This window comes from Cryptomeria japonica, chromosome 3 (assembly GCF_030272615.1).
Source record: "Cryptomeria japonica chromosome 3, Sugi_1.0, whole genome shotgun sequence".
NCBI classification, from domain to species: Eukaryota; Viridiplantae; Streptophyta; class Pinopsida; order Cupressales; family Cupressaceae; genus Cryptomeria; species Cryptomeria japonica.
The window spans coordinates 172,623,938-173,200,653 of NC_081407.1; the positions used below are offsets into that span (position 1 = coordinate 172,623,938).

At 38.5% G+C, this 576,716-nt stretch overlaps 3 protein-coding genes across 8 annotated transcripts; 1 reads left to right on the plus strand and 2 right to left on the minus strand.

The window, feature by feature from the left end:
- Nucleotides 1-1,927: 1,927 nt before the first annotated feature.
- LOC131029170 (uncharacterized) lies at nt 1,928-264,188 on the minus strand. 3 transcript variants are annotated; one of them, XM_059218132.1, is made up of 12 exons: nt 263,972-264,188; nt 213,048-215,255; nt 212,082-212,884; nt 211,728-211,961; nt 192,267-192,451; nt 191,599-191,944; nt 104,933-105,010; nt 103,985-104,794; nt 102,901-103,143; nt 102,661-102,764; nt 2,755-3,097; nt 1,928-2,453 (listed from the first exon to the last, which is right to left on the minus strand). In XM_059218132.1, exons 2-12 carry the CDS (start codon nt 215,095-215,097, stop codon nt 2,055-2,057), a joined length of 5,595 nt encoding a protein of 1,864 aa, XP_059074115.1. In that variant the 5' UTR covers nt 215,098-215,255; nt 263,972-264,188; the 3' UTR covers nt 1,928-2,054. The 3 variants fall into 3 exon arrangements, with proteins under 3 accessions (XP_059074115.1, XP_059074116.1, XP_059074114.1); XM_059218133.1 differs by having other exon boundaries at nt 213,048-215,266; XM_059218131.1 differs by having other exon boundaries at nt 213,048-215,281.
- LOC131029216 (uncharacterized) lies at nt 56,600-57,365 on the minus strand. The gene is made up of 2 exons (XM_057959629.2): nt 57,260-57,365; nt 56,600-57,144 (listed from the first exon to the last, which is right to left on the minus strand). Exons 1-2 carry the CDS (start codon nt 57,338-57,340, stop codon nt 56,761-56,763), a joined length of 465 nt encoding a protein of 154 aa, XP_057815612.1. The 5' UTR covers nt 57,341-57,365; the 3' UTR covers nt 56,600-56,760.
- A 55,800-nt stretch (nt 264,189-319,988) lies between the features above and the next one.
- LOC131029217 (uncharacterized) lies at nt 319,989-521,139 on the plus strand. 4 transcript variants are annotated; one of them, XM_057959630.2, is made up of 8 exons: nt 319,989-320,327; nt 349,701-349,781; nt 349,935-349,964; nt 353,981-354,021; nt 443,627-443,706; nt 444,667-444,753; nt 520,555-520,663; nt 520,823-521,139. In XM_057959630.2, exons 1-8 carry the CDS (start codon nt 320,082-320,084, stop codon nt 520,962-520,964), a joined length of 816 nt encoding a protein of 271 aa, XP_057815613.1. In that variant the 5' UTR covers nt 319,989-320,081; the 3' UTR covers nt 520,965-521,139. The 4 variants fall into 4 exon arrangements, with proteins under 4 accessions (XP_057815613.1, XP_057815615.1, XP_057815616.1 ...); XM_057959632.2 differs by having other exon boundaries at nt 319,990-320,327; nt 444,670-444,753; XM_057959633.2 differs by lacking the exon at nt 349,935-349,964 and having other exon boundaries at nt 319,992-320,327.
- The last annotated feature ends 55,577 nt before the right edge of the window (nt 521,140-576,716 follow it).

The following is a 576,716-nucleotide window of genomic DNA, read 5'->3' on the forward strand; positions in this document are numbered from 1 at the left end:
TACAATAGGGCCTAAACACTCTGGAAGATCTATAAGCTTTTTATTAATTATTTTCACCTATCCCTCATTCTACTTTTCTTTGAAACCAATTTTAGACTCTTCCTCCAAAGGGCTTTGTTGTCCTATTTCCCTCTACACTTTCTCAAACTCTCTTGAGCTCATTTCCTCTTTCAAAAGACCTTGAATATTTCCTCCTAAAATTTTAAACTTCTTTGAAACAATTTAGTAGTGTCACTTTGCTTTGTACCCTAATTTTGACCACCATTCTTTTGTTGGACATGTCTGTCTCTTTGATTTGCCTAGGATAATACATGTGGAAATTTTCAGGCGTGTGAAGCACATTATATTTTATTTTTGCAATCCTCAACAAAGTGGACATACTTGTGACATTTATTACATTCACAATGAAACTAGTCATAGTCAAGCTTTTGCATATATGACAATCCATCCAAATTTAGCTCAACAACATTAGCGAGACTCCAAATATATTTTCCCATAAATTTGAGTACATACAAAGTTGTCTTTTAGCTTACTCTTATTAATGAAATGGTCCAAAGTATTGTTAGTGGTAACCAAGATTTGTCATCCCAAAAAATAAAAGGAAGGTAGAGAACTTTCATGCAAAGGGATTGCATTGTGTATTATTTCAACTGGTTTAAAATCCATGGACCAGTGATTCAAATACAACCCACTTACCCCCATAAAACATGGGCCACTTCTAAAATTCCTATCCTTGCCATGTATGGTTTTATGTCTATGGCCATACACCCATAAAAATTTCTAATTAAAACATTCACAAAAAAAGCTCCTAGAGCTCTTTTGTTTTGGAGAATCATGGCTGAATGAAATTTTGGATGCCATATTCAAATTCTTTTACAAAAAAGGAATAAGATCGTTTGACTGTGGCCCTGTCGGCAGTTGTTGCTACGAAGACTTCAAATAGTGAAGGTCAGAATAGAAAATAGAAGAAATGCCTTTTGAAAAAACTAAGGGTGGATCAAGACCACCAGCCTCTACACCTGCATTATCAATGTCTGCTGCCATGGCCAAAGTTCAGAAAAAAAAATGGTAAACATACCTTTTGAAAAAACAAGGGTGGATCAAGACCACCAGCCTCTATACCTGCAAAATCAATGGCTGCTGCTGGCAGCAGCCAGCCACAGCGAGCCCTTACCTTTACTGTAGCCTAACACATTTTTTCCTTGCCGTCCTCAATATACCATGAGAATTTTAAAATATAAATAAATTTAAATTTGCACCCATGTTTGTTTTAAAAGCAGTAGAGAGAAAGTACTGTATGGTTAAAGCAAAGGTGATAATTTTTAAAGTGTGTAATGCTGAAATATGATGAAAAATGAACAATTGACTACATAATTGTAACTTCTATAACAAATAAAATTTTGAGCTTTTGAACTGTTAAGAAAACCCTACAGTCAGCATCCTTTTCACTGCTAACCCAACAGGGAGAACATTCTCATTTAACTTGTACAAATATGAAGCTGGCCGAACTTGGAGAATTTAGTGATAACTTTTCTAAACTGGGATAAAGGAAAATAAACAACGCAACTTTGAGTGTCATTGGCAAGTAAATTTTCACCTATTCAATACAAAATAGAACCTACACATAACATAAATCTGAGATATGCTTGGTAACAGCTTTGTTGCAATTTAGGGAACAAGGTTAAAGTTGTGCGTGTAACAGGACTACATCTGATTCGTTTGATAATTTTTTACTTCAAAATAGAAGCGGCAACATTTCCTTCTCATCTCCTAGCAAATGTACATGATATAGAATGGTATTATGATTGGTTACATTGACTAATACGTGCAGGATTGCCATTGGCTTTAGAATCAACATCCTACATCCTTATTGTTTGATTTTGATCCCGTCAAGTATATACTATATTGTTATGAAAATCAATCCTCATTCAAAACGGAGATTTTCATGTATTTTTTCTCATTTGTTCAACATCATATAGCATTACGAAAATTTCATAATTAATGTATACAACCTAACTGGGATTATAAGCAGCCCCAGCTCTTTAGAGAAATTGCTATTTCGTTTCAAAATGAACAATATATTTAGGAAGGAGATACTCAGTCTTATCAAGAACAAAAATATTCTGACTGCCACCTGTTTTGTAGTCAGACCCTTCCTTCCCAATAAGTGCAAGAGAAAGAAGCAGCATGTTGAGTCCCTTGGCATATGGTATTGAGATGGAAGCATCTGATGCGGTGTATACACCTGAGCCATATGCACGGCCATTTCTCACAGGTATCCCATCTCCTCCTATCTTGAATCCTTCCTCCACAATTTTCTCAATTGCATTCCTATCAGTGCCATGGAATACAAGCATCTCCTCCAGTGGCTTTTTAGCTTCTATGAATTTTTGCTTGGCCTTCTCATAGCTTTTAGTTAATGCTATGTTCAGGATAAGCTCCACCTTTACTACCTGCACCCATCAAAATTAGATGGTACACTGTAATTTTCTCTTAATTATTTTCATTTAAGCCTCAGTTTTTTGAATAATGATAAATGCTATATCCTGGATATATGCTAATTTCTATGTATCTGGGGAGAAAAGATAATAAATTTAGAGATTATGGAAGAAAAGCAATGACCAGAACACCTTTTGTCAGACAAGTGCGACATATTATGATTAATATAATGATGACTAGATCATTAATAAAAGACATCAAAAGTTAAAACACTAAAACTTGAATTTGAAAAGCATCCCATTGGGACATTTTTACCTTGTATTCACTCCTTTTAGACATTCTGAAAAATTGGGACTCTGCCAACCGGAAATGACATTCTGAATCATTATATCCTGTGAAGCTTGTTGACAGCTCATAGGGAATGCGGACAAGGTTCTGTTGCTGAGACTGCAGTGTCTGAGGATTCAGTGACCCTGAATCAAGGCCTATTGTTCTGTAATGGACTATATATCTAACTATTGCTTGACTCACATCATAGATAACGAACTCATCATACAAAGTCCCTCCAGTGGCATTGCCTTTTCTTTTTGAAAATAGAGAATCATATCTTTTTTCCTTGATTTTATCCAGATCCATGTCCTTACATGGTTCTTGCACCCTGCAAAAATGCATATTCACAAGTGCAGTCATCAGAATTATACTCTTGTTTCATTTGTGGCAACCCTTTAATTTTAGAAACTACAAAGTAGAGAGGAACATCTTTTTGATAGGATCCCCTTTAATAAAAAATTAGAAAAACAGAGATAGCACATGGAATCGGGAGCTTTTCAATGGTATTTGTTTTAGAATTTTGAAATTTTCTGTTTTTAAATCAGTCTCGATGGTCATGTTTGAACTCAACACAACCACTTTTTGTCCTATTTATATATTACAGTTGTCAAGAAAAAAATTATTGTAATTACCACAATCAGTAAAAGAGGCAGGATCTGCGTCTTCAGATTACTGTTGAGCAAAGCAAGCCATATATGTATCTGCTTGCATTTATTAGTCATCACATAGGGCAGATTTTTGCCTGTTCTGAGAGAATTCATCCAGCTTAAGAAATGGCGTGCCCATGGTTGGCTATATTTCTAATGATTTTTAAACCTATAAGATAAATTTCTCCGCATCTTCAAAGATGCACTTTGTACATGTATTCTGGTAAAAGCAAGTCTTGTAATACACATTACAAAGAATTGAGCAAAGATCTTCATCAAAGTGATTTTGCAGTCTTGGATGAGATCTTATTCATTTTCCTTTTTCAAATGTCAAGATTGTCCTTACTTAGGCCAAACTACAGATGGAGCTACATTCATGTCTCACGCTTGTTCCCAAGCAGCAATAACAAATTTTGAATTATCAAGATCCATTACCAAAACACTCAATCACTCTCAAAGAGTAACTTTGTCATTCATTTTTTTTAAAAACCGAGTAAACTTATTTGAGACATAATGCATGATAAAAGACTGAAGAAAACACACACACTATACAAAGAGGAGGGTTGAATCAGTATAAGACAACTTTTCACTTATTAAACTTTAGCAATCACAAAGCATTAATCAACGACATCCACACAAGTAAGATCTCACAATAGTGAACACGAGATGCAAACACAATTTACATGGAAACCCTCACAGGAGAAAACCATGACAAAATAGTGCTTTTATATATATCTTCTACAAGCTTCATAGGCATCAACCCACAAGAGACACCATCCCCTTATCACCGGACTCCAATCTAGTAAGAGACTGTAATGTCCCCTTCTCAGGTGTAATGTTTCAGTTGACCGATGGCCTATTTCGGAGACCCGTAGGCTACTCAATGGGTGAAATTAGGGTTTCCAATTTTGGAGTTTGTTGTTGCTCGTGAATTAGAGTTTGGATCGTAGATTCTTTCTAGGTTTTCAAAGGGCTTCGTAGTGGTATGTCCGGCTTTGTGTTCCGAGCACTTTTTGGAATTTACTATTTTTAGTAAATTCTATTTTTGGCAGTGGTCCTGATTATTTCGACACAGTTGGTTCTCTTCTTCAGTTGGTTCAGTTGGCTTTGTCACTTTTGGCCTTGGGATGTTTTTGGAGAGATAAGTTCATTTCATTTAAATAATGTTATGTTTTAATGTTATATTTTAAAGTTGACCCCTTGGCCTAGCTTCATCAAAGGTGGTCTTCAAGGGTGGACGCATCATGGAAGGGATTTAATATTTCCTAAGGTCTAAAATCTTGCTTATGAAAAGGGGTGCCAACTTTATGAAGAGAAGTGAATTAAAATAAAGGTTAATTAAGCTTTTAAAAGCGGCGCCATCTCTTGGAGGAAAATTCAAATGTGAAATTAGGGCGCACTTTCTAGAAGCCTCTAGAGATCCCTTGTTAAGCTTATAAATGGAGGCCTCTTCCCTTCATTTGGCATCTGATGTCTATTGTAATGTTACTCTGCTGGAATGGTATTGGGGTTGCTTCGAGGAATGAATGCCTCCTAGCCTTGGCATTGCTTCTTGCTTGAAAGATAGCAACTAGTGGTGATTTAGTGTAGTTGTGAGAGTTTGTAGTGGGGATTGCATTGTAGCTTGAGTTGTGCTTGAAGTTCAGTTATTTGCATTTCATTTCATTTTCGGGAGTCGCGGTTAGCAGGGCAGATTTGTAGTTTCACTCATATATTTCAAAATAAAAACATATTCATTCTGGGTATTGCATATTTCCTCTTGTTTTGGCTAGGCGCTCCTTTGTGCAAATTTGCAGATTCTAATATGAAGTGTTTTATTTTATAGAGAAGAATCGCCATTCTTGCCTGGCGTCACTGCTGGGAATTGCCTTGGGGTTCGTGATAAATAATCTGTTGGGTTAATGTCTGATTTTTTGGTATTGGTTGGGTCGCTTCCTTCATAGGAAGCCATTGCTTTTGGTTTTGGGTCATTCGGACTAGTATTGAGCGAGTAATGAGCATTTTAGTGATTCCATGTGTTGCTGATTAAGCATTTCACGTGCAGGTCTGTCATAAATCAGAATATTAAGATTGATCCTTGAGTAGGATTTCTTGGACTTATCATTTTTGTTAAGCCTGGGAGAACCTTCTATATTGTTACAGCATTGTATGGTCTTAATCCTATGATCTTGGCAAGCATTTACTATCATATTGTAAGCTGAACAGTAGTACTGGCAGCATTTCTTCTCATTTTCATTTCATGCTTGTTATTTACATTTAATTTCATTTCTAAGTTCTTAGCATCTCTGCCATATGGTAGCTCCATTCCCACCCTGGGTTTGAAAGCACATGCTTGGTGTCGAGTTTTCCTTTCAGCAGTTGTAATTGTAAAGATCCTCTGACCATATGTTAGTCCATCTTGGACACATTCTTGGTTAGAGTTGCTTTCAGCATGCACCAAGATCCTCTGACCATATGTTAGTCCATCTTGGGCACATTCTTGGTTAGAGTTATTTTCAGAATGCTTTAAGACCCTCTGACCATATGCTCACGCCTTGCCCAACCCGGGATCCTGGTGTACATTCTTGGTTAGAGTTGTTTTCCGCATCGTTTTGGTTTAAGTGCTAACCCTAACGGATGTGTGTTGCATTACTCTTTGTAATTGAAAAGTTGAAAAAAATTGGTCTGGTATATTTCAGTGGTATCAGAGCTTCACATCTTGCCATCCTGTGAAACAAACCTTCTATGAGTGACAGAGAAAGAAGATAGTTAGCAAGGGAAGATAAAAAGGCCACAAGTCAGTTTCAGTTTCAGTGGTATCAAGTTCTTGAAGGTCAGATAGCATCAGAGGTTTTGAGGGCTCATTGGGAGTCTTCTCCGGAAACAGAAATGGGGGCAGTGAAAGGCCAGTGGGTGGTACTGAGAGGTTTACAAGCAGTCGGGATGAAAGTGGAAAAGGAAGGGAAAGAACACCAAGTCCGGGAAGGAGGTTCGAGAGGAAGATGGATGCCTTATTGGATATGGTATCTCTCATGAAGGGGAAAATGGGTCAGAGTTCTAATTCATAGAACAATTAAGGGCACACCGGAGAACACAGCGGCTCCAACCAGCATAGTGAACATGCTGCTCCGCATACCTCAAATAGAACAAACATTTCTTCCAGGCCTTTTAAACCCACCTTCTTGGCACCAGTAAACCCTCAACCCGATCCGGGAGAGAATGCATCATTTGTGGAACAGTTGAGACTTGATCGTGCTGAGTATGAGTCTCTTCCTGATGAAATCAAGTACATGTCTTACAATGATTTCGTGGACCATAAAAGGAAGAATAAAGGACATGGGAGACATCGTGAAGATAGGGAAGCAACAGTACAGAGGGATTTGCATCAAGCAATCAACAAGGTTATGCTTCCACATTTTGATGGGAGTGACAGTAGTTCAGCTAGAGCTTGGATACAGAAGTTAGACAACTATCTAGCTCTTAGACCCATGACAGAAGAGGAGGCAATCAAGTTTGCTACACTTCATTTAGATGGGGTAGCACACGAATGGTGGTACCATGGTCTAGTCACCTTGGGGCATCGGTCGATCACTACCTATGATGGGTTCACCAATAGGCTCACAGAGAGATTCGAGAAAAAGGATCCAGAAGTGCATTTCAGAGAATTGGCACAACTTAGACAACATGGCATAGTCGATGCTTACATAGCTGAATTTCAAAGGCTTTCAGTAATGGTCACAGGAATCACCGAGAGGCGGTGGGTGATCCTATTCAGTGAAGGGCTTATGGAACCACTCAAGGGTTGGATTAAAGCTTTCGATCCACCCTCCTTACAAGAGGCAATGGAAAAAGCAAGAAATATGGAGTGGGCTGCTCCTAAGGCAAAAATTCAATCCAAGCCATTATTTCACAAAAAGGATAAAGGAAAGGGACCTCACCATAAGGAGTTCAAACATCATAACACTCATGTCACAAGGCTGGATCCAGAGACACTTAACGAACTCCGAAGAAAGGGGTTATGTTTCCGGTGTAGAGAAAAATGGTCCCAAGATCATATTTACCCAAAGGGAGTCAAAATTCATCAAATTGAATACTATTCAGCTGGAGAAAGCGATTATGATTCTTCAGACCAGCAATCAGATTGTGATGACAACGAAGTGGAAAGAGTTCCCGAAGAATCTGAAGGTGAAAAAGGAAGTGGGGGTACCTTGGCTCAACTTTCGAGCTTTCAAAAAAATGAATCCTTCAAGGTTCGAGGGATGATTAAGGGGCAGAGAATAGTTGCTTTGATTGATACTGGAGAAACGCATAACTTCATTGATGAAGTGGTGGTGGCAAAGAAAGGGCTGCAAACAGAAGATTTTGAAGGCTTCAAGGTTATGGTTGCTGATGGGTTTCACATTTCTTGCACCAAGAAGATCCCAAATATGTCTATGCAATTGGGCAACTATGAAGTCAAGGATGACTTCTACGTAGTCAACATTGGAGATACGGATGCCGTCCTAGGCATTCAATGGCTGCGTTCACTTGGAGAGATCTCCCTAAATCTGCAAACCATGGAGCTCAAGTTTCAATCCGATGGGAAGAAGGTGGTGTTAAGAGGAATGTCTAACGGTGGACCTCGGATCGTGTCATTCAAGTGAATGGCAAAGTTGATTCGGCATGATCAAGTTGAGTGGTCTGCGGAATGTATGATTCTCCCAGCTAGTCCGGTTGAAACAAAGAGGGACTACCCTCCTCATATCCAGTCCTTACTCACTAGGAAGAGTAAAGTGTTTGGTGATTTACCTCCTGGGCCACCTCTCGAACGAGGCCCAGAGCATGTCATAGAGCTCAAGGAAGGGGCTAAACCAGTTATCACAACTCCATATCGGTACCCTAAGAAGCAAAAGGATGAGATTGAGAAAAACATTAAGGAACTCTTGGAGATGGGCTTCATTCGTCCAAGTAAGAGTCCTTTCGCTTCAGCAGTTGTTCTTGTGAAGAAGGATGGTACCATTCGCATGTGTGTGGATTATCGTGCTTTGAATCAAAGCACCATCAAAAATCGATACCCCATTCCAAGGATAGATGACCTCATAGATGAGCTACATGGAGCCAAGTTCTTCTCAAAGATTGATCTGAGGTCGGGCTACTACCAAATTCGGATGAGAGGGTCTGATGTTGAGAAGACAGCATTTAGATGTCACTATGGTCACTTCGAGTTTTTAGTCATGCCATTTGGGTTGACTAATGCTCCTGCTACCTTCCAGTCTTGTATGAACAGAGTCTTTCAGAAGCAGTCGAGGAACTTCCTGTTAATCTTTTTTGATGACATTCTGATCTACAGCAGGACATGGGAAGAACACCTCAAGCACATAGAGGAAGTGCTTAGCATCCTTGAATCAAAAAGTCTGTTTGCCAAAGAATCCAAATGTGAATTTGGAATGAAGGAGCTACTTTACCTTGGTCACATAATCAATGCTGATGGAGTGAAGGTTGATCCCGAAAAGATCAAGGCAATAGTTGTTTGGCCACCCCCAGAGAACTTGACTCATTTGAAAGGATCCTTGGATATTTGTGGTTTTTACAAAAGATTTGTGAAGGGCTATTCATAGAACGCTGCTCCTCTTACTGACCTCACGAAAAAGGGAGCTTTTTGTTGGACAGAAAAGGCTCAAACTACTTTTGATAAGTTTAAGATCATGAGCTCTTGTTCGGTTTTGGCAATTCCAGATTTCTCCAAGCCCTTCGAGCTACAGTGTGATGCATCTGGAGAAGGTGTTGGGGCTGTTTTGATGCAAGACAAGCATCCCATTGTGTTTGAGAGCAGAAAATTAAGAGGTGTTGAAAGGACCTACTCCATCTATGACAAGGAAATGCTTGCAATCATGCATGCATTAGCTAAGTTCAGACAATATTTGGTGGGGAGCAAATTTGTGGTCAAGACTGATCACAATAGTCTCAAGCACTTCATGCATCAGAAGGATTTGAACGAGAGACTAACAAAAGTGGGTGAGTAAGCTTCAAGCTTACGATTTTGACATCGAGTATGTCAAAGGGAAAAACACAAGCTTACGATTTTGACATCGAGTATGTCAAAGGGAAAAACAATATTGTGGCTGATGCTCTATCTAGGAGACCTCATCTGAGTTCATTGTGTGAGCTCACTGCTGATTGGAAGGAAATGTTGCTCGCTGATTATGCCAAAAATCAGTTGGCAATCAGCATCATTGAAGGTACTTTTCATGATGAAAGGTACAAGGTGGTTGACGGGCTGATAAACTACAAGGGTAGAATCTTTGTGGTGGCTGATTCTAAGCTCAGAAAGAAGATTTTGATGACATTCCATGACATTCCACTTGCTGGTCATCAGGGTTTCTTCAAGACATATAGGCAGATTCGGGAAAGATTTGCTTGGAAAGGGCTGAAAGGGGAAGTTCAACGCTACATCCAGGAATGTCCTACTTGTCAGATGAACAAGAATGAGCACACTCTACCTGCTGGTCTGCTGCAACCTCTTCCCATTCCCAACCAAAAATGGGAAAGCATATCAATGGACTTCATCACTGGGTTGCCAAAGGCTCAACGCAAAGATTGTATCTATGTTGTAGTGGACAGACTGACAAAGTTTGCTCACTTCTTTGCCATCACGAGCTCTTTTTCAGCAGCTCAAGTTGCAGATTTGTTTTCTCATGAGGTGTTTAGATTGCATGGGTTGCCGAAAAACATTGTGAGTGATAGGGACAGCAAGTTCCTAAGCACCTTTTGGCAAGAAGTCTTTAGGATGAGTGGTACGGTGCTTACTCCAAGCACTAGTTATCACCCCCAAACCGATGGACAAACAGAGATACTGAACAAGTGGTTGGAAGGCTATCTGAGAAACTATGTTTCGGAGCAGCAAAGAGCATGGGTGAAATGGCTCCACATAGGCGAGTTGTAATGTCCCCTTCTCAGTGATGTGCATTCAGTGGTCCATTGGCCTATTCTAGAGACCCGTAGGCTATTTGGAAAGGAAATTAGGGTTTCCAATTTTGGAGGTGGTTGTTGCTCATGAATTAGAGTTTGGATTGCGGATTCTTTCTGGGTTTTCAGAGGGCTTCGCAGTGGTTTGTCCAGCTTTGCGTTCCGAGCACTTTTTTGGAATTTACTATTTTTCTATTTCTGGCAATGGTCCTGATTATTTTGGCACAGTTGGTTCTCTTCTTCAGTTGGTTCAGTTGGCTTCGTCACTTTTGGCCTTGGAATATTTTTGGAGAGATAAGTTCATTTCATTTAAATAATGTTATGTTTTAATGTTATATTTTAAAGTTGATCCCTTGTCCTAGCGTCATCACTTCAAGTTGTTTTAAAAGGTGGTCTTCAAGGGTGGACGCATCATGGAAGGGATTTAATATTTCCTAAGGTCTAAAATCTTGCTTATGAAAAGGGGGTGCCAACTTTATGAAGAGAAGTGAATTAAAATAAAGGTTAATTAAGCTTTTAAAAGTGGCGCCATCTCTTGGAGGAAAATTCAAATGTAAAATTAGGGCGCACTTTCTAGAAGCCTCTAGAGATTTCTTGTTAAGCTTATAAATGGAGGCCTCTTCTCTTCATTTGTTATCTTATGTCTATTATAATGTTACTCTACTGGAATGGTATTGGGGTTGTGTTGTGACGTTTTCACACATCGCCCCATTGCAAATGGGGACCCTTGCTTTTTTGCTTTTTAGGGTTTGTTTTTTAGGTCTTTTAGGGTTTTGTTAGTTGGCCTTTGCATTTTGAGTGCTATCGGGGAGATCAATAGGATAGCAAGTCCGGCTTGAGTGATGTCCTGATCCTGAAAATTTGGCTAAGTTTGGAATGTCCTGATCCTGAAAATTTGGCTAAGTCTGAAAGTCCTGATCCTGAAATTTGGCTAAGTCTGGAATGTCCTGATCCTGAAATTTGACTAAGTCTGGAAACTAAAAAACCTCAAAAAACTAGATTTTGCAATATAACTCCTGAAGGTCTGAAACCACTCTCAAACATCCTGAAAGTATATATGGAATATAACTTAAAGTATAAGTGACTTATACTTAAATGTTATATTCCATAAAAATTATCCTGATAGAGAGTTCGAAAAGTCAATTTTCGCTCCTGTCCTTCACTGAGGATCCAGAGCGAATTTCGCTCCTGTCCCTCACCAAGGGACCAGGGCGAAAGGGGCTTATTTGAGTCATTCCTGGCCTTGTTTGGTCAAATTGGAACATCAAAGGCATGGTGAAGGACGAAATGAGCATGATAGAGCATCCAGACTTGATCAAAGACAATGAAATGATGGAGTTTTTGTCTACAAAGGTAAAAGCGCTCCTGTCCCTCACCAAGGGACCAGAGCGATTTTCTTTATATACACATTTTTAGACCTTTCTTAGACTTGAACTCTTATTCATGGCGTGTAACAAGATGATATCTTCCTTAGCCAAGACATTTCATGGTGAAAAGTGAAGCATTTTGGCCTAGAAGACAAAATTCGCTCCTGTCCCTCACTGAAGGACCGGAGCTTGAATTTCAAATTTGCACTGTTCTTGCAGGATCAAGACAATTTTATGATTTGAAGAGACCAAGGAAAACATGATTTATCCATTGAATATAATTTGGAAGGCTAACAAAGGACGGATAAGCTTGGATTTGCAAAATCGCTCCTGTCCCTCTCCAAGGGACCAGGGTGAAAAACCTAATATCCAGTCCTTCTCGCCAAGTTTGGACAAATCTAAGCCAGGACGGGAATTTGAAATGATGTTTAAAATGCCTTGAGGTTGATATGATCAAGAATTTGCGCAATGGATGCAAAAGGCGCTCCTGTCCCTTGCTGAAGGTCCAAAGCGATTTTCTAAAAAGTGCAATTTTCTTGCAAGGACGAAGCAAGTTTTGTGATTGAAACGAATGAAAGAAGGCATTTTTAGCCCGTTGAAGATAGTTTGGAAGCCTAACAAAGGACAGATAAGCTTGGATTTGCAAAATCGCTCCTGTCCCTCTCCAAGGGACCAAGGCAAAGCGCTCCTGTCCCTCACTGAAGGACCAGGGCGAAAATCTCTAGAACATCAATTTTGCCTTGCAAAAAACGAGTTGAACATGCACTGAAGGGACGAAAGGGATCATTGTTAGCCCCATAACGTGAATTGACAATTAAAAAATGAAGGATTGAGGACAAAAGTGAAAAGGCGCTCCTGTCCCTCTCCAAGGGACCAGAGCGAAGTTATCAAAATTCATTATTTTTTGCCTTATTTTAGCAAATCGCACTAGATGCCAAGTTCGCCAAAAAACTTCGAAATATTTTTAAAAATTCTAATTAAATTGGCATTTAATGAAAAGCGCATAGCATTTAATAATTAATTTTGAGCCTTAAAAAAAAAAAATCGAAATTTTTAATTATAAAGGCATTTAAAATTAATTATTATTAATTTAAAATTTAAAAGAAGGGCGCTTGAGGTATCATTTTTTTGCTTAATTAAGTCAGCCTTCTCCTTTTATTAATCTTTGTTTATTTTTTCCACCAAGTCGGCCTATGGGAAAATGAAGTGGTGAGCGCCTATATAATGGGGGTATTTTGAGCAATTTTAATCATCATTCATTCATATTTCAAGTGCAATTTGAGGAGCAAGGAAGGAGGTACGAAATCTGGTCTAGTTGGAGCGAATTATCCCAAGTGTGGAGACTAAGGAGGGCGACATTCATCTTGAAGGCTATTGGAGAGGCGTATTTTTTTTGCTAGATTGAAGGCGAATTTCCAAATTTTTGAAGAGGAAGGTGGAGTTCTTTTCCAAGCTAAAGGAGGCGCAATTTGTTCAAGAGAAGGCTTTGATCTACACTTTGCCTAGCAAAATTCATCTATTTTTACATCATTTCTTAGAGTTAATTCTCAAGAGGAGGTATGGCAAAATCATCTTGACACCCTTATTCAAGGTTTGATTTTTTTAGACATTTTTTAGAAAAGTCTAAGTATTGCATGGTTAATTAGGAAATGATAACTAAAGATTTATCATGAAGTTTCTTAATTAAAATCTTGAATCTTCCTTTTAAAGTTTAATTTTTAGATTTCAAGATATATTACTAATTTTGAAATGTTGTGTAGGTATCAAGATGGCGACTCCAAAGCCCGGAGGATCTACAAGTCGACAGGTTCTCATCAAGGACGATCAAGCAAGGACAAGGGCGACCTCCTCCAGCCTAGCATCGACAAGGACGGCCTTCTTTGGACTAACGTCATCAAGGGCGACTTCTCCAATCTAGTATTCCAAGGCGAGGTACAACAATCATCCTGCAAATCAAGGACACAAGAAGTAAGAGCAAAGGGTTCGTTGAAGAAGCAGGTAGTTCCAGATGAATTAATTAAAGCTAGCTTCTCAACAACATCAAGTTGAATATCTACCAAGTTACAAGTGTCAGATGAGGTGGCATCCCAGTCATCACTCCTCCAGTTAGTGTGGTCCACCTCAGCATGTCCAGATTCAATGTACCTAACTCATGGAAGGTGGCACAAACTCCGATGTACCTACCCCAGCTATCCATTGGTGGAATTTTCTAGAGAGGACATGTGTCCAAGCAATACAATTTTATCATTGGTCAAGCATTAAATGTTATGTAATGGTTGTAACAAACCCTAATTAGGGTTTTCATTGTAAAATCTTGGCCATTGATCTCGAATTGATCTAAGCCATCGAATTGTATTGAGGGCACTATATAAGCCCTGGCATTTCATTTTGTAAAGGATATAGATAAGAGTTAGAATATAGTTGGAAGCAGTTAGAAGGCAGATAGAGAGTAGTTAGAAGGTGATTAGCTAGTTGATAGAATAGCAATTAGAGTAGAGTAGAGAGAGAAGGCAAAGATTGTTGCCAAGATGTTGTTGTAAAAGACTTGTAACTTCATTGAAGAAATGGTGAAATTTATGGGCCGATTCGACAATTTGCATGGTCTCTATACTTCTCGTATTTAATTTCATGTTATTAGATGAGTGGAAGAAATGTGCTTGATTGATGGTGGAATTCGTATATCCATACTACTAGCAGTTTGTTGATTACAGACTTGCCTTGTGTAGTCAACTGGAATCATTCAGCTTAAGCTTAACTTCAATTGTCGCTTCTTCATTGATATGCATCAACCTGATGGTGTCTATGCCTGCAGTGATGATTTGAACATCATAAAGCTTTCCTTCGAAGATCGCACTAACCTTGTGGAGATGGTCCTGGGATGTCAAAACAAGACTTAGTTAGAATTTCATCAAAGATCATTCATTGCTCCTACATTCTTAGTATTAGAATTAGATCCTTTCCTCGCCCTCATCTTTTTTCTTTTTTTCAAATCAAAGCTAGTAAGAGCCTGTGTTCCAGCAATATTCAAAGCAGATCAGACGTTTAATCATCAAATGTAAGTCCCCTTGTGATTCCAGCAAATCACATCATACCACAGAGAGCTTATCCACACGTAGAGACCCTACATACAAGAACCTTGAAGTCATCCCGATTGATCCTTTTCGCGACATCTTCAGCATTCGGAGGCTTTACTCAAGAGAGGATAAGGTACCTTTAGGTATTTTATTCTGTGTTTGATAGTGTACAAAATACACGTCAACAGGTTGCTTCGAGGAATGAATGCCTCCTAGCCTTGGCATTGCTTCTTGCTTGAAAGATAGCAACTAGTGGTGATTTAGTGTAGTTGTGAGAGTTTGTAGTGAGGATTGCATTGTAGCTTGAGTTGTGCTGGAAGTTTAGTTATTTGCATTTCATTTCATTTCGGGAGTCGTGGTTAGTAGGGCAGATTTGTAGTTTCACTCATATATTTCAAAAAAAAAACATATTCATTCTGGGTATTGCATATTTCCTCTTGTTTTGGCTGGGCGCTCCTTTGTGCAAATTTGCAGATTCTATTATGAAGTGTTTTATTTTATAGAGAAGAATCGCCATTCTTGCCTGGCGTCACTGCTGGGAATTGCCTTGGGGTTCGTGTTAAATAATATGTTGGGTTAATGTCTGATTTCTTGGTATTGGTTTGGTCGCCTCCTTCATAGGAAGCCATTGCTTTTGGTTTTGGGTCATTCAGACTAGTATCGAGAGAGTAATGAGCATTTTAGTGATTCCATGTGTTGCTGATTAAGCATTTCAAGTACAGGTCTGTCGTAAATCAGAATATTAAGATTGATCCTTGAGTAGAATTTCTTGGACTTATCATTCTTGTTAAGCCCGGGAGAGTCTTCTATATTGTTGCAGCCATAGATGAAAAACTCGGATTTTGCAATAACTCGGCAAGGCCAAAAAATTTTAAAAACTCGGGACTCGCCAAAACTCGGCAAAACTCGACAACTTTATCGAACATTTGAAAATACATTTTTTTTTTATATATAATTCAAAAACACACATTTACACCAAATTTGTATAACATATATGATTTCCATGATATATAAATCAAATTTTTTTGGTAATACATAGCAACAAATGCAAGTATCATAGCATAAACCAAAAACCAAGTGCAACATATGTATAAGAGTTCAATACATATCAACGTATCATAGTGACAGTCTCATAGAGTTATAGAGTCATAGACCACAAAACAAGAACCTCTGAAATTCTGATTACATATCAAGTTCAAAGTTTGGTATCAATGAAATTATGAAAATAAGAAATCATAAATTGCGTCTACGACTAAAGCTCAAAATAGATTGTGGCCGCTGGGTGGGTGGTGCTGAAGTAGTGGCAACATCCTCAACACTAACAGGTGCCTCTTCTGCATGATCAACCTCCTGCTCCTCCTCACGTGCTGCCACTTCCGCATCCCATTCCTCTCCTGCCCTCTCCAACTCACTCAGCTGCTCATTAGTAAGGAATGGATCCAAATCATTATCAACATCATCAGGAGAAGCAACCCATTCTGCTGCATATGGATCAATGTCATCCAAGTCAAGTGCTTCATGTGAATCTTGCCCTAGCACCTTCTTCTCATGTAATCGAATGTTGTACCGCACATAGACAAGATCATTCAAGCGTTGTTGAGTCAACCTATTGCGCTTTTTTGTGTGGATGTTCTCAAAAACACTCCAGTTGCGCTCACAACCAGAAGCACTACAAGGCTGTGATAATATGCGGATGGCAAGCTTTTGAAGATTAGGCGTTGTGGCACCATAATCTTCCCACCACAAATCTGCAAGGATACAAAATGTGATTTATAACTTGTAAAGATTTCAATAATCTTAAAGAGAGAAATAAATGGTAAAAATTAAACATATGTTTTTTTTTACCTGGTCGTAAGGTGGCTCTCCTACGTTTGCAATCAGGTGAAGAAAACAATTCCCCTATGGCCTTCTTATAACTCTGCAACTCATCAAGTATCAGGTCTCGAAGGATCTCATCATCAACTAATCTCCGAATGCATGTGTCAAGGCCAATTCTAACCTCTGCATCTGCTTTGAAACTCGGAGAGTAAAAAAACTTGGGATTCAAGAAGTAGGCAGCAGCATGAATATGTTGGTGGAGTTGATGGTTCCACCTCCGATCAATTATGCGCCATATGGGTTCATACTTGGTCTTGTTTGACCCATACAAGTGTTGAATCGCCTCTTTGGCCTTATCCATGGCCTCATATAGATACCCCATGGAGTTATGATCCCCATCCACCATTCGTAGCACCCTCACCAACGGTTCCGACACCTAGATATAAAAAATCTAACAAAATCAGCAGATTGAAATATTAGAAAATTAAATAATAAATCATCAATTAAAGTTTCAAAACTTACATTGATGATCTCCTCCACCATCTTGGCACAATTAGTATCAAAAATGGCAATCACAACCTTCTCTGCTTCAGGCTTTGTAGCATAAGGACTCCCCAACCATCTTTCACTCACGAACATCCGCTTCAGGTTGGGCAATGTAGCAAGTATGCTCTGCAAGGTGAGGAAATTGGTAGCAAAGCGTGTGACCCCCGACCGCACAAGATCCTTACCTTCAGTGTGTTCTCTCATAAGATTCAGGACCCATGTGTGATTGTAGATGTATTTGGTGATATTCCTTCCATCTTCAACCACTTTCTTTACCCAACTTAGTTTCCCTATGTCCTCAAGGAGCAAGTCAAGACAATGGGCAGCACAAGGGCTCCAAAATAATGTCGGATGTCTAGCCATTAGAAGTTTGCCGGCTGCCACATATGCAGCTGCATTATCAGTCACAACTTGGATGACATTCTGCACTCCCACATCCATCACCACTTCATCCAACATGTTGCACAAGGTCTCCGCATTCTTCACTTCATTGGAGGCATCAATTGATTTTAAAAATACTAACTGTCCTCCTGAAGCAACTAGAAAGTTGATGAGTGTCCTGTTCCTACCATCTGTCCATCCATCAGAAAGAATGGTGCAGCCATTCTTTTCCCAAATAGTCCTTTGCTCTTCCACTAATGCATGAGTGTTTTGGACCTCATCCTGCAATAACGGTCCACTTACCTCGTAACGGCTTGGGGATTTGAACCCCTTACCTGCCACAGTCAACGCGGTGACCAATTGGTCCCAAGATGGACTAGAAATAGCATTGAACGGAACATCGTTGTAGATAAAAAATCTAGCACACGCCACCTTGGCTTGTTGGTGAGCCTCTTTATTCCATGCAGTGCCAAGCAATCCAGGTTGTGCACCAGGAGTGTTACGTGGAATAAAGAAGTTTTCCATGTTGCTGTCCAAAGTTCCCTTTGCTCGTATCCGTGGCCCAAGGGAAGAACCAGATGTCCCCACATCTGTATGTGACCCCATGGAACTCAAATCTGCCCTTGGGGCTGCCATTGCCTCTGCTGTTCTCTTTTTTGTTGCCTTCCTTTGATCATATGCTTCAAGCGTTGCTATTGCATCTCTCGTAGCCTCTTCAGTACATTCCGTACAGCTTGTGGTATCTCGGCATTGAATTTTTGCAAGGTGATATTTGAACCTATTAATGCCACCTTTTACAATTTTTTTGCAATGGTTGCAAAAAACATCTCCTCGTTTTGGACCTGGTCTCGCATGTTTCCAACAAGGGTCTCTCTTTTTGCCACCAACTTTAACTGTAGAAGCTGAATCCATTTTCTTTCAAAAAGATGTGGAAAAGAACCTAGCAAAAGAGAGGCAACATTTAGAGATAAATAACATTGTTACCAAAAAAAATCACAAACATCCAAAAATTACAATGACTGTATAACTGTATTTTATTTACAGTCAAAATAGATGACTCTCTAAAATTAAAATTTTTAATTGGTTGTGTATTTTTTTAAGTTTTTAACTTCAAATTTAAATTTAAATGAAATACTTTAATACACATTGACATTACACAGTTGACAGTCATTTCAAATGACTATGAGTATTTCACAATTGACTGTGTAATACACAGTCATTAATTACAATGTACATTAATGATTAATGTATTACACAGTCATCAGTCATTTGAAAATGACTATGTATTACACAGTCATTTCAAAATTTCAAATGACCGTGTATTACACAGTCATCAGTCATTTGAAAATGACTGTGTAATACACAGTCATTTCTCATTTGAAATGACTGTAATGACTGTGTATTACACAGTCATTTGAAAATGACTGTGTAATACACAGTCATTTGGAAATGACTGTGTATTACACAGTCATTTGGAAATGACTGTGTATTACACAGTCATTTGGAAATGACTGTGTATTACACAGTCATTTCAAATGACTGATGACTGTGTAATACACAGTCATTTGAAAATGAATGTGTATTACACAGTCATTTGAAATGACTGTGACTGTGTAATGATGACTGTGTAATACACAGTCATTTGAAAATTTGAAATGACTGTGTATTACACAGTCATTTGAAAATTGAAATGACTGTGACTGTGTAATGATGACTGTGTAATACACAGTCATTTGAAAATTTGAAATGACTGTGTATTACACAGTCATTTGAAAATTGAAATGACTGTGATTGTGTAATGATGACTGTGTAATACACAGTCATTTGAAAATTTGAAATGACTGTGTATTACACAGTCATTTGAAATGACTGTGACTGTGTAATACACAGTCATTTTCAAATGACTGTGTATTACACAGTCATTTCAAATGACTCATGACTGTGTAATACACAGTCATTTGAAATGACTGTAAATTGTAATTACTAATTACTAATGATTGTGTATTACACAATCATTTGAAATGACTGTGATTGTGTAATACACAGTCATTTGAAATGACTAAGACTGTGTAATACACAGTCATTTTCAAATGACTGTGTATTACACAGTCTTAGTCATTCGAAATAAAACAATACAAAAAGATACCTGGTTGTGCGTGCAAATGCACACAATACAGTCATTTTGACTGTGTAATACACAGTCATTTCAAATGACTGTGTATTACACAGTCAAAATGACTGTGTATTCGAAATAAAACAATACAAAAAGATACCTGGTCGTGCGTGCAAATGCAAACAATACAGTCATTTTGACTGTGTAATACACAGTCATTTCAAATGACTGTGTATTACACAGTCAAAATGACTGTGTATTCGAAATAAAACAATACAAAAAGATACCTGGTCGTGCGTGCAAATGCAAACAATACAGTCATTTTGACTGTGTAATACACAGTCATTTCAAATGACTGTGTATTACACAGTCAAAATGACTGTGTATTCGAAATGAAACAATACAAAAAGATACCTGGTCGTGCGTGCAAATGCAAACCCTATGCAAATCGCGTGGCGTTTTTTGCCTTCCGGAGTCGCGCGAGCCGCGAAATGGAATAAAGACTTCGGTTTTTTTTTTGCCTGCGACTTAAGTCGCGTTTTTCTCGCATTTTGTGCCGCGTTTCGGGCGGGTTTTGGCCATTAAAGGCGATTATTTGCCAAAAAAATCGCGGCGAGTATATAAAAAAATCGCCCCGAGTATTTCCGCGATTAACTCGCGCGGGATTATGGATCGCGATTACTCGCGAGTTTTTGAATTGCTCGCCGAGTTTTTCATCTATGCTTGCAGCATTGTACAGTCTTAATCTTATGATCTTGGCAAGCATTCACTATCATATTGTAAGCTGAACAGTAGTACTGGCAGCATTTCTTCACATTTTCATTTCACGCTTGTCATGTACATTTAATTCCATTTCTAAGTTCTTAGCATCTCCGCCATATGGTAGCTCCATTCCCACCCTGGGTTTGAAAGCACATGCTTGGTGTCGAGTTTTCCTTTCAGCAGTTGTAATTGTAAAGACCCTCTGACCATATGTTAGTCCATCTTGGGCACATTCTTGGTTAGAGTTGCTTTCAGCATGCACTAAGATCCTCTGACCATATGCTAGTCCATTTTGGGCACATTCTTGGTTAGAGTTACTTTCAGAATGCTTTAAGACCCTCTGACCATATGCTCACGCTTTGCCAAACCCGGGATCCTGGTGTACATTCTTGGTTAGAGTTGTATTCCGCATCGTTTTGGTTTAAGTGCTAACCCTAACGGATGTGTGTTGCATTACTTTTTGTAATTGGCAAATTGAAAAAATTGGTCTGGGATATTTCAATGGTATCAGAGCCGGTTTTCCTGCCAACCTGTGTGTTCCGATTAATTAGAGTTCCCCTTGAGTGACAGAGAAACAGTGGTTGATTCAATGGCAGAGAGAACATCAGATTAGAAGGTTGCCATTGGGACTGTGGAGAGAGTTTAGAAAAAGTTCGACACTATGATGAACATGATGTCCTAGTTGATCAAATTCTCCATGAGTGATAGAGAAGTCGGTTATTCCTGCCATCCTGTGCTTTCAGCAGAAATTCAGAGTTTAGTGATGGGTTCATATGAGGAGAAGATTAGAGAAGAAATTCTTGGCATGTTTGAGGAATATGATACACTTCCTCAAGTCATTAAGGAATAATTACCTTTCAATTGTTTCATGAACCACCATCCAAAATTATGCTACAAGACTGAGTTTGGAAATAAAAAATACCATATAATAGCTCTTACTTTGTTTGCTCAAGAGGAGGAAAAAAAAACTTCAAGTGAGGAGCTTGAGAAGGTTGATGATGATTCCCATGTCATGCATGCACCTACCATTGATGAGGTTGTGATTCAAGAAGAGGAAAAAACAACATTTGAGGTTGTGCATGATGAATCTCTTAATGTTTCTTATGGAGCTAGTGACAGTGTCGAATGCACTCATGTGCTTCTAGAGGAAGAGAAGATGAAAATTGAAGATGTTAAACAAGAGGAAAAGGTTAACATATTGTTGGGTAGAGATCCATGTTATGAAGCTGAAAATATTGCAGCTAATGATGAAGTTCCTAATGACCAAGAGGCTGTCCTATTTTGTGAGTTTAAAATATGCCAAAATGATGACATTCAAGGGGCAGCTTTAGAGGACAAATCAGAAATTGCATTTCAGAACAATGGTGTTGAGACTCGTAGTTTGAAGAATGAGCTTGATCAAATTCTGAAAGTCTGTGAGCAATGTCCTAAATTGGAATTTTCAGATTTAGGACAGCGGGATTGTTGGTCTAAGTTGGAAAAAGGAAATACTTTTCAGATTGTTGATAACCCATTGTTTGAGATGGGTATAGTGAAAACATATGACAATCCACCTTTTGAGTGGGAAGATGGAACATCACTTGGTTCTAGCCTTGCACTTGGTGAAAATAACAATGTGTGGAAACCAAGAGAAGAATCAAGATCTAAGTTGGATGATACATGGAGCTATGGTGAGCACTTTTTAACTAAACAAAGTAATCAACCCTTTAACACTTGGGATCCAGGTGTGATGGCAACTAGCGATGACAAGGAACCTGTGTGGGATGAATTTCCCTTTGACCCTGATGAGGCTCAAAAAACAGATTGTGTTGTAGAGTTAGAGGACCATATAGTTCTTGATGAAGGAAAACTTAAAGAAGTTTTGAAATACAAATCTGATTTACCTATTCATGAAGTTGGTGGTAAGCAAAAACTTGAAGATCTAGTAGAATCTAATCCTCGTCATGATATTGAGCAATTGCTGCTAGTGGGTGGTGAAGAAAAGGAGTCTTGGAGAAGCTTTGCGGGCGGCGAAGACAAGAAACAAAGTTCTGATTTTCAGTTATAGCCAATGACCTGTACAACACCTTTAAATGTTCACGAGTGGAAGGATAAATTCATGAGGTCCTTTGAGAATGAGGTGCGAGTTCTATCTGGGTTTGACCATACACATAATTTGATAGAAGAACTCTATTGGAAAGCTCAAATTGAAGAGAGACGAAAGGGAGTTAAGGATGAAGTTGCTCTCCCCAATCCGCAACTCATCAAAGACTCTTTGGAGACATTGAAATCAGAGTGCATACAATTCATCACAGATCGTGGTTATGCCATCGAATCTGCAAAGAAGATCCTTAGTGCTTTCCAAGGAAAAGAGAGGAAACTTGAAGAGCTTACTCTTGAGCTTAAGTCAACAAAGGACATGTTAAAAAATACTCAGTTGGTTGTAATGGAGGTAGAAGATCAGTTTGTTGATTTCAAATATTTAAGAGATCAATCAGGTAATGGAGGAGCTTGATTGCATTTAGGAGGGGTATGATCTTGCTCTTTGTCCCCAAAGATCAAAAAAAGTGATTTTGGAGCAAAAGAATCTTTGGGTGGAACATGACTCTGATAGTAATCAGAAGGTTGATAGTCCGTTGTTTGATACAGATGCTGATTGGACATTTGTTAATCGACTTTTCAAGTTTGATGTGGGAATTCCTTTTGACTTCAGTGATGAGGGTGGATCACGTTGTAGAGTCTGGGATCTAGGTGCAATTTGCAACCTTGAGACATCGTTTCAAAATTGGAGCATTGATCAAATGCATACTCTTGGGCATCTTCTTTTGAAAGGAATGGATCAGATTTTCAGATTTGGGCTCGCTGATCGGTTGCAGATTAGCCACTTCACTTTATGGTTTGCTCTCATTCTAGGGAGTTGGTGCAATTTCTTTGGTCATGCAAGTAATGGTTTTCAATTGGAGATTGCTTGGAGGTGTTTTCCAGCCTTGGACATGAGTAGATGTGTTGTTTTGGACAACTATTTCCTGTGTTGCAGCGGCTGTTCATCTTCTTGGATGCTGATTTTCCTAAAATCAGACCTCAAGACAATCATTTCAGACTTGGTGGGCTACTGGTATACTCTTTTTCAGACTTTACAGTCTCCTAGCAGGACGGTTTTGTGGTCTCAAGTGAGAGGTATGGCGAGTTGGGGCAATCAATATCCGTGTATGGGAAATGTTCAAACTCTAACTACAGGTTATCCTTATGCATTTTCTTCTTCTTATGGTTGGGACAGCGAACCTTTTCTTTCTTTGGTTCACCTTTTTGAGGTGCTTGGAGGGAATTGTAAGAGTTTTCAAAAATCTCCATGGTTGTATCGGGATAATTCAATTGAGGCATAGTAGATTCATGTGTAGATATGAGTATGAGTTTGTTGAGCTCTTGCAAATGAATGCTTTCCTCTTTGCAAGAAGATTTGGAGATGTCACATTGACAGTCGTGGCTCTGTTAGATACCATATGGAGATGTGTTGTGGAGTTTGACCTTGAGTTGAGTAGACCTTATTTTCTATTGCCCAAGCTTGTGATAGACAGTGGCACTATGGATGTTGATTACTTAGAGCCTTATGGGCACAAGATGCTGCATGATATTGATTTCAGTCCTTCAGGGATTTTCAGTTTGAGTATCATGGATGGTAACATTTTGGAGTTACAAGGGAGGTTAGTGCAGTTTTGGCATGATGTTTTCACTGATGTGATCAGAGTGGCGCAGTGTCGATGTGGTGGGTTCTACTTGAGACGGATATGGGACCCTGAGCTCATACTTGCTTGGGTGTGGATTAGTTTAAAATTTTCTGGAGTTGTGGTGGCATTGCTTGAGGACAAACAATTTTGGGAAGGGCGGATTGTAATGTCCCCTTCTCAGTGATGTGCATTCAATGGTCCATTGGCCTATTCCAGAGACCCGTAGGCTATTTGGAAAGGAAATTAGGGTTTCCAGTTTTGGAGGTGGTTGTTGCTCGTGAATTAGAGTTTGGATCGCAGATTCTTTTTGGGCTTTCAGAGGGCTTTGCAGTGGTTTGTCCAGCTTTGCGTTCCGAGCACTTTTTGGAATTTACTATTTTTAGTAAATTCTATTTCTGGCAGCGGTCCTGATTATTTTGGCACAGTTGGTTCTCTTCTTCAGTTGGTTCAGTTGGCTTCGTCACTTTTGGCCTTGGGATATTTTTGGAGAGATAAGTTCATTTCATTTAAATAATGTTATGTTTTAATGTTATATTTTAAAGTTGATCCCTTGTCCTAGCGTCATCACTTTGAGTTGTTTTAAAAGGTGGTCTTCAAGGGTGGACGCATCATGGAAGGGATTTAATATTTCCTAAGGTCTAAAATCTTGCTTATAAAAAGGGGGTGCCAACTTTCTGAAGAGAAGTGAATTAAAATAAAGGTTAATTAAGCTTTTAAAAGTGGCGCCATCTCTTGGAGGAAAATTCAAATGTGAAATTAGGGCGCACTTTCTAGAAGCCTCTAGAGATTTCTTGTTAAGCTTATAAATGGAGGCCTCTTCCCTTCATTTGTTATCTTATGTCTATTATAATGTTACTCTGCTGGAATGGTATTGGGGTTGCTTCGAGGAATGAATGCCTCCTAGCCTTGGCATTGCTTCTTGCTTGAAAAATAGCAACTAGTAGTGATTTAGTGTAGTTGTGAGAGTTTGTAGTGAGGATTGCATTGTAGCTTGAGTTGTGCTGGAAGTTTAGTTATTTGCATTTCATTTCATTTCGGGAGTCGCGGTTAACAGGGCAGATTTGTAGTTTCACTCATATATTTCAAAAAAAAAACATATTCATTTTGGGTATTGCATATTTCCTCTTGTTTTGGCTGGGTGCTCCTTTGTGCAAATTTGCAGATTCTATTATGAAGTGTTTTATTTTATAGAGAAGAATCGCCATTCTTGCCTGGCGTCACTGCTGGGAATTGCCTTGGGGTTCGTGTTAAATAATATGTTGGGTTAATGTCTGATTTCTTGGTATTGGTTTGGTCGCCTCCTTCATAGGAAGCCATTGCTTTTGGTTTTGGGTCATTCAGACTAGTATCGAGAGAGTAATGAGCATTTTAGTGATTCCATGTGTTGCTGATTAAGCATTTCAAGTGCAGGTCTGTCGTAAATCAGAATATTAAGATTGATCCTTGAGTAGAATTTCTTGGACTTATCATTCTTGTTAAGCTCGGGAGAGTCTTCTATATTGTTGTAGCATTGTACAGTCTTAATCTTATGATCTTGGCAAGCATTCACTATCATATTGTAAGCTGAACAATAGTACTAGCAGCATTTCTTCACATTTTCATTTCACGCTTGTCATGTACATTTAATTCCATTTCTAAGTTCTTAGCATCTCCGCCATATGGTAGCTCCATTCCCACCCTGGGTTTGAAAGCACATGCTTGGTGTCGAGTTTTCCTTCCAGCAGTTGTAATTGTAAAGACCCTCTGACCATATGTTAGTCCATCTTGGGCACATTGTTGGTTAGAGTTGCTTTCAGCATGCACTAAGATCCTTTGACCATATGCTAGTCTATTTTGGGCACATTCTTGGTTAGAGTTACTTTCAGAATGCTTTAAGACCCTCTGACCATATGCTCACGCTTTGCCCAACCCGGAATCCTAGTGTACATTCTTGGTTAGAGTTGTATTCCGCATCGTTTTGGTTTAAGTGCTAACCCTAACGAATGTGTGTTGCATTACTTTTTGTAATTGGCAAATTGAAAAAATTGGTCTGGGATATTTCATGAGTATTGTTACAATTCTTCCTTTCACATGTCAATAAGTATGTCTCCCTTCATGGCTCTCTATGGTTATGAGGCTCCTAGCTTTGTTGATTTGGTGTTTGGTGATAGCAAAGCCCCTCAAGCCAAGGATTTGTTGCAGCAAAGTCAAGACATCTTGAAATCTTTGAAGAACAACTTGCAGATTGCTCAGAATCAGCAGAAGATGTACGCTGATCAACGACGCGTTGAGCGTTCTTTTGAGGTTGGAGATATGGTTTATCTTCGACTACAGCCATACAGACATTCTACTGTCAAGAAGAGTGGAGCTGAGAAGCTCAAGCCTCGTTTCTATGGGCCATTCGAAGTCATTAGAAAGGTTGGAGCAGTAGCTTATGAGTTGGAGCTACCTTCGAGTAGTAAAGTTCACAATGTCTTCCACATGTCTCGCCTCAAGAAGGCACTTGGACATAATGTTATTGCTTCTTCACAATTACCACCTTTGGACGAAGAAGGGCAGTTGATTTTGATTCTGGAGGAGATTATTGATTCGAGAGAGCATTCTTTGAGAAGAAGGACAATCAAGGAATACTTGGTGAGGTTGAAGAATTTGCCCTTGGAGGATGCAACTTGGGAGAATGAGGAGATTTTGCAGCATCCAAACTTGCAATTGCTTGAGGACAAGCAATCTTGGGGAGGGCAGACTATAATGTCCCCTTCTCAGGCGTAATGTTTCAGTTGACCGATGGCCTATTTTGGAGACCCGTAGGCTACTCAACGGGTGAAATTAGGGTTTCCAATATTGGAGTTTGTTGTTGCTCGTAAATTAGAGTTTGGATCGCAGATTCTTTCTGGGTTTTCAAAGGGCTTCGCAGTGGTATGTCCGGCTTTGCATTCCGAGCACTTTTTGGAATTTACTATTTTTAGTAAATTCTATTTCTGGCAGTGGTCCTAATTATTTCGACACAGTTGGTTCTCTTCTTCAGTTGGTTCTCTTGGCTTCGTCACTTTTGGCCTTGGGATGTTTTTGGAGAGATAAGTTCATTTCATTTAAATAATGTTATGTTTTAATGTTATATTTTAAAGTTGACCCCTTGGCCTACCTTCATCACTTCAAGTTGTTTTAAAAGGTGGTCTTCAAAGGTGGACGCATCATGGAAGGGATTTAATATTTCCTAAGGCCTAAAATCTTGCTTATGAAAAGGGGTGCCAACTTTATGAAGAGACGTGAATTAAAATAAAGGTTAATTAAGCTTTTAAAAGTGGCACCATCTCTTGGAGGAAAATTCAAATGTGAAATTAGGGTGCACTTTCTAGAAGCCTCTAGAGATCCCTTGTTAAGCTTATAAATGGAGGCCTCTTCCCTTCATTTGGCATCTGATGTCTATTGTAATGTTACTCTGCTGGAATGGTATTGGGGTTGCTTCGAGGAATGAATGCCTCCTAGCCTTGGCATTGCTTCTTGCTTGAAAGATAGCAACTAGTGGTGATTGTGTAGTTGTGAGAGTTTGTAGTGGGGATTGCATTGTAGCTTGAGTTGTGCTTGAAGTTCAGTTATTTGCATTCATTTCATTTTCGGGAGTCGCGGTTAGTAGGGCAGATTTGTAGTTTCACTCATATATTTCAAAATAAAAACATATTCATTCTGGGTATTGCATATTTCCTCTTGTTTTGGCTGGGCGCTCCTTTGTGCAAATTTGTAGATTCTAATATGAAGTGTTTTATTTTATAGAGAAGAATTGCCATTCTTGCCTGGCGTCACTGCTGGGAATTGCCTTGGGGTTCGTGATAAATAATCTGTTGGGTTAATGTCTGATTTCTTGGTGTTGGTTGGGTCACTTCCTTCATAGGAAGCCATTGCTTTTGGTTTTGGGTCATTCGGACTAGTATTGAGAGAGTAATGAGCATTTTAGTGATTCCATGTGTTGCTGATTAAGCATTTCACGTGCAGGTCTGTCATAAATCAGAATATTAAGATTGATCCTTGAGTAGGATTTCTTGGACTTATCATTTATGTTAAGCCCGGGAGAACTTTCTATATTGTTACAGCATTGTATGGTCTTAATCCTATGATCTTGGCAAGCATTTACTATCATATTGTAAGCTGAACAGTAGTACTGGCAGCATTTCTTCTCATTTTCATTTCACGCTTGTTATTTACATTTAATTTCATTTCTAAGTTCTTAGCATCTCCGCCATATGGTAGCTCCATTCCTACCCTGGGTTTGAAAGCACATGCTTGGTGTCGAGTTTCCCTTTCAGCAGTTGTAATTGTAAAGATCCTCTGACCATATGTTGGTCCATCTTGGGCACATTCTTGGTTAGAGTTGCTTTCAGCATGCACCAAGATCCTCTGACCATATGTTAGTCCATCTTGGGCACATTCTTGGTTAGAGTTATTTTTAGAATGCTTTAAGACCCTCTGACCATGTGCTCACGCCTTGCCCAACCCGGGATCCTGGTGTACATTCTTGGTTAGAGTTGTTTTCCGCATCGTTTTGGTTTAAGTGCTAACCCTAACGGATGTGTATTGCATTACTCTTTGTAATTGAAAAATTGAAAAAAATTGGTCTGGGATATTTCAGAGACATTGACCTCTTTCGCAATAAGGGTCCAATTTTTGTTCACTTTACAATAGAAGGCTCCAACCTTCAAATAGAATATGAATGAGGGCAAGCTTCTTGATCAAATAATGCGTCACAAATCTACTCAAAATCTTCACAAACAACTCTCACATAACTTGCATAAATTCACCTCAAGATGAGTATAAATTTGTAATGTCCCCATTTTAGCAGACATGGTTTTTTGGTGATTAGCCTATCATTCTGACCCTCTTAGGCTAATGAGTATGGATAGAGGGTCTCCCGAGGCTTGTATCAGCTCCAGAGTTCAGTGTGTTTCGATCTGGCTTTCATTTGGTATCATTTGGACTTCATTTGCTATACTTACTATTTATAGTAAGTTTGAGATGTTAGAGATGGACCCCTTCTATATTTAGTAAAGGGGTATGGTCATATGCAGCTTCATCATGTCAGCTCCCAGCTCAGACGGCGTTTAAAAATGTTGAGTATTAATGGACATATTAATGTTTATTTAGTTTAAATAAACATTAATGTTTTGAGCTTATATTATTAAGTTATAATATAATTTTATATTATAACTTAAGTAAGGGTCCAAGTATCATTAAGGGGGACCATTTAATTAATTAATTGTGGCTCTTTTACCAGGGTGAAATATTAAATGACAAAGTGAAAATATTATATCATTAAATGTCATTTAATATCATTAATTGATTTAATGCCTTATTGGAGAAAATCGAACCTTCATGGGAAATATATATAAGGCTTTTGAAAAGAAGAGAAGGGGGATTGATTATGTGATTGGAGTTTTTGATTGAAGTTTCTCTGGAGCATTGAAGTGTAGAATACCAAGGGTTTCTGCAGGATTCAAGGCTTGTTGGCATTGGAGAGCATGGCTTCTTCATTGTAACAGCATATAGAGGGTGTGCAATATCATCTGATTATGCTTGTGAGAGTTGGCTTCATTCAGAAGTCAATATTGAGCTGATTGGAGGGTTTACTTCAGAGTTTGTTTGCAGATTGAAAGAGACTACAGTGTGCTACAGTGCCATGAACAGTGCGCATGAACAGTGTGCTACAGTGCCGTGAACAGTGCGCATGAACAGTGCCGTGAACAGTGCGCTACAGTGTCGTGAACAGTGCGCTACAGTAGTTTGAGTTCTATAGAAGGGGATTTAGAAAGGTTGAACAGCTATATATATTTGACAAGGGATTTGCATATAAGGAGAATCAAACCAATATATCAAGGCAGCCATTGAAATACCAGGTTTTCTATCTATGGTCATTGTATTAGAAAATCATTACTTCATTGCATCATTTTCTATTATGATTATATCATGAAATACTTGGAGGTTGCATATGTTTAATGGAGATATAATTTGCATATTCCACATTCATGGTAACATTCAACATTGATCAGCCACTTAGCTTTCATGCCAATTGTTTGCTTAAATGCCTAATGGCTGTAGGTATACATTGGGATGCATGACAAGTGTTTGTCTTAATGTCAACTAGCTGTACTAGTTAATTTCAGTCATTACATATGTGTGGAAAGGTCTAAAACAGCTAGTATATCATTTCTATAACAACTTTGCATTGTTAGAAGCTTTCCATAACTTCATTTGCAGCCTACAAACTCAGAGAAGATAATAAAAATTCATAATAGCGGCTTCAAACATTGTATGCCAAGTGTTTGACAATATTCCTTGGGGTTCAAATAAGCGAAACAGGGTCAGATTAGCCAAGGGATATTACAAAATTTAACCTCATTAATCTGCTCCAATATATGATATATATCTGCTGTAAATTCTTCTTTATTCAGTCCATCATACAACTGAAAATCTGCTTCACAATCTTGATCAAACCTTGATAATACCTCTCACAATAAAGCATAAGTTTGCCTTGAATATCTTCACAAAAATGAGATCAAAAGGATCTCATAAATCTTCTCAAATACTTAACATATATCTTCTGTAATAAACCTTTATTTCTGCCCTTCATATACTTAAGATCTCCTTCAAAATTCTTACATACATTTCTGCTTTATATTGCTGTAGATCTGTTCTTCTTAGAATTGATATATCATTTAGGACACACAATTTTATCCTCCACTCTATGTACCTTTTATATACTGTTAGATTCCCAAGAGAGGGGTCTCTATGAGGAGAGATGACTTCATGGAGAGAGGCATCTATTCCTGGGGTTGGCCTCTCAGATTATTTCTGATTTTATTTTAATTTATCCTAACTCATCTTAATCCCCTCTACGACGTCGGCCTTACGAAGAAGTCAGCCATCTTGAATACTACTGCTTTCAGACCTCTTTTATTTAATTCCGCGTAGCCTAAGAGGTTGGCCATCATCTATAAAATAAATGTTCTTCAAAGAACCCAGCGCTGCCTTCTTAACAAAGTTTATTCATTTCAAACGCTGCTCTTCTACAATTAATTTGTCTTTCATAAATAGTGCCCTTTGAATAATTGTTGCTTGGACTCGCTGCTAACTAAACTTATTTATTGCTGCCTTAAATCTAACTAAACTTATTTATTGCTGCCTTAAATCACTTAACTTGGGTGATAATTGATGCACTAACTTGAGTGCCACCTTTCAGCATAAATATGAAATCATTGCACAATTGAGAACAGGATTGTATCATCTTAGGTGTGAGACCAGTAGGTGGAAGATACCTGAGGAAACATGGGAGGAAAGAGCTTGCATATTCTGCAATAAGTGGGGGCAGTGGAAACAGAATGGTACTTCATCATGGAGTGCATGGCTTATGAGGATATCCACACTCAGTACAAGAATGGATTGAAGGTTGACAACATGCACCAGTTATTTGAGGAAGATAGGATTAATCAGACAGCCAGCCTCCAAGTCAAAATTAATAGGAGATCTGACATCGAAAAGAATTTGAAGATAAATTAAGGATTGATCTCGGTCCCATAGACTGTTTAGTCTCGTGGACATCATTAAAATCTTTCTTTCATGCATTAATTCAATCATTGCCATATTATTGTATGGTCGGCTAGCATATGATTGTTATCTATTTTCCATATAGAGGCACACCAATAATAAGGAATGTCGGCCATCATAAGTGTAGAGTAGATACTATTTGGTTGGTTTGTTGCTTCAATCACAACGAGATTCAAGCTCTTCCATAAGTGTAAGAAGTTGAGAGTTTCACTGTGGGTTTATGCACAAGCCATTTTCTTTGCTGTCATATCATACATCTCTATCCAGCTCTTATTAGCATATCCAACCAAAACCAATGACCTAAGAACTATGCACACGTTGTACATCTTAAGCCAATCTTTGCCTTGTATTTATAACACTCTCTCTGCATTGTCAATATTTTCCACAAGAACACTTCTTGTTAATTATGAGTTCACTTCACAATCTTATATACATAATCTTGATGACATTGTGGCACCCTGTACTCGAATCTCTACTTTGACATCGATGACAAACTGACACTAACAATTTCGTACATAAATCTATGATAATATGCTTAGACAACAAAACCCTTCTTGACATGACTATGACATCAATGAAAACTGATCCTACAAAGCAAGTTTCCTTCTGATCAGACAAAATTTTAGAAGACAAACTATTTGAATGTCATTATGGAAATCATCAATTCAAGAAGCCAGGTAACTGTATATTCCATGTTTAATATCAAACAAGAAAATATATCCTTTTGATGCAATACAGACCTTGGTAGCATGAATGCTTTTAGGAGAGCGGTGAAGGACTATTTTTGTGTCTAGTTATATCCATAGTTGAACTACTCACCAAAACCAAAAACTTGCCAAGCCCCCAAAAAAAAACTCAGCCAATACTTGGCAAATAACTTGGGAACTTACAAAATTTCTTAAATTTAATTAGAAATGCATTTTTTTTACAAAATTCAATGAGAAGATGCATCCCATGAGTCAATAAATGAGAACACAAAAGAAACAAATTGAGTCTAGAATCTAGATATATTTAAACGCAAAGTGGGTACAAAATCGCATCCTCGTGAGAAATGTTGATGGCTGGAAGCAAAATAGTAAATAGTTTTTCTAGAACTAAAAGTAAATAAATCAATACAATTACATCTTCCTCTTCCCAACTCTAGTAAAAACTAGGGGGGAGGTAGAACTAGACGGTCTAGTCCTAGAAGTCTGCTATGGGCGTGATTGTGCCTCCTTGCTCGGTATGACTAGCTCAGGCTATGGCTCATCCTCCATCCTAGATGTAGTTCTGCCTCTAGCGGCACCTAACACTAGCAATGACTCCTCATCCTCCTCAATGTCATCCAGTGTGAAACCAAATCCACCCCCCTCCTCCTTTGTAGCTTGCCTCTCCAAACCATTGATGTCAAATCTATATCATCCAAATCAATTGGACTAGCTGGTGCTTCCTCTACCTTCCTTATGCGCAACCGAAGATTATATTGCACAAAGACAAGGTCCTTGAGGCGTTTTTAGCTAACTTGCTCCTCTTCTTCATGTGGATGGCCTCAAACAAGCTCCAATTGCACTCACAACTGGATAAACTACAAGGTTAACATAAGATTCCGAGGGCAATTTTTTTGAGATTTGGAGTATTTCCACACCAACTTTGTCACCAAGCATCTGCAAAATAAAATTAGGTTGAGGGTAGCACCCCTCGTGGGGGTTTGAGGGTGAGAAAGAGTGGAGTAGAGAGATAGGTCTAGATCTTGGGGGAGAGAGGAGAGAGTGAGATGGAGAGAAGTAGAGAGGGGGATAGAGGAAGAGTGATTGGGAGATAAATAGGTCTAATCTTCGGGGTAGATAAAGTGAGTGAGATCGAGAGAGCGAGAGAATGTTGATAGGAGCATACTGATTATTGAAATTTGACTGTTTGAAAATTTAAAAGATCTTCTAAAACCTAGAATTTGCATTATAATTCCTAGAGATCTGAAACCACTCTCAAACATCCTGCCAATATATACATGAAATATAGACTTACACTTAAATGTTATATTTCATGTATATATTCTAATGAAGAGAATAAGACTAACTTGAAAAAAAAATGATAAATTTTTGACATGTTTGGGCCTCTTTTTTTAATGCAGCCAAGTTTTTTATAGAAACTCGCTGAGTTTTTGTGAAAAACTCGCCAAAAACTCGGTGAGTTTTTATGGCGAGTAAAAGTCGTAAAAACTCACCCTGAAGAAAAACTCACGAGCTTTTTTGGCGAGTAGTCCAACTATGGTTATATCAATTAGCTCCATGATCATTGACACCTCTTTGAAGAACAAGTTTGCAACTTGAGGTGCCTTGTACTCAGATGATATAACAAAGAAATATGCATATTTGGTCAACCTGTCAATAACTACATGTAAAATTCCTTACTAGGAATTGACTACAAATAATGCGTATGTCCAGATTATGCAGAGAAGTATTATTTAATTTAACCAGTTGATCATTGACATGCCTATGAAATTCCTTAGTATAATCCTTGCAGTCCCAATTTAACCTTTGTACTTGTTATTCAACATAGTAATGATTGAACAGTCATTATACAAATTCAATATCATTTGATTAAGTATTTCAGGGTGCACCTGTTAGTTTGCAATGTTGTCAGTGCCAAACTTGCTGTCGTGATCCTCCGGTGACTCATCGTTTGTTCACTGGTTGGTAGTGTGAAAGACCTCTGCCACGCCCACGTTCCACTGTTTCCACCCGACTTTGATTCCGCTTATCCTTATGGAATAATCCACCAAAGGCCGGTCTGTACCTCTATCACGGTCACTACGAGTTATTTGTAATCCTCACGCGATGGTCATTGTGTATTGTTTGCAACCCTCACGCGATGTCACTGTGTATTGTTTGCATTCCTCACGCGATGTCACTGTGTATTGTTTGCAACCCTAACGCGATGTCACTATGTATTGTTTGCATTCCTCACGCGATGTCACTGTGTATTGTTTGCATTCCTCACGTGATCGATATTATCCCGATCACGTGATCGATATTATCCCGATATCGGGCCTCCTTGCCACTAGATACGAGTTGATCGTATTGTCTTGTCCCTGCGTTCGGAGTTGACACCTTGATACAAGCATAAGGAATATGAAATCGTCTGGTCTCTGCATTTGGAAATCACACCCGATACGAGCATAAGGAATATGAAGAATACACTCTGGTCTCACGGCATTCCACGGAAATATACCAGCACGACTTCCCTCACGTTGCCACCCCACTGTTTATGTTATCATGGTTCCACCATTAGGCTAGTCTTCACTGACGAAAGGAGGTTGAATTCTGTTTGCATTCCACCACACAGAAAAAGAAATTCTCTTCTCCATGCATTGTCTTTATAAAATCTCATACTCCTCCTTATTTGCCAATCCTTATTTAAAGGACCAAAGCAGGTAAAATTCCCGTAGGAAACCAACTCCCGCAGATTAGATAATTAAATATTAGTTAAGCAAAGTATTTAGGCAAACTAATGTTTAACTTTAATCTGTATTGAAAAAAATCAAAGAACTCTTATTATAATATACTAGTCAACATTAGCACTAATATAAAATAAGGAAAGTTCACTTTATTCATAATTAATACCAAATAGTATTAATTTGACGGGGACATCACACCACATAGATGCAATCTATGACCTGCACTTTAGGAAGACTGGTAATAAAATCCATGGGTATGTTTTCCAGCTTCTACCTAGGGATAGGCAATGGCTGCAACACACCTACTAGGAAACAATGCTTTGGCTTATTCTAGAGACAAGTCATACACTCATGAATAGTTTGCAAGACATCATCTTTAAGACCCTTCCAAGAGAATCTCTCACACCTACCAGTAGGGTTTGAAATAACATGGATGTCTTGCAAGGGGCATATCATGAATGGTCTTTAAAAATTTGTCCTTCAATTTTGACTCAACCACCAAGTAAAACATGTCCTTGTGGTAGATGACATCATCTATCACCCTGTACCCGTCATCCTGAATCTTGCCATCCATTAACTCGCATGTGAAAGTATTTTTGGAATACTCAACTAAAAGATGAGCCTTCCAATTGGCTAATAGTGGGTTTCCTAGAAAGGGCATTTGCTACAATATTCCTTTTTCCCTTCACATACTCTGTCAAAATCATAACCCTGAATTTACTAACCCACTTTTGTTGACAATCATTTAAATCTTTTTGATCCAAGAAGTATTTTGAACTATTGTGAACTGTTCTAACAACAAATTTTCTACCAAATACTGCCCAAATCTTTCCAATGCATACATGATGGCAAGCATCTCCTTATCATATATGGAATACAATCTCTCCACATCACAAATCTCCTTGCTCTCATAGGAAATGGGGTGTCTGTTTTGCATAAGTACTACTATTCCTCACCCGAAGCATTACACTCCAAAACAAAAGGCTAAGAGAAATCAAGAAATGCCAAAATAGGACAAGTTCTATTACCTCCTTGAAATTATCAAATGTTCGCAGAGCCTCCTCTATCCATTTGAAAGCTCCCTTAGTGATATTTGTAAGAGGTGCATTGAGCTGAGAAAACCCGTTTACAAGCCTCCTATAATAACTACATATGATGAAGAATCCCCTCAATTTTGTCGACGTCTTTGGCGATGGCCAATCCAAAATAGCCTATATCTTCTCCTGATGAACGTTGACACCATCTACACTAAACACATGCCTTGAATAAATTATCTATGTCAACCTAAACTCACACTTGGTAGCTCTGGCAAATAAGGATTGTGCCTCCATGACACCCAACAACTTGTCAAGGTGTCTAAGATGATCGTCCCAAGTCTTGCCATAAATGAGATTATCATCAAATAATACCAAAAAAATTCCACAATTGTTTGTTGAAGAGATGGTTCATGCAGGATTGAAAGGTAGTGAGAGCATTGGTCAAACCAAAGGGCATGACCAAAAACTCATAGTGCCCATCATGACACCTGAATGTTGTTTTGTATATGTCCTACTCCCTAACTCTAATCTAATGGTATCCTAAACAAAGGTTAATCTTCAAAAAATATATTGCACCATGTAGCTCATCCAAAAGTTCATCAATCTTGGGAATTGAATACTTGTTTTTGATAGTCTTTTTAATAAGTGAACAGTAGTCAATGCACACTGCATGGTCCCATCCTTCTTCACTGGGGAAATAGAAGAAGCAAAGGGACTCGAGCTAGGCCTAATGTGACCCATATCAAGTAACTCCTTAATTGTAATCCCGATTTCAATGACATTCTCAAAACACCTATTAGGTGGTCTCCCTGGAGGAATGTTGCTGAAAACCACACTATGCTTGTTTAGAATAGATTGGATATACACATGATATTACCCATCACTGTCCGAAGGGGTTTTAGAAGTAATCAAACATTGGGCTGCCCAAGCAACCTCACCATGTTTGAAAATACTCTCCATCCACTTAGCCATCACGATCCTGGGTGCGCCTCTTGGCATACCTCTTAAGACCGCCTTTTTTCTATCAACTTTGATTTTAATTCCATGCTCTAGAAATTATGAGAATACTTTCTTAATGAGTGCAACACTGAACGCCCAAAATAACATTAGTATCCCCAATGTCAACTATGTATAAATCATCTATGAGAGTGTAACTGCCTAATGCAATGCTCAATTGAGGAACTTGCATGGTACAAGTTATGGTGAAGCCATCTGCTACCACCACATTGAAGCCCTCAGAGTCCTCTACCTATAATCTACTCTTTGCCACCAAAGCTACATATATAAAATTGTGGGTTTTTCCATTGTCCTCCAAGATAGTAATTCACTATTCACTGCCCCTGCAAGACTCCTCATACCTTGAATGAATTGAACCCAAGAGTACCTAAAAGAGTAGGTATAGTTCCTCTCTTAACATCCTTTGACGGATGCTCATCCATATATGTTGCTTCCCCATTTGAATCCTCCACTTCACTCCCAATAGCTCTTTTTGCCTTCTCTTCTTCATCATTTGAAACCACCTCTATGTAATGAACCTTCCCATTTGCCATACACCTGTGACCAAGCTTCCAAGGTTCCTTGCAAGAGAAGCACAACTTTTTCCTAAAAAATTCATTTCTAACCTAATCATCCATGTTGTTGCTCTTCAACCTCTCCTTTTGGAAAGTTTTCTTATCATTCTTTGATGGAAATGGTTTGGACTAAATCTTTTTCAAGAGCCAAAGACTCCATATTATGAGCCCTCTTGACACCAACTTGGATCAAATGCCTTGATCCAACCACAAAGTGGTTTGGTCAATCCCTCCATGAAAAAAAGAATCCACTTGTGCTCAAAGACATTTTGTGACCATGATTCAGAGTTTTTGGAACTAATATGTAGGATTCGTTAAATTGACCCCACCTGTCTCAACTAAGCCAACTCTCTAAAATGCAGTGCAAGGTCCATTTTGTCAAACCTATAAATCAACCTCTAAGTAAAATCACCATATGATATGATACTAGCATGTCCCAAAGTGACCAACCCATGGTACCACCACTCATGAACTCCATCCAAATGAAGAGTGGCATACTTGATGGCCTCTAAATCTAGCATGGGATTAAGATGAAAATAAGTATCTAACTTTACACCCATGAACATGCAGTGCAACTATTGAAACCATCATAGCTTGGAATGGCCAACTTTCCTACCTTTCACGTAAATCTTGATTAGACCTATGTCTCCTTTCTCCTCTTGGTTTGTTTCTATACTTGACCTAACAAACATCAGCTAAGGAGATAGTTGCATGAAATCTGTCCCCCAAGGCTTGATACTCCCTTAATAATCTACCCAACCTTTGCCATCTTCTTGTTGTTCTACTCGTTCTCTTGGTGGTGCTTCCAAGAATTCAGGCATTAAAGGCCCAGGAGTAGTTTTGTTGGTTGTCTTGGAGTTGTTTACAAAAATATTAGTGTTACTCCCTTCCCCATAATTGCCATCTTTTCATTTTTGCCATTCTTCCCATGATCACCTTGAGTTTTGTTATTCGTTGTTTGCATCATTTGAGTCATTAGCTGAAACAATTGTTGTTGTCATCTAGCCAAAATATTCAAAATCTCCATGGTAATAGGGTTATGTTGTTCACATCTATCACCCATTCTTCCTTCTTTGAATCTGAAGATATAACACCTCTTCTCCTGTAAGTGATAAACTATGTAACCTCTAGATTCATTAATTAATTTCAGCCATCCACTTTGTCACATAACCATCCAGGCTGGAAAGATCACTTTCTTAGATACCACTATAAAGACCTGAACCAATTTTCCCACCAACAATTTGCACTTTTTACCACAATCTAATAGAAAGGCATTTTGTCAAACACTTTATGTTCACCACCCCATGTAATTTTTCTGATTTGTCGAATTAAATGGTCCATGTTTTATGGGTATATAGTGCAATGTCATCAAATTAACATTTGAGACCAAATCTGATATTAACCAAACAAGAGATAGTTGCACAACAATAATTTCATTCAAGACACTGCTCAAGTATAACATATTACAAAGGTTATCATATGTAAATTCCTAACCTCAAATATTAGCAACGTCCATTCCCTTGAGAAGTTGGTAACAGCCATTACATCAGCAAATTAGCATTGAATGAATAGCACCATGCATTTGGTTTGCACCTGAGATATTAAGGCCTCCAATCCTCATGCCAAGGTCAATACTGGTTGGTGACCTCTTCACAATAGTCCACCACAAGATTATGCTCTCTTCATGGTTCAAACGCCCAACTCATGCATCAATGGCCCTTGAATTTCCAATGCCTAGCTACTAGTGTTTGGCAGCTAGCAATAAACCCTCTAAACGCCATTATGGAGCTTGCCAAAACTCTTCGACTTGCTCCATTGGTCTCACGCCTACGTATTCATTAATGGCAGCCAGTTGGAACCTTCAATTACCCCAAAAATCAGTCCTCAACTTCAATGTCTAGAATATTGGAAGCTCAGCGACTAGACACGGAGAATATAATTATTTAAATAAACTTATACCTCGTGTCCACCCAACTATCTTTGCCTTTCATACAAACTCTTGCAATTAATTTAACAATTTGTCTTGCTTGCATGACCTCATGAATTGTGCAATCATTTATTCAAGCATGAAATCTGTATTAATCCACTTGAAAATCAGCTAGGGAAGATATTTCACCACTGAATCTAAGGGTTTTTGTAATATCCCAGTTATTTTTTTTTTTGATTTTTAGGCCAACAATAGTCATCAACAAGAAGATAACCCGTTAAGGTTAGAAATCATAAACTAAAACATGTTGGAAAAACAACCCTTCCACTTTCTGATCACCAAGTGCCCAACGTGGGAAGGTGAGAGCATATGGCGTTGAGGGGATCGTTAGCTCAATTAACTGGAAACAATACAATGCTTGGGCGGCAAGCTAGCCCTTCCGCTTATCCAGCAGGAATGCAAGAAACTCGGTGGTGAGCCAGCCAAGTGAGACACACAAAGGTACGAATCACTCAACCGCAATATTTCAGCGGGAGGACTGAAAATTACATAACAATCTCAACTCAACCGCTTATGCAGCGGGAGGACCATTACACTCAGACATCACTCGACCACTTATGCAGTGGGAGGACTGAAATTACAAATTACTTAATAATAGGCGGCAAGCCAGCCTCTTCCACTTTTCAGCGGGATGAGAATTACAAATCAGAATTGGTTAGTAGTACTGCTACTTAACCTTACAAAAATAAGATGATATGAGAGGAGAGAAATGCTGAATATCCAAATAAAAACATTAGATTTTGCTAACATCAAATCTGCAGGCTAGAATTGCAAAACCAACAGCCTAAGGAATCACTAAAAAGCGCTCAACTCTCTCAATACATATCCAAATCACCCAAAATCAGTCCCAAACCCACACTAGACTAGCTACGATGACAACCATTCAAAGACAAGCTACCATAACTCCCTTAATAATTTTGCACGCATCCCAATGCACTTCGGAAAACCATGCCTAGCTTAGGAATTTCGATTTTGTCTAATAAATTCAAATCTTGATCAAAGATGCCACAAACTTACAATGTATATCGCTAGTACTAGGAAGGATGAAAGAGCCAATAACCATAACGGTCAGTCACTCCAGCAGAGAGGTATGATCGAAAATGCACTTCAGCCACAGGCAAACCAGCAAGTTCCAAAATCACTCCAAACACCAAAAAGGACTAAGATACTCTCAGAGAATATAGTAGATTACAGCACACAGCTATGTACTATGTTTCAAGTACGAAAGCGGGAAGCACTAGGGAGACGCACTCCGAAGCCCCAAAAGTTCTGTCACCAATCCGATAGCATAACATTGCAAATTTTCAAGATATTAAGAATGGCAGCCCAAGGCTCTTATTTATAACCTCACAACACCAAATTCAAATGCAAATTGCTTCAAATTCACTTTTCCCCATTTGCATTTCATTACATCTCACGTGGACCCCAAGAGTGGCGCCATTCCACAAGTCAAACCTTAGGCCAAAAAGCAAGGACCACGATTTTCACTTAGCAAACACTTGGGATGAAAATAAAATAATCTCCCTAATAATTTGACATCCCCTTCTTAGACATAATTTCGCCTAGCACTTAGGAGATATTAGGCATTATTCCCAAAGTCAATAAATCAGTAGTAATTAATCAGATCAATTAAATATTAAACCTTAGTATAAGGAAATAATATTTAATTATGTCACATATGACTCTCGTACTGATTATTGTCAAAACCCTGATGAAGCTGAGCTAGGAAGACCACTGAACTACTGCAGGATCAGGACCCTGTCCACTGCCAAAAATAGAATTATGCCATATTGTCACTTACTAAAAATAGTAAGTCATGAACAACTGCTCCGAAAAGCATGATCTTCGCGCCCAGTGACAAAGCATGGAGAGCTCAGTAGGACAGTATCACCAAAATAGCCATTCCCTGACTTACTAAAAATAGTAAGTTCTCGCCTCATCAATGCTGGACCCTCATTCTTCATTCCACCTAGCCTACGGGTCTCAAGTATAGGCTAATGGACCACTGGGAGATCATCAACGAGAATGGGACATTACAGTTTTCGTCCTAGGGTTTGCTCCAACAAGAAGCTTCAAATCCACAAGAAGAGAAAATAAACAAGCATGTCCAAATGAGCTTCCAATTCTTCTTTTTGTAGTTTCCTTAGAACATTCCCAAGGAGCTTTTCAACTTCTCGCTTAAAATAATTCATTAAAGCACGTTAATAAAGTGACTTCTTAATATTTCCTTTTAATTTCACTAAATTAATTAAAATAAAGCTATAAAATTTACTTTATTTGACAACTTTAATTAATAATTTAATTTATTCCTCAATATCTTGAAATTAGCCTATGGGAATTAAATAGGCTAAATGGTCATCTTCGACTACTCAGAAGGAGACATTATTGTCTGGCTCACTTTCAAGGTTTATTGGGACAACTAAGGTTTCTATAACTACAGACAACTAGGGCTTTACAGTAATGTCCCCTCTTTCCTAGACAATCATGTAATGTCCCCACTTTAGCAGTTGACCAAGTGTATGTGCGTTAGCCTATCTCTACATGGTCTTGAGGGCTAACAAAGGGTTTAAGGGGATCCTGGAGTGTTTCGGCCTAGTCATTTCCAGTTTGGGCCAAAACGGAGTTGATTTACTTAGTTTCAGGCATACTTACTATTTTTAGTAAGTTAGCAAGACACAACGGAGGTTAGTTTTGGTGATTGGATTCGATACTCCTCAGCGAGAGCTTTCCGACGAGCTATCACTCGCGCTATTTGGAGTCTGATTGCTAATATATTATAATGCCTGAAGTGTTATTAAAGTAACATTTAATTTAATTGTAAAATATTAAAGTGTTACTTTAATATTTATTTTATGGGGATGTGTGCAAATCAAAGGGGCACCCAAGGGAGACATAAGTGAATATTTTAACATGTTTTATATTGCACATCTTTTATCCCACATTGCTCAAGTGAGTTGGGTCGTCCCTTGGAGAAAGAATAAAATGAAGCTTTCGTGGCTTCATTCAGCATGTTGAATATGAGAAGAATTGGTATGTGTGAGTTGCAGATCTGTTCTTGGCATTAGAGGACGTCCATCCTCTCTTGTGACATTCTAGACGTCATTCCCCTAGGGTTTGGCCTTTGGAATCCATTGCTATCAGCTTCATTATCAAGCAGATTGGGTGCATTTCCAGCTACAGGTAGATTTAATGTTTGCTCATATCTTCTTCCCTATTTGTCCGTTGCTTATGCCATTTTGAGGAGATGATTGTATGAAGATATTGGACCTATTGAAGACAAATTAATATTGCCGCAACACTATTCACGCGGGTACTATTCATGTCACTGTAGCAGCAAGATTGAAAATGATTGCTGGAGTAATATGTCAATAATGCTGGAATAATTAGTGAGTTGATGATCTGCCATGTATTTGATTTTATTGATTCTGAAAATAACATCTTATCAGCAGTAGTTCAATCTTCAGTTTGCATATTATTGTAGTTTCCTTCTTGTTCATGTTATGTGATTTCAAATCTATGCAAAGACATAAAAACAAACAAGCATTTCATTTCCGAAGCCATAGGGGGTTTAAACATTAAACGGTGAAATAAGGAGTTGGCTGCAAACCGTTTGACCAAATTCCTATTAGCGGCTGGTTTAGTTTTTGGGCATCTTAAGGTGCCCATTACAAATCACTCGAATGTTAAGATCTGTCTATTATCCATCTCCGTAGGAATATCGAATGGATAGGAGATGTTATTCCTGGCATGGAGGGCTTTACAGCTACAGATTAGATTTTCAATGCTTATTTAATGAGAAAATAATGTTATTTTATTATAAAGTTACTTTTTCTAAAAATAGAAAAATTTCATTATAGTAACTTTATAAAGTTAAATCTAAAAGTTAAATTATAAAGTTACTTTATAAAGTCAAATTATAACATCATAAAGTAACTTTATAATTTAGTGGAAAATTATTTTATAAAGTGAAATCACTTAATTTTACTAACCTGGGCGCACCCCTTACTTGGATGCACTTGTGGACTTGAAAGCAAAATTAAAAGTGGGAAAGGGAAGCGTTGGAATCCAAAAGAAGAATGGTTTTATAAAAGAGAATTCATTTCTCTATCTACTCATTATGATGATTAATTTTCAAAATTTTCTCTTCCTGCAGGTAATGCCTAGTATTTTTTGAGGATGAAATCACTTGGAGAATTGTGAATTGGACAAAAACCCAATTCAGCATTGAGGAGAATCTACATACGGTTTGCATTTGTGCTACATTGGATGAATTTTCATGACATCTTTTACAATTATCTTTCAGCAATAAAGCATCAAGGGTTCAGTGCAATTAGATCAGATTAATTTAATGAAAGGAATGCTTCTTGGAAGTCAAATGGACAACGTTTGATGCAAATTTCTGCAAGGAATTCATTGGAAATTGATTGCAGCAGTTACTGGTTGAATTGTGGGCAGATTTGGAAGGTTAGAAACTTCTTCTTGCCAGCCGTACATTTTCCAGGCGAGCTGTACCATTCGGAAATGGCATCGAGGTTTTGGAGCAGATTTCTTAGTTAGAAATTAGCAGCAACAAATTCATGATTCATTTAGACATCAGGAACAATTTATGGATCAATTTGTTTGCACATTGAGGTTTCTAGTTTGATTCAAAAAATTTTGCCTGCAGGCTAGGCGTAGGGTTTAGTACTTCCATTGTTTCTTTCAATATTTGTTTTCAGTAATTATTGTCATTGAGAATTAAAGCCATTGGCACCACTTTAGCTAGTTGGATGCCCCTATACAAGTGATTCCTTCAGTTTCTTCAATAAAACTCCTCTAGTGAATGAGCGTTGGACTCCGAGTATGCAAACTCTTGTTTCTAGTATCTCAGTTCTCTAATTCTGAATAATCGCATTGCTGTTCTAAATAAATCAGAACTCAGAATTTTCTATCAGTCCTTTAAAAATTTGTACTCTGGTTCAAAAAGCATCATTTCCTTGCATATGTTTCACGGTTGAACTCCAAACTATCAATTGGCACTGAAACTCAAACCAAGCCTTGGCAAATAAACTTAAAACCACTTCAATCAGCACCTAAACAAAACAGAAATAAATGGATCAAAATTGGTGGGGATCTTTTAGTGGTATCAGAGCCATGACCCTGCCAGCCTAAGGGTACTGTGATTACTTCTATGTACCCTGGAAGGATTGGGCCACACAAACATTATACTTGCAAGAGTGCACAATTGCAATTAAATTTTGATACGGGTACTTCAGCAGGTGTAGCTATGGGTGATATGCATGATGGTAATAGGAGTCCCCATCAGAGGGAGAGACAGAATCAGCAAGATGATCCTGATTGAGACTTATTTAGAACTCTCGTTAATACATAGCCATTGATTGCATAGGCATTAGAGTGGATAAGTGGAATCCTCGATAGATTGAAAATGGATCGGCCTAGGGATAGGCATGATGGGCATGACTGTGAAGTTTTAAGATCAGATTAGATAGAAGATAATTCAAACACAATTGCACAAAATATACCCTAGGAAAACCTTCCAACTTGAAGGTGAAAAACCCAACAACAAATGTCTTGTAATATATTAGACAAGATAGTAAGATGTCTTTACAAAATGCTTCACACTTTGAAGCTATATGACAGAATAGATTTGACCTAGATCTCAGTGAATGCAGCCCAAACTTCCAAAGAATGGTATATAAGTTTGATCTACCTTATATGTGAACATGACCTGCTGAAGAAGGAATCAATATGCTGAAGATGGTATACGATCTACTGAAGGAAGGTATCGAACTGCTGAAGATGATACTCAATCTGCTTATGTATATTCATTTTCAAATGAAGTGGAAAGAGAGAGAGAGTCGATCTATATATACCCATACGTGGGTGACTCCGAGCAGCATGTCTTTTCCAATAGTCGGCTTGTCATTAACAAACACGTCTCTTAACTAACATGACTTATCACCAAGGTGGCGGATTATATAATTCGTTATATTTTATTAACAAACCGCTTCATGAAATCGCCAATATAAAGTATGGAAGTTGGCAAGAAGTATATTATTTAAATCGATGCACATAAATATCTAAGGCTGATAGGCCACTTAGACATTTACGTTGGCCTGAAGGAATCCGATTGAAGCTATATAACTTTGACACTCCCTCTTAGCTAGGGAGGAGTCCTCGATTTTTGTAAAGATATCCACCATGGCTACTCCCAAAGGGTGGGTCCATCATGGCTACCCCCATGAATGGAAATGCAAATGAACACATGTGCTCATCACAAAATCACTCAACGTGATGTCGTCATCTCATCATGACGTTCGCCATGGCTACTCCCCGAGGGTGAATAAACACAAGTGCTAAGTCATGGAGTCTCTCACATGACATCCACCATGGCTACTTCCAGAGGGTGGAACAAGGGCTTTCACCTCAAACTCCTCTTTGACATAGAAGAATGCATTAACAAGGGCTTGCATCTCAAACTTCTCTCTCACAGAGAAGAATGCATTAACAAGGGTTTGCACCTCAAATTTCTCCCTCATAGAGAAGAATGAATTATAGTAAATCTCAATAAATTACTGATGCTGAGACTCCCTCTCAACTAGTGCTTTATTCTCCACAACTCCAAGCTTGTCTCGAAAATGCACAAACTTCACTTTGGCAAGGGGCTTGGTGAGAATGTTAGCCGTCCGTTCATCAGTACAAATATATCTCAACTGAACAACATTCCTCTGTACCATATCTCTGATGTAGTGGCATTGAATCTCAACATGCTTTGTTTTGTCATGGAACACTGGATTGACTGATAGCTTCACACAACTTTGGTTATCACAATGAATAATTGTAGGCTCCAACGATTGTCCAAACAATCCTGCAAGGAGCTTTCGAAGTCACACTGCTTCGCGAGTTGCCACACATGCTGCAATGTATTCTGCCTCTGTGGTGCTCAGAGCCACTAAAGACTGCTTCCTACTACACCAGATCATAGCAGATCCCAAATTGAAGCAACAACCAGAGGTTCTCTTCCGATCAGTAACACTCCCTGCCCAATCAAAATCAGAATAGCCTTGCAGATTTAGGTCTACACTAGAAGAATATTTCAAGCCATGTCCAACTGTGCCACGCAAGTATCTCAAGATATGCTTGGCTGCAACTAGATGTATCTGCCTTGGTTCACACATGAACTGACCAAGTTTACTCACTGCATAGCGAATATCCTGTCTAGTGTTAACTAGATACATCAAGGATCCAATCAACTGCCTGCACATGGTAGGATCCACAAGATCTGAACTAGCTATAGATTCCCTCAATTTCTTCAAGTTAGTTTCCATTGGTGTAGACATAGACTTGCAATCTAACATTTCAAATCTCTTCAAGATGTCAATGGTGTATTTTCCTTGACTCAGGATAATCTCATTAGGCCTTTGCCACACTTCCAAACCTAGAAAGAAATGCATGAGCCCTAGGTCCTTCATCTCAAATTCTAAAGTCAACTCCTCCTTGCATCCAAGGATGAGATGATCTTCCTCGGTAAGAAATAAGTCATCAACATATAGTGCCAAGATTAAAACTTCACCATTGATTACCTTTAAGTAAAGATTTCGATCAGCATCATTCTTGCAGAAACCCAAACTCACCAAGCATTTGTCAATTCTTTCATACCAATGCACGAGGAGCCTGGTTAAGACCATATAATGCCTTTTTCAATTTGCATACATGAGACTCTTTCCCATGAATCACGAAACCTTCAGGTTGCTCAATGCAGACCTCTTCTTCAATCACACCATTGAGAAAAGTTGTCTTCAAATCCATCTGATGTAGCTCTCATCCTTTAGCTGCTGCAATGGCAATGATGGTCCTGATGGAAGTATAGCGAGCAACAGGAGCAAATGTTTCTTCATAGTCTATTCCTTCTTTCTAAGAGAAACCATGAGCCACAAATCTAGCCTTGTACTTCTCAATGCTTCCATCAACTACATGCTTAATCTTGTATAGCCACTTGGAAGATACAACTGACTTTCCTTTAAGTCTAGGTACAATATCCAAAACATCATTTTTGATAATGGATTGATATTCTTCATCCATAGCATCTTTCCATACTTGTTGTTTTGAGGCTTCCTCAACACTGGAAGGTTCAGTCTCAATAAGATTACACATCAATGCAACATAGCTATAGAATCTCTATGGTCTTGTTGTCCTCATTTTTGTTTTCAAAAATGAAGGACCATTACATGAAATTTTTGTGAAAAAATGAAAAATTTTACTCTATGGCATGCTTTCCGAGGCAGAATTTCGACTAATCCTTGGACTGGCTTAATCCCCAGTCCATCCTCAAACTACGTTTCGAATTTCGTCAAATTCTGGGTTCGTTTGCTATGTCTTTCCTTCAATCGGGTTTTAAAACCCCGACTACAGGTGGAGAATTTTCTTTAAACTGCAAGTTTTAATGATATTCATTGTTTTGGTTGTTGCAGGGGAATTTTTAGCTTATTACATGTGCATCTTTATTAAAAGATGTTACTTGCAATTTGTTTTAAATTTCCCTTTCTTGTTTTTGTCTTTTTTATTGTTTTTTGGTCTTGTTTAGTTAAAATAGGGATTTTTTGACTCAATTACAAGTAAACTTGTAGTTTGGTCAAAAAACCCCTACTTTAATGGTTTTTGCATGTAATAGGGATTTTAAATCCCCATTACATATGTGCAAGTATTTCTAACTTGTTGTAGGGATTTTATTTCCCTTTTACAAGTAATTAAAACTTGCAATTTGCTCCAAAAAACCTGATTTTGCCTTGCAAGTGCATTTTTGACAATTTTAAACTTGTCATTTGTCCAAAAAAACCCGATTTTGGCTTGTTAGTGAAAAAGTGACAATTTAAAACTTGCACTTTGGTCTAAAAAACCCGATTTTGCTCATAAAGTGCATTTTTGACAGTTTTAAACTTGTCATTTGTCCAAAAAAACCTGATTTTGGCTTGTTAGTGAAAAAGTGACAATTTCAAACTTGCACTTTGGCCAAAAAATCCCGATTTTGCCTAACATTTTGAAAAAGTGAAATTTTAAACTTGTTATATCCTCCAAAAAACCCGATTTTCATTGTTTCATGCATTTTAAACTTGCTATTTGTTCCAAAAAACCCGAATTGCAAGGAAAACCGTTTTTTATGAGGATTTTAAGCAAATTTTTGTGGAGATTTTTTGGGAGATAGAAGGCGTTTAGGATTCCTTCCTATTTCCATGCATTTTTAAACACCTTTCACGCCACATGGAGGTTAAGTTTGCTGGTTTTTAGGTTTATAACAGCAAACATGTTTTTGCCAAAAAACCACATTTTTCTTCATTAAAAATACCACGAATCAGCAATCTTATGAATCGTTTTGGCTTGGTATGCTAAGGCATTGAGGTTAGAAAGAGTCTTGGCCATTTTCCATGCCATTTCTCATGCATTTGCTGCCACGTTTTTCATTTTTGGGCATTTTTTCAAAAACATGGCTAGGGTTTTGGAATACGGTTAATTTATTTTTAAGAGATATTCTTCTGTATTTCAAAGATTGATCATCTTTTGGAGAGGCATTTTCAGATTGGAGCAAGGTAAGATTTATTTTCTTTTTGTTTCTTTTTTCTTGTTTTCTTGTTTTCTTGTTTTTCCTTTCTAGTTGTAAATTTATAAATGGTTGGTTCTTCCCCAAAAATCGGTTTTTGTGAGAGATTTTCCCCTTTGTAAAGCAATTTTAGAATTGCATTGATCTTCCCCATTTTACCTCTTTACTTGTATTCGGGATTTTAAATCCCGATTACAAGTTGGATGAAAATAATTGTTCTTCCATTACGGATAAAAGATTTAACCATCTTTTCTTGAAAGTTCTTCCCATTTTTTTGAAGATGAACTTCCCAAAATCTTTTCATATTCATTTCCATCATCCGTACATACCATTTCATCCATTCATTTCACACCTTCATTCATTTTCCCCATTTAAAGTCTACCTGCGGTCAGCCATCCAAAACCCGAAATTGGTCCAAAATGCACTCAAAAACACTTGAAAATGAGTTCTAAAGGTCCAATTACAAGTGCAAACTTGTAGTTACCCATTACACATATGAAGTTGCATGTTTGTTCCACGCAATTGCAAGTTAATGCTCTTGTTTTTCCCACACATGTAATACAACTTCCAAAACCCGAAATTCACTTGTGAGCCCATTTTTGCATCAATTTCTCTCTTCCCTTGTCAGTTCGGTTTGCACACACGATCTACCAAATCAATGGAATAAGGAATGGGCCTTATTTTGCAAGCAAATTTCAAGAATGAAGGATGATACAAAGAAGAAATACAACAACAATTCATGGTTGAGAGCATAAAATTCTTTCAAGACAAAGATGGTCATGACATGAAAAGAGGAAGGCTACCCTTTCCCTCTTGAAAAGCTAGTATTACCCCCAAGCAAGAAGACAAGGATGCAAGTTCCCGTTCCGGTTCAAGATGTCTTTACCAATCCAGAATACTTCAAGTTCGAGCATCCTAAAGTGACATGAAGATCATCACAGACAAAGGATGATGCAGTTAGAGTCATGTCTTTAGACACATGGAATAGTTTTAGTTATGCATTTGTAATTTTGTTTTGACAAGTTACATGTAAAAGTATTTTTTGTAAAATGCAAGTTACACATTACTTGCACTTTTGTAATTACATGTAAGGCAACTACAAGTTGTGTCCGATTAGAACTGTAGTTGGAATAAGTCTTACTTAGTTAATGAAGTCTTAGTTAGTTATATAAGTCTTAATTAGCTTTTGAATAAGTCTAGGTGGTTGAGAGATTTTCTCAAGTTAGTTGGAATCCTCCAACCTTTTTCTCAAGGCTCCTCTTCTATAAATACTTGAGGGGTCTATTGTAATTTTTATCTTTTGGAAAAGCAAGCAAAAACTCTGCCAAATTTACAGTAAAAAGTCTTTGAGCTTATGTATGTGAATTGAAGGTTTTGAAGAATAATAAAGAGGGATTACTCAAGTTTTGAGTCTTTGAGCTACATGTTTGAGTTTGAATTTTTTTATTTCTTATATGCAAGTGTTTCCAAAGGAGCTTAGTCCAATTTGATTTGAAGTCTTTGAGCTGCAAGTAGAGAAGATTAATTAAAATAGGAAACTCTCTTGAAGGAGCAGCAAGTCTTTGAGCTTGCGTCTATTCTTGAGGAAAAATTACTGTTTGATAAGAAATAGCAGCAAGTCTTTGAGCTTGCATTAGTTCTTGTCTTTGTGTTAAAAGAATAAATTATTCCAATCTTTGAGCTGCTGTCTTTTATTCGTTGTAAAATTTAGTATAGCAAAAGGTAGATAGGACTTCCAATAGTCAAGTCTTTGAGCTTGATATTGCTGTCCCGTTCCGAAGGAAGCGACGGAAGTCTTTGCGCTTTCAGGAAACTTCATTTCCTTTCTCTCATTTTACTTGAAAGTGGTTACTCCTATTTACATTCAATCGCTATCCTTTTCTATGAAGAGAAAAGGATATTGTCTTTCTTGAAAAAAGAAAGAAGACTACTGTACCATCTTGTTTTTATTTCAGTTTTAGTTAGATAGGGGGAGCCTTCCCTTAATTAGGAGAGTTTTTACTCGTGTGTTGTGGTTGAAACCACAATTTTGTATATTTCCCCATGTGTACAAAATTTTCAACCAATAGGTCTTTTACTTTCTCTGAATGTGCCTCTAGGAGCTGCAAACTTTTCTGCCTCTTGCATAGTGATTCTTGCTCAAAGAGGTTTCTTTTGATTCACAATAATATCTCTAGGCTCATCAGTAGGATCCAAAGGTTCAATTTGATCATCATCTGCTACAGGTTTAGTGGACTCCCTCTGAATCTCAGGAGTATGATCAATGTCCATGTCTTGAGAAGTCTCATGATTTTCATCATCTATCTCCATGCATGAACTTTTAGATTTTTTGAATGCAACATCTTCCTCAAATGTAACATCTTTGCTCACTTCTATTTGCTTCTGACCAGGAATGTAAATTCGGTAGGCTTTAGAGGTTTCACTGTAGCCCACAAATATTCCTCTCTTGCCAGAGGGTTCTAACTTGGTTCTTTTGTCTTTGGATATATGAACATACACTAGACAACCAAAGATCCTCAAGTGACTGAAATTAGGCTTAATTCCTGAAAAGGCTTCTTCTAGAGTCATATTCTGTAATATCCGATGAGGACATCTATTCTGAACATACAATGTTGTTCTAGAAGCTTCTATCCAAAGAAAGGTTTGAAGGTCTTGATCATGGATCGTGGCTTTTGCAACTTCAACAATGGATCTGTTATTTCTTTCTGCAACCCCATTTTGTTGTGGGTTGTAAGGAACACAAAACTCCTTCTTGATCCCTGCCTCAATACAGAAATCACCAAAGCTACCAGAGGTGTATTCACCTCCATTATTAGACCTTAAAACTTTAATTCTCTTTCCAAATAAGCTTTCTACTTGAGCCTTAAACTCTTTAAATCTACCTAGGACTTCATCAGACTCTTTAGACCTTAAGAAATAAATCCAAGTCTTCCTAGAGTAGTCATCTATGAAAGTTACATAATACAAAAATCCACTTAGGGATGCCATTGACATTGGACCATATAAATCAGAATGTACAAGATCTAAAATTTCTTTTGACCTGCTTTCACTGCTATGAAATGGACTCTTAATATTTTTACCCATAGTACAACCTTTACAAGTATCATCATGTACATGACCAAGTTTAGGAATACCTTTAACCATTTTCTCCAATGATGGAAGAGCCCTGAAATGTAGATGCCCAAGTCTTCTATGCCATAGTTTGCTGGAACTGAAAGAGTAATGTAGAAGATCTTGAACTGGATGAGTGGAAAATTTATACAAACTCTCATGTCGATTCCCGATCACAAGATCAGTCTTGATGCTGGAGTTCTTTGGCCATGCAAGAACTCTCCCTTTTGAAAATGCTATTTGATAACCTTTATCCTCCAAGGCTGAAATGGACACAAGATTTCTCTTGATTCCTGACACAAATAAGACATCACTTAGATGAAGAGAAATTCCAGATTCTAGGTTGAGTGATGTTGCACCAAATCCTTTCACTGAATAGCGTGCATCATCTCCAATGATCACTTGGAGATTAAACTCCCTTTCCACCAAATCTGAAAGATGTTCTCGATAGCCTGTGATGTGTCGAGAAGCTCCACTATCAATTAGCCAAGTGTCGCTATCCATGGGAAAATTAATTGATAAGGTAGATATGAAGAGGAATCCATTGGAGTTGTCTTCAGCTTCTTTTTGAGTTGAGACTTCATTAATGTTCGCCATTTGTTGCTTAGGCCTTGTCAAACAATCTCTTGAATAGTGACCAAACTTGTCACATCTAAAGCACTGAATGTGAGAGAGATCTTTCTTCTTCTTCTTTGAATCAGGTGCAGAACCTGATCTTTGATCTCTTTTCCTCTTGAAGTTGCCCTTCTTCCAATTTCTTCCTTTCTTGGTAGATTGAGTGGCAAGAATATGAGTGTCTTCATTTTGAGAACCTTTGACAATTCCTCTAGCAGCCAATCTGGATTCTTCTTGGATGCAATTTGCATGAAGACGATCAAACTTAGGCAATTTGGATCTCCCACTTATACTTTGAATAAATGGCTCCCAAGAATGAGGAAGGCCATTCAATGCCAACATGACAAGGTCTTTGTCAACCACTAGATCTCCAATAGCGCTTAGTTGATCCCTCAGTTTTGAGATCTTCATGAAGAATGACATGACAAATTCTCCTTTCGCCATCTTGACTTAATGAAGTTGTTGCCTCAATGCAAGAGCCCTACTTGTGTTGTTAATCTCATATAGGCCTTCCAAGCTCTTGAACATGTCTCTCGCAGTTGTCATCTTGGAAATGAGAGGCACTAAGTGATCTCTCACAGAGTCAATCAATATCTTTTTCGCTTTTATGGCATTGTTCTTGAATTGAAGTTTCTCCTCTTGATCTTCTGGCTCAGTTAAGTCCTTTTCCTCCACAAACTGAAGAAGATCATTTTCTTCAAGTGCAATAAGTACTCTAAACTTCCACGAAGTGAAGTTTGATGCACCTTCAAGCCTATCCTCGATTTTAAGTCCATTCACCATTTTCGCTTGCTAGGAACTACTCCTTAGAATGAGAATAAGTTGTCGCTTATAGAAAAATTTGATCACGATCTACTTCACCATGGCTCTGATACCATGTTAAGTTTTAAGATTAGATTAGATAGAAGATAATTCAAACACAATTGCATAGAATATATCCTGGGAAAACCTTCCAGCATGAAGGTGAAAAACCCAACAACAAATGTCTTGTAATATGTAATGTCCCAAAATCCACAATCTGCGTCCCTTGCTACCCTTTCACCCTGTCGCTATTCCTTCGCACTCTCCGTGTCCCTTTCCTCCTCACGGCTTGTACTTTAATACCGGCGGGGGAGTGTTGGAGCGGATCCATCCAGAGGACATGGCCGCTGAGGGAGAAGGTGAGCGGTGGTGACTGTTGGAGTCACCGCTCCGTGATCGACCCGCACTACGTCTTGGGCGCCTTAGTTTAACAGTCACCGCATATCATACAATGTGCTCACTAGGTGTAATACGCCCTTTCCTAGTGTAGTTAAGGTATGCGTTAATTATAATATATTGATATTATAAATAATTTATATTGTATATGATATATTTTATATTGGTTCTATTAATAATATCGTATGGTAATATGATATTATTCCATAATAATAATTATAATGTATTTTGATAATTTATATTGTATACCAATATTATATTTTATATTTATTGAATAACACATTATATGGTAAATATAATATTATATTATGTATCAATATATCTATTTTATGTTTATTCAATTAACAATATTTTATGGTAAAGTTCAATTAACAGTTAATATTAATAATTAAAATATGATCATTATATTAAAATAAAACAAGGAGTCATCTCTGATTAGGTTACAATAATAATGGAGGGTAGGAATGTTTTTATTAATCAATTACAAAAACGTGGGGTTATGACAGTCCTCCCCACTCAAAATTGCTTGTCCTCAAGCAATCTGGGATTAAGATGATTAATGGTCTCATCTCCCTCCCATGTGGCATCTTCCCTAGGAAGGTTCTTCCACTTCACTAAGTACTCCGTTATGGTCCTCCTTAATTCTCTTTCTCGCTTGTCAAGGATGAGCTCAGGTTCCAAAATCAACTTCCCTTCATTATCAATTGGAGGTAGTGTTATCACTTGAACCTGCACCCCTATTTGCTAAGCTATCAACTCAGCAGGCTTGTGACACATGGGAACCCTCCTAGGCCTACGGGTTGCCTAAAAATTGGAGTGAACCTCCAGAGTAAGCTGGTTCTTTTCAAATTCTGCACCTAAACTAACAATTTCTTTAGGGAAAAGAGTAAGGAGGAGAACATGTAAAACTGAAATCTAAATCTAAGGTGATTGCACCAAATGATATGTTGAAATCCAACTAAGCAAAAGATACACAGTATAACAGTGATAATAAAGCTCTTTTACACTAACCAACAACCCATAATCTTTGCATCAATACTTCATAAGAAGGCTGGATAATCACGGTCTTAAGAGAAAAAAAACTCCTTTCACAACCTAAGATTGATAATTACTAAAAAACACAGCTTATGACCTGCAAGAACATATGTATTTCTGTATAAGGCATCAACAGAAAGTGCAATTTTAAGGGGCCAAAGGCCAACCACAGAGAACTGACTAACACTAAAGACACAATAACAGAAAAAATGAGAAGTAGAGAGGTGAGCCAAGCTATTGTCCCTACCAAATAGGTATCACCAAGCTTTATATTTCCTGAAAATGTGTTACAAAAACATTCCTTCCTGCAGAGAGAACTCAAAAATTACAGTCTGCTAAAAGATGAATGAAGAAGAACCCCAACAAAAATGAATCTCCTAGTATATATGTTTTTGCCAAGGTAGTCAAAAAGACTCCACCTCCTCCTCTTAGGTTGAGTAGACTCAAAAAACCCACTTTTAGGGCCCCAAATATGTCTGAAAGGGAATGTATTTGAGCCAAAAAGTCAAGCCACCCATTCTACAACCATAAAAGCCCTTAAATGCATCATAAATGACTCTGAAATATCCCTGACAGGCCTGCAAGCCTTCATAAATGCAAAAAATATCTCTCTTTGACCTCCTAATAAATGAAAATAAATATCAATTAAAGTGATTTAAAAAATATCATTTACCTAATTGAACATTTGTTTGATTTTATTTTTGTATTTAAAGTAAAGATTTTAATAACATAAAAACAATATAATTATTTTATTAAAGTGATAAATAAAATAAATCACTTTAATAAGATAATTTTATTATCTTTATTTATTAAATAATAAATGTAATTTAAAAAATATATTTAATAAAGTGTTTTATTTTACACTTTAGTAAATAATTTTCCTTATTATATTTATTACATTTTTACTTTAAATATTAAAATAAAAAAGGGAAAAAAACAAATGTTTAATTTAGTAATGATATATTCTTTAACCACTTTAAAAAATGCATTCATTTACATTTATTAAAAGACATACTTCTTAAGTGATTTATAATATCACTTAATAAGATATTAGATGAAATAAAGCTAAGTTACCGGTTCCGGTTCGGATTCAGGTTTGGATTTGGGTACGGATTCGCGGATTCGGCAAAAAAATAATAATTTGGGTACGGGTACGGGTACGTCCGTACATATATATATATATATATATATATATATATGTTCAAACTTCAAACATCAAAATTATATATGTTCACAGTTCAAACATACAAATATGAAACATACAATGTAACTTTCCCATACAATGATACATAAATGATAACAGATAAATCATAAATCATAAATCCATAATTGCCAATGCCAATAAATATTCTGATATTGATATATCATAAATCATAAATGTAATATCATATTCATAATTTGCAAAAAAGATAATATTCAAGTTTCAAGTTTCAAAATGTGAAAATGTCATGACACAATAAAGTATAAAGTTAAACATTCAAATTACAAGCCATCTATGGGATTTAAATTCCATATTCATCTTCATCTGAAGCATCCAACCCAAGCCCACGGTCATCAAGTGGTTCAAATTCAGCATCAATTGAACCAATATCAAATGGAATGCCACTCCCACTAGCTATGTCTCTCTCAAATTCCATAACCGCGTCGTCTATAGAGACTTGGCAAAGTTGTGCAACTGTAGCATCTAAATCAGCACACTCAGGGGCTAGATCCCAATTCCTTGTTACACCCTCACTATATTCAGGGTCCTTATGTGACAACAAACGAAGGTTGGAGTGTACGTAGACCAAATCCTCAGCTTTCTTTGCACCCAAACGATTACGTTTGACTGAGTGGATGAAGGAGTATGTACTCCAATTCCGCTCAGCTGAAGAAGAACTTGCAACCTGTTAAAAGTTAAAACATAATTAGAAATTTATAAATTAAAATTATAAAATAAAAATATGATAGCATCAAATGGAATTGGAAAACTATAAAAATAAAAAATAAAAAGATACATACTTGGGAGTTAAGTTTAATTGCAAGAGGCTGCAAGTAAACGGAGCCTTGACCATGTACATACCACCACTCATCAGCATCCATCCCATATCTAGCATTAAGAGCTACAACATCATGATTTTTTGCCGATACAAATTGGCCAAACTACCTCATGACAATATTTCTTGTCTCCTCATCTTGATATATCTTTTTAAAGGCAGCCCTATAGCCAACAACCTCTGCATCTCTATATGGTGGCACCCTCCTTGGTGTTGCAAGCATCTCTGGACTATAAAATTTTGGCTTCAAAGCAAATGCTAAGAGATGTAAGGGGGTGGTCATCTTGTTCCAATGGTCAACAACAATTTTCTGCACAACTTTGAAAAATGTTTCCGTTGGGTCATTTTCCTTTCTATTTATTACTTCTTTTATTTTTTCCACCATGCAATCCATGCCATCATAAATCTCGCCCAAACATGGGCGATCAGTATCAACATACCTGATCATGCTCATGATGGGCTCAGTGAAATTCAAAACATATTCCACATCATCCCACCATTTCTCACTAAGGATCAATGCTCTTACTTTTAGAGCTCTTTCTGTGTGGGACTGCTTCCATACACTCCACAAGCTGTTGATGACCATAGAACTCAAGGCATCTCGCACCTTCAGAAGTCGTCTTAAGACGAGCGTGTGAGATGCAAATCGTGTTTCAGCAACCTAACATGACATAACAAAATACACAACATATATCAAATGCAAGTCTATAAAAAATACAAATTTAAAACTAAAAAATTAAAAAATAAAATTTAAAATTAGTAATTATAAATTACCTTCAACAACTCCAACTTGGAGAAGGTCCTGAAAATGGCTTGTGACATATGATGATTAGTCACAAACATTTGAATCTCCTTGCCCTCCGCATACAGTTTTTTCACCCAATCAATTTGTGTGCCAAGCTTTTGCATGATTAAATTGAGTGAGTGTACTGCGCATGGTGTCCAAAAGATGTGACCATATGTAGCCTCCACTATAGTCCCTGCTGCCCTACAATTTTTAGCATTGTCAGTTACAACTTGGACAACATTTTGAGGCCCCACTATGTCAATGCATTCTATCAAGATATTGGCAATGAAACTTGCATCTTTCACTTGCCCCTCACAATCCACTGCTTTCAAAAACATTGCCCCTTTAGGACACACTGCTATAACATTGATCAATGGCCTATTTTTACAATCTTTCCATCCATCAGAAACAATGGTCACACTTGTTTCCTGCCATGTATCTTTGATGACCTTCAACTATGACTCTACGGATGCTTTCTCCTTTGCCAATAAGGTGGTTCTCACCTTTTCATACCCTGGACAAACATAATCAGAAGGTGTATTGCAAAGAGTATGCACCATGTCCCGAAAGTAAGGTGATCTAACAAGGTTGAAAGGAAGCCCATTGCCATAAAGGCAACGTCCAATTTTGGAATCTGCAATCTCTCTCAGTTCATTTTTGAAGGCAAAATCCAATGGGCCTCTTTTCCGTGAAGCCACAACATTCTGATTCTCTACTGCATCAACTGGTGGGTTTTGCATGAAAGGATGTGAACCAGCTGGTCTTGTGGAGCCAATGCTACTAGAAGGCCTCTTAGACATTGAGCTTGGATGGACAAGAGGATGATCAGTCTTTGCTTTGCTACTTCTCCTATCAGCTTCCTCTTGTTCTCTAATATATCCCAAAACTAGAGCTTTTGACAGCCCCTTGCCATCTGATCCCTTACAAAATTTTATTCCACGCCCAGGATGAAACAAAGGTGGCCTTTCACTCGAAAGTATGAGCTGGTATACTCAGTGCCACAATGTTTGCATTGCCAAACAAAACCCCACCACCAGACACTGGCTTGATCATTGTTGTATAATGCCAAAGTGGTGAATCTTGATCAATTTTAAAGGGGGTATTTTCAGTTCGGACATTTGCAACTGAACTAGAGCTTGCACTTGCACTTCCAGTTCTAGCCATTATGTATGATTATATGAATAGTGCACCTAAAATGAAAAGAGAACGCACAACATTATTGAAAAAAATTATTAAAATTTCGGTATTATAACCCCATACTATGCATACAAAGTGTAAAAAAATATACAAAACTTCTTTAAAAAAAATTAAAAAAACTTCAAAAAACTTTTAAAAAAAATTTAAAAATTTGAAAAAAACTTGGAAAAATTCTTGAAAACTTGAAAAAAATTCAGATTCACTTACCTTTAATGGCTAAATCTTTCTTCTCCAGTGATTCCTATGCCTTTGATGCGTGTCTCACACCTTCATAGTCGTCACCTTCGAAGAAAAATACAAAAACTAAGAAGCCTGACTGTAGAGAAAAAATCTTCAAAAATGCAAGTAGAATAGGTTGAATGCATGTTTTGATGCATGAAATGCATCATAGAGGGGCGGATTAGGGTTTAGATGTAAAAATAAGATTAAAAAAATTGTTTTTTTATTGTTTTTAATTGCTTTCTAACCCGTGGGCCCCGTTTTTGGGAACCCACGAGCTTGGGTTCACCCGGGTCCTCTTGGGTTCACCTGGGCTAGCCTGGTTCGCCCTGGGTCCCACCTGGGCAGGGCCCGGGTGGGACCCAGGGCGAACCAGGCTGGGACCAGGACCGGGCACAGACCAAGACCAGGACCCAGCCAATTTAGGCAAGAACCGGAATCACAGAAATAAAGTATTAAGCGATATTATAAATCACTTAATAAGCATGCTAATAACTTATTACATGGTCTCTTACATTTCACGTGGCATAGAAAGGAGAAAAATAAAAAGGCAAAGGCAAACATGCCTTAAGGCAATTCGATGTTATTTTTAGGGGAAATATAACCCTAAAACTCTCATTTCACTCCTCATTTTGCATTCGATTTTTTGTTGGAAACTTCACTTGGAAGCTCTGTTGGGCGCCGCTAAGGTTTGGACTGGGCTTGAAAGGAGGAAAATTGGTCATTTGCTGTGTGCTGGGCGCAATTCTGAGTGTTGGGCCTATGGGGCTTTTGCAGCCTAATCTCCTTTCTTTGCATTTGCCGATTCTGGGCACATTTTGTTGACGCTGATAGTTTAAAACTGTGAATTTCTTCGCACCTCCTTGGCATTCGACACTTATCTCTGCTGCTGGGCGCGATTTTCTGAGAAATGTTGGGGTGCCGCCTGTTCGTTGAAAATTTTGTACACTTGGGGAAATATACAAAATTGTGGTTTCAACCACAGCACATGAGTAAAAACCAAAGAAACGAAACTCGGACTCGGCTCGGACTCGGCAAGGCCAAATCGGACTCGGCAAGGCCAAATCGGACTCGGCTCCAGACTCGGCTGGACTCGGGAAAGTGAAAAACTCAAAAAATTTAGAGATTTTTTAAGATTTAAAACTTGTTTCATGCACCCTTTATTGAATACACCTTAAAGACACAATAACATCATCAAACTCGGCTCATTTGATTACATACACAAGTATACATCAATCACATAAGCATAAATGCAAATTGTAGCTGAAGAAAATAACAAACATAGATATATAAATATTGTCAAATGTATACAATATTACAATACTCATGGAATAAAAAATCCATGTCATCATATGATCATCATCAAATGCTTCATACAAATACCAAAGGTAAATACAACTACAAGTCTATGGCTCAGAGGAGCCTGCACCATCCGGCCCCAGCCCCCTGCGAAGGCGTCTAAGGTAGTTCCTGGATGATTCGACTGCCATAGCCGCTCCCCATGACACCATGCCATGCTCACCAACATTAGGAACATCCGTGTCACTATCTGCCTTTGAATCTCCTGTCTGTGCTCGTGCTCTCCGCTCCTCCTCTGCCATGGCTACAGTCTCAACCTCTATATCTACCTGGTCGATCCAATCAATGTCAGACTCGGAGGTTAAATTTTCTCTACTTCTATCGACACAGTTTCCCCCATATTTTTCGACGGGGGTTTGGGGGCAGCGCCCCCAAGGTGGGGTCAAGGGGCAGCGCCCCTTGCGCGCTTCCTGTCGCGATACAGGGCGAGGTCGAGGGGCAGCGCCCCGCGAGGCCAAAAAAACTTATTACAAGTCTGAATTAGGGTTTCTTTGAGAGTCTTCCTTAGGGCCTGGTTTTGCACTTGTTGCTAATTGGGTCTTGCTTGGTGAGTATCATTCTTGAAGGTCCAAGCTAGGTCAAGTTGGTGAGTGATAAAGTCTGGAATGTCATCCTGATCTTCAAATGCCCTGAAATTTGGCTAAGTCTGGAATGTCCTGATCTTGAAATTTGACTAAGTCTGGAAAACTGAAGAATCCTCCAAAAACTAGATTTTGCAATATAACTCCTGGAGGCCCAAAACCACTCTCAAACATCCTGACAGTATATATGGAATATAACTTAAAGTATAAGTTCTTTCTTCTTTCTTATACTTAAATGTTATATTCCATAAAATAATCCTGACGGAGAGACCAAAATGTCAAATTTCGCCCTTCCAAAAAAACTTATTACTTTTTAAAAAAACTTTTTAAAATGTTTTTTTTTTGTCATTTTATTAACCCAGCCAGTAGCCGAGTTTGGGGCTCAGGACTCGGCGAGTCTGGCGATTTTGAGCCAAAATCGCCAACTCGGCGAGTCTGGTGAGTTTACTCTCCAGACTCGGCCGAGTCCGAGTCCGAGCCCCTGGGACTCGTTTGGCCTAACTCGGACTCGGACTCGCCGAGTTTGGGCGATTTCGGGCGATTTTCGTTTCTCTGGTAAAAACTCTCCTAATTAAGGGAAGGCTCCCCCTATCTAACCAAAACTGAAATAAAAACAGGATGGTACAGCAGTCTTCCTTTTTTCTTTAAGAAAGACAATATCCTTTTCTCTTCACAGAAAAGGATAGCGATTGAATATGAACAGTAATAACCACTTTTAAGTAAAATGAGAGAAAGGAAATGAAGTTTCCTGAAAGCGCAAAGACTTCCGTCACTTCCTTCGGGACGGGACAACAATATCAAGCTCAAAGACTTGACTATTGAAAGTCCTGTCTACCCTTTGCTATACTAAATTTTACAATGAATAAAAGACGACAACACAAAGACTGGAATAATTTATTCTTTTAACACAAAGACAAGAACTAATGCAAGCTCAAAGACTTGATGCTATTTCTTATCAAACAATAATTTTTTCTCAAGAACAGACGCAAGCTCAAAGACTTGCTGCTCCTTCTAGAGATTTCCTATTTTTAATTAATCTTCTCTACTTGCAGCTCAAAGACTTCAAATCAGATTGGACTAAGCTCCTTTTGTCATGTCCCCTCTTTAGTATGACATGACACTTTACGTGGATTTGCCTATTCCAGACTCTCGTAGGCAGATGGTTGTGGTGAGAGAGTCATTTTGGCGTTTATTTGGTGAATGGATGGCTCATTATGCTCTTGGAGACATTATATTTTATTTGGGGCCAAGATGTTATATTGAGGTGCACCTTTTATTTTATGAAGTAACTTTTTATCTAAAAAAGTGCAATGAGGCTTCTAGAAGATTCTATTATGGATACTTCTAGAAAGTCATGGATACTTCTAGAAAGACTAAGAGGCTTCTAGAAGATTCTATTATGGATACTTCTAGAAAGACTAAGAGGCTTCTAGAAGATTCTATTATGTGTATAAATAGACCCCATGGGTCTCTCATTTGGCATCCAAGTTTATTTTTCTCTAGTGCATCTACTTGAGCATTTGTGGAGCTTGAAGGTCTACAAGTATTCAGCTGAATCATTGGGAACGATACCTCCCAAGTGATTGCATAACTGAGGGGGTGAAAGATCCTCTGAAGGGTTGCTCTTCGGAATTGGTACTCAATCAATTCAGGTGTGCTTAATTGGAATACTATCTTGTCAGGGTTCGATTTAGAGATCAGTTGCAAACTTACATCTTTGTTCATGTATCAATGAATGTCATTGTCTATCTTAGAAAGTCTGAAATAGTGATCAGAAATTAATTGCAACAACTGTATACTTCAAACTCCCATATTTCTGAAGCATGTATGACATCTATTTGACATAATGTCAATTCTAGTATTGATGAAAAATTGAGTTGTTCCCTTGGTAGTTAAATTGATATATGTTTCCTATATACTTTGCAAATCAGTAAAGTGCTTAGTTGTAGATTGTATGTAACTTGTTGGACAATATTCCTTGAATCAAAATCATCAATTCTTCCATACATAAGCAAGGGATCCTACAGTGGTATCAGAGCGGTTTCCTGCCAGCCTGATAGGGTTTATGCGGTCACCGTACAATCAAGTTTACAACAGAGGTAGCAGGGCTCTATTTACACCAGGTAAGGACATGGGTGATAGGCAATCACAAAGCCCACCTAGAAACAGGAGGGATGATGAGATTATGCAACGTTTGGAACAAATGGCCACAACCCAGGATAGAACCCTACAGAACATTGAAGCTTTGATGCGCCATTTGGTTAGGGGGAATAGGAGAAATGACCATAATGATGACCATGATGACAGGAGCATAGCAGGATCACAACACGAACAGGGAACACGGTCTACCACAGCAAATAGACCTACACGTCCTACATTCCGTCCGGAAACACCACCACCCACACCTAATGATTTGAAAAGAGATATTAGAGATGAGCTCAGACTGGCAAGGCAAGAGTGGGAAGATTTACCAGGATATGTACAGAATGGGTGGACTTTTGACAGGTATCTGAATTATAGGGCTAACAGACAGAAACAGGTGGAAAAACAGAGTGAATCGCAACAGGTCACTAACAAGTTGACATTACCCACATTTGATGGAAGTGGGAAAATGACTGCTCGGGCATGGATTCATAAAGTGGATACCTTTTTATCTTTGAAGACTATGACAGAATTCGAAGCACTCAAGTATGCCACTTTACACCTGGACGGGGCAGCTCATGATTGGTGGATGCACGGCATGATCACATTGCAGCACAATCAGGTAACCACTTACCAGGAGTTCGTGGATAAGCTGATAGAAAGGTTTGATAAGAAGGATCCTGAGGTATATTTCCGGGAATTAGCGCAGCTCAGACAGACAGGAGGTTTAGAGCAGTTTATTAATGACTTCCAAAAGCTTGCAGTAATGGTACCTGATATTTCAGAGCGGAGGCTAGTCATTTTATTTACAGAAGGGTTGACTGAACCACTCAAGGGGTGGGTTAAGGCCTTTGATCCTCTCACATTACAGGAAGCCATGAAGAAAGCTCGTAGCATGGAACTTGCAGTGCCAGCAAATAGGTTTGGTTCGAAGGGCTCTTCATCATTCAAAGATAATAGAGGGGGATTCAACAAAGGTAAGGAAAAGGTTGATGACACAAAGGGCAAGTCAACTGCACCCCTGGATAGGGAGACACTTAATGACTTGCGTAAGAAGAAGTTATGCTTCTTTTGCAAGGGTCCCTATGAGTTTGGACATGACTGTCCTATGAGGCCTAAGGGAAAGGCCAACAGGGTGATGTGGGCTTATTATGAGGGCTCAGACTCAGATAGCTCAGAATACCATGATCCTGATGATGCAGAGCAGGAACAGGAGGTAGATAATGCTGAACAGAAGGAGGAACCAGAGGCACGTCTATCTAGTATTCAGAGAGAGGGATCTTTCAGACTTAGAGGTGTCTTGGCTGGACAGAAGGTTATTACACTATTAGATACAGGTGCCACGCATAATTTTATTGATGCACGCTTTGTGGAGAGACGTGGACTCATCACTGAGGAGTTTGAGAGATTGAGAGTTAAGGTGGCTGATGGATATACACTTCGATGTGACAGGATGGTGTGTGATCTACCCCTACACCTGAACAACTATGAGTTCAAGGCGGATTACCATGTGGTCAACATGGGTGACATGGACATAGTACTTGGGATGCAGTGGTTACATTCTTTGGAGGAGGTTACCCTGAGATTGAAGGATATGGAGATACGATTCGAGGTGTATGGCAGGACTCACGTGCTGAAGGCTATCCGTAATGGTGATATCAGGACTATCTCATTTAGGCGGATGGAGAGATTAGCCAGGCATGATGATATAGAGTGGTCGGCAATATGCACCTTGATGCCTCCCCAGGAGGGGCAACATAAGACTGAATATCATCCGGATATTCAGAAATTGAGAATCAAGTATGAGAAGGTATTCAGCGAGATTCCACCAGGCAGGCCACCAGACAGAGGCATTGAGCACATTATCGAGCTGGAGGAAGGCGCTAAGCCTGTCATGATCACACCATACCGGCACCCAAAGCGACTCAAGGATGAGATCGAGAGGACCATCAAGGAGTTGCTAGCAATGGGACACATCCGACCCAGTAAGTCACCTTTTGCATCTTCTGTTGTTTTGGTTAAAAAGAAGGATGGTACTCTTCGGATGTGTATTGATTACAGGGTGTTAAACAAGAGAACCATTAAGAACAGATATCCTATCCCACGCATTGATGAGTTGATAGATGAATTGCATGGGGCTTGTTATTTCTCAAAGATTGATTTGAGATCAGGATATCATCAGATCAGAGTGAGAGAGCAGGACATTGAGAAAACTGCTTTCAGATGTCACTGTGGGCATTTTGAGTTTGTAGTCATGCCTTTTGGTTTGACTAATGCACCTGCCACTTTCCAGTCCACGATGAACAAGGTTTTTCACCATCAACTAAGGAAATTTGTACTGGTGTTCTTTGATGACATTTTGGTATACAGCAGATCATGGCAGGAACATCTTGAGCATCTGGAGATAGTATTGAGCATATTGCAGAAGGAGTCCTTGTATGCTAAGGAGTCCAAGTGCGATTTAGGCATGACTGAGCTTCTATACTTAGGACACATCATTAGTGCGGATGGAGTGCGGATGGATCCTGAAAAGATCCGCGCTATTGTTGATTGGCCTCCACCAGAGAACCTTACACAGTTGAGGGGGTTCCTTGGTCTATGTGGTTTTTATCGCAGATTCGTCAATGGCTACTCACGGCACGCAGCACCCATGACGACTTTGTTGAAGAAAGGGGCATTTGTGTGGACTCCGGAGGCACAAGATTGTTTCTTGAGATTCAAGGAGATAATGACTACATGCCCAGTTCTAGAACTGCCTGATTTTACGAAGCCATTTGAGCTTCAATGTGATGCATCGGGAGAGGGAGTTGGTGCTGTACTCATGCAGGACAAGCACCCTATTGCTTATGAGAGCAGGAAACTTAGGGGGCCTGAGCGATCATTTAGCATTTATGATAAGGAGATGTTGGCAATCATGCATGCCTTGGCCAAATTCAGACAGTATCTTGTGGGCAGCAAATTTTGTATTAAAACTGATCATAACAGTTTGAGGCACTTTTTGGGACAGCGGGACCTGAATGATCGTCAGCAGAAGTGGGTGAGTAAGTTACAGGCCTATGATTTTGATATCACATATGTTAAGGGGACACAGAATGTTGTTGCAGATGCTTTATCTCGTAGGCCACACCTCACTTCTATGATTCAGATATCAGAGGATTGGCGACACTTGATTGTAGCAGAATATGCCAAAGACACATGGGCCTCTGATATAGTGGAGGGGACAGCGATTGACACCAGGTACACTCTTGTAGATGATTTGATCATTTACAAGAACATAATTTACTTAGTCCCAGAATCGAAAGTGAAGCGGTTGATTTTGAGAGCACTCCATGATTCACCTACAGCAGGCCATCCCGGGTATTTCAAGACTTACAGGTTAGTTCGGGAGCGGTTCACTTGGAAGGGGCTTAAGGCTGATGTTTTGTAGTATGTGCATGAGTGTCTTGTTTGCCAGCAGAACAAACAAGAGCACACTTATCCAGCAGGGCTCCTACAGCCACTTCCTATTCCTGACAGGAAGTGGGAGTGCATCTCCATGGATTTTATCACGGGCTTGCCCAAGGTCCAGGGGCGTGATTGTATCTATGTGGTGGTGGATAGGCTGACAAAATATGCTCACTTCTTCCCTATCACTACTACGTACTCAACAGCTCAGGTGGCAGAGGTCTTCTTCAGGGAGGTTTTCAGATTACACGGTTTGCCTCAGAACATTGTGAGTGACAGGGACAGCCGCTTCATGAGTCACTTCTGGCGGGAGGTATTCCGGTTGTGTGGCACTGAGCTTGCACCTAGCACCAGTTATCACCCACAGACCGATGGTCAAACGGAGATTATGAACAAATGGGTGGAAGGGTATTTGAGGAATTATGTGGCAGCTCAGCAGCGAGCTTGGATCAGATTGATATATCTCTGTGAGTATTGCTACAACACTACATACCACATGACCATACAGATGACACCCTTCAGGGCACTTTACGGTTATGAGGCACCCAGTTTTTTGGATTTAGTGTTGGGTGACAGTCGAGTACCTAGTGCAGGTGAGTTACTACAGGAGAGTAAGGACATAGTTGCGACTCTCAGAGACAATATTGCTAGAGCTCAGAACCAGCAGAAACAATATGCAGACCAGAAGAGGACTGAGCGCAGTTTTGAGGTGAATGATATGGTTTACCTCATGTTGCAGCCATACAGGCAGTCCACTCTCAAGAAGAGTGGTGCAGAGAAACTCAAGCCACGTTACTATGGACCATTTAGGATTATCAGGATGGTTGGTGAGGTGGCTTATGAGTTGGAGCTTCCCGCAAATAGCAGAGTGCATAATGTATTCCATGTGTCATGCCTCAAGAAGGCGTTGGGTCAGAGTGTGGTGCCTTCTGCAGTATTACCTCCCTTGGATGATGAGGGGAAGTTGATCTTGGTTCCAGAATCCATCTTGGATAACAGAGAGAAGCAGCTTCGCAGGCGAGTGATCAGAGAGTACCTGATTAAGTGGAAGGATCTACCTGTTGAGGATGCTACTTGGGAGGGTGAAGCCATTCTGCAGCATCCTACATTGAGATTGCTTGAGGCCAAGCAATTTCAGGAGGGGCGGACTGTCATGTCCCCTCTTTAGTATGACATGACACTTTATGTGGATTTGCCTATTCCAGACTCTCGTAGGCAGATGGTTGTGGTGAGAGAGTCATTTTGGCGTTTATTTGGTGAATGGATGGCTCATTATGCTCTTGGAGACATTATATTTTATTTGGGGCCAAGATGTTATATTGAGGTGCACCTTTTATTTTATGAAGTAACTTTTTATCTAAAAAAGTGCAATGAGGCTTCTAGAAGATTCTATTATGGATACTTCTAGAAAGACTAAGAGGCTTCTAGAAGATTCTATTATGGATACTTCTAGAAAGACTAAGAGGCTTCTAGAAGATTCTATTATGTGTATAAATAGACCCCATGGGTCTCTCATTTGGCATCCAAGTTTATTTTTCTCTAGTGCATCTACTTGAGCATTTGTGGAGCTTGAAGGTCTACAAGTATTCAGCTGAATCATTGGGAACGATACCTCCCAAGTGATTGCATAACTGAGGGGGTGAAAGATCCTCTGAAGGGTTGCTCTTCGGAATTGGTACTCAGTCAATTCAGGTGTGCTTAATTGGAATACTATCTTGTCAGGGTTCGATTTAGAGATCAGTTGCAAACTTACATCTTTGTTCATGTATCAATGAATGTCATTGTCTATCTTAGAAAGTCTGAAATAGTGATCAGAAATTAATTGCAACAGTTGTATACTTCAAACTCCCATATTTCTGAAGCATGTATGACATCTATTTGACATAATGTCAATTCTAGTATTGATGAAAAATTGAGTTGTTCCCTTGGTAGTTAAATTGATATATGTTTCCTATATACTTTGCAAATCAGTAAAGTGCTTAGTTGTAGATTGTATGTAACTTGTTGGACAATATTCCTTGAATCAAAATCATCAATTCTTCCATACATAAGCAAGGGATACTACACCTTTAGAAATACTTTGCATAGAATAAATAAAAAGAATGAAACTCAAACTTGTAGCTCAAAGACTCAAAACTTGAGTAATCTTTCTTTATTATTCTTCAAAACCTTCAATTCACATACATAAGCTCAAAGACTTCTTGCTGTAAATTTGGTAGAGTTTTTGCTTGCTTTCCCAAAAGATATCGATTACAAAAGACCCTCTCTTCTATTTATAGGAGAGGAGCCTTGAGAAAAAGGTGGGAGGATCCTAACCAACTTGAGAAATTCCCTCAACCACCAAGACCTATTCAACAACTAATTATGACTTCATTAACTAACTAAGACTTATTCCAACTACAGTCCTAATCGGACACAACTTGTAGTTGCCTTACCAGTAATTAAAAAAATGCAAGTGATGACAACTTGCAATTACAAAAATGCAAGTGATGACAACTTGCCGAAAGGGAAACTACAATTCTGAAATTACAATTTTAAAATTTTACAACAAGTGTTAAAAACACTTAAGTTGCAATTCTTGAAGATACGAACAATTCGAACTTCTGAATAACTTTCTGCAATTCATCAGGATCTGGTTCATGAGCGTTCATAGCCACCACCCTAGTTTTTACGATGACATCATGGCATTGGCATAGCGTGGAATTGCCTTTTTCCAATGCTGACCGGATTTCTTGCAACTCAGTTTGATACTTAATCAATATATGAATGGAAGTGACTGAGAATTGCTCACTTCTCCATTCATCATGAATCTTGAGTTGCAAGTCTGCAAGAACTTCTTCCTCGGGCAGCAGCTCATCATTCTGATTTAAAATGTTGCAGGATGCCTTTTTGCAATGGGAGGTTACATCTTGAAAGACTGCTTCACGCAACTTTAAGGTTTCATCAATTTCTTCAATGAGTGATTTGAGAACAAGAGATTTGTTCTCCAAAAGTTCCTCATATTCAATGTACGTGACTCTGGAAGGACTTACGTCATGCACCTGAAGAACGCCCAACTGATGTTGAGGCATCTTTTGCCAAGAAACTAAATTTCCCTCAACCTTCTCTAAATTTAGTTTGAAAGCACCCAAGATTTGATTCAACTTATCTTCAATGATCTCCAATTTAACCATCATTTCAAATACCTGTCTTATGACTTGTGAACATAAGTCATGCAGTTGATCAACCCAGGTGTCTAAGGCTTGAACCTTTTGGGCGGCTCTCTCGATACCTTGGATTGGTTCGCTGACACTGGAAGAAATAGGTACTTGGCCTTCTCCACTTGAAGGTTGAGTAATACTTTGGATAGCTGCCATGAGTCTTTGATTCTCTACTTCTAGTTGATCTTTCTTGGTCAACACCTCATCATACCGTTGTACCAATGTAGCCACTGTTTGTTGAGCATCATGCTTGACAACCTCATGAGTCTGCTTACCCAGTTGAACTTTGGTGATCCGACAATCAGCTGCTTGCATTTCTTCAACTGGTTTATCTGATATTGGTTCAACAATCTCTGCCACTCTCATCCGGTTTTCATCAACGATCACCCTTGAAACTGTCTTTGCCCTCTTAACAGCTTTAGGTTTTGATTGTTTCAACTGTTGGTAGTCGAAGGGATCAGGTGAGATCACCTGCTTCTTCCTCTTTGCAGTGAAGGAACTGAGCCATGGAGGTAAAGCCATTAACTCTGATTCTGGGATAGAGGGAGAAGCAGTTTCTGTTTGAATAACACTGGTGACCTTGGGAGAAGTGTCCGTCTGGATAGCCACCATAGTCTGCTAAGTGACGATAGGATGTGATGAAGATGTCATGAACTCATCAAAACAGGTCATAGAAGTATCAATATCAGACACAGGTACATATGAAGGATCTTCCGAAAAGATATTCAACAAATTTTCCTGAGGATGGCCTTGAGATGGTTCTGTTGCTGAAAGTGGAGGACGTTCTCCGGAGATTCTGAAACTGAAGGGGCAGATTGAGAGCTCACATCTATCACAGGAGGAAACATGGGTACCTGAATAGGAAGTGAAGAAAGAGAATTATGTGGAGACTCTGTAGAAAGTGACTGAGGAGCATTATCAGATTGAGTTTCTTCCTCTGAAGCTTCAGGATCAATCACATGAATTTCCATCTGTGGCTTCTCCTTGCCTTGAACTGTTACTTCCTGAGGAGGAAGCGCCATTGCACGGCTGACTCGCAATTTAATCCTCGTACTAGAAGAGGATGCACCTTCTTTGTTGTCTAGTTGAATTTCAGACTTCCGCCCAAGAGGACCTGTAGAATCATCTTCTTTCCCCACCTTAATCTTAATGAGCTTGACACCATTATTCTTTAGCCAGATATTGGTATTGGCAAGAACTGACTGGAATCTATCCAAGATAGAAGTGTCTTCCTTGTGGGACCAGTGGCTAGAAGGAAGCGGAGCCTCATCAACATTTTGATTGACAAACTCAGGATCAAGAACGTTACCATCATCAATCATACCTTGTGGCATGTTCACGAGGTTTAGATCCACAATCTGTTCTGCAGTGAGTCGGCAGTAATCCATCTTGCGAATCTCCTTTTCGGTACGAAGATCAGCCCAGATATCTTCTATCCGGTTGACACCATTATTCTTTAGCCAGATATTGGTATTGGCAAGAACTGACTGGAATCTATCCAAGATAGAAGTGTCTTCCTTGTGGGACCAGTGGATAGAAGGAAGCGGAGCCTCATCAACATTTTGATTGACAAACTCAGGATCAAGAACGTTACCATCATCAATCATACCTTGTGGCATGTTCACGAGGTTTAGATCCACAATTTGTTCTGTAGTGAGTCGGTAGTAATCCATCTTGCGAATCTCCTTTTCGGTACGAAGATCAGCCCAGATATCTTCTATCCGGTGTACATGGATGAAGGTCTTCTTGATCTTCTCCTTCATGCCTCAGTAATCGAAATCAGCTTTAGGTTTGAATCTTTTCAGTCTGATTTCCTGCAACTCAGTCTCCATAGCCCTGGCCTTGATTGAAGTCATTAGAGAATATTGACCAATCTTCAATGCGTTGTTGGAAGAAATACCCATGCCAACCTTGTGCTTAACTGACTGGTATGTATGCACAGCCATGATCTGCCTTCCCAACTCCATGAGAATAATCTTATCTGTTGGGTACCGTGGGAGCATGTAAGGCTGCCCGCCACAGCATCCAACTCTCATGTAGGTAAAAGTTGGAAATTGGAGAAACAAACAACCATATTCTTTCACCTTTTCCCATGCTTCATCTGAGACTCTTTTGTTTTTCAGGCTCTTGTCAAATTGACACAAATAATGACCAAAGAAAGCGTCCTGAACCCTTCTGAAATGAGACCTACTTGATCTTAGAGGCAACTGATCATAGTATTCCCAAACCGGTACAAGCATACGGTCACCCTTGGTGGAAAGACCTGGGAAATGTCTAAGTGACGCAGCAATATACACGAGATATGAATTCATGTAGAAGGTGAAGGTAGTAGGGACGACGGCAAGTTGCTCACACAAAGCATCACTGATGATTTCACCCCAACAGATATGCTGAGACTGCCTTACTAACATAATAAATTGGTACATCCAAGGTTTAAAAACATTGGAATGCTCCAATCCCATCATACGGCTAAGAAGAGTAATAGTATCACCGATCTCATTCTTGAAATCAGACCGATATAACTTTGTCCCTCTGGTAAGCGCAGTGCGAGGTTCATGAATCCATTTGTTGATATGACGCTTACAGTCTTTCTCCCTTTTGGCAAAGTATTCAACTGCACTTTGCTTGGAGATCTCTATATAAATGGTTTTGGAAGGTATTTTGAAAACCCTCTCTATAGCTTCTGCATCCAGGCGAATGATCGCTTCCCCATCATCATTTCTAATGACTCGTGATTCTTTGTCAAAATGATGAGCACATGCTAGAATGAATTCTGGTTCTAGGGCAGCAACTGGAAAGGATGCGGCATGATGGATATGGCTGTCCAGCAACCGTTGCATATCACCCTCCTTCGGATCTTCAATCCTTTGTATGAATTCGGACATGTCAAAATGCCCTATCTCAGTATCCTTGATATGATCAAGGGAGGAGGAGATCTGTGACTGCGGAACTTCATTCTGGTATTTATCATACCTGTATTTCATCTTTTTTGGAGTGGGAGATGATGATACTGTAAAGCGGAAAATCGCGATCGAACCCTAGTTGTTCTCCCCTCTTCCAACTCCGAGGAGAGAGGAGGGAGGTTCGCTAGGATTCGATGGTTTTCACTTAGGGGAGAGACTTTACATTCAAAAGAGGGGTTGAAACCCACAAGATCCAATCCCACGCAATGCAAGATTGGATGCTAAATGTGTTTCAAGGGTTAAGACAGCAAGACTACCCTCTTTCGTAAAGAATGTTGATAGGAGAATTAAGCTAAGCATGCATAGAAAGTGATAAAGATTTGCTTATAAACTGAGATAGGAATACAGTATGAAGCTGCGGACCTGGAATTAGCAGTAAAATGTCGATACGGCGCTGTCCTGCAAATTTGAGCAAAAGTTGTCGGGACGATGGCGCCCGGCGCCACGGTCCTCCGAAAAATCCGCGAAACGAAGGGGGATCTGTTCCTCTCTGCACAAGGATTCCAGATCTTCAATTTCAGCCGCGTACCTGCAACCTACACACAGAAAAGCGAAGACGATTGGGGGGTTAGGGATTAGGGGTTTGCCTTTAGGTCAAACCCCGGTTTTGGAATTAACCAAGAAATGAGCAAGTGCTGTAAATGTAAATGTATGTAAAACAAGTACTAATACCTTGTTCTAAGGATGTTTGTATCCTTATGTGCGAAAGTTTAGATGTTGTATGTTGTATGTTGTAGCATGTAGTATGTGATCTCCTCTTCAATGGTTGAATCCTTGTCTTGAATGCAACACTTAGCCTTGAATGGAGACTTGAAATGATCAATTGCTTGAAAGAATGCTTGAATGCTTGAATGCTTGAATGCTTGAGTATAATTTCCACGCCTTTTCCATCATGTCGAATGAAAGAGGAAAATGTAGTTTATATACTTGTCATTTAGGGCTAATAGACTGATTTTCCCGACCTTAGGCCGACCAGGAAAGTTTAATTTCCAATTTGCAAACAAAAAGACCCGAGATCCCTTAGGAGACTGGGCCCAAAATAGGACCCAGGGACCAGGGCGCGCCCTGGTCCTGAAGGACCAGGGCGCTGGGCGCTCTGGTCCCACCTCCCGGGACAGCAGGGTGCAAGGAGGTTCAGGCCAAGGTGCTTGAAAAATGCAGTTTTCAGTGTCGTGAGCAAGTTTCAGGGTCTCCATTCAGGTTGCGTGTTGCGTCGCCATCGTGAAGACCGAAATGCAGTCGAAATTGCAAGTGTCGCAATTTTAGGACGCTACAGATACATCTGTCATCTGGAAACAACTGGGAATGCTGCAATGTAAATCCAAGAGTATCAAGGCAATATCAAAGTCAGTATCTTTATACATTTTCACTCCTCCAAATGAGAAAGTTCAACTTTCGTATTTTGGTTTTACGAGATATAAGAGGTGGAAAAAAAAGCTTTGGACTTATTTCGGGTTTTGAAACATGTTTTGCAAGTACACAAGAGGGAAGTACAAACGTGCAATCGGGTTTTAAATTCCGAATGCAATTATACTTGCAAAACACGAAGCATGAATAAATGGAAGGAGAATGAATTTTCAGTTTGGAAGTTGGGAAGAACACATTTGCAATTGGTTTTCTAAATCCAAATGCAAACTTATTTACAAACTGAAAATCGAAGGAATGGACGGAAAAAAGGTATTTAGGCATGCCGGAAATGACGAAGATGATAAGTACGGATGAGGGAATTGGAAGCGGATAGGTAAAAATGAATTTCGGGAAGATCACTTGGAACTTTGTCATGCCAAAATGGGAAGGACTTTCAACTTGCAATCAGGATTTCAAAACCCGAAATTGGGAAGAACTTGATTTTTTTGTCATTGAAACTTGATTTTTGGACTAAAGAAGGTTAAGTCTTTGTCCAACAAAGGGAAGAACACATTTTGAGGTAGAACTTTTCACACTTGCAAATTTTTTTGCAAATTGGGAAGATTGCAAATTGGGAAGAACATATTTTTCTTGTTTTGAAACTTGATCTTTTGGATCAAAGAAGGTTAAGTCTTTGTCCAAAAAAGGGAAGAACACATATTTTCTTCTTACTTGCAATCGGGTTTCTAAAACCCGAATGCAAGTAAAGAAAGAGAATTTTCAAAGGGGAAGAACAACTTTTACTCTACAAATTTCTTTGTAAAATGGGGAATTTCCTCTCATAAACCCAATATGAACATGAACAAAACCAAAACTTAAACAAGAAAATGCAAGGAAAGAAACAAGAAAGAAATACAAAAATAAGAATTACCTTGAAAAGATGAGGAAAGATCCAAGCTTGTAGAGTCAACCAAACATGGAAGATGAAACCCTTTAAATAGAATTTAAACAAAGGAAGAAACTTAGCCACGCATGGTGACCAAAGAAAAACCGATTTGCTATAAAAATGCCATGAAAAATGCCAAGGAAGTAGTTCGAAAATGATTTGATTCATCATTAAATACAAGAGAAAGCAAAAATGATTTAGAATTGAAAGCATACCTTGAATGAGAAAGGTGCGAAACTTGCAAAAAACGTGACTGGTGTTTAGGGCGTTTTTGCAAATCGATTCCCCAAAATGCGCACAAAACGGTTTGAATGAAGCTTGACATCCAACGCATTTATGATTAAATCAAAAACGCCTTAGGAAAGGGTAGATTCGAACCTCCAAACCATGGCAAATGGCACAAATGCATGATTCAGAAAAAAAAACGTTGAAGACAAATTGCGAAAATCAGTTTGATAGATGCGTAGAACAAGGGTTTGAATCCTTCAAAGTTGCAGCAAATCTACATTTGGAAGGAATCCCTATCTTTCCTCCAAAAAATTCGAACCCAAATCAATTTGCAAAGGCATGGGAGAAATTTCGGGTTTTAGAAATGAAACAAGTAGTTTTCAAAATGTTCATATTTTCGCCTCTAAGGCAAATTTCGGGTTTTAGAAAAAGAAATACAAGTTAAATTACTTGTAATAGGGAAATAGAATTCCCTTTACAAGTGATTTTACTTAAAACATGTAAAGGGATTTTAAAATCCCATTTACAAGTTCTATTTAAAAATAAAAATAACTTTAAGTCATAAAAACATGTAAAGGGGTTTTAAAAACCCATTTACAAGTTTTACAAAACACTTAAAAGTCATTTTACTAGTAAAGGGGGTTTTAAAACCCTTTTTACCAGTTTCCAAAAACTTGTAATTGGAGAAAAAATTCCCCTACAAGACCAAAAGCTTCAAGGGGGTTTTGAAAAACAAATTACCAGTTATTGGTAATTATCGAAAAATTCCCCTACATTGAAGCAAAAACATAGCAAACGGACTCGAAACGCGACGAAATTCGAAACGTAGCTTGGGGATGGATCAACAATCGATCCAGTCCAAGGATGGGGCGAATTTCTGCCTCGGGAAGCATGCCATTGAGTAAATTTTTTCATTTTTTAGTAAAAATTTCCATGTGATAATCCAATTTTTGAAATCAAAAATTGAGGACAACAAGGGGTATTATAACAATAACAATCAGAACAGCAACAGTGTCCCATATACCACTTCCACACCTCCAAAGGATATTCAAGTTCCCGAGACCAGAACAGGAATAATAACCTAGGTTATCCCCAGGCGCCACAACAGTATGCAAGCCAAGGTCAACCGCAAAAGGCGCACGCTTCCCCAAAGGCACCTCTTTTCCCAAACCAACTGACTGCTGCCCCAAACCAGAGTCCAAATGCCCAACCCTCTCAAGTAGAGCAGCCTTCCAATAATGCAGAAGTTATTAGGTTAGGCCAGTTAGTGGCAGATTAATTCAAGAAGGTCAAAATCAATTTGTCCCTCTCTGAACTAATGAAGGTTTTTGAGATCAAAGATACAGTCTTGGGCAGCCTTAGGGAGGGATCACCGGCTCAAACGAAAGGAGGCAAAGAGAACCCGGGGCAAAGAGCTCCACCAGAGCAACCTACAAAAATCAACAATGAAGTAAGAGAGAGGGGACCAGCAAATCCTAGAGGTGCAACAGTGAATTATCTGGCACAAGCGGAATCCTCAGTCGATCAGTCCATGGGAACTAGTTTTGAAGTTCGTGCACGGGGAAGAGCTCAAGATAATTCAGTAGTGAACAATGATACAGTCCCAATAGAACCCACTATCAATCTGTTCACGGAAAAGTTGGAACCCCCACCTTTGTAATGTCCCTTTTTGGTGATTTTCCCTAATTCAGTCCTGAAACAAGATTTTTACTTAAGATGAGAGTTTATAATGTATAAATGATATTTTTTATTTTAAACTGAATACATTTCATTAAAATATTTAACTTAAAACTCTAGAAATAGCTCGAAGGATAGAACTTATCTCGATAGTCTCCTCTGATTTGAGCTGATCATAAATATAGTAATATCTCTCCCCAAAAATCTGATCATAAATGTGGCTATGTCTTCCTCCAATTTCTGCTCTACACCAATGTATTGTATATTCTCCCCTCCACAATATTAACACTTTTATGTATTTTGATATAAACCTGAATTGCATTTCATATTTTTCTTTGATGTTTATTCTTCACATATTTCCCTACTACGCCTTTGAAACTGATATAATTCTGGTCACTAGTGGGATACCAAGATATCACCATCTTGTCCTTATAATCTTTCGTATTCACTTCGGAATTAATCTTCTTTATATTGTATTCACTCCCCGTCTCTATCCCCAGAAGTTATTCTGAGTGCCTTCTTATATATTGTAATTGGAATGATAAGTTGTGGCAAAAGACATGACTCATACCTATTCGTTATTACCACCTAATCGCATCATTTGATGATAAGTATTGATTTAGACTTTCATAATCGATGTCTCTCTTAATAATAATTGGTTGTAAACAGTAGAAAAAGAACACTTTTATTTATACATGAAAATATCTTAATTATTTTCCAGATCGATATCTTCCCTTCATGAAACGAAGTAACACAAGTTTAATTCACACGATATAGGAAACACAGACAACAGATTTATACATTTCTTATTAGCATATAGAAATCGTAACTTTTCCGTTGTGGATTGAATGCAACGTATGGATATGATTTTGGTCTTATTAAATATTATTATTAATAAATATTTATTAATGTCAGTCAAATATTATTATGTCTCCATATCTTAATCGTACCTTTCCTTGTTTCTTTTATACATGTTTGCAAAGGCAGACAAATCTGACATGTGTCAGATTTGGTCTGCCACTAGGTGTTTATTTAATAGTTATTTAATAGTAATTAATATTGACTGGAAATCAATATTTTATTTAATAGTTTATTACTATGGTATTTATTAATTTATTATTATAGAGATAAATGGTTATTCATTATTCAATAATAGATTGCTGATAGAAATAAATGAATGGTTAATCAGTATTAAATAAGTGTATTGATATTTAATGTAATTTAATGGTAAAACTTCTTTAATAGTTAAATTAATAATTGAAATATGAACGTTACATTAAAATAAAACAATAATAATAAATAATAATCATAGCAAATAATAAATATTAATAATCATATATTAGAGGAAAATCGTGAAGTCTCATAAATGAGACGATTTTCCAATATTATTAAATGTTAATTAATAAATGTTTTAATTATCATATTTATTTAATCACAATAATCTAATGTCCAAAAGGGGTTATGACAACCTTTCTTACCGACACTTCGATCTTTGGCAAAAATCTACACAATTGTCTCATAGATTCAAGAGCTTCAGCTAATGTTATACCCCTATCTGTATGCACCTCTTTAGGCCTAACCCCCACCAAGACTAACAAGAAAGTGATACAATTGGACAAATCTGAGGTAAATATGGTGGGCGAGTTAAATGGTATCTATATGCAGCTAACAGCAGATCCACGCATCCAGATCTACATCGACATCTAGGTAGTGGACATTCCAGGAGCATATGGTATGTTGCTCGACCGAGATTGGACCCGTGTCCTCGACGGTTGGCTACATTCAAGCTTTACCCACATGTGGCTGCCATGGAGAGCGGTAGCAAACCAAATCCAAATTGAGTCTGAACCCATGCTTAAGCTGATGATTATTGACTATGATCAAACCAATGAGACTCTGTTTTTGGAGTCTGATATGGGAACCTACAGAACTGATGTAAGTTCAACAAATGAAGTTTTGTTGGTTCAATGTTCGAATCCAATTCTAAATCTGGAAAGAATTACAAAGCATCATCATGATGAGACATCATCACCAGAGGAGAATGAGTTGTTTAGCAGCTTCAGAGACTTTCTGCAAATGTGAAGAACAAACACAACACTTGAACTACAAAATTTTTATTGAAGACCTGCTTCTACCCAACTGGTGCTGGGTTCACAATGTTGCTCATTCTGAAATACCATGTTCATTGTGTAGGGCAGCGTTGAACCAAGTATGCAAGAAACACCCAGATGTATTAAAAACCCATATATTTAGCCAAGAAGGTACTGCTCCACCCGCAGTTCCCGGAAAGGAAGTCCCTAAACATGAAAGGGATAGAATGCAGAACCTGGAGACTCAAACCTGCAGAGTAACGCACCCAAATCAGACTTGGACATTGAGCTTTGATGGTTCAAAATCCAAGCAAGGAGCCGGGGCGGGAATAGAATTAATAAGCCCTATTAGCGAAACTTATTTGACTGCCTACAGACTGCAATTCCATTGCACTAACAACATAGCAGAGAATGAATCTTTGGTTCATGGACTGATGTTGGCCATTAAAAAGGGAGCCTGGATATTGCATTGTTTTGGGGATTCAGAATAAGTGGTCATACAAGTTAGGATGCAGTACACATGCCACGACAAAAGACTCAATGGCTATCACAACCGCGTGTGGGATATAATGGAGAGTTTTGATGCTTTCAAAATCAAAGCCATTCTCCAGTCACAAAATCAGGTTGCTGATTCATTAGCACAAGCTGAGAGCTCATTGGAACCCCTCTCAATGCAGAGTTTAAAGAAGTTCACGGTTGAGTTGACATCAGTCCTGTCCATTCCGGACAATGTCACTAATTTCCAAGTGTTCGATGACGATAGGCACATCATAAACTTCATCACGAACTCAGATGTGTTTGCAGCACAAATTATTGATGAAGAAGAACTTCTGGAAGCTGAGATCGACATCGAAGGGGTCTTGAATCTCAAGACAAACACTATTCCTAGAGGTATGGTACAACTGGAAAGGATCTTTGACTGGGATCAACTCAAGTCTCGTAAGGAAGGTGATTCCGAAGGAGGCATCTGTGATAAGATCAACGTTGGTACGAAAGAGAATCAGAAGAACGTGCTAATTGGGAAGGTATGCACATCTCAAGAAAGGGATGGAATCCTCAAAAATATAAAGGAATTCCCAGATATTATTGCTTCGGCGTATGAGGACATTAAAACTTATGACACTTCTGTCATAAAGCATACTATACCGCTAAAGGCCAAATTCAAAACCATTTAGGCAAAGGCAATGACTAGTAAACACCCTCTTAGAGCCTCTGATCTATCAAGAAGTAAAAAAGTTGTTGGCTGCTCGCATTATTTTTCCAGTAAGACATTCTACCTGGGTAGCCAACCTAGTTCCAATAAGGAAAAAGGGCGGTGAAATCCGATTGTCCATGGACTTCCGCAATTTGAATAGAGCATCAGAAAAGGATAACCACCCACTACCTTCGTTGGATGAGGTCTTACAGATGGTCAATGGGTCCCAAATGATGTCATTTTTGGACGGATATTCCGGGTACAACCAGGTAATGGTTGAGTACGAAGACCAGCTGAAGACTGCATTCACCACCAAGTGGGGAGTGTTTGCTTACAGGAGAATGCCTTTCGGTCCGATCAATGCAAGGGCAACATTTCAACGTGCCATGGACATCGCCTTCAAGGACCTGGCAGGCAAGTGCATAATCATTTATATGGATGATCTAACAATATTCTCCAGAAAAAGAGAAGATCACCTGATTGATTTGCGAAAAGTTTTTCAACACTGCCGCCAGATTGGGATATCTCTAAATCCCAAAAAGTGTATGTTTGGAGTGACCGAAGGTAAGCTTCTCGGTCACATTATTTCAAAAAAGGGGATCTCAATTGATCCTCATAGAATCAAAACCATACTACAGATCAACCTTCCTACAAGCAAGAAGGAGCTAAAGTCATATTTCGGGAAGATAAATTTTGTTAGAAAATTCATAACCGGACTTGCAGAGATAGTCTGCCCCCTCAACGACATGCTTAAGAAGGATGCCAAGATAGAATGGACCCCGGTAACCATAAGAGCTTTTGAAGAGATCAAACAAGCTATTGTTCAGGCACCAGTTTTGGTAAGCTCGGATTATCTCAGGCCATTCTACATCTACTCCTTTGCTTCTTAACATACTTGTGCAGCAATTCTAACTCAGCGAAAGGAAGGAGGAGAACACCCAATAGCATTCATGAGTACTCCGTTGAAAGATGCTGAACTAAGGTACCCCAATATCGAGAAACAAGCTTACGCTTTAGTTAAGGCCATCAAGAAGTTCCGACATTATATATTAAGGAGTAACATACACGCCATTGTGCCCAATGTTCCGGCGAAGACCTTGTTGATGCAGAATGAGCTAGGCGGAAGGAGGGGTAAGTGGGTGACCATCATCCAAGAATATGACATTGAGATCCAGCCCATGAAGCTAGTAAGAGGTCAGGCTCTAACGCAGACCCTCGCGTCGGAGTGCTCAAGAATTGTAAACTAGCAATACCTATTGGAACAAGCCTCGCTAGACGAATGGTATGATGACATGACATTCTATCTGCTCAATCAAAAATGTCCATCACACCTCAATCCAGTGTAGAAAAGGGCTCTAAGGATGAAGAGCAGTCGTTTTGTGCTGCAAGGAGTTGTCCTGTACCAGAGAAACCATGGAGGGATTTACCTGAGATGTGTAAATAAAGGGGAGGCAAGTCACATCATAGAGCAATTCCACGCTAAGTATGGAACAAATCATGGGTCAAGCTTGGCAATAGCCCATCAGATCTTGAGAGCAGGCTATTATTGGCCTACCCTATTCAGAGACACCCATGAACACGTGAAGACCTGTCATGTTTGCCAAGTAGCTGCAACCAAGGAGCGAACCCCAGCAATGCCATTGCAGCGAGTCGTAGAGGTGAAACCATTTGCTCAATGGGCACTCGATTTTATCGATATGATCAATCCACCCTCCCCTGAGCAACACAGGTACATTCTAACCGCTTTTGATTACTATATGAGGTGGTCCGAGGATCAATCTTCAAAGCAATGCAATGCTGACGTTGTTATTAAATTTTTAGAAGAGAATATTATTACACGCTTTGGCTGTCCTCATGCTTTAGTTTGTGATAACGGTCCTACATTTGCATCATTAAAATTTTCTAACTGGGCTTTTGATTATGGGATAACTTTAAAATTTTCGTCTAACTAATATCCCCAAGGGAACGGTCTAGTTGAGTCTACCAACAAGAACCTGCTGCAAGTAATCAAAAAACTGCTTGACAAAAACCCGAAAGATTGGCACACCCAACTTAGGTTCGCCCCTTGGGCAGACCGTACAAGATGTAAGTCGGCCATTGGAACATCACCATACCATTTGGTATATGGACTTGATCCTATTTTTCCCATACAACTAAGAATTCCAACCTTGCAATTCATGCAAGAGTATTTGGGGATTGATAACACTGTAGAGGCCAAGTTGTCTCAACTGCTATATATGGAAGAGAAAAGAGACAATGCCATCGCTAACTTTGCCAAGCACCAGGAGGTGGTCAAGCGCTGGTTTGACAGGAGAGCAAAGGTGAAAGCCTTCTATATTTCTGACCTCATTCTCTGCTGGGATAAAGCGCATGAGCGGAAAGGAGAGCACGACAAATTTGACAATCTGTGGCTCGGTCCTATCCAGATTTCTGAAATTTTGGGAGAGAATGTGTTCCGATTGAAGACCCTAACAGGTGAGAATGTTCCCTTGCCTATAAACGGTCAATTCCTCAAGCATAACTTCCAGCCTTAGGTTTCCTTTCTTGTGTAGATATTAGAGTAGTCTTTCCGCTTCCCCGTTTTAGTTTAGTTTGTTTCCTATTTTGGTTTGAGTTCGCTTTTAGAAGGTTCGGCCTTCTATCAAATTTTGAAAGGGAGTTTGTGTTCATTGTACGACATTGGTGTACAAAGTCAGAGTTTGCCTTCCTATTGCTTTTGAGATGTTAGCTTTGGTAGGACACTTAATTGCCAAAGTGCCCCATAGAGAGGTCGGATCGATTTAGATAGCTTTTCATCACAAAATCTTGTTTCTTGTCAAAACTCATCCTCGGCATCGTGATTACTGCACAATACACTTAACAATCGCATATAATTAGTTGTTTGTCAAAGGGACACTACGTCAATGATAAAATCCAAAGCTCTACTTCAGCGACCATTGTTATGCTCAATCCCGCGTAGGCTTCATTGCCTACAATTCCAAAAAAAAAGAGAAGAAAAGAAAAGAAAAGGAAGATCAAGAGTAAAGAGACTCGGAACATAATTAAATATCAAGAAGAAATTTGGCAAAGGGACTGCAGACATCTCTGCCGGTATCAAACAAATAAAAAAAATTCTACCAGAAACAGAGCAATCTCTGTGAGCTTATAAGCAATAACTCCGTCGGGGCTATGAACGCTTGCTGGCAATGGGGCTCTATCAAGGTTGGTTTTGAAGTATGAGCCCGCAAGATGACTTGACATAGTGAAACATTGATGCTTCAAATCTTTCTAAGCTGGAATGAACCTCGCACACACTGGCTAATCCGATAACACATGATTCGATTTGACCCGCAACATCATTTAGTCTTGAAAGACCTTTCTCTATACTCTCATCCAACTTGTGGTGGTTAACCGAAGATTCTGGTTTCGGTCCCGACTAGCGTCCCTGAAATGACTGGAAGCATTTCTCCAGCAGAATTGCCATTTGTTGTGCTTTGCAAACACTCCCCGTCATCAAAAGGGTTCCCCTTTTTTGGTTTTCGTCTCGCCCTCGATGTCGGAAATTTTGATTTTATTCGCAAAGGAGATGTAGCAGTTAGAAATGTGAGGAGATGATCCTGCAATAGAGTAAGCCCGCCCATTTGCTTAGTACTGAGGAGTTCGTGTCAAATGTCAAGCATGATCCCGTTCATGACGAGAAAGATGAATCATGAACCGTATGAAGAGATCGCAATTGTTGTCGAATTGACGACCCTCATTAGAAAGTTGGGGGTCTGAATCACGATTTGCCTTTTGGCAAATTGCAAGGCGAAGGGTGAATGCAAAGGAGAAAGTGTCAAAAAGTCTTGTAATTTAATGTTCAAAATTCTCACAAAGGAGACTATTTTGGCTAAGTTGGCTGAATTGCAAAAGGAGATGTAAATTTGAAAATCGCCTAAGTCCCCCAATTTGCAAAAATCGGCTAAGGAGGCAAAAGTGTCAATTATTCACAAGTTTTGCAAAAAGGCCCTTCTGGCTGAAATGTCATAAATCTCGTTCTAAGCGTTTTTTTTAAAACATTGCATAATACACTTTTGTGCCTAAAATCGCATGAAAGGTGTTTTTTAAAACATCGCATAATATTCCCTTGTGCCCAAAACCCAAGTGAAAGGCGTTTTTTTTTAATTTGCAAAACCCTCTTTAGGCTAAAATCGCACAACAAAGAGAGAAGGCAATTAACTTTGAAACCTTGCAAAAAGGCTTTTCAGGCCGAAATCGAGAATGCAACAAAAAGGCAAATCACTTAAAATTTTAAAAAAACCCTCTACAGGCTGAAATTGTGAATGCAAGAGAGAGGCGTTTTAACGTAAAGTTTGCATAGTGGCCTCTTGTGTCGAAAACGCAAAATCGCGTGAAAGGCGTTTTCATAAACAAAAAATGGCCTTTCAGGCCGAAAACATTAAATCGCAAAGGTAAGGGAGAACGCGGCCGAAGCTTGAAACTTAGAGTTTTCTAAATCGCAAAAGTCTTCAAGGTCATGTGAGTTCTCCAAAAGTCCCCTTAGAGCCCGAGATTTGTAGTGGGGGCATTTATGCCAAAAACAAAGAAAGAAGGCATTCACGTAAACAAAGAGAAGGACCCTGATTTGAAAAAAGTCATTCCTAGCCAAAATCGTTACATAATCCCCCAAGTCCTCCCGAAACCCTCTTTAAGCCCGAGTTTTGCAATATGGAGGGGCGTTCAGATTGCAGAACGAAGGGGGTTAAATTCGCAAATGCTTCCTCGAGGCCGAAGTTCAAAGAAATCACGAGGTTTGCTAAAAACGTTTGGAATCCTCAAGGGACAGTGAATCGTCATTTCCCAGGAATCTCCAAGTCTTTGCAAAATCACGAGGTTATCCTTTCATTCACCAAAGCGTCCAGAGTTTCCAAAATCGCCAGTATCAGAATTTGGCCGAAAATCATTCTACATTGGGCAAAGCTATTTTCACCAAGTTCGGATTTCTCCTTTAAGTCATTAAAATTGTGCAAAATGGTCATGATAGTTAGACTAGGGTTAGAATGTAGGTGAAAGAGTGAAAACTTTGCAGGTTATGATTTAAGAAAATATCAACATAACATGCAACAACAACCAACTAGGTAAATCAGCCTTCAAATTGGAATTTCAGAATTAGAGAAATTTTGGAAAATTCAAGTCTAAACTAAACACACAACACCTTTTTCCCAGTGCATTCTCAAAAAGATCAGCAATTATCAAAACATTCAAACACTGAGTCGCAAGCCAGAACGTTTGCAACTTTTTGCTATTATCGATCAGAAGTAACATTTTGAAACCCATTCCAAGTAGCACTGGTTAAACAAAACCAACCTGACTTTCAGCGTCAAATTACATCTAGTTTCCAGATGATCAAGCTTTATTTATCAAAATGCCATGCTTTTAGCAATATGTTCAAATTCTGATTTCCCCGTTGATCGTTTATTTTAAACACTAACGCCATCCTTTGTTTTAGCTAACACGTTTTTGTTGCTTTATCTCATTTCGTAATCCGTGTCCGATTGCGCAGGATAGATGCCTAAATCAGCAGCTGAGTCCTCAAAGGCACTTGACGTAACTAGAACGTCCCGGATTTCCAACGCTGACATTCCCCGCAAGGTCGAAAAGATGAAGTACCAGTACCAAGGGGGAGGAGTTAAGGAGTCAAAGGTCCAGAGTGTATGCGAGAACATAGGAGACACGGACCTAGGTCATATTGATATCCAGGATTTCAGGAACAGAGTGTACTCTCCAAATGCCTATGGCAGGCCCAGACGGATGATGGAGAGTGGTATTGCTCAAGCTGCTCGTTTCCCTCCGCCCGTGCAAAATGATGAATTAGTGGTTGAGGCTGCTAAACATTATCAACCGGAAACCAGATTAGTGGTGCTAAAGGGCATGGTACTAGCTGACTTCATGCCTGAAGCCCTTGGGGAAGCATTTGATATCCCATTTCTAGGTAATCCCATTCCTACAACTATTGATGAGGCGTGGGTCATTCATGACATGAATCTTGCTAAGTGCAAAACTTTGATAAACGAAGAATGGTACAAGGAGAGAAGACCCCCAAGCATTAGAATCAGTAAAAAGCCCCCAGAAGCGATTTTCACAATGAGTGTGGTGATATGGTTACCTAACTCAGTCGGGTCATGGGACTTCCTCAATCTAATCTTTTTGAGGAATGGATGTTCTACTTCATTCAGCAGGTCATCTTTGGGAAGTCTAAGTTCGACTAGGCTCAGATCATCAGCGACAATATCCATACACAGCTGGTTGAGCTTGAAGAAAAAAAGTACTTTGCCATGACTTCCTACGTGGTCTACATGTTTGCCCGACAGCAGCCGCTGACGAGGTTAATTATGAAAGGTGAGATTGGAAATGGGCCGAATCAGGTGAAGGTGTACAAATGCTACCCTCAACTGCATTATTATGACATTACCCAAAGAGAAATGAATAACATCGTATACGCAATTGTCCAGTATGAGCTTGTTAATGATGCCTTTACAATGCGCCTGGTTAGATTAATGCAAGGAGGATTGCATATAAAGCTCTCAGAGCCGGCTATCACTCCGGTGCATTCAATTTCCCAAATTCACTTACATTAGGACAGCAGGCTTTGGGGGAACACCATTCCGGCTTCCGCGTTAGCCATCAGATAAAATAGTCCTCATGGAGGTAGCAAGACAGGCACACCTAGCAAACAGTCTACTCAGAGATAATTAGCAATCCAGGTTCACCTTCCCCATGATTTTGGGTACTCTTGATGCGCACTTCAAAAATTCGGTGCGAGCTGAAGAGTCATTTGCTGAATTGGCATCCTATGGCTTACAGGAACATTTCCCTAGGAAATGCTTTGATCATAATAATTTGGCAAAAAGAGCCTACGACAAGCACTACAGGGCCAAGGCATCGATAGAGGACTATTGAAGCAACTGTTCTGATGACTTTGAGGTCCGTCGGGGTGAATATTCTACGTTGAGTGTTCAGCAAATGCAGCTTTATGAGTACCGCCAAGTCCCAGATCAGGTGACGGACTATGGAAATTGCTTTCAAGTCCGAGAATTTGAAGCAGTCAAGAACCTCTCGCGAGGCATTGATTGTACTCAAGACCCAATCACAGATTTTGAGGCAGTTATGGAAGCTCCAAGGAGGTACACCGATAACTGGTTATCCCAACAAATTCAGAGACTGACCCATCAAGGGTCCCAATTCAAATACAATCTAATGGGTAGTGTCGATTTCCAGTCTTCAAAGGATGAAGGAACCTCAAGCATGCCAAAGGAAGAGGTTGAGAAACCTGAAAAGAAGAGAAAGAAAGAAAGGGCCAATAGAGGGACTCGAACATCAAAAAGAACAAGGAGAGAAAAGATCCCCATTAGGAGGCCAGAGGTTACTTCATCATCCAGGGACCTCAGTTCAGAGGATGATGTGGTTGAACTTGATTACATACCCACTCCACCTTCACAAAGTGATCTTGCTACATTCGAGGCAAAAAATCCTCAAACACAAAGTGAGCAAAAAGCAAAGGTGAGAATCCTTGGCTTGGATGAACCTAGAAATCAAGTTGAGGGGGAGATTGCACCTGATCAGGGGACTGGTAAGCATGAGCTCACGCAGGGAAGTAGGCATGAGTTGCAACTAAATAGCGGCAACGAATATGACACCACTGTTGAGCGAGAGCAGAAAGGGGATGAAACTCAAGAACCCAACAGAAATGAAGAGCAGCCATTACAAGAGGATACCTAGCAGTTGTTCAGCGTGGTAGGAGAGAACTCAGCCATGAGTAAGGGATTGGATACAGCATCCATTCCTCCTATGCCCAATCAGTTATAGATAGACAGTGAGTCAGTTCATGCCTCCAAAGAACAGAGTGGGAATCTGGCAATTACATCTGGACAGACCATCCCTTAAGATTGGCTAATTGCTCGTGCGCAGCGGAAAGCCGGTGTCGAGCCACCAATTAACCTAGAGGATATTTTCTCTCGAATAGGAGAGATAAAATTCAAAGGCAGGAAAAAGCTAAAGACTTACTCCAGGATAACTCAAGATGAGCAAAGGAACCGCACGATTCATATTGCTACCCCACCTGCAGATAAACCAGCAGATCAGATTGCAATGGCTGATTACAATGTCACGAACATCCCAATAGGGCAAGCCACAAAAGAGCGGGAGAGGGAAGAGTTCAAAGATTCCGGGCAAGTTATGCTCAGACAACTCGACAAAATGACCGCTGAGAGAGATACGTACCGGGCTCGTGCTGAGCAAGCTAAGGGGTACATTGATCACCTGTTGAACCGCCGCAACATGCTGCTAAATCCCATGTTCACCCATTGGCACTGGCACAAAGGACTACAAGTGAATTTGAAGTAATGTGTGGTACCGCCAAGGCCGTTTGAGAATGGATTCGAAACATTAAAGAAAAAGGAGAGCAGATCATTGAAGATGTGCAAGAAATGGCCCACTACCGAGAGACCATTCGTGTCAAGACGTTTAAAGTAAAGAGGGAATGTTTCAAGGTCCATGAGGTGGTTGGTGTGGTTCTCCACCTCATGAGTGCTCTTTTCTGCACCCACACGCAGATTCCCACATTGCCTACCATCTTGGATCCCTATGACATCAACACTTTCAAGGAGTGGTACTGGACTGCCAACATGAAAAATGATACGAAAGATACCATAAATAAAGAGTAGGAAGAGTGCGAGGAAATTTTGTCAAGCATGAAGGATCTTGGCAGAAGAATCCTCAGATCAATGGTCCCTGGCTGGAAGAGAAGTATGGTGGATAATGAAGTACAACCAAGGTGGGAGGATAGGCTGAGAAATGATAAGGTAGCATACTCCATAGAGGACTTGGAATTTGCCAGTGGGTTGCATACGGACATATTGGGTTTTGAGGCTCATCGGTCGATCTGGAGTGATGGATTGAAACATGTAGATAGCCACCTAGAGGGTATGCAATATAAACTACACAATCCTCCTATGCCCCCAAACATGGAACTGTTCCAACTGTGCATGAGATTTCAGGATTATTTTCAGGTAGAGCGTACAGCAGATTGGGACATCTGGAAGAAGTAATTGCACGAAGAAGCTGAATTTTGGGAAAAAGTGTCTTTTTCAAACATAAAGTTTCTTTTCCAACTGCCAAAGTTATTGTAAATTTCGAGCTCCGTGCAAGTGCACTTTTTGAAACAGCTTTATGTTTCGTAGTTATTAGTTACTTTATGGTTGGTGTTGATTTTGATTCCCATTTATGGGTATGGGCAGCTTTATTTAGGGGATGAATCTAGCCCACTTGTCTAAGTTTAATCTTGGCCATCCATCCATTTTGAGAACTCTATATAAAGGAGTTAGTTTCTCCTTTATTTTAGGCAGAAAATAAAAGATTGTTGCAAAAACTATGGCAAAATATATAAAGATTTTAATGGATGTTAAAGTTGTGTCATTTTTTGGTCCTCTTCTCCACCTCTTTTAAATTTCTGCAACTGTATTTACTTTTCAGACAGTTTGTTTATACATGTAATTGATGGAAATCTTGGTTCATACCATTAAGAAATAATTGATTATTATTCCCTCTGCATGGTTAGTTTGAGCCCAATATTATGCTAAGTTGGGTTGTTAAATTTGAATGGATGGGTGTAGAAGTCCAACATTTGCATTCAGCATATTAAAAATTAAAAATTCCTAGATGATTGCACTAGTTTTTACATAGTTGTGCTAGTTTGCTAGCAAAGTAATTTCTGGCCTTTTCTCATTACTTTCTATCCTCATCCCCCTTTTTTCTTTTTAAAAAAAAAAAAAAACCCGCAAGTCAAGCTCGTAATGTCCCCCTCTCTGCAATGATTAGTTATGTTGTTCGTTACCCTAGTTCGGAGGCCTGTAGGCTAGTCGGGGGCAGAAATTAGGGTTTCCTATTTTCTAAGAGGATTCTTTGGTGTTTTCAGGAGGTATATGTGGGAGTTTGACAGTTTGGATTCCGGATTCCTTCTGGGTTTTCAGAGAGCTTCAGGATGGTTTGACATGCATCTACATCGAGTGACATTTTCTAGAGTTACTATTTTTAGTAAGTGCGACGGCTGCTCAGAATGTGCTTAAAATCACTTTGAAAACACTTACTATTTTTAGAAGTGTGCTATTTTTAGTAAGTACTATTTTTAGCAGTTCTAATTTTAGCAAGATGTCAACAGGCCTATTCAGATGGCTATTTCCGACAGGTCAGTTTGAGCAGTTGATCTTCCAGCATTTTTTGGTGCTATTCTAGCAAGGATTCTGCAACACAGCTCAGTGACTATTTCTGGCAGTATTATTTTGGCAGGATCCTGTATTCACTCAGATGACTACTTTTAGCAGTTCAGTTCAGAGCCCCAACTCAGTTCAGTTTTGGTGATTTCGAGCACATCAGTCTCCGACTCAATTTGGTAATAATCAATATTTGAGGAGAAGGTATGTTTAATATATTAGTACCTTAGGCATGAGGTATTAATATTTGATTACTTTATGGGTGGACGACTTAGGAAGGGAGAAAATATTAATTTTATCCTAAGTCTATTTGGGCGAAATTTGCATATGACATCAAGGGGGTCGTCATGGTGTTAATAATTAAATTATAACTCAAGGCAAATGGGGCGATTTTCTAAGTATATTGCCTTAGTAATATTTTTTATTTGGAAGTCATAGTTGGGTGCCCACTTTACACTTTATTATATGACACTTATATTTATTAAAAAAGGCGATTTTGGGTGAATGTGAATCGGGCGAACTTGTGCAAGGAAATGAAATGAAATGCAATGCCAAATGTGGATGAAATGGAATGGCATTTGGTTTGGGCGTATTTGGAGTGCATTTGAATTTGAATTTGGTTGGCAAAAAGTTATAAATAAGTGACTTGGGCTCTCATTTTGGTACCCCAGACAATTTACACTGTTATTCTATCGGATTGACTCTAGACAATCTTTGAGGGTGAATACCTCCTAGGGCTCTTGACAGACTTCGAGTGTGAGATATCACTCCTTGCTGTGATTGGATCTTTTGAATGTGTGGTTCCATTTTAGTGTGCATTTTCAGATTTTCAGTGTGGTGTGGATTTCATTGTTGCTGGTTTTTGGTGTGGCTGTAGCACGTTTTAGTTCATAACTCTCAGTTCGTGTGTCAGATCATTCTGGGTAGTGGCCCGTTCTCTTCCTATGCCAGAGGCAATCAAGTTTGTAAGTTTGTAGAGCTTAATGTTGAGTATTTTATTTTTAAATGCAAATCATACTTCTTTCCTACCTATACTATGCTAGGCTACCTAAGAATGCGTGCATAAATTCATTTGGGGGTTTTGGGTGCAGTTTGTTGGTTCTAATCTCATCGCTTGTCTTGTATCTCTCATTTGCATCCGTTTGGGGATCATTTCGTTGAGTGTGAATAGAGTTACAAGCATTTTTGTGAGTTTCTAGGTTGCTGGTCTGTGTGTTTCCAGCACATGGGTTGCATATCAAAATCTGAAAAATTGATAGTTTGCAGTGTTTCCTTGTTTGGAGTTGGTTTTAGAGTGTGTGGGTTCTTTCGAGTATGTTTAGAGATTATTTGAGTATGTGGGGAGTGATTTAAAAGTGTTCGTGAGGATTTTAATGTTGTTGGTCTGTATTTCCAGCCTGCTGTTCATTCATTTCAGGTATAGTTTTTTGGGGTTGAAGCTGGTTTTCAGGTGTGTGAGTCTATGGGTGTGGTGTGAAGAGTCTTGGTAATAAGTTGCAGCTGTTAGTTTGGGTTTTGGCATTTGAGTATCCATGATGAATTATATTGTAATGCTCGTTAGTAGTACTAACAGCAATTTATTTGAACTCTCTTAGTCCCACTGCATAATTGGAAGAGGCTAGCCTTCCTGCCTAGTTTGGACAATGATTGTAGTAATTTTGTAATCCATGTTTGCATTGTAAAGCTGATTAGTAGTACTAACAGCTATATACTTGGATTGTTGTTCTTTGGCCCATTGCATAAGTGGAAGAGGTTGGCTTGCTGCCTTCTTATCTATTGTAATTCTGTCCTCCCACTGAATAAGTGGTTGAGTTGATTGTAATCTCATTTTCAGTTCTCCCGCGGAATAAGCGGTGGAGTTGATTGCTATTTCATTTCTAGTCCTCCCGCTGCATAAGCAGTAGAGCGATTGTTCTTCAGTTTCTTGCCTCATCCTTGGCTGGTTTAACACCAAGTGATTTTTAATATTCTCCATATCCTGCTGAAAAGTGGAAGGGGCTGGCTTGCCGCCCAAGCATTGTATTACTTCCAGTTATTTGAAGCTAACGATCCCCTCAACATCGTATGCTCTCACCTTCCCATATTGGGCACTTGGTGATCAGAAAGTGGAAGGGTTACAATTTCAGCATTATTGTATCTTCATTTCCTAACCTTAACAGGTTCTTGTTGTGATTGTAACTAGAAATAAATTGAAAAAATTGTGGGGATATTACAAAGCTGAAGTAGCATCACAATAAAAGTAAATCAGATGAAATAAGACTGTAAGATTTTAGGGAACCTGTTCGAAACCAATTTAGTCTAACCGTAAGTCCCCTTTGTGTTTCCAGCAAAACACATCAACTACTGAGCTATCTTGCAGTCAAGACCTGACCATCGAAACCTTGAGGTCATCCCCCATTGATCAATTTAAAACAGCATTACGGATTTCCTTATCTCAAGAGAGGATAGGATACGTAGCATTCTATTCTGTATTGGCTGAATGAAGTCATAGTTCCATGATTTTAGCCACGTCAATAGTATCGAGGAAGCATGTATGGTTGTGCATTGTAGCATCCAACTCTCATATTAGTAAAAATCGAGAATTGAAGGAACAAGCAACCATACTCATTCACTCTTTCCCATGCTTCATCTGACACCCTTCTGTTCTTTAGATTCTTGTCAAACTAGCACATGAAATAACCAAAGAAAGCATGTTGAACCCTCCTGAAATGTAATTTGTTGAGTCTCAAGGGCAGCTGATCATAGTATTCCAACACTGGTATAAGCGAGCAATCACCCTTGGTAGAAAGACAAGGGAAATGTTTAAGTGATGCTGCCAAATACACTATGTATGAGTTCATATAAAATGTCATAGTGGTAGGGACTGCTGCAAGTTGTTCACACAAAGCGTCACTGATGACCTGTCCCCATGAAATATGATGGGATTGCCTTATGAACATGATAAACTGATACATCCAAGGCTCAAAAACATTGGAAAACTCAAGACCCAACATTCTGCTGAGGAGAGTAATGATGTCTCCAATTTCCCACTTGAAGTCACAATGGTATAACTTAGCCCACATTGTGAAAGTGCCCCGTGGCTCATGAATCCACCCTAAGTCACAGAAATCGGCGATTTTCAAAGATGAGGGCCGATTTTTATCAAATTTCAAGCTAAGATGAAAAATTCGTTCAAATTCGTTCAAATTCGACCAAAAAATCGGATGGCCATGACGTCATTTTTTTTTTATTAAAGTTAAAATTTTAAAAACATTTTTCTAGGGTTTCCGAAAAGCGTAGAGTTTTTTTTAAAGATTTTCAGCGGATTCTCTATAAAGCGTTGTCGCGGGTATGCTTTGTATCTACAACTGCTGGGTCGCGATTCGCTGGTATTCTCTGCAATTGCTAGGTCGCACTCGAGTATTCACTTTCGTGGCTTCAAAGGTCGTCGTGGCCGTCGGATTTTCTCTAGCTGTTGTCGCAGTTTCTCCTGGCCGAGCTGCTGCCGTCGCATTTTCTCCTACCCGAGCCGCTGTCGTGCCGTGTTCAGGTTGAGGTAGGCACCCAAGCTCATTTCGGTTTTTTTTTGTGTGCTTTCATTATTTCGTATATTTTAAAGAAATGTTTTTTTTTGTGTGCTTTCATATGTTTTGTTATTACCCATATTATAATACTGTATAGAGATTTTATTCTTTTCGTTTTTTTGTGCACTCATATATTTTATGTTTTTAAAGAAAATGGTATTATTTTTTTTGTGCTTTTTCATACATTTTATTATTATCTATATTATAATACTACTGTGATTTTTTATTTTACTACCGTTCATGATCATTTGTAGCTTATTTTGCTACAGTGATTTTATAATAGTAATTTTATTACCATTCGTAGCCTACTGGACTCCAATATATTAAAGTTTGAGGCTGATTTTACTCCAATGATTTTAATTTTTAGCTACGAATGGTCATGAACTGTAGTGCAATATTTTACTACAGTGATTTTATTCTAAATATTAAACATATTATAATATATAGTTCAAGACACCATTATATTGTAAAACATATAAGTTATTTTATTACAGTGATTTTATTATATATTTTGCTTTTTAGAGTTAAATATATATTTAAATAAAGTTTTAAACTTATTGAATTATTTTGCTTTTTAGAGTTAAAAATTAACATATTATATATTTTTTGTTTTAATGTTTTTTAATAAAATTTAATCCATGTTTTAAATATTAAAAATCATTTTTCTTCTAAATTGTACAGATTGTAATGGCTCCCAACAAATCAACTTCAGAGGGATGGAAACATGTGACACGCAATGGTACTTATCTTCATTGTAACTTGTGCTCGAAAGTTTATACCGGAACTTTAACAAGGATAAAGAACCACTTGCTTGGTATTTCAGGGGGTAAAGGTGGAGGTGTTACTACATGTCCAAATGTGTCCAAAGAAATTAGAGAGATTTTAGAGAAAGAGCAAGCCTCTTCGATTGCAGGAAAGATGCAGCTGGCACAAAAGAAACAGAGAATTGAAGAGGATGTGTCTAAATCCACATCTATTATGTCTTCCTCTTCGAGTCTACCCAAGGGCACAGGGACATCCAAAGAGAGTGGAACTTTGAAGAGTCTTTGCAAACCAGTAGAGAAACAACAGGTGGATGATGCACTAGTAGATTTGTTTTACACAAGTGCTATTCCATTCAATGTAGCTAGAAATCCGCATTTTCAAAATGCAATTCAAAAAGTTGCAGAGTTTGGCAAAGGGTACACACCTCCCACTTATGAGGCTTTCAGGACAAGTCTTTTGGAGAGGTCAAAGGAAAGAGTGACTGAGAAACTAGTTGAGGTCAAAGCCTCTTGGAAGGCAACAGGTTGCACCATATTGAGTGATGGATGGTCAGATATATGTCAAAGGCCATTGATCAATGTTTTGGTGGCTTGTCCTGAAGGTGTTGCATTCTTGAAAGTGGTTGACACCATGAACCACAAGAAAACTTTTGAATACATATTTCAAATATTAGAGGAAGCCATTCTTGAAGTAGGGGTGGAAAATGTGGTTCAAGTGGTAACTGACAGTGCCGCGAATTGTGTGGGAGTTGGAAAACTGATTGTTGAGAAATACCCACGAATATATTGGAGTCCATGTGCAGCACATTGTTTGGATTTGTTGCTTCATGATTTGGCTAAGTTTCCATGGATACATGAAGCAATTCATAGAGGGAGAGCAATTGCAAACTTCATAAGAAATCATCGTCTCACATTGAGTCTTTACAGGCAACATGCATCTAGGGAGTTGTTGAGGCCTTGTGACACAAGATTTGCTTCATTTTATATCACTTTGAAAAGAGTTGTTGAAGAGAAAGCAACTTTGAGATCAGTTGTTTGTTCTAATGAGTGGGAAAATTCAGTGATTTCTAAAAGTGCAACGGCAAGAACATAGAGCAAATTGTTTTAAATAGCATCTTTTGGGAAAGTGGAACAAAGGTTTTGAGTATATGTGAGCCAATTGTTGATGTGCTTCATATGGTTGATGGTGACAAACCTTGCCTTGGCATGCTTTATGAAAGCATGGATCGTTGTAAGGAAGCTATTCAGAGAGCACTAAATAATGTAGATGCAAAGTACATGGAGATATGGGCAGCAGTTGATTCCAGATGGAAAATGATGCATACACCTTTACATGCAGCAGCTTGCTATTTGGAGCCTAACCTATTTCATATTGATCGACAAGCTGATTTTGAATCAATGGCAGGGTTTCATGAAGCCATTAGCAAATTTGAACTAGATCCAGCAATTGCATGTCTAATCAGAGACCAAAGTTGGCTATACAAGAGAGCAGAAGGGTTGTTTGGAGTAACAGGAGCCAAATATGATATGAAACGAGATGCAGTACCTAGTTATAGATGGTGGATGAGCTATGGAGCACAAACTCCTGAACTTCAGCTCTTTGCCATTAGAATACTGAGTCAGGGAGCAAGTTCATCAGCTTGTGAGAGGAATTGGAGTTGCTTTGACCACATCCATTCCAAGAAGAGGAACAAATTGTTGTCTGGAAAGTTGGGAGATCTTGTCTACGTTCGCAGCAATTTGAAATTGTTCATGAACAAATCAGCAAGCGACTCCACATCTTCACAACAACGCATTCCACAAGACATAGAAGTCCCAATTGCAGATGAGCCTGACTTTCTTGATGAGGAATTGGATAGTGATATAGATGATGATGCTACACCATCTGAGCCAAGTGCTCTTGATGACTTAGAGCTTTTCTGAAGTTCTAAAGTCTTAACTTTTTATTGTAACTTTTTGAAAAGAAAACATCTTCGCAATCATGATTTCACATGTTTCTTATGGTTTATATTTTATAAATGTGCCATCTTTTTATAATGACTTCAAATCTATTTAGCAATGTTAAGTTATTTTGATAATTTATTAGAAGTATACATATATTTAAAAAATAAACAAAATTATATAAGGTGATTTTTATACGAATTTTTTTTTCGAATTTTTCCCTTGTCGAATTTCATCCGAATTTCATGGCCGTCGATTTCGAAGTCGAATTCGAACCTTGTGACTTAGAATCCACCTATTGATGTGGCGTTTGCAGTCCTTTTCTCTCTTGACATAGTACTCAGCAACACTATCCTTGGAAATCTCCATATACACAGGTGTTGATGGTATTCTGAAGACTTTCTCAATGGTATCCGCATCAAGGCGAATTATTGCCTCCCCATCATCATTTCTGATGGTTCTTGTCTCTATCAAAATGATGAGCACAAGCAAGGACAAATTCAAATTCTAGGGCAGCCACCGGAAAAGAGGAAGCGTGGTGAATGTGGCTGTCCAACAAACGCTGCATATTACTATCTTGTGGATCCTCCACCCTTTTGACGAATTCTGACATGTCAACATGCCCAATTTCTATATCCTTGATATGATCCATATGAGAGGAAACCTGTGTAGGAGAAACCTCATTCTGGTATTTGTCATATTTGTATTTCATCTTCTTGGGAAAGGAGGATGATGACAAATCTGTCATTGAAGAACAATCCGATATGCTTGCTCCAATCCAAATGCTTTTCCAAGGAAATGCAACAATCCTTGTGATGAAGATGCAAAACCTTTAAATAAGCAATAAAACGAACTTCCAAAACCCTAGCCACGTTTTCCAAACTCGGATTTGGAGACTAAACAGCAAAAACGTGGCACAAAATGCAAGTAGAATGAGTCAAATCATCATCAAACCCAATGCCTAGGCAAGAGAAGGAAAAACGACTAGGAGATGAAAGATTTGTGGCATTTTAAAGGAGAAAATCGTGGTATTTACCAAACACGTGTTTGCTATTAAACACCAAAAAACCAGCAATCATGACCTCCAAATGGCATGAAATGTGTTTGAAAATGCATGAAAATAGGGAAGAATTCAAAATGCCTTATACCTCCTAAGATTTCTCCACAAAAAATTGCTTGAAATCCTCAACAAATTCGCCTTCCTTGGCTGGTCGGGTTCTCGGAAGTGAACAACAAGTTCAATTTTGCATGTAATAGTGAAAATCGGGTTTCTATTTTCATATTACAAGTTTAAAATGTTACTTCTCATTGCACAAGGCAAAATCGGATTTTTGAGAGAGAAATACAAGTTATAACAACTCGTAAGAGGAAAATAAAATCCCCTCAACAAGTTTTAATAACTTAACTGAAAAAAGAACTTGTAATGGGGAAAATAAATTCCCTTTACAAGTGACTTGAAAAAGAAAACATGTAATAGGGAAATAAAATCCCTATTACAATTAAAAAGCAATTTTAAAAACTTGTAATGGGGAAATAAAATCCCTATTACAAGTAAAAAAACTTAAAGAGGAACTTTATAAAAGAATTACAAGTGACTTTTAAATTTAAAATTAACTTGTAACTTATCCAAAAAGTTCCTACATGACTTAAAAAGCCAAAAAGCAACAAGGGGAAAATTAAAAGTAAGTTACAAGTTCTTTTTACATAAAATGAACTTGTAATTAACTAAAAATTTCCCTACAAAGACTAAAACAAAGGAAAACATTAAAACTTGCAACTTAAGGAAAATTTCCCACCTGCAGTCAGGGAGAAAAAACCTGAAATTGAAGGAAAGACATAGCAAACGAAACCAGAATGCGATGAATTTTGAAACTTGGTTTGAGGATGGACTGAGGATTAAGCCAGTCCAAGGGTAAGGCAAAATTCTGCCTCGGGAAGCATGCAATAGAGTAAAATTTTCATTTTTTGACAAAAATTTTATGTAATGGTCTCTCATTTTTTAAAACAAAAATGAGGACAACGCCCTCCTATAATAAAGTGAAGAACTAAACTCTTCTCTTCAAGCAATATTAAAGAAGGAATTATAAAGCTTGTGGTAGGTAAAGCTCCAAACATATATGGCCTATAAGCAGAATACTTAAGATGAGGCTTGGAAATCCTGATGCCTCACATCAAAAGAATATTCAATGGAGTCATTCAAAATGATTTTCCAACAAATTGAACTAGTGTTGTCATCCCTTTTCTCAAAAGTGGCAACATCAACAACCCCTCAAATTACCACACCATAATGATCAATCCTCTTTTTGGTAAACTTTTTGGGAGCGTGATAGAAAGACAAATCAGTATTTGTGCTGAAAAGGAGGGAAAGAGGGCGAAAGGGCGAGTGGGATTTAGGCCAAAGCATTCTACCATCAAACATTGCATTACACTCAAGTCTTGATTGAAAAGGTTTGAGACAAACAAGGAGGGGAGGTCTTTTGTTGCTTCGTTGATTTCAAGAAAGCTTTTGACACGGTACCTAGAAGGAAATTGTGGAGTAGAATGGAAGAATTTGAAAATTCCAGAACAATATAGGGTTGTTGTTTATAGGTTGTATGACCAAGTTTAGGCTAAAATCCAAACCAAGCAAGGATTACCAAAATTCTTTGGAAGTGACATTGGGGTCAAGCAAGGCTACCCATTATCTCCTACTTTGTTTGGGATATACATTGACAAATTAGAAGAATGGATAGACAAATTTGGTGGTGGGGGAGTTTATTTGACCATTTATGTAATAAAGTTGCTTCTATATGTTGATGATCTTATTTTAATGGCAAAAACAACACTAGATTTGAAGGAGCACTTTGAGGTTGTAGAATATTTTTTCTATGAGGTGGGGATGCAAGTGAACACTAGCAAAACTAAGGTCATGATCTTTACCTTGAAGAAAAATAAAGTTCATAAGGAATTTGTTTTTGAGGTAAACCCATTACAAATGGTCAATGAATATAAGTACCTTGGCCTTGACTTCCACAATAAACTCAGCTAGGAAACATGTAGGGCAAAAATAATTCAAGGGGGATGGAAAGCTTTATACTCATTGAAAAAGAGATGTAGAAGAGCTGAACTATGGAACTAGAAAACTAAGAAAACTCTTTTGGGCTTCTTGTGGTTCCAATGGTACTATACAGATGTGAGGTGTGAGGTAGAGCAACACTTCAACAAGAAAATGGAGACAAATAGAGATATTACAAAAACACTTAATCACAAACAGCCTCAAGATTAAAACATCTATCTCGTACTAGATTGTCCAAGCAGAAGCGGGGACTTTTCCTATTGAGGCGTCAGCTATGTTCGGGTTGCTAAGTTACATAAGAAGATTAGAAAACATGGAGATACATCATTGGCCAAAAATGGCAGCGTAAGAGAAACTAGACAGAAGGAAGAGCACATAGATGAAGAAAACATTAAATGGATGAATAAGTAGGATATTAGCATAAGAGATTGACCAAATAACAATAGGGAAATAAAAAATTATGTTCAAAAAAAATCAAAGAAAGCATGTGTTTGCCACATACGGGTAAACGATTAAAGATTAAACGCAGAAAGTAAATGCACGGAACATAATGGAAATATATTAAATAACCAGTTTTTGTAATTCAACAGTCCATGTACATCAAGTGCTATAACATCACACCAAATACGACTATCGTGATCATACTAAGAAGGAACGGTATGCAATATATAATACCCGAAGGGGTGTGACCAACCGTCGCATCCAACTGCCCTTCGGGACGACTAACTAACTGACTGTCGTAACTCATTATTACCGACGATAACATAAACATAATATGACAACATAACAAAAGAATTATTCCCGGCAACAGCATGCGGATAGGACAACTCAGGAGGAAAAGGGAATACTATATCAAACATTTCAATCACACACATGACTATACGCAAAAGAACTACTTAGGAATGGAAATAAAATGGAAAGCAAAAATGTTAATTGCTCAGATAAGAACCAGCTCACATCAATTTAGCTGCAAAACCGAAAGATGGATGATACCTAAAGAGGAGTGGGCAGATAGAAGATGTATATATTGCACTCAAGGAGTGGTGGAGACAAAATTGCATTACATCGTAGAGTGTTTAACCTACAGGGATATTCAGATCAACTATATTGAGACACTAAATGTAAACACCTTGAGTAATTTGTTTGGAGAAAAAAAGATAACAAGAGTTGTAGATTTCTTGATCAAGTTACATAGTAGAATATCCAAGAGGCAGAAGGATAAGCAGGTTTAGTAGGCACAATGTTTTGGGGTTTGCATGCTTTTCTTTGCTGGCTACCCATGGGCCCCATACCTCATGGACATTATTAAAAAAATTAATTCATTCATTCATATTGTAGCGTAGCACATGAGAGTGATTTTGAAAGGCTCATGGAATGAGAAACTCCACTCTGAAGAATAGATGCACTCGAAAAAAAATTCCACATGGACACCAAGTAGACAACAGTGGGGACCACCAGCCAAGCACACACAAAGATAGACTCAAGCTTTATCATAAAAACTTGTTGAAACTTATAATGTGAATGGGAACCGTCAGAGGTTCGTGGGGTTCCTAGAACATATGGAACCTCCGATAAGTTCCTAGTCAAAGCCAAACCTCCAACTTTAAATAACAATTTTTTCATTTTTCTCTTTAGTAAACTTGTTGGGGAGTTAAGTATCGGGGAGGTAACATACCTCATGCTTGGAATGGTATGTGAATAGAACGAATTCCGATATGTCCAAAAAACTACCAAAGTACGTGGGTACGAGGAACTCCAAAAGCTCGATAGGGTGAATAGAAAAATTTAATACTTCAGCCTAGATTTCTTACCAAGACATGGACAAAAGGGCATGAAAAGTTTTCAAGGCCCAATCTGTTTGTTTATGTTATCATATTAGGCATCTAACAATAATATATTCATAAGAATCGTAGTACCAGTTGGGTTTAGCGGGTGTCGGGCATTGATTTATTTACACAAAACAGATTAGCAAACTATAGGTTTTGTGGATACTAATGTTGTGAATAGAGTTCTCTTAGTATGTATTTTCATGATAATATCAATTTTGGGAAACAAATGCAAATTGATGAGTATTTTAGGACTTTCCACATAAATTCTTTAGAAAGTATGGACAACTATAGATTACAATTTTGACACATGCATGAGTATTAATAATGAAATTATGACTCGTTCTTTGGGTTATACAAATCAGTTACCTTGTCATGAGAAGATAAGGAACCACAATGTAAAGAGCAGCAAAATCTTTTTACATTGGCTTTCGTTAAAATAGGATTCAATCTATAAGAAATGCATTTGAGAAAAGCTTTCAGAAAGATAGAGAAGATTACATCTCTTGTATGCATGTTTCCTATTTACAACCAGTACAACTTTGCACTATGTAGAAAGGAAAAAGAACTTAAATTGGAATTTAAAACTTGTCCAATAGTGTTAAGAGTGTATTACGTCCATGTATTCCCAAGATTTACTTCACAGAGCAGAAGCTTATTGCTGCCCTTAGTGTACATCTTCTGTGCACTTTTTGTTGAGTCAGTTGCAAAATAGCAGCCCTGCATGGAGCATTCCAGGACAAACATGTTATGTAAGAAACCATCCTGGAAAAATTATTAGATGCATTAATGTTTTTGTTCAAAATTTATTATTTTTCCATTAATTCGGTTTTGGAAGGTCCATATGAAAACTTACTCGCCCAAACATATTATCATTTCCTTTTGGTGGTAATTTGAATCCTTTGCTTATGATACTCTTTATAGCAGCATCATCGGTTCCATGAAACAAAAGCTGCCTGGGCCCATTTGGATTGAAAAGATCTTTTTGGGATTCAAGAAATTTAATTTCCATTTCTAAGTTTGATATCTTTTCAATCTTTGTTACTATTGGACAAATTCCATGGCTCGGTTGAATAAATCTTTCTGTCCGGTCCATGACCTGCAATACAATCAGAGTTTTAATGATAACAGCACAATGCATTGTTATACCAAGAATTGATTGCCCTATGTTAATAGGAATGAAATTTTTTTCAAATGAGAATTTTCACAAGCCTACTTGTGTCCTTTAGGATTACATAATGGCTGTCTTGCACCACCAAAAGTTTATGGGAGTTAATTATTTCTTATAGCATCATTACTGCAATTCATGTTATAAACTTACAAGCTATTTTGCAGGTTCGGATTCGGGTTTGGTTGGAGGTTGAGGTTTGGCTGTTCACTGGTATATTTTACCCTAGGTTCAGTAGATAGATAGATCAGACAAAATAAATGGTTTATGTTAGTGCATCTGAACTAGTTTGGGAAAATTGAAGCTCTTCAAAGAGGACTTGCTATACTCGTCAAAGCTAGGCTTGAATTTCTTTTTGTAAAGATGCTGACTTCTCTGTTCTTACCCATTAAAGCACAGGCTCAGCTCATAGTTTTCCTTGCTCTTATAGGGAGACATCTTTGTCGTATTCCTGTTCTACCCAGTGTAATTTTCTGGTTCTTGATGTATACAAGATGCATTCCTTTAAAAAAATATATATAAAGCCAAAATGAAATTTGATCTAATTTGATGTTAATTTAAAACATATAATATTTCAAATAGCATTTCTTAAAATATTTCTCTTTGCATATTTGACTTTGGAGGATCATGGTTTATTATTATTTACCATGTCTTGGTCTTGTGTTTACATATAAGTTAATTAGCTGTCTTTAAAGAGACTGAAAAAGTGTTACTGTTCGATCACAATTTTAAAACATGTCACAAGGGTTTTAACTTTTAACAAAATATCAACCTGTAAGTATTCTGCTGCAGTATCTCCTTCCTCACTCAGTTCTTTGCAAATCAATGTTTGATTCTTTTGCATTTTCAATCTCCTGATTTCTGCTTCTAGTTCTTCCTTTTTCAGTTTAATTTGCAATATTGCCTGGTTTTTTTCTATATCTGCTTGAACTTTGGCGATTTCTCGGCAATCACCACACTCATGCTGTTCACACTTTTGAGAACACATTAAGGTGCACTGATGCCCACACTTCCGCAACCTACCACATATTTCCTCACACTTCAGCCTTGTTTTCTTCTCCCAGCACTTACACAACTTGATGTGCGGACACTCAGGAAACTTGAAGGTTATCTCTTGCTGACATTGAAGAGTTTCCTCATCTTCAGAGCACTTCTTTGTGATCTGATGACCACAACTTTTGAGTACAAGTTCTACTTTTTCACTGCAGCTGGGATGGATTCCATGATGACAAGAGCTTTGACACTTATGTCCACAGGCAAGTGGAACACTGCATGGTACTTTACACAAAGAAATATTGAATGAGTCAACTTCTTGACTGTCTACTGTTAATGGCGGATTGTGAGGATGCCGTGGACAACATAAATATATCAAGTTACCAATGCATTCTTGCTCCTTGAAATGATTAAGCAGAATCTTCCAATCATCTGATTTGGCTAGTGTAACGTCATTTCCACATAAATACAGTCCACTGCGTGCTCTAGAAACAGAAACACACAACCTGTTACGCTCTGCTAAGTGCCCAATCCTTCCTTCCATGTTGGAGCGAACGAGAGACACTATAATTATTTGATTTTCAGACCCCTACAAAGCAAACAAGCTCAGTTAGTGTGGAAAGAACATCAATGTCCATACCTTGAAATTCATGGGTTGGCATTAAAGATGTTAACAAGAAGCTACAACTATTAGGCCCCAATGCATTACCAAAAACCATTGTTGTACCTGGAATCTATCAATTGTATGAATCTGTATTGTCTGAATGCTTGGAACTCCTGCTATTTTTTCCCGCAGTAACGAGACCTGCTAAATCAAAAATGATTAGGCATCCCAATTATAGTGAAAAAGAAAAAGTCCAATGTTGTTAACCCAGTGAGATTCAGCATTGCCATTAAGCTATCAGGGTACTGGTACAGGAAAGAGTATGGTAGAACTATGCCTACACGAATTCACTTATTTTTTTAGGACCCAGATATGGTACAAGATTGTGTAAGTCTGTATGAAGATACAAAATATAAATAAATTATTATCATAACATTGACATCATGCATAAAATAAACAGAAGAAAAAAACAAAAATGAAATATGACATGATATATCACAAGTTCATATATCTAATTCAAACTGGGAAACTAGACAGTGGTTCATTATTGAACTAAATAAGTACATCGACAAATCCTCATATTTCTCTTGATTGAGAGCATCCAAATTCAGCAATTAATTCACAAGAACCTATTGATATATTTTTTAGGACAACCCCCCAAAAAATAGAATACAGAGTAACCTACCCTAACTCTTGAACAAATAAACCTCGTATGCTAATGAATATGATCAAATGAGATGACCCCAAGGTTTACAATGTGGTCAATCGACTTTATGCTCGGGATAAACTTAGTGATGTATGATGTGATATTGCTGGAATCACAAGGGGACTTACGTTTATGAACACTGCTGGAATATAGAATCTTACTAACTCACTTGGAAAATAAAAGATAAAAGATATGAAAGGGTTAAGAGAGCTAATCTAATCCTAGAAATGTAAGAAATGATTATTGAATCGGTGCAACCAAACCAAGTTTTGCTTTGCCATGAGGAAACAACTACACAAAGCTGATGCAATCTCCTAGGGATGATCAAATGATTTTCATATCACCTATGCACATCAACGTTATGAACAATGAACACTAAGTAATTGAAGTTAAGCTTTTAATCAGGTTCAATTGTAATATCCCCAACATTCTTTTTTGATTTTTCAACAAGATTAGAAGCACAACAACACCCGTGAGTTAGAGAAATGAAATCCAAACCAACTGGTAAAAACCCTACACCTTTTGATCATCGAGAGCCCAAACTGGGAGGGTGAGAGCATACGGTAGCAAGGGATCGTTAGTCGCAAACTGCTGAAAGTACTGATTACAATAATGGGTGTCGGCACAAAGGGAAGCATTCCAGGAACTCAAGACGAGACTGGTGGCAGCACCCATTGTGGCCTACCCAAACTAGGACCGAGAATTCCACGTACACGTGGATGCCTCGAACTATGTCATTGGTGCTACGCTAGCACAGGAAGGGGCACACAGGTTGGATCACCCCATCTATTTTGCGAGTAGGTTGATGTCGAAAGCCGAGAGGAACTACAGTACCACCGAGAGGGAGGCCCTCGGGATGGTCTATGCCATACAGAAATTTTTACACTACCTACTGGCGACACCCTTCACCTTCTATGTGGACCATCAGGCCTTGATGTACCTAGTAAACAAACCCATCATCCAAGGCAGGATAAGCAGATGGCTACTGCTACTTCAGGAGTTTACGTTCACAATAATTGTACGGCCAGGCAAAAGCCATGTCATTGCTGACCAGTTGTCCCGAATCAGGTCCGGAGAACCGCCAAAAGGGGTAAATGACGACTTCCCAGACGCCCACCTATTCAAGATCGCAGTACTACCACCATGGTATACTGCCATCGGGGAATATCTCTCCACCTCCATATTCCCCCAAGGCATGCCATCGGGAGAACGAAGAAAGCCCAAGGGTCTTGAGGGAAGCACATGAGGCGCCCGCAAGAGGGCATATGGGACTGGACACTATGGCAAGGAAGGTGTTGCTAGCAGGCCTCTCGTGGCCCACATTGTATAATGATGCGAGAGAATGGGTAGTAGGTTGTGATACTTGCCAAAGAGCGGGGAGGCTGTTGAAAAGGGATTTCATGCCCCTCAACCCTTCGCATGCTCAAGAACTATTCGAGCGCTGGGGGCTCAATTTTATCGGGCCACTCAAGGTGAGCCGCGCTAGGAGGTGTCGCTACATTGTAGTAGCCACGGAATATTTAACCAAGTGGGTTGAAGCCCAGGCCCTACCTGACAACTCGGTCGTAAGTACAGCAAGATTCATATACGAGAAAATTATTACACGGTATGGGATCCCTATGCAGTTGACAAGCGACAGGGGTGGACATTTTGTGAATCACGTTATTAAACTCCTTACTACGGAATTCAAGATTTTCCATTCATTGTCCAGCCCCTATTACCCGCGAGCCAATGGGCAGGCCGAGGCTACCAACAAGATTATCGTGAGCGTGATTTACAAGTCGTGCGGTGTCGAGGGAGAGGACTGGGAAGAAAAATTGCCTTCGGTCTTGTGGGCCTACCGCACAACCTACAAGGTGACCACCGGCCAGACTCCGTTATAATAGCAAACTCCATCACTTTGAAGCTCAATCTACTCCTCTAAATGATAAATAGGCTCTCTCATAGCTAGGTGCTATCTCTCAAGAACGAAACTGGTACAAGCTAGGAAGCACGCAACTTCAAAGCAAAGGCCTGGCACAATTTTGGCAACACTTCGTTATGAAAATGTTCAAAGATGATCAAATGAGAGACCAAGTTCTAATATTTATAGATTCAGAGACCCCAAATTCACCTCCAAATGGCGTCCAAATTACAACTTCCTCATTTGCATTTCATTTCCCACGCCCTCATGTGTTTGGCATCCAACTCCTAGGCGAAAATTCCGAACTTTTTCCTTGGTGTATGACTTACAACTTAAAACATAATAAACTCATGAAATATGCCTCCTTTTGTCACGCCACTGACTTAGGAAAAATATAATATTTTTAGGTGCAAAGTATTTTTCCATAAATCATCCAAATACACATTAAATATTAACTTTAGCATAAAGTAATAATATTTAATAAATCACTGAAAATCTAATACTGATTGTGCCAAATTGAACTAATGGGTTGAATTGCCAAAAACCAACAACTGGACTAGGTCAGGGCTTTGAATTGCACTGCTAAAAATAGAACTGTGTGAAATGGCACTTACTAAAAATAGTAAGTACCGAAAACAACTCCAAACGGCCTGCTTTTCGAACAATGAGAAGAAGCTCAGAAAACTCAGAATAATCTCAAAACCCTAACAACTGCCACCAACTTACTAAAAATAGTAAGTTCAGAATTCCTCACAAAACTGAATGCATGTTATATCACTGTGAAGCTCTCGAAAAACCCAAAAGGAATCCACGAATGAAGTTACAGAAGCCCTACCGAATAAGCACCAATTAGATCACACAAAGCTCCACAAAAATAGGAAACCCTAATTCTTCATTCCGATCAGCCTACGGGTCTCCGAGATAGACCAATGGACCACTAATTACTCCTCATTGAGAAGGGGACATTACATCAATCTAACCACACTGCAATTTGCAATCAACAAACTCTAAGTGGTATGAACGTTAGGTTTCACCATTCATCAACAATAAGAGCTTCCATTCATCTAATTAAGATCTACACTACGAGAAGTAGAGACCATGAAAGAAGTTGAAATAGCACACCAAAATCCACCATGCCTTCAATGAAAATAGTATGTTTATTACAACAAGCCTTGGCAACAATCTCCTTTCCTCCTACTCTACTCTAGCTATTAACTACTACTAACTATCTGACTTTTAACTATTAACCATTACAAATGAGAGAACTAAGCCTTATATAGAGGTCTCTTCAAAGGCTCGAATTGATTTGAGATCAATGGCCGAGATTACATGATAAAACTCTAATTAGGGTTAGTTACAACTATCCATTCGACCAATGAGAAAATTGCATTGTATTGGACACGTCCTTTAATGCAAACCAATAAGAAATCAGATTAGGTACATAGAACAATCTCCAATGTAGTGCCATGTGTCACTCTCTCCCTCCTTGGATGAATCAAGTTCAACAAACTTGGACAAGTTGATGTGGAATATCTTGATTGGTTGAATGTTAATAGGATGCCACCTCAACTAGCCATGTAAATCATCACAAAGTCTTTGTGATTGAGCATTATCTCTTGATAATCAACATTATCTAGTTGCTCAATGTGACGAAGATGGGTCATATTCCAAAATTGTATCATCTTGGTGATCAAGCCTTCTAAATTTGATTAACTCTTCTGGAACCATCAATTTCCTTGACCACATTTCACTTTTCCTTCTTCATGTTTGGGAATTTTCTTTCTTCTTTGTGATGCATTTCCATCCTCAACTCCAAAATCTCGAAAACTTTCTTTGTCTTGGACATTCTTGATGATGTTTGGAATTCCTTGTAATGCAAAGCATTACACCTTCATGTTAGGTAATTCTTATTCACATGACGAAATTCAATTCCTTTGGACATCCTTGATTTTGAATTACCCGATGGGGAGCATGTCCCTGATGTCCTCATATTCACCTTGGTCTTGAAAATTCTTGATTTAGTTCCTAACTTCATGATGTGGAATCCTTTGTGTTGGTGTACAATCCTTTGTTGCATCCTCATCCTCTCGAATTTGGACCTTGATTCTTTGATATCCTTAATGTGAGTCCTCATGTTGAACTAACCTTGATTCTTGGATTTCCAAACGAAATTCAAGATTGTGGCAACTTCCACCTGCAACATTCCTCTTCATTCACATAGTTGAGATGTCCCACTTTGAAATTATCTTACATCCTCCTTTTTAAACTTGAAATTCCTTCCTTGAACTTGGATTCCTTGGTGGAGTTCTTGACTTCATGATGTCAATGCATGATGCTCTTGTGCATCCTTGTGCTCGCCTTAGAATGTAGACTTTGTTGAGTACTTGATCTTCATGTCACTTTCAATGTTCATCTTTCCTTGCTTAGACCTTGATCTTGCATTGTTGAGGTGTTCTTCCTTTTCCCTTGATGTCATCTGTAATGTCCCCTTCTCAATGATGAGAAGTTCAGTTGGCTATTTGCTTATTCCAGAGACCCGTAGGTTAACTGGAAGCAGAAATTAGGGTTTCCAACTTTTGTGGAGGTTTGCAGGAGCTGTTTGATGATGGACGAGTTGGAATTCTACAATTTAGATTGTGGATTCCTTATAGGTTTTCTGAGAGCTTCGTAAGGTGTGACATGCATTCAGTTCAGAGAAGTTTTCCGAACTTACTATTTTTAGTAAGTTGGAGGTAGCCGTCAGGGTTTCTGGGTTTTTCTAGGTTTTCTGACCTCATCCACGAGGTTCGAAGAGCAAACTTTATGGAGTTGTTTTCAAGACTTACTATTTTTAGTAAGTGCTATTTCAAGCAATACTATTTTTAGTAGTTAGGTGCACAGCTCCAACCCAGATCAGTCTTGATGGTTTTCAGCACTTCAACTTCCAGCTCAATTTGGCACTAATCAATTTTTGAATTGAAGGTGATTTATTATATATCAATACCACATCCTAAGGTTCTAATATTGATTTTTGTGGTGGAGGATGTTGGTTGAAAATTTTGTACACTTGGGGAAATATACAAAATTGTGGCTTCAACCACAGTGTGTGAGTAAAACTCTCCTAATTAAGGGAAGGATCCCCCTATCTATATCTAATCTAAAACTAAACAGGATGAGACAACAGTCTTTCTTCTTTCTTCAAGAAAGCCAATATCCTTTTATCTTCACAGAAAAGTGATAGCAAGTTAACTTAGAACAACAATGACAACTTTTTGAAATAAGATGAGAAAAAGAAAATGAAGTTTCCTGAAAGCTCAAAGACTTTCGTCACTTCTTTCGGGATGGGACATCAATATCAAGCTCAAAGACTTGAATATACAAAGTCCTATCTACCCTTTTCTATGCTAATAATATCAAGAACAAACTATAGCAGCACAAAGTCTGAAATATCTTATTCTCTTTTACATAAAACATTAAGAACTAGTATGAGCTCAAAGACTCACAACTATTTCTTATCACAAAATCTATTTCTAATCTCTCTCAAGAACAAGTATAAGCACAAAGTCTTACAGCTCTTCTCCGCAGAATATTTACTCTAATTGATATTAACCTCCAATACTTGCAGCACAAAAACTGCAAATCAAATTCGATTAAGCTCTCTAAGAAACACTTTGCAAGAAAGATAATATGGAACACAAACTCAAGAATGTAGCACGAAGACTCAACACTTGAGCAATCTTCTTCTATTCCTTTCAATTCTTCAATTTACACATAAAAGCTCAAAGACTTCTTTGCTGCAAATTTAGCAGAGTTTTTGCTTGCTTTCTAAAAGATAAAAATTACAATAGACCTCCTCAAGTATTTATAGGAGAGGAGTCTTGAGAAAAAGGTGGGAGGATCCTAACTAACTTGAGAAACTCTCTCAACCACCAAGACTTATTCAATAACTAACTATGACTTATTCAAAGTTACAAGTCCTATTCTAAATTGACCTGTAACTCGTCTACTTGTAATTACAAAAGTGCAAGTAATAACATAACTTGCAATTTACAAAATATTTTTACAAGTAAACATGTCAAAACAAAATTACAAATGCATAATTAAAACTATTCTATGTGTCCAAAGACACGACTCTAACTGCTTCATCCTTTGTTTGTGATGATCTTCATGCTGCTTCAAGATGCTAGAACTTGAAATATTCTGGATCAGTGAAGACATCTTGAACCGGAACGGAAACTTGCATCCTTAATGATCTTTGTGTCCTTGGCCAACGAACTTCAACCTTATCTTCTTGCTTGGGGTAGTACTGGATTTTCAGGAGGGAAAGGGCTGCCTTCCTCTTTTCATGTCATGACCATCTCTGTCTTGAAAGCATTCTATGCTCTCAACCATGAATTGCTGTTGTATCATTTCTTTGTATCATCCTCCAATCTTGAAATCTGCTTGCAAAATTAGGCCCATGCCTTAATCCATTGATTTGGTAGATCGTGTGTGCAAACCGAACTAACAAGGGAAGGGATAAACTGATGCAAAAATGGGCTCGCAAGTGAATTTCGGGTTCTGGAAGCTGCATTACATGTGTGGGAAAAACAAGAGCATTAACTCGCAATTGTGGAGAACAAACATGCAACTTCATATGTGTAATGGGTAACTACCAGTTTGCACTTGTAATTGGACCTTTAAGACTCATTTTCAAATGTTTTTTGAGTGCATTTTGGACCAATTTCGGATCTTGGGGAACGTTTTACACGTATACAAGTGGGGAAGAACAAATGTGCAATCAGGCTTTTGAAACCCGAATGCAAGTATACTTGTAAAAAGGAAAATGAAGTAGTGAGTGAAAAATGAGAATTTGACATGTAGGAAATGGTGGGAATGGTATGTACGGATGATGGCAATGAATATGAATGAAAACAAAAAGATTTTGGGAAGATCATCTTTATGAAAATGGGAAGAACTTTCAACTTGTAATCAAGTTTTAAAAACCCGATTTTGAAAGGATGAGCATTTTTCCAACTTTGAAACTAGGAATTTCAACAAAGTAGTGAGTGAAAAATGAGATTTTGACATGTAGGAAATGGTGGGAATCGTATGTACGGATGATGGCAATGAATATGAATGAAAATGAAAAGATTTTAGGAAGATCATCTTTATGAAAATGGGAAGAACTTTCAACTTGTAATCAAGTTTTAAAAACCCGATTTTGAAAGGATGAGCATTTTTCCAGCTTTGAAACTTGGAATTTCAACAAAAGATGGTTAAGGTTTTTCAACCGAAGGGGTAGATCAACTAATTTCATCTCACTTGCAATCGGGTTTTTGAATCCCGAATGCAAGCAAAGAGGGAAATGGGGAAAGACAATGCAACTTGCAAATTGCTTTGCAAACTTGGAACAAAGGGGAAAATCTCTCACAAAACCGATTTAAGGCAAGAACAAAACAAAACTAACATATATACAACTTGATCAAGGAAACAAAAACAAACTAAACAAGAAAAGAAAACAAGAATAAGAGAACAAAAAGCATACCTTGATGAACAAAACGACCTCCCAAGAAAAAGAAACAATCCTTGAAAGAAGAGATTGAATCTCTTAAATAGACAAAAGAAAATGATTCAAACCCTAGCCAGGTTTTTGGAAAAAACGCCATATGGAGCAAAACACCTATCAAATCCATGAAGAATTGGTCAAATGATGCTTCCGACCTCCACGCCTAGGTACGAGAAGCCAAAACGATTTCGGAGAAGGAGGATTCGTGGCATTTAAATGAGGTAAATCGTGGTATTTCAAAAACACATGTTTGCTGTTGGAAAACCTTTGAACTAGCAAAAACGTCTTCCAAATGGCACAAAAAGAGTTTGAAGATGCATGAAAATAGCTATGAAACCAAAACGCCTTCCTCCTAAGATTTCTCCACAAAAATCATTTGAAATCTTCAACAAATTCAACTTCTATAGCTGGTCGGCTTCTTGGGGAAGGGCAACAAGTTTAAAATTTGCAAAGAACATGAAATCGGGTTTCTAAAACCCATTTGCAAGTTTAAAAATGTTCACTTTTCATGCATTAAGGCAAAATTGGGTTTGTGAGAGAAAACTACAAGTTTAAAATACATGTAAAAGGGAAATAAAACTCCCTTTACAGGTTTTAAACAACTCAACAAAAGACTAGGAAAGGAAAAATAAAGTTCCTTTACCAAGTCACAAAAATAACTTAAAAATAAAACTTGTAATAGAGAAATAAAATCCCTATTACAACTTAAAGTGACTTTATAAAACTTGTAATGGAGGAGAAAAAACCCTACCATAACTTCAAATCACTTAAGCGAAACTTTTTAAAATAAATTACAACTTTTATTTTAATTTTACAATTTAAAGATCACTTGTAATATGTTCAAAAAGCTCCTACAATGACTAAAAAGACAAAAAGCAACAAGGGGAAAATTAAAAGTAAGTTACAAGTTTAAAAATTACATAAAGTGCACTTGTAATTGACTTAAAATTTCCCTACAACACTAAAACAAAAGAAAAATAAAACTTGCAATCCAAGAAAAATTTCCAACCTGCAGTCAGGAAGGAAAAATCCGAAATTGAAGGAAAAACATAGCAAACGATCTCAAAATGCGATGAAATTTGAAACACGGATCAAGCATGAACTACGGATTAAGACAGTCCAGCAAGAAACAAACTTTTGCCTTGGGAAGCGTGCCATAGAGTAAAATCTTCAACCTGCAGTGACTGCTCTGAAACCCGAAATTGCACAAAAAGCTAGGAAAAGGAAGACCAAAACCCACCAAAACTTGGACAATGATGGTAAAGACAACCCCCAATGATTTGACACTATCAAATGTGAGTTTTGTACCTCGTTAAACATGCCTTGAAGACAAAAAATGACACATTTTAGCCAAAAATTTGTGGGGGTTTTCACATTTTTGAAAATCCAAAAAAGAGGACAACATACGACTTGGGAAGGTGAAAACATAAATTTGTTCAAAAAGTCTTATTATTCCTCATAAGTCAGCTGGTGCCAAGGATGAAAAGTATTTCATGTTTATAATGTTTTTATCTTGTAACATGTTGCCCAGGGAAAAGTTCGACCAGAGGACTTAAGGGGGGACGCCAAGTCTTGGAATGCCATGAAATGAAATTCAAATGAAAAAAAAAGAGGATTTGGGCGCCATGTAAATTTGAATTTGAGCCTCTAGTCTATAAATATGAGTGTTGGGATTCTCATTTGTCATCCATGAAGAAATTATAATGAAGTGCTGCCGAAATTTGGAATGAAGCTTCGGGGAATGCATACCTCCTAGCTACCGCTTGATTTCTTGCTTGCAATACAGCAACTAGTCGAGCTTGTGACCTCTCTTCATCCAGAAGGGTGGATTGAAGAACAATGTTGCAGATTTATGTATCAATTTCAGATGTTTGGAGTGTTCTGAATGTTTTCTTAATTTGCACCCTTGAATTTAATAATGCAAACCAAACTTTCTTGCTAGGTCGTACAACTTCATGGCTGCCTCAAGATGTGTGCTGAAAGATTTTGGCATCTATGTTGATGGTTTGGGGTTCTAGTCTTGTCGCCTTTTTCATATCTTTCATTTGTTTTTCTTCTTGTGTCATTCGGTGGTGTTTTGGGCGAGTTATGAGCATTTCAATGATTTAGTGTCATGTCCCCTCTTTAGCTCTGTCTAGCAGAGACATGTGAGTCAGCTTATTATGGGGTCTTGTAGGCTGACAATGATGGATAGAGACTCAGTGTGGTTATACAGTGTTTGGGACTCGGTGTTCTGGCAGTAGTTGATCAGTTTGGAGCAGTTCCTTATTTTTAGGAGTCAATTCCTACGTTTATGGAGGATATCCCTACTATTTAGGAGGTTATGACCATACCCAGGGTTGGATCTCCTTGAGATTATTCCTTGGGTTCAGTTTCAGAGGATTTGGATTTGTTTCCTAGTTTCTAGGAGCATCCCTAGATTTTAGGGATGAGATTGCCAGTGGATCTTTGATTTCCGACTTCAGTCACAAACAGGTGGCAGGTTGACTTTCTGGTTTGTGGTGTCATTTGAGCATTTTGCAGCTATTTGGGTTATAATTTTAATATTTCCTAAGTTAGCATTTATTATTTAAATAAGGCTGTGTTTATAGCCATTTTGGAGTAATAAGGGGTTTTTGGCCTCATCTGGATGTGTATCCCTTGGTGTAATAGCTCGTTGGAAAGGTCTTGGACTTTTCTAAATATTTCTCTCTTGACTCAGATGCTTTTGGTGAACGGATTTCTTTATATTTGAAAAAAGGTCGTTTTCTATGTACTTGGCAACTTAAAATGAGAAATATAACATTTTAACCCTAAACGCCACATTGAGTCACTTTTAGGGTTCGAGCTAAGTGGGAAGTTGTTATAAGGAAGTTAAGACCTAATTCTTGGTATCTTCTACACATTTTACATCTTGGATTTGAGATTTTGGCTCTGGAAGAGTTTTTCAGCATCTGGGACGCCAACCCCAATGTCTTGTCTGTTTGGGACGTAGCCCCCAATACAGTGGTTTGGATTTGCTTGCAGTTATTAGCATCTTGAAGATTGTACGGCACACTTTCTGGAGGTTTTAGTGATTCTGACAGAGTTCAGCGTGGGGTTTGGGGGTTTCTATCCAGTTGGGTGTACTTGGCAACCGTACGGCTGTACCTGGTGGCCACTTTCCTTCCCACATGCAGCACTTGGAGGGCTGGAATCTTGCCGCAGCTTCATTCCTGGTTATATTACTCTTTCAGCATCCAAGTTGGGTTCATTCCTGATTGTAATCTTCCTGAAGTTATTGGAAATCTTCATCTGGTCAAATATTTGATTTTATATTCATAAATCTGCCTTGAATCAAATTTGTTTTGGCTGTATATGAACTTCATTTTCAGTACTTTGTTCATGTACTTGTACTTCATTTATTACTTGTTGAAAAATCATCAAAACACAAAAAGAATCCAACCCTTCTGCAACTTCTGTCTATTTCGGAAAGAAAATATTAATAAATGGGAAAAATCAATTTAAAATAATAAAAATTACAGCAGATCAGCAAAAGAGATCCATCAGGGATCTTTCATTTAGGTGGTGGTTGTTTTCTACATGTTATGCTTACTGGAAATTACTTTTTCTGAATAGTAGTCAATGGTGTGGTATTTTTCTATGGGTGTGTTTGAGTTTGTTAAGTGTGTTAAGCTTGGAAGTATTCATCTGCAATGGACAGTATCATCTCTCTATTTTAAGATTCATATCTCATCATTGTAAGCCTCGATAGTAGTACTATCAACCATTTCTGGATTGTGAAGCAAATCCCGCTGAAAAGTGGAAGAGGTTGGTTTGCAGCCTACATTTGGATTTTGTAATATTGTCCTCCAGCTACACAAGCGGTAGAGTGATTGTTAATTTCATTCTTGTCCTCCCACTGCACAAACAGCAGAGTGATTGTTAATTTCATTCCTGTCCTCTCACTGGATAGGTGGTCGAGTGATTGTTATTTTCAGTTTCTTGGCTTGTCCTTGATTGGGTTACCGCCAAGTGATTTTCAGTGTTCCAAATATCCTACTGTATAAGTGGAAGGGGCTGGCTTGCCGCCCAAGCATTATAATAATTTTCAGCATTTTGCAACTAATGATCCCATCAACACTGTATGCTCTCACCTTCCCAGATTGGGCACTTGGTGATTAAAAAGTGGAAGGGTTGCAGTTTTCAGAATTATTATATTTTCATTGCTAACCCTAACGGGTCCTTGTTGTGTTGTGAGTTGCAAAATTTCAAATAAAAAATTGTATGAATATTACAGTGGTATCAAAGCTGGTCATTCTGTCAGCCTATGTGGTCAAAGCTCTCCATGAGTGACAGAGACATCAGATACTACAACAGAGAGCAAAAACGACAACAATATCAGATTTCGATTGTTCCAGTAGAAGAGACTTTTTTGAGGTTCTGAGAAACAAAGAGATAGTAGTTGATTCAACTAATTTAGTTTTTACCATGGCAGAAAGAACATCAGATTCTAATGGAGCCACAGAGAAAGCTGAAAAGAAGTTTGATACCATGTTAGACATGATGTCCCAGTTGTTGGCGAAACTAAATCGGAATGCTGGTGGAATTCCTAATCAACCCACTAATGGAAATAATGCTAGCACCTCTAATAACTCTGGAGCAAATGGGAATGGAAGCAACCAGAGTAACAACAATGGTGGAAATCCCGTTGGGTCTGTTTCAAGACCTTTGCAACCCATCTTCCTTCCAAAGGAAGCACCGCCACCTAAAGTGGAGATTACAATGGCTGATGAGATAAGGGCTAGCTACATGGACTATGCCTCTCTTCTAGCAGAGATTTGAAACATTCTTACCCTTGACCAATACATGAACCAAAAGAAGAGAAGGGATGGGAGATATGACAACCGTTATTCCGCTCCGAGAGACTATCAACAAGCTGTTGGAAAGGTGACTCTAGCTCATTTTGATGGGAGCAATAACTGTCAACTAGAGCATGGGTTCAGAAGTTCGACAACTATTTCTCCTTGAGGCCAATGCTAGAGGAAGATGCTATCAAGTTTGTTACCTTGCACTTGGATCGAGCTGCTCACGAGTGGTGGTATCATGGGTTGGTCACCCTTGGCCATAGCTCGATTAATACCTATAATGAGTTCACCAACAAGCTCATTGAAAGATTTGATACTAAGGATCCTGAGGTGAAATTTCGAGAGCTTGCATAACTCAAACAGCAGGACTCTTTCGACACTTAAATAATTGAGTTTCAAAGCCTTTCAATTATGGTTAGTAGTATTTATGATAAGAGGTTAGTGGTCCTATTCGCTGAAGGACTTGAAGAACCCTTGAAAGGATGGGTTAAAGCCTTTGATCCGCCCACATTGACTGAAGCAATCAGGATATCTAGGAGCATGGAGTTGGCTACCCCTAAGTCTAAATTGCAGTCCAAGCCTTTCCCCTATCGAAAGGACAAGAAGGAATTTTCCAATCAGTCCAAGAAGTTTCCTTTTCGGATGGATGATGAGCTTCGCCAAGAGCTCCGAAGGAAGAATTTATGTTACTCATGCAAAGAACCATGGGCCCCGGGTCATAGGTGTCATGGAAAGGGCAGTGCACGTCAGCTGGAAGCCTATTCTGCTGATGGATCAAATTCCGAAATTTCAGAACAGCAGACTGACATGGAGGATAGTGAGTATGAAGAAGTTCCAGAAGGGCCTGAAAGTGATCAAGATAATGGGGGTATAGTTGCCAAACTCTCAAGCTTTCACAAGAATGAATCATTCAAAGTTCAAGGAGCATTGGGAGAGCATCGACTTGTTGCTCTAATAAACATCAGAGTAACTCACAACTTCATTGATGCTAGAATTGTTGCAAAGAGAGGCCTCCTCACTGATGAAGTTAAAGACTTCAAGGTCATGGTGGCTGATGGGTGAACCATTTGTTGCAAACAGATGGTTTTGTGATGTCCCCTTCTTGTTGACATCAATTCTTCAGTGAGGATTAGCCTATCATCCTGACCCTCGTAGACTAATGAGGTTGGTTAGAGGGTCTCCTGAGGATTTTGTATAATCTCCAGTGTTCAAAGTGCTTCAGTTTGGTCTTCGCTTGGCATCATTCGGACATCGTTTACTTACTTACTATTTTTAGTAAGTCTTGAGATGTTAGAGTTGGACCCCTGCTATTTTTAGTAAAGGGGGTATGGTCATATGCAGTTTCCTCATGTCAGCTCCCTGCCCAGACGGCATGTAAAAATGTTGAGTAATTAAGGAGATATTAATGTTTAATTTGGTTATGAGCTTATATTATAAAGTTATAATATAATTTTATATTATAGCTTAAGTGACTTAAGTTGAGGGTCTAGGCATCATAAAAGAGGGTCACATTATTAATTAAATTATGTGCACATTTTCCAAAGTTTTATTTTTATTAATGATGCCAACGTAAAATAATAACATTAAATGTTATTTAAGTGCTTTATGGGGAAATTCGAACTTCTCAAGGAGAATATAAGTGCTTTCAATGAGAAGTTCGACATTATTGTTTTCACATTCTTCTTTCATGACTTTGGAGAGCAGAGACCAAGCATTTCCATTTTTTCACCATTGGAGAACGTGAAAATCTTCAGTGTTCATGCCATTTGAATTGGTGCAATATCTAGTGAATTTGGCTACCGGTGGGGGCTTCAATCAGAGGTTCCATTTGTGTTAAATCAGTGAAATTTGAGGCTTTGAATCTGACCAGTTGAAGGGTTAATAATTGCAGATTGAATTACTTGGGTAGGCAATATTTCTCCAGCAGTTTCCCATCATTTCCAAGCTGCAAATCATTCCAAATACCTCTGCCATAAAGCTGCAAGTAGGGTGAATCCAAAGGAGGGTGATTTTGACCAAGCAGTGCTTGATAAATTTCAATGAAATTAAGGAAGATGCGCCTTACAATGAGGAAACCATTAGTGATCATCTCAGGGGCAAATTCATTCAGTTTGGACAGGAATCAAACCATTAAGCGAGCTTCTTTTTCGCAGAATATTCACAGCAGCAGTTGTATTTCTTATTTCCGGGTATGCATGTGTTATAAAAGGCTTTATATTTCAAAAAATGTTGGAGATGTATGATTGTAATTATCATTTCCTTGAATAATCTCAGTATTTTCAGTTGCAATAGATTCATTAGCAATTTGGCATTTGCTTTTTCAATCAAACCCTTGCAAAAAACAAAAAATTATAAAACATCAAAAAAACAAAACAAATTCAATAGCATTGTTAGAAGTTCAAACTGGTAGAGTTCTTACATTGGTATTAGAGAGGTCTCCTGCCATCCTGTAGGGTTGAATTTGCTTGTTAATGCAACCGAGTGACAAAGAAAGAAGGTACTATCAAAGGGAGTTCACAAAAAATTGGCATCCACCACTGATACCTGAAGGGGAAACAACTTTTGGTTTGATTGGTGTTCATCAGGGGTCATCTTCAGGACCACTAGAACAGGTTATCGGAATGGGTGATAGGAGAGATAATAGTCCCCATGTGATGATGCTGCAGAAGTGAGGGCAACCATGAGAGGATTACAGGGTGGACAACAGCGGATAGCTGATGCACTTTAGCAACTTACAACAGCCATTCAACAGTTGCCAAATCCCCAAAGGTAGAACTTGGAACAGGTAAATAACAGGAGGAGGCAGAATCAAGACTCTGAAGATAAGAGGAGTGTAGTTGGGACTCCCAGAGCACATCGAGCAGCTATCCGCACTGTTGATTGGCCTACAAGGCCCACCTTCTTGAGAAATGAACCGGAAGAAGAAGAAGGAAGAGGGGATGGGGAGGCTGAGTTTGTAGATAATGTTATGACGGTGCATGATGAGTGGAGTTTGCTATCCCCTGCTGTCAGAGAACATATGAACTTCGATCAATATATAAGGCAAAAGAGAGAAGCTGACAAAGCTAGGCAAGACAGAAGGCCTAGAAATCGGCACAGGGACTTGGAGTTTGCTACTAGCAAGCTCACTTTACCTTTATTTGATGGGAGTGGGACAGTTACAGCATGATCCTAGATACATAAGCTGGATATCTACTTCACTTTGAGGCCTATGACAAAGAGGGATGCGATAAAATTTGCTACATTGCATCTTGATGGAGTTGCTCACTAGTGGTGGCACAATGGGTTGATTACACTGCAGCATGATGAGATCACCACTTACCAAGAGTTTGCTGATTTGTTGGTGGAGAGATTTGATAAAAAGGATCCAGAATCCTATTTCAAGGGCCTTGCATAGCTTAAGATAGGTGGGGAGTTTGGAGGCATACATTTGAGAGTTTCAGAGGTTGTCTTGTTTGGTTACCAACATTTCGAATCAGCGGTTGGTAGTGTTGTTTGTTGAGGGACTCATGGAACCTTTGAAGGGTTGGGTTAAGGCTTTTGATCCACCCACACTCCAAACAACCATGAAGAAAGCAAAGAGCATGGAACTTGCAACTTCACAAAGCAAGTTTTCATCTAAAGGATCCTCTTCTTTCAAAGATAATAAATCTTTCTCTAACAACAAAGAAAATCAGATTATAAGAAAGACCAAAAAGGAAAATCAGCAGCACCTATGGATAGAGAAACATTGAATGATTTGACTAAAAAGAAGTTATGTTTTTATTGCAAAGGACCCTATGACGCAAACCATGATTGTCCCCTAAGGCCTAAGGGGAAAGCAAACAATGTTATGTGGGCATACTATGAAGATTCTGAATCTGAAAATTCGGACCAGCAATCTGATCCAAAGGAATCCAATATAGAAGAAAAGGTGGAATTTGAGCCTGGGAAGTTGGAAAAGCTTGATGCACATGACGAGGATGTCAAACTTAAGGAGGCACGTCTTACCAATATTCAGCAGGAGGGATCTTTCAGGATGCGTGGAGTGTTGGCAGGACAGAAGATTATCACCTTATTGGATACAGAAGCCACGCACAATTTCATAGATGCCTGATTGGTTGAGAGATGTGGAATACAAACTAAAGGATTTGAAGGCATAAGGGTGAGGGTAGCAGATCGTTACACCCTCAAGTGTGATAAGAATGATTACAGGATTTCCTCTATGCATCAACAATTGAGTTCAAAGCAGATTTCTATGTTGTGACTGTGGGAGATACAGATGTGGTTTTGGGAATAAAATGGCTTCACAACATAGGGATCTTCACTCTCAACCTTCGAGAGATGGAGATGAGGTTTCCAGTAGATGTTAAAACCCATGTGTTGAAGGCCATCTATGACAGCAATTTTAGAATGATATCCTTTAGAAGGATGGAGAGACTCATGCGACATGAAATGGTTGAGTGGGCAGCAGAATGTAGATTGATGCCATCACCCGAGGGATAGCAGAAATCAGAGTATCATCTAGACATTCAGGAGTTAGAATTAAGCATGGGAAACTATTTAGTGATATTCCACTAGGCAGACCTCCAGATAGGGGTATTGAGCACATCACAGAGTTAGAGGAGGGTGCAAAACCCGTGATGATTACTCCTTACTGACACCCAAAGCGATTAAAAAATGAGATAGAGAAAACAATTAAGGAACTGCTCGCTACGGGACATATTAGGCCGAGTAAGTCTCCATTTGCATCATCAGTTGTGCTAGTGAAGAAAAAAGATGGTACCTTGCGTATGTGTATTGATTACAGGGCTCTAAACAAAAGGACCATCAAAAACAGATATCCTATCCCACGAATCGACGAGCTAATAGATGAGCTCCATGGCGCCTGTTACTTTTCAAAGATTGATCTGAGATTAGGTTACCATCAGATCCAAGTCAGACAACAAGATATAGAGAAGACTGCATTCAGATGTCACTATGGACATTTTGAGTTCGTGGTTATGCCATTTGGGCTAACCAATGCGCCTGCCACCTTTCAATCCACAATGAACAGGGTGTTTCAGGCACAAATCAGGCGGGATGTATTAGTCTTCTTTGATGATATCTTAGTATACAGTAAGTCGTGGGATGAGCATTTGGCACACTGGGACACAGTGTTGGGTATCTTGGATAAGGAGTCATTGTATGCTAACGAATCGAAATGTGAGTTGGGAATGAAAGAATTATTTTACTTGGGTCACATTATCAGCGCAGATGTTGTGCGTATGGATCCTGAAAAGATTCGTGCCATCATTGAGTGGCCCACTCCTGAGAACCTGACACAGTTAAAAGGGTTTCTTGGCTTATGTGGCTTTTACCGCAGATTTGTTAATGGGTATTCACGCCATGCAGCACCTTTGATGGATTTGATGAAGAAGGGTGCATTTATTTGGATTCCTAAGGTGCAGCAATCTTCGACAATTTCAAACAAATAATGACAACATGTCCAGTCTTAGCATTGCCAGATTTTAGTAAACCGTTTGAGCTCCAGTGTTGTTGGTTGAAAATTTTGTACACTTGGGGAAATGTACAAAATTGTGGTTTCAACCACAGCACACGAGTAAAAACTCTCCTAATTAAGGGAAGGCTCCCCCTATCTAACTAAAACTGAAATAAAAATAGGATGGTACAGCAGTCTTCCTTCTTTCTTCAAGAAAGACAATATCCTTTTCTCTTCACAGAAAAGGATAGCGATTGAAAATGAACAGCAGTAACTACTTTCAAGTGAAATGAGAGAAAGGAAATTAAGTTTCCTAAAAGCGCAAAGACTTCCGTCACTTCCTTCGAGACGGGACAGCAATATCAAGCTCAAAGACTTGACTATTGGAAGCCCTATCTACCCTTTGCTATACTAAATTTTTACAACGAATAAAAGATAACAGCTCAAAGACTGGAATAATCTATTCTTTCAACACAAAGACAAGAACTAATGCAAGCTCGAAGACTTGCTGCTATTTCTTATCAAACAATAATTTTTCTCAAGAATGGACGCAAGCTCAAAGACTTGTTGCTCCTTCAAGAGAGTTTCCTATTTTAATTAATCTTCTCTCCTTGCAGCTCAAAGACTTCAAATCAGATTGGACTAAGCTCCTTTAGAAACACTTCACATAGAAGAAATAAAAGATTCAAACTCAAACATGTAGAAACTTGAGTAATCCTTCTTTATTATTCTTCAAAAACTTTCAATCCACATACATAAGCTCAAAGACTTCTTGCTGTAAATTTGGCAGAGTTTTTGCTTGCTGTCCAAAAGATGATAATTACAAAAGACTCCTCAAGTATTTATAGAAGAGGAGCCTTGAGAAAAAGGTGGGAGGATCCTAACTAACTTGAGAGATTCTCTAAACCACCAAGACTCATTCAATAACTAACTGAGTGTCATGACCCCACATTTTGTAATTATTTATACATTCCATGTATATGAAATAATTCATTATTTATAATTACGCTCTAATTAACAAATTATTATTATTAAAAATATAATTGTTAATACATAATTTTTATTATATAATGGGTGCTATAAAATAATAAATGTAAAATACACAAGACTAATAATTATTATTAAAAATATAATTATTAATAATTTCTTATTATATAATAATAATAAAACACAAAGACTAATACTTACTACCTTATGTATATACTCGTTTTTATTTCTTACCTTGCGCTAAAATACAATATTAACATATTTAAGGATGCTTATTAAAAGCCAAAGGCACATTATCCCTTACACTATCGGGTATGTGCAATACACGTGACACACAACGAAGGGACTGCGAACAAGACGCGTCGTTTTAAGACGCCTAAATGAGTTGCGGGAGAACCAGAGTGACTCCCCGAAGACGCCACCTCACCCTCGGGTCGCAACTCTTGGGGGATCCACGATAACCCTCACGCAGGGTATTAAAAGACCAATGTGCGGCGGAAGGAAGGGAGGTGAAGGAACAGGAAAGGGAATATAGAGCGAGAGAAAGAAAAAACGCAGGAAGGAAGGAAAGGGGAACGCAGGCAAACACAGGGACGAGGATATTCCGAGCAAAAGGGACTGCACGCAGGCAACAGGTAAGTTCGATAACCTTTAAATATATTTCATAGTAAAAATGATGTTAAATATAGTAATTTCATAGATAGTGTATAAATTGTTAATGTGAAATAATAGTATAAGGATCTTTATTTAAATGCAATATATGTTACATTAAAGGTAGATAAAGAATGTGGTAATATAAAATAATATATATATATATATATATATATATATATACGTATATATGTGGGACAATATGAATAAATCATCAGGAATGAACAAGTAGTAAATAGTTTAATAAATTGAACTAATTAATAAACCACACATCTTAACTAAGGAAATAACATCTTGATGTAGTTAAGGGTTAACGGGTATAATATGCATTATTATTAAATTATGAATAAAATGAATAAAGCAATTTCATATTTAAAACCTGGTGGGGTAGATGAGGAATTGGGCAACAGGGATAGCAGGAACTAGGCCTCTATCAGGTAGCCCACCCACTGCAGTTGACAAAGGGCTTCTAGCAGGAGGGCCAAGGGGGTATGTACCGTCCTTGGGCCTGATAAGCCAGGAACTAGGCCTCTGTCAGGTAGCCCACCCACTGCAGTTGACAAAGAGCTTCTAGCAGGAGGGCCAAGGGGGTATGTACCGTCCTTGGGCCTGATAAGCGCTACGGGCATTCCTAAGGTAGCTTATCCCTTCTATTCCACTAGGCATTAAACATGTAGTTGACTTATTGATATATAATAAACTCAAGTGAATTTTAGACAAATTATACCTTAGATGAGTTAAGCAATCATTAAAAAATCATTGTTTACGTGTTTTCTTAGATTTGCGAAGTTGGGACATTACACTGAGACTTCAATAACTAACTAAGAGTTACTTCAACTAACTAAGACTTATTCGTACTATAGTCCTAATCGGACACAGCTTGTAGTTGCCTTAATTAAAAAAGTGCAAATAATGTGTAACTTGCATTTTACAAAAAATACTTTTACATACAACTTGTCAAAACTAAATTACAACTAAAAATTACAAAAAAGGGAAAATACAACTAAGTGTTGAAAAACACTTAAGTTGCATTTGGTGAAGACACAAATCCTTGAAATTTCCGGATGTCGGCTTGTAGTTCCTCAGGATTCGGTTCATGGGTGTTCTTGGCAACAACAATAGTCCTCACAATAGTGTGGTGACAACAGAGGAGCGCAGAATTGTTTTTATTCAGGATAGACTGGATTTCATGCAGAAAGGCTTGGTGTTTCATCAATGCTTGAATCGAAGCTGTCGAGAATTGTTCGCTCCTCCATTCATTATGAATCCTCATCTGTAAATCAGCAAGAACTTCTTCTTCTGGAATCAGCTCTCCATCCTGACTTACTATGTTGCAAGAGGCCCTTTCACAATGTGAGACAATACCTCAGTAAACTTCACCACGGAATCTCCTTGCATCACCGATCTCCTCAATGAGGGATTTAAGAACCAGGGTATTGTTTTCGAGGAGTTCTTCAAATTCCAAGTACATGACCCTGGAAGAGATGATGGCATGCTCCTACAAAATACTCAGCTGTTGTTGGGGCATGGTACGCCAGATTGTTAGATTTTTCTCAACACTTTCCAGATTCTTTCTGAAAGTATTAGAAGTCTGATCCAGTTTCTCCTCACTGGTTCCCAACTTAGACATTATTTGAAAAACGTCTTTCATTACTTGTACACATTGATCATGAAGCTGATCAACCCAGGAATCCAGTGCTTGTACTTTCTGAGAAGCCCTTTCCACTCCACAAATCGATTCTTGGGAAACAGAAGAACCTATGGAGTTACTCCCTTCAGCAGCAGGTTTTGTGATTTTATGAATGGCTGCCATAAGCTGTCGGTTTTCCTCTTCTAGCTTGTCTTTCTTAGAAAGAAGATCATCACACCTTTGCACCAATGAAGCAACAGAAAACTGAGCATCATGTTTAATGACCTCATGCGTTTGCTTGCCCAACTCTATCCTCGTAACCTTATAATCAACAGCTGACATCTCATCAAGTGGCTTATCTGCAATAGGTTCCACAATTTCAGCTACTTTCATCTTATTGCTATCAACAGTTACCCTAGAGATAGTCTTGGCCTTCCTAGCAACTTTGGATCTGGACAGCTTGAGTTGCTGGTAGTCAAAGGCATCAGGTGAGATCTCTTGCTTCTTCCTTTTCGAGGTGAAAGAACTAAGCCATGGAGACAAAATCATCAACTCACTTCCAATAGTAGCCGTAGGCAAAGGAGAAGCAGTTTTTGTTTGAATTACCGTGGTCACCCTGGGAGGAATATCAGTTGGGATAGCGACCACGGTTTGCTCAGTTACCAATGGGCATGAGGATTGCCTCATGAATTCTTCAAAACCAGAAGTGGAAGTATCAATTTCTGATAACTGAATGCAAGTGGGAATATCTTCAGTAATTTTCAACACACTTTCTTGTTGATGATCAGGAGATGGCTCGTATGCTGAACTGGGAACTGCATTCTGAGGAGACTCATCTGCAAGCAAATCAGGAGGAGAAAGAGGCGTCTCGATGGAAACTGGAGGAATGGCCTCATCAGGCGAGTCTGAAACTGGAGACTTAGGAGCGTCATCAGATTGTTGCCCCTCTTCTGGATTATCCAGATCGATCACCTGAACATGGAATCGTGATTTTTCCTTCCCACGAATAGTCGTCTCCTCAGGAGGGAGCACTACTGCACGACTGACTCGTAACTTGATCCTTGTGCCCGAAGATGAAGCACCCTCATTGTTGTCAATCTGAATCTCAGATTTCCATCCAAGAGGCCCCATAGAATCATCTTCTTTACCAACCTTGATTTTGATAAGTCTAACAGCATTACTCTTCAGCCATGCGTTAGTGTTGGCCAAGATAAGTTGAAATCTGTCAAGGAGGAGATGCACTCTTTGTGCGACCATTGGATCAAAGGAAGTGGAGCTTCCTCAACCCTCCGTGAAGTGTATTCAGGATCAAGTATATGCCCATCATGAATCATCCCTTGTGGGATATCCACCAAGTTCAAGTCAACAATTTGCTCAACAGTGAGCCTGCAGTAATCCATCTTGAGGACTTCGGCTTCTGTGCGGAGATCTACCCAGATGTCTTCAATGCGATGAACATGCACAAAGGATTTCTTGATCTTCTCCTTCATACCTCTATAATCAAAATCAGCTATAGGTTTGAACCTTTTAAGCTTGATTTCCTGCAATTCAGCCTCCATGGCCTTAGCCTTCACAGATGTGACAAGGGAGTATCGACCAATTTTCAATGGGTTTGTGGTAGAGATCCCCATTCCAACCTTGTGCTTAGCAGACTAAAAAGTGTGAATAGCCATGATCTGTCTTCCCAACTCCATAAGAATTATCTTATCGGTTGGGTATCTTGGAAGCATGTATGGCTAACCATCATAGCATCCTATCCTCATATAGGTGAAGGTGGGAAATTGCAGGAACAAACAACCATACTCGGACACCTTGACCCATGCCTCATCTGATACTCTTTTGTTCCTGAGATCTTTGTCAAAGTGTAACATGAAATATTCGAAGAATGCATCTTGGACCCTTCTAAAATGCAGTATGTTCGGTCTCAATGGCAACTGGTCATAATATTCCCAAACTGGTATAAGCGAGCGATCACCCTTGGTAGAAAGACCTGGAAAGTGTCTAAGTGATGCTGCTAAATATACCAAATAAGAATTCATGAAGGTGGTCATGGTGGTAGGAACTGCTGCAAGTTGTTCGCACAAGGCATCGCTGATGACTTCCCCCCATGAAATGTGATGTGACTGCCGTATGAACATAATGAACTGATACATCCATGGCTCAAAGACATTGGAATGCTCAAGGCCCATCATCCTGTTGAGAAGAGTGATGGTGTCTCCCATCTCCCATTTGAAATCACAACGGTACAACTTTGCCCACCTTGAGAAGGAAGGACGTGGCTCTTGGCTCCACCTATTGATGTGCTGCTTGCAATCTTTTTCCCTCTTCACGTAATATTCCGCTGCACTTTCTTTGGTGATTTCCATATAAACAAGTGCAGGAGGTATTCTAAAGAACTTCTCGATTGTATCCGCATCGAGACGAATTATAGCTTCACCATCATCATTTTTGATGACTCTTGATTCCTTGTCAAAATGATGGGCGCATGCAAGAACGAACTTAGGTTCTAGGGCAACCACCGAGAAGGAAGATGCATGATGGATATGGCTGTCTAACAGCTGCTGCAAGTTATTATCTTGTGGATCTTCTACCCTGTTGACAAATTCTGCCATATCAACGTGCCCTATCTCCGTGTCTCTGATGCGATCCAAAGGAGAAGAAACCTGGGAAGGTGCAACCTCATTTTGATATTTGTCATATTTGTATTTCATTTTCTTTGGAGTTGGAGATGCCGGCAAATCTGACATTGATTGTGAACCTGGAATGCTGTGATGAAGACTTAAAAGAGTTAAGGCAACATCATAGTCAGCGGCAAATATCATTCTTCCTTCTCCAAATGGGTAAAACTTTGATTCTTGAATTTCACGATTTTATGAGAGGAAGAGGGGAAATATGTAGAAATGGGAAAATCTTGACTTTGACCAATTTCGGATCTTGGGAGAATTTTCGCAAGTATACAAGTTGGAAAGGACATACATGCAATCGGGGTTATAAAACCCAAATATAAGTACACTTGTAAATTCGAAAATGGAAAAATGGACGAAAAATGAGATTTTGAATTGCGGGAAATGATGGAAATGGAAAGTACGGATATGGGGAACATGAATGGATAGAAATGGGAAAATCCGGGAAAGTCATTTTCCTGAAAATGGGAAGAACTCTTCAACATGTAATCCGGTTTTCAAAACCCGAATTTGCAAGGGAGGGGTATTTCACACTTTTAAAATTGGAATTTTAACCAAAAATGGTTAAATTCCTTAACCGTAGGGGAAGAACAAGAATTTCCAGCGAACTTGTAATCGGAATTAAAAATCCCGAATACAAGTAAAGAGGGAATTTTGGGAAGAACAATGCAATTCGAAAATTGCATACCAAAGGGGAAAAACTTCTCTCACAAAAACCGATTTTTGGGGGAAGAACAACACATGCCAAAAAAAAAACCAGCTAAGAACGAAAATTAAGAAAACAAGAAAATAATAAAATGAAGGAACGAAAGGAAAGAGAACATACCTTTCTTGAAAATGCAAAATGCTTCTCCAATAATGCAACAATTCTAGGAATGAAGAAGCAAAACCGGTAAAAAGGAGCAATCTGTAATGCCAAAACCCCTAACACGTTTTTGTAAAAATGCCCCAAACTGATAAATGTAGCAGCAATCCCAAATTTGGAAGATCAAATTGCCAGTGAGAGAGCGCGCCTAAAAGGATTGGAGCAAAACGCCTAAGGAGGAAGTAGAAGAAATGATGATTTGTGCTTGCAAAGCATAGCCAAAGAAGTCACGTGGAAAAAACGTGGCCATCATTTGCACACCAATTGGCATCATTTAATAGCTCAACAATCTTCCTAAACTCCACGCCTAGATGAGAAAGCGCAAAACGATTTAGGAGAGTGGAGTTTGTTGAAGATTTAGACCCTCAAAAAGTGGCATTTATGAAAAACGTGGTTGCTGATTTATGGCGAAAAACCAGTCAATGCAACCTCCATTTGGCATGAAAGATATCCATGAATGCATGAAAATAGGATGCAAACCAAAACGCCTCCTTCCTCCAACAATCTCTCCACAAAATTTGCCTTGAAATGGTCAAAAATCATTTTTTCTTGCATTTCGCGTTTTTTTGGAGCAAAAGACAAGTTCGAATTTGCATAAGAGAATGCAAATCGGGTTTTTGGGCGAAGAAAACAAGTTTTAATTTCACTTTTTCCACTTGCAAGGCAAAATCGAGATTTTTTAGACAAATGACAAGTTTTATTTTTCACTTTTTCACTTGCCAAGCCAAAATCGGGTTTTTTGGAGCAAACTGCAAGTTTTAATTACTTGTAAAAGGGAAATAAAATCCCTATAACAAGTTAGAAATACTTGCACATATGTAATGGGGATTTAAAATCCCTATTACATGTAAAAACCATTAAAGTAGGGGTTTTTTGACCAAACTGCAAGTTTACTTGTAATTGAGTCAAAAAATCCCTATTTTAACTAAAAAAGACCAAAAAACAATAAAAAAGACAAAAACAAGAAAGGGAAATTTAAAACAAATTGCAAGTAACATCTTTTAATAAAGATGCACATGTAATAAAGTAAAAATTCCCCTACAACAACCAAAACAATGAATATCATTAAAACTTGCAGTTTGAAGAAAATTCTCCACCTGCAGTCGGGGTTTTAAAACCCGAAATTGAAGGAAAGACATAGCAAATGAACCCAGAATATGACGAAATTCGAAACGTAGTTCGAGGATAGATTGAGGATTAAGCCAGTCCAAGGATTCGTCAAAATTCTGCCTCGGGAAGTGTGCCATAGAGTAAAAATTTTCATTTTTTCACAAAAATTTCATGTAGTGGTCCAAAATTTTTGGAAACAAAAATGAGGACAACAAGTGTGATGCATCCGGTGAGGGGATTGGAGGAGTGCTTATGCAGGATAAGCACCCTATATCATTCGAGAGTCAGAAGCTTAGAGGACCGGAGCACAGTTTTAGTATTTATGACAAGGAAATGCTGGCCATAATGCATGCGTTGGCCAAGTTTAGACAGTATCTTATTGGCAGCAATTTTTGCATCAAAACTTATCATAATAGCTTACGGCATTTCCTTGGACAGCGGGACCTAAATGACAGACAACAAAAATGGGTAAGCAAGTTACAATCATATGATTTAGACATTGCTTATGTCAAAGGAACTCAAAATGTGGTAGCTGATGCATTGTCCCATAGACCTCACTTGAGAATAATGACAGATATCTCAGAGGACTGGAGGCATTTGATAATTGCAGAGTATGCGAAGGATTCATGGGCTTCAAGCATTGTTGATGGGTCTATTCAAGACAGCAGGTATTCCCCTTGTGAATGATCTTATCATATACAAAGGGAGGATTTCTTTGACCCCAGGATCGGAGGTAAAGAATACAGTATTGAAGACTTTTCATGATGTGCCTATGGCTGGTCACCCGGGTTATTTTAAAACCTATAGGCTGATACGAGAGCGTTTCACTTGGAAGGGCTCAAAACAGATGTCCTCTAATATGTCAAAGAGTGTCTTATATGTCAGCAAAATAAACAGGAGCACTCATACCTTGGAGGTTTACTTCAGCCACTTCCGATTCCTGATAGGAAGTGGTAATGTATATCAATGGACTTCATTACGGTCTTACCAAAAGCCCAAGGCAAAGATTGTATATATGTAGTTGTTGATCGGCTTACTAAATATGCCCACTTTGTCCCTATAACGACTACAAACACAGCTACACAGGTGGCAGAATTGTTTTTTCGTGAGGTATTCAGATTACATGGTTTGCCTCGGAGTATCGTTAGTGACAGGGATAGAAAGTTTATGAGCCACTTCTGGCAGGAGCTATTTAGGTTATGTGGAACTAAACTCACTCCGAGAACTAGTTACTAGCCATAGACAGATGGGCAATCGAAGATAGTAAACAAATGAGTGGAAGGGTACCTCAGGAATTATATTGCAGGGCAGCAGAAGGCTTGGGTTAAGTGGATTTACCTTTGTGAATATTGTTATAACACCACCTTCCACATGTCGATCAAGATGACACCTTTCTTGCCATTATATGGATATGAGGCACCGAATTTTTCGGATTTATTGCTAAGTGACAGAGTGCCTAATGTTGGTAATTTAATGCAAGAGAGTCAAGACATCGTGGAGGCTCTCAAGGAGAATATGGCGAAAGCACAGAACTAGAAGAAGCAATACGCCGATCAGAAGAGGTCAGAGGGATCATTTGAGGTGTGAGGTATGGTGTATCTGATGTTGCAGCCCTACCAACAGTCCACTCTCAGAAAGACTGGTGCAGAAAAGCTTAAACCACGCTACTATGGTCCCTTCAGAGTACTCAGATGAGTAGGGGAAGTGGCTTATGAGCTAGAGCTACCAGTGGATAGTAAAGTACACAACATTTTTCATGTATCACGCCTCAAAAAGGCATTGGGTCATCCAGTTGTACCATCCACAGTACTACCACCCCTAGATAATGAGACAAAATTGATTCTGATACTTGAGGCTATACTGGATGTTAGAGAGAGACAGCTACGAAGACGGGTTATCAGAGAATATTTGATAAAATGGAAAGATTTTCCTGTAGAGGATGCTACATGGGAGAGTGAAGAAATTTTACAGCATCCAGAGTTGAGATTGCTTCGGGACATGCAATTTCAGGGAGGGCGGACTGTGATTTCCCCTTCTTGTTGACATCAATTCTTCAATGAGGATTAGCCTATCATCCTAACCCTCGTAGGCTAATGAGATTGGTTAGAGGGTCTTTTGAGGATTTTGTATCATCTCCAGTGTTCAGAGTGCTTCAATTTGGTCTTCGCTCAGCATCATTTGGACATCATTTTCTCTACTTACTATTTTAAGTAAGTCTTGAGATGTTAGAGATGGACCCCTGTTACTTTTAGTAAAGGGGGTATGGTCATATGCAGTTTCCTCATGTCAGCTCCCTGCCCAGACAACGTACAAAAATGTTGAGTAATTAAGGAGATATTAATGTTTATTTGGTTATGAGCTTATATTATAAAGTTATAATATAATTTTATAAAATAACTTAAGTGACTTAAGTTGACGGTCTAGGCATCATAAAAGGGGGCCACATTATTAATTAAATTATGTGAATATTTTCCAAAGTTTTATTTTTATTAATGATGCCAACGTAAAATGATAACATTAAATGTTATTTAAGTGCTTTATGGGGAAATTCGAACTTCTCAAGGAGAATATAAGAGCTTTCAATGAGAAGTTTGACATTATTGTTTTCGCATTCTTCTTTCATGACTTTGGAGAGAAAAGTCCAAGGGTTTCCTTTTTCTTCGCCATTGGAGAAAGTGAAAATCTTCAGTGTTGCAGCCATTTGAATTGGTTCAATATCCAGTGAATTTGGCTACCAGCGCGGGCTTCAATCAAAGGTTCCATTTCTGTTAAATCGGTGAAGTTTGAGGCTTTGAATCTGAACAGTTGAAGGGTTAATAATTGCAGATTGAATAACTTCAGTGGGTGATATTTCTCCAGCAGTTTCCCATCATTTCCAAGCTGCAAATCATTCCAAATACCTCTGTCATACAGTTGCAAGTAGCGTGAATGAAAAGGAGAGCGATTTTGACCAAGCAGTGCTTAATAAACTTCAATAAAATTAAGGAAGAGGTCCCTTACAATAAGGAAACCATTAGTGATCATCTTGGGGCAAATTCATTCAGTTTGGAGAGGAATCAAACCATAAAGGGAGCTGCTTTTTCGCAGAAAATTCACAGCAGCAGTTGTATTTATTATTTCTGGGTATGCATGTGTTATAAAAGGCTTTATATTTCAATAAATTTTGGAGATGTATGATTGTAATTATCATTTCCTTGAATAATCTCAATATTTTCAGTTGCAATAGATTCATTAACAATTTGGCATTTGTTTTTTCAATCAAACCCTTGCAAAAAACAAAACAATTATAAAACATCAAAAAAACATATCAAATTCAATAGCAGTATCAGAAGTTAGAACTGGTAGAGTTCTTACATGTTTCCAATATGTCTATGAGTGTAATATTCCCACAATTTTTTTCAATTTTTTTCCAGTTACAATCACAACAAGAACCTATTAAGGTTAGAAAATGAAGATACAATAATGCTGAAATTGTAAACCTTCCACTTTCTAATCACCAAGTGCCCAATATGGGAAGGTGAGAGCATACAATGTTGAGGGGATCGTTAGCTTCAAATAACTAGAAATAATACAATGCTTGGGTGGCAAGCCAGCCCCGTGCACTTTTCAGCGTGATATGGAGAATATTAAAAATCACTTGGCAGTAAACCAACGAAAGTTGATTCAAGAAATTAAAGAACAATCACACTACCGCTTATGCAGCAGGAGGACTAGAAAGGAAATAGCAATCAACTCCACCGCTTATTCAACGGGAGGGCTGAAAATGAGATTACAATCAACTCAACCGCTTATTCAACAGGAGGACATAATTACAATAGATAAGAAGGCGGCAAGCCAACCTCTTCCACTTATGCAATGGGCCAAAGAACAACAATCCAAGTATATAGTTGTTAGTACTACTAATCAGCTTTACAATGCAAACATGGATTACAAAATTACTAGAATCATTGTCCAAACTAGGCGCAAAGGCCAGCCTCTTCCACTTATGCAATGGGACTAAGAGAGTTCAAATAAATTGTTGTTAGTACTACTAACAAGCATTACAATATGATTCATCATGGATATTCAAATGCCAAAACCCAAACTAACAGCTGCAACTTATTACCAAGATTCTTCACACCACACCCATAGACTCACACACCTGAAAACTAGCTTCAACCCCAAAACACTAAATCTGATATGAATAAACAGCAGGCTGGAAATACAAACCAACAACATTAAAATCTTCACAAACACTTCTAAATCACTCCCTGCACACTCAAATTATCTCTAAACACACTCTAAAACCAACTCCACACAAGGAAACACTCCAAACTAACAATTTTTCAGATTTTGATAGGCAACCCATGCGTTGGAAATACACAAACCAGCAGCCTAGAAACTCACAAAAATTCTCGTAACTCTATTCACACTCAATGAAATGACCCCCAAACAAATGTAAATGAGAGATATAAGACAGGCGATGAGATTAGAACCAACAAACTGGAACCAAAACCCCCGAACGAATTTATGCACGCATTCCCAAGCAACCCAACATAGTACTGCTAGGAAAGAAGTACGATTTGCATTTAAAAATTAAATACTCAACATTAAGCTCTACAAACTTACAAACTTGATCGCTTGTGGCCTAGGAAGAGAACGAGCCACTACCCAGAATGATCTGATACACGAACTGAAACTTATGAACTACAACGTTCTACAGCCACACCAAAAACCAGCAACAGTGAAATCTACACCACACTGAAAACCACACCACATTGGAAATCTGAAAATGCACACTGAAATCGAACCATACATTCAAAAGATCCAACCACAGTTAGGAGTGATGTCTCACACTCGATGTCTGTCAAGAGCCCTAGGAGGTATTCACCCTCGAAGATTGTCTAGAATCAGTCCGACAGCATAACATTATATTTTCTTTTCATACCAAATGAGAGACCAAGCACTTGTATTTATAGATTTTTCCCTCTAAAATTCAAATGCAAATGGCGCCCCAAACCATTAAAATTCAATTTCATTTCATATCATAGCCTCCACTAGACATGGCGTTAATTTTCCCAAACTCCCCAGGCAAAGTTTAAACTTTTTCCTAGGTGACAACTTTGCAATGATAATAATATAAACATGAAATATTTCATCTTTCTCAACGCCACCTTTTTAATGCCACTGACTTAGGCAAATAACAATATGCACTCATAATTCAGAATTTCATTCATTCACATTGTCAATAGGCATATCATAATAGATATTAAAGAAATAACATACAAAATGCCCAAAGGCTACACTGCTGCCATATTGTTTCATTGTCAATTGCGATATGGAAATCAAAATAGTACTAAGTAAATAGTAAAAGGCAAAAGTATAATATTTATTATTTAATATTTTATTATTTAATTTATTTTCTATTTATAAAATTTAAAATTTATAATATGAATTAATTTAACATTATAAATATTTGATATGAATTAATAAATTTAATGTTGCCTTTTAATTTTTGAAAGAGGGCCCATGTTAGAAAAATATAGATAGTAGTATTTTGATTTCATAACTATTCAAATTCAATAATAAAAAAATTGATAGTAGTTTTTAAATTTTTTCAATATAGAGGGCCCATGTTAGAAAAATATAGATAGTCATATTTTCAATAATTTTTTATAACTATTTTGAAAAATTTAAAAATTGATAGAGGGCCCATGTTAGAAAAAATTTTAAAAATTGAAAATACGACTTTTTTTTCTTTTTTTAATATTTTTCCCTAGCCCTGTTATCACTTGATCCTGCACCCCTGTTTGCTAAGCTATCAACTCAGCAGGCTTGTGACACATGGGAACCCTCCTAGGCTTGTGGGTTGCCTAAAACTTGGAGTGAACCTCCAGAGTAAGCTGGTTCTTTTCAAATTCTTCACCTAAACTAACAATTTCTTCAGGGAAAAGAGTAAGGAGGAGAACATGTAAAATTGAAATCTAAATCTAAGGTGATTGCACTAGATGATATGTTGAAATTCAACTAAGCAAAAGATACACAGTATAACAGTGATAATAAAGCTCTTTTACACTAACCAACAACCCATAATCTTTGCATCAATACTTCATAAGAAGGCTGGATAATCACAGTCCTAAGAGAAAAAAATTCCTTTCACAACCTAAGACTGATAATTACTGAAAAACACAGCTTATGACCTGCAAGAACATATGTACTCTATATAAGGCATCAACAGAAAGTGCAATTTTAAGGGGGCAAAGGCCAACCACAAAGAACTGACTAACACTAAAGACACAATAACAGAAAAAATGAGAAGTAGAGAGGTAAGCCAAGCTATTATCCCTCCCAAAAACGTACAAGCTTTGTAATTCCTGAAAATGTGTTACAAAAACATTCCTTCCTGCAGAGAGAACTCAGAAATTACAATCTGCTAAAAAGATGAATGAAGAAGAACCCTTGAAAAGAAGACTAAAGGAGGTATTTATGCTTTCCAAAAAGAAGACAATGAATAAAGTATTCCACCTCCTCTTGGGCGAGCAAAACCAAAAAATCCACCTTTCAGGCCCTTAAACAGGTCTGAAAGGGAACACACTTGAACCAAAGTCAAGCCAAACCATACTGCCACCATAAAAGCCTTTAAAAGCACCATAAATGGCCCCAAAATATCTCCTGACAGGCCTGCAAGCCTTCATAAATGCCAAAAATATCCCTCTGACCTATTCAATAAATGAAAAAGATAACATCTCATAAAATGATATAAAATTTTTAATTTAATTAAACATTGCTTTGCTTTATGTTTATATTTCAAAATTAAATTACTACAAATGGAATGAGAAAATAATTTTAATAAAGCGATCTAAATTATCACTTTAAATGTTATCTTTTTTCTCCATTTAATAGTATTTTTATTTTAAAATGTAAATTTAAAATAAATCAAATGTTTAATTTAATGATAAATTTTTACATTACTTTTATTAATGTTTATCTTATTCAAATATTAAGATTTACTCATAAAAAAGAAAAATTTATTAAGTGACTTATAAATGTCAATAAATTTTTATTATTTAAGAAAAAATAAAATATTAAGTGACATTTGCAAAGTCACTTAATAAATTTTTCTAGGGAATTCATAGTCTTTTTAATGACCCCCAAGGCATTTCCACGAGGCCATTTGCGAGGAAGATAAGAAAAAATAAAAACAAAGGCAAAAATGAAAAATGCCAATGTAATATCGATGCATACTTAGGGAATTTCAACCCTAAAAACCTCATTTCCTTTCATTCGATATTTTCATCTCTCTTTTGCTGGAACTGAGGGCGGCCGCCATAAGGATTTGGAGGTCGAAATGAAGGGCATTTGTGACGTTTTCCTGCAGATTTCCGCCATTAAGGCTGCTAGCATGTCTCTTTTCTTCACCTATGCCGATTCTGGGCACATTTTGGGGAGCTGCCGTGGAGATTTTCCTGTATATTCTCTGCATTTTCTGAAAACTGGGCGTGGCTTTTTGATGTCTTCATTTCCTTTGGCCATGGCGCGATTTCTTTCTTTCTGCTTTGCTTCTGGGTGCCGCCATGAGAAAAACGCAGGGGCTTCTTGCTGGCCGTGATCCTTCCTTTGGAACAAAATGGGGAAGATTTTTTTTTTTTTTGGAACAATACTCTGCAGGTCAATAAACACCTACAGGCGGCACTTGTATGTCTTTGTTAAACAGCGTAAAAGATTCATTCTTGACTCCATACTACCTTTGAATGTTAATCTAAACATAATGATTCATTGTGCATCTTTGTGGGCTCTTTGACTTGGCTAGGGCTTTAGAAAAAAATCTGCTCATTTGCCTGCTTTGTATTCTCTGTTAAAGCCGTGAGTTCCCTTTTACAGTTGTGCACTCTACTGAGATTTTTATATCAGACTTTGCAGCTATGAATGTCGCAATGACTGGTTTTAAGCATATTTCCACTTCTGAAAGTCGATTTACATAGCAATTTCTTTCTGAAAATTATTTTCTGAAAACTTGCCTCCAGCATAAAACTGAAAAGAAATAAGATCTTCTTGCACCTTCCTTTTCCTTCTTAGCAAAATTCAGAAACATGACTGAAAATTTTAGCATACTGTTGGGCATTATCTTTTGCTTCAAACTTCTGGAAATGATAATATAAAAATCCCCAACAGCTGTAGCTTCACATTGAACATTTATGTTCTCACAAATCGTCATCAACATACCTGTAGGTGCTATATTTCACACAGTCATTTGGTATTCTATACTTATTTTTAGTACCTACTGCACTGTGATATTGTAACCTTCGGGCTCAACTATAATGCTTTGCTTGGATACTTTGACAATTTAGACATTTTTCCATCATAATTGCATCGCCATGAATGTACCTGGTTTGATCACTATTCTGTAATCTTGATAGAGGTACTTAAAATATTTGATCTTTTTATTCATATTGCTCTAAACCTTACTGTGAACCTGATTGTTAATCTGCTGACCCCTATCTTGGTTATCAAATCCCTGCATCATGAGCATTAAAATTTATGTGATTTATATTGTCTTCCTGACTATTATATGAGCATTATGACTGCTCTAGCTACAAACCACCTCATAAGTACTATCCTTTGAAAGCTCTGGTAATTTCATATATGGCTGTCTATTTTACTGCTGTGAATGCCTGATTTTGCTCTGTGCAATTTGGATTGATGCTCTTTGGTTATTGTACTTTATGTCATGACTGATTTTGCCATCTCTGAATCTGTTGCAACTGTATTTTACATGCATTTCCATTGATCAGTATATAACTTATAATACCTTCATTTCATTCATGCTAATGATGCATTCTTTATCATACTGTAATAGGCATTATCACTGACTCGTGCCTTAATCAATGAGGTTGCTATTCAGTTCTAGGTAGCACAGTGGTAATGCACAATCATAAATGGAGCTATTAGATTAAAGCTGCCCTTGAATTAGTATTATAACCTTCCTACACTGCGCTTCGCTTCCTATATCGCTGTTTCTCATTGAGGGTCTAAGACTGCAATATAAGTCATGCCTTCAATGTACGCTATAGGATTGTTAAAAAATTATACTTGAGCTGTCCTCCTTTGTTCATTTCTCAGTATTATCTGTATGCACATCCCCCTCAGGTCTAGCTCACTACCATTCATCGCTGTATATTACCTTTTCGATTGGGATGTGAAGTCCTCCTAGAGCTAGCATTTGTGGGACCTTACCAACACATACCATTGCTCCAAGTGATTTGTAAAACCATTTAGCTTTGAACCTTCCGGCATTTGTGCTCTGGAAGCATGGAATGGTCCATATTTCATCTGATTGGAAATGATTTTCTGAAAAAAAAAAAAATTTGTCATTGAGCTGTTCGATGCTACACTTATTTCATTGCATTGTAACCTTTTTATCTTGCTGTTGTTTGACTATAAAAATTGACTGCTACCTTTTGACAAAGATCTTATTGATGCTATGCCTTTGACCTCTAGAAATGTAGCCTTCTGGAACACTATGATGACATCTTTCTGATATTGGCACATTAAATGATAAGCTTTACTTCTTAACTACAGTTATCATGATGATCATGCAATCTTCCTTGATCTTCTTGTGCGATGGTTTCCGTGAGTGAGTGCCCCTCCCTTATGACAATATGTTGGTGATGACATTTAGGACCCTCATGTTTCTTATCAGCCTAATGCCATGAGCGACATATACTCCTTTATTGTGACCACCGTAGGAGAGGGGTAAGGATTGATTGCATGATGTCATAGTAATCTGTCCCTAATGCCATACATGTTGAGCTCAACCCTCATGGGAGCCCATTTTTCCCACATGCACATATTTAATTGAAGAAATCAGCGATAAAACTTTACCTGAATCTGCACATTGGACAAATTGTTAGGCAACACTATGAATTTTCAGATATGTTTCCTACTGCTTCTGATACGTACAATGATTGGACTGGTATAATGCATTGTAGGAGTGGATTGTGCATGCATTGATGATATATATGCAACGATATGGTATCCCGAGCTCTAATGCAATTCTCTTATCTTCTTGCAGACACTTGGAGCGGCAGGGGACCTCTGCAAAGGAGCTGGATATGAAGCTACTCAACTGCGGGGGGTTCGTCATTATGAGGCAATGACGGATCCCTTATCTTTGTTTATATTTTATTTTACATGCATCATTTTCTGCTGTAATGCATCATAGGTAGTCATTCCCACGGCTTGTGTGGGAGCATCTCATTTAATATTTATGAATAAAGAGAAATGCCTTTTTTAAATATGCAATGTTGTATGGTTCTTGATTGGTTGTGAACACTTGCATTTACTTGGAAATCTTTTAGCATTCTATAGTATCTCTTGGCAAAACACAAACAACAAACATGTTCCTTTAAAACTATAAAACTTGACCAGCTCCACTTGATTGAGCTGGAGAATGAAAATGGGTAACATTACTAGCGACATCTGCATGGTGCTTCCCTGCTAAGTACCCAGACCAGCTGCCTGAAACTATCAATTAGGCACAGAGTCACTCACACTCACACAACTCTCCAAAATGTATTCACTTGCACTACTGAAACTCAGATTCAGACTGAAACTTCTTGTAATAACACCTCCTAAGAAGATTGTTGTGAGCTGCCCCAACTTTATGAGGCAGATATGTATGATGTGTGATAGTGAAATCATGTATTCACTGCTTCATATGGTAGGTATTTTCTTCATAGAACTGTGGTAACTTACAACAGTCTTACCTCCGCAAAAACTGAAACAACTAACAACTAGCTGCGCACGAAGCGCTTAGGGAAAACAAAACAACAACTAACCAACTGTGCAACAGCACTTATTCAGCATCAAAAACCTACTCTATTATATACAAGCTGTAAGCATACCTCAGAAACAATGCTTGAGGTGAATCCCGTTGACTGGGATTGGTTTCATATTGCCGTCTAGCTTGGAGAGCTGGAAAGCGTTGTGCTGCTTACATTCAAAAATAATGTAAGGCCCGCTCCAAAACGCATCGAACTTGGAATGCTTTCCAAGCTTGCTTTTGAGGGTGTCCCATTTCAGCACCACATCTCCTTCCTGGAAGCTTTTTGGAGACGCTCTTTTGTCAAAGGATCGCTTCATCTGAGCCTGATGTTGCTCTATCTTGTTCATAGCATCCTTTCTAGTCTCTTCTAGCTCAAATAACTGAGCTAATCTCACTGTTAGGGGGCCTTCCTCCAGTGTGTCCAACAAATTTGCCAAGTCAAGTACTGGAAGCTCGAATGAGATAGGAAGCCTTGCTTCCCTACCATACACCAGCATAAAAGGTGACTGTCCCGTGGACCTTTTTGGGGTGATCCTATCAGCCCATAAGGCTGATTTTAATTGAGTATGCCAAATCCGTTGGTTACCCTCCATTGTCTTCTTAATGATCCTAATCAGATTTTTATTAGTTGATTCTGCCTGACCATTGCCTTGCGGATAATAGTTTGAAGACGTATTTAGGTAGATCCCTTTCTTGACAGCCCAATCGGACATTTTAAAGCCAACAAAAGTGAGGCCATTGTCTGAGATGATGGACTCGGGAACCCCAAATCTGGCAATCAGATCCTCATAAAAGTTTAAAACAACAGTCTCATTTGCCTCCTTGAGTGCCACTACTTCAGTCCATTTGGTGAAGTAGTCAGTGGTTGTAAGTATCCACTTATGGCCAGCGCTGGATGAAGGATTTATCACCCCAATAAAGTCCAAACCCCACCTCATGAAGGGCTGTTCCACCTGAATTGGCTGCAAAGGTAAAGCTGCTAATCCCATTTTGCCAGCAAACAGGGCGCATTCTTTGCACTTTCTTACCCATATGTGTGCATCTCTGAATAATGTGGGCCAATAATAGCCACCCTTCATCACCTTAAGAGCTGTTGCTCTTGGTGAAAAATGGCCTGCAGCTGATCCCTCATGAAAATCATGCAGCACCTTACTCACTTGGTCAGGCCCAATGCATCTCAGCAATACACCATTAAAATCATTACGAAACAAGATACCATTAAGAAGTGCATAAGGTATGGACTGCAGTCTGAAATACCTTCTTTTAGCTCTGTCCAGCAGATTAGGACACTCACCAGTTTGCAGAAAATGAGACATTTCCTGCACCCAATCAGCAGTAGGAGTCAAAACTTCTTCCTGCTCGTCATCTTGCAGTGTTAGAACAGCTTCCTGCCCATGCTTTGGTGAGCTAGAAATGCCATCAGCAAGCTGTTCGCATAAACCTTTGCCTCTAACCAGCTTGGTAACTTGAATTTTTACATCATATTCCATACCTTGGTTACCCAACCAGCTCTCTTGTCATTAAGGTCCTTGCTCAATAGAAACTCTTTTACGCTCGGGTGAGCAACCATTAGATTAATGCTATTGTTAGATAGCATGTGTTTGAATTTCTTCAAACTCCTAATAACAGCAAGCACATGTTTTTCAACAAAAGTGTACCTTAGCTCGTAGTCCTTCAATGCTTGGCTGAAGAAGGCTAAAGGCTGTTCCGAGCCTTCATCATTTTGCTGTACCAACATAGCTGAGATAGAATCTACATTACCATAGGCATACAAAGTGAAATCCTTAGAAAAATCAGGATTTAGAAGTGTAGGAGCAGCAACCAATGCTTCTTTAATCAGCTCAAAACTTCTCTTGCCCTCCTTGGTCCAGCTATAAGACATATTCTTTCTCAACATAGCAGTTAGAGGATTCAGCAAATCTGCAATATCAGGGATAAATCTCCTGACAAAATTAATTCTTCCTATGAAGCTTTGCAGACCTTTTTTGTGAGTTGGTAAAGGAAGGGCCATAATGGCACTTATCCTCTCCGGATCAATGGTAATACTGTGCTTGGAGACCACGTAACCAAGCAATCTGCCCTCATGGACAGCAAATACACACTTTTTGGATTAAGTGACACCCCAAATTCCCTGCACCTTTCGAGAACCTGCCTCAAGTGGTTAAGATGATTCTTAGCCTCTTTGGAAAAAACTGTGATGTCATCAAGGTATACTAAAACAGATTTGTACATTAAGCCTTGAAAGGCCATATCCATGGCTTTCTAAAAAGTTGCCCCAGCGTTAGACAAACCAAATGGCATCTTCTTGTAAGCCATAGTCCCCCATTTTGTGGTGAAAGCCGTCTTAAACTGATCTTCCTCCTTAACCAATATCTGGTTGTAACCAGAATAACCATCCAGCAAGGAAAACCTCTCGGATCCTGAAACAACTTGGAGGATCTGCTCCATGGAAGGCAAAGGGTGACGGTCTTTCAATGAAGCTCTATTTAGATCCCGGAAATCTACACAGCCTAATCTCTCCATTCTTTTTTCTAACCGGCACAAAGTTGGAAACCCATGAGGTATGTTTGATAGGGAATATTATGTTACTCTCAATCAACTTGTTTAATTCTTTCTTCATAAGAGGTTCAAGCTTAGGATTCAATGGCCTTTGCTTCTGCCTGACAGGTTTGGTGTTAGGCTCAAACTCTATAGTGTGTTGGGCAAGGTGAGGATCAAATCCTTTTAGGTCGGTGTATTCCCATGCAAAAACGTCATTGAAGTCTCGGAAAAGCTTAACAAATGCTTCCTTTTCTATTGCTGTACATACCTTACCCAGTTTAAGCAGCTTACCTTTAAAGACTTCAATCTCTTCATAATGGTTCTGCTGAACTTGTATGCTGGCCTTAAGCTTTCTAGCTTCATCATCAGTATTGAAAATTGATTCCAAAGTGACCAAACCCTTTGGCATCTTATTGCTTTTTAGCTAAATGATCTAGTCACTGTACTGGTGTTGTAGTCTCTCTTGGTTAGTATGAGAGAACTCAGCTTCCTCTCTCAGGAAATTTACAATCTGCTGGTCACTCTCAAAAACTTGCCAATGTACATCATTATCTGGTACAACAGGCCTAATAATAATCTTTACATGCTGATGGCTACCATCACTACCAATTTCCTTGGAAATATCAAACTCTGCTCCTATGGCTGCTAATATGTCCGTACACTTATTCTGATTTCTGGGTATGGATATCAGATTAAAGGCATCAAATCCTTCTAAGAGGTCCCACACCCTATGCTTATAAGACTTAAGCAAATCATTCTTTGTAAGACAAATGTTCCTTACGTGATTAGCAACTAACTCGCTGTCCCTAGATACTTCCAAACAATTAATACCTCTCTGTCTTGCCCATTCCAAATCATGGATAAGAGCCTCGTATTCAGCAACATTGTTAGTACAGCTAAAGCAAAATCTGAAAGCTGAATAGTATCTCTCACCCTTTGGGGAAACAAGCATGCATCCACCACCAGCACCAACTTTGTTCTTTGAGCCATCAAAAAAAAGCTCCCACAGCTCACAATCTTGTTGATCATCACGCTGTTCTGGATTTTTCTCTATATCAGGCATGAAGGGATCAGCCTCAAGTATCATAAAAACACCAAAATCGACCTCTTCATACTCTTCACATGGAACAGCAACGTGAGTCTAAGCTGCCCACTCATCAAGAAGGATATCAGGTATACCTTTTGTGGGTGTATTGCCTTCTTGAACTGCAGATTGCTCCTCATACTCACTTGCAATCAAATTGGCATTAAGGGGGGGTGGATTGTAAGGTTCTATATGATCTTTGGCTATAGGTTCCGACCTCACAGTGACCTTTGTGCCATACCTAGTCCTAAACAGCATATGGGACCAATCTAAAGATAAGTAACCTCCTATTTTTGCAATAAAATCTCTTGATAAGCATATAGCGAAATAAGGAGGCAACTCTATAACATAAATGTCTTGTGGGATAGAGAAATTTGGGCAAGCATGAAGGGTTAAACTCAGGTTTTTAATAACTCCTACTGTGTTAACAGCAGTCCTGTCTAATTGGACAACTCCTTTTTCTAAAGGCTCGTATTCAATCCCCAACCTATCTACAATCTGCTTAGGCATGACCGAACTGCTAGCACCTGAGTCGATCATGCAGTTATGGACTAATTGATCTCCAATGATTAAAGATATGTAAAAGGGTGGGGGTTTAACTTTTGAAGCTTGTTGTTCTTTATCATTTGTAGTAGTATTGGTCAACACAATCTTGGGTTTATCTTTGTTAAGTTCATCAAACATATCTAAATTTGACAAGGCTGATTGGAGTAAGTCCCTTTGGCCGGGGATACACAAGGAATCCCACATAGTCATGGATACACTTGCTTTCTTCATATGATCAAGAATATTGAAAGATGCACTTGACTTAGCTTGTATCTTGGGGGCAACAACATCACCTTGAGCAGCAGTTGTTTGGACTGATGGATTGGGTTGCTTCTTGCCTACCAAAGGCTGACTTGTTGGCGATTGCCTGATATTTTCAGTAGTTGATGGGAAAGCAGCACTCTGATCCAAGTTCGGCAGCTGATGTATCTGGGTTTGATTATTATCAGACAGTTGCCCTCCTTCTATGGCTCTCTTCTTGGACCTTGTATAGACCATAGCTGCTGAATCAGCTTGGTTAATCCCACAAAATTCTCCTCCTTGCCAATGAAGAAGAGCTGTCTCAAGTTGTTGATCCCCTTGCTGCTGTATAGAATCTTCACGGGGCGTATCCAATTGCCCACTTGAACTATTTTGGATCATCAAGGCCTAGTTAATCACCCCATTTGCACAAGTACTTTGGTTATGGGGTAAATTGCAGGGAAAACACCAATCAAAGTCCTGTGCCAGATTATTTTGAATGGGCATGAGCTCCTTTGAAGAGCTGGCAGCATTGGGGTTATAAGCTTGATATGGTCTTGGATTATAGGCTTGCCTTGGGCCTTGATTATTTGGCTGATAAGGCGGTCTATTCGACTGGTTCTGCTGATAATTAGACTGAAATGGTGGCTGGTAAGGCCTGAAACCTTGATTCTGCTGCCTTTTCAAGTTTACTATCTCGCTGCCAAACGTTTGCAGCAGTCCCTTAATCTCTTGCAAATCACTTAATTGTGCTGGAAAGTTGTTCTCTTGTCTAACAGACTAAGAACTCGGTGCTGGTAAGGCTGGTGCAGCTGGGATGACAGCTATAGGAGGTATTTGCATTGCTATCGATGGCTGAATAGCACGAAAAATTGGTAGAGCAGGTCTTGGGGCAATTTTACCAGCCTGTATAAGGCTGTTCTCAGCTCTAATAGCTATAGAATAGGCCTGGGGTAAAGAAGTGCCTCCCATCGATTGCACCATCACTGAAATATCGCTATTCAAAGCTCTTAAATAATAAAAGAAAGCGTGGTCAGCAGTAGGTCTTACCATTTGCGGGATTCTATCCCAAGTCTTCTGAAACGGTGGCTGAAATCTGACGTGACCTCGTGGGGAGCCCTCTTTATTGTAGACAGCTGCTCCATTAGTGACAAATGGACTGATTTGTCCTCGAAGAAACTGCATAATTGGTCACCCAACTGGTCCCATGTCGCTATAGAATTGATAGGAAGGCCTCTGAACCATTGCAAGGCTTTCCCCTTCAAAGATGCTGCAAGCAATCTGATTGCAACATTCTCCTCTGTCACATGGTGAACAGCACATAGGTTCACAACGTCCTTTATGTGTTCAACTGGAGTAATTTGATCTTCGCCATGAAAATACGGTAAGCTTTTCAAAGCAGCCACGGGAATATCATCATTTTGTGTTAAATTCAGTGGACTGCCCTGGTTAAATGCAACAAATGGCTGATTTCTGCCTGCTGGAATCATCATTACTGGGATTATCGGTAACACGGTATGAGCCCTAATAGCAGGGGGAGTAGACTTGGCTCTCCTGGAATAAACACGGTTCTCTTTTTGTTTCTCAGCTACTCCCCCTCTTCTTCTAGGAGGGGATAACTGCAAAAATTCAAAGGATGAAGAATTGCTCCTGGTTTGTATCCTTCTCATTGTGCATCTAAGAACATCTGTAGAGCTCGAAAAAGGTCTATCTAAGAAGTACCAGCAGGGCCCATCTTCTCCATGATTGCATATAGCACATTAAGGACCTCCACATCAGCCTTGAAAGAAGGGATAAAACGGAATGCCGGATTCAGATAATAGGCTGCCGCATGTATGGGCCTATGAAGCTGATGATGCCATCCTTTATCAATGATCTCCCAAATGGGACCATACTTGCTCTCATCTGCTCCATAGAGGAATCTGATGGCCTCCTTCGCCCTATCCATGCCCTCATATATATAGCCCATTGCGGGCTTATCTCCATCCACAACTCGCAACAAAACCACCAAGGGCTTAACAAACTGCAAAATTGAAAATATTGTGTAATTTAGAAAAATGAGCAAATAAGAGAATACATATTATAAGTTATAAAGCATGAAGTTAAATTGTAGAATTTATAAAAAAATTAACTTCACTATCTCATCACAAGGGACCCAAAAGCCTTGCTCATCAAAATGCAGTCTGCCATATCTATCCCTACAGGGGTGGTAGCATAGGATGAGGAAGACCACTCCTCACCAAAAATCATACGTCTCAAGGCAGACTTAGACCTAAGCATGGACTGCAATGTGAGGAAGTTTGTGGCAAATCTTGTGATTCCTGGACGATGCAACTCCTTCTGCTCTGTGTATTGTCTCATAAGAGCCAACACCCATGAATGATTATATACAAATTTGCAGACATTTCTTGCCCTTTCTACACATTTCTTGACCCATGGGATTTTTCCAATATCCTCCAACATGAGGTCAATGCAATGAGCAGCACATGGAGTCCAAACTATAGATGGGTGCCTCTCCATCAATAGTCTATCTGCAGCAACATAATTTGTTGCATTGTAAATTGTAATTAATGGAGTTACAAAGTACAAACTACAAGATAGTAATTAATTTGCAAACAAAATTAGTTTGTAATCAAAAGTTTACCCGCAGCAATATAATTTGCTGCATTGTCGATCACCACCTGTACCACGTTCTCCTCACCCACATCTTCAATCACCTCCTCTATCTGCTCACATAGGTAGGTGGCATTCTTCCAATGGGCCGAGGCATCAATGGACTTGATGAAAACAGTACCCCCTGAAATAAAAAAATAGGGCTAGGTCAATGATTATTAAATAAACCATTAGATAAAAAATAAAAAATTAAAGACTATATGAAACTAAAATTAATCAATCACCTGTGGAAGAAACAAGAAAATTAAGGAGAGTTCTATTTCTCCTATCCGTCCAACCATCAGTAATGATGGTGCAACCTTTAGTGCTCCATATGTGGCGTTGTTCATCTAAATCCTTTTTCACATCATCCACCATTTGAGACAAAATGGGTCCCCTCAAATCACTCTCACTAGGGGCTTTGAACCCCGCCCCGCATATGGTAATGGCATCAACCATTTGTTGCCAATAAGGAGACCTGTCGCAAAGAAACTCAATAAGATAAGTTAACTATAAAAATTCAATGAGATAAGTTAACTATAAAAATTAAAACAATCAAAGTTGTCAAACATAAAAATTAGTAAAATATTCACCTGGCTACAAAGAATGGAATATAGCTGTAGCTCCAAAACCTGCCAACTGCCATTTTAGCAGCATCAGGGACCTCCTTCTTCCAACCCATGCCCTCAAGCGACGGATGGGACCCAGGAGTAGTGCGAGACACAAAGAAGGAATCCAACCTAGATTTACGAATCATAGGTCCAATGGTAACATTCCCACTACAACTACTAGTGGTAGGAGCATGAGAAGTGGTAGTGGCACTGCCACTTATAGAATCAGAAGCAGAAACGGAAGCACCAGCAGTAGCAAACTGAGTGGGACGATATGGAGGTAAGGAAGAATGGCCTCCAACACAACCTAACTGTGTCCCTCTTCCTAAAACTGTCTCTCTCCCAATGGCCGCTCGATCCTCCTTTTGTTTCTTTTTTCTTTCAATCTCCTCAACCATTACATAACAATCACGTACGGCCTCAGGGACTGCTTTTAGACATGGTTCCGCATCATGTCCACGCACACCAACAATATGGTATTTCAGCCTATCTATACCTCCATGGAATATTGTTTTGCAAAACATACATTTTGTTTGCCCCTTCCCTTGTCCTGGAAAATCCTCATGATATTTCCAAGCAGGGTCCTTTCTAATGGGGGGTCTAGAAGCTGAAGTAGACATTTTAGGATAGTTTTGTGAAATTTGAAGTTGAGGCAAATTGAAATAATAAAGTGAAGTTTGCTGCAATAAAACATTACAAATACAAAATAAAATTAATACATATTACATACATTCAAAAGAACTAAAGTAGGGTTTGTCAAACCCTACTTTAAAAAAAAAGAAATTTACAAACCCTACATAGTACAACACTACAACTACATACTACATGCTACATACACACATACAAAAGATTTTGAAAGAAGATGTAAAACTTTCAAAATAAATGGATACAAAATGGAATTTTTGCATACAAGAAACAAACTAATCTTCACAAAAACAACCGTACCTCTTACAACAAGCTTGAAACGAGCTGCAAAGTCTTCCTATCCAACTCTTGATGCACCAAATTGAAACACAATGCAGCTCCAATGTGACAAATTGAAGAAAACTTGAGCTTCCTCCTTGCTGGTTTTTCTTCTATGCACCCTTGTTTTTCTTCTCAACTCACTTTACTCTTCCTTTTTTTGCAAGTGAATGAAATGAAAATCACTTTTAGGGCTAGAAGATAATTAACATAAAAAAACGGACTTAAAAAAACATTGCAAATTATTTTTTTTTTTGTTTTCGTTTTGGCTTGACGTCGGCCGAGTCCGAGGCTCAGGACTTGCCGAGTTTCGCGAGTTTGGGCCAAACTCGCCAACTCGGCGAGTCTGGCGATTTTACTCGCCAGACTCGGACGAGTCCGAGTCCGAGCCCCTGGGACTCGCCAAGCCTGACTCGGACTCGGAGTCGCCTAGTCTGGGCAAGTCCGGGCAAGTCCCGTTTCTCTGCTCGGAACACATAGGCCGGCGGGAAAACCAGCCAAATTTCAATTTTTTTCCAGTTACAATCACAACAAGAACCTGTTAAGGTTAGGAAATGAAGATACAATAATGCTGAAATTGTAACCCTTCCACTTTCTGATCACCAAGTGCCCGATATGGGAAGGTGAGAGCATACGGTGTTGAGGGGATCGTTAGCTTCAAATAACTGGAAATAATACAATGCTTGGGCGGCAAGCCAGCCCCTTGCACTTTTCAGCGGGATATGGAGAATATTAAAAATCACTTGGCGGTAAACCAGCCAAGGATGATGCAAGAAATTGAAGAACTATCACTCTACTGCTTACGCTGCAGAAGGACTAGAAATGAAACAGCAATCAACTTCGCCGCTTATTCAGTGGGAGGACTGAAAATGAGATTACAATCAACTCAACCGCTTATTCAACAGAAGGACATAATTACAATAGATAAGAAGGCGGCAAGCCAACCTCTTCCACTTATGCAGTGTAACTAAGAGAGTTCAAATAAATTGTTGTTAGTACTACTAAGAAGCATTACAATATAATTCATCATGGATATTCAAATGCTAAAACCCAAACTAACAGCTGCAACTTATTACCAAGACTATGCACACCACACCCATAGACTCACACACTTCTAAATCACTCTCCACACACTCAAATTATCTCTAAACACACTCCAAAGAACCCACACACTCTAAAACCAACTCCACACAAGGAAACACTCCAAACTAACAATTTTTCAGATTTTGATATGCAACCCATGCGCTGGAAACACACAGCCCAGCAACCTAGAAACTCACAAAAATGCTCGTAACTCTATTCACAATGAATAAAATGACCCCCAAACAGATGCAAATGAGAGATATAAGACAGGCGATGAGATTAGAACCAACAAACTGCACCCCAAACCCCCAAATGAATTTATGCACGCATTCCCAGGCAACCCAACATACTACTGCTAGGAAAGAAGTACGATTTGCATTTAAAAATTAAATACTGAACATTAAGCTCTACAAACTTACAAACTCGATCGCTTGTGGCATAGGAAGAGAACGAGCCACTACCCAGAATGATCTAACACACGAACTGAGACTTATGAACTAAAACGTGCTACACCCACACCAAAAACCAGCAACACTGAAATCTGCACCACACTGAAAACCACACCACATTGGAAATCTGCACCACACTGAAAACCACACCACATTGGAAATCTGAAAATGCACACATAAATCGAACCACACATTCAGAAGATCCAACCACAGTTAGGAGTGATGTCTCACACTCGAAGTCTGTCAAGAGCCCTAGGAGGTATTCACCCTCGAAGATTGTCTAGAATCAATCCGACAGCATAACATTATATTTTCTTTTCATACCAAATGAGAGGCCAAGCACTAGTATTAATAGATTTTTCCCTCTGAAATTCAATTGCAAATGGCACCCAAAACCATTGAAATTTAATTTCATGTCATAGCCTCACCTAGACATGGCGTTAATTTTCCCAAACTCCGTAGGCAAAGTCCGAACTTTTTCCTAGGTGACAACTTTGCAATATAAAATAATATAAGCATGAAATATTTCATCTTTCTCAACGCCACCTTTTAAATGCCACTCACTTAGGAAAATAACAATATTGCTGGCAAATAGATATTTTTCCTAAGTTGCCCATAACACAATTAATCAGTAATAAAAATAATTAAATATCAAACCTTAGGATAAGGAATTAATATTTAATTAAATAACTTATAAGTCCAATATTGATTAATACCAAAATCAAGGATGAAGTTGTGCGATGAAGACCACTGAACTGTGCTGAGTCAGGACCATGTCGGAGACTGCTAAAAATAGAAATGCTCAACACAACCACTTACTAAAAATATTAAGTCAAGAAATATTGCTCTGAAAAACATAATCTTTGCACCTAGAGAAAGAGCTTGGAAAGCTCAGTAGAACTACATCATCCAACAGCCAAACCCTAACTTACTAAAAATAGTATGATCTGACTTCACCAAAGAATCAAATGCATGTTATGCCACCCTAGAGTTCATGGAAAACCTAGAAGGAAACCATAAGCAGAACTAAAGAATTCCCTCCTGACAAACCCTAAAAAGCTCATGCAGAACTCCACAAAAGTTGGAAACCCTAATTCTCCTTTCCAAATAGCCTACGAGTCTCTAGAATAGGCCAATGGACCACTAAATGCACATCACTAAGAAGGCGACATTACAATGAGGTTGGGTAACTATGAAGTCAAGGATGACTTCTATGTTATTAACATTGGAGGAACAGATGACGTGGTCCTTGGCATACAATGGCTGCGATCTCTTGGAGAGATCACTCTTAACTTGCAAACCATGGTGTTAAAATTCATGTCTGAAAGAAAGAAGGTAGTATTGAGAGGGATGTCAAATGGAAGCCCTCGTATTGTGTCACTAAAAAGGATGGAAAAGCGGATTCGCCATGGACAAGTTGAGTGGACAGCAGAGTGCACGATTATGCCGTTCGATCCTGTTGAAGTAAAGAGACAATATCCTTCAGACATTCAAGAGTTAATCACAAAAAGGAACAAAGTCTTTGAGGACTTACCACCTAGGAGACCTCCAGATAGAGGATTTGAACACATCATTGAGTTGGAGGAAGGAGCAAAGCCGGTTATTACCACTCCATACCAGTATCTTAAGAAGCAGAAAGATGAAATAGAGAAGGCCATCAAGGAACTCTTGGACATGGGGTTCATCCCTCCAAGTAAGAGCCCATTTGCTTCAGCAGTGGTTTTGGTAAGGAAGAAAGATGGGACCATTGTAAAAATCACCCTTAATTGATTTTGAATTTTTTCCCAAATTACAATCAACACAACACTTGTTAAGGTTAGCAAATGAAAACCAAATGTTGTTGAAAGTAACCCTCCACTTTCTAATCACCAAGAGCCCAATCTGGGAGGGTAAGTGTAATGTTCCGGACTTGTACAGTGCAGATCAACCGTACGGTGGAAGGGAACACACGTGCGGTGACTGGGTGGACGTACGGTAGGAGAGGAAGACCGTACGGTAGGGGTTGGAGAGCATGGTGTACGGTGTAAATGTCATATGGTGGAGTGAGGGTAGGCGTACGGTATATAGCCGTACTGTGATGTCAAGTGGTCATACGGTGGAGCCCAAAGGGTCATACGGTGGTGAGGAGGGTGTACAGTGTGGCCACAGGAGGCCGTACGGTGGTGAGGAGATGTACGGTGGGGCCAAAGAGGGTCGTACAGTGGTGAGAAGGGGAGGAGTGGTAGTACGGTGTGTCGCTGTGAAGATGCGGAGGTACAGTGAGCTTCAGCGGTTGTGTGGTGACCTTTCGGAGTAATGGATTTCTGAATATTAGGAGTCTTCCTTATGCATGTAAACCAGATTAACAGAGACGCAGAGAAAGTAAACAATGATAAAATTCAAGATTTGCCAGATCTGGAATGAGTACAAATAAACAGAATAGGGTGAGGGGTGAATCTCACCGAAACTACAAATACCAAATAGGGAGGGTCTTTCACCTCCAAAATGGTGGATACCAGGACTCCAATAGGAATTCGCACAGGAGAGAACAAAAATATCAAAATTCGCATGCCTACAACAATGACTAACTCGGCCATATATATGGGCTCCCGAAGGGTTACAAACGGGCCAACACCAAAAAGTTTATAACTAACTAATTAATTAAAGGGGCCTTAAATATATTATGAAGTACGAGGCCATACAATAAATTATTTAAATGGACTATTTAATTATATCGAGGACATTACAGTCCTCTCGGCCCAAAAATTGCTTGCCCTCAAGCAATTGCAGACTCTGATGCTCCCCGATCTATTCACTCTCCCAGATGATGTCATCATGTCTGAAGATTGCCTCCATCCGTCTTGCCGAAATTTCCCTCATGCGGCCATTGGTCATTCCCCTTAGTACCATCTTCTTGCCATCCACTTCGAATGAGAATTCCATCCTCTTGAAGCTTTGTGTGTACTGGTCAAGGGTCTCCATCCTTTGAATGCCCAAGATGGCATTTGTATCATCCAAATCAATCACGAAGAAATCGTCTGTCACTGTGTAGTTTCCCATGGTGATGCTGAGTTGTGGAACTAGATGAGTACATGACAGTACATTTCCTCCCGCTACCTTGACTTCGAACTCCTCATGCTCCTCTGTATGCAAACCTCTCCTGGTGACAAGCGATGAGTTGATAGAGTTGAGAGTGGCCCCACTGTCCAGCATGACTATGACCCGTTGCCCTTGGAGTGTGCCACCAACCCGAAACACACTACACTCAGGAGTGCTGGTCAGGGCGGCAATGGTACTTCCTCTACGGACTAGTGTGGAGATTCTCTCTACACGATCTATGTTTTCTTTAGCCTCCCCCATGCTTTGCTGACCATCTTCCTCATTCTCTTCTTCGTTGTCGAACACCACTTCAATGGCTAAGCATCGATGCCCTGGTCCCCACGGCTCCTTGCAAGTAAAGCATAGTTTCCTTCTCCTGAGTTCTTGCCTTGTGGCTTCATCTAATGATGGCTTCCTCAAGGCTAGGGGTGGTTTGTCATGCGAGTAACTCTCGGAGGAAGAAGATGAGGTTGCCATGTCACTCGCCTTCTTAATCGCTTCACAGAGTGTGTTGGGATTGAACCCTTTCACCCAACCTTTTAGTGGTTCCATCAACCCGTCCATGAACAAGACCACCAATCTCCGCTCTGAGATGTCTGTTACCAACACTGATAGTCTCTAGAATTCTGTGATGTAACTGTCTACAGGCCCCAACTGCTTTAGTTGCGCCAACTCTTTGAAATTGAGTTTTGGATCCTCCCCGTCGAATCGATCTATGAGCTTCTCCGTGAACTCCGCAAAGGAGGTTATCTAGTCATGGCCGCGAGTGACCATTCCATGATGCCACCATTCATGCGCGACCCCTTCTAGGTGCAGTGCTACAAACTTAATAGCTTCATCTTCAGGCATCGAGTTGAGTTGGAAGTAGGTATCTGCTTTTTGAACGCAGGCTCGTGCCGAGGTTGCTCCGGTCCCACCAAAGGATGACAGGTTGATCTTGCCAACCTTCCGCTTCATGTCATTGTTATAGTGTCCATAATAGCCCCGACTTCTGCCGCCCGAGTATTTCATCTAGAGCTCAACATAATCTTTGAAGGATATGTCCCCCTCAAGATTTGCATCCCTCCAATCTTGGTTCAACTGTGCTTGCATCTCCTGGAAGGTGGGTTCTTTCTCCCCGCGGGGTGCTTCTGATTTCTGAGGAAAAGTCGGCATCAGCGATCGTGAATGGGAGCGTTGGACGTTTGACCTTCCCGTGACCAAATCATCGCCCTGCCCATTTTGTTCTCCATTCGTTTTTCCCAAGGCTAATTGTCGTAAGGTTTCCTCCATGATTTGTTGTCATTGCTCCCCTCTGATTATGGTGTCGTTGAGCCGAGCTTGGCTTTTGGTTAGCTCCCTTAATAGTACCATGACTTCTCTTGCAAGATCCTGTGGTTCCCCCATTCGATCCGGCGAACGGTACCTCCTTCGAGTGTACACTTGCATCCACTATACGACAGGCTGGCAAGATCACAAGCTCTGATACCACTGTAATGTTCCAGACTTGTACGGTGCAGATCAACCGTACGGTGGAAGGGGACACCCGTGCGGTGACTGGGTGGACGTACTGTAGGAGAGGAAGACCATACAGTAGGGGTTGGAGAGCACGGTGTACGGTGTAAATGTCGTACGGTGGAGTGAGGGTAGGCATACGGTATATAGCCGTATAGTGGAGCCCAAAGGGTCATACGGTGGTGAGGAGGGTGTACAGTGTGGCCACAGGAGGCCGTACGGTGGTGAGGGAGGTGTACAGTGGGGCCAAAGAGGGTCGTACGGTGCTGAGAAGGGGAGGGGTGGTAGTACGGAGTGTGGCTGTGAAGATGCGTAGGTACGGTGAGCTTCAGGGGTTGTGTGGTGACCTTCCGGAATAATGGATTTCTGAACATTAGGAGTCCTCCTTATGCATGTAAACCAGATTAACAGAGACGCAGAGAAAGTAAACAATGATAAAATTCAAGATTTGTCAGATCCGGAATGAGTACAAATAAACAAAATAGGGTGAGGGGTGAATCTCACTGAAACTGCAAATACCAAATAGGGAGGGTCTTTCACCTCCGAAATGGCAAATACCAGAACTCCAATAGGAATTCGCACAGGAGAGAACAAAAATATCAAAATTCGCATGCCTACAACAATGACTAACTCGACCATATATATGGGCTCCCGAAGGGTTACAAACGGGCCAACACCCAAAAGTTTATAACTAACTAATTAATTAAAGGGGCCCGAAATATATTATGAAGTACGGGGCCGTACAATAAATTATTTAAATGAACTATTTAATTATGTCGGGGACATTACAGTAAGAGCATACATTGATGAGGGGATCGTTAGATGCCAAAACTGAAAATGATTACAATACTCGGTCAGAAAACCAGTCCCTTCTTCCTATACAGTGGGATAATGGAAAACAAAGCAATCACTTGGCCGTAAACCAGCCAAAGAACTGAGAATGCAATCACTCAACCGCTTGTGTAGTAGGAGGACTAGAAATGGAAATTAATATCAACTCCACTGCTTATTCAGCGGGAGGACAACATTAAAATCAACTCAACCGCTTATGAGCGGGAGGACAGTATTTCAAAATCAAGATAGGCAACTAATCCAGCCTCTTCCACTTATGTAGTGGGGACAAATAAGAAATCTGAAAGGATAGCTGTTAGTACTACTAACCAACTTTACAATTCATTACAGAGATTTTAGAATTTGCGAAATATTGCTAATCTATGATAGGCGGTCAAGCCAACCTCTTCCACTTATGCAGTGGAACAGCAGAAAGCCAAAATGTTGTTGTTAGTACTACTAATCAGCATTACAAGGAATATAAAATTTGACACCCAAGTGTTGATTACAAACTGACAGCTGCAACAAGACCTCCAAACATCTTCTAATAACCAAATCAACTCACACTCTCAAATACACATCCAAAATCCAACTTCTGAAAATCTGATATATATGACAACAGGCTGGAAATGCATAACCAAAAACACCAATCCACACCAAAATGCTCCTAACTCACTCAAAAATCACTCAAATCACCCCACAACACACCCAAACTGACACTAAGCATTAAGCGACTAAGTACGAACAGCAAAACAGCAGCAATATGACCCCAAACACTCAGCACACATCCCAATGCACCCCCCTAACAAGTAGATCTAGGCTGAAAAGTACGATTTGCATTTAAAATTTGAAGACTCAAAACTAAGAGCTGAAAACTTACAAATCTTATTGCCAAAAGAATAGAAACATTTAGCGCCAATACCCAAAAGCAGCAAGAGCCCGCACAGAGACTTCGAAGTGAAAATATGCTTCAGCCATGACGCCATCCAGCAACCAGGAAACACACAAAACAGAAAACCGACTGATGCAAACAATTCTCAATATGCTCTTTCTATTCCTCTGAGTGAGAAATAGTCTCTCCACAACTAGGTGCTATATCTCAAGCACGAAAGTGACATAGGCTAGGAAGCTCACAACTTCGAAGCACAAATCTGGCACCGTTCCGGCAGCACTTCATTAAACAAATTTTCATGGATGACAAAATGAGAGCCCAAGTCACTTATTTATAACTTTTGCCCAGACAAATTCAAATGCAAATGCTCACCAAATTCGCCCAAATCACATGTCATTTCATCCCGCTCACATTTGGCGATATATTTCATTTCATTTCTTTCAAGCATTATGGCGCCCAAGATGAAAGTCCTTTACCTAGGCTCCAAGTTCGAACTTTTCCCTTGGTCCGCACTTTGCAACATAAAAAACATTATAACTTAAGCACTTTTTCATCCACATCGCCTAACTTAGGAGACATAATAATTTTTAAGAATAAAAAGTATTTCCCCTTTTCCTAAGTCGTCCAACAATAATAATTAAATACTAAACCTTAGAAAATCACTTGCAAACCAAATACTGATCAATACCAAATTGAGCTATGAATTTGAAGTGTTGGAAACCGTCAAACTGACTGGGTTGCAGTTATGCACTGAACTGCTAAAAATAGAACTACCTGAAATACACTTACTAAAAATAGTAAGTGTTGAAAACATCTCCAAAAAGACTGTTCTTTGAACCCTGTAGCTCAGCACGGAAAACCCAAAAAAACCCAATAATCATGATAACTGACATCAACTTACTAAAAATAGTAAGTTCGGCAAACCCCTCTGAACTATTTGCATGTCATATCACTACAAAGCTTACACAAAACCCAGAAGGAAACCTCGATTCATTCTGCCAAACTCCAACCAAAACATCCCTGAAAACTACGAGGAATCCTCCTAGAAAATAGGAAACCCTAATTTCTACTTCCAGTTAGCCTACGGGTCTCTAGAATAGGCTAATGGCTCACTGAACTTCTCCTCACTGAGAAGGGGACATTACAACCATGTGCATGTGTGTGAATTACCAAGCACTAAATCAGAAAACTATCGAGAATCGGTACCCCATTATACAGATTGATGAGCTCATTGATGAGCTACATGGAGTTGTCTTCTTTTCAAAGATTGATCTTCGATCAAGGTACCATCAAATTCGCTTGAGGGAGTCAGATATTCCAAAGGCTACATTTAGGTACCACTTTTGGGCATTTTGAATTTCTAGTCATCCCCTTTGGCTTGACTAATGCTCCTGCAACATTCTAGTCTTGCATGAATAAGATCTTCAAAAAGCAGCTAAGGAATTTTTTGGCATTGACTTGTCATTGATGTCAACCGATATTGCAAGGTACCGGTAGGGTGTGTCAACCCGGTATGAAGAAGGGTGAACCGGCATAGAGAAGAGAAGTATGATTATGTGTTGACAAATGATATCACCGGTATAAGGTGAGAAGCAGGAGTGTGTTGGCCTACCTAATTATTAACCGGTAAGGCATAAACCGGTATGAAGATTGGTTGTTTGTTTGTGATGAAGAGGCAGAATGTTAGATGAATCACAACAACACCCGATAAGCTGAACTGAACGAATGGCATGAAGACATACCGAAAGATTAGATGAACTGTCAGTATTGTGTAATGCGGATAACATTGGTTGTCTTGTATATTTGGCATACCGGTAAAGGTCTATACCGGTAGAAGGGCTTGTCCCGACAGGGATGTTCAGGGTGGAACCGACTCTTTGTCAGTGAGTTGAAAGTATGTCGATGTGCGTCATGGGGAGCTGAGGTGGCAAACATGCAGAGGTTGATAAAATGTTCATCGACATGGTTGTCTGTGCAGTTGGTGGTCATTAAATGATAAATCCAAAAATCACGGGATTTTATCTGACTGTTGCGGCTCGAGGTTGAATGGACGACAAAGAATGATCAGGTAGTTGTTGGCATGGTGATCGGAGCACGAAATCCGATTGAAGATTGACCTCCAATCAGAAACAAGTGGACAAGATGAGGTCGACCAAGATCAAGGTCGTAAAGCAGGGTAATGTTTGCTATTTTTAGAAAACATGTATTGGATGAATGGAAAAACGTGTACAGATGCATCTCCCCATCGCAGGTGAACGATCCAAGGCGAATCAAACAAGATTTGATGCAGATTTGGTCATAGGAAAGAAACTCTAACTACCTGATGTTTGAACTTGTTTTTGGCTGGAAAACTTGTTTTAAATATACAAGTCTAAAATTGATAAGGTTGGTGCTGAAGAATGATATGTGATTATGCTGGTGAATGAAAGAGACGGAGGAAAAAAAAAAATTGTTTAAGTGAAAAACAAGGAAAATCTCAAGTGACTGTGTATTGAAGGTGAAACCACCAAGGTGTGTGAACCGGCATAGACAGAACCTGTCAAAGTGTGAGCAGGTGTGAGGTGAATCCGGCAGACAAAGGAAGTTTTTAACAGAGTAAGGACCAGCATAAAGGCAATGTTGAAGTGAGTGCAAAGGTTTTTCACAGACCGGTAAGATTGAAACTGGTAGAGCAATGTATTGAAGGGTTGCAAAACTTCATTTACAACAAGGAAGTCATTTTTGTATTTGAATCTTCATATTGTTTTCACTAAGTAGGTGCTTAGTGCAGGCATTGTAGCTCCTTTAGGTTGTAGCTTATAAATTGTTCAGGGGTTGGTGCTCCTTTGAGTCGGTGCTCATAAATCAGGGGTTGGTACTCTTTGGGTTGGTGCCCTAAAAATTGTAATCAAATCTTTTACATTGTGAGGCTGGATTGGAGCAGAAGATCTCTAGCAGCTATTCTCACCAAGGTTTTTCCCACATTGGGTTTTCCTCATATATCTGGTGTTGGGTGATGCATTCTTGTGTATGAGTTATGTTGATGTTATAGCAAATTCTTTCACACACTTAGTTTAAACTGTTTGAGCTGCCGATTAGCACTCAATTTGTTTTATATTATACTGGTATATCCCTGTTGATGAAAAAGTGTTTAGATCACTCATTCACCTCCCTCTCAGTGACCCATTGTGTCCAACAGAAGTTTGTGCTGATATTTTTAATGACATCCTCATCTTCAGCAAGTCTTGGAAAGAGCACTTGCAACACTTAGAGGAAGTGCTCAGTATACTGGAGTCAAAATCCTTGTTTGCTAAGGAGTCGAAATGTGAATTTGGAATGAGAGAACTACTTTACCTTGGTCGCATCATTAGTGTAAAGGGACTCAAGGTTGACCCCGAAAAGATCAAGGCTATTGTTGATTGGCCTCCACATGAGAACTTGACACATCTGAAGGGATTCTTAGGCCTATGAAGTTTCTACAGGAGATTTGTGAAGGGATACTCATAGCTTGCTGCCCCCCTTACCGATCTCACTAAGAAGGGAGCTTTTAGTTGGTCAGAAAAGGTACAATGAGTGTTTGATAAGATTAAGGAGATTATGAGCTAAAGCCCTGTTTTGGCTATACCTGACTTTTCCAAGCCCTTTGAGTTGTAGTGTGATGCATCCAAAGAAGGTGTTGGTGTTATCTTGATGCAAGAAAAACATCCTATAGTGTTTGGGAGTAGGAAGTTGCGTGGAGTTGAGAAGACTTATTGTATTTATGACAAGGAAATGCTTGCAATCATGCATGCATTAGCCAAGTTTAGACAATACTTGGTGGGGAGCAAATTTGTTGTTAAAACAGATCATAATAGTCTCAAGCACTTCGTGCATTAGAAAGATTTGAATGAGAGACAGCAGAAGTGGGTGAGTAAGCTACAGGCTTACGACTTTGACATCGAGTATGTTAAAGGAAAAAATAACATTGTGGCTGATTATGGCTGATTTGAGGGACTTGTTGCTTGCTGATTATGCTAAAAATCAGTTTGCAATCAGCATCATAGAGGGTACTTTTGATGATGAAAAGTACAAATTGGTGGATGGGCTAATTTTGTACAGGGGAAGGATTCTTCCAGTGCCCGAATCCAAGTTGAAAGGGAAGATTTTACAAACTTTTCATGACATTCCTCTTGCTGGTCACCAAGGTTTTTTTAAGACATACGCAGATCCGAGAAAGATTCTCTTGGAAAGGGTTGAAGAATGATGTCTTGAGATACATCAAGGAGTGTCACACCTACCAAATGAACAAGGATGAGCATACTGCACCAGCTGGTTTGTTGCAACCCCTACCTATTCCCAATCAAAAGTGGGAAAGTATTTCGATGGACTTCATCACCGGGTTGCCCAGAGCCAATGGCAAGGATTGTATTTATGTGGTGGTGGACAGATTGACTAAATTTGCTCATTTCTTTGCCATTACCAGCTGATTTACAGCAGCTAAGGTTGCTGATGTGAATTTTTTCATTAGGTGTTTAGATTGCATGGGCTGCCTAAAAACATTGTAAGTGACAGGGACAGCAAGTTCCTAAGCACTTTTTCGCAGGAAATCTTCAGATTGTGTGGCTTAGTGCTTACTCCAAGCAAGAGTTATCACTCGCAAACTGATGGGCAAACGGAAAGTGTGAACAAATGGTTGGAAAGCTATCTCAAAAATTATGTTTCGGAGCAGCAGAAAGCATGGGTGAGGTGGCTACATTTGGGGGAATATTGCTACAATTCCTCCTATCATATGTCCATCAGGATGTCCCCTTTCATGGCACTGTATGGTTATGAGGCTCCCAGCTTTGCTGATTTGATGTTTGGTGATAGAAAAGCCCCTCAAGCTAGGGACATGGTGCAACAGCATCAAGATATTTTGAAGGCTTTGAAGAACAACCTCCAGATTGCGCAGAATCAGCAGAAGATGTATGCTGATCAACATCGTGTAGAGTGTTCATTTGAAGTTGGAGACATGGTCTATCTTAGACTTCAGCCTTTTAGACAGTCCACTCTCAAGAAGAGTGGAGCAAAGAAGCTTAAGCAACATTTCTATGGGCCATTTAGAGTCATCAGGAGAGTTGGAGCAGTGGCTTATGAGTTAGAACTTTCGGCAAGTAGCAAGGTGCATAATGTCTTCCATGTGTCTCGCCTCAAGAAGGCACTTGGGCAAAATGTTGTGGTCTCTTCAAATTTGCCTCCTTTGGATGAGGAAGGACAGTTGGTGTTGATTCCAGAAGAAATTATTGATTTCAGAGAGCGCTCCTTGAGAAGAAGGACAATCAAGGAGTATTTGGTGAAGTGGAAGAACTTACCTGCAGAGGATGCCACTTGGGAGAGTGAAGAGATTCTACAGCATCTGGGCTTGCGATTGCTTGTGGGCAAGCAATCTTGGGAAGGGAGGATTGTAATGTCCCCTTCTCAATGATAAGAAGTGTAGTTGGCCATTAGCCTATTCCAGAGACCTATAGGCTAACTGGAAGCAGAAATTAGGGTTGCCAACTTTTGTGGAGGTTTACAGGAGCTGTTTGATGGTGGACGAGTTGGAATTCTACAATTTAGATTGTGGATTCCTTCTAGGTTTTCTGAGAGCTTCGCAAGGTGTCACATGCATTCAATTCAGAGAAGTTTTTCGAACTTACTATTTTTAGTAAGTTGGAGGCAGCCATCAGGGTTTCTGGGTTTTACCAAGGTTTTATGAGCTCATCCACGAGGTTCGAAGACCAAACATTTTGGGGTTGTTTTCAGGACTTACTATTTTTAGTAAGTGTTATTTCAGGCAATACTATTTTTAGCAGTTCAGTGCAGAGCTCCAACCCAGTTCAGTCTTGATGGTTTTCAACACTTCAACTTCTGGCTCAATTTGGCATTAATCAATTTTTGAATTGAAGGTGATTTATTATATATTAATACCGCATCCTAAGGTTCTAACATTGATTTTTATGGTGGATGACTTAGGAAGGGGAAAAACATATTTTTGTTCAAAAAGTCTTATTATTCCTCATAAGTCAGGTGGCACCAAGGATGAAGAGTATTTCATGTTTATAATGTTTTTATGTTGTAACATTTTGAACAAGGAAAAGTTCGACAAGAGGGCTTATGGGGGGATGCCAAGTCTTGGAGTGCCATGAAATGAAATTCAAATGAAAAAAAAGAGGATTTGGGTGCCATGTGAATTTGAATTTGAGCCTCTCGAGTCTATAAATATGAGTGTTAGGCTTCTCATTTGTCATCCATGAAGAAATTATAACGAAGTGCTGCCAAAATTTGGAATGAAGCTTCGGGGAATGCATACCTCCTAGCTACCGCTTGATTTCTTGCTTTCAATACAACAACTAGTCGAGCTTGTGACCTCTCTTCATTCAACAGGGTGGATTGAAGAACAATGTTGCAGATTTATGTATCAATTTCAGATGCTTGGAGGGTTTTTTGAGTGTTCATGTTGCTGGTTTGTGTGTGTGCTGAAGTAGAAATCTGTTTGTGGGTCTCGGTGTGTTCGCCAAATCATTCTGGGTATTGGCTCTGATTATTTCTACCCCCTAGGCGATGGAGTCTACCAATTTGTGGATCTTAATTTGCACCCTTGAATTTAATAATGCAAATCGAACTTTCTTGCTGGGTCGTACCACTTCATGGCTGCCTCGGGATGCGTGAGAATTTTTTTGGCGTCTATGTTGACGGTTTGGGGTTCTAGTCTTGTCAGCTTTGTCATATCTTTCATTTTCTTCTGTTCTTGTGTCATTCGATGGTGTTTTGGGCGAGTTATGAGCATTTCAGTGATTTAGGTGGTGGTTGTTTTATGCATGTTATGCGTAATGGAAATTACTTTTTCTGAATAGGAGTCAATGGTGTGGTATTTTTCTATGGGTGTGTTTGAGTTTTTTAAGTGTATTAAGCTTGGAAGTATTCATCTGTAGTGGATAGTATCGTCTCTCTATTCTAAGATTCATATCTCATCATTGTAAGGCTGGATAATAGTACTATCAACCATTTCTATATTGTGAAGCAAATCCCGCTAAAAATTGGAAGAGGCTGGCTTGCCACCTACATTTGGATTTTGTAATACTGTCCTCCTGCTGCACAAGCGGTAGAGTGATTGTTAATTTCATTCTTGCCCTCCCGCTACACAAGCGGTAGAGTGATTGTTAATTTCATTCATGTCCTCTCGCTGGATAAGCAGTCGAGTGATTACTATTTTCAATTTCTTGGCTTGTCCTTGGCTCGTTTACCACCAAGTGATTTTCAATGTTTCCAATATCCCACTGTATAAGCGGAAGGGGCTCGCTTGCCGCCCAAGCATTGTAATAATTTTCAGTTTTTTCCAACTAACGATCCCCTGAACACTATATGCTCTCACCTTCCCTTATTGGGCACTTGGTGATCAGAAAGTGGAAGGGTTGTAGTTTTCAAAATTATTATATTTTCATTGCTAACCCTAACAGGTCCTTGTCGTGTTGTGAACTGCAAAATTTCAAAAAAAATTGTGCAAATATTACATCATCTTGACTTTTTCATTATCCTTGTTTTGAATTTATAGACCTTTCCTTTACGTAGATGAGTCCACTTCCATGTAAATGCTTGACTCCTAATTTGGTTGAGTCCTAACTTCACTTTTTCACCTTGTGTCCAACCTGCAAAGGAAACATTATGAATTAAGACACATGAGGAATAATATGATTATAAAGTGCATATGAGGAATAATATAAAGTACCAATTTCAAGGGAGATATAAGCGATTATTAATATATATACTTTATATTATTTGTTTTGTACCAAACGAAGGATCGACCCTTTTGAAAAGTTATTATAAAGTTTTATTAAAACCATAAAGTGGATTTCAAAAGCGAATTAAAGGCATTTAAGAGTTGAGAGGATATAAAAGATTTCGAAAAGCAAACCAAACTCATTATTGATGATCATTTGTCTTTGCTTTTGGGTGTTGTGCATTAAGACCTAGGGTTTCAGGCAACTTCAGCATAGGAGAACGAAATCTCTTCAATGTTTATGCAATCTTGAGGCTGTGAAAGACCAGATGAATTATCACTTGACTGTGGGCTTCATACAGAGGTCCAATTGGTGCTTCATTGGACAAGATTTACATTTCTTTCAAAATCTTCAAGGGGTTTTCAGAGAATATCTTTTGCAGATTTAAATATATTGGAAGAAGACATTGTTGAAGATCTTCACTATTGCTGCTACGACTTAATATCAGAAGTTCATGCTAGAACAGGGGCGGCGGCTGCATCAGAGGCAGGATTTGGCTTCAAAGTGACTCCATTCTTTGCACAAGGATCTGCCACATCTCCATAATTATAAGAACTCCTTACATCGAATTCTTTCATGTTTTTCTACTGTAGTTGGCATCATTTTTCAGTCGTATTGGTCGTTGTTCGTAAGCAGCTGTAGATTCACATTTATATCAGTTTGGTACTTGCATGATATACATCATTGTAAGCCAAGAGTCTTGGCCTTTTGCTTGTCATTTCAGTTTGTAAGCAATCTCATTGCATTCTAATATCATTGTAGTCACAAGGAGTTTGAATGTCATGAGTTGTCTCTCTCATATTTAGTTTGCATGTCAACTGTTTGCTTTAATGTCTAGCTGTTGTAGGTGCATATTTACATTGTGTGGGTCATCTATATTCATTCAAAAAGACAAAAAGAATTGCATTTGCATTATGGTTCTTTGCCTGGACATCTTAGTAACTATTTGAAAGCATTTAAATCACATTTGACATCATTTCAAGCAATCATTATCAGACTAAAACATAGAAACAGCAAGTAAAGAGGTTGTATGCAAAGTGTTTGACAATATTTCTTGAGGGTTTAATCAGCAACTTCAGGTCAAATTAGTCAAGGGGTACTACAGTGGTATCAGAGTGGTTTCTTACCATCCTGCTAGGGTTGGAAATCATTGAGCTCCCACAGTTGATATTAGAGTAACCAGCACTCTTGTTTTTGTTTCAGTATAGGTAAAATAAAGTTTATACAAGAACTCATGCAAGCCTTTCAAAACTATGATAAGAATTTTACAAGGTTTTTACAACATCTGAAAACTTTGGACCCCTTGTTCGCAAAGAAAAAAAAAGCAAACACTAATACAAATAATCTTATTAGTACAAAGGAAATAATGGAAAATAAGGTGAGTTTTGAAGAGAATATTGACATTATTAGTGCTCAAGAAGTTGTTATTAGTCATGATAACAAGTCTGATCTTTATGACAGCAGTCTTCCACTTGAGCATAATGATGATTTGAAAGTCATGGCTAGCTCAAAAAGTGTTGTGAGAGTGACCTTGAGTTTTGGCACTCATTATACCAATGTCAAGAATGAAGATTGCATGGAAATATTGACCCATAACAGTTCTCATCTACATGACAGCAGTGATGAGATTTTGCATCAGCATGAGACGGCAGTGACTACACATGTGCAAGATGCTTCTATTAAGTTGTCACATGAAGGTACTCGAGATTTGGGTACTAACGGTGCAATGTGTGATGTGGGTTCATGTCATGGTGAGTCTGATTTTTCAGATCAGACCTTAGAAAACAAGCTAGAAGGTTCATATGTTGACATGGAATCCCAAGATCATGAGTTGGATGAACATGCAGTTATATTGGAAATGGAAGTGTGTGAATATACTATCATATCAGCAGCTTCTACCTTGCCAGTTGAGCCATCCAATGAGGTGCTTAGCAACAGTACCTTGGATGTTGATGTGTGCACTGATGATAGCACACAAGTTGCTGCTAATCATGAGGTGAGTGATGTGGATACAGCCTCATATCACAGTGCAGATTTTGGGTCAGAACACTTGCATGGGAGTCATTGGTTTCAAAGTCCTCATCATTTGGTTGGGCAACTTAAGGTTAATGATGGCATGATTGCCACTGTTGTCGGGAAATATGTATATCTTATGTTTTGTTAGTAATGTTATTTGTTAGTAGTTAGTTAGCCGACGGGTAGGTAGTTGGAGTCGCGACGGTTGTGTCACACCCCTTTGGCTGTGATATATTGTACTCCCTGTGGATATTGAAGGGTCTGTTGTTTTTACGACAGATAATGCTATGAACATTGTATATACTCTGAGTTATTAATGGAAAGCTTATTCTTGTATCCATGTTGTTATTGCACTGTTTATTTCTGTGTTACTTCTGTAGTCTTTCTGTTTACCCAGTGAGGCAAACATTTGGCGCCACTGCCTAGACATACTCGGGAACGAAAGAAGCGGATGGTGCACAGACACGATGGGCCTACCCGTTGGTGAGATAAACCCAGAGGCCAACGACGTGCAAACAGAGCTCTACAGCGGAGAAGACACTGCGACGAGGGAATTTTCAATCCTGCTCCAAGTAGCCATCGAGACCTACGTCTGACGAGAGGCCACGGAGGCTGAAATCCCATCAAGTGCCGTGTGGACAGCAGTGGAAGTTAGCCCGACAGTAAATCGGTTGATGACCACCTTCCCCGGTTGCTTGCACAGGCATCGCTGGCACAACAAGCTCGCCTGGAGGAGATTGCCCGGGAAGAGCGACACCAACAAATCCTCCAACAGTACGAAGAAAGCAGTCGTCAAGAAGCGGAGCGGCATGGCACGATGCCAAGAGAAAATTGAACCCTAAATCCCAGAGGGATAAAAGAACATTCTATAATTGAATAAGATGTCATAATATTGACACAAGTTGTATCTGATGAAATGAATTAATAAAGGAGTGTTTTGGTTTTATGTGTTGTTATTTATGGAAATGTACGGCAATTAATGCCCAACCTATTAAACAAAGATAGAAATAAGAAAGCAGAAACGGAAGAGTGGGAGGTCGCGCAGAGGGCCTTGATTCTGGAACAACGAGTAGAACGTAGACGGAGGCTGAGGCAACTTGCCGAAGGACGACCTGCCGAGGGGTTGCCCGAAGGGAACCAAGGAGGTGTCACGGAGGGTGCAGAAGCCGAGGGAAATTTCTACGCGTTGCCAGAACACCGTAGGGTGAGAAGCCATAAAGAGTTTCTGGAGGAAACAAGGTTATGAAGGAATCTAGTTGAAGAGACCCGGAATCAGTTCAGAAACTTATCCCTTACACCACGAAGTGAGGATCACCAAAGTGAGTCAATAGTGGGCGCGGGTGAGAACGAAGGGTAGGACAACCGTACAGCTGTAGGTGCGACACACGGCAGGCAAAACACCATACCCCCAGTCACCCACGTAGGACACACCACCAGCGCCGGAGGGAGTAGCGCAGGGGCTCAGACACAGCTACAGCCACCTCCGGGGACACGACCCCCATCAATGGCGAGTAAACAGAAACTGTCGAAGTTCACCAGCGACAGGAAGGAAGATCCCGTCCGCCATTGCCGCACGTGCGAAACCATATGGTCAACGAACGGTGTTACCAACCAAGACGAATGGGTAACACAATTCCCAACAACCTTAAGGGGAGTGGCCATAGACTGGTACTCAAATATGGATAAGGCCAAAGTCGGCACATGGCCCGACTTGAAGAAGGATTTTGGGATAGAGTTCCGCCTACTGAGAGACGACAACGAAATAGTCGCAAAAATCTATGGCACAAAGCAAAACAAGAACGAGACTATCCGAGCCTATAGTCGGCAGCTGAAGGAACTGTTGGGGAAAATGGAGAGTCAACCAGCGGATGGGTTGAAAAAGAGATGGTTCGTGGAGGGACTGAAACACTCCTTCCTGAACAAGATGAAAATTGTTCCACCAACATCGTACGAAGACACATACAATAGAGCGATGGATCTCGAGAGCGAGACCAAGACATCAAAGAAAAAAAAGGAGGATAGCTCGTCTAATGATGATGACTCTTCCGAGGAAAGCAGCAGCGATGGCGAGGCTAGCAAAAAGGTACAAGCGCTCCAGAAAGACATGGAGCGAATGAGGAGGGAATTTAAAACAATGAAAAGCACTGGTCGGACCGAAGGGGACATATGGTGAACTAAGTGCAACGAGGAGGGACATATGAAGGGTACTTGCTCGAAGAAGGCCTTCTGCGAGATTTGCCAAGTGATGGGACACTCCACCAAGGAGTGCCCATACAACATGAAGACCCAAACTACGCAAATGAACCAAGTGTTGTTCACTGAGCAGGCCACAACATCCGCATCAGCAGGTACGGCCAAACAAACAAACACAACGGCATCATCTAGAGGGTACTGAGATAACACACGCGGCGGCGGAAGAAATAACAACAATAACAATAACAGAAACCGTATCCAGTATGACGCCAAGGGCCAGCCAATGATCCAGTGTAGGGCCTGCAAACAGTGGGGGCTATTCGCTCGCGATTGCACAAAGGAGGCCACCCCTCAACACCTCTGCCGATGGTGTGGGCCAGGCGACCATGAGGACGCAAATTGCCCGAAGCCTAGCGTAAACCCTCTAAACATAGAACCCACAAAGGCATAAGTGTTGGCAATCACAAGGGCACAGGCCAAAAAGGTTGCATACCCAGATCCCCACACGGAGACCGAGAGAGTGCGGGAAGCAAGAGACGAGATCACAAAGGAAATGGCCGCACAAGGACAGAACAGCCACGAGCCCGCAAGTCCGCCACGGACGAGGGGAGAAGAGAAAATCTTACGGCAAATATTGCAGATGGAGGTACCCGTGAGGATTCAAGACCTCCTTGAGACCTTGCCACAATTAAAAACGGCTATCTTAAACTCCATACCCCCACAAGTGAAAATGAGGGAGGTCGTAAGCCCCACAACCGACCCCATGTTAAGGGAGGTCGTCAACCCCACAATCGACCCCATGTTGTTGGTAGTCAATAGAGGACGCCAACCGACGGTGGTAGAAATGGGCATCCTGGGGACTACCTTGACAGACATTATTGTGGACGGAGGGTCAGGAGTAAATGTGCTCCCAGAAGCGACATGGTAAAAACTGGGAAAGCCTACGTTGTGGCCCCCCACGTTCAACCTACTAGGGGTAGATCAACACGAGATTAAACCCCTTGGTACCTTCATGGGCCAGCAGGTGATGATTGGCACGCAGCCATTCGTGCTGGACTTTGTAGTAATTCCCCTGAAGCAGAAAGGGTATGACGCCATTCATGGGAGTGGGTGGCTCATTGCAGCAAAAGCGAACCATAACTGGAAGCGGAATACTCTTTCCTTGGAGAACGTGGGGAGGAAGTACGTGATCGATCTCCGTACGCAGATGGTGAGTGAGGAGTTAGCATCCTCCTCCGACTCGAAATCTGAGGGAGACCAGTTGGGGGAGGGTGGAGACGGACGCCGCATGGAGCCTAGTGACGAAGGGGTGTTAGAACTGGAGGCATGCTCAGGGGACGACGAGGACTCCTTGAATGGCCTCTTCCATTGGCAAATTGGAGATTATGAATTATTTACACCCTTGTGCAATGTATTGAGCATCGAGGAAGAACCAGATATATTTCCCCCAAAATATGGAGAGTACAAGGAAGGGGAGGCCTCGATGAATGAGACGTTGGCACACCAATTCTCGAAGGGGGAGCCCATTAAATATCAGGAAGCTAATTTAAAGGAGACAAATCTTGGGGGGACGAGTGACCCCAAGATCATCCTTGTCGGAGATGACTGGAATCCAGTGGTGAAGGCTGCAGCCTTCAAAATTTTCCTTGAATACAAGGATGTCTTTGCATGGACGTACAAGGACCTGAAGGGCGTACCCCTAGAGTTATGTGTACACTGCATAACATTGGTACCGGAAGCCCAACCGGTAAGGAAGCGGCCTTACCGTATGAACAAGAATTATGCTGCATGGGTGAACGACGAAATTGAGCGGATATTGGAAGCGGGCATAATCTTCAAAGTGCAGACAAGCGAATGGGTGTCTCCCATTGTGATTTCCCTCAAGAAAGAGGCCAATCAGATCCGGATTTTTGTAGACTTCTAGTGTCTAAACGCTGTCACTATTAAAGACCCGTTTCCCATACCCTTCACTGACAGCATCTTGGAGAAAGTAGCTGGACATGAAATCTATTCCTTCATGGATGGGTTCTCTGGGTACAACCAGATATCCATTGCGGAGGAAGATAAGTTGAAAACAACCTTGGTGGTGGAGGACAGTGTGTATGCATACAACCGAATGCCCTTCGATCTATGCAATGCACCTGCCACCTTTCAGCGCATCATCTTGCACATCTTCGACAAGATGTCGGTGGGGAACTTCAAAGCCTTCCTGGACGAGTGGTCTATTTACAGCGGACAGGACATCCACCTAAAAACCCTCAGGGAGTGCCTAGAGAGATGTCGAAGGGCACAATTGGCCCTCAATCCGAAGAAATGTAGATTCATGGTACCACAAGGAAGATTGCTTAGACACATTGTGTGTAAAGAAGGATTGAAAACGGACCCGGACAAGATTCGGGTAATAGTAGAAATGGAACCTCCTACGAACGTCACTGGGATAAAGTCCTTCCTTGGTCATCTCGGGTACTACAGGAGGTTCATCAAGAACTTCACTGAGGTGTCCCACCCGTTGGATAGGTTGACACGGAAAAGGGAACCATACATCTGGACAGAGCCGCAGAGCAAGGCCTTTGAAGATCTGAAGACGAGGTTGATGGTAGCACCCATACTGGCATACCCGAATTGGGATAAGGAATTCCACGTTCACGTGGATGCCTCAAATTATGCCATCGGGGCTACATTAGCCCAGGTAGGAGGACACAAGTTGGACCACCCCATTTATTTTGCGAGCAGGTTGCTCTCAAGGGCTGAAAAGAACTACAGTACCACAGAACGCGAAGCCCTCGGCATGGTCTATGCCGTACAGAAATTCCGTCATTACCTACTGGCTACACCATTCACATTTTACGTAGACCACTAGGCACTCATGTACTTGGTAAACAAGCCAATTATCCAGGGGAGGATAAGTCGTTGGCTATTGCTACTACAGGAGTTCACATTTACATTTGTGGTAAGACCGGGGCAAAGCCATGTCATAGCCGATCAGCTGTCCCGGATTAAGTTAGGGGAACCTCCAGAGGGAGTAAATGATGATTTTCCGGATGCGCACTTGTTCCAAATAGTCGTACTTCCTTCGTGGTACAAGAAGATTAGAGACTACCTGTCGACGTCCCGATTTCCGAAGGGTATGCCCCCAAGGGAACGGAGAAAGCTCGTATTAAGGAGCAGGAGTTTTTCGCTCATCAACGGTTTACTCTACAAAATGGGGTTGGACCAGGTATTAAGGCGTTGTGTCATGGAGGAAGAAGTCCCGAGTGTATTAAGGGAGGCACATGAAGGACCCGCAGGTGGACATATGGGCCCAGACACTATAGCCCGCAAGGTGCTTCTGGCAGGACTGTGGTGGCCAACCGTACATCATGACGCCAGGGAGTGGGTTGGGAGTGGGTCGTGGGGTGCGACACTTGCCAATGGGCGAGCAAACCTCTGAATCAGGACTTCTTGCCCCTCAACCCGTCACACGCACAGGAACTCTTCGAATGATGGGGACTCGACTTTGTAGGGCCTCTTAAGGCTAGCCGCACACGACGGTGCCGGTACATTGTGGTTGCGACAAAATACTTGACTAAGTGGGTGGAGGCGAGGGCTCTCCCGGATAACTCTGCAGTAAGCATGGCTAAATTTATCTATGAACAAATCATTACGCAATATGGTATACCTCTTCAGTTAACCAATGACCGAGGGGGCCACTTCGTGAACCATGTCATACGACTGTTGACCTCGGAGTTTAAGATTTTTCACTCATTATCGAGCCCGTACTATCCACGTGCCAATGGGCAGGCCGAGGCCACGAACAAAATATTGGTATCGGTAATTTACAAGTCCTGCAGAGTAGAAAAGGAAGGGAAGAGAAGTTACCCTTTGTACTATGGGCCTACAAAACGACTTACAAGGTAACCACGGGTCAGACTCCGTTCCAACTCATGTACAGGCAGGAAGTTGTGGTGCCAGCGGAATTCATGGTGCCAAGCCTTCGCATTGCAGTAGAGAACAGACTCAGGGATATGGAGAGCCTGAGGGAAAGATTGTATGCCTTAAACAAGTTGGACGAAAAAAGAATGATGGCACAATGGACCACAAAGGCAGCCCAGCAAAGACGGAAGGTCTGGCACGACAAGCATCTTAGGCGAATGAAGTTTACTCCAGGGCAATTAGTGTTGAAATTCAATGGAAGGAACGAAAACAAACCAGGAAAATTTAAAGTGTGATGGCTAGGGCCCTTCAAGGTACGCAAGGTCAATACCAACGGGGCGATTAAGTTGTGGACGCTCGACGGGAAGGAGATACCAGACGCCGTCAATGGGTCGAAAATAAAGGTTTACCACGAACGGAGGGAACCTGGACCCTCCAATCAGGATGCTTGACAGTCTTCTTGTAAATAAATAAATAAATTTTTTTAAAAATTAAAAAATTTATTAAAAAAAAAGGGAACGTGGACCATCGAGCGGTGGCAACACCGACGGTGGGACCACCGAGCGGTGGCAACATCGACGATGGGACCACCGAGCGGTGGCAACACCGACGGTGGGACCATCGTGCGGTGGACACCACCGCCCACGCAAAAATAAAAAAACGCGAACACAACACCCCCGCCCACGCAAACATAAAAACTCCGGCCAAACGCAAATGCAAACATAAGGGAAAAAAAAAGGAAACGCACACACGCAGCAGCCCCCACCCAACAACGCAGCCATACACAACCGAAGGTGGTGGTTACGAAGGTGTTACACAACCGTACGGCTATAACCAGAAATCAGTTATAGGAGAACTTAATGGAGTGCGCTGGGAAACGAAGTTGGAAGAAGCAGTTACAGGCTTCCTCCAGTAGTAGCCAAATAGATAGAAATACCAGGGTCTTGTCGTCAGGCGTACGTGTGGCAGGCAGCACAATTGATGCCAGCGCAAGTCAGAAGAAAAAGCAGAAAGCACCACAACCTGCCATAAGTGGGAAAAATACATTAACACCTCAGAATATCACCTTCGAAGGCCTGAATGGGTCAGAATGCCGGAAATGGTGGCAGGACACTCCCAACAATGATTTGGTGAAGCAAAACCTTCGTAAGGCAGAAGTGGAGTGGGCTATTCGAATGCCCATGTTTCCTATCCGCGAGTACGAGGGTGCCCTACGGTTCATGGTGGACACCTTTGACAGGCACACACGCGCGAGTACTTTTGAGTACCTCGGGAGGGATGTCACCATATCCTTCAAAGCGATGGACTTCACCAGAGTATTCGGCATCCCAGGCAGACAGGGCAGGAAAATCGAGTTGAAGGCTAAGAAGATGAAGCGTGAGGAGAAGGAATATTGGATTAAATTAGTATCCAGGAACTTGACGACAGCAGAGCTGGACAGCGTGGCTAATGCCACGAAGGGACGAGGAATCCATGAGACATTTGTTGCAGAGGGCCACTGGCAGTGCATTATGTATGTCATTAAGAGCAGGTTGACGGGATCGAGTAGGGCGTCGGACATCGCGCTCCCTCAAATTATGCTCATGAACGGGCTTATGAATGGCATTGTGTACAATTGGGCCGTGTTGCTAGCAAAGCGCATGTATGAGTTCTTGACGATGCAGCATCGCACGTTCTATATGCCCCACTATGCTATAGGACTGTTCTTGGAGGCCACGCGGGAAGCATCGCCGGAGGCAGAGTTGGAGGTACGACCGCAGGGACCGTTGGCAGCAGGCGAGCCTCCTATCATGTATTGGAGACACTTGGACATTGGGCACTATTCTGCAAAGCGGAAACAGACAGTAGATACGGCCTCAGGGGAACCTGATAGCGGGAGGGAGACTTTCGGTAGTACAGAGGATTCAGAAGCGGAGGATGAGGAGGATGATAGCAGCAGGGCGACGGAGGAGAGGGTCCTTGTTGCCCCACCCTTGCTACCGATGGGCACACTTGTGACGTCATCTGGAGTGGGAGGCACCTTTATTTCGGCATTTGGGCAAAGTCGCACGCCAGTTGCACTTGGCCCCATCCAGCAACAGGTAGTATCACCTCTACCGGATCGAGCACCACCTTCAAGACCGGCCCCGACCACGGAGGCACTTACCGAAGACATGGCAGAGTCGCGGATGGAGGAGTCGCTGCATCGCGTAGTGGTCAATGAGGAGCAGGGGCTGAGGGAGGTGGTTGATACGGAGCCTCAGGTGCGGTTGGATGTTGTTGGGACTGAGGCAGTGGTGACGGTTTCTGCCTCTTTGTTGGAGGAGTCCATGGCTATGGCGACCCATCCCTCAGTCGTAGAGATGCGTACAGACCCGTTGGTCGTGGCTATGGAGAGCTAGCTGACCAAAGATTTTAGATGACATTGGTACAACCTGTGGGAGCTATTGTATTCTCACCTTGTCACGAGACTAGAGCTGAGGTAGTAGACTTGGACGATTCCTCTGGCGAGACACATGTACCAGTAGTTGGGAACGAGGCAGGAGAGGTCGTCTTTGCCATTCAGGAGCAGGGAGATGCTACACCTCTAGTGGTGGAGGAGGCACCCTCATACCAGCGGGATGCGGCAGTATCAGTTCCGACAGAGACTTCTGAGTTACCCCTTGGTGCTCTTACATAGATACCACTTCCGTCACGATCACAGCCTTCAGAGCAGGAGGGGGAGGACATTGAGGCCTATTTAGTTGACATGGTGACGAGGGGTAGGCGAGTGGTGGCCACGGCCCAGACGCGAGCATTGCAGCAAGTTATGGTGGAGTTAGAGAGGGTCCTACAGTTTATGCGGGTGGGCTGCCCCGCAGCCTTTGCTACATGCTTTGAGTCTCCGGGATGGCCGACTACTGAGACGGATGAGATGCTACAGGCTTGGATTGTGCGTCAGCCCATTGTGGAGAGTCGGGTGATGGCAGTCGTCCGAGAGATTGAGCAGGTCTACCGAGACGCCTACTATGCACTAAGGCGTACACAACATGAGTCTGCGGTCCGCGAGGCTGCTAGAGTCGAGTTGGCGAGGGATGTGGCCACTCAGCAGGCCTCATGGGCAGCAGAGAGGGCCCAGTTCTTGGTGCAACTTGAGATGGCCCGAGCACAGAAGGCTGAGGTAGAGACTCGCCTTTCGGCGAAGCAGAGCGTGAGGAACCTCGTACAGCAGGAGTTGGATGCAGTCACTGTCGAGAGGAGCCTGTTACAGGATCGATTGATCTGTATGACAGAGATAGCGGATATGAAAGAGGAGGAGTTGCTGTAAGCCACGCATATGGTGAAGACGGCTTTGGAGAAAGTGTTGGTGGCGGAGCGTGATGTGACTACACGTACTCAACAGGTTTATGAGCTCCACGCCCGCTTGGCGGCCCACCCACCGACATCTCAGCCTTCTACTTCAGGGACACCTCCCCAGCCCCCTCCTTAGTTTTGTCTTGATGTATATTTTGTGTGGGTTGCATTGTCTCCATTTTTGTTGTTAGTCGTCGGAGACGACTTCTTTTTTGGGGGGGATGATATTGTCGAGAAATATGTATATCTTATGTTTTGTTAGTAATGTTATTTGTTAGTAGTTAGTTAGCCGACGGGTAGGTAGTTGGAGTCGCGACGGTTGTGTCGCACCCCTTCAGCTGTGATATATTGTACTACCTGTGGGTATTGAAGGGTGTGATGTTTTTACGATAGATAATGCTATGAACATTGTATATACTCTGAGTTATTAATGGAAAGCTTATTCTTGTATCCATTTTGTTATTGCACTGTTTATTTATGTGTTACTTCTGTACTCTTTCTGTTTACCCAGTGAGGCAAACAGCCACAGCCATAGAGCACATTGATGTTGCTCGTCAGATGTTGGCTACGTTAGGTTGAGGTACTCCTATGTTAGATGAGCAGGGTGATAGTGGCCTTTCCCTTGCATAGTTCCATTCACTACAAGAAGCCATTGGGATAATGAAACATAATTACTTGCAGCTACTTGCTGATAGAGACTTACTTCTCGAGTTGGATTGTATTTGCTATGATGCACTGAAGGGGAAGGAAGAGGATGTTGACGAGCTCACTTATGAGCTTGAGGTGACTATGCATTCATTAAAGAGTGCCTAGTTGGCCCTTCAGGAGTTGCAGTCACAATTGGAGGAGCTTACCGTGGAATTGAGTTTGGCACAGTCTTCACCAGCTACAGATACGGTACAATTTCCTACAGTGGCAGTTGGTGATGATTTGATATCCACGGGTTGTTGTGGGGATGTCACTACATCCATCACAAAATCTAGCGCAGTAGTCTCAGATGGGATGAGAACTTGGATTGAGAGAAGCAAAGAACCACATGATGCGTCAGGTTCTCTTGAGGTCACTACTATGTTAGATGATGCAGGTCAGACTGTTGATACCTCGTGTGGCAATGATGGATTCTCCCGAGAGTTGTGTGTTGGTACACGATGTTGCTCCATCATCTTCACATGAGATTCACAGGGTGTCATCCGGTTGGGAGTATGGCTCTCATGTTGATTTGTTTCCCTCCCGGATGCAGATCTGTTACTTCATCTAATGTAGCTGATGGTGATATACAGCTTGTTGTGTCGCAAAGTTAGAGTGATCAGCTGCATGTTTCAGAGGATAAGGTTGATTTCGCCTTATTTCATTTTTACTGTGCCGATACATTTGCTGAGTACCTGCTTGAGAGTTCGAAGTTTCAAGAGGGACCGTTCGGGGTCACTAGGGATACTCTCATTCATGGTTCATGCACTATCAGACGTTTTGTGGGAATCATTGTAGGTACTCTAACTACAATGTTTCCTCATAGAGATTTTGTGGTTGGGTTTGCAAAGTAAGTTGCTAAAGGCCCTACCCAATCAGTGATTTGGGATCAAAGATTGGAGCCATCTCTTGATTCCAATATTGCTAGTGATGAGCCATTGACCGAGGTTGGAGCCTTCTACCGTAATTGCATAGTGGGGAACGCTCATCATTTTTCTTTTCATCCACACACACAAGACTTGATGATGCATCAATGTGTATTGGTTCTGAGATTACACCATCCATTGTGTGATGGGTATTCACCATCTTTAGTAGATGGGATCGATATTACTTGTAGAGTCAGCACATCCATGGGAGTTCAGTAGAGTATGGAGATAGTTGTGGTGATGCAAATACCTTCAATTATTCCTATCTCCACAGAGCAGATGGATGTGAGTTTGGTTTGCATTGGGACCTGACTAGCAACAGGTTTAGCACTACTATCAAGATGAGTCCCATTCGATGGCTTCACCACTTCTAGCATGGTGAAGTTGAGATCAGATTTGAGCAGCGAAGGTTTGGGAGTGTTTCTCATGGCAGACTTCCATACTAGTTATGGGATGCAGGGATTGTTCCAGCTGGTGGATTACTTCTTCCTTTTGTTGGGGTTGACTTAGTTGCACTATACAATGGTATCGTGTTGATGCCACATGGTTTGGATGGAGTACTCAATAGAGTGATTTGGGATCCTGGCATTCAGCCGAGCATTGAGTGTAGAGTTTGGGATTCTTTGGGTGCATCGGGATTCTAGATAGGATTTATAGTTGAGCATTGCAGCATGTTCAGTGTGTTGAGGGTATACCGGTTCATCCTTGGCCTTCTTGAACATTTTTTGATTTTGATGCACTATTCTTGTGCGCAAGGGTTGGATGGTTGGCATGATGTTTGTCCTTGCGCAGTTGTGTTTATGTTGGTGCTATAGGGGTCGGTTGGAGTTGTGTGGGACATTACACAGTTCATCTTTTGGACCTTTGGTCGAGTGGAGTTGCTTTGCAGTAGAGATTGCTTGAGGACAAGCAATTTCAGGGAGGGCGGACTGTAATGTCCCCATTTTTGTGAGCATCAAAGTTCGAGGGGTTAGCCTATTATTTTGACTCTCGTAGGGTAGTATGGTGGATTAGAGGGTCCAGTTTGGGAGTTTCGGAGCTCTTCAGGTGGCAGTTGCAAGTGTTTATCTCACCAAATCTTTCATTTGTTTTGAGGCATTGATATTCAAAGGTTTCTAGTTCCATTTTGAGGGACTTACTATAAGTCAGTGGATGTTAGAGAGGGAACCTTACTATTTTTAGTAAGGCATCCAGATTGACAGTGGGAGCAGTGGGTAGCCAGTGATGAAGTCAAAATCATTAAATAATGATTATTAATGGAGTTATGACATTTAATTATTATTAAAGTAATAATAATTAACTATTTTAAGGGAATATCATATTGAATTCATGTGACTTTATAATTAAAGGGGATTTAATATCATAAGGTCAAATTATAAAGTGAGAGCAATTAATGACTTTATTTGACTTTACTATAAAAGGACATTTAATGATTATAAAGTCAAATTATAAAGTGCATAGGAGGAATAATATAAAGTACCAATTTCAAGGGACATATAAGTGATTATTAATATATATACTTTATATTATTTGTTTTGCACCAGACGAAGTAATCGACCCTTCTAAAAAGTTATTATAAAGTTTTATTAAAACCCTAAAGTGGATTTCAAAAGGGAATTAAAGGCATTTAAGAGTTGATAGGATATAAAAGGTTTCAAAAAGAAAATCAAACTCATTATTGATGATCATTTGTCTTTGCTTTTGGGTGGTGTGCATTGAGACCTAGGGTTTCAGGCAACTTTAGCATTGGAGAACAAAATCTCTTCAGTGTTTATGCAATCTTGAGGCTATGAAAGGCCAGCTGAATCATTGCTTGACTGTGGGCTTCATACAGAGGTCCAGTTGGTGCTTCATTGGACAAGATTTACATTTCTTTCAGAATCTTCAAGGGGTTTTCAGACAATATCTTTTGCAGATTTAAATATATTGGAAGACATTGTTGAAGGTCTTAATTATTGCTACTACGACTTAATATCAGCAGTTCATGCTAGAACACGGGCAGCTGCATGAGAGGCATGATTTGGCTTTGAAGAGACTCCATTCTTTGCACAAGGATCTGCCACATCTTCATCAATCAGAAGAACTCCTTACATCAGGTTCTTTCATGTTTTTCTACTGTAGTATCATGCATTACAATTCATATCAAGAACAGAGAATTCAAGGTAGTTGTCGCAATATCCCAAGATATCCTAAAAGGGAACATTATACATAAGAAACCACAATGACTTAGAGCAATTGATTGTGTAAAATATAGTAATCAAAATATTTTGGTATCAAGATACAATAGGTGATTCCCTTCCGAGTCAAGTACAAGTTCTAACCAAACGATACGGTAACCTCAAATTCTAAGCACTTCAACGGTAGTTATCTAGGAAATGGACCAAACATAAGATCTAAATTGTGCCAACGTATGCCGAAAACAACACAATACCTTTCTAACAAATAAAGGCTCCCACTAAGGACACCTAAACTAAGGCAAACCGACTAACTCTAAAGCTAAAACACTAAGGAAAACCAAACTAAACTACTTGAGCCACCTAACAATCTCAAGCAAAATGACTCAAGGCAAACTAACAACCAGGCTCAACAAAAAGAACCCCTAAACTAAAGCATACAGAAAGAAAACCTACCCTTAGCTATATACAAGACTCCTAGAATGGACATGACTCAAAGGAGTGGCATATATACATGACTTGACTTGACTTCCCAAAATGTGCAACAAGAGCATGGCAAATGTAATGGTTTCCAATTTCGCAAATTTATCCTTGTATTCTAAGAGAAGACCTCTCACAAGTAGCCAACCTTAAACTCTTATTTGGACTTTTTTTTTTCAAATTGTTATTAATAAGGAGAGCACTCAACACTTAATCCACATTTCAGTTGCAATTCAAGGATCTGGAATTTTAAAGAGAAATTCCACTAGGAAGAGGAACTTTCAAAGGGAAATTTGACTTCCATCTAGAATTATGAGGAAAATTCCCGATTTTGAGGGCAAAACAAGGATAATATGAGGTCGGAATTTCACCCTTCATACAGATTTTGTTTGCGTTTCGGATCAAAATTCCCAAAAAATAGGGAATATTGGGGCAGAAATCCATGCTTCATGTGGATTTTGCACAAAGAGGAGAAGGAAAGTCGATTTTAATAGGGATAAGTTAGATTCAAAAATCCAGATTTCTCCTCAAAAACAAGGACAAGCTAAATGACAATAATCCCTATTTTAGGCGGAAAACAAGGATTAACAAATTCAAGACTCTAATTCCTCATAGGACATTCGATTTTCATAAGGATTTTGATGAGGAAAAATTCCAATTTCAAGCCAAAAATGGGGATAAAACTAGGTTGAAATTCCTTGTATTCAGATTAAAATGAGGATTTCACAATTGAAGGGAAAATTGACCTCCACAAGGATAATTGAAGAAAAACCCAAGAATTTCAAGAATTTGATAAAAAATAAGGATTTTTCTCAAATGGAATTTTAATTAGAAAAAAGGAAATTGATCTCAATGAAGAGCAAATTCAACTTCCATGTGGAATTATACGACAAAATCCAAGAATTTAGGGAATCACTAATCAAAATCTGGATTTTCAAGGACAGCTAAGGTAAGTTGTTGATAACTTGTCCAAGAAAATAAGGATTAAAGGATTTGAAATTGGATTAAATTTTCAATCTGAATTAAAGAATTTGTTCCAAGTTAGAAATCAATTCAAGTAAAATTCAAGGATTAAGAATAAAATCATCAAAGAATGAATCCATGAATCCTTAAGAACAATTTCCCAATTCACACAATTTTGCGCTCTTCATAGTTGAAATCCACAAATCCAATCATAATTCCACTTCCAAATAATAAACACCCAAATTAAATTTGCTCAAGAGTTGGAATTCCTTATTTCACATCAGGACTCCGGAAAATCTATATCAATCTGGACTTTGACAAAATTTGCATCGAGGACAAATCTGCAATTGACAAGGACTAACTATCTACTTGAATCTTTCCAACGGATTTTGAATCAGTGACTTTGAGTTTGAAACTCGAACCAAAGGACCTTCTCTCTAAACAAGCTCTTCATTCAAAAACCCAAGGTGGAAAACTGCCAACAAAGGAAAACTAACTAAGACGACGACCCAACACCTAGGCAAAAAGAGGTCCCCTTTTGCAATGGGGCGATGTGTGTAAAGGTCACAATAGAACCAAATGCAGTAGAAGTACAGATAATGCCATTCCCACTAGCTCCACAATGAGGTCTTTCTAGATGTTTAGGTTTAGTTAGCTTTGCAATTTTTTTAATATTTGTGTTTTCCTCAGTACACGCAAAATGTTTAAAATGGGGAGTATATATCCAAATGAACACGACAAAATAGAAAAGTTTGCATCTAATTCTTCAATGTTCAAAGTTCAAACCATCATATTGAGTAAATACAGTTTTAAATAATCAAACAGAAGCATTTTTCACTTAAATTTTGCTAATGTTTGCAACTTCATGACAGGAACAATTTGTCACTTCATTTTGTTGTTGTTTTGCTACGTGCAACTATCCCTTTGTTTTTACAATTAGTTCTGAGTGCTGACCAATATAATCTTAAACCATAAAGCAGGTTCAAAACATTTATTTCATTTTGTAGGTCATAAGAATTTGAAAATAAAAAATTTCAAAAAGAAAGTCTTTTAAATTTATATAAGAAATGAAAAGGTTGTACCAAATCAGCCAAATTTGAACCAAATCCTTTGGAAGATTGTGTTGTGCGTTGCACACGCTCCCTGTCGCCGATAGGGTACCCCTTCCTTTTTTGGGCCTTTCTGTCTTCACCCTGTTGAGTTTCGTGCAAAGTGTCTCGCGTCCTTTCGAGCGAGCCCGCGATTGGTCCGTGAAGTGATGATGTTGAACGAAGAAGCCAGTGATTCCATTAGGCTAGTCGAGCCCTCGGGCACGAATTCCAAGAGATTGTTCAAACTTGTGAAATCACCTTGAATAGGCGTGAGATATTAGAGGTTGGCAAAGCCCGCCAAGCAAAGGACAGCGCGTCTGAAGGTCGCATGAGGACCCAAAGTTGTCGTTTTTCGCGTAAGAGCGATGAGATAGATTACATGATGTTTGTTCTTACAGAGTTTACGAGATTTGAATGAATGACGATTTTCGCCAGCTGGTGGAGAAGGAGGAGCGAATTTGTTTGCAAAATGCCAAGGCTGACAAACTCGCCCAAGTGCCCAAGCTCGCACTTCTTGAGAGAAAGTTAAAAATCACCAAAATGCCCAGGAAGGGCGAATTTCGGACTTTCAGGCCAAAATGAGAGAAATGCTGAAAGTTGGCAAAAGTGCCAAATGGTCCGAAATTCGCTAAAGTTAGCAAAAATGCCAAATGGTCCGAAATTCGCTAAAGTTGGCAAAAGTGCCAAATGGTCCGAAATTTGTTTAAAGATGGCAAAAGTGCCAAGAGGTCCGAAATTCACGTAAAGTTGGCAGAAGTGCCAAATGGTCCGAAATTTGTTTAAGAGTTGGCAAAAAGGCCAAGAGGTCCGAAATTCACTTAAAGTTGACAAAAACTCCTTAAGGTCCGAAATTCGCTGAAAGTTGGCAAAAGTGCCAAATGATCCAAAATTCGCTAAAAGTTGGCAAAAGTGTCAAATGGTCTGAAATTTGTTTAAAGTTGGCAAAAGTGCCAAATGGTCCGAAAAAGTTCAAAATTGCTAAAACGTTTAAAAGGTCCGAAAAGGATAAAAGCGCCGAAGTTCGCACTTGGGGTAAAAACAAAGTTTAAAGTTTTTTAAGGGCCTCCATATCCCCGAAAATCGCGAGTTGGGGGAAGTGCGCGAGGAAAGCAGAGGTGGAAATTGGCGAAGTCACCAAATGGTGCGAAACTGGAAAATGATCATAAAGTTCGCATTGGTCGCAAACTCCTCATAAGGTCCGAAATTCGCCATCTAGGGCAAAGTCGCAACGCGTAAGGCAAATATAAGGAATTCGAAATTGGCAAAATCCCCCATTCCTCCGAAGATCTCAGCGCAGAGAGTGCAGTAGGGGATAAAACGCGAAAGCATCCGAAGTTCACGATTTGGGGGATGAAGATGTGAAGTTTAAAAGTCTACAAAAACCCTCATACCGCCGAAGTTCGCAATTTGGAGGATGAAACTGAGAAGTGTTTGAAGTTTTAAAGTTCCCTCATTCCGCTAAAGTTAGGGTAAAATCACGTGAGAGAGGATTGCATAAGGTTTGAAAGGTGGAGCCAGAAAGCACAATTTCCGAAGGTAAAAATGTTGACAAACCCTTTCAAACATTCAAGTTCAATTACCATTTCGTCCAAGGTGAAGAATCGCTAAGTCTAAAACTCAAAATTACAAATTCTTTTCAAACCGCAACCGCGAAAATTTGAATTAGAAAGTTTACCATTGGAATTCAAAATTGCAGACCCTCCCATTCAAAATTTGCAGAACTATCCATCCGTTCTTGCACGACAAATCGGGCAATTTCTCGTCGTCCATTTTCACCAGGTAAGTACACTTCGTCTCTCTCGATCATCTGAAACATTTACAAATTGGATGGATGTCTATGCGAAAAATTGATTAAAATGCTTTAATCTTCAAAATTCGCATCTCTTTCCATTTATAAGGCGTCGTGCAAAGCAATTGAAATCAAAACTTACTCCTAAGAATCAGCTAGAGATTGCATTTTCAAACTTGGAAAATTTCTCAAGCTTTGTCCATTTTTTAAAATTGATCCTGAAAATGCTTAAATATAAACCTGCAATTGAAAGCTTCATGAATATTTATGTTTAGATCAATCAAGCTTGTAGCTAACAAAATCATGCTAGTCCCGATTCAATTTTTGAATTAATCCTTGAATGCTGGCATATTCTTTATCTAACCCGCTTTGCTTCCCTTTTATCGCCTCGTAATCCGCATCCGATTGTGCAGGATAAATGCCTAAATCAGCGGTAGAATCATCAAAGACGCCTACTGCAGCCAAGACATCGCAAGCATCCAAATCAGATATCCCTCACCAAGTCGAAAGGATGAAGTACCAGTATCAAAGAGGGGGATTGAGGGAGTCAAAAGTTCAAAGTGTCTGGGACAATGTCGGTGATATTGACCTAGGCCATAGCGATATCCAAGATTTCAGGAGCCGAGTCTTCTCCCCTAATGCCTACGGCAGGCCTAGGCAGATGATGGAAAGTGGCATCGCCCAAGTGGCGGGATTTCCTCCAGCAGTGCAAAACTATGAGTTAGTGGTAGAGGCTGCCCAGCATTACCAACCAGGTTCCAGATTGGTGCTCCTCGAGAACATGACCCTCGCAAACTTCACTCCTGAGGCCATTGGCGACGCATTTGACATCCCCTTCCCGAACAATCCCATGGCCACGACTATAGATGAAGCACAGGGGGCGTATGATATGAATCCTGCCAGATGCAGAACACTGATCAATGAAAAGTGGTACAAGGAGAGAAGACCTCCAAGCGTCAGAATTGGGAAAAAGACCCCAAGAAGTGACTTTCACAATGAGCATGGGGACATGGTCACATTGCTCGGCCGGGTTATGGGACTTCCCAAATCCAACTACTTTGAGGAGTGGATGTTTTATTTCATAGAGCAAATCTTCGCTGGAAAGTCCAAGTTCGACTGGGCCCAGATTATAAGCGAGAACATCCACACTCAACTAATTGAACTCGAGACAAAGAAGTACTTCACTATGACCTCTTATTTGGTCAACATGTTTGCCAGGAACCAGCCACTGCCAGGTTTAATAATGAAAGGAGAAATTGGGAATGGGCCTGGTCAGGTGAAGGTATATGATTGTTACCAACAGTTGCATTATTAGGATATAGCTCAAAGAGAAAAGAATAGCCCGGCCTATGTGGTTGGTCAATATGAGCGAGTCAATGATGCCTTCACAATGCGCCTGGTCAGGCTAATGCAGGGAGGATTACACATAAGGCTCTCAGAGCAAGCTACTATCCTAGTACAAAGATACGGAGCCTGGTTCATCCAGTTCCCAAGGTTCTCCTACATCCGGATAGCTGGCTTTGATGGTGCCCCTCTCGCTTCCACGGTACCCAACCAACAAGATAGTTCTTTTGGAGGTCGCAAGGCAGTCACGTCCGGTCGGCATCTTACTCAGAGACAGCAAGTAGGCTGGATTCGCGTTCCCCATGATTATAGGCAACCAGGATGTCCATCTAAAGACCCCCACCCAAGCAGAAGAATCCTTCGCAGAGCTGGCCTCCTATGGCCTACAAGAGCATTTTCCAAGGAAATGCTTTGATCACAATAATCTAGCAAAGAGAGCCTATGGCAGGCGGTACAGTGAAAAGGAATCAATTGAAGATTATTGGAAAAACCGCTCTAATGACTATGAGGTCCGAAGGCGTGAATATTCTAGGCTGAGTGTGCAGCAGATGCGACTCTATGAATATCGTCGGGTCCCAGATCAACTCACAGATTCAGGGAATTGCCTGCAGGTCCGGAAATTTGAGGCCGTAAGGCATCTTTTGCCGGGCGTTGATTGGTCGCAAGACCCGATCACTGATTTTGAGGCGGTCATGGCAGCCCCAGCAAGATATACAGACCAATGGTTGCATCTACAGATTGAGCGACTAATTCATGAGGGAGTCCAGTTCACCTACCACTTAATGGGTAGCCTCGATTCTCAGTCCTCCAAAGATGAGGGAACTTCCAGTGCATCCAGGGAAGAAATTGAAAAGCTCGAGAAGAGGAAGAAGGCTAAGGCTTGCAGAGGGACTCGGACATCCAAGAGAACAAGAAGGGAAAAGATTCCCATTAGGAGACCAGAGGTCACTTCATCGTCAAAGGACCCCAGTTCGTCCGACGATGTAGTAGAACTAGACTATATACCCGCTCCGCCTTCCCAAAGTGACATTGATGCATTTGGAGTTGATGATCCTCCCGCACCCGACATGCTAGACGTCGAGCTAAGGGCTATTGAATTAGCTAAGCCGGGTAACCAAACTGAGGAAGGAGAAATTCCATCCATTCAGGGGATCGAAGTGCATGAACCCACCCAACAGAGTCGCCATGAACTGCTGCTTCATAACACTGCCAAAGATGACTCTACCGTTGAAGGAGAGCAAAAGACAGAGGAGACCCGCGAGCTCGAAAAGACTGAAGAGCTACCATCACACGAAGGCATCAGACAATTGTTCAGTGAAGTAGGAGAAAACTCTGCTGCAAGCAAAGAGCTTGACACCTCCTCCACTCCTCCGATAACAGAACAGCTGCAAATTTGTGGTGAGACGGCTGAAAATATCAAAGAACAGAGTGAAAATTTAACAATAGCATCAGCCCAGACTGTACCTCAGGAATGGTTGATTGCCCGAGCTCAGCGCAAGGCCGCCACAAAGCCACCCATTGACTTGGAAGACATCTTCTCACGTATAGATCAAGCTAAAGCCAAGGGGAAGAAAAAGCCCAAGGCATATTCCAGGATGACCAAAGATGAGCAAAGGAACCGCACTCTTCACATTGCCACCCCGCCTGTAGACAAGCTAGCAGATCAAATTACACTGGCAGATTATAGCATCACGACCGTCCCCATCAGATGAGCCACTAAGGAACAGGAAAAGGAGGAATTCAAGGATTCAGTACAGAACATGCTCAGGCAACTCGAAGAAATAACAGCTGAGAAGGATATGTATCGAGCTTGTGCTGAGCAGGCCGAAGGGTACATCGATCAACTCCTGAGACCATTACACAATGCTTTTGAATCCCACATTCCCCCGACAGCATTGGCACAGAGGACCACAACAGAATTTGAAGGAGTACGGGACACCGCAAAGGCCGTCAAGGAATGGATACAAGGCATCAAAGGGAGGGGAGAACGAATCCTCGAAGAAGTAAAAGAGATGGCTCACCATCGAGAGACCACCCTGGTCCGGCTATTAGAGGTAAAGAGGGAATCCCTTAGAATGCATGAAGTGGCTGCCACTACTCTTCCCCTCATGAGAGCTCTCTTCTGGACCCATGCATAGATTCCTACATTATCCACCATCCTAGATCCTTATAACATCAGCACTCTTAAGGAATGGTACTGGACTATCACCATGAAGAATGACACAAGAGAAATCATTGATAAAGAACACGATGCATGCGAGACAATTCTGAACACCATGCAAGAACTCGGCAAAATGATCCTCTGATCAATGGTCTTGGGATGGCAAAATGCCCTGTCCGATGAAGTGACACGGCCAGACTGGGAAGAAAGACTAGGGACGAATAGGATCACCTATTCCGTTAAGGACCTAAGTTTTGCTGGTCAGTTCCAGTCAGACATGTGGTGCTTCGAGCGTAATCGTTCCAACTGGAAGGATGGTTTGAAGCACGTGGACCAATATCTCGAGAGCATGCAATATAAAATTTGTCATCCTCCTATGCCTCCATTCAGTCTGCTATTCCAATTATGCATCAGGTTCCAGGAGTATGTTCGTGAGGAACGTGCGGCAGGTCGTGATCTTTTGGCAGGAATATTTGCATGGTGAAGATGAGGTCTTGGAAAAGGAATCTACAAATGGAAAAGAGAAAGTGCTTTCCTAGAAAGTGTTTTTTCCTTTTAAATCTTGAAAGTGCACTTTTTGGCCAAAGGGTCATGTTTGACTTCCAAGTCAACTAAATGTAAAACTTTATGTGTATGCACCTTTTTGGATCATTTTTGGATAAGTTCTAATTACCTTTTGGGGTAGTTATTACTCCCTTTGGAGTAGTTGTTGATATTTGCCTCCCATTTATGGGTATGGGCAGCCATGTTTTGTGGATGAATCTGGGCCACTTATTTAAATTAAATCTTGGCCATTCATCCATTTTTGAAGCCTATTTAAGGGGCTGGTTTTCCCTCATTTTGTAAGAAGTTCTTGGATTGTTGCTGAAGCTCTGGCGAAATTTACAAGATTTAATGCAAAGTTAAGACTGTTTCAAGTTTCCTTGTGAGTGCATGGTCTCCTTCTTCATTAATTTAGAATTTTTCAGTTATGCTTCTTTCCTTTATATAGCATTTTCTAAGTAAACATCCGATAGAATCTTCGCTGTTTATACCGTTAGGGAATGGCTGATTGTCTTTCCTTCTATATGGTTAATCTGAACCTCTCATATGCTTAGTTCGGTTATTGAATGCTCACTGAATGAATGTCAAAGTTCTGATGTTGTATTTAATAGCATGAAAACCAAATTTTCCCTTGAAGATCGCACTAGATTGATGCAAGTATTGTGCTTAAATGGCTGGTAATGTTTAATTTAGTTATTTGGAGGTGTCCGTCTGTTTACTAAATCTACTATCTTAGTTAAAATTTATATTTTATGTATCTCTCTCTCTCTCTATCCCTCTTTTTTCCCTTTTTTTACCAAGAGAATCCGTAGTCTTATTGAAAGCAGTATCAACCCAACTTAAACCATTTGATAAGCAAGACCATTAAAGTTTTGGGGAACTCATCCAGCAATTGCCTATTTCACCATAAGTCCCCCTTGTGTTTCCAACAAAACACATCAAACCACTGAGCAATCCCGCAGTCAAGACCTGACAAACGAAACCTTGAGGTTATCCCCTTTGATCAAGCGCGAGAAATAGCATTAGGGATTTCCTTATCTCAAGAGAGGATAGGATACTCAGCAAGTTTATTCTATTCTGCGTTGGCCGTATGGAGTTTGCAGCAATGCGACTTTAGACACGTCAACAGATTGGTACCTATGAATTAAACTCTGTTTGAATTTTTGCACTATTAAATTTAAGAAAAATTAGTATGAGGAAAAAGCTTATGTAAGAGCAGAAATTAAGAAAAATGTAAAGATGTTGATTGTTTAGTTAAAGAATGAGTTGTATAATTTGGGTCTCATCATCTTCCGAGTTAAACTGGTAGATGGACAAACATAAGAAAGAGTCAAAAATAAGAATGTCTTTTTTGTGACACCAAAATGATAAAAAACAGAATGAAATTACATACGTAAGATTAAAGGTAATCTAAATGTAAACAACCTAACCATCTTATTTGAAAAACTGAACTGATTAAAATAATAGTTAAAAATAACAGCACAAAATCTACTCTCTTCATGCTCTCAATCTGGTAAATGCCATCTAAATATTTCATTCATTCAGTTCAATACGAGACCATGTCCATTCTTTTGGTTAATTTTTTCACGATATTCATTTTGACTTTAAGATATAAAATGAAAACACTAAAATCCCCACCTCTGGATATCAAAATTCTTTTAATAGATTGTTATACGTGACATTTTGCAATATCTTCCATTGTACTCCCTATTTATTGAGGTTTCATATCAAGCTTCTTTTGCCATCCATATTTTCCGTGTCCTTAATTTGTCTAAGGATGAACACTGTAAGCTTATTTTGCATCAAATTGAAAAAGTCCATACCTGTCCATTGTATGCTGCTAGTATAGTAATCTCCGTAGGTGCATGACCTTCGGCCACCATCCATTGTGCAAGAGCAATCACCATTTTTGCTTCCCATTCATTTTGAAAACTACGTTCTCGGTTCTCTTTGTATGCATGACACCAGAAATGCATTCGTTTCAACATACACTTTGGTTCTTTATTCCTCTCACCGGAAACAAGTTTAACATTAGATTGAAGATCAGGATATATAGGCAAAATCAATGGCAAAAGCTCTTCATGCATTCTACTTTGAACAGATAGAGTTTGATGTGGCAATTTGTTGTACTCAATAAGCCTCTCAAACATTGAAACTCCTAAGCCGTGCCTGGAATAGTTCCAACGGATTAGCCAAGCAAAAAAAATGAAAATATGATGCATCACCATCTTTAAACTTTTCCACATTTCACAACCTAATCAGTTAAGCCATGCGAATTTTACATTCACATATCCACACAAACCCATCATAGCAACATGAATTTTGGCCTATAGATTATATTATTCAACCTTCGCCATTGCCAAATATAATATTGTTTAATCGTACATCTTTTATGTAAATTCTATCATAGGAAAACTGAATTTGTAGGAAAGAATCTCAGTGGGCAAACAAATTTGGACTTTGGGCACATTTTCTTGTAAGAATCACATACCGTAACTTCAGTTTGTAACTCTCTACTGGAGGAGGTAATTGATAATGATCACCAATCAAAATTAAATGTTGCAGGCTTGGTCCAATTGCCGCTAAGAGTTGAGGCTCCAAAACCTCTGCTGCTTCCTCAACCATGATAATAGGCGGGGCTAGCATCTTTAAGATATCTTGATGCATGGCTGCACCCTAATCAGTGACAAAACAATTAAGTGCAAGGTTTCTATTTATGAGAACTAGTAACAAAACATGCTTGTTTCGAAGCCAATGAAAACTTAGTGTCTTAGAGTACGATGAAAATAAATCTACCAATTGTGATCTTTGCCATTGATAATGGAATTCAAGACAAATTTTAGATGTGCAAATGGAAGTAAATATAAATTATTGGAAAAAAAAAAGTTCAAATATTTTGATTTATTCAATGTGGGTGACGAAGAGAAGTGAATATATATTTTGCCTTTTGAAAGACCCTTTTTCTTTATATCCCTTCCACCACGCTTAGCTGCTCCTCCATATTTTGAATAAAGTATTAGAGTTGCCCAGCCATGTTTAGTTTCACTACCTTAAGAAGCACTTAAAGAAATTTAGTCTTCTACCATACAATAAATATATGATTTGCACATAAGGTAGAGATGTCGTTCTTGTAGGAAAATCTAATGTCAAATCAGTAGAGAGCTAATGAACTTAAGTGTTGCTGTTATTTAAGTTGTGCTAGTTGCCAACAAAGATAAACAATTACTGATAGAAGTCCTATGCTGCTGAAGACATTTTCATGCATTCTATAATTCTACGGAAATTTTGGCACAAATATTTATACCAAAACATTTCCTAGGAGTTTATTTATAAATTCATTAATTTATCTTAGATGAAATCAATTGGAGTTTTAAATAGATATTTTTTTATATTTTTAGCAGCTACTTATAATAGATCAATCTGCTGATTTCAGATGCCTGGTTTTAATATTTTTTAAAGCTTTATTGCCCACTTTCAAAAACTGAATGAAGGACGCTTAATTCGGTTGCTTTTTTTCTGTTAGTTTTGGTTAAATTGTAAACTCCACAATAATCATTTAGTTACTGATTATTTGTAAAATGTAATTCAAAAATAGAAGATAACTAAATAAGGAAGACATTTAAGTTTGTTATAATAGATTCAAGTTTAGAAAAAAAAATCAGCATGTGATTTCAATATTTGCCCCTATTTCATATAGAATTTTTGAATAGTGGTATCGGAGTCATTGATACAGGAGCATCTCGAGCTCAGAGTAATCCGCATCAGTTGTGAATAAGTTTCTCTCATTTGTGGCGTTTTTGTTTTGGTTCGGGTTTGATCTCAATATTGCCTAGTTCAGAGTTTTGTGTTTTCGGAATCGAGTTGGTCTGACCGAGTTGGATCGAAGAGACTTCAAAAGTCTCTGCCCAATCAGGACTTGTCTTGTCGATGCTTTCTCACCAAAGTATTGGGGGGACACGGGAACTCTCACACTAATGTTGGTAGGTCTCTCCGACAAGCTCCAGATTGCTTCGTTGTGTTCTATCGGTGTGGCTTGGATGGATTAAGAAGACATCTTACGTCTCACCACGATACTAGAAGCTTTTATCACCGATGAGTCCATCGGCTCTCTCTTTGTTTGAGCACGTTGTTTCATCGAAGAGACTTGGGGAACTTCTCCATAAGCTTGTGTCTCTTCGATGTGTTCTCGATTGTGTGGAACCCCTTGTTCGGTGGGGCCATGTCAATTTGGCATATTCTCTAGTGACATCGATGAGACATTAAAAGCCTCTCATCGACTCTTATTTGTCACACCGATGGGCATGAGCAACACTCTATTCTTCATCCTCATCGAAGATCAAGAAAACTTGAGAAGACTCTCACTGATGTAAGTCTCGCCAATGGGTTTGTTTGTTTTCGTCAGTGCTCTTCGTAGTGAGATCAAGGAAACTTGAAAAGTCTCACTCCGACAGAGTCATGTCTCCTCGATGTTCTTTCCTTGGTCTGTTAGAATCGGCCCACACTTGACTATTGTGTCGATGAGTCTCAAGACGACTCTCGCCGAAATGGATTTGTCTCTTCAATGGCGGTTTCGGTGATGTTTCATGTGGAGTGCGATGGTTGGGACACCCTATCAACTGTTGGGCTTCCACCAAGGCATACAAAATCCTGAGATTCTAGTTGGAAGACAATTAAGCCACTGTTGGTGGGCAATTGAATATTGAATGGGAAGTGTTGGGAGAACAGAGAGCTATTCTGAGACAGAGAAGAGGATAGTGGAAGTGGTTGACATTGGAGGAAAAAGCAATTTCCGATTGCTTGGAATACAAACTAGAATCAAGAACTGTAGAACGTTGAATTCAAATTGTAAATACTGGTGTTGCATCACAATTTCATCAAATAAAGATGCTTCTTTTCTCGCTGTTGTGAATTTGTTTTTTTTTTGTGTACACATAAGCTGTGTGGTTGGGCTTATCCCTAGGCTTGACTGCTCCAAATGGTATCAGAGCCAGTCAAAGAGGTGTCAAGACAAATACGAAGTTCTGAGAAGGGATTTTTTTGTTGTGGGTAGCAGAAAACAGAGAGAAGACCCACAACTGCAGAGGACTTGTGTATAAATGGCACTCAGAGGACGTGGCAAAGGAAGATGGGGTAGGAGAGATGCAAACACTGCCACAATGGAGATGTTGAAAGGGATAGTGGTTAGGCTTGAAGCTGTTGAGACAACATAGCGTAGAGGTGTCCATGTTGAGGACATCAGCGAAGATGACGCGGAGGTTGAAGTACCAGAAGGAGAAAATCAACCTGTACCTAATCAAGAAGAAAGGTTTATTTGAGCCATGAACAGAATAAATACCAGACCCCGTTTTGACCCTCCAAATTATAATGGTAACTAGAATTCAGATGAATTACTACATTGGATCTCTGAGATGGAAAAGTACTTCGATTTTGAAGGTATAGGGGAGGACAAGAAGATGAAATATGCCTGTACAAAATTGAAAGGGCGTGCACCCCTGTGGTGGGATCATTTGCAGACTAACAAACAACAAAGAGGTAAGGAGAAAATAAAATCCTGGGATAGGATGGTGACTAAATTGAAGGCAAAGTTTTTGCCCACAGACTATCACATTAGTCTATTCAAGAAATTCCAGGACTTGAAGCAAAGAGACAAGCGTGAGAGAGTATATAGAAGAATTTTATAGATTGAGTATACGAGCAGAGCACACAAAGGATGAAGTAGAGCAAGTTCAAGATCTACGAATGTCAATTCAAGATGAAATAAATCTTCTTAGACTGTAGAGCGTGGAGGAGGCCTATCAATGTGCTTTAAGGGCCGAAGAGAAATCAAACAAAAAGCAGCAAAACAATAACAGGGGCAGAGGCAGAAATGTGCGTGGCAGACGCCAAAACAGTGGTGGGAGAGGTTATTCCACCAAAGAAGACAAAGGAGGTAGAGGAAATTCTCGTGGAAGAGGAGACTCCTTCAGAGGACAAGGGAGTTTTGGAAGAGGACGAGGTAGAGGGTTCCCTGGTACATGCCACCAATGTGGATAAATTAGTCATATATCTTTTGAATGTCCACAAATTCAATGCGGAGGTAAAGGGAAGTAGGCCAAAGTTCTTGTAGCTCAAGCAGAGGGTGAAGTTGTGTAATGCCCCCTTTTGGGATTTGCAGTAATTTAGTTCTGAAATAATAATTCCAATTTAATATGAGAATTGTAATACATTTATAAATATAATTGTATTAATTTTGAATATATTTTATTATAACAACTTAAAAATTTTAAATTAGTTTGGGAAAGTGGTATTTATCTTGATAGATTCTCTTAATTGAAATATATGTTATTATATTGTAGAGGCCCCTTAGACCATTTGATTGATATCTTACAATTATAAGAGAATGATGAAAAAACATAAATAATTTTCCCAAACAAAAACTCTTCAATCTTCAACATATTGTTGACTCCTCTTAAATCATTGTTGACCTTTTGATAATTCTGATTGTTCAAATCCCAATAATCTGCAAGCTTTAAGTGGGGTTAAAATAAAAGCCACAACCCATATTCAGAATTCCCTTCTGCTAAAACACAATAATAATGTCCAAATCTCCAAACCTTTTCTTATTGCTGCAAACATTGAATGAGACTTCTTTTATTGTAGGAATATGAATATTTATTGTGTGGAGCCCACAAAACACTTGGCAAGCTTAATCTAATAAAAATAAACCTGAGTTTCTACTGAAATCCCTTTTTCTCAAATCTGATATCTCTGTCAAAAACAAAGACTCCCCACGTGGTCTTCCTTCCTTTATAACAAACTTCCACATCATAAGATAATTATAAATGATGCTTAATTAATATGTGTTTCCTGAGTGCTGCTTGAGTCAAGTAGAATAATTAAACCAGATCATGTTTTGGACATAAATATCTGCTGTAGCCTCCTCTTAATTCCCCTCCCAATATCTCGATGTGAATCTACAATATTTGGTGATGGCTGTGTCTGATTGCGTTCCTTAAATGCATGCAAATATTGATTTGGTAGTCTACTGGTCTTTATGTGACTTGATGAATCTGCAGATGCAACGTGGTCCTTGTGCTGATGTGAACTATGCAAAGATCCTCTTTGTGAAGATGGTTATAAAGCTATACGGGCTGTGATGTCTGATGTACCACTAAGGATGTGCAGATGTAATGATGCCATCACTTTGTTGTCATACGTTGTTGTTCCCAATATAAATTTACGTATTTGCAACAATGAACAGAGGTGTTGTTCTTAATATAGATATTGTTTCTTGTGTTAAAGGTAGTTGCTCCGACTGAGCGATCATACTGGATAAGAAAATAAAAGATAAGCTTATTCGATGTCCTTAATGAACACATTCGATGCCTTCCACGGATATGTCCATACTATTATTGATAAATATTTTTTATGAGATGAACTGCTCCAGACGTGAAGATGAATTGCTGCAGATTAACCACTATACGTGAATTAATTATTATTAGCTTTGAGCAGTTTAGACTTTCTTTTATGTATCATTGTCTTCCTACCCCAAAAACATCCCCCTTTATTCCATGATCATCTTCTCTATATATCCCCTTATCGTTGGAGAGACATGGTCTTTGGGACGGATCCCTTCTCAAAGAGACAAGTCTTTTCACTCACCATAGTCTGAGATTGCAACAAGTTTTATATTTGAGTGTAAATGTATTTTAAGGTGTTGCAATTTGGTGATATTTTGTGCTAGAGCATCAAGAATCCCTATAGGAGTCGTTTTTCCACTCCTACGAGGTAGGTTAGGTCAGATTTGCACAAAATTCCGATGGATTCATGTTTTCCCCACCCAAATCAAGTTAAAATGATAAAAATCCCGATCCGAAATGATAAAATTTGATAAGTTTTGACTTTTACAATGTGAAAATCACCATAGTCCCGATGGGAAACGTTTGTCCCCCATGAAATTAAGGCATGAAACCAAATTGTCCAAATGAGAGGCATTTTTCCACTAAGTTTTAAAGGCAAAATGTGCTCTATCCCAATGGGAGGCATTTTTTCACTGAGTTTCAAGTGTTTTTGGAAAACCCTGATGCATCTAGATTCTCCACTGCAATTGTCTTGATGAAGCTCGTCTTTCCACCAAGCCTTTTTGAGCAAAAATGAACATGGAAAGTGAGTCCAAATGACCCACGTTTTTCCACCAGGAGTGAAAATGACCAAGTTAAGTGCTGTAATTTGTCCAAATGAAGTTCAAATTTCCACCAGACTAGAAAACAAGTGTGTCGAAGTGAAATGTGGACAAAAATACATTGTCCCAATGAGGTTCGATTTTCCACTGGGTGAATTAATGAAGTTTTGATGAGAATTTATTGTCCAAATGGAGTTCGAATTTCCCCTGGAAGATATTTTGATGAGTTTTGACAAGTTTTGGAGATGAGGGACGATTTTCCCCTGTAGCTGAACTTGTGGATGAAGTGAATTAAATGATGAATTTTTAGTGTCTAGATGGCCATCGATTTTCCCCTGGAGTGAATTTGGGGATGCAAATGAATTAAGTGATGGAATTAATTTGTCCAAATAAGGGTCAATTTTCCCCTCAAGGTATAATGTGCAAATTGGGTGAATTTAAATGAAAATCATTTGTCCTGATGGGGTTCAATTTTCCCCCAGGTGGCTGGAATCAAATTCAATGAAAGTTTTAATGACAAGTGTGCCCCAAATAATATTATTTTTGCATTGCTATGAACATTTGATGATCAAGTGAATTACATTTAATGCCAAACATGGAATCCCAATGCAAATCAATTTCTGACCAGGCTGATATAAGGCAAATTTTTATCCCACATTGCTTGTGTGGTGAACTTGGAAGGTGAAAACATGAATAAAAGAGCCCAGCCAGCATTAAAAGAATATTATAATGCCATTAATTTGACAGATTACAAGCTGATTGGAGGTGCCATTGCTGGTTAGACGGTTCGAATTTGTCCAAGTAAGGTGTAGCACCATTTTTGGAGAAGATCTCCAAGTATTTCATGTGGATGCCATTGCTGTGTTAGGGCAATTTTTGTGTTGCCCCACCATTGCTGAGGGCTGTGATCTTTTTGTGGCTGATTGCACCACCATTTGGGCGCGATTTGTGTGAATATTGTTTGGCACCATTGCTGGTAGAGAGGCGACTTCATTCAAATCTGAGTTTGGCACCATTGCTGGGTACGTTTGTGACACCATTATGAGGGCGTATTTGCTGGTCCAATTCTAAAGCATCATTTCCAGCCCCCCCTTGACATCATATTGATTTGTTCTCAGTCCATTTCCAGCCATCATTGTGCCAAAACATGGTAATTTCCAGTCAATTTTGGGCCAAATCGTGCCATGTGAGAGGGCTGCGCTTTGTGTTTTAACTTTTAAGTGATCCCAACCATTAGAGTTATGTTCTCAGACCTAATACAAAGTGTATTCAGACCTGATACATGTTGGGGCAGCCAAGATCATACATTTTCAGAGCTACAATGGGTGTATTTAAACTTTAATATCAGAAAATCAGAACTTTAATACACTATTTTCTGAGTGTGTTCAGACCTGGGTATATATTTTTGAGCTGCAAATACTCCATTTACTGAGTATACCAGGGTGTCTTCAGACTTACCTTTTGTAATCAGACTTCAAATGAGTCTGAAAATCAGCTTTATATAGGGGTTTTGTGCCCCATTTTGATCAAGATTCGTGAGGTTTTCAGAGTTTATGTTACTTATCATTGAAGTTTCTGATTTTTGAACCTTTAAATGTAACAAAATTATTAAAAATCAGAACTTAGGAAATTTTGAAAATGAAATATTAGAGATATTTTTGTCATGATATTAACTTTGAGCTTCGTACAGGTGCCATGTCTAAGGTGGGAATATTAGCGAGGAAAAATCAATTGAAGGTTGTCCAAGAGGGCTTCTATCCAGAGTCACTGATATCATCCCAATGGAAGAAGATCACAAACACGAACATGGAGTACCTGGACATGAACCAGATGAGGCGAAGATCGTTTGGACTAAATAATGATCTTCCTTCCACCTTGTTGACTAATATCATGAAGAGTAGAATGTACAATGCAGCTGGCTTTCCACCATCCATCCAATGCAGTGAGCTTGATCGAATGTGCAAAGCATTATGATCCTCAACCATAATAAATGATCAAATCACCTAAGGAAACAATGCTTGCGTACCTGGCTGAAGTATCTATTGGGGAAGTATTTGCAATCCCTAGGGGTACGGACATGCAAGAGATGACTAAGGATAAAGCCTTAGCAAAATTTGAGAAGAGAGCGGAAGCATGTATGACAGTCGTCAACAATGAGTAGGTTCTTGAGACAAGGTGTCACCACTCCAGATTGCCTAAGAGACTTGTGTTCGAACTTCAAAGAGGAGTACAGTGACTTAGTATTTTTGCTCAACCGATTCATGGGAGCACCTCAAGGGGCAGTATTTGAGAATTGGATGTACTATTTTATTGAAGAGATATCAAAGGGATCGGTGATCAACTGGATGAAAATCATGCGATAACCTTAATATCCAATTGAGAGGTTCGGAAAAAATGCGGACATTCAATATAACCTCCTACCTTGTATATGTACTTGCTAGATTTGTTGTGTACAAAGGATTGATATGCAAGGGCGACGTTGGGAATGGGCCAAGACAGTTAAGAGTTTACGAGTGCTATCCACGACTCCATCTACACAAGATTGAACATTACAGAAGGGTGAACGATGCTTTCACTATGTACATCACAAGACTGCTTCAAGATGGGATCCACAAAACGGCTGTCCAAGGAGGCAAATACACTTATTGAGAAGTATGGATCATGTTATATCCAATTTCCTACCTTGACATACCTATGGATTCAAGGATTTCAATCCGAACCATACAAGCTTCCTAGGTATCCAACAGATAATATGGTTTTGCTTGAGGTAGTGAGACATCTTTTGGAGTATGATTTCCTCAAAAAGGAAAAGCACAGAACAAGGATAACTCTTCCAGTTGCACTTGGAAAGACATTGGAGGTATGCCACACTGTGGCTGAAGCAAATTCAGTTATTGAAGAATTGGAGTTTTATCATCTTGGAACCTGTAAGAGCACGAATCGATTTGATCCATTTCAAAGAATTGTAACACTCAAAGGAGGAAGATTTACACATAGAATCGACATTGAGGACTATTGGGCTAATCTCATGGATGAGCTTGTAGTTAGGAAGAGGATGTGGTCTTGCATGTCAGTGGACTTCATGAGGAAGTGTAATCTCTTCTCCATTCCAGACCAAGTTTAGGATGATAGTGAGCATGCCCATCCGCAATACGTAAATGAGAAAGACAAGCCCATCCTATTGCCAGTTGGACACAACCTGAGTTGGTAGACTTTGAATGTTTTGATGAGAGAAGTAAATGATTATTCCAGGGAATGGGTGGACAAGTATGTCAATGAGTTAAGAAAGTTGAAGGTCACCTTTACCTATGAGAAGATGAGAAATGAGGAGTCCTTTCTCAATAATGATGAAAGGACAAACAGCAATGTAAGGACATATAATGATGAGAAGAGTTAGGCTCCCAAGAGAAGGAAAGGCATGCCTGGAAAATCACAAGCAAGGGGAAAGGAGATTGTTAGCCAAAATTCAAGACAGAAGAAGCATAAGTCTAACACTCCTCAATCTACCATGAGCTCCTCATCTATGAAGGAGAACGATATGACAGAGAAGGATGATGAATCCAAACAGGATTCCGATAAGGAAATCCTACCAAAGAACAATCACGAGTTACATGCTACAGTACAATCGGCACCACATGATGATGATGAAGAACAACCAGGAACTCCTACCATTCAGTTAGAGGTCAACATGGGTAACAATGTGATAGACTTAACTAAGTACAAGGATATGGATGATGATGTTATTTCAGCTTTGAGAGGACTTGATCAAGACTTGGGCCTCAAAGATGGGATGGAAATTTCTACTATTCCCGATTGGTTGTTGTAGAGCATGGAAAAGAAGAAGATGATAGAGGCACGGCCCACAGAGGATATTGATGACTTCCTAGCCAAAGTTGGCAAGGAAAAGGAGCAAAAGAAGGCTAAGGTTCTCTCTAAGATTACTATCGATGATACAGGTGTGCGTATTGCACAAGTGGCTGTCCCAATAAGTGATAAGACTAGAGATGCGATCACTCCTATGGATTATCAAGTCACCACAATTGACCTTGGACCTACTACACAGAAGTAAGAATTCCAAGAATTAGATGAAACGGTCAAGGCAATTTGTCATGTCCCCCATTCGAGACCTCAAAACAATAAGATTCAATCTATGATTTAATAAGTTTTAATTAAAGATTGAAACTTATCAATCTGAGCCCCCACCGTGTATTGGCATAAGAGAGGAAAGCACGCACATGACAGAGTCACTAACTTGCATCACTCACCATGATGAGGAATGGCTCAAGGAAGCCAGCTCCTCTCAAGTTGGGCAATGGCTCAAAGAAAGCTAGCCCCCCCAAGTTGGATAGAGATGGCTCAAGGAAGGCAGTCTCCCTCAAGTGGACAGAATGGCTCAAGGAAGCTAGTCCCTCTCAAGTTGGGCAATGGCTCAAAGAAGCTAGTCCCTACCAAGTTGGAGAGAGATGGCTCAAGGAAGCTAGTCTCTCTCAAGTTGGACAGAAATGGCTCAAGGAAGCCAGTCTCTCTCAAGTTGGACAGAAATGGCTCAAGGAAGCCAGTCCATCTCAAGTTTGGGTAAAGGGCTCAAGGAAGCCAATCCCTCCAAGTTGCAAAAGATTCAATAGAAACTAAGTAGTAACTTTTCTAACATTTGTCATTACTTTAATTTATATGATTAAATGTTTGGTACTACTAATCTATGTGCAGGTTCTTCAAAGAAAGAAGGGAGGGAGGAAGGAACCATACGAGAAGACTGAAGAAAATCTACTTACATGATATTGTTTGATTCAAAACCAAGACTGCATTACTAAAGAGACATTTATATAGCCATATGTAACCCTCCTAAAAGGAACGTTACAAAAAGATCAATCTAGATAAAGGGCCTATTGCACTCATCAGGGAGGAAGCATCTATTTTACAAGGTTGTGATCTTCATCACAAGATTGTAAAATTGCTTGAGGATAAGCAAATTCAAGAGGGGGAGACTGTAATGTCCCCGTTTTGTCATCCCAACAATCCAATTTTGTGATGTTTTTAAAAAAAGACAAGATGGTAAAAGAATGCTAGACTATGACCAAATACAAACAGCAAAGGATAGAAACGATAACAATAATCAATGATGATATGAAACCCAAGGGTCAACATCTTATGAAGCAATAAAGATGAGAAGGAAATATACTGGAAATCACCAATGGTAATGATTAAAGGGAAACTAGTCGATATGAAGGGTGCGGTTAAGCATAATTAAAGATGTGATATAACTGATAATCAGTGTGTTAATGAAAGGGAGCATTGCTGAAACAGTAATCGTGAGCCTTGTATTATCGAGGATAATGGAAGATACCGCAAAGAACAAATAAACTAGTTGAAGAACGTTTTGACACTCTCAGCACCATACATAATCAAGCAACCTGTTCGATAGAAAGATCAACATTAAGACGTTAAACAGCAAACATAAAGTAATGAAAAGATATGATGGTAATAATGAATGGGTGCGATCGGAAGACTAAGTGATTGATTATTATTGGACAAGATCAGTTAACAAAGGCCAAGTCCGATTAGAGGAATGATTAGTTGTGTGAAGAGTCATGACTGAGGAGATACAACTCCTCACATCATGCCCCTTCAATGGCTATTAGAGGAGGCTCGTGTAGTACCAAAGTGGCATGGAAGATTGGTTTTTCATATACGGAATTCAGATCTGGATTACTAAAAGAGACATTAAGCAACAGAGTAAGGTAGTATTGATTCAACCATTTATAAGGCTAAGGAGGCATAGGTAAAGAGTCAATTGAAGCCGAGTTGAGACCCAAACATTGCAAGCATATAAACGCAAATCGTAGATCATATCCAAGGGAGTGTAGAGATTGAAAGTTATATATCAGACCAGCATCCGTTATTGAAGTGCAAGTATCACGTTGACAATCTGAGACAACATAGATCACTTCGGACAATAATTTAGAGTGGCATATTAATGTGATAATATCAGAAATCATAGCTACTGCTGAAAGCAACATTACCGTTTGCATATTCTTCTTGATCATAACGGACAAAGCACAGTTATAGAAAACATCATATACAAAACTAGTCCCTTAATGGTATAATTATATCAGACATCGCTGTTGGAGTATCAATATCTATAACATTTGCATATACTATTTTATCTACATCATAAATAACAGCTGATAATTTGAATTATATCTATTACTAAATTAAGTGTGAGTATTTGATAGAGTAAGCTCTAGGACAGATCTAAAAGGGGGCATCGCACAATTGAGGTGCGATTGAATAGGACTATTGAGAAGGAGATGCTTGAGAGTGAGAACAGGAGACTCAAGGAATATATTGAAGGGATAAAGTCCCAAAAGTGTGAGGATCCTACTTTTGTCTCACCCATTGCTATTGATCGCAGATTCCCCTTTGATCATGAGGCAGCAAGGAATACACATCAGGAGGTTGGAAAATGGATTGATGTTTCAAAACAAGCAGATGATTTCCTAACTCAATTTGTCCAAGCATGCTCATATTCGGGATGCAATACATGGAAGGAGTTTGGGATGATTTCCAACCAGTGCAGGAGAAGACTATTCCTCGCCTCAACGTGTTGAAGCAAATCCCTATGCCTACTTTGATCTGGGAGGGAGTTATTCAGGTGGGAGATGTTTATGATTTTCAGGGATGGTATTGTTCATTGGCCATGCGGAAGTCCGCTTATGATCATGCAAGACAGGATTGCACAGCGATGGAAGGATCGATCCAAGAAATACAATAAAAAATCGTTACATCCATTGAAGAGTTTTTGGGACTAGATGTCCATGCTTCCAATAGTTTGAACTTAGAAGAATTGAAAGAGAAGATGAAGTTTATCTACTTCAGTCAGTTAGAATCTTTGAAGAAGAATTGGATAGATGATTTGGATTCTCTCGTGATTCACATCCACAATTTGCAAAAGCTTATGCCAAATTGGGAAAGTGTATTCGATGGTTTCTTTGATGCTTTGGATGTGATCGATGCACAACAGGAAGCTCTACCCAATGTCACGATGGAGGAATTCAACTCAATCTTGGCCAGATTCGTGGAGTATGCAGCTAGAGAGAGGGATGCGGGCCAAAATCTTCTAGAAGATTCCCTACTTGATGACTAGGCGTCATCCCATTCGACCTTTTTTTATTCCATTTTCATGGAAACCCTAATTAGGGTTATTTTAGGGTTCTGTTGACAAGATCTTGGCCCTTGATTCTATATGAATCTTGGCCGTTCATTTCATTTAAGACTCTATATAAACCCATTTGCCTCTCATTTGTAAGAGAGATTTTTGAGAATTGTCGCCTATATGCTGCAATTTTGAATATAATCATTGAAGTTTGGTGGTTTCGTTTAGATTTTGTATGCACTTGTGGTTCTTATTGCCTCCAAAATTTAGATTAGAATTTAGATTGGATGAAATAAGTGTTGAATGCATTTGAATGAAATTCGCATAATCCATACCACTAGCTTCTTGTTGATTGTAAGTTCGCCTTGTGTGGTCAACTGTAATTTGAATTGAACTTAACTTCAATTATTGCTCATCCATTGGTATGCATTGCCTTGATGGTATTGATGTTGATGGTAGTAATTTGGACATCTATAAATCTACCTTAGATGATTGCACTAAGCATGTTTTGAATTGTTTTTTGATGGTGAAACCTTGCCTAGTAGAATTTCATTGAATCATTCATTGCCTCTTGCATTCTAGGTTTTAGATTACAACTTCTAAACCCTTATCCTTTTGCATTTTACTTGAAAACCCTTCGTTAGATTTAGATCAAGAGCTATAATTGCAAGCCAGTATGATTTTGATGTGAGAAGGAGAAAAAATTAATTGGGAATGTTGTTGGATGTTCAAGGAACTTCCTTGCATGCTCTACATGATGCTAGAAGATTTGTTTGATGTTGCATTGTGTCTGGCATGTGTGTTTCAAGGTAAATACTCTAGTTTGGCCGCCTGAAGTTGTTCTCTTTCTTACAGTGTATCCTTGGGTATCGTCGCTAGCCCTGAAGTTTGTGTTACATTGTATTTGGGTCCGACCTTGGCATGTGAGGATCCGCATCGGACTTATTCATCTAGAAGATATGCTTTCGGCCAACTAGTGATGTGCCACATTGCTTATCTACATGTTACCTTGTTGCCGACTTTCGAGGATGTGTAATAGCACGTGAATTGTTTGAAATAGATTAGAAAGAAGTGATATGATGCCTTTAGGTCCTCTGTCTCCTATACTGGACTGATTTCACCACAATTGTGTTTTGGTGACCAACTTGATAGGACCTATGTTTGTCCTTTGTTTTGACCTCAGTTAACAAGTCTGCCGGTTTTGGGCTCCAAACACGAATCGGGTCTGCGCGGGTCCAGGTCCGTGTTGGGCTCGCCCTGGGTCCGGCCAAGGTTCGCCCTTTTGACTGTGGGTTCGCCTTGGCAAGCCCAAGTGTGGACCCGGGTGAACCCACGGGCTAGGCCAGTTAAGTCACCAAAAAGTGACTTTTTAACTAGCTTGTTGGTTTGGGTTCGAAGAACCGATACGCCGGTACAGCAAAATTTTGAAAAGGGGTTTCGGTTCGTTAGTACAAAAACATGTAAATTTTATATATGTATATATATTTTAATATTTGTGCAGCCTATAAACATGAATTAAGATTAGCATGTCACATAGCATCGTATAAACAACAAAACAAACATAAACTTGTAATCATAGCATCATGATCATACCATAATAGCATCATATACATCAAGTTTAATATCAAAATGACAAAATATTCAAGTATCATTGTTTCAACTTTAAACAATATAAAGTTTAATCATCAAATGGATCAGCTAATTCATCCTCCTCCTCCACCTCATCCTCCTCATCCTCCTCATCATTGACATTGACATTAGATGAGCCAATGCCACTTGCACTTGCACTATAAGTTTTATCGCTCTCCAAGTCATCAAGTGTCAATGCAAGAAGCTGAGAAGCGGGAGCATCCAAATCAGTATGCTCTGACTCTATATCCCACATCTTCATTTCCCCTTATGTGTAGTCATGTTGTTTGTGTGAAAGAAGGCGTAGGTTGGAATGCACATATACTAAATTCTCCACTCTTTTTGATAGCAACCTATTGCGCTTTACTGAGTAGATGAAAGAGTATGTGCTCCAATTTCTTTCTTAAGCAGATGAACTAGCAACCTATGAAGACAAAGTAAACAATTAAAGTTATACATTAATAAAATTAAAATTAAAAATTTCTAGCAACCTACGAAGACAACGTAAACTATAAATAAACTTATGATAAATTTTAATTAATTAAACTTACTTGTGATAAAACTTTTACAGCTAGAGGTTGTAGCTGTTGGAAGCGTGGACCATGGAAGTACCACCAGCTATGAGCATCCTTCTTGGATCTATGACGAAGTGCATCAAAACTTAGACCATTCCCATTTGCGAATTCTATGAACTCATTTGTAACAATATCTCGCAAATCATCATCAAGATATAGTCTAAGAAATGTTGCCTTGTACCCATCAGATACTTCTAGATCTCTCCATGGTGGAATCCTTCCTGATTTATCAAGAAATTGATTGCTATAGTACTTTGGTGTCAAGGCATAGGCAAGAAGATGCAAAGGAGTGGTCATCTTATTCCACCTTTCTACAATAATTGCTTTCACTTCTTTGAAGAGTTTCTCCTCGGGGTCATTCTCTTTTGCATTTATAGTGAACTTTATTTTTTCAAGCATTGAATCAATGCCATCATAAATCTCACCAATGCAAGGCCTATCCATGTCGGTATAGCGAATCATACTCATAATGGGCTCAGTGATACTTAGGAGATATGTAACAAGATCCCACCATTTCTCATTCAATATTCTCTCCCTAATTTTTTCTGCCCTCTCACTGCTACTCTGCTTCCATATAGTCCAATTGTTGTTGCTCACCATATTCCATAGTGCCACTCTAACTTTCACAAGTCGTCTTAAGACGATTGTGTTTGATGCAAAACGGGTCTCAGCAATCTATAACACAAATTAATGCCAAAATGATTAAAAAATAAACCCAAACTTTAAAGAAGAATACACAATATAGCTTACACAATGATATTATGAACATTGAAATTAAAAAAATCAGAAAATGTAAAATTAAATTACTATTTCACTTACCTTCAATAGCTCCAAATTCGAAAAGGATCAAAAAATCCCTTGAGACGTGGTGGTTTGTGATGAACATCTGGATGTCCTCAGCCTCTGCATACACATCTCTGATCCATTTTATTTTAGTCCCAATCCTTTGTAGCATAAGATTGAGTGAATGGACCGCACAAGGTGTCCAAAAGATGTGATCATAGCGTTCCTCAACCAACAAACCAGCAGCTCTACAATTTCTTGAATTGTCCGTTATGACTTGGACAACATTGCGGGGTCCCACTAACTCAATGGCGGAGATGAGAATTTCTACAATAAATTGGCCATCTTTTACTTGGCCCTCACAATCCACAGCTTTCAAAAACATTGCTCCTTTAGGGGACACCACTATGACATTGATCAAGGGACGATTTTTAGCATCTTTCCACCCATATGAAACAATTGTTACACCTGTCTCAGCCCATGAATTCCTTATGGGTTTCAATGCATCTTCAACCCCCTTCACCTCTTTCTCCAATAATGTTCCATGTACCTTCTCATAACCTGGGCCCTTATACCCTCTTGGAGCTTCATTAACACACTTCAACATTTGCTTCCAATATGGGGAGCGAACAACATTCAAAGCCAACCCATTTGCATATATGCATCTTGCTACATCTTGGTCAGCAATGTCTCTACTCTCATTTTGAAATGCAGTTTCTAAAGGCTCCTTTGTTCTTTTGCGTGTCAAGGGTGGTTCACTTTCAAGTTCATTTGTGGGAAAGAAGGGGTGGTCTTCTACTACAACATCGAGATTAGATGGGGCTTGCATTCCCCTTGTTTTCTTTGGTGCGGTTTGATTCAATCTACGAGCTTCTCTCTCTTCTGCCTCCTCATGCTCCCTAATATATTTCATCACTGTCAATTCTGGTATAGGTTTACCATCTTTTCCAGGGCATTTTTTGATGCCTCTTTCTTTTATTCCAGACAAATGGCCTACCACCCGATAATATGAACTATTATGTTCAATACCACATCCTTGGCATCTCCAACGGAATCCCCCACCTCCTAGAAGTGGGTTTAAAATGTCAACATACTTCCATAAGGGAGAACTTGGATCATTTCTTTGTTTTGTAATTGTTTGTTCATTGCCAATGGAGGAAGAGGTAGATGCCATTCTAGTTCCTATGGCAAGAAATAACATAAACATATTCAAAAACAAAAACAAAATAATGAAAAACAATTAATGTTTCATGTTTGACAATTTGTCAAACAAAAATAGTTGGAAAAAAATGTTAAAAAACCTACCTCTTGTAGCCAATGGGAGCTTGCAAATGTATGGAAATGATGCTACAACACTTGTTGAAGCTTCAAAAATCAGTCTTCAACTCTTATTTGATGTTGGAAGCCAAACTTTGTTCACCCTTTCTTCAACCTGCTGTCAAAAAACTTTTGTTTGCAACACAAATGAGGAGAAATGAGCCAAGATTATGTATTAGAAGTCACATTTAGGGTATAAAATTCACTTTTTACATGGCAGATTCCAAAAAAAATTAAAATTTGCATAAAATATGCCTTTTTGGGCCGCCCGAGTTCGACCTAGTTCGATCTTGGTCCGCTCGGGTTCGAGCCAGGTCGAACCCCTACTGGGAAACACGAACCCTAGTCGAACCAAGGCCGGACCAGACCCAGACCGTACTGGACCCGAACCAGGGGGGTCTAGGGGCGAACCCGGTAAGCTAGCTTTTTTATATTAATAAACTAATTTTTTTTGCCTTTTTGAGGCTAAAAAACCCTAATCCGCATTTGGCATTGATCAATGATGAAGTGGCATACTATTAAATGTATTTCTTTAAATTTTTGCATATAATATATATATACATGTCGGACGAACCTGACCCACAAACCCAAAAGGCAAAAAAAAAATTCCTGAACCCACGAATCGAGTTCGCGTCTTCGAACTCAATCCCGAACGCGAACCGGTAACTTAGGTTTTGACCGACCTAATTGATGTTTGCAATGAAGAGAGTACATATAGAAGATCAAATCAGTGTTGATGGTGTGGATGAGTGTGTGGATCAATATGTGTGTTGCACTTACATGATTATATCATTTGCAAAGTTAGTGATGCAAAGTTGTGGCAATGTGTGGTGATTGTTCTGAAGTTGGTCACTTGAAGACAAAAATTCAAGGGCAGATACATACTTGGAGATTGTTGGAGGTTGTGTTGTTAAAGGCCTATTCATCTTGATTCATATATTCATGTACCTTGCTCAAAGATAGTGTGTTTTTTAAGTAAGTCTTGTATCTTGCCCTGAGGCAGTGCATCTCAACCTACAAGTCCTTTGTATCTTGCCCTAGGGTAGTGCACCTCGGCCTGCAAGTCCTTCAAGGAGCAGTGAGCTTCCTTGGCAATGAGCCTAAAACAATCTTGTAATCTCAATCATATATTGTGAGTTGACTCTCACCGTGGTTTTTCCCTATTTGGATTTTCCACGTAAATCTAGTGTTCTCTTGTGCATGGTGTTCATTGTTTTATCTTTCATTGTTGCTGTTAAGATTAAGGTTAAGTTGCTATTGAGTTATGGTATAAACTTCAAGTTCAAGTTGCCTTGGAGTAGGACTCAGCCAAGAACTCTCCAAGACTAGGCTAGACTTGGCACAAGAATCTAGTCAACTCGGCTCGAACAGCTTAAGGACTTTGCAGCTTGTAGAGTCTTGCATAGTACTTAGAGAGTCTTCAAACTATGACTTGAATTGTTATTCGCTAAGTATTTACTGTTATTGTTATCTATAATTTGATTGCAAGTTAACTCAAAGATGTAGATCATGGCTTTGTATCGGATGCTCCATTTAGTTTACCATAACATTTGTGTTTATGCGTTAACCTATGCAATCCATGTGTATTCGCAGTGTTTAGTCACTGTTTTTAACTAAAGTGTGCAAGCATCTACTCCTCGGATTTATTTTTGGTCAAAAAACATATAATCCTTTTACACTAGGATAACCCAAAAAATACACATTTAAAATTTATTTAATCTCAATATAAAATCCAAAAAAAAGCATTATAAAGATTTATAAATTGCAAGTGCATATTTTTAATAGTAGATTAGTTTTTACCTCTTCTAATTCAAAGAACAATTCTTGTGTACATCTTTCCTATTTTGTGTTGCACTTAAAGATGCAAACTAAACACTAACAAAACACTAATTATTCAGTTAATGAAATCTCTAGTTATTCATGTACAAGAATAATATATTCTTTGCACACAAACTTATTAATTTCTGCTTTTAGGGTTTTAGCCAATAGATAAATGATTGTTGTGTTTAGATTAATTGATTATTCATGCACTTTATGATACTAAAATATAAAAGCTAATCTCAGTCATGTGCTCATACCTGAAGCAAAAAGATAGAAGACTTTTAATTTGGTTTATGTTACATTAAAAAGAATTCAAAAAATTATTGTGCATAACATGAATACTCATAATTTTTTTCCCATCTGAAATTAATTTTAGTTACAATAAAACTTCCCTCTTCCAATTTGAAAAGAAACTTAAGTTCACATGCTATTTTATTTTGATATGTCATGAAAGATATAAGCAATCCCAAAACGAGAGAAAAAATAGTATTTGAGGTTATAGTTTGCACTTACAGTAGTTGTCATACCAACAATCTTTGCATTCATCAAGACATCCAGTTGCCTCCGCTTGGTAATCTCCTTCATGTCTTCAACTAGCTCATCATATTGTTTCTTTGCATCTCCAAATCTTCTTAACACCTCTTCATGATTCAATTGCAGGATCAGATAAATCATTATGGCACGATGTGACGCTTTTAAATGCCATGGATTCTCGTGCATTACCCATCCATACTCCTTTAAGTCAACCTGATATTGACATAAAAAACTACAGCTTATCAACAAGTACCCTGAAGAGCTTATGACTTATAAATTAATTTTAATTAATTTTCAAACGTGTGCGCTATATCACCTTCCCAAAATTCTTACATTATTTAATCGTTTTACACCACCAAAAGGGTTGGAATTGTCATCAGTTGTGAAACGAAGAAAATTTTCTTCAAGCCATTGCTTCCTTCCTCCTCTCGTTTCAGCCATGCATATTCCCAACTCAGCCTTTTCTTCATTTTCATCCTCGATGTCTTCAAGATTTTCAACTGTATTTTCCCCATCTATATTAATATCATATGCCATTTCAAAATTTTGGGGTTGTTTCTCCATAGATAAAATTTCTTTTACAAGTTCAAATGTTTCCCTTGAAGGCATCCACCACATGAGACTCTGTGAAAGAGCTTGAAATATCTGAGCCAGCAAATGTCTTGATTCACCCTTCTGATTTTCAATGTAATCCATGATAGGCACTTCTACCGGAACTTGACGGACGAGGTTTATATTGTATCTTGTATTAGGTAGCTGCCTTAGTTGTTTGTCAGGCATACGGTGGAGTATTGCTTTCATGTGGAAAACATTGCTTTCCTTCAATTCTTGTGAAAGATTTTCCATCTCTGACCTGACTACATTCAATTTTGACTTGTTGTGCTTACAGTCTGAATTGAATATATTCCCCTCATTCAGATGTATGCTCATATTATACTTATCCAGCAATGGATCGGTAGTTCTCCCTCCTAATCTCACTAAGTCATCTGTTTTTTTATTCCCACAAAACCTCAAGCAAGATATAAGGAATTGGTCCAGGCTGTGGTTTTTGTAAGTAATGACCACAACAGGACCCGAAGGCAAGGAATTTGCAGTTAATAAAAGCTCCAAAATCCTCACTCCAACATAAGTTTTACCTGCTTCAAAAATGGCTATGATTAAATATTGCATGCATTGTGTGCTTCAAACACAGAATGCTATCTTTTGAGCCAAACTAACTGAGTAGAGATTTTTAGTTGTTAGGTGAATAACCATGAAATTGTTTCAAAAAAAAGTACAATAGTTTCATCATCTACTTACCTGTTCCTGGCGGTCCTTGGATTAAAACTAAGCGGTTGTTTAAAGCAAGATTCACCGCCCCTAACTGACTCTGATCAAGGATTGGTTTGTATCCAGAAGAAAGCAAAGTATTCAATTCAGATATATTGCGTGTCAGACTTGTTTTGCATCCAAAGTCACAACCATGCACACCAAAGATGGTATTCTTTTGAGCTGTTATGTATTTGCTAGCAATCATGTCACTGCCGAGATTTGAATCATGTGAATCGTCCAATTCAAAGAAGTTTCTTCTCAAACTTTTATCATCAAACAAGCAGCTCCAATTCAATGTCGTTGATGAGTTGAGATAATCTGGGGCCTTATTTGGCCAAGCTGCATCAACCAGCTCATCCTTGAATGGAAGCTTCTCCAGGTCCATCTGTTGTAGAGATTTAAGAACTGGTTGGTAGGCTTTGTAATATGTTGGGCTTTCTGCTAGGACTATATTTGATGCCCCTAATAATCGGCTAATTGATTGGACTCCCACTTCATCTCCTTCATCCAAAATCTCTGTAAAAATGATGACCTTGTTATTCTCCTCCTCACAGCCTGTAACAATTCCCCAAATAGGAGATTCAAAATTTCCTCCATCATCAGATATGCATAATAGGTTTCCTGTCATAGGCATATCACTCCGACTATGAACTTTTCTGCCTCGCTTCTCAGTCTTTATGGCAACTGATATGCCTGAATAACCTGTGCCAAAGTGGATACCAAGAACAGACCCTTCAATCCAAACTCTCATGTCTCTCGGATCCAATTGATTAGACTTCAAGGCAGAGATGCCACTTTTGAGTTTTGCAAAGCAATCCTCTGTTAAAAGCCGAAAATATGTGTCCAGATAGACTTCAGTGGATCCATAGCTTCCCTTCTTTATGACACAAGGAAGAAGTTTAAGAGATGACATCTTTCTAGATTTGTCCATTTCAATGGTATTATTTATTTCTGAATCTAGTGGATGTAAGGGGACTCTAGTCCAATAAAATTCCTGTGAATAATCAACTGCACCACCTGTGAGCACTGAAAACATTTCCAGGAGAAATTGAGAAGTGGATGGAGCATTATCTTCCTTCCTGGATTTAACTATAACTCTAAGTACCGCTAAGAGATCAGCAACAAGGTCCTTGCAGTATTCTGTGAGCTGAAAACAAAATTGCTTGAACAGCAGTCTTCCATTTTCTTCTTCGTCTTTATTATCACAGATGCATATTTCTGATATATAGCCATGTAAACCATCAGGATCTCTCAGAAATGCGGTTCCACAGAATAGCTTGTAGAACTGCTTTAATCTTGCCTTATACAATGATGCTGCTTCATGAGTAGACACACGGTTTGCCAGCTTTAGTACCAAAGAAATGAGATTGAGTGACTGTCTCTTGGTCTCCAAAACTAGAATAAGTCCTGCTGGTATTTTTGTGACTTCTCGTAACACCTTTCCAGGATTCTCTTGCAAAAGTTTATTCATATAAATTGTTAGAACTTCAGGGCTTCTCTGGCTGCATTTCAGAAGTCGTGCATTTGTAGCCCATTGTCTCTCCGAGCTAGAGTTCAAGTTAAATTCCAAAATATCTCCAACCTGAAGATCAATCAGACCTATTTCTGTGTTTGAATCATTGTTGAATTTAAAATAGATACTTTGGGACTGGGCTTCATCCTTGATGCTGGTTGAAGAAAGGAAACCATAGCCTTCATTTAACTCTGAAATTTTTCCCCTTTGAATATTCTGTATGTGTAAGTGCTTACGTCCAGGTCCAATTGATAGAGCTGTATGTTCGCTAGCATGAGTTGGCTGGACACATCCAGGAGACGGCGGAAATGATTGGACATATCCTGACTGGAATGCATCGTATTGGTTATAAACCGGCTGATTTGATTTGACATTATCAGGCCTTGATGGATGAGGTTTTGTTGTATAACCAGGCTGAAAAGGCTCCACATATCCCGTCTGAACTAGCTGTGGTTGATTCCACTGTTGTACAAAAGGAGTGTTTTTTGCTTGTGGTGGCCTATAATGCCTTGGATTGAAAGCCATTCTTTCGTTGCTTTCTTCAGTATTATCAGGAGATAATTTCACTTCAAAGGGTCTAAGCTTCACTAACTTTTAAATTGCAAATTTCATGCCGTAGCGATCGCATCTCTGTCTTGAACAAATATAGAACATTTCACGCAGCAGAAGTGACGAGAATCTTCCTGTTCAATGCCTGACTTGAAGTAATCTGGTGAACGGTTGAATAATTCTTGTTTATGACACATAAGTACAAAACTATGCTACTTGAGTGGGAACAAAAACGAAAAACAAAATGAAATTAACACAGCAGCTCGTCAAGTCGTAATATACAGTACAATGACATACACAAATTCCATATAACAGATTTGGCTCATACAAATTCGATATAAAATAGGCATTTTGTCCTTAATTGATTTTAGTAAGGCCGACAAAGGGAAAACATTGAATTTTAATTGAATTTTAATCATAGTTACAGGACTTGCCTAGACTCGGCAAGCAAACGAGGTCTAGGGTCTTGTGATCCAAGTATGGTGAGTTTGGTCAAACTCATCAAATTTGTCAAATTCCTTGGACCTGATGAGTCCTCTTTGCTTAGACCCATCGCAACAGCAAACAGGGAAAAAAAAAGGTAAAATCTAATCACTAATGAATTTCTAGACTGGGTAATAGAGTTGTGTTTGAATGGCAAGGTGGTAAGGTATTTAAGACGGAGATCCATGTTTGAAATTCCAAAGTGACATCTGAGGGTAGAATTCTAAGTGGTGGCTCTTAGACTTCCATTGTGACTTCTTAGTTAAATAAAGTTCATTAGGTGGTTTCTAGGTTAAATATGTTGAAGGGAAGGAAATTCCCTTTGTGATCTCTACTACTACAGGGCCAAACTAAATAATCTCTTCATTGATTCAAAAAAACAACTCTAAGAAATAAACATTGAATGAATAGCATTTGGGCAGGTTTGTAGTGATCCTCAATGCATCTAAAGGAGCCTATGGTGCATTCAAAAAGCCCAACATTGTTTGGAGTAGCCCACTGAACTGAAGAGGTATTTTTATATCAATCTTTTTTACTTATTTTTGTCATTTGTCTACTACATTTTTATTCCTATTTTAGCTTCATGGAACAAAGTACAAACTATTGCTGTTTCTAATCTCTTCTTATGAACAACCCTATTGTTTTATTTATTTCTTAAATTTAAAACTACAAACCCTAACTGCTTTTACCCTTTTCTGATTTTTTATCTTAATTTATCTAAAAACCCTAAATGTAATTATTTTTCATTTATTTCTTAGTACAATATACTTCAATTTTTACATTATTCTAATGCTGGCCCCACTTAAAAAGGACTCTTGTTGCAAACATGACATCCGGGACTAAAAGATAGGTGAGTTGGATTGTATACATTGGAGGACAAAAAAAGTGTGGGAGGCATTAATCAAGTGAAATATTAACTTGCACAAATACCATAGCAATATGTTAAAGCTTGCAAAGATGTGCCTTCTCAAATCTTGTAGTAGTACCAAGCCAATTAGAGACCATTGAGCAATAGAAAAAATTAAAAAACAGGCAAAGAGAAAGATGACAACAATTCATAGAGACTTTTCTTTTTCAATTCCTCCATTTGTTGGATCTTAGGAGTGGCAATGATAACAATGATACTGTTGCAGCTAGAGTTTGTATATCCAAATTAGATTCATATATTGACTCTACTTCCAAACTATTACATGACAGCATGCGTTGGAACAAGGACAAGCATATAGTGATAAGGAGTCCAATTGAAAATGTTTGGTTTTATGGTTTCATTCCATTTTATGTAGCCAGGTAATTGGGTATTATACTTGTTTTAAAATATGTTATTTGATTCTTTGTCTCTAGAATTTCTGAATTCTTATGCAAGAGATCTTGACTACAATATCTAGAACAACTTGAAAACCTAGTCATGCGCAATGACGATAAAGATGGCTTTTTCTACCATAGTGAGTATGAGAATAACTACAAGAATTTGTTTAAATATGAACAAGTTCATGCCCAAATAAGGTATTTCATATTTGAGCATAAGGATAATATCCTCATGTAGCTTATAAAACTGAGAGAAAAACTTCCCTTCGATTACAACCCCAAAAACTTAAACATCATAAGTAATGATCCCCAAGCATACTGTTGCTTATGGTTGTTATTGATGTCAACATGTGATTATATGTTGGTCATTGATGTCAGCAAAGGTCAGCAAAGAGGGTATCATAATGACAAATTAAGATGAGGATTAGAAGTATGATGCTGATGGTCATGAGCTTGTTGAAAATTGTTATTCTATCTCCCTTGTTGCTCCTCAGTAAGGAATTGATGTTACAAAGATGTTCTAGTCTCTGCATATTGCTGAAAGAATGAGAATGCAAGAAGTTGGACCAGAGACTACCCAAGAGAATGCTTCGCATTTCTCCAAATTTGAAGATATGGACTTGCAGTTTCAAGATTAACTTGCATGTGTTGTGAATGATGTATCTTTCTCTTTTCGAGACACAGAAGTTGTCACAAATGTTTATGGTAATTGTAGTATGTAGATAGTTTGGTTACATGTCAGGACCAGTCTGAGAAATGCTCCACATTTTTCTGCATTTATGTGTTTGCTCTTGCAATTTGGTGGACGTGCTTATATTGTTTGTGCAATGACTCAATTCATGTTTCAAATGCTGAAATGTACTGCAAGTATGATTGTTAACGTTCTATCTCAAGGCTGTATTTTCTGGCTTAACAAGAATGAAGTGTTCTATATCTACTTGTTTGTGCCAGCTTGATTTGGCATGAAAATATGAAAGGTGTGTATAGAATGTTGTTGAACGTTCATGGAATGTCTCTATGTGATCCACATGTCAGATTCGGATCTCTGTAGGGCCGCATGTTGTTTGATGTTGATAATTTGAGAGATTTGTGATTATTTTAGGCGACAGGGCTTGACTTCTCATGTGTGCCATGTACTCAAGTGTTTGCGCTGGCTTTGGATGATGCAGCCCAAGATTATTTTTTGGTTGAGCTAAGCCTTTATGTGGAATTGCAATCTGTAATTTCTTTTTGCAGATGGATTTTTGGGCCAACTAGTAAGAGCTACACGTTACTTTGTTGCCAACTTGGAGTGATTTGCATCAATGTTTAAATGGATGTGCATGCTTGGAAATGAGTGTCAATGATGTATTTGGTCCTGTCTATCTTTTGAATAGAACCACAGTGGGTTTCTTTCTTCCATGGAGGTGTTTTAGGCCGACATCATGTTTTCATCACTAGCTGAATTGGAGAAAGATTATTGAAGGTTGCAGAGCATATTTATTGAAGATCATTTGTTGGGGAGTGGTGAAGTCGAGCATTCAAGGTGGATCACCAATGACACACTTGAGGCAGTGATTCAAACACCGCAATATTCACAGAAGTGATTGTAGTCTGACAAAGGCAGTGAGCCAAAGGTAGCTGAAGTAGTGACAGTGTGTTGAAGGCAGTAAGCCAAAAGCAGTTGTAATTCAAGTTGTTTTCTTCATTGTATCTTGCTCTGAGGTAGAGAACCTCTTCAGCAAGTCCTCTTTAAGTCGGGTGGACTTCAAGGAGTGTGTTCTTCCTTTGGGCTCCTCCTATAAAACCTATTATTATCTTGTTTCTATTTGTGAGGTTAGATTTGGACAATAGATCCAAGCATCTTTTCTCACCGTGGTTTTTTCTTTGTGGGGTTTTCTAGGTATATATGGTGTTCTCTTGTGCACTTGTGTTGATTGATTTATCTTTCACCGATGTAGATCAGTTCAAATATCTGAATTGAGAATTGATACAAAAAAGTTTAATTTTCAAGGGATACTAATTTAGAAATTTCATCAGTCTTAACAAGTGGAATGGAGGATCAATCAAATTTGGAGATGAAGACTTTGAAAAAATCTGTGGAAAGGGTGCAATAACTTGTAGTGACCCAAATCACGGAAGTACAACTGATTGTAGGTCTGATTTTTGTTTCTTTTTTTCTGATATTTTTGGTTTTGAAGTTTCTGATTCTTTGTGTTCTTTGGTTTATGCTGATGCTTGCAAATGAATGAGAAATACAAAGGAAAATACAACTAAACAGAATATAAACTATAGGAACAGCAACAGAAGTAATAATTAACTGATTTTAATTTTTTTCAATCTTCCAAGAAGCATACCCGTACACAGTTGGTCAAATTTTGGAAATTCTGAAGCATTCCAGGGGCTCCCAATGGCCTGATTTTTGGTATAGTAAAGCTCATAAAAATTCTGATTTGCATCAGCACCTGAACCTTTTTTATTTTTGGTATGAAGATGGTCTCTAAACCCTACATCCCAGCTGAATGTTTCAATTAATGATCAAAGGAGGGTACGGCTGGGCTGGTATGCTGCTGTAGACTGTTGTAGAGCTTCCAAATGCACCTTTTGGCATATTCTTTGGGTTATGCCGTGCTATATTCCCTCTCCAAGAAGTTTGAACCTTCTTGGGAGGACTTTCTTGTCATTTCATTAAGTTGTTTTTAAAAACAACAATGTTATCCCACTAGGCATCATGACTCCCAAGGGGGTCCACTTGCCCTTTTATTATTATAATAATATAATAAGCTTATTTAGGCACTTATTTGAATAAATGAAGACATTAAAGTCATTATTTAAATATTCAATTTATTCACTGAAATCACACCCAATCACCTTCAAACTGAAACTGATGATGCCATTGGTACCCGGGGTGATGACTGCACGTAGAGCTCCAACTGCCACTCCCCCCCTAAAAATTAGGGATCCTCCTCAAAGACTAAGGAACCATCCCTAAACACTGAAATTCACTCCACTAGCTCCCTCACAATCCTCCTGACATCTTGGTGGATCCACTGGTGACTATCAGTCTGCTCCTAAAAAAGAGGAACCTCCCTAAAATTTAGGATACAGTTCCCGAACAACTGGGGATGCTCCCAGTGTCTCCTTCTATGCTTCCCCAAGCTCTGGGTGAACTAACAGTCACTCCCTAAACAATAGGAGCTCTTCCTAAAAAATAGGAAACTAACTCACGACTCCAGAAATGACTCATATGCCTCCCAAAAAACTCCTGTGCCACTGTGTGAGTCCTCTGTCCACTGTATTAGCCTACGGGGACTCCTGTCAATAGGCTAATCTTTTAGAGCACAACTGCCTTAGGAAGGGGACATTACATAACTATTGATGGAAAGAATAAGATAGAGGATGTTCTTTATGCCAAAGGGTCGAAGCACAATCTACTCAGTGTCAATCAAATGTGCAGCAAAGGGTATAATATTACATTTCACAACAAAGGATGTGACATCAAGAAGGAAAACTTTGGAAGATTGGTTGCAGTAGGATATAGGATTGCAGAGAATGTTTATCACCTAAAAGAGGCCAATGGGAGAAATTATCTAATGGCTCAAACCAATGATTGTTGGTTGTGGCACAAGAAGATGGAGCACATAAATTTTGGCAATCTTGTGAAGATCAACTCTACACATGTGGTAAGAGATATGCCAAAGATTATCAAACCTGTTAACATCTTGTGTAAGGAATGTCATATGGGAAAGCAGACAAGGACAAGTTTCAAGAATAAGGAATACTCCTCTACAAGAACTTTGGAGCTGATATATATTGACTTGTGCAGACGTACTAGAACACTAAGTATCCAAGGTGAAAGGTATTTTATGTTGCTTTTGATGATTACTCTAAGATGACATGGGTTACATTTTTTTAAAGAAAAATCAGAAGCTCTTAATATGTTTAATATTTTGAAGTCTATGGTTGAGAATGAAATGAATGATAAAATCAAATGTCTAAAGATCTAATAGAGGAAGTTAATTTACTTCAAATGAGTTTGAGAAGTTTTGTGAACATCATGGAATGAGAAGATATTTGTCTGCTTCTAGAACCCCTCTGGAAAATGGGGTAGTGGAAAGGAAAAATAGAATTGTCCAAGAAATGGCTAGGACAATGTTGAAGGAATCTAATCTACTTGATGTGTACTGGAAAGAAGTAGTTCATACTGTTGTCTATATTCTTAATAGAGGACAATTAAGGGTCAACAGCACTAAGACCCCTTATGAGCTACAGAATGCAAGATCTATTATTGTCAAGTGCTTCAAAAAAATTGGCAGCATATGTTGCATCAAAAGAGATAAAGAAGATTTGGGAAGTTTGATTCAAAATTTGATTAAGGAATCTTTCTTGGTTATTCAACCAAAAGCGAGGCTTATAGATGCTACAACAAAAGGCTAAGGAAGATGGTTGAAAGTGCAAATGTTAAGGTAGATGAAGAATTGAGTCAAAATAAACAAGTACCTGAGGAGTATGGATCAAATGAACCTCCCTGCATAGAAGAAGAAGAAGAAGAAGAAGAAGAAGAAGAATAGATAAAAGAGAAGGAACAAACATCAAAGAAGGCCCCTAAGACTCCAACCAAATATGTCCAAAAGAATCATTCAAAAGATAAGATTATTGGAAACAAGGAGTGCAAACTAGGAGAAGACTTACAAAAGCAAGTGAGCAAGTGAATCTATGTCTAATGCCAAAGATAGAGCTCAAGACCTTTGCCGATGCCAGCAAGGATAAAGGATGGATACAAGATATGAAAGAAGAACTAAATCAGATTGAGAAAAATCAAATATGGGAATTGGTTCAGAGGCCTGTAGATAAGAATTTGATGAGAACAAAATGAGTATTCCGGAACAAATTGAATGAAAATGGAGAAGTGGTAAGAAATAAAGCAATTTTGGTATGCAAAGGCTTTTCAAAAGTAGAAGGAATTGATTTTGAGGAGACTTTTGCTCCGATGGCTAGGATAGAGGCAATCAGATTGTTTCTTGCTTTTTCTACTCACAAGAACTTCAAAGTTTATCAAATGGATGTCAAGTTTGTCTTCTTGAATGGTGGCTTAGAAGAAGTCTACATAGACCAAGTTGATGGGTTTCACTCATCAAAAGATCTAGATATGGTTTGTAGACTCAAAAAGGCATTGTATGGCCTCAAGAAAGCTCCTAAGGCTTGGTATGCTAGATTTGACAAGTATTTACTTCAGCAAGGTTTCAAGAAAGGTGTTGTGGACAACAATCTTTATATTAAGGTTGAACAATAAAGAATCCTAATAGTTGTTGTATATGTTGATGATATCATTTAAGGTGGAGGCAAATGGTCGGCCGATTTAATCGGCGTTAAAATCACCCCCGATTTTACCCTAAATATCACAGATTTTTTTCCAAAAAAATCAGGATTTTTTCTTTCTAAATCACGAGTTAAAAATTAAAAAATTGCACCTTCCAAAATCGACGAAACCCTAGAAGTAAAAACTAAAATGCAATAAACTGAAATACGAAAAAAAATAAAGCAATTTCACTCCATTTCCCGATGCCCTACGCCTAACGCTACATCTTTCGCGACCTGCAAGTGTGCTCCCTCGCACGACGCCCAACACCATTTTTAACAAGAATCGTGCCATATATAATTTTTTTGCTTTTTTTTAACAATAATGTATGAAACCACACATTTAAGTTTTAACAGTTATAAATTTAAAACTGTTATATATCTTACGACTTACAGTTTTAAGTTTTCACAATATTTACTATTTTTAACAGTTATATATTGAATTTTGATTATTAATTACTATTATAAATATTAATGTTATTTAAAATTTATTAAACAGTAATTTCTTCTAATAAATTTAATAACAGTTTTTAATTTAAGAAATTACTAATAAATTTACTATACATTACTATTATATATTCATATTGATTACTAATTACTGTTATAAATTTAATAACAGTAAGATATATAACAGTTTTTACTGTGTATTAATTTAATACACAGTAAAAACTGTTTTATATCTATTAAATTTATTGATTACAATGTATATGGTATGTATTTGACTCAAACTACTGAATCAATTTGTATATGATGGAAATCGGTAATATGTTATTATTGTGTTCTATAAATTTAGTGTACATGTGTGTTTTTTTAGAATATTTTAAAAAATTATATATTTTCAAATGTTCGATAATTTTGCCAATTTATTGCTGATTTTTTCCTTATTTTTTGCCAATACCCGATTTTTTTTAAATTTTCGGCCAAAAGATTCATTGCCGATTAAGTTATTTACATCTTTGGGTAAGAAGTTTCCTAAGGAAGTGCAGAAGGAAATTGAGAAGTCTATGATAGGCGAATTATCTTTCTTCCTTGGACTTCAAATTGCTCAACTAGATGTTGGTATCTTTATCGCTCAAGCTAAGTATGTTAAGGAGATTTTGAAAAAGTTTGGTATGGAAGATAGCAAACCAGTGAGTACTCCAATGGTAACTAGTTGTCAATTAAGCAAAAATGATGAATCACCTTTGGCGGATCAAACTTTGTATGTGTCCATGATAGGGGGACTATTGCACCTAACTGCATCTAGACCAAACATTATGCATGCAGTAAGTTTGGTGGCTAGGTTTCAAGCTAATCCTAGAGAAAATCATGTGAAGGTAGTCAAAAGGATCATTAGATACTTAAAGGGCACTCTAGATTACGGTTTCTAGTATCAAATGGATGATGATTTCTCCCTTAGTGCATACTCTTATGCTAGTTGGGCAGGTTGTGTTGATGATAGAAGAAGTACTAGTGGCGGAGCTTTCTTTTAGGGGAATAGAAAAGTCTCATGGTTTAGTAAGAAAGAGGATTCAACCTCCCTATCAACCACAAAAGCAAAGTATATTGCTACAACATTTGGCTACACTCAAGTGTTGTGGATGAAATAGACCTTGAAGGACATCAACGTACTGTATGATGAACCCATTCCTATTTTATGTGATAACATCAGTGCCATAAACATTTCAAAGAATCCAGTGATGCATTCAAGAACTAAGCATATATCTACTCAGGATCATTTTTTGAGAGAGAAGGTTGTAGATCAAAAAGTAAAGTTGGAATATGTTCCCACAAAGAATCAGATTGCTGACATCTTTACAAAGCCACTTTCAAAGGATACATTTCAATATCTCAAACAGACTTTATGGGTTGTTGCCCCTCCTTCCAACTAGATACATAGATAGTGCATCTATCCAGGGGGAGTAATTCAAAATTTATCCTTATTCTTGGACTGATGAAGGCTACTGCTCAAGGGGAGTTGGTAAATCATTGTTGCTGCAAACTCAGCGGAAGGCCATTTGTCTTTGATGTCAAAGGGGGAGAGAAAGGTGGATCATCTAGTTTAAAGTGTTACTATCAATGACAAGGGGGGAAATTTTTGCATATGGTTGTCATTGATGTCAACATATGATTATATGTCGGTCCTTGATGTCAGCCAAAATCAACAATGGGTATCATGATACATATTAAGATGAAGATTAGAAATATTAAAATGAGGATTAGAAGTATGATGTTGATGGTCATGAGCTTGTTGCAAACTATTGTTTTATCTCTCATGTTGCTCCTCAAATAAGGAATCGATGTTACAATGATGTTTTGGTCTCCGCATATTGTTGAAAGAATGAGAATACAGGGAGTTGGATTGGAGATTGCCTAGGACAATGCTCTACATTTCTCCACATTTGAAGATATGGACATGCAGTTTGGGATTAGCTTGCATGTGTTGTGAACGATGTATCTTTCTCTTTTTAGGACACAGAAGTTGTCACAAATGTTGTTGGTAATTGCAATATGTAGACAGTTTGGTTGTATGTCAAGACTAGTTTGGTATATGCTCTGCATTTCTCTACATTTATGTGTTTTCTCTTGTAGTTTGGTGGATGTGCTTATATTGTCTATGCAAAGTCTCAGTTCAGGTTTCAAATGCTGAAACATACCACAAGTATGATTGTTAATATTTTGTCTCAAGACTGTGTTTTCTAGCTTACCAAGCATGAAGTGTTCTATATCTACTTGCTTGCACCAACTTGACTTGGCATGAAAATATGAAAGGTGTGTATGAGAATGTTGTTGAACATTCATGGAAGGTCTCTATGTGGTCACATATCAGATTTGGATCTCTATAAGAACACATGTTGTCTAATGTTGATAGTCTAAGAGAATTGTTATTATTTTGGCTGACAGGGCTTGACTTTTCATGTGCACATGTATCTAAGTGTTTGCGCTGGCCTTGGAGGATGTGGCAAGATTGTTTTGTGTCAAGCTAAGTCTTCATGTGAACCACAATGTGTAATTTCTCTTAGCAAATGTGTTTTTGGGCGAAATAGTAAAGAGCTACATGTTACCTTGTTGCCCGCTTGGAATGATTTGCACCGATGCTTGGATGGATGCACCCACTTGGAAATGAGTGTCAATGATGTCTTTGGTCCTGTCTATCTTTTGAATAGGACCGTAGTGAGTTTCCTTGCTTCACGAAGGTGTTTTAGGCCAACCTAATGCACATTTCATATTTTCATCACTGGCCAACTTGGAGAAGGATTATTGAAGGTTGTGAGGCATTTATATTGAAGATCATTTGTTGGACAGTGTGGTGAAGGCAAGCATTCGAGGTGGATCATCAATGACATGTTGAAGGTAGTGAGGCAAAGGCTGCAATATTCAAAGAAGTGATTTCAGTTTGTTGGAGGTACTAAGCCAAATGTAGTTGAAGTAGCAATAGTGTGCTAAAGGTAGTTATAATTCAAGTTGTTTTCTTCATTGTATCTTTCTCTAAGGTAGTTAACCTCTTCACCAAGTCGTCTTTGGTGGACTTCAAGGATTGTGTGCTTTACTCATCCCATAAAACTACTGTAATTTTGTTTGTATTTGTGAGGTTGGATTTGGACTATAGATCCAAACAACTTTTCTTACCATCGGTTTTTTCTTGTGGGATTTTGTACATATATCTAGTGTTCTCTTGTGCACTTGTGTTGATTGCTTTATATTTCATTTATGTTGATTACTTCAATGATCTAAATTGAAGTTGATATAGAAAAGTTTTGAGTTTCAAGGGATACCAACTCACCCCACCCCCCTCTCAGTATCGGTGTATTCAACACATACATGTCACTACTAGCAGCCCTATTGGCCAAAACAAAGAAAACATTGATATTCCACATGTCCCTAGTACTTCTAAAAAGAACACCATAACACACAAAAAAACCCAATATAACAAAAAAAGCATTGATATTTCCCCAAGGGTAGCAAATCACGAAGTACAATCTCAAATGCCTACAAGGAAATTCTCCATGGCATGCCAAAATGTTAGCCTATAGTAACTACCTGATCCAATTGTCCTCTCAAAGCTTAGGAGGTCAAGCTCTTTAGAATGATCTATCACCTTTAGATCAGACAATCCAAATTGACTTCCCACTACTATAGATAAGGCCTGCCAGATAGTAGGGCCCTACTATAAATAGAGCTATGGGTGGGAGGGGGAAGGATGGTAGCATTTCATCTGCATAAGGGATCTGTAATTTGAAACTTGAGTTGACAATGATGGATTTATGTCATACCAAAGGAATGGAGAAATTTTCTTTTCATTCCTTCAAAGTTGGTGAAACTTAGCTAGTAGATTTTTTTGGTCGATCCTTGAAAACTACTTTGTTAGTATTTGCAACACTACCAACATGAATCAAGATATGTTATTTACTTGTCACATTGTTCAACAACCTTCAACAAGCTCATGAAAAAGGAGTCCAAATTAAAAAATCCCTCATTGCTAAGGACTTGTCCAAATATTTTCTAAGGACTCACAAGATCAAACACAATTGGACAAATGATTTTTTTTATATAAAAATAAGAATGTTGATGATGATTATAGATTCGAACCACATTTAGACAGTTCAAAATAATCCTCATGTTACTGTTCCCCAAGGGAAACCTAAACAAGAAATAATAAAGCAATATACTCCTCTAGGGGAACCATTGGAGGTTGTCTTTCACAAATTAGTTGGTACAAATATGATTTTTTTCTACAAACCAAGCCCTTTGACAAAATTATGACAAAACCCAAATGATATAAGGAAAATTTGAATATTATGACTCATGAAGTCCAAGGACATCAACAAATTGATGCATGAAATTGAAAAAGTTACTTACAAGATTTGATTTATAGAGGCATTGTTAGGATTGAAGAAAGCATATCCACATTGAAGAATCAGCAATTGGGGATATACCAATATCCCTTTCCAAAACAATCAAAGAACCACTAATCAAGATCAAAATCCTCATACCAATCATGTCAACTACAATAGCATCCCATTCCTATCATTCAATCAGACAAGGATGCCTACTTGCTAGCCCTTTATGTCTTAGCCTAGGAAGGATTTGGCTACATTTTGGCATAAGTTGTTTCACAATCCCGTGTTAATAGTATTTCTTTGCCTGATATGACTCAAAAGTTGATCAATGGCCACTTCGCCAATGATTCCTTTCTCGCCCTCCATGAAGACGAAGAAAATATCAATCAAGCTCTTCAATGCTTGGACACATTTTTCCAAGCATTTGGGTCCAACATTCAATGGCATAAAACTCTTCGTTATCGATAATATTTCCTTCCTAAACTAGCTAGTTTGGCATCTTTCTAGTGGAACTCGATAGAACATGGAGATTTTTTTCAATTTTTGGGCATTTCCTTTGACTTCTATTGCAACCCTATCTAGTTATTGAAAGTTGTGTTGGCTAAGATTGAGAAAAAGCTTCAGTACTGGATCACCAAGCCTCTTTCTTTGGCTGGTAAGTTCCGAATTTGCTCCAAAATTTTGGTTGCCATTCATGTTTATTATTCTTCTTGTTGGGTTTTGTTGGTCAAAAATTTTGTACACTTGGGAAGGCGGGCAAAATTATGGTTTCAGCCACAGCATGTAACTTAAAACTCTCCTAATTCTAAGGGAAGGCTCCCCCTTTCCTACTGTTACAAATTAGCTATAATATATAAACACTAATCTAGCTTGGGTGGGACAAGATCCTTTTGGTTTTTTTTTTTAAAAGATGATATTTTTTTCTCTTTTAAAAAAAAAAACTACAACTAGAGTAATAAATATAGAAATCTAAGAAATTTCAAGAACAAAAAAGATGCTTATATGAAAAGAAGCAAGGTTTCCATGAAAGCGCAAAGTCTTTTGTCACTTCCTCCAGACAGGAATATAGAATCAAAGCTCAAAGTCTTCACTTGTCTACTATCCTATTTACCTTCCAAAATGATTAGTATGATAACAATGTATAACTTACAACAGCTCAATGTCTATTGATATGGTGAACCTCTAGACTACTATAAATAGGAACAACTACAAGCACAAAGTCTTGTAACCTCTCCCTATCTTGAATACTTAACTATGCTAATTGAATCCTCAATATTTGCAACACAAAGTCTATAAGAAATCAAATTAAAGCTCTTTCCAACAACCTCACTAGAATCTCTGTTAAGTCACAAATTTGCACCCTACTAAACTATAAGTTTATCAATCTAACCTAACATGGGATTCACTTCTGCATGTGGGCAATGCATAACCTGAAATGAAACCTCCGGTTCCTAGGCCGGTTCCTATTGGATAATCACCTGATACTCTCTAATACTGAACTAACTTTGCAGGGTAAAGGATAAGAATTGAAGAAAAGGAACTTAAAACTGAACTAAACTTAACTAGAACCTGGTGATACACCAAAATGTGAGAGATAAATGATAAAAACCGATCTCAGTCTACAATATTCTACTTTAATTGATAAACACTTCTTTCCTGTATAAGTTTGCATAAGTGTTTCATAATAAGGTCCTGAGATGAACCAATGATGAAGAGTAATTTTTCACTCAAAAGTTCTGAACTCTTAAACCAAAGTTCCCAGACTCGGACTCGGCTCTAACTCGGCAAGGCTGACTCGACTCGTGACTCGGCTCGGACTCGGCAATGACTCGGCAACGACTCGGCAAAATAAGAAAACCCTTGAAATTTAGAGATTTTTAACGATTTAAAACTTGTTTCATACACCCATTATCGAATTAAGCTTAAAGACACTATAACATCATCAAATAGAAGCTAATTTGATCACATACATAAACATACATCCATCACATGTGTAGAAATGTAAATTGTAGCTGAAGGAATTAGAAAACATAGATATATAGAGTTATAAATGTTGTCCAATGTATATAAAATCCATGACTTCAAATGTTCCCAAACATATATGTAACTGTAAAGTGTAAACAAAAACAAGTCTATGGCTCAGGCTCTGGCTCAGCCTCGTCTATTTGCCTCCTAGAAAGGCGTCTAAGGTAGGTCCTGGATGACTGAGTAGCCATAGTCTTTGCCTGTGATGTGCCAATCTGAGTAGCCATAGGTGTTGGGGACGAGGGGACGTGTTTCCGGGACGGGGGGACCAAGGGCCTAAGTTTGGGGACGGCAGGGGGACGGCGACGGGGGGGTGACGGGGTGGTGGTGCTGATATAGTTATACATATACATATAGTACTTGAAAAACTAGTTTTGAAAAGATGTATGACAGTATTACAGTATAAGAATTACATTTTCAAATGAGACTATAGGAAATTTGAAATACTAAATCTAAATACCAATTACCAAGATTTCTAAGTTGTGTTGTTATATGGAGCCTAATCAGAGTCAGAGGTTAGATTTTCCCTACTTCTATCGGCACGGTTTCCCCCTATATTTTTCAACGGGGGTTTGGGGGCAGCGCCCCCAACTTGGGGTCAAGGGGCATCGCCCCTTGCGGGGTCAAGGGGCAGCGCCCCTTGCGCGTTCCCTGTCGCGATACAGGGCGAGGTCGAGGGGTAGCGCCCCGCGAGGCCAAAAATACTTTTATTATTTTCTAAAGGCGTCGGGTGTTATAAGAAAGGGAAATGGCGAAAAAAGTCATTAAAAAATGTTATGTTTTTTTTTTTTTTTTTGCTGCACTTTATTAAGTGACTCCAGCCGGGTCACGACCCTCGGACTCGACGAGTCACGCCCTCTAACCCGTCCGAGCCCGGGTCAGGGTCACCCAGCCCGCTAACTCGCGTGACTCACCGCGAGTCACGGAACTCTGTCTTAAACACATACTATGACCTGCAAACATACACACGTTCCTATATCAAGGTACTATCTGAGACAAGTAAACAAGGAGCAATATAACTCACAAATTTAATTTCATCAATCATGCTTGTACACAAAATATGGAAAGAAAACAAGGCTTGATTCCATAGAATACTGCTCCAAAAGATGCTGTCACATATAAAAATATCTCTAAATCTGAGTTACAGAATCCATGCAAAAAGAAATGCTAAGGACAAGAAGCTGTCTCCGAAACACTGCTCTTGCATAAATCCGAACTCCTTTTGAAATCAAGTGTCCCAAGACACTAAGTACAAAACCTGTCCAACTAATTGGGTCGGATGCAAGAAAAGGGCCTCTTGGCCTCAAAAAGAGGAGTCTAGAAACCACCAAAAAGCGTTACAAACATGAAAAAGTCTTCTTCAATCAATAACCAACCCAACAGATCACTAGAAACGGCCTCAAAAAGCTCAACCAAGTAATAAAAGTCCCTTAAAAATGGTGAAAGAGTCCGAGCTTGACCCTTTGCCTAAAAGTGCTCCAACCTCCCTAAATTCACTCCATTTGATTTCAAACAACCTCATGTTCCTATTAAAATGTTCTTATCTCCAAAATTACCTCAACTCCTTTTGAACATTTCCCAAGTAGTCATGAATACTCCTATATGCTCTCCTTATGTCTCCAAACCGAAAAGGTTTCTTCAATAGTAGCCTTATCTCTCCAAAATTAACTCATCCTTCAAAAATTAAGTCAAAAGACTTAGTCTCCTTTTAGCACATGGATACACCTTTTTCACTTTCAATAATAATAGTACTTAATTACAATTTATAATGATATTGTAATTAAATACTATTTTACAAAATGATACAAGCTTAGACAAAGAAAGAAAACAAAAAAATAAAAATAAAACATACTTGATAATATCAATGCTTAATGAAACATTTAAACATTGATATCACCAAATATATTTTATTATTGTTTTTTGTCCACAAAGCCCAACAGACTTGAAGAAAAAAAAAATAATAATAATATTACAAAGGGCTTTGTCATAACCCTAAAAGCTTACTCTTCCGCATTGACTTAGCCTCTCATTTTGCAAAATGAAGAAAACAACTGGAGAAGTTTTTCGAGGGTTTGAGACCCCAAGATGCCGCCATTGCTATTTGGATTTATGTCGATTTGTGAAGTCTTTTGATGAAGTTTTTCTGTAGCCGCCATTATGAAGGTTTTTGAATGAAGAATATGTGTTTGCTACTAGTGCTGCCGCCCTAGATAGATTTGATTGCAGTCTTCGAACAATCCAGGTCGCCACTGTGCATTAAGAGAAACGGCTTCTTTTTGCTTTATTTTCTGTTAATATGCCATTGCTGGAAATATTTTTAAAAAATCTTCATAAAGTCTGCTTTTGATGTTTGATACTTTCCATGTTCACTCAACAAGAAACTGAGACTTCATTTGATCAGTTATCATTGCATTGCTTTAAGTACAAAGAGGGTTTTTTACTGCGATACATCTGCAAATATTCCTTGACATTTCAAATCTGTGTTAGATTTTATGTTGGAAGCTTCAAAATTTTCCCAAACCTGATGTTTCCTTTCGATATAGTTTTGTTTTAATGATATTGACAAAAGAAACAACTAGCCGCAATTTTTGGTGGACAAGACTTTTGTTTGAACATGCGTTCCTTATGTCTCCTGACTGTGCATTTTGATCTTATGTAGAAATGAAGTTCGAGCATGGGCTCGTGACACTCATTTCATTACCAGTTGATTCTGATTTCATTGAAGTTTGTTGTTTGTTCCTGTTCATAAAATATTTCAGATGCTCTGTTTCTATACCAACCTGTTGCATTGAATCATTTATCTTCACTATGTAGCATTGACTTTTCAATACTGTAAGGTTTCACATTAGAATAATATGTCCCTTAAAACAGTTTATCCATTAATCCTTTCTTTTTATACATATCATGAATAGTAAAGTAAAAGGTTTCATATTTAAAACAAATATGTCCCTTTGATACTTCAGTTGGTTTCTTCATCATTCCATTTTGATATTCTGAGATTAGTTACTCTAAAGGGTATGTCGGGCTCATACCCGAAGGGAGCCTCGGTCAGGGGCACATGCCAATTAGAGTAACTAATTATCTACACATGAAACAAACACATTAGCATAAACATTTCTTTCTCCTGAAGCAATGATTTGTGTCTTTATCTTTCCTGCTCTTTCGAAGCAGAAATAAGATAGGATATGATAAATGGTACACTGTAGGATAATCTTTCATTGCTTAGATCTGTTGGATTTGACACCTCTTCTCTTTTGTGCAGGAAAGCAGGGTTTGTTCAGAATTTGAAGACCGAGAAAACAGTCATAAGGGCAACGGGACAGCCAATAACCAGTCAAAGCAACCTAAGGCAATGACTGGTTATCCTTACACTCACTATTTGATTCTATCCTTTTCTGTTTTGGATATGTAGGAAAGATAGAAATGCTAAGCTCACGGCTTGTGTGAGGTTTTAAGGAATTCAGTGCATGTATAAATATGCTTCAAATGCATGAACTCAATTTGTAATCTATCATTGTTCAATACAAATGAAAATACTTTTTAAAACACTGCAATGTACCTTCTGTTTTGCTTTTTTTTTTTTTTTTTTTTGGTAAATGCAATCATTTGATAAAAATGCATCCTTTGGCCAAAATTACATGGGTAATGAAATTTTAGGTAACAATCTCAAGTATATGCAGAAAAGTATATCACTGTGACGTAAGAAGACAATGGATATATGAACAAGGCTTCAACGCAAAGTCTAAAACTCAAATGTCTTCTTTATATTGCTTAAGGAACCAATTTACAAGTATAAAACACAAAGCCTTTATCACTGTAAATTTTTGTAGAGTTTTCTTGCTTGCTAAAAAAATAAAAATTACTAAGAGCACCCTCCAATATATATAGGAGAGGGGCTGAGAGCAAAAAGTGGGAGAAGTCCAACTAACCAAGACTTTTTCCACAACTAACTATGACTTATTCCAACTTACAGTCCTATTGTATTTTAACTTGTAATTTGCTTACATATAATTACAAGTTACAAGATTACAAGTAATGAGACTACCTATAATTACAAGTTTTGATACTTCATATAATTTGTCAAAAGGAAAATACATAAAACAAAAACATGATTTTAAGTGTCAAGAGACACTTCTTGATCTTCTCTATTCATGGCCATGAAAGCTTAAAACTTGCTAATTGATTCCTACAATTCATCAGGATTTGGACCTGATGTATTCCTTGTAACATCAACAGTTTTAATGATGACATCGAAGTATCTCATTGGACCGCTACTCCATGCTCTTCAAGAATAGTCTGCATCTTATAAAGGAACACCCGGCAATTCACAAGTTGATTGAAGCCATTGTAAACTGTTCAGACTCAAGTTCTTGATTAAGCTTTGACACCAACTTAGAAAGTATCACATTCTCAGGAAGCCACTCTTCATCTTGACTTACCATCTTGCAAGACATTTTCTCAAAATTGGAGAAAATATCCTACTCCACTTTAGTACTCATTTCAAGAGCAACTTCAATATCTTTAATTAAGTCCATGACAACTAATGACTTATTGATCATAAGCTCTTCAAACTCAATATACTTTTCTCTATTTGGTATCACAAAATTGTTGCACAGGATTTCCAACTTCACTTGATCCATTTCATGCCAAATTTTCAAATCTCTTTCCATGAATTCTAGACTTTTCTTAAAAGCTTCTAAAGTCTGGTTTCGTTTTATCTTTGCCGCCCTTACATTGCCCAACACCAGCAAGGCTTTCTTCACCACTTGAGTACTTCGATCTACCAGTTGATCTACCCAAGAATCAATAGCTTTGGCCTTTTGAGCAACTTTTTCAACTTGTTTGATGGACTCTTTGGAAGTGGAGGAAGTCAAGGGATCAACCATTTCTGAAGATTTAGTGATCCTTTGGATCACTGAGATGAGTTGTGTGTTTTCCTCCTTGAGCTTATCCTTCCTCACTAGGAGCTCATCATAACTTTGAACTAAGGAGGCTACCAAGTCTTAAGCACCATGCATTATCCTAGCATGTGCCTACTTTCCTAGCTCCACCCTCATGAATCTATAATTCAGATAGCTGCATTTCTCCTTGTGGCTTATCCAGCATGAGGTTTTGCCACCTCTGCATACTTCATCTTATTACTGTCCACAACCACTCACCAAACTGTTTTGGCTTTCTTGGCAACCTTTGGCTTGGATTTTCTAAACTACTGAAAGTCAAAAACATCAGGAGAAATCTCCAACTTTTTCCTCTTAGAAGTGATTCACCTCAACCATGGGGATAAATCTAATGAGCTTGCATTTGTAACAACTGCAGTTTGTGTAGAAACAGGCTTTGCTTGTACCACAGTTGCCATTCTAGGGGAAGCCTCAGTCTGGATAGCAAGTGTTTGCTTAGATGGCAAATCATGGCCATCTTCAGTCATGAACCTATCAAATCTTACGACAAAGGTATAAATCTCAGGAAGTGACATACTTGATAGAATGACATACAAAGGATATGCATCAAAAACATTCTCCAAGTTGTCATGTGGAGCATTCACAAATATATCTGTTGCTGATGATGTTACAATAGTACAAATAGATGCTTTTGGCACAACAAGATCAATGTGAACCATAGAAAAGAATCCACATCTGTGTCTATTGGAGACATAGGAACATCCAAAGACAATTGGGGAATGGCCATATGAGGAGATTCTTCATTCAAAGTAGTAGGAGATTCTCGAGCATTCTCCTCTTGTGATTCATCCTCAGGGTCAATAACCTGAATTTGAACTTGAGGCTTCTCTTTTCCTTTCAATGATACCTCTTCTGGAGGGATAACCAAAGCCATACCGACTCTTAGGCTTGATTCTAGTACCAGAAGAATAAGCACCCTCTTTGGATTTGACTCTCACCTTAGGCTTACGCCCAACTGGTCCTATTGAATCATCTTCTACCCCAACCTTAATCTTTATGGTTTTAACATTTTTTCTTTTCAGCCAAGCATTGGTGTTGGAAAAGATGGGCTGAAATCTATCAAAGATTGAGGTACATTCTTTTTGTGACCATTGGACAGATGGAATAGGAGTCTCAACGACCCTTTGTTTTGTTTACTCAGGATCAAGAGTTTTCCCGTCATCTACCATGCCTTTTTGTAATGTCCCTACTAGTTAGAGATCACTGTCCTACAAAACTGATTGTTAGAATACAACAAATATATATATATATATATATATAACTAATCTAATTTGCAATTAAACTTAAATTACTTGATTAACACTAATCTCAATTCTTATTTAATAAAAAAGATACGAGTGCAGTACTGGGGCATGTCCTTAGGCGGCTGTGAAGCTCGCCTTCTTGGAACCTATCTTGGTTCCAAGCCATACCAGGAAATCGAAGGTTAATTCGATTCCTGTCTTGGATGTAACTTCTTACACCCAAGCCATCCAAGAAATCGAAGGTTAATTCGATTCCTGTCTTGGATGTAATTTCTTACACCCAAGCCATCCAGGAAATCGAAGGTTAATTCGATTCCTGTCTTGGATGTAATTTCTTACACCCAAGCCATACCAAGGAAGACCATATGGTCAATTCCTTGCCTTGGATGATGCATCTCATCATCCAAGTCTACCAGAGAGGGCCGGCCAGATCCGTCTCTTCTTGGATGAACTTTGTCAACCAAGCCATAACATATATGCATATAGATGTTTAGTATATACTGCCTACCAAGGATTATCATAATCCCTCCATTAGGCTAAGGGAATTTCCTCCCTATAGCCTCCATCATATAATCACATTTATATTACATATTACAATTCATTACTATTTTCCATTCCATAATCTACATTTACATATTCCTAACTTAACATGTATTCCATAGCATATATTCAAAAAACTATTCATTAACATGTTTTCAGGAATATTCATTAACATATATTCGAAAATATCCATTATCATATATTCCCATTTATTCATTAATGTATATTCCTAACTATTCATTAATGTATATTCATTAACATATATTTACACATATTCATTAACATATTTACACATATTCATTAACATATAAAAACCATTCATTAACATATATATTAAAATATTCATTAACATATATACACTTTGTGACATCACTTACCCGTTCGTAACCCGCAGCAGTAGTTTCTAGTTCGTATTCTTTTCCTTTGTTGTTTGCAGTCTGCTGTCACCTCTTCCAGACCTCCTTCTACTCTATCTTTCGTGCCCCCTGGTCCTGCGGTTTGCCCGGGCTTTATACCTGTGGAGGGGAGTGGTCGTGTCCCTCCACGGGGTCCCTTTCGTGGGAAGGGGTGTGACAGGTCACAGCCCAGGCTGTGACTACCGTCACACCACTTCCCTTCCGAGGGAAGGGGTGTGATGGTAGTCGCAGCCTAGGCTGCGGCTTCCTGTCCCACCACTTCCCGCGGGGGGGGTCCATGTGATGCCCATCACGTGATATCCAAATGTGATTCGTTTAGTTTATTTTCCCATTTAATATATTTAAATATATTAACTATATTAAATTAATTAAATATATTTAAGTAACCATTTTCTAATAATTTATTCTTGTATTAACTCAATTTAATATATTTTCTAATAATTTATTTCTTCTAGTATATTAACAATATTTGATATATTACATCATTTAATAATTAACTTTATCAATATTTATATTTATAAAGCTTACATCATGTGGTGAGGTAGGGTTATCACACTTTTAGAATCTTGAATAGATCCAAATCTATAATTTGCTCCAAGGTAAGTCTGTTGTAGTCCATCTTCCTGATGTCTTCCTTTGTACAAAGATCAACCTAGATATCCTCAAGGCGATGAACATGAGTGAAGGCTCTCTTGATTTTATCTTTCATCCCTTGATAGTCAAAACATTTTCTCACCTTAACTTCTTCAACTTGATTTCTTGAAGTTATGTCTCCATTGCCATGGCTCTTGCTAAAGTTGTCAAGGAATATCGGCCAATCTGCAGTGGATTATGTGAGGATATATTGATGAAATATCCCCAATAAAAAAAAATTGATTTTTGCAATAAAATTTATAGAACAAACACAATAACTTGTTAAGGTTAGAGAAATAATCCAAAGCAATTGAAGGGAACCCTTCCTCCTTTTGTTCACCGAGAGCCCAATCTGGGACGGTGAGAGCATACGATGTTCCGGAGATCATTAGCACCAAAACCAACTGAAAATTACAATGCACGCGCGGCAAGCCAACCCCTTCTGCTTATCCGACAAGATAGAAACTAAACTTCTTGGCGGTAAACCAGCCAAGGAAAACAACAAGAAACATAACACAATCACTCCACCGCGTCTTTCAGCAGCAGGATAATACATAAAACTAATCACTCTACCGCATATTTCAGCGGGAGGACAATATCACTCAACCACTTATTCAGCAGGAGGACAAAAGTACAAACTGAAATTACAAACACTAAGGCCGCCCAGCCATCCTCTTCCACTTATGCAGTGGGGATTACAATGAGCACGTCGAGTTCTAATAAGAGGTTAGTACTACTAACCAATGATACAAAGATGATTACAGTGAAGTACTACAAGAATACAATAATCAACTACAGCAGATTTTAAGCCACTAACACAAAATTAACCAATCTAATATAAAATGACAGCAACCCCAAACTGAACTAGCAACACTGAGAATGCCCACAACTCACTCCAAACCACATTGAATCACACCAAAATGGAAGCAAATGAAACTAACAACTAAGGCGAACTAACTCAAACCTCAAACCAGCCCAAAGGAAGCCTCAACTGTGATGCACGCAACCCAATGCACCTCCCTGAATGGTACGGCCTGCTGCAAAATTCGATGTGCCACCAAAAATCCAAAACACCTCGTCCCAATCTGCAATTTGGTGAAGTATATTGCCCAGGGGCTATGGTGAGATAGAACCGATACCCAGAATGCAACGCTTGACAAGCAGGGAGATATGAATGAAATGAAGCTTCAGCCACCACGTCCAGCAACTCCAACAAATCACAGCAGCAAATAACTTCTTCAAATCCACACCAACACAAACCACAGGAACACCAAGAGAACAACAAAAACGAACCACAGATAGGAGTGATGTCTCACACTCGAAACTGGAAAGGAAAATCTAGGAGGTTTTCACCCTCGAAGAAGTCTAGAGTCATTTGGACAGCATAACATTATAATTTTTTTGGATGATCAATTGAGGAGCCAAGCACCTGTATATATAGATTTCCAATCTGAAATTCAAATTAAACTCCCTCCAAATTCACCTCTCAAATTTGCATTTCATTTCAAATGGTGGACCCAAGCATGGCGCCCTCTACCTTAGTCAAAAATCGCACCTAGCAAAGAGGACCACGATTTTGGCATAAAATAAACTTGGCCAAATAAAATAAAGTCTTCTCAATATTCATTTTGGCATCCCCCTTCATCACACCAATAATTCGCCAAGAAGAACTTAAGATAAATCAAAATATGCACAATTCCCAATATCATTAATTAGTAATAGAATAATTAAATATTAAACCTTAGGATAAGGAAATAATATTTAATTGAATAACTTATAACTCCAATACTAATTACCACAAAATCCAGGATGAAGCTGAGCAATGAAGACCATTGAACTGCTCTAGATCAGGACCCTGTCTAAGATTGCTAAAAATAGAAATGCCTAATACTGCCACTTACTAAAAATGGTAAGTCATGAAATACTGCTCCGAAAAGCATGATCTTCGCACCCAAAGAGAGACCTTGGGAAGCTCAGCAAAACTGCATCATCCAAACAACCAAACCCTAACTTACTAAAAATAGTAAGTTCACATTTCACCAAAGAGTCAATTGCATGTTATGCCACACTGGAGTTCATGGAAAACCCAGAAGGAAACCACAAGTAGGACTAAAGAATTCCCTTCTGACTAACCCTAACAAGCTTGTGCAGAACTCCACAAAAGTTGGAAACCCTAATTCTCCTTTCCACATAGCCTACGAGTCTCCGGAATAGGCCAATGGACCACTGAATGCATCATCACTGAGAAGGGGACATTACAACTCATCCCTAACTTATGTTGAGCTAACTGGACTACATGAACTATCATCCGCCGCCTAGCCAACTCCATCGGGATGATCCTGTCAATAGGATGTCTCGAAAGCATATATGGATGACCTTCAAAACATCCAACTCTCATGTAGATGAAAGTTGGGAACTAAAGGAACAAGCATCCGAACTCGTTCACTTTCTTCCAAGCTGCCTCAGACACTCTCTTGTTCTTAAGTGTTTTATCAAACAAATACATGAAGTGACCAAAGAAGGCATTTTGCACCCTCCTGTAGTGAATCCTGCTAGCTCTCAAGGTGAGTTGATCATAATATTTCCACACCAGTACCAGCGACATGTCACCTTTGGTAGAAAGACTTGGAAACTATCTTAGTGATGCTGCTATTTACACCAAGTAGGAATTCATGTAGAAAGTGAGAGTGATTGGAACTTGAGAGTTGCTTACACAGATTATCACTGATCACTTCACCCCAGAAGATATGAGACTAAGATTTTCTCATGACCACAATGTATTTATACATCCAGATCTCAAATACATTAGATTGTTTCAACCCCATTATCCTGCTCAGGAGTTTGATCGTGTCACTGATTTCTTCAATGAAATCAAAACGGTATAGTTTAGGCCATCGAGAGAATCAGGTTCGGGGAGTCTTAAGCCACTTGGAATTGATATGCCTTATGCAATCTGATCTTTTCTGGTTGTAGTGATCAAGAGCACCCTTCATGGTAATGTCTCCATATACTGGGGCAGCAAGAAACTTGAAGATTTTATCAATGGTTTTTGCATCCAATCTGATACCATCATCATCCTTGATCGTTTTAGATCCCTTATCGAAATGAGCAGCACAAGCAAGGACAAATTCTGGTTCCAAGGCAGCCACTGGGAAAGTGGAAACAAAGTGAATATGACTATTAAAAAACAACTGCATGCTATGACTTGGTGAACCTTTTGCACTCTCAAGGAACTCGAACAAATCAACATGCCCAATCTCCGTGTCTTTGATTTCATCAACAGGAGAGCTCACCTGAGAAGGAGAAATCTCATTCCAGTACTTGTCATATTTATACTTCATCTAATTGTTTGAAGGAGACACTGGTTTTTTTGTCATCGAGTAAGAATATGTAACGCTACAATGAAAAGCCCAAAGAGTTAAGACATCATCACAAATTATTGGAGAAGCCATGACACCTTCTTCAAATGAATGAACTTGGAAAATAATGCCTAATCTTCGACCTTTTATAATATTTATCATGGAGAAAGTGAAAAAGAGTGGACAAGCTTGAACAATGCATTATAGACAAGACTTTGATAGTGACAAGGGTAGAATTTCAGATTTCAGGGGATGGAATGCAAATGGATAGCAGCGAGCTTGAAAAAAGTGGAAATGATGAATGTGAGATTGGAAAAAACTTTGACACTCGCACTTGCAATAGGGTCTTGGAGACCCGAATGCAACTAAGAAAGTATTGCATGATAGGCGTAAGCAAGTGAAAGTGATTGCAAATTAGTGGCAATGTGTAAGCTTGTTGGAGACCTGATTGCAAGTGTACATATTTGCAAATGGAAAACGGTGGAAGAAACTAGCTTCCAATTGGGTCCCAAAACCCCGATTGCAAGTGAAAGAGATTAGCAAGGGTGACACAACTTGCAATCGGAATTTTGGGGCTCAATTGCAAGTGCATATGTAATGCAACGCTCAAAGAAAGAGTGACTTGCAATATGAAAAGCAAACAATGATCATACCTAAGACACTTGCCATCGAGGTTTTGTAGCCCAATTGCAAGTATACATGAAATGCAACGCTCAGGATGGTAAATGCTTGCACTAACAAATGCACATTCTTGCACTTCAATTAATGGAAATACATGCAAGGGATTGCAAGTAAACACACACGATATAGGGAGAAGAACAATGGGAAAGACCTGTTTTGTGATGTCCCCTTCTCAGTAAGAAGTAATCAATGGTCCATTGGCCTATTCCAAAGACCCATAGGCTGATTGGAATGAGGAATAAGCGTTTCCTATTTTCTAGGAAGATTCTTTGCAGTTATCAGGGATGTTCTGGTTGGAGTTTGGCAGAAAGAACTGAGGATTCCTTCTGGGTTTTTCGAGAGCTTCACAGTGGTCTAACATGCATTCTGTTCCGGAATGATTTTTGAACTTACATTTTTTAGTAAGTTGGTGGCAGCTAACTAGACTTTGAGGTTTTCTGGGTTTTCCGAGCCCTCTCACAGGGTTCGACGAGCATGTTTTTCGGAGATGTTTTCATGACTTACTATTTTTAGTAAGTGGCAATTCAGGCAGAGCTATTTTTAGCAGCGCAGTACAAAGCTCCAACCCTAGTCCAACTGATGGTTTTCAGCACTTCAGTCCACAAGTTCAATTTGGCATTATCAATATCCGATTTTCAAGTGATTAATTAAATCTTAATACTTTATGCTAAAGTTTAATATTTAATTATTAATTGGTCGACTTAGGCAAGAGGAAAAAAGCATATTTTATTCAAAAGATTTTATTAATTCACCTAAGTTAGGCGCCAAAGTGGAAAAGTGTTTTAAGTTATTCTTTGTGGACCTTGTAAAAGTTCGAACTTGTCTAGAAGAAGGGGTTTTTCATCTTGGGCGGCCATATGCTTGTCAAATGAAATGAAAATGCAACGCCATTTTGGTAAAATGTAATGTCATTTGATGTAGAGCGAATTTGGGAGCAATTGAATTTGAGTTTGGTTGAACAAATGTTATAAATAAGAGCCTTGGGCTCTCATTGGATATCTTTGAAAATTCTATAACGAAGTGCTGCCGAATTTGTGCTATACTTTTGCTTTGAAGTTGAGTGCTTCCTAGCTTGTGCCAGTTTCGTGCTTGTGAGATAGCACCTAGCTATGGGAGAGCCTATTTCGCATCCAGAGGAATAGAATGAGCTTCATTGTGAAGGATGTTGTTGTGGTTTTTTCAGTTTTCGGAATGAAGGCGTGGTTTTGGTGTGTTGCTGGTTGTGTAGTGGCTGAAGCGGTTTTCAGATTATTCCTCCCTACCTGTTGATTATTCCATTATGGGCAATGGCTCTGATTCTTCCTACCACAAAGGCGATGAGGTCCACCAATTTGCAGCTGCTTGTTTGCTGATCTTAATTTTATATTGCAAATTGAACTTCGCAGCTGAGCCGCCCCCATTCATGGCTGCCTCGGGTTGCGTGCAAAGGTTTAAGACATCTAAGTTGCAGGTTTGGGGTTCTAAATTGGTCGTCCATGTCATATTTTCCATGTGCTTCAGTTTTTGTGTCATTCCGAGTTGTTTTGGGTGAGTTATGAGCATAATAGTGAATTTGGTAGTGGTTGTTTTTTGCGTGTTATGTGGACAGCAGATTGTATTTTCAGTTTAGTGGTCAATGGTGTGTTATTTCTTTATTGGTGGGTTTGAGTTTGCTAATGGTGTTAAGTTTGGAGATATTCATCAGGATTGGACAGTACTATCTCTCTTTTCTATGCATTGCATCTCTTTATTGTAAGGCTGGATAGTAGTACTAACAACCATTTCTGGATTGTAAAGCTAATCCCCGCTGAAAAGTGGAAGAGGCTGGCTTGTCGCCTACATTTGATCTTTGTAATTCTGTCCTCCCACTAAATAAGCAGTCGAGTGATATTTTGTTTGTAATGGTCCTCCCGTTGCATAAGTGGTTGAGTTGAGCTTTCTTGTAAGTGTTCAGTCCTCCCGCTGAAATATTGCGGTAGAGTGATTTGTGCTTGAGTGTGTTTTGTTTACTTGGCTGGTTTACCGCCAAGTTTCCTTGTTTTACCTGCTGAAAAGTGGAAGGGGTTGACTTGCCGCCCATTCTTGTAATAAGCATTTTCAGAAGTTGCATCTAACGATTCCTTGCCACCGTATGCTTTCACCCTCCCAGCTTGGGCTCTCGGTGATCAAAAGGTGTAGGGTTCCTTTCAACTGGTTTAGTTTTCTTATTCTAATCCCTAACGGGTGTTGGTGTGATTGTAATCTTGTTAAAAATCAGAAGAAAATTGTTGGGGATATTACATGTTCCCTACATCAACATTAAGGGGGAAAAACAAAAATGAAGGAAAGAACAAAACAAGAAAGTCAAATGCACTTACCATAAAGCGAAACCTTAAAAAGATGAAAGAAAAATGCACCCAAATGCAAGTGAGCAGCTCCACTTGAAGGAAGTAGAATGAGATTTCAATACTCTAATCAAAGGCACAAATAGGCAAGCTAAGAAGAAAACTTCTATTGCAAAACAACAACACATTTAAGAGACTCCCCTTAATATCGCAGGATAATGGAGATGCAAGAAGAGGGGAACTGGGATCTAAAAGCTCGATGCAAATGCGAAATATGTTTCTCTTGGACTTTGAGAGACACTTGTAATTGGGTCCCAAACACCCAATTACAAGTAAAATGAAATATCACCCCACTTTTTATTCAATTATTTCCAATTACAAACATCACAAAGCACCCGTTAGGGTTAGAAAAGATAATCACAACACTGTTGAAAGGCAACCCTTCCACTTTCTGATCACCAAGAGCCCAATGTGGGAAGGTGAGAGCATATGGTGATAAGGGAATCGTTAGCTTCAATAATCCACTGGAAATTACAATGCTAGGCAGCAAGCCAACCCCTTCCGCTTGTCCAGCGGGTAATAGAAATTTTAACAACAATTTGGCAGTGTAACCTGCAAATTACAATCTAGAGAGACTAAAGTAAATAACGATCACTCAACCACTTATTCAGTGGGAGGACTGAAAATGATAATAACAATCTACTCAACCACTTATTCAGCGGGAGGACAACATTACAATAAGATAAGATAGGCGGCAAAGCGAGCCTCTTCCACTTATTCAGTGGGTCTTGTGATACAATTCAGAATAAGATAGTTGATAGTACTACTAATCAGCTTTACATTACATAGCATGAATTTCAGATTAGAGAATATCACTGTCCATCGCTGCAAATGATGAGTTATGCACTCCCAAAGCTACAAAGACTAACTACTCTCAAAAACACACTACACACTTCAATTTTCAGAATCTGATATGCTAGAACAAGAAGCTGGAAAACACAGACCAGCAACACTAAACCACATTAAAATGCTCACAGCTCAATCAATACTCCACGGAATGACTCAATATTGATTGCAAATGAAAGCTAGGAGGTAGGCGATCATGCTAAGACCCACAAAATACAACATACTCACCCAAACATATTTTGCACGCATCCCAAGACAGCTCCAGCATGGTACGGCTAGGGCAGAAAGTACGATTTGCAATATAAAAATCAAGACTTCGAATTAAGTTTTGGAAAATGACATGAAGAATCGCCTAGGCTTAGGGAGAGGATGGAGCAATTAACCAGAACCAACAGGGATCCACGCAGAGACTTATGAATTAAACACACCTACAACCACACTGAAAACCAGCAACCTGCAACTCACACACTTCACACCAAAAATCAAAAAACATCAAACATAAACTCTTCAATGAACTCCATCTATTCTTCTGAGTGAAGAATGGTCTCATAGTCTCAACTAGTTGCTATCTTTCAAGCGAGAAGCTAAGCATTCAACTAAGAGGTAAGCATTCCTTGAAGCATTCAGTCGAAATTCCCGCAACACTTCGTTGCAATATTCATGGATAGTCTCAAATGAAGGCCAAGGCACTTATTTATAACTTCTTCTCCAAATCGAACTTCTTTTCCCTCCAATATGGGATTAAACAACAACATTCAAATTTCCCTTAATTTGCACTTCATTTCATTACCTCGCCAAATTGCCCAAGTAATAAAATATTTTGTTTAGCAACAAATGTATTTTCTCCCTTTACTGGCCGCCACTTTCGATGAACATTAGGCTTTATGAAATATCATTGATTTTGTCATAAAATTAAACTGCATTTTGGCTCCCCACTATGAAGGTAAAATATTTCGCCAAATTGACTTAGGATAAAAATATTATTCCTCCTCTCCAGGTCGTCCAAGTCTAAATAAAACAAATATAAGCCTTAACCATAAAAATATACCTTCTTCAATTACTGACAACTGCCAATGTTGAGCTGAGGCCAAAGTATTGAACTACATTGCTAAAAATAGCCATCTGAGTTAGAACACAGGAACCTGCCAAAAATAGTACTTCCGAAAATAGTGCTTGCTATAAATAGCATAATGCTAAAAATAGTAAGTGTTTCCAAAGTGATTTTAACCACATTCTGAGCAGCCATCACAACTTACTAAAAATAGTAAGTCCGGAAAAAGTCTTCAGATTGATTTGCATGTTATACCATTGCGAAGCTCTCAGAAAACCCAGAAAAACCTAGAGAAAAAAGTTCCCTTCGCCTCCACTTACTAAAAATAGTAAGTTTGTCGAACTTAGCTACTTGCTATGCATGTACCATCAATGCAAAGCTTTCGGAAAACCTAGAAGGAATCCAGAACCAAAACTGACAAACTCCAACATGCAAGCCATCAAAAATGCTAAAACATCCTCATAGTCCAGAATAGGCTAACGGTTAACTGAACTGATTACTGCTGAGAAGGGGACATTACATAAAAGTGATTGCAAACTTTATAAAAGGGAAAGAACTAACTTGTAATCGGATCACAAATACCCGACTACAAGTATGTTTGACTTAAAAAACAATGGACTAACTTGTAATCGGGTCTTAGAGACCCGATTACAAGTAAAGTGCTTTTACTTGTAATTGCATTCAAAAGCTCCTACAACTTGCAATGAACTACTTAAAACCTGAATTTGCATAGAAATGAAGGAAAAATATGACAGAAACCAACCAAAACTTAGGCAAAGATGACAAAAACACTAACACTTGATTGGACGCAAACAAAAATGAGTTTTTTTGCCTCGTAAAATGTGCCTTAAATAAATGAAACTATGAATTTTAAATAAAAAATCATAGGGATTGTTTTAAATTTCAAAAATTAAGACAACAGTTGGCTCTAACTGGGTAATTTCTTTCACTCGTCCTTTTAGAAAGATGAGAGAAATAGAAGCCAGATCTCTAAGTGCCTTCTTCCGACCATTGGGCTACAAAGTCGAGCGACTGAAAAATAGAAAACAAAACTTAAAGAAAAATGAAAAAGACTAAAAGAATTGGAATTTTATGTACAAAACTTATTTGGAATTTATTTGAAATAATGTTTCAGATGTCCGTTGTAAGGCAACGCAAATGGTGTTCCATCTTGGTATGCCAATAGAAAATTATTTTCACCAGTGACCTGATGAATGGTGAAAGGTCCACGCCAAAGGGTATCAAATTTCCCGTGCATCCCTTTTGGTTCTCTAAAGTAAAACATGATCACCAACCTGAAATTCTCTTTGCTTTGTCCTTTTTATCAAAAAGAACATTGACTTGCTTCTGATGCTCAGCAATCCGGTCTACCACCTGTATTCGTTGTTCCTCCAACTAAGAAAGAAACATTATTCTTTTATCTAAGGCATTTTCGAATGTCTCATCTTCAATTGCCTTCACTAACTTTAAAGTGGGAAGCTCCAAAGTAATAGGTATTTCTGCATTCGTCCCATAGAGTAGCTGAAATGGTGACATGCCAATAGCTCTTTTGGGTGTAATTCTATTTGCCCACAAAGCACCATATAGGGCCTTGTGCCAGGATCTCTAATTTTCTTACACAAGTTTGCCTATGATGGTAACCATATTTTTATTGCTTGATTATGCCTGACCATTACCTTGAGGATAATAATCAAAACAATGTGCCAAGATAATACCATAATCAAAACAGAACTAGGTTACCTCGTAAGAAGAAAAGGCAACTACATTATGACACAATTTTATGTGGGACACCAAATCTGAAAATTATATTCTCTTTGAGAAATCTACATACCACTTCTGAAGTAGCATGTTTCACTGGAATGGCCTCCACCCACTTAGTAAAGTAGTCAATTGTTGTAAGAACATAAGTAGGACCTGCACTTGAGGAGGGGTTGATGACACCAATGAAATCAATTCCCCATTGCCTAAAAGGATCTTCAATCACAACTAGCTTTAGAGGCAGTGCTGCAAGCTTTTGCTTACCTACAAATTGCTGGCACCGCACACACTTACGCACCCATCTATAAGCATCTTGAAAGAGCATTGGTAGATAATACTTTGCTCTTTAGAATCTTGTGAGCAGTAACTAGTGCAGAAAAATACCCACCACATGCCAAATTATGGAAAGATTCCAATAATCTGACTTGTTGTGCCTTATCAACACAACGGAGGAATATACTATGAAATAGCTCGTTTATACAAACCACTGTCCCAAAGAACAAAGTTTGCATCTTTGAGCTTTATATTCCTCTTTTCTTTGAATGAAAAATGGGTTGGACAATCACCATAAATCCAAAAATAGGCTATGTTTGAATACCATTCATCAATTGTACTGACGAACAATACTCTTAGAAGATCTTCTGAAACATCTTGTTCTTGTCCCTCCAGATTGTTCTCAGCAATGAGTTGACAAATTCCTTTCCCATGAACAAGCTTTGTAGGTTTGATCTCCAAAAATCATATTCTTGGATTTTAGCAATCCAATTTCCTCTCTTTGTACCAAAATCTTGCAGAGTTAGGATGGACTTGACTGCTATATAAAGAACTAGAACCAAGGTGTGGGAATTTAAAATATAGAACCTGAAATACTTTACTACCTTTACAACAGCATAAGTATTCTTTTCCATTGGGGAATATTTGAGTTCATGAGACTTCAATGGACAGCTCATGATGAAAGCGATTGGAAACTCATTCCCCTCTATATTTTTCTGCATTAAGATCGCATACATGGTATGCTCAAAGGCATAACTATACATGATGAAATCCTTTGTATAGTCTAGGCAGACCAACACAAGTGCGTGAGCTATTGCCTCCTTGATTTTGCTAAATGCAGCCTTTCCCTCTGGACTCCAATCGAAAGTAGTTTTACCTTTCATCATATTAACGATATGAAAAGTTTTCTCAGCAAAATTAGGAATAATCCTGTGCAAAAAATTGACCTTTCCAATAAAGAATGAATTGTTAGGAATTGCATGCAAAAAATATCAATTATATGCAGATAAATATTAAACACAAGAATAAAAACACAGAAATAATAACAACGAAGAGACAATATTTAACGTACTTAACCCAATCTCAGGCTACATCCACCAAATAGAGAGTCCAATATTATTATCCAGTAAATCAATAAACCAATTACAACCAACAATCCCTTGCAACTCAATTCCGCTACAAAATGCTATAAAATTCTCCTACAGAAAACCCTAACCCTTAGCCTTTATATCAAGACTTATGTCGGTTACAAAATTAGGGTTACAACATGTCAGCCAATAGCAAAATAACATCCGACGCCTTTATAAAATAATAAGTCTTTTTGGCCTCGCGAGGTGCTGCCCCTTGACCCCGCCCTGTATCGTGACAGGGAGCACGCAAGGGGCGTTGCCCCTTGACCCCACCTTGAGGACGCTGCCCCCAAACCCCCGTCGAAAAATATGAGGGGAAACCGTGCCGATAGAAGTAGGGAAAATTTAACCTCCAAGTCTGATTAGGCTCCATGTAACAACATGAACAATAATCTTACTAGCAGGTGACAAAAAATTTTGAATAAATTTGACTCTTTCTGAATCAATCTTGATCCCTTCTTTAACACGTGTCCAAGGAGTTTTCCTTCTATAACCCTAAAGATTGATTTCTTAAGGTTAAGAGAAATACCATGCTTGTGGCACCTTTCTAACACATCTTATAGGTGAAAGAGATGATTCTCACAATCTTTGGAGAAAACAGTGAGATAAACCAAGTATACAACAATATACCTATCAAAGATACCACGAAAGACTAAGTCCATGGCTCTTTGGAAGGTAGCACCTGCATTTATTAATCCAAAAGGCATCCTGAGATATGCGAATGTACCACATGGAGTAGTAAATGTAGTCTTGTGCTGATCTGATTAACTTACCTCAATTTGATTGTAATCTAAAAAGCCATCTAGCATGGACATCATTTGAGATCCTGTCACTATCTACAACACTTGATCCATTATTGGCAAAGGATAATTATCTTTTAGTGACAACTAATTGAGATTTCTAAAATCCACACAGAAACGAATTTCTCCATTCTTTTTATGCACTGGAACTATATTTGCTACCCACGTTGAATGGTGAATAGGAAAACTAATCTGAGCGTTCAGTATCTTTTGAATTTTTGATAAAATGGTACCTGAAAGTTTTGGATTATATTGTCGTTGCTTCTACCTGAAGGGCACTGCACCAGCTTTGAGAGGAATGTCATGTTGCACCTCCTTAGGATAAAATGACTTATGATCTTCATACAAAAGAACCCGAACGCTGCACTGCACAACACAAGGAGACCAAGGGTGCACACCTTGCAACATTAATGACTTGAAAAAGAATGGTGAAACTTCAATTGGGATAGGATTTTTCTTCTTGGATGGTGGGAAGTTGGTAGTTCATGAAAGAGACGATGTGGTAGTGAGGAGATCAAACTTAGCTTGTTCAGCCCAACTTGGTGCAACTTCTTGAGAACCTTCACCCTTCTTGCAGCGAACGTAATGACGAATTCCTTCTAACGTAAAGAACTAGCAACAAGCCCAAGGAAAGAAACTCTGAAAACAATAAGACACTAGACTTCAAACAAAAGCGTGAGGTTTCCGAATGCGTTTGTATCCCTAGCAAAGTTGCCAAAAACTGTTGGCTGAAAATTTTGTACACCTAGGAAGGCATGTAAAATTATGGTTTCAGCCACAACATGAGTTTAAAACTCTCCTAATTTTAAGGGAAGGCTCCCCCTTTCCTACTATTACAAATTAACTATAATATATAAATACTAATTTAATTTGGGTGGAACAACATCCTTTTCTCTTTTTCAGAAAAGATGATATTCTTTTCTCTTTTCAAAAAAGAAACTGCAACTAGAGTAACAAATACAGAAATCTAATAAATTTCAATAACAAAAAAGATGCTTATATGGAAGGAAGCGAAGTTTCCATGAAAGCACAAAATCTTATGTCACTTCCTCGGGACAGGAATATAGAATCAAAGCTCAAAGTCTTCACTTGTCTACTATCCTATCTACCTTCTAGAATGATTAGTATGATAACAATGTACAACTTACAACAGCTCAATGTATATTGATACGATGCACCTCTAGACTACTATAAATAGGAACAACTACAAGCACAAAGTCTTGTAACCTCTCTCTATTATGAACACTTAACTATGGTAGCTTAATTCTCAATACTTACGGCACAAAGTCTACAAGAAATCAGATCAAAGCTCTTTCCAACAACCTTGCTAGAATCTCAAGTATATGCAAAAAAGTATATCACTGTGACGTAAGAACACAATGGATATATGAACAAGGCTTCAACACAAAGTCTAAAACTCAAATGTCTTGTTTATATTGCTTGTGGAACCAATTTACAATTATAAAACACAAAGTCTTTGTCACTGTAAATTTCTAAAGAGTTTTCTTGCTTGCTAAAAAGATAAAAATTACAAAGAGCACCCTCCAATATATATAGGAGAAGGGCTGAGAACAAAAAGTGAGAGAAGTCCAACTAACTAAGACTTTTTTCACAACCAACTATAACTAACTATGACTTATTCCAACTTACAGTCCTATTGTCTTTCAACTTGTAATTTGTTTGCATGTAATTACAAGTTACAAGAATACAAGTAATGTGACTACTTGCAATTACGGTTTTGACATTAAATGTAATTTGTCAAAGGGAAATTACAAATGCATAATTGAAACTAATCTAAGTGTCTGAGACACGACTCTATTTACATCATCCTTTGTCTAAGAGGTCTTCATGCTGCTACAATATCCTGGAACTTGAAGTATTTGAGATTGGTGAAGGTATTTGTCCAAGAAGATCAACTTGCATCATTGATAGTTCTTATGTCCTTTGCCAATGAACTCCAACCTCATCTTCTTGCTTGGGGTAATACTGATTCTTCAGGAGAAGTTCTCTCTATGCATATGACATTGTACTCTTTTCAATTTACATCACTATTGTCATAAACATTGGCTTTTGCTCACTATCTTTACATGCATTGAGACCCCTTGCAATTGGGTCTCTAGGACCCAACTGCAAATATTGATCTTGCAAAGGAAAGTTGTGGGAATGAGAGTATGTGGAGACAAAAGACGAATTTCGAATCTTGGGAGGCAGAATGCAAGTGGATCGTAGTGAATTTGAAAAGCGGAAATGAGTGAAACACAAGTTGAAAAGGACGAAGATGCTTACACTTGCAAGCGGGTCTTGAAGACCCAAATGCAAGTAAGCATTCTTGTATGATAGGCACCAACTTGCAATCGGGGTTTTGAAACCCGATTGCAAGTGTGAAAGTTTACAAGCTAGGCACAAACTTGCAATTGGGTTTTGAAACCCCGATTGCAAGTTAGGACATCAATAAGCTCATACAATGGTGGCTTGCAATCAAGTCTTGAAACCCCGTTTGAAAGTGCAATATGTGTTTCATTATGAATTTTGAAAACATACTTGTAATCAGGTCCTAGAAACCCTATTACAAGTAGAACAAACTTTATAACAATGTGTTGACTTATAATCGAGTTTCTAGAACCCAATTACAAGTAAAATTCCTACTTGCAATGACAGCAAAAAGTTCCTACTTGCAATGACAGGAATAAGTTCCTACTTGCAATGACAGCAATAAGTTCCTACTTGCAATAGCTGCAAAAAGTTCCTACTTGCAATGACAACAAAAAGTTCCTACTTGCAATGACAACAAAAAGTTCCTACTTGCAATGAAGAACTCAAAACCCGAAATTGAACAAAAAGCAAGGAAAATGAAAACAAAAGCCAACCAAAACTTGGACAATGACGACAAATACACCTACCAATGATTTGACATTAACAAATACGAGTTTTAAACCTCATTAAACATGCCTTGGAGAAGAAAACTACAAATTTTGAGTAAAAATTGGTAGGGGTTGTCTATTTTTGAAAATTCAAAAATTGAGACAATAGGTTCCTTCTAAGGTCTCCTATTTAAAGGTGGAAAAACTCCTAAAAGATTTTCTCTAGGCTTCTAGATAAGTTCATCATGGTTTTCACTGTGCGGCTTAGGAATTTTTCTATTTACCATGTGAGTCTAGTGGTCTTGGCTCAATTTATATCAATCAACAAGGCCTAGCTTAAGGAACTAAGTGGATAACCAAGGTGCTTATTGGCCGCGAAGCCTAAAAAATCTTGGTTAGCCCTTGTATCTACTCTATCTTTCCTAATGGACAACCATCCTAGAAAGGCCTTAGCCCTGATACTTTACTCACTATGAAAGAACCTATCCAAATCCAAGGCACTTTCGTTATCAAAATCATTTGGAAAGCCTAAGAGGATCTCAAGCCCTACATTCTTTTGAATGGAGACGATTTTTGCAATAGATTGTCTATGAATCAATACTCCACTTGGTGGTCCCACTTATTCAACACTTAATGGAGGACTTTTGCTCTCTCGCCTTGGACCAATGCCTTGTGTCTTTAAAAAAGGCATCAAGAATTTTCTAGATTTTATTAATCTTGCAACCAAGAATATCCTTCCTTGGCCAAACTTTAAGGTGAAATTCCGACTTTTTAGGCAAGATCGAGAGGTCCACCAATTGACTCTTGATCCTATTCCCCCTTCAGCCTTACAGAAACTATGAGTGTGTTGCATCAAACCATGGTAGAAATACTAGAAGTGGTATACACACATTCCTTTTCAAAGTTACAAGCCAGCTGAAGGTTATTTTTGGATATCACCCCATCTTTAGATGGTGGACCAGCTCAATTCCTGCTAGCAATTACAGTCCTCCCAAGGGCTATGAAAAAAAAGAATTCAATGGAGTTGGGAAGCTATTCTTGAACCTTATCTAGTTCATTTTTCTTGGTGTCTTCTTTACCAAGGTCTCCCCATAGGGTCCCAACTGACCCATATGGTCATTCCTAATCCCAATTGCACTTTTTGTGGCCAAATTGAATTAATTGAAACACCTCTTGCAGTTTTGTCCACGAACCCAACAAGTCTAGAACTGGATACATGACTTCAATCCTTTCAGACCTAATCCATTCTCATTGCACATGGTTTTAATTGAGGACTAGTGTTGCCTTCCTCACAAGTTCTCTCAAAAATGGCACACTTTCAAGATGAAGATAATGTTGAGAATTTGGAAAGAAAAAATGCAGCTTCATTCAAGAGCAATTCTACTGAGGAATGTTTCTCTTTGTATATAAACCCATGATTTGTTTTAATGTGCTTATGCAAATTCAAGTGCAAGTTAAGTTGCACTTGAGGTTACTCATTTATAAGAGCTTTTAGACCACTAGGGGAACGCTCCTTGCACTATTGCCTAAGTTCCTTCTGACTCCACTTCTCGTGGGCATCAGCATGGGCACAACTACTCCTTCAAATGAGACAATCTTCGCAACCTTGGATCTCGTTCTTTCTATCCAGCTCCTCAGAACCTCAAGGACTCTATTGCTCGTGGAGGATGGTCTTTGCCTTCATTTCCGCTATTCTTGAGGTGGGACACTAACTAGCCTGACACCAACAAATTTCCCCATATACCACTTTCCATATATCTAATCCGCACTCAACTACTATCGGAGGAAAGTGCAAAAGACAACATGCTCTCACTAGTTGGGAGCCTATTGATCATTGCAACCCTGGAGATGTGTGGGGAAAACCAAATGACAACGATCGTCCTCCAAGTGTTAATTTAGCGAATTAGGTTTCTTTTGGGCTAGGCCCATTGTTATTTTATATGTTATCAAGACTTGGTCCTTATGTGTGGACTCATGGGTGTGCCTTTTTACCACCTCTCTTTTTTTGTGAGTACTATACTATTGTCTTTATATTAATGCAAAGTTAAATAGAAAACATTCATCAAGAAAAATATCTACTATAAATATTGAAAACTAAGGAGAAATTATAATGTGATATGCAAATAGCTTAACAATGTCTATAGCATATAGATCTTATTAGACATTTGAATTGGACTTCAAAAATAGATTAGCTTGTGACCATAGGGTTTAACTATATAAATTTGTTAAAAATGTTCACCCTCCAATAATCAATCTTGAAGAATAATTTTCAGAACAACTAATTTAGTAGGTACAATTATCAAAAGAAAACTCAATTGAGTGTCTTATTTCCATTTAGATCTCTAAAGAAATGATCTTGACACTGCATAAGATATGCATCACTTCCATATTAGAGAACTTTTTCATGCAATTACTAGAAATGATTTGTAGAATGAAGCAAAAGACATATGGTGGACCCCGCAACAAGAAACCCCATCCTCTTTTGATAGCTATAACATCTCATAATGATAATGTAGCTTTGTAAAAGGTTCTTGGGACAGGCATTGTCAGCTTCTATTTTTTATAATCCTCCATTTTCACTTTATCAATCTACATAGTTATTACTTTAGACTAGTGTTCTTGGATCTCTAGAATAGTTTAATGCTATAAATAGGCTCACTTTGAAGTCATTTGACATCAAAAAATTTAGAGCTAAATATTGAGTCTAAAAGTAAATAAGAGAGTTTATCTTCTTCCCTTGTGTGTTGTGCATTCTTACGAACAAAAACTTATCTTCATGCATGTAAAAGGTTCTACAAAACTTGATATTTTAAGATAATAGTGTGAAGCAATTTATTTGTATCAAAGCCATTTTGTCTCAAAGGTTGTGCAACTACCTATGGTAGACAAACAACAATGGATATTGTAGGTCAAATGGCTAAAACTTCACACTGCTACATTCAAATATAAAACTTACAAGGCCTTCTTACATGCGTGAAGATAGGTTTTTGTTGGTTCTCAAAGATTTTACAATGTATGAAAGAAGAGCATATATCATCTTCTTTACTTTGGAATCTATAAAAATCTTAAACCCTGATATGGTAGAAACCTAATTATAGTCGAACTATAAAAAAGTAACTTACAATCAGCAACCTTTTATAATAAATAGTGTTATCTAGTATAGATTAAGGAAATAGCTCTATAATGCCATTCAAAAGATTATAATTTATGATCATACTTTTCTTTTACCTTTTCTTTTTAAAATTTTTGTTGAACATGAGTGCATTGTAGTAGAGAAGATCTCTAGAAAAGTTCATAAAACAAAATTCTTCCTTTACATTATCCTTACCCTATTTGCATATGTTTCCACACACTCACCATTATTAACCCATTTATTGCGCCTATCTTCGCATCATTATCCATACATTCATTCGCTACATTAAGATTTTTATCTTCCTATCTTGGGACATTTTTACAGTGTGTGAGTTCAATGTCCAACATGTGAGTTTAATCCCACACCCTACACAATTGACCCCAAAATCAAAATTTCAAATTGTCCGCTTTCACCCTTTCTAACTAGTTTTATTAGGAGACAACAAAGAACACACTTGTGGGATTATTCACTATATGTCTTGGTATTCAAATATATTTATTTGTCAAACTAATCTTATATAAAAATTAAGAAAAAATAAGCACTCATTCTAGGAACACTTCGATTCAAAACTTGAAGCAAAAATATTTGCATTAGAATCAAGACCCATCTACATCTAGGACACTAACATGTTTGAGAGTGATGTCTTCAATATTCAGACCTAAGGCCATAAAGCTAACATATTAAAACATTGACTAAAGAGAACTTGACCCTCACAATCTAGTAGCTTCTCCAAGCTATTTATAAATACTATCAATCTTTATGAGACTTCAATAATTGAGGAGAAAAGAGTTATAGAAGTATACAATTAACCAAATTCACTTATTAGGTCACTTACATGTGGCTCGTGATCAACTACATGAGATATGAATTTATCTATAGGATTCGAGTAGCCCCCCCCATAAATTGCAATGTGCATCGAGTAAAATTTTCCACGTGATCGGTGACATTGGCGTGACACACCCTCCACTATCACACAGGTTGGGGGGAGACTAGACCTCAATACAAAAAAATTAGAATCTTTATCAAGAGAAATAATTTTTTGACATTAATCGATCAATATTCGTCGTGTCCCCACCACTACAATACCAATATTTATGAGAACGTGGAATAACCCCTCAAATGTTGTAATAGTGAAGGTTATGTTATCAATGTCAATCACTCAATAGTATCACTCAAACCTATCTAATTTTAAAATAATGATTTATAGTCATAGCTCACTTTTGAAGGGGCTATCTTATGACTTTCCAATTATGAATTGGGTACTTTCAGCATCCACCCATGGATGTTAGATAAAGGGGAAAAAAAGTATATTGATTCTATGATAATATGTATCAAGTTGTATATATAAAAACTCATACAGTAAATATGTACTTAAAAGAATGTAAACATTGAAAGATTTAAAATATAAAAATTTATTGAAATAGATATGAGAGAACCCAAAAATTAATGGTGTTAATATTTTATAATTATTATTATGATATAAAATTATTATAAATTATGATCACTTAGAGATTTCAAGAAGAGAATAATAGAATAAAGTTTTGAAATAGATGTAATAAAAGTAAAGATTGATAGTATTGATATTTTATAGTTCCATATAATATAAAATTGATATAAATTATGATCATTTAGACAAAAACAAAAACATATTATTATTTTAAAAATGTCATAGAAATCTTCAAAAAAATTGTATTTTTAATGGGTTAATAAAAAATTTAATACAAATGGAAATCTTATTGTTTCTCTTTGAATTTTTTTTTTTCAATTTACTAATCCTAAAAAATTATTTACTTTTTTATACTAATCTCATAGAACTTTTCTCTAATTCTAAATATCAACAATAGTATTAATTGGCTAACAAATCTAATGTATTTGTTCAACGCCTTAAAAGGTGCCTCATCAAACCAAAAAAAACAAAAAAAACATTAATATAATACTTAAATATGTTTAATATATAATTAAACTCAATATATAATGTTATAATAAAATGATATATTATATACTACATAATATAATAAATTAATATAATATATGCAATAATAATATTATTATTATATTAATATATAATACAATTATTGCATAATTAATATAATATATGTAGTAATAATCAATATATTATAATATTAATATATAATACAGTTATTGTATAATATTTTAGTTATGCACTTCTTTCAAAAGTTACAATTTTCAATATTATCAAAAAACTCATATGACTTATAGATTGAACTAATTTTTTAATAAATTTTTATTAAAAAAAAATGCATCTAAATTTCGAAAAAAAATCTTAATATGTGATTAGTTGAAATTATTTTTTTTAATAACTGATTGCTTTTTCACGTACAAGTTTCTTTTTAATTTAATTTTAAAAATATATTTTTAAAAATTTAGTGAATATGAAATGATTTGCATGAAAAAAATATAAATTTAGATTTAAAAACATAATTTTTTAAATTAATAATTTCTTTTTAATCTAAATTTAAAAATATAAGTTTTTACATTTAATAAATAATAATAGGAAGTTGCTTTTTAATTTAGATTTGTTTTTTTTAATCTAGATTTAAAAATATTTTTTTATTTAATAAATAATAATAATAAGAAGAAGAAGTTTTTAAATTTAGATTTTTAAATTATCAACCCATTAAAATGACATGGATAAGAAAGTGGATAGGTTGCCAGTTATTTTCCTTTTCAAAAAATTTAAATATCATGGTTAAAGATAAATTTTATATATTATTATTCCATGTCCCTATACAATTTTTTTTCCATCTTTTTTATTTGTTTTCAATTTTTTTCCAAAATTAATGTGACAAATTATTATTAAAGATTTCTTTTAATAATACAAAATTTGACATTCAAAATAAGTTAATATTTAATATTTTTAATTTAAAAGAATTATAAAATTTATAAAAATTGAATACTTTTAATTGAGAAGAATTATAAGATTTTAGAAATGTTTGATTTGAATCACAAAATTTATAAGTTAAACCCATCATATTAATATCAATTGATTCAATAGCTCTTACCTCATTAAACCCATCATATTAAGTCATGAGGGAAATAGCTCTTACCTCATTAAACCCATCATACTAAGTCGTGAGAGAAATTTAGAAAGATGTTTTATCAGTTTGACAGAAAGGATCTCTATGTTCAATACATAATTTCAATGACGTCTTCTAATCTTCAATGATAATTCATTTTGTTATAGAATAAACAATTACTACAACTTCATCTTTTAATATGCTCTATATAAGTCTTATCTAAAAGATGTTTAGAAACATCTATGTTTTAATCAATTTAACATATATAAGTGAAATAAAATAGATGTCTCCCAAAATATTATCTTGAAGTCTTTTATATGAAAAAATATGTTAATTTAATTTTCATAAATATAATAATAAATTAAATAATTAAATAATTAAATAAAATTTAAAAAATACTTATAATTTCTTAAATCTAATCTTCTATTTCTATATAAAATCAAGATTATTATTTATAAATAAAAAACTCAAAATAACAAAATAAAATAAAAAGTTACCATATTCTAAATATTTTATAGTAATTACCTATTGTATAGATATTAGAAATATCAATCATTGAGATCACTTAAGCTTACAAAAAAACTGCTTATCATACAAAGAAAAAGAAAATAAAAAACAAGCATCAAAATCAATTCATGTGTTTCACTTTCATCAAATATATTTATGATTTCTTTGATATGATTCTGACTTTTTTTTCAAGTTGGTTCTCAAAATTTAAATCAAGTTATTTTAATTCTATTAATTTCATGTTGTTCATGTGTGGGCATTACTGATTAAGAATTTTATATCATTCAGGAATAACTTTTAGCTACTTAAGCACTAGCTTTTAGGGTGAAGTCTCTAAGGAGAATTTATTCGGTAAGTTGAAGGCTTATTCTTTATGATGTCAAGGCTTTGCATCCAGCAAGACTTGATCTTTAGTGGAACCATTTAATTTCACCACTAGATCAAGAACCCATCAACTAAAAACAGATTTTAGTTTAAATGTCCTCTACTTTTAGATTTTATATAAATGAACTCTCACTTCCACTCTGGTGTGATGTAAAATGCCTCTTGCCCTAATTACTAAAAATTAATTAAAATTATTTCATTTCATATTAGAAAGTTTTAACATCACACCACTCCCAATTTTTTTACAGCAACTTACTTGACAAGTTCCCTGCTTATAACTAAGATTTCAGTACTACATCATCAAGTATGTTGCCACATCAGCATGCTTTTTGCCAAGGTGTCCAAAACAGCCCCCAAAAATGTGAGATCAATAGACGTGCAAAAGAGGCCCCTATACTTGTACAACTGATGTGACATCACATGATTGATTGCTTGTTTAACGCCTTTAGACTCTTGAACTCTACACAAAAGGTGCTAAAAATTGAAAAGGAATCAAAAGCAGAATCGTGAGTGTGACTCAAAATTTACAAATGGCATTGGAGTTGCTTGGCAATGGTAACACAGAGATAGAATAGCAGGTGAGAGGATATACTAGCAGAATTAAGCACCCCTATTTTTACCACCAGTCCTTTTGCAAACCAGAACTGTTTCAAGAGGGCTATGCAGGCAGTCACTTACCTTCTCAAACTAAAAATCAATTTGAAAGTAAACAAAATGGGGGAGCCAGAGACTATCCCACCATACTTTTCTATTGTTCAATATAATCCAGCATCAAAAGCAAATAGTGCTTTTCTACTGCCAGAAGCTAAAATATAACGTAACTGTGCCTACTATTGGAAAGAAGCCCTTTTGTGGAGTCCGAATGCTAAAACAATAATTATATCTTCTACATATTAGGGGAAGCTAGCTGTAATCCCATGGGCGAGGAATCATGAGAAAGATATCTTAAAACAAACACTGTCATCTAACTTTAATTTTTGTTTATTTTGCCAGAATCCATAAATGATTATGGAACCCATTTTACAGACAATTTATCATGACATTTTGCCCACGAATGTATATCAAAATGAATCTGCCAAAGAAAACACATAGCAGTGGGCGTGAGCTTACCTGCAATTGTCGCACAGCATAAATGATATCTGCTAGAATTAAGAATAAAAAAAGTTTAAAAAGGTGCTCAGACAGCCATCATTGAGTACAAAATTTCGAGATAAACGTCCACCATTGAGCTCTCAATACTCTGCATTTTCTAATATAATTCTCTATATATAAAATGGGAAGAGCTTGGTGTTTCGTAAGGCGGGCCCACCGTAAAGAGCCGGTAAATTAGCGAATATTGGTTGGGAAGTATGTCTATCAAATTGAGCTTTATTGTGCGGGAAAAAAAAGCAGCGCCAAGCGAATGCAGTGGTGGTTTATAGGCTATTTTTGGTCTCGTGGACTTAAAATTCATTTCTTTCTTTCTTATCAAAGACGTCTTCAAGACTTCTGAAATGACTCACAATGATGACAAATGTTGTAGCAAACTTTTAATTTTGTAATTTTCTTTGAATAACTCAAAGCTTTTATTGAAGCTTATGAAATCAGGTAATCTGGGATTTGAGAGTTGAGCTGTTCGGTAACACCCAGCAGATTATGTTCATCTTTAAATTAACTGTCAATTTTCTAGTATGAATTTTGATAAAAAATTGTTATTTTTGTTATGTATTCTTTTTAGACAAAGTTGTAAAGATTTTGTTTTTAGAGTGTTAGTATAATTGATTCATATGTCATATATTTCATAATATAGATAAAGTTGTCAAAGATTTTGTTTTTTTAGAGTTTCGTATAATTGATTTATATGTCATATATTCCATGATATAATGTCATTTTGCTTTTAATGATCTTTAGTGTTTTCCACCTTCTTAAAGATGACGTGAACTAATTCTTATTAACTGGACTATTTGCATTTTTAGTTTTTCATGTTATATCCACACCTACATAATACATTTACTCTTTGCATTTTTAGTTTTTCATGTTATATCCACACCTACATAATGCATTTACTCACTATCATTAGAAAATGGAAATGACATGACACCCACACTATGTTAAGTCAAAGAAGAATAGTGATATGAAATTAATTGATGTAATTAATCACCTATGACTGTAAACTAGTTCTTAGCTAGGGCATTAGCAAGTTAGTTTTTAATTTTATATGGGCTCTTTTTAATTTTTTTGCTCATGATCATAAGGAAATGTCATGATACCCACTCTAATATAATTCAAAGAAGTGAACTAGTACGAGAAATTAATTAATATATAAGAATTGAGTTTAATTGTTGAGAAGTTCTAATAGAAAATCAAGAATTCAAATTTCAAATTAGACTATGGATTTTAAGTTTGTGATGAATGTATCTCAAGTTGCTTAAGGATCTAGAACTAGATCTAGATCATGTCTAGGATCTCAAACATATGATCTCCCTAGTATGATCTATAGTCTAATGTTAAACTTCAAAACTTAAACGCAGTGCTTGCAACTAAATATATCCACATCTAGAAGGGGTGATGGTAAAAAACACTTTTGAAAATATATTGTAAAATTATATAAATATCTTATTGTTTGAAAACAAATTTAATGAACACTACTTCTCATAAATACAAATTTTTAATTCTACCTTTCACTTTCATTTCTGTTTTCTAATTTTTTTTTTAACATTGACATCAATATCAAAATATAAATAATAATATTTTTCCTTATTTACACAAATTTCATTTTTTCCTTCCCCTGCTCTAATTCTGCTCCATTTTAAAATATTCCTATATTAAACTGCATCTTTGTCAGTATACTTGTTTTCCCTGTACCCTTGCCTTGGTTGAAACTTTTCCACCTCTAATTTCGTATATAAACCTTGCTCTGCAAGGGAAAACATTCCTAAAGTTTGCAGCCCTTAAAATGCTCGCAGGTTTCCAAACCACTCTTGCTCACGACACTGTTCATGACTGTTTGCGACACCCTTAAGATTGTTCATGACCGTTTCTGTCATTGTTCAAAGTTGCTTATGTTTGTTCAAGGTAGCGTTTAACATTGTCTATTACCATCCATGCCTGCAACACCTTCACTACAACCTACGAAATGAAATCTTCTCATTTTTATTTGCGTCCTTTTTCTAAGAATTCACCCACCACGTCATTATAAGTTGCTCTCAAATCCCACTTCTTTCATTTTTTTTCTCATCGAGAATTTAGGCTTTCTAGAGCTTTGGGTTTCTAATATTTTTCTTTCATGATTGTTTAACAGAATGATGATTTTCAATTTAGATATATATTATTACAATCTATAATGTAAAAGCTAAGCTAAGATACCAAAATCTATATAATCTCTGTTTCCATAAAAAAAAATATTAGAAATATTATTATAGTCAGTATATACAATGGGTATGATTCACATTTATAAATAAAGATGCCACCAATTGAACTACTATATCTAATGCTTAGCAAGCTTAAACCCTATAAATCACTGAGGAAAAATAAACATGCAATTGTTTTTATTTTTCATCCCTCTTTATCAGATTTTATTCAATTGCTAATAAATAAGTGTTGTAGATAGGGTAAATATTCTTTATGAATTGGCCGTGCCACAAACCACTCTAATATTATATGCTTTAACATGTATATCAAAAGGAAGAGCTTCTTCCATATATCAATGGAGATATCAAAGAGATGAGCATATCAAGAGGTTTTGTATATTTGTCTAATAACAAAGAAAAAGAAATCTTTTAAAGTGATAATGAACCAATCCATTTCCATTGATAACAAATTTAATTCAATTACTTCAATTGTTGTATAATACTAATTAAGGAATGGGGAGAAGACCTAATTAGAATGATCCAGGCAACTTGAAAATATTCTCATCTTCAATTATTTGTAATTTGATATTTGTGATATAGACACAACCAAATGAACCACAATAAAATGTAAAAAGTAAATCTAGAAACATGAAAATTTTAAGAAATTGATCTGATAAGAGCCTTGATTGATGGTGAAGTACTCAACACATACAAGTTTGAACACAATGGAAAAGCACAACAGAAGTTAGAGGGTTTGTATGATTTTTATTCAGAATTAAAGAGCATACAGTTACAATTGAAGTTATTCAAACTTGAATTGAAATATGGTACTGTAATAATTCTAGTTTCAAAAATTGAAACAATCTTGAATATAATATTGAAGTTATTGAGCATACTAAAATAGAAATCATTCACTTCAATTATTAGAAGTTAAATTTTGATAAATAAAATTGGAGCTGTTTATTTTTCATACAAAACAGCACTTGATCAAAAATGCAAAATCTGTAAATCAAAATAGATTTTTATGCGATTTCTACTGATTTGATCCTCTTAATCTATCTTTTCAATGCTGTTTTACAGCAAAAAAAATCAACTGAAAAACAATTATATTAGATGAATTTTATATTTTTGATCAAATGCTATTTTGTTCGAAAAACAGCTATTCCCATAAAATTCAAAACAAATTTTCCTTAATATACTGAATCAAAAACCAATTTGAAAGCACGTAAGCCTATCAGCTGATGGGGGAGCCAGCGACCATCCCATCATACTCCTCCATCGTTCAATATAATCTTGTGTTGCATACTGTTGGAAATAAGTCCCTTTGTGAAGTTAAGAAGGTTAAAACATTAATTCAGGGCAAACTGTCTGTAATACTATCGGCGAGAAATCATGAGAAAGAAAGTTGTCTTAAAACAAACCATGACATCTAATTCTAATTTTATTTTTTCGATGGCAATCCTCACATGATTATGGAACCCGTTTTACTAACAATCTATCACATGACATTTTGCCTCCGTACACATATGAAAATGAATCTGCTAAAGAAAATACACAGCAGTAGAAGTGCGCTTACCTGCAATTGTGGCACAGCATAGATTAGATGATATCTACCAGTATGGAGAGTAGAAACATTAAAAAGGATGCTCAGGTAACCATCGTACAGTAGTAAACTTCCAGTTAAACGTCCGCCATTGAGCTCTCAATACTCTGCATTTTTCAATATAATTCCATCTATATAAAATGTTGGATGGAGGAAGTCGGTCGAGTAAAGCTTTGTACTAAAAGAAAAGGAAGCCGCCCAGAAAAGAAAGTAAAGAGAGGCGTTGCGAATTCAGAGGTGGTCCATAGATGAAGGACGTACTTAATGAGTTTGAAGTGACTGACATCGATGGCAAATGTTCCATCAAACTTTTATCGAGATCGTCGCTGTGGATTATGCACGCTTTTTCCTCTGTTTTACTTAATTTATCTGTTTTCATTGCAGACGAACGAGGTCTATCTCTAACTCCAAGAAATTAACATCACACCTTACCTTAATTTTAGGAAGCCAAGAAGTGATGACAACAATTCGAATTCAACATTAACTTATAGGAGTGCAGGTATGAAAAAAAATGATAAGAAAAGTAAGAGAGAGAGGGGAATCTATGGACGGGGATTTATTAGCTAAAAGAGTAGGGGAAGAGCATCGATAGATAACATAGTTCCAATAACCGTCACCTTATTGTCATGTTGACCCCCCAATAGTCATCATAGTGAAAACACCATTAATAAATTTGTTCTGTACCAATAGCCGATCATTTTTCGTAATTAATTGGTCCATTTGTGCACAACTATTGGAACATTTGTCTCATTTGTGCACAACTATTGGAACATTTGTGCACCACTATTGGGACATTTGTCAACAAGTACTAGCGATTTTGAGTTGACAGTTACTGGAACATCTTTAGTTAGGTATCAGGCGACACTTTGAAATGTGTACTTTTTGACCTTTGTGTGCATAACTGATTCCATAGCATGCATCATTACTACCCAGAAGTCAGATCAATAGCTATAAGCAGTTAAGTCGCATACAAAGACAACTAAAAAAAAAAAAATCAAAATCCGATATACCGTTTAGGATCTGTGGGTGCGCGAAGTTGGCTATGACGGCTAATGGTGTTCTTCCCCTAGAAGTTTTTCATAATTTTGCAAAAATTTAAAATCACTCTTATTTATTTAGAACAATTTATTTGACAAGTTTCTTACTTATAATTAAGGTCGTAGGATTATGATAGATATCATTAATCTGTTTTTGGTCTTTTTGTTTTTCTATATAGGTTTAGGAATTTTAGTTCATTTTTGGCTTCACTGAGTGTTGGTTCCATGCTAAGATACAATTATACATATTGGTGGAAAATCGTTGTGCAAAGAACTGAAAACAAGTATGAAACGATTGAAAGCCAATGGGAAGATGAATGATTGAAAAATTAGAGAAAGGAGAGATAGACGCAGAGAGGAAAGACTTCGAGTTGTTGGAAAAAGAAAACCAGTCGACCCGATAACGAGAGTGGGATCACATAAATGGATCAGGGATAAAGGAAGGAAGGACCGATCAAGTGAGTTTTTGGAAAAGGTCAGGCAAATCAATTTTGGGTGAGAGAGAAAAGAGGATTTGCTCTTTCTATTTGAGAAGATCGTGATCTCGGTATTGTTAGTATTAACTTGCATACTCATGATATATTGGCAAAACGTGCTCAAGAGAAAATAAATACTCTTGTAATTATTGGGTAGACCTAGCAATCAAATTAAAATTATTAGCATACAAGAGAACCTAACAACATATTCTCTCAGAAGAATACTATCCCCACTTTTTATATTCAACCATTCTTCAAGATTGTCAATATAAAGCCTAATAAAGTTTTTTTATTCACCTACTTGATTTTTTATTTTTTATTGAGCCTCTTCGTAAAGTCTTTGGACAATTGTTATAAATTGCATTGGGCTGCCAATATCCTTCACTCTACACAATAACTTATTCCTAGGAAGCATGTTGAAAGCCTTCTTGATATCAACAAAATAACAAGCTTCTTCTTTTTCATTCTAGACTTTTTCAGTGATATGCCTCAAATTGATTTTATGATTAATTATTGAGTACTTTAGTTTGAACCTCGCATTCCATTTTTCTTTCTTTTCTTTTTCTTTTGCACACTTGTTCATTATGTTCTCAATCGTGTTTTCAAACAACTTTGCAAATAAAGGATTGATCATGATGGTCCAATAGTAGGAAGGATTCTCAACATCCTCACTTTTAAAGAGGGTTATTGCTAAGCTAATAACATAATCTCTTTGGAACCAATTTAGATGAAGTTGTCATATATTTTCACAATGTAAGGAGTGAGGATTTTCATCCCCCATTTTAGGTATTCAACCTAAATCTCAACCATGTCCCTAGTCTTTCTTGTGCCCAATCCTCAACTCCTGCTCATACAATTGTTTTTCATAATCAAACTATTGAGTGGTTATGCTAATTTCTATTCTCTTTTTGAATCGAAGTTCCCTCCAAGATAGTTTTGGGCTATTTTTTCTTAGATATACATCTTTTTTTGTATTCATGAACACCTTTTATTGGACTTTTACAATATAATTGTACAATTTTGTGTTCTCATTCTCTTTAACTAGCTCTTTGATAGCTCTCCTTACAGTTTTGTAATCTTCATAGAACTATGCATTTGCTAGAAATGATTTATTTTCTTTCTATTGTTCTTTTCTGTAAACATCGTGTGTCTCTTGAATTATGCTTGTAGCTCATGAATTTTTGCGACTTGAGACCTTTCCTTTCATTTTGCATTGAGTACCTTAATGTTTCCTTGAAGTGATTAATATAATTTTCTTGGTAATTGGGTTCATCATGTATCATATTGTTTAGGATGGAAAAGGGGTGGAAAAATCAAGCTATCAATTCAACAAGGACCAAACCATAGAAGGGGTATATGCTTGACTAACGCTCAAAGAGAGTTAAGCAACCCTTGCCAAGTTCTATTCCTTTGTCGCTTGAAATATTGCTTAATTGATTCAATGTGAACTAATTAGGTACTAAAGCATGTATGAAAGAGCGCATAAAGTAATGAAATTGAATAACAGCAAAATTGGAAGCTACAAAATAGTATAGAAGTCAAACATTGAGTCAAAAATGAACTCATGACAAAATGTAGAGTTAAAACTAGGTGGACACTATGGCTAGGCGCCCTAGTCCTAACTGATGCTCAACCGAGTATGGAAAATAGATCTAAAATCCAAAGTCGATGTTCTATCTTTCTATCAAATCCCATCCCAAACAAGGACGACTATGGCACTAGGCACCCTAGTCTAGAGGATGTAGACAATTGTTGTCAATGTTCAAGCATTATTTGATGAAATTTCTTGAGAGTTTCTTCCTTTGAATCCTAAGTGCTTTTGTATCTTTAGACTTTAACTAAGACCCATTTGTGAACCTACAACAGAGAAAAAATGGGGTTGTGAACCTTGGTCGAGCCCCTATTTTGGTGATTTCCACCTCCATAGATAGCCATGTTGAATTTGAAAACAACAATGTGTGTTTAAGATTGTGATGAGCATATATGCATAAAAATGAATAAGAGTCCTACTCAATATATTAGAGTAAATCCTAAATGAGACAATCAAAGGTGATGGATAAATTAACTCAAGAATACATGATGAACATGATGAACATAAATCAACGATAAAAAATCAGATTTGAAGCTAAATTGCATAGATGCTAGAATAACATGAAATCATACCAAACCCCTTAGGGATAGGTACAATCCAATCATTAGTTAGTGACTCCCTATCATCCTCTCCTTGAAGCTTCTATCATAATGAGAAATGGTTGATGAATGTTTGATGTTGCTAATTGCTCCTCGGATTTGTAGACCTTAAGACTCACATTAGGCAAAAATTTCACATCATATGTAAGGATAACATAATGGATTAATAAGACAAATGAGGAAATTAACTTGCTTATATATGAGTTACAAGTTTAGAATTGATAAAAGGTCGACTTATAACAATCATATCCCAGTTTTGTGACCATATACGATAATGTTAAGGCCAAAACATTACTCCCCCAAAATTTTGTCAAAAAGCGTCAAAAATTCATACTTTTGAATAGTGTCTCGATAAATAGGCCCAAATTTTAAGAGAAGCGAGATAATAGGGCCATAATATTAAATTTAAAATTTATATTAGGATTGATGACATTTAAGTGGGGATTCAAGTGCTTTGAAATTTAAGATAGGGTAGAACCCAAAATAAGCTTGAAATGATATAGGAAAAAGGGCACAATAAAATAAAGGCCCAAAAAGGAGTGTGTTGAAGTTTTAAAATAGGACATGACTCATATTCTTGAGTTAAGAGTTAATTCAAGGCTAGAAATGGTCCTAAAATTCTTAGGGGAATGGAAAACTAAAATGGTGCTAGGGAGAGTGTGAAATTGGACTCATAATTAAAGGAATACAATTCACAACACCACACATATGTTGACTTTTTTAGGCCAAGATACCAAAAGTCATATTGGATTATGGTCTAAGTTTAAATTGAACCAAGGGGTTTTTCAACCACAATTTTGTTATCTTATTAATCTTGAACTTTGCAAACAAATAACATAATCAACAATACTTGCTTTGTTGTAAGTCTTGCATGGCTAGTTTTCAAAGCTCTTCCATCTACCTATACCATTACAAATAATCAAATAAAAATACCACATTAAACATGTAATTCTTCACTAAAATACTAATATCCCAATATCCTTTGAACACCTTGACCATTATTGATTTTCCTCTTCCTTCATCCATAGATGATCATTATCCTCTTACTATCCTCTTACTAGATCAAATCTCAATTTGTTCATTGCATTGAAGCCACTCAATTGGAAAAGTTCTTCCTATTACGAGGAAGATGAAACATCTTACAATCTAATTCCTTTGGACACCCGAAGCTCATAAAATAACACAATGCAATTCTGGCATGCATGTCATTTAAAAAAAATGCATTCTGGCATGCATGTCATTTTAAAAAAATGACAACCAAAAAAAAATGTTTATTTAATTTTTTTTAAAATTGAGAATATTTTGTCATGTTTCTTTTTTTAAGACCATCATATACCATTATACCCCTGCAATTTTCAATAACATTATTCAAAAATTGCAAATTTTGTGTATCCCCATCTCATGCATTCTAATGAATTCTGACAACATAGACTCACTGATTTTTTAACTGTACAAATGGGCAACCTCCTGAAAATAGACACGATTTAAAAAACCAAAGGGAAATCTGCTATTAATATGCACATTTCGTGCAAAGTGAAACTCGTCAAGTTCAAAGATCATTTCAGCATAGGCGACTCTCTGCCAGCAGAGTGTCCATATTTGAGGGCAACACTTTCAGCCTAATAGCCTATCAGTCATTTGGTGAGGGTTTGAAGATCAAGGACTGTTAGCTATCGTCGATATTTACCGAATTTTCAATCAATTCACGACAAATCACGTACTTTCAAGCGAAAATTCCTCCTTGAGCAGGTTTTAGCCAACTAAAAATTGAAGTTTTCAAGAACATAAACAGGGCACATAGGTTTTGAGACAAACAGCTGCTTGTATTCTTTGAAGTTGAGTACTCAGGTTTGATTGCATCAAATTCACCATTCTCGTAATTATTTTCAGACCACTTATACCGTTTTCAGTCTTCATTTTACGTGAGTTTTGAGTAAAAACAAAATTTTTAAATATATTTATTGTATTCAAATAGAATTTTCGTATTGACTGTTGTTTCCATCTTTGTTCTTCTTGTGTCCTCATAATATTTTGAAATAAAGCTTTCAAGTCATCCATCATGACAGAGAAAGGAGGTTGCTGCTGAAAAAAATTGCTAAGACTAGTGCACAGATGTGCCCCTGATTGAAGTGAGGTGCGTTTCAAGTTCAAAGAATCTAACAGCTTATGAAAGGTGCCCTAAATAAAGCAGAGAGATAGTTGTCAAGTATGCACTTGATTGAAGGAGATCAAAGAGCGAAATTGCAGTACAGAGGTTCGCTTAAGTTACAAAATGCATTCACAGGTGCACCTATCTAAAGGAGGCATTGAAACTTGAAATTTTTCATAGTGTACAGGGGCACACTTGAACAGAACAAGATCATAGTGAATGATGTGTTCTCAAGGGTTTACTTGTTCAAAGATCAAGATCAAGGGATGATTTGCATAAGCAGGTGTGTGTCGAAGAAACGTGTGCACCTCTTTAAGGAGGAAGTGAATCTGTTTCGAAATCAACGAATTTGCTCGATTATAATGTTCGGTCAAGTGTGCACTCGGAGACAAGAAATAAAAATTCTGAGTCTCGATACAGAAGAGTCGTGAAAGGAGTGAAATGAGTTTCAGTTGAAAGTCTAAGTTGCATTCAGAGGTTCATGAAAGAGTATGAAGGACGTGCTTGATAAGTAGAATTCAAAAAATGGTATGTAAATCTTTTTTCACGAGTGGTTGATAGGCGCACTCTTGGTGCAAAGTTGGGTGGTAGCTAATCTGATTTTCGCATAATAGGAGGGTAAGTTAAAAATTATAGATTTTGGTCGTGTTCGACACAATTAGCTACCTCTTTTATTTTTCAATTGTGTGTATAACATGAAGGTTAGTCAGTTATTTTGAAGCCAGATTAGCCACGTCCGCAAAGTTGTGGTTCAACAAAAGGGCGGTTTCTACGCAACCGACAGAATGGTTGTTTTATTGGATGCCAAAATATTTTTTTCTTTTCTCGAAGAGTAATTTTGTGGGCTAGTTATCCACTGACCAACAAAAGTAGGATTCATAGCAAACAAAAGAAATCCTTGAAGCGTACATCTCATACAAAAGGAATCTTTCAAGTATATTCATTTATTCTTCTTATGAAATGTGCCATTTAGGAATCCTTCGATGAGCTAGCTATTTTTCTTTAGGTGTGAGACTGGTAGGTGGAAGATATTTAAGGAAAGTTGGGAAGAATGAGTCTGCATATTCTGTAATAAGGGAGAGGTAGAAATGAAATGACACTCATCATGGAATGCACAACTTTTAAGGATATTTATACTCAATGCAAAGAGAGGTGGAAGGTTGACAACATGTGCATCGGCTATTTGAGGAAGAAAAGATCAACCAGACTGGTCTTGTCAAAATTAATAGTAGGAGGTCCGACATGAAAAACAACAAGAAGATAATTTAGGGATGTTTTTCTCAATCCCATAGACTGTATAGTCTTGTGGATGTTAGTAAAACCTTTCATTCATTTATTCATTCTATGAAGTGTACAATTCATAGCAAGGGTGTTTGGATTCACATTTTTTTTCAGTCATTCATTTTACGAAGTGTACAATTCATATAATGGATGCTTTAGAATGATAATGAATGGATTCAGATTTTCAAAAGTTGTTTTCTAACATTGCATTACATGTTATGTAAAGGGTGTGGTGTAAATCTTCTTGTGATATGTATGAATTGGAGATCTCAAGATTGGTTGGATTTTCACTTTAAAGGTTTGGAGAATGTATGATGATTTTTAGTAATTGTTTCTTGTTAGGATTGTTTTAGGAAATTGGGTATGGTTTCTATTTAAAGCTTTTGCATGTAGAAGATGCATGTTGACTATGTCTTAAATAAAATAATGTTGGTTATTTTATTGTAATATTTTTTTGAATATAATTTGAATAATGTTATTATTACTTTCTATAAAAAAATTAGGATATATTAAATTGTATCAAAGTTATTTCTTTGTTGAATGAATTTAGATTCTTTAATTTTTTAGTAACCCTTTTGTAACATAGTAAGTGGAAATGTTTTGTTCCTTATTCTACTCATTTAGTATCACAATTTCATCATTTTTTTCTCCTTGTTTGAAAAGAGAAATATTCTTATTTTAAGTCTTTGGTTTCAATGGGGATATGTTGTGCATATGATTATTTTTAAAATAAAGAAATGACTAGTGCTTCTTGATGAAAGTAGATAAAAAAAATTAACAAAATAAAAGTTGAGCTATATAATACTAAAATAGAAGACTTCATATTCAATAAAATAAATTTTGAGCTAGTTGATTATGAATAATTATTTATTGTGTTGGGCTAAAAACCTTTAGCAATTGTTGATGAAGACTAGGAAAAACTAAATAGAAATGCTAGATTGTCAATTTAATTATGCTTTTAAAATTCGGTGCTTGTGAATGTCTATAGAGGATATTGCAAAAATTTATGGGAAAAAAATAGGGTTCTGTATAAGACTTTTTTTAGGAAAAAATTGTATTCTTTGAGAATGGGTGATGTTTATTCAATTATAGAGCATTTAAATGCTTTCAACATCTCAATAAAATTAGACGGCTTTTGTTAGTGTCAAGGTAGATGAATAGGATCAATTTGCATGTTCAAATTATCATGTTGTTTGCTAGATTCATGGAAAAACTTGTTATGGCAATTAGTAGCACCACTCTTGATTCAAAGCTTCAAGAGGTAGATGAATTTTATTTTGTTTTATGAAAAAAAGAGTAAATAAATGTGAATTTTTAATGGATGTTTTTTTTGTTAAATGTTGTGTAAAGGAAAAAAGAAAAAAGAAAAAGGAGAAAATGATCGAAATCTAAAGGTAGGTCAAAATCTCTTAATGAATCCAAGGTGAAATATTGAAACTGAAAGGCACACAATATATATTGAGACGAGGGGTGAATCGGTATATTCAAAGACTCAACTTTTAAACCAACTTATCATTAGAAACAATTCTAGATCATACATTAATATCAAAACAACAATTCAAATGATAAGCATAAATGCACAACCACACAAAGATACCACCAAATATGCATGGAAACCCTCAAGGAAAATCCACGATGAGAATAGTTTCTTGAATCTACTAGCCAATTCCAACCTCACAAATAATAAGTCATTTACAATATGAAGCAGGCGTCAACCTACTAGAGACACCAATACCCAATTACATTTGCAAAAGCACTAACCTATAGGAGACACCAATCCCCTACTCTAAGATCTAAGCACCAACTCAATAAGTGAGACACCAATTCCACCAAAATATAAAAGATATATGAATTGTGAACCTTCAAGGCTAAATACTTAGCTTCTCTTTGATTTGAACAACCTCAAAACTACTTCAGACAGTGCATATCATCTTCTAATGAAACTATACAATGATTGGGATGCTACTCACATTGCATCACCCACATACTCAAGCATCAACATCTCCTTATAGATCTTACAATAATGGACACACTAGGAATGAACCTCAATCTACTATGTGTGTGTGTGTGTGTGTGTGTGTGTGTGTGTTACAATTATTGTTGCATTCATATGCAGGCCTAAGAAAATATTAATTCATCTGCATGTTGACTACAATCATAAACCTTCACCAAACGTGTAATAGGCTAGGTCCAAAAGCCCACACATTACACTAGAGAAAAATACCAAGATATGTGTTACCCATTGTAGTTTAATAGGGTCCCAATTGTCATCCACACGCTATCTCTAGTGAACACACATTACAAACCTCTGGTGCATGAAATCAGAACACCAACTCAATCTGTCGATATGCACAATGAGCACTCCACCACTTCAATCTTTTTGTCCACAAGAGAACAACTCTAGAAACTCTAGAAATCGATACATCATGAGTAACTTTAATTTGGTTTCAAATCATAGACCACTACAATAGAATGTAGAGCATAACAAATTGCCAATGTAAACATACTAAGGAATAGACCTTAGAACATTCCACAAGCCCTTTTCAAATCACCTCAAACAATAGTACATTCTTTTCAATACCTTGACATCAATGACAAAACTAACTAGCACCTTTGACATTAATGACAACCTTTTTCAACAATCTTCCCCTTTTCCATTGATGATAAACTAACAAACAAAATGCTACCCCTAAGAATAATAATTCTTGAGCAAGTTTAGTCATCCAATCATTTTGTCTTTCTCTTGCCCCCTTTGATATCAATATCAAAGGGCCATTCTAATTCTTTCTCTAAGATTTTCTCTCCCCTTGTCTAAGATACTACATGCACTGATTCAAATTGGTCTTCACTGCAAGACCACCAAGCCTTCTTGCGAAAGGGAATCAACACTCCCCCTCAACCTGTACTTCCTCTAGAACATCAAATAGGAGAGATCCCTTTCTCTCTCTCATCTTCTACCTAAAGAACTCAAAAATATTGTCTTATTATTCCTTTGTATACCAAGACCAATTTTCATCTCTCTTTCCCAAAAGGCATTCTACTTCCTTGGTCTCAATAAAGTTATCACCTTCTATGTTGCAAGAATCCACAATAGACTCATTGAAACTTCCTTCTATGGTTTCACATTCTTCCATATCGGATCATGCGATAATGTAACCTTTATCTATAGATCTAGTACATATCTTATATTGCTTATCAAATTCATTATGATGTATTGCTGACTTTTCCACATTTTGTTCTTCTCTCCTTATTTTCCATACTTCAAATGTATTATTTTGATTGGCAGAGGTACTTTTATTTCTATCTGGTTTGAATGCTTTCACCTAATTGCTTCTACAATATCTTGCAATGTGTCCAAAGTTGTTACACTTCTAACATTCAAAATTGAGGTCAACCAAAGGAGTAAATATGTTTCTACTTACAAAAAAATATTTCATTGAAGGAAACCTCATACGATCCACCTCCTTATGTCTATAATGATTAAAACTAAAATAGTAATTAGAAAAAGAATGATTCAACTGATAGTGTATGCTCCCCTTCCCATATTTAGTCTTCTCTTTTGTCTCTAAACCAAAGTTCCCAGACTCAGACTCAGCTCTGACTCGGGAAAGCTGACTCAGCTCTGACTCGGCAATGACTCGGCAAAATAAGAAAACCCTTGAAATTTAGAGATTTTTAACGATTTAAAACTTGTTTCATACACCCATTATTGAATTAAGCTTAAAGACACTATAACATCATCAAATAGAAGCTAATTTGATCACATACATAAACATACATCCATCACATGTGTAGAAATGTAAATTGTAGCTGAAGGAATTAGAAAACATAGATGTATAGAGTTATAAATGTTGTCTAATGTATATAAAATTCATGACCTCAAATGTTCCCAAACATATATGTAACTATAAAGTGTAAACAAAAACAAGTCTATGCCTTAGGCTCTGGCTCAACCTCATCTATCTGCATCCTAGAAAGGCATCTAAGGTAGGTCCTGGATGACTGAGTAGCCATAGTCTTTGCCTGTGATGTGCCAGTCTGAGTAGCCATAGGTGTTGTGCTTGACATGCTCTATCCTCCTCCTCTATCATAGCCACAACCTCAGCGTCTCAGTCTACCTGGTCAACCCACTCAAGGTCCTCATCAGTGAAGACTAGATCAGTGGACTCAGTGAGCCAATCAAACTTGGGGTTGACTTCCTCTAGAGTGATCGGAGCGGAGTCAGCATCCAAAATCTATCTGGTCCTGAGACGGAGGTTGTAATGAACAAAGACTAGATCATTCAACCTCTCCATAGACAATCTATTTTGCCTCTTCGAGTGGATGTGCTCGAACATGCTCCAATTGCGCTCACATCCAGAAGCGCTACATGGATGGTTCAATATACAGATGGCAATTTTTTGAAGGTTTGGGGTTGAAGGCCCAAACATTTGCCACCATCTATCTAAGATAAGGAAAAGAAAAAAATATTAGTCTCAAGGAGAAGTGTTTGAAATGAGCTTCTATGGACTCCTTGATGCTCTCAATGCAACTGTAGTGTTGCCCCAATGTGATTTGTGCAAGCTTTTCACCTCTTCCTCTCAACTAGTTACAAAACTATGGCTTCCTATTTTTCTCTCTTCCTCTCTTTTTTCCTCTCTTCCACTCATAAAAGTGAATGCCAATCCCTTTTAGGGTTATAAGAAAGGGAAATGGCAAAAAAAATCTTTGAAAAATGTTATATTTTTATTTATTTTTACTGCACTTTTTTAAGTGACGTCGGTCGAGTCATGACCCTCAGACTCGGCGAGTCAAGGAGTGACTCGCTGACTCGGCGAGTTAGGCGAGTCGTGCCCCCTAACCCGTCTGAGCCCGGGTCAGGGTCACCGTGACCTAGCAAGGGTCACCCGGCCCATTGACTCGCTGTGAGTCACGAAACTCTGCTCTAAACACAAACGAACCCTTCATCTTCTTCCTTGTTTTCCTTAGTCACCTTGGATTGATTAAATCCTAAACTTGTAGAACTAAGCTCGTCTTGATCTTCTACACTTTTCTTCATGGAGTCCTCATAAAACTTACCAATAGATATTTTCCTTAATTCTAATATTGACCTTTATATGTGGTGGCCTCTAACTACAAATAATCTCATCTAATATCTCAGTACTCTTTTCAAACTTTACATTTTTTCTCAGCTGACTATTTTATTTCTCCAAATTCTTCCTTGAGGGTACTACTTCCTCTTCAAAATTTTCACAATCCCTATCTCTTGTATTTAATTTATCAGTCAAGACATATTGCATCCTTCTTCCTTCTTCATGTTTAGACTTCCAAACAATCCCCAGTATGTCTAAATTTTTACCTCCTTGACTATATCATCACCTTCATAGATATTATACAACTCATCCCAAACTTATTTTGCAATCCTACAATGCTTTATTTTTACAGACTTAGAGTTAGCTAGCACACATAAAATAGTATTTCTTGCCTTTGCATTAGCTTCAAATGCTCTCTTCCCAACTTGATCTCTTGGAGGAGTTTCTGGAATCTCGTAATAATCCATAAAAGATTTCCAAACATCAAACCTTAACACCATCAAATAGGCCTCCATCCTTACCCTCTGAAAAGCATAATTTGATCCATCAAACAAAGGTGCCTTGTTTGAAGAAAGATCTCCTTGAGAAAATAAGTGTGCCATATCAGATCTATTGGCATGACTGACATAACTAATGATAAAGATGGAGAATGTTGGTTGAACCGGTAAAGGACTGTTTGTGATGGCATTGTGATGAAGAGATTAAGATTGCATGATTGGATGACTTTGACCAGTTATTTGAGTTTTCATTGATGGCAAGTGATGTTTACTATGTTTTACTTTGTCATCTTAGTCTTTTTGGTCTACCGAAAAGAGATAACTGGTAAAGAAACAAAAAACTGGGAATTAGGACCTTAACTAGTAAACGAGGAAATATTTTGATTAGATCTGGCGATTGGTGATGATTGAAGTGTTGCGGTTTGGAATGTGAGTTTGTATAACTATATAATATGTATCTGACTGGTGATGATTGAAGTGTTGTGGTTTGGAATGTGAGTTTGTATAACTATATAATATGTATTTGACTGAAACCGCATCATGTTTTGGTTACTAGAAGTCATGTTTATGATTTTTGTTATATTTTTGCTAGGGTTTAAGGACTGGTAAAGAACTCTCTTGACTGGTAATGATTTTTGGTTCGACAGTGATCTACATCAAGTTAAAATGTTGGAGGTGATGTGGCACAACCTGTGTAGATGGATGAGTTGATGTTTTGGCAAGTTTGAAGATAGAATTTCTTGGGAATCAACGAAGCGCTTAGTAAAGTGTTCTAAGGGTTTGACTTTGTATCAGATCGAGTTGTTGTGATGAGTTACGATCACTCAACGGTTGATATTGTCTTGTAAAATGTTGTAATGATCTATATGATGATCTGATATGATCTGAGATGATCTATATTATAAATTTTTTATGTATCTAGGGTTTAGTAACCGACCTAGTTGTAAAGGTTATTTATGTCGATTTAGATGATGCTTATTGTGTTGGTGGTTTTGAGAAGAGTGTGAAGCCAAACCAGAGTGTTGCATATTTGGAGCAGAGTTGGATTTGATCGAGCAAGAAGCTAAGTTCTATACCCAGATCATTCACCGTTGTTCCCTAACAGATGCAACAATTAAAATCCCTTAACCAGGTAGGTCCTAACAAGGTAGCTCTACATCAGAGTCTTAAATCATCTTGCGAGGTTGATCCTAATAGGTCAAACCTCCTAACAGGGCTCATCATATTAAATCCCTTAACCAGGTGACTCCTAACAAGGCATCTTTGTAAGCTCCTAACCAGGCTAAGCTCCTAACATAGTGCATTCCGAAAGAGTGCACAATTTTTGTGGGTACCAATTCCCACCGTGGTTTTCCCTATTTGGGTTTCCACGTGAAAAACATGGTGTTCATATGGTGAATGTTTTCATGTGATGTCATTTCTATTTTTTAGTTAATGAACACTTAATGTGCAGACTTGATAAATCAGAATAGCAGATGATTATCAACATACACTGATACTGGTAAATGAATTTGTTGTTGGTGAAAGTTTTATAAGGCTGAGTTTCAGATTTGAAATTACTGTTAATACTTATTCACCCCCCCCCACCTCTCAGTATTAATTGGATCCTCTAAGATTAACAAGATCTACCTCAAGTTCTTAAGCTTATTCAAGGAACTTATCTCTAATACCAATTGAAGGGTACACAACATACTAAGAGAAGGGGATGGATCAATATATTCAAAAACTCAACTTCTAATCCAACTTATTATTAATAACAGTTCCAAACCATACATTAATGTTAAAACAACAATTCAAAGGATAAGCATAAACACAAAATCACACAAGAGAACACCAGATATGCATGGAAAACCACATGAGAAAAACCACAATGAGAATAACTATTTAAATCTACTACCCAAATCCAACATCAAAAACAATTTCACTTAGAATATGAAGTAGGCACCAACCTATCAGAGACACCAATCCCCAATTACATTTGGAGACGCCAACAACCTACAAGAAACACCAATCCCCTACTCCAAGATTTGAGCACCAACTCAGCAAGTGAGACACCAATTCCACCAGAATACAAAAGATATGAATTGTAGATCTTTAGGGCCGAATACTTAGCTTCTCTCTAATCTGAACCATGGGGGCTTCACTTAGTGAACCTATGTTATATCACATGTATTCATGGCATAATAAAGAATCCTCTTATTTTCAAAAAATATTGCCCTAAACTCCTTTTTTGTCACCCCCTCCCAATACACAACTTGAATTAAAAGCCCCTATTTTCGCCAAATATTGTATTTTTTAATAGCCCAAATTAAAACCCCCCTATTTTTTCACGGATAGGCAATATATTGTACCCTCATTTTGGAATATTAAAGCCCCCAATATGAATGCATGTGATATAATATTTCCTATCTTGTGAAACCCTCGTGATCTGAACATCAGAACTACTTCACATAGTGCATAGGATATTCTGATGAAATTGCATAATGATTGGGATGCTACTCACATTGCATCACCCACATACTAAAGACAACAACATCTCCTTATAGATCTTACAATAATGGACATGTATATGGTGAAAATGGATACAATAATAACAATATTGAAAGACTAAATGAATTCAACCACCAAACCCTAGCCTAACAACAACAAAGATCCACCATAACATATGAAGATTACCTAAGACAATGTAAATAAAACAAAATCACACAATGATACCATCACATGTCCAATAGGGTTTTGATCTCCATTCTTCCTATCTCCATTGATCTTGCTTGATATATTTGCTCTCAGATTTTTATGTGCACAAGAGCTCAACAAAGAACGGAATGTGGTTGCAAGTAGGATTGTAGTATAGCCAATTGATCAAGTTGTTAGGGTTTGATAGTGAAGGAAGCATCTCCTTAAATATAAGACACTATATGAAATGGAGGGATAAGATTGAGAGGTGCAAAAAGGAGGTCGGCTAGGATTAGAGGGTAGGTAGAGGAAATAATAAAATAATGAAAGAGGTAGGTAGTGTAGGAATTAAGAGATGAATGACATGTGTCATGTGTAGAAAAAGCTAATGAATTAATTAAATAAATAAAGATTTATTTAATTAATAGAAGAAATGAGATAATTAAATAAATAAAATATTTATTTAATTTAGGAGAAGGATAATTTAAATAAATAAATGTATTTATTGAAATGAGAAATAAGGCTAGAAGAGGATAAATGAATTAATTAAATAAATAAAGATTTATTTAATTAATAGAAGAATTAGGCTTAGATAATTAAATAAATAAAATATTTATTTAATTAGACATGACAATTTTAGGTGTCTACATTTTGCCCCTCTTTGAGACAATGCGGCTTGTCGCGTTGTTTCAAAGAAGATAAGATGAACTAATACAGAGTTGCCCCAAGATGGGAATTATATGCCCCCTCGAGAGATTGGATGAAAATGTCTCAAAAGATTGCAGACAATCTCTCGATAAGAATGACGGGATAGAATAGACTGACCGGGTAAAGTGACAAAGTCACGGGACAAAGAAGACTGACTCGGGAAATGAAGGCGAGGGCTAGGGTAGGCTATAAGATAGACCACGGGAGAAAATACATGTCATCTACACATCCACGAGAGCAGATTGCAGAACAAGAAAAGAATAGTAGCAGTCAGCAGCGATGACAATGGCTCACAGACTCAATCATGTTCGTCATTTCCAGAGGCCAGCAGAGGCAGGAGAGCCAGTAAGTACCACAAAACCTCCTTGTATTTTGATGCATTTGCTTTTGTCATTAATGCATGCTAGTTAGAGCAATAAATGCACTTAGGAATAGGGTACAAAAAAAGTCCAAAACCATGTAACCATGTTTGCGTCGGTGTCAGGCGCGTCTGTATCCGCCAGGCGCGTCTGTGTCGGTGCCAGGCACGTCTGTGTCTGGAACCGCGTCTATGTCAAAATGCGGGCGCATTTACATCATGCAGGGGCATTTGTGTCACCAAGTCGCGTTTATGCATAGCATAGGCACATTTATGTCATATAGGCGCGTCTGTGTTTTCCAGAACGCTTGTGCAGTCTGTAGGCGCGTTTGTGAGTTAAAAGCGCGTTTATGTCCAAAAAAATGCAAGTTTTTTCTTCTAAGTCAAATCGGCAGTTCTGTGATGAACATACGTTGTCGATTGGATAAACTGCTGAGAGGATACAGTCAAGCAGGTCCTCTAGGGAAGACTAGAATAGATCAAGGCACTTTGTGATGAACAGTGAGTACCAGGATAGAGTACTTTGTGATGAACAGGGAGTACCCAAAGTATGAGTAGCACTTTGTGATGAACAGGGAGTGCAAATGTAAGTAACACTTTGTGATAAACAGTGAGAGTCACACACGTAGTACTTTGTGATGAAGAGGGAGTACCACTAGGATAAATAGCAACACTTTATGATGAATAGTGAGTGTCACTAGGGTAGATAGCCATATGCATTTAGATAGAAAGTAGCATTTTGTGATAAACAGTGAATGCCACCATGACTGACACAATTGATTTGTTTGACTGCAGGAGTATTTGCCTATGTTGGAGTCACGGGAGAGATTCCCGTCGACTCAAAGGTTGTGACCTGAGTTGACAACTGAGGAGTGAGCTGCTATCAAGGAGATGGGCTTGAGACATGTATTGTATGTGCCTGAGTTTCGGGCGAACATGGGACTGTTGACTGCACTAGCGGAGAGATGGCACTCAGAGACATGCACCTTCCATTTGCTGATGGGTGAGATGATAGTCACCCTTGAAGATGTCTATAGGATTCTGCAGATATCAATTGATGGAGATTTGATTCCATATGATCGTGATGGAGACAGGGAGGCATTGAGACGGGTGTTTCAGGATCCCGACCTAGAGATGAGGGCAGGACATGTGGCATGGGACACCATGACAGCCACAAGGTTAGCATTGCCAGCTGTGATCGGAGGAGCTATCAGTGGGTTCCTGTGTCCAGACAGGGCGACACGGGGATTGGCTGTGGGCTGGGGAGAAGCACTGGAGACACTGGTGACGCAGCACACCAGATATGCTTGGGGACCATGTGTGTTGGCCCACTTATATTACGAGCTTCACCAGTTTGTATACCATGGGTCAGTGGGATTGGGTTGCGGGGTGACACTATTGCAGGTTTGGGCCTATGAGCATCTGTCGATTACCCGACCGATACACTTCAGGGGTAGAGGTCATGGACGCAGCTTTGTTCATCTATATGACATGATCACATCGCAGCCGCGGATTGGCAGGTTAGAGCATTGGCGGCAAGTGATAGATGACATTGATGTGGTCATCTGGAGACCATATCTGGGATGCGAGGAGTGGGAGGATGACGCAGTGGAGCTGCCCTACACCTTCTGGAGCAGGTACCTGATTGGGCGGACGCCCTATGTTTTAGAGAGACAGCTGGTGGACAGGGTATGCAGGCAGTATGGCAGGATCCAGAGGATGCCACGAGGATCGGGCATGTATGCCCGCACAGTTAGGGATCAGGCGCAGTTTGGGCCTTTACTGTCATATGATCAGGCGCTTACACAGCTGGCAGAGATGGTGCCTCTACCCTGGGATATGTGGTCAGAGATCAAGGATGTCGGGATGGATGTTGAGTATACAGCGTATTGGGCAGAGCATCCCTTCCCCCGATTGACAGATCTAGGAGAGCTACTGGAGGGAGATGGAGGTGGGGATGATGATGATGATTGTGGAGGTGATGGGGGCAAAGGCCGACGGAGGCGGAGGGGAGTAGTTGGGGAGAGGAGAGTTGCACCTCGGAGAGAGGGTGGATAGGAGGGACAGGCTCAGGTGGTGAGGGGTTGCGGTGGATTGCCCCTACAGGTACCAGCAGCACAGGGTCCTAGAGCACAGGTACAGAGATAGGGACAGGTACAGGGACAGGTGTCAATACAGGCACAGGAGCAGGGATGGAGACAGGTACAGGTGCAGAGGCATGTATAGAGACAGGTACCCGTACGGGCACCAGTACAGGTACAGGTACAGGGGCAGGCACCCGCAGAGGGAGAGCCACAAGCAGAGGCAGAGGGGGGGATCCAGTGGAGGATGAGCTGATTGAGCTCAGGGAGATCTGCCAAGGCCAGGCAGATGAGATACAGGATCTGGAGAGGGAGAGAGACCAGCTCAGGACGAGGCTCAGGGATACTGAGCGGGAGAGAGATCAGGCGATTTAGCACTACACAGAGGCTGAGATAGCGCTGAGGGCAGGGAGACAGGCAGTGGAGGACACAAGGGCAGGCTATGCATATGTCCTGCGGGCAAGGGAGGAGATTGCCTACTGGCGGGACCTCTATTATGGTGTCGTGCCAGCAGATCAGCGGGCGAGGAGCTTCCATAGACCATCGCGGACAACGACAGCTACGGGAGGGAGTCGGAGGAGACAGGCATCAAGCGATGGGGTTATGGGTCCTCCACCACCACCAGATAGAGGGGACAGGAGAGATGATCCCGGGGCAGGTCCTTCGGGGGCTCAGATTCCATCGAGGCCAGGGGGCTCCGAGGGAGGGAGTTCATCATAACCTTAGAGAGCTCCCTATGTATCAGTATTGTACCATTTTTGTATTGTAGACACCTACGGGTGATTTTGTAGCCATATGATTTTTTGACATCATTGTATCATGACACTTATGATTATATATATGAGATGATTCATTTTTGCGGCAGCTATATGCATGTGTATCTATGTGATGAGATGTTCTTATGTGATGCTTATGATATGGATGCAAATATGTCTATGATGCAATGCAATATTTTTATTCTTTTATGTTATATTATGTGATGCATGATGCAAATGTGAATGTATGTAATGCAGATGAATATAATAATGTAAATGTAAATTGTGCTAATAGATATTGTGTGCAGGATGTGATGCAGTTATGATATCTATATGTATGTATGAAATGCTTATATGTGGTAATGCAGGTGCAACTACATGAAATGCAAATGTTTTTGGTGTGTCATTATACTCAGTCATGTGATAGCAAGCTACGTGGACTCAAGAAGGACGATGGAAGTCAATCAAGAAAGGAGGATGAAAGACAAAATATATGACCGTGAAAGAGCTTCTTGTGCGTTATCATCATTGAGCTTTATTATGGCAAGTAGGTTATGACAATCGAGGCATATGTTCGACCTAGGAAGTCATTGTACCTGTTTGCATGGAGAGAAGACAGTCACAAACAAGGAATGCCCCATTTCATACTAGACTCACAATGTCCTCGTATCCTTGGACAAGTCATAGCATTACTAAGAGACAATCCACAGACAGCAAACAAAATAGGTGACGATACCCCATCCTCGCCTTTCTAGTCAAAGACATCCTGGAGATAGAATCTCTAGTCAAAGACATCCCAGAAAAGCTAAAAGACATGTCACCTCTAGATAAAATCAAAAGAAAACCAAGACTCGACACCCACATCCACTGTAGTCCTCAAGTTTAGTGTCTCTTGTCACTTGTATAAGTCGTATTTGATTGTGGTCACAATGCTTACTTTCACAAAAAGGATAGATAGCACTGAACCATATGTTGTCTGAGTCTGTTGAAAGATTTGATTTATCGAAGCCCATTGTTACTGCTGTGTCTCATCTGAAACTAACTGAATCCATGAAACTAATACTTTATTGTGGAGAAGATGAAATTTTATTGTGGACTAGCGATGCAAATGTTGCTTTATTGTGGATTATGCGCGGATAGACTGAAGGAAGCTGGAAGAAACTGTACTCCTCGAAACATGTGATGCTCTCAGTTCCACACCCATCACTAGATGTAGGATTTGCCTTAGCCACAGATAGGATCTGATTTATTATGGATGGAAAGTGAGGTTTATTATGAATGGCTAACCAATCTTAGGTAGATCAATAACAAGCCATGATGGGAATGGGTAAGTTTATTATGGATGAATTGTTCGTGAGTGTGTGCAAAGTGAAAGGATGAAAGTGAATCCTGAAGGAGGGAGGAGCAATGTCTCTACACATGGCGCTGGTGACCCAGTTTTCACCATGGTACTTGCCCAGGGCGCCACTAAAGTGGTTTTCACCGTTGGACGAAATTATTTCTCTTTACTTTTTTCGATTTTTTCAATTTTTTTGTTGTCACCAAGCGCCTGTTTGCCAGGTTTTCACCAGGTAACGATTTTTTTTTTTGTTTTTTTTTGTATTTTTGAATTTTTTTGATTTTTTTTGTATTTTTGAATTTTTTGATTTTTTTGTATTTTTTAATTTTTTGATTTTTTTGTATTTTTTAATTTTTTGATTTTTTTGTATTTTGAATTAGGATATTCCAAAGAGCTATGTGTAGAACCTGCGAAGGTGCATGTCGTTGATAGGATCCTCCAAAGGTTCACCTTCTGTAGTTGAGAGCTGATATGCCCCAGATCCATATGCTGCTGTAACGATGTAAGGACCAAGCCAATTTGGTTCGAACTTGCCCTTCTTCTCTCTGTCTTGCTGATTCTTGGGGTTTTCTCTGAGAACCAAGTTACCTACCTCAAATGTGCGAGGCTTGACCTTGTGATTGTAGCTGCGACTCATTCGTTGTTGGTAAGCCTTGAGATGATTAAAAGCAGTTTATCTTTGTTCATCCAGCAGTTCTAGTTCTTGTAAGCGAGAGACCCTGTAGTCTTCATCAGTGATGATGTTTTGCAAAGAGACCCGTAAAGAGGGTAACTCGACCTCAATAGGCAAGATGGCTTCAGTGCCATAAACAAGTGAATAGGGTGTAGCTCTTGTAGGTGTACGGACACTTGTGCGGTAGGCCCAAAGTGCAGGATTGAGTTGGATATGTCAATTACGACCAGCGTCATCAACTGTCTTCTTGAGGATTTTAAGGATTGTTTTATTAGACGCCTCATCTTGGCCATTACCTTGGGGGTAATATGGTGTGGAGAAACGATGGGAAATATGGAAGCGATCACAGAGTTCACGAACATCCTGATTTTTGAAGGGACGCCCGTTATCAGTAATAATGGAAACAGGAATACCATATCGGCAAATGATATAGTTAAGGATGAATGTAGCAATCTGTTTTCCAGTGACTTGTGTGAGAGGCACGAATTCAATCCATTTTGTGAAATACTCTGTGGCTGTGATAATGAATTTATGACCATTAGAGGAAGGAGGGTGAATCTTGCCTATGAGATCGAGTCCCCACTGACAAAAGGGCCAAGGAGACGCAAGTGGTTGTAGTTCTTGTGCTGGCGCATGTATGAGGTCTCCATGAATTTGACATTGCTTACATTTCTTGACAAACTGGTATGAGTCTTTTTCCATATTGGGTCAGTAATATCCAATCCTAATGAGTTTCTTGGCCAAGGTAGGACCAGTAGCATGTGGACCACATATCCCTTCATGCACTTCACGTAACGCAATCTGAGCTTCGTCACTTTCTAAACAGCTAAGAAGAGTGTCATCTAGACCTCGCCGGTATAGGATATCAACTAAAATAACATATCGAGAGGATTGGCGAATGAAGGTGCGGCGTTGGTTATTTGATAGAGCGGGAGGTAAGGTATTGTCGCGAAGGTATGTGAAGATGGAACCATATAACTGGGATTTGAGACCAACAACGCATATCATTTTAGTAGGAGTGATCTCATATGAAGGAACCAACAGGTTATCCACCAAGAACTCATAGCAGGTCTCATTTTGAGGTAGATCAATCAGTGAAGCAATTGTAGCCATGGCATCTGCAGCATGATTCTGCTCTCTTGGTATCTGCTCAAAATCTATCTTTGTGAAATGTTGTTTCAAATCATCCACCAGTTGCTTGTAAGGCATTAATTTTTCATCTTTTGTTTGGTAATCATCAATTGCTTGATGGATGACAAGTTGGGAATCCCCAAAAACATGAAGTTCCTGAATCTTCCACTGAACTGCAATTCGTAATCCAGTTGTTAATGCCTCATATTCCGCTATATTGTTAGTGCAAGGAAATGATAAGCGGTATGATTTTGGTATAGCATCTCCTTGAGGAGTTATGAAGAGGATGCCCGCTCCTGCCCCATGCTGTGTGTATGAGCCGTCAAAGTACAGTTGCCATGGCTTTGCATGTGATATTGTTAAAATGGATTCGTCTGGAAATTCTGAATTTAGAGGAACATCATCAAGCATGGGGGCATCTGCTAATTGATCCGTGATGGCTTGTCCTTTTATTGCTTTTCTGTCCACATACTTGATGTCGAATTCACTAAGGATCATTACCCATTTGGCCAGCCGCCCAGTAAGGGTTGCTTTATTCAGCAGGTATTTTAATGGATCAATTCTTGCAACCAACTTAGTCTTATGAGTGAGCATATAATATCATAATTTCTGTGAATCAAAGACCATGGCAAGACATGCACGCTCGATCAGTGTGTAGTTTAGCTCATATCCCACCAATGTGCGACTGATATACTATATTGCTTTTTCCTTGTCGTCAGCAATTTGTTGTGCTAGGAGTGCCCCCAGCGCTGTTGGAGTAGCTGATATGTATAGTAGCAAAGGCTGATCTGGAACTGGTGGCATCAAAACTGGCGGATTCAAAAGATAATCTTTGAGCGTTTAAAAAGCTTGTTGACAGTTATCATCCCATTTGAACTTGATATTTTTATGTAGCAGGTGTTAAAAAGGATTACACTTATCTGCAAGTTGTGCTATGAATCTTCGTATAGATTGGAGTCTCCCTTGTAAGGATCGAAGTTGACTGATATTTCTAGGTGGTGGCATGTCCAAGATAGCCTTGACTTTTGCTGGATCGGCTTCGATTCCTCTTTTGGACACGATGAATCCTAGGAGTTTCCCGGAGGTTACTCCAAAGACACATTTCTTGGGGTTTAATCTTACTTTGTATTTTTCCAACCGATCAAAGATGACTGAAAGTATGTCTAAATGTGTATCTCTATCTACTGATTTACCCAAGAGATCATCAACATAATCTTCCACAGTTATGTGCATAAGATCATGAAAGATAGTGGTCATTGCTCTTTGATATGTAGCACATGCATTTTTTAGCCCAAAGGGCATGACATTCCAACAGAAAGTTCCCCAAGGACAAGTGAATGATGTTTTGTGTTGATCTTCGGGTGCGATCCTTATTTGATTATAACGAGAAAATCCATCCATTAATGATAACATTTCGTGACTTGCTGTGAGATCAACAATCAAGTCAATATTTGGTAATGGGAAGTCATCTTTTGGACAAGCTTTGTTGATGTCTCTGAAATCTGTACATATTCTGATGCTGCGATCCGGTTTACTGACAGGTACCAAATTGGAGATCCATTCAGGATAATCAATTGGGCATATGAATTCGACATCCAATAACTTCTCCAGCTTTGCTTTGACTAGTAATGCCACTTGTGGATGCATTTTTCTTAATTTCTGTTTCACTGGCTTTGCCCCCGGTTTGACTGTCAAATGATGCATTACCAAATCCAGATCTAGTCCAGGCATATCAGCGTATGACCATGCAAAATTGATTTGTCGTTCTTTGAAGAAACTTATGAACTGTGACCTTTCGGACTCTGTCAATGATTTAGCCAGGAATATGTTGTGTGGAACCTCTTCCATACCAATGTTTCTTTTGATAATCTCCTCTACCAACATGGATGACTTTTCCTCATACGAGGCTGGGGGAATGTCGACCCTTCCATCTTCGGGTGCCTCAGAGAGGTTTTCGCCCTCAGATACGTCCTTTCTTTTTACTTTTTTGGGATCAGATAGCGCCACAGTGTGGTTTTAGCCATAAGACCCTTGATTTGTTCTTATTTTCACATTTTTGCGACTGGAAGGTCCGACACCCTCACCAAAATATGCCATGTTGTTGAGTTCTATAGTGTATCTTGCTTTATGGTCCCCGGGGGGAAGATCATCTCGTATGCCAAGATAGTCAATAACAGCTTCGTCATTTTGGAATGTGTCAAACTGTGTTGGTCCTTCATAATCCCAGTCAATGAGTTGGTGGTGAACAAGGGGAAGGCCTTTAATGTTTTCAGAGTTTTCGGGGCTAAGAGTGAAGATGTGGTTATATTCGGGTATATCAAGGCAATCGTCGAGGTCATCGATGGCACTCTCCTCATCAGTCTCGATCGCAAGCGAATCCAAATTGTCATCACTAGTAGCGCATTCTGGGATAGGTGTTCTCATCCTATGTGATTTCGACCTAGAACCTTGAGACAAAGACTGTGTGCAATCCTTATGGGTTGTTGTTTGACCAACTCTGAACTTTTTATAAAATTCTTCTTCTTCTGTGGGTTCATCTGGCTCTCTGAATGTCTTGGTGAGCTCATAATCACTGGAGGATTTGTCTGAACCCCATTCCCATTCGTTGGAATCTGTGGAATAGCGATCCTCTTGTTGAACTTTGGCAACTTTGATTGGTGATGCCTTTTCTGTCCTTTTAGTGTGGAGCTTGGAAGTCAGAAAACCAAGTCCCTTCGAGCGTTCCCTTTTTACAGTCAATTCAGGTTGTAAGGGCTCCATAACGCCTTCTTTTCGTAACCCTAGAGGGCTTTTTCCATCATACCCGAATTTTTGTAGAATCCTGAAGCCTTTGCCATATTTCTCACAGGGTATATTGATCTAATCTTGTGTGTCATCTTCAATGTCTTTGTAGAGCATTTTGTATAAACCTTCCTCTTCCAGTTCGCCCCATCTTTGAAAGGTAGTAGGATCCCATTTGAATACCATAATGGATATTTGCTTGTTAGGATGTGGCCTTCCATATTCTTTTGGAGAGCTCATGACTTGTCCTAAATACATGGTTGAATTTAAAGTGTATTCTCCCATGCCTTTGTCCTGAAATTTGCCTTTAAGTTCACCTTGTTTTGATGTCGAAGGTTTCAACGACTCAGGGTCAATGTATGTCGAAGAAGGAACAGCTTCACGATTACTGGGAATGATGGTCTAAGTATGTGATCTCAAGTTATTGCAATATATGAACGGATTAGGATCACCGTTAACTGTTACCTCGACTCCATTATGAGGAAACTTAATGCATTGGTGATATGTCGATGGGACTACCCTCATTTCATGAATCCAAGGACGTCCTAGCAATATATTCTAAGTGAGATCCAGATCTAGGACCTGACAAACCACATCCTTTGTGACTGGCCCAATTCTTAGAGGTAAGGTGACTGTGCCCTTGGATGAGCGCTCTTCATCGTCATGTGCCTTGATGGTTATTTGATTTGTTGAATTCACAGCTTTATCAGAATATCCCAATTGTTTAATGGTGCTCAATGTACAAATGTTTAGACCAGCTCCTCCATCTATCAGGACTCGCTTTATTCGATGTTTGTGTATGAAGGCTTCAACATGTAGTGGTGCATTATGTGGCTGACTTACGGAGGCGTCATCGGCTTCTGTGAATGTAAGGGAATGTGGAATGGAAAGGTACCCCACCATGGCTTGAAACTGGTCCATGTTCAGATCAGTAGGAACGGCGGTGCCTCTCAAGATTTTGTCAAGAATAGCTTTATGAGCGGGGGATATGCGTAAGAGCTCCAGGATGGAGATGAGCACAGGTGTCTTCCCTAACTGTTCTACAAGGTCATACTCAGGTTTGGTTGATGAAGAAGCGGTATTTTTAGTGGAGGCACCTGGCAACGTAATTTTACCTCGACAAGTTGTAACATGACATTCAGAGGTAGGTTCGGAAGAAGATCCAACACCTCTTAGGACAATCTTGGGTCTCTGAGGAGGATTCTCAGGATTTTTGTTCTTGATGGTAATAGTAGAGATATGATTGTCCATCGAGATGTGATTGATAGTTGAATCATAGTTATAAGGTGCTCTAGTATAGTTGGCTTGATCATCTATGACTTTGGCTTTTCCCTTGTCATGCTTTGGGAATGGTTCCTTAAACATCTCATGTTCTTGATTGGATGAGTGTCCCTCAATCTCAATGTCACCTCTATCAATGAGATCTTGCACAATATTCTTCAGTCGATGACAATTTCCTGTCTTGTGACCCTTGCTTTTATGAAATTCACAATATTCATCATCATTCCACCAATTTGGTTTGACCTTTGGTTGATACGAAGGAAAGTCTAGAACTGTGATCACTTTGTTTGCCACAAGCTTTTTGAAGACTGATTCAAGTGGTTCTCCCAATTGGGTGTACTTCCTTCGTGATCTAGAAGTTGTTTGAGTATTCACTTGGTTGTTTGTAGAACTTGATCCTGAAAAGATGAATTTGGGTTGCACTGTATTGGCATCAACAACACCATCATTGACTGTGTTCTTGTTTTTATTCCAAAATCTTGGCTTATCTTTTCCTTTAAAGTCATCTTTATTTTCCTTGAATATCTTAATGACTCCTTATTCAATTAGAACCTTCTATGTTGCTAAGCCTTTTTCAATGACATCCTTGAAGGTGGACAAACAAGCTTTCCTTAGATCATAGCCAATGTCCTTGTTAACATTTTGTGTGAACATTTCTACTGTGGAATTTCACAAGAACATCTGCTAGCTAGATTTCTCCATCTTTGTAAGAATGATGCAAAAGACTCTCCTTCTTTTTGCTTGGTGTTGCATAAAGTAGTGACTGATATGTCTGTCTCTATATTGTAGGAGAAATGTTGAATAAATGTCTCTGCTAAGTCACCCCATGACTTAATACCAGGTGGAAGTTGGGAGAACCATTCCATAGCTTGATCACCTAAGCTTTGTGGGAATAATCTCATCAAATATGTCTCTTCTGAAGCTACTTCAATGCAAGCTGTGAAAAACTATCTTATGTATGCCTTAGGATCCCCTTTTCCTCTATACTTATCAAATTTAGGCATCACAAAGTGTGTAGGAAAAGGAGGCATTGGAATGCTCTTGTCGAATGGATAAGGACATATGTCTCTCATTGTGTATGTTGGCTTTGGTGTATTTATGTCCTCCATTTTCTTTTGTAAGTCCCTAATTTGTTGCTCCAAATTGCTCTTAGGTGGAGATCGACTTCTTGAAGCATATCCCATGTTTGAGGCACCAATTGGAGGAGGAGCATATTGCATATATGGATGATATTGATCATACACATGTTCATATGGAGGAGGTCTATATTGATGCGACATATATGGAGCACTTGGTGTAGATTCATGTTGAGGAACACCATATCTATTTTGCGCATGTATACCATATTCTACAGGCATGTCATGTTCTATTGTGTTGCCCCCAAATTTGACACGGTGTTTCCTTGTGTCCAAATTTTGAGCATGCCTTTGCATGTCCAATTGCTTTGGTTGATCCATAGCTTGAGCATATCTATCTGCATAAGACTTCCATAATGGTCTACGAAGGTAAGTGTCATATGTTTGACCATGTGTATGTGGGACCTCTGGTTTTTGAAGCAAAGCTGATGGTGATTCAGGCACCATATGTGGTCCTCTATTTCCTCCACTATCAGGTCTCCTTTGATCCATGTTGGAGTGAGTTTGTTACAAAGGTCGGTTTTCCATTATTTGAGACATGTCAAAATCATGAGGTATCTTGGCTCCACTTTGTGCCATCATGTGTAAGAAGTATTGTCTATCCCTTCTCATTATTTCCTCAACCAATCGATTGAAATGGGGATTCATAATGGATTCTTCCACATCTGCTGAATGTATTGAAAAGTTGTCCACATTGTCACTGTGTGTAGCATTGTTGTTTGTAGTGTCTGCGTTCTCCACATTTGGAATGTTTCTATAGACATCCATGTCAGGCAATGTAGTGTGATCAGTATTGAAAAATAAATCGTTGTCATACTCATAAGAACTCATGTTTGTGGACTCTTGAGCCTCTTTGGTTTCAACCATGAACTAGGTATTGACCAAGATGTGTGAGACTAGATGAAAATGGAAAAAGTATGGAAGACTAAGAGTTGGATGGAATGTAAATGAATCTGAGGTGTACTTGCAATGTCCAAAGTGTAAGACCAGGTATGTATGCAGTAGAGTAGGTGTGACTTCCAAAGAGAGGATAGTTTCTCTTGATGAGGTAAGCTGACCTTGACTCTAAGTAAGACCAAATGAGACCCAAAGGTAAGAAACCTTGATGAGGGACCACTTAGCAAAGTGTTGTTGTATGTAGTGTGTTGACAAAGTATGATGAGGACAAGCAAGTGACCTTTTGACTCAAATTTAGACAAGTATGAATGTAAAATGAGATGTGAAGCAATGATGGACTATGTGAGACCCAAAGACAGGTTGAATGCTAGACGAAACCTGAAGAAACAACCTAGGAAGCTCAAGTATTCTGAAACTGATTTCTTTTGTTTGCTGGACTATGAAATTTTCTTTTCAATTCTAGACACAGACGCACCTGTATACTTCACAGACGTGATTCCCAGACACATACGTGTCTCTGTTCGACACAGACGCTGCTAGACACACAGATGCTATTATGCCCTTCACAGACGTGTTTAGATTACTCAGACGCGGTTAAAACAGACATAGACGTGTTTCTGTAAACTTTGTGCAATTTTTTTCAATCTGTGAAGTCGTTTTGTTGTGACCAAATCTGACTGTTTGACTGTTTTTCGTGGCAAGAGGACACAATGTTGATGAGGACTCAATGTTTGCAAGTGTCTAGACTCAAAAATGACTCCAAGAAAAGTGTGTTGTTTGATGTAAAATGTTTTGCATACACTTGAAGACACAAAAGACACAATGTTTTGTTGTTTGGTCTTGATTGTTTGAATGTTTAACATAAGTCAAGCACAATTCTTATGGCTGGCCAAGACAATAGTTGTTGATCCCACATGGGGTTTTACCCTCAAGGCTACGCTATTCAAAGCGGATAGTTAGATGTTTGACCTCACTGGCTCCACCCTCGGCACTCACTTCTCGGGTCAGCCAAGCATCAGTCGCCATGAAAACTCCCCATGGCGAACTTTGTATCTCTACTAAGAACCGTATGTGTGTGGGCCGCTACCAGAGGTTCGACCTCCTGCCCCAACAACTAGAAGGATTTGGGCTTCTAAAACAAAAAGGTGCTAGTAAAGGCATCCACTCGTGTGGCCATACATGCGGCACTTTCAGCTCTGTAAATACAGAAGGCTCTCAGCCGGTAGGGGTTACGCCCTACAAATGATCAAATAAATTTGATCAGACGGGTTTATGGGGAGACATAGTGTTGGTATGAACTAATCAGCACACGTTATTCATAGTTTTCACCATGAAAACATTTGATTATAGTGGTTCGGAAGAGGTGGGTTTTCCTCGCTACCACTTGGGTCGTTCTCTTCTCATTAGTAGTCCTAATGACCACACGGGAAGACAAGCCCTCTAAAGATTAAACAAAAAGAGCCTATTGCTCAAGACACAAAAGACAATGATTCAATTTTAGTGCACCAATGGAAGTGTTTGCTATTCTATGAAAACAAAGCACACAATAAAAAATTTAAAACCCTAGCTAAGGACCTGCAACAAAAGTTGTTAGTAGTTTGGGTTGTTTGACATAATCACCCCTTCTTGCAAACACACAAGTTAGGTACATTTTAAAAACCCAAAAGACTTTGTGAAATAGGGGCCTTCAACAAAACGTTCTGCTTCCAAGACAAGCTGCACCAATTTAGTTAGCTAGATCTGAAAGTGTTAGTCCAAAAATAAACCAGATCTGAAACCCTAAGTTCAAAATCCAAAAAACTGAATCAATGAAAACTTCAAAAAATTTGAAACAGTACATACACAGACGCTGTTACCCTCAACACAGATGCGTCTGGATAACACAGACGCAGTTCTGTGATGCACAGACGCGCCTAAAAATCACAGACGCTCCTTCCAGACATAGACGTGGATAGAAATGACACAGACGTGTTTCTGAAACACAGACGCTTTTCTCTGAAACCTGCAAAATAAAATTTGTCGAAAACACAGACGCGATTCCAGATTCCGCAGATGCGCTAGAAAATCAAAGACGCGATCCGAAAGTTCGCAGACGCGGAAAACCCTAAAATGTTGTCGAAAAATGTTCGATCTGCAACTTCAAAAACGCAAAATCTGCAACAAGGAGGTTAAATGCAAAGGGATAAGAGTCCCACCGGGCGTGCCAAAATGTATATGGTGAAAATGGATACAATAATAACAATATTGAAAGGCTAAATGAATTCAACCACCAAATCCTAGCCTAACAACAACAAAGATCCACCATAACATATGAAGATTACCTAAGACAATGTAAATAAAACAAAATCACACAATGATACCATCACATGTCCAATAGGGTTTTGATCTCCATTCTTCCTATCTCCATTGATCTTGCTTGATATATTTGGTCTCAGATTTTTATGTGCACAAGAGCTCAACAAAGAACGGAATGTGGTTGCAAGTAGGATCGTAGTATAGCCAATTGATCAAGTTGTTAGGGTTTGATAATGAAGGAAGCATCTCCTTAAATATAAGACACTATATGAAATGGAGGGATAAGATTGAGAGGTGCAAAAAGGAGGTCGGCTAGGATTAGAGGGTAGGTAGAGGAAATAATAAAATAATGAAAGAGGTAGGTAGTGTAGGAATTAAGAGATGAATGACATGTGTCATGTGTAGAAAAAGCTAATGAATTAATTAAATAAATAAAGATTTATTTAATTAATAGAAGAAATGAGATAATTAAATAAATAAAATATTTATTTAATTTAGGAGAAGGATAATTTAAATAAATAAATGTATTTATTTAAATGAGAAATAAGGCTAGAAGAGGATAAATGAATTAATTAAATAAATAAAGATTTATTTAATTAATAGAAGAATTAGGCTTAGATAATTAAATAAATAAAATATTTATTTAATTAGACATGACAATTTTAGGTGTCTACGGGACACATGAGGAATAAAGATAGATCTACTATATATGTGTTACAATGATTATTACATTCATATGTCAGCTTAAGTAAATATTAATGCATCTTCAAGTTGGCCACAAGAATAAAATTTCACCAAATGTGTAATAGGCCAAGTGCAAAAGCCTACACATTATACCAGAAGAAAGCTCATGTTCTGCATTACCCAATGTAGCTTAATACAATCCCAACTATGATCTACATGTTACAAACCTCCGACACATCAAACTAGAACAATAACTCAATCTATCAACATGCATAGTGAGAACTCTGTCAATTCAAGTTTTTTGTCCATAAAAGATCAAACCCAAAAACTCTGAAATCTAATACATGATGAGTAACTTTACTTTGGTTCCAAACCATAGACCATAACTCTCTATTGTGGTAGAATTTGGAGCACAAAAAATTGCCAATGTAAATACACTATCTAAGGAAGAGACCTCGTAACATTCTGTAAACCCTTTCTAGATCAGCTCAAACAATAGTAATAGATATATGGTGATATAACAAATATACTATAAAAAATGACATGACATGGTCCTTATGGATCATCCTAAAACTTAAATGCATAAAAACAGACATGATAGTAATTGTATTCTTTCAGATACATTTGCATCAATAACAAAACTAGCTAACACCTTTGACATTAGTAACGACCTTTTATCCTACATAAACAATGAAAACAATGGTCACATAAGGGGGACTATAAATAAAAATAAGTATAGAGACTAATCAATTCTCTTAGGAAGAATCTAGAACAGATATATTTCTAGCATCTTTTGTTACATGGATGCATGGCTAATAAATTTTGATACATCTTTTGATATCTCTTCATGAGGAGTAATTTTTTTGACATGGAAACTATCATAGAGATGATTTTTATTAGGAGATAATATGTCTCATAAAATTATTGGTTATGAAAACGGCAAGGTTGCATTTAGAGATGAAAGAATAAAGACTCTCTTTGATATATTGCACATCCCATGTTTGATAGAATCTTATTATGTATGAGCGATATGGGTGATTTGGGTGTGTCAATAACTACACATACAACAAGGAACTTATCTTAAATACTTCCAATAACACCTAATTCTAATCGTATGTCATAAAAGATGGTAGGTAAGACTTGTGATTAGATAGAAACATGATGCAAGAGCATCCATGGGCTTAGAGAAATCTACATCACCCAAAAAAATATTTTATTTTTATTTTTAGTTAAGCGTAGGTGATTAAAAATAAGTGCAAGAGTATATGGGTCTCTAGGTACCAAAGAAAGTGTCCTAGAGGGAATATAAGGTTGAAAATATTCAATATTTATGGTCTATATGTAAAGGCAAATGTAATTTTCATGAAGGGACACCTTTTTCTATCATTTATCATGCTAAAATCATGAAAATGCCCTTTTGGACGTGGGAACAAGGAAGGGGAAGATTCATGCACTCATGTTTATTGAATGGTTACATAAAAATTGGAAAAGACACGTTTTAGGCACCCACTTGGGAAAATTGAAAAGATGCCTCTTTTGGTGGCCTCCTGGGGAATATGAAAGGTCATCTATTGGATATGTGTTGTAATCCTTGAATGACATGTGTTGTACATCAAGAGGGGGAGTTGGCTTTCCAAGAGGCACGCGAGTACTATAAAAGGGAGGCTTGGGCTAGAGGTTATTCATTTAGAGTTGATTCCTTCAATGTAGAGCAATAGTAAGAAGACCTATAGTTCCATCTTGCATATTTGTAAAGCCAATTTGGCTAATATTATGTACAGTTTGGAATATTGAATTTTTTTTATTTCATTAGAGTAATAAAATCAAGTGTTTTCTCTTACATTTCTTGTGTTGTTGTTATAGGGCCGAGCATCCCTTCATCAAGTGGTATTAGAGAGGGAGTTCCTGAGTGTGCAAATAGAGCACTGAGCATGACGAAGTTTTCACTAGGACTCGTGGTCAAGATGCCCCTAAGAGTGATGCATGGTGTGCATAGTGGAAGAAATGTTGGTGGGAGATATGTTGTCGGAAGAAATATTGGTGGACGAAATTTTATTCCACTAGAGCACTTTATGGTCCTCCAAGGGAAAATGCAAGTAATGCAAGTGGAGTTACACAAAGAATTAGAGAAAAAAAGATAAGATGAGAATGAAGATGAATTTTAAGTGGAGAGATAGTCTAAGGAGGAAGAGCAGGACCTACGCGTGATTCTAGAGAGGATATATTTTTTAGGGCCATATCCAAGATTGGATAGAGGCCGAAGGTGGATGTTCCTACATTTTTTGGGAGTCTAAACCTAGAGGATTTGATCAATTGGAACAATGTTATGGAGGAGTACTTTGAGTATGAAGAGGTGGAAGACCCCGATAGGGTCAGATTTTCAAGGACCAAATTGAGGGGTCATGCTAACATTTGGTGGAGAGAAGTCTAGTTGGAGCCAAATGTAAGAGGTAAAGACAAGATAACGAGATGGGATGAATGGTGAATAAGTTGAAAAGACAATTCATCCCTAAAGATTACGAGTTGGAGATGCTAATAACGATGCAAAGTCTAAAGCAAGCGAGCAGATATGTCAAAGAATACATGGAAGAATTCTATCGGGTCCTAATTAGAATGGGACATTCTGAAGCTAACAAGGAGAAGGTTGCTCATTATATTAATGGGTTAAGTTTGAGTATATAGGAGGAGTTGAGTCTAGTCTGAATGACTACAATCAAGGATGCATACCAGTTTGCCTTAAAGGTGGAGGAAAAGCTGAATAAAATATTTGAGAGAAAGAAAAGAGGAAAAAGTCAATTATATGGAGATAGAAGTGAAGATCAAAAAAAGATTGAAGAATCTATTGGAAGTCAAGGCTAGAAGGGAGATAATTCCTACTATCCCTAGGAACAGAATAATGACCAAAGGGGGAGAGGGAGATTTGGATGAGGTCTTAGAAGAGGAGGATTTCATGGAACATGTTTCTAGTATGGAGAGGAAGGGCATAGTTACTTTGAGTGTCCTCAACACCAAGGGAGGACCAATAAAATACTAGAGGTTAATGTGAGAGTTGCCCATGTAAATGAATATGTCAAGTCATCTCACTTAGAAGAAGCAAAAAGAGGAGAGGCTCTTGTCACAAGAAGAGTCTTGGTGAATAAACAGGTGGACACAATTTAGAGGAAGAGCTTGTTTCGGACTAGATGCAAATGAAAAGGAAAAGTTTGTAACATGATAATTGATGGAGGTAGCACTAACAACCTTGTGTTAGAAGAGATGGTTGGAAAACTAAATTTTGAGAGGAGGAGACATCCACATCCATACTAGATTGCATGGTTGCAGAATGGTCACAGGGTTTTGGTTAATGAGAAGTGTTCAGTAAAATAAAAAATTAGGAACTACCATGATGAGATACTTTTGCAATATCATGCCTATGGATGTTTGTCACCTTTTGTTATGGAGATCATGGTAGTTTGATCAGAGTGCAAGACATGATGGATATGCAAACACCTATTCATTGATAAAGGATGAACTTCACCATGTTGAAGCCCCAAAAGGAGGAAGAAGAAAAGGTTGCACTAATACCATAATTTGTTTGGTTAATGGAATGACAAGAATTAGTGAAAGCAAATGAGGATGAAGAAGATGATTTACTAATACAACTTACAATAGTATGGCTTGCAAAAAGATCAAAATTTCTAGCAGAATGGGGTGAGGTAAAATCTGATTCTTGTGACGAGAAGCATAAGATTGGGATGGAGAAGGATATTATGACAATGAATCCTTTGGAAGACAAGAATGTAGTTGGAAGTGAAGAAGAAGGTGAACAAGAGAAAGTGGGGTTCCCTGATGGTTTCTTATTTAATATTGATGAAGATGAGTATCTCCTATTGGAAGAGGAGATAAGAAAGAACAATAGTTTGGTGCAAATTAAAGGTCATGAATCTCATGATGTTTATGCTAATAGTATTTTGAATGTAGAGAAGAATACGTTTCTACCAAACACATCTTTCTAAAGGCATGGAAAATGTAGAACACCATATTGTAGTTAAGGTCAATGATGGTAAAGATGTTACAATAGTAACAAAGGTAATCCATGGCATTCATGTTGAAGAAGAGAATACCTATGACTTCCCAGAGTTCGATAGTGAAACTTTGTTTGAGGTAGATTATATTCAAAGGGGAAGAAAGAGAGGAAGAATGAAAGAAGGAAGAGACATTAAGGTGCATAATAAGGCCAAGAAGAGTGAGGGAGGAAACATGAAAGAATGGTAGATTTGATGTCAGCATATGGTTTTCAAGTGTTCATGAGATTCTCTCATGAAATATTTCTTCTTAATTGGGGTGTCTAATGCAATAGCAACCACATGCTTAGAGGAATCTTGCATCACCCAAAAAAATATTTTATTTTGAGTTTTTGTCAAGGGTAGGTGATTAAATATAAATGTCAGCATGTATGGGTCTCTGGGTACCAAGGAAAGTGTCTTAGAGGGCATATAAGGTTGAAAATATTCAACATTTATGGTCTATATGTAAAGGTGATTGTAATTTTCATGAAGGGACACTTTTTTCTATCATTTATCATGCTACAATCATAAAAATACCATTTTGGACATAGGAAGAAAAGGAAGATTCATGCACTCATATTTATTGAATGGTTACATAAAAATTGAAAAAGACACCTTTTAGGCACCTGTTTGGGAAAATTGAAAAGACATCTCTTTAGGTGACCTAGTGGGGAAGATGAAAGGTCATGTATTGGATATGTGTTGTAAACCTTGAATGCCATGTGTTGTACATCAAGAGGGGGAGAGGGATTCCAAGAGGCACAAGAGTACTATGAAAGGGAGGCTTGGGATAGAGGTTATTCATTCAAAAGTTGAGTCCTTAAATGCAGAGAAATAATAGGAAGAGTTATAGCTCCAAATTGCATATTTTTAAAGCTAATTTGGCTAATATTTTGTAGAGTTTAGAATATTGGAATTGCTTTATTTCATTAGAGTAATAAAATCAAGTTTTTTCTCTTGCATTTCTTGTGTATTTCTTGTGTTGTTGTTGTAGGGTTGAGCATCCCTTGATCACAAAATTAGGAGACAAATATATGAGTATGGATATTTCCTTCTTCTTTATGTTATTCTAGACCAATGGGGTGTTCCTTGAGGCGTGTCTCATAGAAAGATTAATAACAAGTAGTGATAAAATTGATCTTGAGGTAGACTATATGAAAAATAAATTAAACTACTATTGGTTTGTCACTAAGTAATAATGTGTTGGTTTGCCTGGAACCAAAGGCACAACACATCTCTAAGTAGATGCAACAAGCACGTGGAGAACAAAGTGTATTATTCTTACTCAATATTTGTGGAACATTGTTTTACTTCACATGGATGTAGTAGTGATGGCAAGGCAAATTTTGTTGTGACTAACTATTGTGATGCTTAGAAACTCTTTGCAATAATAAGGTAGTTGGATCATTTAATGGGTGGATCTAGTATTATTACTTTGACTAGCTATGAAAGCTTGATTTCTTATATTTATTGTGAATGCAATAGAATGAAAGATATCTAAAAAAGGTATAGATGAGTTTCTTAATCGAATATGAATGATAGAGTCAAGTTTTCATCAAAAGAGAATATTACTTGAGAAAACCACAATACGAGACCTTATAAAAGATGACATGGAAGACAATGTTTAATAACGCCAACCTTGAGCTAGGGTTTATATGCAAAAATTAAAAATAGAAAACACCACACAATAATCACATAAGCATATCTTAAGTACCTATGAGTAGGATCACATACATTTTGTATTATTTTGAAATGATACCTCACCATTTTTTTTGCAAGGGGTTTTATATCCTTTACAAAGTTAAACCAATTGAAGAAAATTATGAAACTAAGAAATGTAATTAAGATAGTCAACTTAACTATCAAAAATATGCAAAATACTCATGAAGATATTCAAATGACTAAATATTATGCCTAGTGTTAATTCCTTTGTTGGATTACATAAGAAATAAGATAATAATACAATAAAGACAAGACATGTATATTTTATACAAGACTCGATAGCATACAAATTATTGGATAAACTCTACAATTTTTATTTTTTTCTCTAGAAATCTGCAAATACTACATACATCCTAACCTCTAACTTCCAACCCTTTTCCCATTTTCAACCATGAATATATAACACTTTATATCAAATATGTTAGAGAAAAAATTCAGAGTTCCTATCACTTAACTGTTAGAGGGTTATAGAAAACAACTTGATAGGAGATTATATATCATTACACAAGATTGCAACCAAGCAAGACCTTGAGCAATGACCTCATAATTGTAAATCACAAGGATTTGAAAGTACAATGAGGGACCATTAAACCACATGAATAAACACTCTGGGATCATTCATTTATTTGGCCAACACTAGACTCGTCATCATGATAAGGAAAGTGATGCAGGAGCATCCCTAGTCTATGAGCAATCTTGCATCAACCAAAAATATTTCCTTTTAGTTTAGTTATTGTTCAATTCAGTGTGTAGGTTTATGTGTTCCTGTCAGTGTGTTCTGATAGTTTCTTGCTTTTTGTTGCAGATCATATTTTTGGTTTCCAGGCTTGTTCTTGTGCTTAATTCTAGATTCTCAGTCCATTTGGATTCTTTTCTGGTGAGATTTTGCTTCCGGTTTGGCCGTTTCTGGGTTCCAGAGCAATTTTGGGCTTATTGTCTAAGTTGGAGATTTCTTCTTTTTCGGAGCTGTTTCTTGGAGTGTAGATTAGTTTGGCACCTCACTCAATGTTCTTGAGCCCTTGGCTAACTGTCCTATTGATCCGCACTTCTTGTTTGTTCTTTTTCAAAGGAATTTCCTTTCATTCTTGGGGCTGACCTATTTACACATTTCATTTTCCTATCTTGGTAATTGTAATTTTTTGTGGCTGACCCAGATATGTTCTGGAGGATATATATATGGTTTTGTGTGATCATTTGTGGGATATCTATTAGTGTGAGGTTCTAGGTTCATGATTAGAGATTGAGATGACTCTGAGAGTTCCGGTTGGATTGTAATCTGGCATGTTAGCATGCATGTAACCGGTTGATTACCAGATGTTCTATGATGAATATGGGATAATGTGAATGTTTGATTCTGTAATCTTTCAATGTATTACTATTGCTTCCATTGTGTTCCTCTTGCTACATGATCTGGTTTGTTCTCCTTGAGGACCCACTAGATCATGGTTGCATCAGAAAGTCACATTAAAAATAAGTGACCTTGCCAAGATCATATACTTGACACCAAATACAATTTGATTCAAACCTTGTAATAGTTCATGTATCAAATAATAACTAGGACAAAAACCCTAGTGATTTTGAAGGAGGATGTCATACAAAGTTCACATTTAAGCTTCATTGGATGTGAATTCCAGCCACATTGTATTAAATTGAATTACCAACAATAGTTAACACTATTGTAGAACTATTTGAACATAATACAACCATTATTGTAAAAGAAAGAGATTGGGATTTACACTTTTTATTTTCTTTTATAAAAATAATAATAAGGGGAGTTAATTTTGTCATTTTTTGTTTGAAATTAATGATATTGTTGATGTATAAACAATAATTTTAATTTATCTAAGATCCAAGTGAATGCTAGATATTATAATGGGATGGCGATGCTAGAAAATGTTGATACTTTGTAAAATATTATAGATGCATGATGAAGGCAATGAGCACAAAAACATCAAGTGGTTCTATGAGATTTTGGACCTCTCACACCTTAGCAATTAGTTCATAAGGGTTGATACTCAATTTTATCTTGCAAGGCATATCACAATGAGGGAGATTTTAGAAATGGTGTCTCAACCTTGGTCCTAATGTTAAGCATATAAAGATTGTAATTTTTGGATTATGAAGTATAAAAACTTAATTTTTTGGCCATAAAATTTATTTTTGGGTAAAAAAAATTAATATGTTATTTTGAGTCACTTCTAGATGTGCTTATTGTGTAAATTTGTTAGGGTTTAGGCATATCCATTGCAAATACAAATTAACAACTATATGCAAATTCAAATGCACAAAAGATGAAGGAAAACACAACATAAAATAACACAAATATTTAACGTGGTTCACCCAAGATGGGCTACATCCACTAAACACAATCGTCTAATCTTTTCTTATTATCTAGTAAATCAATACAACACCATTACAATGCCTTACGCATTCAAGTCGCTTATAACATACAATTTTAGGACAACATAGAAAGTTGGCTTACAAATAATAACTGTAACCCTAAAGGAATATTCTTGTAATCTTTTCCTCATACACATATTCTCATTTTCTCGTTTTCTAGAGCTTGTTCCAAAGCATACCCAAGCATATTGTCATCTAAATCAAGATCCAATCTAATCTCCATTGCACCCATCCCCAAATGACAATCATATCATCTTGGTTCCTCAACCTTTATCTAATCTATTTTTATCATTGTTGAGGAATATATAACTATTACCATTGCTTATGCATCTAAAACAAGATTTAGATATTATTTTTAAAGAAACAATCATCCCATTTTAATATTTAAAAAAAAAAATGCATTATTAAGACAAATAATTAGGCCTTCATGATCAAGGCATCTTGCAAATCATCCAATTCAAATAAAATCCAACATTTCAAGGCCTTGACTATATATCTCAATCTGAAGACCTTGGTGAGAACTCCACACATCCTAAGGAAAAATTCTAACACTTTAGTAGCTACTTCTATTGCTCCTATAATGAGGTTACTACCACTAATCCTTTCATCAACCCCTTCACCTACATCACTTATATTTTCATTTACCTTAGGGCCATCCATCCAATCAAATCACCCATCCAACCCATCAAAGGTACATGAGATTGGAATTATTCCATAGTTTTTAAGCCATCGCCTATTCATGGGATTCAAGGCAAAATCTCCTCATGGGACCATACCATCACATTTGGATGCACACTAATGTAAAGAAAAGAATCCACAAAATTTTAAGTATCACCATGTTGCAACATGTTAACATATACTCGAAAAGGAAGATCCAATCCAAATTTAAAATAAATCTAAAAGGCCGCATAGGCCCACTAATCACAAAGGAAACACAAAAATCATGTGGATCTCAAAGTAAAAAGTAACACATTTGAGAAGAAGATTCAGATCCACTCCTCTAAAATCTACTTCCATGCCAAAATCTAAAATCCCTACCCCCATCTTGATCCCAAATACATCTATCTAAATCCAAGAATCTTTATTTTAAATATACTATATTCATTTTGGGTCCCTACTTCCTTAAATCTATTGGTATGTGGTGACTGATCATGCTACTGAGCTTAAAATTTGGTGACTTTGACAATTGTACTTTTCCCTCAAATTAATTATGTGGGAGTGTAATAGGGTAGACCCTCTTGTGTGGCCTAGGGGCAAAGCCCATAGTAGGGCTATGGGGTAGCGCTCTTGAAGCAAAAAATTCCCATCATTTAACAAAAGAGTCAGTGGTTTTTTTGTGTGTAAACCAGCCTTTGTAAACTACCAAAAAGTCTTAATAAATAAGTGGATGTGGAATTTGAAAAGCCCTGAGATTACAATATGTTTCTTCAATGGATAATACAAGAAAGTGGATGATTGTTTCTCTATGGATGTAGCTTGTAGTGGGTGAACCACATTAAATTTGTGTTATTGTGAATTGTTAGTTTTTCCTCTTTTTATTTTGTATTATAATTAATATTGTTTATTTCTCTAGTCTACCTAAACCTTAACAAATAGTATCAGATCCTTGTATTTTATTCATTTGGTAGGAGTTTTCAGATTCAAGTGGGAGTGATTGTGGAAGAAGACAAGTTTGAAGTTGAAAATTGCAATGCCCAAAGCTTTAGGTGATGAAATATGTAAATGAAAGGCTATATATATCAAAAGGATTTTTTTTTTAGTTGGGTGGAAAAGCAAAGAAGTTGATGTATATGATAGATCTAAAATGGGATATTCTTGACAGAAAAGTACTAGGAACAATAGGGTTGTGTCTAGAAATGTCAATGGCTTCCAATATATAACAATATATAACGGTGGACCTAAAGTTAGTATTAGAAAAATTGTATGAAAAAAACTCAACTTCCAACAAGGTATTTCTTATGAAACATATATTTAATATAAAGATGTCAGAATGTGGATTTGTTGTTGATCATTTAAACGAGTTTAATAAGGTTACTAGTTAGTTAATTTTTATAAAAGTAATCTTTGATGACGAGGTTAGGGCTCTTTTGACTTTGTGCTCATTGCCAGAGAGTTGGAATAACTTGGTTATGGATGTAAGAAATTATGTCATTGGTTCAAACACTTTAAAGTTTGGTGAAGTTGTTGGTGTTATCCTTAACGAGGAAATATAATTGAAAAGCATGGTTGAGACATTAGGTATTGTTTTATTATGGATAACAAGGGAAGACAAAGGGAGAGAGGAAAGAGCCCAAAAAATCATGGAAAATCTAAGAAGGGTAAATCTGAATCTAGAGTTAGGATGAAGTGTTGGCATTGTGGGAAGAAAGGACACTTAAAAAAAAGATTGTTGATCTCAAAAGGGAAAACAAGGAGATGAACAAAAAGAAAATAAAAAGGAAGAAACTAAAGTAGGTGATCTATTACAAGGCATTATATAACCCTTTCTTTAGATAATATAATTTATTCTTGGGTGTTAGACTCAAGTACTTTATTTCATGCCACACTCTATAGGCAATATTTTCTAGATTATTTGGGTGATGATGAACCATGCAAAATTGTTGGAAATAGGTGAAGCATATTCTTGGTTTGAGAAGAAAATTAATTTCAATAGGACAATTAAGGAGTGAATCTTGTATAGTTTCATTTACAAACAATTCATAGAAGGTCATTAAAGGATTATTGATAATAATGAAAGGAGAAAAGGTAGGTTCATTGTATTTATGCACTAGTAATTTTAATTTTTCTATTTCATTAGCTTCCATAGAAACATTGCAATATTATGGCACCATATCCCCCCCAAGAAAAGAAGTCGACTCCGACGACTTAATACAAAATAGAGATGAACGACAGGAACTACTGACGCCAGTCGGGCCCGGATCTTATACACTTGTTGCGTCCTCGCCTGAAAACCCTTTTCTGCTACCATCTGATGCTCAAGTGCGGATTTCACCAATATTGCTTCCTTTGCCATCACAGTTCTCCTGGGCCTAACCCAAACTTGTCTGCAAAACACGTTTTTCAGTCTCAGCTTCCACCAACTGCTACTCAATTGATACTATCTCCCTAGCCAATTTGTCCTCGATGGCCACCCGTGCTGCTCTCCCGGCATCCAACTCCTGGGTACGCTGAACTAAGTCTCACGCGACTATTGCCTCCAACTTGGTGGTCAGCTCCTCCCGAGCCCTCTGTGCATCCACCAAGGCAACCTCACATCCAACCGAGACATAGTCCGAGTTCCTCAAAGCGTACCAGTCATGCCTGGAGGTGGCCACAATCCGCTGGCACAGATACTAGGAGACACCTGAAATCCTCCATCACACTCCCTAAAGGCTAAAAAATGAACTGAATAACTCCCTGGTGTCATACAACTGTGCAGACCTGCAATGCCTTCCCTCAAACTCTGTTTGTTCGCAACCTCCAAATCCATCTCCCTCTACGGCTTATTTCTTCCCCGCCAATGCTTAGTTGCAGGCTTCTTTCTCACAAGATGGACAACCACAACACTTCCCATGGTCTTCTGTAGCTCAAAATAAACTGGGGGTCTCGGGGCAACGCCCCCAGCGGGGTCGAGGGGCAATGCCCCTCGCGGGGTCCTGGGGCAGCGCCCCAGGTGCGTTCCCTGTCGCAGTATAGGGCGGGGTCGAGGGGCAGCGCCCCCGCCGCCAACACCAATTTACAACCTTCAGAACCCCACGAAAGTCCATGGCACGCATCATTTCTGTGATATTTTATGATGTCAAAACCCTTCTTCTACACTCCAATATTTTCAGTGTCTAGGCTCCAGATGTCATCGAATCATTTTTCAATCCATCGTCGTTTTTTTTTTTTTTTTAGGCACTGTAATGTCCCGCCATACCACCTCCAATCGTGTGGCTGCTTGGTCTACCTGTGGCGATCGTTTTGCCCTTACGTGGCTATGTGGAATTGTGCGAAATCCCGCTCTCCCTAAGCGGCAGATCAATCTGTAAGAACCCTCGACCCCATCCATCCGCTTCACTCCCTGCGGTAGCTCGTGCGGTAGCTCTTTGTTTCCTTCGTGCGGCTTTATTTTCACGACTTCTTCCACCGCACGGTGGCTACCTTCTTTCCCTTCGACTGCTTTTGTTTTCCCTTCAGTGGTGCGGGGTTCTTTTTTCTTTGGCTGCGTGTCCTGTTTTTCCCTTCGGTGCGTTTTATCTCCTTCGGCATGTGTGGTGATTGTCTTTCCCTTTGGTTCACGCGGCTTTATGTTCATGCGGCTTCCACCGCATGGTGGCTTCCATCGCACGATGGGTTCCACCTTCGGTGGTGCCACCGCACGGTGGGTCCCACCGTCGGTGGTCCCACCGTTGGTGGTGCCACCGCACGGTGGTATCCACTACGTGGCCACCGTACGGTGGTCTTTTTTTCCCTTCTTTTTTAATTTTTATTTTTTTTTGACCATACGATCGCTGTCATACGACCGTGCGATTTTTTCCAAATTTTTTTATTTTTATTTTTTTCAAGTTGTCTAGAGAGTCTTCGGCTCGAGTCCCCTGTCTCTGGGATTGCTCTTCATCCTTCTCGGTTTTCCTCGCCCAAAAGTCTCCTGCTTTTGTCCCGTGCCTCTCGAGTCGCTTGCCTGGCCTCTCAGGTCCCCTTCCATCCTCTCGGGTCCCCCTTCGAGCTCTCGGGTGTCCGTCTGGCCTCTCGGGTCCCCTGCTCGCTTCGCGTGGTAGGGTTTCAATTTGGGCCCGTTGGTGGCAAGTCTATTTTCAATGGCCATCGGAAGACCTGGAACCACAAATTCTATAGGGACCACGACCTCCTTCCCGTACATAAGAAGAAGAAGGATAATAAAGATTTTGAAGACTGCGGTCTTCCATACAGGGCTCCAATAGTTGCCGACACTCTTCGGATTATTTATGCCGCTAGGGTTTGGGGCGTCTCCCTTCCAATATTCTCTGTATTTCGGCAGGTACACCTCTGTTGGTTGCTCTGGTTCCTCTACTTCGAGCCTGTAGCTTTGGAACATTTCGTAATCCTCCATTTGCCAGTGGAAGAGCCCGTTAGTCAAGCATACCTCATCTTCAGAACATCCCTCCAATTCTAGCACCCCTTCACTATTCGGCTCCATCGCGTTCTTGCCCTTACTTTCATCGGGACCCCCTTCCCCTTTATTAGAGTCCTCCGAGTCGAAAGAGGCGAGCTCTTCGCCGACATTTTGGGTGTGTAGGTCAATGGTATATTTTCGCCCTCCCTTCTCCATGGAAAGTGTATTTTTCTTCCAGTTGTGGTTTACCCTTGCGTTGATCAACCACACTCTCCCCAGGATGGCGTCATAGCCTTTCTTCTTCGAGGGAATGACCACGAAATCTAACAAGAATGGTTGCGTACCAATTGTCACTTGCTGGGCCATCAACAGGCCGAGTGGCTTAATGCCGTGTTGGTCCGCTCCCACCAGGTTGAATGTGGGTGGCCATAGGGTGGGATTCCCCAGCCGCTTCCATGTTTCTTCTGGTAGTACATTCACCCCATATCCACCATCCACAATGGTGTCCTTCAGAATGGTCCCACGGATACCCATTTCTACCACAGCTGGGTGTCTACCACTGCTCACGGCTAGTAACATCGGGTCAGTCGAAGGGCTGACAGAAACCTCCACCTGTGGTGTACTCTTTGTAGCGGTGGCGGGAACCCCTACCTGTGGTGCACTCGACGATGCGGTGCTTTGCACATTGGTGAGGATGGCAGTCCTCAATTGTGGCATAGAGTCTAGAAGGTCTTTTACCTTTATCAGCACCTCTATCTGCAAGATTTGCTCAATGATGTTATTTTGCGCTTCCGTACGGAATGATGTGCTCGCCACCTCGTTGTCCCGTCGTTCGATCGTCATCTCACGTTCAATATTGGCCTTTGCCTCCTGTAATCTCTCCTTCTCCGTACGGGGGTCGGGATAAGTGGCTTTTTTCGTCTGGGCGCGGGTGATCGCCAGTACTTCTTTCTCACCAGTCTTCTCAGCCTTCTCAATGTTGAGGAGATTAACCCCTGCCTGCGGGCAATTTGCGTCCTCATGGTCGCCTGGCCCACACCAACGGCAGAGGTGCTGAGGGGTGGCTTCCTTCGTGCAATCACGGGCGAAGTGCCCCCACTGATTACAGGCCCTACATTGGATAATTGGCCGGCCCTTGGCGTCATACTGGATACGGCTTCCGTTATTGTTATTGTTGCTATTCCTTCCGTCGCCGCGTCTGTTGTCCCGGTATCCTCCAGATGATGCCGTTGTGTTAGTATGCTGGCCGGTACCCGCTGGTGCGGATGTTGTGGCCTGCTCCGTGAACAACACCTGGTTCATTTGCGTACTTCGGGTTTTCATGTTGTATGGGCACTCCTTGGTGGAGTGTCCCATCACTTGGCAAATCTTGCAGAATGCCTTCTTTTGGCAAGTACCCTTTGTGTGCCCTTCCTCTTTACACTCAGTGCACCATATGTCCCCTTCGTTCCGACCAGTGCTTCTCATTATTTTGAATTCTTTTCTCATTCGCTCCATGTCTTTCTGAAGCGCTTGCACCCGTTTGCCAGCCTCGTCGTCACTGCTGCTTTCCTGTGAAGAGTCATTGTCCTCGGATGAGGATTTATTACTTTTCTTCTTCTTTGATGTTTTGTGTTTGCTCTCCAGGTCCATCGCCCTATTACAAGCGTCGTCATATGACGTCGGGGGTACAATTTTCATCTTCCTCCGTAGGGAGGATTTCAACCCTTCAACAAACCATCGTTTCTTCAATCCATCTGCGGGTTGGCTTTCCATTTTACCCAAGAGTTCTTTCAGCCTCCGACTGTATGCCCGTACTGTCTCCCTGGTACCTTGTTTGGTACTGTATATCTCTGTTACAATTTCATTGTCATCACGGAGCAACCGAAACTCCCCCATGAATTCCTTTTGTAGATTGGCCCACGTGGCCACTTTTTGCTTGTCCACATCGGAGTACCAATCTATGGCAACTCCTCGTAACGTGGCTGGGAATGGCTGTACCCAGTCATCCTGGTCTGTTACTCCGTTGGCGGACCAAATGGTTTCACATGTACGGCAGTGCCGTAAGGGTCTTCCTTGCCCTCCCCTGTGAACTTTGGTAATTTTTGTTTACTTGCCATCCCACTGTTGGGTCTCGCTCCTCTAATTCCTTGTGTGCTTGTACCTGGCGATCCTCCGCCTCCTGCAACTGAACCTCCACTCGTGGGTCCTCTGGAAAAAGTTGCTGACACCAAACCAAACAAATTGCCTCCCGTACGGTACCCTTGTGCTCCCTCGGAACCTTCGGTCGTACCGTCACCTTCCGTTGTCTCCCTCTGGTTGTCCTCTGAAATGGACAAATTCTTTAGCAAGTCTCTGGTAGCGTCGATCAGGTTTAGACTTCGCCTTGTTTGTTCCACCAACTCTTCGCGGCTTCTTACCCTACAGTGGTATTCTGGCGAACTGTAGAGTTCTCCTTCGGCACCGTCCGTGACTCCTTCTGGCAGCCCTACAACAGTGTAGACAGTGTAGTTCTCTCCGTCTATCTCTGCCTCCGCAACCTTCGTGACACCTCCTGGGTTCCCTTCGGGCAACCCCTCGGCCGGTCGTCCCTCGGCAAGCTGCCTTAGCCTACGCCTTCGTTCTATCTGCTATCTAAGATTCAACGCGGTTTGTGCCACTTCCCATTCGTCACTCTGTATCTTTTTATTTTTGTCCTTATTTAGTCTATTGGGCATAAGTCACTTCCATACACAACAACCACACGCCATGTACACAAAAAAACTTTTTTAATTTTTTTATATTTTTCCCTTTCAACCATAATTTATATCAACATTGTGCCGGGATTCTTACAGGGTTCAATTTCCCCTTCGCCTCTTGTTCATTGTGCGCGTCGTCGGTCTCTGGGTTCATCTCACTGACGGGTAGGCCCATCGCATCCGTGCGCCATCCGCGTCTTCCGTTCCCGAGTACGTCTAGGCAACAACGCCAAATGTTTACCTCACTGGGTAAACAGGAAGAATACAGAAATCGAACAGCAATGCACAATGCAATTACAAAAGAAGTACCAGAATAAGCTTGCCATTAATGTCAAAAGATGTTCATATTATAATCTGTTGTCAACATTACATCTCCTCCAACACCCGGAGATGGTACAATATATGACAGCCGAAGGGGTTCGACACAACCGTCGCGACTCCAACTACCTACCCGTCGGCTAACTAACTTACCGCCGTAACTCATTATTACCGACGACAACATAAACATAATATAACAACATAACATAATGATTATTCCCGACAACAGGGAACATGAGTGAGAAGGGGATGATGGTTCTCCATTCAAGAAATTGATTGCCATATTTAAAGAAATTTGATTTGGATGTCCGTAAAAATAATTTATGGAAACCACAAGGGAGTTAGATTTCTCAAAGTTGGGAAGGAAAAGAAGAGCGAAAAGTTAGAACTTGTACATTTCGAGGTATCGAGTTTCGCTCAAGCATAATTTCTTGGTGGCTCCTGTTATTATGTTACTTTTATTGATGATGCAACTAAAAAATCTTGGGTTTATTTCATTCATAGAAAATTTGATGTAATTGATACTTTTGAGATTTATGGAAAGCTTTGGTGGAGAATAATACGATAAATAAGATGAAGTATCTCATATTAGATAATAGAGGCAAATAATTCAATAAATATTTTGTTAGCTACTATTCTTACTATGGGATTCATATAGAGAAAACAATTATAGGAACACCACAAGAAAATGGTGTGTCTAAAAGGACGAATAGAACAAACATGGGGTGTGTAATGATTATGATATTACATGCAAGATTGTTATTACAACTTTGGACATATACTATGGAATTGTTGTTCACTTAATAAATTGAGGGCCTTCAAGTTCCTTAGATGACAATATTCAAGAGAAGCCATGGATCGGCAAGAAGGTAAACAACTCATTTATGAAAACTAATAGTTGTAAATAATTTATCCATATTGATATAGAAAACAAAACAAATCTTGAGGAAACATCCAAGAAGTGTACTTTTATCGGCTACAAAGTTAATAATTTTGTTTATCATATATGGGATTATGAAAAATACAAAGATCATTAGTAGAGATTTGATATTCAATGTGAAGGTTATGTACAAAGATCAGTTGCAAGGAAATAAACAACAAAACAAAACACAAAATATATGGTCCTTGATGAAATCCTAGAAAAATAATTACATTTAGGTGTGAAAATATCAAAATATTCAACAACTAGAACAACAATACTTACCTTCAAATCCTCCAAGAAGATGTACAAGGATAAGTAGACCCCCTGAATGATACTCTCCTTCATTGAATTATGTATTTTTGATTGATTTTGGTGAACTAAAAAAGTTATGAAGAAGTAGTGCAAGTAGAAACCAGAAAGAAGTGGGAGGAAGGCATGAAAGAGGAAACATACTCCTTGATACAAAACCAAACTTGGGGTTTGGTTCAATTGCCTAAAGATAAAAGAGCAATGTAGATCAAAAGGGTTTTTAAGATGAAGGAAGAAGATTGAGGAAAAGGAGGTATAAAGCAATAATTTTTGTAAAGAGTTTTTCACATAAAAAAACATGTATTTTGATGAAATATTTTATCTTCTTGTTAAAATGACTTCAATCAAAACTATTCTTATTTTTGTGGCTAAATAAGTCTTGCATCCCGAATAGCTAGATGTAAAAATAACTTTTCTCCATGGAAATTTGGAGGAAAAATTGTACATGTGGAAACCATAGGGATATGAGGTCAAAGGTAAGGAGGACTTGGTGTAAATGTTAAAGAAGAGTTTCTATGGCTTCAAGAAAGCACCTCAACAATGATATTTAAGATTTGATAGTTTTATTGCTAAACAAGGTTACAATAGATGTCATTTTCATCATGATGTTTATTTTAAGATATTTGATAATGGTAGCTATATTAAATTATTATTATATGTTGATGACATTCTTGTTGTTGGATCTAATATACAATATATAAATGAGCTTAAGAAAAAATAGCAAATTCATTTGCTATGAAGGATTTGGGTGCATAAAAACAAATCCTTGGTATGAGAATAATAAGAGAAAAACAATTGCACATTAACATTGTCTCAAAGTAAGTACATAGAGAAGGTGTTAAAAATACTTCAAATGTAGGACACAAAACTTGTTAGTACACCTTTTCTTAGTCATTTCAAATTGACTAGGGAGACGTGTCCAAAGACACTAGAGGAGATGGAATACATGTCCAATGTTCCATACTATTCAATGATTGGTAGGTTCATGTATGCCATGGTGTTTATAAGGCTAGATGTTGGATATGCAATTGGAGTTGTGAATAGGTATATAAACGATGTTGGAAAAAAAGCATTGGAATATAGGAAAGTGGATTCTCAAGTATTTGGGAGGTACTACTACCCAAGCATTATTTTTTGGAGCTAACAACTCTACTTTGCAAGGATATGTCGATCATGATTTAGAAGGTGATATAAATAGAAAATGAAGCACTGCAGGGTATGTGTTTATTATAGGTGGAACAATAGGTAGTTAGATTTCACTCTTGCAAAAGGTGGTTGTAATTTCAACAATAGAAGCTAAATATGGTGTTGCTTCAAAGGCTATTAAAGAGATGACATTGCAAAGTTTTATGGAGGAATTGGGCAAGCACCAAAAGAATAGCAGGTTGTAGAGTGATAGTTAGAGTGTCATTCATCTTGCAAAGAACTTACCCCTTCATTCTTAAAATAATCATATACATACCAAGTACCATTTCATACAATTATTTTTAGGAGATGGATATTTGAAGCTAGAAAAGATACACACTAGGAAAAATCCTGTAGATATTTAAATAAAGGTCGTAAGTCGAGATAAATGAATTTTCTACTCAATTTTTTATTGGCCTTTAACCATGATAATAGTTGAAATGAGAAATGATCCAAGCCTAGGTGCATCAATCTAGTGGGAGCTACATGAGCAATTGTGTTACTCTAGGATTAGTCTCCAGGTGGGAGATTGTTTGGTGTGGAGTTTGATTAGTCTTCAAGTGGGAGATTGTTAATATGTGGTGACTAATTATGCTGACATGCTTAAATTTTGGTGACATTGACAGTCACATTTCCCCCCAAGTTAATGGGGGAGTCAATTGTCATTTTTGGATGTAAATTAACCTTTGCAAACCACCAAAAATACTTGATAAACAAGTGGTTGTGAAATGTGAAAAGCCATGAGATTGTAATTTATTTCTTCACTAGATAATATATGAAAGTGGATGGTTATTTCTTTGAGGATGCAACCTACTATTGGAGTAAATTATTGTTTGTTCATATGCTTAAGTTCCATTGAGGTATTAGTGATATTTTCTAGTGCACAATTATTTGTGTTGGGTGGTTGTACCTATGCTACCTCCTCTCGCACCTCATTGGTGCTCACATGCTCACTCTTGCCTATATAAGAATAACTCTTGTACATTTCATCTTATTTCAATACATTTTATCCTTATGATGATTTATCATTTCTCCATTGCGAAGGTGAGTCCATTGTTGTGCTCTTGGGAGGTTAATCACTCTAACATTGTTCATGCATTCCTAAAGTCACAAGCAAATATTTTATTAGTGTTCTTTTTTTTGCTCTTGCACATACTATGGTGGGACCCCATGTGCAAACTATGAGGAGGCACTTGGGACTTTAGTCCCACATCTAAAGTGAAACAAGATTTATGACTATTTATATATCATGTATTTCCTTTGTCATGTCATGAGCACTTCTCACGGGCCTACTTGGCATCTTTCATGTGTGTGTTGGTGTGGAGTTTGTCGCTGCTTGAGTGCATGATATTTCCATTTTCTGATTGGCAATTGAATTGCTATCATGGCTTATGTTAACTACTTGGCATGTGTAAATCACCAAATCATTGCTAACATCACCCTTAAAAGGCCCCACCATCCATCCTTTTAAAGAAAATCAAGTTTATTTTTTTGGAAGTTATAATTTGTGATGGTATTATCTTTTCTTTTTTTGAAGAATGATTGAAAATGGGTATTTCATTTATTTTGGAGAAGGGGAAATATAAGCAATGGAGAAATTTTATAATCACTTACCTTAATCAACATGATTTATTGCCCTATTTGGACAATGATGTTCTCGTTCTTGGCACACCTTGTGAGCATAGTATTTGGAAAGGCTTTAGGGATCGAGTTTTTTGAGTTATTTTTGATCATGTTGATTATGAAATTTTGGAGTCACTTATTCATTTTGAGTGCCCACATGCTCTTTAGACTCCATTGGAAACTTGAGTTGTGTTGCATATGTTGTCATTAATGCCAACCTATTTGATGTTGTCATTGATGTCACTATGTGGAGTGTAGATGTTGTAGTTGGTCCAAAAGTGAGTGTTCGGATGCTGCTATGTTGTTCGGTGGTGTTGTTGAGTTAATATGAGGTGTTTCTGGAAGGTTGGTGTGGAAGATTCAATATGCAAGAAATAATATTTAAATGTATTTATGGAAGAATGCTCTGAATTCCTCTGGTTCTTGATGTTCATAGCTTGTAGTTCAATGTATAGTGTCTATGCTCTATGTATGTTGCACTATCATATTTTTAGATTCTTAGTTGCTTAGATGATGTAGTTGGTTGTGGTGGTTTGATGACAGTGAGGTTGTCTATTAGATCTATTCTAGAGAATGCTATACATTGCTTCGCTATGGTGATTCAAGGTTTGTAGCTTGGATGACATGCTCATATGGTTTGTGTAGTATCATAGTTCAAATTTCTAGTGTTGGTTTGATCGACAAGTGAAATTATGTTGTTTTATGTTCTATGTTGCAAGCTATGTTGGTCTCTAGATGACTTGGGTGGTGTAACTTATTTGGATCATACTTTTTGGTTCAAATATGCTTTGGAGGTTGAGTTAGACTGTTGATATGGGTCTCATTGTGACGTGTGTAGATACACATTATGTATCTTGCATTGAGTGATGTGTTTGGGTCGATTGGTTAACACATTTCATTATTGTTGTATATGTTATGATTGTTGCTAAATTTGGTGGATTCTTTAGCATTTATGGTTCATTGGAACCAACTTAGGAAGATGTGTTGTGATGTGTTTGGGTCATCTTTATCTCTTGGAGTGGACCCATTATGTATTTTTGGTTTGGGTGGCCGACTTTTTGTAATTCATGTATACTCTTATCTGTGGCCAATCTAGTTGAGGGTTTCAATGTATAACCTTGTATCAATAGATGTGTGGATGTATGAGTTGATGTATGGAATGTGTTTGGATTGTTGTAAATTGGATGTGAATGATATGCAAGCAATAGAAGTACAAATTTCAATTTGTGATGAGATTTATGATCATATCTTCAGTGTGACAATGTGTTGAGTCAGTGAATGAAGTAAATGATGTTTGTCATGATATTGTTTGCTTGACACAATGGTTCAAGGATAGTTTCATGATTAGGATATCTTTTTCATTATAATCCATTATCCCTTGTACCTATCGAAAGATAGCGTATCCTTTGGTACGTATCTTTCCCTAAGATTGCACATCTTAGTATTACAAGTCTTTTGTATCTTGTCCTATGGTTGTGCACCTTAGTTTTGCAAGTTAATTCAAGTGTAGTGTGCTCCTTGGCCTTAATCCTAAAATATTGTAATTAGTTATTCATATTGTGAGTGTGATTCTCATCATGGTTTTTTCCTTCTCAGGTTTTTCACATAAATTTGGTGTTCCTATGTGTGTTGTGCTTTGTGATTTCATATTTGTAGTGATAAGTTAATTGTGGTTTGAAGTTTAAAGGGTAAAAAGTAAAGTGTTTTGGGGTTCGAACTAATTCACCCTCTCTCCCTCTTAGTCCCTTGGTGTGTTCAATAGACTCACATTCAAGAGTTATATAGAGATCATGATACTCCATCATCTATCGATGATCCTCTTTCCAATTCCAAAGTGTCTTTTCATTCTTTAGAAATGATAACCCATGATTGTGATCCTTTGGAGGTTTTTGAAACTTAAGATGAGGTTGCAATTTCTTTAGAGGTTTATGATTCTTCATCAGAGATAGTTGATCTGACTTCACTAGAGACTTCCATCATTCCTGATTCATGGGATTATCATTGTCTTCCTAATTGAAATTCCTATTTTCTAGACATTGGTCCATTGTTTATGAAATCTCACATTTTACATTTGGAGGACAAATTTGATTGTTTATCTAGACTATTTGATGATAGTTGTGACACATCAATTGCCACTTCATCTTTGTCTTTGGATCCTGTTCCTAATTAGTTTCCATTGGTTCCTTGTTTGTTACATTTTCTTATGATTGGGCATGTACTTGATTAGTTTGTGGCATCATCTTCCATGGTCTTGGAAACACATGAGTAAATTTTAGAGGCAACATCATTATCTTCATACATTTGGATCTAACTTCCTACCAGTTCCTATCTAGAATGGGAAACATTCTTACATTTGTACTTGGTTTATCTTCTTCCCAAGGGGTGAAATGTTGTTTGTAGGTAAATTGGACTATGTTTTGCCTTCAAGCACTCACCATTTTTGGAAGACATTATTCATCATGGGGTCTATGTAGTCTCCTTCTTTCCTTCATATGTGGGATGATTGATTATATCTACATGATGCATGTAGTCCTTGCGAGGTTGATTGAGTTCTCTATCCATGCATCTTGTTTCTTCTCTCTCTTTTGGAGAGGATTTTTGTCCTACATTGTTTTATCCTTTCTCCACTTTACGAGAGATTTCATTTCCTTGCATTGAATTTGCATTGTACATGGGGTACCTAAAATGGTTTTGTAGATGGGACCCATATTGTATCTTGCTTTCATATTGCATAATAATCTTCTCCCTAAGTAGCACTTAAGAGGGGGGAGGTTGGGGGGGGTGTTGGAGTAAATTATTATTTACTCATGTGCTTAAGTTCCACTTAGGTATTAGTTGTCATAATTTGATATTTCCTAAGTGCATAATTATTTGTGTCAGGTGGTTGTAATTATCCTACGTACTCTCGCACCTCATTAGTGCTCGCATCCTCACTCTTGCCTATATAAGAAGAGCTCTTGTACATTTCACCTCATCTCGATACAATTTTTGTTTCTGATGATTTATCATTTCTCCATTGTGAAGGTGAATTCACTGTTTGTGCTCCTAGGAGGTTGATCACTCCAACACCCACATTGGGTGAACCATGTTAAATTTGTGTTATTATGAAATGCTATTTTTGTCTTTTTCTTATTCTACATTATAATTAATATTGTTTATTGCTTCAGTCTGCCTGAACCATAACCCATATTTCCCATCCTTATCCCAAATCTCCTTATCTAAATCCAAGCATCTCCATCCTAAAATCTTATGTTGGGTCCCTACTTTCCCAAATCTACAAATCTTGTCCTCCATCCCGATTCCAAATCCCTCCATCTAAAAGTAAGCATCCTCATCCAAAAAATTCTACCTGCATTTTGAGTCATTATTTCCTCAAATCGTGAAATCCCTATTTCCTATTTTGATACCAAAACTCTTGAAATAAATCCAAGCATCCTCACACTAAAAATTATACATTTATTTTCGGCCCTTACATCTCAAAATCATCAATACTAAATGTCCCATCTAAATCCCAACATCCAAAATATCATCCTCTTAGACAATCTTGCTACTTGACCAAACAATATTATTGTTGATCTAGACAACCTTGGTACTTGAAAACATTATTGCTGACCTTGTCTTCACACGATGATCAATTGATTATAAAAACAACCATCGAGTAGTTCAAACATCGAGTTTTGGTGGGTACAACAAGGATTCTAGTATGTTTCTTGATTATGTTATTCACCAAGATTCAAATTCGTTGCAAATGTGACTATACCAAATTTGATCCTTGGTAACTTTGATAGACTAGATCTCCTTACTTATAAGAACTTAACAAAAGAATAATTTTCTAACTTAAAATATATTTTATCATTGCCATATAATCTACTATATACAAATAAGAATGACAACAATAATATAATCACATTTTTTTTTACTAAAAAAAGGATGCTAAATTTGTTAGTAATAAACCCCTCCAAAATTAGAAAGTTGCTCAATGGATTAATCATCATTGTAATCTTACTATTTAAAAAATAAATTAAAAGATTCATAGTAGAATAAGTCAATAGAATGATTTGAAACTCAAAATGAATTTACACTTTAATGTAGAGAATGCGAGTAAAATTATTATTATTATTATTATTATTAATTATGGCAAAGTTATTAAATATAATTACTAAAGCTATACGGCAGGTGGCATAGATAAATCCTTGGAGGATACAAGGATATAAGCAACCAGTGTACGTAATTCCAATTGGTTGGTTTATTATTATGCATCTTTAGGGACAGACATCGAGAATTCATACAGATGGAAATTCTTCATCATTCTTCTTTCCTGAGGTGCGGAACATCTACCTTTCCAATTGGGCACTGGCTCAAGCATTCAAATCTAGAAAGGGGAAGAGGAGTAAAATTGAGAGTGCATTGCAATTACAGTAAGAAGAATGAAGAGATAGGAAGTGCAGAATGGTTTGCAGAGGCAAGTCCACTGGAAGTTTTGGGTGTGAAGGATGATTGCACGGAGGATGATATCAAGGCAGCTTTTCGAGCTAAGGTCAGCCTTTTGTACTTAACACTTCCACACTTAAGCCATATACTATTTTCCAATGCTGCCCACTCGCTATTTTATTTTCCAAGTTATGCATGCCATATTAATTCAAGTAACAGAAAAATTTCTTCAAACGTCCAACAGGCTCAAGGAAGATCTTTTCCTCAGAAAGACTGTAAAAATAACATTCGAGCCTTTGCCTGTACGCTTTTTAATTCAACACCTTTACTGAAACTCCTGGACTTGTTTTCTATAAGCACTTCACATCTTACATGCCACACTTTCGCCGTTTTGGTTGAACTCCTTTTGTTGATTCATCTAATTCATGATAATTGGAGTAGTTCCCCTGTTCCGCCGAACGCTTTGCAGAGTGTGTAGTTCTTTATGCAACTGGATGGAATCTGGTTAAAAATGATCAAGAAACCAAAGTTATTTCTTTTGTACGTACCCAAATATTTATGTATAAGTGTAAGCTCAGAATTCTGTTCCTTCTGTGAACAGTACACAAACACCAGATTTGCAAATGAATTAAGATATCTTGCACCTGTTTAAATAGGTGCATATACTGTAGCAGTGTTGTGAAATGCATTGAAAAAAGAGGGAGAAAGCGGGGAGAGTGGGAGTGGAGCAGGTAGCGGGACAGAGCGAGGGGAGAGAGGGGGGAGGGAGTAGAGTTAGAGAACAAGATATTTGAGGAATAGAGAAAGAAAGAACAAAAGCAGAGAGAGAAACAAAGCTAGCATGTGTCGCTAGAGCTTGAAAGAGTGAAAGCAGGAAGCAGATAAAGGAGAGAAAGCCCTAACAAAAACAGAAAACTAGAAAATACAAAAGTAACAAATAAATAATAAAATTTAAAAACAATTAAAACTGAAAAAATACCAAAAATAGGGCCAAGTATGGCAATTGAGAGGTTTGGGATGTATAACAAATTGAGCTGGCCAACATCAATAGCTGATTCTATGTCCTTGGCTATATGTAGACATTTGTTTTACAGTAACTCAAGAAGAAGTTATTTTCTTTGCTAATAAGAGGATGATTAAAAATAAAAATTTGACGTAGATAATATTTTCGCCCTGACCTATTACACTTTAACAAGTAGAGAAAGTAGTAATGTTTTGACTCCCTGTTGGAGTTGGAGAGCTTAAATGTTAGAGAATCCAATTGCAAGTGATCACAATGCCCTCTACATTTTGTAAGGATAATTTATAGTTATTTTGATGTAATATGCCCCTTAATTTTTTATTTTATTTTTAACACAACAAGATTCACCCGTTAAGGTTAGAATAATCAAACTTGCGCAGAAAGGAAATGCTGAAAGTAACCTTTTCACTTTCTGATCACCGAGAGCCCAGTATGGGAGGGTGAGAACATACGGTGTCAAGGGGATCGTTAGCTCAAATAATTGCTGGGAATGAAATCTCAAATACAATACTGGGCGGCAAGCCAGTCCTTTCCGCTTATCTTGCGGGTGTAAGAACTTCTACAGCAGTGGGGCGGTGCAACTAGCCAATTAGATGATTACAAACTGAAAGAACAACAATCACTCGATCGCTTTTGCAACTGGAGGACTAGAAATGAAATAGCAATCAACTCGACCGCTTATTTAGCGGGAGGACAAAAAATGAGATTACAATCAACTCAACCGCTTATTCAGCGGGAGGATAGTGTTACAATAGGTAAGAAGGCGGCAAGCCAGCCTCTTCCACTTATGCAGTGGGACAAAGAGCAACAATACAAGTATATAGCTGTTAGTACTACTAATCAGCTTTACAATGCAAACATGGATTACAAAATTACTAGAATCACTGTCCAAACTAGGCGGGAAGGCCAGCCTCTTCCACCTATGCAGTGGGACTAAGAGAGTTCAAAGAAATTTCTGTTAGTACTACTAACCAGCATTACAATATGATTCATCATGGATATTCAAATGCCAATATCCAAACTAACAGCTGCAACTTATTACCGAGACTCTTCACACCACACCAACAAATTCACACACCTGAAAACCAGCTTCAACCCCCAAAACTAAATCTGATATGAATGAACAACAGGCTGGAAATACAGATCAGCAACATTAAAATCATTCAAACACTTCTAAATCACTCCCAACACACCCAAATTATCTCTAAACGCACTCCAAAAGACCCTAGACTTAAGCGACTAAGGCTACATTGAGAAAATGACACCAACAAATCAAAATCAGCATAACACACAACTCCAAACACCTCCCAACGAGGACACCTCCAGCTGAAAAGTTCGACTTGCTATATAAAATCCAATACTCCAAGATATTCAATAAAAACTTATAGGATGAATCGCACAAGGCATAGGAAATGAATGAGCAAGTATCTAGAATGACTTGACGCACACACAAGGAACTACGAGCAAGAACATGCTTCAGCCACACCAAACCAGCGACATGGAAAAACATACTTCAGCACTCCAAAATCAGAACACCACCAAAATCTCCATCTTCAATGAGCTCCAATCTGCTCCCTTGGATGAGAAATAGTCTCAGATTTCAGCTAGGCGTTATCTCTCAAGCACGAAATTGAAGCACTAGGAGGTAAGCATCCCTTGAAGTAAAAAGCCTGATAGCATTTCGACAACACTTCGTTATCAAACAAGAATGGGTACCAAAATGAGAGCTCAAGGCTTGAATTTGTAACTTTTTGCTAGCCAAATTCAAATTCAAATGCTCTCCAAATGCGCCCAAACCAAATGCCCTTACATTTCACCAACATTAGCCATTGCATTTCATTTCATTTCCTTTACACAAGTACGCCCAACTCACATTCACCATAAATCACCATTTTTGATAAGTATAAGACACAAAATAATGTGCAAAGTGGGTGCCCAACTATACTTCAAAAATACAAATATAACTAAGGCAATATACTTAGAAAATCGCCCATTTGCCTTGAGTTATAATTTTAATCTCTAATGCCAAGTCAATCCCTTGAAGTCATAAACAAATTTTGTCTAGGCCATCGATAAAAAATAAAGTATTAAAACATACTTCCTCTTCCAAAAGCTGAATACTACCAAAATGAATTGATGCCAAGGTACTGACTGCATTGCCGGAAATAGACACTGAGCTGAGCTGTCGAAACCCTGCTAAAAATAGCACTGCCAAAAATAGTACTTACTATAAATAGCATACTACTAAAAATAGTAAGTGCTTCCAAAGTGATTTTCTCCACATTCTGAGTAACTACTGAACTTATTAAAAATAGTGAGTCCTAGAAAGGTCTTTAGATTGATTTGCATGTTATACCATCGCAAAGCTCTCAGAAAACCCAGAAAAACCTAGAGAACTCGGCTACTTCTGCCTCCACTTACTAAAAATAGTAAGTCAGTCAAACTCCATTACTTGCTATGCATGTACCCCTCATTGCGAAGCTTTCTGAAAACCTAGAAGGAATCTAGAACCCAAATTGACAAACTCCAACATCCAAGCCTTCGAAAATGCAAAAATATGCTCCCAGAGGTAGGAAACCCTAATTTTTGCTTTGGACTAGCCTACGGGTCTCCGAAATAGGCTAACGGTCAACTACACTGATTACTGTCGAGAAGGGGACATTACATTTGAACTTGTAGTTAACGTAAAGTGCACTACAATATATTTTTTGATTGGTACTTGAGGAATCTATTGGGGCCCTCACCCATAGAGTATTTGCATTTTACAAAAAGATACAAAAATTAGGCCTAGCGCAAATGAAAAAAAAATGTTTTATATGCCATATAAACTGGTTTTTGAAAAACCAAAGAAACAAAAGGAAAGCAAGTTGCATGCACCCAAAGGCCACCAAACCATTGTTAGTGCATAGCATAACTTTTGTTTGCTCTGTGAATTACGAAGAGATTATAGTTGCACCGCAATTAGAAGATTCAAAACAGACGTTGCATGACATGCATTTAGCTAACTATGGAGAAGTGAAGTTTAACTCTTTACGCATCTCCTTTGTAAGTACATTTCCTCCATGATTTCAGCTCTTACAGGAGTTCAATCCCTGTATAAAATCATGCTTTGGCATAATGTATATGATACAATGATGAATACAAGAATTTTAATTTTATCTTTCAGCTATTCTTTTCTTCTATGCTTTGAATCTGCAAGTTTGCTTTTTTCTTTTCTAGCTAGATCCTTATGCAGGTTAAACTGCAAATTTCACATGGTATTAGAGCCTGCTAGCTAGGAGGAAGTAGCACAAACAATTATTTTTTGCAGGTATTGAAGATTTGAGTTGTTTTAGAATGGAGTTCTCATTGCTTTGGGGGGTATCTATTAGTGTTTTTGTATGAAAAAATGAACTGAGTAAAGTTCCAAAAGGGGATAATATAATGCTAAAATTGGAATAAATATCATCCATCTATCATCACATTGGAAGAAGGAAACTACAAGTCCTAGCATGATGGAATCCTAAAGCACCGTTGATGGATTCATCTATTGTCACATTTGTATGTGCTTATTCTCAAACCAAGTACATGTTGGCAAAAATTCAAAGTTGCATGGACACAGATACGGTATTGGATACGGATATGGTCATTTTTTAAGACCCCCAATATGGATACGGTTGGATACGTCATTCATAAAAAAGCAATATAGACACATAATTGCTACATATGATAAGTTGATTTAACATTTTACAATATGCAAAAATAGTAGAGTTGCATTGGAAGATAACTCGAAAAATGGGTCAGTCAAATAGAAAAAAATTTCATGTCTTTCTCATTGGGTGTAGGTTTTGTTTATACCCAATTTTAAAAAAAAAATGTATGAATGAAGTTTTATAAAATTGAATTTAGGAAGATTTCTGTCAATTTTTTTAAAAATCAAATCATATAGTATCTAGCATGATTGGAAATCAAGGCTTTTTGGGCACATGTGGGTACATTATTCAATGTGTAACCGGGCTGTATCAGATACGTATTTGTTTCGGATACGGGAACGGATACGGGGATACGTCTTCCCAGGGAGGGACAAAGGAGTTTCCCGCTACTCTGCAAAAATTTGCATGGGAAAGTAGAAATGATCATCTCTTAGGATTAATTGGTTTAAGTGTTGGGGACCACACATCATGGGCTCTATTACACATTGAGTGCCCTCACACTCTTTGGGCCACTTTATGGGAAATGTATGGAGATCCCACTAAACCTCAACTATAGACATACTTCTCTTCCTTGATAATGATGATGATCCTGTTTATGACGATGACACTGAAGAGTGATTGTCCTGATTACACAGAGACATCTCCTCCCGCTTCTCCTCTTTCTACACCTCTAGTATTGGCAGCTATTCAGTCATCTCCACTTGCTAGTTTGACAGAGATCTTGGCTTCTCTGAATGCTACCTTAGATTCTCTTCAACTGGTTCATTCTTGTCCTCTTGATGAGTGAGATATAATCCTATCAGACATTTATCATTTGTTTGCTGAATCTCTCCTTGATTATGATGACAAAATTGAGGACACATGTCTTCTCTCTGATGTCAGCTCACATCAAGATGCATCTTCTTTTGGTTTGGATTCTCTTATTCTCTCTAACCACTCCATGCTACTCTCTTGACAAATCCTGATTCACATCCGAACAAATATCACACTTTAGTGGTCACTATTCTTGAGTCTTGTATGGCAAAGTTGCAGTTCAACATCAGATTGGAAAAACATGAGTATTTTCTAGAACCATTTATCTTGATTCCTTTATACATTTCACTTGAGTGGGAATTCGGTAGTTTGACAGCTCGAGGTTTCTATCTTCCAAAAGGAAGAGGCATCATTTGTTGTAGAGGAACCTACTACAGCATTTGCCCTGCAACATTCTGTATTGACATTCTTTCTCTTCTCTATGGAGGCACAAATGGGCCCTGTATTTTCATTTTCATTTTGTGCGAGACCTTCTTGGGGTGGACATTGCAGCATAGTAGCTGCCATGAAGAGTTAGAGTAAATTTTGAGGGGGGGTTTTGTTCCACTAGGTTTTCCCTCTTTCCTCTTTGCTTTCATTAAGATCTTGTTTCTGTAGTTAGATTTAGGTGGGGGGGTGTTAGTGCATAGCATAACTTCTGTTTTCTTCGTGATTTACAGAGAAATTCACTTTTTGGCAAAAAATCACTTAATTTTTTATTTATAAAAAGCAAATTCTCCTTGGATTTGGCTACGGAAGTTTTTCTCAGCAAAAATTATAGTTGGTTTCACTTGAGTTCAACAAGACCAAACCTATACTCCCTGGGCCGGACCTTGCCTAGACCCATAGTGGATTGGCCCCGAATTCGGACCCGACTCGAACCGAACCAGGGCCTAGGGGGTCTAAGGGAGGGATTGGGTATCGTAGATTTAATTCAACTTTATACCTTTAATGTTATTCCTTAATAGTCCTCCTCCATAGAGTACTCTCCTTGACATCAATGATAGCCTTAGGATTTAGAATCAATTTCCCCTCCTCATCTAATGGTGGCAACTTGTGATGTCCCTACCCTTTACACATCATGGCAACCAAGTCTTCAATTGTGTGAAGTCTCCAGATAGACAAAATTGCAAATCAAATGAAAGGATTATACATATGTAAATAGTTCCATTGCAGGTCATTGATGGGTAACCAGATTAGAAAGACTTATGTGAGAAAAGTGATAATTAACGATTGGAACATTGATAGGAGGGTCAGATTGAATGAGAAGATTTATATTGACAATCGATATGAAGGAAGACTTAACAAGATACAAGGACCATAGTATGATTGGCTCGAACAGTCAAGATTTATTAATGTTTGATGGAAGATTGTAGGAAATAAAGAGAATTGTAAAAGAATAAACAAATCCGATTTATAAATGATAGTGTTGAAGTTGACTCCTTATGCGGAAGAGGACAGGGGATGATATCTCCAAATACAATGATAGAAGCACAAAGATATCTACTAGACTAATTGGTGTTAATGAGATAACTGATTATATGTTATAGGGTGCGATTGGAAACAAAAGACAGAACAAAGAATCACGACGATCAAGCAAGAATGAACATACACAAAGGCATTACCAAGACGGCAATCAACATTAAGAAGGCCAATAACGTACTGATTTGGAAATATGTCAGATCAACTGATATCATTCGAAACACATGCCATTACTCCTTATCACTGTCTATAAGGGACAAACAGAGTTAGTGGACAAGTAATCATTGACAAAGAAGTATTTCAGATCGACTCCCTTTGAACAAGAGATTATCTCTACATTATCACTGCCCAAGGAATTAAAGGTATCGCTATCTTAAGGAAGGATAAATCAGATCAATCAAAGGAGTGATTAGTTAACAATATTGATTATCAACAAAGAGATCTAGCCCAATTAGAGGTAGGATTAGTTAAGTCGATGAGAGAAAATTGAGGAGATACAACACCTCACATCATGATTGCCTAAAGAACTATTAATAGATGATCACATGATCTTCCAAGGCATCAAATATTAGGTTTTTGGTATCAGATCTGCAGTGCTCATTTGAGCCCATTATTGACCTTGCACAAGGAGGGTGTTAACCATTCCATTGCAAGGTTAAAGGTGCACGCATAGAGAAGGCCATAACTGGAACAGTGTCAATGTTACATATCTGCAAGATGATATCAGGAAAAGCAATGGAAATGCGGAGAGTGATCAGATTCACGATCAAGCCAATAGCACGATTATACAGATAGAGAAGGGATAGCGATCCTACATGATTGAGATCTGAAATTATGTTTGTAAATCACAAGAACTTAGACTTATTGCATATTGAACATTATATTGAATAAGAAGATTTCATCCTTATATTGCAATTTAATACAATCTTATGATTCGAGTTCCCTAAGGCAATTATATCGTAATCAACATCATAAGAAATCTAAGTCCATCAAATTCAGATCAGAAATTATATCAAAGTTATTGCTTATAGAATCCCTGTGACTGGAAGTAAACTTAATTCTCATTATCACAAAGACATTCGACAATTACTTTGATTGACTTCTCCACTTCCTTCCATGCTGATTACATGATTTGTGTTTATTGATCTTTGAGACAACAATCCAAGGAAAAGTTATTAAAGTAAATCAAGATAAGTTCTATTTTCCAATTCTTAGAATTTTAAGTTAAATATTATAATGAAATGTCTTCAGATTTGATAAAATTATATTTATAAATGTATTACAATTCTCACCTTAAATTAGAATTGTTGTGTCAAGGCTAAATTAAGGTAAACCCAAAATGCGGGACATTACACAACTTAGTGGAAGGAACCACATTGTGACCAAGTGGGTTTTTGAGGCATGACACATGAAACACATTTGCCGGTAACTCTAGCTCATAAGCCATTTCTCCAATCCTTTTGGAGATTTTGAAGGGACCATAAAACCACAGTTTAAGCTTCTCCAACCCATTCTTCTTAAGAGTGGACTGCTTGTAGGGATATAATATCAAGTATATCATAATACCCATCTCAAAACTGCGCTTTGTGCAGTGTTGATCAGCACACAAGTTCTACTATTTTTGTGCTTTTACAAGTTTTCTTTCAGAGATTTCAATATATTTTAACTTTCTTGTGGTAAATCCCTGGCCTTAGGCACTTTGTTGTCCCCAAAAAGCAAACAATGAAGCGTGGAGCATCATATCCATATGATGCCATGAATGGTGACATCTTGAGTGACATGTGGTAAGTAGAACTAGAACAATACTCTCTAAGGTGTATCCACCTCACTTATGCCTTATACTGTCTTGAGATATATTTTTCATAGTACCCTTACACCCACTTGTTTAGCATCTCTGTCTACCCATCTGTCTGTGGGTGATAGCTGGTACTATGAGTGAGTTTAGTCTCACTCAACCAAAAGAGTTCTTGCTAGAAAAGACTCAAGAACTTGTTAATCTGCTATCTATGCTATTGAAATGGCAAAGAAATGGGCAAATTTCATTAATCTATCAACAAACAACATATGTACGATACTTACTCTGTACCTTCGGTTGCCCTGTGATAAAGTCCATAGAGATGCCTTCCTATTTGTTATTTGGAATAGATAGGGGCTACAACAATCCATCTGGACAAGTGTGTTCATTTTTATTCTACTGGCATGTGAGAAATTCCCTAACACACTTAAGGACTTCATTTTTAAGTCCTTTCCAAGTAAATATCTCTCAGATTTGCTTGTATGTTTCGAAGAAACTTCAGTGTCCATCCATAGGTGCATCATAGGAAGTCCTCAAAACCTTCATCTTAAGTTTTGAATTAGGTACTAGCTAAATTCTCTTTTTGTAATAGATCAGCTCATTAATCAGCTTGTACCTATCATCCTATATGGTGCCCTCAATATTACTTGTAGCCCAAGAGTCCTTAGCATACTATGCTGAAATCAGCTCTCTCCATTTAGTAGTAATCTCTACTAGAGAACATATATGAGGTCTCCTAGATAGGGCATCTAAAATAACATTTTTCTTTCCTTTGACATACATAATGTTAAAGTCATATGCCTAAGCTTGCTCACCCATTTTTATTGTCTGTTATTAAGGTCCTTTTGATTCAGGAAGTACTTGAAGTTGTATGTAGGAAGCAGGATGCAAGTAGCCAAGTAAGGTATGTTACCGGTACTCATGAAATGTAGCATCTATTGGTAAACAGGTGCACTGGTAAGGAAGCAAAGGATAACAGGGATGTGATCACCGGTATACAGAGAGAAGTGCAACATCATCGGTAAATAGTCTTAGTGGATGGACCGGTGTGTTTGATGGCAGATCAACCTGATCCACCAACAAAGGAGAAGTTAACAGGCTTGAAGGAGAACTGGATAGGATATACCAGTAAAATGAGTTGAACCGGTAGTGTGTTTCGGTTGGTGAATGATGCAAAACGAACACAGCAGTCTGAAGAGATGACAAAACCGACTCAACAGTCTAAGAAGAGGTGGGTGCGACAAGGATGACATGTTGTGAACATGTAGAGGTCAGTGAAGTGCTCATTGACGTGGTAGTTGGTAAGTAGGTCGACATTAATGGAGAACCGACAAGGTGACTGATCCTATCTTGCAGGACTATCCGATCCTTGTGCTCGTTGGTCGAAGGAAATAGCTGAAACATTAATGGCAATGTACAGAGGAAGGCCGAAAAACCAGTTGCAAATGTCTAAAAATAGAAAACGTGCATTGGAAGGTGAGGATATGGCAGTGCTGATTGATGTGATGTAGATCATCATTCCATAAAAGAAGATCTGATCAGATTGGAGGGAGATTGAGTTGGTGGAAGAAAACCCTACTGCGCCACTGTTTGAATATTGGTTTTGGCGGGAACTCTCAAATATAAATATGTGGACTGAACACTGAAGTGATTGATGCTGGATGCAAGAGAAAAGAGAGCTTGAGCAAGAAAAGAGATAATCTGTTTGAGAGTTCATTCACAGATAGTCACAATGTGGTGTTAGCAGATGTTGGCAGCAATATTGTACACGAAAATAAAACTAGTTAATTAAGTTGTAATTGTGTTGGTTAGTTGGCAACCGAGAGGTGGCAGTTGTGGTGCGACGGTTGGCGCTCACACCCCCTCAGTATCTTTATATACTTCCGAATGTAACTTGTGAGGGGAGACACTTATGAATGGAATAACATCTGATATATTGCATCTGATATCTATGGCATTATTATTCTGCATTATGTGTTTTATCTATGTGCTTTAAGTTATTCACCCGAGAGGGTAAACATTTGGCGCCGCTGCCTAGACGTACTCGGGAACAGAAAACGCGGATGGCGCACAGACACGATGGGCCTACCCGTCGGTGAGATTAACCCAGAGGCCGACGATGCACAAACGGAACAATCATCGTGGGACGCAGAGCGTGATGACAAGAGGCGAAGGGGAAATTGAACCCTGTAATAATCCCGACACAATGTTGAGATAAATTGTGGCCGAAAGGAAAAATAATAAAAGTTTTTTTTGTGTACATGGCGTGCGCTTGCTATGTACGGTAGTGATTTATGCCCAATGTATTAAATAAAGATAGGAAAAAAAACAAAAAACAGAAACAGACGAGTGGGAGGTCGCACAGAGGGCCTTGATTCTGGAGCAGCAAGTAGAACGAAGGCGTAGGCTAAGGCATCTTGCCGAGGGACGACCGGCCGAGGGGTTGCTCGAAGGGAACCCAGGAGGTGTCACGGAGGTTGCGGAGGTAGAGATAGACAGAGAGAAGTACACTCTCTACACTGTCGTAGGGTTGCTCGAAGGGAACCTAGGAGTCACGGAGGGTGCCGAAGGCGACCTCTATAGTTCGCCTGAATACCACCATCGTAGGGTAAGAAGTCGCCAAGAGTTGGTGGAACAAACAAGGTGAAATCTAAACTTGATCGACACTACTAGAGACCTACTAAAGAATTTGTCCATTTCGAAGGACAACCGAAGGTGACGGTACGGCCGACGGTGCCGAGGGAGCGCAAGGGTACCGTACGGGAGGCAATTTGTTCGGTTCGGGGTCAACAACCTTCTTTGGAGGACCCACAAGTGGACGATCAGGTGCAGGAGGCAAAGGCGGAGGATCACTAGGTACAAGCACACAAGGCACCAGAGGAGTGAGACCGAGCGGTGGGATGGCCAGTAAACAGAAGTTGCCGAAGTTCAACGGTGAGGGGAAGGAAGATCCCGTCTACCATTGTCGAATGTGCGAAACTATATGGTCAGCGAACGTTGTTACCGACCAAGACGAATGGGTAACACAATTCCCAACAACCTTGAGAGGAGTGGCCATAGACTGGTACTCAGATATGGACAAGGCCAAAGTAGGCACATGGCCCGACCTGAAGAAGGAGTTTGGGATAGAGTTTCGCCTCCTGAGAGATGACAACGAAATAGTCGCCGAGATCTATGGAACGAAGCAGAACAAGAATGAGACTGTCTGAGCCTATAGTTGGCGACTGAAGGAACTATTGGGAAAAATGGAGAGTCAACCAGTAGATGGGTTGAAAAAGCGATGGTTCGTGGAGGGACTAAAGCATTCCCTCCAAAAGAAAATGAAAATTGTTCCACCTACATCGTACGAAGACGCATACAATAGAGTGATGGATCTCGAGAGCGAGACCAAGACATCGAAGAAAAAGAAGAAGGATAGCTCGTCCGAGGAGGATGACTCGTCACAGGAAAGCAGCAGCGACAGCGAGGCTGGAAAACGGGTGCAAGCGCTCCAGAAAGACATGGAGCGAATGAGGAGGGAATTCAAAACAATGAAAAGCACCGGTCGGACTGAAGGGGACATATGGTGCACTGAGTGCAAAGAGGAGGGGCATACAAAGGGTACTTGCTCGAAGAAAGCATTCTGTGAGATTTGCCAAGTGATGGGACACTTCATCAAGGAATGCCCATACAACATGAAAACCTGAAGTACGTAAATGAGCCAAGCGTTCACGGAGCAGGCCACAACATCCGCACCAGCGGGTACGGCCCAACAAACCAACACAACGACATCATCTGGAGGTTACCGGGACAACAGACGCGGCGGCGAAAGGAATAGCAACAATAACAATGATGGAAGCCATATCCAGTATGACGCCAAGGGCCGACCTATTATCCAATGTAGGGCCTGTAATCAGTGGGGGCACTTTGCCCGTGATTGCACGAAGGAAGCCACCCCTCAGCACCTTTGTCAATGGTGTGGGCCAGGTGACCATGAGGACGCAAATTGCCCACAGGCAGGGGTTAATCTCCTCAACATTGAGAAGGCTGAGAAGACTGGTGAGAAAGAAGTACTGGCGATCACCCGCGCCCAGATGAAAAAAGCCACTTATCCCGACCCCCGTATGGAGAAGGAGAGATTACGGGAGGCAAAGGCCAATATTGAACGAGAGATGACAGCCGAACGACGGAACAACGAGGTGGCGAGTACATCATCCCGCATGGAAGCGGAAAATAACATCATTGGGCAAGTACTGCAGATGGAAGTACCTATAAGGGTAAAGGACCTTCTAGAAACAATGCCACAGTTAAGAACCGCCATTTTTAGTTCCATACAAACCACTGCGCAGGCACCTTTGCGTGCCACATGGGCGGAAGTTCCGGTCAGCCCCTCGGCTGACCCAATGTTGTTGGCCTTAAATAATGGTCAGCATCCTGCTGTAGTAGAGATGGGAATTCTCGAGGCTATCCTCAAAGACACCATCGTGGACGGAGGTTCGGGGGTGAATGTACTGCCAGAGGATACGTGGAAGAAGCTGGGGAAGCCAACACTATGGCCACCCACGTTCAACTTGGTAGGTGCAGACTAGCACGGCATCAAGCCACTCGACACCTTGATGGCCTAGCCGGTCACCATCGACACGCAACCTTTCATACTAGATTTTGTGGTAATCCCACTCAAGAAGAAGGGGTACGACGCCATCTTAGGCAGAGGGTGGCTGGTTACAGCAAAGGTGAACCACGACTAGAAAAAGAACACCCTTTCTATGGAGAAAGGGGGGCGGAAGTACACCATTGATTTGAGGAACCAGGTTGTTGATGAGGAACTGACATCATCTTTGGAATCGGAGGGTGAAGGAAAAGGCTACCCGAGGGACGAAGGACGGGGCTACAGGGAGCCCAACGACGAAGGGATTCTCAAACTAGGAGAATGCTCCGAGGATGAGACAGGGTCATTGAACGGGCTCTTCCACTGGCAGATGGAGGATTATGAAATGTTCTAGAGCTACAGGCTCGAAGTAGAGGAACCAGAGCAAGTAACAGAGGAGGTGTTCCTGCCAGAATACATAGAATATTGGAAGGGAGACGCCCCAAACCTCGGTGACGTAGATAATCCAAAGATCAATTGTGTCAGCAATGATTGGAACCTTGTGTGGAAGGCCGCAGCTTTCAAAATCTTTATTATTCTTTTTCTTCTTATGTACGGGAAGGAGACCGTGGTCCCTGTAGAATTTTTGGTTCCAGGTTTTCGGATGGCCATTGAAAATAGATTGGCCACCAACAGGCCCAAATTGAAACCCTACCATGCAAAGCGCGTAGGGGACCCGAGAGGCCGGACGGACACCTGAGAGCCCGTAGGGGGACCCCAAAGGATGGAAGGGGATTCGAGAGGCCGGGTAGGCGACTCAAGAGGCACAGGACCACAGCAGGAGACTCTCGGGCGAGGAAAACCGAGAAGGATGAAGGGCGATCCTAGAGGCATGGTACCCGAGCCGAAGACTCTCGACAATTAGATTATATAAAAAAAAAAATAAAAAAATATCGTACGGCTGAAAAAAAAAAAAGGCGCATGACGGTGGAACCATCGTGCAGTGGAACCACAGTGCGGTGGACCACCGACGGTGGAACCACCAATTGGTGGGACCATCGTGCGATGGACCACCGACGGTGGAACCACCGTGCGGTGTACACCCGCACACATAAACCCCCGCACAAACAAAGTACAAAACACAAAAACACACGCAAAGGAAAAATACGCAGCCCACGCACGCGAAAAAAATAAAAATAAAAATAAATAAAAAGGATGCAGCCGCACAAACACACACGCAGCCGCTTCGTCGTCAGTGGTCACTATACGGTTGAACTGCGTTGGGCGTGCGGAAGGAGGACCGTATGGTGTGCACAGTTGAGCATGTTGTCCGTATGCTGGAGGTGTGTCCGTACGGTAAGGAGGGTGTTGACCGCATGGGAAGGTGGCCGCATGATTGGAGGTGTCAGTGCTGTTGTTGATCGTACGAGGAGGTTATATGGCCGGGGTGCCATCGGGGACATTACGGTGAAAAAAAAAACGACGACGACTAGATTGAAAAATCATTCGATGACATATGGAGCCAGGACGCTGAAAATATTAGAGTGGAGAAGAAGGGTTTTGGCACCTTAAAATATCACAGAAATGATGTGCGCCATGGACTTTCGTATGGATCCTGCGAGGGGCGCTGCCCCTCGACCCCGCTGGGGGTGCTGCCCTAGACCCCAGTTTATTTTTTGAGCTACAGTACACTTGTTGGAGTTGGGCGAAGGGCATTAGAGATGTCACGGTAAGTGTTTTGGTTGTCCGTACTGTGAGAAAGAAGCCTGCAGATAAGCATTGGCGGGGAAGCCATAAGCCGTAGAGGGGGACGGATTTGGAGGTTGGGAACAAACAGAGTTTGAGGGAAGGCATTGCAGGTCCGCGTAGTTGTATGACACTAGGGAGTTATTCAGTTCAGTTATTAGCCTTTGGGGAGTATGATGGAGGATTTGGTGTCTCCTAGCCTTTGTGCTAGCGGGTTGTGGCCACCTCCAGGCAGGAATGGTACGCTTTGAGGAACTCGGAGTATGTCTTGGTTGGACGTGAGGTTGCCTTGGTGGATGCAGAGAGAGCTCGGGAGGAGCTGACCACCAGGTTGGAGGCAGTACTAGCGTGAGATTTAGCTCAGTGTACCCAGGAGTTGGATGCCAAGAGGGCAACATCGGTGGCTATCGAGGAGAAATTGGCTAGGGAGACAGTGTCATTTGAGTAGCAGTTGGTGGAGGCTGAGACTGAAAAGCGTGTTTTGCAGACAAGTTTGGTTTAGGCACAGGAGGACTTGGATGTCAAAAGAAGCAATAATGGTGAAATCCACACTTGAGTATTGAATGATAGCAGAAAAGGGTTTTCAGGCGAGGACGTAGCAGGTGTATAAGTTCCGGGCTCGACTGGCGTTAGCAGTTCTGTTTAATGTCATCTCTATTTTGTATTAAGTCGTCCGGAGACGACTTCTTTTCTTTTGGGGGGGATGATGTTGGCGGCAATATTGTACGCGGAAATAAAACTAGTTAATTAAGTTGTAATTGTGTTGGTTAGTTGGCAACCGAGAGGTGGCAGTTGCGGTGCAACGGTTGGCGCTCGCACCCCCTCGGTATCTTTATATACTTTCGAATGTAACTTGTGAGGGGAGACACTTATGAATGGAATAACATCTGATATATTGCATCTGATATCTATGGCATTATTATTCTGCATTATGTGTTTTATCTATGTGCTTTAAGTTATTCACCCGAGAGGGTAAACAACAGACAGAACCGGTAAGAGATCTTTATCGGCAGTGACAAAGTAATCAGTGAACTGTTATAGTCTTAACAGTCAAGTCTACCGGTAGGGATTGAACAGTCAGGAAGGCATCCAGGAGTGATACTGTGCAGGGTGAAGATTGGAAGAAGAGAAGAAAGGCAGAGAGTAACCGATAAGCAATCAGAGAGAGAGCAATTTGATAACCAGTAGTTGAAGAACCGGTGAAATAGAGGAGGTTGGTAACCGGTAGACATAAGTTGATCAAGTGTTGCAAAAATCATTTGTAACAAGGTGCTATCATTGCGTTAAGTTGTATTTCATTGCATTACACCGAGTTGGTGCTTGGTGTAGGGGTTGGTGCCCTAAAAGTTGTAATACATTGTTTTGATTGTGAGGCTGGATTGGAGCAGTAGACTCCAACAGCATTTCTTACCGAGGTTTATCCCACACTGGGTTTTCCTCGTACATCTGGTGTTATGTGATTGTATGCCTTTGTGTGTTTGGATTTGATTATTTCTCTTTGTTCACCGATATACCCTCTTTAGTAATTAGGTTGTTAACCGGTATTCTAAGCTTGGTTTAAAAGAGTAAAGAATTCTTAGGAACCATTGATTCACCCCCCTCTCAGTGGTACTGTTGGCATTTTTGATGATTATGTTGTGATTGTCATTGATGGACACACACTTGCATTGAGATCATTTTTGTATGTATGAGTTATGCTCAACCGACAATTATTCCAATCGGTATGATGCATTATAGTCCTTAGACTATTGGTGTTTTGCAGAAAGTGATTACCGATCTGAAGCGGTATGTAGACCCCAAGCGGTTCGAGGATCTCAAGCGGTACGAAGGACCAAAGCGGCAAAATACATATTTGCCAGTCTTCATTTTGTCAAACCGGCAACTGGCATTTTGCTTGAACCGGTATTTTGTATGAACCGGTAATACTCTGTGATGAGTTACCAACCTACATTTTGTGATGAGTTACCATCCACTGATTGTTTGACGGTGCCGACACTTTAGCGATGCTTTTTGTGTCGTGTTACCAGATATGTCTAGATGCATTGAACTTAGGAAATTGTAATGTAATCCTATTGGACCGACATAAAATCAGATTCCTTTATAAGGACATCATGTCTAGGGTTTTAGGTTGTTGATAATGTTGTTGTTGCAAAAGTTGATATTGCGGCTAGGGTTTAAGGTGGTTGAGGAGTTAGAGAGAGTATGAATGTGTAGAAGACTGAAGTAATGTTGGAATGCATTAGGAACAAGCTATCAAGGATCTAACCAAGCAGTTTGTGCTATTAGCTAGATCAATCACTTGTTGATTACTCACATCTTCAACAAGTCTGTAGCCCTTAATCGGGTAGGCCCAAAAGCCTTTTGTAAATCCTCTAACAAGGTGGTTCACATCTATGGATCTAAAATCCTCTAGCAAGGTAGTCTTTAATCGGACTTATCTCCTAACAGAGATTGAGATTCCTAACAGGATCTGTTCTGGTAAAGAACATTGTAAGACCTTAACCGGTCTGGTTCCTATTCTGTAGATAGTTACTTGTGAGTTCCATCTCACCATGGTTTTTCCCATTTGGGTTTCCACGTCAAAATCTCGTGTTATGGTGTTTTTGCTTCTGTGGGCGAATGCATTATTAGCTATTTGGTTTGCATGTGTGTTAACCAATTTGTTTGCTAAACTATTTTACCGGTTTACTATTAGTCTTGCGAAGTGTTTAAGTGCAAAGATTTTTGGCATACTAATTCACCCCCCCCTCTTAGTATTCATCAGGTACATTGTGTTCATTAGAGGTATTTGATCATTCTCTCGATGATGATAGTGATTTGGTTGATGACTTTCTTAGTGGGCCAGCCACTCGAGAGTTGTCTGTGTGGAGTAGTGATGGCATATATACTTCATTTCTGAGTTTGTCATCTATTTCACTTGATATGGCAACAATATCTTTGTTGATTGGTGACTTCATATTCTTCGATTTCTTATGGACCAGTGGCTGTCCTAGTTGGAATCATATGGCATATCCAAACTTTTCATTGTCTACATCAGTTTCCCAGTGGTATGGGAGTTTTTAGAGGTATACCTTGTTGGTTGAAAATTTTGTACACTTGGGGAAATATACAAAATTGTGGTTTCAACCACAACACACGAGTAAAAAAAGCTCTCCTAATTAAGGGAAGGCTCCCCCTATCTAACTACAACTTGGAAAATAAAATAGGATGGGACAACAATCTTTCTTCTTTTTTCAAGAAAGACAATATCCTTTTCTCTTCACAGAAAAGGATAGCGACTAAATATGAACAACAGTAACCACTTTGAAGTGAAATAAGAGAAATGAAATGAAGTTTCCTGAAAGCGCAAAGACTTCCGTCACTTCCTTCGGGACGGGACAGCAATATCAAGCCCAAAGACTTGGCTATTAGAAGTCCTATCTACCTTTTGCTATACTAAATTTTACAACGAATAAAAGATAATAGCTCAAAGACTGGAATAATCTATTCTTTCAACACAAAGACAAGAACTAATGCAAGCTCAAAGACTTGCTGCTATTTCTTATCAAATAGTAATTTTTCCTCAAGAATATACGCAAGCTCAAAGACTTGCTGCTCCTTCAAGAGAGTTTCCTATTTTAATTAATCTTCTCTACTTGCAGCTCAAAGACTTCAAATCAGATTGGACTAAGCTCCTTCAGAAACACTTTGCATGTAAGAGATAAAAAGATTCAAACTCAAACATGTAGCTCAAAGACTCAAAACTTGAGTGATCCTTCTTTATTATTCTTCAAAACCTTCAATTCACATACATAAGCTCAAAGACTTCTTGCTGTAAGTTTGACAGAGTTTTTGCTTGTTTTCCAAAAGATGATAATTACAATGGACACCTCAAGTATTTATAGAAGAGGAGCCTTGAGAAAAAGGTGTGAGGATCCTAACTAACTTGAGAGATTCTCTCAACCACCAAGACTCATTCAATAACTAACTGAGACTTCATTAACTAACTAAGAGTTATTCCAACTAAGTAAGACTTATTCCAACTACAGTCCTAATCGGACACAACTTGTAGTTGCCTTACATGTAATTACAAAAGTGCAAGTAATGTGTAACTTGCATTTTTACAAAAAATACTTTTACGTGTAACTTGTCAAAACTAAATTACAACTAAAGATTACAAAAGAGGGAAAATTCAACTAAGTATTGAAAAACACTTAAGTTGCATTTTGTGAAGACACAAATCCTTGAAATTTCTGGATGCTCGCTTGTAGTTCCTCGGGATTCGGTTCATGGGTGTTCTTGGCAACAACCATAGTCTTCACAATAGTGTCGTGACAGTGGAGGAGCGCAGAATTATTTTTATCCAGGATAGATTGGATTTCATGCAGAAAGGCTTGGTGTTTCATCAATGCTTGAATCAAAGTTGAAGAATTGTTCGCTCCTCCATTCATTATGAATCCTCATCTGTAAATCAGCAAGAACTTCTTCTTCTGGAATCAGCTCTCCATCCTGACTTACTATGTTGCAAGAGGCCCTTTCACAATGTGAGACAATATCTCGGTAAACTTCACCCTGAAATCTCTTTGCATCACCGATTTCCTCAATGAGAGATTTAAGAACAAGGGTCTTGTTTTCCAAGAGTTCTTCAAATTCCAAGTACATGACCTTGGAAGAGATGATGGCGTGCTCTTGTAGAACACTCAGCTGTTGTTGGGGCATGGTACGCCAAATTGTCAAACTTTCTTCAACACTTTCCAAATTCTTTTTGAAAGTATTAGAAGTTTGATCTAGTTTCTCCTCAACAGTTTCCAATTTAGACATTATTTGAAGAATGTCTTTCATTACTTTTACACGTTGATCATGGAGTTGATCAACCCAGGAATCCAATGCTTGTACTTTCTGAGTAGCCCTTTCCACTCCACGAATTGATTCTTGGGAACCAGAGGAACCTATGGAGTTACTCCCTTCGGCAGCAGGTTTTGTGATTTTGTGAATGGCTGCCATAAGCTGTCAGTTTTCCTCTTCTAGCTTGTCTTTCTTCGCTAGAAGGTCATCACACCTTTGCACCAGTGAAGCAACAGAAAACTGAGCATCATGTTTAATGACCTCATGCGTTTGCTTGCCCAACTCTATCCTTGTAACCTTATAATCAGCAGTTGACATTTCATCAAGTGGCTTATCTGCAATAGGTTCCACAATTTTAGCTACTTTCATCTTGTTACTATCAACAGTTACTCTGGAGATAGTCTTGGCCTTCTTAGCAACTTTAGATTTGGACTGTTTCAGTTGCTGATAATCAAAGGCATCAAGTGAGATTTATTGCTTCTTCCTTTTTGGGGTAAAAGAACTAAGCCATGCAGGCAAAGTCATCAACTCCCCTCCAGTAACAGCCGTAGGCAAAGGAGAAGCAGTTTCTGTTTGAATCACCGTGGTCATCCTGGGAGGAATATTTGTTTGGACAGTGATCACAGTTTGCTCAGTTACCAATGGGCATGAGGATTACCTCATGAATTCTTCAAAACCAGAAGTGGAAGTATCAATTTCTGATAACTGAATGCAAGTAGGAATATTCTCAGGAACTTTCAACACACTCTTTTGTTGATGATTAGGAGATGGCTCGTATGCAGAAATGAGAATTGCATTATGAGGAGACTCATCCACAAGCAAATCAGGAGGAGAAAGAGGCGTCTCAATGGAAACTGGAGGAATGACCTCATGAGGCGAGTCTGAAACTGGAGACTTAGGAGCATCATTAGATTGCTGCCCCTCTTCTAGATTATCTAGATCGATCACCTGAACATGGAATCGTGATTTTTCCTTCCCACTAACAGTCGTCTCCTCAGGAGGAAGCACTATTGCACGACTGACTCGTAACTTGATCCTTGTGCCTGAAGATGAAGCACCCTCCTTGTTGTCAATCTGAATCTCAGATTTCCGTCCAAGAGGCCCCGTAGAATCATCTTCTTTACCAACCTTGATTTTTATAAGTCTAACAACATTACTTTTCAGCCATGCGTTAGTGTTGGCCAAGATAGGCTGAAATCTGTCAAGGATGGAGATGCACTCTTTGTTCGACCATTGGATCAAAGGAAGTGGAGCTTCCTTCACCCTCCGTGAAGTGTATTCAGGATCAAGTATATGCCCATCATCAATCATCCCTTGTGGGATATCCACTAAGTTCAAATCAACAATTTGCTCAACAGTGAGCCTGCAGTAATCCATCTTGAGGATTTCGGCTTCTGTGCAGAGATCTACCCAGATGTCTTCAATGCGATGAACATGCACAAAGGATTTCTTGATCTTCTCCTTCATACCTTTATAATCAAAATCAGCTCTAGGTTTAAACCTTTTGAGCTTGATTTCCTGCAATTCAGCCTCCATAGCCTTAGCCTTTACAGATGTGACAAGGGAGTATTGGCCGATTTTCAATGGGTTTGTGGTAGAGATCCCCATTCCAACCTTGTGCTTAGCAGACTGAAAAGTGTGAACAGCCATGATTTGTCTTCCCAACTCCATAAGAATTATCTTATTGGTTGGGTATCTTGGAAGCATGTATGGCTGACCATCATAGCATCCTATCCTCATATAGGTGAAGGTGGGAAATTGCAGAAACAAACACCTATACTCAGACACCTTGACCCATGCCTCATCTGATACTCTTTTGTTCTTGAGATTTCTGTCAAACTGACACATGAAATATCCGAAGAATGCATCTTGGACCCTTCTGAAATGCAGTCTGCTGGGTCTCAACGACAACTGGTGATAATATTCCCAAACTGGTATAAGCGAGCGATCACCCTTGGTAGAAAGACCTGGAAAGTGTCTAAGTGATGCTGCTAAATATACCAAATAAGAATTCATGAAGAAGGTCATGGTGGTAGGAACTGCTGCAAGTTGTTCGCACAAGGCATTGCTGATGACTTCCCCCCATGAAATGTGATGTGACTGCCGTATGAACATAATGAACTGATACATCCATGGCTCAAAGACATTGGAATGCTCAAGGCCCATCATCCTGCTGAGAAGAGTGATGGTGTCTCCTATCTCTCATTTGAAATCACAACGGTACAACTTTGCCCACCTTAAGAAGGAAGGTCGTGGCTCTTGGATCTACCTATTGCTGTGCCGCTTGCAATCTTTTTCCCTCTTCACGTAATATTCCGCTGCACTTTCTTTGGTGATTTTCATGTAAACAGGTGCAGGAGGTATTCTGAAGACCTTCTCGATTGTATCCGCATCGAGACGAATTATAGCTTCACCATCATCATTTTTGATGACTCTTGATTCCTTGTCAAAATGATGGGCGCATGCAAGAACGAACTCAGGTTCTAGGGCAACCACCGAGAAGGAAGATGCATGATGGATATGGCTGTCTAATAGCCGCTGCAAGTTATTATCTTGTGGATCTTCTACCCTATTGACAAATTCTGCCATATCAATGTGCCCTATCTCCGTGTCTCTGATGCGATCCAAAGGAGAAGAAACCTGGGAAGGTGCAACCTCATTTTGATATTTGTCATATTTGTATTTCATTTTCTTTGGAGTTGGAGATGCCGGCAAATCTGACATTGATTGTGAACCTGAAATGCTGTGATGAAGACTTAAAAGAGTTAAGGCAACATCATAGTCAGCTGCAAATATCATTCTTCCTTCTCCAAATGGGTAAAACTTTGATCCTTGAATTTCACGATTTTGTGAGAGGAAGAGGGTAAATATGTAGAAATGGGAAAATCTTGACTTTGACCAATTTCGGATCTTGGGAGAATTTTCGCAAGTGTACAAGTTGGAAAGGACATACATGCAATCGGGGTTTTAAAACCCGAATACAAGTACACTTGTAAATTCGAAAATGGAGAAATGGACGAAAAATGAGATTTTGACTTGTGGAAAATGACGGAAATGGAAAGTACGGATATGGCGAACATGGATGGATAGAAATGGGAAAATCCGGGAAAGTCATTTGTGTGAAAATGGGAAGAACTCTTCAACATGTAATCTGGTTTTAAAAACTTGAATTTGCAAGGGAGGGGTATTTCACACTTTTCAACTTGGAATTTCAACCAAAAAATGATTAAATTCCTTAACCGTAGGGGAAGAACAAGAGTTTTCAGCGAACTTGTAATCGAGATTAAAAATCCCGAATACAAGTAAAGAGGGAATTTTGGGAAGAACAATGCAATTCGAAAATTGCATACCAAGGGGAAAATTTCTCTCACAAAAACCGATTTTTGGGGGAAGAACAACACATGCCAAAAATGCAACTAAGAAAGAAAATTAAGAAAACAAGAAAATAATAAAATAAAGGAAAGAAAGGAAAGAAGCCATACCTTTCTTGAAAATGCAAAAATGCTTCTCCAATAATGCAACAATCCTTGGAATGAAGAAGCAAAATCAATCAATAAACCCAAATTGTAATGCACAAACCCTTGTCACGTTTTTGAAAAACGTTTTTAGGAGAAAATCGTGGCACAAAATGCAAACTTTGAGGCACAAGAAGAGGTCAAATCTTCCTCAAACCCCAACGCCTTAGCATGGAAAGCAAAAACGATTCATCTTGTTAAAGATTCGTGGCATTAAAACCCTTCCAATTTGCAGCCAAAGGAATCACGTGGAAAAAAAAACGTGGCCATCATTTGCATCTCCAATGGCATCATTAAATAGCTCAACAATCCTCCTAAACTCCACACCTAGATGAGAAAGGGCAGAACGATTTAGGAGAGTGAAGTTTGTTGAAGATTTAATCCCTCAAAAAGTGGCATTTATGAAAAACGTGGTCGCTGATTTAGGGCGAAAAACCAGTCAATACAACCTCCAAATGTCACGAAAGGTGTCCAAGAATGCATGAAAATAGGATGCAAACCAAAACGCCTCCTTCCTCCAACAATGTCTCCACAAAATTTGCCTTGAAATGGTCAAAAACCGTTTTTTCTTGCATTTCGGGTTTTTTGGAATGAAAGACAAGTTCAATTTTGCACGAGGGAATGAAAATCGGGTTTTTGGGAGAGAATAACAAGTTTTAATTTCACTTTTTCCACTTACAAGGCAAAATTGGGATTTTTTAGACAAATAGCAAGTTTAAAAATTCACTCTTTCACTTACTAGGCCAAAATCGGGTTTTTTGGAGCAAACTGCAAGTTTAAAATTGTTAAAAATACACTTGCAAGGCAAAATCGGGTTTTTTTGAGAGGAATACAAGTTTTAATTACTTGTAAAAGGGAAATAAAATCTCTACAACAAGTTAGAAATACTTGCACATATGTAATGGGGATTAAAAATCCCTATTACATGCAAAAACCATTAAAGTAGGGGTTTTTTGACCAAACTGCAAGTTTACTTGTAATTGGACAAAAAAATCCCTATTTTAACTAAATAAGACCAAAAAACAATAAAAAAGACAAAAACAAGAAAGAGAATTTTAAAACAAATTGCAAGTAACATTTTTTTTAATAAAAGTGCACATGTAACAAGCTAAAAATTTCCCTACAACAACCAAAACAATGAATATCATTAAAACTTGCAGTTTGAAGAAAATTCTCCACCTGCAGTCATGGTTTTAAAACCCGAAATTGAAGGAAAGAATAGCAAACGAACCCAGAATTTGACGAAATTCGAAACGTAGTTCGAGGATGGACTGAAGATTAAGCCAGTCCAAGGATTAGTCGAAATTATGCCTCGGGAAGCATGCCATAGAGTATTTTTTTTTTCATTTTTTCACAAAATTTTTATGTAGTGGTCCTTCATTTTTGGAAACAAAAATGAGGACAACATACCTTTGGGATAGAGATGGTGTGGAGTGATTTTTGTTGATTGGCATTGGTTTGTTGCAATGTTTGATATCACATATCTTTGCTGATCAGAGTTATAACAATGAAGTTGGGTGTCCATTTATGTTGGTCCATTGGCATGTGGGGGTTCGCTTTCACATTGTTTTGATATTCTACATGCTTGTATGGTTACTTCATGGTGAACATTTGACATTCCCCTACTTCATCTTTAACAACAAATTTTTCATTTTGATATGGGATCCAAGCATTGATTTGCTTGGTACATTATTCCACATGGATTCCAATATGTTGCTTCATGGTTTGCGGTGCTTGAGCATTTTAATTAGAGTGGAGTAGCGGGTTGTTTGGTGTTTGGTTGAGGGAAAGCAATCTCAGGAAGGGAGGACTGTAATGTCCCTTCCTTAGGCATCTTAGACTTGAGCGGAGGTTGGCCTACTATTAGGGTCTCGTAGGTCAACAATGTGGCTTGGGGACCTGTTGACGTGTCTGAAATCGCATTGCTGCAAACTTCATACGGCCAACGCAGAATAGAATAGCCGACTGATTATCCTACTCTCTCTTGAGATAAGGAAGTCTCTAATGCTGTTTTCTAAGTTTGATCAAAGGAGACTACCTCAAGGTTTCTTTTGTCAGGTCTTGACTGCGGGATCTCTCAGTGGCTTGATGTGTTTATGTTGGAAACACAAGGGGGACTTACGATTTGCAACAAGCTAGTCTGTTGTGATTCTCGAATTACGCAATAAAGAGAAAAAGGAAAGGTTTAGGAGATCTAAAACTAACAACACGGGTATGCGGGTAGACAGATTCAACATAACCAATTCCTGCTTGGCCAGAATGGCTCACAACCTTGCAGGAACGATGCAATCTTCAAAGGAACTTGGAAGATTTTTAGATTGGAGACGCACGGCTAAGCACCCAATTCTGGCGCAGCTCGGACGGACACCTGCAATTGAACTAAGCACAATCGAAGGCTCAAGTTAACCACACAAAAAGATACACAATCAGCATATCCTCAGTGGTATGAGCCTGAATCTATCAAATACCTGCACACCCAAAATAGAAAGATCTATCTAAAATGCTGAAAGAAACCATGCAAACAGGATGAAAACAAGACAATAAACACCAAATCAATGTTTATATATTGATTTCAACTGACTATTACAACAATTTCTGCAACATCTCTATGCTACCGCTAAGATCTAACCTATTCTAACTCTAAAATCTAACTATCTAACCATCTCACTATCTAACAATCTCTAACCATCTAACAATCTAACCCTTTACAGAAGAAAGGCCTCTGCCTTTTATAGATATTACAATTTTGAATCAGAGGCCAGGATGGACTGCATCCAAGGGCCCTGATCTGTCTTCCAGAAGCTGGCAGCCTTGACCCATGCCTAATTAATTCTCAGTTATCCAACCAGCAACTATCTCAACTACCTACCACTATTTGGCTTTAATTCAAGCCTATCCAATTTTCTTGCTGGTTGGGAATAGTTATCGACAAAAATATCTTGCACGGGACCCATAGGCAGTTTACAATAAAACAATTTCAGCTTTAAAACTGAATTTCTGGACTTAAATCCATCTGTGTCTCCTTTTCTCGAGAATGCATAAACTTGCAGCATTCAGAGTGTCCTTTTGCTTTTTGCCTCCAATTTCGCCAGTGGACTTCATCTATGTTCAACGGCACGGGTCCCAATGCTCGGTTGCTCTTGCGCTCCTATATCTTTCTTTTTCAATCTTCAGCGCCTGGCCTTGAATTGCGATCCTTCCTTGATTTGCATTTTCAGGTCTCTCTTCTGGTTCTTCGATGACGTCCTGCGATCAACCAACTTCATTTCATTAAATTAATTTGAAAAAATTAAATAATTTAATTTTAACAAACATTAAATTTAGTTACGATGTCTGGCTTGAGAAGCTCTTTGCGGGATGTATCTTGAAAATGCTTCTCTTTCTCTTCGATTGTGAAATCTGATCCTTGTTTTTTTATTTCTGCGTATTTTACCTTTGGAGTCTTGGACGTTTTAAATGGGTTTATGGCGCGATTCTGGAGGTTTGGAGAACTTCTGCAAATTTTAAAACTCTAACTCTCATGCTTTTTTGGTAAATTTCGGAGAACGGAGGGCACCTTTTGAAATTTGCAAAAAATTTCGGACCCTTTGGCGTTTTTGCAAATTTGGAGCATTTGAACTTTTGAATTTTCAAAACCTTTCACTTTTGGCTCATGGGTCCGAAGTCTGAGGACTTAAGGCGAATTTCGGACCTTGCCATCCTTTTGCAAATTTCGGAGCTTACATATATTTCGCAAATCGTGATTTTCAAACATTTCGCCCCTAGGGTCCGAAAATGGGACTTCACGTTTTTGGTGAACTCTCATTTTCGGAGCTAAACCACCTTTTGCAAAATAAGTGAACTTCGGACCTAAACATGTTTACAAAATTGGAGTTTGAAGGCGTTTTACAAATTTCGGGGCTGGGGTCCGAAAATGGGTGTCCAAGGCAAACTTCGGATCTGGAGGAGCTTTGTAGGATTTCGCACCTTTATACCTTTTTTTTCGATTTCGCCCCATGGTCCGAAAATGGACACTTTAAACGATTTTCGGGGCTTGAAGCGCTTTTGGTAAATTTCGGATCTAAAACGCGTTTTTTTTTTTTGTGTTTCCTAAACTCGACGCACTTTCCATTTACCTCCGAGGGTCCGAAAATGAGGGCGCTTAAGTGGTTTTCGGACCTTGTAACATATTTCGCAAAATCGCGTTTTCACATTTCGCCCCTAGGGTCCGAAATTGGTGCTTGAAGTGAAATTCGGACCTGAAGGCACGTTTGCAACATTTCACTTTTTCGGACCTCCTGCCAGTTTTATCAACTTTTTCACTTTTTGGCCCAGGGTCCGAAATTGGACAACTTAAGTGATTTTCGGACCTCTGGGGCATTTTCGCAACTTTTGAACTTTTTCACATTTTGGCCCCAGGGTCCGAAATTGGGCATTTTGGGCGATTTTAAACGTTTCCTCAAGAAGTGCGAGCTTGGGCACTTGGGCAAGTTTGCCCAGATCTCCCCGGAGGATCATTTAATGGAATATAACATTTAAGTATAAGTGACATTTCCATATGTCTTTCTCCTTTCTTATACTTTAAGTTATATTCCATATATACTTTCAGGATGTTTGAGAGTGGTTTCGGCCCTCCAGGAGTTATATTGCAAATTCTAGTTTTTGGAGGTTTCCTCAGTTTTCAGAGTTAGCCAAATTTCAAGATCAGAACATTCCAGACTTAACCAAATTTCAGGACAGGACAGAAAGGCACAAACTGGGGGGTCCCTGTCCAAGACGGGGATGGGTGTGCGATTCGCACAACAGGACCCAACTGGGGGTTGTGGAGCTCAGTAGGGAGCTTTTCGGGCCTTCCAAATTGGAGATATGGGGTTGAATCCATGGTTAAAATTAAAATATTAAAGTTTGCCTTAAGTGAATAATAACAAAGAAACATAAGATGAATAGTAAAAAGTGCCCCCCATCCAAGTAACTTAAGTTGTTTTTAAAAGGGGGCCAAGTTCACAATGAGGAATTAGACCCTCAATGATATTTTATAATTTTTAAGGCCAAATAGTAACCCCAAAATAGATAAAAAGACATTTTGTCTATCATTTGGATTCATTCTTAAGCTTCCAATTTTTAGATCAGTAGCTAGCTTGAGGGTTTCAGCAGCTTGGAGCTTCTAGGAACGCAAACTTCAGGAAGAATTTGGAGATTTGGACGAAAACCCATCTCTCTTGGTGACAAGTTACATCAATATTTAGCTTTAGTGTGTATTTGGCAGCCTTCATTGGGGATTTTAGTGCAGATTTATTAGTTTGAGGGCAGGTTTCCATCAATTAATTGCAGGGCAGACCTTCTAGAGGTCATCACCACTCATTTCAAGCTTATTCTCAGCCAACCGCTCCATTTTGGAAACAAGGATATCAAATCCTAGGGTGTATTTGGAGTTGCAGCTAATATTAGAGCTGATTTCTTATATTGTATCTGCTGGAAATTTGTATGACTTTTATGCTCAATTAAAGGTATGTACATCAGTCTTTTTAAGTGAAAGAAAGTTATCTTAATTGCCTTCTTAATGTGTTATGCATTATTCTATATTGTATTAGCTATTTATTTCACTTAGTATTCAAAACATTGTTAAAAAACTCTCAAAAACCCAAACAAAACAAAGAAATCAGTCAAACCCCCACTTAACATACGCTGGCCTTTTTTTTCTGATTTTTTCCAGATTTTTTGAAAAAAAATTATACTTTTGGTTTGCCATTTTTTTTCCAAAAAGATTTTTGCTGCTATAATACAAATATGTAGATTCAATCAGTAAGGTATTTTGATCTTCTTTGATGGTGACTTTGTTATAGTATTGCAAATTTAAAGGAAAATAAACTTTTATTAATTTCTAAGACTGGATAGATATCTGATTACCTTTAATATTATCCGCTATAATTGCCACCAGAAATCAAGCTAATGTCATCTGGTATTTACTAAAATCTTTATAAAATGGGTAGATGTAATGTTTTGAAGAGGACTCATGCAAGTATCTTGTAAACTAACAAATAGGAAATGCCTTATTTTGTCTTGCAGGTAAAAGAATTCCATCCAGATGTTTATAAAGGTCCAAGCAATGCAAGTACCATTGTTCAGCGTGTGATACAAGCATATGAGGTATCTTCAAGTTGACTTTTTAAATATCAAGGAAGGCTGTCTCAGGTACTTCTTGGAATTGGATTTAATCTCAATATTTTCTCTTACCTTAAAATTGATGGAATATCTAGCTGACACTATGAGTGACATGTTTTTATAATGGAATAACATCAGATGGATTGCATGGTCATGCCTTTTTGGGAGGTAAATCTTTTGTTTGACCTTGATGACAATTAACTGCAACATCTAACATGATTATGTGTTTCCTTAATGTTAAGAAATATCCAAGGGTAAAGTGTTCACTGATAGTTCTATTTTTATGTGTTTAAGTTGCACTACCAAAATATCATTTGGATATCTAGTTTAGTGTTCTTTATCTTTTCATTGTGTTTGGAGCAATAAAGACAAAATAAATAAAACAACTTCATTATTTTTGTATGATGATGTAGTGATTGATTATGATTTGAGTTAATTTTGAAGTTTGGGGACAGTTTTTGATGAGATGGTTAGGGACAATTGTCTCACGTACTCATCATCCTTCCTATTTCTACAAGGTGGCAGTAGTAGATTGAGGATCTCCACCCATGTTTTTTAATTAGAACTAGTAAGGGTTCTATTTGGGGTCCTTGCCTATGAAATATCAACACAAAATACATACAACAATTCTCAAACAATGCTCAAAACACCTTTAGAGCTAAACCCTACAAACCATAAGGCTTCCATAAAGCCTGTCAACCAAAAACCAACTAAAGTAAACAAAACCTCTACCAAGCAAAAATTATTCCACTAGAAACACTAGCCAAATGATGACACTAGGGCTTTCTAGTCGTACACAAAACATAGACACCTCACCCTTGGTGTTCATCCCTATAGACTCTCACAGCTCCAACATCCATAACAATACCAACACTTGCTTACCTCGAAATCTTCTTACCTCCGCTATCATCATGCTACCTAAATAAGACTCTCAATAACATGGTAGGAATTCTCTTAGCTCGATGTAGTATTCTACTAGCTAGCAATAGGAGAGAAAACTAAGACACTAGCTCCAGTTTGCCATACTTACTGTGATTAACAAGGATATCACCATTAAGGCTAGGTCTTTGTAGAAATTCGGTAGCTCCTTGTTTTGTAGATACACATGAATTTCATTGATTAATGCACAAATTTCTTGTACTTGTAGGGGCCATGAGGCCTAGAAGACTCCACTTTTTCTGCCAAGGGAGAGACCACCACCATAGTTGTCTACAAGGAAAACTTTGGGAGCACAAACCGATAATCAATTCCCTAATAACATGTTTTGGCACCAATTTTTCAAGCTTTGAAAAAAAAATCAATTACAATGGAATGCCTAGTATTACTTTTAGGCCCCAGGACCATCTTCACCATCTTCAAGGTCTTTGCATGCTAACTAACAAACACCACCTTCCACCAATAGTTGGTGATGATGCTAGGATCAAAAGGTCTCACTTCCTCACATGCACTTGTCACTTTTTCGTTGTAAAATGGTTGGCTCAAATTTAGTGCACATCTTGGAACAAAAACTAGCACCCAAAAAAGCCTAGTGAAACCAACAAAGCTTACTTAAAAAATTGAAATCATTTCTACATGCGGCAGAATAAAGCCTTTCACATATGCCACAAGGATCCAAACCTCATTTCACCATGCGTAATGTCCCCATTTTTCAAGGTTCTCTTGTAGTGCCATTAGTGCTGGCTTTCAAGTTGCTGTCAACATGATCAAAGGTGTTTTTTGGTATCATCACTATGGTCAAACGGATTAATGGAGATGAACGACACTTTCTAGAGTGATTTCAGACAACTTGTCTAGGACTTACTATTTCTAGTAAGGGTGAGTTTGGACATTGATTGGTCAGTTGGGAGTTTTGGATGACTTATTAGTTTTAGCAGTTACAATTTTTAGTAACTTCTATTTTTGGCAAATAATCATAGCTTCAGTATCCTCTCGGCTTCAGTATGCTAATCTTTGATTTCAAGACCTTTGGGGAACATTTCTAGTTTTAGCGTATACTACTTATAGTAATTGCTATATTTGTCATGTCTTAGTCTTAGTTCCCCTTAGCTATAGAGTGTAGTATCTTTAGTTTAAAGGTTTGGATGGTTTTGGTTATTTTCCACATATTACTATACTAAGTGCTATTCAGGGTAACTGGTTTCAGTCTTAGCCTTCCCTTAGCTTCAAAGTCTTTAGTTTCAAGATTTGGTGAATTTCCTAAGGCTAGGAAATAATATTTTATTATCTCACTTAAATATTTTAATAAAGTGACTTTATCATTTAAGTCAAATAAAGTGGACGTCAAAAAATAATATTTTGATATCATTTTATGTGGCCTGCTAAAATTGAAAAGAAAATAAAGATTTAAATGATATTTTATTAGCAAAAAGGGTGGACGTCCACTTGAGGAGAGATAAGTGAAATTTTGAAAAGGGGCAAAGGCTATTATTTTATTCTTTTTGAGTTGCTCTAATTTCTCATTGAGATTCTATTATCTATATATTTGGGATTTTGACTTTCATTTGAGTTATGTTGATTTGGTGATTTTTGATATTTGTCTTTGAGAAAACCTTGCATGGTTTCGGAGATTGGACTTTGTCCGTCTCATCCTTCCAGAGTACGAAACTCCTTCTGAAGAAGATTAGCTACGGTAGTGGAAGATCTACTCTAGCTGATTGTAGGAAATATCATACAGGGATTCCACATTGCATTATATTTGAGATTCTGACAAATATCTTTCAGTGACATGTTAAAAAGAGGATTCAGAGGCATTATTTGATTCATCATTCCTTGGCATGGGGTTTACTTATTTCCTAGCAAGGATCTTCTTGAGTGATGGCATGGATTATTTAAAGTTGAGGGTTTGGTGACTACAAGTTTTGCAATAACCTATACATGGGCTTCTTCATATTTCTCTTGGTGTGAGGGTTTAGACATTCAAAAAGCTTATTCTTTCTACCTTCATTCTTGGTGTGGATGTTAGTACGTATTCTTGGCATGCTTTATTCCCGAGGTTGCTTTATATTGATGCAGGAGTAAATTGGGAGTATTGCTGATCATTGTGTGGATTAACCCTTGCTCTGGAGATTTTTAGCACCTTGGCGTGGATATTATTGCTTCTTCTGTCAATCTGTAATTTTCAGGTTTCCAACAAACTCAGATTTAATATAGCAGCAAGAGGCCAGAAAAATGTTGTGCTTTAAATTGGTTTAGATTGCTGATGTAACTTTGAAGTTGTAGTGCAAATCTCTAAATGACAGAAACATATCAAATTGAAAACAACTGAAAAGAATATTCACACCACACCGACAAAGCTAAATTCATACCACAGTATAATTATGACAGCTGAAACAATGAACTTGGGTTGATCCAATGACTAAAATATCCCACAAATGGAAATGATAATTTGAAACCCTAGGTGCCTTGATAATGATAGCTGAAAACAATGATCAAAAGCTGGGTTTAGCTATTATGGTAGTTGGAGACATGACAAATATCATATCCTATAGGTGGCACAGCCCTAGAGTGATGAAAAATCAGCAACACTTGATGGAAAAAACTTGCAAATACTCATGTGAGTGAAGTTGGAAATTTGCAAATTTCTCAAAATTAGGTAGTGGGAGTATTACACATTGTCCAATACACATTAGCATTAGTTTTCTTTTTTTATTTGACTGATTTCCTTTCCAAGACATTTGTTTTTTAGTATGTTGGCCATCTTGCACTCAGTTGTACACCATAAAATATTGTTTTCTTACAACTTATGGCTTCTAGTGACGCTTTCATGCAGGTCTCATGATTGATAATTAAGTTGTGAGAATTGACCTATCAGCATTATTGATTTTCAAATTTACTTTTCTTCTTTCAATTATTTTCTTTCTAGATTTTCTCTTGCATCACTTGATTCCCATTTATAGATAAATAATGCACTAATTGTTTGTTTTGTTGTATTTTAACCATGTTTAGATCTAAAAAGATATCAAATTTCGAAAAAAGGAATGGGCTCTAGATTGTTGAGGGAAACATCATTCATGATTAAACAATTGTGACACCTATATTTTTGTTTTTTGGAAAGTTTTGCTTGTACTTGAGGCCTATACATAATTCACTATTTTGATGGCATGGAATCTTGTTTGCTTCTAGCTCCTTATTGCCGAGTGTATTTTGGTGATATGTTCACTATATTCTACGCTTTCACTTTGCAGGTTCTCATGATGCGTGTTTCTAAAGGAGAGTATATTCGGAGGTGAGTTATTCTAGAATGCTGAAATCAAATAAAATACTTTCCCTGGTGATCTGAAAAAGGGAGCTTTACATAATTATTGTTACGAAAAATACATAAAATATTCCTTTATTCCAATATCAAATGTCAAATGCATTTTATAAAGTGGTGGAGACGACAAAAAGCAGTTAAATAGTTTAACCGTGCAAAAACTACCTCTCTAACTGTCTACCCTAATCAATGTAATACATTTACTAACAATGTGATACATTATACTAACAATCCCCCCTATTACATTGTTCTTTATAAATGTTTATCTAGAAACCCCCCTTAAGCCTTACATAATAAAAGCTGCTGATTACAAAATATATATAGACACATTTTGTGAAAAAATTATTTGAAGAAACAAATTATGAATCAAGTTTAGCTCCATCAAGCTGTCTCGTAACCCTCGGAAAGGTGTAGCCTCTATCTGATATCCTTAAATTATTCAGCAACAATCCATACTAAGCCCTCCAACCACATGGCTTCATCAAGTTGCCTAATAACCCTCAGAAGAGTATAATTCTCGAACACAACCTTGAGTACTACTGGACAACCATCCATATTGAGCTTTACACCAAACCCCTTACTTGTCTCCAAAAACAAACTTCACAATACATGTATCTTCAAATATGCCAACAACAACAAGGAATAAACAAGAAACCAAAAAACCAAAAATGCTTCTCAAGCAAAACACCATCTCAAAGCGAGAAGCTAACTTGAGATGATGGAAATCCTCCATCCTCTTGTGCCACCAACCTCCAATGAAGTGAAGACTTATAACACTTCTCTAGAATCACTAAGAGAATCATAAATAATAACTTGATCATTTGATGAATCCCCATTCTCAATATAAGAAATGTTTTCTTCATTGATTTTGTCTTTGAACTTTCCTTTAGAACATCTCTAGCTCGACTTTTACACGACCAAGCTCTGTGACCTTTTTTCTTACAATAGAAACATTTAATGTCTTCATTACTTGTGCTTGATCTTTTATTATGGTTTTGAACATACAATGCATTTTCTAGTTGAGAAACACCTTCTAAATCTTTTGTGTCTGTTCTCCTTTCTTCTGCTAAAAGGGCTGAAATCATATCTTCTAAACTCTGGGAGGTTATTTGGCTGAGTGTAAAAATAATATTATTGTATTTTGCAGGCAAGCTGTTTAACAAGATAGCCTTAACATCTTCATCATTTACTGGAGCCTTAACTTCTACCAATTTTCTGATAAGAGATCTCAAACTACTTATATGACTTGACATTTTGACTCCATTTTCCATTTTGAACCTAAACAATTGAAGTTTTAGAGAGAATTTTGCATTTAATGCCTTTGCTCCAAACAATTTATTGAGATTATCCCAAAAATCCTGCTGATGATGTATCCAAATCTATATGATGTAATTCTGAATCAGAAAGAGCAAGCCCAATAATAACTTTGGCTTTATCATCTCTGTTCTCCCACTCTAATAATTTAGATGCATCTGTAGGTTTCGTTTCTTTTCCACTCACTATGCCCCATAAATTTTTATTTGTTAATTGCATCTGAATTTTTATTTTCCAAGTATGAAAGTTAAAACCAGAATATTTATCTAGCGTATCAACCACAATCTCCATAATGAAATATCCCTTTTATTTTTCAGTAATTACTTCACTAAAATTGCAATATTTGTTTCTAAGCCCTAACTTCCCCTTGTAGATTAAAGAAAGAGGGAACTACAATCAATTTACATACACAAAGATTGCTTGGATTGTCGCAGCATAGACACAAAGATTGTTTGTTGTTCTCTCACACCATTTTCACAGGCACATAAACATATGCACAACTCTAGATACTCATTGCATATTCACAGGGGCTCAGGGAGACCTCTCTGATACCTTATGAAAAATACATAAAATATTCCTTTATTCCAATATCAAATGTCAAATGCATTTTATAAAGTGGTGGGACGACAAAAAGCAGTTAAATAGTTTAACCGTGTAGAACTACCTCTCTAACTGTCTACCCTAATCAATGTAATACATTATACTAACAATTATTGAGTATAAATACATCTTAAACTTACTGAAGCTTGCTAAGGTAATGCACTGAATTTTTATCTGAGCAGTATGATAGGTTTTTGTGCAATATTTTCTTGGATTTATACATTTACAATCCACCAATACATTCGTATCAATGTATGCCAGTGAGCCAAGAACAAGAGTAAAATCTGTGTTGAAATGGAAATGAAGTATTTGGAAGGAATGGACTATGATGCATCCATGGTTTAAAATAAAATGATCAAATAAAAGTAAAAAATATGACAGCACGTATTTTTAACTGATTCTATTAGAAATATTTCCATCCTTTATCACTGCTAATGAATTCTCTTGTATGTGTGGTCTATCATCCTACAACCAATCCCACTCGCTTGTTTTACTCTAGAGATTTTAGGAAAAGGTGGTTAGTTGCCTTGGAAAAACTATATTCTTTTCTTTAGTGGCTTTGCCAAAAATTTATCGTTTATTCACTATGCATATCAGCTCTATGAAGGAATTATTCCCACAACCATTTATATGTAATTTTAGACAAAGGTAGCTAGTTGCCTTGGAAAAAGTGACCTCTTTCCTCTAGTGTCGCTGCCAAGAATTTATCTTCTATTCATCATGCATATCAGCTATATGAGGAATTACTCCCACAACCATTCATTTTTATGTCGAAATTAGCAAGTATGCATCCTTAGGAAGGAATAGAATAACCTTTCACAAGACAATAACAATGTGAAAAAAGAGACAAATATGTGATAGTGCCCATAGGCTATAATGCTTTATAAAACTTGATATTTGATTACAAAACAATGGTTGTGTATGTGTATATAACTCCCGAGCATCATCTTGCCTCTCCTTTACTAACTTGATGAAAATGCTTAGCATTAAGATGTTGATCCAAATCAGAAAAATCACTAGGCCTTCGATCAAAATTAACTCCATGGAATAAATATTCTGCTTGTTCTTCAATATCAAAGCTCTCAAAATCGGCTTCCTCAATTTCATCCTCTTTGCATAATTTAGGCTCAAAAGTTAGGACAGCACCTTGTTCGAAAAGAAATTCATCCCAAAGTGCTTTTTCATCGTATTTAGGTGCCAACACACCTGGATCCAATGGATCTATGATATGGTTTCTTTGTTCAAAGAAAATATGTTCATTGTGTACCTCATGAGTGATTGTCTCTCCAAATAAATCACTCTCCAAATCGAAGGGACTGAAACTGTTATGAATGCTCCTCTCCATAGGATCTACTTGGAAATCCGAACAATACCCATCTGAACTAACATCACTGGAATGAGATAAGAGATCATCATCATTGGCTGATTTGGAGACTTCAACATGATTTTATTTTGAAAGTGCATTAGTGATTTCAATTGTCCCAACATTTGTACTAGTGTCATCAAGAAGTCCAATAGTCTCAAAAACCTCATTGGATAAATCTGAACTTGCAACAAAGCCTGTTGTTTTGTTTTGTCCCTCATGCACAATCTCGTCAATAGTAGTGATATGCGTGTCTAAAAAATAATGTTGGGGTTCTGTTATACATTCCTCATGTCGTAAGGCAATTTCTGATTTGAATTCTTCTTCTTCCTCATGCTCCTCATTTCTGATTTGAATTCAGCTTCTCACATTGTTTGAACACACTATTGATCAAGTCATATGCAGCTGAAAAAGTAACCTGTTCTTGCTTCCAAACAGTCACGAAAATAGATAAAACGGACTGGGAGATAGCGTCACTTATTAATGATTAGGGCCATAATGGTTTGCATGCAAGAAAATATAGTTTCCTCATGATCCTTGCTGAAAGAAGCTATGAAATAATGAAACATTTGAAGAATGAGGTCATCACAGTCTAAATCAATCAGGAGAACACATGATCTAACCTCAACCATCAATTCTAAAATCGTCACCCTCTTACCAAAAGAAGGGTTCCTGGTATCACCTTACCCATAAAAACTGTCAATAATCAGTTGTAGTATCTCCCTCAATATGTTATCATTGTAGGGTGCTTCAAGAGCCGAAATTCTCATAATCTCACCGAGACAAGTGATGATTGCAAGTCTCACATCTTCATCTAGAAGCCTCATAATCTGGGAATGGACTAATGCAACCAATGGTCCCTTTGTTGCCCATTTCAACACCTCAAAATCTAATTGATCCAAATTTAACAAACACATTTCCATTTCTTCCAACCTGTTTAGAAGAATAGTCTTTGTCGGATACCGAGACTCAAGTTATTTTCTCAATGCATAGAGCATACTACTGTTGTGCGAATCGCACACCCATCCCCGTCTTGGACAGGGACCCCCCAGTTTGTGCCTTTCTGTCCTGTCCTGAAATTTGGTTAAGTCTGGAATTTCCTGATCCTGAAATTTTGCTAACTCTGCAAACTGAGGAAACCTCCAAAAACTAGAATTTGCAATATAACTCCTGGAGGTCTGAAACCATTCTCAAACATCCTGAAAGTATATATGGAATATAACTTAAAGTATAAGTCACTTATACTTAAATGTTATATTCCATATGCTCAATTTCGGACCCAGAAGCCAAAGTTAAAAGTTGCCAAACGACCCTCAAGGTCCGAAATTCACTTTACACCTCCAAATTCGGACCCTGGGGCCGAACTTTCTAAATATGACAAAATCGCAAAAGGTGTTAAGAGCTCCGAAATTTGCAAAGGGACGCACTTGGTCCGAAAACCCGAAGTGTTCTTTTTCGGACCCCTGGAAATAAAATGAAACGAAAGTTTTAAAACGGACGCACTAGGTCCGAAAACTGGCAAAAACTCTCCATGGTCCGAGAACGCGAAAAAGAAGAAAAGCACGTTTGAACTCCGAAAACGCAAAACTGCTTTGCTCCGAAAAGTCACTTAAGTCCCTCTTTTCGGACCCCTGGGAATAAAAGAAAACGCGAAATGTTATTTTCGGACCCTAGCTCCAAAATGAAAGGTAAAAGGAAATCGCGAAATGTTTAAAACACGCCCCAGGTCCGAGGTTTTTCAAAAGGGCGAAATGTTTTTTTTAAAAAAAGGACGCACTAGGTCCGAAAGTCCGAAAAGGCACTTAGGTCCATTTTCGGACCCCCGAAGAAAAGTTTAAAGTGCGAAATCTTTTAAAAGCGCCTCCAGCTCCGAAAGCGTGAAGTCCATTTTCGGACCCCTGGGAAAGGTAAAACGTGAAGAGTTGCAAAGTGGCCCTTAGGTCCGAATTTGCCTTTAGAATTTGTGAAATATATGTAAGCTCCGAAATTTGCAAAAGAACGCCAAAAGGTCCGAAGTTTTTGCAAATTTCAAAAGGTGCCCTCCGTTCTCCGAAATTTACCAGAAAGCATGAGAGTTAGAGTTTTAAAATCTGCAGAAGCTCTTCAAACCTCCAGAATCGCGCCATAAACCCATTTAAAACGTCCAAGACTCCAAAGGTAAAATACGCAGAAGTAAAAGACCAAGGATCAGATTTCACAATCGAAGAGAAAGAGAAGCATTTTCAAGATACATCTCGCAAAGAGCTTCTCAAGCCAGACGTCGTAATTAAATTTAATGTTTGTTAAAATTAAATTATTTAATTTTTTCAAATTAATTTAATGAAGTGAAATTGGTTGATCGTAGGACGTCATCGAAGAACCAGGAGAAAGACCTGAAATGCAAATCGAGGAAGGATCGCAATTCAAGGCCAGGCGCTGAAGATTGGAAAAGAAAAGATGCAGGAGCGCAAGAGCAACCAAACATTGGGAACCGTGCCACTGAACAAATATGAAGTCCACCACCAGGACCACAGACCAAAGAACACTCTGAATGCTGCAAGTTTATGCATTCTCAAAAAGCACACAGTTGGATTTAAGTCCAGAAATTCAGTTTTAAAGCTGAAATTGCTTTATTGTAAACTGCCTATGGGTCCTGTGCAAGATATTTTTGAGGATAACTATTCCCAACCACCAAAAAGACCGGATAAACCTAAATTAAAGCCAAAAGTGGTTGGTAGTTGAGATAGTTGCTGGTTGGATAACTGAGAATTAATTCGGCATTGGTCAAGGTTGTCAGCTTCTGGAAGGCAGATCAGGACCCTTGGATGCAGTCCATCCTGGCCTCTGATTCAAAATTGTAATATCTATAAAAGGCAGAGGCCTTTCTTCTGTAAAGGGTTAGATTGTTAGAGATTGAGAGATTGTTAGAAAGGGTTAGAAATTGCTAGATAGTTAAATTTTAGAGTTAGAATAGGTTAGATCTTAGCAGTAGCATAGAGATGCTGCAGAAATTGTTGTAATAGTCAGTTGAAATCAATATATAAACATTGATTTGGTGTTTATTGTCTTGTTTTCATCCTGTTTGCATGGTTTCTTTCAGCATTTTAGATAGATCTTTCTATTTTGGGTGTGCAGGTATTTGATAGATTCGGGCTCATACCACTGAGGATATGCTGATTGTGTATCCTTTTGTGTGGTTAACCTGAGCCTTCGATTGTGCTTAGTTCAATTGCAGGTGTCCGTCTGAGCTGCGCCAAAATTGGGTGCTTAGCCGTGCGTCTCCAATCTGAAAATCTTCCAAGTTCCTTTGAAGATTGCACCGTTCCTGCAAGGTTGTGAGCCATTTTGGCGAAGCAGGAATTGGTTATGTTGAATCTGTCTACCCGCATACCCGTGTTGTTAGTTTTAGATCTCCTAAACCTTTCCTTTTGCTCTTTATTGCATAATTCGAGAATCACAGCAGACTAGCTTGTTGCAAATCGTAAGTCCCCTTGTGTTTCCAGCATAAACACATCAAGCCACTGAGAGATCCTGCAGTCAAGACCTGACAAAAGAAACCTTGAGGTAGTCTCCTTTGATCAAACTTAGAAAACAGCATTAGAGACTTCCTTATCTCAAGAGAGAGTAGGATAATCAATCGGCTATTCTATTCTGCGTTGGCCGTATGGAGTTTGCAGCAATGCGATTTCATCCACGTCAACAACTACTCACATCCATTACTTTCGGTGAGGCTCAAACTTAATAACTCTAAATGATTTTCTGTATTGTTCTGTTAAAGGACTCTTTTCCTTGTTGGCCACCTTCTAACATTGAAGTCAACAATGAAATAATTCACAGGCTAGTGGGAGAGACTAGCTCTGATACCACTATAAGATACCACCCTAATTGCCACAAATTTTCTCTTTTGTTTGTTTTCCACACTTAGTAATAAGTTTTCTGTTTGAAATAGGATCTGAATATATTTGACGAAGATGCTATAGGTTGCATAACATTTTCTCATTCATAAAAATGAATATGAAACCTCGGAAGACTGTTCAACTTGTAATGAGTGATTTTTTTTGAATGCAAGAGTTTGCTCAATTTAATGTAACTGGTGGAATATATCCTGTTGACCATGATACTATTGTACATTGCAATAATTTTGGATTTCACGTACAATCATGATGACGTTTTTAACATTCATATGAGAAATAGGAGATTTGATAAAACATCCAAAAACAACATTATTAAATTCAACAATGTTTGTTGTCATTTAACAAATTACAAAGGTAAAGAATGATATACCATTCTGACCTCGTATCATAGTAACATTAGCACTCCCGGGAGACATATTGTCATCAAATGAACAACTTGTTATGATGTCTGCACCAAGACTAAGGAGCTCTCTACTCATGTTAATAAATCAGAAATCCATTGTTCAGACCTTGAGCCACTCAAGTATTCTTCCAATGTGTGCCATGAATAATATTAGTGCTCACTTCCTCCTCTAATATGAGCAGCGATCAGCACACAAGCCCAAATGTCTCCCTTTATTTTTTAAATCAGAGTTACAAGACTCTCTTGGATTCGCCTAGACTCAGTGAGTCTAGGGGCAAGGCAATCAAAACGAGGCCCAAAGACCTGAGACTTGGGTTTGGGCGAGTCGTGTCAAACTCACAGAGTTTGCAAGACTCGCTAGACTCAAGGAGTCCTGAGCCCCAAACTCTGTGTAATGTCTCCTAGTGAATTTGATTATGAATAGTGCAGTTTTAGATAAAAAAGATTACCCAAAATTATATTCTGATTGTCAACACCTGAATCAATTGAAAAACCAATAATTATTCTATGATTCTACGATTCTACGTATATTTAAACTTATTAAATTATGATAGTTTATGTAGTATTGCAAAGACGAATGCATATCTCCTAGAGTAGGGTGCCCTATCCCTATGCAACTCCACTCTAGGGTGCCCTGTAGCTGTTCTCCCTCACGCAACGTGTAATTGTAGGGTGCCCTTTACCACTGTTCTCCCTACTCAATGTATCTTGCGGGATGCCCTATGGCTGTTCTCCCTTTTAGACGTGTCTTATAGGTTACTTTTGGCTATTCTCCTTACTTAGAAGATATGAATTCAGTTTAATCCATTGTTATTGATTGAACTCATGGAGCATGCTTAGTTCGTGTAATTCATCTATTTATATTGTACTTAAATCATTTAATCATCACTAGTAATTATCATTGTCAGATTACTAGTTCATTCATATCATAATTTGTAATGATTATTGCACAGATTTGTATCAGTTATTATTTATTTCTGAAGATGTTCACATATATATATTCATTTAATAATTGGCTATTTGCTTATTACCATAGATTGAATTTACCAAATCAATTGTCAATTATTTACTAATTTTATACCATTCATCAGTTAAACAATACCACTGTCCAGCGTACTACTTAATTTACCATTTCCTTCATAATTAACGTAATTCACCAGTTTTATCGAATACCCATTGTAGTGACATATTGTGCCTTATTTAGTTTATTATCTTTCTTTAGTTTATGAATTTATCAAACACCTGAACCCGTGTAATTTATTATCATCATATCAGTAATTTGGGAAATCGCGAATATCAACGTAAGAACTTAAAATCGATACCATGGTTCATAGCATTATTGTTGGTTGATCGAATTAACCTGATTATATGTGAAAACTCATACCTGGAGGAATTTGCTCGTGCTCTTATTCACGCACCGGATTTCATCACTTTCTTGATCGCTGTGGTTTACATATATTGTCCCTTTCGATTTATGCAGTATGTAAGGTATAATTTCCCGCAAAAATGGTCTCCGTGTCCTCCTGTCCAAAGCGGATTGCAGTTATATTAGTCTTTGTGTCCTTTTGAGGGGTCACGCTCATGGAGCGCTCAGACGTAGTATGATTGCAGTTATATTAGTCTTTGTGTCCTTTTGAGGGGTCACACTCATGGAGCGCTCAGACGTAGTGGTGGCGACTGTGGCCACCCCTCCCATTGTTTGATCGATAATCTTGTTTATCAAACATCACGTGATCAATTAATTATTGACATGCGGTTAGTAATAGCGGTTTATAATATTAACATTCTTCAGCAACGGGTTGTAAACAGTGGTTCACAATATTAATTAACTCCATTCTATCACCATGGAATTATCGGTTCCTATTAGGGGTAATCAATGTTAAACCGACACTTAATTAGCTAACACAATTGAAAACCATAGAATACTGTTTTATGATTATCAATAAATACTATTTTCCTGTGCAATAATACATTTACAGAATTTTGAGGGGACATGACACTCTACTATGCGAGTAGAGGTGAAAGTCACAAAAAAAATAAAAAATAAACACTTTTGACTCAAAACAAAAGCACTTTAAATTGTTCTCTCAACCCTAAAATGTCATTCATATTGTTTTCAAGCACAAGAAAATAAAAACAATCTTTTGAGCAAAAATTGTATGCCATTAAAGAGAAAACCAGCAGATTGATTGAGGACAAAATGGTGATTGGAAATCATTTGGGTAGTTTAGTAGCTGGCATTGACGTATCTAGTAGAGCTTAAGACGGATTTGGAGGAGGCCACCAATAATTTGGAGCTACATTTCTTCATTTTTGGAGAAAATTTGATTAGGTATGTATTCTTTGTTGTTTTTGTTTTTTAATTTCAAATTTCCATTTTGTCGTGCATTTTTTTTATTTTATTTCATTTTAGGTTAATGGAAAAAACAAGAAACCCTAGCTATTTTAAAATTTTTCCCTTAAGTTTTAGCTGCAAATCCTAATTGTTCTTAGTTTTTTCTTCTTTTTTTCTAAGCTAAATTTAATTAGAAAGTGTAAATGTTAATATTTTTCATTTATAATTTATTGTAGCTCACTATCATTTATAAATTGATCCAAATTTTCAAGCATAATGTCTACATCAATTAGAAAGGATCCTAGTTGGAAACATGCCATTCCTTGAACAAAAAAAAGGTGAAAGAACATGTCTTTATTGCAAAATGAAATACAATGGGGGAGGTATTAATCGGTTGAAGAATCATCTTGCACACATGCCATGCCATGATGCTAAACCATACATATTAGCACCCTCTAAAGTTGTACGTGAAGTACAATGTCAATTTGATACTTTTAAGCAGCAAAAAGAATTGAAAAAGAGGCAAATGGAAGAAATGGCAGCCATTGGTGGAGAGAGTTTTTCAATTCCTCCATTTATTCAATATATGAGTAGTGGCAATGGTGGTACTAGTGTAAGTATTGGGCCTTGGATTCGTAAACACTAAATCTTCATCCATACTAGATTCATATTTTGTTCCATGCACAACTCTAATTTCCCAACCATCACTTGAGAGCATGGGTCGGAATAAGGAAAAACATGAATTGCAAAAAGTGCAATTGGAGATTTTTGGTTCTACTACACCATTCCGTTCCATGCAGCTAGGCAATTATTATTATTATTATTATTGTTTAAAATACATTGTTTAATTTCTATTGTTATTGATTTTTTTTCTTTTAAGAGTATGTGGCATTGACAATTTTAAAGTTAATACTTATTTTGTTTATTTAACTTGTTTTAGGTCTCCTCATTGGCAAAATCTGATAGATGCTATTTTTTGTGGGGCGGGGTTCAAAGCCCCTAATGATGAGGAGATAAAATGTGCTATTTTGGCTCAAAAGGTGGCTGATGTGAAAGACCCAATTGACGAGTAGTATGAAATATGGAGGAAGAAGGGTTGCACCATCACGATTGATGGTTGGACCGATAGAAGTAGAACATGGTTGAATTTTTTTGTTTCTTTCTGTTGGTTTTTTTTATGCATGCGCATCTCAGAATAAATTACCCAGAGATATCCTATTCTCTCTTGATCAAATTCTTCTTTGTGCTAAATAGACGGTCTGTGTGATCACAAAGACCACTCCAAGGTTCCAGATTCATGTAGACAGTCTCAGTTGGTTCATTGTGATATGCTGGTAATCTCAAGGGGGACTTACGTAATTGTTTGAGGAGTGAATCAATCAAAGGATTCTGTTGATTGCTGACGTTTGTGACTTTCTTCTTTTCTGGATTGATTTTTCAATGAGCTCTCTTTTCAATCCTACTTCTATTATGACTTGGAAAAAAAGGGCAAAGGGAGGGTTTAGGAAGCTACTTCTAATCTTAAGCTAATTCTATGAACTCTAGAGACAGAAATTGAAAAAGTGGAATTCAAAACCAATTCTTGCTTCGCCAAATTCAACAACTACATAAGAACGGTGCAATCATCTAAGGAATTCACAAGATTTTCATATCACTCATATTCACCAACATCTTGAACAATGAAGAAAGCAATAGAAGTTAAATTTCATTTATTGGTTCAGGGTAACTTTGCACAATAACTGAAAATCATCCAATTATGAAAAGTATGAAGACATCTTTCCACATTGAGCAATTTTATCAAATCCTTCATTCAATCTAACAACTTGAAAATAAAACATATTCTATTGAGAGCCGAGAAACCATGCTAACTTGCAAAAGTAGAAAAGATTCACAAACAATTGAACAATGAATAATGTCTTAGCACTTAAGAAGTATTATTACAACAATTTCTCAGAAAACTGCCCCTTTACAAATGAGAGGAGGGGGGTTCATATAGGAACCCGATTACAAAGCAATGACCTAGATTGATTTAAGATCAATAGCCAAGATTAATAGATGAAACCCTAATTAGGGTTACTTGAAAAAAAACTCCTTCCAACCAATGCGAAAATTACAACACTTTGGATAATCAATAAGAAAATAGGAGCTACTTGTTGAGTCTAGTTCATTGCACCTAGACACGTCTGACTTGGAACCCTTGGATTGGTTGATTGATGACTGGGATGCCACCTTACCTTGCCTTGTAGATTTGATTCCTCACCATGAAGAAGTGTTGATACCTTAGGCAATATCTCTTGATGCTCAACATTGTTCCAATCGCATCATGTGATGAAGCATACTCCAAAATGATTAACTCTTCTAAAATTCCTTGCCTTGGACTTGGAAGGTCGATGTAGAGCCTTTCATCCTTGGATGACTTAATTTTTTTGAATGTCTTGATAAAGTGGGAGTCCTTCTTTGTCCCATTCGCCCTTGGATTCTAGCTTGAAGTGTGAATGTTGTTCTTCCATCATCTTTTCAATTGGTTCCTTGTTTCATCGACACCTTCCTGGAAGTCTCTTCCTTGAGTTGACATCGAGTACCTAAAAATATGAAAAATTTCTAAGCTAAACAAAATAAGCTTGATGTTATCTTGACAAATTCTAAAAGAATAACTTTGATTTTCTGATTAAACTTTGAAAATCAAACTCAGAAATAGAGTGAGTATGGTTTGAGAAACAAAAATCAAAGCTAAATTGACTGAGAATTTATGAAATTTATGTCCAATTGCGAACTCAGAACTAGAAACTAGGTTTGGGACTACTCTAGAAACTTGAAATCAAACTCACAAATTTTCCAGAATTTAAAATCAGACTTAGAAACTTTGAGATTAGGTTTGATCAGACTTTATAAATATTCTGAAAATCCAAAATCAGACCCAAAGTATACTTGGAAATCATGAAATATGGTCTGATTTAAACTCTGTTAAGTGAAAATCCAATTAAAATCAGTCCTTATATCATTCTAGAAACTAGAAATCAGACTGAGAAAACCTTTAAATTATGGAATAAAGCTTGATTTTGATCACTTTCAGAGATGAAACTAGATTAGAAAACCCAAAATTGAACTTGAAACATGCAACTCTATGAAAATTAAGTTTGATTTTGGACATCTCTGCAGAAGCACACAAAAAACACCCCTATCATACTGATAAATTTTGAAAATTTGGCATAGAACAGTCATGCATTATTCTGATAATGAGAATTTAGACAAAAAGGAGAGAATTTGGAAGCCAAAATCTCAGAATTTCTCCCTAGAAGTGCTTCAGACCTGCAAGCAATGGAGAAAAAACTCAGAGAATGCTATGATTGGTGTTTGAATGCCTTAAATCCTTCTTGAAACCTGTAATCAAACTTCTAAATTGCCTAAGAACTCAAAAACGAAGCTCAGAGAAGTTTGAACTTCACAAAGATAAGGAAAAAGTGTGAATAGTGAAGTTGTATGGACCTATACTTATAGAAAATTCGAACTCCTTTCTTGCCTTGTTTTTTGTTTTTTTAAATTTTTTTTGAATAATAATAAATGTAGTCATAATTATGCCTCAAAATCGAATTTCCCTATTTTATTGTTTTTTCAATTTTAAAACTCTCTTCTAGAAGCCTTTTCTCCTTGGCAAATTTCTCCATGAGGTGAGTTTTTTTTATGCTTTAATTCATTCTTTCCATTCTCAATTTGGGCGAAGTTTGCTCTTCACTGCTTTATTTAACTTTGGCAAATTTTAAAAAAACTTGAATTTCCCTTAGGTTGGGCGAATTGCACATGTTTTGTTTCTTTTTGCTTTATTCCACTTTATCTCCCCCTTCATGCTGAGCGAATTGCTTTAATGTTGACTTTGCCAAATTCAAAAGAAAATTGAACTTCTAATCTGGGAGAATTGCTTATGTGCCTAGCTTTATTGCTTTAATTGCTTTTCCTTCTCCATAGCCAACGGCGGAATTTGCCAAGGCTTGAAAAACTTTGAAGTGTGGTATGGTGGACTTGGCATTAAGTTAGGAATGCTTTCTGTATACGGTGAAAATGGATAGTGAAAACAACAATATTGAAAGACTAACAAGGATCAACCACAAAACCCTAGCCTAATAATGAATTGCATCCACCATACACAAATGAAGATACCTAAGACCATGCAAATAAACAAAATAAAACAAGATATACCATTCACATGTCTAGTACAGTTTTAATCTCTATTGTTTGATATCTCCATTGATCTTGTTTGATATATTTGCTCTTAGATTTTATGTGTGCACCAGAGCTCAACAAAGAACGGATTGTGGTTGATAGCTTGATCGCAAGAAGGCTTGATTTTGTCATTAGCGCATTGATTAGACGATTAGGGTTGATAATGAAGAGGACATCCTCTTATATAGAGAACACTGTAAGAAATGAAGGGATAAGATTGAGAGGTGTAAAGAAAAATGGTCAGCTAGGATTAAAGGGTAGGTAGAAGAAATAATTAAATGATAAAGGGGTAGGTAAGAGAAGAATTAAGAGATGAGTGACATGTGTCATGGGTAGAAAATGATAATGAATTAATTAAATAAATAAAGATTTATTTAATTGATAGAGGAAGTGAGATTAATTAAATAAATAAAATATTTATTTACTTTAGGAAAAAGACAATTTAAATAAATAAAAGTATTTATTTAAATGAGGAAAGGCTTAGAAGAGGATTAATGAATTAATTAAATAAATAAGAATTTATTTAATTGATAGAAGACTTGGGATAAAATAATTAAATACAGAACAATTTTAGGTGTCTACACTTTCCATTAGGTAGGGCAGACTTGGCATGGTGTCAAGGAGGATTTCCACCTAACTAGGGTGGACTTCATGGTGTCTTATGGAATTCTTCAATGTGTCCCCACCTTAGTCCCCTACACTTAGCTTTATTTCTGCCTTCTTCCTTACAAAATGCCAACACTTAGCATTAGATTTGTCATTAATTTTTTAGCTGCCTTCACATGGTAGGACGGACTTGGGGTCTTGCCAAGGAATGCTGCCAATGTTTGCCAAATTTCTATCTTTCCCTACTTGAAGTGCTAACACTTAAAACATTTCCTTTACCTCTTCCTATGGCGGACTTTGCCAATAAGCAAGGAATCTTATATCATCTACCAAGGCGGACTTCACTAGGTGACAAGGAAACATCATCAAGGGGGGAGGAGCGGACTTCATCAAGTCATGAGGAAGATTTTCCTTGCATAGGGAGAGCTTTGCTTCTCATCAAAGAAGTCCGTATCATCTTGAGGGTAGACTTGGTTATGCCTTGGGAAAGACTTTAATGTGCCCATGGTGGACTTGGTCATGCCTTAACGAAATTCATACCACCTTGAGTGCAAACTTGAATGCTGGTCAAGAAAAAATCTTCTTTATTTAGCTGAAATTTCTAAATTTTCTTCCCAAGGCATGGGCGGATTTCTTGAACAGTAAATTCTTTGATTTTGACTTTAGACTTGGCCCCTTCTACCATGATTTTCAACTCATCTTCTAGAACAAATTTCATAACTGGTGCCTTCTAGATAAATTCATGACACCTCCTTTGGACCTGGAACCATTAAAACCCAAAAATGAAAAAAACAACTTTTTATTTTTAGAAAAAAGTAGGTTCCTAGATTGGCCCAAAATGCCAAAAAAAAAAATTTCTAAATTTTGAAAAAATAAAAATAAAAAATCCTAAAAAAGCATGTTGTTTGAATTGACCCTGGGAAATTGCGATTTTACTCCTTTGACTATCTGAGCCCATCCGTAGCATTAAAACATTCTTTTGACTGTTCCTTCACTTTTTGACTTTGATGACTCCTCCAAATTTCACAAAACTTGACTCATTTGCAAAGGCGAGAGACCCAAGACAAACCCTAAAAGTGAAAATGAGGAGGTCCCATTTGCAATGGGGTGATGTGTGAAAACGTCAAAACACTTCCTTAGGTAATTATGCTTTGCAAAGTCCATTGATTTAGTCACTAAGATTTTTAATTTTTGTTTTACTAAATTGTTGATTTTTTACTTTCTTAGGTGACATAGTGTTCTTGAAGTCAATTGATGCTTTAGGAAACACATAAAATGTTGAGTTTCTTTGTGAGGCCTTGGAGGAAGTGTTGGCCAAGGTGGGCAAGGAGAATGTGGTATAGATAGTTACAAATAATGCAACAAATTATATTGCTGCGAGTGGACTTATGGATAGACACTTCTCCTTGTTTTGGACTCTATGTGCTGCTCATTGCCTTGACTTCATATGGGAGAATATTGGCAAAGTTCCAGGAATCAAAACAGGTACAGAGCACACTTTTGATATATATATATATATATATATATAGTAGGAAAGAGTTGGCTTGTCTAGGAATTACCTATTTTCCAACCAATTTTATCATGTTGCAATCTTTGCTTTAGTCCATGGCCACTTTAAGTCGCATGTTTGTGAGGAGTGGTCTACGTCATCATATGCAAAGACCAATGTAGGGTTGATGTGGTTGACTGGGTTTTTTATGAGCAAAGTTTTTGGCAATTTGCCAAGGAGATTGTAGAGGTAACTTTCCATTATATTTTGTTCTTATTTCCATTTCATTTGCTTATTTTTTTTCACATTTATTTATGTTCATTGTTAATGTTTTACAATGATTGCAGTTTCAAGAGCCTTTAGTTGTTTTCCTACGAATTGTTGATGGAGAGAAGCCCACAATGAGCTACATATAGGAGGGTATGGATAGGGTGAAAGAGGTCATTAGATCTATTTATTTAGGGGTTGAGGCTAAGTACCGTCTCATGTGGGAGATCATTGAATGATGATGGCACCTTCAGCTTAACAAGCCTTTACATGCAGGTGCCCACTACCTTAATCCAACATTCCAATTTCGCCTACATTTCAAGGCCGATGAGGTGTTGAGTGGGCTCTACATAGTTGTAGGGTGAATTTCATATGATTCGTCAGTGGGAACACAGATAGTCTATGAGATAGAGATCTCCAAGCTTGCACAAGGATACCTCTTTGCATGACACATATGCAAGGTAGATCGAATGGAAATGCAACTAGGTACAAATCTATTAAAGGCATAATTTAAATTTAAAAATAAGACTTTTCTCTCTTTTACCTTTCTATGTTAATAACTTAATGTTGAATGTGAATTGTGAAACTCAAAGTTACAAAATAAAATTGATTTTTATTTTTTTCTCATTTCAAATGCATGGTGGGAGGTGTTTGGTACTAAGGTGCCAAACCTACATAGGATTGTAGTTCATGTCTTGAGCTAGCCAAGTAGTTCTTTAGGATGTGAGCACAATTGGAGTATGTTTGAACACATATACAACAAAAAGCGCAATAGGTTGTCAATGCAAAGGCTGAATGATCTTGTGTATGCTCATTACAACCATTGCTTCCATCACAAATAGATCTTGGATACTGACTTGTCTACTATTAATTTAGAGGAGGTTGATCCACACTGAGATTGGATTACTGAGGTTGATGATTCTGTCTTCAGCGATGATGACTTGGCATGGGTTGATCAGGTGGATTGAGAGGCAGAGGTAGTAGCCATGGCAGTGGAGGATAGGGCACGAGGAGACCCATTGGATGGTGATGTGAATTCCATTGAGCCCAAGACCGAGACACAGGAAGATATCATGATTGCATCATCATCCAAGACCTATCTTAGAAGCACACATAGAAGGGCCAGGGTGTTGAGATATAGGCTCCTTTGAGCAATAGACTTCTAGCTTTTGTTTTGATATATGTTTGGAACTTTTGATGCCATGGATTTCATATCCCATGAGTTTTGTAGAGATTTGACACTATTTATATATCTAATGTGTTGTTTCCTTAAGCTAAAGTTTTCTTTTATACTTATGTAATCAATGTTTACTTGTGTATGTGTTCAAAGTAGCTTCTATTTGATGAGATTATTGTGTCTTCAAGGTTTATTTATTAAAGGGTGCATGAAACAAGTTTTAAATCCTTAAAAATCTTTGAATTTCTTTGGTTTTTCAATTTGTCGAGTCTGGGCATCAAGCCCAAGTCTGAGTAAAAAATCAGCTTGTCGAGTCTTGTTTGAGTTTGAGTTTTGTAACATTGGTTTAAACCAGATCTGAAATGTCACCAAAGTTCAATTTTGAAAATGGACAGTAGATTGTGCAATGTTTAGTGATTCAGTTTATGGCTAAAAAGCTCATGCCAAGGGTGGATATTGGTTTCCAAGCATCCAAAACCTTTCACAACAACCTCACCTCATCTCTAAACCCTAGTTGACCAAATCAAATGAATGAAAATGTCCCTAAACTCTATGCCACCAATAGATAACAAGGGTCGACCTAGCATAAGACCTTCCCAAACGCCTTCAACAAGTCCATAAATCAATCACCTAGATTAGAATGATATTGGCAACCATGTAGCAAGCTTCCCTCTCCACTTACAACAGAAAAAATACCTCGAAATACCTGTTACCTATTTTTTGCTTCTAGCTGAAAAATAGGTTAGGTTATGCTTGTTTTTACAAAATGGAACAAAGTACATATTACTTTTGCTATATTGCATTCCAATTGCACTAAGGAAGAATTAACTAAAGATTACATTTCAATACTTCTAATTCGTAACAGCAAAAGAGAGAGACATCTCATCTAAAAAAGGAAGTATTTTATTGATATTCAAGCATGCGTCTCACACAAAGAGTCGTGAGACTAGCTATATGCATCTGGTGCAGGAAAGAATTACATAGGCATGTATACATGAGTATAAAAGAAAAGAGAGCATGTTGAGAGTGGAACCAGTCATTGCCTGAATGATTGGTACGATTGGAGTAGCCTTGATGTTGCCTTTGTCTTGCTGCTTCGTTCTTGTCTGCATCCGCCTTCCTTCTGGTATCTGCAAAAGAGTTAAATATGTAATGAGTTAGAACATTTTGTTCTAAGCAATGGCTGATTACATTCCTAACATGTATACTAACGTATGCATGTATATATAGTCCCTTCATGCATCAGGTGCATATAGTCAACATCACGGAAGATCTCAGAAAAGGCAAATATCAGATCAGAAGGAATCAAATGCATCTTATTTCTAACTTGTTTGCTTCATGTGTAGGAACAGGAAAAGATAGCTTGCAGGTCGTAAACTTCACAAATGAGTGGGGGTAAATGAGGCTCCCACAAGGGTTGAGCCCAGCTCATATGAAAGCAACAACAATGTCTCATACAATCAAGTTATATCAGAAACTGCTGACAGATGAAGAGCAGCAAATACAAGTATGCAATCACACGAGCAACCGATAAGCATAATGATAGTTTTCCTCACTCAAAAGATGTATGCAAAGATATATTTATGCTAAAGTAGTCTTCATTATACAGTAAATGAGCATGTTGCTATTATTTTCAAAGCAAAGGTAGCAGAAATAATCATGTATGAAGAGTGAGGTTCAACACAAACCTTACAATGAAGATGTAGTCACAATAACATGTATAATGCAGTCATAGGTGCAGTTTTGAAACATTAAGGTGGCATCTTCATTCAAAGGTGTGTTGGGACTTTTCAATCACACTGCAATCTCAGTATAGTCAAGATTGCAATAAGGCAACCCCTAGCCTATGCCATGATAAGATTATCACAGTCATGACAGGGTTACAGAGCAGTCACAGGAGTCCCCAACAAATCAGTTTCAAAGTAGTGAACAAAAAGAACAACTTTAATGGATAGAGCAATACAACAACCGTAAATCTAAATTGCAACAGCTTTCAACAACGAAAAATGCAGTCACACAGCAGTGATAAAGTTGTAATGATCTACCAAATATTAACAAGAGAATGCTGTTACTTACTGCTGCACACAACAGAGCATGTCCACAAGAGATGCAAGGGGTATAGGAGCTGTCCATAAAGACATTAATGCAACATTCAATTTTAGACTCAAAGGACAGTAATGGTAATATGCATTCCAGATAGTTTTCATACAAAACAATCATGGACATTTTCAAAGTCACAAACTCCTATTTGCACCATACACACAAGAAATTCGACGTATTTGTCAAGCATTATCAGGTTAAAGCATCATCAGAGGGTCTTTTAATAACATTAAAGATGATTACAGCAGCATGTGGAATGCAGTCAAGAAGTATTGTTGCAGCCAAATTAAAATAAACATTTAAGGAATCAAAATTTTTCACTCATGCTGTGTGCACCCAATAGGGACTCATTCTAGAGATCTAATGTTTCCTTCCTCAAGTGCGATATGCAAGTACAAGCAAAAATGCAGAAATCTTTCAACAGTACAGCATGTTGTAAGAGTTTACACTAGGAAAGAGAAATTCACGCTATATGATGCAAACTTTTATCCTTTTCAGATTTATCAGTGGTTATCAGAGGATATTTTTTCTTCTTAGAGCATAGATAGAAGAGGTTTTACGGTTTCCAAGAAAAGATGCAGTGCAGTCCCAACATGACAAAGGAATCACCCAAAAACCCCATGGCAGTTCAGCTACTATTTGCAAATATTTTTTAGAAAATCGAAAATATCTTTCAGTCATGAAGGAAAATATTTTCTGAGAATCAACTTTCAGAATCGGTCAATATGAAGGAGAAAATTTGTGCTGCAAAATCAAAATAGAATCATCACGACAACATATCATGCATTTTTCGGTCATAAATCAACAATGGCAGTGTATGTGTTGCTTACCACGATAACCTGAAAGTCTGGTTTTTCCTTACAGAAACCCAGGAATCAGAAAAAATCACGCCCAACATAGCAGAATCAGCAGAGAGGGGCGGCCCCCAAAAAGAAGTTAAAGCCGTGAAGGTGAAAGTCAGAATCGACTTCAAATCGCAAAATGGAAGTCGATTTTTTTCGAGTAGGATAATAAATGCAGCCTCAGCACATTACACAAGGAAAATAAACAATGGCGGCACCCAAATATGCATGAAGATCACCCAGAATCATCCAAAGTTGCAGTCACGACCTTCAAACCCTAGCACGGCGCCACTAGTGAGAGGTAAAAAATATCAAATGAGAGGAGAAATGAAGAGTTTAGGGTTGCCTTTCACCTAAAATATCATCGAATAACTTAAGGCATGTTTGCCTTTGTTTTCATTTTATTTCTTTTCTCAAACAATCTCCCGTGAGTTTTCTATGAGGTCGATATTTTCTATCCCTCAAAATGCAATTTTTTTTTAATACTTATTAAGTGATTATATATTATCACTTAATAAGTCATGTAAAATATTTATTAAGTGATAATATATAATCACTTAATAAGTATTAAGTTTTCTTTTTGAAGCATTGCTAGAAGGTAAAAAAATGAAATAGAAGAATATTTAATAAAGTGAAATTATTAATTACTTTATTAAATTTTTTCCTTTTTTTTAAAATGTGGGAATTTTAATAAAATTAAATAATAAAAATATTTATTAAGGTGTAATTTTATTAAAACATTTTAATAAATATTTTTCTTATTTATATTTATTAAATTTTTGTGTTTATTAAGGTGAAAGTAGCTTATCACTTTATTAAATATATTTGTGAGAACTTATTTTTGACTTAAAATGTAAAAATGATTAAAAAGGTATTTATTAAGTGGTGTTTTATAAATCACTTTATTAAATTTTTTTTCTTTCATTTATTGATAAAGTCAAGATATTTTTCACATTAATGAAAGCTTGCAGGCCTGTCAGTGATATTTTGGGGCCATTTATGGTGCTTTTAAGAGCTTTTATGGTTGCAACATGGGTTGGCTTGACTTTTGGCCCAACTTTTCCCCTTTCAGACCTGTTTCAGGTCTTTTAAAGTGTGTTTTTTGGTTCTGCTCGCCCAAGAAGAGGTGGATTATATTATTCATTATCTGCTTTTTGGAAAGCATATATACTACCTTCCTTCTTCATTGTAGGTCTTCTTGATTATTCATCTTTTGGCAGACTGTAATTTCAGAATTCATTCTGCAAAAGGGAATGTTTTTGTAACACTTTTTCAGGAGTAAGAGAGCATTGTAATAGCTTTGAGCAGTAATAAGCAGTCCATGCCTTCCCATATTCTTTTGTTAGCGAATCCTTGGTGTTAATGCAGGTTTTTGTGACATTCTTGTCCTCGAAACTGTGTTTTCATATGGGTATCTTATGCAGGAGCATAATTATTTGCAGGTTATAAGCTGTGTGAGTGAAATAACAGTCTTAGGTTGTGAGAAGTGTTTTCTTCTCCTCTAAGGATTGTGATTTTAGCCTTCTTATAAACTATTTATGCAAGGGTTATGATTTATTGGGTTGTGTAGGCGAGTATTATTGCTGTCATATTGTTTATTGTTTGCTGTTCTTTCTCAAGATATTCAGTTTGGTGCATCACTTGTTAGGCAGTAGGTTCATTTTAATGTTTTCCTTCTCTTTTATCAACAAAAATCATTAGGATAGTCAGAATTAGGTGATAATCAGCTAAGAACCAGCTTTCTCTGAAGGTTCACTCCAAGTTTTAGGCAACCCACAGGCCTAGGAGAGTTCTCATGTGTCACAAGCCTGCTGAGTTGATAGCTTCGCAAACAAGGGTGCAGGTTCAAGTGATAATAATACCTACAATCAGACTTGTTATTAATTGACCATGCCCAACACCACATAAGGCGAAGTCAACCAGATCTGAGGATAAAATGCCTCCAAAAACTATGATCATAGTGCCCAACAAAGAGGATTAAACCACCAGCAAGGGTATGTTGAGTCGCCCAACAATTTATCTAACCTCCAACTAAGGCATTTCCACCAAATTGACAATGTAAGTATCAATCAATTCCGCCCAACTCAAAGAAGAGTCAACTAAGGTGTCTAAACAAGTAGTTCCAAATCTCATTTTAAACTAGTTTAAACTTTGAATGAGCCACACTGCATTAACTAGAGAGTATCTTTCACCATCATGGATAATTTTTTCCAAGAGGGATTTTGTCCTCCAAAAGGTTGAGATGATTCAAGTTCAATCTCACGAAACAACATAGGGTTTCACTAGAAAGAAAACAAAATAATCTACATAATACCAAAAGAGCTCTCCAAGTCTCCTTTTGTAACCTTTTTGGGAGCTTTTTGAAAAATATAATATAAAATCATTTTATATCAGAGAAATACTATAATATTATTCTCCAATACATTCTCCTGTGGAGTGGGCAAATATATAGGAAGAATACAAGCAACCGTGTGCTCTAAATTAGCACTTACGGGTATAACCAAATAACAAATAATGGCCTAAATGAACTAACAAACTATAACAAATCAAACAAATAAGTAGTAGCAACAAACCATATGGGAAATGATGGAATACACCAACACTTTATAAGTTAAATAAGCATTACTACTCCACAAAGTGATTTATTCTATTATTTAAACATTCCTGACACTTAAAGTCACTTTATCAATGTCCAACGTTGAAAACTTTCAACTCTAATTCCAATGAGCTATTATACTAAGGTGCCTATTAAATTATTTCAATATAATTAGCAACCTTAGTAAAAACAATTAAATTAAAGCGACAAATACACCTGAATTGCATAAATTGTTGAAAAGCATCCAAATTGAAATCTGACTACATTGGAGTGATATGGATGACATATAATGAAAATTGAGCCCGACCAGATGACTTACTATAAATAGATGCTCTTTCCAAGAATCTTGGAGAATGCATCAGAAGTCGGAATTCACCTTGGAATGTGGCCTACATGTCCTCAAGACTAATTGAGGTTATTGGCAATATCAAATAACCCCTCTGACAAGGCTGACACGCGCTAAGAAGGTTTGAGCCAATTGCAATGCTAGAGAAACAAAAAATGGGGACATTACACATGAAGATGATTATGGGTTCTTACTACTAGGCTTTGTTAGGTACCCATTTACAATGCGATCTCTCACAAATAGAGAAAAGGAGAAAACCCAATTGGACAAAACTCCTCTCCAAAAGAGAAAATATACAAAAAGAAAGTGTTGAAAGATGGAGGACTCAATGATATAACCCAAGGATTACATCCATCATGAATATACAATGAATTATCGGTCCATAAGAAGGAAAGGGAGACTATATAGCCCCCTCACAATGATAATAACTTGCCGCAAAGAAACATTGGAAACTCACTTTAGAGAAAACTCAAGAACCTTAATTGAACCAACAAAGGCAAGATGATTCTAATGCAAAGAAATATTGGAAAATCTCGATGGAGAAAACTAGAATCTGATTGAAACAACAAAAAAATGGATTGACCATCTTGCAGCAAAGGAACATTAGAAAACTCTATGGAGCAACTCTAGAATCTGATTGAAGCAATAGGAGATCGGTGTATAATATGGAGCTGAAATGAAGTGATTTGATCAAAATAGCACCTTCCCAAATGCCATCATGTCCAAGTAATCCTCTAGGATATCCCTAAGACAAGAACATAAATAAAATGTACTTGGGACTAAATCTGGAAAAGGTGCATAGATGACTTGAAAGAGCTCCCCAATACCTTTCCAACGTTAGAAGAATTAAAAAATTGGAGATTGTGGGAAAAAATTGTTAGTGTTCACATAAGTTAATAATGTGAGTTATCACAACTCACATAGCTATTATGGATGCGAGAATAGTTATTTGTTGAAGTTTGTTTGTTTGTATCTAGAGTTATTGAAAAAACTCATTATAATTAGGAAATTCATTTAGAGAGTTTCCTATAAAATAGGATGTTAGAATCCTATAAATATGTAATCTGCATTGAATGAAAATATTAAAGGGCGTATTATTTGTTTATTATTATTGCCTCAGTTTTCTTTGTCCATATCTCTATTTAAAATTATGAGGTCGGGAGCCAAAAATAGTGATCCAACTTTAAGCAAAAATTGTTGACACTTGGGTTTCTCAAAGATTCATATAGAGGGAGTTTCTCAAGTAGTTATAAATGCTTGCAAATATAGAAAATCTTTCAACTAGCAAGTTAAATATATATTTAGTCAAGTTTGGGCCCTTTTGGATACGTTTGTAGCTGTAATGTCCCTACTAGTTAGAGATCACTGTCCTGCAAAACAGACTGTTAGAAAGCAACAAATATATATATATATATATATATATATATGTAATTAATCTAATTTACAATTAAACTTAAATTATTTAATTTAAACTAATCTCAATTCTTATTTAATAAAAAGGATATGAGTGCAGTACTGGGACATGTCCTTTAGGCGGCTGTGAAGCTCGCCTTCTTGGAACCCATCTTGGTTCCAAGCCATACCAGGAAATCGAAGGATGATTCGAATCCTATCTTGTATATAACTGTAGCGTCCTAAAATTGCGACACTTGCAATTTCGACTGCATTTCGGTCTTCACGATGGCGACGCAACACGGAACCTGAATGGAGACCTCGAAACTTGTCCACGACACCAAAAACTGCATTTTCAAGCACCCTGGCCTGAACCTCCTTTGCACCCTGCTGTCCCGGGAGGTGGGACCAGAGCACCCAGCGCCCTGGTCCCCCAGGACCATGGCGCCCAGCGCCCTGGTCCCTGACCCTATTTTGGGCCCGGTCTCCTATGGGACTTCGGGTCTTTTTGTTTGCAAATTGGAATTAATGTTTCCTGGTCGGCCCAAGGTCGGAAAAATCAGTCTATCAACCCTAATTGACAAGTATATAAACTACATTTTCCTCTCCCATTTGGGTAGATGAAAGGAGGAAGGACATATGTGTACAAGACGTGGAAACGATACTCAAACATTCAAGCATTCAAGCATTCAAGCATTCCTTCTAAGTCTCCATTCAAGGCTAAGTGTTGCATTCAAGACAAGGATTCAACCATTGAAGAGGAGATCACTTACTACATACTACTGCAACATACAACATACAACAACATCTATACCTTCGCACATAAGGATACAAACATCCTTACAACAAGGTATTAGTACTTGTTTTACATTACAGACATTTACATTTACAGCATTTCTCATTTCTTGGTTAATTCCAAAACCGGGGTTTGACCTAAGGGCAAACCCCTAATCCCTAACCCCCCAATCGTCTTCGCTTTTCTGTGTGTAGGTTGCAGGTACGCGGCTGAAATTGAAGATCTGGAATCCTTGTGCAGAGACGAACAGATCCCCTTTCGTTTCACGGATTTTTCGGAGGACCGTGTGCACGCCGGGTGCCATCGTCCCGTCAACTTTCGCTCAAATTTGTAGGACAGCGCCGTATCGACATTTTACTGCTAATTCCAGGTCCGCAGCTTCATCCTATATCCCTATCTCAGTTTATAAGCGAATCTTTCTCACTTTCTATGAATTCCTAGCTTAATTCTCCTATGCACATTTCTTTACAAAAGAGGGTAGCCTTGCTGTCTTAACCCTTGAAACTCATTTAGCATCCAATCTTGCATTGTGTGGGATTGGATCTTGTGGGTTTCAACCCCTCTTTTGAATGTAAAGTCTCCCAAGTGAAAACCATCAACCCTAGCAACCTCCCTTCTCTCTCCTTGGAGTTGGAAGAGGGGAGAGCAACTAGGGTTCGATCGATTTTCCGCTTTACATTTTGGTGAACCCGACGTGAACATCCTTTCTGATTATTCATGGTTAGATCTGAAAATTGGATTTCTTGATTACATTTCCATGTTTGATCTTTTGCAAAATTTTAGAGTTTAATTGCATAAAAACCCTAAATTTTCTTTTTAGTAATTAAGCTTGTGAAATGTCTAAATGTTAATGCTTGTTTTAGATCTGCCCTTCTATTACAAATTATCAGTTCATATTTGTGCTTTAATTTTGAAAATTAAGTGGTTAAGTGTCAAAACCCTAATTTTTGAAACCCTCTTGATTCAACATTTGTCCGACAATTTCACTGATCAAAACATCTCCAAATCAGCTGTAACTTTGGATTCCGCAATAAAATCACAATATCTTTCATCCCTGAAAATTTGGAAAAAAGTTGCGAGGACCGTGTGCACTCCAAGCGCCATCGTCCCCGATATTTTTTCCGAAATTTCGGGAGCTAGATCTTACTGTATTTTCCTGCTAAAATCCAGAATTTTGGCTGATTTTATCAATTATAACACTTTCAAAATTACAGTCAAAGTTGGTCTTGTGATTGTTTGGTTTAGGGCTTCTAATCATTCAAAAATCATTGAAATTGAAATTTTGTGTCAAAATTGTGTTCTTACTATCCTAAATCTGAAAAGTGTGTTTGCATTCATTCGAAATTTCAGTGCTTTATTCAAATTCTTGCAATTTGTGACTTTTGAAATTAAGTGCTTAATTACAACTACTTTAATTTCCGCTTTCAAAATTGAATTTTGCGTGAAATTGAGTCAATTTTTAAATTTCGAAACTCGCATTGCTTTTGGTATTCCCTCTAAAATTATAAAATTCAAAATTTCAGTTTCCCTCTCTTTTTCAAAATTCAAATTTTGCATTTTTTGACAATCTTGGTAGGGTTCAATTTCGAGATTGCAACTTTAATTTGACCTATCTACAGATCGTATAATCACTCAATTTTTTCAGATTAGCTCTAAAATCATCATAACTTTCATCCCTGCAAATTTCGAAAAAAGTTGCCGGGACCGTGTGCACTCCGAGTGCCACGGTCCCTGACATTTTTTGTGAAATTTCGGGAGATTGTCCTGATTGTATCTAATAGCTTAAATCCAGAAGATTGGCTGATTTTACTGAAAATTGCTACCTCTAAATTCAAAATTTTCTCTCTCTCTCTAGTGCATGAGTTTTACAACAATAAGTCCTACTTACACTATTCCCGTTAGACGAAGCTGTAGAATTAAGTCTTTCCGAGGTTTAACTACCGAGGAGATGGAACCTAATTTGAATAGCCTTTTTAACGAGGACATGGGTAATTCCTCTAATCCTCCTAATGATGAAGAAGCTCTCCATGAGGTTTCTGAAGAACAACTTTCGAAATTGGATAACCAATTTGACGATTTTCGACAATGGATGTCTCAAGAATACCCCGATAGTCAAGCTCTTCCTTTAATTGAGGGTCTAAAACGTATGCTTCAAAGTGATAAGAATGGAATTGATATTTTGCGTGGTATTGCACACATTGTGGATTCGAATGTGATGCCTATAAAGAGTTGTGCCGAAACTTTAGGTTATACACAACCTCCCATTCAAGTCAATCATTCTATTCCTTTGACAACTTCTATTGCTAGCATACCTACCTTTACATCAAACATAATGACTACTTTTATACAAGACATTCCTCCTATGATCACCAGTCATGGGGGCAATCCTTCTTCTTCAATTAACCCTCTTCCTTCATTCAATCCGATTTCTTCATTCATTCCTTCAATGAGTGTCCCTATTATATCTCCACAAATGAACATGACGCAAGGGGGCAATTCATTTAACCATTCCATTCCTCCTTGTAGTGTTCCTCCTGTCCAATCATCTCCTATGACTAATTATCATAGAGTCCCACCACCTTACTCTTTACCTTCTTTCAATAACATAACACCTCCATCTCAATCTAACACATCTAATATGAATTCTTCGACTGAAGCGACCATTAACAATCTTGCACAAACTGTCTCTTCTTTACAGCAACAAATTGCCTCTATGAATCAATCTAAGTTTAGTGTGCCCACATTTGATGTTGCGAGCCCACTTTCTCTTGACATTGTTCGAGCTATCCCTCCTAAACATGTTGAAATCCTGCATTTGGAGCTTTATAATGGTAAAGGAGATCCTCTAACACATGTTAAGACTTTTCAAACAATATGTACTGATTTTGCTTATGACCAAAGGTTGCTTGCAAAACTGTTTACTAGGACATTAAGAGATAAAGCCCTACAATGGTATTGCTCGTTGCCTTCTTATTCTATTACTTCTTTCGAACAACTTGCAAATGCTTTCATTCAACAATTTCAAAACAATATAAGTCCTAAGGTTACTTTGATTGATTTAATGCATTGTAAACAAGGTGTTAAAGAAAAAGTGACTGATTTCATTGGTAGATATAAGCATTTGTATGCTCAAATTTCTTTTCCAGTGCCTGACAATGATATTCAAAGAATCTTTATTTCTAATTTACAAAAAGATATTCGAGACAAACTTCTGTTTTCTGAGTTTACTTCTTTCCAACAGTTGTGTGCAACTCTTCACAATTATCAACTGACTGTGAGTCAAATGGAACAATCACATCCTATGGCTCCGAGTGATAAGGGTGATAGCAGTCAACAACCATTTGGAAAGTTTAAACCGAACAAAGATTCCATCAAATTTAATGAAAACATCATGAACAACAATGTGAATGCAGCATCAGGTGTGCCTCCTATTTCTAAATTTTTCAAGAAAGAAAGAAAGTATACTCCTTTGAATGAATCGTTGCATAGTATTATGAATAAGTTATTGGAACAAAATGTGCTTACTCTTCCTCCTATAAGGCAAATTGATCCTGCAAAGATTACTTCACCTTATTTTGATAACAAATCTTTTTGTCAATTTCATCGTCAGCCTGGGCATGATACTGAAATTTTTTTTTCTTTAAAGGGTAAAATTCAAGATTTGATTGATAATAATACTATTTCTGTTTCTGGAGTGAATGATAAAGGCCATACATCTGTAGCTCCTCCTAACCAAAATCTTCAGATTTTTACTGATCCACTACCTTCTCATACCTCTAATACGATTGAGACTAATGATTCCTCTTTATCATCTGATGGTCTTGTGTCTATGACTCCGAATGTGATTAACTTTGTAGGGCAGCAAGAAAACCCTAAAGAACCTTCCATCACATTTGATTCTAGTGAAACTATTAGGGCACCTGATGGTCCTTTATACATAGTTGCAAAAGTCAAGAATACACCTTGCCGTGGAGTGCTTATTGATCCTTCGTGCATGGTTAATGTTATTACTGAAGAATTTCTTTTTACTTTGCAATTGAATCAAGTGATCTATGACAAAACAGATGTGATTGTGAAATTATTTGATGCATTTTCTTCTCCTGCAATTGGTTCTATTACATTACCTATTGAGGTCCATAACAAATCCCTTGATGTGAACTTTGCTATTATTCCTTCGTCTGAACAATTTCGTGTGAAGCTTGGCTATCCTTGGCTATCTTCCATGAAAGCTATTGCTTCTCCTATTCACAAATGTTTGAAATTTCCCCATAATGGTGAAGTTGTTACTGTCAATCATAGTCTCTTTAAACCAGCTGAAAGAACTTCTAGCGTTCCTATTGATTATTTTTGGCCTAAACAATTCCAATCCCTTCCTCCGCGAAGTGATCATCTTTTCAAATCTTATCAAAAATGGAAAACAGATATGATCCTATCTTTAAGTGAACCTAGAACACCCAAACTTGATATTCCTATCATTCTTGAGAAGGAAGTTCTTCCTTTGAAAGATAAAACTAATGTCTTTCCTCAAGAAGATTCCCAACCCGTTCCCATGGATGTGACTATGTCTATGCCTAATAAACCTTCTAAAAGTAGACCTATACCTCCTCGTCATGATGGACTTGGTCTCCTTCCTAAACCAAATATTCCTCCTTTGTATGGAGCAGTTCCTCCTCTTTCTTTTTATAGAGAGAAGAGACCTTCTTCTTCTCCTATTATCCAGCTTAAGAGACCACAACCTAAACACCCAAGTGATAAGGATGAGAACAATCCTCCTCCTCAATCTTCTCCACTTCCTACTAAGACTAGACGAAATCGTTCTGCACGTGAACGCCGACGAAAGCGTCGTCTTAGGGCTCAAGCAGCTGCGTCTCAAACTTTGCAATCTCCAAGAACACCTTCAACAAGCATTATTCCATTTTCTCCTCAACCAGAAATTGAGCCAAAATCTCCTAAACATAAGATGCATGATGGTCTTGATCCTGTGCGAGTTAAAGACCCTATTTTTATAAATCTTGATGATGCTATAGATGAAAATGTTATTCATGATGAAAATGTTACTCTTCTTGCTTCTGATAGTGAATATGAACTTGTTGATATTCATAACCATCTATCTAATGAATTTTCGAAAGCACTTATCCTAGCTCCTAGACAAGAACAACGTGGCTTGGAACATGAACATAGCCCTTGTTTGGATCTTGTGATAGCTCCATCTGCTGTGTTGGATGTTCCTCCTCTAGCGTGTTCCCTGCCTTCCCGAAACATTGATCAGCAAGATCGGGGGGTAGATGACGTGCTAGACTAGTTACATTAGCATAGCAGATTCTCTCCTCCTCTCTTTTGTTACTTCTTCTATATGTTATTCTCATTCTTCTATTTGTTGTCCTTAGTGTTGTCTACTTGAGGACGATGCAAAGCATTGAGATCTCTTTTGGTCTCTCTCATGTTGACTCAAAAGACACATGTGTTCCCTTCTTCTAGGTGACCTTCCTTGATTGGGGAATGAAGAACAATTATGCATACATACATATGATATATATACATGAATTATCATACAGCATACTGACCCCGAGGAAAGCGAAGTCACCTTGTGCTTTGTGTTTTGTGTCTATTATCCTTGGGTTTATCTCACACTTGGGGGCTAAATCTTTGCGATAACGTGCTCCTTTCCTTTCTCATTTCTTATGTGTATCACTACGTTAAAACAATCACCCCCGTTGAGGCGTGTGCGATCGCTTTAACGTAGGGGGGCATACACCCCGTCTATCCCTTCAGGATACTTGAAAGTTTCTTGGCGAACTTAGCTTTGCCTTGAAAATTTTCGGTATTTCTCTTGCATGACTCATAGTGAGGGAACCTTACTACTGACAGTCATGGTTCTCCCTCGTGATCTTCCCTTTTACTTTGTCAATCGAAGTCGTAAGATCCTTAGTCCACTGGGGGCTTGGTGTGTCTTGCCTCCTTGACGTGGTGAAAGTTTTTCAATGTTGTTTCCTTGTACTTTACCGGAAGTATGAGCATACATACTCCCGCTAAAGTGGGGGCTAAATGTAGCGTCCTAAAATTGCGACACTTGCAATTTCAACTGCATTTCGGTCTTCACGATGGCGACGCAACACGGAACCTGAATGGAGACCCCGAAACTTGTCCACGACACCAAAAACTGCATTTTCAAGCACCCTGGCCTGAACCTCCTTTGCACCCTGCTGTCCCGGGAGGTGGGACTAGAGCGCTCATCGCCCTGGTCCCCCAGGACCAGGGCGCCCTGGTCCCTGGCCCTATTTTGGGCCCGGTCTCCTATGGGACTTCGGGTCTTTTTGTTTGCAAATTGGAATTAATGTTTCCTGGTCGGCCCAAGGTCGGAAAAATCAGTCTATCAACCCTAATTGACAAGTATATAAACTCCATTTCCTCTCCCATTTTAGGTAGATGAAAGGAGGAAGGACATATGTGTACAAGACGTGGAAACAATACTCAAACATTCAAGCATTCAAGCATTCCTTCTAAGTCTCCATTCAAGGCTAAGTGTTGCATTCAAGACAAGGATTCAACCATTGAAGAGGAGATCACTTACTACATACTACTACAACATACAACATACAACAACATCTATACCTTCGCACATAAGGATACAAACATCCTTACAACAAGGTATTAGTACTTGTTTTACATTACAGACATTTACATTTACAACATTTCTCATTTCTTGGTTAATTCCAAAACCGGGGTTTGACCTAAGGGCAAACCCCTAATCCCTAACCCCCAATCGTCTTCGCTTTTCTGTGTGTAGGTTGCAGGTACGCGGCTGAAATTGAAGATCTGGAATCCTTGTGTAGAGACGGACAGATCCCCCTTCGTTTCGCGGATTTTTCGGAGGACCGTGTGCACGCCGGGCGCCATCGTCCCGTCAACTTTCGCTCAAATTTGCAGGACATGGCCGTATCGACATTTTACTGCTAATTCCAGGTCCGCAGCTTCATCCTATATCTCTATCTCAGTTTATAAGCGAATCTTTCTCACTTTCTATGCATTCCTAGCTTAATTCTCCTATGCACATTTCTTTACAAAAGAGGGTAGCCTTGCTGTCTTAACCCTTGAAACTCATTTAGCATCCAATCTTGCATTGTGTGGGATTGGATCTTGTGGGTTTCAACCCCTCTTTTGAATGTAAAGTCTCCCAAGTGAAAACCATCAACCCTAGCAACCTCCCTTCTCTCTCCTTGGAGTTGGAAGAGGGGAGAGCAACTAGGGTTCGCTCGATTTTCTGCTTTACAATAACGTCTTACATCCAAGCCTACCAAGGAAGACCATCATATATGATCAATTCCTTGCCTTGGATGATGCATCTCATCATCCAAGTCTACCAGAGAGGACTGGCTAGATCCGTCTCTTCTTGGATGAGTTTTTGTCACCCAAGCCATAACATATATGCATATAGATACTTAGTATATACTGCCTACCAAGGATTATCATAATCCTTGCATTAGGCTAAGGGAATTTCCTCCCAATAGCCTCCATCATATAGCCACATCATTCATATTACATTCTACAATTCATTATCATTTTTCATTCCATAATCTACATTTACATATTCCTATATTAACATGTATTTGGTAACAAATATTCAGAAAATATTCATTAACATGTTTTCAGGAAAATTCATTAACATATAAAAAATATTCATTAACATATATTCAAAACTATTCATTATCATATGTTCACAAATATTCATTAACATATTTTCAAAACTATTCATTAACGTATATTCACAAATATTCATTAACATATATCTAGAACTATTCATTAACATATATTAAAAATATTCATTACTATATATGTGTGTGTGTGGCACACACGTCCACACACATATATATACTCTGTGAACCGTAGACACCACTTACCTGTTGCAGTCTGCAACTTGTTGTTGAAGTTCCTAGACTGTAGTCCGCTTGGTATCCTCCCGTCTCCCTTCCTTTCGTGCCCCCTTCATTCTGCGGAGACCTTCCTTTATATCCCGTGGAGGGGAGGGGTCGCGACCCACCATGGGGTCCCTTCCGCAGGAAGGGTGGTGACGGTTTTCGCAGCCCAGGCTGTGACCCCCGTCCCACCACTTCTCGCGGGGGGGCCACCGTGGCGTTTAGTTCCTCGTGTTGGGTTATATCCCCGTTAACATACTTAGTATACTCACTTTACTTTACGCGATTCACCATTCATTTAATATTTCAACATCATTTAAATATATTAAACAATTAATAATAACATTATTTGATCATTTATATATATTAACCTCATTTAATTGTTTAACATTAATTATTAATCTATTTCCTTTTTAAGACATTATTTTAATAATTGATTTCTTTTATATATTTCTTTTATAATTAATTTCTTTATTTTATATATGCTATTATCCTTGTTGGAATATTTATAAGGTTTACATCAGGTGATACCGTAGGGGGTTATCATAGTAGCCTATCTTTTATCTCACATATTTAGAGAAGGAAACAAACTAGTGGACAATTTGGCAAACATGGGCTGTGATAAGCTTGAGGTAGACTCGTTGGAAGGGGGTAATGTCATAGAGAATTATCCACATTTACTGCAAATTGTTAATAATGGAAAAGTTAATAGGACATGATGTTTAATAATTAATATCATTTTAAACAAGATAATAGCAATTAATCTTCGGCAGGGGAAGTGGATATAGATCTTTAACGATTCTCATATAGTCACATTTGTGTGTCCAACAAACTCATCTCTGTCAGTGATATCTCCTTTTTCATCCAGATGGGAGTTTATTCTTTTCATACCCTCTATGAGCTCTACATCATCTGGTCAACCTCAGTCAATCACCCACGTGGCCCATTCATCTATCGACATACACTAGCAAGAAGAAAACCTGTCTTTTTGGTTGATTTTTGCGTTTGAAGTATTTTGCCAACACATAGTGCCTGTCACAACGAAATGGAGCTTATTGCAATAGCTCCAAGGGGTCTGCAAGAATATTTTTGTGTCATATTGAAAGACCAAGTCATGGCGAAAAAGAAAATCTGTGTCGGCAAGACACAACACAGTTCACACTGAAAAAGACAATTTTGGTGTTTCTCCAACAGGCCAACAAGAGGCATTTTGGGTTATACCGAAACTCACAATCTCATCGAAAAAGAAATACTTCACCAAGACTTGCGCGAAGTCACACCGAACTTGAAAGGAGGCCAACCAAGAGGAGAGGGCCCTACATGCCCACATCTTCTGCTCATTTGGACCAATTGAAAGAACTCCATGTGCATACCTAGGCCGCTCAAAACAAGTGGGTCTGGAAGTGATGGCAAAAAACAAAATCTGTGTCGGCAAGACACAACACTAGTCACACCGAAAAAGACCATTTTGGTGTATCTCCAACGGGTCGACAGGAGGCATTTCGGGTTATATTGAAGCTCATAGTCTCATCGAAAAAGAAATACTTTTCCAAGACTTGCGTGAAGTTACATCGAACTTGAAAGGAGGCCAACCAAGAGGAGAGGGCCCCAAATGCCCACATCATGTGCTCATTTGGACCAATTGAAAGTACTCCACACACATGCCTAGGCCGCTCAGAACAAGTGGGTCTGGCATGGACACATCACCACTCGCATGGACCAATTATGATGAGCCAACACTAAACCATCTCGGACAAGCTAGATCCCGCACAATGATGGCTCTAACATTCAGTCACCAAGATACTTCGACTGTCATGTCGAAAAGAACAAATCGACATAGCATTCAAAGGCCAATGAAATGAAAAATAGGTCTTGCCGAATCTCCAAGTCTTGCTTAAAAGAGATGATGTTAGCAGGACCACAGTGACGTCACAACAACATAAAGCGTCCTTCGGATATCGAAAGAGAGATGCGATATAACATCGGAGTCTGCAAGGCTTGAAAATGATCACAACGAAAAGCAAAGTCACAGCGACATACAGAGGATGTTGGAGGGACATGAGTTTTGCCTTCCAGATGTTTGCAAGTGATTATCCAAGGATATTTGACTTCAACCATTACAAGGGGTTGGCCATTTTGTTATGTAATTATTCAAATTTTGCATCGGTAATTACTGGCCATGTAAAAACAAGTAAATTTGGGTATTGTAAACAGGAAATGTTAAATTAGTAGTTAGGTTAGTAGTAGAAAACTTTATAGGTAGTTTGGATATCTAATTCGAGCTATAACCAGAGGTTTTCTTTCTGGTTCTTTCCTGTTGGTATGCTCTTTGAACCAGATTTTGGATATATATTAGTGGCTTGCCATTTTTGCCAAAAAAAAATAAATTGTTGACACCAAACAACAGAATCTAGAAAAGTAAGCTGCTCCATTGGAAAGTATACAACCAACTTTCTAACAATATCCCATTTTTAAAAAACAAATATTGTGGGAAAAAGTTATGGAAAATTGAGAAATATGTCCAATTAGGGCATGAGGGGCCAAATTTGGGTCCATAGGTGCCCATGTGACCATTTACACAAATTTTTGAAAAAAAATTTAGCACCACTAGTGGTGGTGGTGTTGTTGGGTTGGAGTAACTTGGAGCCCCTCCCTTGGGCATTAAAGACCTCGCAGAGTTTAATATGATTCTGGCCAAGAATAAAGGTGCTAATAAAAACTTTAATTTTATAAAATAAATAAATTTATTAAAAGAGTGTTTTACTCTAGCCAACGTATCCTTGACACAAGCTTGCACAATTGCAAAAACCGTGTGTTGGCGCATGGATTACACAATAGGCTGGAATATACTACAACATATGCTTTGCAAATATGCCTAGAATATGGCAAGTGACTAGAATTTTCTACCATTCATGTTGACACAAGTAGATTGTACGGTCCATATGAATAACCATTGACTTTAAGGAAAAATGGTGATGGGGCTGAAAATTATTTTTGAGGTCTTGGGACAAATGTGTGGGGTTTTGACAATTTGACAAGTGATGTTGGGATTTTGGGCCTTCTGGATATGATGGAAATGTTTGTTTTGGCCCAAAGTCCTCTAAAAATTCATCTACCTCCTAGATCTAACAATCTTCACCCAACTTGAAACCCTTTTAGATTTTGCCCACGATGTCAGATTTTGACAAAACAAAAGCCGAAATTGACTTTCTTTAATGTCTTGGAGTCAAATGCGAGGTTCTTATAGCCTCCAAATGTCTAGCAAGTAACCCAAACCAAATTGCTTACATTAGATTTGGGAAGAAGTTGGTAGAACCGGAGCTTTGATACCATGTAGGAGTTAATTGTAAACTCCACACCTGAGGATCAATTGCAAAACAAAAATAACCTTCAACAAGAGAGAATGGCAAGAATAGCTTGCTTGATTATGGATGCAAGGTTAAATTAACTGGATATGAAATGTACATAACATGCCTTGCTTATAAAGACAAAGTTGAGAGATAGGATTAGACAAGATTATGATGTGTTTTAATCCTATGTTGTGAGACAACTAAGTTGACAATTATTAAAAGACCTAGGACAAGAAGTAAATGCCAAGATAAGATCACATGAAAACTAAGACTGCTAGAAAGATTATGTAGGACCTAAGTTAACTTGTGAATAGGACCTACTAGTTGAACTAGTTGGTTCACATGGTGTAATAGTCAGAAAGGTAAATAAAGGATCTACTCTAGACTTGACAGATTCTACTTCAACAAGGACTTCTTTAACATTTGTAAAAGTAGTGAGGTAATGATGATTAAGGTGACATGTTATACTCTTTCACAGACATTCACAAGGTTGGCCTATCATTTGACCCTCGTAGGCCAAGGGGATTGATAAGGGGGTCGTTTTGGCAGCAACTTATGGTTTCACATTTATGTCTACATGATTCTATGATGAGATAAGGAGATTCCACGTATAATGTCACATGTGCATTTTAATTATAATGTAATAATATTTTAATGTGCAATTAAATTAATTTATAATAAAATAATAAAGTTTAATAAGAGAATATGAGTTTGTTAGAGAAGAATCTTCTAGAAGGAACCAATTGATTAGAGGAAAAAATAATAAATAGAGGGGGTTGGTTCATTGTTGAGCATTGATTATTTGACATCTTCTCTTGTGTAGAATTGTGGAGCCAAGGGTTTCTGCAAATTTAATCATTCGGGATCGAAACCGCCGAATGATTTGCATAACTGAGGTGGTGAGAGATCCTCTGAGGGGTTGCAGCTGAGAGTGGAGGATAATTTCAGTCCTTCACATTGTGCTCATTGAGTTTTATGTGCGTTTTCATGGTAGACAATTTGTGGTGTTTTCAGCTCATCCATTTCTGTCATATATGTGCATCGATTTCTATTGGGAAGGATAGGCAATTTCCCTGGAAGACCAATTGGAGGAGATATTGGGAGATTGCAAGTGTATAATCAGTTCTGAATCAATTCGAACATCCTCTTCCAATCCTACGATTTTGCTGATGTTACCTGTTGACGAGTTTGAAATCGCATCGCTGCAAACTCCATACGGCCAACGCAGAATAGAATAAACTCATTGAGTATCCTATCCTCTCTTGAAATAAGGGAATCCCTAATGCTGTTTTCTATGCTTTGATCAAAGGGGATAACCTCAAGGTTTCTTTTGTTAGGTCTTGACTGTAGGATCTCTCAGTGGCTTGATGTGTTTATGCTGGAAACACAAGGAGACTTACGATTTTTCCATCGGATGATAGTGGTTAATTTGATGCTGTTTTAGTAGGGTTGCAGATTTTTTAATAAATAAAAAGGGGGAGAAAAGGAAAGGAAGGATAGAGAGGGAGAGAGAGAGAGACATGAACTGTAAATTCTAACCAAGATAGCAAATTCAGTCAAGCAGACAGACACCTCCAAAAAACTAGATTAGACATCATCAGCCATTTAGACACTGCTTGCATAAACTTAGTGCAATCTTCAAAGGAGAAACCAGATTTTCATATTACCAAGTACGATATTAGAATTTCTACATTCATAGTATATATTTGATAATCGAACTGAGCATGAAATGGTCCAGATTAACCATGCGGAAAGAAAAGTAATCAACTATTCTCTAATGGTATGGACTGTGAAGACTCTATCAGATGCTTGATTGAAAAACTGCTATGCAAAATGAATAGATAGAACTAAAAGCTTTCAAAATTAAGTGAAGAAGGAGACCATGCACTCACAAGGAAACTTGAAAATAGTCTTAATTCATTGTATTAATTCCTGCAAATTCCTTCAGAGCTTTCGCAACAATCTAAGAACTTCTTACAAAAAGAGGGAAAACCAGTCCCTTAAATAGGCTTCAAAAAAGATGAATGGCCTAGATTAAATCTAAATAAATGGCCTAGATTCATCCATAAAGCAGTGCTGCCCATACCCATAAATGGGAGGCAAATATCAACAACTACCCCAAAATGGGCAATAACTACCCAAAAAGGGATAATTACAACAATTTGGAACAAATCAAAAAGGGGAGCACAAAAGTTTTACAATTTGTTGACCAAAAGTCAACCATCACCTTTTTGAGACAAAAAGTGCATTTTAAGATTTTGAGGGGAAAAAACACTTTTGAGAAACTATTTTTTCTATTTCGGTTTCACACTCTTTCTGTAGAAATTGGTCCTCGCCATGCAGGTATTCCTGCCATAAATCACGACCTGCTGCCCGTTCCTTGCGAACATATTCTTGGAATTTGATACATAACTGGAATAGTAGACTGAACGGAGGTATGGGAGGGTGGCGAATTTTGTACTGCATGCCCTCGAGATACCGGTCCACGTGCTTCAAACCGTCCTTCCAGCTGGAGCGATTACGCTCGAAGCATAATATGTCTGAATGGAATTGACCAGCAAAACTCAAGTCTCCAACGGAATAGGAAACCTTATCTGCCCCCAACCTTTCTTCCCAGTCTGGCCGGATTACACTATCGGATAGGTCATTTATCCATCCTGAAACCATTGATCGGAGGATGGTCTTACCTAGTTCTTGCATGTTCCCCAGAATTACCTCACATGCGTCACTTTCTTTGTCAATAATTTCCCGGGCGTCGTTCTTCATGGTGATGGTCCAGTACCATTCTTTGAGAACATTGATGCCATGGGGATCTAGGATGTCAGACAATGTGGGAATTTGCACATGTGTCCAGAAAAGAGCTCTCATGAGGGGAAGGGTAGAGGCTGCCACTTCATGCATGTGAAGGGATTCCCTCTTTACCTCCAATAGCCTGACTAGAGTGAGCTCTCGATGGAGGGCCATTTCTTTCACCTCCTTAAGGATTTGTTCTCCCTTTTTCTTGATGTCCTGCATCCACTCCCTGACGGCCTTTGCGGTATCTCGAATTCCTTCAAATTCAGTCGTGGTCCTTTGTGCCAATGCCTTTGGGGGAATATGGGATTCGGAGGGATTGTGCAATGGTCGTAGGAGCTGATCGATGTATCCCTCGGCTTGTTCAGCACGGGCCCGATACATATCCTTTTCCGCTGTGATCTCCTCGAGCTGTCTGAGTATGTTTTGCACTGAATCCTTAAATTCTTCCTTTTCCTGCTCTTTTGTAGCTCGTCCGATGGGGACAGTCGTGATGCTATAATCTGCCAGTGTTATTTGATCTACTGGCTTGTCTACGGGCGGGGTGGCAATATGAAGAGTGCGGTTCCTTTGCTCATCCCTGGTTACTCTAGAATACGCCCTTGGTTTCTTCTTCCCTTTAGCTTTTACTTGATCCATTCGCGAGAAGATATCCTCTAGATCGATGGGGGCCTTGGTGGCGGCCCTACGCTGAGCTCTTGCGATCAGCCACTCTTGAGGCACTGTCTGGGTTGATGATAGGGTCAAGTTAGCATTCTGTTCTCCTACGTTCTCAACCGGCTGACCACAAATTCATAGCTGCCCCGCCATCGGAGGAGTGAAGGAGGGAGGAAGCTCTTTGCTTGCAGTTGAGTTCTCCCCTATTTCGCTGAACAACTGTCTGACATCCTCTTGTGAAGGTTGCTCTTCAGTTCTCTCGGGCTCATGAGTTTCGTCTGTCCTTTGTTCTCCCTCGACGGTGGAGTCGTCCTTGGCTATATTAAGGAGAAGCAACTCGTGACGGCTCTGCTGGGTAGGTTCATGCACTTCGACCCCTGGGTGGATGGGATTTCTCCTTCTTCTATTTGGTTACCCAGTTTGGTCAACTCGAGGGCATTTGGCTCAGTGTCTAGTATATCAGGTGTAGGAGGATCATTGGCTTCAAATGCATCGATGTCGCTTTGGGAAGGCGGAGCAGGTACGCAATCCAATTCTATGGCATCGTCGGACGAACTGGGATCTCTTGAAGATGAAGTGACTTCTGGCCTCTTTATAGGAATCTTCTCCCTTCTTGTTCTTTTGGACGTCCGAGTTCGTTTGCAAGCCTTAGCTTTCTTTCTTTTCTCTAGTTTCTTAGTTGATGTCCCTTCGTCTTTGGAAGACTGAGAATCAAGACTGCCCATTAAATGGTAAGTGAACTGGACCCCCTCATGGACTAGCCTCTCGATTTGATGATGTAACCACTGATCTGTGTATCTTGCTAGGGCTACCATAACTGCTTCGAAATCTGTGATTGGGTCCTGAGACCAATCAACGCCTGGCAAGAGGTGTCTTACCGCTTCGAATTCTCGGACCTGGAGGCAATTTCTTGAGTCCGTGAGCTGATCTGGGACCCGACGGTATTCAAAGAGTCGCATCTGCTGCACACTCAACCTAGAATATTCCCGTCGCCTGACTTCGTAGTCATCAGAGCAATTTTTCCAATAGTCTTCAGCTGACTCCTTTGCTCTGTATCTTCGACCATAGGCCCTTTTTGCCATATTATCATGATCGAAGTATTTTCTTGGGAAATGGTCCTGCAGGCCATAAGAGGCCAACTCTGCAAGGGACTCCTCTTCTAGGGTAGGGGTCCTCAATTGGACATCATGGCTGCCTATGATCATAGGAAATGCGAATCCAGCCTACTTGCTTTCTCGAAGTAAGATACCGGTGGGGCGTGATTGCCTTGCCACTTCCATAAGGATTACTTTGTCGGTTGGATACCATGGAAGTTGAAGGGGGGCACCATCGAAGCCAGCTATTCGGATGTAGGAAAACCTTGGGAATTGAATGAACCAGGCTCCATACCTCTGCACTAAAGTAGTAGCTTGCTCCAAGAGCCTGATGTGTAACCCTCCCTGCATTAGCCTAACCAAGCGCATTGTGAAGGCGTCATTGACGCGTTCATACTGATCAACCGTGTAAGCCGGGCTGTTCTTTTCCCTTTGGGCTATATCCTGGTAGTGCAGTTGCAGGTAACAATCATAGACTTTCACTTGACCGGGCCCATTCCCGATCTCACCTTTCATTATCAATCCTGGCAGTGGCTGGTTCTTTGCGAACATATAGACCAAATAGGAGGTCATGGTGAAGTACTTCTTTGTTTCGAGCTCAATCAGCTGAGTGTGGATGTTATCGCTTATGATCTGGGCCCAATCAAACTTAGACTTTCCAGCAAAGACCTGCTCTGTAAAATAGAACATCCACTCTTCAAAGTAGCTGGACTTAGGAAGTCCCATGACTCGGCTGAGTAAGGTGACCATATCCCCATGTTCATTATGAAAATCACTTCTGGGGGTCTTTTTCACAATCCTGGTGCTCGAAGGCCTTTTCTCCTTGAACCATTCTTCGTTAATCAGTGCCTTGCATCAGGCCGGATTCATATCATATGCCCCTTGTGCTTCGTCTATGGTTGTAGCTGTGGGATTATTTGGAAAGGGGATATCAAATGCATCACCGATAGCCTCAGGGGAGAAGTCGGCGATAGTCATATTCTCTAGAAGCACTAATCTGGACTTTGGTTCGTAATGCCGAGCAACCTCTGCTACTAATTCATAGTTCTGGATTGCTGGAGGAAAACCTGCCGCTTGGGCAATGCCAGTTTCCACCATCTGCCTAGGCCTGCCATATGCGTTGGGTGAGAAGACCCGATTCTTGAAGTCCTGAATATCAATATGGCCAAGGTCGGTGTCACCAATGTTGTCCCAGACTCTCTGAACCTTCGACTCCCCTTTGATACTAGTACTTCATCTTTTCAACCTTATGCGGGATGTCTGATTTGGATGCTCGTGAGGTTTCGGCTGTAGCAGGCATTTTTGATGATTCCACTGCCGATTTAGGCATCTATCCTGCACAGCCGGACGCGGATTACAAGGTGATACAAGAAAGGTAATGCGGGTTAGATAACAAAAGAAGTGCTCCAACAGGCTGGGATTAATTTAAAGTTTAGTCCGGACATGGAGCAATATTATTTTAGCTAACAACTTGATTAACTTTAACTGCAGCATATTCTTGAAGATTTGTGACTACGCATTTATACTTATCACTTTTGGATTTTGGATTAACTTTCAACAGAGGCAAAGCATGAAAATTTTCTTAAGTTTGAAAAGAGATGCAATTTTCGGCTAAACCTTGGGAGTGAATTCTGAATTTCGAGTGCTTTGAATAGCGTTTTATGAAAAAGAGATGCAGATTTTCAAGAATTCAAGCATTGTGATCAAATTTCATGCATTTGTCTATTTGATTTAAGCATTTTTCAAATGGTCATACGCGATAAAGCGTACTTACCTGATGGGAGCGGATGGCGAGAGATTACCTGACCTCGTCGCATGAAATGAACAGACGATCCTGCAAAGTTTGAATTCCAATGGTTATCCCTTTGATTTAAATTTTCGTGGTTTGTTGGACGAAAGAGAATTTATCATTTTTAAATGGTTTTACCTTGGGTAATTGGCAATCTGAATTTAAATGATCGGGAGGGGTTGATGCAGCGTTTTACCTTCTTATTTTCGGACCTTGGAGAGTTTTTCAAATTTTGAACTGCATTTTCTCTCCAACCTTGGATTCTTTGACGAATTTGGAGGTTTCCGAAATTTAAACCTGGTTTTACCCAGCCTGCATGAACTTCGGAGCTGGAACGTCTCTTGCAAACTTGGAGATTTTCAACCCGTTGGCGAATTTCAGAGGTCTTTGGGGTTTTAGGCGAGCTGGAGATTTTCGGAGCACTTAGCACGCTTCGCAACTTTCAAAACTTCGGACCTGAGCGCCCTTATTCGCATGCTCTTGCCCTTTCAAACTTCGGACCTGAGCGCCTCTTGCGAGTTGGAGGGTTCGCGATTTCTCAATCTGCTGAGGCTATGGGGGTTGTGAAGTGTATTTTGCGAATTCTAAACAAACTTCGGAGCCCAAACGCTATTTGCAAGCTTCGCAAAACCTTGGAGTCACGGCGCCCCTTCAAACTTCGGCAATTTCTGGTGATTTCGAAGCTTGACGCTATACTCGCCGTTTATGTTGGATGCTTTCGCTACCCAAAGGAAGGGTTATGGCGATTTGGGAAAAAACTTCGGAGGACTCGCAGCGCTTGCCAGTAAAACTTCGGAGTGTTTGAATGAATCTGCAAGCTATGCCAACCCTTTTAAACTATGCTATCCTTCACAATTTTCGCGACTTCTGGAGTCACGGCGCCCCTTCAAACTTCGGACCTTGGGTCGTTTTTCTTTTTGCAAGTGGCAACACTTTCACTTTTCTAATCTTCGCTCCCAGGTCCGAAAATGAGGACTTCAAGATTTCGGATGATTTTTGGACCTCAAAGCTACTTTCGCGATTTTTCAATCTCACATTTCGGAGCTAGGGTCCGAAAATAGGCTCTAAGTTCTTTTTGGACCTCGAGGCCCTTTTTAAAACATTTCGCATTTTCATTTTATTTGCAAGGGTCCGAAAAGGACTATCGCGATTTTGGAGGCTAAAGCACTTTGGCCATGTTTTACAATTTTTGCCATTCATCCTAGGGTCCGAAAAAAGACGAACTTAAAGGTTTTCGGGGCTTGGAGAGTCCTTGGGATATTTCGCACTCTTTCCATCTTTTAAAAAAAAAAAACGATTTGCTCCAAGGTCCGAATTTGGGACTTTCGCGATTTCGGAGCTTTCAAACATTTTGCAAAATCGTGTTTTGAACATATCGCCCCGGGGTCCGAAAATAGACGTTTGAAGCGACTTTCGGATCAAAACGTGCCTCTTACAGGCTCTAGTTTCGCCCCAGGGTCCGAATTTGGGATTGAAAGTGATTTTCGGGGCCTAGAGCTATCTTTGCAACATTTTAAAAGAACTTTTGCATTGTTTTCGAACCAAGTAGGGAGCATCCGTTTTTTGAAATTTTCGCCCCAGGGTCCGAAATCTGCCCCTTAGACAATTTTGAAAACTTGCACGGAACGTCAAACCTCCTACTAGCCTTTTGCCAAGTTCCACAAATCTGGATTTAGGAGGCATCAGAATACTAAGGCACTTGGCCGGGCAATTCGATCTTTCATCAGCAGGCGAAAATCATCTCTCGCCCAAACTTTACAAAGGTCGGGTGAGAAACCTTATGCAATCGGCCTCACAGCTCTGGCTTGGCGGGATCTGCCAATTCCTACCACCTTACGCCTATCTAAGGCGATTCTCAAAACTTCGAACAAAGCTCTTGGCGTTCACGCCCGAGAGCTAGACTAGTCAGGAGGACTTATCGGTTCATTACTTCAACGTCAATTAGTTTACGGATCGGTCACGAACTTGCTCGAAGAGACACGAGAAACTTTGCTTGGAACCTCAGGACAACGACCGAAAGCTCAAAACAGGAAAGGGGACCCTGTCGGCGATAGGGAGCGTGTGCAATGCACAACATTACCTTACCCAAGCATTGAATCCATCATTTGGTGATAACGCCTAGATTGGTGAAGGGCAGCAATTATATTCAGTGATTAAAAGGAGACTTTGGTGCTGGAAATTAATTATTATCAAACATTCTAGCTGCAGCAGGGGCGAATTGAAGAGAAGGTCAATTTGGCTCAAGGGAGGCTCCAAAAACTGGGATATTGCTTGCTTCTTCAATCTCAAGGCTAGGCGATTCATATCAGGTTCATTTGGCTTCAATATTTCCTTGTATTTCTCAGTTATATGCATGTGTCCATGGCTGCCATGTATCTTTAGACTTCGTGAAAAATCATTGATAAATTGCTAAGTGTTTGGAGATTGGTGTAATGTCGCCCTTAATTTTTCCCAATTTTTTTCCACAATTACATTCAACACAGCACTTGTTATGGTTAGGAAATGAAAACCAAATGCTGTTGAAAGTAACCCTCCACTTTTCTAATCACCGAGAGTCCAATTTGGGAGGATGAGAGCATACAATGTTGAGGGGATCGTTAGATGCCAATAATTGAAAATGATTACAATCTTCGGGTGGCAAGCCAGCCCCTTCCGCTTATACAGCGGGATAATGAAAACAATGCAATCCCTTGGCGGTAAACCAGCCAAGGACAAGCTAAAGAACTGAAGAATGCAATCACTCAACCGCTTGTTCAACGGGAGGACTAGAAATGAAATTACAATCAACTCTACCGCTTATGCAGCGGGAGGATAGTATCACAATATTCAAAATAGGCGGCAAAGCCAGCCTCTTCCACTTATGCAGTGGGACTAAGAGCAATAATCCAATTAGATAGTTGTTAGTACTACTAACCAGCTTTACAATGCACAATATGGATTACAATTTAAGGGAAATCAGTATTTCAAAGATAGGCGGCAAGGACAACCTCTTCCATTTATGTAGTGGGACAAGAAAGAACAATAGAAACTGTTGTTAGTACTACTACCAGCATTACAATATGAATCATAGCATATAAGAGTGATGAACCAAGTGCAATAACATGACCAATACCTGCAAATGAAACCAAGTCCTTTCTCTTTACACCAATGAACTCACACACCACAAAACCAACTCCAAACACCAAAAACTCTAATTCTGATATACTCCCAGCATGCTGAAAACACACAGACCAGCAACACCAAATCCTACTAAAACACTCACAACTCACCCAATTCTTAACCAAATGACATGAAACTGAAAGCAAATGATCACTAGGAGGTAGGCGATCATTCCTAGGACAACAAAACATGGAAAGCCGACCCCAATAATTTATGCATGCATTCCAAAGCGCTCAGCCACATGGTACGGCCAGCTAAGGTACGATTTTGCAAAAATAAAATCCAAAACACCATATTAAGCTCTATAAACTTGCAAAATGAATCACCTAAAACATAAAGAAAGATAGATGAAATACCCAGATTGAGGAGAATGACACACAGAGACCTGCAACCCAAAATCCACTTCAACATGGTCTGCGACAAGCAACAAGAACACACTACAACACTCCCAAAAATCATAAATCTAATATATAAATCTGCAACATTATCTTCAATCCACTCCTCTGAATGAAGAGCAGTCTCTGGTTCGACTAGTTGCTGTATTGCAAGCAAGAAATCAAGCTATGGCTAGGAGGTAAGCATTCCCCGAAGCTTTCACTGTACATTTTGGCAGCATATCATTATAAAATTTCTTGGATACCAAAAAAAAGAGCCCAACACTCTTATTTATAGACTTTGTGTCTCCAAATCCAAATTCACATTCCCTCCAAATGAACTCCTATAATATCCCGGATATTTTTTTTTGGTTTTAAGTGCAAAGAGAATTACAAACAAACACACAACCTGTTAAGGTTAGAAAATATAATCTCAATGCTTGCTGAAATTGCAACCCTTCCACTTTCAGATCACCAAGCACCCAATGTGGGAAGGTGAGAGCATACAGTGATAAGGGGTTCGTTAGCTCACTAATCTGCTGGAAATTATAAAGCAAGTACAATACTGGGCGGCAAGCCAGCCCTTTCCATTTTTTGAGCGGGATGAAGATCAAGAACTTGGCGGTAAACCAGCCAAGGGAACAAAACCATAACCAGAACCAAATCACTCTACCGCTTATGCAGCGGGAGGACTTATGCATAAAACTATCACTCAACCACATATTTCAGCGGGAGGAGAAAGCACAACGAAATTACAAACACTAAGCCGGCCCAACTAGTCTCTTCCACTTATGCAGTGGGGATTACAATGAGCACTTCATGTTCAATATGAGGTTAGTACTACTAACCAATGATACAAGATGATTACAATGAAGTACTACAACATTCAATCAAAGACTAGAACTGATTTCAGGCTAAAACATAAAAACAACAATTTTGATATAAATACCAGCATCTCCAGAAATGGACCAACAACATCGAAATGCACATAACTCTTCCAAATCAGCTCCAAAATTCTCATGAACTCAGGCGAACAACTGCTATGACCAAGGCGAATCAACTAGGAGCTCAAACCAGCACCCAAATCACCACACACAAAAGGCACACAAACCAAGGCACTCCAGGAAAGGTACGGCCAGCTGCAAATTTCGGTTTGCTTTTAAAAAATCATATCATCACCAAACCCAACGCCCTTCTAGAGGAATGATCGCCTCTCCAATGCGCTTCCGACGAGCCTCTACCTAGAAGAAACAGACACTCAGGCAAAGAGTTATAATCAGAAATCTACTTCAGCCACTCCAAACCAGCAACATAGAAAACTCACCAAAACTCTGAAACTGAAAATCCTCACACCAAAATCAACTCTCAATCACATCAATCAGCTAGGTACTATATTGAAAGTACGAAATTGTGCTAGCTAGGAAGCCTCAACTCCGAAGCTCAGTTTTGCTCTGCATTTCGGCAGTATAACAATGCAAATTCTTTAGATGATCCAAATGAGAGCCCAAGGCTCTTATTTATAACTTTTACTCCCTAAATTCAAATGCAAATGCGGCCAAATACATCCAAATTACATGTCACTTCATTATTCCCCCCAAAGGCGCCCAAATACATTTGAAAAATATGAAATAAGTCCCTCAAGGATGGCGTCCCCTTCCCTTAGGCAAGTTCGAACTTTTTCCTAGGATAATAACTTGCAAACAAGACATTGAGTGATGCTCATGAAATAATTCAATTTCCCTTTTGCCATTGACTTAGGAAAAATTGATATCACTTGAATAAAATAAACTTCTATTTCCCAAAGTCGTCCAAAATAATATAATTAAATATTAACCTTAGAATGCAGTGTTAATATTTAATAAATCATCCAGCAAGCCAAATACTGCTCAAAACCCAAATGAATTGAGGATTGAAGTGCTGAACCATCCACTAGGCTGAACTGAATCTCTGAACTGCCCTGCTATAAATAGAATCACTTGAACTGATACTTACTAAAAATAGTAAGTCAAGCAATATAGCTCCGAAAAACATCATCTTCACACCTAGCGACAGAAAATAGAAAACTCAGTAAGATAGCATCATCTAAACAGTCAACCCCTGACTTACTAAAAATAGTAAGTTCATGCTGCACCAATGTTTGAAACCCTAATTCTTCATTCCACATAGCCTACAGGTCCCTGAGATAGGTCAATGGACCACTGAGAGCACATCATTGAGAAGGGGACATTACAACTCCAAACCCAAATGCACATTCACTTCACATTATTTTGAAATTACATTTCATTTCTCCTTTCTCCAAATCGACTTTCTCATAGGAGCAAATATACTTGATAAAAATGAGAATAAAATCATAATGTGGCATCCAAGGTAGATAAGTGAAATATATTATAAAATTAACTTATTTCTCCATAAGGCGTACATCTTGCCTTATTAATATTTCACTTTATAAAGTATTTTTCATCAACAATAAATCACCCAATATATAATTAAGGAAATGACTTAGATATCCATATAACTTAAGCAATCCCTTTAAAATAAATTGTCCAACCTTTTCCTTAAGTTATAATTTAATTTAAAATACCATTTTTCATCAAATACTGAACCTGCCAAAACAAGCTCCAAGGATATGGGGAAACAAGCTGAGAGAATTGCCCTACTAGAAATAGTCACTGAACTGAGTTGAAGAACCCTTGCCAAGAATAGCACCAAAAAATGCTTGGAAGACCAACTGATCAAACTGACATGCCGAAAATAGCCATCTGAGCAAGCCTGCTGTCATCTTGCTAAAAATAGAACTGCCAAAAATAGTACTTACTAAAAATAGCATATTGCTAAAAATAGTACTTACTAAAAATAGCATATTGCTAAAAATAGTAAGTGTTTCCAAAGTGATTTTAACCACATTCTGAGTAACCATCACACTTACTAAAAATAGTAAGTCCGGAAAAAGTCACCTGATGCACATTTATGTCGAACCATCTTGATGCTCTTTGAAAACCCAGAAGGAATCCAGAATCCAAACTGTCAAACTCCCACATACACCCCCTGAAAACACCAAAGAATCATCCTAGAAAATAGGAAACCATAATTTCTGCTCCCGACTAGCCTACGGGCCTCCGAAATAGGCTCACGGCCAACTGAACTAATCACTGCAAAGAAGAGGACATTACATTTGGTTTGGTCATTGTAAAGAGCTCATTTGTTTCCTAAATAAAGGAGTAATAACGTTGCCTCTCATTTGCTCATTCTAATTCATGTAATTGCATTGAAAAAATACAAAACAAGATGCACAATCATCCTAGAGGTTCATATTGTTGCTTAGAAGTTGTTTGCAAGTCAACCTCTTGACTAAAATTTGTGGTTAATGCTTCCAAAAGAAGTCTGAAACTTTGTGACAGTCAAAACAACAAAACACATAAGTTATATAACAGTCTAGAAACCACATAACACACAGGTTATACAAACTGAGAGTTAGAACAGCAAGTTGACAGCCAATTCTTTGATGATATTCCTTGCATTTCTAGTAATACAATAGTAGGGGATATTTCAGGTGATCTCCCACAACCTGCTGACCTCGAGAAGCAGACCTAGAAGAGATGCCTTCTCCCTCAATACCAATCTGTTGGAGATGGATGATGTTATGCAGGCAGTTCTTTGTTAGACAATTCAATAACTTGGTGGCAAATCATGAGAGCCCTATTCAAGGATGGAACCAAAAGGTATAGAGTCGAAGGTCCATATTCCAAACTGTGGGTAAGAAATTAGCAATGGACTCAAGAAGAGAGGAAACCCTGGCCTATATCAGATTTCAGCAAGTTGAGGAAGCCCTGCAGGCTGACCCCTCCAATTCTAGGGCCATAGAAATGTCGTGTCTAGCCAAGAACTCACTCAGAAGGATCCAAAATGTGAAGATCCAAGGAGCCAAAACAAGAGGAAGAATCAATTGGCTTGATCATGGTGATAGAAGTTCAAATTTTTTTCTTTCAACTATTGAGGGCTAAAGAGGCTAAAATCAACATTGATGTGATTTGTGAGGATGGTAACACTATCTCTAATTAGACAGATATCCTACAGTCTTTTGCTCAATTTTTATCAGAATCTCTTCGCACTAGAGGACAATTCCTCAAATAAGGAAAGGGCTAGATCCTACCTGAGCAACATCATACCTAGAAAGGTGGAGGATGAGGATGTTGAGTTTTTGAATCAGGAGTTGACTTTGGAGGAGATAAAGAATGATTTTTTCTCTCTCAACAATGGGAAGGCGCCTGGGATTGATGGTCTTCCAGCAGAATTTTACAAGAAATGCATTGAATGGGTTGGGGAGGACCTACTGCAAGTTTACCAGGAGGCTGTGGATAAAGGCTCATTGGGAGAGGATATTAACATAGGGTTGATCAAGTTACTGCCAAAGGATGGAGATAGGACACTCATTAAAAACTAGAGGCCATCACTTTTCTCAATGTATCCTATAAGATTTTGGCTAAGGTTCTTGCTAAAAGACACCCAGACCAGGTTTGTCAAAGGGAGATACATCTTGGTGAACCTCCTGACTTGTTGGGAAGCCATGCTTTGGGCTAAAGATTCTGGGCAAGATACTGCTCAACTGTTACTTGACTTTGAGAAAGCTTGTGATAGGATTGAATGGAGTTTTGTAAATATGATGCTAGAATGTTTAGGTTTTCCTAGACACTTTTGCAGAATGGTTAATGTCTTGTTGAATGATGCTAAAGCTTGTGTGGAAATCAATGGTGTCAAATCTGGTAGGTTTGACTTGACCAGATCTATTAGGCAAGGTTGTCCCATTGCATTAGGCTTGTTTGTAATAGATGTTGATGCCTTGCACTACTTGCTGAGATGTTGTGGGCTCCCCTAGGGTGAGGGGAATTACCTTGCCTAATGGAGATGATCTTTCAAACATCCAGTTTGCGAATGATACAACCATCCTTACTAGTCAGGAAGAAACTAATATGGATGCTTTAATGACCAAGTTGGGAACTTTTTGTGATGCCTCTGGTAGCAAAATTTCATTTGCCAAGTCCATTCTGCTTGGATGGAAGATGCAACCCTTTGACTAGTGCAGTAAATATTCTTTGGCTTGGGGGAGACCCAATCATGTGGTCAGATACCTTGGTATTCCGTTTGCTGTTGATCCCAATTTGAAGGACATGTGGGAGTGGATAAGAGGTAAAAAAGACAAAAAGTTGAGGAAATGGAATAGACACTTCCTCTCATTGGCCGGGAGAGTACAAGTATGCCAGAAAATCTTGTCCTCATACAACATCTACTACACTTCAGCATGGCTATTTAGTAAGTACCAATTTTGTCATATTCAGAAAATGATCAGGGAGTTCTTGTTGTCAGATGGCAAAGGTCATAAGAAAAGACATGCTGTTAATTGGCAATGGTGCACAATGAGTAAATGCAAAGGTGGCCTAGGCCTAAAAGACCTAAGATGGCAAGGGGTTTCTCTAGTTGCCAAATGGATATTTAGAGCTATACAAGGAAATGAGCCCTGGAAGATCTTAATTAGGCATAACATCAACCAATCTGTGCCTAAGAGGAGCCCTAGCTAGAAAGGATTGGGCCTATGTGACCTCATTGCGAGGGAGTTTGAGGCTAGGCCTCATGGTTCCCCTATCTTTAGAGCAATATGGAAGGCATGGGAGTTGTTGCGAAGTCTCATTTCACACAATGACTTGGTGTGGGAGAATGGAGATATATGTGGTGAGTGGTCTATTTGGTGGAGTCTGAGATATAATGGTAAATTACTTGCTCTTGCCCAGGGATGTTCTGCTAAATCTTGGGCTAAGAAGGGTATCTTGAACCTCTCTGATATCATTATAAACGGTCACCTCTTAAGCTGGTATGAAGTCACGATGGAGTACAGTATCCCCCCTCACACAAGAAGACCCACACTATGCTCAGAGAAGCCTTTGCTCCCCTTAGCCTTCCTAGATCCTGCGTTGCTAACCTTTCCAAATACTGTTTGTTCCAGTGGCTTGATGGCTCCCCCTTGCCGAAGGCTAAGGCCAAAGTCATCTATCCCCTTTTGGTTGATAGTTGTGCTATCCTTGCCCATGTTAATTCCTGCTGGAACTTGGTTCTTGATGACATCTGAGGGCAGAAAGTGTTTGTTTCTATTTGGGGCAGGGCAATTGAGCCCAAGAAGAAATACTTTTGTTGGCTTCCTATCTTGCACAAGCTCCCTGTTCTGGATAATTATGGTGTTGGCAAAAATTGTTCTTGCTGTAAAGTCCCGGAATCCATTCATCATATCTTTTTCGAGTGCCTATTTGCTAAAGAAGTCTGGACTATTTTTGGAGTTAACATTGGCAATAATGTGGGTGTCTTAGATGCTGTAATTGGTCATATCCAAGGCTTAGGGAAATTTGCTAATTGTTTTCTGTCTATTCTTTTTGCTAAGATTTTATGGCTTATTTGGAAATATGGGAATGATAACTTGTTTAATGGCGGAGACATGAACCTTACTGAGTCTCTGAGGAAGCTCATCCATTATGATATTAATGTGTAGGTGACTGTGGCCATGAGGATTGCACGCAGGTGTAATGTCTCCTTCTCCGCAGTGATTAGTTCTATTGGCCGTTAGCCTAGTTCGGAGGCCCGTAGGCTAGTCGGGGCAGAAATTAGGGTTTCTTATTTTCTAGGAGGATTCTTTGGTGTTTTCAGGGGGTATATGTGGGAGTTTAATAGTTTCGATTTTGGATTCCTTTTGGGTTTTCAGAGAGCTTCAGGATGGTTCAACATGCATCTGCATCGAGTGACTTTTTCCAAACTTACTATTTTTAGTAAGTGTGACGACTGCTCAGAATGTGGCTAAAATCACTTTGGAAACACTTACTATTTTTAGCAGTATGCTATTTTTAGTAAGTACTATTTTTAGCAGTTCTATTTTTAGCATGATGTCAGTAGGCCTATTCAGATGGCTATTTCCGGTAGGTCAGTTTGAGCAGTTGTTCTTCCAACATTTTTGGGTGCTATTCTTGGCAAGGATTTTGCAACACATCTCAGTGGCTATTTCTGGCAGTATTATTTTGGTAGGATTCTGTATTCACTTAGATGACTATTTTTAGCAGTTCAATTCAAAGCCCCAACTCAATTTAGTTTTGGTGATTTCCAGCACTTCAGTCTCCGACTCAATTTGGCAATAATCAATATTTGAGAAGGTATTTTTAATATATTAATACCTTAGGCATGAGGTATTAATATTTGATTATTTTATAGATGGACGACTTAGGAAGGGAGAAAAATATTAATTTATCCTAAGTCTATTTGGGCGAAATTTGCACGACTTCAAGGGGGTCATCATGGTGTTAATAATTAAATTATAACTCAAGGCAAATGGGGCGATTTTCTAAGTATATTGCCTTAGTAATATTTTTTATTTGGAAGTCATAGTTGGGCGCCCACTTTACACTTTATTATATGACACTTATATTTATTAAAAAAGATGATTTTGAGTGAATGTGAATTGGGCGAACTTGTGCAAAGAAATGAAATGAAATGCAATGCCAAATGTGGATGAAATGGAATGGCATTTGGTTTCGGTGTATTTGGAGTGCATTTGAATTTGAATTTGGTTGGCAAAAAGTTATAAATAAGTGACTTGGGCTCTCATTTTGGTATCTCAGACAATTTACACCATTATGCTGTCGGATTGACTCCTAACAATCTTCGAGGGTGAATACCTCCTAGGGTTCTTGACAGATTTCAAGTGTGACACATAACTCCTAGCTGTGGTTGGATCTTCTGAATGTGTGGTTCGATTTCAGTGTGCATTTTCAGATTTCCATTGTGGTGTGGTTTTCAGTGTGGTGCGGATTTCAGTGTTGCTGGTTTTTGGTGTGGTTGTAGCATGTTTTAGTTCATAACTCTCAGTTCATGTGTCAGATCATTTTGGGTAGTGGCTTGTTCTCTTCCTATGCCACGGACGATCAAGTTTGTAAGTTTGTAGAGCTTAATGTTGAGTATTTAATTTTTAAATGCAAATCGTACTTCTTTTCTAGCCGTACTATGCTGGGCTGCTTGGGAATGCATGCATAAATTCATTTGGGGGTTTTGGGTGCAGTTTGCTGGTTCTAATCTCATCGCCTATCTTGTATCTCTCATTTGCATCCGTTTGGGGGTCATTTCGTTGAGTGTGAATAGAGTTACAAACATTTTTGTGAGTTTCTAGGCTGCTGGTTTGTGTGTTTCCAGCGCACGGGTTGCATATCAAAATCTGAAAAATTGTTAGTTTGGAGTGTTTCCTTGTGTGGAGTTGGTTTTAGAGTGCGTGGGTTCTTTGGAGTGTGTTTAGAGATAATTTGAGTGTGTGGGGAGTGATTTAGAAGTGTTTGTGAGGATTTTAATGTTGCTGGTCTGTATTTCTAGTCTGCTGTTCATTCATATCAGATTTAGTTTTTTGGGGTTGAAGTTGTTTTTCAGGTGTGTGAGTCTATGGGTGTGGTGTGAAGAGTCTTGGTAATAAGTTGCAGCTATTAGTTTGGGTTTTGGCATTTGAATATCCATGATGAATCATATTGCAATGCTTGTTAGTAGTACTAACAACAATTTATTTGAACTCTCTTAGTCTCACTGCATAAGTGGAAGAGACTGGTCTTGCCGCCTAGTTTGGACAATGATTCTAGTAATTTTGTAATCCATGTTTGCATTGTAAAGCTGATTAGTAGTACTAACAGCTATATACTTGGATTGTTGTTCTTTGGCCCACTGCATAAGTGGAAGAGGCTGGCTTGCCGCCTTCTTATCTATTGTAATTCTATCCTCCCGCTCTATAAGTGGTTGAGTTTATCTCATTTTTCAGTCCTCTCGTTGAATAAGCGGTGGAGTTGATTGCTATTTCATTTTGTAATGTCCCCACCTTTTTAGCATCTCATTGGAGTTCTTAGCCTTTACATTCTCCGAAGGCTAAGTGGAGAAATAAGGAGAAATTGATTAAATTAATTTCTTATTAAGTCATTAAATAAAATAAAATTAAAAAAGGTGACTTTATATTTAATTAATTTAATTAAAAGTGACTTAAGTGATTTATTTAAATATTTTAATGTTATTATAAAGTTATAAAGTAACTTTATAATAATAAAGTCACTTTAATATTATAATGTGTGAATATGTCTTTAATCCCACATTGGCCAAGAAAGTGTTCGAGCTCTCATAAGAAAGAATAAGAAGGGACTTAAGAGCTCATTTTATATCATCCATCCAGAGAATTGATATTTGTTTGTTATGAACTTGGGAGAAGAAGCCAAGGGTTTCTGATTCAGTCAGCCATTGGAGAGCGACAATTCTTCAGTGTTGCAACCATTTGAGGTGGTGAAATATCCACTAAATTTGGCATTTCAGGAGAGCTTCATTCTGGAGTTCTATTTGGGCTTTAAAAAGAAGGGAAGACATCTAGGGTATGCAGATTTTCGAATATATATTAATTGCAGACCTACAGTTTCATTTGGCAGCCATTAAAAATCAGAATTGAGGCAATCATTTCAAAATACAATTGCTGCTACAGTAAACGCTACAGTACCGCCGTACGGACTGCTACAGTACCGCATGAACAGTACCACGTGAATAGTGCCGCCGTACGGATTGCTACAGTACCGCGTGAACAGTAATTTTTTCAAAAAAATTAAAATTTGCAGTTGGCAGATTTTTTTCAACTACTGGGACAGCAAAAATCAGGTTTTTAGCTTACATTGTAATGAATTTGTTTTCCAGGCATAGTGGCCATAAAACAGAACAAACATTCTCTTGATAGTTTCGTAAATTAATTCCAGCAGTAATATTATTGTTCCAGTATTATTTTAAGCATAGGAGTTTATTGTTTCATTGCTCATTATTACCAAAAAAAAAAAAAAACACAAAAAAAATCTATAAACATTCAAAAACCAAAACAAATTCAAATCTATTGCATTCAAAAGAAACAGTCAGCAGAGGAGAGCCAAGTTGGGTTCTTACAGTGGTATCAGAGCTAAATCCTGCCATCCTGAGGGTTTAACAATCACATGCAGCCGCCTGAGGTTGGCTCTCACAGATATTACACTCGCAGGCGAGCTTTGTTTGACAGGGAACAAGAATTTGACAGGCAGCCGGGCACCATGGGTGACAGGCAAGGGGGTAGCCCACCCAGAGGCGATAGGAATGAGGAGCAAGAAACAAGGGAATTTTTCAGAGTAATGGCTACAGGACAGCAGCAGATGGCTCAGGCCTTGCAGGCACTCACCACCATGATTGAGTGCATGAACCCACAAGACAGACAGAATCAGGAGCAAGGGAATAACAGGAGTGCAGTGGGGTCACCTAGAACTCATAGGACTCATTCCAGGACAGCAGACAGGCCTACACGTCCTACCTTCATTAGAGATGAGCCTGAGGTAGCACCTACAGGAGAACCAGGAGAGGAGATGTTCGCAGATATCCTCATGGCTGCGAATGACGAATGGGATTTATTAACTCCACAGGTACGAGAGAGGATGACATTCGAGAGGTTTGTAAATCAGAGGAGAGAGCATTACAGGTCACTCAGACAGGATAGGAGGCCTAGAGGTCAAAATAGTGAGCTGCATAGAGTTACAGGCAAGCTTACTATGCCTACATTTGATGGGAGTGGTAAGATGACAGCTCAAGCTTGGATTCATAAGCTTGACACATTTTTGGCACTGAGGCCAATGACAGAGATTGAAGCTATCAAATACGCCACTTTGCATTTGGAGGGAGTAGCACATGATTGGTGGTACCATGGTTTGGTAACACTTCAACATAATCAGGTGACAGAGGACCAGGACTTCGTGGATAGGTTGGTTGAAAGATTTGACAAGAAAGATCCAGAGGTTTACTTCCGGGACTTAGCACAGCTAAAACAAACAGGCAACTTGGAGTATTTCATTGGTGAATTTCAGCGGTTGGCAGTCATGGTGCCAAACATTTCAGAGCGTAGATTGATAGTTCTTTTCATTGAGGGCCTATCCGAACCACTGAGAGGTTGGATAAAGGCATTTGATCCTATTTCTTTACAGGAAGCTATGAAAAAGGCAAGAAGTATGGAACATGCAGTCCCAACAAACAAATTTCAGTCCAAAGGAGCATCTTCTAGTAAGGATAACAAACCATTTTATAAAAAACCAGAGAGGACTGATTTTAAAAATGATTCTAAAGATAAAACTCCAGCACCTTTTGACAGGGAAACATTAAATGATTTGAGGAAGAAAAAATTATGTTTCTATTGTAAAGGACCCTATGATGCAAACCATGATTGTCCTCTTAGACCAAAGGGCAAAGCTAACAGAGTTATGTGGGCATACTATGAGGAATCAGAATCAGATAACTCAGACCAGCAGTCTGATATAGAGGAAATAGATGGTGAAAAAGAGGAAGACAAGGCTGAAAACTTGTCTAAAATGGAGTCCAATGATGGGGAAGGAGATGGGCAACTTAGGGAAGCTCGTCTCACAAGTATTAGGCAAGAAGGGTCATTCCGGATGAGAGGAGTGCTTGCTGGACAGCGAGTCATAACTTTGGTTGATACAGGTGCCACTCATAATTTCATTGATGCTAGGATGGTGGAGAAGCGTGGCATACAAACAGAGGAGTTTGGGGGAATTAGAGTGAGGGTAGCTGATGGCTATGTCCTCAAATGTGATCGTAAGATCACTGGACTCCCATTGAAAGTTAATAATTATGACTTTAAGGCAGATTTCTATGTTGTGCCTATGGGAGATACAGATATAGTCCTTGGGATGAGTTGGTTGCATGATATTGGGGAGTTCACTCTTAACCTCAAGGAGATGGAGATGAGGTTTAAAGTGAATGGGAAGACACATATTCTTAAGGCAATCAGGGACAGTGATCTCAGGATGGTTTCTTTTCGGAGGATGGCTAGATTGATTCGACATGATCAGGTAGAGTGGGCAGCAGAGTGCATGTTGATGCCATCACAGGAGGGACAACAGAAGATTGAATATCCTCCTGATATTCAGGAGCTTAGAGTTAAACACTCTAAGGTGTTCAGTGACATTCCACCAGGTAGACCACCAGACAGGGGTATTGAGCACATCATTGAGTTAGAGCAGGGGGCTAAACCCATCATGATTACACCTTACAGGCATCCAAAGAGGTTGAAAGATGAAATTGAGAAAACCGTAAAGGAGTTACTTGCTATGGGCCACATTAGACCAAGTAAGTCTCCTTTCGCTTCTTCAGTGGTCTTAGTGAAGAAGAAGGATGGGACATTGAGGATGTGCATTGATTATAGGGTGCTTAATAGGAAGACAATTAAAAACAGGTACCCCATTCCTAGGATTGATGAGTTGATAGATGAGCTTCATGGAGCTTGCTTCTTCTCGAAGATAGATTTGAGATCAGGTTATCACCAGATCAGAGTTAGAGAGCAGGACATTGAGAAGACAGCCTTTAGATGTCATTGTGGCCATTTTGAGTTTGTAGTTATGCCATTTGGGCTAACTAATGCACCTGCTACTTTTCAGGCAACAATGAATCGGGTTTTCCATCCTCAGTTGAGGAAATTTGTACTTGTCTTCTTCGATGATATCTTGGTATACAGTAGATCTTGGGAGGAGCACTTGGTTCACCTTGACAAGGTGTTGGATATATTGAGCAGAGAGTCCTTGTATGCAAAGGAGTCGAAGTGTGATTTGGGCATGACAGAGTTGTTGTACTTGGGTCACATCATCAGTGCAGAGGGCGTACGCATGGATCCTGAAAAGATTCGTGCCATTGTGGAGTGGCCTTCACCGGTGAACCTTACACAGTTGAGGGGCTTTCTGGGATTATGTGGTTTCTACAGGAGGTTTGTGGATGGATATTCTAGGCATGCAGCACCCTTGACAGATTTGATGAGAAAGGGAGCTTTCTTGTGGACTCCTGAGGCACAGGAGTGTTTTGAGAAATTTAAGGAGTTGATGACTTCTTGTCCAGTGTTAGCATTACCAGATTTTAGCAAACCTTTTGAGCTACACTGTGATGCTTCCGGGGAGGGCATTGGAGCAGTGCTTATGCAGGAGAAGCACCCTATTGCTTATGAGAGCAGGAAATTGAGAGGGCTAGAGCGGAGCTTCAGCATTTATGATAAGGAGATGTTAGCCATTATGCATGCTTTGGCTAAATTCAGGCAATATTTGGTAGGTAGCAAATTTTGTATCAAAACCGACCATAATAGCCTAAAATACTTTTTGGGGCAGCGAGATCTCAATGATAGGCAGCAGAAGTGGGTGAGCAAGTTACAGTCCTATGACTTTGACATTACATATTTTAAGGGGACACAGAATGTAGTTGCTGATGCCTTATCATGTCGGCCCCATTTGAGCTTATTGACAAACATATCGGAGGATTGGAGACACTTGATCCTTGCAGAGTATGCAAAGGATACTTGGGCAGCTGGATTCATAGATGGGACTATTCAGGACAGCAGATACACCCTTGTGAATGAGCTCATCATTTACAAAGGGCGAATATTTTTGGTTCCAGGATCAGTAGTGAGGAGGATGGTTCTGAAATCTTTTCATGATTCACCTATGGCAGGACATCCTGGTTTCTACAAGACATACCGGCAGATTAGAGAGCGCTTCACATGGAAAGGGCTCAAAGCAGAGGTACTTCAGTATGTTAGGGAGTGTCCCACCTGCCAGCAGAATAAGCAAGAACACTCCTATCCAGCCGGTTTACTTCAGCCACTTCCGATTCTTGATAGGAAGTGGGAGTGTTTGTCTATGGACTTCATCACAGGACTGCCTAGAGCCCAAGGCAGGGACTGCATATATGTGGTTGTGGATCGCCTTACGAAGTTTGCACACTTCTTTCCAATCACTGCTACATACACTGCTACACAGGTGGCAGAGTTGTTCTTCAAGGAGATATTCAGATTACATGGCTTACCTCAGAGCATTGTGAGTGACAGGGACAGCAGGTTTATGAGTCACTTTTGGCAGGAGCTATTCAGGTTGTGTGCGACAGAGCTCACTCCGACTACTAGCTACCACCCTCAGACAGATGGTCAGACAGAGATAGTGAACAAATGGGTGGAGGGATATCTCAGAAATTATATAGCAGGGCAACAGAAGGCATGGGTAAAGTGGATTTATCTCTGTGAGTATTGCTACAATACCACTTATCACATGTCTATTCAGATGTCACCCTTTATGGCCCTGTATGGGTATGAGGCACCCAATTTTATGGATCTTCTTTTGAGTGACAGTAGAGTGCCTAGTGCAGGTGATTTGTTACAGGAGAGTCAAGACATTGTTAAGACTCTCAAGGATAATATAACTAAGGCACAGAATCAGCAGAAGCAGTATGCAGATCAGAAGAGGACTGAGCGGACTTTTGAGGTTGGAGATATGGTGTATCTTATGTTGCAGCCTTACCGTCAATCCACTCTCAAGAAGAGTGGTGCAGAGAAACTTAAGCCACGATACTATGGTCCATTTAGGATTATCAAGAAAGTGGGAGAGGTGGCTTATGAGTTAGATTTACCGGCAGAGAGCAAGGTGCACAACGTTTTTCATGTGTCACGCCTCAAGAAGGCGCTAGGACATCATATTGTGCCTTCTACAGTGCTACCACCCCTGGCTGATGAGGGAAAACTTGTTTTGATACCGGAGGCTATCATTGATTTCAGAGAAAGGAACTTGAGGAGACGTAACATCCGGGAATATTTGGTGAAGTGGAAGGATTTGCCAGTAGAGGATGCTACTTGGGAGAATGAGGAGATTTTGCAGCATCCGGAGTTGAAGTTGCTTGAGGACAAGCAATTTCAGGAAGGGCGGACTGTAATGTCCCCACCTTTTTAGCATCTCATTGGAGTTCTTAGCCTTTACATTCTCCGAAGGCTAAGTGGAGAAATAAGGAGAAATTGATTAAATTAATTTCTTATTAAGTCATTAAATAAAATAAAATTAAAAAAGGTGACTTTATATTTAATTAATTTAATTAAAAGTGACTTAAGTGATTTATTTAAATATTTTAATGTTATTATAAAGTTATAAAGTAACTTTATAATAATAAAGTCACTTTAATATTATAATGTGTGAATATGTCTTTAATCCCACATTGGCCAAGAAAGTGTTCGAGCTCTCATAAGAAAGAATAAGAAGGGACTTAAGAGCTCATTTTATATCATCCATCTAGAGAATTGATATTTGTTTGTTATGAACTTGGGAGAAGAAGCCAAGGGTTTCTGATTCAGTCAGCCATTGGAGAGCGACAATTCTTCAGTGTTGCAACCATTTGAGGTGGTGAAATATCCACTAAATTTGGCATTTCAAGAGAGCTTCATTCTGGAGTTCTATTTGGGCTTTAAAAAGAAGGGAAGACATCTAGGGTATGCAGATTTTCGAATATATATTAATTGCAGACCTACAGTTTCATTTGGCAGCCATTAAAAATCAGAATTGAGGCAATCATTTCAAAATACAATTGCTGCTACAGTAAACGCTACAGTACCGCCGTACGGACTACTACAGTACCGCATGAACAGTACCACGTGAATAGTGCCACCGTACGGATTGCTACAGTACCGCGTGAACAGTAATTTTTTCAAAAAAATTAAAATTTGCAGTTGGCAGATTTTTTTCAACTACTGGGACAGCAAAAATCAGGTTTTTATCTTACATTGTAATGAATTTGTTTTCCAGGCATATTGGCCATAAAACAGAACAAACATTCTCTTGATAGTTTCGTAAATTAATTCCAGCAGTAATATTATTGTTCCAGTATTATTTTAAGCATAGGAGTTTATTCCAGTATTGTTTCATTGCTCATTATTACCAAAAAAAAAAAAAAAACACAAAAAAAATCTATAAACATTCAAAAACCAAAACAAATTCAAATCTATTGCATTCAAAAGAAACAGTCAGCAGAGGAGAGCCAAGTTGGGTTCTTACACATTTCTAGTCCTCCCGCTACATAAGCGGTAGAATAATTGTTCTTCAGTTTCTTGCATTATCCTTGGTTGGTTTACCGCCAAGTGATTTTTAATATTCTCCATATCCCGCTGAAAAGTGGAAGGGGCTAGCTTGCCGCCCAAGCATTGTATTATTTCCAGTTATTTGAAGCTAACGACCCCTCAACACCGTATGCTCTCACCTTCCCATATTGGGCACTTGGTGATCAAAAAGTGGAAGGGTTACAATTTCGGCATTATTGTATCTCGATTTCCTAACCTTAACAGGTTCTTGTTGTGATTGCAATTGGAAAAAAAATGAAAAAAATTGTGGGGATATAACAGCAAGGAATTCGAAAGGTTCCTACAAGGTGGTGCTGTGATAATGTTCACCACAGAGATTTCTCACGGGTTCACACGGGGTAGGTCATCTAGTGAAAGGTCTCCATTTGCAATTGGTTTGGAAAACTTTATCAGAGAGATCAACAAGCAGAATGATAGAGGTGTGTAGATCTGGGAGCAGGATGTTCTAGTTGCAGAGAGGGTTGTCCACCCTTAGATCCCATTTTGTGGGGGAAAGTGTTGAAATGGTTTGATGGAGAGCAGGGATGGACTACTTGGTTGGACAATGTGGGAGACTCTAGCTCCCTGACAAGAGACATGCAGTTTGACTAAATATTTACATGATGTAACTCTAACTGATTAGCATAGGATTGTTGACATTTTGTTCTTTTTTATCTTATATCCTTCTTATCGTACTAGTGGACTAGTTTCCTTTTGGGGAGGGCTGGTGATAGTTTATGCTGTTTGATAGAATGTGAGCAGGGCTTCTTATTTTGATCATATACTTTGTAGCTTGGATCCCTTATATTTAATAGAAAAAAAAAATTGTGGCAAAACGTTATGGAAATTTGAGAAATATGCCCAATTAGGGCATGAGGGGCCAAATTTGGGTCCAAAGGTGCCCATGTGACCATTACACAAATTTTTGAAAAAATATTTAGCACCACTAGTGGTGGTGGTGTTGTTGGGTTGGAGTAACCTGGAGCTGCTCCACTTGGGCGTTAAAGACCTCATAGAGTTTAATATGATTGTGGCCATGAATAAAGGTGCTAATAAAAACTATAATTTTATAAAATAAATAAATTTATTAAAAGAGTGTTGTACTCTAGCCAACATATCCTTGATGCAAGTTTGCACACTTGCAAAAACCATGTGTTGGCGCATGGATGACACAACAAGTTGAAATATTCTACAACATATGCTCTACAAATATGCCTAGAATATGGCAAGCGACTATAATTTTCTACCAACCATGCTGACACAAGTAGATTGTATGGTACATATGAATAGCCATATGACTTTAAGGAAAAATGGTGATGGGGCTGAAAATTAGTTTTGAGGTGGTCTTGGGACAAATGTGTTGGGTTTTGACAATTTGACAAGTGATGTTGGGATTTTGGGCCTTCTGGATGTGATGGAAAGGTTTGTTTTGGCCCAAAGTCTTCTTAAAATTCATCTACCTCCTAGATCTTACAATCTTCACCCAACTTGAAACCCTTTTAGATTTTGCCCACGATGTCAGATTTTGACTAAACAAAAGCCGAAATTGACTTTCTTTAATGCCTTGGAGTCAATCATGAGGTTCTTATAGCCTCCAAATGTCTAGCAAGTAACTCAAGCCAAATTGCTTACATTAGATTTGGGAAGAAGTTGGTAGAACCAGAGCTTTGATACCATGTAGGAGTTAATTGTAAACTCCACACCTGAGGATCAGTTGCAAAACAAAAATAACCTTCAACAAGAGAGAATGGAAATAATTGCTTGCTTGATTATGGATGCAAGGTTAAATTAATTGAATATGAAATGTACATAACATGCCTTGCTTATAAAGACAAAGTTGAGAGATAGGATTAGACAAGATTATGATATGTTTTAATCCTATGTTGTGAGACGACTAAGTTGACAATTATTAAAAGACCTAGGACAAGAAGTAAATGCCAAGATAAGATCACATGAAAATTAAGACTTCTAGAAAGATTCTGTAGGACCTAAGTTAACTTGTGAATAGGACCTACTAGTTGAACTAGTTAGGTAAAACATCTTATTCATACCGACATGAACAAATTTTCTTTTGTTATTACTTGCAGAAAATTTAGATTAGTAATAAAAAAATGCCCTTGGCTTGCAGAAAACTTGCTGGACCTCTCATTTAAATAAAATGACCCTTTGGAGAATAGAGTTAGATTGAAAAATCTATTGATATAGCAAAATTTCTCATGCCAATTGGAAGCAACAAAGGACTAGAACCTAGGGAGTTTTTAGACCCTAGGCTTTGATACCATTAGAGGTTATACAATTAAGGGCATATCTAATATTAAGTAAACTCCACAAGCAAAAGAAAAAGTGAATGCTAATTAGAAAGGGTGTTGAAAGATGTCCAAAAGAAAAACAATCATTGTAATATAGACGTAAAACTGGAAGGAATTAGATGAAAATGATGAATGCACAACATTTATACACAATTCATGCATAGGACATCAGTATATTCTGACCCAATAATGGCACATATCCCACTATAATGCTATAATATGTGTTACACATGTAGGCCCTTAAATACAAGTACGCTTCACTAATACATGTACGATTGGTATAAAACGTAGATAATAGCAATGCAAGATGACAACCGATGGTAATTGAATGGGACCTCATAATATGGATTTTATATTCTAATAGTATATCTAAATGTGTCTAGCATGTGCTACCTGCAATTATAATAGCATTGGTGTTGGAACCTTAATTGGCTGATCTTTCCTTATGCAACTTGATGTGTATAAAAAGGGGCAATGCCTTGCACTTTTTTAGTCAATGCATTCAAGTGATTGATTTATATTTTAGAATGAGATTCTTCTTTTTGTTGCCCTTGACACCATAATATATTAGTGTCATCATTTTCTTGAGTTTTTATTATTTCTTCAAATATGGGTTTGTGTTTATATTTCTTGAAGAGCGCATGGTTATACTAAGAGGGGGGAGGGGTGGGAGGGAAGGGTGTGAATCAGTATAACAATAAACTTTATCAATGTAAACCTTATTAGTCTTCATAGCATTATTCACTATCCTTCTACAATCATGCAAATAATAAAAACACAATAACACAATGTTTTTATGTGGAAACCCAAATGGGAGAAAACCATGACAAATTATTGCTTTTATATAATTGTTCTTTTACAATGTTTGTAGGCACCAATCCCTAAGTCTGTTTGTGAGAACCAACCCACTGGAAGCACCGACTCCCAAATTTGATTTAGTGAACACCAACCCACAAGGATGAAGCACCAACTCCATCTAAATGAGGCACCGACCTCCAAATCACGGTTTCACCTTCGAATGTTGCTTCTAAAATGGATGATGGACAATTCAATTTATTCTACTCATACTTCTCTTCACAAGATATGTCTTCTTCAATGGATGACAAAACTTTTACAATGCCTTCATATGATCTGACTACATAAATTCTATCTCTCACAAATTTAATACAATCTCCTTTATATACTTTTCCTTTTTAAGTCTGGATATACTATTCAAACATGGGCTGCATATATATTTCAGTATGAATCTGAAACACATTTAATATTTTTCTTTTCGTACTCTTCTAAATCTGCTCTATATTCACTCAACATTCTGCTATATACTTCATCAAAATGCTGATAACACAGCCATATAGCTGTTTACAAAATGCGAAGGATACTTTTTCAAAACACTGTCACACACTTCTCAGTCTACATCCACATCTGATTTATGATCTGCAATAAGTCTTCATCTTTCTAATTTGATCTCTTGAATTATCTTGTTTTTTGTTCTTTATTTACTCCATACATCTGACAATTTCCATTTTTCAAACCATATATATATATACCAAAAGGTCTTGCATTTTCACAATGAATGGATGCATCCCAATCGGTTATGTTCCCTCAAAACTAATTATCTTTTTCAAGTAATCACACCTCATTTTTGGAATGATTATATTTCTATTAATCGCACCCCCTTAGTCACTGCTTTTGAATAATTTTATGTTTGTTTGACTTATCAACAGTCACACCTTTTCATAAGGAATTTATTTAACATATAATGTAATTGGTGTAACCTTCTTTGATGAACAATTGACCAACACAATTAAAATCGACTATGATTAGTGTATAACAAATCAGCCATCTTTTTCGCTGTCTTAGGAAGAAGTCGACAATATGAATTCTCATGACAATCAAAGTATGCCACTGCTCCTATTCACTGTATTTGTTCTTCATTTGATTTGAACACCAATGCATTTTAAACTTTCCTTGTTTAATATTTATTGTTTATATGTACCACCTTCATAATATTCAATTTCTGTAAAATGTTTTCTCATTCAATAAACATCAGCGCTAATGTTTTCAAGTTTAATTACTGCATATTCTAATGAATCACTGTCACATGTATGAAACAAATCCAATCCTTAATAAAGTCGCTGTATTTAACTTGTCTAATCGCTACTTTTTATCTGACAAATATGATGAAGTTGGCCACAATATTACTTGCTGTTTGTCTTCAACAAATCGCTGATCTTAATATTATTAAGTCTAATATTTTTAAATTGTTGTTCTTCATATCTTTGTTTGAGCGCTAAATCTGAAATTAATTACTGCTGTAACTTTAACCATGCATCTGTTTCAATCTTTTATTAATAGTCTTCTTCACTGATCAATGTGTTATGATTTTCTTCACCAAACTGTGTTTTGATCTTCTTCACCGAACTGTATACATCAATATCTTGTTCTCCACCTCAATGTCTTATTCTCCTTTATGATATTGGAGCTTTTAATATATTTATTGTTTTTTTGTATATGCCTGTGTGATTTGTTCCCATGTCAACAATCCCTGATGTTGAGTTGATCAAGGCATCTAACTTTGGTTTCTTTATAAGGTTTACAATCCATCATTCAACCTCTTCATAACTCATGTTTGTTATACTTCATCGCTGTCCTTGTATGTTCATGCTCGCTGCCACTATAGGATGTAGTAGTTGCTTTATTTCTCTTATATAATCCTCATAGTCAACTATTAATATTATAAGTTGCTCATATAATATTATCTTCAATATTAATATAAACTTCAATACTGATTGCTACATCACCGTCTTCCAAAGTTCAGTAGAAGATTGTAATATCCCAGTTATTTTTTTTGTTTTTAGGCCAATAATAATCATCCACAAATAGATAACCCATTAAGGTTAGAAAGCATAAATTGAAAAATTGCTGAAAAATGCAACCCTTCCACTTTATGATCACCAAGTGCCCAATGTGGGAAGGTGAGAGCATATGGTGAATAGGGGATCGTTAGATCTCAAATCTGCTGAAAAATGAAGTGGAATACAATACTGGGCGGCAAGCCAGCCCCTTCCGCTTATCCAACGGGAATGCAAGAAACTTGGCGGTGAATCGGCCAAGAGAAACATATGAAGGCACAAATCACTCGATCACGATATTTCAGTGGGAGGATTGAAATTACAAACAAACTCAACTCAACCGCTTATGCAGAGGGAGGACCATTACAATCAATTATCAGTTGACCGCTTATGCAGTGTGAGGACTGAATTACAATTCAATTGAAATAGGCGGCAAGCCAGCCTCTTCCACTTTTCAGCGAGATGAGAGTTACAAGCCAGAATTAGTTAGTAGTACTACTACTTAACCTTACAATAATCAAGATAGTGAGAGAAGAAGATTAATGCTGAACATCCAAATAATAAGCATGAAATTTCTGCTAACATCAAAATCTACAGGCTGGAAATGCAAAACCAGCAGCCTATCGTAGTATCCCAGTAATTTTTTTGTTTTGTTTTTAGACCAATAACAATTCATCCACAACAAATAACCCGTTAAGGTTAGAGGAATAATCCAAACAATTGAAAGGGAACCCTTCCACCTTTTGTTCACCGAGAGCCCAGACTGGGAGGGTGAGAGCATACGGTGTTCCGAGGATCGTTAGCAATCATAATCAAACTAAAAATTACAATGCATGGGCGGCAAGCCAGCCCTTCTGCGTATTCAGCAGGATAGAAACCAAAGCTCTTGGCAGTAAACCGACCAAGGGAAAATTACAATAAACTGAAGTTCAATCACTCTACCGGGTATTTCAGCGGGAGGACAGTACATTAAGCTATCACTCTACTGCATATTTCAGCGGGAGGACTGATTACAAAACTGAATTACAAAACTTAGAAGGCGGCAAGCCAGCCTCTTCCACTTATGCAGTGGGTAATTACAAAAGAAAGCAAAAAGAAGGGGATGATCAGTACTACTAAAACAACCTTACAATATAGAGATGAGATGAGATGAATAATTGCAGATTTCTACAACATGACTGTAATTTTTTGTTGCACTGATCTTCAAGCTGAAAGTACAGTTTCAGCAGCCTATGGAAACATCAAAACACTCATAACTCACTTATGTTTTGCCCGAATCAACTCAAATCAATCCCAATCCCACCGTACATCAAATGCAATGACACCCAATCAAAGCCACTTCCCAAACAAACCCATTTTTATATTGCACGCATCCCAATGCAAACAAAAAACCCACACCTAGCCTAGGAATTTCAATTTTATCTATTAAATTCATTGCTCATTTTAACATGCTAAAAACTCACACATTGTATCGCCATAGCCTGGAAGGAAGGATGAGCCGGTACCCAGATGGATGGAGTCGCCTAGTTAGGAGATATGAGCAAATTTCACTTTCAGCAGTCCCGCGAACAGTAACCAGAAGGAATCAAATCCAACATCGAACACTCCATAATCTACAACTCATTAACCAATCTGCAATGGGAACACAAGGGCATAGCTAGGTACTATATTGCAAGTACGAAACTAAGACTCAGCTAGGAAGCCAACTTCGAAGCTCAGATTTTCAGTAGCCAAACCGGCAGCATAACGATGCAATTTTCAAAGATATCAAAATGGGAGCCCAAGTCTCATACTTATAACTCCACACACCTCAAACCCAAATGCCATTTCCTTGAATTTCAGCATTTTTCCTTTGCATTTCGCTCCACTACATGTGGACCCCAAGAGTGGCGCCATTCCCCACAAGTCAACTCCCACGCTAAAGCAAGGACCCACGTACTTTGGCAAATATCAGAGATAAGTTATAAAAAATATAATATCTTTCTCAATATTTCGATATCTCTTTAATAAACATGAATTCGCCAAGAACTTAGGAAAAATAGGCATTAATCCCCATTTTAATAAATCAGTCGTCAATAATCAGATTAATTAAATATTAAACCTTAGGATAAAGAATTAATATTCAATTATTTCGCATATGGCTCTGGTACTGATTATTAACACTGCTTGGATGAAACTGAGTTAGGACGACCACCAAAACTGCTGCAGAATCAGAACCCTGTCTACTGCCAATAATAGAATTGTACCACACTGCCACTTACTAAAAATAGTAAGTCAAGAACTAATGCTTAGAAAAGCATGATCATTGCGTCTAGAGGCAGAACATGGAGAGCTCAGTAGTATAGTAACACCAAAATGGCCATTCCCTGACTTACTAAAAATAGTAAGTCCTTGTTTCAATGCTAGACCCTCATTCCTCATTCCACCTAGCCTACGGGTCTTAGGAATAGGCTAATGGACCACTGAAAGAGCATCAATGAGAAGGGGACATTACACCCATGGATTCACTAAAATGCTCATAACTCTCTCATTACTCATCCAATTCACCCAAAATCAATTCTAAACTAATGCTACACCAGCCACAATGAAAACAAACCCAAAGGAAGCTATCAAACTGTTAATGCATTAGTAGCTTCTGCAAGATAAGACTCTCCTAACTCTCTACTCTGTTATTAGTTTACTGATTCATGCTTTATGTTTATCAGACTATAACATTGATCATAATTATGATATTGATATTGGATAATGATGGATTAGATTGACGACCTACTTAACTATGTTAAGCGTCAATCTAAATGCTATCGGGCTATTAACCCGATAGCATATTAATGCCGATTCATATTAACCCGATAGCATATAATGCTAACCGTTATTGTTATTGTTTACTTTATATTGATCCATTATTATATGCTTTGATACTGATTCATTATCGGGTATGTTTTATATCTGTAACAATTAACAAATACCGATTCATGATCGGATATGTTTATAAGCACTGTTATCATTAACAATGATATCGATTCATTATCGAGTATGGTCATAAGCATTGTTAACATTAACAATGATACCGATTCATTATCGGGTATGTTCATAAGCACTATTAACATTAACAATGATACCGATTCATTATCGGGTATGTTCATAAGCACTGTTAACATTAACAATGATACCGATACATTAACAGGTATGTTTGTAGCACCGATTAGTTATGGATCGGTTAATGTTAGTAAGGGTCACGACCAAGTGACATCTTGGTCGGACATGTCTAAAAGACATGTCCGATCAAGGTGCCACTTGATCGTGGCCATCCTACTACTTATACATCATTCAAATCAAAGGAGATGACATTGAAATTGATACATGTTCATCCTCCTTACCTGCAGTAAAAGAAAGATAGCAATATTAGTGTCATAGTCATAATATCAAAATTAAAACACACCATCCTGCATATAACTTGTCCATTAAATTGGAAATTACAATACATTTACATGGTATCAGAGCCGAGTTGATCGAACTTGAGGCTATTTAATTTCGTGAAACAAATTTAAGAACAAGTTTATATACTACATCACATTTCTTCAAATGGCCAGTGCTATCAGATTTGAGGACAGACTCGGAGGTGGCGATGATTTTTCAGCCTGGAAATTCAAAATTCAAATGATCTTAAAGGAGAACAAAGTGGATTCGTTTGTTCAAACTAAAAATTATCAACCCGAAAATGAACCTGACAAAATAGCATGGATTGAGGGAAATGAAAAGGCAATAAAAATAATAGTTGATGGGGTGAGAAACAGCATAATGCCCATCATAAGAAAACATCAGACAACCTATAAAATGTTCAAAGCTCTTGAAAGCACATTTGAGATATCAAATGCAAGTCGAACTCTAGCATTAAAACGAGAAATAAATCATATCACCATGAACAAAGGGGAGACAATCAACACCTACTTTATGCGGATATCAGTTCTAAAAGATGAACTTGCAACTCTGGACTATGAGATCCAAAGCAAAGAGTTAACACTCATTGCTTTAGATGGGTTGCCTAGTGGATGGAGCACATTCGTCCAAGGCATCAGTGCAAGGTCCAAATATCCCAAGTTTGAAAGATTAAGGGACGACTGTCTCCAAGAAGAATCAAGATTGAACAAGATGGGAATCAAACACAAGAATATAGATGAAGACCTACAAGTTCTAAACGCCAACTCCACCAAGCAAAACAAGAAAAGGCAGTTTAGAAAGAGAAAAGGTTGTCAAGGCAAGAAAACTTCAAAGAAGGACTTATGTCACATTCAATGTTACAGATGTGATCAGTTCGGACACTTCGTTGCAAAATGCCCAGAAAGAACCAAGAAACATGCTACATTTGTCAAAGCAGGAAAGACTAAAGGGGAAGATGACTCCGGGAAATACGTATTCTACTCAGCACTCACAAGTCAAGCTTCTAACAAAATCAACTCATGGGTGATTGACAGTGGTTCATCCAGGCACATCACTGGGTTTAGAGAAGTACTTGATTGCATGACATAGGAGAGTGATGAGGACGTAACCATTGGAGATGACTCCACACATCCAGTCAGAGGAGTAGGAACCTGCACCATCAAATTGAAGACAGGCATAACCCTGCAGCTTGAAGGAGTACTATATGTCCCTGACATCAAAAGAAATCTAGTCTCTATATCGACACTAGAAGATAACGGATATAGAGTGACATTCATGGACAACAGAGTATTGGCTTGGCCAAGGAACTCCTCCATCAAGAAGGCAAAGACCATTGGACAGAGACGGGGCTATTTGTATGAGCTGTGCACGGAACCCAATCTAGCCCTAATCCATGAAGCCACTAATGCAAATGAACTTTGGCATAGAAAATTAGGTCATCTGAATTTTAGGGCTTTATCTTCAATGGGAAACCTTGGCACAGGTCTACCCAAGTTAAAGCAAGATCATTCAGGGGCATGCAAAGGATGTGCCCTAGGTAAGAATACCAAAAGTGCATTCCAAAATAGTACTAGGAAAACTAGCAAAATTCTAGAATTAGTTCATTCTGATGTATGCGGACCTATGTCCGTATCCTCTCTAGGGGGATTCTTGTATTATGTAATATTTGTTGATGACTACTCTAGGAAGACTTGGATCTACTTTCTGAAAAGTAAAGAATCAGAAGAGATCCTCTCTAGGTTTAAAGAATTTAAATCACTAACTGAAAACCACTCAAGAAACAAAGTTAAAACCCTAAGAACCGACAATGGGGGAGAATACACATCAGATTCATTTAAAGAATTTTGTAGAGATAATGGGATTAAGAGGGAGCTTACTATACCTTATAACCCCCAACAAAATGGGGTAGCGGAAAGGAAAAATAGGACCATAGTTGAAGCTGCCAAGGCCATGATCCTAGATCAAAACCTTAACACAAATCTTTGGGCTGAAGCATCTAGCACCGCTGTATATATTCAGAACAGGTGCCCTCACTCCCATCTTGAGGACAAAACTCCTGAGGAAGTATTCACTAAGATTAAGCCTGATATTAGCCACCTTAGGATATTTGGATGTCCTGTCTATATCCATATACCTAAAGAAAAGAGACTAAAACTAGAGCCTTCTGGAAAAAGAGGATTGCTTGTAGGATATAGTGAAACCTCCAAAGCCTATAGAATCTATGTACCTGGTCAAAGAAATATTGAACTAAATAGGGATGTAATATTTGAAGAGGACCCGGCTTCAAAAGAGCTCAGAACTTCATAAAACTTGAAATCTATGTACCTACCTCTAACTTAGATGAAAATCCTGCCCCTGAGTTTCAGAGGAAGAATCTAGATGAAACTGAAAATGAAAATGAAATCTCAAGAAAAGACCACTATGGGCCACCAAAATAGTAGAAGCTCAGAGGTTTGCTGCTCCTTCTGGAACCTTCAGAGAAAGCAAAAGACCTAATAAATTTACTAGCTATGTTGCTCTTATGAATGATCTATCTAAAAATGAACCTGACAATGTGACAGATGCCCTTAAACATCAAGTATGGAAGGATGCTATGTCTGAAGAATATCAATCCATAATGAAAAATGATGTATGGGAAATTGTTCCTAGGCCAACTAAGAAGTTTGTTGTTTCTTCTAAATGGCTCTTCAAGATCAAACATGCAGCAGATGGCAGCATTGAAAAATATAAGGCAAGATTTGTAGCCAGAGGATTTTCTCAAAAGGAAGGAATAGACTATGAAGAAACATTTGCTCCTATAGCCAGATATACCTCAGTAAGGGTTGTACTAGCCATTGTAGCAGCAAAGGGATGGAAGGTACATCAAATGGATGTAAAGACAACTTTTCTTAATGGAGAGATATCTGAAGAAGTATACCTAGAGCAACCTGAAGGGTTTGAGATCCATCATGCAGAATCTCATGTGTGCAGACTCAAGAAAGCTCTATATGGGCTCAAACAGGCTCCCAGGGTCTAGTATGAAAGAATTGACACATATCTATCAAAACTAGGCTTCTCTAAAAATGATGCAGATCCTAATCTCTACTAAAAACAGAATAAAGGTGATATGCTAATAATAATTTTATATGTTAATGACTTATTAATCTCTAGAGAAGATCACCTTATAGATCAATGCAAGAAAGAGCTATCCAAAGAATTTGATATGAAGGACTTGAGATTCCTTCATTATTTCCTAGGGTTGGAAGTATGGCAGAATCTTGACAACATTGTTCTAAACCAAGGCAAGTATACATTAGACATCCTGAAGAGATTTGGAATGCTCAACTGCAGACCTATGACCACTCCAATGGAAACCAATTTTCATAAACTTAAAGAAGCAGTAGCAGAATCACCTTCTACTGACCCCACTCTATACAGGCAAATGATTGGGTCTCTTATGTATCTGGTAAATACAAGACTAGATATCTGCTATGCAGTAAATGCCTTGAGTCAGTTTATGTGTGAGCCAAAGGAGATACACTTGGTAGCAGTAAAACACATTATGAGATATTTACAAGGCACCTTAAACCTTGGTCTCAAGTATAAGAAAATTGATCTTAATTTACACGGATTCTCAGATTCATATTGGGCTGGAAGTGTGACTGATCGGAAAAACACCTCTGGGTGCTGCTTCAGTTTGGGATCAGCCATGATATCTTGGATCAGCAGAAAGCAGTCTTTTGTAGCGCAAAGTTCCACTGAGGCCGAATACATTGCAGCCTCCATGGCTGCCCGAGAAGTGGTGTGGCTTAGAAAGTTGCTTGTGGGATTGTTTGGTAATCCGATGAAACCTACTATCATCCATTGCGACAATCAAAGTTGCATAAAACTTTCAGTGAATCCAGTATTCCATGATAGATCCAAACATATTGAGATCCCATACCATTATGTACGAGACATGGTAGACAAAAATGTGATCAAATTAGAATATGTTAGTATGGGAGATCAGACTGCAGATATTCTGACCAAACCACTTTCCAGAGTGAAGGTTGATCACTTCAGAAAGGGTTTAGGTATGATAGAAAGGTAATTTGCTTTGTAAATAAGATGTTGAAAATGTAAACTTCTTTTGTCATGTTGAGACATTATGGGTTTTACCCCCTGTGTTCATATCTAAGAGGTGACGATCTCTCAGATTATGAACACTTGTATGCAGACATCATAAGATGACTATCTTATGATTCTCAAACCAGTTATCATGTTGGATCTTTGGTATGTCATGGATGTGCCATGATGGTGTTGTAATAAAACATTTGAATAAAATGTTTGTGCACATATCACAATATGGATAAGATGAGAATTTAACCATCCTCATATGTTTATCCTCAGTGTTGCGTGTTTAGGCAATACTGATATCACGTGTCTAGTTGATATCTTGTTATAATAAAATGATGAATCCTTTATATCACATGGTTGGGTGATACATACTTAGAGTAATGTTTTATATTTGTATCCTATGTCCTGATGATACTTCATATCATATGTATAGATGATATATATTCTTGGAGACTGACATTATGAAAAGAAATGTGATGCAGGTTACTTTATCTATCTTCCAAAAGCTAAGAGGGAGTGTTAATGCATTAGTAGCTTCTGCAAGATAAGACTCTCCTAACTCTCTACTCTGTTATTAGTTTACTGATTCATGCTTTATGTTTATCAGACTATAACATTGATCATACTTATGATATTGATATTGGATAATGATGGATTAGATTGACGACCTACTTAACTATGTTAAGCGTCATTCTAAATGCTATCGGGCTATTAACCCGATAGCATATTAATGTCGATTCATATATGAATCGGCATTAATATGCTATCGGGGTATTAACCCGATAGCATATAATGCTAACCGTTATTGTTATTATTTACTTTATATTGATCCATTATTATATGCTTTGATACTGATTCATTATCGGGTATGTTTTATATCTGTAACAATTAACAAATACCGATTTATGATTGGATATGTTTATAAGCACTGTTATCATTAACAATGATATCGATTCATTATCGGGTATGTTCATAAGCACTGTTAACATTAACAATGATACCGATTCATTATCGGGTATGTTCATAAGCACTGTTAACATTAACAATGATACCGATTCATTATCGGGTATGTCTATAAGCATTGTTATCATTAACAATGATACCGATACATTAACAGGTATGTTTGTAGCATCGATTAGTTATGGATCGGTTAATGTTAGTAAGGGTCACGACCAAGTGACATCTTGGTCGGACATGTCTAAAAGACATGTCCGATCAAGGTGCCACTTGATTGTGGCCATCCTACTACTTATACATCATTCAAATCAAAGGAGATGACATTGAAATCGATACATGTTCATCCTCCTTACCTGCAGTAAAAGAAAGATAGCAATATTAGTGTCATAGTCATAATATCAAAATTCAAATACACCATCCTGAATATAACTTGTCCATTAAATTGGAAATTACAATAAATTTACAAAAACACCCATATTTATTTTGCATGCTTCCCAATGCACTCACTAAACCCAACGCCTAACCTGGGAAGTTCGATTTTCAATATAAAAATCTACACTTAAAATAAGATGCTAAAAAATTACAAGATGCATCGCCAGTGGTAGGAAGGATGGATGAGCCGGTACCCAGAATGATGGAATCGCCTGGCCAAAAGGTATGAGCAAAATACACTTTTAGCAGTTCAGCGACCAGCAGCCAGAAAACACTCCAATCTCACACAAAACACTCCACAATCTGCAAGTCACTCACCAACAACACTGGAAATACATGGACATAGCTAGGTACTATCTTGCAAGTACAAAACTGAGACTTAGCTAGGAAGCCACACTTCGAAGCTCAGATTTTGAATCGCCAATTCAGCAGCATAACGATGCAAATTCATATGATAACCAAAATGGGAGCCCAAGGCTCTTATTTGTAACTTCTAACTCCCCAAAACCAAATGCAAATGCTTACAAATTCGCCCAAATTCAACTTCTACATTTGCATTTCCTTTACCACGTGGACCCAAGGATGGCGCCCAAACCATAAGTCAAAGAATTACGCCAAAAAGCACAAGACCATGATTTTGACTTAGCAAACATTTGTGGTGAATAAAAATTAATATCTCCCACATCAAATTGGCATCCCTTTCTAGACATAAAATTCGCCTAGCACTTAGGAGATAATATGCGCAATTTCCATAGTCATTAATCAGTAGTAAAAATAATCAAATTAATTAAATATTAAACCTTAGGATAAGGAAATAATATTTAATTATATCACTGATGACTCCAATACTGATTATTGCCAAAACTAGGATGAAGTTGAGCCAGGAAGACCACTGAATTGCTACAGGATCGGGACCCTGTCCACTGCCAAAAATAGAAATATGCCATACTGCCACTTACTAAAAATAGTAAGTCATGAAATACTGCTCCAAAAAGCATGATCTTCGCACCCAGTGACAGAGCATGGAGAGATCAGTAGGACAGTATCACCAAAACGGCCAACCCCTGACTTACTAAAAATAGTAAGTTCTCGCCTCATCAATGCTTGATTCTCATTCTTCATTCCACCTAGCCTACGGATCTCAGGAATAGGCTAATGGACCACTGGAAAGACATCAACGAGGAGGGGACATTACAGTCCGCCCTCCTCAAGCAATTGTAAGGCTGGATACAGTAAAATCTCCTCATTTTCCCACGTGGCATCCTGTGCTGGCAAATTTTTCCATTTGATCAAGTATTCCTTGATCACCCTTCTCCTCAAAGAACGGTCCTTGAAATACTAGCTCCCCCTCATCAAGTTGGGGTAACTCAGCTGAAGCAACAACGTTATGTCCTAAAGCCTTTTTGAGGTGTGACACATGAAATAAATTATGAATCTCGTTGCCTATGGTAATTCCAGCTCATATGCCACTTCTCCAATTCTCTTGCTGACTCTGAAAGGCCCATAGAATCGTGGCTTCAATTTCTCAACCCCACTCTTCTTGAGAGTAGACTGTCTGTAGGGTTGGAGCCTCAAGTAAATCATGTCGCCCACCTCAAAGGTGCGCTCAATTCGCTGCTCATCAACATACAACTTCTGCTGATTCTGTGCATGCTGGAGATTGTTCCTCAGAATCCTCAGAATATCCTGACTTTGTTGCATCATATCCTTCGCCTGAGGTGTTCTGCTATCACCAAATACTAAGTCAGCGAAGCTAGGAGCTTCATAACCATATAGAGCCATGAATGGTGACATCCGGATCGACATGTGGTAGGAGGAATTGTAGCAATACTCTCCCAGGTGAAGCCATCTCACCCATGCATTTTGCTGCTCCGAGACATAGTTTCTAAGATATCCTTCCAACCACTTATTCACTATCTTAGTCTACCCATCAGTTTGTGGGTGATAACTTGTGCTTGGAGTGAGCACAGTACCACATAATCTGAAGATCTCTTGCCAAAAGGCACTTAGGAACTTGCTGTCCCTATCACTCACAATGTTCTTTGGTAACCCATGCAATCTGAACACATCTCGAAAGAACACTTCGGCAACCTGAGCTACTGTAAAAGAGTTGGTGATGGCAAAAAAATGAGCAAACTTAGTTAGCTCGTCTACCACCACATAAATACTATCCTTACCTTGAGCCCGTGGCAACCCAGTGATGAAGTCCATGGAAATACTTTCCCATTTTTGATCGGGAATAGGCAAGGGTTGCAACAAACCAGCTGGCAGAGTGTGCTCATCTTTGTTTCTCTGGCATGTATCACACTCCTTAATGTACTTCAAAACATCATTTTTAAGTCCCTTCCAAGAAAATCTCTCTCGGATCTGCCTGTATGTTTTGAAGTAACCTTGGTGACCAGCGACGGGGATGTCATGGAAAGTCTTCAAAATCTTCTCTTTTAGCTTAGATTCAGCCACTGTGAAGACCCTTCCTTTGTACAGTATCAACCCCTCAACCAATTTGTACCTTTCATCATGAAAAGTACATTCTATAATGTTGGTTGCAAACTGATTTTTGGCATAATAAGCAAGCAACAACTCCCTCCAATCAGCAGTAAGCTGGCATAGTGAGCTTAAATGGGGCCTTTTGGATAAGACATCAGCTACAAGATTGTTTTTTCCCTTAACATACTCAATATCGAAATCGTAAGCTTGCAGCTTACTCACTCACTTCTGTTGTCTTTCATTTAAATCCTTCTGATGCATGAAATGTTTAAGACTATTATGATCAGTCTTAACAATGAACTTACTCCCCACTAGATACTGCCTGAACTTCACAAGGGCATGCATTATGCTAAGCATTTCCTTGTCATAAATCGAATACAGCCTTTCAGGTCCTCTCAACTTCTTGCTCTCAAAGACTATAGGATGCTTATCCTGGATGAGGACTACACCAACACCTTCTCCAGATGCATCACACTGCAGCTCAAAAGGTTTGGTGAAATCAAACAAAGCCAAAACAGGGCAGGAACTCATGATCCCCTTAAACCGTTCAAACACTATCTGTGCCTTTTCGGACCATTCAAAAGCTCCTTTCTTCGTAAGATCTGTGGGGGGGGGGTAGCCAACTGAGAATATCCCTTCACAAACCTTCAATAAAAACCACACAGACTCAAAAATCCCTTCAAATGTGTTATGTTTTCGGGAGGAGGCCAATCAATGATGGCTCTAATATTTTCAGGGTCCACCTTCACACCACCTGCACTGATAATGTGACCAAGGTAGAGCAAGTCTTCCATTCCAAACTCACATTTGGACTCCTTGGCAAACAGGGATTCGGATTCTAGTATGCTTAGCACCTCATCCAAGTGTTGTAAATGCTCCTTTCAAGATTTGTTGAATATGAGTATGTCATCAAAGAATATCAAAACAAACTTCCTTAGTTGTTCTTGGAAGATTTTGTTCATACATGATTGAAATGTAGCGGGTGCATTAGTCAAGCCAAAGGGCATGACTAGGAACTCAAAATGCCCAAAGTGGCATCTGAAAGCGGTCTTCTCCACATCTGAAGCTCTCATTCTAATCTAATGATACCCCGACTTGAGGTCAATCTTAGAGAAGAACACTGCACCATGTAGCTCGTTAATGAGCTCATCAATTCTCGGGATAGGATACCGATTCTTGATAGTTTTTTGATTTAGGGATCTGTAATCCACGCACATGCACATGGTCCCATCTTTCTTTCTCACCAAAACAACAGCCGAAGCAAAGGGGCTTTTGCTAGGCCATATATAACCCATGTCAAGCAATTCCTGGATTGCTTTCTCAATCTCATCCTTCTGCTTCTTAGGATACCGGTAAGGAGTAGTCATAACTGGCTTAGCTCCTTCAAGCTCAATGATGTGTTCGACACCTCTCTTAGGGGGTCTGCCAGGAGGTGGGTTTTCAAACACCTTACTTCTCTTGGTTATCAAGGCTTGAAAGTCTTCAGGATAGTTCCAATTTTCTTTTAGTGGTTGTGAGGGCATGACCATGACCTTACTTCTATCCGTGATTATTGCTTGAATGTCTGTGGAATAGCTGCCCTTATCTACCAATGGATTTGAAGTCATTATCAAACACTCTGCTGCCCACTCCACCTGATTATGGCGGATCAGCCTTTCCATCCTTTTCAAAGATACAACTTTAAGTCCACCATGCGACATTCCTCTCAACACTACCTTCTTCCCTTCAGACATGAATTTCAGCTCCATGGTTTGCAAGTTTAGTGTGATCTCACCAAGAGATCTCAGCCATTGAATCCCGAGACTGCATCATCAGTCCCACCAATGCTAACCACAAAGAAATCATCTTTGATTTCATGATTTCCCAACTTCAGAGACATGTTGGAAATCATCCGGTTGCAGGATACAGTGGAGCCATCTGCTACCATGACTTTGAAGCCCTCAACTTCCTCTGCCACTAGTCCCCTTTTAGCAACAATCCTCTCATCAATGAAGTTGTGTGTCGCTCCTGTGTCAATGAGAGAAATGACACGATGCTCTCCAATCACACCCCAAACTCTAAAGGACTCATTTTTGTGAATGCTCGAGAGTTGAGCAACCACTCCTCTATCTTCCGATCCAAATTCAGACCCCTCAAGAGCCTCTTCATACCCGCTGTCCTCAACTTCAGTTTGCTGTTCTGAAATTTCAGAATCTGATCCATCCGCAAAATAGCACTCCATCTGATGCAAATTGCCATTTCCATGACACTTATGTCTTGGGGCCCAAGGTTCTTTGCAAGAATAACAAAGATTCTTCCTTTGAAGCTCTTGACGGAGCTCATCATCCATTCGCGGAGGGAACCTCTTGGTCTGATTTGTGAACTTCTTCTTATCCTTTCTGAAAGGAAAAGGCTTGGATTGAATTTTATTCCTTGGGGCAGACAACTCCATGCTTCGAGATTTCTTAATAGCTTCTGCCAAGGTGGGCGGATCAAATGCTTTAACCCAACCTTTCAACGGTTCCTCAAGTCCTTCAGTGAAAAGGACAACTAACCATTTCTCAGAGATGCTACTTACCATAACTGATAGATTTTGGAATTCAGTTACGTAAGTGTTCAACGAACCTTGCTGTTTGAGTTGTGCAAGTTCTCTAAATTTCACCTTTGGATCCTTGGTGTCAAATCTCTCAATCAGCTTGTTGGTGAAATCATCATAGGTGGTGATCAAGTTATGACCAAGGGTGACCAACCCATGGTACAACCATTCGTGGGGCCACTCCATCCAAGTGCAAGGTAGCAAATTTGATGGCATCTTCTTCCGGCATAGGCCTCAAAGACAAGTAATTGTCCAACTTTAGCACCCATGCTCTGGCTGTGCTCTTAGTGCTTCCATCAAAGTGTGCTAAGGTCACTCTTCAAGAGCTTGCTGATAATCGCTTGGGGCAGCAAACTTATAGTCATTCCTCCTTCCTCTCTTCATTTTCCGATTCATAAACTGATCCAGAGTGAGGATATCTCGGATCTCACCAGGGAGAGAAGCATACTCCATGTAGCTATTTCTTATTTCATCAGCTGTAGGTATCTCTGTTTCAGCTTGTTGTACTTCTCTTGGCAGAAATACAGGTTGTAGAGGTCTTGGGGCTGAACCTCCATTGTTGCTCCCGTTGTTACTCCCATTTCCATTGCCTATAGGACCATTAGAAGTGCTGGCTTCCGGTCCATTGTTGGGTTGATTAGGGGTCCCAACAACGTTTTGGTTAAGTTTGGCCAGCAGTAGAGACATCATGTCCATCATGGCATTGAATTGTCTCTCAGCCTTCTTATCGGGTGCCTCATTCTGTTTTGTAGCCTTGTTTGCCATTGAATCCACTGAGTCTGAAGAATCTAAATCCTTCCCTCTGTTCCTCAGTACTTTTGAAACTGTGTCCTCTTCCGGCACTATTGGAATCTGAAACTGATGTCTCTTCTGTTCTCGGTTGTAGTATCTGACGTCTTTGTCACTCGTGAAGACTTCTAAACCCACTAAAACTCACAGGCTGGCAGGAAAACCAGCTTTGATACCACTGTAATATCCCAGTTATTTTTTTTGTTTTTAGGCCAATAATAATCATCCACAAACAGATAACCCATTAAGGTTAGAAAGCATAAACTGAAAACTTGTTGAAAAATGCAACCCTTCCACTTTATGATCACCAAGTGCCTAATGTGGGAAGGTGAGAGCATACGGTGAATAGGGGATCGTTAGATCTCAAATCTACTGAAAAATGAAGTGGAATACAATACTGGGCAGCAAGCCAGCCCCTTCCGCTTATCCAGCGGGAATGCAAGAAACTTGGCGGTGAACCAGCCAAGAGAAACATACGAAGGCACAAATCACTCGACTGCGATATTTCAGTGGGAGGATTGAAATTACAAACAAACTCAACTCAACCGCTTATGCAGAGGGAGGACCATTACAATCAATCATCAGTCGACCACTTATGCAGCGGGAGGACTGGATTACAATTCAATTGAAATAGGCGGCAAGCCAACCTCTTCCACTTTTCAGCAGGATGAGAGTTACAAGCCATAATTGGTTAGTAGTACTACTACTTAACCTTACAATAATCAAGATAGTGAGAGAAGAAGAGTAATGTTGAACATCCAAATAATAAGCTTGAAATTTCTGCTAACATCAAAATCTGCAGGCTAGAAATGCAAAACCGACAGCCTATGGATTCACTAAAACACTCATAACTCTCTCATTACTCACCCAATTCACCCAAAATCAGTTCTAAACTAATGCTACACCAGCCACAATGAAAACAAACCCAAAGGAAGCTATCAAAACACCCATATTTACTTTGCATGCTTACCAATGCACTCACTAAACCCAACGCCTAACCTGCGAAGTTCGATTTTCAATATAAAAATCCACACTCAAAATAAGATGCTAAAAACTTACAAGATGCATCGCCGGTGGTAGGAAGGATGGATGAGCCGGTACCCAGAATGATGGAATCGCCTAATCAAGAGGTATGAGCAAAATACACTTTTAGCAGTTCAGCGACCAGCAACCAGAAAACACTCCAATCTCACACAAAACACTCCACAATCTGCAACTCACTCACCAACAGCACTGGAAATACATGGACACAGCTAGGTACTATCTTGCAAGTACGAAACTGAGACTTAGCTAGGAAGCCACACTTCGAAGCTCAGATTTTCAATCGCCAATTCAGTAGCAAAACGATGCAAATTCATATGATAACCAAAATGGGAGCCCAAGGCTCTTATTTATAACTTCTAACTCCCCAAAACCAAATGCAAATGCTTACAAATTCGCCCAAATTCAACTTCTTCATTTGCATTTCCTTTACCACGTGGACCCAAGGATGGCGCCCAAACCATAAGTCAAAGAATTATGCCAAAAAGCACAAGACCACAATTTTGACTTAGCAAACATTTGTGGTGAATAAAAATAATATCTCCCACATCAAATTGGCGTCTCTTTCTAGACATAAAATTCGCCTAGCACTTAGGAGATAATATGCGCAATTTCCATAGTCATTAATCAGTAGTAAAAATAATCAAATTAATTAAATAGTAAACCTTAGGATAAGGAAATAATATTTAATTATATCACTTATGACTCCAATACTGATTATTGCCAAAACCAGGATGAAGTTGAGCCAAGAAGACCACTGAACTACTGGAGGATCGGGACCCTGTCCACTGCCAAAAATAGAAATATGCCATATTGCCACTTACTAAAAATAGTAAGTCATGAACTACTGCTCTGAAAAGCATGATCTTTGCACCTAGTGACAGAGCATGGAGAGATCAGTAGGACAGTATCACCAAAACGGCCAACCCCTGACTTACTAAAAATAGTAAGTTCTTGCCTCATCAATGCTTGACCCTCATTCTTCATTCCACCTAGCCTACAGGTCTTAGGAATAGGCTAATGGACCACTGGAAAGACATTAACGAGGAGGGTACATTACAAAGATCCCGTGTCTCTTTATATCTACTTACTTTCTTGACATCAGTGACAATACTTCCAACATTTCTTGCATTGTATCCAAGCTTAGGAATCAAAACTTCCTAGGTTTTAATCCTTTGTTTGATTGTGTGCAGAGAAAGGGCAATATCCTAGGTGTTTATTCACAATTTATTTCTTTGTATAGGCTTGTTTTTCTGGAGAAGAGATATCTTGTAAATTCATAGGAAAAGAACATTTTTTTATTTCAGATCTAGATTCATTGAAAAGTTCGGAGTTAGTAGGGACTTTTTCAAAGTGAATTGGGTTTGTGGATATCTTATGTAGCAAGGTTTTCTCATATGGGAGAGATAGGGTTTCTCAAGGAAGTACTACTTGTACAACAATTTCTGCATCTGATTGCATATTTGGATTCCTTGTGAAAATTGTTTGGGATCCATATTTTGTTTTCAGAAAAATCTCATCTGTTTTGGCCTCTAAAACTACCCTAGAATATTTTGTAGGTATAGTGGTTTAAAGGCTAGGAAGTGTCCCCATTGGTGACTAGCACATGGCCTATGGTGAGAAATGCTCGTACATATGGAATGACCAAGTGGTGGAAAGAAGCAACAGGAGTGGTTGTTGGAGAGACCAAGTGCATAGATGGGTATTGGGATTTGGAACAAGCTTTAACAAACCTTTAGACATCCATATTGGTTTGAGTGCATAGATGTAGTTTGCCTATAAAGGCGACTAACATTTTGTTTGGCAATTGTTGGTTGAGACTTTGATCCCTACTAGCCTCATATTTTTGATTGACTTGGTGATGTGGTAGTTGAGTTGGAAATTAGTGATGAGGGAGTGCCACATGGCATCATTCAATTTGGGATGTATAACTGAGGTGGTAAATTGGAAAAACTCTAAATACATAAAGATTCAAGTTGAGTGACTAACATGTTTGAGTTCCATCAGGCTAATATTTTTTCTTGTTCATGCCATTTTGTCCAAGAGTTGGGTATAACAAGTTTGAAAATAAGGGTGAGAAGAAGGCTGCACCCTATTATAGTATGCAAAATATTCCAGTTATATTATCAGTTGACCATGTTCAAATTTGAACAGTAAGGGATTTAACTTGACTTTGATATCAATGTCATATATAACCTTTGAAATACTTGCACATGTAGATGGAATAAAGATATTATATTAGAGCGATTACTATCTAGTTGTAATGTCCCCTTTTTGGAGGAAGAATCATTAATTAATTTAATTAATTAAGCTGTCCCAATTATTGATATTTCTTAAGGATAGCTTAATTAATTATTTTAATTAATAGTATTAAGTTAATTATTTATAAAGTTATCAAATAAATTAAAATTAAAAGGTGACTTTATATTTAAATAATTTAATAAATTGACTTAATTTAATATTATATCATAAAGTCACTTAAGGGAAATAATATTAATATTATTTCTAGATGCTTCTAGAAATGGACTTAAAAAAAAGGAGATCTAGTTGATCTTCAAGGCAGCCAGGAATTGATATTTTGTATTGATTGGGTTTTGTGGAGCCAAGGGGTTTCTGCAGATCTTTTGTCTTTGGGAACGAAAACTCCCATTGATAGCATAACTGAGGGAGTGAGATCTCTTGAAGGGTTGCATTAGAGGAGGTGATACTTCAGTCATCTCAATTGTGGCCAAATGCCAACTCAGCTTACGTTTGGTTTTGTGGAGTAAATGGAGACATTTTAGTATGGAAGGATTTCATTGATTGTGCTTCATTAATGCTGATTCCACCTCCCAGCTCACCGAGTTTATCTCAGACATTATCAGTCTTGCCATGGTTGAGGAAATTTATGATTTGCTTATTGAAAATCCACATTGGCATCGTCCTCATCTCCTAATAGGCGTGCTTCATTCCTAGGTGGTATCAATGGGGTTTTAAGCATGAATTGAAGGCTGCAATTATTCCAATCTGCACTAGGGTTACTTCAGATTTTTACACAGCTAAAGAATAAGACCATGATTCTACTCAGAATGACCAATGAATGCATCGTCTTTCTTGTTCCAGCCTAGGCATCTCCTTTGTGAGGGAGTTTAGTTGGGTTTGATGCAGAAAAGAGAGCTTAGAAGCCAGTGATAATTTCCTAATGGACTGAAACATATCAGGAAACAGGGGCGATTTTGGATAAGGGTCAATTTAGCAAAAAAGAAGAGCTCAAGGTGTTTGATATTGCTTGCTTCTTCATCAGCAATACAAGGTGCTTTTATAATCAGGTTCGTTGTGCTTAATTGTCTCTTGCATTATCAGTTTAAGCCATTTGAAGTCACTGCTGTAAGAGAGCATTTACAGCCAGATGAATCTATTTTTGTAAGCCAAAGTAGCTTGGTAAATTGCAAGTATATTGTAATCAGGTCTGCAATGAATGAATAAGTCAATTGTGAACTTACAATTGCTGTCATAAAGTTTGTTTCATTTTCTAAGGATGCATGACAAATGTTTGGCAAAATGTCAACTAGATGATTATGATGTTTGAATGCATTATTAGTTGATGAATCATCTCTAGATTCAGTGTATTGCATTCCTAGATTCCTACTAGCAAAACTACATAACACACAGAATTATACAGCTGTCCAAAAATACATAACACGCAGGTTATACAGTCCGAAAATCAGAACAACAGGTTATCAGACAATTGTTTGATAATATTTCCTTCACTCTCAGCCATACAATAGCAGGGGATATTACACTAGTCTAATCCTGTGTAGGAACTATGGAGATATGGTGATGGTCCATTATCACATGAATCCCATAAGTTAGGAGCTCAATCATAGCTATCACCAAGTCTAGTATGGACCTTTTATAATAGACGGCACTGAATGATTGTCTTTCAATTTCTGTATCTTGACTTGCTTGCTTGTGTATATTCTCTTTCCTAATATCTGAAGAAACACACTAGAGTGGGTATCAAGGAAACTTTCTTTTTCGTAGAAAGTATGGATTACTAAACAGGTCCAAGAGTGACTATAGAGAATTTCGTGTCTCAAATGTCTTGTTCAGTAATAAAATAAAATAAATTAAAATAAATCATCAAAGGAAGTTCCTCAATTAATTTCCTATATCCTGCCTCATATCACCTGGCAGCAAAATTATAATAATGTAAGAGGGAATACACTCACAGTCTTTGGTCATTAGCGATCACTACAGGGCTATGAGCTGTATATTTATTTTTACATCATACAATAGATCCTCAAAGGGAGTCCCTTAATTAATTTCCCATATCCTGCCTTATATCTCCTGGCAGCAAAATTGTAATAATGTAAGGGGAATTACCCGCATAGTCTTTGGTCCTCAGTGATCACCATAGGGCATTGAACTGCATGCTTTTTTTACATCACACATTGTGTATATTTTCATGCCGTTTGAAGAACATAAGAAATCTCAACAAAGAAATTTTGTCATGCATAAATAGTAAATACCATTGTCATACATATATATGAATATCTCAAACAAGATTTTTCTAATAGGAAATTGGTAAATAAACTTAAAATATATTTCAAATAATGTAAGAGGGAATACACTCACAGTCTTTGGTCATTAGCGATCACTACAGGGCTATGAGCTGTATATTTATTTTTACATCATACAATAGATCCTCAAAGGGAGTCCCTTAATTAATTTCCCATATCCTGCCTTATATCTCCTGGCAGCAAAATTGTAATAATGTAAGGGGAATTACCCGCATAGTCTTTGGTCCTCAGTGATCACCATAGGGCATTGAACTGCATGCTTTTTTTACATCACACATTGTGTATATTTTCATGCCGTTTGAAGAACATAAGAAATCTCAACAAAGAAATTTTGTCATGCATAAATAGTAAATACCATTGTCATACATATATATGAATATCTCAAACAAGATTTTTCTAATAGGAAATTGGTAAATAAACTTAAAATATATTTCAAATATGGATGAAATCAGTATTAAATGAGAAGCAACAATTTTTCTAGAGGTCTATTGGGATCATTTTTTCAATGATAAAAAGTAAAATTGGCATACAATTGAGAAACTACATTGCCCATGCATGTATTTAATATTTCTCAAGTTGGTTTATCTCATAGATATTTGATATGTTACATTGATTCGAGTTGGTTGGAAGGCAAAGCTACAAACTCAGGCCACCTTAATGGTATGGTGACATTGAATGGTTATATTGTAATTAAAATTATAATATACTGTTGGAGTCTCTTTAAATTTAGTCATTGTGGTGGTTTCAATTTTGTTGATCATTTTAGAATTTTATAATGGCATTTGTAATATGTTGTGTTTTGGATGCATGGTATTATAGTAGACCCACATAATCAAATGGAACATATGATTATTAGCTATCAGTGGACCTCTCTTGGAGTATACTTTATAATGGTTTGTATTCTGTGCTATTTTAATGCTTATAATTCTATTGCAGTAAAATTTTGTTCTGCTGCATACCCTTTGCCAGTCAAACACCAACTGTTACCCTCCCCTTTGTCCCCTTAGGTTATCATTTGATACCTTGTTTGTTGTCATTTTCCTTGTCTTATATTTCATTGTTTTGAATCATAACTGATTTACTTGGCATACTCTTCGTACCCCAGTGAGTTCATTAATTCATGTTCAACATATGCTGATTTGAATCACATGGATAAAAGTGATCCTTTTTGGCCAGTTTTTCATACTGCTTTTGATTTACAGGAAAAATTCAGATCCATTTGAGGAACCAGAATGTGAGGCATTGGATATTTTTGTAAACGAATTGCTTTGTATAGGCAAAGGTATTTGATGATTTATATTTGAAAAAGTTGAGGATGTTGCATAAGATAATACTATATGACATACAGTATTGCTGAAATCTTTTCTAAATATATTCTTAAATATATGTCCACTAGGATGGGTATACATTTTAAATTAATTTTTTTTTAATATTCTATACTATTTCACAAAAGGCTTTTTATTCTTAGTTTGCTAATGCAATTGTATTTGTAACTTCATACTTATCAAGGCTGGTGCTAGGATCATCATGGAAATTGATTTCTTTATAGTGCTCTAGCTCAAAATTTAAGTACTATGATAGCTTCATGATGGTAGAATAAATCTTAGATTGAATTCCCCGTTTATCAAAAGGTCTAGGAAGCTTTTGCATATTATTTAAGTAGTTAAGATATGCTAGTGCCAAAACAATTCAACATATTCATGCCACTAGCGTCACTCTTGTTAACACTTATCATATTTATTATTCATGTAGTCTAAAGATAACTAGTCTTATTCTTCCTAATTCAAAGTATCGTGTAGCTAAAGTTTCTACTTAAAACTTCATTTCACTAGGACTTTCGAATGCTGTAATATGATAGAATGTTACTAGTATTACAGTCATGGAATTCTTTAATTTCTTTAAACATAGTCTTTCTTGCATTTATTTTAAGAATCTATAGGATACTATTTTGGATCTACGACTATATTACATGCAACTAACTTTTTCTTCTTACATTTCTAAATGGAAATATTGCAATTATGATTAATTTAAAGTCTATAAGCTCATTAATTCAATCGGAAAAGTGAAGGAAAATTTCAAAGTAGAAAAATGCAAATGTAATATCTTCTTCAACCCATGAAGGTTAATGGATGCAAACTCTTCTTGCTTGTCTTGATTAGTTTCTTTATCCTTCAATTGGTTAGAAAGGTAGAAACAAATGTACAATGGTAGATGATTTCTATTCATTTTTTGAGTTTCTTAGCAGGATGCCTATATTCATGTGTGAAACGAGCACCTCAAGCCTTTTCATATGCTCCTGAGACGGGATGTGCACGTGCCATCTCTCAAGGTTAGTTTTGTATTACGGTGCGAAAGTTAGTGGTGTGTGTCTTTTACCTAAGTGAGTCTCATTTATATATATTGTAATTAGATATTTTGATTTCAACAATATATCAATGTAATCAATGTGTAATAAAAGTCTATGTATTTATTCGGCCTTTAGGTTTAAGTTAATGAAATGTCCCTTCCAAGATATTTTAACAAACTTACAAATGATATAAAATATAGCTCTCGGACATTTCATTGACCAGTTTGCAAATAAACAATCCTTAGATATCAACATGTATAGCTTCAAGAATCAACTGTGTGAAATTCACACAGTTGATTCCTGAAGCTATGCATGTTAACACTATGGACTGTGGAAATCATTTATCTACAATCCTTAGATATTTCTGATTCTATTACTTTAGTTGCATAAGCATTTACATAAACACTTATCATTCAAATTGAATGCATGGACACTGTATCAAACAACTGGCAAAGTCTAGAGATCACATAAACAATTTCAGAGAATATTATGAACTCACAGTTGCAATGCTTGAAATAAGTTGTCTGAAATACTGGTATATTAATGTTGATATGTTCCCTATAATCATTTTTGTAGCTGTATAAAGCAGTGACAACCACTGATTAACTCTTGTATACAAATTTTGGACTGACGAAGACACTCTTTATGGATCCGCCAGCTGGTATTTATCATTGTTGTGTGGTACATGTTTGTAGAAACATGGAAGATTTTTAAGCTGCTTTATTTGCTGAAATTTAATGCTGTTACTGCCCAGAACTCATTATCAGATCTGTACCTGCAAATTGCTGCTTTCATAGCTTTCAAACTACTCCCCGTCATGCAAGAATTTTTGTGCCTCAATTTCAATCTCCTTAATCCTGGTAAACTTCATGAATTGGAGTGGTTGAGGGTGAATGAGGGTACCACATCCCTCCATATTCTTCCACGTCACCTTCAACAAGTTTCTCAAATGTAAATCGCTGCCCTTATTACTCCCTTGACCTCTCTTTCTTTACATGTCCTCTTGGAATGGCATAAATTCAAACAAGATGCTTCTTTAATGTAGCTGGCAGTTGGCCAATTCAATAAAAAAATATTTCACAAGTCTTATGGCCCCTTCCAAGCCTCTCACGTTTTCCTGGGCTCGAAACCTTTGTGTCATGAATTAATACGGCTAACTCTTAATGGGCAATATAGCTGGAACTGAAATACATACTGTAAAATTCCAAAATAAATAGCAAATGTCTGTAATGTCCCCGATTTTAGACTGGAATTGTTTGTGGAGAAATAAGGGGGAAAGTTATTTAATTTAATATTATATAAGTTGTCTCATTATATTTATTAAAATCACACGTGAGATGACTTTATATTTTATTAAATTAATAAAGTGACTAAAGTATAAAATAAAAATTAATTAAAAAGTCACTTAAGAAATAATAAACTTAAAGTGTACCTACCCTCTTCTAGAAGGAATCTTATCAAGGGTTATGAAAAGGATAAATAGAAGAGGGTAATTGATGATTAATCATCAGTTGTTTGTTAATTCCTCTTGTGTTGAGTTGTGGAACCCAGGGGTTGTCTACAGATTTGATCTTAGGGAATGATACCTCCCTTTGATCCGCATAACTGAGGAGGTGAAAGATGCTCTGAAGGGTTGCCTTGAGAGTGAGGAACATTCAGTTCTTCACATTGAGCTTATTGAGGTTTCATATCAAATTTTGTGGATGTTGCTTCAGATCTTCAGACTTCTATGATTTTCTCATTGAACATGGTGAATGCATCCTTTATGAGTTTGAAGATAGCGATTTCTCCCAAGGGAAAGGGTGACCCATTTTGGAGTAATTTGGAAGTGATCCAAGTGAAGTTGCAGTAGGTAACCAGTCTGAAGTAGTTTATCATCTTCCATGATTTTGCTCATGTGACATTATAGATGCATGCTCTCTTGTGTTCGAAGTCAGCAAACTTAACTAAGGAGGAGGGCGATGCTGTTTGGTGTATTTTGAGGGCGAATTGAATTAAGTTGCAGCTAACTATCAGACTGCAGCAGACTACACCCATCCCATGATTTTGTTCATTAATCATTATTGATGCATCGATTTGTATGATTGAGGACAGCAATCTTAGGAAGAGCCAAGGGCAATTCATTGGAGGTGATTGTAGGCGATCTTGTGAATAGTTCAAAGCATTATCAATTCAAACAGGGATCAAACCAGTCAGCAGCTGTTCACTTCGATTTTGATCATATCATCTCTTGAGCTTCGGTTTTCATTCACAGATGGTGGCATTACCCTATTTGGAAGGAGGCGATCTCTTGGAAGGAAGATTGGGACTCAGTGCTGATCATTCCAGAATTTGTAGAGCTGAGGTTAGTGTTTCTGCAGATCAGTCAAGGCATGCAAGAATCCTTGATTTTGGCTTATTGAGTTGCATTGCATCTGTCTGCACATAAGGAGATAGGTGATCTTTGTGGGGGTTCATTGAAGGTGTTCCAAAGAACATTTGGAGGAGTTTTGATCATTATTGCAGGACTGCCATTAAGTTATATCAGACCCTTGGAACCTATGTTTTTGCTCATAACAGATGATTGAGGGTTGATAAATTTGTGGGTAAGGGCTCAGTCAAATCACCTTACCTAGGCATCCATTTTGTGCATACTCTTGGCAACCTTGCAGCTGGTATATAACCTGCAATTTTTCTAAGGTTAGGCAGCATCTTCAGCAAGGGCGATTTTGTGCCTGGGAAGCTCTAAAAGTCATCAAACTATACCAGCTTCATCGCTCAGCCCTCTCCTTTGTCTCAACAGCTTCCAATCAGGTTTTCGGCATCCATTTGTCTTGCTTATTGGTCCATTTCTGAGGTTGATGTTTTCAGACTTAGGGCAGTAATTAGATAGTCATTTGATCATTGTAAAAGAAGGTTATCTTATCAAAATAAGGTCTGAAATAAAGTCTGAAACCAATTGTAACAGCCCTGGTTATTAAATTGTAAGTCTGAAGTGTGTATGACATATGTTTGACGAAATGTCAATGATCTAGCAAAGTCTGATTTGAGGTATTTTTCTTTTGTATTTTGATGTTTGTAATAATTATGTCATTTTGTTGACATAGACTTGTATCCCATAGGATGAATGAATAAAAGTGTTCTACTTTTATATGTCGTTGTTATATATAAAGCCGTACGGGAATTAATGCCCAATACATTGAATAAAGACAAAAATAAGCAAGAGTATATAGATGAATGTGCAGTAGCCCAATGTGCCTTGATCCTTGAACAGCAAGCGGAAAGGCGATGGAGGTATAAGGGAAGGGAGGAGGAATGCTCCGAAGGGGACGGTGAGGCTGACGGCCACCCACGGAGTCGGGAGGAGTTACTTGCGGAAACCCGCCGCAAGATAGAGTGTACTAAAACTCAGTTGAGGGACTTGAGGGACTTGTCACGCACACCAGAGGCTAGGAAAACTCCACGGAGTGGGGAGGAGGCAAGGGAGGGAGAAGACACCGGGGCTGCTAGGAGTGTCGGAGGGACCCCGGGGCACGGCGGTCAAGCACCTCTTACAGGATCTAACCCATCTGGAGTAGGACAGCAGCCACCAGTAGTAAAAAGACAAGGCATGGCGCAAAAACAAAAACTTCCAAAGTCCCATGGGGACGGTAAAGAAGACCCTATCTGCCACTGTCGCACTTGTGAAACAATTTGGGGAGCGAATGGTGTTACCGATCAGGACGAGTGGGTAACATCGTTTCCTGCAACCCTAAGGGGCATGGCCATCGATTGGTTCTTTGATACGGAGAAGGCTACAATTAGCACATGGCCTGACTTGAAGAAGGAATTTCAAGTGGAGTTTCATCTCCTAAGAGACGATAATGAGATCGTAGCCAAAATTTACGGCATGAAACAGAGGCAGAACGAGACGGTTCGAACCTACAGTCGGCGGGTCAAAGAGCTGCTAGGAAAAATGGAGAACCAGCTCGCAGACGGACTGAAAACACGGTGGTTCGTGGAAGGTTTGAAGACGTCTCTTAGACGGAAAATGAAGATCATACCTCCCTCTTCATATATCGACGCCTATAATAGGGCAATGGATTTAGAAAGCGAGCAGAAGACGTCCAAGAAAAAGAAAAAGAAATCCTCGTCAAATGACGATTCCTCTTCTGACAAAAGCAGTAGCAGTGATGACGAGTCTAATCCGAAGGTACGGGCGACCAAAGGAAGCACAAGCAAAGCCGACAAAGGGGATTTATGGTGCACGGACTGGCGCAGCAACGGACACACCAAGGGGTCTTGTCCGAAGAAAGCATTTTGTGATATTTGTCAGATTGCCGGACACCTTACCAAGGAGTGTCTGTACAATATGAGGACCTGTAACCAACAGGTTCTCTTTACGGAACCGTCTGCGCCAGCCAGCACGTCCCAGCCTGTGATCAACAACGCGTTGTCTGGCGGCTATCGGAACAACAGGCGACGAGGAAGAGGCAATAATAATAGTACTAATAATAGAAGCCGAATCCAATATGACGCTAAAGGGTGGCCGATGATACAATGTCGGGCTTGCAACCAATGGGGGCATTTTGCCAGGGACTGTACGGTGGAGGAAGTGCCACAAAAACTTTGCAAGTGGTGCGGTCCGGGGGACCATGACGATGGCAACTGTTCGAAATCTGGAGTGAATTTGTTGAATGTAGAAACGGAGGATGTGCTCGCCATAACAAGATCCAAGACGAAAGCAGCCACTTACCCAGATCCTCGTACGGAAAAACGAAAGGCACTGGAGGCACAAGCGGAACTGGAGAAGGAGATGTCGACGAACAAGGACGCACACGGGCTTGTAGGTACTTCTTGCTCTGAAGCAGAAACAAATATTATAAACCAACTGCTACAGGTCGAGATACCTGTCAAAATGAAGGATCTCCTGGAAAGTATGCCACACTTGCGGACGACACTTCTGCAATCCGTACTGATAACCCCAGTCGGCCAACCAACACGTGGAAGGGACAACCTTGGCGAGACGGTGGCAGACCCATTAGCCCTGATGATCAACAATTGTAGACACCCAACAGTGGTGGAAATGGGTATACTGGGCACCATCTTGACCGACACCATTGTCGACGGCGGGTCGGGAGTAAATGTCTTGCCAGAGGAAACATGAAAAAAATTGGGCAAACCTACTCTCTGGCCGTTCACCTTTAATTTATTGGGAGCAGACCAACATGGCATCAAGCCGCTTGGCACACTCATGGCGTAGCCAGTAACAATCGGAACACAGCCGTTCGTCTTGAACTTTGTGGTCATCCCATTGAAGAAGAAGGGATATGATGCCATCCTTGGCAGAGGCTGGCTGGTGGCGGCAAAAGCAAACCACAATTGGAAAAAGAACACCTTGTCCATGGAAAAGGCCGGCAGAAGATATATCATTGACCTCAAAACCCAACTGGTCAGTGAAGAGTTGGCATCAGAGTCAGAGTCCGACGGGGATGACGGTATGGATGAAGGGAAGGATGGCAAGGAACCAGATGATGAAGGCATCTTAGGAATTCAAGCCTGTTCTAAGGACGAGATGGATTCTTTGAGAGGGCTCTTCCATTGGCAAACGGAAGACTATGAATTATTGTACAGGTGCAATGTGCTGGAGATCGAAGAAGAACCTGACGAGAACGAGTTCCCACTAGAGTACGGACAATACAAGGAAGGGGATGCCCATGTGGATGACGCACCAGTGCACCAGTTCGACAAGAGTAAGCCCATAAGGTACGAGGAATCCGCACTTAAAATTACAAACCTTGGAGAAACTTCAGAACAGAAAAATATTCTGGTCGGCGACGACTGGAATCCGGTCTTGAAGACGGCGGCATTCAAAATTTTCACAGAGTACAAGGATGTGTTCGCCTGGACGTATAAAGACCTCAAAGGGGTACCACAAGAACTTTGTGTACACCGGATCCCTCTGGTTCCCAGAGCCGTGCCTGTATGAAAGCGGCCATACAGGATGAACAAAAATTATGCCGCTAGGGTAAATGATGAAATTGACTGCATGCTCGAAGCAGGAATCATCTTCAAGGTCCAGAGCAGCGAATGGGTATCACCCATTGTGATATCCTTGAAAAAGGAGGCTGATCAGATAAGAATCTGTGTAGACTTCAGGTGTTTGAATGCTGTCACAATTAAAGATCCATTTCCCATACCATTCACAGACACCATCCTCGAGGAAGTAGTGGGCCATGAAATTTATTCATTTATGGATGGATTCTCGTGATATAATCAAATTTCCATTGCAGAGGAGGACAGATTGAAGACCACCTTTGTCGTAGAAGATGGCGTCTATGCATACAACCGGATGCCATTCGGGTTGTGCAACGCGCCAACTACCTTCCAACAGATAATCCTCCATATTTTCGACAAAATGTCTGTAGGAAACTTCAAAGCATTCTTGGACGACTGGTCCATTTACAGCACGAAAGAGGTACATCTTGCTGCACTTGGCGATTGCATGGAAAGATGCCGACGAGCCCGCCTAACCCTAAATCCCAAGAAATGCAGATTTATGGTGCCTCAAGGCAAGTTACTAGGGCACATCGTCTGCAAGGCCGGACTGAAGACTGACCCTGACAAGGTACGGGTCATTGTGGAGATGGAGGTGCTCAACGATGTCATTGGCGTCAAGTCATTTCTTGGACACATTGGGTATTATAGGTGGTTTATTAAGAACTTTGCCCAAGTATCATACCCACTTGATATGCTGACACGAAGGGGGGAGCCGTACATCTGGGGACGGCCCAAGAAGAGGTTTTCCAGGTGTTAAAGTCATGGTTGGTAGGTGCGCCAATCCTGACATATCCAGACTGGGACAAAGAGTTCCATGTACATGTCGACGCATCCAACTTTGCCATAGGGGCCACACTGGTGCAGGTTGGCAGCCACGGGCTGGACCACCCAGTGTATTTTGCAAGCCGACTCTTGTCAAAAGCAGAGAAGAATTAGAGCACAACGGAGAGAGAAGCCCTTAGGATGGTATACTCCGTCCAGAAATTCCGACATTACCTATTGGCGACACCATTCACATTTTATGTGGATCACCAGGCGTTGATGTACCTGGTGAACAAGCCAATCATCCAGGGGCGGATTAGTCGATGGCTGTTGCTGTTACAAGAATTTACATTCAACATCATTGTCAGACCTGGCAAGAGCCATGTCATCGCCGACCAGCTATCACGGATCAAGTCTGGAGAGTCGACCGAAGGTGTTAATGAGGATTTTCCGGACGCCCATCTCTTCCGCATTGCCGTCCTTCCTACCTGGTACACGAGTGTGGGCGAATACTTGTCAACTTCAAAATTTCCTAAGGAAATGTCATCAAGCGAAAGACGAAAACTTGTACTAAGAAGCAGAACATTCCAACTTATAAATGGCCTTCTCTACAAGATGGGACCTGACCAGATCCTACGACAATGCGTCTTGGAAGAGGAAATCCCAAGAGTCCTGAGAGAAACACATGAAGGGGTCGCAGGAGGACACATGGGACCAGACACGACAACAAGGAAAGTCTTACTAGCAGGCTTATGGTGGCCGACAATGCATAATGACGCTAGAGAATGGGTGACAAGTTGTGATACATGTCAACGCACTGGACGACTGTTAAAGAGGGATTTTATGCCACTCAACTCGTCGAATGCTCAAGAGCTGTTCGAAAGATGGGGGTTAGACTTCATTGGTCCGTTGAAACCAAGCCGAGCTTGACGATGTAGATACATTGTTGTGGTGACCGAATACTTGACCAAATGGGTCGAAGCGAGGGCCTTGGTAGACAACTCCACCGTTAGTACGGCGAGATTCATTTATGAACAGATTATCACCTAGTACAAAATACCTATACAGTTGACAAGTGATAGAGGAGGGCACTTTGTAAACCACATTATCCGACTGTTGACAACCGAATTCAAAATTTTCCATTCTCTATCAAGTCCGTACTATCCTCGGGCAAACAGCCAGGCTGAGGCGACCAACAAAATCATGGTGTTAGTAATTTATAAGTCCTGCGAGGTTGAGAAGGAAGACTGGGAGGAGTGTCTACCGTCGGTACTTTGGGCGTACCGAACAACTTACAAGGTAACCACTGGGTAGACACCATTCCAATTAATGTACGGCCAGGAGGCTCTGGTGCTAGTGGAATTCATGGTGCCAAGTCTCAGAATTGCCATTGACAACAGGTTAGGCGACATGGAAAGCCTTCGGGAGAGACTATACGCCCTCAATAAGTTGGATGAAAGACGGACGATGGCATAGTGGGCGACGGAGACGGCTCAGCAACGACGGAAAGCTTGGCACGACAAACATTTAAGAAGGATGCAGTTCACCCTAGGGCAATTGGTATTGAAGTTTAATGGTCGAAATGAAATTAAGCCAGGCAAGTTCAGGGTAAAATGGCTAGGTCCCTTTAAGATTCGCGAAATTGGCATGAACGGAGCCATCAAGCTGTGGACGATGGACGGGATGGAGGTGCCTAATGCTGTAAATGGCTCCAAGTTGAAAATCTATCACTAACGGAGGCAAGAGACGAGGTCCGCCCAGGCGGACAGGTAAGTGCGGTTGTATGGAAATGATCGTACGGTAGGTCCGTATGACCCTGTACGGTGCCGTAGGAAAAAAAACGGAAAATTAAAAAAATTAAAAAATATAAAAATGTTGTCGTACGGAAATAACAGTACAGTGGGTTCGTACGGCCGTACGATGCGATTTTTTTTTAAAATCCGTACGGTCGTACGGAAAAGGTTGTACAAAATTAAGTTTAAAAAGAAATTAAATTTTTTTAAAAAAAATCCGTATGGTCATACGGAAAAGGCCGTACGGAATTGAGTTTTTAAAAAAAAAAGAAAAAAAAAGAAAAAAGGGACGTATAGAAAAAAGTTAAAGTTATTTTTTTTGTCATTAAGTGTTTTATATGGCATGAATACTCAAGAAATTGCCAGTTAGAAAATTGTTGGGTTATAAAGACGTCTGTACGGACAAATCAGCTACTTGCCAGTTAGAAAATTGTCGGGTGATAGCCGTACAATCAAATCAGCTGTACCACATTAGCAAGGCAAATCCGTACAAAACGAAAGACAGTTAAGGCTCGAAACAGTTACAAATCGAACCCCAGACAAGGAATTTTTATTTTATTTTGATTAATGGCAACTGAACCTAGGGGATTGAAAAAGCTAGACTGGAGGAAGAAATTGCAAGAAAGAGAAGAGCAAACCAAGAAGGAAGCCAAAAAGAAACCTGCTGTAGCAATGGGCGACCAAGACAAGGGCAAAGCAATTGCACAGGATGCAGGAAAGGGAAGAGTTACGCAGGTCACTGCAGATACAATTCTATTTGAGGGTTTGGCTGGAACGGTGTGCAGGCAATGGTGGGAAAATGCCACGAGCCTGTCAGATATTGAGGTAAAAATTGAATTATCAAAAGCTAGGGTCCATGATGCTATTCAGATGCCCATTTTTAATATTAAGGAATTCGAACCCTGCCTACGACAAATGATTAAAACATATGATCCTGAACTTCGTACATCATCATTCAATTTCCAGCACACTGACATCATTGTTTCATTTAACTCTGATGATTTTGAGAGAGTATTTGGCATTCCTGACAAGGGTAAAAAGATTGACAAAAAGGTAACAAAGTTGTCTGAGGAAAGAAGAACCTAGCTATTAAAAGAAATGTGTAGGGACAACTTGACTACAGAAGAATGGAGTCGCATCCTGGATCCGAAGGGAAGAGGTCTAAAGAAGACATTTTTAAAATCTGGCATCTGGCAATGTTTACATGACGTAGTACAGAGTAGGCTGATTGGCGCTAGCAGAGCGTCGGACGCGGCAGTACCTATAATCGCATTGATGGCAGGACTCAGAAAGGGAACGGTGTATGATTGGGCCAGTCTACTGTCAGACAGAGCCCACGACTGTATGATGCTGAAACATAAAGTATTTTATATGTCACATCACGCTATCGGATTATTTTTAGATTCCATGCGGGTATAGGTGCCACCACACCGTAGAGGATGGAAGGCGTGGGATAGCATCGACTCCCTTAAGCCAGCTATATTTTATTGGTCAGAGCTGGATATTTTGACTACCGTCGAGGGACAGACTAGCAAGAAGAGGAGGAGACAGGTCCACGTAGTGGTGTCGGCCAGTGACACGGATTCAGGATGACATGGCACTAGTGAGGAGGAAAGTGAGGGGTCGGATGATTCAGAGGAAGATAGCACCTTAAGGTTTTCACAGACCGAGCAGCCAGTACCGCCGCAGGAGACCCCCACCACTCAGACAGTATCGTTGGCAAGTGTACCGAGGGGGCATCGTGGAATGCCTCGAGGGGGAGCTGGCAGGACTAGCCAAGTGGTATGTACTCCAGCATTCCTGACCGTCGGAGGAGAGGGAGGACCATTGGCATCATCTGGAGTCATAGTGGGTACCATCTCTACCATCCCCATACCTGGGTTTGGTCAGATGCATCCTCGACCTCCACCAGTCCAGCCATCACCAGTCACAACCAAGATGACGACACCAGCGAGTGCACTAGTACGCATGCCCATCATCCTGACAGAACCTAGGACAGAGGAGGCCCAGAGGACGGTTGAGGAGAGGCCGGCGGGGGACGATGTCGATTCATGGCTAGACAGATATGCGGCTCTACCTTCATCCCCACGCAAGCAGGCACCACCCACACCTTCCTACCCTTGTATTCCTTCACCTCCAGGGGTTATCGACCTAGACAGTGGGACTAGAAAGAAGGGCGATAGAAAGACACCGCTGGTGGAGGAGGGGGCGGTATCACCGCAGCAGTAGCATCAGGTTGGATGGATTGGAGAAGGGAGACCTACTATCATGATGCAGTTCTTAGCCAAGATGGAGGAGGAGGTTCAGTTACTGGTTGCCTTGACAGTAGAGGAGCTTGTCGAACAACTCACTTTGCGGAGACTCCTTGCGTTTGCTACATCTGGAGTAGCAGTGGCATTTCAGCAGTGTTTTGAGTAGCATGGATGGCCAACGCTTGATCTTCCAGAGATGCGAGCAGAGTGGTAGAGCCAGGAGGTGGCCGGAGGGAGTCAGACACAGTTTGTGGTTAGACGGATTGAGCACGCTGTACGAGATAGGTATCTCGAGCTTCGAGAGACTCAGCTCAGGGTGGATAGGGCTCAGGAGGAGTTGGCCACTCGCATCCCTGTATTGGAGATAGAGTTAGAGCAGCAGCGCACCCATGCTAGGAGTACAGATGAGATCCTTGCCACCGTGAGAGGAGAATTGAGTGCCGTGAAGGTAGAGTTGGCAGTGCAGTCAAATGAGAGAGCCTTAGTAGAATCGAGAGTTGCTACCCTGGCAGCCGAGTTGGAGGCGAAGCATCAGGAATTGATGGAGGCAGTGTTTCGAGTGAGGAGTTCTCGGGAGCGGCAGTTGCAGGATGAGCAGGACCTCCGATACCGGACCGACCAGGTGGTACAACTTCGGGAGCAGTTGGCAGTAGCAGCCCCAGCCCCTCCACCATCAGGGACACCTCCCTTACCCCCTTAGTAGTTTGTGTGTAGTTGTTATTTTGTGGGGTTCGTAGTTGTTATCTGTTGTAGGCATATCATTCCCATTTTGTTGTCTGTTGTCCGGAGATGACATTTCTTTTTTGGGGGCATGATGTTGTCGGGTAATTAAGCAATAAGACATTTAATGTAATTAGAGTTAATGACGGTAGTTAACCTGTCGGTTGTCGACAGTTGACACCGGGTAACTGACCGGTCACCTTTATATATCAGCAAGTCCTTGGTCATGGAGACAGGGTTAGTATGGTCATCGTCACTGTACTGACATTATTATGAATCAATGAAGATCTGAGTTTCTTTATATTCTGTCATGTTGTATTCTATCATGTCTATTATTTCTGCAATGCATTGAATTACACTTTATTGGCAAAACAATTAAGACCTATGCCTGAAGAAGATGCAATAAGATTTGCCACATTGCATTTGGAAGGGGTTTCTCCTGAGTGGTGGTACCATGGTTTGATCACACTTGGACATAATCTCATCACCACTTATGCTGAGTTTACTGATAAGCTGATTGAAAGGTTTGATGTCAAGGATCCTAAAGTCAGCTTTCGTGAATTAGCACAATTGAAGCAACATGGGACTTTTGATGCTTATGTTAATGATTTTTAGAGATTATCAGTTATGGTGCCTAGCATTAGCGAAAGGAGGTTGGTTGTCTTGTTCATGGAAGGATTAATGGAGCCACTTAGAGGCTGGTTGAAAGTCTTTGACCCACCTACACTATAGGAAGCAATGAAGAAAGCAAGGAGCATGGAGTTTGCAGCACCTAGAAACAAAAGTTATCGTAAAAAAACTCCTACCAGCCAGGAGAGTCCTCAACAACTTGTTGAAAAGAAAAAGAAATCAGCACCTATGATGGATAAGGAGACATGAGAAGATCTAAGGAGAAGGAAATTATGCTTTTGGTGCAAGGAACCTTACAACTGAGAGCATGATTGCCCTTTGAGACCTAAGGGCAAGGCAAATCGTGCAATGTGGGTATATTATGAGGATCTTAACTCAAAAAATTTGGATCCGCCAATTGCTTCAGGAGAGTTTGAGCCAGATGGGAATCTTTCCCCTATGGCCTTGTTTGCTGACGAGCGGGATGAGGTTACTTTCAGATTCCGAGGAACAATCAATGGGCAGCATTGCATTGCACTCTTAGACACTGGAGCATCATGCAATTTTATTGATGAGGGATTTGTGACTAGATGCAGGTTGTAGACAGAGGACTTTAGCGGATTTAGAGTCAAAGTAGCAGATGGTTATACCCTCATGCGCACCAAATGGATAGGTAATCTTACTTTGCAGTTGAATGATTATGAGCTGCAAGCTGATTTCTATGTGGTGAACATGGGTGCAGTGGATGTAGTCTTGGGCATGAAATGGCTCCAAGACATTGGAGTATTTACCCCCAATGTGCCTAAGATGGAAATGAAGTTTGAATTGAATGACAGATCTTATGTATTGAGGGGAATTGTAGACGAGAGCTTGCATTCTATGTCTCTTTGTAGAAAGAAAAGTAGGAAGAGGGATCATGTGATTATGCAGGAGGAACTTGAGATGATGGACAATCCAGTGTTTGAGATTGATACTACATGGTTGTTGGATAATCCACTCTATGATTGGGATGTCGATCATTCTCTTGACAGTAATGATTGGGATTCTTCTAGTGTGTCAGGACTTCATACAGGTTCCACATAAGGAAATTGAGAAGTATATATAGTGAGGATGAAAGATCCTTGATGGATCCCCTTGCTGATCTGCTGTAGTTTTTAAATTAATAAACTATATCTTCCTGTGATTCCTTTGATGGTTTTAGAGAATAGACAGAAGTTGCAGAAGGTTTGTTTCTTTTTGTGTTTTTTGATAGTTTTCAAACAAGTAATGAATAATGAACAGTACACATGAAAGGAGACTGGAAATAAATAAGAACATACAACCAAATTCAGAATTGCTACAAGTTGTACCAGACATATTTCTGATTTGTAAAACCAAATAATAATTCCAATGTAGATCCAAGGAACTTACATCCAACAATGATGCCAAACTGAAAGGTGAATAGTGATCATGAATCAAGAATACCTCTAAGGCTGAATACATGCATTCCTTATGTTCCATGTGGGATGTACCTGCTGCAAATGGCGGCCCTAAGGCTGCAAGGATCACGCCCAAACTGAAGAATCAATCTGCCATGCTGGAACCCTTACTCTGCAACTAGAATCCACAATGAAGAATGGCGTACTCAATCTCTGTCAACAATGCACTCTGCCTGAAGAATCCAATGCCAATAACTGCTGAGGGCTACGTCCCAGCCAGTTCAGATCTTGGGGTTTGCGTCCCAGATGAAGAATCGCCCACTCAGAGCTAATTCACAAAAATAAGTTTGATTGTGTAAAAAGATAATGAACAATTTGGTCTTCATCTCCTTATATCTCCTTTCCTTTCCAAGCCAAACCCTAAAAGGGAGTAAAGTTGGCGCATTATGAAAAGAGTGTTATTTTCTAATTATGGCGTCAACTATAGGAAAATAACACTAAATTGCAAATAAATAGCTTCAGGCATCCAAAAAGACTCCGAAAGGTGAGAATCATGTAGCAAAATTCAATACCTTTCCAACGAGCTATAACACGTAGGCATATCAACCCAGATGAAGCCAGAAATCCCTTATTACTCCGAAATGATTAAATACATAGCCTTATTTTAATTTATTTAACGCTAACTTAGGAAATATTTAAATATATTTAAATATCTCCAGATATCCAAAAATAGCCCAAAATGACCAAACAATCATGAATATAACTTTGTCACCTATCTGTGACCGATGCCAGAAAAGCTGAGCTAACTGGCAGTCCCATCCCTAAAATCTAAGGATGCTCCTAGAAACTAGGAAACACACCCAAACTCCCTGAAACTGAAACCATGACATGGTCCCGTGGAACCTCCAATATGGGAACTGCCACAACCTCCTAAAAAATAGGGAATCTCCCTAAAATCAAGGAACTGCTCCCAATGGCCCTCAAACTGTCTGAAATGCCAACTCCGGATACTGAATACCCTGCATGAGTCCCTATCCACCACTGGCAGGGCTACGAGACCCTATAATAGGTTAACTCACATGTCTCTACTAGACAAACCAAAGAGGGGACATGACAGTCCTCCCTTCTCAGAGATGCTTGTTCGCAAGCAACTGTAATGCTGGGTGCTGCAAAATGGCCTCTCCCTCCCATGTGGCGCCCTCAATAGGAAGACCCTGCTAGTGGACCAAATACTCCCGGATCACTCGGTTCCTCAGCCGACGTTCCCTCACCTCCATGATCTCCTTAGGGACCAAAGTCAACTTACCTTCCTCATCCAAGGGAGGTAGATCAGGGGATGCTACAATATGTTGTCCCAGTGCCTTTTTCAGGGAGGACATGTGGAATACATTATGAGTCCGACTATCAGGTGGTAACTCGATCTCATAGGCAACTTCCCCAACATGCTTGAGTACCCTGTATGGTCTGTAAAACCGAGGCTTTAGCTTCTCAGCCCCACCCCTTTTAAGGGTGCTTTGCCGGTAAGGCTGCAAACATAGGAAAACCATGTCATCCACCTCAAATGTCCTCTCAATCCTATGTCGATCAGCGTAGATTTTCTGCTGATTCTATGAATGCTGCAAATTCTCTTTGAGAGATCTCATGATATCCTGGTTCTCCTGTAACCAATCCTGTGCCAAAGGAGCCCTGCTGTCTCCTACAGTCATATCCACAAAAGATAGTGCATCATAACCATAGAGGGCTCTGAAAGGAGTCATACCAATAGACATGTGGTGAGTAATATTATAACAATACTCGCCCAAGTATAACCAACGCACCCATGCCTTTTGTTGTCCTGACACATAGTTGCGCAAATACCCCTCCACCCACTTATTAACTATCTCGGTTTGCCCATCTGTCTGGGGGTGGTAACTAGTGCTGGGTGTCAACTCCGTACCTGCGAGCCTGAAAAGTTCTTGCCAAAAAGAACTCATGAATCTGCTATCTCTGTCACTCACTATGGTCTTGGGGAGACCATGGAGCCTAAACACCTCTCTGAAGAATAGCCTGGCTACCTGAGATGCTGTGAAGCCAACTGCAATCGGAAATAAGTGGGCATACTTAGTTAGTCTGTCTACGATGACATAGATGCAATCCTTTCCCTGAACCCGAGGAAGACTTGTAATGAAATCCATAGAGATTCCTGTCCACTTCTGTTCTGGTATAGGTAAGGGCTGCAACAACCCAGTAGGGAAAGTATGCTCCTACTTATTCTGCTGACAAGTCATACATTCTCGAACATGACGTAGGACATCATCTTTGAGGACCTTCTAGGAGAATCTCTCCTGAACTGCCCTGCAAGTCTTACCATACCTTGGGTGTCCTGCTATTGGAGTATCATGGTAAGCACGCAAAATTTGTTCCTTCAACTGAGAAACAGGAACAAGATATACCCTGTTTTTGTAGTAAATGGCATCATCAACCACACTGTACTTGTCATCCAGTACCAATCCATCCATGACCTCACATGCATGCTGATCTTTGGAGTACTCAACTAAAAGTTGAGACTTCCAATCTGCTGAAATCTCACTTAATGAGAATAGGGCAGCAAGTGAGGGTCTTCTAGAAAGTGCATCAGCAACAGTATTATTCTTCCCTTTAATGAATTCAATGTCAAAATCATACGCCTGAATCTTGCTTACCCATTTTTGCTGACGATCATTGAGCTCTGTTTGATCAAGGAAATATTTCAGACTGTAGTGGTCAGTTCTTACCATGAATTTGCTGCCAACAAGATATTGTCTGAACTTGGCCAATGCATGCATAATAGCCAACACTTCCTTATCATATGTAGAATACAATCTCTCATTATCTCGCAGCTTCCTACTCTCGTAAACAATGGGATGTCTGTTTTTCATCAAAATTGCCCCTATGCCCACTCCTGAAGCATCACACTCAAGTACAAATGGCTGCGAGAAGTCAGGGAGTGCCAATACCGGACAAGTGCTCATAACCCCCTTGAGTTTGTCAAAGACCCCTTGTGCCTGTTCTGTCCATCTAAAAGCCCCCTTCTTCGTGAGATCGGTCAAAGGTGTTGCTAACTGTGAAAAACCTCTCAGGAACCTCCTGTAATAAGCACATAAGCCAAGGAATCCCCGTAACTAGATGATATTCCTGGGAGAGGGCCAATCTCGGATTGCCTGAATCTTCTCCTCATCTACCTTCACTTCGTCACCAATGATCACATGCCCCAAATATAAGATCTCTGTAAGTCCAAATTCACATTTGGACAACTTAGCAAATAGAGACTGACTCTCCAAAATGCTAAGTACTTCCTCAAGGTGCCTGATATGATCCTCCCATGTATGGCTGTAAATCAGTATATCATCAAAGAATACCAGAACTGATTTCCTCAACTGCTTGTTGAAGATATGGTTCATGCATGACTGAAAAGTAGCCGGTGCATTGGTAAGGCCAAAAGGCATCACCAAGAATTCATAATGCCCATAATGACAACGGAAGGCAGTCTTGTGTACGTCCTCAGCTCGTACATGAATCTGATGGTAGCCTGAACGCAGATCAATCTTGGAGAAGTAGATGGCTCCATGAAGCTCATCCAACAACTCATCAATGCGGGGAATAGGATATCTATTCTTGATTGTCTTCTTGTTCAATGCCCTGTAATCAATACACATCCGCAGTGTCCCATCCTTCTTCTTCACAAGTACCACAGAAGAAGCAAAGGGGCTAGAGCTAGGGCGAATGAAGCCCATGTCCAACAACTCATGAATGGTCTTCTCAATCTCATCCTTATATGCTCTGGGATGACGATATGGAGTGGTAATTATTGGCTTAGCTCCATCCTCCATCTCTATCCCATGCTCAAACCCTCTATCTGGGGGTACACAGGGAGGTATGTCACCAAAAACTCTGCCATGACGGTCCATAATCGACTGAATATCAATAGGAAATGCCCTGCCATCCTAAAGTGTAGATGTCTTGGACTTCACAAAACAATGTGTAGCCCAAATCACATCATCATGTCTGAGGATAGTCTCCATCCTGCGAGAAGACACCTCCTTAGGCCCACCATCTGAAGCCGCCCTCAAAATGACCTTCTTCCCTCCGGATAGGAACTCTAACTGCATATGATGGTGATCAATAATATATCTCCCAATACCCTGTAACCACTGCATGCCCAAAATCACATCATAGTCCTCCAAGGGTAGCACATAGAAGTCATCTGTCAGGTTATAATTCCCCATCTGAATGCTAAGCTGTGGAATCCGCTGAGTACAGCCCAAAACTGCACCATCCGCAACCTTTACTCCAAAACCCTCAAACACATCAGACTGTAACCCACGCCTCTCAACTAATTTCTGATCAATAAAGTTGTGTGTGGCCCCTGTATCAACTAAGTTCATGACTCGCTGGCCCTGTACTATACCCTTCAACCGAAAGGCATGAAATCTAGGATAACTGGAAAGGGTGGCCATAGTCACTTTGGCTGCTGCCAATGGCTCAGGGATGTCTATCTCCAACTGTGGCTGATCTTGCCTAGTCTCCTCTGTACTCTCCTCAGTGTCAGTGTCTGGTATCTCCTCATCCCCAAACTCGGATGTTACCTCAATCAAATGAACCTTGCCCTTGCCCATACAGTGGTGCTCGGGCTCCCAAGGCTCTTTGCATGAGAAGCAAAGTTTCCTCCTTCTCAGATCATTCCGTGTCTCCTGGTCCATCTTGGGAGGTCTAGCTGTTTGTCCATCTCTAAACTGAGAGGTATTGGCATTCTGAGGAGGCCGTGAATTCCTGAACGACTTCTTATCTGTCTGATAAGAAGTAGGACTAGTGTCCAGTATCAATGTCACATCTATGGCGTCCTTAAGAGTGGCCGGCTTGAAAGCACGTACCCATCCCTTAAGCTTGTTGTGTAGTCCCTCAATGAATAGCATCACACTGCGCCTCTGGGGCATATCAGGTACCATAACTGCAATATGCTGGAACTCATTAATATACGCCTCTGCATGCCCAGTCTGTCTCAGATGTGCTAACTCCCTATAATAGAGCTCTGTGTCCTTACGATCAAACCTAGAAATGAGGCGCTCAGTGAACTCTGCATAGGAGTGGACCATGGCATGGTCCTGGGTGACCAACCTGTGGTGCCACCAGTCATAGGCAACCCCATCTAAATGTAAGACAACAAACTGAATAGCGTCACCCTCAGGCATGGGTCTCAGTGATAGATATATATCTAGCTTGTGCACCCATGCTCGTGCACTCGTACCACTAGTCCCATCATATGTAGCCAATGTGATCTTCCCAGTAGCTCTACTGAGGTCATAGTTCTGCTGCTGAGGCCTATAGCCTCGATCTCCTCTGAACCTAGCGGTATCTCTACGCTATGCACAATATTGAGGAAAAGGAAAAACATCCCTAACCTCTGGGGGTAGGGCTCTCCACTCAGTTGTAGCCACCTTGACTGAATCCTGAAAATCCACCTCTAGTGGCTCTACTTGTATCGGCTGCACACCTGGTATAAACCGAGGAAGTAATGATCTATCCCTAATTGGTGTATGATGTCTCTTACGCCTAGGGGAATGATGAGAGCTCCCAGCTGATGTGTGAGATCCCTGACTATGAATACTGATCTACTCTGTCTGCCTCTGTGTCTGTCCACTTCTAACCGCTCCAGGGTAACCTTTATTCTGTCTAAGGTCTGAACAATCCTGGGCTGGGTAGTGATGAGAGTCCTCATCAGCTCTCTCTCTTGTCTCTCTTCCTCAGCCTGATTTACTCTGGCACCCACCTGTTCATCTGCCACGATAGGTTCCTGTTCTCTCCCATTCTCATGCTCGTACTGAGCTCTTCTGCGGGTATAATATCTGTATATGTCACTTCTTCCCAGATGCATAGGAAAAAAAAAGAAAACTTAGCCCCACAGGCTGGCAGGCAAATAACTCTAATAACACTGAAAGATCCCTGATGGATCCCCTTGCTGATCTGCTGTAGTTTTTAAATTAATAAACTATATCTTCCTGTGATTCCTTTGATGGTTTTAGAGAATAGATAGAAGTTGCAGAAGGTTTGTTTCTTTTTGTGTTTTTTGATAGTTTTCAAACAAGTAATGAATAATGAACAGTACACATGAAAGGAGACTGAAAATAAATAAAAACATACAACCAAATTTAGAATTGCTACAAGCTGTACCAGACATATTTCTGATTTGTAAAACCAAATAATAATTCCAATGCAGATCCAAGGAACTTACATCCAACAATGATGCCAAACTGAATGGTGAATAGTGATCATGAATCAAGAATACCTCTAAGGCTGAATACATGCATTCCTTACATTCCACGTGAGATGTACCTGCTGCAAATGGCGGCCCTAAGGCTGCAAGGATCACGCCCAAGCTGAAGAATCAATCTGCCATGCTGAAACCCTTACTCTGCAACCAGAATCCACAATGAAGAATGGCGTACTCAATCTCTGTCAACAATGCACTCTGCCTGAAGAATCCAATGCCAATAACTGCTGAGGGCTACGTCCCAACTAGTCCAGATCTTGGGGTTTGCGTCCCAGATGAAGAATCGCCCACTCAGAGCTAATTCACAAAAATAAGTTTGATTGTGTAAAAAGATAATGAACAATATGGTCTTCATCTCCTTATATCTCCTTTCCTTTCCAAGCCAAACCCTAAAAGGGAGTAAAGTTGGTGCATTATGAAAAGAGTGTTATTTTCTAATTATGGCGTCAACTATAGGAAAATAACACTAAATTGCAAATAAATAGCTTCAGGCATCCAAAAAGACTCCGAAAGGTGAGAATCATGTAACAAAGTTCAATACCTTTCCAACGAGCTATAACACGTAGGCATATCAACCCAGATGAAGCCAAAAATCCCTTATTACTCCAAAATGACTAAATACATAGCCTTATTTTAATTTATTTAACGCTAACTTAGGAAATATTTAAACATATTTAAATATCTCCAGATATCCAAAAATAGCCCAAAATGACCAAACAATCATGAATATAACTTTGTCACCTATCTGTCACCGATGCTGGAAAAGCTGAGCTAACTGGCAGTCCTATCCCTAAAACCTAGGGATGCTCCTGGAAACTAGGAAACACACCCAAACTCCCTGAAACAGAAACCATGACATGGTCCCGTGGAACCTCCAATATGAGAACTGCTACAACCTCCTAAAAAATAGGGAATCTCCCTAAAATCAAGGAACTGCTCCCAATGGCCCTCAAACTGTTTGAAATGCCAACTCTGGATATTGAATACCCTGCATGAGTCTCTATCCACCACTGCCAACCTACGAGACCCCATAATAGGCTAACTCACATGTCTCTACTAGACAAACTAAAGAGGGGACATGACAGAGGAGTCTCTACAGTTTCACCTTGAATCCTCATGTACATGACTTACTTCAGATACATAATTTAGGGTTACAAGTGGTGGATAGTTTATTTGATGATTTACTTTCAGTAGAGTTTGGGAGCAAGAAGGATCAACCACCTAATTTGCTACCTCATGAGACTTGTACTCTTGTAGCACATGATGAGGTTATTGATTTGATTCAGATGATAGTGCAGGAGTTGTGTGGTGTTCACAGGGACATTACACAGATCTTTTCGTAGGATCTAGGTGGGGGGGAAGAGTTCCTTGCAGCCGTGATTGCTTGGGGACAAGCAATTTCATTAGGGGTGGATTGTAATGTCTCTGATTTTAGCCTGGAATTGTTTGTGGAGAAATAAGGGGGAAAATTATTTAATTTAATATTATATAAGTTGTCTCATTATATTTATTAAAATCACATGTGAGATGACTATATATTTTATTAAATTAATAAAGTGCCTAAAGTTTAAAATAAAAATTAATTTAAAAGTCACTTAAGAAATAATAAAGTGTACCTACCCTCTTCTAGAAGAAATCTTATGATGGGTTATGAATAGGATAAATAGAAGAGGGTAATCCATGATTAATCATCAGTTGTTTGTTAATTGCCCTGGTGTTGAGTTGTGGAACCCAGGGGTTGTCTGCAGATTTGATCTTAGGGAATGATACCTCCCTTTGATCTGCATAACTGAGGAGGTGGCAAATCCTCTGAAGGGTTGCCTTCAGAGTGAGGAACATTCAGTTCTTCACATTGAGCTTATTGAGGTTTCATATCAAATTTTGTGGATGTTACTTCAGATCTTCAGGGATAGGGATCCCCATCCCCGTCTTGGATAGGGACCCCCCAGTTTGTGACTTTCTGTCCTTGCGGAAGAGGAAGGGGATATGAAGGGTCAAGTGCCGCTAAAACCAAATTCAGCCTCTAGGGCCATATTGCGAACTTAAAACTCCCCGATTCTCGCAAAGTCGCCTAAATGTGAAGAAAGAGTTAAAGCCTGGAATGACGTTGAAATGTCGATTTTCGCCAAGGGATACAAAGGAGATAAAGAATGCAAAGTGTCAAAAAACTAACATAACTCCTTCAAATCCTGAAATTCGCACTAAGGGGGGAAATTACATGAGTTTCTAAAAATTGGCAAAATGGGTGAAATCCCCAAAATTCGCCAGTATTGGATAAAATACAAGAGGTAAAACTTGACAAACTCCTCCCATTCACCAGAAATCGCACAATGAGGGACAAGTGATAGTTGAAAAGTTTTTAAAATTTGCAAAACCCCCTCAAAATGCCGAAAATCACATTTTAGAGGGTAAAAGTGCAAAAGGGAAAGAAGTTTGCAAAACACTCCAAAATCCCGAAGTTTGCAAAACACTCCAAAATCCCGAAGTTTGCAAAAATACCCAAAATCTTGAAGTTTGCAAAAGTGCCCAAAATCCCGAACTTTGCAAAAGTGCCCAAAATCTCGAAGTTTGCAAAACACTCCAAAATCCCGAAGTTTGCAAAACGCTTCAAAATCCTGAAGTTTGCAAAACACTCCAAAATCCCGAAAGTTGCAAAAGTGCCCAAAATCCCGAAGTTTGCAAAACACTCCAAAATCCTGAAGTTTGCAAAACACTCCAAAATCCCGAAGTTTGCAAGAGTGCCCAAAATCCCGAAATTCACCATAAAGGGGTGAAAATGTCAAAGTTTTTAAAACTTTCAAAAGTGCCCAAAATCCCGAAATTCACCATAAAGGGGTGAAAATGTCAACGTTTTTAAAACTTTCAAAAGTGCCCAAAATCCTGAAATTCACCATAAAGGGGTGAAAGTGTCAAAGTTTTTAAAACTTTCAAAAGTGCCCAAAATCCCGAAATTCACCATAAAGGGGTGAAAATATCAAAGTTTTTAAAACCTTGCAATTGCTCTCAAACCCCCTGAAAATGTGAAAATAAAATAGTAAGGCGTTAACTTAAACTTAAAGTTTGCGGAAGTGCCATTTAGGCCGAATTTCGAAAACGTCTAAGTATGAACTTTTTAAAAACTTTTCGAATGCCCCTCTTGCCCGAAATTGCCAGGAACAACTAAATTCACAAAAGGAGTAAAAGCGTTAAAACTTGGGAAGTTTTCAAATGACCCTCCAGGCGTTAAATTTAATGTTTGCTAAATGAATTTTAATTTTTCAAATTAATCTATTAAAATGGGATTAATGGTTTGCAGATCATAGAGGAGCAGGCGAAGGCCTGAAAATGCAAATCGAAGAGGGATCGCAACCAAGGCCAAGTGCTGGAAGCTAGAGGAGAAAAGATGCAGTGTAGGATCAAAGCGATGAAGCATTGGGAAGTGTGCCACCCGGGCAACAAGTTAAAGTTCACCACCAATAACCGAAGAACACTCCGAATGCAACAATCATGCATTCTCAGGAAAAGTACACAGCTGGATTTAACTCCAGAAGTTCAGTTTTTAAAAAACTGAAACTATCTTATTATAAAACTACCTGTGGGTCCTGCGCAAGATATTTTTGTGGACAGTTATGTCCAACTTCGAAATTGACTGAATTAAAGCCAAATAGTGGCAGGTAGTTGGAATTGTGGTTGGTTGGATAACTGAGAATTGATTGGGCATGGGTTAAGGCTGCCAGCTTTTAGATGGCAGGCAGCAGCCCTTGGATGCAGTCAATCCTAGCCTCTGATTCAATATTGTAAAAACTATAAAAGGCAGAGGCCTTTCTTTTGTAAAGGGTTAGATGGTTAGATAGTTAGACAGTGAGAGAGAATTTTGTAGTTGGATTTTAGAGTTAGAATAGGTTAGATTTTAAGCAGTAGCATAGAGATGTTGCAGAAATTGTTGTAATAGGCAGCTGAAATCAATATATAAACATTGATTTGGTGTTTATTGTCTTGTTTTCATCCTATTTGCATAGTTTCTTTCAGCATTTTAGATAGATCTTTCTGTTTTGGGTGTGGAGGTATTTGATAGATTTAGGCTCATACCTTTGAGGATATACTGATTCTGTATCCTTTTGTATGGTTAACCTGAGCCTTTAATTGTGCTTAGTTCAATTGCAGGTGTCTGTCTGAGCTGCGCCGGAATTGGGTGCTTAGCCGTGCGTCTCCAGTCTGAAAAATCTTCCAAGTCCCTTTGAAGATTGCACCATTCCTGCAAGGTTGTGAGCTATTCTGGCCAAGCAGGGATTGGTTATGTTGAATCCGTCTACCCGCATACCAATCTTGTTAGTTTTAGGTCTCCTAAACCCTTTCCTTTTGCTCTTTATTATGTAATTTGATAATCGCAGGAGACCAGCTTGTTGCAAATCGTAAGTCCCCTTGTGCTCCTAGAAAATCACATCGACCACTGAGTAATCCGGCAGTCAAGACCTGACAATCAAAACCTTGAGGTCATCCCCTTTGATCAACAAAACCAGCATTAGGGATTTCCTTATCTCAAGAGAGGATAGGATACTGTTGTGCGTTGTACACGCTCCTTGTCGTCGACAGGGTCCCCTTTCCTCTTTTTGGCCTTTTGGCCTTCGCCCTGTTGAGTTCTGCGCAGAGTGTCTTGCGTCCTTTTGAGTGTGCTCGTAGTCAGTCCATGAGATGATGATTTTAGGAACAGAAGCCGGTGAATCTGTAAGATTAGTTGAGCCTTTAGGCATTGAAATTTTAGGAGATCATTCAGACTTGTAAAATCGCTTGAGATAGGCATAGAATGGTAGAAACTGGCGAAATCCCCCAAGTAATAGATAAAGCGTTTGAAGGTCACATGAAGACCCAAGGTGTCGATTTTCGTCAAGGATATAGAAGGACAAAGTGCAAAGAGTTAAAACTTTCAAACTACCCCCAAGGCTCGAAAATCGCTGAAATTGGCAAAATGGCTCCAAATGCCTAAATTTTCAAAATAAGTCAAAATGCTGAAGTTTGCACTTTTGAGTGCAAATGCGAAAAAGGTGAAAAGTTGGCAAAATGAGCCAAAGTGCCGAAGTTGGCAAAAGCCACCAAAGTGTCGAAATTTGCATAATAGGATAAAATGTGGAAAGTAAAAGTTTTAAAACTTGCAAATAACTCAAAAGTGCCGAAGTTTGCAAATGACCCTAAAATGTCGAATGCCGAAAATCGCATTTGAAGGGAAAAGTGAAAGAGTGGTAAAAGTTTGCAAAACACTCTAAGATGTTGAAGTTGGGGTAAAGTGCGGAAAAGTTGGCAAAGTTGGCAAAACCCCTGAAATCGCTGAAATTCGCATTTCAGGGGAGAATTGTAAAGGTTTTTAAAAGTTTGCGAAATGGGTAGAAACCTCGAAATTCGCCATATGGGGGTAAATTATCAAAATGATAAAAGGTTTTCAAAACTGGCCAAAATGCCGAAATTCGGCAAAAAGGGTGTTAAAGTTAAAGTTTTCAAAGCCTCCTAAAATCCCGAAGTTCGCATTCCAAAGGGTGAGTGCGAAATGTTTTAAAAGTTTACAAAGTGCCCCACATCTCCGAAATTGGCAAAACCTCTCCAAACCCCGAAAATTGGCATGAAGAGAGTAAAATGCCAAAAAAGTTAAAAGACCTTGTGAAAAGTGTAAAACTCCCGAATTTTCAACTAAGGCAAAAATCGCAATATGTAAGGTTTTCAAACTATGTCAAAAGCGCGGAAGTTCACCTAAAGCCAAAATCACGATTTTAAAATATGCGTGAAACCCCCATTCTTTGAAAATCACTAGGAAGGGCATAAATGTTACGATTTTAAAAGTTTGAAAAGCAACATGGAATGCCGAAAAGTGCATTGTGGGGAAATGAATGAAAGAAACAAGGTTTTCAAACGCCCCCCAAATGTCGAAGTTTGCATTATAAAGGTAAATCGCGATTTTCAAACTTGCAAAATATCCTACATTTGCTGAAATTCGCCAAGAGGGTAAAATCGCGATTTCTTCAGCAAGTGTTAGATGTCGTGAGGTTTACACAGGCATTCCAAACTCCCAAAGTTTGGCAGATTCACGCGGAGGTTTGGAGAGTTTTCAGAAATCACCCAAGTTTGAAGCCGTAAAAGAGAAAACGCACAAGGTAAATCACATAGGAAGTAAATCGCCAAATCACTAAGGTAAAATCGCTAAATCTAAGTTCTTAAATTGTTGCATTTTCTCCCCAAACTTGGGCGTGAAATTTGGAATTGGGAGTTAATCGTTAAAATTTAAAATTGTAGAACCCTCCCATTCCAAATTCGCGAGCAGTGCATTTATCTTTTCAAACGTAGGGCATAAGGCAGAGATTTTTCAAAATCCAAAAGAATTCATTCTTGCAGGGCAGGTTGTGTGAATTCACACCATTCATTTTCGCCAGGTAAGTGTGCTTCACCTCTCTTGAAATCATTTGAAATATTTGCAAAATCAGATAGGTGTATGTGCAAAATCAATTAAATTTATTAAGTCTTAAAATGCATCTTTTCCCCATGTATAAGACGTCAGGCAGCGCAATTGAAATCAGAGTCTGTTCCTAGGAATCAGCTAGAAAACGCATTTTCAGACTTAGGAAAATTTTAAAGCATCGTCCATTTTGAAAGTTGATCCTAAAATGCCTAAGTATAAATTCGCAATCGAAAAGCTTCATAAATACCCATGTTTAAATCAATTAAGGTTTTAGCTAAAGTGTCGTGCTGTTCATTAAGTTCGGTTTTCAAATTGATCCTTGTATGCTGTCATATCCTTTATCTAACCCGCTTCACTTCCTTTATATCGCCTCGTAATCCACATCCGGCTGTGCAGGGTAAATGCCTAAACCAGGGGTAGAATCATCAAAGACACCTGCTGCAGCTGAGACATCACGAGCATCCAAATTGGATAACCCTCGCAGAGTCGAAAAGATGAAGTATCAGTATCAGAGAGGGGGACTGAGTGAATCAAAAGTTTAGAGTGTCTGGGAGAATGTAGGTTATATTGACCTGGGCCATATTGATATTCAAGATTTCAGAAATCGAGTTTTCTCCCCTAATGCCTATGGTAGGCCTAGGCGGATGATGGAAAGTGGCATTGCCCAGGTAGCAGGATTTCCCCCGGCAGTGCAAAACTATGAGCTAGTAGTAGAGGCTGCCCGACACTACCAACCAAGCTCCAGATTGGTGCTCCTCGAGGACATGGTCCTCGCTAACTTCACTCCTGAAGCCATTGGCGATGCATTTGGCATTCCCTTTCCGAACAGCCCCATAGCAACAACTATAGATGAAGCGTAAGGGGCGTATGATATGAACCCCGCCAGATGCAGAACACTGATAAATGAAGAGTGGTACAAGGAGAGAAGACCTCCAAGCGTCAGGATTGGGAAAAAGACCCCTAGAAGCGACTTAAGCGACTTTCACAACGAGCATGGACACATGGTCACATTGCTCAGTAGGATTATGGGACTTCCCCAATCCAACTACTTTGAAGAATGGATGTTCTACTTCACAGAACAGGTCTTCGCTAGGAAATCCAAGTTTGACTAGGCCCAAATTATAAGCGACAACATCCACACCCAACTGATCGAACTTGAGGCAAAGAAGTGCTTCACTATGACATCCTATTTAGTCTACATGTTCGCTAGAAACCAGCCATTGCCGGGTTTAATCATGAAGGGTGAAATCGAGAATGGGCCTGTTCAGGTGAAGGTATACGATTGTTATCCACAGCTACACTATCAGGACATAGCTCGAAGGGAAAAGAATAGCCCTGCCTATGCAGTTGGTTAGTATGAGCGCGTCAATGACACCTTCACAATGCGTTTGGTCAGGCTGATGCAGGGAGGACTACACATAAGGCTCTTAGAGCAAGCTACTATTCTGGTACAGAGGTATGGTGCCTGGTTCATCCAGTTCCCAAGATTCTCCTACATCCAAATAGCTGGCTTTGAGGGTGCTCCCTTCCTACTTCCGCGGTACCCAACCGACAAGATAATTCTCCTGGAAGTCGCAAGGCAGTCACTTCCGGCGAACAACTTACTCAGAGACAGGAAGCAGTCTGGATTCGCATTCCCTATGATTATAGGTAACCTGGATGTCTACCTAAAGAACCCATCCTAGGCAAAGGAATCCTTTGCAGAACTAGCCTCTTACGGCCTACAAGAGCATTTTCCAAGGAAATGCTTTGATCACGACAATCTGGCAAAGAGAGCCTATGGCATGCGATACAGAGCAAAAGAATCAGTTGAAGATTATTGGAAGAACTGCTCTGATGACTATGAGGTCCGAAGGCACGAATATTCAAGGCCGAGTGTGCAGCAAATGCGACTCTATGAATACCGTCGGGTCCCAGCTCAACTAACAGATTCAGGAAATTGCCTGCAGCTCCAGGAATTTGAGGCAGTAAGACATCTTTTGCCAGGCATCGATTGGTTGCAAGATCTAATCACTGATTTTGATGCGGTTATGGCAGCCCCAGGGAGATATACTGACCAGTGGTTGCACCAGCAAATTGAGCGACTGATTCATGAGGGAGTCCAGTTCACCTACCACTTGATGGGCAGCCTTGATTCTCAGTCCTCCGAAGATGAGGGAACTTCCAGTGCACCTAAGGAAGAGATCGAAAAGCCTGAGAAAAGGAAGAAGGCTAAGGCCAGCAGAGGAACTCGGACATCCAAAAGAAGAAGAAGGGAAAAGATCCCTATTAGGAGACCGGAGGTCACTTCATCATCAAAAGACCCTATTTCGTCTGATGATGTAATTGAACTAGATTATATACCTGCTCTACCTTCCCAGAGTGATATTGACGCATTTGGGGCTGATGATCCTCCTGCACCCGACATGCTGGATGCCGAGCTAAGAGCCATTGAATTAGTCGAACTTGATAATCAAGTTGAGGAAGGGGAGATTCCATCCGCTTAGGGGATTGAATTGCATGAACCCACCCAGTAGAGCCGCCATGAATTGCAGCTCCATAATACTACCAAGGATGACTCTACTGTTGAAGGAGAGGAAAGGACAGATGAAACCCGTGAGCCTGAAAAGACTGAAGAACAACCATCACATGAAAATACTAGGCAGTTATTCAGTGAAGTGGGAGAGAATTTGACTGCAAGAAAGGAACTTGGCACTTCCTCTACTCCTCAGCTAGCTGAGAACATTAAAGAATAGAGTGCCAATATGCGATGAGCCGGCTGAGAACATTAAAGAATAGAGTGCCAATTTAACCATAGCATCAGCCCAGATTGTACCTCAAGAATGGTTAATTGCTTGAGCTCAGCGCAAGGCCGCCACCAAGCCACCCATTGATTTAGAGGACATCTTCTCATGCATAGACCAAGCTAAGGCCAAGGGGAAGAAAAAGCCCAAGACATATTCCAGAATAACCAAAGATGAGCAAAGGAACTGTACCCTTCATATCGCCACCCCGCCTGTAGACAAGCCAGCAGATCAAATTACACTGGCTGATTATAGCATCACGACTGTCCCCATTGGACAAGCCACTAAGGAATAGGAAAGGGAGGAATTCAAGGATTCAATACAGAACATGCTCAGACAACTCGAAGAAATAACAACTGAAAGGAACATGTATTAAGCTCGTGCTGAACAGGCTGAGGGGTACATTGATCAACTCTTGAGACCATTGCATAATGCTTTCGAATCCCACATTCCCCCAACAGCATTGGCACAAAGGACCACGATAGAATTTGAAGGAGTATGGGATACGCCAAGGCCATCAAGGAATGGATGTGAGACCTTAAGGAAAAATGAGAGCAAATTATTGAAAAGGTAAAAGAAATGGCTCACCATTGAGAGACCGTTTTGGTCAAACTGTTCGAGATGAAGTGGGAATGCTTTATAATTCATGAAGCCGTTAATACAACTCTCCCCCTCATGACGACTCTTTTCTGGACCCATCCGCAGATCCCTACACTCTCCACCATCCTAGACCCCCACGACATCAACACTTTCAAAGAATGGTACTGGACCATCAGCATGAAGAATGACACCAAGGCCACCATTAACAAAGAGCAAGAGACATGTGAGGAAATTCTGAAGAACACAAGGGACCTTGGTGGAATAATCCTCCGATCTATGGTTTTAGGTTGGCAAAATAGTCTGTTCGATCCCATAATCCATCTAGACTGGGAGGATAGATTAAAAATAGATAAGATCGCCTATTCTACAGAGGACCTAGATTTTGCTAGTAAATTACATTCTGACATTTTGAGTTTTGAGGCTAATTGGTCCAGTTGGCAGGGTGGTTTGAAACGCATAGATCATTATCTGGAGATCATGCAGTATAAAATTTGTCATCCTCCTATGCCTCCATTCAGTTTGTTGTTCCAATTATGCATCAGGTTCCAAAAGTATGTTCGTGAAGAACGTGTAGCAGGTCGAGACCTTTGGCAAGAGTATTTGCATGGAGAGGATCAATTTTTGGTAAAAGGATATGAAATTGGAAAAGAAAAAGTGATTTCTTAGGATGCATTTTTTCCTTTTAAGAATTTTGAAAAGTGCACTTTTTGGCCAAAGGGTCATTTGACTTCCAAGTCAATTGTATACTTAAAACTTTGTGTATGTGCACTTTTTGAATTATTTTGGATAAGTTTTAATTACCTTTTTAGGTAGTTAGTGCTCCCTTTGGGGTAGTTGCTGATATTTACCCTCCATTTATGGGTATGGGTACCTTTTGTAAGGATGAATCTGGGCCACTTGTTTAGATTAGATCTTGGCCATTCATCTATTTTTGAAGCCTATTTAAAGGGGATTGGTTTTCCCTCATTTTGTAAGAAGTTCATGGATTGTTGCTTAAGCTCTGGCGAAATTTACATAGGATATTAATGCAAAATTATGACTGTTCCAATTTCATTGTGAGTGCATGGTCTCCTTCTTCACCAATTTGAATTATTTTGTTATGTTTCTTTCATTTCTATAGCATTTTCTAGATAAACATCTAATAGAATCCTCTCTGTTCATACCATTAGGGATTGACTGACTGTCATTCCTTTTGCATGGTTAATCTGAACCATCCATATGTTTAGTTCGGTTATTGAACAATTATTGAATGAATGTTAAAGTTCTGAAGATGTGTTTAATAGCATGAAAACTCTATTTTCCTTGAAGATCGCACTAGATTCATACAAGTATTGTGCTTAAATGGCTAATAGTGTTTAATCTAGTTATTTGGAGGTGTCTGTTTGTTTTCTTAATATGCTATCTTAGTTAAATAATTTAGACTTTCTGTACCTCTCTTTCCCTATCCCTTTTTTTCCCTTTTTTTACTAAGAAGAAAATCCACAGTCCTGCTGAAATAGTATCATCTAACTGGAACCAATTGATAACGAGACTATTAGAATTTTAGGGAACTCATCTAACAATTATCCATATCACCGTAAGTCCCCTTTGTGTTTCCAGCAAAACACATCAAACCACTGAGCAATACCACCATCAAGACTTGACAATTGAAACCTTGAGGTTATCCCCTTTGATCAAACGCAAAAACAGCATTAGGGATTTCCTTATCTCAAGAGAGGATAGGAAACTCAGCGAGTACATTCTATTCTGCGTTGGCCGGATGAAGTCACAAGTTCAATGATTTTAGACACGTCAACAGATATTCAGCGAGTACATTCTATTCTGCGTTGGCCAGATGAAGTCGCAAGTTCAACGATTTTAGACACGTCAACACTACCTCATGAGATTTGTACTCCTGTAGCACATGATGAGGTTATTGATTTGATTCAGATGATAGTGTAGGAGTTGTGTGGTATTCACAGGGACATTACATAGATTTTTCCGTAAGATCCAGGTGGGGGGGAAGAGTTCCTTGCAGCAGTGATTGCTTGGGGACAAGCAATTTTAGGAGGGGTGGATTGTAATGTCTCCGATTTTAGCTTGGAATTGTTTGTGGAGAAATAAGGGGGGAAATTATTTAATTTAATATTATATAAGTTGTCTCATTATATTTATTAAAATCACACGTGAGATGACTATATATTTTATTAAATTAATAAAGTGACTAAAGTATAAAATAAAAATTAATTTAAAAGTCACTTAAGAAATAATAAAGTGTACCTACCCTCTTCTAGAAGGAATCTTATGATGGGTTATGAAAAGGATAAATGGAAGAGGGTAATTCATGATTAATCATCAGTTGTTTGTTAATTCCTCTTGTGTTGAGTTGTGGAACCCAGGTGTTGTCTGCAGATTTGATCTTAGGAAATGATACCTCCCTTTGATCCGCATAACTGAGGAGGTGAAAAATCCTTTGAAGGGTTGCCTTCAGAGTGAGGAACATTCAGTTCTTTACATTGAGCTTATTGAGATTTCATATCAAATTTTGTGGATGTTGCTTCAGATCTTCAGACTTCTACGATTTTCTCATTGAACATGGTGAATGCATCCTTTATGAGTTTGAAGATAGCGATTTCTTGTAAGGGAAAGGGTAATCCATTTTGGAGTAATTTGGAAGTGATCCAAGTGAAGTTGCAGCAGGTAACCAGTCTGAAGTAGTTTATCATCTTCCACGATTTTGCTCATGTGAAATTATAGATGCATGCTCTCTTGTGTTCGAAGTCAGCAAACTTAAGGAGGAGGCCGATGTTGTTTGGTGTATTTTGAGGGCGAATTGAATTAAGTTGCAGCTAACTATCAGACTGCAGCAGACTACACCCATCCCACGATTTTGTTCATTAATCATTATCGATGCATTGATTTGTATGATTGAGGACAGCGATCTTAGGAGGAGCCAAGGGCTATTCATTGGAGGTGATTGTAGGCGATCTTGTGAATAGTTCAAAGCATTATCAATTCAAACAGGGATCGAACCAGTCAGCAGCTGTCCACTTCGATTTTGATCATATCATCTCTTGAGCTTCGGTTTTCATTCACATATGGTGGCATTACCCTATTTGGAAGGAGGTGATCTCTTGGAAGGAAGATTAGGACTCAGTGCTGATCATTCCAGAATTTGTAGAGCTGAGGTTAGTGTTTCTGCAGATCAGTCAAGGCAATGGAAGAACCCTCGATTTTGGCTTATTGAGTTGCATTGCATCTGTCTGCACATAAGGAGATAGGCAATCTTTGTGGGTGTTCATTGAAGGTGTTCCGAAGAACATTTGGAGGAGTTTTGAACATTATTGCAGGACTGCCATTAAATTATATGAGACCCTTGGAACCTATGTTTTTGCTCATAACAGATGATTGAGGGTTGATAAATTTGTGGGTAAGGGCTCAGTCAAATCACCTTACCTAGGCATCCATTTTGTGCATAATCTTGGCAACCTTGCAGCTGGTATTTATTTATTATATAACCTGCAATTTTCCTGAGGTTGGGTGGCATCTTCAGCAAGGGTGATTTTGTGCCTGGGAAGCTCTAAAAATCATCAAACTACACCAGCTTCATCGCTCAGCCCTCTCCTTTGTGCTGGCAGCTTCCAATCAGGTTTTCGGCATCCATTTGTCTTGCTTATTGGTCCATTTCCGAGGTTGATGTTTTCAGACTTGGGGCAGTAATTAGATAGTCATTTGTTCATTCTAAAAGAAGGTTATCTTAACAAAATAAGGTCTGAAATAAAGTCTGAAACCAATTGTAACAGACCTGGCTATTAAATTGTAAGTCTGAAGTATGTATGACATATGTTTGACGAAATGTCAATGATCTAACAAAGTCTGATTTTAAGTATTTTTCTTGTGTATTTTGATGTTTGTATTCATCTTGTTCATTTGCATTAAGCAATTGTGAGTTTCAGCGTGTTTGCCAACTGTTTGACAATATCCCTTGAGACCAAACTCCATTATTTCATTGCTCCATCAGCAAGGGATATTACGATGTCTGATATACTTCAGAAAATGCCTGCAATAGTGTTACATGCTATAAGAATTGGCTATGAAGGTAGCCACCCAAGATCTAGAGACCAATAAACAAGAGAGAAAGAATGTGATAAAAATAAACTGTATTCCTATCAATGATGTAATACAATATGATCAAATAGATGATCAATGAATGATTATCACATAGGAGACCTCTTGGTTATATAGCCAAGATGAGAACATAGGAGTGCATAAGATTATGGCAAGTGTCGTAATCTTATGGCATGAGACAAAAAGTGACAACCTATCATCCCACCTAAAGTGGAAAAGTGATCACATGATAACACCACTAAAGGTGGATCACCCACCAAATTTGGGAAAGTGCAACCACGAAAGGTGGATATGATAAATTGATAAAGGCACTAAAGGTGGAGACACCACATAAAGTGGAAATGAAAACATGATAATGCCACCTAAAGTGGAGATACTCCAACTACTCCTATGTGGTTAAATAAGACCTAGGTGGAGAATAACCAAGGTTAAACACCTTGATTACAACAACCCCTTAAGTGCAACTTAGGGAGATGTGCACAAAAGGTAACAATACAAGATGCGTTCCAGCTACTAGGCCATGTTAGGTACCCATGAACAAATGCAATCTCTCACAAATGGAGAAAGAGAGAAAAAACCAATGGAAAAAATCTGCCCACTAAAACAGAGATGAAAACACACAATGCTCTCAGTGATGAATGGGAAGAACAAAACCTCATGTGAGGAAAAAGTCCCCCCCATAAAAGAGAAAAAGAGAGACCATGAAGCCCCCCCCTCATTGTAGAATCTCCTGTGAGAATGGTCCAAGATCTAAACCAACATTCCTCCCCATTAGGAAGAAATAGAGCCAATGTTCCACCAAGAATGTCGAAGTGTGACAAAACCAGGTACAATTGTTGATGAAGAACGACCGATAAATCACTCAGTGCAGCATGGTGAAGATCAAGCATGGAGACAATCTACATGAGCATCAACTGGATACTCAAACCATATACATTCTTAATTGGAGACACGTACCGTCTCACAAGATAGTTCCTAATCTACGATTACATCAAATATGTCATCAATGACAAAGTACAAAAAAGGTGTGGCACTTTATATTAGTGCGAGTACAACATAGCTCATGCAAGAGAACACAACATGACATGGTGCAAATCTGGAAACATGAAAATCATGCCACCAAAAAGATGCTCTATAGAAGATTGTAGATGAAGATGCTTTCGATTGGTATGTTGCCAAAAAAAATGTAGGAGCAACTGGCCCCCCCCTTGGCTGTTGGTTGGACGATGCTGCAAGACAGGTGTGATAGGTGGACAAGAAAAATTTGTTTCCCAATTCGCTTATTAATGTTTGAAAATTGTTTTTACAAAAACTTAATTAAAAGTTTAAATAAAAACATTTATTAAAATCCCATTGGAAAAATTTATTAGAAAACAATAAAGAAAATTTTGAATTCTTTTTTTTATTTTTGACAAAAATAACTTTATTAAAATAATAAAGAAAAAAAAACACCATATTTTTTGAAGTTTTGAGATTTTTGGAAAAAAAATCTATTTAAAAATAAAGAAAAAAAACCCTTTTTTTTGCTTTTACTTTCCATTTAAAAACCTTTATAAAACAATCAAAAAAATATCTTTTTTTAATTTTTTGAAAAAATACTTTAATAAAATTCATTAAAGAAAGAAACGTTATTAAAAAGTTTTTATTTTTTTACATTTAATATTTAAAGTTTTTATTTAAAGATTTTAAAAAACATTTTAAAAACGTTTTAAATGTTAAAGTTCTTATTTATAAACAAAAAAAAAAAATTTAAACAACTTAAAAAAAAGTGGTAGGGGCCACTTGCGGTACCCCATAGGTACCCAATAAAAGCCTTGAAATTTTTATTTATTTTTTGGTTTTAAAAAAAAATAAAACCAAAGAATGCCCCCAATGAATTTTTTATTTGATATAATATTTTTAAAATTTTTTTTTGAAAAATAAAAAAGTAGATATTTTTTAAAAAATTAGACCTATACCTACAAATCCGTACAACCAAAGTTCTAATACTCAGACTCGTCACGGACGTGGCAGACCAAAAAATTGGACTAAAACTCGGACTTGTGAAATACTCTCGAAAGGACTCGGCAAAAAAAAAACCCGTAGTTTCTACCAAAAAAACATAAAGAAATTAATGCATTTAGAGAACATAAGAGCCATAATTGAAACATTACACATATCATATGATCTCCAAACACTCAATATTTGAAATTTCATCATTCATACTCATAGTTTCAAACTTTAAAATGTATAATAGCAGCATAAGTTTATAAATGTTTACAAAATTACATATAATGATAGGTCTAGATCTTGGGGGAGAGAGGAGAGACTGAGATAGAAAGTGTTAGAGAGAGGGGATAAAGGAAGAGTGATAGGGAGATAGATAGGTCTAAAATTCGGGCAAGAGAGCGAAAGAATGCTAATAGGAGCCTACTGATTACTCAAATTTGACTAAGTCAAAATTTAAAAGATCTTCTACAACTTGGAATTTGCATTATAACTCCTAGAGATCTAAAACCACTCTCAAACATCCTGCCAATACATACATGAAATATAACAAAGTATAGGTCACATTTCAATGTCTTTGTATATGTCTTTGTCTTTTTCCTTTCTTATACTTAAATGTTATATTTCATGTATATATTCTGATGAAAAGAATGAGATTGACTTGAAACCCTGCAAACCTGTTTTCAACAAGAAACAATGCCAAATGAATGAAAAAAGTTAAAAAAAAATACTTTATTAGTTTGTTGGGCGTGTTTTCTAGGTCACGTGAGTCCAGGCGAAAGACTCGTGCGAGTCTAGGTGAAAGACTCACGAGTCCTTGGGAAGGACTCGCTAGTACTTGGCTCGTGAGTCCTTGGTGGGTCGATTCGGCCCGCCAATGGACTCGCAAGTCCATGAGTTTTAAAAACTATGCATACAACAACTAGCAAGCAAGGAGGTGTGGGAGGGCAAATTTTTTTTCAACTTTGGCAGCCGAGCTTCGATTTGGACGAATTTTCAAGCGATCTTGAGGTTTTTGAGCCTTCTTAGCACAATGGTAGGGTTGATTTTTCTCCAAAGTGCTCCAAAATTGCAGATCACTCTTGGGACTGGTAACCACCTTCCACCTTCAAATGGTTGTAGATTCGACCTCCGGTGTTAGATTTGGATGAAATAAAATGCGATCGTGCTTTCTCAAACCTCTCAAATCCAATGGTGACCTTAGAACAAACTTCAATTTTGACTTGCAATAGAAAGCCACAAAATGCAAAACCCCAAATTGCACCAAATTCTCTCAAATGGCAAACCAATGGCACTCTAAAAGCTTTGATACCATGTAAGAATTGGCTATGAAGGTAGCCACCTAAACAAGAGAGAAAGAATGTAACAAAAATAAACCGTATTCCTACCAATGATACAATACAATATGATCAACTGGATGATCAATGAATGATTATTACATAGGAGACCCCTTAGTTATATAACCAAGGTGAGAACATAGGAGTGCATAACATTATGACAAGTGTCGTAATCTTATGACATGAAACAAAAATTGACGACTTGTCATTCCACCTAAAGTGGAAAAGTGATCACATGATAACACTATTAAAGGTGGAAAAGTGCAACCACCAAAGGTGGATATGGTAAAGTGATAAAGGCACTAAAGGTGGAGACATCACATAAAGTGGAAATGATAACATGCTAATGCCACCTAAAGTGAGATACTCCAACTACTCCTATGTGGTTCCCTAAGTAAGCTTAAGTGACGAGTAAATAAAACCTAGGTAGAGAATAACCAAGGTAAAACACCTTAATTACACCAACACATGCCATCGGACTATGGTTCAAGATTACAGTATTTTGAGTTCAGATCTTATGTCTATTCATCTCCTTGTTCACTCATAATGCCTTCTTCAATGGATTGATCACCATTATGTGGGGAGACCCTGGGGTAGTGAGACAATGCTAACCATGTTATAATAATATGGTGCACAATTTGAATTTTGGCACCAAGTCCTAAAAGGGTCCCGTTGATGTGTTTTTAGGACTTTTCGAACACTAAGTAAAATACTATGTATTCTATCCTCTCTTGAACAAGAAAACCTCGAATTCTAAACTTCGTGATCAAACAAGGCAACCCCAAGGTTGACAATGTGAACAATCGACTTTAATGTGGGATAAACTTAGTGTATTGATGTGATATGTTGGTAACACAAAGGGACTTATGCTTTGCTGGAATGTGGGAACTAAACTGACTTAGACTCAAACAAAAGACAAAAGGGAAAGAATTTAGAGAATCTAATCTAACACCTAACAATGCAAGAAATGATTGCTGACTTAGTGAAACCAAACCAAGTTTTGATTTGCCACGAGGAAACAACTTCACAAAGATGGTGCAATCTCCTAAGGGTAAGCGAATGATTTTCATATCACTTATGCGCATCAACACCATGAACAATGAGCATACAACAATTGAAGTTAAGCTTTAAATTAAGTTTAATCTAACCATGCCCTACAGTTTGCAATCAACAAATGCCAAATGGTGTGAACATATAGGCTTCACCACTAATCAACAATAAGATCTTCCCTTCAACTAATCAACTCCATATAAACAAATCTAAAACTTTGAGAAGTAGAAACCATGGAATATGTGTTAGGGTTTCAAGCAGATTCGAAGCAAATATGAACTAACAATTATATGTAGATTTAAATACAAAAGATAAAGAAATAAAACTAGACACAGATAACACAGAGATTTAATGTGGTTCACCCAGAATGGGTTATGTCCACCATACACAGCCATCCAATCTTTCTTATTATCTAGCAAAAATAGTACATCAACCTTACAATGCTTTAAGCATCCCAACCGCTTATAACATGCATTTTTAGGGCAACAAACAAAGTCAGCCTTTTTAGGGTTTTATTACAATGTCGGTTTTTATCAACGAAAAACGGCAAAAAAAAAAATTGTTCGGGGGCTCCCGCCCCCGAACCCCCAAACCCCCACTTTTCTCAGGGGCTGCCGCCCTCGAACTCCGGCGAGGATACGTGCTGAGTGTACAATACTTTGCTGATCAGTCGCCACATTTTAACAATCTCCCACTTGGAGACTGATCAGGCTCCACACCGAACAATTTCCCACTTGGAGATTGATACTACACGACACCACTGTACATGCAACATCCGCTGGATAAAACACTAGGACTCGACTAGTATAAATTCCACAATTATCAATCAAGAAGACCAACAAAAACTAATGAAGAAATCAGCTTCTCCTGTGGAACTGCCTTCATGAACATATCGGCAGGATTCTCACTTGTGTGAATCTTCTCAAGCCGTAACTGACCCTCCTCCAAAATAGTCCGGATGAAGTGGTACCTGAGCTGAATGTGCTTTGTCCTTGAATGAAAAGTAGAGTTCTTCGCAAGATGAATGGCACTCTGGCTATCAATATACAATGGGCTATCCTCTTGTGTCTGACCCAATTCCTCCAGAAAAAATTGCAACCAAATCATCTCCTTGGTAGCTTCTGTAGCAGCAACATACTCAGCTTCAGTGGTTGAAAGTGCAACAACCTTTTGCAGCCTAGAAATCCAACTGACTGCAGTTCCCCTTATAGTAAAAAATACCCTGTAGTACTCCTCCGTGAATCAATATCACCTGCCAGATCAGAGTCAACAAATCCACTTAGAGCAGCATTAGATCCTTTGAAACATAATGCCTTCGTAGTAGTTCCTTTCAAATACCGAAGAATCCATTTCACAACATTCCAATGTTCCATACTTGGATTACTCATAAACCTGCTCACAACTCCCACTGCATGTGCAATATTTGGCCTTGTGCATACCATTGCATACATCAGACTGCCAACAGCTGATGAATACGGGATGTTAGACATTTTGTTAACCTCTTCCTATGCCTTTGGGCACATCTCCTTAGTCAATTTGAAATGACTAGCCAAAGGTGTACTAACTGCTTTTGCATCTTGCATGTTAAATCTTTTCAACACCTTCTTTATATACTCACTTTGGGACAAATTGAGGGTTCTATTTTTCTTGTCCCATGTAATCCTCATAGCGAGAATTTGCTTAGCTGTACCCAAATCCTTCATAGCAAATGACCTGGCTAATTTCTGTTTAAGATCATTTATATGTTGCATGTTAGACCCAACAACAAGCATGTCATCAACATAAAGCAATAGGATAATATAACTGCCATTATCAAATCTCTTAAAATATACATAATGATCAGAATGACATCTATGATAACCGTGTTCAGCCATGAAACTATCAAATTTTAAATACCATTGTTGGGGTGCTTGCTTTAGGCCCTACAAACTTTTCTTTAACCTGCACACCAAGTTCTCCTTACCTTTGACCTCATATCCCTGTGGTTGCAACATGTAAATTTCCTCCTCCAAATCTCCATGGAGAAAAGCTGTTTTGACATCTAGTTGTTCAAGATGTAAATCATCTGTAGCCACAAGACTAAGTACAGTTCTAATTGAATTCATTTTTACAATTGGAGAAAATATTTCATCATAATCTATACCCTTTTTCTGTGCAAAACCTTTTACCACAAGTCTGGCCTTATATCTTTTCTGACCTCCTTCCTCCTCCTTTAGCCAATAAACCCATTGGTTAGGCAAGGCTCTTTTTTCTGCAGGTAAAGGGACTAAGTCTCAAGTCTTATTTTTCATCAAGGAGTCCATCTCTTCTTTCATGCCTAGCTCCCACTATTGTTTGGCATCTACCTGCATTGCTTCTTCATATTCTTCTGGTTCACCAGAATCCGTTAATAAAGTAGAATACAAAGAAGGAGAAAATCTTTCAAGGGGTCTACTTGTTCTCGTAGAACGTCTAACACTTGTAGGAGTTTGTGGGACAATCTATTGTTGCAGAGCATCAGGTACCTGTGGCATTTCATTTTCAGGAATCTCATCCAACACCACATATTCTTGTTTGTCCTATTCATGCTTCTTTTCTTGCATCTGTTCTTTATACATAACCTTCTCATTGAATATAACATCTCTACTTCTAATTATTTTCTTATTTTCAAAATCCCATAACCGATAGCCATATTCATCTATCCCATATCCAATGAATGTACATTTATGAGATTTAGCATCAAGCTTGGTTCTGTTTTCTTTATCAACATGGACAAAAGCTTCGCAACTAAAAGTTTTTAGAAAAGAATAATTTACCTTTTTACCAGTCCATGCCTCCTCTGGAATACCACCATCCAAAGGGGTTGAAGGTCCTCTATTTATCAAATAGACAACAGTATGTATAGCATCTGCCCAAAAATGTAAGGGCAATCTAGCATGCAATCTCATGCTCCTCGCACGTTCCATGATTGTCCTATTCATTCTCTCTGACACACCATTTTCCTGTGGAGTTCCTGGAACTATCTTCTGCTTTCGAATCCCATTTAAGGAGCAGTAATCTTCAAATGCTTTGTTGCAATACTCACCTCCATTATCCGATCTGAGACACTTCAACTTTTTTCTTGTCTCATTCTCAACCAAAGCTTTCCATTTCTTAAAAGTTTCAAAAACATCCGATTTTTGTTTTAGGAAATATACCCATGTTTTTCTGGTTGAGTCATCAATAAAAATAACATAATAACAAGAGCCACCAAGAGATGATACCTGAGCCGGTCCCCATACATCTGAATGTACAAGCTCTAACTTCTCACTCTTCTTGTCTTTCCCAACCTTGAGAAATTTGACTCTTTTCTGTTTACCATAAACACAGTTTTCACAGAACTCTAAATCAATCTTCTTTAGTCCTGGCAATAGATTTTTGGAGTGAAGGGTTTTCATCCCTTTCTCACTCATATGCCCAAGCCTATGGTGCCACATTATCGAATCTGTTCTTGCAACATTTATTGTTGTTGTCCCTGCAGTAACTTCATTTGCAGCAGCTAAGGTAGAGTAAGTATTACCAGTACACAGATATAATGTGCCTACCTTCGCACCTTTAGCTACTACTAATGATCCTTTAGTGATCTTCCACATACTGTCTGAGAAGGTAACTATGAAACCTTCACTACCTAGTTGCCCTGCAGAAATTAAATTTCTTCTTAAATTAGGAACATGTCTTACCTCCTGTAGAAACCAGTCATTACCATTCTGCAACTTGATCTTTATCTTTCCTTTTCCAACAATTTGACAAGGCTCATCATCACCCAAATATACCTGTCCAAAATCACCTTGAACATAATCTAGAAAATATTTTTTATGGGGTGTAGCATGAAATAAAGCCCCAGAATCTATTACCCAGGAATCATTAACATTATCCAAACATAAGATTAAAGCATCTTGTAAAGTATTACTTGCAATATTAGCTTCCTTACTGTCATTTTCATTTTTGTCTCCTTCTTTGTTTTTCCAAGACCAACAGTTTTTCTTTAGATGACCAGGCTTTCCGTAGTACTAGCAATCTTTCTTTCCTCTAGATTGAGAGCATCCTTTCTTTGACTTCCCTCGTGACTTCTCATTCCCAAGGCCTTTTCCTCTTTCCTTTGATCTTCCTTTGTTCTCCACATTCAAAACACTACCCGATGATGTTGGAGTCTCACCTGTGCTTTTCCTTCGCATTTCCTCGCTTAAGATAACACCAACAATATCATCAAATACCAAAGTATTTTTACCAGAGACAGAGTTACTTACAGCCATAACCAAGCTATTCCAGCTTTCTGGCAAAGAACATAAAATCAAGAGAGCCCTAACCTCTTCTACAAAAGTAATTTTTATCGAAGACAATTGACTGGTAATTGTATTAAATTTATTTAAGTGCTCCACTATAGATCCTCCCTCACTCATTTTCAAATTAAACAGACGCTTCATAAGAAATACCTTATTCGAAGCCGAGGGTTTCTCATACAACTTAGCCAATGTCGCCATCAAATCTACAGTCGTTTTTGCTTTTGTTATATTGAATGCTACAGACGGTGCAAGGCACAATCGAATGGATCCCGGTGCCTTTATATCTAAAATGTCCCACTCTTCAGCTGACATTGTGGTCGCTTTCTTTGCCTTTCCTTCCAATGGCCGTCACAAATCCTTTTGATATAGGTAATCCTCCATTTGCATTTTCCATAACTAATAATTCTAGCCGTTAAACTTTTCGACCTTGAATTTGGAATCCTCCATTGCTCCCACTCAAATCTAAAAGTCCTACCAATTTACAGAAAACCTCGCTCTGATACCAATTGTTAGGGTTTCAAGCAGATCCGAAGCAAATATGAACTAACAATTATATGCAGATTTAAATACAAAAGATAAAGAAATAAAACAGGACACAAATAACACGGAGATTTAACATGGTTCACCCAGAATGGGTTACGTCCACCATACACAGCCGTCCAATCTTTCTTATTATCCAGCAAAAATAGTACATCAACCTTACAATGCCTTAAGCATCCCAGCCGCTTATAACATGCGTTTTTAGGGCAACAAACAAAGTCGGCCTTTTTAAAGTTTTATTACAATGTCGGTTTTCATCAACGAAAAACAGCAAAAAAATTTTTTTCTCGAGGGCTGCCGCCCCTGAACCCCTGCTCGAGGCCCAGCCTGGCCCCGGACCCCGGCGAGGATACGTGCCGAGTGTACAGTACTTTGCTGATCAGTCGCCACATTTTAACAATATGTTGAAACAACACACAAAATCCACCATATCTTCAATTAAATCATATGTTTATTCCAACAAAGCTTTGGCAACAATCGCTTGTCTTCTCCTACTACTACTTGCTTCCTAATTATGAACTTCTACAAATGAGAAGACTGAGCCATACGTAGAGGTCTCAATTACATATGAATGGCCTAAATTGATTGTGAACCAATGGTCGAGATAATTCCATAAAACCATAATTAGAGTTAGTTACAACTAACACCTCATACATTGAATGATTGACCAGTGGGATCATTACAACATTTTGGACACGTGTCCCCTTTTAGAGCGGACCAATGAAGGATAAGGTTATGTAGATTGAATGATTTTTGATGTTGTGCCACTTGTCACTTGTTCCTCCTTTGATGAGTTAGGTTCAATGCACCTAGACATGTTGACTTGGCATAACTTGATTGGTTGGTGATGATTGGGCACCATGTAATATCCCCCTTAATTTTTCCCAAATTTTTTTCACAATTACATTCAACACAACACTTGTTATGGTTAGGAAATGAAAACCAAATGCTGCTGAAAGTAACCCTCCACTTTTTTGATCACCGAGAGCCCAATATGGGAGGGTGAGAGCATACAGTGTCGAGGGGATCATTAGATGCCAATAACTAAAAATGATTACAATCTTCAGTCAGCAAGCCAGCGCCTTCCGCTTATACAATGGGATAATGAAAACAATGCAATCACTTGGCGGGAAACCAGCGAAGGACAAGCTAAAGAACTTAAGAATGCAATCACTCAACCGCTTGTTCAGCGGGAGGACTAGAAATGAAATTACAATCAACTCTACCGCTTATGCAGCTGGAGGACAATATTACAATATTCAAAATAGGCGGCAAAGCCAACCTCTTCCACTTATGCAGTGGGACTAAGAGCAATAATCCAATTAGATAGTTGCTAGTACTACTAACTAGCTTTACAATGCACAATATGGATTGCAATTTAAGGGAAATCACTATTCCAAAGATAGGCGGCAAGGCTAGCCTCTTCCACTTATGCAGTGGGACAAGAAAGAACAATAGAAACTGTGAATCATAGCATATAAGAGTGATAAACCAAATGCAATAACATGACCAATATCTGCAAATGAAACCAAGTCCTTTCTCTTCATACCAATTAACTCACACACCCCAAAACCAACTCCAAACACCAAAAACTCTAATACTCCCAGCACACTGAAAACACATAGACCAGCAACACCAAATCCCACAAAAACATTCACAACTCACCCAATTCTTAACTAAATGACATGAAATCAAAAGAAAATGATCACTAGGAGGTAGGCGATCATTCCTAGGACAACAAAACATGGAAAACCGACCCCAATTATTTATGCACACATTCCAAAGCGCTCAGCCATGGTATGACCAACTAAGGTACGATTTTGCAAAACTAAAATCCAAGACACCATTTTAAGCTCTATAAACTTGCAAAATGAATCGCCTAAACCATAAAGAAAGATAGAAGAAATACCCAGAACGAGGAGAATGACACACTGAGACCTGCGACCCAAAATCCACTCCAGTACACTCCGCGACTAGCAACAAGAACACACTACAACACTCTCAAAAATCAGAAATCTAATATATAAATCTGCAACATTATCTCCAATCCACTCCTTTGAATGAAGAGCAATCTCTGGTTCGACTAGTTGCTGTATTGCAAGCAAGAAATTAAGCTATGGCTAGGAGGTAAGCGTTCCTCAAAGCTTTCACTCTGCATTTCGGCAGTGTTTCATTATAAAAATTCTTGGATACCAAAAACAAGAGCCCAACACTCTTATTTATAGACTTTGTGTCTCCAAATTCAAATTCACATTCCCTCCAAATGAATGCTAAACCCAAATGTACATTCACTTCACATTATTTTGATATTACATTTCATTTCTCCTTTCTCCAAATCGACCTTCTCATAGGAGAAAATATACTTTATAAAAATGACAATAAAATCATAATGTGGCATCCAAGGTAGATAAGTGAAATATATTATAAAATCAACTTATTTCTCCATAAGGCGTCCATCTTGCCTTATTAATATTTCACTTTGTAAAGTATTTTTCCTCAACAATAAATCGCCCAATATATAATTAAGGAAATGACTTAGATATTAATATAACTTAATCAATCCCTTTAAAATAAATCGTCCAACCTTTGCCTTAAGTTATAATTTAATTTAAAACACCATTTTTCATCAAATACCGAACCTGCCAAAACAAGCTCCAAGGATATGGGGAAACAAGCTGAGAGAATTGCCCTGGCAGAAATAGTCATTGAACTGAGCTAAAGAACCCTTGGCAAGAATAGCACCAAAAAAAGCTTGGAAGACCAACTGCTCAAACTGACCTGCTGGAAATAGCCATCTGAACAAGCCTGCTGACATCCTACTAAAAATAGAACTGCTAAAAATAGTAAGTGTTTCCAAAGTGATTTTAAACACATTCTGAGCAGCCGTCACACTTACTAAAAATAGTAAGTCCAAGAAAAGTCACCTGATGCAGATGCATGTTGAACCATCTTGAAGCTCTCTGAAAATCTAGAAGGAATCCAGAATCCAAACTGTCAAACTCCCACATACACCCCCTGAAAACACCAAAGAATCCTCCTAGAAAATAGGAAACCCTAATTTTTGCTCCCGACTAGCCTACGGGCCTCCGAAATAGGCTAACGACCAACTGAATTAATCATTGAGGAGAAGGGGACATTACAATCCGTCCTTCCCAAAATTGCTTGTCCTCAAGCAATGCCATCACAACTCCAAAAGAATTTAAATTGATCCACACCCAAGCAAGTAGGATCCCAGGTTCCCATGTTAGTCTCAAGAAGAACCCACCATGCCGATGTTGCGCCACTCTGATCACATCAATGAAATCATCACACCAAAACTGTACTAACCTCCCTTGTAACTCCAAAATGTTACCATGCATGATGCTTAGACTGAAAAATGTTGAAGGACTGAAATCAATATCATGCAGCATCTCATGCCCATAAAGCTCTGAGTGATCAATATCAACATTGCCACTGTCTATCACAAGCCTGGGCAATAGGAAATAAAGTCTACACAACTCATAATCAAACTGCACAACATGTCTCCCCAAGGTGTCAAGCAGAGCCATGACTATAAATGTGACTTCTCCAAATCTCTCTGAGTGGAGGAAAACAATCCTTTGCAGGAGCTCAACAAACTCATTCTCATAACTCCACTTGAATCTACTAGGCCTCAATCGAATTATTCTGATACAACCATGGAGACTTCTGAAATCTCTTATAGTTCCCACTCCAAGTACCTCAGAATGATGAACCATAGAGAGCAAAGGTTCGTTGTCCCAATCATAAGTAGAAGAGAGGGCATAAGAATAACCACTAGTTAGAGTTTGAACACTTCCCTTACACAGATATCGGTTGCCCCAACTCACCATACCTCTCATTTGAGACTATAAACCCATCTTGCCAGAAGACTGTGAAGTCTGAAAAAGAGTACACCAACAACCCACCAAGTCTGAAATGATTGACTTGAGATCTGATTTTAGAAAAATCAACATCCAAGAAGATGAACAACTGTTGCAACACAGCAAATCATCATCCAAAACAACACATATGCTCACGTTCAAGGCTGGAAATATCCTCTCTAGTGACTCCAACTCCATATAGAACCATCCTTTGCTCAAAATATCTCCCCAATCCACTAGTTGATGAGCAAAAGGAATCAACAAATGGCTAGTAAAGAAGGGAACAACACCATCAAGACTGAAAATTTGTTTCTTATCCCTACAAAGATTCTTCTTTCCACATGTAATAAGCTCCATCAGATCATGTTGATGATCTGGAGCCTGGATACCCAATCGAAAGTGATTTTCAACACAATGAAAAGAAAGCTCAACACATCCCCATGTGCTAGTAAGGACTAAGTGCATACTTAATAAGTTGATGTCTCCTCTAGTGAACCCTTGATGCCTAACCATGAAAGCTTCAACAACATTGGAGTATGGAACAAATGTTGTTCTCAAATCCATCTCCCAAAATGGACTAGTATGAGCCTTATTATCATTCAACTCAAGGAATAGGTTATCAAGCATGCAGTCACCACATTCTGGTCCTTTCTCCCCTACTTCATGAGTAACAAGTCTAAAATCTTCACTCCTTGCTGCTGCAAGGAAACCTTGGACGACAACTAAACTGTGTTTAGACAACACCTTGATGCCAAAGATGTTGAAATCATCCATACACTGGAAACCATACTCAGTCTCATGTTCGATCACCTCACCACGTGTTTTATCATCCATCACGAAGAGAGGGTTTTCATAACTTTTCTCAATACCCACTTCAAAGAAAGGGTTATCAAAAACCTGGAAGCCATCACACTCATAAGAATACAGAGATGGTGTACTGTTGATAGGCTGCAAGAAAAAATCAGAACTTTGTTTCTTGCAATTGCTACTCCCATAGCTGCTCCAAGACTCTAGTCTAGCTCCACCAACTAGCTGAAAATGTTGTTGGTCATTTGGTGGAATTGATTATGTGTTGCATTGATGTTTTGTCATTGATGTCAACACTAGCTGTTTGGATGCTTTATCGACACCCTTCTATTCTGGGTAGGATGAGTGGTTTCTGGTTAACTTGGATTTGACATGATCTAGTAGGCTTCGGTATAATCTAGTGATGGAATTGGCTTGTTCATGATACTTATACTCATATTTGGTCAGTTGGTTTTGGTTTGGTGATTGGATGCTATCCTGCTTGCTTAAAAGATTGGTTTTTGGTTCCGGTGAGGGTTTCACTGACAGAGCTTTTGATGGAGATCTTTGATGAATTGCATAAATGGTGTTGGTGCAGCTTCTGATGGAGTTTCAGGATGCTATTGGTGATCATGTTCGAGACTTGGCAGTTGGAGATTATTGCTGAAGCGTGTGGACCTATACTTGGTCCCGGTTGATCTAGGTTATGGACCAACATTAATGCAACGTGTGGATAGGACCTATTGATGTATTTCCGGGATGTCTTATGTGTTGATATTATTTGTTTTGGTCTAAGGCCGACATGGTTTGTAATTATGTAATTGGTTTATTGTCTGGTGGTCGACCTGATTGTTTATGGTCGAGGGTTTGTATAAATAAGATGTAAGATCTCATTGTAGATCATCATGGTTAATGTAAGAGGTCATGGTCAAGGAATGTAAAGTGGGAATAATGTAATATCATTCAGGTAGAGGAGTTGGTCGATCATTGGAGATCGAATTGGGCTTATGTAAGAGGATTTAGTCCTCCAGTATTGAGCTTAACCGGAATTATACTCAGGCATAGGAGATGCTATCTTTTGTAGTTCAACACTTCTTTGGATTGTAGTCTCGATTTATATGTAGTCAATGAGGCTCCTTTTGTGATGAGCAGTGTGCTCTACGCTGTTGGCCTTCTTGCAAGTGCAGGCCCCTTCATTGTAATTCACATACTTACTGCAGAAGTGTATCTGACTGTGGGTAGGCTTCCCACCGTGGTTTTTCCCTTTACCGGGTTTTCCATGTACAAATCTTGGTGTTATGTGGATGGCTTTTATTATGTGATTACTGTTTATACTTAATTTGATTAACTACTATTCCGGTATTATTGTTTTGGGTTTCGATATTAAACTTTAAATTGCTAATGCTTCCGGTAATTTGTGACAACTGATTCACCCCCCCACCCCCCCCCCTCTCAGTTGTCTTCCGGTTATCTGAACTGTCTAACAAATGCTCAATATCATAAATAGGATTAGACTTCACCAATTCTTCAAGCTTTTGATTACAATCAAAATTTCCATTCTTTTATCTTCAACTACTCCTTGGTTGTCCCTAGTCTCACACCCCACATCATCCACGTGATGACATTGCTCAACACCAAGATGATGATCAACACTGTGCACTAATAGATCTGATTTATGTTCAAGAACACCATCAAACCCTTCAATATCATTAGCCTTATAGACTTTTAAATCTACTTCCACCCCATTGTCACTTTGATCAAACAAGAAGGCAGCCCTGAGATCAAGTGTAACGTCACCATTGTTTGCTGATATAGAATCCTCATCAAGTTCCATTTCATCATCCGGATCGAAGGGAAATTTATCCCACATGGTCTCCTCATCAACCTTATCTGCCTTCACACTTGGATCCCATATCTCATTCATGTCATCAGGGTTAAGAGCCATCTCATCATCCAACTGAAAGAGTGGATTATCTAAGGTCACATCAACACTCATCACAAAAAGAGGGTTATCAACAATCTGAAAAGTATTTCATTTTTCTTACTTAGACCAACTATCGTGCTGTCCTAAATCTGAAAATTCCAATTTAGGACACTGCTCCAAGTCAAAGACTTTCAAAATTTGGTCAAGCTTATTCTTCAAACTATGAGTCTCAACACCATTATTCTAAAATGCAATTTCTGATTGGTCGTCTAAATCTGTCCTTTGAATGTCATCATCTTGGCATATTTTAAACTCACAAAATAGGATAGCCTCTTGGTCATTAGGAACTTCATCATTAGCTACAATATTTTTAGCTTCATAACATGAATCTCCATTCAACAACCTATTAACCTTTTCCATTTCTAAATTTACCATGTAGGCATCCTTAGATGTATCCATTTTCTCATCATATGAAGTTACATGAACTTCATTGGAGACATCCCAAGAGCAATCTGAATTTCTATCTTTTTCCTCTTGTTTAACATCTTCAATTTTCATTTCCTCTTCCTCTAGAAGCATAAGAGTGTATTCAATAGTGCCACTAGCTCCATAAGAAACATTAAGAGATTCTTCATGCACAACCTCAATTACTGTTTTTCTATCTTCTTTTGACATTGGTCTCAAGGACAAATAATTGTCCAACTTTTGAACCCGCGATCTAGCATAACACTTATCACTCTCGTCAAAGTGGGCTAGGGTAACCTTTCTGAGGGCTTGTTGATAATCTCTCGGAGCATGAGGGTGGTTATCATATCTTCTACCTCTCTTCATCTTTTGATTCATGAACTGGTCCAAAGTGAGGATATTCCAGATCTCAGCAGGAAGGGTAGCATACTCCATGTAACTATTCCTTATTTCATCCACTGTTGGTATCTCAATTTCAGCTTGAGGCACTTCCTTGGGTAGGAAGACGGGTTGCAAAGGTCTTGATACTGACCCTCTAGGTGTTCCTCCATTGTTGCTTCCATGGTTACTCCCGTTTCCATTTCCTCCAAGGTTATTATAAGTGCTAGCTTCAAGTCCATTAGTGGGCTGATTAGGAGTCCCACCATAATTCTGATTAAGTTTGGCCAGCAACAGGGACATCATGGTCATCATGGTTTCAAACTTTTTCTCAACTCTCTCCATAGCCCCATTGGCAACATTCTAATTTGATGTTCTCTCTGCCATTGAATCCACTGAGTCTGTTGAATCAACCACTGTTTCTCTGTCACTCAAGGAGAACTCTAATCACTCGGAACATATAGGCTAGCAAAAAAACCAACTTTGATACCACTGTAATATCCCCCTTAATTTTTCCCAAATTTTTTCCACAATTACATTCAACACAACACTTGTTATGGTTAGGAAATGAAAACCAAATGCTGTTGAAAGTAACCCTCCACTTTTCTGTTCACCGAGAGCCCAATCTGGGAGGGTGAGAGCATATAGTGTCAAGGGGATCGTTAGATACCAATAATGGAAAATGATTATAATCTTCGGGCAGCAAGCCAACCCCTTTTGCTTATATAGTGGGATAGACAAAACAATGCAATCACTTGGCGGTAAACCAGCCAAGGACAAGATAAAGAACCTAAGAATGCAATCACTCAACCACTTGTTCAGTAGGAGGACTAGAAATGAAATTACAATCAACTCTACCGCTTATACAATGGGAGGACAGTATTACAATATTCAAAATAGGTGGCAAAGCCAGCCTCTTCCACTTATGCAGTGGGACTAAGAGCAATAATCCAATTAGATAGTTGTTAGTACTACTAACCAGCTTTACAATGCACAATATGGATTACAATTTAAGGGAAATCACTATTCCAAAGATAGGCGGCAAGGCCAGCCTCTTCCACTTATGTAGTGGGACAAGAAAGAACAATAGAAACTATTGTTAGTACTACTACCAACATTACAATATGAATCATAGCATATAAGAGTGATGAACCAAGTGCAATAACATGCCCAACAACTGCAAATGAAACCAAGTCCTTTCTCTTCACACCAATGAAATCACACACCCCAAAACCAACTCCAAACACCAAAAACTCTAATTCTGATATACTCCCAGCATGTTGAAAACACACAGACCAGCAACACCAAATCCCACTAAAACACTCCCAATTCACCCAATTCTTAACCAAATGACACAAAACTAAAAGAAAATGATCACTAGGAGGTAGGCGATCATTCCTAGGACAACAAAACATGGAAAACCGACCCCAATAATTTATGCACGCATTCCAAAGTGATCAGCCACATGGTATGGCCAACTAAGGTACGATTTTGCAAAACTAAAATCCAAAACACCATTTTGAGCTCTATAAACTTGCAAAATGAATCGCCTAAACCATAAAGAAAGATAGATGAAATACCCAAAACGAGGAGAATGACACACAGAGACCTGCAACCCAAAATCCACTTCAGCACACTCTGCGACTAGCAACAAGAACACACTACAACACTCCCAAAAATCAGAAATGTAATATATAAATCTGCAACATTATCTTCAATCCACTCCTCTGAATGAAGAGCAGTCTCTGGCTCGACTAGTTGCTGTATTGCAAGAGAGAAATCAAGCTATGGCTAGGAGGTAAGCGTTCCCTGAAGCTTTCACTTTGCATTTCGGCATTATTTCATTATAAAAATTCTTGGATACCAAAAACAAGAGCCCAACACTCTTATTTATAGACTTTGTGTCTCCAAATTCAAATTCACATTCCCTCCAAATGAACGCCAAACCCAAATGCACATTCACTTCACATTATTTTGAAATTACATTTCTGTTGTCCTCATTTTTGTTTCCAAAAATGAAGGACCATTACATGAAATTTTTGTGAAAAAATGAAAATTTTTACTCTATGGCATGCTTCCCGAGGCAGAATTTCGACTAATCCTTGGACTGGCTTAATCCTCAGTCCATCCTCGAACTATGTTTCAAATTTCGTCAAATTCTGGGTTCGTTTGCTATGTCTTTCCTTCAATCGGATTTTAAAATCCTGACTGCAGGTGGAGAATTTTCTTCAAACTGCAAGTTTTAATGATATTCATTGTTTTGGTCTTTGTAGGGGAATTTTTGACTTATTACATGTGCACTTTTATTTAGAAGATGTTACTTGTAATTTGTTTTAAATTTCCCCTTTGTTGTTTTTAACTTTTTTATTGTTTTTTGGTCTTTTTTAGTTAAAATAGGGATTTTTTGACTCAATTACAAGTAAACTTGCAGTTTGGTCAAAAAACCCCTACTTTAATGGTTTTTGCATGTAATAGGGATTTTAAATCCCCATTACATATGTGCAAGCAAGTATAACTTGTTGTAGGGATTTTATTTCCCATTTACAAGTATTTAAAACTTGCAGTTTGCTCCAAAAAACCCGATTTTGCCTTGCAAGTGCATTTTTGACAATTTTTAAACTTGTCATTTGTCCAAAAAATCCCGATTTTGGCTTGGTAAGTGAAAAAGTGAATTTTAAACTTGCTATTTGTCTTAAAAATCCTGATTTTGCCTTGTAAGTGAAAAAGTGACAATTTAAAACTTGCACTTTGGTCCAAAAAACCCGATTTTGCTCATAAAGTGCATTTTTGACATTTTAAACTTGCTATTTGGCCAAAAAATCCCGATTTTGCCTAACATGTTGAAAAAGTGAAATTTTAAACTTGTCATATCGTTCAAAAAACCCGATTTTCATTGTTTCATACATTTTAAACTTGCTATTTGTTCCAAAAAACCCGAATTGCAAGGAAAAACATGTTTTTTGAGGATTTTTAGCAAATTTTTGTGGAGATTTTTTGGAGATAGAAGGCGTTTTGGATTCCTCCCTATTTTTATGCATTTTCAAACACCTTTCACGCCACATGGAGGTTAAGATTGCTGGTTTTTAGCTTTATAACAGCAAACACGTTTTTGCCAAAAAACCACATTTTTTTTCATAAAAAATGCCATGAATCAGCAATGTTATGAATCGTTTTGGCTTGGTATGCTAAGGTATTGAGGTTAGAAAGAGTCTTGGCCATTTTCCATGCCATTTCTCATGCATTTGCTGCCACGTTTTTCAGTTTTGGGCATTTTTTCAAAAACATGGCTAGGGTTTTGGAATACGGTTAATTTCTTTTTAAGAGATATTCTTCTTTATTTCAAAGATTAATCATCTTTTTGAAGAAGGCATTTTCAGTTTGGAGCAAGGTAAGATTTCTTTTCTTCTTGTTTCATTTTTCTTGTTTTCAAATATGTTGGTTCTTCCCCAAAAATCGGTTTTGTGAGAGAGATTTTCCCCCTTGATTAGCAATTTTAGAATTGCATTGTTCTTCCCCATTTTCCCTCTTTACTTGTATTCGGGATTTTAAAATCCCGATTACAAGTTGGATGAAAATAATTGTTCTTCCCTTACGGATAAAAGATTTAACCATCTTTTGTTGAAATTCCAAGTTGCAAAGATGAGAAATACCCATCCTTTCAAAATGGGGTTTTTAGAATCGGATTACATGTTGAAAGTTCTTCTCATTTTCTTGAAGATGATCTTCCCAAAATCTTTTCATATTCATTCCCATCATCCGTACATACCATTTTATCCACTCATTTCACACCTTCATTCATTTTCCCCATTTAAAGCCTACCTGCAGTCAACCATCCAAAACCCGAAATTGGTCCAAAATACGCTCAAAAAACACTTGAAAATGAGTTCTAAAGGTCCAATTACAAGTGTAAACTTGTAGTTACCCATTACACATATGAAGTTGCATGTTTGTTCCCCACAATTGCAAGCTAATGCTCTTGTTTATCCCACACATGTAATGTAACTTCCAAAACCCGAAATTCACTTGTGAGCCCATTTTTGCATCAATTTCTCTCTTCCCTTGTCAGTCCGGTTTGCACACACGATCTACCAAATCAATGGATTAAGGCATGGGCCTTATTTTGCAAGCAAATTTCAAGAATGAAGGATGATACAAAGAAGAAATACAACAACAATTCATGGTTGAGAACATAGAATGCTTTCAAGACAAAGATGGTCAGGACATGAAAAGAGGAAGGCAGCCCGTTCCCTCTTGAAAAGCTAGTACTACCCCAAGCAAGAAGACAAGGATGCAAGTTCCCGTTCCGGTTCAAGATGTCTTTACCAATCTATAATACTTCAAGTTCTAGCATCCTGAAGCGACATGAAGATCATCACAGACAAAGGATGATGCAGTTAAAGTCGTGTCTTTAGACACATGGAATAATTTTAGTTATGCATTTGTAATTTCGTTTTGACAAGTTACATGTAAAAGTATTTTTTGTAAAAAGCAAGTTACACATTACTTGCACTTTTGTAATTACATGTAAGGCAACTACAAGTTGTGTTCGATTAGGATTGTAGTTGGAATAAGTCTTAGTTAGTTAGAGTAACTCTTAGTTAGTTAATGAAGTCTCAGTTAGTTATTGAATGAGTCTTGGTGGTTGAGAGAATCTCTCAAGTTAGTTAGGATCCTCCCACCTTTTTCTCAAGGCTCCTCTTCTATAAATACTGGAGGAGTCTATTGTAATTTTTATCTTTTGGAAAGCAAGCAAAAGCTTTGCCAAATTTACAGCAAGAAGTCTTTGAGCTTATGTATGTGAATTGAAGGTTTTGAAGAATAATAAAGAAGGATTACTCAAGTTTTGAGTCTTTGAGCTACATGTTTGAGTTTGAATCTTTTTATCTTTTTTATGCAAAGTGTTTCTAAAGGAGCTTAGTCCAATCTGATTTGAAGTCTTTGAGCTGCAAGTAGAGAAGATTAATTAAAATAGGAAACATTCTTGAAGGAGCAGCAAGTCTTTGAGCTTGCATTAGTTCTTGTCTTTGTGTTGAAAGAATAGATTATTCCAGTCTTTGAGCTGTTATTTTTTATTTGTTGTAAAAATTTAGTATAGCAAAGGGTAGATAGGACTTTCAATAGTCAAGTCTTTGAGCTTGATATTGCTGTCCCGTCTCGAAGGAAGTGACGGAAGTCTTTGCACTTTCAGGAAACTTCATTTCCTTTCTCCTATTTCACTTAAAAGTGTTTACTGCTGTTATTCAATCGCTATCCTTTTCTGTGAAGAGAAAAGGATATTGTCTTTCTTGAAAAAAGAAGAAAGATTGCTATCCCATCCCATTTTACTTTCCAAGTTGTAGTTAGATAGGGGGAGCCTTCCCTTAATTAGGAGAGTTTTTACTCGTGTGCTGTGGTTGAAACCACAATTTTGTATATTTCCCCAAGTGTACAAAATTTTCAACCAACAATTTCATTTCTCCTTTCTCCAAATCGACCTTCTCATAGGAGCAAATATACTTTATAAAAATGACAATAAAATCATAATGTGGCATCCAAGGTAGATAAGTGAAATATATGATAAAATTAACTTATTTCTCCATAAGGCGTCCATCTTGCCGTATTAATATTTCACTTTATAAAGTATTTTTCCTCAACAATAAATCGTCCAATATATAATTAAGGAAATGACTTAGATATCAATATAACTTAATCAATCCCTTTAAAATAAATCGTCCAACCTTTGCCTTAAATTATAATTTAATTTAAAACACACTTTTTTTATTAAATACTGAACCTACCAAAACAAGCTCCAAGGATATGGGGATACAAGTTGAGAGAATTGCCTTGCCAGAAATAGTTACTAAACTGAGCTGAAGAACCCTTGCCAAGAATAGCACCAAAAAATGCTTGGAAGACCAACTGCTTAAACTAACCTACTGGAAATAGCCATCTGAACATGCGTGTTGACATCCTGCTAAAAATAAAACTGCTTAAAATAGTACTTATTAAAAATAACATATTGCTAAAAATAGTAAGTGTTTCCAAAGTGATTTTAACCACATTTTGAGCAACCGTCGCACTTACTAAAAATAGTAAGTTCGAGAAAAGTCACCCGATGCAGATGCATGTCGAACCATCTTTAAGCTCTCTGAAAATCCAGAAGGAATCCAAAATCCAAATTGTCAAACTCCCACATACACCCCCTAAAAACACCAAAGAATCCTCCTAGAAAATAAGAAACCCTAATTTCTGCTCCCGACTAGTCTACGGGCCTTTGAAATAGGCTAATGGCCAACTGAATTAATCACTGCGGAGAAGTGGACATTACACGCCACCTCAGCATGCATATGTCTTGATACTCAACATTATCCGATCTTACTTGATTGTGATGATTCATATTCCCAAATTGCATCATGTTGGTGATCAAGTTTCTAACTTTGCTTTACTCTTTTGAAAGTTTGAAACTATCATTCATCCTTGATCACATTTCACTTTTCATCTTGATACTCAGGAGCTCTTCTTCTTGTGATGCATTTCCATCCTCAACTCTGAAATCTTGAATTACTTGCTCCCTTGATGGTCTTTTATTTTGTAATTCCTTGCCTTGGACTTGGATTCTTTGGTGTTGTCCTTGACTTTATGATGTGGAATCCCTCTTTATCATCTTCTTGAATTCCTTGTTGACTGGTGAATGTCATTCTCATCTTCACATTGTTGTCCTTGTGGAATCTTCATCCTTAGAATCATGAAATTCCTTGTTGCGTTCATTCTCTTGTTGTTGTAGTGTATCCCATATAGTAGAGTTTTCATGTTGATCTTGGATTTCCAAAGAGGTAAAATCCTTCCTTGAACCTTGATTCCTCCTCTTGTTCTTTCCATATTGCATCTTGCATTGTTGAGGCTGAAGTCCTTCATCTCCACTTTGGTCATGAAGTCCTTGATTTCCTTAGTTGAGCCATCTTCCACATTGTTGAGTTCCTTCTCTTAATGAAGTGCGAATCTTGCCTTAAATGTGTGGATCATGTCCTTGTATTGGTGAGTCCTTCGTTCTCCTTCTTACCTGAAAAGAATGAAATACTTTGAATTGTAAAAGTGGATAAAACCCTTAATGAATTGCAAAACTATAATAAAATGAAAGTTTAAACCTTTGTGTCATTAATTCATATTGGAGAACTACAAAAGAATAGGCTTACTAATCATTATCAAAACATTGTAACTAATTCACCAATTCTGAAAATGATGATTTCACTTGGAAAATGATGTTTTAAGGTCTGTCAATGCAAGATTTCAGGTCTGATGTTCCTTAAGTTGCTTCTGATTTTGATCAGCTCAGCCCTAAATTCACACCTCTGCCTGCTGCAACTTGCCTAAAAGTCTGCTCTGCTGATTATTGATCACGAATTGAATAGCAGTTGTTTGAAAGAAGAGATTTGATTTTCTTCTTATAGCTCTCCCCAAGTTTAAATTTACAAATCCTTCATTAGGCTGACCTGCCATTTAATTGTTTGAGATCCAAATTAATTGCAATCGTATTCAGGTCAGCCGTCTTGATGATCATTTGTTTTGCCCTTTAAATTTTGAATTTCTTCTAAGAGGGCTGACTTAGGCATCTTTTCCCTTGAGTAGGTTTGAGGGGTCTAAGAATAAGGTCCAACACTCCATTCCAACGCCATTCACCACTTGATTTCTGCTCTGCCTATGCGAATTAGGTCTAATATGCTTCTTGTTGCCAATTGAATTGTGATTGATAAAATCATATTTCCTTCTTATAGCACCCTCACACTTGAATTTAACCCTCTTGGTCTTAGCCGACTTTGAAAATAAAAGGTTATTTATCTTGATTTTTTCAAGATCTCATCCCGCCTTCCAAGGGCCAACCTAGGCTTAACTCCTCCCTAGCAGCATTAATAGGCATTGAAGGACAAGGATGAGCGCTAAATTTTGTTTCCTAGGGAGAGGTGGGTGCCAAATCAAGGTTCCTAAGGATTCAAGGGTGCTAAAGCATGCGTTTCATGGATAGATGAGTGCTAATTCAAGGTGAGCTTGGATAGATGAGCACACTTTAGGTGTGTTCATGGACAAATCAAGGCAGTGATCAATGATGGACAAGGATTGCTTAAGTGAAGGGCAGCATTTCAAGGTGTGTAAGGACTAGATCCTAAGGCGAGATTTAAAGATATGCAATGACAAATGATCTTGAGTGGGATTCAAGGAGTGAAAGGACAAAGAAAGGGTGCATTTGAGGTGGTATTAGGGACAAGGAAGGCAGATTTTAGGTGTCCCCAAGGACTAGACACCAATGTAATTCCATGCTAGGATAGACAAGCCTTGGGCGCACTTAGGGTAGAGTGGAGGACTAAAAGTGAGCACCATTTCAATGTAGTCAAGGACCTTAATAATGAAATAGTATCAAGGATGGGCATAAATGAGACCTTGATAGGGACTAGGAAACCTTGAATTGTTAGATGGAAAATGCTAGGTGCTAATCAATGACACCTATGGATTCATGTTAGGCACTATGAAGGAGATGTGAAGGACTTCATGATGGGCGCTAATGACATATTTTCAAGGACAAAACAATACAAGTTGGGTACCAATCCATGCCAAACAAGGACAAAGCTTAGGTGCAAATTAGAGGTTTCCAAGGACAAAAGAGCTAACATGGGTGCACCTAAGGCACACTCAAGTACAAATTATAGGGTGCAAATTAGGGGGGGTTGTAATGTCCCCTTCTCAGCAGTAATCAGTTTAACTGACCGTTAGCCTATTTTAGGGACCTGTAGGCTAGTCGGAAGCAGAAATTAGGGTTTCCTACCTCTGGAAGGATGTTTTTGCAGTTTCGAAGGCTTGTGTGTTGGAATTTGTCAGTTTGGGTTCTGGATTCCTTCTGGGTTTTCAGAAAGCTTCGCAGTGAGGGTACATGCATAGCAAGTTTTGGAGTTTGATTGACTTACTATTTTTAGTAAGTGGAGGCAGAAGCTGTTGAGTTCTCTGGGTTTTTCTAGGTTTTTTGAGAGCTCTGTGATGGTATAACATGCAAACCAATCTGAGGATCTCTTTAGGACTTACTATTTTTAGTAAGTTTGGCAGTAGCTCATAATGTGGTAAAAATCACTTTGGAAACACTTACTATTTTGTGATGTCCTCGATATAATTAAATAATAAAATTAAAACTTTATTGTAAGGCCCCAAATTTAATAACAAATCTTTCGGGCCCTTTATTTAATTAGATTAGTCAAGTCTTAGTTTGGTTGTGTCAGCCCGTTTGTAACCCTTCGGGAAATTTCCTGGAGCCCATATTTATGGCCGAGTCTGTCATTTGTATTGGTATAAGAATTTGGTATTGTTCTTTATATGTGCGAATTCCAGTTGGAGTTCAGCTTGTCTGCCATTTCGGAGGTGAGAGATCCTCCCTACTTGGCATCTGCAGTTTCGGTGGGAGTTTCTCCTCACCCTATTCTACTTTTGTTCAGAGTCTGTGTAATCTGTTGTGCGATCATTATCAATATAATTTCTCTTTGCATGTATGAATCCTCAGATTATTTCTTCTGGCAAGTGTGAATCTTCATCTAAGTCCTATTGACGTGTTTTTTTGACAGTGTCGAACACAGAATAAAGTTACCAACGGTCACCTTACCCTCTCTTGATCAAAATTAGTCTGTATGCTAAGATTGCACAAAAGTTCAAACTGCTAATTCCAAGGTTCCTCTAGTGCATGGACGTGACTCAGTTGACTGATGGGTTTGTTGTTAACCCAAGGGGCATTACGTGTGTTCAATTGAAGGAGATAATAAACTCATGCAAGCTCAAGGATTTCTATATGGATGATTTGCAATGAAATCCCTAATTTTGGATTTTGGATTTTCGAATTATGCAGAAAGTAAATGAGAGTGGGGTAGAGAGAACTATGCTAAAGCTAATCTAATCCTAAGAACAGGATATGGGATCACTCATGCAAAATCAAACCACGCTTCACTTTGCCAGTAGAGCACAACTACGCAGAGGCGGTGCAATCTTCAAAGGGTGTGTAGAAGTTTTTTTAGATCACCAATATGGACCATTGGATCAAACAATCTTCACTGATGATTGAAGTTAAGCGTACACACATAACAAAAGGCTCGGGCTAAATTTGCATGGTATACAACAATTAGCTACACACCAAAAGTATGAGCTCGAATTCTGCAACAAGTACTCCTATCAAATCTGGTTCTCCTAACAACATGTAAGCAAATCTAATCTAACTGAAGAGAGCAAGACCATGCAGATTGCTAAAATAGAACAAGAATACACCATCAAAATTGAACAATGTATTAAGTTGGCTACTTAAACAATCCTGATGCAACAATCTCAAATAATAATCTCTCCTCCCTTTACAAATGAGGGGGGTCACCCCTTTATATAGGCCTCGGGCCATGCAAACCCTAATTAGGGTTTCACCCTAGAAGATTCTCCACTCAATATGCAACAAGGTGGGAATCAGCAATAAACACCCCATAAAGCCCATATATAATTATTCCATGAGCCCAAAATACAATAAACATCTCCATGCAAGGAATAAATGCCCATCATTCTTCATGCGACGACGACATGCACGAAGAATCTGTCATAGAATCATAAATAAGGCGGCTGCATGCAAGAAGATTCCTCATGCGACGACGACATGCATTGACCGGACCACCACTTAGTCAAAATAGCCCCAACAGTAAATATGCCACCACTATTCAACTAAAAGATTCTCGTCAAAGAATGGACGACCATTATCCCATTTTGTTGATGACTGCTTCCAGTTCTCCAATGGAGACACTTGGCACATTTTCAATGTCAAATTCCATCAAGGCAATTTCTTCCTCACTCTTGGAAAAGAAGCTTTCCCACTCCATCATGATTTCCTGTGTCTTCTTCATTATACTGGAAAATGAAGAAACATTTGCAAAATGTTCCTTAGGGAATGAACCTACAAAGAAGAACTCGTGCAACTGAGATTTCAGGGAGTTCACTGTTATTCCACTGTCATTGAGTTTCCTTACGAACAATGCCTCAATTGCACTGATGATTTCCTCCTGGACCCCTCTGATGGAATCTTTCAAAGTTAAGGACTCTATGCTGAATTTATCGAAGGTGCTCTTTCCTGAGCAAACGACGTAGAACCATCGGGGAAAGTCATAAGCTTCATTCTCCTTAATTACTTTCCCATCAATCAGAATTTGCCTTGGAATCTTTGTCAAAGCCTTGATCCGCGGAGTGGTTAAGTTCTAGTATATGTGCACATCTTCCCACAATCCTTCCGTAGTCTCCAATCTGCTCAGGAGGGCCACAAACTTTGAATGAAGTTGAGCCAGGTCCTCGATGAATTTTTCCGCTTCAGTGTAAACATCTTCTATCCATTCCCTGGAATTTTGTGCCATTGCTCTAATAACTTCTGCATCATCAACAACTTCCTTAGGAAGGGAGAAAGGAGGAGTGAATGAAGGACCTGCCTCCCTGAGGGGCCTTTTGAAACTTCTGATGTACTCGCATAGGGCTCTATTTTCTTCCCTCAACCTCTTACATTTTGCCTTTGATTTCAGCATCTTTTCCTTCACGGCTAAGGAAGATTCTTCAAAGTCTCCCATTACTTGACCTGTGGAAGCATGGCCAAGATCAATTTGTCTGATAACATAATCTTCCTGCTTGATTTCGTTCCTATCTTTATCTACTGCAGGTTCAGCAATGTGCAGGGTCCGGGATCTAGACTCATTACAACCTTAGAGAATTTTCGGGGAGCCTTCCTTTCTGCTTGCTGATCCATCTTTTTCAATAATTCTTCTAACTCCTCGGCTGGATCAGTTTCTTTTTCTGGTTCCTTTCTCAGCCTTCCTATCAACCAATCTGGAGCAGGGATGGAGTGACTATGAACCTCTACGTGCTCCTGCTCCTGTGACTCTTCTTCCGTTTCGCCAAGGATAACTTCCACGAAGCTATCCTGACGAGCCTCTTCCTAGTGTGGGGGACTTTCTGGTCTTTGACTTCTTGGTTGATTGTGTCCTTGTGAAGCATTAATGCTGAGTATATCTGGTGCCAAAATGTTCTCTGGAGGTGGACTTGCTGGATGTGAAAACATCTCTACTTCCTGTACACTCGAGGAACTCGCCGGTGAATGCTCCCTCTCTATCCTTGCTCTTTTTTGTGGAGGTTCTTCCTGCTGGACTTCTTGTTGAACCTCCTGTGGAACTTCTTGCTGAATATCCTTCTTCCTTGCTGTCCTTGGTCTCTTTGGGGCATTTTTCCCTTTATCAATCCGGACTTCCCCTCCTGCTTGGGCATGTGAAGAGCCTTTGGTCGCCTCACTATGGGAATCTAGACTTCCCATGAGCTAATATGTCAAATGAACATTTCCTTCTGCCAACTTCCTTATCTGTCGGTCAACCCAGTGCCTACTGAATTTCAGCACTGGTCTAGCCAGGACATTCAAATCATCAATCTCGAGCTCTGACCAATTTGGCAATTGAATGGGCTGATCTTTTACTTTCTCAAATTCAAGTTGCACCAAATCTGAATCCTCCTTCACCTGATTCGGCACCTGGTAAATTTCACTTATCCTGATGGTGTCAAGGGGCAATCTGGAATGCATTTTCTTCCGGACCTTAAGGTCATCCTCGGCACCTGCCCAATAATCTTCTAAGTGAAATTTGTGTATGAATTTTACGCCAACAACCTTCCTAATTTGGTAGTAAGGATCATACTGGGCCTTGGATGTATAAAATGGCAGGCGATAGAATGCCAATTCCCTTGTTGCACTCTCAGCGGCCTCCAAGCCTGGGCATATTTCCATGAAGTCACCTAGGACAACTGGGAATTCAATTGATTGCTTCTTCTTCTGTAATTGATCATAGGCTATAAACAGTCTCATGAGCTCCAGCAATATGAGCTTGTCTGATGGATACCTTAGCAACTTATATGACTGGAATGAGAGTCCTTGCATCCTGATGTAGGTGAATTTAGGAAATTGCAAGAATGTAGCTCCATACCTCTGGACCAAGGCACTTGCTTGTAGCGACACCCTTACGTGCAACTTCTTCTACATAAGCCGTGTCAAGTACATAGTGAAGGTGTCATTCGCCAATCTGTAAGAACTAACATTGTGAAGATGCAGCTGGGGATAACACTCATGTACTTTCAGCTGTGCTGGTCTGCAACCCATGATTCCACTTGCTGGTAGACCATCAAATCCTCCCCTTCGCACAAGCATATAGATTAGGTAGGAGCTCATGAAGAAGGACTGGGACCTTTTTTCTTTTAAGTTTTGCAGTTGTTCATGCAAGTAATGACTAATCAATCTGGCCTAGTCAACTAGCCCATTTGCATTCATGATCTTGCCTATGTAGAAGAACATCTAGGTTTCAAAGTTCACAAAATGTGAACACCCCATTACTTTGCTCAGTATCTTTATCAGGTCCACATACTCCTACTTGAACTCAAAGATAGTGAGAGCCTTTGGCATCTTGGAGGCATGCATCCTAGGCTTCAGCAACCTATGTTTATTAATCAAATCAGCACACCTGGCAGGACGTGCTTCATATACTGCCTTAGCTCCGTTGCTGGTCCTGTATGTCATGGAATAGTGTGAAGGAATTCCGAAAGCCTCACCAATTGACTCCGGAGTCAATGTTGCCAACAACTTGCCATCTGATGTTGAAATTGTCTTCCGCTCCGAATTATAATGTTCTACACACTCCAGAATCAAGTCTGGACACTGAATAGTAGGAGGAAAACTAGCTGCCGCAACAATTTTGCTCTTGACAATTTTGACAGTTGTTGGTGATGGACTATGCCCTGTTGTCCCAAACATTTTGATCTTGAATGCAACCAGATTGAATGTGCCCAAATTTGTATCATTGATTTCCTCCCATCTGGAATTCATCTGGGAACGAGGAAGGAAACCTTTCATCTCTGCCTTGATCAATGCCTTCCTGGAGAGGGTAGCTGCCTTGCTTGATTCTGCCATCCTGAAAAGCACCTTGGAAAAGATGAAAACCACTCTTCACTTCTCCAATTCTTCTTTCTTGAATCCTGCATGTGAGAAATGAAATGCCTCTCCATGCTTATATAGAAACCTTCAAATCGTACTGCTAAGTTAGGAGGCATCAATTTAGCAATTGAATTCATGATGCGTCATACTTTCCCAATCACTACGCCATGCAAAAGAAACTTCCCTTGTGAGCGAGTTCAAATTTAGAAGTTTCATTTAATGCACTAAGTTATGCATCATAATTGGAAGATTCCCTTCGCCAACTCATTAACTCCCACTCTTTCAAATTTCAGAGGGAAATTGAAAGATTCTTTAGGATTCGCTTGATTTCATTCTAACTTGTTGCTTTCTGCTTTTGAATGAATTTTCACGCCCATTTCAACATCCCTTATTTTATAGGGATCCTCCTAAAATTTAGGAGCCAGGTTCATTACATTCTGATAAAATTCAGTGTCTAAAAATAGAAAATTCAAAAAAATTTCCGAGGGGATTTTACTTTTGATTCCTCTTTGACCGTTTGACTTTCATGCCTTAGACAAATTTTCAATTTTCAAGCTTAAGCATGGAATTCACCATGTCTTGGAATTTGTTCATTTTCTATGCCTCCAAGCACCCCTCAATTTGGTGGTTTCCATTAGTCTAGGGCGCTATTTCCATGTGTAGAGGAATTCATCAACTTTTGATTTCTCCATGACCCCTCAATTTCAGCGCCTTGATCATGGCTTGGGTGCTAAACTTGATGAAGGAGGAATTCGCACTTTTTTTGAATCTTCCATCACCTTCTTGTTTTGGCGCCTTCCTTTCATCTTGGGCACTATTTCACCTAAGGAAGGAATTCACAACTTTTCCTTCCCTCCCTGACCTCTTTACTTCAGTGCCCTCCTAAGGAGTAGGGCAAAATTTTGCCTTGGTCATGGATTTATTGACTTCTCTACGCATTCCATGCCTTGTGTGTTTTAGCACTCTCTTGAATTTCACTATGGAGGAGGATTTCATCATTTTGTCCATTGTCCATGAGCACACCACTTTACCGCCCTCCCTCATGTCTAGGCGCTACTTCTCTCTGTGGAAGGAATTCCATTCCTTGTCCATCCTTCCTTGATCCCTCCAATTTAGCGCCCTATTACTTTCTTGGGCGTGATTTTGCCTTGGTCATGGATTCTCACACTTTCCATGCTATCCTTGCCTTCTCTAGTTTGGCACCCTTGGCCAAACTTGGGCGCTGAATTGACTTGGGCAAGGATTTTTATTGAATGTTGAATCCTCCATGAGACTTCCATTTGGAGCCCTCCACAAGATTTGGGTGGAATTTCACTAAGTGGTGGAATTCACAATTTTCCATGCTTTCAAGACTTGGATGGATTTTGAGGTTCTTCCAGATCAGGCCACCATATAAGAATTTGGGGTGGTTTCCCAGACTTAGACAAATTTCTTGAGCTTTCCTTTTCAGGAATGGGCTTCCAGCACTTAACCATTTTCTGACCCTCCCTGTCTGCTTTTTGACTTTCTGGAATTAGAAGTAGTCGCGAATGCCTGATTTTTGTCACCTTGCCCGAATGGTTCTGTCAGAACAAACTTTTCAAAAATAGAAACCTTTAAAATGTCAGTGTTAGATCCCTAGACAGGACACAGGAATGACTTACTGTAAATAGAAACTTACTAAAAATAGTAAGTTTGATTTTTGGCAAGATGACGACATTCTGAGACAGTAAAATCCCTAAAAAATAGGAACTTTCTAAAAATAGAAAGTTGCTTAGTTTTGGCTCAAATTTTACTAGGAGGTTCCTTTAAGGGCCCTGGTTCCAGTTGTATGCTTAGTTTCTTCAAAATCTTAACAGAAACCCCTAAAATCTAGGATGAAATGCAGAAACCCTAAAAAAGACAAAACAGGCCCTTAGACTTCACCAAATTTGCTCAAACGAAAAGCAGACTTAATCAAAACGGCCCTCGAACACTTGCAAAGCGGAGGGACTGATGAGATTGCCACCAAAACCCACAAAACACCAAAACCAAATGACCAAAAGGACCTAAAAGTTATCTGTCACCGCACACCGATTGCTGGAGGGAGTATACCGTACGGTCACCACCGTGCGTTCTAAGGAAGTCATATGAATTACACCGTACGTGGAGCAATAGTGTTTGAAGGAGACCGTACTGCGTACGGAACATCTCAGTGGTATCAGAGTTGGTGATCTTGCTAGCCTATCGTGTAGTGGATGCAAGTGTACACTAGAAGGAGGTACCGTTATGCCGACTGAATGGGGGAACCACAGGATCCTGCAAGAGAAGTCATGGCACTATTAAGGGAGGTTACCAGAAGCCAAGCTCAGCTCAGCTCAATGACACCATAACCAGAGGGGAGCAACGACAACAAATCATGGAGGAAACCTTACGACAATTGGCCATGGGAAAAACGAATGGAGAACAAAATGGGCAGGGCGATGATTCGGTCACTGGAAGGTCAAACTTCCAACGCTCACATTCACGGCTGCTGATGCTGACTTTTCTTCAGAAATCAGAAGCCCCATGCAAGGAGCAAGAACCCACCTTTCAGGAGATGCAAGCACAGTTGAACAAAGATTGGAGGGATGCAAATCTCGAGGGGGACATATCCTTCAAGGATTATGCTGAGCTCCGGATGAAATACTCGAGTGGTAGAAGTCGGGGCTATTATGGACACTATAACAATGACATCAAGCGGAAGGTTGGTAAGATCAACCTGTCATCCTTTGATGGGACCAGAGCAACCTCAGCACAAGCTTGGGTTCAAAAAGCAAATACCTACTTCCAACTCAACCTGATGCCTGAAGATGAAACTATCAAGTTTGCAACACTTCATCTGGAAGGAGTCACTGACGAATGGTGGCATCATGGAATGGTCACTCTTGACCATGACTAGATAACTTCGTATGCCGACCTCACGGAGAGGCTCATAGACCGATTTGATGGGAAGGATCCAGAACTCAATTTCAAGGAGCTGGCACAACTAAAATAGTCGGGACCTGTGGACAGTTACATCACAGAGTTCCAAAGGCTATCCGTGTTGGTAATAGACATCTCAGAGCGAAGATTGGTAGTATTGTTCATGGACGGATTGATGGAACCACTGAAAGGTTGGGTGAAAGGGTTCAACCCCAACACTCTCATGGAAGCAAACAAAAAGGCCCATAACATGGCAACATCTTCCTCTTCCAAAAATTTTGCACATACCAAACCACCCTTCGTTCCGACGAAGGATAATAAACCCTTTCCGAAGAAGTCATCGCTCGATAAAGCCACAAAACAGGAAATCAGAAGGAAGAAGCTTTGTTTCACTTGCAGGGAGCCATGGGAGCCAGGACACCGATGTTTGGGCAAAGAGAAGATTCACTATATTGAGGTGATGTCCGATGGAGAAGAGGAGCATGAGGAAAGTGAACCACCAAGAGATGAATCTGCCAAAGAAACCAGCTTGGCGGAGAGAATCTCCACATTGGTACGGAGCGGAGGCATCATTGCCACACTGGCGGGTACCGCAAGGTGCAGTGTCTTTAGGGTACGTGGTACACTTCAAGGGCAACGAGTCCTTGTTATGCTCGACAGTGGGGCCTCGCTCAACTTCGTAAATTCATCACTCATCACTTGAAGGGGTTTGTGTACAAAGGAGCATGAAGGGTTCGATGTCAATGTGGCAGGAGGCAATCTCCTATCATGCACTCACCTAGTTCCGCAACTGAGCATCACCATGGGAAATTACACGATGACAGACAATTTCTTTTTAGTAGGTCTGGATGACACGGATGTCATATTGGGCATTCAATGGATGGAGACCCTCGACCAGTACACGGAAAGCTTCAAAAGGATGTTCTCATTCGAGGTGGATGGCAGGAAGGTGGTTCTCAAAGGAATGTCGAATGGCAGTCCGAGGGAGATTTCCACCAAACGGATGGAAGCCATCTTTAGACATGATGAAGTAGTCTAGGCAGCACATTGCTTGATCTTGACAAAACCTGTGAAAGGGCAACCGACTTACTACCTGGATGAGGAACTTCAGGCGGTTTTGGATAAGCATAGTTGGTCTTCGCTAATATTCCACCTGGTATACCCCCACACCGAGGGTTTGAGCACACCATCGAGTTGGAGGAAGGAGCAAAACCCGTTATCACGACACCCTATCGCCACCTGAAGAAGTTCAAAGAAGAGATAGAGAAAACGATCCAGGAACTCCTCGATAAAGGATGGATCCGGCCCAGCTCTAGCCCCTTTGCGTCCTTGGTGGTACTGGTGAAGAAGAAGGATGAAACTCTCAGAATGTGTGTTGACTACCGTGCATTGAACACGAAGACTATCAAGAATAGATACCCTATTCCCAGGATCGATGAGCTGCTAGATGAACTACATGGCGTAGTCTATTTCTCCAAAATTGATCTCCGCTTCAGGTACCATCAGATCCGTATGAGGGAGGAAGATGTGGAAAAGACAACCTTTCGTTGCCATTACAGACACTATGAGTTCTTGGTCATGCCATTTGGATTAACCAATGCTCCGGCCACTTTTCAGTCCTGCATGAACCACATCTTCAACAAGTAACTGTGTAAGTTCCTATTGGTATTCTTCGATGACATACTCATCTACAACAAGACTTGGGAGGAACATCTAGGACATTTGGATGAAGTATTGGGGATTATGAAATCGCAATCATTATATGCCAAAAGGTCCAAATGTGAATTTGGAATGACTGAGGTCCTGTACTTGAGTCACGTCATCAGCGCCCGGGGGGTACAAGTTCACCAGGAGAAGATTCCGGCAATTCTGGACTGGCCTCCACCCAAGACTCTCTCGGAGCTATGTGGATTTTTTGGATTGTGCAGTTATTATAGAAGGTTTGTGAAAGGATTTTCATAGCTTGGTACACCACTGACAGATCTGACAAAGAAAGGATCCTTCCATTGGAATGCGCAGGTACGTGTTCGGTTTTGGCACTACCAGACTTCACTCGCCCTTTCATCCTGGAGTGCGATGCCTCAAGAGAAGTCATTGGAGTGGTGTTGATGCAAGACCATCACCCCATTGCGTTCGAGAGTCAAAAGCTCTCGAGAGCTGAGCAGTTGTACTCCATCTATGACAAGAAGGTGCTCGCCATCATGCACGCATTGACAAAGTTTTGGTAGTACCTCGTTGGGGCTAAGTTTGTCGTATGGACAGACTACAACAACATGCGATATTTCTTGGAGCAAAGGGTCTGAACGAACGACAACAGAAGTGGGTGAGCAAAGTCTAGGCATTTGATTTCGACATTGAGTATGTGAAGGGCAAGAATAACGTGGTAGCCGATGCCCTGTCAAGAAGGCCTGCCATATGTTCTCTATCCTAGATTTCAATGGATTGGAAGGAACATTTGTTGGTTGAATACTCCAAGAATACTTTTGCCTGCGAACTGATGGATGGTCAAGTGCAGGATGACCGATACAAGGTGGTTGATGACATCATTTACTACAAGGACATAATTTATCTGGTACCCGAGTCCAAGATGAAGGAAAAGATTTTGAAGGAAATGCAGTACTCTCCCTTAACCGGACACCCGGGATACTTGGAAATTTACAGACAGATCCGAGAAAGGTTCTCCTGGAAGGGACTTAAGAATGATGTTTTGTAGTATGTGCGGGAATGCTCCACCTGTTAGTAGAACAAATCTGAGCACACCTTACTGGTCTGATTGCTGCAACCACTGCCAATCCCCGACCAGAAATGGGATAGCATCTCGATGGATTTCATTACTGGGCTCCCCAGAGTGCAAGGAAAGGATTGCATTTTCGTCGTGGTAGACCGCCTGACCAAGTATGACCATTTTTTTGCCATCCCCACAGGATACCAAGCAGTTCAAGTGGTCGAGTTGTTCTTCCGTGAGGTATTCCGCTTACATGTTCTACCACGAAACATAGTAAGTGACAGGGATAGCCATTTTTTGAGTACCTTCTGGATGGAGTTATTTTGGTTGGCAGGAACTGAGTTGTCGCCCAGCACGAGCTACCATCCACAGACAGACGGACAAACCGAGATTGTGAACAAATGGCTGGAGGGTTATCTCAAGAACTAGGTCTCAGCACAACAGAAGGCTTGGGTTTGTTGGCTACATTTGGGTGAACACTGTTACAACACCACCTATCACATGTCGATAGGCATGCCACCCTTCAAAGCACTGTATGGTTATGAACCTTCTTCATTTGTTGATCTGGCATTGGGAGATAGTCGTGCACCAAGGGCCAAAGATTGTCTTCAGGAGAGTTTGGACATCCTGACATCTCTCAAAGATAACCTGCAAAGGGCTCAAAACCAACAAAAGATGTATGCCGACCAACACTGGGTTGAGCAAAATTTTGAGGTGGGCGATCTGGTATACCTCCAACTTCAACCGTACAGACAATCCTCCTTGAAGACAAGTGGTAAGGAGAAGTTGAAGTCGCGTTTCTATGGACCCTACAAGGTGGTTCGGAGGGTGGGCGAAGTTGCCTATGAGTTGGAGCTTCCTGAGGGGAGTCGGATTCACAATGTTTTTCACGTGTCATGTCTCAAGAAGGTCTTTGGGCAGCGCGTCACAGTATCCAAGGATCTGCCACCCATCGATGAAGAAGGAAAACTAATTCTGGAACCGGCGGAGATCATCGATGTCAGAGAAAAGAGGCTGAGATCGCGCAGAGTCAAGGAGTTCCTTGTGTGCTGGAAGGATCTACCCATCGAGGATGCCACCTAGGAAGGCGAGCAAATTCTAGAGCATCCAAGTCTGCAATTGCTTGAGGGCAAGCAATTTTTGGCTTGGGAGGACTGTGATGTCCCCTATATAATTAAATAATAAAATTAAAATACTTTATTGTAAGGCCCCAAATTTAATAACAAACCTTTCGAGCCCTTTATTTAATTAGATTAGTCAAGTCTTAGTTTGGTTGTGTTGGCCCGTTTGTAACCCTTGGGGAAATTTCTCGGAGCCCATATTTATGGCCGAGTCTGTCATTTGTGTTGGTATGTGAATTTGATATTGTTCTTTATATGTGCAAATTCCAGTTGGAGTTCAACTTGTCTGCCATTTTGGAGGTGAGAGATCCTCCCTACTTGGCATCTGTAGTTTCGGTGGGAGTTTCTCCTCACCCTATTCTGCTTCTGTTCGAAGTCTGTGTAATCTGTTGTGCGATCATTATCAATATAATTTCTCTTTGCATGTACGAATCCTCAGATTATTCCTTCTGGCAAGTGCGAATCTTCATCTAAGTCCCTTGTGTCTAAAATATTAATAATTCATTTCATTCCTCTATAAACACCGATTGTCTAAGCGTTTGGAGGACTCGAGGAGTGGGACTCGGTGGATATTCACTCACCGTACGACCAACATTACCATACGCCTAGTTCGTACTACCATCCCCACTGTACGGTCAAGGCACAACTTATCACCATACGACCAGCACTGTCGTACGCTCAGTTCGTACTACCATCCCCATCGTATGGTCAAAACACAACATATTACTGTACGGCCAACACTCACCGTACGGTCCAAGTCACTGATCCGTCACCGCACATTGATTGCTAGAGGGAGTATACCATATGGTCACCACCGTACGTTCTAAAGAAGCCATACGAATTACACCGTACGTGGAGCAATAGTGTTTGAAGGAGATCGTACTGCGTACGGAACATCTCATATTTTTAGCAATATGCTATTTATACTAAGTACTATTTTTGGCAGTGCTATTTTTGGCAGGGATTGTGCAATTCATCTCAGTGGCTATTTCTAACAGTATTTCGGCAGGATCCTTTGTTCACTTAGATGACTATTTTTAGTAGTCCAGTTCAGAGCTCCAACTCAGTTCAGTTTTGGTAATTTCTAGCATTTTAGTCCTCGGCTCAATTTGGCAATAATCAATATTTGAGGTGAAGGTATTTTTATTATATTACTACCTTAGGCATAAGGTTTTAATATTTGATTATTTTATGGATGGACGACTTAGGAAAAAAAAAAGAGAAAATAATATTTTTATCCTAAGTCTATTTGGCAAAATATTTTACCTTCATAATGGGGTGCCAGAGTGCAGTTTATTGGACTTAGTCATTTATCATTTAAATGACTTAAGGTAATATTTTATTTTGGCATCATATTCTATTGTTGAATTAATTGTGTTAATTCGGCATCATACTTTTGAAATATTTAGCAGAACTTTAGCCTATGGTTGAATATTTTGACGCCACTATGGAGGGATAAGGGATTGAATTAAAAAAGATACATTTGATTTATATGGTGATGTCGTTTATGCTTTTGATGACCACTTTGAGGATAGATTAATGTTTTATTCCCTAAGTCTGGACGCCCATGGAGGTATTTTTTATTAAAAAGAATTACAACTTTACATTGCATTTGATGGTTGATTATTTGGGCGGCCACTAAGGGGAAAAATATGATTTTTGCCAAGTTAAAGTTATCTTGGTTTGGATGCCTAAGTGTAATGCCATTTCATTTCATTTCATGGCAATTTGGAAGGAGTTGAATTTGAATTTGGGGCTCCATAAAGTTGTAAATAAGAGTGCTAGGCTCTTGTTTTGATATCTCAGACAATTTAGACCGTTATGCTATCAGATTGACTCCAGACAATCTTCAAGGGTGAATACCTCCTAGGGCTCTTGACAGACTTTGAGTGTGAGACATCACTCCTAGCTGTGATTGGATATTCTTAATGTGTGATTCGATTTTAGTGTGCATTTTCAGATTTTCAGTGTAGTGTAGATTTCATTGTTGTTGGTTTTTGGTGTGGCTGAAGTGATCTTCTGTTCATATCTCCCTACCTATTGATTATATCATTCTAGGTATTGGCTCTGAAGTTTCCTACTACCAAGGCGATGATGTCTACCAATTTACACCCCCAAGTTTGCTGAATTGGATTTATTGTTGCAAATCAAACTTTTCAGCTGGGACATCTTTTTCATCGCTGCCTCGGGTTGCGTGCTGATTGTTTGTGGTGTTCGCGGTGCAGTTTTGAGGTTCTATTTGCATTGTCTATGTTATATCTCTCATTTGCTTTTGATTTGGTGCAATTCGGAGTTGATTTGGGGAAGTTGTGAGCATTTTAGTGAGTCCGTAGCTTGCTGGTCTGCGTATTTTCAGTGTGTTATTGTTAATTTCAGAATTTGTAGTTGGTTGTGTGAAGAGCTTTCTTGGTGTGCCCTGAGATTTTTGGTGTTGGGAGTTGATTTTGGGGTGTGTAAGTTTATTGGTGTGGAAAGAAGGAAGTTGGTTATTATTTGTTGTTGTTGGTCCTCTTCTTTACTTCTATGATTCATATTGTAATGCTGGTAGTAGTACTAACAACAGTTCCTATTGCTCTTTCTTGTCCCACTGCATAAGTGGAAGAGGCTGGCCATGCTGCCTATCTTGGAATAGTGATTTTCTCTTAGTTTGTAATCCATATTATGCATTGTAAGCTGGTTAGTAGTACTAACAGCCATCTGATTGGATTATTGCTTTAATTCCCACTGCATAAGTGGAAGAGGCTGGCTTTGCTGCCTATTTTGGATATTGTAATACTGTCCTCCCGCTGCATAAGCGGTAGAGTTGATTTGAATTTCATTTCTAGTCCTCCCGCTGAACAAGTGGTTAAGTGATTGCACTCTTCAGTTATTTGGCTTGTCCTTGGCTGGTTTACCGCCAAGTGATTGCATTGCTTTCAATATCCCGCTGTATAAGCAGAAGGGGCTGGCTTGCTGCTCGAAGATTGTAATCATTTTCAGTTATTGTCATCTAATGATCCCCTCATCATTGTATGCTCTCACCCTCCCAGATTGGGCTCTCAGTGATCAGAAAGCGGAGGGTTACTTTCAGCAGCATTTGGTTTTCATTTCCTAACCGTAACAAGTGTTGTGTTGAATGTAATTGTGGAAAAAATTTGGGAAAAATTAAGGGGGATATTACAAGGGTCCATGGACTAAGGACTAGCATGAGTGAACCTCCCTATTAGACAAGGACAAAATGTTGAACGCAAGTGAGGTTCAATCAAGGACAAAAAATGCATTCCGCTCTTCGATCTCGGACTGAATTCCTACCTTGAAATTCCTAAATTTAGACAAGAATTTTGAAAAATCTTCCTTATTCTCTGATCCTGTCAAGGTCGAAAAATTTGACCTTGACAAGGAATTTCTCTTGTCTAGGTATTGAATGCTCAAATATTTCCATTGTTCCTCAACACTTAGCAAATCTCAAATCCAGTTGACAACTTTGCAACAATTTTGCACTTTGACAACATTGACAACTTTTCTCGTTCAATAATAACATTTGACAATTTTGACAACCTTTTCTAACTTGACCTCATTTCTCAATCTTGATGCGTCCACCATGGATTCTAGACTTAAAACATGAATCCCTGACTCGATCACACCCTAAGGACAAAACATTGCACTTGTAAGATATTCCAAAGGTCACTCAACACTCGCCCTATCTCAGACTGACAAGACATACCCTTCTCACAAGCAAAGGTTAAAGGACACTAAACCATTGCCAAGCTAAAACTAAGCACAAATGATCAAGTCGGAAATCGAAAAAGTGGGGGTCCCCATTTGCAATGGGGCGCTGTGTGAAAATATCACAACAGGTCCCTTTATTCTAAGAACATGCCACATTTTGTCATAAGGGAATTGGTTACAATTTTGACTTGTGAACATTTCAAGAGTCTCATTATAATGCTAAATTTACAATCTTGAGGCTCTATGAGCAATATATGGTACTGCACAATAGGAAAACTGCCTATGACAATTTGGTGCTGAACTATGATGATAATTAGAATGAACCTTGCAGTAAGAGTTGGCCTTTGCAGTGACATCTGAATGAATGTGACTGTCCAAAATAACTGTGAAAAGAAAACAAACGAGAAAGAAATATCTTTGGGTGATGCAAGATTGCTCGGCCCTTCAGATGCTCCTTCCTCAAACAAATATTTACATTTTTTCCTACACATGTAGCATGACTCAGATATCATTCAAATTTTTTCTTTATGTATGAGATTGTTTATGTTTTCCCATGCCTTCTAGCAAAAAAATTGTTCCAATTGGTCTCATACACTGTATATTTCTCAAAAGGCTTGATTATGCAAGACTAAGATAGCCTACTTTAAGTTCATTCACATTTTTACCTATTTCTTGTATACATTTTTTGATTTGCTTATTTTAATATTTGTTTGATACCATTGTTAGCCCAGATCCTTCCCCATGACATTTTTACCCACTACTCAAGTACATATTATATAGTGTTCTATTTTTTATTCTCATCCATTCTGTTTATTTTTTAATCTAAATGCAAAAGCCCTATCTATTCAATATTTTTTCTTGTTTCTTTGTGTGGTTAATAATTTTATGCTCCTCTATGCACAGGACAAGGTGACGATTACCAAGTCCAACTTGCAGTGGGGCAATGTCCCAGGAATTGTATATACTATGTCACTCCTGCTCAAAGGATTATATTGGATGAATTACTTCAAAGGTTTTAGTTTATCTCAAGCATATTTATCATGAATTACTACTGCAATTTTCTGTTTTTGATTGAGAACTTTTTTGTTGTTCTTTCTAAATAGTAGTAGCTTCTTGTAAATTTCAAAATTTTATCTTTATATGCTAATGTTCCACTCTTCCTATATGCCAGGGCTTTGAATGGAACCTATTTGTCAACTGAAGCAAGCTTGTTGGAGTCACTAATTGCTCGTGCCAATTTTGAGAATAATAGATATCAAGGTCACCCAAAAAGGAAGGCAAAGCACAGTACAGAATGGGTGGACTGGTTTTGACTCATCATAAACAATAGGAGGATCTATTACTGCTTTGAACAAAACTTATTTCATGACACTAGTAACTCAATCAAATGTTGCATTTTAACATTATTCAAATTATCCCAGTAGGTTAAGAAAAACACCTGTCTATGATCATACCCTTTTTTGTCATTAGTAAACACTTGTTGCATCATGGTATTGGCTTGTTCCATCTTCTTAGATATCAACATTATCTGCAAAAAAGACTAGTTGGAAACTCTGAAAATGCAAGTATCAGAACCAAGTATAGACAAGTGACAAGGTCCAAAACAACTAAAATTTTGGGGTAAATCCAAGGAAACAAGGAATTGGTCAGAGAATTCATTGCAAGTTTGAAACATTGAGGAATTGATAGGAAACTAATAGATAAATCTAGTTCAAGAGACAATTCTGGTCGAAGAATAAAAATACTTTATTATTTCTTGGATCAATAGTTTATTTGAACAATCAGTCAGAATATTTTGGTAATGCAAAAGGTCAAACAATAAAACCATACAAAAAAGATAAAATTCTTGTTTAATACAGCAAAAATCAATCAAAATGAAGTCCTCTTAATTAACATGGCAAAATTTGATCGAAAGAAAGTCAAAGGACAATACCAAGTTGCACAAATATTAGTGCTGACATCAGCTATACAATTTGCCCAAAAAACTCGCTCTTTTCTCCCCAAAGTCAATAAGAGCAAACTTGATAAATGATGGATTAAGATTAGTTGAAAATGGTTCATAGGTTTTTTGAGTTCTAATTGATGCTAACTTGGTTGCTAAGTCAGCCAGCTAACAACACTAATTATATAATAAATTATAATGAAATTAGTCCCCAAATTAAAAGGAAATGAGTACTCAGTGTTTGTAAAAGAATGATTAGATGGCACCTACTTGAATCTGTTGGTGTTGGAAATAAGCCACACCTGGACCGACGATGGACTGGTCCAAGAGGGGCCAGTAGCTCAGTGGTAGAGCACTCCAGCAACGTATGGAAGGTCCTAGGTTCGAGTCCTAGCTGGTCCATTTCTCAACATAGTATCAGAGCCAGGTTCAGGCTAGGAGCCCCAAGCACACGAGAGGTGTGGCTTAAGGGGGGGTGTTGGTGTTGGAAATAAGCCACACTTGGACTGACGATGGACTGGTCCAAGAGGGGCCAGTAGCTTAGTGGTAGAGCACTCCGGCAGTGTATGGAAGGTCCTAGGTTCAAGTCCTAGCTTGTCCATGTCTCAACAAGATCATCTAAATTGAAGTTGAATTCTGGTGGAGCCTTAAAATAAAATTCATAGCTGGATTTGCATGTATTATAAGCAATGAGCATGGTAAAATGGTTATGGCCTCTTCTATGTTCATCGATCATGGGATAAACAACAAGGTTCAAGCTTTCACTTAGTAGAAGGTCTAGGTTTGGCTAAAGAGCTTCACATTTATTTTCTCCAATTGACAAAACCGTTGGTGGTCCAATTCCAGTATATAAGCAAGACATTTGTTCCATAGTTGGGAGCTTTAACACCAATTGTTGGCCCAATTTGACCACTTTGATTAAGGTTAACATGGTCTACTTCCTTTGTAACAAGGGCGCCCATTAAATTTATGGTTCAAAGGTTTTAAGTTAGATGACGCGATCTCATAAAAGAAGGATGTTGATGTGGCATAAGGAGAGTCCTTGGTTACATATTTTTTTCCACATGTGGGAAGATATCCATTGTGAGATGAGGATTTATTGCGGTGGCTTACTTTGTCTTCTCAAAATATTGTTCTTTTTTGAGGCCTTCCTCCGCTCATTGTTAATTCTATTTTTGTGGCCTGCATTATTGTCAAACCATGAATCACTACATGTTCTTATGGTAGGAAGTGTTCTTTAGAGGGAAAGTTTTCATTCTAGGTTTGATATGATATTCATGGTGACATAAGGGATTTGTTTTTTGTTTGTACATGATATCTTAGGCTCCAAAGGATGAGGATAGGGGCCTTAAGTGAAGAGAACAAACTAGAATGTGTGAACATATTCCCAAGGAATGTCTTTGTTGTTAAATTAGGTTTTTTTTCTTGGATGGCAATCTTTTTTGGGGTAGATATGGCTCTTCGATCAAAACAAGCTCAAAATTGTTGTGGGAGATATAGAGGTAGGGATTTTGATGGAAAATTCGTAGTTTAGTTTCCAAGGGTGAAGGAAGTACAGTTCGACTTGTCCAAGTGGCATTTCCCCCCTCGTCTCTCAATCATCATTTGTCTATATTGGAGTGAAATTTTGAGGCTTTGAATGACTAGTATGTTTAGTTATTAGAATTTAATAAATGAAAGAAGATTGTAACAAGGGATGGATGTTCAATACTATTGTGGGCAATTACAACAATGTTGTTTTTTCAACAACTCCATCCCCACCCTTAGCCTTAGATTCAACGTTCAAGTGGGGTTGGGTAAAAGGTTCCTCTTTAACAATCACCTTGACAGAGCAGTGTAATTTCAGCAAAGGCACACAAACAAGAGTATTCTTTTCCATTGAGAAGCTATGTCTAATTTGTGTGGAGATCCTAGCCAATAGGATTGTACATGTTCTAGAGTCACATGGTGATATGATTGAGTGGAAAAAGTGGAAATTGGAATTAATGGTAGATGTTGTTGATTACATCCTTATACTGGAATTTTAATGGATGTTTAGGGTGGTAGTGGATAGAGTTGTGAGAACAACCACGATGGAGGTCATGAGCATAAAGGTTAAGTGAGATGTGGTATTTTTGCTACTGATGGTGATGGAGGTATGGATTACTAGATGATTGTTGTTGTGGACAATTGTCTCTCTAATCCATTGGTCTAGAAAACATCTCAAGTCAGACAAGTGGTATTTTTGGGAAAACATATGAATTTGTTTGAATTTATTTTTAAAGTTATAATAATGTTCTCCATGTTGCATAAAAGTTCATTCTCTAGATGGTATTCAAGAATGTGTTAGGTGACTTTCATTTTATAGTACATCTTAGAAAAGTTAAGATCTTCGATATATATTTGGGGCCACTCTCATGCCACATGCCCACATGAATTTAGAACCATTGTAAGGGATGTAATTGGAGATTGGCTTAGGGAGTTAATAACTTTTTTGGCACTTCATTTCTTGTGTGAAGTTTCAAGTAGAACTACAAGAGACTTATGTAGACCACCTTTGCTATTATTATTTGGCAACTTGTCTTGAGTTTGGATGAACTATAAAGGTGTGTGATTTATGTGGATGATCATCTCTTTCCTAGAATACAATGCATATATCACTTATAATCCTAGATAATAGCATAAATTGCTTTGTCATATATTGGATACTTGCAAATTGTGCTATGCTAGCATTTTAATTTTTCATTTGCAAGACAAATCAAACCAAAATAGATTGTGATGTAAAAACTCTCTTAAATCTTTACGGGAATCTTCTTCAGATAAAAAATTACCCTAGACACTAAGTTGTAAACAAAACACATAGCTATAAACTATATGCAATATGTAATATTATCGTCAAGGGGTTTTGCCTAAATGAAATAACTAATTATATGCTTCCCTTTTGTATGAGCATAAGATTGATAACCATTTCTCTCTCACAAGTAAGATTTAAGATAATATGAATGGAAGCATCTAATCTAAACATAGGCAAATCAATTAGAATAATGATTTTAATGGCATAAGCCTAACATTCACCATCTTAAGAGTTTATGTTCTTGAAACAATTATTTATAGGTCACAAGATGCCTAAAATTTGGGACATGGGATAATTATAATTTTATCTAAAAAATTAAGTTTTAAAGTGAAATGCTTAAAAGAAAAAATAGGAAACAAATATGCTTTAAAGAAACACTGCCCTCAAATAAATAATAAAATAGCAACTAACCAAAGTGACTTAAAGATAGGCCTTCACCCTTAATCCATAATTAGGAATATCAAATAGAACACGTACTACACACAGCCATTGATAAAAATAGCAAATTGATGCGCAAAGACCCTTTGTGTTTTTTAGCCAACCCATCACTCTAAAACTTGTTGAATCTTGCAATGAAACCCTAACACCTTGTTTAACACAATAGATAGAAAACACCATGGACAAATATTGTTTAAATGCCTTGAATGAATAGATAATGAAACCGTACCACAAATGACACTTGAAGGGTCACTTGTTTAATCCTTATCTAAAAAATTGGGAGTCATCACTCGCCAATGTAAACATACCCCATGGTTTTACCATATATCTATCATGCAACTGAAACTCTTAATTAAATGGAAAATATTTTGACACACCTCCAAATGGCTTGAAACTTGCCTTGAAACATTAGGACTTTAATCACAAAACAATGGAGGTGTGTTAGCCTTGTTTTTAAACTTGGCAAATTCTAATTTAGGGGTTCCATGAAAGGGTGCTTAAGTTCTATTTTTAAGAAAGAGGTGGTCCCTTAAGAATTATTTATGCCACTTGTCAATCATCTCATTTTCAGAGAGAAAGCTTCCTAAAAACTCTCAGCAGTTACTGTGCTAATTTTAAAAAAGCCCCCCTCCACGGGACCCAGCCTAAACTTCTGCATGGAAAGCAATGTGTCAACTCCTCCCTAAACAAAGAAATCTGTAATCAAAACCTCAAGAACAGTGATGCAGCTGGTAGAAATTCACGTAAACAATTAGATTTGAGAATTGGTATAAGATGGTTTGAAACCTTTTATGAGGATGTCTCTAATAGCATTCCCATTAATTCAGCAAAGTTTGAGGTCAAAAAGCTTTTTGGAGTGCGAGACTTTAAACTTCAATTTTCCATTTGTGAAGTTACAAAAACAATTAAATCGAGTGTTTCCTTCAATTTGAATAGAATCGGCTTCATGGGTTTTTCTCACAGGGCTACTTTAAAAAATGTGGGAAAATTGCATCATAGAACATTGATTTGGGAGAAAGTTATATATCAAACTCCATTTCTGGATTGGTAGGGTATTTCAATATTCTAAACACGTACTTCATATTATGAGAGTGAGGAGAAAGAATTGTTATCTATCACCATAGTAAAAATTATGCAATTATAATTGGTTCATAAAGATGACCTCTCATAACAGCTGAAAAAAAAAAATTTAACCTTCAAGTACGATCACACTTCATCATTGCAAACAATTGAAAATGTCGATCAACCATTTGAAGATGTTGTCTAAATATCTAAAATGCCGATGCACTAAAGAAAATATATGGAAATATATAAATTGGTCTTTTTACATAACATTGGCAAAAGAAGTTCATCGGCAAGTTGCTACATGTTAAGAATGGAATGGTCTTTTTACATAACATTGGCAAAAGAAGTCCATCGGCAAGTTGCTACATGTTAAGAATGGATTGGTCTTTTTACATAACATTGGCAAAAGAAGTCCATCGGCAAGTTGCTACATGTTAAGAAATTGCCGAACTTAAAAGGAAATCACCGAACAAAGAGGAGTTGGCAATTTGGTTTTGATAGGTCATTCAAGTATGTGTGGAGAGTTTTAAAATTGGTTTAGGCTGGGGTCTCATAGGGGCTTAAACTCTATTTTTTATTTAAAATCTTTTAAAAAATAATAATAACTCCTACTTTTTAGACTTGCAAATTTGAGCGGGTCGAATGGAAATTGCCCCACCAACTGCCACTTATCAAACATCTAAATTTAATTTCTTTTAAAAAATAATTTTGGAAGGAAATGAATTATTTTTACTTTTTTTTATTATTTTGCAAATACAAATATATTATATTCATGAAATCACTAGTTTTCAGAACTTAAACTTTTAAAATAAACTAACTACAAAACCACAAACTCTAACCCCATGTCCCCATGCAGCTGCTTAAGTGAAATTTTTGCTTAAAATTAAGCAGCCAGAGTGTTCCCATGGAAATTTTTAATTAAGAGGAAAGGATAAATTGGAATCTTTTCCTATTTAAGTGGAGCAACAGCTGCTTAAAATTTAAAAATAAGCTTTGAAAAAAAGGGGGGGCTGGAAATAAGCAGCAACTGCTTATTGAGAAGATTGACATGTGGCTCTCCAAAACAATTTCCCTCTTTTGATTTGTTTCCAATTTTTTCTCCACAATTTATGTGACCAATTAGAATTAAATATTTCTTTTAATAATGCAATTTAAGTGACTGCTTATTTTATAAGTAGCAAAATTTTACATTCATGGGCCACCAGCTCAACAAATTAATGTTAAAAAAATTGAGCAGCAGCTGCTAGCCAAAATAAGCTAAGCAGCCGCATGGAGACCTGCCCTAAAATTTTCCTTAAAAAATTCAGCACCTTCAACTCTATTTTTAGGAAGCCCCCTAGAACCCGACCTTAAACTACTGATACATTTTGATAGGGATGATTAGTCATTTTTACGAAACTCACCATATTATTGGATTTGTCATTATCGACAAGTTGAGGCATGTTATAAAGAAGCCAATCCACTTATTCGCTGGAGAATCATTCAAGGTTTCACTTATCCGCTGGTAAATTGCTCAACTTCTCACATTGTCGACAAAATCGCCAACTTGGCCAAGTACACGAAAGAGCCGAATCTTGTTCATAACTAATTTCAAAATCGTTTCTAAACCCCTCTTGTTTGACTCATTAAATGCTATGTTCATAAATGACTAAATTTGTTAAAACAGTTTTACGAACTTGGAATGAATGCAACGTGTAGGTGCATACTTGAATCCTTGCTTGTGAGCACATAAAGAAGATTTCTGTCAAAACTTACAATTGGAGATGTTTTTGTTGATAACTGATGTTGCTCTAGCATGCAGCTAGATTAGTTTAGTTAATAGTTTTTTGTTTATTCATGCAAATAAAGCATGTACTCCAACATGCATTAATCTTTAGGACTATTTTTAGTTTTGTTTTTTGCATGAGTTTGTTTTTTAGTAAATAAAGCATGTTGTGCATGCACTTATTGTATTCTTAATTTAGGGAGTAGTTTGCTTTTTTTAGTTTGAGAGCCTTAGTAGCTTTCCATGCAAAGCTAGGAATATATTTAGAACTGCAGTTATTATTTATTTTTCTAGACTACAAATTCTTTATATATACAGCCTCTATGTAATTTTTTAATTAAGCTTCAATAAAGATATTGGTGTGTGCAATTCCAAAAAAACAAGGCACTTTGTTTTTTATTTTGAATTGTGATTTCTTTTTGCAATTTCTTCTTTTTGTTGTTATTGTTTGCTAATCAGTTGGTTCAGAGAGGATAGGTTAGGTTCAACATTCTACAAGTGATATCAGAGCAGGGAAAATTGTTTTGGGTTAAAGTTTTATTGTTGGAATTTCGCTAAAGTTAATCATGTCGAATTCTAACCATATGCCTGTTCCAGAATTTGATGGGAATGATTATGATTATTGGTGCATTAAGATGCTGACCTTTTTTATTGGAAAAGATTTGTGGGAGATTATTGAATCAAGTTATGAAGAGCCAACTGATTGGAATGCCCTTACAGCCATTGAAAGAACAACAAGAAAGGAAGCAAGGAAAAAGAATGCTCAAGCTTTGTTTCACATTCAGATAGCTCTTGATAAGAGCTTATTTCCAAGAATATCAGGAGCAACAACTACCAAAGATGCCTGGAAGACTCTACAAGAAGCTTACCAGGGTAGTGATCAAGTTAAAGTGGTCAAGCTTCAGACATTGAAGTGAGAGTTCGAGAATTTGAAGATGCAAGAAGCTGAAAGTATAAGTGATTATTGTGTCAGAGTCAAAGATGTGGTCAATAAAATGGCTACACTTGGGGAAATTGTAAGCAATGAAGTCTTGATAAAAAAGGTGTTGAGATCGTTGACACGCAGATGGAATCATGTAGCAATAATCATAGAAGAAAGCAAAGGTTTGACAAAACTACAGTTTGATCAACTGGTTGGATCCCTGATGTCTCATGAAGAAAGATTGAAAGATTCTTTTGAAGGTGTAGAGAAAATGTTTTCCTCTAAATTGTTAATCACAAAAAATGAAGATGCAAGCAGCAGTAGTGCCAAAATCAATCAAGGCCAAGGTAAAGGGCAAAGCCAAAATTCTTCAAGAGGTAGAGGAAGAGGTGGCTCAAGAGGAAGTGGTGGTTTTAGAGGAAGAGGTAGAGGCAGATTTGATAAGAGAAATGTTTAATGTTACCATTGTAACAGGTATGGCCACTTTGAAAGAGAATGCAGATTGAAAGAAGGTAAAAGTGCTAACTATGCTCAAGAAAGTAGTGAGAATCCTCTTGATCACTTATTTTTGTCTTATGCAAACGGTGAAAATACTAGTAAAGATGTTTGGTACCTAGATTCTAGATGCTCTAACCATATGACAGGGAATGAAAAGTTGTTCTCAACAAAGGATGGAAGTTTCAAATCCAAGATCCAACTTGGTGATGATAAATCATTGGAGGTTGCTGCCAAAGGAGCTATGGAGGTCCAAACAAAAGAAGGTATAAAGAGTATTCATGATATTTATTATACTCCACAATTGAAGTGCAATTTGTTAAGTGTTGGGCAGCTATGTGAAAAAAATTATAAAGTAGTCTTTGAGAATAAGACATGTACTATCTATGATAAGAATAAGGGTAATAGGGTGATCATTGTTGTTCCTATGACAAGAAATAGGATGTTCCCCTTGAGGTTTGGTGAACATAACAACAGTTTGACAAATATGGCTTATGAGGATTCAAGTTGGTTATGGCATCTCAGGTATGGGCATTTAAATTTTCATAGTTTGAAGTTTCTAACCTCACATGCATTAGTTTCTTGTTTGCCCAAGGTTGAGGAACACAAGGAGGTTTGTGAAGGTTGTGCTAAAGGAAAGCATGCAAGAGAAAATTTTCCAAAGGGCAATGCATGGAGGGCTCATCACCCACTTCAGCTTGTTCATTCAGATATATGTGGTCCTATGCAGACTAAGAGTTTGGGTAAGTCATCATATTTCATCACTTTTATTGATGATTACTCATGAAATTGTTGGGTATATTTTTTGAAGGCCAAAGATGGAGCCTTGGATACATTCAAGAAGTTTAAAGCCCTTGTGGAAAATGAGAAAGGGTGCAAGATCAAGTGTTTAAGGACTGATCGTGGAGGAGAATTTTGCTCAAAGGCTTTCCAAAGTTATTGTGATTTTAATGGCATCAAGAGGCAACTTACCACTGCATACACACCTCAACAGAATGGAGTAGCTGAAAGGAAGAATCGTACTGTGGTTGAAATGGCAAGGTGCATGTTACAAACCAAGGGATTGAGCAATTCTTATTGGGGAGATGCAGTTGCTACAACTGTGTACATCCTCAACCGTAGCCCCACCAGTGCACTAGAAAAGATGACTCCTTATGAAGCTTGGTATGGTAAAAGGCCTAATGTTAATCATTTCAAAGTTTTTGGTTGTTTGGCTTATGTGCATGTACCTGATCAGAATAGACAGAAGTTAGATGCAAAGAGTGAGTCATGTATTCTTATTGGGTATAGTGAGAAAAGCAAGGCTTATAGATTGTATAATCCCCTCACTAACAAGCTTATTGTCTCAAGAGATGTGATTTTTGATGAAGGGAGAGTTTATGGTCATAAAAAAGGCCATGTTGAGAAGCCAAAATCTATTTTGAATGATGATATAATTGCTGATATTGATCATGAGCAGCCAACTAATGTTTCAATATCCAGTGGTTTAACTCCACCAAGCAATCCTTCATCAAGTTCTTTAGTACCAAGTTCAAGTCTAGCTTCTTCTCCAAGTTCTACAAGGAAGGTAAGGAGATTGAGTGATATCTACAAGAAGAGTGGAAATCAAGTACATGAAGAAAACCCAATAGGTGAGACAGTGAATTTTGCTTTATTAGCCAAGGGTGATTTTGAACCATCATGTTTTGAAGATGCATGTACTAATGAGGTTTGGGTGAAAGCCATGGAAGAAGAAATAGAAAACCCAATAGGTGAGACAGTGAATTTTGCTTTATTAGCCAAGGGTGATTTTGAACCATCATGTTTTGAAGATGCATGTACTAATGAGGTTTGGGTGAAAGCCATGGAAGAAGAAATGGATTCCATTCACAGGAATGACATTTGGGAGTTAACAAAACTTCCACATGACAAAAAAAGGATTGGCACCAAATGGGTCTACAAGACCAAATTTAATAGTGATGGGAGTGTTGAAAGACACAAGGCAAGATTAGTTGCTAAAGGCTTCACATAGAAGTATGGAATTGACTATGAAGAGACATTTGCACCAGTAGCAAAACAAGAGACCATAAGAATGTTGATTTCATTAGCAGCTCAGAAGAAGTGGAGCATACATCATATGGATGTGAAAAGTGCCTTCTTGAATGGGTACTTAGAAGAGGAAGTATATGTGGAGCAGACACAAGGTTTTGAAGTGGAAGGAAAAGATAATTATGTCTACAAGTTGAAGAAGGCTTTGTATGGCCTCAAGCAAGCACCAAGAGCGTGGTATGCCAGGATTGGTGAATACTTTCAGGAGAATGGCTTCCAAAGAAGTAAGAGTGATCCTACCCTTTACTACAAACAAGAAGGTACTGATATTCTCATCATAAGTTTGTATGTTGATGATCTTTTGTATATGGATAGTAGTTCTAAGATGAAAGATGAATTCAAAGCTGCTATGATGAAAGAATTTGAGATCAAAGATCTTGGTCTGATGAAATATTTTCTTGGAATGGAGGTTTATCAAAGTAAGGATGAGATTTACATTTGTCAAACAAAGTATGCACAAGATATGCTGAAGAAATTTAATATGACTGATTGTAACCCTGCCTCCACTCCAAGTGCTCATAGAGTTTTGTTATGTCGAGATGATGGTGCTGATTTAGTTGATGAGATAGCTTACAGAAGTATTGTAGGGAGCTTGATGTTTCTAATCCACACAAGGCCTGATATTGCCTATTAAGTTTCACTTGTTTCAAGGTATATGACAAATCCATCTGAAATACATATGAAGGCAGCCAAGAGGATTTTGAGGTATGTGAAAGGGAATTTAAGTTTTGGTATTCATTACGACTCTTCTGAAAAGTTCAATCTAGTAGGCTTTAGTGATTCAGATTGGGGAGGTAGTATGGATGACCGTAAATCTACATCTGGAAATTGTTTTTCTTTTGGTTCTGGTTTGATTACCTGGAGCTCAAAAAAGCAAAGTATTGTTGCCTCCTCATCTACAGAAGCAGAGTATGTTGCAATTACCTCAACAGGTACACAAGCTCTTTGGCTCAGAAAAGTTTTGGAAGAAATTGGAGAAAAACAAATTCAGCCTACAGTAATTTATTGTGACAATGTGAGTGCCATCAAGTTAGCCAAGAATTCGGTTCATCACAGCAGAACAAAGCATTTTGATTTGAAATATCACTTCATACGAGATTTGGTGCAGAAGAAGGATGTTGAATTGAAGCACATCAACACCTAGGATCAGCTAGTAGATATATTCACCAAAGCGGTTGCGAAAGCTCAGTTTATAGCACTACAAGATAAGATTGCCAGCCCTCTTAGCATCAAGGGGGAGTATGTTGATAACTGATGCTACTCTAGCATGCAGCTAGATTAGTTTAGTTAATAGTTTTTTGTTTTTCATGCAAATAAAGTATGTACTCCAACATGCATTAATCCTTAGGACTATTTTTAGTTTTGTTTTTTGCATGAGTTTGTTTTTTAGTAAATAAAGCATGTTGTGCATGCACTTATTGTATTCTTAATTTAGGGAGTAGTTTGCTTTTTTTAGTTTGAGAGCCTTAGTAGTTTTCCATGCAAAGCTAGGAATATATTTAGAACTGCAGTTATTATTTATTCTTCTAGACTGCAAATTCTTTATATATATAGCCTCTGTAATTTTTTTATTAAGCTTCAATAAAGATATTGGTGTGTGCAATTCCAAAAAATCAAGGCACTTTGTTTTTTATTCTGAATTGTGATTTCTTTTTGCAATTTCTTCTTTTTGCTGTTATTGTTTGCTAATCAGTTGGTTCAGAGAGGATAGGTTAGGTTCAAAATTCTACAGTTTTTATAGACAATGGCGCATGAGTTGTTTGTAAGAATGCCTCTAGAGATGCTATCTCGTGTAATGCAGTGATTGAAAGTTATGCGCAGAACAAAACCATTGAAGACACCCTGCACAACATTGAACACATGCAACATGGGAAGTCTAAAACAAGTCACGTGAGCTGTTCTAATGAATGGGTTAAAGAGATTTCATCTCAGGGAATGAAATGGCTGCAAGACTTGCAGGTATGGGCGAATCAGATTTGTTGAAATGGTTGTTGAACTTTCAAGCAAATGTAGTTGGCAGTGTAAATTCAAATGCTACAACCTTTTCCAACTTCCTCCCTACTGCTCTCAATGAGAACTTTGGGACAAGTTATGAATGCACGTCAAAATGTGCAGAATACATAAACTTTGTTTGTGTTGTAGTTGCAACTGCCACGACGAACATGTATGCAGTAGACAAGGCAGGTTTGTTGTACGACATGATACATCAAAGAGATGTTTTCTCATAATAACGCAAAGATTCAAAAATGCGCTGGGTAGATGCAAAATGTGAAAGCACAAACAAGGCGTATAAACCGTTTGATAGAATACTTCAAAGAGATGTGATCTTGTGAATGTCATGGTTGTGGGATATGCATTCGAAAGTAGAAGCTTGGTCAGCGCGTGAAATGCTTGAAAATAAAATCTGTCAAGGAGATCTCATCTCATGGAAAGCCCCAATTGTGGGAGATACACAAAATGGTTTTGTTGAAACTTTTGAGCTAATGCAATTTGCAGATGTGAAGTCGAAATCTACAACTTTGCCACCCTCCCTGCTCGCAGCAGAATATGGACGCACATGCGAATTGTGGACTCATTAACTACACACCCAAATTGTTTGACAGAAAACCTCGAAGAGATGTCATCTTAGTGAATTTGATTGGCAGATTTTTGTTAGATATTAAAGTTGGAAATGCTCTGATTGAAACACTTCCAAAACGTGGAATCATAGACATGGAACCTAAATCGTTTGACAATCTGGATGCCATCTCATGGCTCACAATGATCGCAGGGTGTGCATAAAATATTTTTGGAAGCCTTTAGAAACTTTCTGCTAAATTCAGCTCGTGGTCATATAAGCCAATCTCTCTCTCACCCGGGCCAACATCTTCTCTGCTCAGACCAAATTTTGAGCTTACAAATAGGTTATGGGCATTCATTGAGGCATATTGTTAGAGGGATTTTTGTTAGATATTATAGTTGGAAATTCTGCTATAGGTATGCATGCAAAATGCGGAATCACCCAAATTGTTTGACAACACGACTCAAGGAGATGACAACTCATGGAATTCAAGGATTGCAGAATGTGCACAAAGTGGATTTCGCAAGTTCTCAAAATCTATGAGTTAATGAAGCACTTTTGAACACATACTAAAATTGTAAGCTTTGTTTGTGTTTGAACTTCATTACTACCGGCACTAGCATAAGATTCTTAAAGCAAAGTATGGCAATGGAACAACTCGTATGGAAGATTTTTTGTCAGACATGTTACAGTTAGGGAACAAGAAGGAACGCAAGCAATAATGACAAATGACTGTAACTTCTCAATTCCGATTCCTAACTGACCTCCTACTTGTTAATGAAAGGCCATATTATGTTCGAATTTCAAGATAGTAGTCTTGGTAGCTGATTAAGCTTTTGAAGGATTTTAATGAATATATTAATTTACTCAAAATTCAACTTCAAGCCTTGAAAGATTTTGATGGCTATAAAAGAAGTAGATGTTATACAAGAAAGTACTAATGTTCATATAAGAGAGTATGAGATCATTTAATCTCTTGCAAGGCGGGAAAAGATGTTAGTATATGCATTGAATAGGCTAAAAGATGTTATTTCTAATAAATTAGAGGGTGCCATATAATTGCATGAGATCGTGGGAAGATTACACTAAAGGAAAAGATGTTCTATCCAGATGCAATTATGATATCTAAGGAATATTTTGGGAGATTGTGTCGGTGAGCTCAATTTGAAGAATGGTTGAATCCATAATTTTAGTGATAAGCAAAGATGACTAAAGTTCATTAATGCATTGGTTCCAAAGGTGTAGATGTTCTAGTATGTAGCTACAATCTACAATGTAAGTCAAGAGTTGATGATGAAATGGTTACAAGGACAAAAAGATAGATGAAGACGGATAAGCACCTCCACAAAAGCCTAACTTGAAAGTTAAACTTTTAAGTTCCCTATTTGTAAAAGTGACTTATGTCACCCATTATAACCACTTTTATCCCCCTTGTCCCTAACGATCTTTTGCAATAATCAAAGTGTTCAACGCCGCAACAACTTTAGTATAATGACTAGTCTGATGACCCAAGGGGCCAACAACTGTCACAATGCAACTTCCAGCAAATTCTTAACAATTCCCCCATAACCAGCTTTCCCCGGATTCCCCTTAGATGCCCCATCAAAGTTGGCCTTAATCCATCCCTGAGAAGGAAAGCACCATGCAAGACCATCCTGACCCTTATCCAACATCATGAGAACCAACATTTCAAATAAAAAGAATGGGTGGAGAGGAGTGGCAAGTGGAGCGGGGAGCGGGAAGTTCAAATTTCAAATCTGGGGATGGCGGAAATCTTGGGGATGGCGATCATCCTGTGGGTGGAGCTAGTAATCATGTTGGTCCCCAGGCTTCTAACTAAAGTTAGTGTTTATATCAACAAAATTTCAAATAAAAAGAATGGGTGGAGAGGAGCGGCGAGCGGGAAGTTCAAATTTCAAATCTGGGGATGGCAGTTATCCTGCGGGTGGAGCTGGTAATCATGCTGGTCCCCAGGCTTCTCAGAGTATAGAGGGGGTCAAGACGAAAGTCAAATCGGTGGAAGAGAAAGATTCCAAAACTGGGGACCCACATGATAGAGGTAAAGAAAAGAAATGGTCTGTTCTTTTTGGAGTCAGGCCTCTGGTGAAATCTGGTCTTTCGAAAGTTAAAAATATATCTGATCCGGCGATAGGGGTTTTTTCTATTTATGTTCCGGATAAGCTGGTTGATTTCACTATGTCTGGCTTAGCTATGACCTTGGTGGGAAGGTTTGCTGGTTTTAGACCTAACATTGATGTTGTAAGGAATTTCATAAGGAGGAAATGGGTTCTTAAAGGGCAAGTGGATGTGGCGGCTTTGCCTAGGGGTTTTTTCCCTTTGCCTTTAATAATGAAGAAGATATGAAGAAAGTGCTTTATGAAGGGCCATGGATGTTCGACAAGTCAACCTTGGCTTTACAGAAATGGGCTCCTAACCTCCCACTGGATGAATCATTTTTTTGTATCGGCGCCCGTGTGGACACGTCTCCCTGACCTTCCATTGGAATTTTAGAATGAGGAAGTCTTTAAAGGGATCGCGGGATCATTTGGTGAACTTCTTTCAATCGATCCGATGACAGCAGCTAAATCAAGGTTGGTTTTTGCTCGTATTTGTGTGAATGTTAATCAAATGATGGACATGCATCATCTATCGAGATCTTGTCTAAATTAGGGAAATGGACCCAAGTTATTGAATATGAATCTATTCTATTTGTTTGTTTTCATTGTAAAAAGTCGGGTCACTGGGCGAAATCCTACCCGCTTAAGAAGAGTAAGATTAGTAAAAATGATATTAAAATGAAGCAGAAATAAGATTAGTAAAAATGATAGTAAAATGAAGCAGAAATGGAAAACGAAAGGGAAGAATGATGATATACCTTTAGAGGTTGTCCCTGAGAAGGAAGTTACTAAGATGCAAAATGAGGAAAGTAAGGGTGTGAATACTAACATTGAAAAATCAGTTTGTGAATATTCTAACAAGAATAAAGAAAGTAACAATGAGGAAGAGTATGGGAAAGAAGAAAAGATCCAAAAATTTGAATCTGTGGATCAAAAGGTTGGTCCTATCATCTAGGATAAAGATGATGAGAGTTCATATGATGATGCTTCGGCTTCATCTAATAATAAAGAAAATGAGGAAGGCTTTAATGAAGCGCAGGACTATAATATTTTGAATACTGAGCCTTTGTTGTTATTAACAAATAGAAGTCCGAAGCAGAATGGAATTATGATCCTGAACTCCCAATGCAAAATTCCTCCTAAAAGTTTGGAAATGGCGGTTCTTGAGGGAAATCTCAGGATTCTCAGTACTAAAGAAGGCAAGTCAAATAATGGAGGACCTAATGTAGGTATCTTGACTAGAAGTAAGAATAAGAAAGGAGCAGATGTTGGAAGTCATAGCAAAAAGAAGGGGAGACCTTCCCTAAAGAATCAGAGGGAACAGGAAAGTTGGAAGAACCGTACTGATGGAACACAGAGCTCCATTGAGTCAGCCTTATCCCCGGTTAAAGTATGAAGATAATCTCATGGAATATAAGAGGGTTGAATGCCCCCCATGAGAAGGATGTGTTGTGTAATATTGTTAGAGATCATAAGCCGGATGTAATTCTTATTCAGAAAACTAAGATGTGCAAGGATAAAGTGGAAAGAATTATAATTTTTACAAGTAATGGGGTTATAGGAACTAGTTCGGAGGGTGCCTCAGGTGGAACAACTATCTTTTGGAACCAGAATACTATTATAGGTAAGGAAATTGTCCAGGGATCAATAGGACCTCAGTATTGCTTGAGCATATTAAGGATAACTATGTTTGGGTTATCACTAATGTCTATGTTCCCAATTCTAAAGCTGGAAGAACTAAGTTCTGGAGTAGTCTGGCTGAAGACAGATTAAGTTTTGCTGACAAAAGCTAGATGATCATGGGAGATTTAAATACTCCTTTAAAAGAGGATGAAAAGATGGGGGGCCTCCCTTTGCAAATGGAGGGTAGACAAGATCTTATGGATTTTATTAATGATCAAGCTTTGATGGATGTGGATCTTCAAGGGATTAATTACACTTGGACCAATCAAAGAACTGGATTTGATCTTATTCAAGTAAGGCTTGATAGATCCCTTATTTCTCCTAATTGGCTATCTAAATATAATTGTTCTTTGGCGTCAATCATTAAGATTGGATCTGATCATTACCCTATTTCTTTCACTGCCAACTCAAAGTCTGCTAAGCGAAATTTTTCTTTTAGGTTTGAAAAAGCTTGGTTATCCCACCCGACGTTGGAAGTTTGTGTTGCTGAATGGTGGAACTTGGAGATTGAGGGAATGGCCTTATTCAGAGTTGCTAAAAAGCTTAACATTTTAAAAGCTAAAGTCAAGATATGGAACAAAGGGACTTTTGAAGATATCTTTAAAAGTAAAGATCAAATTAAGACCGATTTAAAAGATGTTCAAGAGAAAATCCAAGAGGAAGGGCTTTCTGAGGATTTGAGAAATGTTGAAAATGGGTTGCTGTCTAAATACCATGAAATTATCTCTAATGAAGAAACCTTTTGGAGATAAAGATCAAGAGCATTGTATCTGAAGGAAGGTGACAAAAACACTAGGTTTTTTCACTTGACTACTCTTAAGCATAGGGCTGCTAATAGAATTTCCAAATTATCTTGCAATAGGGGGATTTTACTGGATGAAAATGAAATAAGAAAGGAAGCTATGGATTTTTTTAGCAATCTGTTGGGAGGGGTGGACGCGCTGGATATCAGTAATCAAGACCTTCTTGTTCAAGCTATCCCTCCTATTTTAAAGGAGGATGATAACAAAAATCTATCTCGGATCCCTTCAAATCAGGAAATAAAAAAGGCAGTGTTTTCTTTTAATGGAGATAAGTCTCCTGGTCCAGATGGATTCCCAATGTTTTTTTCTAGAGCTTTTGGCATATTGTGGAGACTGATATATGTAATGGAGTTAAAGAATTCTTTGGTTTGAGGAGGCTTTTAAAAGAACTCAATGCTACCTTTATTGTTCTTATTCCTAAGATCTCTGGAGTTGATTCTCTTAATAAGTTCAAACCTATCAGCCTTTGTAATTTTGTTTACAAGATAATATCTAAGGTTCTTACTTCTAGAATGCTGGATATCCTTCCCCGCATTATTTCAGCTCAGCATAATGGTTTTGTCCCTAGAAGACAGATGCTAGATTCTATTATTTTTGTTCATGAGAATATTCATTCTTTAATTGCTGCTTAAAAACAGGGCTTTTTTCTTAAGCTGGATATGTCTAAGGCTTATGATAGAGTGAATTGGCAATTCCTTTTTAGAATTATGAAATATTTTGGGTTTGGGGATAAGGTGATTAATCTTTGTTCTCAGTTGACCGATACTTCTACCTCTGCAATCATTATTAATGGATCCCCTTCCAGTTTCTTTAAAAGTTCTAGAGGCCTAAGACAGGGGGACCCCATCTCTCCAATCTTGTTTACTATTTTAGCTGAAAGTTTGGGTAGATTTATTATGAGAAATGTGGAAGAAGGTAAACTCAAAGGCTTTAAACTTTCATCTTCCAACATAACCTATACTCATGAACAATTTGTTGATGATTCGATCACAATGGGAGAAGCTACCATTAGGGAAGCAAGAAACATGAAGAGTGTTATGGATTCCTATGAAACTGCATCGGGTCAAAAAATAAATTGGGATAAGAGTTCTTTTTTCTTTATCAATACCCCTGAGGATAGACAAAGAAGGATTGAAAGAATCCTTGGTTGCAAAATTGTTGAGTTCCCTTCAACCTATTTGGGTCTCCCTCTATGTTTGAAGTCCTTGGAGAATTTTTGGATGAAGCTGGTTGATAGATTCAATACCAAGTTGGTTGGGTGGAAAGGAGCCCTCCTTAGCCAAGCGGTTAAGGTGACGTTTCTTAAAGCTACCCTTCAAAATTTGCCTATCTATGCCCTCAGTCTGTTTAAAATCCCCAGAAAGTTTGCGGAGGCAATTGAAAGAATTCAAAAAAAATTCTTATGGTCGGGAGTGGAAGATAAAAATAGAATCCCCCTTATTGCATGGAATAATATTTGTACTCCTAAGAAGTATGGGGTCTTGGGATTAAGAAATATTACTTTTATGAATAATGCTTTGTTAGCTAAACAAATCTGGAGAATGAAAGGGGAGGAAAGAGAATGAAATTTAATCTGGAGAATGAAATGGGAGGAAAGAGAATGGAATTTAATCTGGAAAAATAAATATCTTTACATGCAACCTTCTGAGGAAGAATTTATGGAAAATAATTTTTGGTTGAAGGTTCTGCTATTTGGAATGTAGTTCAAACGGCTAAAGATTGGGCAGCAGTTGGAAGAATGTGGAAATTGGGGAATGGGGAATTATCAGATTTTGGGAGGACAGATGGCTTATGGATAAACCGTTGGAGGAAATTCCTATCTTTAAGGAATGGAAAGACTAGTTCAAAAGTAGGTATGGAGACTTTGTTAGAAATTACTGGATAAATGGGAAATGGATTGAGTTCAACCAGCATTGTCCAAGATTAAAATGTCTAGAGATTCTACTTTCTTCTAAAAAATTTATGGACAATGTTGAAGATTCTATGATTTGGAAGGAAACTTCAGATGGGAAATATTTTGTGTCTTCAATAGTGTCTATCCACAACAAAGTGTCGAACAAGATCCCTTTGTGTGCTAAAGTATGGATAAAGAAGTTCATGCCCAAAATTAATATCTTCTTTTGGATTTTTATCCAAAATAAGATGTTAACTCTTGATAATCTCCACAAATGTGGATTTGTTTTTCCTAACAGGTGTTCTCTTTGTTGTAGGGAGGAGGAGTCTGCTTGTCATATCCTCTACCAGTGTAATTCCAGTCAGGAAATCTGGAATATGATTTTCAGTAGGTGGAAGTTGTGTTGGGTTTTCCCGAATTCTTTGGAAGAGTTTTGGCAGCAATGGTTTTGTCCTACTTCCAATTCTAAGAATGTTGAGCTCTGGAAACTTACTCTCCCTAATGTTATATGGAACATTTGGAAGGAGCGTAACAACATGATTTTTAGGGACAAAAGTGCTAACCCTCAAGTGGTGGTGGATAAAATCTATAGAGGGATTTTTGAATGTTTAAATGGAACTGATCATGGTTTAGCTACTAAAGAAGACTTTAATGAAAGATGGAATTTATCCAATAACAGAATCAGTGTGGATAAGGGTTGGGATGGTCTTGCATGGTGCTTTCCTTCTCAGGGATGGATTAAGACCAACTTAGATGGGGCGTCTAAGGGGAATCCGGGGAAAGTTGGTTATGGGGGAATTGTCAGGAATTTTGCTAGAAGTTGCATTGTGGCAGTTGTTGGCCCCTTGGGTAATTAGACTAGTCATTATGCTAAAGTTGTTGCGGCATTGAATACTTTGATTATTGCAAAAGATCTTAATCATGATAATCTATGGTTGGAAGGAGATTCTCTTAACATAATTAAATGCCTTAAGGGAGAAATTGAACCTTCATGGACTATAGAAAATATTATTTTTAGAGCTAGAGAAATAATTGCTAGCTTTAAATTTATTATTATAGAGCATGCCTATAGAGAAAAAAATGGGGTTGTGGATGGGTTAGCAAACCTAGGCGTTATGTCCGAAGCTCAATGTATATGGAATGGGGAAGTTAATATGGATTTTAATATTAAAGATCTTATCAGAAAGGATAGATTTATGGGGAAAGAGGGATTGCACGATTAATCATGAATGTTGCAATGAGTAATATTTAAATGTTTAGAAAGGTAATGATGACACATCATAACGGCAGAGTCCTAATAAAAAATATTAATTTAACGCACACTTTGTGGGTATGCATTTTCAAAATTTCGAGTGTCATTGGGAGAAAGCTTTGAAGTTGCAGAAGAGAAGAAACTGTAAATCGAATTCTACAATGAGGGGGGATCTAAGAAGAGAGGAACCTGATAATATTTCGACATGGAAGGAGATGCCTAAGGTTTGGGCTAAGCTCGAGAAAAGATTCATGATGAATTTCATGGAAAGGCTGGTCGACTATGATAAAGGCAGAGTTAACCTAGCAGTCACCAAAGTCACTGAAAATTGGATTAACGGATCCTTCAAAATTCATGGTGTTAGGTTTAAGCTGGATGTGGATCTCATTGTGATGGTTACAGGTATGCCCCACTCTGGTCTTAACTTCTTTAGAGACCTGAAAGTGTCTAATAACATTGTTAAACTTTGTCCACGAAAAGAGAAGGAGAGAGCAAAAATAGGAAAAGCTTGGGGGGGGGGGGTTTATGATGCTTCCAATATTAAGAAAATTCTGGGGTTGTGTGCTCAATGCAATCATGGAATATATTACTGTGGAGGGTTGCTTTACCAAGGTCTAGACATACCATTTTGTGCTTTTAAATCATTTAGACATGAGAAGAGGATATCTCTGCCTTATTAGCTCTTTAGGTCTTTGTAGCGGTCTCTGAATAAACATAGCAAGAACCCTGCCTCGCCTGTGATTCATAGCAGCTTTATTTTGCTCATTTATGAGCATTGCAAGATCTTGGCTATCTAGGAAAACAAGAGATTATCGGCGTCTCTGGGGAAAGGTAAGAGGAAGATGGAGGAAGGCAGGCCTAGCAAGGAAGAGGGTACACAGAGTGAAAAAGGTAAAAAATCTACTTTGGAGAAAATTCAAGAGGATAAGGGTAATTAGAAGAACACGGAGATTGAATCTGAGGACATTGGTAAACATGGAAGTGAGATGGAGACCGATGAGTCTGATGGAGAGGAGAGCTGGAAGGAAGAGGAAGTGGGAGAAGAGGAAGGAGGAGCTGAGGAAGTTTTTGATCAAAATAGTCTGACCCACAGTATGAGCATAGGAATTGTTAACAGTTAGCCACTGGAAGAGCGGGACAAGGTTAATGAGAAAAAGGAAATGGAAATTGAGCAGGAAAAGGACAAGGAAACTGAGCAGGAGAAGGACAAGGAGAATTTGAGCAGGTGTCATGATAAAGATGGAGAGGGGATTATTCTGGACAAACTCAAAAACCAGTTTGAGGCTCGCATGGGTTTTGACATGTGGGTTTATGAAGGAATCAAGAAGATGGAAAAAACTGAGAAACAGAAGCAAGAAAAAGGGAAGAAAGCCGAAATAAACTAGGAACAATGGGAAAAAGGAATGGAGGAAAAATTGGAGAAGCTGGAAGCTCATATTGGTAATCTTGAGGAAGGAAAAACAGCTATGAAAAACTTTCTGATGGTGATTTTGGATATCCTTGCCTCTGTTACTAAGAATTTAGAGGATATTTCCAAGTTCCTTGATGGTTCATGCACCCCCAAACCTGTAGTGGATCTTGATATTGATGAGGATGCTATTGAGGCAGGAACAGTAGAAAGTGCTCCTGGTGGTGCAGCAAAAAGAACAAGGACAAGCATGAAAAAAGCTGATGCGGCCTCTTCCAAGGATATCCCTAAGCTTAGGGATACTATCAAAGATTTGCAAGGGATTAGCGGAAATTTGGCTAATGCCCTAAAAAACATGAAGTAATTTGTTTTCTGTCTCGTTTATGTTTTAGTTGGACTTGGCTGGTTTTGTTGGGCTTTTTTGTTGATTTATGCCCATGACTGTGTTGGTTTTTTGGCAGTTTGTCTTTTCTTGTTGCTTAATGCTTTTATCTCTTAAGGATATTTTGTAAAGGGTTTCGGGATCCCTTCAAAACATTCTTTTCCCATAATCAAAAACTAAAGTTAGTGTTTGGGCTTTTTTTTTTGTAAAAGTTAGGTGAATCCTAACTTGTTTCTAAAAGGTAGTTGTTAGAAGTGATCACTTAGGTGGTTATCCTAAGTGGGTACCTAAGTTGGTTATCCTAATTGGTTACCTAAAGTGGTTATTCTAAGTGGTTACAAAGTAGTGATCCTCTAAAGCCTATAAATACAAGGGTAATTCAAATGTAAAGGAGACTCTTACAGAGGGGAAACTCTGGAGGATTTTTGAGAGAAATGTTTTGAGAAATTTTATGTTCACACTTTGTACCTAAGGACCTTTGAACTTGTATATTTTCAAAATATAATAAAGAATGCATTTGATTCATATGTTTTGAATGTGTTTCCAAATTATTGCTATCAATTTCTCGTATGTTAAATTGATGATCCCTTTATGTATTTGTGTGATTTATTGGTTTTCAATTCAATGATATATGTAATTGATAAAATATGGCCATACCTTGGTATCTTGGTTAGAATGTACTAAGGCAACTCATTTCTTCGTATCTTGAAATGTTTTTGCCTCCTTTCATCTCTATTGTATATCAAAGATAATTTCTATACCTCCCTTATAATGTGTTGTCCATTGTGAAGTCTTAGTTAGTATTTTGTATGTCTACTGTTGGGGTTTCTATTATCCACTTTCTTTATTTTTTGTCTCTCTTCCTTTTTGTACTTTCAGGTTAAAAGTACACAAAAACTAAAAATCCCCCCATCACATGAGGGAGTTGCCCATCTCAAATATAGAGAAAGATCATAATTCCATGGCAATCTGTCCAAGTCTTGGCATGGTTGTCACTGCTCTTTAGGCAAACATGGTCAATGATGAAGGTGAATTTGTAATGACAAATCTATTTACCAACAAGGTGACACATTAGTGGTTGAACCCATGATGGATTGCAACAAAACTAAGTGTTGAGCCATTCATAAATTTGAAAACCTTCATAAAATACTTTAGTATCACAAGCAATGGAAGAAGTTGTCCCAAAACCTAAAGGTACCTTGTAAAATTTAAACACCTTTGATGAGGGTATTGCTAAAAATTCATGACTAATTGATCTAAAATGGATAAGTATGGAAATATTTCTTCAATAGGATAATCCTTGTGCTACACAATTCAATCTCAATTTTGCCCTTTCTTTTTATGAAAGGATGTGATGTTGTAAGAACAAAAAACCCACTATTCATATTTTCTTAATATCAATATATGCTTGAAATCAAGGGTGTGGTAAATTCCTAGCATATTTACTTGTGAAATGTGGTGGAAATGGATCCTTAGCCTAGAAATACAAAATGGGAACTTATTCATTCACCATTTCCAATTGTGATCATTTCATTAGGGGAATAACCAATTAAGTTCAACTTCAATCCTTAAGGAGAGTTGAACATTGTGATTAATTATTCCCCTTTTTTTATTTGATTTGATTGGATATGATTTTGATATGAATATGTGAGATCTAGGTAATGTGAGAGAAAATTAACAAGATTAAGCATAAATTGAAAGATACAAAACTAGAAAAAAATATAGAAGTGGAGATTTGGAATCAAGAGATAGAGAAGAACCTTTGACAACAATTTAGAATTGAAAGTGCTAGACTATGGAAATATGCACCTTAGTATGAATGTGTCTTCATCAACTGAAAGCTTTGGATTTTAGATCATGAGGCTTTGTAGACCTTTCCCTCCAAAATTCAAACTAAAAGTGTTGGACGAGTGAGCTAATCAACACAGTCTAGGGGTTTTCACATATTTGAAGTCTGGGACTCTTTGTCTTAGTCTAATTTATGCAATTATACATTTTTTTACTATTGGATCTGTACCCGCATACACAAGAAGAGGGAAACATGTTGTGTTGTATAGGGGCTTGCCCAAGTCAAACCTTGTGTTGGTGTTTCTACCTTCAGTACAACAATGTTGGATGAAAGAGATATTACCCCGGTAGGGCAGATGATGGAAACCTTAAAAGAAATACTTGAAATGACAAATGATACCTTTGATGTGAAACCCTTATCTTAAAGGGTCACATAAAGATTGATGTTTCTTAATTTATGTTAATGTGCATCTTCATCATCGAGGAACACATAATTTAACTTTATCATGATTGCTAAACTTGACTGCTTGAATCCTTGATTTCAAACTTGTCCTCAATTGCCTTGAAGATGAGTGATTGAATATTCAATTGGATTGATACTTGAATTAAATTGATAATGGATAGATGTTCAAATGAGAGAGGGAGATGTATTTATACAACTTGCAAATTTTTAAGTTTAATTTTCAAGAAAGGTCGACATCAAGGCACACTTTTTCACTAATAACAAAGTTTGACTATTATGCTTTCAAATTTGGGGTCAAAATGCTTGGACAGGGGCGCTAGGCACCATAATGACATTTTGGGATAGAAAAAGGTCTTTGAATAGGGGATTTCATTGAGCTTCCAAATTTTTTTTCTCCAAACTAAGCACAATCATACACAAATCAAGAGCATGATGCACAACCACCAAATTCAATCCAAAATGAGAGTGGTGCAGAGGCACCTAAGCACACAAGCATACTAGGAGGTCAAAAGTCATAATATGAACAATTTATTGTATTTGAGTCATTCATAATGTATTAAGGTTATTTGAGTCAATTGAATCATAATATGTAAGGCTAAATGAACCATTTTTTCCAAAGATATCATATTTGGTCCATATTGAAGTTTTAAAAGTGTCCATGTAAGAGTTAGAGTCATTTATGTCAAAAATTGTAAAAATTGCAAAGTTGCAATATTGCCAAAAAGTGCAACAAAAGTGTAAAAATGAAATACATTGGTTATGAGGTGGTTGGAGTAGTTAGAAAGGAGTTGTAAATGGTTTATAAAACCATGTTTGGTCGAAATCAAGAGGGTAGATCAGTTTGGAGGGGATTTGACAAAGATTATCCATCAAACCCTCAAACTGTCATGAGGTTTTAAGGAATCTATGACTGTCATAGATCCATGGAGGATCACCTTTGATATAATTTTTATACGTAGATGTTATTTAATGATATATTGATGAAAAATATTTCAGATGAATCCTTTCTTGTGCATTTTTGTGGAGTATTTGGCAAGATATGTTTGTTTTTTTCAATGATTGTCAAAACCCTGCCAAGGGTTACCCATTTTGGGGAAAATGATCATAACTTTTGATTCAACAGTTGGATTTGGCTGAAATTTGGAAGAACTTGTTTAACTTAGTAATATAAATTATGACTGAAGCGATTTTATTTATGAGAAATATGTAAAATTTTATGGATGACTATTTGTTATAGTTCATGGTGAAAAGCAGATTGGTGAAGGTAGCAACAACCTGGTTGTAGCATTTGGTGTAGTCACATGAGGGATAATATTGAAGAAAGGATATATGTGTTGGAAAGGTCTCTAAATCTTCTTTCCAGTGCTTTTTGTCTTACTTTATTTGGTTAGGAATTGAATATTTTGTGATCATTTTGGTGAAAACAGTTGTTAAGGGATGAAACCCTAAACTAGGGTATTCCATGGCAATAAAGAATTTGTTCTCTCATGTTATGGTGAATTTTATGATCTGAAATATTGAATGAAGGTTTTTAAGGATGTAATATAACCTTTGAAATTGGTTTGAAGTTGAGAAGAGTGATTTATCTTTTTATATGTCTCTTGATTCAAGTTTAAAGTTTACCCTTGAATGAAGGTTTTATGGTTTGTGATAGATGTTGTGCACCAAATTGGTATCAGAGCTAGAAGAGCCTGAGTGTGTGGGTAGAGCACCGAAGGAGGCAATCCACACTAGGATCTAGCCATGAAGGATTTGTTATTTGGTTTTTGCTGATGAGTTTTTGGTTGCAAGGTGATCGTCCATCTAGCTGCAAGAAGGCAAACAAGAAAGGTTTGTCAAGGGCCAAAGGGATGGTCCAGGGCCATGGGATGGTCCATTGATTTCCAAAAGACTAGGGAGAGAGGCAAAGAGGAGAACTCCTAGGTGAGGCATAGAGGTTGTTGGTGAGGTGATGCAGCATGGAGAGGTGGACTTATGGCTGGTAAAAGCACTTGGATGGTAGCCACTACAAACTCTATTGGTAGGAGTCACAAAGAGATTGTTTGAGAATGAAGCAGCAGCATAAAGAGGCATAAAGAGAGAAAGATGAAGACAAAGGTGAAAATTTTCACTCAAAATTTTTCTTGCAGGTCATTGTACCCACGTTTCCTTGTCTGCCTTCTTGCAGCTAGATGGACGAGCACCTTGCAACCAAAAACTCATCTGCAAAAACCAAATAACAAATCCTTCATGTCTAGGTCCTGGTGTGGATTGCCTCCTTTAGCGCTCTACCCACACACCCAGGCTCTTCTAGCTCTGATACCAATTGGTGCAGAGCATCTATCACAAACCATAAAACCTTCATTCAAGAGTAAACTTTAAACTTGAATCAAGAGACATATAAAAAGATAAATCACTCTTCTCAACTTCAAACCAATTTCAAAGGTTATATTACATCCTTAAAAACGTTCATTCAATATTTCAGATCATAACATTCACCATAACATGAGAGAACAAATTCTTTATTGCCATGGAATACCCTAGTTTAGGGTTTCATCCCTTAATAACTATTTTCACCAAAATGATCACAAAATATTCAATTCCTAACCAAATAAAGTAAGAAAAAAAGAACTGGAAAGAAGATTCAGAGACCTTTCCAACACATATATCCTTTCTTCAATATTATCCCTCATATGACCACACCAAATGCTACAACCGGGTTGTTGTTGCCTTCACCAATCTGCTTTTCACCATGAACTGTAACAAACAGTCATCCATAAAATTTTACATATTTCTCATAAATAAAATCGCTTCAGTCACAATTTATATTACTAAGTTAAACAATTTCTCTCCAAATTTCAGCCAAATCCAACTGTTGAATCAAAAGTTATGATCATTTTCCCAAAAACGGGTAACCCTTGGCAAGGTTTTGACAATCATTGAAAAAAACAAACATATCTTGCCAAATACTCCACAAAAATGCACAAGAAAGGATTCATCTGAAATATTTTTCATCAATATATCATTAAATAACATCTACATATAAAAATTACATCAAAGGTGATCCTCCATGGATCTATGACAGTCATAGATTCCTTAAAACCTCATGACAGTTTGAGGGTTTGATGGATAATCTTTGTCAATTCCCCTCCAAACTGATCTACCCTCTTGATTTCGACCAAACATGGTTTTATAAACCATTTCCAACTCCTTTCTAACTACTCCAACCACCTCATAACCAATGTATTTCATTTTTACACTTTTGTTGCACTTTTTGGCAATATTGCAACTTTGCAATTTTTACAATTTTTGACATAAATGACTCTAACTCTTACATGGACACTTTTAAAACTTCAAAATGGACCAAATATGATATCTTTGGACAAAATGGCTCATTTAGCCTTACATATTATGATTCAATTGACTCAAATAACCTTAATACATTATGAATGACTCAAATACAATAAATTGTTCATATTATGACTTTTGACCTCCTAGTATGCTTGTGTGCTTAGGTGCCTCTGCACCGGAGAGTGAAATTATAAATGGATACAATTTATGATAGTACATTTAGCCCCACTTTAGCAAGAGTATGACATTACATTCATACTCTTGGTGAAGTATAGAAAAGAAATGAGATACTTTCATCAAGAAATTAAAGATACAAGACAACACTACAATTGGGAAGGTGGTAGCCTCAAAGACTTAGGATCTCATCAATTTGAAATATCAAGATAAAAGGACCAATGTGAACAACATAGGTAACACACACATGGAGCATGCAAAAACCAAAAAAGTTATGGCATGTAGGGACTAGTAAGATCCATGGGGATTTACTAGGAGCTTTAAAATACAAAGCATGAAATCTATGACTATTAGATACTTGCTAGGAGTCATATTGCAAAAGGGAGTCATAGAGGTATAGCAAGTTGCATTGTGCTAGGTGACTCATGATATGGTGAAGTTCTTACACAATTCTAGGAAGTTGCATTATGTTAGGTGATTTTCACACCAACAAAGATTACAAAGCAAAACCCCTTTGTTTGCTAGACAATCCGAATATGAGATTGCAAGATGGGTGCTATAGTGACACTAAGATTTTTTTTTTTAATATAAGACTACAAAATTGGTGCTATGATGACACTAAGTAAATCATGTTATGTGATCAAATTGTACAAATCAATCTTGTGGTGTGTGCACAAAGTGAAATACATAATAGAGTGTATGACCCCATGTTGAATCAATTGTGCACACCAATAAGAAGCAATTGCTTTAAGGTAGCATACTATATTCAAAGACAAGCATGTTGCAACAATGAATTGCCTCTAAACATAGGCAAGTCAAAGGAAAAAGTTACAAAACATGAAAAAGCATATAAGGGATCCATGATTTGGGGTTAGTATGTGCATAAAACACGTCGTGCATTTTTTAATTGACTTCATCCCCCTAATGCAGTGGAACTACAAGAACAATGGAAGAAGAGCACTTAAGATGAACAAAGGGTCTTTTTAGGTTGACATGGAAGAGACCTAAAAGCCTCAACGCTTTGCATTGTCTCCAAAAGACAATGCAAAAACACATTTATGACAAAAGAACATTTACAACACATGTATACAACATATTGAAGAATGAAGAGACAAATACAGGAATGTCACACCAAGATCGATTCCATTGTATCCTTGTGCCAAGAGAACCTCAAGGGTCATCCAAATAGAGCTTAACAAACAAAATACATACGAAGAAACACATTACAAAAATCACATTACATGCAAGCAATGACAAAAAACCAAGCATTACTACACGAACAAGGTAGTCTAGAAAATCATCTACCACCCAATCTTGCTCAACATTATATAGAGATGATGAACAAAATGCTAAAGGTGCTATGACTAGTAAAATGGATAGAGCTATGTGTTAGCAGCAGCCAAGAAGGAAGACTAACAGGGGGGTGAATAAATCTTCACTGGAATATAAAAATTTAAGCACAATAATAGATCTACCAAACTGCAGCAATAAAACAGATAAGCAAATTAATAGCACAACACATAACACCAATATTTTTGACATGGAAAACCCGGTTAAGGGAAAAACCATGTTGGGAACCTACCCACGGTAAGATGATACTTTGCAGTAGTATGTGAAAATATTACAATGGGGAATGCACATGCATTCAGGCACATTGCCTAGAGCTCACTACTCAAAAGATATTTGCCCGAAAAGCTACAACCCTCAGGGAAGTCTCATTGACTTACAATAAGAATCAGACTACAATCCGGAAGAAGTGAACTAAAATAATTGCATCTCCAAATGCCTAATTATAGTTTCGATTAAGCACATATGTCCTCCCTATAACACCAATATCACCTCAAACTCAACACTGAATGATAAATCACTTGTTCGCACATACACCTCTCTCTGATAATGTAGACACAATACCCTCAACCAAATTACATGAATATATCACCTATATATATAATTCATCAACCTTGATAATAAGGTCAGGTAAACCTTCAACCCTCAACTCACAATTACAAAATTACATCACACGATACAAAGATTGACCATTGGACCAATATAATTATTTACATAGCATAACATAGTCCTAATTCAAATTCCCAAATGATCAACTCCATCAGAAATCATGCCAAGATCAATTGCAACACGCTACACCACCAGAAATGCCGCATAACATGAAAATTAATACCAGTTGATGAAAACCACCAAAAAATCGCACAACGATCAATATAGATTGCCAAAAAAAATAGGACATGATTAGGAAAAACCAGCAAGCATGTTAGGATGATCCGGGACAGTTGCACCAATGTCATTTCTCAAATCTTCATTGGTCAATGTTTGGAAGCTCAAGAACACAACCAATCAGCAACTGTCACAAAGAAAGATAACTTGTGAAGCACCAAATCACGAACCATCCGAAATGAAGATACATAAAACCAACCAAAACAATATCCCAAAGTCTTAGAACAAGATCCGATCACACCGGAATATATTGAAGGAAATATCAACCTCTGCAAAACAACAAAACCAAACTACAAAACCAGATCATAAAATCTTCCCAATCACACCAGAATAAATCATAGGAATACATTGACATCAATGACAACAACACATCCTAGAAGCAGCAACGAACAACAATCTCCAACAATCTCCCCATTTGGTATTGATGGCAACATATGAATGTGAAAAATAGTCAATGCAAAGAAAGAAGATATCAATAGAAAACTCCCCCTAAGATCAATATAGATAGAGCAGTTTTTCACATGATCTCTCTCCCCCTTTAACAACAATTCCAAAGATCTTAAATCAGATAACCAAACTTATTCTCCCCCTTTGAATATAAAACACAAATCTCTCTCCCCAAAACATAGACTACTCCAACAGAGGAGAAACACCAAATCATCAATTTGGATAAAAGAATAAGGCTTTGAAATCCACCAGATCGATGCAATTCAATGCATCTAGTTCTCATCAGGAGGGGTGGATATCCCTAGCTTGTCTCTCAAATAGACAAATATATTTGCAGGCAAAGGCTTAGTGAAAATATCAACTATCTATTCCTTTGTAGATACATATTCTAGCTTCACCTTCTCCCCACTGACTTTCTCTCTCAAGTAATGATATTTTAGTGATATATGCTTAGTCTTCAAATGTTGCACTAGATTCTTTGACATGTTGATAGCATTGGAATTATCATAGCAAATAACAGTAGGCTCATCATCAATAACTCTGATATCTTTCAACATTTATTTCATCCAAACCACTTGAGTGCAATTACTAGCAGCAACAATGTACTCAACTTCAACAGTAGATAAGGACATTGAATCTTGTTTCTTGCTACCCATGAAACCAACTTCTTACCTAAAAATAATGCCCCATCAGTAGTGCTCTTTCTGTCATCTACATCACCAACACAGTCAACATTAGTGTAGGCACACAACATGAAATCATCATTCCTCAGATATCATAAACCATAATCTACAATTCCCTTCAAATATCTAAATATCCTCTTAACAACAATGACATGACTCTCCTTCGGATCAGCTCGATATCTAGCAGCCATACACACAACATGCATAGTGTCAGGCCTAGTCTGAGTAATATATAGCAGTCCACCAACCATAGATCTGTACAAACTCTGATTAGCTTTCGGAGATTCATCATTTTTAGATAATTTACAACCAATCACCATAGGAGTTCCAACCGGTTTAGAGTCATATAACCCAAACTTCTTCAACAATTCCTTCACATACTTAGTTTGAGATATGAATATACCTTTTCTTGTATGTTCAATCTACAAACCTAAAAAGAATTTCATCTCACCAATCATAGACATCTCAAATTCTTTCTGCATATCACCAACAAACTTCATGCTCAATTCATCATCACCACCAAAGATAATATCATCAACAAAGACTTCAACAATCAGGATGTTATCATTTTCAATCTTGAAATATAGATTACTGTTAGCAACACCTTTAGTAAATCCCAATTTCAACAAGTATTTGTCTAGTCTAGCATACCAAGCTCTATGATCTTGTTTCAATCCATAAAGAGATTTCTTCAACTTACATACCAGATTAGTAGGCTTAACAATCTTAGGCAGATCTCTAACAACTTGTGTAGAATGAATCTTAATCATTGAATCAAAGTTTACATGACACATTCTCCCATGCCACAACCAACTCTCATCTATCTTAGCAATCAAACAACTTTTCTCACCAACATTCAAATGAAAAATGTTACCTTCAGTCTTACTCCTAGATGCAATCTCTATACCAGAGGCATTCAAGATCTTGCATTTACCATCCTTGAATTGTAGATCATAGCCCTTATCAACCATCTGTCCAAAACTCAAAAATTATGCTTCAAACCTTCAACATACAAGACATCATCAGTGTTATGCTTACCATCAAAAGAAATAGAACCTCTCCCATGGATTACACAGGCTTTGTCATCTCCAAATCTAACTATTTCCACCATCATACCTTTCCATGCTCACAAACTTGCTTTTATCACCGGTCATATGATGTGAACATCCGTTGTCAATCACCCATTCATCCTTTTCTTCTACCTTACCAACCAAAGCTTTCTCCTCAATAGAACAACTAGTAGAATCAATAGGCGTAGGTCTATCTTCTTTAATAGCATTAAACACAACTTCATCTCCTTTTGATTCATCATCTGTAACATAATAACAGTTCTTTTGGTTTCTAAACTTCCGGTTAGACTTATAAGGCTTATCATACTTCTCATGCTTCTCATATCTATCATGCTTATCAAACTTATCATGCCTATCATACTTAGCCATTCTCTATGGGCATCTAGAAGAAAAATGTGCTATCTTATTGCAAGAAAAATATTTCAAAGGCAACTTTCCATCATACTTACCGACACCTTTAAGCAATCTTTGAGCAATTAGTGCTTCAATCTCATCAAGCTCTCTCTCTTGATCTTCAATCTCTTTTCTCTCTTTCTCATATCTGGATATTCTACACTCATCAGGATCATACTTCTGTTTGTTGGAAACAGATGCAGATGCTCTAAATATTGTCTCAGATTTTCCATGTGATTCTCCAAACTCACTCAACTCAAATGCAGCAAGCTTTCCAACCAACATATCTCTTGTCACAGTAGTCACACTTTGGATCTCATCAATAACAACAACCTTATGTTTATAAGCATGAGGCAAATATCTCAACACCTTGGCAACAATTTCATCTTTCTCAATGCTTCCACCGACACATCTGATACCTAGGATAAGATCATTCACCTTAGCCATAAAAGAATGTATGTTCTCATCATCTCCCATCTTCAATGTCTCATATTTTCCTTTCAAACTCTACAACTTAGCAACTTTCACTTGTTTATCACCTTCATACAGGATCTCAAGCTTCTCCCAGATCTCATCTGCGGTCTGAAGTCCCATAACATTTGTCATTTTTGAATCAGTCAGGGCACTAAACAGTGCTTCTTTCTCTATGATGTTATATTCTACTTCCTTAACCTCATCCAGAGTAGATGGTCCATTCTGAGGATCAACATAGGGATTCTTTATAATCTTCCAGTAATCTTCTCCAAGAAATTTCAAGTGCACCTCCATCCGGTTCTTCTATATAGTATAGTTGCTTCCATCAAACCTCAGACTATCCTTCTTGAAAAGAATACTTTGAGCTGCTATCCTAGATCTCCTCAAGTGATTAAGCTTCTATTGAAGGATCAGGATCTGATACCAATTGTTAGCAACAACCAATAAGGAAGACTGAGAGGGGGGGGGGGTGGTGGTTGAATCAGTCTTCATCAAAATATAAAACTTTAAGCACAATAACAGATCTACCAAACTGCAACAAATAGATAAGAAAATTAGCAACACAACACAAGACCAATATTTTTGATGTGGAAAACCCGGTTAAGGGAAAAAACCACAGTGGGAACCTACCCACAATAAGATGATACTCTGCAATAGTCTGTGAAAATATTACAATGGGAAATGCACACTGCCTAGAGCTCACTGCTCAAAATATATTTGCCTGGAAGGCTACAACCCTTAGGGAAGTCTCACTGACTTACAATAAGATTTGGACTACAATCCGGAAGAAGTGAACTAAAAGAATAGCATCTCCAAATACCTGATTACAGTTTTGGTTAAGCATAGATGTCTGCCCTACAACACCAATCTCACCTCAAACTCAACACCGAATGATAAATCACTTGTTCACACATACACCTCTCTCTAATAATGCAAACACAATACCGACAACCAAATTACATGAATATATCACATATATATACAATTCATCAACCTTGATAACAAGGTCGACTAAACCCTCAATCTCAACTCACAATTAAAAAATTACATCACACGATACAAAGATCGACCACCAGACCAATATAATGATTTACATAGCATATCATAGTCCTAATTCAAATTCCCAAATGATCAACTCCACCGAAAAATCACGCCAAGATCAATCGCAACACGCTACACCACCAAAAATACCGCATAACATGAAAATCGATACTGGTTGATGAAAACCACCAAAAAATCAGACCACGATCAATGTGGATCATCAAAACAAATAGGAAACGACTAGGAAACAACAGCAAGCACATTAGGATCATCTGGAATAGTTGCACTGTCATTTCTCAAATCTTCATTGGTCAATGTCTGGAAGCTCAAGAACACAACCGATCAGCAACTGTCATGAAGAAAGATAACTTGAGAAGCACCAAATCACGAACCATCTGAAATGAAGATACAAAAGACCAACCAAAACAATATCCCAAATTCTCAGCACAAGATCTTATCACACCGGAATAGACCAAAGGAAATATCAACCTCTGCAAACTAGCAAAACCAAACTGCAAAACCGGACCAGAAAATCTTCCCAATCACACCAGAATAAATCACAAGAATATGTTGACAGCAATGACAACAACATATCCTAGAAGCATCAATGAACAACCATATCCAACAATCTCCAACACTATGTCTAGTGGAAAATATGGACCATGCTCTAATGATGGATCATAATGTGTTTCGCTAGGAGCTAAAGTTAGCACTTTTGAAAATATCAAAGATAAATCATCGTTTCAATAGTTTCAACCATATTATCAGAATCATCATTCAAATTGATCACTATAGGTTATTTGATAGTAGGAGGAGAAGAATCCCTTGGAATCAACAAAAATAACTTTCAACAAGGTTGAGCAAGGTAAGGATCCTCTCAAGGGGTGATAGATGATAAGGAACGTTGAGAAGGCAGTATCAAATCAACATTCGAGTACTTAGGGGAGGACTCACTTCTTGTAGAAACCTCACAAGCCTTGGGATGATGTCTTCATTGACATTCTCTCACACTATGATTTCATTATAAATGATTTGATGCTTTTGTATAAGGAGGTTGAGTATCACTCAATGTCAACTATTTTTATTCATTTACTCTAGGAACAAAAGGAGGAACGAGAGGAACCTCTAAAGGTTGAGATATAGGGGATTTCCACAAGGTGTGTGGCAATTGCCTCTTTTTCCTATATAGGATGGTGGAGGTGGAACCACATCATACAAACTAGGAACCTTAGGAGTAGGGAGAATTCTTGGTCCAGGATGTGGTTCAATGCAAGTTTGAATATGGGTTAGGAAGATCTACTTCTATACATCAAAGGATCCTTGAGGGTAGCAATCAAAGTGGGTTTTAAGGGATTTCCTAAGGATAACTCAACTATTCACTTGACTTTAAACTTCTGGTAGGATATGAATAAAACATCTTTATATGATTTGATTGATTAGGTTGTTGAGGCCAAAAGTAATCAAGTGTAATTTTTTAGAGGTTAGACAAGGGATGGAAACCATTATGATGTATGGTTTTTAATTGCTTCAAATAGGAACTTCAAACACTTGTGGACTATGGAAGGTATTGCCTTCATGGATGTGAACCAAGGATAACCCAACTTCACACAAATATTTTGAGGTAGGGATAATGGTAAAAGGAACATCTAATCACTTAGATCCAACTTCAATGGGAAGGGTGATTGAACCAAATTTGGGTCAAGTGAAACCATTGTACACCTTAATCAAGACTTCAAATCCATCATAAGTGTCTTGATTTAATTCATGTGTGTGTGTAAATATATTCTTCTATAATCATATTCACCATACATACCGAAGCAATGATCAACCCATGTACGGGTTTGTTATTGATTCTAACAGTAATGTATAATGCTCCATCAAGTTTAATATCATTTAAGGTAAAGGTGATGTTAGGTTCACATTTAGTCTTAGGTTTCTCATGTTTTATCAGATTTATTAGATGCCAATCTTTGTTGGATAAGTCCTCAATGACTATATAACTATCATCATTAGGGTCAACAACATTTGTGGAATGGGAAGGCAAAGGATTGGTAAATATTTGCAAGTTTGATTAGGTGGTTCTACAAATGTATTCCCTTTATGATTCACACCATCCACCACAATGATATTAGAGTCAATGAGGTCTTGAATTTCATTTTTAAGACGCATGCATCTCTTTGTATCATGTCTGAGTGTAAGATTATATTGACGAAAGACCTTCATGTTAAACGGATGGGATAAATGCTTTGAGGTATCTATGGGATGGATGCGAGGAATCTTCATCAAAAAAAAAATCAACAATTGAGGTCTAATGGAGTGTAAGGACTTGGAAATAAATGTGAAGTTGTGATTCTTTGGTTTAGAAGAAAAGTGAGCTACAACAAAAGGTGTTGTGGTTGCAACTTAGCTTTCAATATTGTTAGAAGAATGGTTGTTTATCTTGATGAAGTTTTTGTTTTGTTTTCTAAAGCCTTGATATATTTGATGAGAATATTCAAACTTATCAAATGGAGTCATAGATGAAGAACCTTCACACTGACTAACCTAAAGTTGATATTCATGAAGTATTGTGCATAGGTGTGTGAAAGACAAGTATTTCTTAAGAAAAATATATCTCTAATGTGTGATTGTAAATTACTAATGATTGTTTTTTTAATATCAACATCATGAAGATAATAAAAAACTTGTAAATACAAAGTTTGATATCCACCAATGAAATCAGTTACTTTCTCTTTAACACCTTGTTTGTAATGCACCAAATAAATTATTGTAACTTGTGTCCCAATGTTATTTTGAAAATGTTGCATAAATTCAACCACCAATTTTTTTTAAAATTAACTGAGTTACTAAGCAAAGAGAAAAACCATTCCAAAGAAATTTCTTTCAAGGATCTATGGAAAATTTTTGCAAGGATATTTTGTTCAAAGAAAATGTCACTACATAAAGTGACAAATGATGACACGGGAGTTTGGGGGTCACCTTTTTTATTGTATTTCTCAAAATGAGGTATCTCAATGTTTTACAGGATTTTAGTTTGATGGATGACGATAAAAACTAGGCTACTTGTAGACTATGATGGGATAGTGGATTTGGATTGTGATTGGGTTATGATGGTCAATTGTTGTTGTAAAGATGACACATTTTGTAACAATTAGTTTATGGAAGCATTAGTAGGTGAATTGGCTCGTGAAAAGTTAGATTGTGATGGAGGATTTGAAGGGATATTATGGTAGGTATGTGGAACATTATGGTAAGTGGGTGGAAGAGATGGTCGATGCATGTTTTGAGAAACAAAAGGAAGATTGGTTGAAGATGGAACATAAACATTTTGATTGATTGGATTAATATCATTACTAACATGGATGATATTAATATTTTGTGTAGTGGTAGTCATGATAAGGTGTGTGTATGTAGGAGCATTGGGTGTTGTTGTAGGCACAAGCATTGATATCTCAATTTGGGTTTTAGGAGTGGTATATCCAAGAACATATATGCAACTAGCTATGAACGTAGTGTTTTCATCCACTATGTGAGCTATGTTGCATATAACATCTACACCATGTGCATCACCTTGTATTTGAATCTTCCTTAGATCTCAATCAAGGGGGTGCCTCTCCAACCAAGTGTTCTTGACTCACAAGTTGTTGAAGAATTTCCAATTCCTCGTCAAGCATTGTTAATTGCTCATTAGAAACTTGTATTGATGGGTCATCCTCATCATGAGAAGCATGAGAGAAATGGTTTTTTAAGGAATTCTAGGTGTAAAATGTTTGTTGGATTGAGAGAAGATGGATGACATAAGCTTCTTGGTGAGAACAAGTTATCGTGAAACTCAAGTTCAACATCATTACAATTTAAAGCACAAGAAGTCATGAGTCTATAACTGCTCGCAAGAATCTAAGATTTAGAACAATGGGCTATGAATTTCTCATAAACAAGAATAAGCTTCAACAACACAATTACTCCTAGAAAATAAGAAAGGAAAGCTAGAGGCAAGGATAAGGAAATTGGTTTATGCTTGCAATGCCTTATTAATTGACAATTTTTTTCACAAATGCAAATAATGATAATAGAAACAATTAACCAATTATATGAAATGATAGTAACAATGAAATTGATCAAAAAATGTGGTATAGCAAGGATATTTTTAGTTAACCACTTAATTAAGCAATATGAGATAACAAAATGATGATTAATTAATTAATGCATGCACATATGCAATGAATTTTAGAAATAAATGCCTCTAAATCTGATTTTTTTATGATAATAAACTCATATCTAAACATTCAAATAAAAAATAATGCAAAAAGAGTTGAGGTCACCAAAATGAGATGTGGTGTAAATGGGTCCTTAGCCTAGAAATGTAAACTAGGAACTTATTTATTCACCATTTCAAATTATGATAATTTCGTTGGGGGAACAAACAATTAGGTTCAACTTTAGTCCTCAAGGAGAGTTGAACACTATGATTAATTGTTCCATTTTTATTTAATTTTATTGGACATGATTTTGATATGAATATGCAAGATCTAGGTAAAATGATAGAAAATTGACAAGATTTAGCATAAATAAAAAGATACAAAACTGGAAGCAAACACAAAAATATAGATCTGGAATCATGAGATAGAGAAGAACCTATGACAATAATATGGAGCTTAAAGAGATGGTACTCTAATCTAAAGGTGTTGAACTATGGAGATGGCACCCTTTTATAAAGGCTCTATAGATCTTTCCCTCCAAAATTCAGTCTAAAAGTATCGACATAGCCCAAGGGTTTCCACCTCTTTGAAGTATTGGATAATTAGTCTCAATCTACTCTATGCAATTCTATAATTTTAGTTATGATGCATGTCAAAAATTGAGAATCCAAGATTGGATTTTTAATTATTGCAATGAACTCAATCACAAGAAACTTAAAATTTCAAATTTGTAAAATTGTGACGAAAAAACATGAAAAATAATCATTAATGTTCATGTCACACCATACATCAATAAAATAAATAAGTTGCACATTATTTAAGATTGATATAATGGCAAGGTACAAAAATTAAGTTCTAGACCAAGCTCTATCTGAGAGGATTTTAAAAATCAACAACAAAACCCTTTTCCAACATGAATAACATAACAAAAATCAATTATAAACATGAAGATTTCACTCAAACTTTTTTGCCAACTTCTCTAGGTATTCTCTAGAAGATTTCAGTCAACCTCTTTTGCCTTTCAATCCCCCTTCAATACTCAACTACCACTATGCCAATTTGTCAATCGTGGCTTGTTCTCCACTATTTCTCTCTTATGTTACTTGGGGCTGCTCAAACCTAAAATTGATAATACAACTTAAAAAAATTCAACTCCCACAAAGTGTATTTAATGCTACAATAAAATAATCTAGGTGCATGAGTGTGAATTAATTTTCTCAAAGTTGAATAATTAATTTGGAGAGTAGGAGAAGATTAAAAATGAAGAGGAACTTGGCTTGCAAGTGAAGATACGAAGGGAAAAAAATTAAAACAAAAGAGAAAATTCATTTTATTTTTGGTTGTACAAGACTGCTCATGCACACAGATGCTCCTACATAAGGCTATTGGATTTATACTTGCACACACAAGAAGAGGGAAAAACGTTGTGCTAAACAGGGGCTTGCCTAAGTCAAACCTATCCTTGGTGTTTCAACCTTCACTCTAACAATGATTGATGAAAGAGAGATTGATGAATACTAAGAGGGGGGGGTTGAATTAGTATACCAAAAAATATTGAACTCAAAGACTTTAACAATCTAGCAGTAAACCGTTATAACAGTTTAACTAACAAATCGGTTAACAAAAATGCAAACCAAACAACAAGTAAGGCATTCACCCACAGAAGCACAATCACCATAACACAAGAGATTTTGATGTGGAAACCCAAATGGGAAAAACCACGGTGAGATGAAACTCAAAAGTAACTATCTGCAGAATAGTAACCAGACCGGTTAAGGTCATACAATGATCTTTACCAGAACAGATCCTATTAGGAATCTCAATCCCTGTTAGGAGATAAATCTGATTAAAGACTACCTTGTGAGAGGATTTCAGATCCACAGATGTGAATCACCTTGTTAGAGGATTTACAAAGGGTTTTCTGGGCCTACTCGGTTAAGGGTTTTTGACTTGTCAAAGATATGAGTAATCAACAAGTGAATGATCTAGCAAATGGCAGTCTGCTTGGTTAGATCCATGGTAGCTCATTGCTAATGCATTTCAGCATTACTTCAGTCTTCAGTAAATCCACACTCTGTTACAACACACAGACTTGATCTTCTCTGTTAAGATTGCACATACAAGAGCTCATCAACCACCAAAAACCCTAACAGCTACACACGTTAAAACCCTAGACATGATGTTCTTAAAAGGAATATGATTTCATGTCGGTCCAATAGGATTACATTGCAAGTTCCTAGGTTCATTGTATCTAGACACATTTGGTAACATGACACAAAATCACCGTCAAAGTGTCGGTGGATGGTAACTCATCACAAAAATATATCAGTTGGTAACTCATCATAGAGTATTACCGGTTTATACAACTTTACCGATTACTGGTTGGTAACTCAGAGTAATACCGGTTTAATTATTAAACAGATTACCGGTTTGACAAAAATGAAGACTAGGAAAATGATAACTGCCCCTTTTAGTTCCTTTGCTCCGTTCTGCTTGAGATCCTCGAACCGCTTGAGGTCTTCATGCCGCTTGAGATCTTCATGTCGCTTGAGATCGATAAACACTTTCTGCAAAACACTGATAGTCTAAAGACTACACCATAATACCGGTTTGGAACAAATACTGGTTGAGCATAATTCATACATTCAAAAAGTGATCTCATAGCAAGTGTGTGTCCATCAATGACAATCACAACATAATCATCAAAAATGCCAACAATCTCCCCCTTTGGCATTGATGGCAACACTTAGGAAATTTTTTGACATCTAAGTGTTTTACAACAAAAAAAAAATGCCATAATAAAAAATACTCCCCCTAAGCATATACACTAACCCTTTGCAGAAAATACAATGTATACTACTTCCTTACAAAGATAAACAAGAGAGTATACATAACATGCATCAAAAAATTTAAATACCAGAATACTTCTCCCCCTTTGCCAACAATGACAAAACACAGCTGAATAACCCTTGTTTCGATTAGCTGAATAAATGTTTATGACAATAAAGAGTGAAACTTGTCGAAAACGGATTTAAAGTCCTGCATAAATTGCTTCATGGATAAGGACCATGACTCAAGTAATGAGGTAGCAACCTCACTCTCTGTTTGCATCAGGGATACATGTTCCTCCATGGCGTCCAAGGTACTCATCTCTTGAGTAACCGTCAAGGCATCCAGATTGAGATAGCATTTCTAAAGTATTTGCAGTCTTGGTAGTAGAACCAGTTGTAGTTCCTACAAATCCCTAGTCCGGTTGCTGATCTCCAAATCAATTCTTGCATCCTGAAGTTGAAACTGGTGAATGGTTTGCCCATAAGCGGTAAAGGAATCATATGGCATCTTGAAGGTGCTTATGAATCTCTGCAAATCAGTTTGCAGTTTGTCTTTCTGAGCAAGCACATCATCACATAATAGATGGGGTTGACATATCTTACTGAGCAGTAATTTCCCCTCATCCATTGCATCTCTGATTTCCTTCTGTGCCTTCTGCAGATCGGACCAGAGCTTGTGTAACTTTTTCACCAAGGCAGTGTTCAAAGCCTTTTGATGCTCCTTCTTGGCATTTGCTTCAACAACCTCTTCCAGGCTTTGTACCTAGTCCTCCACAACTATGCATAAGAGTTTTAGTTGGGCCAGAGAGGAATCGGCACTAGGGAGGTTGGTACCGGGTATCAAACCGGTAAGAGTGTCCACCGCAGCTTGGATCACGTCTTGCTCCTTCTTCCTCCTTATCACCTCCAGGCGTTCTTGAGCAAGCTTAATGCTTTGCAGCAACTCCGATTCATTTGCATATTGGAGGTCAATGGGACTGGTAATGTCAGCCGCTTTGGCTTGACTACCGGTTGCCTTTGGGGTCTCCACTTGAGTGCTCAGTGCCGCTCCCTCCTTCTCTTTAGCCCTTAGCTTATCCTCTTCTGCCTTCTTTTTCTCCGCTTCCTCTGTCTTCCTTTTCTCTTCTTCCTTCTTCTCCTCTTCTTTCCGCTTCTCTTCATCTTCATCCTTTTCTTCTTCTCCTCTTCCTGCTTCTTCTTCTCCTCTTCCTTTCTCTTCTCCTCTTCCTTTTTCTTCTTCTCCTCTTCCTACTTCTTCTTCTCCTCTTCCTTTCTCTTCTCCTCTTCCTTTTTCTTCTTCTCCTCTTCCTGCTTCTTCTTCTCCTCTTCCTTTCTCTTCTCCTCTTCCTTTTTCTTCTCCTCTTCTTGTTTCTGCTTCTCCTCTTCCTTTCTCTTCTCCTCATTCTATTTCTTTTCTTCATCCTTCCGTTTCTCTTCTTCTTTCTTTTTCGCTTCCTTCTTCTTCTTCTCTTCCTCTTGTCTATTATTCTCCTCTTCTTTTCTCTTTTCCTCTTCCTATTTCCTCTTTTCTTCTTCTTGTTGCTTCTTCTCTTCCTCTACCTATTTTTCTTGTCCTACCACTTTTGTTGATGTACCCGGAGTAACATCTTCACCGTTCAAGGCATCAACATCGATGGGTTCCATTTGATCAATGACCGGTACTCCTTCACTATCATACGCTTCATCTAGTTGATTGATTTCTGGTTCTTGCTCATCTTTCCTACTGGCTTCTACCACTTGGTGCAACTTTAGAGCAGATTGAGCAAGGGAGTGGGTATCTTTTACCACTTCCGGGACTTTTCCTTCTAGCAACAGGAGTCTCCTTCTTCTCATGAAGAAGAGGCCCTTATATCTTTCCACCACTTCATAAAGTTCTAATTTAGGCACATCAGGAAAGTATTGTGCAAATACTTCCTCTCTTATTTCCTGTTCCTTCTCTATGGCAATGCGTCATTTGTTATCTAAAGAATTATATAAAGAATCAGGTGTCACAGGTTTAATTTATGATGGCCACTAGTCATTAATACATAAATAATTAATGACTTCCTGTTCAACTTCTTCCTTTTCATCATCATTAAAATCATCAAAGAACTCTTTCAAATCACCAAGCACTTTTCTTCTAATATTCTTAATAGTTCTTTGACAATGTGTCAAAGGTTTGTAGGAGGAAATATCAATATTTACCGGTGCAGATGTTGTCCGTTCATTCTTTGTCTTTTTCCTCATTTGCCTAGTCTTCTTAGGCTGTTCTTCAGACACAGCTTCGTCTGAGTCCGGTGTGTTTTCTTTTGTCTTCCGCTTTCTCTCAAAGACTTTGGCGAGTGCAGCTTCTGGTTTCTTCTTTGCTGGTGACCGATTGGTCACTTTGGGACTTGCTACGGTAATCGGTGCCGATACTGAAGGCATTGCATTTCCCTTCTTTATTGGTGGTTCTTCAACCAGTGTAACCCTTTCCAAATAGGTGTCAGTTCTCTTTGCCTTTGGATCAAGGGGCGAGGTGAGTAGGGTAGAGGCATACCCATCTAGCATGTCATACATTACCTCATATCCCATGGGTTTCACTTCTTCCTGTCTAGGCTCCATCGCCTCCATTATGCACTCATCAACTTTGATGGTGAAGCAGATATCATCTTCATATTTCTTGACAATATCACCTGATATTCTCGCTCTTTGGCTCATTTTGCGTTTGAACTCATCAAAGTATTTGTTCAGAACTTCTGGATAACCAGTTCCAACCCCTTGAAGGCTTTCCTTGATTTGCTTTGTAACCGGTTGGTCGGTAGACCACTGAATATCTCCAACTCCTGGGAAGTAACCTTGGAAGTAGAAGAACAACCCAACCAATAGTTGTCCAAACTTAAATCTCAAGGCATTGTCATGTTTAATCGACTTCAGGTTCACCAGAAGTTGCCTTTGCATACAGGTGCATAAATCAAATGATGCATCTTCCATGATCATCCTATAGGCAACATTTACCGCTGCAGCAGAGACAAAGTTGATCCTACTAGCATAAAATGCCTGGTAACCTATTACCATGCAGGCATATTTGACTAGATCATCCTTGATAGGATTGATGGTCATTCCCTATTGGTCGCTCACAGAACCGGTGAGCTTGGTCATTTCTATCTTGTTGATATTCCTTAGGGCTGACACTTCACCGACGTTATAGAAACCGGTGACGACATGAATCGCTTCTAGTGTGATGTCATGTGTCCGCTCTAAGTACATTTTATCACCGTGCACTCTGCTCAGAATGATGCGGATGTGATCATCTGAAAACTCTTCAAGGAAATAGACCGCATTGTGAAGCTTCTTCTTTTCCAAGACGTTGAATTTTGGTTTGATCTTCTTGTCCTTTCCGCATAATAAGCTTAACTGAGAATGGATCATCAGAGATCCTAGGTCTTCAATTTTACAATCAATATAGTCTGAAATACCTTCCTCTACTATAACACCAGCAGGTATTTGAGATAGGGCATTATATTTTGCCTTCCTTTGGATGAATTCTACTGAATCAACGAGTGCACTAGAGCTAGAGTGTGATGCGGAAGCCATGATAAACAGATAAATTTAAAAAATACCTTCGTAAATTGAAATTTAGGGCTTGCAAATTACACTTCGCTACACACTCCTTTGGTTGCTGAAATAACAATTTGTGTTCTACACTTGACCGATTGGTATTAGCTTCTGATTCTTCTTCAAGGTTTTGAAAATTCTTCGAATCGCAATCCAAATCGCTTTTCGTTGCTCTGCACTTAAAAACTTAGAACTGATAAGTGAAAAATGACTTGAAAAATCCTTTTAAACAAGTTCTTCACCTACCATAATAAATGCTCCACTATTAGGGTGTAAACCCTAATTTGCCTTTTACTATTTTTGGTCTTCTGCCAGTTGACAAGTATCACATACCGGTTAAGGTCTTTTATCGATGTAAACCAGGGGTTCGAAATATTTCACCGTTTGCTCCCCCTAAGCTTTTATGATGCTTAGTTTGCCGGTTCAATGTCTTCCACACTAGGTGCAGAAACCGGTTCTTCTTGAGACACTTCTTTTGGCTTCTTCTTCCAGGTTTTCTTCATATCCACTTGAACAGTTTCAATATCAATCTTTCCTTCCGGAGTGACCGATATATCATCTGATATGTTCTTTCTCATTTTGCAGAATCTTGTTGTATGACCCGATTTATTGCAATGATAGCAAATCATTCCAGGTGATCTCCAAGGTCCATTATTCATGTTTCCATTCTTCCTTCTGCATGTTGCAGCAGAGTGACCACTACCATGACAGATCAAATAGGTTGCACTCCATCCGGTTGCCGCTTGATAGCCACTGCTTCCTGACTGATGATTATAGGTATTAAACCGGTTTGGGTTCCGGTTCCCAGAGGGTTCAGAAAAAACTCCTTGACTCCTTTGAGGATACCTTCCGGTGTCGTGCATGACAGACCTGCATTCAAATGCTCTATGCCCAAACTTGTTGCATGCATAACAATTACCATTGAATCTATTGGGTCTAGGCTTATTGTTTAGAAAATAAGGAAAATTATTGTAAGCCTTACTTCTACTTACATTAGCAGTGTGTCCTTCCTTGAGACAATTAAAGCAAATAGGTTTGAACTTTTGCTTACCTTTATCCTTTCATGCCGGTTGCTTCTTTGATGCTCCATCTTTTGTTCCAAAGGTCTCACCTTCCTCATAATCAGAGAAACCAATTCCATTGGTATTCTTTACCGGTTTAGCTGATTCAAGCTTCTGCTCTAGCTTGACAGTGCTCTTATTGAATTTGGCAAGTATTTCCTTTGACTCAGTAAGTTCTTTGGCAATAGCAGCATTGGATTCCTTTAAGGTTGCATTCTCAGAAACAACCATGTGTAGTTCACCTTGCATTTCTTTCTTTTCCATTTTATTTTCATGAAGATTAGCGGTAAGTGCACTGATCTCTTGCTTCAGCTTGGAGATCTCATGATCTTTGTCTTTTACCAGATCTTCAGCTTTCCTCCAGTTCTCAAGCTCTTGACACATTTTGATAGTCAATCCTTCAAGTTCCCTTCTTAGGTTGGCATTGGACTCATTCAATTTTTCAACTTCTTGAACTAGGGCTTCCATGTCTGCTTCATCAGAAGAACTACTTTCAGTTAGCTCCATCAGTTTTTCAGCATGCTCTCTTCTTTTTGCCTGAGAGGCCTTATATTTGACTTTAAGTTCATCGTAGGCTTGCTCAGTCTAAGTGAGCCGATGAGCAAGTTCCCTCACAGTGTATTCCCCCATATCTCTTTCCAAGTGGTTAGACTTATAGAAAGGTTGGCTCTGATACCAATTGATGAATACTAAGAGGGGGGGGTGAATTAATATACCAAAAATAACTGAACTCAAACACTTTAACAGTCTAGTAGTAAACTGGTATAATAGTTTAACTAACAAACTGGTTAACAAAAATACAAACCAAACAGCAAGTAAGGCATTCACCCATAGAAGCACAATCACCATAACACAAGATATTTTGACGTGGAAACCCAAATGGGAAAAACCACAGTGAGATGAAACTCACAAGCAACTATCTGCAGAATAGTAACCAGACCGGTTAAGGTAAGACCAGTTAAGGTCATACAATGTTCTTTACTAGAACAGATCCTATTAGGAATCTCAATCTCTATTAGGAGATAAGTCTGATTAAAGACTACCTTGTGAGAGGATTTCAGATCCACAGATGTGAATCACCTTGTTAGAGGATTTACAAAGGTTTTTCTGGGCCTACCCAATTAAGGGTTTCTGACTTGTCAAAGATGTGAGGAATCAACAAGTGAATGATCTAGCAAATGGCACAATTTGCTTGGTTAGATCCATGGTAGCTCATTGCTAATGCATTTTAGCATTACTTCAGTCTTTAGTAAATCCACACTCTGTTACAACACACAGACTTGATCTTCTCTGTTAAGATCGCACATACAAGATCTCATCAACCACCAAAAACCCTAACAGCTACACACGCTAAAACCCTAGACATGATGTCCTTAAAAGGAATTTGATTTCATGCCAGTCCAATAGGATTACATTGCAAGTTCCTAGGTTCATTGTATCTAGACACGTTTGGTAACATGACACAAAATCACTGTCAAAGTGTCAGTGGATGGTAACTCATCACAAAAATATATCAGTTGGTAACTCATCACAGAGTATTACCGGTTTATACAACTTTACCGATTACCGGTTGGTAACTCAGAGTAATACCGGTTTAATTATTAAACAGATTACCGGTTTGACAAAAATGAAGACTGGGAAAATGATAACTGCCGCTTTTAGTTCCTTTGCTCTATTCCGCTTGAGATCCTCGAATCACTTGAGGTCTTCATGCCACTTGAGATCTTCATGTCGCTTGAGATCGGTAAACACTTTCTGCAAAACACCGATAGTCTAAAGACTACACCATAATACCGGTTTGGAACAAATACCAGTTGAGCATAATTCATACATTCAAAAAGTGATCTCATAGCAAGTGTGTGTCCATCAATGACAATCACAACATAATCATCAAAAATGCCAACAGAGATAACCCCAATAGGGAAGAGGCTGAAAAGCTTAAATGAAATGCTTCAAATGACAAATGATACCTTTGATGTGAAATCCTCACCTTGAAGTCCCACACAAGGCAAGTGATATTTCTTATGGATGTTAATGCATGCCTTCATCATGGAGGAACACATAAAGCTTGATCATGATTACTAAACTTGAATGCTTGAATATTTGATTGCAAACTTGTCCTCCATTGTCTTGAATATGTTTGATTAAATGCTCAATTAGAATTAACACTTGAATCGATAATGGATATATGTTCAAATGAGAGAGGTAGTTGTATTTATATACAACTTACACCTTTTTGAGTTTAATTTTTGGTTAAGGTTGATATCAGAGAGCACTTTACTACTACTTGCAAAGCCGACTGTTATAATTTCAAATTTGGGGCCAAAATACCTAGATAGGGGCGCTAGGCACCCTAGTCAAGGAGGGAAAGGGTGATAGACACTTTAGTCCTTACATTCTAGGATAGAAAAAGGTCTCTAAGTAGGGGATTGCACTGAGCTTGCATAAGTCATCTTGAAACTAAGTACAATCAAACATAAATCAAGAGCATGAGACACAACTAAGTGATTCCAAAATAAGTGTGAAATTTATAAAGGGTTATAATTTATGACACTAAAATTTAAAAATAATTTCCATAAGTGATTAGAAGCATGGTTTTGGTTTCTAACAAAACTCAAAGTATTATTTTTTAGAACCCTGAGAGGTTGAAATTGTAGGTAGCCACCCTTTTTGGTCACATTTGACACTGAGCACAACACTTTTTGTTTAAGGTGCCTATTTTAGTTGTAATTAATGCTAATATATACTTCTACTATAGTTTGCACACCTCTTTGACTCACAAATGCTACTTAAACCGTTTATCAGTATTTGGGCACCCTTTCAAAGCTTTTATGCCACTTAAGACCCTAGCAAGGTAATCATTTGATGATGTGTCATCACTTAAGCTTGAAGAATTAATCATCAACTCATGCTTTATTCATGAATGTCACTTAAACTTGTTTCCCCCTTAGGCATGCCAATATATAACTTAGTTCATCAAATCCTATCTAAACATGCCAAATTACTAACCTTACATGTTGATAGGTTGATACACTACCCTGGGCATGCTTTGAAATTATATTCACCACTTAGAGCATAACAAGAAAATATTAAACATGTGCTTTGGGAGTTCTTTTTACAAAGGATATAAAAAACATCTTAAGTTTACTCTATGTGCGTACTTGCAACTAAAACAAATGTCTTGGCATAATATTAAGTATGCCTAACACCCATTCAAATAACCTTACATCATTCAAGTATGTATTCTAGTTTATTATGTCATTCAAAAGGATAATCAAATTGATATAGCCACTTATCTCCATAATAATTGTTATTTAAGATCTTCCTTCTCCTTTTAGGTGTGCCTTAGACCCACTTGTGCCACTAAAATGGAACCACTTTTGATCAAGGCACCTATGTTCTTTGTGTGCACATTCTGAAATTTGTTATCACTTGAATACCATCATGATCATTTCTTAAGGATAAATCTTACTCTCTTGATTTGAAAACTAGACTTGAAAGTGTTAGATATGGGTGTTGGGTGCCCTAGTTTGGAGATGCTTGAAATTGATAGAAAAGAACAAGACTACAAATAAGAGGCTCTGAAGATCTGTCTCCCAACAATCCAACCTAAAAAAATAAGATAGGGTGCTAGGCACCCCAGTCTAAGTTTTTTTGTCAATTTAAAATTCATCACAACTTGTAATAGTATTCTCTATGCTTCTATAACACTTTCATTGTCAGAGCTAAACTTGCAATAGTGAAAAAAGGAGGAAAAGGGGTTTTTGTATAGGGGCTTGTCTAAGTCAAACTTGTGTCAGTGTTTCCACCTCCATAATAGCTATGATGATGAAAAAGAGTGTGTTCCCTAGGGAGGACAAAGAAAAAATGGTAATGGAAATGTTGAAATGACAAATGTTACCTCAAGTATGATACCCTTGGCATAAATCTCACGAAAAGCTTTATATGAAGTCCTACAACATGTTAATATGTTCTTTCATCATGGAGAAACACAATTTAGTTGATCATGGTTATTGTAAGAAAGATGTATGCTTGAATGCTTTGCTTCTTGATTGTAGATTTGTAATTGAATTGCTTGAATATGCTTGATTGAACTTGCTAGATGTAAATTAGACTTTGGAATGAGAGACATAATTGTGTTTATATGCAACTTACATCTTTTCAAATTTAATATTTGAAGAAGGATGACAATAGAGGGAAAATTCCTACTATATGCAACACTAAATTTCATGCATCAAAAGTTGGGCACAATTAGTAGGGGGAGGGGTGTTGGCAGACCTACTCTAGGAAGAATGCATTGTGAAAAAGGTCGTGGATAGGAAAATACACCAAGTTTAAGGAAATGATAAAAAAATGAGCACAATCAAGCATATAATAAAAAAATGAGCATAATTTCTCAAAACTAAGTGAGAAATTATAAATGTATACTATCTATGCACTATAAATAAAAATAATTTGTTTCATCAATTTTGTTAGTGATAGCCCTCACATACATTTTAAACTAAGAAGACAAGTTGCAAAATTTTCTTCTTTTACGCACATAGGTTTATTGTTCCAAAAAATAGATGAATGTGATGGATGAAATTGTTTTTAGATGCGTTAGTTCACACATATTGATAGCTTCAAAGAAAATTCAAGGATTTATGGATTGTCCTAAATATATTTTAGATGAATCCACTAGTGGACTTGTTATGAGATATACCCATTGAAACTTGACAAGGTAAGAAATAATTTTCATGATTATTTGATGGATGATATTATATGTCCACATAGCCAAGAATTGCAATCAAACAAGAGTAAACATTAGTATTAGATATTTATTCTTCTTTTATTAATTTATTTTAAGTTGAGGAAGGATTGTTGATGAAAGAAGAACTTATACAACTATGCAGTATTTTATCTATGGATGATTAACTCAAGCTAGAATTTGAAGAGCAAAGTGATGTTCCAAATATCAAGAAAGAAGATATTAGTTGTGCTAGAGAATATAATGATGAATCCAATTGTTTATTTTCTATGTTTGAAAGGTTTTTTTAAAAGATTGTACAAGATATAGCCATAGAGGAGAAGATATTCTTCTATTGCATTTTTAACTTCGAAATTGCTCTGTACACGATATAGCTATAGAGGAGAAGATATTCTTCTATTGCATTTTTAACTTCAAATTCAGCAATTTCTATAATCATTATTGATGAAAAATATTAGTCGATATTAGTAAAAATGGATAAAGACTTGGTCATCAAAGGTTTGTATTGTTTACAAATGTGCATATACACTAGACAATAAAACCTTTAAAAATTACCCTTCTTGATCTCGTGTACACCTTTGATTCACGAGGCAAGAGTGTTTGGGTCGATGAGAAATCCTATGTCTCCTAAAACCATTTCTCATTCTCCATTGTAGCTTACCTTGCTTTTGTTTTTTTATTCTTGGTGAGTTGTTGTAGGAAGAAATTTTGGCAAGTTTTCATCTTGTTAAGGAGCTTAATGGGTGCCTATTGTTCAAATTTTGATTTGGACCAAAATCAGTTAAGTTATTTATGATCACATGTTTAGACCTAATATAGAACTAATTAGAGTTTCAACTAGTTCTAGGAACCCTTGGAATTGTTGAGAGGTTTTTATTACTACTGGAATCACCAAAAATACTCACCCTTTGTTTTTTCTACAAAGTTGAGATTTTACCTTGTAAATGTTGTGCTTCACAACTTTCACTCCACTTTGCCAAATTAGGGACCCCCCTTCTTTTTATTTGTTTTCTTTCCTAAGGGTGTTTCTCCTTAGTTGTTTTTTCTTTCTTTTCCTTGTTTTATTGTTTTGTTGTTTTCAAGCTTCGAGCTTCAACCTTCATGACTTATTTAGCTACCTTGGGAACCCTTCACCTCAATCCCCAATCCTTGCTTGGTCTTCCCTTTTATTTATTTGTTTCTCTAGGCATCAAGCCTCTAGGGTCAATGGCTCCAAGTTGGAACCATCAACCCCAACCCCCGATCACTGACTTCCTTCCCCTTTCGAGGATCAAATGTCAGGGGTTTGGGGATCACCTAGTGATAGAAGACCCCCAATGGGTCCTACATTTTTATCTTAGTATCCTCTGATCCATTATGACCAACTACATTTAATAAAGTAGTTGATCCTCATGACATCACCCAAATGTTTATAAAAGGCCCTACACCAACTCATTTTCTCACTTCCACCTTTGCATTTTTAGAGACCTTAGAGCATTTTTCTACTTCTGGCTTGTCTGGATCATTAGTGTGAATTGGAGAGTAGTGGTTAGTGGTTAGGTGTTTTCTATCGGACATCAAGAGTGCATCATTCTTTAGGTCAAAGGTAGGTTTTTTTTTTTCTTTTTGTTTTTCATGTTTAGGATTTCTCTCTTGAGGTGTTTTGTATGCTCTTTCCCTTGGCAACCTTTCTTTTGTGCAAACCCCTTTTGATTCTTCCTTGTCCTTCCTAGGATGTCAAGCCCAAGATGTTTGGATTTTTTATGCTTGCCCTAGCTTATCTCAACCCATGTGCATTCCCAAAGTCCTTGTGGCATTGAACCTAGGGTTTTTTGATCAATCCCTTTCAAGACAATAGATGTATGGTTTTGGGTTTGATACATATTTGATACTAAATGGTAATCTTACATGAATTCATCATATTTTTCCTCTTTAAAACACCTAACTACCCAATAAGAGTTACAATAAATTGAGGATCAAGCCCTAGATCAACTTTCTAAATCTCCAATTTCACACCACAAATTTTTGCAATTGACAATTCCATATCGAACCATACACCATTAATAAAACCCATACCAATTGCACAATCAACACCTCCACCAATGATCATGCATCCATGTCATGAGCCACTAAATATGGATTTTTTTCAATAACAAATTAATCATGATAAAGAACAAGGAATGAAATTAGCCTCTGAATTAGAAGTAGTCAAGAAGATGCTCTGTCAAGTCACCAGTAAATTAACTAATTCAAGTCTAAATCCCCATTCAAGCCAATAGTAAAGTTCTTATAACCCTAGACCAAGTTCAAGCTATAACTCCCAACGATATAATGAGGACAATCAAAATCTCAAAAATAGAAGTTTTGGACAACAACAGTCGAATAAACAGTGGAGTGCTAGGCCAAACAATTAGTGCATAAGACACCATCTAAAAATGCTAATGTGTGTGAATTTTTTTATGTAAATATTGTGGAAAATGAGTATAGGTTGCGGAAAATGTGAATTTTTTTAATCACTTATAGGTCAATTGTGTGGAAATGCAAAAATCTTTGAGAATTATGTAGCCTAATTAAGCTTCTTCCTTGGAACCTACAAATGCAATGATGTTACACTCCTATGTGTTAATCAGTGAGACTAGCTAAAGTCCTAGGTGTGAAGACGAGGATTTTATATCTACTTTCCAAAAGAATAACCAACTTCAGTATGCAAAAGTGCAGACTTTTTAGAACTCAAATAAAACCAGTTACAACCCAAGTAGCCGAAAGGATCCATCGACGGATGGAATTCCACTTAGGTCTAATCCAATGCCACCAAACTCACATGCTAGTAACTATCCAACACTATTGAAGGGGCCTACTATAGATTCTTCTAACCAAGCATTCCTTTCAACTATTAGAGCACAAGTCGCAACACATGAGAAGTACAATATATTTGAAAAGTTAAAAAAGACAAAGGTGAACATGTTAATGTATGACATGTTGCAAATATGTCCTAAACAAAGGGATGGTTTAATTAGATCCTTAGAACATTCAAAAGGCAATATAATTACTTCCATATAGCATGGGAAAACTTTGACCATCAATACAACTGAGGAAATGCCAAAAATCTTCAAAGATAAGATGAAAGATCCCCATTCTTATTGGTTCTATGAATCTTTGGTAAAAAATTGAACAATTGTTTGATAGATCTTAAATATTCATGTAATGTGATGCTATATTCAATTTATTAGAAGCTTGGATTGACTCCACACTTGGCCAACTGAGTGGTGATCCAACTCAATAAATCAGTGGTGAAAGTAATTGGGGTCCTCAAGAATGTCCATATTCAACTTTTGGGAAACTTAATAATACAAGAATATATTGATATCCTAAGTTATATAGAGTGTTGTTGAGTCAGGAATGGACAAAGTGTCTAAGAGAATGACTTTCAATTGATTTACATAGTTGTGGTTGTCATGGAGAGACTTACATAATTAGATCAAAATAGATGTCGAGCCCAAGCTCAAACACATGATTACAAAGCACAATTCTCTAAATGAGATATCCTTTCTAGAGATTTGGGTGTATACAAGTTGAATCAAATTTTGGCATTTGGTTACAAGGATGGTAATGAGTCCAAATAAATATACCAAATCAACTAAGACTCACCTCTAGCACTCTAGCTTACCTAGCCTGGGTTGGGTCATGATACCTTCGTATAGATGGACATATGGTTTTCCTACACCCTTGAACCTCATGCGCACAATTCATGTTGTAGACACCTAAAATTGTCTTGTCTAATTAAATAAATATTTTATTTATTTAATTATTTTATCCTAAGTCTTCTATTAATTAAATAAATATTTATTTAATTAATTAATTCATTTAGCCTCTTCTAGCCCTTTTCTAATTTAAATAAATACTTTTATTTATTTAAATAATCTCTCCCAAATTAAATAAATACTTTTATTTATTTAATTATCCCCTTTCTTCTATTAATTAAATAGATCTTTATTTATTTAATTAATTCATTAGCCTTTTTCTACCCATGACACATGTTATTCATCTCTTAATTTCTACACCATCTATCCTCTCATTATTTTATTATTTTCTCTACCTACCCTTTTAATCATAGTCGACCATTTATCCTCTTCATATTTTAATCTTATCCCTCTATTTCTTCCAGTGTCTTCTATATAAGAGGATACTCTCCTTCATTATTAACCCTAATCAATGTGTCTAATCACCTAATGAATGTGTCTATCTTATGCAATCAAACCTTCTTGCAATCAAGCTATCAACCACAATCCGTTCTTTGTTGAGCTCTTGTGCACACATAAAATCTAAGAGCAAGTATACATCAAACAAGATCAATGGAGATAGGAGACAAAGGAGATGGAAACCCTAATTTACATGTGAATGGTAATATTGCTTTATGTTGTGAATTTGCATGATCTTAGGTATGTCTATTGGTATTGATGAATGTTTCATTGTAGGACTTAGATTGTTTGTGGTTGAATCTTTATGGTTTTACAATAGGTTTTCATCATCATTTTTTACTGTATACATATGTGATTGCAATGTTCTCCTATGCCAAGATATGTAGAAGAGCTGCCCCTATTTCCAAGATTTCCTTATCATGGTAAACAAAGTAATGCAAGTCACTATAGGGAAGAGCCAATAGACATGACCTTGAATTGAACCAAGTCCCATCCATCACCATGCACTCCAATGTGTGTCCCAAGCTAGTTGATAACCTTTGAGACCTCCTATTGGGACAAATCAATCTCTTGATAACACCTGCTAGTAATGATGGAAGTGGTGCATAGATGGCTACCATCAGCTAATAGTTGACTTTGCCATCATATGCCTCCAATTCCTCATCACAAATTCCCCATCATGAAGAATCCTCTCCTCCTACCATGTCATAGACCACCTTCTTTCCATAGAT

Coding starts and splice junctions, on each gene's coding strand:
- LOC131029216 (XM_057959629.2), bottom strand. CDS start 57,340: ATGGATGCTGATGAGTGGTGGTATGTACATGGTCAAGGCTCCGTTTAC. Junction 57,145..57,259: donor CAATTAAACTTAACTCCCAA/GTATGTATCTTT, acceptor AACTTTTAACAG/GTTGCAAGTTCTTCTTCAGC.
- LOC131029170 (XM_059218132.1), bottom strand. CDS start 215,097: ATGGCTTTCAATCCAAGGCATTATAGGCCACCACAAGCAAAAAACACT. Junction 105,011..191,598: donor TAGCAGCATACAATGGACAG/GTATGGACTTTT, acceptor TTGATTTAGCAG/GTCTCGTTACTGCGGGAAAA. Junction 104,795..104,932: donor ATACAATTGATAGATTCCAG/GTACAACAATGG, acceptor TTTGCTTTGTAG/GGGTCTGAAAATCAAATAAT.
- LOC131029217 (XM_057959630.2), top strand. CDS start 320,082: ATGGAAATTCTTCATCATTCTTCTTTCCTGAGGTGCGGAACATCTACC. Junction 349,782..349,934: donor GTGTGATACAAGCATATGAG/GTATCTTCAAGT, acceptor GAATAACATCAG/ATGGATTGCATGGTCATGCC. Junction 520,664..520,822: donor TTGGATGAATTACTTCAAAG/GTTTTAGTTTAT, acceptor CCTATATGCCAG/GGCTTTGAATGGAACCTATT.